Source organism: Myxocyprinus asiaticus, chromosome 17 (genome assembly GCF_019703515.2).
Source record: "Myxocyprinus asiaticus isolate MX2 ecotype Aquarium Trade chromosome 17, UBuf_Myxa_2, whole genome shotgun sequence".
Classification (NCBI taxonomy): domain Eukaryota; kingdom Metazoa; phylum Chordata; class Actinopteri; order Cypriniformes; family Catostomidae; genus Myxocyprinus; species Myxocyprinus asiaticus.
Window position 1 is genome coordinate 22331501 of NC_059360.1, and position 576716 is coordinate 22908216.

Consider the following 576716-nt stretch of genomic DNA (forward strand, 5'->3'; position numbering starts at 1 on the left):
ATAACAAAATATAATGATAGTGAAAATGTACTTTGGAGGGTAGAATTCCCCCCAATAGATTCTAATTTAAGAAGGTTTTGAACTCTTTGTTTGAAAACCAACATACAAAACCACTGCTGAAAACACACATTTGCACAATTAGACTTTTGGCTCAAAAGGGGGGCACATTTAAATGGGCATGATTTCTGCTATGGAGTTGTAGCCCACTTTTCAAACACTAGCGACTATTGGACTTTGTATATGTAATGGATAACCCCGAGTCATGTGTTATCAGAGAGAGTGGGTGAGCTATGAGTTAAGGACCATGGACAGCTCCACTTCTTGCCTCTTTTTGTGAAGTTGCTAAAATAAGTAAGACATGGACAACATGCTTATGAAATGAAAACAAAACAACTCCCACAGATCCACACCTTACTGTTCAGCAAAAATGTGACCTTCCAATGAAAAAAACAAAAAACATTGCCTTTATTAAAGGGATAGTTCATCCAAAAATGAAAATTCTCTCATCGTTTTCTCACCCTCATGCCATCCCTGATGTGTATAACTTTCTTTCTTCTGCAGAACACAAACAAAGATTTTTTGAAGAATCTTTCAGTTCTGTAGGTCCATACAATACAAGTGAAATCTGAAGGTCCAAAAATCATATAAGTCAGCATACAAGTAATCTATAAGACTCCAGCGGGTAATTGGTGTCTTCAAAAGTGATATGGTAGGTGTGGGTGAGAAACAGATCAATATTTAAGTCCTTTTTTACTAAAAATCTTTCACCATTCACATTCTTCTTCTTCTTTTGTTTTTGGCGATTCACAGTCTTCGTGCATATCGCCACCTACTGGGCAGGGAGGAGGATTTATAGTAAAAAAGGACTTGAATATTGATCGGTTTCTCACCCACGTCTGAAAGTTACATGTGGTGCCTCTTTAGTTTCACTTTCACATCTGAAATAATATGAACTATCCCTTTAAGAGTTAGTTGTAGCTCTGATGCAATTATTCAGTCACTAAGGGAAAATATCTTAATTTTTCTTTTTACTTCAAATCCAAAAAAGAGAGCTTGCACACTTGCTTACTGCTCTAAAAGATCTTTTAAAAAATAACCAAAAGAACTGAAGAAGACTTGTGTGGGTTGAAACATTAACCACATGGTTATTTATAAAAAGATCTTTTGGAGCAGTAATCAAGTGTGCAAGCTCTCTCTTTTTTTAATTTCAGACATTGTTTAGACTCAGCACGTTAAGAAAACATTCTGTTGTGCGTGTTTTTGATAATCCTTTTACTTCAAAACAAGAATATAATCACTCCCAATCTTTTTCTTTTTTTTTTTTTTCCAGAATCATGCATTTTAAGTCACTACAAGATTATTATAGTCAATATATCAGAGGTACTTGCAACATAAATTAATGTTGTCATTATAATACACCATAATGACTATAAAGAGAATAGTCATATAGAATTAAGGTAAAGGGACAAATGTAATCACCCATGTTGGTTTGGATGTAACACCACATCCTGAATGGTTAAAAATGGCTTTTAAAGATTTGTCCATTGTAAAGGACACCATGTTTCTGGGAGTTAAGAGTCATAGAAAATAACTCTTGAAAGAGCCACAAGTTCCCTTAGACTGGAAACAATCCCAGCTTCACAGTATTGTGGAACTTTAGCCTGTCAGAGAACACATTTGTCAGAGAAAGCTGTAATATTGATCTCAATTACGTCAAGGTCCTTTCTGTAGAAGAGTCACAGTCTAAAACAGTACAGTTAAAGGGTTATGATGTTCTCCCGGCTGCGCACACACACTGAAACACACATCTGATAACGCAGCCATTTACTATAAGGGATTTTACAGTTAATGCAATTACCGACCAACTTCTGTCTTCACTCCCAGCTGGCACAGTAATGTGTGACATAAAATCCAGAGATTTTGTGGAACACTGATAAAGAAAAGAGCTGTGCTTTTGTTAGCAGCACAAAATGCAAGCAATTGGAGCCAGGCATCCTGCTCATTCAAAGATATGCAGACTTCTACTGGTAATACAGTAACATGCAGTATGGTTCAGCCAGGGTTGCCAGTTTTTAAGTAAACATGTCCTTTATATTTATGTAATTTTTTTTATCTGCTGATCACTGAATGGGTTATGTCATCATGCAGAAGGCAACCGCACTTCTGGGTTCTTTTGAGCAGCAGATTTAAATGGTGGATAAAAATGAAAACTACCAGAAGACATTCATATGTGTTTTTACTGCTTAAATTATCGGTCAGTATACAGTAAATAATAATACAGTATTTGACTTCAGTATTATCATATTCGATATTCAAACTTAATAACCGCCTGTTTTGATTGAACAAGTTACTTACTGCAGTCAAAATAAATGTAAAGACAATTTTAAAAGTACTACATTATTTTTATTCACATATCCTGTACGAAAAGTAGCCTATGCGCTGCACTGGTGGAGATGGGGTCCCGTTCGTCCTGTTAGATCATACATGGCATCATTTTTAGATCATATTTGACATCATATCTGTCACAGCAATTGTCGTTTCCAATCAGAGTTTGTGCAGTTTCTTCGTGAAAAGCTTAAATCTTCCAACAGCAACTGCGGGGCAAATGGGTCTTATTAGAGCAGTCTCGATAACAATGACAGTGATCCATGAAATATCATAATTTATGCCAAATCCTGGATTTTTCCTGTGACAAGACAGGAGAGGAATGCGGATCTAAATGCAGCCTTTTTTATAAAAAAAAAGAAGTAAACCAGGTAACTCAGAACATAATGAAACAAAACACAGGCAACAAAGCACAGCATAATACAGATGAAGACTGACAAAGAAACCAGGGGGAAAAAAGGGCTTAAATACACAAGGGAGAACAAGGGAATGAGGAACACCTGGGGAACCAATCAGGGGAAAACCAATCATGAAAAGAAACTACAAAGGACTGCAAAACTAACAGGAAACAGGAACAGGGAACTAAACCAGAATTTCAACTTAAAAGTCAAGACAAAAAACAGGGAATATGTGACATTTCCTAATCCACTGATCCAGTTGAAAATGTGAAGTAGCCCAAATCTCCAATAATCTTTTGGAAATGGGGTGTTTTAACCCCCCAAAAAAGTGCCAAAAGAACCCAGAAGTGCCGGAGCCGAGCATTTGTTTTTAAACAGTAACTTTATCTATAGTCCCAGTCTTCTGAAGCCAGTAGTTTTGTGTGAGGAACAGACCAAAATGGCATTTGGCATCAGTGACAAACTCTGCCACAAATGAGATTTGAGAGCTGCGGCAGAGAGGAATATTATCAGTGAATTAAATTTTTGTCCATTCCTCACACAAAGCTGTTGTATAACTTCAGAAGACTTGTAGAGAGCCTGGGATTGTAAATTACTAACCACTCTCGTTGCAGCATGATCACGCAGGAAATCGACATATTGCTTCTGAATGTTCGTGTACCCTGAAATCGACCCTATTCTGCTGAATTATTGACAAGTGCCATCCCTTATCAGACATTTTTGCATCAATTAAAATGTGTTTACCTTTTCCTGTGGTGCTACTGATAGTGTGTTGTGAAAGAAACCTCCATGGATTCTGGTCCCATGGAAACAAGGAAGTAATTGTTTCACACCGATGAGCATGATTCGGAGGTTGCATTTTCGCTGTAAAATTCTTACTCCACTAATGGTTAGGTTTAGGGTTGTGGTTAGGGGCCAGATTTAAGAAAATATGCATTCCTGTTAACTGTATTACATCATTTACAACTAAAAATACAACTCACTTTTAGTGCCCATCTGTGGACATTTCACCCGGAAACAAGAGCTTACACATGCATTTAAAAACACTTCCAGTTTCGGCCACTGGGGGCAGTGATTCTAATTTCGGTAAGCACAGACCGATTTAAGCTGAAGAACTTTCAACCTAATGTTGCTGAATTCACAGATCAGTCTGTTCGATGTGTGGAAAAGAACTTGGACATTCTGCTTAACAATTCCTTTTATGTTTCCTTGAAAGAAAATAATAATAATAATATGGCGACAGTATGTTTTTCATTTATGGGTGAACTACTCCTAAACATTTTTCAACAAGTGTTTGTTCTGTGTTCATTCCTTTTATAATTGTTTTAAATTACAGTGATTGGTTGCATTCTTGGAGATTATTCCTGAGACCTGTTCTCTTCTCCACAGCAAGTGGTGTTAGCTATCCGTGCAGGGGTGAATCCCTCAGGGTTGAATCACACATCCAATGAGAGCAGTATGTGGGACCTCAGCAGTTCCTTCTTCTTTGCAGGGACTGTCATCACCACTATAGGTAACAGTTTTACTCTTTCCTGACCCAATGTATTTATCAGTATGAATCCTTTAAATCAGTCTTTTAGTGACTTTGTGAGAAATAGTAAATAAATAAATAAATAAGAAATTGTGAAACACTTCCAGTTGACTAGATTACCTGGATGTTCTACAATGACCAGAATAAATGAGATTTGTTTCTAGTGTTTTGAGTAAAATATCATTTTTGCTAATACAGTCATACCTAAAGGCAAAATTCTGACAAAATGAACTTTTATTAAAGACAAATTCTCTGAATCAAGTCTTCGTGTATTATGCAGTTTTTTTCTCAAGCACATATTTCTTTTTTTAAGAAATGTTTTATATTTTTGTTTGAAAACAAGTAAAAAAAGACTTGTTAAAAACTCATCAAGAATTTATTGTTGCAGTGTGAGTGTACAAGTACAAATGCAGATAAAATCATGCAGATACAGGTCAGGAGCTTCACTTAATGTTTACATCAACCATCAGAATGGGGGGAAAATGTGATCTCAGTGATTTCAACCGTGGGATGATTGTTGATGATTGCCAGATAGGCTGGTTTGAGTATTTCTGTAACTGCTGATCTCCTGGGATTTTCATGCACAACAGCCTCTAGAGCAGAGATGCCCAAACTAGGGCCTGCGGGCCAAAGTCTTGAAGTGTATGACAAAAGTGTGAATAAAAAATGTGCTATTGATGCAGCTTTTCATTGCATTAATTTAGCAGATTGCAGAGTAATTACTATTTATTTTTTTAAATAATGAAATTATAAAGGAGGGAAACCAGGGCAGCTTTAATATTTTAATATAAAACAGTTTGTAGAGCCTGAAATTTGGCGTGGGATTGCGGCTATTGCGCACAATTTTAATAATTCTCATAATTTCCACGTTCATACTGCAGGAAATTCCCGCACACTTTTATTCGCTTTACAGTGCAGCTGCAAATTAGTCTCTATATTAGTAAACCAATAGATACAGATGAACAAATCAAATAAATAAACTGTATCAATGTATCAGTAAATCTGCTCTGTCTCTCTCTCTCTCTCTCGTGCAGCTGTCAGCAGTGTCAGAAATGTAAGAGCGCACAAATTGAAAAAGTGCTTTGTCGCATAGATACTGAACTTAAGATGTCACAGATGTATAAACCTTTCTAAACCTGTTAATTCGACATGCAGATGGTGTTATACCACGTCTCCGTAAGTGAGCGAATCGATAAAACTATATCGTTCCTGTTTATAATCAACAAAGCTGTTACCATTGCAAGTGTGTGACGGCGAACGCCTTTCATATCTTGGCGCTCCCTCATTTTTCATAATGCAGCACATTTGCAAGAAAGGCAGAAATAGCAAAAATACTTAATAATGTATTAATGTATTAATGTATAATGCTGGTGTAATGTACCAGCTTCATGATGAAGAGAGACACTTGTTACATCTCTCATCTCCATCTCTAGTTCCATCCAGGGTCGGAAATTAGCGGAGGCTCTGGGCTAAAAAATCCCCCTGCAATCTGACATACACTACCAGTCAAAAGTTTTGAAACACTTGACTGAAATGTTTCTCATGATCTTAAAAATCTTTTGATCTGCAAAAACAAAAAGTTTTTGAAATTGATGACTTGGACCAAATAATAAAGAAAAGCAGCCAATAAGTTCCCAACATAGATGGAAACTCCTTCAATACTGTTTAAAAAGCATCCCAGGGTGATACCTCAAGAAGTTGGTTGAGAAAATGTCAAGAGTACATGTCTGCAAAATCTGTGCAAAGGGTGACTGCTTTGAAGATGCTAAAATATAACACAGTTTTGATTTATTTTGGATTTTGTTTAGTCACAACATAATTCCCATAGTTCCATTTATGTTATTCCATAGTTTTGATGACTTTACTATTATTCTAAAATGTGAAGAAAAAAAAAATTATAATAAAGAATGAGTAAGTGTTTCAAAACTTTTGACTGGTAGTGTAGTTCCAAATTAATATATCCATCGCATTCTTCATTTGAATTTTGCTGAACATAATTGTTTCGTGCCGTCCATTGTGCAGATGGTGCCGAGTCAGTGGCGGATGCTCACGCCATAAACCCGCACAGACGGGCACTCCACTTCTCATGCTTTGCATCAGTTCGTTGTCAGGTTCACGCGCTATAATTATCAAATGCTACAATGTAGTAAATAATAATATTAACAAAAATAATATCTGGATGTGTTAAATAGCCTTGATGTTAAATAAAACATTATCAATGATACAGTAATAATTTTACAGAACATTAACCACTTCATATCTCTGACTATTGTTCATTGTTTTATTAAACTGGCTAATTAATTTTAGCCAGTCATTTTCAGAAATAAATCCCAGCCCCTGAGTTTGTTATAATGCAATGTTTTCTTTTGGCCCACAACCCTCAATCAACAAAATTTTTTGGCCCTCCATAGGAAAAGTTTGGGTACCTCTGCTCTAGATTTTACTCAGAATGGTGCCAAAAACAAAAATATCTATTGAGCGGCAGTTCTGTGGATGGAAAGGCCTTTTGATGAGAGAGGTGAACAGAGAATGGCCAGACTGGTTTGAGCTGACAGAAAGGCTACGGTAACTCAGATTACCACTCTGTACAATTGTAGTAAGCAGAATAGCATCTCAGAATGCACAACATGTCAAACCTTGAGTCGGATGGGCTACAACAGCAGAAGACCACGTCTGGCACTTTATTAGGACCATAGTGTTCATAATATAGTGCTCAGTGAGTGTACCTGCATGTGTAAAAGGAGGGGAATGCCCTTTTGGTTTTGGCAACTGTCCCTCAAAATGCCTTGTGCACTGCTCTGAGTCAAATGAATGGACCACAAGGTTATTTAGGTTGTGCAGACGCAACAAATTATAGATGCAAATAATCAGCAAATGCATATTCTGATTTTGACTTAATCACCAAGGGTGTGTAGGGGAATTGTGTTAACATTATTTAATAAGCTTAATTAATGAATAGTAACTAATCCTTTAGACAGCTCTGACCGTTCTTGAATACATGTGTATATCACCTTTGAAACATGCTGGAACAGTGCCAAATAGTGGATGAAAGTGCAATCAACCCTCCACTGCTCTTTCTCCCCCTCCCCCAGCCCACCAATGTCCTTACTAGGTTGTGAAATGAAAAGTGTAAATATAGCTGCAAGCAGCGATTACAGGCCCAAGCACAACTGGTCCATTTCCACCCAGTCGCTTTTGGAAAAGGTGGACACATGTATTCGGCATTTGACATTATTCTAAACAATTAGCAATTTGGGTTAATAAAAGAGGACTATTTTAAAGTCTGTTGTAAGAGCTACACTTCCTGCTGCCAGGTGGTGGCACTATGACTGTGACCCAAAATAGTCAAATCCATGTGATTAGCCCCCAAGACTAAACATACATCTCAATTTTGAAGTAAATCACACATTGCACACAGAAGATATGAGACCATTACTTCTGTGCCTTTAATTTAATTTAATTAATTGAATGCCTTGCCATGGCAACACCATTTGATATATAAAAAAATCTGTTTGCAATTTAGCATCTTCAGTCTCTTGGCATAATGTTGTCTAAATGTGGTGACAGTCTCATGAATCACCTAGGAAGAGTATTTAAAAGTTCAGAGACTGCAATATTAAAAAAATCCAAAATGGCCGACTTCCTGTTGGGCATTCCTAATGACTATAATTATGAGAGTTGTCCGGCTTGATAAGAACTATGTATGTACCAATTTAGGTGACTGCAGGTGAAAATGGGGGTGCTACAGAGGCCGTCTTAAACACCCATTTTAAAGGGGGCGCTACAGAGCCCCCCCCCTGCAACTTTGCCCAGCCCTAATGGCCGACGACTCTGATGTTTGTGCAAAATTTCAAGAGTTTTCACGCATGATAAGTACCCCAAAAGTACCGAAAATACAAAAACATATCAAATAATAATATCAAAAATACATTCGCAATTTAGCATCTACAATGTTTTGGCGTGGTGTTGCACAAATTTGGTGCTAGTCACATGAATCCCCTAGGAAGAGTATTTAAAAGTTCAGAGCCTGCGATTTTCAAAAAATCCAAAATGGTGGACTTCCTGTTGGGTGGAGTTAATGACTGTGAGTATGAAAGTTGTTCGGCTTTATGAGAACTATATATGTACCAATTTTGGTGACTTTAGGTGAAAATGGGGGTGCTACAGAGCCCCCCTTACATGCCCATTTTCAAAGGGGCACCACAGAGCCCCCCCTGCAACTTTGCCCAGCCCTAATGGCCGACGACTCTGATGTTTGTGCAAAATTTCAAAAGTTTTTGCGCATGTTAAGTACCCCAAAAGTACCAAAAACCTTGAAAAAATAATAATAATAATAATCCTTAGAAGAACAATAGGGCCTCTGCACTTTCAGTGTTTGGGCCCTAATTAATGAACCAAGCTCATCTGATAGCTTGACCTTCCATTGAGAGTTGAAAGAGGCCAAGGTCTGGGGCTGCTCTCCATCACATCAGTTCTCCATGTCTCAGATGATGGTGGTCATTTAGTAGAGTGAAAAAGCAGCTGATTTCTAGAACAATTGCATGACAATAACTAATTCAGTCAGGTCATTACTATTGCACCTATCATCAAATTGAGTGTATTTAGTGCCCTTTGGATAGGCACCTTTCATTAATGTAAATTAAATAGCTTTTAAACCTTATTATAATGTGTTCACATTTTTTTGATTTGCATGTCACACCTCACAGTGCTTTTAGAAACAGACTATTATAAAACAAATAGTTCCGAGTCGACTTTAAACTCTGTTTGGAACAACCTAGTCTGATAAAATTACACACAGCCTCTGGTGGCTTATTGCTTAATTTGGTATTATTGTATTATACATTTTTGTATTATTGCAACATCATTAACTGCATGTATCCACAGCATTTCATAGTCTTTTATTAGTGTCACCCAGGGTCAAGGGAAGTCATTAATAAGCTTCAGCTGCTAATTTGTTAATCAGTATTGGACAAATCAGTCCTTCTTGTTAGTGACCTAGATAGACAAAACATTGCCCTTTATTGTCATTTGAATGAAAACCTGTCAACACCCCCTGTCTAAGCCCATTACCAAAAGCACACACACAAGCACATGCAGTTTTGAGTGCCCTTATCCATCTGTTGGTGAGGGCATCGTATTCTCTATACACAGGAATCAGCACGTGAGCGCAAAGCGTGAATATTCGCCAAAGCTGGAGCCCTCACAAAAAATACTAAAGTGCTAATTTAGCTCATTCAGATACTGTTGTTACATCAGGATTGCATCAGTCATCCAGAAAGTAGAGGTGCACTAATGAGGGTGACATGATATTTTTTGCTCCTCATGTCAAACTGACTTGTTATGTGCTGAAAGCATATGACCTACAGTACATTTCTCACCCAAATGGACTGAGAACAGATATTATTGTTCTCCTTTTAACATATAATTTCAGTCATTTGTGTTTTTGATGTGTGACTATACTGTATTCATGATGTTTTTTTTAATGCAGGACTTGGGTTGGTTTAGGGGTTTTTCTGCATTTTGTTTTGTGAGGCTTTATTTAGACAGGCAGCAAAAATCAGATTTTTTTGTTGCATCCAAATCATATGCGTTTAGTTGCATATAGCCTGAATAGCAAAAAAAAAAAAAAACTATTCTCCTTTTAGACCAGCGGACTCAAAAGAGCTGATTTGATTCAGTCTGCAGTTCTATAAAAATTCACATTGGGAGTTGCCTTATTTTGCAGATTGCTTCAACCTCTAAATGTAGTCATAGAAAATGACATGTTCACACATGTTCGTACGATCAACAACACTTCCAGTTTCAAACACTGGGGGGCAGTGATTCGAATTTTGGTGAGCACAGAACAATTTTAGCAGCCAAACTTTTGACCTACTCTTGCCGAATTCACAATGCGATCAGTCTGCAACAGCTGTGTTTGAATTCACTTATTTATATTCACATGTGGCATTAACTATGTAATTAATTTCTGATGTGCCTTGTGAGTTCAGTGCCATGGTGAAATGTCATGATGGACAAATTTCCAGTTTTCCATTCTCTCTTGCCACAACGACAGCTGTTCCTTATGTCTCTAGGCGTCGTGTTTGCTCTTAAGTATTTTTATGGCAACCAATGTAGATATACCTGATACTGACTACACTGTCTAAACAAGTGGATCTGATTTTATCACTTGACTTGCAAAACAAGTGTGGATAGTCAGTCCTAAAGATTGGATTTGAAAAACAAATTGGAATTGAGTGCCATGTGAACAAAGCCTTAGATTCAAAGTCTTAGTGGTGAAAAATTATTCATTATTAAATGTTGTTTGTTTCCCTTTAAGGCTAGGAAATAAGAGTTTGTCTGAGTGAACAATAAACAGTTTAGCTACTGTCATGTAACTGGAAAAAATATAAATGATGACCCATTAATACACAGTATAAAGTTTTACTGCTATGGAACTAAAATCTTTATAGTTAATCTGCCGGAACAAGTATGATATTTTTGTCCAACCATAAACACAAATGTGTATCACTTTTCCAAAAGACACTGTGTAAAATACATGTTGTTACTTGTCTCCATTGTGCTTTTTGCTATTAATGCTGTCTTAGTGGGAACCATTTTTTATAGCTCTCAAGGTTTTTATATTTTATTTAATTAGACTTCAGAGAGGGCAGATTACATGAGGAGTGACTGACCCCAGTTAATGATCCTCAAGGAAAGTTGAGACATAATTGAATGGAGGTTCTGGCAAAATGTCCCCCACTGTGGGCCTGTCCAGTGGCTCAGCTGTTTGCTCTTATATTTGCTCAAATTCCTGGTACAGTGCCTATAGAAAATCATCATAACTCTTTGAAATTGTCTCTTTTTCTTGTTTTTTGTTTTGTTTTTTGTCTTACAGCCTGAAATCAAAACCCACTGACATTTTTTTTTTCCAGTTTTATATAGAAATTTTGCCCTGAAACATTCAAGTAATGAAAAAATGTATACAAGATGAAAAACTAGAATAACAGAGTTTGAAAAATTAATACTGTGTAGAGCTACCTTTTACTTTAAAAATAGCAATCAGTCTGTTTGGAAATTTTTCTACTAGCTTTGCACATCTAGATTGGGGAATATTTGCCCACTCTTCTTTGCAGACTTGTTCGAGTTCAGTCAAATTGCAGGGTGAGTGGCGATGGACTGCTCTCTTCAAGTCCATCCCCAGGTTTTCTATTGGATTTAGGTTAGGGCTCTGAATTGGCCACTCAAGGTCTTTGACCTTCCTATCCTTAAGCCAGTGCATTGTTTTGTTTTTTTTGGCAGTATGTTTAGGGTCATTGTCATGCTGAAAAGTGAACCACCAGCCCATCTTCAGTTGTCAAGCACAGAGCCACAGATTTTCCTCAAGAATTTGGGTGTGCTACATGGCAACATATATTTTCCCTTCAATCCTGACCAATTGCCCTATCCTTGCTGAAGAGAAACACCCCCACAACATAATGTTGCCACCACTATGCTACACAGTAGGTATGGTATGTTCTGAAAGGTGTGCTGTGTTTGGTTTTCTCCAAATATAGCGCTTGGAGTTCAGCCATGGTCAGATGAGACAAAAATGTAACTTTTTAGACTATGTATGCTGCCATGTACACCCAAATTCTTGAGGAAAATCTGTGCCCCTCTGCTTGACAACTGAAGATGGGCAGGTGGTTCACCTTTCAGCATGACAATGACCCTAAACACACAACGCAGTGACTTAATGGGATAGTTCACCCCAAAATGAAAATTCTCTCATCATTTACTCACCCTGATGTGATTTTCTTTTTTCTGCTAAACACAAACAAATATTTTTAGAAGAATATTTCAGCTCTGTAGGTCCTAACAATGTAAGTGAATGGGCATCAAAATTTTGAAGCTCCAAAAAGCACATAAAGGCAGCATAAAAGTAATCCATAAGACTCCAGTGGTTATGATAGGTGTGGGTGAGAAACAGATCAATATTTAAGTCCTTTTTTGCTATAAAGTCTTCCCTGCCCAGTAGGAGGCAATATGCACGAAGAACACAAATTGCCAAAAACAAAAGAATGTGAAAATGAAAGTGGAGACTGATAGTAGAAAAGGACTCTGTTTCTCACCCATGCCTATCATATCGCTTCTGAAGATATAGATTTAACCATTAGAGTCTTATGGATTACATTTATGCTGCCCTTATGTGTTTCTGGAGCTCCAAAGTTTACCCATTAATTTGCATTGTATGGAGCAACAGAGCTGAGAAATTCTTTAAAAATCTTTGTTTGTGTTCAGCAGAAGAAATAAGTCATACACATAAGGGATGGCTTGTGGGTGAGTAAATGATGAGAGAATTTTCATTTTTGGGTGAACTATCCCTTTAAGGATAGGAAGGTCAAAGTCCTTGAGTGGCCAATTCAGAGTCCTGACCTAAATCCAATAGAAAACATGTGGATGGACTTGAAATGAGCAGTCCATCGCTGTTCACCCCACAGTTTGACTGAACTCGAACAATTTTTCAAGGAAGAATGGGCAAATGTTTCCCAATCTAGGTGCGTGGAGCTAGTAGAGAAATATCCAAACAAGACTGATTGCTGTTTTTAAAGTAAAAGTTAGGTCTACAAAGTATTAAATCCAGTGGTATGATCACTTTTCAAACTCCTTTATTTTAGGTTTTCATCTTGAATACATTTTTGGAACTGTTGCCTTTATTTCGTTACTTGAATGTTTCAGGGCAAAATGTGTAAACTACATTTTTTTCAATGGGTTTTGATTTCAGGTTGTAAGACCAAAAAAAAAAAAAAAAAAGTGACCATTCCAGAGTGGTATGATGATTTTCTATAGGCACTGTATACTAGCACCACCAACCAATAGTATTTTCTCACTCCTCATGCCTTTTTATCCCTTTCTGCCTCTCTTTCTCGTACTCTCTTGTTCTTGTACTGAGTAAATCCTTTTTCAGAAATTATACAGAGCCCCAATACTAGTTTTCCAGAGAAGTTTCTCAGCCAGCATCATTAGTTTGTGTAGTCTCACTTTAATAATTATGAATTTCTAATTATTATATTTTGTAAGTCTCTTTGGATAAAAGCGTCTGCTAGATGAATACATGCAAATGTACATTTTAAGCTAACCCAAACATTGAATCTGTATAAGTAAACTTGATTATTCGAATGAGACTTCCTGAGATTGAGTCTTGAATTTAAACCTAGAAATCTTTTTCCTAGGTGAGTGTGATGAAGAATAACACATCTCAACTGACTGTGACCCTTTTTGAGTAATGTGCACTTATTTTTCTTACTCTTATATTTTTCCGGATTTCATATTAAAATTAACATTTTTACGCAGCTGTAATTCATCCCAATTACCATAACATGTGGTTAATGTTTTTATCTGCTTTGCTCTGTCTTTACTATGGCTAATTTAGAGGTTAAAGCAGTCTTTAATGGGAGATACTGCATAATATAGCCCTAATGTTCCCTGACAGATAAATAAGACGCCCTAATCTGAATTCTCATAGAACTGAAGACTGAATCAAATTAAGCTCTTTTGAAACACCCTCATCACTCTTTTAAGTGTGCTATGTGGAATTTGACAAAAAAAAAAAAAAAAAAGTCTGAAATAGGTAATTCGATCAACAATATCTTAGGAGCTTTTGATGCAACAAAATAATAAAGTTTCAGGAAGTTCAGAATTATATTGCATAAATACGTTGGGATTATTATCTGTCAGTTTGTGTCAAATGGGCTGGGGAACAGGGCACATAGAGACCTACTTTCATGTCACATTCTTTCATGTTTTAACATTCTCCTAGGTAGACAACACTGTCAAATAAATGCCTCAAAATAAGCAAACTTATTATTCTAACAATAGCAAAATGTAAATTGTAGCATACCCAAGTTAAATTGACAAAATGTTAATCAAAGCTTATGTTTTAAGATCACAACACATTTGTTAATGTCCTCCTTGGCTTTTTTAATAAGCGTAATGTAGGCTCCAATACCACCTTTGTAAAGAAATGTTTACCTTTTTCCAACTTTAGGGGCCAATTTTTCAACTGTTTGTACTCTGAGGAGACTCTCAACCATATGGATTTAAAGGAAGCAAGTTTATCTATATATCTACCCATTGGTATGAGGCCAGCAATGATAATTCTTGAGATATCATTCCCTAAACATGGCTTCCCAGATAAGACTAATTTTCCACCTGGAAATATTTCAGGGTGCTTTAAAAACATGAACATTTTACAATCTTAGTTTTAGGTCCCGAATTATCCATGAACATAGAATGAAGTCATCAAAATCTGAGTCTGTGCAGCCACAATTCTGTCTGATTTGACACGGACTGACCCATCTGGTGGTTTTGTAAGATCACTTCACATGCTGTTGTACCCACACATTATCTCTGGTGTCATTAGTGTTAGAGACTTCCTGACTGATTTGCATTTCTTCTTACTGCAGGGTTTGGAAACGTCTCTCCACACACAGAGGGAGGCAGAATCTTTTGCATCATCTATGCCCTGCTGGGGATTCCACTCTTTGGGTTCCTTTTGGCTGGAGTGGGCGATCAGCTGGGAACCATATTTGGCAAAGGAATTGCTAAAGTGGAAAAGATGTTTGTGGTAAGTGCTTCATCAAAACAAACCAGACCTTTACCTCAGTATTCAGCTATATTGCTTGTAATAATATTTAACATTATTTTATATCACTAAAGATTGCTCAGCAGTATTATTGACCATTGTCCCTGACAACCAATATGCTAGTTTTATGTCTCTCGGAGCACATAATAAAATAATGGAATGTACTTCAACCTAGTCTCATAGAATGAACATTACTATAACTAAATTTTTGCAAACTGACTTTTATGTGCCGAATTCTATGTTTTGTCACAGTTTCCTGGTGAAGTGAACACTAGAGGTGCTATAAGAACTGTGCGTTTAATTCACTTTCACACAAATCACAACTTTTACTCACACACTGCTATGTTATGATATCAAAACACTTTTACTATAATGTATCATTTGAAAAACAACACATTTTAACGCTTGTATTACAGACTCACCTACATCTATACACGTATTCCAAAATGATTAGCTTCCATGGTACCTCACCTGATAGAGGCTTGGACTTTGGACTCGGAAGACCACGGTTTGAGACCAGTCAAGCATGCAAACTGACACGTGAGACGAGTGTGTCTTAGAAATGACACGAGATGATGTGGTTGCTTCAGAAAATTTGCTTTTCATTTCTCATTTTGTTTTTCGTCAATATCAGTTAGGTTTAGGCTTTGGTTAAGGGTAAGGATGTCTGTTTGTGTCTACCTCTCATTTGATTTTAGATCGCTATTGGTTAGATTTAGGTTAAAGTTTTAGGTTAGTGAGATACGCTTTACTCATTAAAACCTCCATCTAATATTAACCTTAAAAACCTTGTTTGATTACGACACCAGTTCACTCGCTTTTGGCGCTCCCCACTGGACATTTCACTGGGAAACTGCACCAAACGTGTATTAAGGCACGTAATTTCATTTTGCAAAAATGTTGCCATGGTCACATAATGTTCATGAGACCAGGCTGATTTATTAACTTGTTTGGTAAGTCGCTGTGCGAAGAGCGATTTTTGTTTAGTCAGCTGGCAATTATTGCAAAAAAAAACAAAAAAAATCTCTTCAGTGTGATTCAAGACTCCTCCACTTCATCGACAGGGTGATCAGGAACGCAACTTAAAGAGGAGGGGTTTTATATCACACTATCACATTTATTTTGTGATAATCACAAGCTGACTGCATCATATCCCTGTTACATAGACTGAATCATTTACTTGTCCAGTATTTTCTTGCATCAACACATTTATTAATTTGTTAATATCAGGTATCACAGAAGTTTTGAAATGAATGACAACATTGTCGTTATTTTTCAACTTTAAGTTGAGCAGCAGGAAATCGTGAAACCAGTTAAAGCAACAGATTAGACCAATTACATACGTATATATTTTCTTTTTTGTAAGTTTACCACCATAACAATATAAAATCATGAGTTGACATAAGAACCCAATTACATCTAGACAATACTATTATTACATTTATTTAGAAAAAACAGACCATAGCCTTTTCATCTGAAATTGACTCTGTTGTCTTTGCTCAATAATCCCCTGTGTCTTAATAATGATCGTTTGGCAAAAATGAATGCTGACTACTATTAGGCTTATTCTGTGCTGCAGTATACTCTGACACTTTTAATTATTCAATGTTATCACTTAAGTGCCTCTGGTGGCATCTTGTTTACACTCTTTGCACATACACACATGTTCATTTTCTGCTGATCTGCATTATTCTAATGCAGGATCAACTTGAACATTGACCTACTTTCATGTCACATTCTTTCATTTTTTAACATTCTCCTAGGTACACTGTTTATTTGCCAGAGGTTAGTGCAGCGTAGTGAATTATTTATTGCTGGTTCATTGATTCTTTTGTGTACTACCTATAAAAAGAGTTTCTTCAAGCCTGAAAGAATGATTTTTAGGGCATAAAGTGTTTATTTCTCAAACTCTGCTGCTTTAAACTAGTTATAGACTGACATTTCGGCCAGGCTGATTAATCATCCTATATTTGGCTATTTTGGCTATCGGCATTGGTCAATAACTGTGCGTCCTTGGCCAATTAATAGAAGTCTGAATTTCAGAGTCCACATTTCTTTTGTATTTTCACAAAATTATTGTCACTAAATATTGTGTAAAATAAATGCTATTTTCACATTTGGGCCCAAATAATACATTTTTATGTTTTTCTTCAAATCATTTTATTTTAAATTTTTACATATTGTATCTCTCAAGAAAATAACATTAAAAAGATAGCAACATTTTCCTCAAGGTCAGTGGCGTTCTTAAAAAATACTGGCATGTAACTTAAAGGAATAGGTCACTCATTATTTACTCTCTCTCAAGCCATCCCATGTGTATAACTTTCTTTCTTATGTTGAACACAAACAAAGATTTTTAGAAGAATATTTCAGCTCTGTGGGTCCTTTCAGTGCATTTGAATGGTGGCCAGAACTTTGAAGCTCCAAAATGCATATAAAGGCCACATAAAAGTAAGCCATATGACTCCAGTTTTTAAATCCATGTCTTCATAAGTGATATGATAAGTGTGGGTAAGAAACAGATCAATATTTAAGTTCGTTTTTATTATAAATTCTCCTCCCTGCCCAGTAGGTGGCAATATTCACAAAGAATGCAAATTGCCCAAAACAAAAAAAGAATGTGAAAGTGAAAGTGGAGATTGATGGTAAAAAAGGGACTTAAATATTTTTCTGTTTCTCACCCACACTTATCATATCGCTTCTGAAGACATGAATTTAACCACTGGAGTCATATGGATTACTTTTATGCTGCCTTTATGTGCTTTTTGGGCCGTCAAAGTTCTGGCCACCATTCACTTGCATTGTATGGACCTACAGAGCTGAAATACACTCCTAAAAATCTTCGTTTGTGTTCTGCAGAAGAAAGAAAGTCCTACACATCTGGGATGGCATGAGGGTGAGTAAATGATTCAAAAAAATTTATTATTGGGTGAACTATCCCTTTAAAGATAAAGATTGTGTGTATGTCTCAGTTAGTTCCCTAGTTCAGCTGTCAGGGCACTGATCAGGGAGTCGGCCATTTCTAGGGCTGTCTTGATCGCAAAATTGTTCCATTACACTGAAACATTCGCTCCCTAAAAATGTCCCAGAATGCACTGTTAAAACCAGAGAGCATCATTGTTCATACCTATGTTCCCTTACAGGAAATGTTGTCAGGTCTTCTGAAGTCTCTCAAGCTGGTTAGAAGATGAGCACAAGTGTAAAATTATGAAATCAAAGCCTTATTTTCTTTACAAAAGCCTAGTAAAATTAACTGATTTCTTTATTATTATCTTTCATCCATAATGTGCATGAAAAGGAAACAGTCTTTTAAATATTAGAGTTGTTAGAAGAAGATTAAAAATACACTCCTTTGTATTTTTATTTCTTCATTTTTACCTATCATAATAGCACTGTACATTTTCCTTTAATGCACAACCTCGTGTTGCAGGTTATTGTCGCAGTGTTATTGTCATGAGTCAGTGTTCAATGTTCAATGGATATACCCTTGCCAGGAACACAAATTTGTGTTCATGATATACTGATTCACAAAAAAGGGAGCTAGGAAGTTAAATGAGATTCATCCTGTGAGTTAATGCCAGAGTTTTTATAAAAGTCCCATGACCTAAGTGTTTGCAAGGAACCCAGTTTTGAACAATTTGTTCCACTCACTCATTTCTCCTCACCCCAGCCTGGCAAAAACCTTTTTAGGGCTTGATATAAGCATCAGCATTGGCCAATGAAAAAATCCATATTGGTCGATCACTACTTTAAACATCATTCAGTGTATATTTTTTCAGTTGAGCACTAGCTTGACACATGAAGCAAAGCTGCAGTTCTCTCAGAACATAAATAAAAAATTAAGTGCAGCATGGCTGTTCTGAGAATGGCTGCATCTTTTTCCCTTTAAGCACTGGTACAGTAGAAAACAACATTTTACAGCAGTGTTTGCTGGGGCAATTGACAATGTGAAATGTAATTGAAAATTGACTCCTCTTGAATAGTGGAATATTAAATAGTTCAACCTAATATAAAAATTCAATTTCCATTTACTCATCCTCATGTCTTTTGAAACCCGTACGACTTTCTTTCTTCTGTGGAACACAAAATGAGTTATTTATAGCAGAATGTCAAAGATGCTCTTTTCCATACAATGCACATTAATGGAGACTACGGCACGGCAAGGTTTTTAGTGAATAAAGATTTAAACTTCAGTCTGTTCCTTACACAAAGCTATCATATGGCTTCAGAGGACTTGAAATGTAGTGCATGAGTCATATGGACTACTTTTTTGTCCTTTTGGAGCTTGATAGCCTCTTGTCTCCATCCACTCTCATTCTATAAAAAGTGCAATGTAAACATTCTTCAAAATTTCACCTTGTGTGTTCCATGGAACAAAAATAGTAATATGAATTCGGAACGATATGAGGGTAAGTATATGATAACAGAATTAAAATTTTTGGGGTGAACAATCCATTAAAATTCATTAATTTTGAATTAAACGTATTAATTTAACTACTGTGAGAGTCTCGTGTAGGACAGTGTATACTAGATGTCATATTGGTAGATGTTGCATAAGAGTGGACGTTTTCAGATGGTGTCTGGTCAAACATTGTGTGACTCTGTTCTGTCAGCATTGATTATAATGTACTTTATGGTCTTTGCCACCCTCCATTCTCACCTCCAATCTGTCATTTCTGTTTTTCCTCTCAGAAATGGAATGTGAGCCAAACTAAAATCCGTGTGACCTCCACGGTCCTGTTCATCCTGTTCGGGTGCCTGCTGTTTGTAGCAATCCCCGCCCTCATCTTCAAGCACATTGAAGGCTGGAGCGCTTTGGAGGCCATCTACTTTGTTGTCATAACATTAACCACTATTGGATTTGGGGACTTTGTGCCAGGTGAATGAAGTCACTACTTTGCTGCCTCAGTCTGAATTGTATTAGTTATTGAAAAGAAACAATGAACAGAGCAACACATCATTACCTGTGGCACGTTCCACAAATAGCATAAAAGGTAGTGCCTGAAACACGTACTTTTTTTTTTTCAACAAATGGCCAGTGTAAGGTGGTATTTTATCTTCAGAATATAATGATCGTCAACCTCAAGAAGTCAAACTAAATATTTCACGAGCTGTTTTATTGTTTAATTGGTCTATTTTATTTAATTGTATTATTTTTTTGCAACCCTGTTATTAAAATTTGGGACATCTCTAAATACAGTTTAAACCTTGATGTTCTAGCTGTAAAAATTAAACAAAAAAAATATAGACAAAAATTATTAAATTAAAAATAAATTATAATAATAATGTGAAAATAATGCAAAGAAAATTATGCCTGAATGGATAAAAGTACTTCAAGTAACGGTTGCAAATTTAACATGGATTTTGTGGTTACTCAGTGGGGGCTTGCTTGTTTGGGACCAAATTTTGGTTTGTAATTATTGATAAAGTAAAAAAATTCCATAAATAAAGAAAAATATGTATTCAATATTTTTTTCGTACAATAACTTGTCTAACAGGGTTGAAATTAACAAATGCAGTCAAAAATAATAAAAACATTTTAAAATGGAGAAAATGGAATGAGATTATTTACGTGCCTTCCTCCCATGCTATAGAAAGTTAAATTAGGTTTAATTCAAATAAGTTAATTATTAAAAATGATTTTTACATCAATGAATTAAATATCAATTCAAATAAAAAATATGACATTGATGTATGATTTTAATTGTTGGATACAGATTTGATGTGGTAAAAATTAGCTACTTTTTATGCTATGTTAATTTTATTTTAGATAATAGTTTATCTAATAAATATCAGCACCCTTAGATCTCTGCATGTCCTATCACATTAGAGGACTGCAAATATAGTTTATGTGGTACTTTTAATGTTATGCTGTTGCATAGGTGCTGCAGTCTGGGGACTTCACTTCAAATACAGAGTTTGTCCACATGTACTTATGCCAGCCAGAGGAAATGCCTGCAAACCACCTGCAAAAGCATTTTTGCAGAGCATTATTGAATTTGGGTGTTATTGCCAAGTACCTACTTTTTTTTTTTTTTGCAGTGGATTGAGGTGAAAGACAAGTTTATTCATCACCTTTTCATTCTCTCATTTTCTTTCTTACTCATTTAGAAGGGGCCGAGATTGAGTATCTGGACTATTATAAGCCAATTGTGTGGTTCTGGATCCTGGTGGGTCTAGCCTACTTCGCTGCAGTTCTCAGTATGATTGGAGACTGGCTTCGAGTCATCTCCAAGAAGACCAAAGAGGAGGTATGTGCTTACTGCTACACTCTCAGGCAATAGAGCACATTGATTCCAAAATTATCTTTCCCAAACTTATAATGAGGCATTGTCACTGGACCTCTTGTGCTTTTCTTGTGAAATCATAAAAGTGCAATTTTCTGATGTTATACTGTTGTGTCTCAAGCATTTAATTAATGTTTAGGAGATGTAATTTGTCCTTCACAATAACATCTCCTTCACAAAAAGGAAAATGTAGGTTTCTAGGCTTTTAGGATCAGTATTATTCAGCTCAGTAGGTTGACTGTATGTAACAGCAGAGTACAGTTAATCTGAACCTGAAAATGGATTACACTGAAGTCTATTAACACGTCTCACTGGAAATGGAGGGGATGGGAAGTTCAGGTTTAATGTCAGTGAAAGGTCTGAATGACCCAGTTCTGCTATCTGATTCTCATATACAGTATAAATACATCTATTTTTATGGTCTTTCAAATGTCGTCAAGGCTCTGTGTAGAACACTCTTTTCTTGATTCTCTACATGCTGCACCATGAATAAACTTATCAATTTAGAACTCCTCAAGAGTCTTGTAAGACACCAACTCACAAAGGAAAATCAAAGCAGGCTGCTTATGAACTTTATATTATAGTAGTGTTGTTACTGTTTGTTAATAAGTTTTACTCATTATTTTACAGCCCACCCATGCAAGTTGTCTTGAACATTTTCAGGCTGATAGAAAAACAATTCCAGAATAAAATAAAGTGGTAGTTTTATGTATGTTAGGGGCTTCGATGTATAATTTCGGTGTAACATTTCTTTGATTCCTAGTGATTAATTGATTTTATTTTAATAAAATAGTAAATCAAATATAACTACAGTAGATCATTTAGTTTGTTGGTAGGTTGGTTGGTAGGTAGGTTTTTGATTGGTTGGTTGGTAGTTTGGTTGGATTCTTGGTTGGTTGCTTAATTGGATGGTTGGTTGGTTGGTTGGTAGGTTGTGGTTGGTTGGTAGTTTGGTTGGTTGGTAAGCTGGTTGGTTAGTTGGTTATTGGGTTAGTTGGTAGGTTAGTTTTTACAGTAGGTTGGTTGGCTGGTAGGTAGGTTGAATGGTTGGGTTTGTTGGTTGGTTGGTTGATTGTGGTTGGTTGGTTGGTTGGTTGGTTGGTTGGTTGCTTAGTTGGATGGTTGGTAGGTTGGTAAGCTGGTTGGTTAGTTGGTTATTGGGTTGGTTGGTAGGTTGATTATTACAATAGGTTAGTTGGTTGTGGTGGGTTGGTTGGATGGTTGGTTTTTTGGTTGCTTGGTTGGTTGGTTGGATTGTTGGTTACTGGGTTTGTTGGTTGGTAGGTTGGTTGAATGGTTGGTTGGTAGGTTGGTTGGTTGGTTGGTTAGTTGGTAGATAAGTACTGTATTGGTCCCTATTGGGACATCAGAAACCAGACAGCTACCTTTAAAGTAGGGCTGGGCGATAGGACGATGTAATCAGATATTGACGATATCTGACAAATATCCCAGTGCCTATTGCAACACTCATTAATAGATGATGATCGACAATATTTGGGGAATTACAAAACCTTGGAGCTGGGAAGTCAGCAATCATATTAAATAGTAGCCCAGGGTATGAAATAAGTTTTTCGTGTTACAAAAAGTTAATTTAATTTTTAAAGCAAAATCAATAACGCAAGAATATTCACCAATCACAAGCCGGGGGTGTTGACGATGTAATCAGATATCACAATATGTTTTTATAAAACAAATCGCAAAATTTTTTACAGCCCTACTGTAAAGATACATAAAGAACATTAGAATGGTATAAACAAGGTACACCCATTCCACAATTCACACAGTATATGTTACAATGAATACACAAAATTGGAAAGAGTAAACATTTTAAACAAGAGTAAACATTTTTGACAAATTTTTTAACATATGTAATGAGAAGAAATGGGTTTTTGAAATAATTTTTTACACCTCTTTAAACACTTCTAAACCTACAGTATATGTGCCACTGAATTGTGGTTAGCATCAAGTTCCCACTGAGTATTTCTTCTCTTCCAGGTCGGAGAGTTCCGTGCTCACGCTGCAGAATGGACAGCTAATGTGTCAGCAGAATTCAAAGAAACACGGCGGCGTCTAAGCGTGGAAATTTATGACAAATTTCAGCGGGCGGCTTACATCAAACGCAAGCTGTCGTCAGAGCTAGATCAAAATCCAGGGCAAGACATGATGCCGTGCAAGACGACCCTGTCTGTTAACTTCACTGATGAACTGGAGAAAGAACAACCCCCGACCCTGACCAAAAACGGCAGCCTCTACCTGAACGGTCTTACTCCAGACTGCCCTGATTACGGCGAGATCTCCATTATTGAACATCTCAAATAAGGCGAAGAACTCAAGCCTCAAATGCACATAAAAACAATTATATATATTAAAGAAGAAGATACTCTTATCTGGGTCTACATCTATGTTTGATAACGAAGTTATATCAAAAACGTTCATACCTAGGCAGCCTATCTTTCCTGGGTGTTTATGGATTTGCTATTATCACCATTATCAATGTTTTTGAATAATTGAAATGGTGAATTATTGCCTTGTACCTTGTGAAATTAATCTGTCTACATTTTGTAAGGATTAAGATAATTGTCGACAAAGTCGATATTCTTTATCAAAACAGGACAGCAGCTTTTATTATCCAGTAAATTTGTGCCTTATATGCCATGAGGAACAGACTTTCCTAAAGCTGTTAATGCAATGTGTAAATACAGCCTACTGCTGGCTACAAGCATAAAGCTTGATTTATTGTTTGGCAATCACCTATATTTGCCATTAGCCTCCACATGGTTTAAGTTTACTTAAACATATCTATAGCCAAATGTAACTTGATGACTGTAGAAACAGGTAGAAAGAAGAAAGGCCAAAGAAAAAAAAAAAATCTCCACTGGAGAAACATGCTATGATTTTTCAGACTGTTCAGAAACAATTTATTTGATCATAAACAACTTTTTTTTCATATGGTTTTAATAATAGCATAATTTTTGGGTAATGTGCTGTTTTGACTTTGAAAAAAGTAATTTTTGGACTGAATTTACAGGAGGAATGACAATGAATGTTACTCAAAGTGTATGTTGGCATTGTGTCAATGCTGAGTGGATAATACACTGTAACAAACACATTTGGTGCATGAACATTGTTTTAGCCATTTTAAATAGCAAAAGCTTTATTTTTGACACTTGCATTAAATGAAATATGAATTGCATGTAGCATCCCACTTAAGTCTCGTAAGTCTCTTAATAGTGCATACTAGTGCATTAACAAAAACATTTTCAACAGTGATAAGTTGGAAAAAGAAGAATGGAAAGATTGAGTAAACACCAGCTATACATTCAATTGACTAAGTTTTTCAATGTAAAAATATTCAGTTAATTCAAAAGAGATATATGAATTGCAGTGTGATGCCAACATTTTCCTGTTTAAGAAAATAATTAATACTTTTACACAATTTTCATTGCCTAGATAAATTATTTTAGATTTGGTACATTATAGTTGGCAGGTGTCAACTGATTATAGGAAGATAGTAAATTAATTTAGCCTTTACTCTGTCTATACCACTAGTACTTTAAATTCATTTAAGCTAACATTTCTTGAAACTGCTAAAAGTTTTATCAAGGTTATTAAGCTCGGTTTCCTAACACCTTTATATTTTTTTTCAACTGCATTTGTACAAGCGTTCCCTTTTTTAGACATGAAATATGATGTTTCTATACGGTTTAACATCTCAGTGCTTTGCATTTAAACAAGCGCAAACCAATATTTTTATTCAACAAGATATTGAGGATATTGTTTTTAACATCTAGAAAAATTGCCACATTTATTGGAAAGTGAGCTACTAGATTGAGCCCTTGTGGGAATGAGCGATGCCACACTAAACAAGTGCCCTACCTACAACAACCTCAAACATGCAAAAACCACTGTCAGAACTTTCCCCATAACCCTGTCCTATTGCACTCCCTGATACAGTCAAAAGTTGATAGCAAATCTTGCCGTCATCATGAGCAAATCAGGGATGTGCACTTCAAGCATGAGCAGATATTATGTAAGCATGTCTAAACGTCCAAAGAAAACAAGAGCTGCAGTGTGAAAGAACATTGCCACTCAATAAATCCTCTTGCTATGCCACTAGTCTCATCAGGGGTCAATCAGTAGAGGACATCCCCAGCACAACTAAAACAACAGATTTTATATCTGTAAACAAAACGTGTGTGAACTTGGATGACTCCAAAAATTAAACCGACCATATATTGTGCATCCATCCATCATCCTTTTTTCTAAATGCCATATCTAACAGGCATAAATATGTGAAGATGGAGACTGAATGTTGAGATATTTGGTGCCAAATATCAAGCAGAACGTGTCTGTTCTCATTTATAATTCAATTGCATGGCAAGAAGGAAATGTCGTAATATATTATTTAATAAACACTTGCTGTTCCCAGATTGCTTTTTAAACGTTTATTTTTAACATGCACACTACAAAGCCTAGTAAAATTAGAACTGCTCAAAGTATCTGAGAAATATTAATCTTAAAAGTATAATTCTCTCTAAAAAAAAATCTGAGAATTTGTATTTTTATTTTTATTTTATTTTTTGTCAGAAATCTATACAGGAGCTGGTCAATGTTTTGTTGCTAATAGCTCTAAATTTAAATTTGATCTTTAAAATAAAGCAGTGAGGCACTTACAATGGAAGTGAATGGGGCCAATCTGTAAATGTTAAAATCCTCACTTTTTCAAAAGTATAGAAACAAGACATAAATAATATTCATGTTCACATGATATTAGTGTGATGAAATCAATTACTAACCTTCTGTGTAAAGTTATAGCCAATTTTACAACTTCCTTGCCATGACGATGTAATGTCAGCAAACCCTAAAATTACGATTTAAACAACTTTATAGCTCAAATAATACACAAGTTTTAACAGAAGAATTTATATAAATGCTTTAATAAAATTATAAGTTTCACATTTCTGCCACATTTTTTTTTTTTTTAAAGAAAAGGAGGGACGAGTCAAAATTATTTTTGTGGTAATCAGCATTACGCCACAAATTATTTCAATTGCGCCCCTGGGTTCAATACAAGTTAAGCTTAGAGTTGGCTTGAACACTGCAGCATGAAGCATTTACCCTCAGTTTCCACTGATCATGATATAAATAATGGGTGTAGATTCCCCCCAGAATCTACACCCTGATTGAACCCAGAATATTCCTTTAAGCCTAAAATATTTGTACCCCTTTTTAACCCGTTATAGAAAGGGTAGTATGTTCCAGTTGATCATTGATTCCTTTGGCCAAAGTTCTGAGCCTGTACTCTCTGTGCACTGCAAAAAGCCTTGAGTTTGAAGTGTAGATATTTCCATGGAGCAGCGGTGGGACACCTCTGAGGGGTTCTCTAGTGTCCAGGTCTTTGATGTTTCAGTAGAACAACCATTCAGTGGAGTCCTTTTTGTTGCTCTCACATGTTTTGCTTCTAATTTATTAACACACAATCCTCATCAACTAATATTTAATATTAAAATCTTTAAGAACCTACATTTTACTAAATTGTTAGAATTTTCTTCTTCACCACTGGAAATATGCAGTGTCTAGTTGGGCCAAAAGTAGGAGTACAGTAGGTCTTTATACAGAATGACCTATAGGTTCAATTCCAATGTTTGAATAAATTCATTTATTCTTTTCATTTACTGTAACAAATCAAGTAAAATTGCAACTCGATGCCAGTGGATGTATAAAAGATGCAGGACCTATTTTTTAAATTTTACTTAGGCCTAGTTATTTCACTTGTTTGACTTGACATTAAAGCAGTGTTCAACTCGACATTTTCTATGGCGGCCTCACTTAAATCTATTCAAGCACTACTTCTATTATTGTTAAAGTCACCTAAAAAATACCTGCTACCGTACAGGATATTTTAAACACAACTGATCAGAACAATAAGAAACACTGAAATAATTATACAGTATAGTTATACAATTATGCACGTATAACAGTCATACATTTCTCACTTTACGCATCATGTGAAGGCCAGAATCCATTTTGTCAGTCCTATACTGTTAACGCATCACAAAACGGTTCTCAAGGGAGCTGAGCAGCCCAATGAAGCAGACAGCCTGAACAGTAACTTTCCATGATACTGCAGATTTCCGTTGTCAGCTAGTTAATCCAGACTGTGAGTGACAGCCAAGCAGACACACTGCCTCAAACACACAGTTCATGTTCCCAAAGGTGAGAAAACAAAACATTCACACACTGATTCATGCGAACAGAAAGATAAGCCAAATATCCTAATAATGAAACATAATACAACACATAAAATACAAAAGACATTATTCATTTTTTATATAGTATTTTTTGAGTTTTTGCTAATTTAAAAATCTAATGTGGGTCACACTTTATTTTAGTGTTCATGTTACTGTGTATTTACATAGGTAATTACTGAGTAATACTAATGAAAAGAGTAATGTAATTACTCTGTAATTATTTTATGGAGCTGCTTGTACTTATTGTTATTAGTATATTTATTAATAATAGTAACAAATTACATCTTCTGTTCTTTTTTTTTAATTATTATTATTTTTTTAGTTTTATGCATTGTCTGCCAAAATGCATAAATATTGTATATTATGAGCAAAGAAATTAAAAAGAACTAATTTCTACAACTATCTTTCTAACGCTTTCTTTTCTCGTGAACAGAGTGCCAAGTATAAAGTAAATACAGTCTTGTCTATCAGAATTCAATTCTGTTGTTTCTTATACAGGTATTTGTTGAAATAAGGGCATAAATAAAATGTTATTTCTTGACTGAGTTTTTGTTGTCTAATCTATAAGGCAGAAGCATTTAGCTTTCAAAGCAGCATTCATCAATTTGATTAATATGTTCTCACAGAAAACCAGGACACACCAGGACATTTTTAAACTATGATTTCCAGACCTGAAAAGTCATGGAAATTGATAAAATATTACCAAGTCATGGAAATTTCAATGGAAACTAGAGAATCTACATTTTTCTAGTTATGATTAACGCTATGTACACTCACGACCACTTTATTAGGAACACCAGTACACCTACTAATTTAAGTGATTATCTAATCAGCCAATCATGTGGCAGCGTGCAATGCATAAAATTATGCAAATATGGGTCAGGAGCTTCAGTTAATGTTCACATCAACCATCAGAATGGGGAAAAAATGTGATCTCAGTGATTTAGTCTGTGGCATGATTGTTGATGCCAGACAGGCTGGTTTGAGTATTTCTGTAACTGCTGATCTCCTGGGATGTTCTGTGGGCGGAAACACCTTGTTGATGAGAGAGGTCAACAGAGAATGGGCAGACTGGTTCGAGCTGACAGAAAGGCTACGGTAACTCAGATAGCCGCTACAATATTAGTGAGCAGAATAGCATCACAGAATGCACAACACATCAAACCTTGAGGCGGATGGCCAAAGACCGACAACAGCAGAAGACCACGTCGGTTCCACTTCTGTCAGCCAAGAACATACAGTAAAGCTGAGGCTACAGAACATGCTGACAGAAACCCGATGTGGTATTCTGCTGTTGTAGCCCATCCGCATCAGTGTTTGACATGTTGTGCATTCTGAGATGTTATTCTGCTCACTATAATTGTACAGAGTGGTTGTCTGAGTTGCTGTAGCGTTTCTGTCAGCTCGAACCAGTCTGGCCATTCTCCGTTGACCTCTGGAACCTTATTGTAAAGTGTTACTAAAATAAATTTGTATCTGTAATCACCATGCTTGAAAGTGCACCATATACACTATATTGCCAAAAGTATTCGCTCATCTGCCTTTAGACGCATATGAACTTAAGCGACATCCCATTCTTAATCCATAGGGTTTAATATGATGTCGGCCCACCCTTTGCAGCTATAACAGCTTCAACTCTTCTGAGAAGGCTTTCCACAAGGTTTAGGAGTGTGTTTATGGGTCTTTTTGACCATTCTTCCAGAAGCACATTTGTGAGGTCAGACACTGATGTTGGATGAGAAGGCCTGGCTCGCAGTCTTCGCTCTAATTCATCCCAAAGGTGCTCTATCGGGTTGAGGTCAGGACTCTGTGCAGGCCAGTCAAGTTCTTCCACACCAAACTCGCTCATCCATGTCTTTATGGACCTTGCTTTGTGCACTGGTGCGCAGTCATGTTGGAACGGGAAGGGGCCATCCCCAAACTGTTCCCACAAAGTTGGGAGCATGGAATTGTCCAAAATCTCTTGGTATGCTGAAGCATTCAGAGTTCCTTTCACTGGAACTAAGGGGCCAAGCCCAGCTCCTGAAAAACAACCCCACATCATAATCCCCCCTCCACCAAACTTCACAGTAGGCACAATGCAGTCAGACAAGTACCGTTCTCCTGGCAACCGCCAAACCCAGACTCATCCATCAGATTGCCAGATGGAGAAGCGTGATTCATCACTCCAGAGAATGCGTCTCCACTGCTCTAGAGTCCAGTGGCGGCATGCTTTACACCACTGCATCCGACGCTTTGCATTGCACTTGGTGATGTATGGCTTGGATGCAGCTGCTCGGCCATGGAAACCCATTCCATGAAGCTCTCTACACACTGTTCTTGAGCTAATCTGAAGGCCACATGAACTTTGGAGGTCTGTAGCGATTGACTCTGCAGAAAGATGGCGACCTCTGCGCACTATGCGCCTCAGCATCCGCTGACCCCGCTCTGTCATTTTACGTGGCCTACCACTTCGTGGCTGTGTTGCTGTCATTCCCAATCGCTTCCACTTTGTTATAATACCACTGACAGTTGACTGTGGAATATTTAGTAGCAAGGAAATTTCACGACTGGACTTGTTGCACAGGTGGCATCCTATCACAGTACCACGCTGGAATTCACTGAGCTCCTGAGAGCGGCCCATTCATTCACAAATGTTTGTAGAAGCAGTCTGCATGCCTAGGTGCTTCATTTTATACACCCGTGGCCATGGAAGTGATTGGAACACCTGAATTCAATTATTTGGATGGGTGAGCGAATACTTTTGGCAATATAGTGTATATTCACTACAGTTTCTAAAAGATTCTGACCGAAATCCATCTGGCTTCAAATAACCCTGTGGCAAGACTAAAAAAAAAAACAGGTTCTGTTTGTGCCAGAGAAAGAAAAGAACAGCTCATAGAGTGTCATACCACAGCTCACACCAGCCATAACACTGAAAATATGGTGTGATCGGGCACATCATCTCTCTACAGACAGCATGTCATGCACTTGTTATCATTTGCACTCATTTCTTTTTATTGTTAGAGATATTAAATCCATTAGTGCTGCTCTCTGCATAACAAGACCTGTCTGCATATCTAATGGTTAAGTATCTGCATTTCTTTATTTTCACATTGCCTGGATTGGCTGTAATGTATAAGCTCTTTGATAGGAGCCTTTGTTCAATTTGGTGTGTTAGCCACTAGAATGCGGCATAAAGCCTATTTATTACTATTAATAGTTCAATGTTTTAACTATTTGAAGGGTGTGTAATTTCTGCACCACTGGTGTCAACAAATGGAATTGCAACTGGGATGTCCTGGGGAAAGTCTTTGCAGGAAATCTTGAGTCATACCCGTTCTGCCCCCTACAGGTGAACTAATTCCAGTGACTGTTCACTCTATAATGCAACTTCAAATATCAGGTTTGAACTGTAGTAACAACAGTAAGCTTTCCCTTTAAATTTACAAATGCTTTGACATGAGCAGTTTTACACTCAGGTACACTAACATGCAGATGTGTAAATATCTTGTGTTTTTTCACCCTTTAAAACTGGACAGGATTAGCATAAAATTCTTTGCTGTTCATGAAAACATTGTAGCATTCTGGCTGAACTCTCTAACTGGCAGTGAGAATGAACAGATGGTACAAAAAGCAATACATGAAACTGGCAAGGCTGTTAGGAAATCTAATACACTATCCCCTACACAACACACACTTCTTTAAATGTACATGAGGCAAAGAGCAAGACTGATACATTTATTATCATACGTGTAGGTGAATACATTTGAATTGATGCAAAAATGAATGCATGCCTCTGGTTTTTGAGAAATATGGTTTAAGATGTGCATTGGCACTTGACTTATTGTCATTTCCTTAGTGATTCTTAGACTTGCTACCAATTGAGATAAGACTGAAACATTTGTATACTCTGGGGTGCAGTTCAAATGATTGCTTTACTTACATGTGCCTCTAAAAGAGCACACTCTCAGTGACCTCTTTCCTCAATGGAGATCATTGACGAACTGGACATCAATAATAAGAAGAAATGTTCAATCAACATTACATTTACCTAGTGCCATGCATTGGTTTCATTATAGTATGCATGAGTGAGGGGAGGGCAACTATTGATTTTCCACAGTAGAGACTAAGGATTCATGCACTTCTATCTGATCAGCACCAAGTGAATCAATAACGCTGCCATCTCTCAGTGGACTTACACAATGTGGATCGTTAAGATTGGTGTTTGTGTGTGAGTACAAGCCAAAGTGATCTTATGAGGAAGAATGGGGCTGAGGTTTGCTGGCTCAGACAAATAATGGCTCTCCCAGTCGAATTGGTGAAAAGAGGTCTGCAGATAAAATGCATATCCTGATCCTGGTGCTGTTCCACTGCACCAGTCTGATACCTCCCTCCCTTTTAGCCTTTCTTGCTACCAAAATATACTGTTTCAAACATCATGTGTAGCAACAGTTTAGCTGCAACCGCAGGCATGCTTCGAACTTTCACATTGACTACTGTGTAAAAGAAGTGGTGGCTCTTGAATCAGCAAGAAAATGATGTGATTTTGGAAAGTGATATCTGGGTTACCATACTGAGTATTTCCTTTGATAATGACCATAAATTATAAAATAATATTAATGGGAGTGGGAATTTATCTGTAGCTCCCCTGCTAAAAAAACATCATAAATGGTCGTCATCATTAGTTGTGTTTTAAAAACTGGTCAACACAGGTTGCTGGTATTCCAACAAGACAAATTATTATTATTATTATTATTATTTGTACATACTGGTCGACCATCTTCAACAGTTAAGTTGGATAAGTTTTAATGAAAATCACAGACATCTTCTCAACACAATGGCAGTGGATAGTGCCTCACTATCACGCTTAAAATGGGATACAAAAGTATCATAATAGTAGTCCAAATACGGAACAATAGTTGTCCCATACATCTTTATTTCAGCCAAAATACTAGACTAAAACAGACAATTGGCATCCCTGCTTGACACCTATGCTTCTACATGATGTACAGAAAAAGCTGCGTGACGATTCTTCTGTCTGCATTCTGCAGAAAAAAATAACGATGAGTAAATAATACTAACGGTAAGTAAATAATGACAGAACTTTAATCTAAACTTCAATTTCATGCATCAGTTGTTGGATTTATGGAAATTTTCTTTAACATTTCAACACCAAGTAGCAGCTTCCTTAAATATATTATAAAACTGAGACCCCATAATCCAGCATCTCAGAGAGAAGCCAATTTACAGCTGCACACCTGATCTGTGGACAAGTATAGCTGCAGACACTTTCAAGTCAGTAAATCAGCCGTACACAATTCTTGTGCCTTGGCTATAGTGGTGTCAACAGAGATCACACAGCTGAGAGTTTGAAGAAGGCCTTTGAAGATAAAGTTGGAGAAGAATGGAGGTTAAACATTTCAAGAATGGCAGACATCACAACAGATAACGCCACAAATAACAAGAAAGCCTTTCAGGAAGGAAGAGTATGCATGGATTCCAAATTTTGAACACAGTCTCTGCCTTGCTGTGAACAAAGCCAATCAAATAAAAAAAGGGGGTGTCCACAGAACTTTCAAGGATTTGAAAAACCATATCTTCCTTCAACAGATCTCCAAAAGCTTTCAGGAATATTAGAAAGACCTGTCATTACCTTAAACTCATACAAACGCGATTCATTCTGAATCATTTTGACAGCTCACTCGCACTGAACAATAGTTTGAATTGGTTTCTCACTCAGTAAAACAGGATACTGTAGAACACAGAGAGCAAAAAGAGCACTGATGAAGTGGATATTTACCTACAATCAATTAAAACAAAACGAGCAAATGAATCCAGTCATTTGCCAGAGATGAAGGTCTTTATGAAGTTGCATGTGCAGCGCTTGAATGACTGTGCTCTGCAATACACCCATTCATATCTTATTTAGTGGTAAATGCATATGTATACTGATTGTTTTATACACTAAGAGATAAACTAAATAAAACTGAAGTATTTGGGTCACACAAAAACAATTGTTCTATTTGATGGAAGTACTGTTGGCCTACCTGGCATGCATTATGGCTGCACATCTTCATTGCACAATGCCACCTTGTGGCAAAACTGTGTAAAGCATAGGGCTCATTTACAGTAAACCTATGATGACTATGATGAGACCAATTTTCAAATGGCAAAATGTTAAATTAATATGTATTATTGTTGTTGTTGTTTTTATTGTTGTTGTTATTGTTATTATTATACATTGGTAAGGGAGTCTCATTGTGGCTGATACAACATATAGATGTATGCCACCTCGTGGCCAAACTTTGCAAAATATGGACAACATAGAGTATGGATGCCTTGTATGTCTGCACTCTTCTGGCTGGAAATGTGTTAGTGGATTCTGACTATGATAATAAGCCTTGAATAAAATAAAGCCGAAATTGGTATCTCTTCATTAGGATTGTATTAATCATTTGTGCATTAGCCCACACGCTTTCTTCTAAACGTTATGGAAAATTACCAGTTTTTGCTACTGTGTGGTTATTGGTTCACTTGTTCTCAAAAACCTACGATAAGAAATCCCCTTTACTTGCGGAGGTGATTTGCAAACATTCTGTAACAGATAAGATAATGTAAAAGGCGATCACGTGAAGGAATTTCATATTGCAAATGCAGTGTCAGCGCCATCTACGTGGCGATGATGATAGCTGTTCTAGGAGGAGCTGATTTTACGATTTTATTCGGGCACGACACGTCCACGGAATTCACGTGTGCCCGGTCACTGATGAAAACACACGGTGTTATGCCGCATTCATCTGCCGGGGTGGGTCTCGCTGAACACCGCTGCATGGCGCTACCGCTTACTGCTGCAGAACGAGGTATAACCGCATTTCACCTTCAGCTATCATCCCGTTTTCAGAATGATCGTGTTCGAGTTTAACACTTCATTACATGGAAAATTAGAGTAAAGATAGCTTTCTTTTGTACAACAGTTCAAGAGAACACATGCTTCATTGTCGCAGTGTAGGATGTTGGTCAGTTGTCATACTCCATTTGTCCGAAGACAAACATTTGTTATTTTATCCAAAAACTACATTTAGTTGCTTTATCATTATTTGAGTGATTCCACATAACAAATTGAGAAAGCAATTTTATGCCTGCTTTAAAACTTCGAGTTGCTTGACCGTCTGGACTTATTATCGTGACAGGTGTGCCAAAGATATCCAAAGGAGCAGTTAATATGATCATAGCAAGACTTGTGTTCTTGCTCATCCTCCCGTCACTGGGTGTGTGTGCTCCACAAGTACAGAAAACCTCCAGGTAGGCTGCATTTTAAACTATACTTCACTTCACTTCACTACACTTCACTATACTACACAGTGCTATACTATACTACACAGTACTATACTATACGACACAATGCTATACTATACTATAAAATACTACACAGTGCTATACTATACTACACAGTGCTATACTATATGACACAGTGCTATGCTATACTATACTACCCAGTGCTATACTATACTACACTATACTACACAGTGCTATGATATGCTATACTACACAGTGCTATGCTATACTACACAGTGCTATGCTATACTATACAGTACTATACTATACTACACAGTACTATACTGTACTATACTATACTACACAGTGCTATACTATACTATACTACACAGTGCTATATTATACTATAATACACAGTGCTATGCTATACTATACTATACTAAACAGTGCTATATTATACTACACTATACTACACAGTGCTATACTATACTGTACTTTACTGTTCTTAACTGTTCTAAACTATTCTATACTATACTGTTTAAACTGTACTGTTCTAAACTATTCACTGTTCTAAACTGTTTTATACTATTCTATTTTATACTATACTGTACTTTACTGTTGTAAACTTTTCTATTATACTTTTCTATTATTCTATACTATACTAAACGGTCCTGTAACTGTACTATACAGTTCTAAAATATTCTATACTCTACTGTACTTTACTGTTCTAAATGGTTTTATACTTTTCTATACTATACTATTCCATACTACACTATACTGTTCTTTACTTTTCTGAACTGTTTTATACTATTCTGTTCTATACTATAATTAACTGTACTGTACTGTTCTATGCTGTTCTAAATGATTCTATACTATACTATACTATACAATACTATACAGAACTGTACTGTTCTAAACTGATTTGTACTACTCTGTTGTAAACTATACAAAATTTTACTGTACTGTTCTATACTATTTTATTTTATACTACACTAAACTGTACTGTACTGTTCTAAACTATTACTGTATATATTATACTGTACTGTACTGTTCTAAACTATTACTGTATATGTTATACTGTACTGTACTGTTCTAAACTGTTTTATATTATTCTACACTTCCTGGCCAAAAAAAAGTTGCATACTCTAATATTTTAGCTTTGATTATGGCAGGCATTCATCTTGGCATTGTTTCGACAACCTTATGCAATGTCACAACATTTATTTCCGTCCAGAGTTGCATTCATTTTTGGCCGAGATCTTGTATTGATGACGGGAGAGTTGAACCACTCTGTAAAGTCTTCTCCAGCACAACCCAAAGTCTTTCAATGGGGTTAAGGTCAGGACTCTGTGGTGGCCAATTCATGTGTGAAAATGATTCCTCATGCTCCATGAACCACACTTTCACAGTTTGAGCCCGATGAATCTTGGCATTGTCATCCTGGAATACACCTGTGCTGTCAGGGAAGAAAAAATCCATTGGTGGGATAACCTGGTCATTCAGTACATTCAGGTAGTCAGCTGACATTTTATTGCCGCATAACATTGCTGAGCCTAGATCTGACCAGTTGAGGTCGTTTTTCCGATTAGCCTCACTAACAAGTGGCTTTCTTATGGCCACACAGCTGTTTAGTCCCAATTCTGTAAGTTCTCGTCGCATTGTGCATGTGGAAATGTTTTACTTTCACTATTAAACATAGCTGTGAGTTCTACTGTCGATTTTTTTTATGATGTGACTTCAAGCGTTTTAGTGATCTCCAATCACGATCATTCGAGATTTTTTCCAACCACATTTCTTTTGCGAAGCTGACAGTTCACCACTATCCTTTCAGGTTTTAATAATATGTTGGACAGTTCTTAGCCCAATTCCATTGATTTCAGCAATCTCCTTAGTTGTTTTCTTTGCTTGATGCAGGCCAGTAATTTGCCCCTTCTGAAACACAGTAACATCTTTTCCACGACCATGGGATTGTTTAAGAAATGAGAAGCTACACACTGCATCGGATTGGGTTAAAAGAATTGTTGCCAGCTGAAACATGTTAATCACTGCAATAATGATCCAATCATAGGCTCTTATTTATCTGCTTATTTAAATCCAAACAGTGACTTTTTTTTTTGGCCAGGCAGTGTATTTTATACTATACTACTGTATACTGTATTTTACTGTTCTAAACTGTTTTATACTATACTATACTATACTATACTGTTCAATACTACACAATACTGTGCTTCACTGTTGTAAAATGTTTTATACTATTCTATTCTATACTACACTTAACTGTACAGTATTGTCCTATACTGTTCTAAACTATACTATACAATACTATACAGTACTATACTGTACTGTTCTAAACAGATTTATACAATTCTATTCTATACTAAACTGTACTGTACTGTTATATAATATTCTTTTCTATGCTATACTAAACTGTACTATACTGTTATATACTGTTCGAAACTATCCTATACTGTACTGTTCTAAACTGTTAATACTTCTATAGTATAACATTATATACTATACTGTGCTATACTATAATTTAGACAAAATTTTTAAAGGTGAGGCCCCTCTCTTCCAGGCCCAATAAGTAGGTTATACCATATGGGACCTTAGTGGGAACCCGTCATCACAGGGCCTGGGACAATGTTTCCAGTTGTTACAATTTGTCAACAGCCTTGATTCTAATATTGATGCAATACTATATTGTATGCTATAATATGCACTACTTTACGGAGTAGAGTAAGATTTAGTAGCAGGATATGGATAATCACATGCATCATTTAGCCTCTGAATTAGATACAATTTAGTATAGAGCTTACAGCTGATAATATGGACATACAGCTTTACTCAAGGAGTGTCTTGTTTAACCGCATTCCAAGCTGCACTGCTTTACATAATTGGATGAATGTAAATTAGATTTATTACCAGAGTGGATGCAGATTGTGAATAGGATATATAGTCCTCTGAAAATAAAACAAAAATTGTGCAAACATATATATTTTTTCTAAATGTGAGAAGTAAATTTGTCCATTTTTTGTGATGTTTTCTTTGTTGTTTTTTTCTAGTGATGGCGTTCTTCCATCAGACTTTGCCAATCCTTTTGGGTCCAGCGAAAACAACCACAGGTTATCTCTTCACTTGTTTTGACTAAAACTAAAGAGCACTTCCCCAGTCTTAAGGTGCAACAGTGCACCTGACCACATAGTTGCCTCAGGGTTCAAAGTCCTTTGACATGTCAGAGATAACTCTGAGAATGCTCCCGCTGTCACAATTACATTCTAGCTGGTCTAACAAGTAATACCTTAAAAAAGGTGACAGGATATGCGTTTGTGTTATCTTATTGCTTGTTGCTTTATGTGCTAAAGTACTGAAAATGGTTTAACATAGATAATAGATGAAAAATGTTATGCAATTGTTTCAGGTGTGTTTTTTTTTTTTTTTTTTTTTCTAATTTAAAATGTTTTAACACCAGAACTGATTCATTTAGAACCTTGAATCCCTGCTCTGTATTTTAATAAATACTGTAGTCATAAAAGACTGAACAGAAGTGTTTGATCTTTGATTTTGGATGACAGGCTCTTGCAAAGCTACATCAAGAGCAACCTGAAGGAGGGACAGGCCAGTCCGGAGCTTAACACAAGGGAGCAAGGTTAATAATAGTTCATTTTTGACAATCTATCAACTGTTTTTTATGTCCATTACACAGTATTTGAGTTATACTACTCCTGATTGCTTCTTTTCCATTTTGTGCACTTGTATAAAACACAATTTCAGTACATGCACAGCACTAATCTATTTACACACAGTAGTTACAAATGTAAGACCAGTCCTTATTGCCTAATCTCAGCTGTGTGGTGTGCAAATTATGTAAAATAAAATCATGCAAATCATCTTTTGATTTGTTTTCTTCTTGTCAGAGATGTTCTTCCTCTTCTCCTTGTATGACTATGATAGAAGTGGGCAGATGGATGGCCTTGAATTGATGCAGCTTCTGACAGATTTCCTGTCTCATCATGCAATGATGCCAAAGTCGACAGATTCTGTGAGTTTCTGTTTGATATCGGTACTGTACAATTGGTCACAAGAAAGAGCTTTTAAATTCCGTTATGACTCGAGCTGTTCTACATTGTAGGTAGTGTCTTTGGTGGATTACCTGTTACAAACTCAGGATCTAAACCAGGATGGATTACTGGCTCCCTCAGAGCTGTTATCATCGTCCATGCAGGACCATCAGCAAGAAAACAACATTGTGCTCCCTGATGCTCCAGCTGAGCCAGTGGAGGACACCTTAAAACAGGAGCAAACAGAGGATGGTGATGCTGATACTCACCAGCAAGAGGCAGCGGTCCAAGACAATCAGGAACCTGAACAGAAACAGGAACAGCTATTACCTGCTGAAGAACATAATGAGACAGAAGATCCAGCTCAAGAAGAACATAAACAGGCTGAGGAACCATCAGATCAGAACCAGATACCAGAATCAGATTAAGAGCAGCTGGGCAGACTACAGCCCCCAGAAGATCAGGAGCTGCAATATGGTCAGCAGGAATAGGAGACCATGCCAGTCCATTAAAGTGACCTAGAGATGTAATGCCAAATTAAGCATGAAGTGCAACATTAGAGACAAATCAGCCATACTTTGAAAACCACAACGCTTGTCAAGTCTCCTGTTTAGTTTCACATGCTGCATATATTGTTTGACTGAAGCATAATTTATTTCTAGGTACTAAAGATTTTAAGTCCAAAAGCATGTGTTAATGATATAGTTCTTGTGAGTCCACCAAACTGAAGACAACTCTAATATACTTTGCTTTTAATTATCATAGATTCTAAAAAAAAAAAAGGTTCCGCTAGAATGTATTCATCACATATTCATCTGAATTAGTAACGTGTTATTCAAACTATGCAAACCCATAAAAGCTTGGATTTTACTAAAAGCTTGGAGACTTTAATTCAAAAATTTTTCTATGCTCAAATGTTTTCTTGAGTTAAAATGCCTTGGAAATAAACAGCCAAATTAGTGGTGGAGTGTATATTTTAAGATGCTGTTACAAAGTACTTTTTTCTGACTTGTGTGCAACTCAGAATTTGGATGGCTCAGGATGCATTTTTAACATAGTTTAACAAAGTTTTAACTTTGGTGCAAAATGTACAGCAAGTAAGAATAAGCAAAGATCTGTATTCTACTTTCAGTGCAACACCAAAAGGCTTAAAGGGATAGTTCGCCCAAAAATGAAAATTTGCTAATTATTTACTCACCCTCATGCCATCCCAGATTTCTTCTGCTGAATACAAACAAAGATTTTTAGGTCCTCACAATGCAAGTGAATGGGTATTACAATTTTGAAGCTCCAAAAAGCACAAAGACAGCATAAAAGTAATCCGTATGACTCCAGTGGTTAAATACATATATTCAGAAGCGATATGATAAGTGTGGGTGAGAAACAGATCAATATTTATGTCCTTTTTTACTATAAATTATCCTCCCTGCCCAGTAGGTGGCGATATGCATGAAGAAGGAGAATCACCAAAAACAAAAGAAGAAGAATGTGAAAGTGAGATTTATAGTATAAAAGGACCTGAGTATTGATCTATTTTTTACCCACACCGTATCACTTCCGAAGATATGGATTTACCCACTGGAGTCGTATGGATTACTTTTATCCAACATTTATGTGCTTTTGGAGCTTCAAAATTTTGGTCACCATTCACTTGCATTGTATGGACCTACAGAGCTGAAATATTCTTCCAAAAATCTTCGTTTGTGTTCTGCAGAAGAAAGAAAGTCATACACATCTGGGATGATATGAGGGTGAGTAAATTATGAGAATTTAAATTTTGGGGTAAAATATCCCTTTAAGACCACTCATTTTCAGGCACAAATTTTGGTTCCATTTCTTTCGACCTATTAAATCTCATTATTTTCACTTTGGCCAAAGGGTTGCTTTTTATGTGCATATTATATCCAGGAGAAAAGGAAAACTTATAAAAGATTTTAAGGTTTTTGTAAAGACAAATGCGACGCCCTCATATGCAGCTTACAGTGTGAATAAATTATTCTTTTTTTAATCTCTAATCGCTCTACAATTTCTAGTCTAAATACTGGAAATTTGCTCTATGGTCATAAATGACTTATTATGGGGTAACATTTGCCCCTTGGATCTAATTTATGAGGGCTTAAAAAAAAAACATACTTTTTATGTAAAATAATTGAACTTAGTAACTATAATAACAATTTAATTGAATATGATTGTGATAATGTATAACAGTTTGAATAAGATATGCATTTTTTTGCCCCTGCATTTAGAATTTCAGGAGCATGGGTCACTTTTTGTGACATTTTTGCCCCAAGCCCACATTAATTTCAGGCCCTGCTCTACAGTTGTCCGGGTGGGGATAATTGCATATTCTTAAGGAATAATTGACAACGGACCGTTGAATTATTGAAAAATAATGCACATCCAAGGTGGTAATGCGGTCACGACCCACAGTGGAGTGAACTTTACACCTCGGGTGTGCATTATTTTTCAACAAATCAATGGGCCGGAGTCAATTATTCCACGATTACCACACCTTAAGGCATCGTTCATGGTTTTATCTCATTTCTGGCTTTCGTCTCTAAAGCGCTCTTGTGAGTGGAATTACTTTCTTCCACGATGGATTCAGCATCTTGCTCTGATACAGTCCGAGCCTTCGTTGCTAGTTCAAAAACGTCACTTTAGAACTAGCAACAGAGGATAACAAGGCATGAGCTGCTTTACTGGAGCACTTACTGGAATGAGAAGTTAGTGCATTTATGCATGTGTATGTTTTAATGATCAAAAGAGAGAAACTGAGATCGCCTCTGGGATTACCTTTCTTTGCTGCAGCTCTCGTCAGAAGTAATATCGCTTAAAAATCGCCAAGATGTAAGTTTAAGCACTTCTCAAAAGCAGTGCACGTAATGCGTAAAATGTATGTGTCCACATGGGTGGGAGTGTGTGTGTGTGAGAGGGGGATGGGGGAGTGAGAGTGTTTCCCAGATATTCCAGATAATATAGAAACTCTTGTATTGATCAAGTGTATCTAGCTCGGATGGGGGGGGGGGGTTTGAGATGAGAGAGAGAGAGAGAGCCCATGGACGCTTTTCAATCTAACTGAAATAAATTAGGGTATAGACTTGGTTAAGTACATCAGATAAGAATGACAATGTCTTTGTTTTAATTGTTTATTTTGTTGTGGTAGCCTGTAGGGCTCTTTGAAATAACTGAAATAATCTGGCAAAGTGATATGGAAATGTTATGCAGTCAAGACCTGGAACTAGTTCATAGCTGTACGTTTACTTGAAGAAAAATTATTGCACACCTTAGAACGTCCATAAACCAGTCCGAATAAAGCATTCAACAGACCTGTGGTATAAACAATTTGAATCAATGAAAGCGTAGAGATTTGCAGAACTCAGTTTCTACTCCAAGTAAATAAAATCTAGATGGCAGACTTTGGGGTTTCCTTTCAATAAAAGGTTATACATAAATGGCAGATTTTTAGTTTTGCACAGATCCAAAATTAAGACTTTGAAATGTCTCCCTCTTAAATGCAAGAGAGAAAATCCAGACAACTGTTTTAGGATCTTGTATACATTTTTACTTATTACATTTGAGACAAAAAGGCATTAAAACTCAAATACAAAATCATTTAAAAAACCATTGAACAAATCTTTAAAAAAGTACTGGATAGTGTCTTAAAGAGAGCATCAAGTTATGCTAAAATGATTTGACTGTAGTCTAAAACTAGACTTAAGACTTGCACTACAGTGACAGATTCAGTAGTTGTGCATGAAGTCTCTCAAATTCAAAAACTTCTAAAAATGTATTATTTTCAGTATGATCATCTTAAAAGTTCATTTCTTATCAAACCCAGCGGTCAGTGAATTAACAATACTTCGTCAATGTATCATGGCCATAGGATGGCAGTCCTCTTAAACATCCTATGTATTCACTTTGAAGAGGGCGCTCATTTCTCCATGTCTCTTCTCCCCAATTTGTGAAGAAATTACATGGGTATTCCAGCCACAATCTGAGATTCAATGCCACAGTGGTCCTCACCTCGGAGAATCTTGAAAAAACCTAAAGCAACAAGAACACAACATATGAACCCTTCATGCAGATTATTCTGAGACAAAACCTGTGTTGCTACAAAGGCAATGAAGAAAAGAAAGTCCTCACCATTTTCACCCCAGTCAGTATTCCAGGAATTAGCAGCTAGCCAGTAGGGGGTGCCATTCTCCTCTCCCCAACCCAGGATTTTAATAGCATGGCCACCTACTTCAGATCCACTCACATGCTGATATACACCTACAACAGATGACAAGATTTAGGAGAGAACCACTAAATAAATCAACCTATTCATGTTACTTTAGCCAAATACTCAGATAATATATAAACACCAACCAGACTTGTACAGTAAGAAGTCCTCATAAACAATGAAAGCTCCCTCTACTGGGCCATTCTTGTACAGCTCCTTCATAATCGCCTCCTGGTTAGATGGGACACTGTAGGAAGTCTTTCCTGCAATGACAAACAGCAAAGCATAAACAGATCAGCAGCATTCAATATTGAAAGCATCTAAACTGCTACATACAAGCGAGATGACAAACTAAAAGCAACAGGTGGGGGGGGGTGGATGGCTAAATCTGGTTTGCCCAAGGTGTTCCTACCAAAGTGCTTGTCCTGCTTGTAAGGGGGGCTGTAGCCAGGTTCACATGACATCTCACATTTGGGTGTGTCTCCACCCTCTCCGGTGCAGGGCGGGCGACTGCCATTCACATGATGCTCACAGGGCTCAATAGTGTATGGGCGACAGCCTTATATATAAAAAAAATAAATAAAAATAAATAAATAAAAATAAAAAAAGTTAAACAAATGTACAGTTAAGCATTCAGCCTAAACATGCTGAACAGCAGGACAAACACCAACCAATGTGAGAGTTGTAGAGTCCACCAGTCACCAAGCCTTCTGTGCTCCAGAAGTCCCAGGCAGCAGATGGGTAGCCACCATTACATCTTAAAGTTAAAAACCACAAAATATGAGACTTCGTGAGCCACCATACATTACTAAAACGGCATTAAAATGCATTCCAATATCAGAAATCCCTTTAAGACCTTGCTAGCAGTGCCCAAGCCCACTCTGCAGTCTTACCCATCGCCACAGCTGTCACAGCAGGTAAGCAGGTCTTGAGAGGAGATCTCAACACTCACTTTGGCATTGCTATGGATACACACCCGGTCCGAGATTGCTTCAGCAGCACCAAAAGCCTGCAAACACAACACAAGATCTGCTCAAACAGCAGTAAAGACATGAAACTAACGCATACATCATTGCATTTATGATTAGTGGTCGACCAATATATTGCAGAGGCCAATAAAAATTCCAAATATCGGCAGATTGAAATTCTGCCGACGATAAATTTTCCCGTTTGGGCGATAAGTTTCTCAAGCTGCGATTGTGCCGAGAATCGCCTGCTTACACATGAAGGAGCCATCTGAGACACGTAAATGACCAGTCACAGTCAGTTTTCTTGTGCCATCATGTTACCACAATAATAGACCTGTTTGCATCACGGTCTCATTTAAATGGTCCCGCAAAAGACATGTATGAGCTCATGTTGTTTGTTTGGTGTTTATTGCCACTTCAGCTACAATGGCTATTTCATGGCAAATGCAGATGTCAAACAATTCATAAATACAACACACCTTGCAAAAACAATACGTTAAAAAAAAAAAAAAAAAAAAAAAAAAGACTATTCAATCCAGGACAGTAAATCAATTCTATAAGAGATTCTTTACTTGCACTTCTGATAAAAAAAAAATTCCAAGTTCTGAAGATATAGATTTAACCATTGGAGTCGTATGGATTCCTTTTATGCTGCCTTTGTGATTTGTTATTTATTTTTTTACCTTTAAAGTTCTGGCCTCCATTCACTTGCATTGTAAGGACCTACAGAGCTGAAATATTCTTCTAAAAATCTTTGTGTTCATCAGAAGAAAGTCATGCACATCTGGGATGGCAAAAAAAATTCTCATTTTTGGGTGAACTCTCTCTTTAGTAAGTGGGTTTCCATCCAACTATTTTTATATGCATTTTGAAATTACGCATAAGAAATCCTTAATGGTATGCAAATAAATTTTCTAAATTCGCTTAATGCGCTAGGTGGATTTTGTAGAGTTTTTATAATGTTTAATAAAATGATACTTGCGCCAATCTTGCAAATAAAACTGTCCCCAAAGTAGGGAGAGGTTATTCAGCTGCTCCATCATGACGAGGCAGCTCCCTAATGATAATATGCATTATGTACTGGATGGAAGCGTGTAACAATTTTTAAGTCAAATTTTTAGATATGCGCTTAAATGTGAAACATTTTGGATGCAAACCCAGCAAATTACATCTGTAGTTACAATGTTAACCTTACCCTAACCTTAAACCTAACCCTTACCCTAAACCCTAACCTGTACTTTAACCTCAGTAGCAGCAAATGTGAATTTGTTTAGCAAAATTCTCACAAAAACATAGTTACACAATAAAAAAAATTGTATTCTATGCATTTTAAATGTTAGTAAATAGTAGTTAAAGACACCTCATAAAGTGGTACCCTTCTATCATGTCGCCTGTAAATGTGCACGAGAGCAATTATAAAAGTAAAAGCGCATCACATGCGCTATAAGTTAACGTTATATACACTGGGCACTATATACAATTAGTTTGACTTTTTTTGTGAGAAAATGCAATTGCTTATGCACGCATACAGTACGCTGTTTCTGGACAACAGTGTGCACGGTTGTTTCCTTTTTCCTAATGTTTTACAATTTCTTTATCTGCAAACAAATCACTAAAATAGGAAGACTAAACAGCAGTTTCTCCCTCTATCTACCACCTAAATCACAAAATCCAATTTTAAAAGACTTATTTTTACAAAGTTAAAGTTTTGTGAAAGTTTGAGTAAATACGATAAAGTGCATTCATTTTTAGCCAATTTATGCGCATGTCATTTCCTATTTTAAATTGTGATAATTCAGCCACCCTGCTCTCTGGATATCGGCCATTTAAAAAAATAAATAAAAATGTTGTCATCCTCCTTTTATTGTCACACTGTGTCCAACGGAAAGAGAAGTCCTCACCCAGCATGAACCACAAGAACCCTGGTCTCTGATCTCTTTAGTAGTGGGGCAGTTGGGCCACTGTTCTCTAGCATCAAAGTTAGTAGGGAGCTTGAGGTCATCAGCATACTGCACCCTGTTGAAAATAAGAGCGTTACAGAAGATCAAGAAGGCAGAAGTGAAAGCTGTAAATTCACTAATGAAGTCAAAAGAACAGAATCATGTGAGAAGGTAATGTCATATGCAGACAAAGACTGCAAAATTAGCTAATTGTACTTCCTCTATGAGTCTCACCCCTTCACCATACACAAGAGTTGCACTCACATGACAGGGAGTTTGGGTCCTTTCAGAAAAGTCCCACAGAGCCTCTTTACATAGCTGTAGTCAACATTAGGAAAGTTGTGTCCAGCCTTCAGGAGAGAAAAAAAGCCAGATATTCACATCAAATTGGCGTGTTTAATATTCCACAGTAGTACACAAGGTGATGAAATTACCATAGACAAACAGTTCTGACCCAATCTTGATTTAAAATGACATCGTCATCCCTACTGGAGCACACTTTAGATAATCGATGAATATAACAGCACAAGGTTGTATATGGATTACCATCCAAGTAGTGTTTGCTTTATTGATGAAATTGACCATCTCATGTGAGAGAGGAGCGAGCCGCGGTCGAGCCCAGCTGACCGAGAGGGCGGAGATCACGCACAGGAAGGCTAGTCGCCACATTCTGGAAGAAAATAAAAAATGTATTAATTACAATTTCCACTTCAGGCAACTTAACTGAAAGGTGTTCACAAGCAAATCCAGAAATACAAAGCACTCTTCCAATACTTATGTTTCAGAAATATTTGCAGGGCATCTTAGCCTGTTTTTTCAGAGAAATACATACTGTAAACACTAAACGGAGGTCTCAAATACCAACACAAGCATGCATGAAGCGCTACGCCACTCCAAGGACACTTTACATCCTTGAGGTGAAACAGACCACTGACTGCCAACAGTAGTGTACTCTTTAGGCTGCGATCAGGCAGAAGTGAGAGCTCTAGACATTTAACAACATGCACCACACCTCAATGGTTACACAACCATAAGGCAACATAAAGACAAAGTACTCTGGATGATCATTTCCTGTTTCAGGCAGGATACTCTATAAAAAGGCCTCTTGTCAGTTGACCACTTCATTTAAAAGTCAAAATCCATGTACTATTGTGGATGTTGTTTATGCTTCCTTTAAAGGAGGTCTCACTATTGACATCACCTATCATGTTCTTCTTTGATAGTGTGCATGAGTCAGCGGAATTTACCTTCTGATTACAGGCAAGCCCCGCCTGCTCTGTCTCACAACCTCAAAGTAACAAGAAGTACTGCATTAATAAAGTCAAAAACACTGATTCAAGAGGCATTCAACACCTTTACAGACGTTTATAGAAAGTAGATGTATCCCAAAGCCACACAAGAGATTCATTGTTGATATTTAGAGGGTTTCAGTGGAGCTTACTATGTGATGCTCCCCAAGTTTGAAACCTAATAGGGTATTTGTAAGGAAACCGGAGGCAAAATATCTACAAAAGCTAGTGAAGCGTTCACACGTGTGCTCAAGATTAGCTCTGGTTTCCATATCTCTCACTTTCGCTTTTAACTGCAGGCATTGTTTACATAGCAAAAAATCAAAACAAGACTGCGTGAATGAATTTAGCGTCAATACAAGTTTGCAAAGTTATTTACTGCATGATATTTATCAGATACTAACGATAGATGAACTTTATTTCCTGTTAACTACGGTGACATGCAAACGCCCTATTTGAGATAAACTGTAAACTACTATCATCCGTTGTGATAAAACATGTCTTCAAAATAACTTCTGAAGAGGTTAATTTACCAATATAACCTATATCCAAAAGGCAATCACGAGATGATATACAAATATAACACAGCCTACCTGTGTTTTGTCTGCTGACAGCGTTCCTTGTACTCTCTGAACTGTCTCACCGGGCGGAAATAAACAACAATGGAATCGCGACGAGCGTTAAAGGTGTTTATAAAGCAACAATAGATCACGTGATAAGTGACATGTGAAAAGTCTTATGACTCTCACGTGATCACAAATCACTTCACTTGAGTAATCACTGTACCCTTTTAGGATAGTTTCATATGTAAAAGTTATGTTATAATAAAGTTCCTTTATTAATCACTGATGATGTCTATGCAGTAAATAATGACAGCTACAAAAATGCTTTAATAGATTTGAATTATTAAAAGGGAAATTATTTTTACCTAAAATATTATTATTATTATTATTGTTATTATTTTGTTGTTGTTGTTGATTTCCTCCCCTTTTCTCCCCAATTTGGAATGCCCAATTCCCAATGCGCTTTAAATCCTCGTGGTGGTGTAGTGACTCGCCTCAATCCGGGTGGTGGAGGACCAATCTCAGTTGCTCATATTATCACGTGGCTCGTTGAGCACGTTACCACGGAGACCTAGCGCGTGTGGAGACTTCATGCTATTCTCTGCGCATCCACGCACAACTCACCACTGAGAACCACACATTATAGACCATGAGGAGATTACCCCATACCCTCCTTAACAACTGGGCCAATTTGGTTGCTTAGGAGACCTAGCTGGAGTCACTCAGCACGCCCTGGATTCGATCTTGTGACTCCAGGGGTGGTAGTCAGTGTCTTTACTTGCTGAGCTACCCAGGCCCCCTTTACCTAAATTATTTACTGTCAGGTCACCTCAAAGTGGCTCTCTAATGCAAACATGAAAACGCATCTTCAAATATCAGGAAATGTCTTGCTTACATCGGTAACAATTTACAATGAGTTTTTAATTGTTAACATTAGTTAACAACATTAGTAACCATGAACTAACAATGATCAGTACCTTTACAGCATTTATTAATCTTGGTTAATGAGATTTCAACATATAAAACATTAAAGTTTTTGTTTCTTAAACTAACATTAACAGAGATTAGTAAATGCTGTAAAAATATATTGTTTATTGTTAGTTCATGATACCTAATGCATTAAGTACTTTTAATGAATATAACCTTATTGTATAGTGTTACCGTTACATCTAACCAAAGCTGGACAATTTTGGACATATTACATACTGTATGTTCACATGCTTTCGCTTTAGAGAAATGGCAGATACGTTTTTTGAAGTTGTGATTTGCTCTGATAAATTATGCTTTTACTTTCATTGTTAAAGTAGTAGTTTATTTCATGAGAAAAACTATTTTTTTATTTGCACATTGCATACAAAAAGAACAGTGAGCACTACAGGAATATGGAAATAAATAGATACACTGGCGGCCAAAAGTTTGGAATAATGTACAGATTTTGCTGTTTTGGAAGGAAATTAATACTTCACCAAAGTGGCATTCAGTTGATCACAAAGTATAGTCAGGACATTACTGATGTAAAAAACAGCACCATCACTATTTGAAAAAAGTCATTTTTGATCAAATCTAGACAGGCCCCATTTCCAGCAGCCATCACTCCAACACCTTATCCTTGAGTAATCATGCTTAATTGCTAATTTGGTACTAGAAAATCACTTGCCATTATATCAAACACAGTTGAAAGCTATTTAGTTTGTTAAATGAAGCTTAACATTGTCTTTGTGTTTGTTTTTGAGTTGCCACAGTATACAATAGACTGGCATATACTGAGGTCAATATTAGGTCAAAAATGGCAACAACAAAAAAAAGAAACAGCTTTCTCTAGAAACTCATCAATCAATCATTGTTTTGAGGATTGAAGGAAGATTTCATACAAAGGTGTACACTACAGTCTTCAAAAACAAAGGACAACTGGCTCTAACAAGGACAGAAAGAGATGTGGAAGGCCAGATGTACAATTAAACAAGAGGATAAGTACATCAGAGTCTCTAGTTTGAGAAATAGACACCTCACATGTCCTCAGCTGACAGCTTCATTGAATTCTACCCGCTCAACACCAGTTTCATGTACAACAATAAAGAGAAGACTCAGGGGTGCAGGTCTTATGGGAAGAATTGCAAAGAAAAAGCCACTTTTGAAACAGAAAAACAAAAAGAAAAGGTTAGAGTGGGCAAAGAAACACAGACATTGGACAACAGATAATTGGAAAAGTGTGTTATGGATCTTAACCCCATTGAGCTTTTGTGGGATCAGCTAGACTGTAAGGTGTGTGAGAAGTTCCCGACAAGACAGCCACATCTATGGCAAGTGCTACAGGAAGTGTGGGGTGAAATGTCACCTGAGTATCTGGACTAACTGACAGCTAGAATGCCAAGGATCTGCAAAACTGTCATTGCTGCACATGGAGGATTTTTTGATGAGAACTCTTTGAAGTAGTTTAAGAAGTTCTGAACATGTTTTACAAATTGTAATAGTAATTATTTACATTATTATTGTCCTGACTATACATTGTGATCAGTTGAATGCCACTTTGGTGAATAGAAGTACCAATTTCTTTCAATAAGAGCAAAATCTGTACATTATTCCAAACTTTTGGCCGCCAGTGTATATCATTTATAATAGGCCTTTATTAAAAATAAGTAAATAATACAAAATTACACACATAAAAAAGAAGGGGAAAAAAAGAAAGAAAAATAAATCACAGAAATGCTCAAAGAAAACAAGATTCAAGAAGTATTTTTGATTGAAACGTCTCATAGCGTACAATCTCTTAAACTCAGAAATAATGGCAAGAATAATATTTCTAAGCTGTTATAAACTTTTTTTTTTCACATTTATTTTATTTAAACAGTTACATTTACACGAACATGTAGCCTACATACTGTAGTAACATTACAATAATAAAAGCTACATCACTTTAGGGTGATTTGTGAACATATCATCATAGTATCTTTGGACTTTTTGTTATTTAACAGCCTTAAAGATCGCAAATAATTTTCAAATTCTACAATGAAAATCCGCGAACAGTTGGGGATAAGTGCACATTTTTGCTTATGAATATAAAATTTAGCTAACAAAATAAAAAGGTTAACCATAAAATCAAGACACTTATCGTCTTTATTTTCATTAAATAAAATGATGTCAATAATATAATATAATTATATATACAAAAATTACATTAACATTGACATAACTAAATATATAATTTGCCAGTTCAGTCCAAAAAAAAAAAAAAAAAAAAAAAAAAACATTGAAAAACTTACAGTCAAAAAATAAATGTGTCAAAGATTCTCATTATTGCAAAAAGTACAAATGTCATCAATGTCATATTTGGTTGCTCGAATAGTGACGTCACACTGAGCGGCAGTCTCCAAAAACGGAATCTGCAAGACATCGTACAAAGCGCCGAGGCTCCTGTCTTTCAAAACCCGAATTAATACCACAAACTTCAAAAAAAGGAAGGTGCAGTGCAACGATGCAGAATCAAAAGGGAAGAGTGATCATATGGAGTCACGTTTGCCTCTACTCTTTTTCTGGAGTCATTATTTTATTGGAGAAAGCGGCACGTAAGTTATATCATTCTCCATTACTTTCCAAACCTCTTTCTGGTCTTACAACCACATATATGGCAACACCATGTTGCGTTAAGGTTGAGCTATGAATGGTGTTTTTGCCTGCTTGGACTTGTCGTATCATGAGTTCCGTTCTTTTGTTCTTGTACATTTTTGTCGCCATGGTTTCACTGTATTTGAGCGCCTTTTTCATGAATGGAGAGTGGAGGGGGCGTGTTCTGCTCTGTGACAGCTGCTTCACATTAGAGACATACCAGAAGGATAAAAAAAAAAATGTAACACGCTGTAGTTACTTTTAACATGTTAACAAACATAATGCTAAACAGATATTTAAAGGGATAGTTCAACCACAAATAAAAATGGTCTCATCATTTACTCACCCTCATGTCATCCCAAATGTGAATGACTTTCTTCTGAACACAAATGAAGATTTTTAGAAGAATATCTCAGCTCTGTAGGTCCATACAATGCAAGTGAATGTTGACCAGAACTTTGAAGGTCGTAATCCATACGACTCCAGTGGATTAATACATGTCTTCTGAAATGTTGCAATCGCTTTGGGTGAGAAACAGATCAATATTTAAATCCTTTTTTACTATAAATCTCTAAATGCACAAAGAATGCAAATCACAAAAAACAAAGGAAGAATGTGAAAGTGGAGATTTATAGTAAAATAGGACTTAAATATTGATCTGTTTCTCACCCACACCTTTCATAACCACTGGAGTCTTATGGATTACTTTTGTGCTGCCTTCAGGGGAGGATTGGCCATGGGTAGAACCGGGACTTTTCCCGGTGGGCCTGCTGCGAAACGGGACTGAACAAGCAGCAATAAGCTGAAACGGGCCGCCACGTTATGCCGAACGGGCTGCAACTGGCTGAAGAGGGCCACAAAACGGCGCTACGATATGCCGAAGGGGGTTGCAATATGCAGAAAAGGACAGTGACATACACCCCCCCCCCCCCCCCAGTTTTTTTGCCATACAATCATATATATAAGCATTTCTCTACTTCAGTCCAAGGATTAACCTAAACAACACTTAGCAACATGATTCTCTCTCTTTCCTTTTTTTTTTTTTGACGTTGTTGTTTCATTATTTGTCTTTTCAGTTGTACTATGCTTTATGAACTACCTCTGGATGGGAAATGAGCTTCTGGCTTGGCTGACTTTGGGTCTGTGTCTGCCGGCCACAGCTGTGCAACTGCTTAGTCTGAAGTGGTACATCACTGAAGCAGAGAAACCCAAGCCTTCACTCATCCTTGTGCACTGTTTGCATCTGGGCACCTTTCAGAGGTCAGAAACATTACACACTTGGGTAAAATTGGCTTATATAATGTAAAATATCTATATTATACAGTTATATAATGACATCACATATATAGTGTTATATGTTTGCAGGTTATGGCACTGTATGAAGTCCCAGGGAGTGCAAGTTAAGGTTGGGGCATTACTAATGCAGCAGGCAGATGTATCTGCTCTGTGCCTGATCGAGGCCCTGTCACTCAGCCTGCCTCAGGGTCTACTGCAGACCTACAGTTTATTCACCCTACACACCAGCTTTCTGTCACCAGGTATATGACTTCCCTTTGGAACAAGCCAGCTCTGCTTCAATATTTTTCACTGGAAGTAATAAAATAATCAGACATTGAGCAATAAAAAAAACAAGTTTTTTAAATGCTTATTAAGTACCAAGTACCAGACTGCCAGCATCGATATTATAGCACAATGCTTAAAGGCATTGTTTAAACCCAAAAATTAAAATTCCATAATTATTTACTCACCTTCACATCATTGTAAACTTGAATGGCTTTCTTCTGTGGAACACAAAAAGTGGATTTTTAAAGAATATCCTGGCAACTCGCTTCCGTATAATGAAAGTAAATGAGGATTGCGGCTGTCAAGCTCCAAAATACCAAGAAAAGCGTCATAAAAGTGTCATAAAAATGGTACATATTACATTGTTGTTATATTCAAAGTAGGGTTATCAACCGATAAAAGTTTTGATCAAATTAATTACATGATATGCCGATTAATTAATTGAAATTAATCACGTATATAAATATTGGTTGTGAAAGCCCCTTAAATAACAAAACTTTAATATATAATTATTAAATAATTATAAATATAATATTAATTATAAATATAATAATTCAGATACTTAAAATGCATTACATTATTGTGGCAGACAGGTAAAGCATTGATAAGACAATACAAAAAGTGGCTTTAGTAGGCAATTTATGGTTTATTTTTCATATTTTTGAACATAAGCCTATTACTGGCCTACAGTGCACAGCAATCCATTTTGCAATTGAATATGTCAATCTGTCAGAGATAGACTTATTATAAGGGCTTTTATAAGGACACGTTAATGTACACATTCATCAGACGGACACTTATGGAGCGTCTCATTTTGGTTGCATCGCGTCATAAACACAGTTTTTTAGGTCGCTGTGTCAGGTTAAACGCTGTTTGAAACGTAGAAAAACATGCCTCAAGATACCTGCATTCGGAATTGCGCTCCGTCCAGCTGTTTGGACGCAAGAACATTCTCATCATGTGCTGTCAGTGTCAAGCAAGCCTGAGTGTGGTTTGTTGTTTGTACAGCTGCGCGCTGCCTATACAGCTGGAGTTTCGCTTACTGCCCCCTGCAGAAAACAGGTGGTAATTCAAGCTTGAATTGCTCTGATGGTAGGAATATTCCTTATTATGGTCCAGATACATGTCTATTTTCCTTATTTTTTATGCATTTTTTTTTTTATCTGTTCCTCACACAATCGCTGTTGTATAGATTCAGAAGACTTCTAATATAGCACACGAGTCGTTTGAACCACTTAACAGCTTGAGTCCTCATTCATTTTGATTACATGGAATGGAGTGGACATATATCTATTCTCCAAAAATCCAACTGTTGTGCTCCACCTAAGAAAGAAAAAAAATATGGGTTTGGAACGACATGGTGGTGAGTAAATGTTGATAGAAATTTCATTTTTTGACATACTATATTAATACAAATAATTGTTTTTACATACTTGCTATGCTTACTAAATGAGTTTCATACACTGAAAAATGGTTACTTGAAATTGTTACCTTAAGGATCTACTTCTGCCTGGCCTTACCCTTGAAATAGTTTTGTTGGTGCAACTTTAAGTATTCAGGTTGATTCAGTGATGTTAGATATTTTTTATTTTATTTGAATCAAACCAGTTAATTTAGATGTTACCACATCTTAACATTTTAGTCACAAGAAACTTTTCTCTGATTATGAATACCAGAAAAACCCAGTTCTAACTGTATAGCATTAATGTGCTTTGCTTTTACCAGTGGTTTTATGCGTTGGATTGAGCCTGCTGAATGTGTCCTGGTTTCTGGCCTTGTACAGCCGCACATGCTTGCTGCTCCGTCCTGGCCACCTGTACATGACCCCTGCTGCTATGCTGTGCCAGCTCATATGGAGAGGTGGCATGCTGGGTGCCAGGGTGGCCAGCCTCATGTACTTCTGCAGTGTATTTCACTGGTGGACCTACGGAGTGATTGGTTAGGATGGTTCCTAAATCAGTACACTTCTGGATGAAGTGATGTTTTTGTGTAGACAAATTCTTGTCACTTTAAACATAAAGGCTTTTACAGTTAGTCTGATTAATAGGCTTAAGGTAATAAAGAGATGACTGGTTATTGAATGACTGTATTGTGATTGTCTCCTCAGGTTTCCACTGGCTCATTATGACGTTCTGGCTTGTGTCCCAGCAGACAGACATCTGCATTAACCATAGTTCTTGGCGTCTTTTCAACTTAATCTTAGGGGCTATACATATTTTCCTGTTCCTCAACGTTAAAGACAGCCCCTCACGGTACCGCATGGTTGGATTTTATTTGGTAGGTTTCTCTCTATTGTCAGTAAAAAGAGTGAATACGGAAATCGGTTTTGCAGAAATCAGCAGAATATTGTAACATTGTGCAAAATAACTGCCATGATGCACTTAACAATCCTCAATAGTGTGTGATATGCTGCAAAGTTATTTTCACTTCTTTATGTGCTAGCTAGTGACCACTTTTGCATATGAGGATGTTTCTTCAACCTCTGGCACTTTTAGCTCTGTGGACTACATTTTTCATAGTCACTAGTTTATTTAATTTGTCTTCTAACAAAACAGTGTATGTACATAGACCACAGGAGATTTATGTCATTTTATTTAATGAAAGTCATGAAACTTTCCAGTAGTGTCATTTCCACCACATCTCAAATTATGTTATGTGTATATTAGAATTATGTTGTGGAATTGATAGTGATGGAAATGACTTTTAAAATAAAAAAGTTTTTGACATAAAATTGCCGACTCCTATGTCGTGTTCAGGCTAATTTCATAGCTGACATTTTATGTATTCTAAATACACACAATTAAATAATATTTTCACACTTTTTTTCATAATTTGTTTAAATTACGGCTTGAAAAGGGGCAAATCTGTTTGGCATGGTTGAAATGATGCCACAAATGTGGCCTTAATTTTTTAAAAATGGATTGAAATCATTTTCACACAATATATTGAAATGGTTTATGCTTATTTCACTGTTAGTTTAAAGGGATAACTCACCCAAAAAAGAACATTCGCAAATAATTTTTCACCCTCATGCCATCTCAGATGTGCATGACTTTATTTATTTTGCTGAACACAAACAAATATTTTTAGAAGAATGTTAAGCGATATGATAGATGTGGGTGAGAGACAGATCAATATTTAAGTCCTTTTTTACTATAAATTATCCTCCCTGTCCAGTGGGTGGTGATATGCGCAAAGATCGCGACCAAAAGAAGAATGAGAAAGTGGAGATTGATAGTAAAAAAGGACTTAAATATTGATCAGTTTCTTAACCACACCTATCATATCGCTTCTGAAGACATGGATTTAACCACTGGAGTCATATGGATTATTTTTACACTGCCTTGTGCTTTTTGACCAACAAAGTTTTGGCCACCATTCACTTGCCTTGTATGGACCTACAGAACTGAAATATTCTTCTAAAAATCTTCATTTGTGTTCAGCAGAAGAAATTCATACACATCTGGGATGGCTTGAGGGTGAGTAAATGAGAAGAGAATTTTCATTTATTGGTGAACTATCTCTTTAAAATATCATAGTTTTAAACATGTAATATCTTTTTAATGGATTTTCATAGTTTAATATTAAAAGTCAGGGTCTGGGAAAAGGCTAAAACAATTAAATCCATACATAAAAGGCATTTGAAAAGTACCAAAAATAACTGATGAAGGCGTGGTAAAAGTCATGTGTTTTTTTTTTGTTTTTTTTTTTGTTTTGTTTTTTCAATTTGTAATGGCCAATTCCCAATGTACTTTTTAAGTCCTCATGGTCGCGTAGCGATTCGCCTCAGTCCGAGTGGCGGAGGACGAATCCCAGTTGCCTCCGTGTCTGAGACCGTCAACCCGCGCATCTTATCACGTGGCTTGTTGAGCACGTTGCCATGGAGGCTTCACGCCATCCACGCTCAACTCACAACACGCCCCACCGAGACTGAACCACATTATAGCGACCACGAGGAGGTTACCCCATGTGACTCTACCCTCCCTAGCAACCGGGCCAATTTGGTTGCTTAGGAGACCTGGCTGGAGTCACTCAGCAAAAAGTCATGTTTTAATGTGACCTTCATATCACAGAAATAAAAATCTTTGTTTCGTTTGAATAAAAATCAAACCCTGGGACAGGAAATTGCCCTAAATTGAAGAAACAACAATAAATGAAATTATAGGTCAGCATCTTTAATTCCATTCTTTACCTCTTTATTTTATTGTTAAGTGATTTTGAAGATAACTGATAAGTACTTTCTTTGTTGTATAGTTAATGTTGTTGGAGAACACTTTCCTTCTACTTCTGGCCTCAGACTTACTAAGTAACCCGTCGTGGCATAGCATGAGTGTTCCTGTGGCTGTCCTATGCAGCTTCTTCATTGGTAAATATCATCTGTTACTGGGAAAAAATTTGAATAATCTCTGATATAATATAATGCAACTTGTTACTTTCTCTGTTCTCTATTTTTCTAGGTGTAATTTTTGTTGTCATTCACTACCGATTTCTTCATCCAAAATCCACTGAGATCCTCCAGAGTTTTAGACTCAGTCAACTGAGCCTGACAACTATTAACAGAACAACCTCTGATGTACATTGTAAAGAGACCACACCTGAGTCCTCCACACAAAGGCATGGCACTTTCTCAGTTACTGGTTGTGCTCTGTCTCTTGAGGAACATGCAGGAAACTGTTCTGTTCAACCTATAGAGGGTTGCTGGCACCATCATCATATGTTAATATACCTGGCTCTCAAAACAGGAAACTCAAGCAAAATCAACTGCATCTATGGAGACAGAGGACTTTCAGCCTTACTGGGAAATAATGAGGTACCCAACACAGACTCTGGACTGAAGCACTGTATGCAGCCATCAGTGATTGTAGGTGAACACTTTGAAAATGGTCCTGACCATACAGCTGAAAACAGAGAAGCTGAACGTGTCAATGGTTTCTTTGGTGCTGAGCTCAGACAGTCTCCAGAGGGTGAATCGAAGATGCTGAAGGGTGCAATGTATAACACCTGTCCTGCAGACTCCAGCAGCACTGTTTACTTCAGTGCAGAACCCCAGTCTCCTCATATTCTCGGCGAAGCAACTTTAGATAAAGAGAATACTGGCATAATCAGTCCAATTATTAATGGAGCTGCACTACATTTGACTGCCAAACCATTTTTAGATAGGGACCCATGCTATACCTCGACACCAATACCAGACCTCAAAATTATGCAAAATACAAGTCCTCGATTAGTAGGGGCTAGGAGACAGGTGTATTTTTAATATTATAAACAGGTATGACAAACTCGTGGGAATTGCTTAGTTTTGTTTGGGATACAGCTTATAAATGTTTTGTGTTTATTAGCACCATATTATAACCACTATCTGCCCTCATTGTTTTTGTACGATTAGTTATAAGCTCACTGAATTAAGATCAGTTTACATTTTTTAAACAATATTTTAAAATGACAAACCTTTTTTGTATTTTACTTGCTGCTCTCTTTGACTTTATTACCGTCTTTGTTGGTAATCTCTGTGATTTTATGTATTTAAAATGTCTTTTTATATGCTTCGTGTATTTTAATACGTTTTCATCTCATTTTATAAGGTTTAATTTTTCACAAACTATATATATATATATATATATATATATATATATATATATATATATATATATATATATATAGGGAAGACACTATATTTTAAAACAATTGTTATATTTATGGATGCTATGTGTGGAGCAAAAGAGTTGCTACATTTTATAATTTATATGTCAAAGTAGTTGACAATAACAATTCAGTTGCCAGTGTTAGCTTGATAAATCATTTCATTATTGTCAGAAATCTTGAAACTGTTTGAACACTTGTAGCCTCTATATTTTATGTTTGCTTTACATTTATTACTTTTTACATTGTACATCAATTAGTATTAAATTGTACATTTAGGCCTATATATTTCTTATATTACTATATTAATATAAAATTACGAAAGTTATTTATAAGTAACTTTATGTTATCCTCCCACTCATCTGTACTAAAATGGGAATAAAAACTCAAACTCAAATCAAATGTATGTTTTCAACAGACAGCAGAGGGCACTAATAGAAACTTCATATAGCTTGTGCAAAGCTGGGTGGCAGCAGCAGAGACATTCAGAATGTAGTTACAGGAGAACTGCTATGAAGAAAAGGTTTTAAATGCTTCAGTTTTATTTTACAGAAATATGTAGTGAGTGACTGGATCAACAGACAAAACTTTGGCACATTACTCCTTATACACATTCAAAACTATTAAATATTAATCTGTAGGCAACCAGATGCAAATTTCTCACAAATTCTATATTTCTAAAACAATTGCATTGAATCAGTGTGGAATGAGAGTGCTGCAAGTATTGAAGAAACGCTACATGTATTGAATGTCATTGGAACAGAATGGCTGATGAAGAATTTGGATTTTTGCTGCCTATTCTGGACCATTGTTAGATTGCCTGTGCTGTGCTCATGCATGGATGGATTTTACATACAGGACATTAGCACCTACAAATCTACACTGAAAAAATGTAGTATAAACAGAGTTGATTGTCTTCCATGCACAATTAATACTAGAAGAATTGATCTAAAATAAAGGCACACACCATTTTGTTTTATCAATATCAAAAAATATATATAACAAATTAAGAAAAATCCTTCACAGAGGAATAGGTCATGAAAATCCTGAGCTTCAAAACAAAGCTTTTGTATAATAAAACAGTTTGTAACAAAGACATTTTGCTTAAATAACAATATTTTTATTTATTTTTATTTTTATTTTTTTTTAATATTAGGTGTCTGATTTGTCAAATGCACTAATGTGACCATAGCATTTTAGTATTCTAATTATTTCAGACAAACTTTAATTCTAATTAAAAATACAGTATTTCAAGTCAAGCGTAATAAAAGCTTAAGCATATTCTTTTATCCTCTACTGTTTTATATTTTATGATGAATTACTCATCAAACCAAAACTAGAGCTTTACTATGGTGCCACCAGAAGAACAGTCTTGTAAGTGTATTAGCTTTGCTAATTTCTCAGTCCCTTACTATATCCCCCCAAAAAGTGTAGCTAATATCATAGCATGAGGATATTTTCTCAGACAATCTCAGTACTTTAGAAACTTCAATAGTAGCGGTTCAGGCTGCGTGTGGCTGGTATGTCCGGCTGTCCGTTCATCCAGATCTCGCGTATGATTCGCTCCCGTTCCTCCAGCCGCTGCGCGCGCTCCAGCTCTTCGGCAGAAGTAAACACGTTACCGAGCGTCCGTTCAAAGCGCCGGTGGCGCCGTGCCGACAGGTCGGAGGTATTGTCCCAGTCCGAATCGCTGTCGCTGGTGTCGCTAGTGCTCTCCGCTGGTTTCCCTGTGTTCTTGTGCACTCTTTGCGTTTTGCAGTCGGTTCGACAGGAGATCTGTACCACTAGAGCGATGAGAGTGAGTACTAGTCCCAAACACACTCCACACACAAAATACAGTGCCGCCCGTTCCGGGTGATCTGCAGAAAAAGGCAAAAAGTTAGTAGTTTGCTTCATATTTAAAGAAACAACAACTTCCTGGTACTGAGGTTAGTAGGCCTTAAAGCACCATATTTGATTTTTGACGGGAATGAAAACGAGGCTGTGAGGGATAGACTCCAGGTATGCAAATGCTTGAACGCAGACGCTTTAAGATAAGCAAGGTTGATTTCATGAGTAGTTACATTCCAGAATGTGATAGATTGCAGTTTATATCTCAATGCAAGTACGAGTTGCATTCTCAGTGTTTCCTCAAAGTGCACTATAGCAGCGCATCTTATCACGTGGCTTGTTGAGCGCATTGCCACGGAGACATAGTGCGTGTGGAGGCTTCACGCCATCCACCGCGGCATCTGCGCTCAACTCACCATGCGCCCCACCGAGAACGAACCACATTATAGCGACCACGAGGAGGTTACCCCATGTGACTCTACCCTCCCTAGCAACCGGGCCAATTTGGTTGCTTAGGAGACCTGGCTGGAGTCACTCAGCACGCCCTGGGATTCGAACTAGCAAACTCCAGGGGTGGTAGCCAGTGTCATTTACCACTGAGCTACCCAGGCCCCAACTGACAGCTGTTTTGAATGAATGGAACTCTTTAAGGAAGCTGGTCTCCGAACAGTTTGAAAAGCACCTTATTTTCATCCTGCCTCCAAGGCAGCATTTTCCTGGTTTCGGACATGGATCTATAAAATACCGGTTTCGGACACAGTACCGGTTTCGTGGTCACGCCTAAAAAATCTATTGCCCTCTTGTGGTCTGAGGTTTGTAACCGCCAGAGCAACGCAAGAGCACACGCAATGTATGTACAACGAGACCGCGCATTGGCCATGCATTGGCCAAGCGCTCGCGTCTGCATTTGCGTACTTGCGTGAAGTATGTTTCAGCCTTAACTCTATCACCCCCTTAGGTACTGAGGTTTGTTACCACCACAGTAACGCAAAAACACACGTTAAGGATGTTCAACCGGATCGGGCATTGGCCAAGCACTCACACTTGTGTAAAGTATGTTAGAATTGCGGTCTGACACATTTTAGAAGGCAACAACGCAGAAAATCGAGCTTGCGTTGCTAGAAAAGTCTGCATTCACATTGCCTACTTGCAGAGCCTACTGTGGGGGTATTTACACTTGGTCACTTCATGCGTTTTTCATAAGACCAAGTGTAAATGCACTCCAAGACGGATTCGAGACGGATATAAATCTGAAGGTGATTTGAGACGCATTCCAGATGAAACTCTGTAAAGTTTAATTACATCTGGGTGTTCAAGCTGCATACACTCACTGATCACTGTATTAGGAACACCTGTACACCTACTTACAGTATTAAAGTGATTATCTAATCAGACAATCGTGTTGCAGCAGTGCAATGCATAAAATCATGCAGATACGGGTCAGGAGCTTCAGTAAATGTTCACATCCACCATCAGAATTGGGAAAAATGTGATCTCCGTGATTTAGACTGTGGCATGATTGTTGGTGCCAAACGGGCTGGTTTGAGTATTTCTGTAACTGCTGATATCCAGGGATTTTCACACACAACAGTCTCTAGAGTTTACTCCAAATGGTGCCAAAAACAAACATCCAGGGAGCGCCAGTTCTGCGGACAGAAACTCATTGATGAGAGAGGTCAACGGAGAATGGCCAAACTAGTTCAAGTTGATAGAAAGGCTAAGGCGCACACACACGCACACTGGGCAAAGTCACTTTGAATCAAATAATAAATCACATCTTTTAAATTTGCTGCTCTGCATTAGCTAAATCCCGGAAGTGAACTCTGTTTTATTTGCATATGGTCTGGGAATTGAAGATTGGATTGGTATCGATTTGGCAGAGACACATTTATGTGTCCAAATGTAACCAGAATGTGCTGTAAGGTGCATGAGAAGTGCGTGAGAAGTGCCCGACAAGACAGCCACATCTATGGCAAGTGCTACAGGAAGTGTGGGGTGAAATGTCTCCTGAGTATCTGGACAAACTGACAGCTAGAATGCCAAGGATCTGCAAATCTGTCATTGCTGCACATGGAGGATTTTTTGATGAGAACTCTTTGAAGAAGTTTAAGTTCTGTAAATTGTTTTCAAATTGTAATAGTCATTTGTAATGGGGGGGGGGGATATAGTATTAGGCTAGTATTGGGATAGTAGGGCAATAAGATAGTATGAAACAATTGTGGTGGTATAGTTAGAGTAGTTGTAGAAGAAAGATTTTACCTGCTATGAAGGAGTAAGCAGCCAGTGCATTGCTCACTAAAGCCATCTCCTCAGTACTGGCTAGCCTTTCATTGAAGAAAAGGTGTTACCATTTCATCCTCTGACGCTCTATGGATCACTTATTGGGTAATACTGAAAGAAAGTGAAAGAGAGAGAGAGACTGCAAGTCAGAACTCGTCTGAACCCACCTTATTTTTATTTATTTTTAAATCACCATAAGCAGGAGCACTGAACCATAGCTTATAATGATGCTGTTTGAAAGAGTGTAATTATATTGGGATTTCTCCCTGCATTTATTCTGTACCATAAGCTGATGTGCAGCATCAGCAGTGCAGAGAAAACTATTTTTTACAGACAAACTTAAACAGGCTGGAAAGACTTACTTACAACCACAGACATTATAACAGTCTAAAGTTTAATTTTAGCTCATTAAGCCGTCACACATGATCAAAAAAAGAGACACTCTGATCCACTGCATACATTTTTATTCACTGACAAGTTGATTGATGACAGCAGTTGAAAGAAAATCATAATAGAAATTATATGCTTTCATAATTATTTACCATCCTACCCTGACATTCTCTCTCCCCCTCGTAAAACCACTACTAGACACAGGGAAATTTTACCCATAAATTATTGCCAAATTGCCAGGACATATTAGCTTGTTTTGTCTTTCATCCCAAGAAGAGGAAATACATAAATTAAACAAAGGTGGTTCAAAGCAAACTGTAAACAAAATCAGTGTGGCAGCACGGTTGGAGCAAAAGTTTGTTACAAATCTTTTCTTTTTTTTTTTTTTTATAGAAGTTTGGGCTAAAGGTAGAGACAGCACCCAGAGCCATGCAGTCGTTCACGTGGGTGTAAAGGAATGCAGAGTCTCGGGTCCTCTCTTACTTAGAGAAAGACAAACTACTCTTTGAGCGTAAATGAGGAATTAGTCTGAATTACTGTTACCCAGTCCTCTTAAACTCATTCAACTGTTGAGTCTGTCCTTCTGTGAAATCTGATGAACATTTTCATTCACCCTCATTACTACCTTATAATTATGAATTTCTTCCAGGCCTGCACCATAATTTGGATGTTTAAACAGTATATCCAGGTGTAAATAGTAAACACATTATGCAAAGCCTAAATTCAAAGTGATCTCATAACTTTTTACAAAGTGCTAAGGTCTAAAAAGTAATGCTGTCTGTACTCCCTAGCAAACAAATACAGCAACGTTAATTACTGTAAATTAGTACTCAAATGCACCAGTCTGACATGAAATATTTGATATGTTTATAACAAAACACAATTTTATGGCAATTGTAGGACAGTGAATATTTCTCAGGGTATGTTTATTTTCTGCATAGCCACTTACCTTGAAGTCTTGGCTATAAAAAAAGTTTTTGAACATTCCTGTTCTTGCCCAGGAATAAAGATGTTGTATGTTGACCTCTTGTGACAATAGTGGGACATACTGTCACACACAATATGTGGTAAGTGTTCACTATTGAACTTGCCACGAAATCAGTTGCATACGTTTTATGAGAATATTGGGTGGTCCCCGGCATCACAACCATGCACCAAAACAAATTCTATGGCTCTCTTTAAATATATACCTCCATTAAAAGGTATAGTTCACCCAAAAATTAAAATTCTCTCATCATTTACTCACCCTCATGCCATCCCAGATGTGTATGACTTTCTTTCTTATTCTGAGCAAAAATAAATGTTTTTAGAAGAATATCTCAGCTCTGTTTGGTCCATTCTGTGCAAGTGAATGGTGACCAAAACTTTAAAGCTCCAAAAAACACATAAAGGCAGCATAAAAGTAATCCATACGATTTCAGTGGTTAAATCTATATCTATATATGATAGGTGTGTGTGAGAAACAGATCAATATTTAAGTCCTTTTTTACTATAAATCTCTTCTTTTGTTTTTGGCAATTCACATTCTTTGTGTATACTTACTGGGCAGGATGCAGGATTTATAGTAAAAAAGGACCTAAATATTGATCTGTTTCTCACCCTCACCTATCATATCGCTTCTGAAGACATGGATTTAACCACTGGAGTCTTAAGGATTACTTTTATGCTGCCTTCATATGCATTTTGGACCCACCATTCACTTGCATTGTATGGACCTACAGAGCTGAGATATTCTTCTACAAATCTTCATTTGTGTTCTGCAGATGAAAGAAAGTCATACACATCTGGGATGGCATGAGGCTGAGTAAATGATGAGAGAATTTTCTTTTTTGGGTGAACTAATCCTTTAAACACCCTATTACAGGCTTTTCAGCTCTGTTAAAAAAGTTTAATAATTATGAAGTACCAAACGATTTATTAAAATCACAAAAATGGAAAAGGTAACATACGAAAACATCAAAACATTGTTTTGGCCAACAAATACTATAATTAATAAACTGTATATTAGAGGGGGGCTTGGGTAGCTCAGTGGTAAAATACGCTGGCTACCACCCCTGGAGTTCGCTAGTTTGAATCCCAGGGTGTGCTGACTGACTCCAGCCAGGTCTCCTAAGCAACCAAATTTGGCCCGGTTGCAAGGGAGTGTAGAGTCACATGGGGTAAACTCCTCATGGTCACTATAATGTGGTTCGTTCTCGGTGGGGCGCGTGGTGAGTTGAGCGTGGTTGCCGCGGTGGATGGCATGAAGCCTCCACACGCGCCATGTCTGCATGGCAATGCGCTCAACAAGCCATGTGATAAGATGCACAGGTTGACAGTCTCAGACAAGAAGGCAACTGAGATTCGTCCTCCGCCACCCGGACTGAGGCGAATCACTACACGACCATAAGGACTTAAAAGCACATTGGGAATTGGGCATTCCAAAAATTGGGAGAAAAGGGGAAAAATCCAAATAAATAAATAAACTGGATAAATGTATGACATTTAAAGCATTTGTGGCAATCATGCCTGATAAAACTGTGACAACATGCCTGACCTGATTTTCATAAACAAGACGTTTGTCCTGAGAACTTTAAATACCTACTTTTATAATATTCTTGAACCTTGCCTTAATGTATGTCAGTATGGTGTGATTCTGTTATGTTTTTGTATATGCAATTATGTTTACTTGTTAACCCAAAACAAAAATATTCTATGTTTTTGCTAAAACAAAAATATTATGATAGTGAAAATTTACTTTGGGGGGTAGAATTCACAAAAAATATTCTAATTTAAGAGAAAACACACATTTGCGTAATTGGAATTTTGACTCCAAATCTTATCGTTACTAAGATATAGTCTTTGTGACAACTTCCCCCTGTGTGACAGCTAGCCCCGGTCTTCCCTATAACACAGGAAAGAACTATAAGTTTAAAGGTTTATATATCAGAGTCTTACCTGGATTGTGTGTTGGCACACAGTGGTCCATCTATGAAAACTCCAAGGTCACACTGAAGATAAAAAGGAGAACAAAGAAAGAGAGAGAAAAAAAAAAAAAAGAAAAAAAATGTAGAATTCCCTTTTGGTTTTTCAGGGCTGATGGTTAAAGAAAAACAACAAAAAATGAAGGGCTACTGTATGAGTCACGGTGATCCACATTATATAACAGAACTTCCCCCTCAGCGCTACGATAAGACCTTCAGTGGAAAGGTCTTTCCTCAACTGTGTTCATGTGTGTCAGAATTCATACATCACAAAGTATCACTATGAGTGCTTTTCCGGTACACACTCCTCCATACAACCACAGTGATTAGTCAGGACCAAAACCCTCCCTAACTAGACATAAAAACCAAAAATAATAACGTATGTTGAAGCTGTACGGACGCTTGGGACAGACCACTTATCCGACTACTTGAAAACCACAATGAATAAAAGAGCTTCAAAAAAAGTTTCTGCTTTCTGTATTATGGCATTTTGCAGAACGAAACTTGGTCATGTTGCTCATATCAAGATGTGATATAAAGGAGCAATATGTGAAAGTAACATGAAAACAAGATATGTATTCCACCACCGACCACCATCTTTGTGTATCTTACCATTTTAAAGGAAACCTCTTTTATGCAAGAACAGCTACATGTGGCAACCAGCTAAAAAGTGAGCATACTTTTCTAATTTTTCACATATAACAGTTCACATGTCCTATCTATTATACCTATATCTATTTTTCAATGGTTGGAAAACAGTGTAGGAGAAAATTGTTGTTCTTCTTGCGTTTTATATCTTGAAGTTGTTGTCCTTTTTATGTTTTCGGAAACTGTACTGGGCTGTTCCCAGGTCAAACACTCTTTTCCCACAGAAATCTCATGTGTCGTATCCGGTCAGTATATTTGAATAGTTCTAAATTGCTTGACTATTTTTACCTTCTTTTATTATCAGTGCATTATTAAGAAAGGCCTATAACTGCACCTTAAAACCTGAAAAGGATGATTAGATCAACTATGATCAAGCTTAATTAACTGAATTCATTGGTAAAGGCTTTATACTTCATATGGGACAAAACCTTATGAGTAAAAAAGACTAAACACTAAGATATAAAGTCTGAAAAGTAATTCAAAACCATAATGATGTAGGTCACGTCTACACTAATACATTTTCATTTGAAAATGCATTAATTTCACTACTTTTACTACTGCCTCTCATCCAAACTAGAATGGCATTTCGAAAACGCCCTCCACGCTGTGAAAATAACTCTTGTTGGTTAAACTTAAAGTGTTTGTGTTGCCTTACAATTTTAAGTTCTGTCAACTTAAGAGGGAAAGTTGTTTAAACAGAACGTAAAAGTGGACTTAAATCAATGTTAAATGAGCTTAATGTCTAAGTTAACTTGATTTTCTTAGTTCAATCAACTTATTTATTCTAATTCAATTCAAACTGAACATAGAATTTCAATTATATTATAATTTATTATAACTGATAAGGCTGGGAATCGATTCCAAGGCGTTGGGAGTCGAGAATCGATTCGAAACATTGGAATCGACTCCAGAGCTGGAGTCGATTCCTTTCCGGGAAACCGGTTGATATTTTCGGACTGTGTGTATTTCCTCAACCACTGAACTACTACACATTTTAGAAGCCTAACAGCACTAATACAATTTACAAAATGATTATAAAAGGACTGCATCTTAACGATCATCAATCTGACTCCGAGTCAAATCCGCTCCGTTTGTTCATCTGTATGAAGTAATCCCACAAGCCCTTCAACATACCTGCTTTCCAGACCTGGATAGTCTGCATTTTTTTTTCTTTGGATTACACTAATAATCAAGTAACATGTCAGATTGTGACAGTAAATTGGCACACAGTAATAACTTCCCTGATGTTACATCACAAGTGTTGTATGGCAGAGTTGAGTTAGCTTCCCAGTTCACATCAATAAATCTGTATGTTAAAGTTTAAATGATCATTGTGCTGCACTTAAAGTGAGAATCTTTTTATATTGTATAAACCAGTACAACAATGGATTTTTTAATAAAACTGATATGTATTGTTTGCACATTTTATTCAGTGTACAAAAGGTAGTGGACAATTACTGTACAGTCTAATATAAACCTCTTTCTAAACACCACTTATGAGTTCTTAACAGACAATTTCAATGGTGCTTTTAAGATTATTTTCAGTCGTTTTTGGAAATACAGGCGCATCTACTCAAAGTTCCCTCAGATTTATCTCATGGGATTGAAGCATCGTGCTATGGTATGTGCACAGGCCCTGATTTAATTTTAGAATGGACCTATTAATAGTAAATGTCATTCATGCTATTATAAACAGTGCAAAGAGCTGTTTATTATGAGATTTAACTTTGCCTCCCGTTTTTTTCGGAATCATAAAAGAATCTATTAAATGGGTCTGGAATTGACTCTTGGAATCAATTCTAACGATTCCAAAACCAGGAATCGGTGATCGATTCCCAAATTTCTGGAATCAAACAGCCCTAATTATTGATAACCATAGAAGTAGTTAGGCTATCCTATTGTCAGAGGTAAAATTAACTGCCATTTGATGGTAAATGGCCAGTTAATGATCATAGACCTACACCTGATTCCTATCTTATTAAGACTTAAGCTTATTAAGGACACTTTACACACAAATCCCAATGATGGTTACAATCATCAAACACAGAGTAAAAAGATGAGCTTTGAATTATTGCTATATGACAAATAACTGAAAGTGACTACAAACACAACAACCAACAGCATAGAAATAGCAGCAAACAGAGAGAGAAAAGAAGAAAGTAATACAGTAACACTGCAATTTGCGTAATTTATTCATGCCGCAGTGCATGCTGGGAATCCAAATTCATGAGCATGATGTGCATAGTTCTCTTGATGTATATTTTTTAATTTCAGCTGAATAGTTTTTATAAGTTCAAAAATCTATCACAAGTTCAGCAGACAAAAACTTGGATAATTGAGTTATCTCAACAAGATCAATCCAGGTTAGTTATTCTAACTCTGCATGATAACTAAAAGGCAGAATAATTTTTTACAGAGCATAACTGCATACTTTGAAAAACAATGCTGTGGGAAACTAAACGGATTAGTGTGGACATGGCTATTGTCATACAGGTTTGGAACAACATAAGGATGAATTATGACAACAACAAAAAAAAAAAAATCTTTTTTGGGTTAAACTATACATTTAACACAAAATGTGAGGTTTGAGAAAGTCTAACTGGTAATTGAAAAACTGATAGTGTCATAAAAAACAAACGTGAGATGAAAAACAGATGAGGTTTTTAAGGTTAAATGTAGTTGGTTATGGAATGCAAATGTTGTATGTATCGCCTGACAAGTAAAAGTGTTTTGATGTCACAAGACAGCATTGTATAAGGTTCATACTGAACTGATAATCTGCCATTTTACTCGTGATTTGTGTGAATAAAAGTAATTGTTTTCACAGCACCTAGTGATTTTTACTGGGAAACTGCCACGATACCATTTTGCAAAAATGTACTTGAAGTAACGTGATACTTCATAAATTACACTACTATTTTACGTGCATAAAATTGTCAAGAACTAGTTTTTCTCAAGGCAGCCTCGACTGTTCACCTTCATACATTGCAAATGCTTTGGCAGTGTTTTCATCTTAACAGTGCTGTCCTCCAAATGCAACCACCATTCTGTACCGCAATCAAGAGAGGAAAGCAGCAGCTCATTTTGGCAAGGCTTTATTAAAGCCAGCAGCTTGTAGTATTTCAGGGACCTGACCAACGGAGCCTGGATTTAATCAAACAAACCTGAGTTTCAAAGCTGGCACTAGCCAATACTCTTTCATTTGACTTCACAAATAGAATCTGGGCAAACAACTAACTCTAAAAATGATTTCTTTCCTTGTTGAGTAAGTTACGCAGCATGATTGTCCACCTATTTTGAATTACATATGATCCCAAATCCCAAACTTATTATAATTTGTAGGCTCTAATGATTATAACAGGAACTTGAGCACCTGCTTCTCAACTATAACCTGATATTTAAGTTGAGAATATAATGGGTGGACAACTGCTGTCAATAGTTTTCACAGCCAGCGTTAAAATGAGTCAATGTCAACTGGACTGGACTGGACCGCCCACAAGCATGCCCACCAGCCTGCAGCAGTAGAGCATTGTTGATCAAGCAGGTCACTTTTAGCTGGCATTTTCTTTTGCCATGGGATTGAATTCCTGAAGAACTAACAGACAGGTGGAGGCTAAACAGGTGCATTTTGCAAGTGCTTTTTAAAAGTCTTAACAGTAAATAAATGAGAGAAGAGAGAAAAACAAGCGTTAATAATAAGTAATAGTATGTGTTTGCTTGTGTTTTCAAGCCTTAATTGTAAAATACAGAAATAAGCCTCAAATGAGGCTGTGCGTTACAGTGGTTTTACAATGGGTAAAGAGTGTTCTTAAAATCCCCTTAACCATGATAAAACTGTGGCTTGTTTTACTGTATAAAATGGTGGCAAGTGCAATATAAATAAACAGTTACATTTATTATTAATACTGTTTGGAATAAACAATTGTTCCACCAAGTAATATACATTAGTTTATTATCCTAAATATAGGAGTTTGTGGTTCAAAAGCTGATCATCCTATCAGAATTTTGAGTCTGAAATAAAGAATGAAAATTGAGTTTAGTACAAGAACGTTTTGCGACCAGATTACCTGCTTATCCAAGTGCCTTTGTATGCTTATGTACTGGTAAAATAAATACATTTAGTTATAGGGTTTCATTGCCTACAAACATTTCTTACTATTGTCTTAATAAACAGAAACAGACCATTTAAACCTCTGCCCATATCTCATGGGGGGAAAACATTACATAAACTTCTCATTTTGTCAGACGAGTACAAGCCAAGACCATTTAAATCCCCTAAATATCAGCAAGAGGCGCAGATTGTGCTTGCCTTATGAGGTCGCCTTATAAAACTCAGACTCCGTCTTCTCACAAGGGTCTGTGTTTACTGTGAACTTAAAAGATCCAGCTGAGATATTATAGCACAGATGGAATTATTCAGACTTCATCAATGTTTTCATAGGAGAGGGAAAGAAGATTTGGCAAAAAAGATTATTAGGGGAGTTTCAAATTTCTATTTTTAGAGGAAACGTTTAAAAATAGAGGACTACACACAGTTTTCCAACAGCTGTTTCTGATCACAAGGAATGGCAATATGGAGCTCTGGCCAAAGGATATTCAAAGATAAAAAGAGATAGACTCATTACAACACAGAGATGAGTTTGTAAAAGACAGAATAGAAGATCTAATCTAACAAGTCCATCAAGTCATTTTGTCCTTAAAAGGACATCATGCAAGACAAATAGAGGCAATGCAATGTATTTTCAGCATACTCTACCATATTTTAACCATTTTGTCTTTGCTATATAATCAAGAGCCAAAGTAAAAACAGAGCAAAATGAGTGAGCGATCATTCGATCAGACATAAAGCAAACTGAATTCCCACCACTAATGACTGTTTTCTGTTTCATGCCATTTTTGTCCCAACCAGAGTTGGCTTAAACCACATAACCACAAAATCTCCTCACACCTCATAAAGAAAGATTACGAGAGACCACATCTGTGACTGATCAAAATGTCTATGTCTGATAACATATTTACTCTGCTTGATTATTCTATATACTTAATACAATGAGACTGCATGGTTTATTGGCTTAACTGAAATAAACATTTAATAGAAACACTAATTACAGAAGGTCATTGTAGAACTTTGTTCTTAGAATGAGAAGCTTTTTAAATTTTTGAGTTAATTAATTTCTGTTGTCAATGCATACTTACTACACAACTGTTGCAATTATATATTGTTCTTTTGTGATCTTTATTGATTACAATGAGTTTTTGTCCCTTTTTTAAAATAGCCAATAGCTTTTAGTGTATGTCACACCCATGAACCACGATTGGCTGCTTGCCAGGGGCTACATCTAGGATTTCAATCTTAGGGGGGCACAGACCCCAATGACACTACAAGATGTGCACAGTGAATGTATTCCACTCTTTTGCATAGATAGTGTTTTGTTTTTTAAACTGTTTACATCATTCAAGCTTGCCTGCTATTATTCAATCAGAATAATGTCTTTTTCTATAATAAACATTTACAAAGTTGTAAAAATAACTGAAACCGTTTGGAATAATGTACAGATTTTGCTGTTTTGGAAGGAAATTAATACTTCACCAAAGTGGCATTCAACTGATCACAAAGTATAGTCAGGACATTACTGATGTAAAAAACAGCACCATCACTATTTGAAAAAAGTCATTTTTGATCAAATCTAGACAGGCCCCATTTCCAGCAGCCATCACTCCAACACCTTATCCTTGAATAATCGTGCTAAATTGCTAATTTGGTACTAGAAAATCACTTGCCATTATATCAAACACAGCTGAAAGCTAGTTGGTTCATTAAATGAAGCTTAACATTGTCTTTGTGTTTGTTTTTGAGTTGCCACAGTATGCAATAGACTGGCATGTCTTAAGGTCAATATTAGGTCAAAAATGACAAAAAACAGCTTTCTCTAGAAACTCGTTAGTCAATTATTGTTTTGAGGAATGAAGGCTATACAATGCTTGAAATTGCCAAAAACAAACAAACAAAAAAAAAAAAAAAAAAACTGAAGATTTCATACAAAGGTGTACACTACAGTCTTCAAAGACAAAGGACAACTGGCTCTAACAAGGACAGAAAGAGATGTGGAAGACCAGATGTACAACTAAACAAGAGGATAAGTACATCAGAGTCTCTAGTTTGAGAAATAAATTCCTCACATGTCCTCAGCTGACAGCTTCATTGAATTCTACCCGCTCAACACCAGTTTCATGTACAACAGTAAAGAGAAGACTCAGGGGTGCAGGCCTTATGGGAATAATTGCAAAGAAAAAGCCACTTTTGAAACAGAAAAACAAAAAGAAAGGGTTAGAGTGGGCAAAGAAACACAGACATTGGACAACAGATAATTTGAAAAGAGAGTTATGGATCTTAACCCCATTGAGCTTTTGTGGGATCAGCTAGACTGTAAGGTGCGTGAGAAGTGCCCGACAAGACAGCCACATCTATAGCAAGTGCTACAGGAAGCATGGGGTGAAATGTCACCCGAGTATCTGGACAAACTGACAGCTAGAATGCCAAGGATCTGCAAAGCTGTCATTGCTGCACGTGGAGGACTTTTTTTTAAATTTATTTTATTTTTTTATGAGAACTCTTAGAAATAGTTTAACTTCATTTTTTTTCAAATTGTAATAGTAATTTTCACATTATTAATGCTACTTTGGCGAATAAAAGTATCAATTTCTTTTCATAAGAGCAAAATCTGTACATTATTCCAAACTTTTGGCCACCAGTGTATATTATTGTCTATTTAATGGCAACATGTTTAATTTGTCTTAATCATTCCTCTTTTTTGTTGTCCATTCATTGATAAAGCATCGAGTCATTCATGACCAAAACAAGTCTAATTATACTTTATAAAAATTTGTGTGTCTACAAAGAGAATTCAGTGTTTAAGCATCATAAGCATTTTCCTGACAAATGACAACAAAGCATAACCTATCTATAACATTGGGAACTGCTGTTCATGGCTCTACAAAATGACCGCAATATTATTTAAAAAATAAATATGTGCTTAAATGACATCCTTATGTCATTGTAATGTCATCAGTCACTTATAATTTACTTATAATAGATCCAGAAACTTTCTTTGTTAAATGAGATTACCGAACGAAACGAACAACTTGCCTCTTCCTCTTGTTCAGTCAGTCAACAGATCCTGATCCTCACTCGTTCACAAATGAGATGACTGATTCGTCCCGCTCAGACTCAAATGACAAACTGGTATAGTGAAGGGCATATTTGTTCAGAGGCTGAAGCCAATGATATGCTCATTCGCAGCCTGCACTCAAATTCTATTGGCTCGCGCTATAGTCAGTATTTACAGGCAAGAAAAGTCGCCAAAGCTGTCTTGTGGCAAACTAAAGCTCACAATGGGCAAACAAAGATTTGCATTCTGATTGCAGTGTCTCAGATTTTTAGGGGGGCTGAGATAAAATTTAGGGGGGCTAAAACCCCCCTAAATATGGTCTAGCAACACACACACACACACACACACACACACACACATATATATATATATATATATATATATATATATATATATATATATATATATTTTATTTATTTATTTATTTATTTTTTACTTTTATTGATGTTTGCTATTAGTTTAGAGGCAGGCAGTATTAGGGAGAGGGACATTTTCATTCTAGAGAGCATTTAATTGGACAAAAATTTGGCTACGCCTGTGAGTGCTAAATGTGTCCTCAATATTTTGTCCTCAATAGTCTATTTTCCTGGAAGAGCAACACTGTAAATTATAAATACATATACAGTATGTGTTAAAAGTTAATTCTGCCAACTTTCAGGAGTATACTAGCATAAATATTGCCTCAAAGCTAACAGACGTGGACCGAAAGCAATATAACTCTAATTTTGATTTCATGGGGTCTTAATCAAAACAGAATTTGAAAAATGGCAGAATCCATAACATTACAACTCTGTATCATGTCATATTCCATGTTAGGGCTTTAGATCATAAAAATAGCCATGATATATTACACTCTCATTTGCCTGCACCACACCGTTTCACCCTCATTATAATCACAAAACATGACTTTGGGCAGATTCATTTGCCAACCTTAATGCTACACTTCCTCTCTGCCTTGTGTTTTCCCTCTTTCTTTCCCCCCCCACTTTTTTTCCCCCTCTAATATTAGGTTTCAGAATGCAGGGCCAGCCTCGGCTCTCTCCGACTCAGCCTCTGTTAACTCAGTGAAGCAGAACAGTGGAGCTGGAGGAGCTAAATGTACTTAACCCCACACAGATGGAAAATTCAAACCTTTCTATACACTTACTGCCTTGACAATAAGAAAGATGGAACACAACTATTTTTTTTAATGTCACTATGACTGTTTCTTTTTAGAACTGTTTTTATAACACCACATTTTAACTATTTATTATCATGATGGGCTGCTGAAGGATCTTGCCCTTTTGGACTGACTTTGCACCAGTTTTCCTGACCCGATTCAAACCCCTAACCACCATAAGAGCCTTGGATGCTCAGGAGAGCCATGTTTAACATGCTGCTGAAAAGCAAGAAAAACATAATGTGTTCATTTAAAACTGGCTTCCTGGAAACAGAACCAAGCTTTTGGATTAAAGAGAATCACTAGTAGAATCACCTTTTTGTGCACTTTAGCTGAGGACTATATTTAACCCTCTGATGCATGGTGTCTACTGCAGTGTACAGATCTTTAAAAGCCATTTTTAACCATTCAGGGTGTGATGTTACATCCGAACCACCATGGGTGGGCTACCTTTGACCCTTTCTCATAATTCAATATGATTGTCTTCATATACGATTACATTTATGGTTAAAAAGGAAAAAGGGCATATTAAATTAATAATAAATTGTCTTTGGCTTGTTAATTAACACTAAATGCGTGGTGTCCACTACAGAGGACAGATGTGTTACTTTCTTGAAATACAAAAAAAAAAAAAAAAAATTATATATATATTGGGTTTAATTACAGGTATATTGTTGTTTTGAAGTAAAAAGAATTTGGGGTTGTGGGTAATTATTTGTGAAATTCACCACGTCCATATGGACATGAAATATGCACAGGAGAAGCTCAGGCAGAAACCTATACCCAGAGGCTATTTAGGCATATTAGACAGACATAGATCTCCAATATGACAGACTCTCAACTTGGAATTTCCATTAAATTGTCAGTAATTTACTGGAGGATTTCATCCAAAAGAACATCAAATGCTCAGTCAAGTGTTCAGTATCAGACAAGCCTACTGTATCCTCAGCAGTATTAAGCAGAGTTTAGGACAGATGTGATAAATAGAAATAGTTTAACTAAAGAAGAAAATGCAAGTGGTGCTTGTCCATGCAAAAATCACCACCGCTAAGGTACTTTTTACTGGCCCAAGTCAAAATTCCAGTAGATATGGCTCAGGTCCCTCCTTCAATACAAGTCTGAGATTTTTTTTCAACAATTGTATCAAGATCGAAAGTCTGAAAAAACTTCTCGCCAAGCCACACAATTTAAGGTACTTTATCATTCAACCCTAAATATGAGAAATGGATATAGTGATGCTTGCTGTTAAGACTATTATTATTGTACTATTGAATATTATTTATTGGACATTAATACTCAGAATTAATGAATACCTTATGAGGTTCATGCCATTCCACTGTCCTTCACACAAGTCCTGTTTCTGAGAACACAGCCCTGGCTTTACCACGTAAGCAAGCCAGAGGCCAGATTATGCTCTTACTGACAGATCATACATACACATCGATGCACACACAGTGAACACACATAGTAGAGAGAGAGAGAGAGCAGACCCCACTGGATAAACAAACAAACATTCAGCGAGGCATCTTGCCATCATAGCACACATGGTACACAGTGTGTTCTTTGATCAGGTAACTGAGAGGCCCATTTATTGACTCTGTTGAAGTACACTCAATAATTTAATTATTTTCCAACTTTATTTTTAATTTTATTTTACTTACAAGGTACCATATGTCACACATTAGAACATTTGGGACCTTGTTGGCTGCTCTGACACAAACAATGAACGACAAACAAAATATTGATTAACCTTTAGGAGCATCCCATCAGTCAAAAAAGCCACTTGTATGTAAATAGTAAAGAAATACATTGGGGTTCAGACATATGCAATGGAATCATGGACATCTGACCTTTTGTACAAGCATGATACAGATTTTTATTCCAGATCATGTTGCTTTTCACTGTGGACTCCTTTCAATGTGGACACTTTTGGACCCCTCTGTACATGATTAATGGACTGAAACAAAAGATTTTCCAGTGGAAATTGTTAGATGGCTACAACAGCTGAACTGTTGCTTACCCAGTTGATCTGCTATAGGCTACGTGCACTTGGCTGGCTTGACTTGAAATTAACCAATCCTATACTCCATACTTAAAGGCCAAAGGGTCAGCTCTTTTAACACCAGACTTGAACTGATCTTCAGATATTTCAGAATGAAAAAAACTTGCATGGCCAGTAAATAAGTATTAATGAATTTATAAAAGTATGCAAGCTCTAGCTTGACCATTAATCTAGATTGCAATCAGATTCAACATTTATGCTGAACTGTCCTGATATAAATACAATGCTGTAACTACGGTGCACAAAACAACCAAATTAGCAAAGCAAAAGAAGCTGAAAACACAACGTTAATAAGCCACAACACAACAAAATCAAGCCACAGCTCAACAAAATCAAGCCACAGCACAATGAAATTAAGCCACAACACAATTAAATTAGTCCACAACATAAGTCACAGGGGTTGCCAGTTTGCAAAGAGAATTCTCCTACGTGTTCTCGCCACTTCTCGGTCGTATGAATCTCATCGAGCAACATATTGGTGGTTCCAGTTACCCAAGCACAAAAAAAAAAAAAGAGGTGGTTCGGGAAGAATTGAATGCCATGCTCGATATGGGGGTAATAGAAGAATCACACAGTGACTGGTCCAGCCCAGTGGTTCTGGTTCCTAAGAGCGACGGGTCGGTCCAGTTCTGTGTGGATTTCTGAAAAGTCAACGAGTTGTCTAAATTCGACGCATATCCAATGCCCCGCATTGACGAACTGCTCGATCGGTTAGGCGCGACTCGCTTTTATTCTACACTGTATTTGACAAAGGGATATTCCCTTAACTCCCATGTACTGTCAAAAAACTACAAAACTACAATGTCTTGAGGTCGCTGAGATGGGTGGGACTCGCGGCGAACCCTAAGAAATGTGCAATTGGACTGGTGGAAATATGGTATCTGGGCTTCCACTTTGGTCATGGCCATCCCCAAATTGATAAGACCGTAGCAATTGCAGTCTGCCTGAGACCAAAGACCAAAAAGGAGGAGAGACAGTTTTTGGGGCTGGCTGGCTATTATAAAAGTTTTGTGCCTAATTATTTCACCGTCACCAGCCCCCTGACTGATCTCACTAAAAAGGGGGCACCAGACCCGTTCCAGTGGACGGAGCCGTGTCAACAGGCTTTTACGGAAGTAAAAGCTGCACTGTGTGTTGGACCATTGTTACATGCTCCTGACTTCTCTCTCCCTTTTATTTTACAGACAGACGCATTGGATAGAGGGTTGGGGGCCGTGTTGCCTCAGAGGGTGGATGGGGAGGAACGCCCCGTGCTGTACATAAGTTGCAAGCTCTCTGTGAGGGAGACTCGTTACAGCATTATTGAGAAAGAATGCTTGCCGATCAAATGGCCGGTCCTCACCCTCCAATACTATTTGCTGGGACGGGCCTTCACCCTCTGTTCGACCACGGCCCGCTCCAGTGGCTCCACCGCATGAAGGATACCAATGCACGAATCACCCGTTGGTATCTGGCTCTCCAGCCTTTCAAGTTCGAGGTGGTCCACAGGCCGGGTGCACAGATGGCTGTTGTGGATTTCCTCTCCAGAAATGGGGGGAGTAGGTGACAGGCTACCCGGCCTGAGTCGGGTGGTGGGTGTATGTGGAAGCGGGGGCGTGGCCAAATGCTGGTTTGTGAATGGAGAGCGAGGCCGGGAGGAATGAATGGTGACGACTCGCACCTGTGTGTAATTTCCCTAACAGCTGTTCTGTGTTTCAGTGAGTGGCGTTGGGGAGATAAAGGGGAGATGAGAAGCCCAGAAGAGGAGAGAGAGCCGTGCTTCACGCTGTGTGTGTTTTGAGTGTGTGATGTTAAAGAGTGTTCCGCTGAAAAGCGTGGATTTTGTTTTGTTGAATAAAGACTGTATTATTTGGGACTGAGAACGCCATCTCCCGCTTCCTCTATTCCTGACTGACTGGGGAAGATTTACAGCCACAACACAACAATATTAAGCCACAACACAACAAACTTAAGCTGCAACACAACAGAAAAAGCCACAGCACAATGAAAAATACACCACAACATAACAAAATTAAGCCACACCACAATTAAATTGAGCCACAACACAACGGAAAAGCCAGACCACAATGGAAATAAGCCACAAAACAACAAAATTAAGCCACAACACAACGGAAAACCCAGAGCACAACGGAAATAAGCCACAACACAATGCAATCAAGCCACAACACAATAACATTTTCAGAAAAAAAATATTGCGAAAAATGCCGTACTTATTTGTCCTGAAGTGCTCTGGACAAAGCATACATAGTTGGATTTTTACCAGTTTCTTATGTTTTTAAGTATAATTGCATATAAATTCATTAACATGTCCAAAGGTATCAAATCAATTTATATTCAAATAGATATTTCTAGCATACACGGAGTCTCTTCTGTTTAGATTTTCACGCTGGAAGCCAATTACACGTTGACTGGGGATCTTGTGAATGACTTGCAGTGGGATGAGCAGCCTTATGAGTCAGACTGCCACACAAATTAAAATACTGTGTTTAAAAAAACTTTATTTTCTATTAATTTTGTTGTGTTGCAACTTAATTTCGCTGTGTTGTGAAATAATTTAGTTGTGTTGTGGCTTAATATAGTTGTGCTGTGGTTTTATTTTGATGTGTTGTGGCTTCATTTTGTTGTGTTGTGGCTTATTTCCTCTGTTTATTCAGCTTTTATATTTTATTTATTTTAGTGTTGTACACCCCTGGCCCACTGTACCTGTACCCATCAATCAATCATAGTGTCTGGCTGCAACAGAACTCAGTTAAAAACATTTTTGGGTCCTATGTGCTTCATGTAACAAATGTTACATTTACTGTCTTAAAATGTGCATATCATGTATATATTTCTCAAAAGAAGCACATATCTACACAGTTATTGTAACAGAGTAAATATCTATTTTTTTTAAATGGCAATAGTTTCATATCAACCAGTCACTGGAATAGCATGCTTCTTTAAATGACATAAGCCCCAAAAAAAGAACCAACAATTGCCCATTGTTTCAGTTTGTTTCCTTGCAATTTTGTTTTTAACCATAGCCACTTGTTCTCTTTTTTAATTGCGTAGCTGCAGCCCCTTGGCAGCACTTGTGCATGAAAACTTGTCATAGGCTGGCAGTAGTGCTACACAAAAGACATCTCATGCAACACATAGGCAAATCCTTGAGTTTTAGAGCAAATAGATTTTAATGGGAAAGAGGAAAGGGGCCATATGCTCCTTGCCAGGGTCCTGTGCAATTTTGAGCCTGATTCATACTGACAGAGGCCTTTTTCCCACTTTGTGGTATTACATTATAAGGTTGCTTAGTGACTTGAGCCTGCCAAGCCAGCGGGGAAAAGATTAAATAAAGTTCAGAGCACAACTGAAAAAGAAAGAAAACATGAAACACAAAGCAAAATGAACAACTATAAAAACATAGCTCCTTACAAGATTTCAGTTACAATTTGAAATTATGTAAGAGAGATTAAATATTACTCATTGCAACATCAACTGCTTTTCAACAATATGGGAGTGCGCTAATCAGCAATGTAAACAAGATCACTTGAAATCTCTCCAAATCATCAAAATGTTTGGTCAAATCTGACACTGTGTCCTAACTAAATGCCATGTGATAAGATTCCAGTTAGAAGCAATTTGTCTGTCCACACTTAATGTGAAACTGCTGCGCAACGCAGTGGACAAATGAGAGTTCACAGTGGCCGGGGCTGCCCAGAACAATGCTGCGTGATATCAAACAATCAACAAAAGTTCTGTTTTTTTACATGTTCTAATTTAAGGCCTAATTTAATAAATACTGTACTCAAGTATGTAAACGCAGACACTTCCAGCTACACAAGCCAACTCGATATCACGAGAATTCATCTCAATAGTACGAGGTGGCAAATTCGTACCGCAATTCCATTTGCACGAAATCATATGAGTTATACCCCCACCAAAGAGAGGAGCTTCCCTCATTTCCTTGTAGTTCATGATGTGGCGTTTGTTCTGTGTTAATCAAAAATGTGTTTATGTAACTTTAAATGCTAACCAAATCCCCATCCCTAAACCTAACCATGTAGTGTAAGACCTTGCCCTACCCAGAGCGTAAACATAGCCATGATAATAATGTTAAAAGCCCTGATGTGTAATAGGGAAGAATGTGACACTTCTGGGCTTGTAACGCATGTTTGTGAAGTGTAGCCCTAGGTAATTGGTTGATGTATAAGTCGTACGTTTTTGTACATCAATACGCCTTCTCATGGTATTGTGATGAATTCTTATGAGACTATGTTGACACAAGCTCGAATTCGTCCATTGTTGCATTCCAAAATGTGTCAGACCGCAATTCATAACGCAAATATGCGTTACATTGTCAACGTAGCCACTAAGGGGCACTATAGGAAGTATTAATGTGCTTGTCCACTTCTATGGTGTTTTCTTTATCAATTCAACTACTGTAATGAGGAGCAACTGTTTGAAGTGAATGCTGATGAACAAGTAAGTTAAAGTAAATATACTGTATTTATAGCAACTTAGCCGAATTATGACACATCCACTTTATTGGCACAGACTTTTGGAGGTAACTCTAATGCCTCCTTGAGGAAAGAGGTCTGTTATCACCACGGTAAAACAAGAATGCACATCAAGCATGTCCAACAGTACCGAGTGCTGGCAATGTGTTGGCCAAGCGCTCGCATCTGCGTATGCATACTTGCATAAATTATGTTTTTGGCCTCATGCTCACAATCAGTTACAAGACAATCAGTTGAGAGAACCAATTATGTTTGGCATTGAGATCAATCCTGGCATTAAATGTTTGAAATGTGTGCAAGCACAAAATAGATTTGAGAATATTCAAAATTTCAGTGCATAATTTCAGTAGATTCCTCACAAAAAGCAATTGTATGGCTTCAGAAGACTTGGACTAAAGCACATTTGTAGTATGGACTACATTTAATGGTACTTTTTTGTGCTTTTTGGAGCTTGACAGCCCCTGGTCACAATATGCTTTAATTTTATGGAAAAGCACAGCATCAATATTCTGCCAAACATCTCTTTTGATTTCCACAGAAGAAAGTTTAAAGTGTTGTGCTTGATGTGTCATAAGGGTGAGTAAATGATGACCGGATTTTCATTTTTGGATGACCAGTGGCTTCCATGTGAAACAGTCTTTCTTTCAATTCAACATTCAGTATCCAGTAGATGTGACCACCCCACTTACTTGGTCAACTCACTCAGACCTGTGTGAATCCTGTGTGTCTCTTGCAAGTCCTGAGGCAGCTTGTCCCAATGAACAATGCCTCAGTGTGTTTTCAGGCCCATTGGCCCCACCGTTACTGCCTTCCAAGCTCTAGGAATGGGAACCAGGACGAGAGCTGACACAAAGCAGCTAGAGTGGCAGGAAGTTCTGCCAACATCTGGTCCTTCTATTAGAGACCCTCGAGAACCAATGCAGGCGACAGCAGGACACAAAAATTGACAATAGTTCTGTTATAATTGTTTCAAGTCAACTCAACACTCAAACCATTTGCTTAGGTAGCCATTAGGTAATCTTTCAATAATGGTCTACACATCAGAACATTGAGGTCTTTGTGTATTTGAGCATGAATGTGGCATGTATAAAAATAGAGAAATTACTTGGTCACTTCCTCTCCACTGACTCTGGTTGCAATAAGGGGGAAATAAAGGCCAACACAGAATCTCCTGTTATCAGCAGAAACCCGTGATGCCTTCAGATAAGAAGATAATGCTAAACAACCTGATGGAGGTATGTGTGTCAGTGTCTGCATTTGTGTGTGTGATTGCATGTATATGGCCCTCTTGCCTCAGTGTTAAAGGGATAGTTCACCCAAAATTTTAATCTTTGAAGAATCAGTTTAAATCACATTAATTAAACTGTGATTAATTTATTTTTTTTGGTGTTTTATCATGTTTGGAACACAACAGCCATGTGAACTGTTGTTGTATGGAAAAAAAAGAAGATTCTTTAAAATGTCTGATGTTTTCCTCCATAGAAGAAACTCAGTCATATGCGTTTGGAGTGACATAAAAGCGAGTAAATAATGGCCTCAAATTTTACAACAAATCCCCACAAGGAACACCATTACAAACTAGAATTTCTAAAGTGTCAAAAGTGTCCCCAAACACCCATAAAGAGCAGTGAGGTTTGTTGCAGTCCTCAGTGGGTGTCTGGTTGTGTTTGAGGGATGATGTTGACCCTGGTTGGCCCTCCGGAGCAGGGAAAGACATCAATCTAATCTGAAGTGTTAAATGAAAACCCACTAGCATTCTGTTGTTCAAACACATTTCAGCACCTCAGAGAGTCATTCAGCAGCTTTTATTTAACACAGAGAGTGAAAGGTGTTTCCTTTCAACTTCACTCTTACAATATCCCCAACCTGAATACAGCTGTTGATCTGTACAATTTATACCTTGGAGTGTGACTAAGGATAATAGAATCTGGTCCAAAATCAGTACAATGCAACACTTCTACCATATTAAACTTCTCAAAAGGCCATTGTGATAGCAGACTCAAACTTGATAGAAGAACTACATAACTGAATTTAAAGCAATTCAAAAGAAAAATCTATATACACTAAAATAGAGTTCATACAAATTATTTGAAAGGTTATATTTGAGTTGACCTAAAATATGTAGAGAAGTTGACATCCTGTGGTGGGACATGCTACACTCAAACCATTTTTTGCTAATTATTTTATAATTATGCTTGCAGTCTCATTATTTGAAAGACTACATGGAATAGTTGTACTCACACCACAGGAACATGTAAAAAACAAGATAAAGGCAAAAACAAAATCTCAAAAGAAATGGTGCCCAGTTACAGGACCAGAGATATACAGTACACTTTACGTTCATGTAAATTGTAACCTAAAACTTAAGCCAAAAGAATTCTATGGACATGCATCCCATTTCCCCAACAGAACCATCTGTAGTCAGGTCAGTGGCATGCCATGCAATTACGTCTTCATTAAATGATGCTAACAAACTCTAAAGCACAGATGCAAGCCCAACCAACCTTTTCTGCTGACATTAAATTCATAGCTATAGCAGTCAATATTTAAAGAACAAAATAATTACCAATAAGAAAATATGCAACAGACCATAGACAGGGGAAAGGCAGTCAAACGCATTGCAAGAAGGAAAAGACATGAAATGCATAGGAGTACTTGCCAGACAATTTATGATCTCACCAAATATTCATGAACATTCACGGAGCACTTTATTAGTAACACTAAGATCCTAATAAAGTGCCAGATGTGGTCTTCTGCTTTTGTAACCCACCTGCCTCAAGGTTCGACGTGTTGTGCATTCTGAGACGTTATTCTGCTCATTACAATTGTACAGAGTGGTTATCTGAGTTACCGTAGCCAATTTGTCAGCTTGAACCAGTTTGGCCATTCTTCATTGACCGCTCTCATCTACAAGGTGTTTCCTTCCGCAGAACTGCCACTCACTGGATGTTTTTGGCACCATTCGGAGTAAACTCTAGAGACTGTTGTGTGTGAAAATTCCAGGAGATCAGCAGTTACAGAAATACTCAAACCAGCCCATCTGGCACCAACAATCATGTCACAGTTGAAATCACTGAGATCACATTTTTTCCCCTCTGATTCTGATGGTTGATGTGAACATTAACTGAAGCTCCTGACCCATATCTGCATGATTTTATACATTGCACTACTGCCACACGATTGGCTGATTAGATAATCGCATGAATAAGTAGGTGTACAGGTGTTCCTAATAAAGTGCTCAGTGAGTGTATATGGGTAGTTGACATGAAAACTGTTTTAGACAGAATTTTGCGAATTATTTTGCAACCATAATTAATTATAATTTTGTATTAATATTATGCATACAGATTTTCTGAACTCATTAACACAATGAATATTTGTACTTTTAAAATTAAACTGTCACACCGCAGGAGCATTTAAAATGAACTAGTGAAAACAATAAAGCTGATTCAAATTTTAATAATGGTGACTAGTTTCAGGACCTAAGATATACACTTTCCCTCATTTATTAATGTACATTTTAACGTAAATTCTTGATGTTGAAAAAAAAAAGTCCCTGGACATATTATACATAAACTACCCAAATATTCTTACAATTACACACAACACAATTGACTCTGAAAAGCAAATGTTTTCATTCAAATAAGAACATAAAAGCAACAGGGCAGTAAAGCATCTAGACAGCAGCCCATAATACACCTTATATTGATTGAAATATGATGATACAGGTGCCAGGTATCATTTAATGTGTAATTATGTAAGGTTTAATATGTAAGTAAGCTTTCTTAGAGTCTATAAGTTAAGCCAGAACCACAAAGACAACAAAACCATCCCTTACAAATTTGGTACCCCCCCCCACACACACAATTAAGAAGCCACTGAAACTCACCCAGTATTCTTTCGTTTCTCTTGCCCATGCACACATCTGAGCTGAAGAAGTTAAAACCGTGGCTCACTTCTGTATTCCTCTGTGCACAATGAGCTATTTGATACCATAGAAGCCCCAAAGAACTTAAAAAAGGAAAAATGGAAAGCGATCTCTTCTCCTCAAGAGTCTATCTAGAAAGGTACTCAGAAAAGTAGTTTGAAACAAAAGGTAATCATAACACTGTGTGCAGACGAAGTCTGGAGCTGTGCTTCTCTTTATAACCCATGTCAGGAGGACGTTGAGCCCCGGCAGCAGGAATGTGACATGGAGAAGGCAGAAGTGTTCACCACATTGACGGACACAGCCGAGTCAGAATGGACCTCCAGAGAGCAGCGAGTATAAAAGAAAGGGAAAGAGGGAGGTCTGAGAGAGAGAGAGAGAGAGAGAGAGAGAGAGAGAGAGAGAGATGGGGGGGGGGGGGGTGTTTGGAAAAGAAGGAGAAGGAGGGGTATTGGTTGGACGATTGGTAGAGAACTCGACATGACATGGGAATTTCATTCAGCCTGGACTTGGAATTTGCCTCTTAAATTTTGTTGGGAATTCTGCCCCAAGGTTCTATGAAAAAATTTATTTTTGTACACTTATCAAAAAAATACTATTATAAGCATGTGAACTGGGGTGAAAACCAGCTAGGTGACCATATTACAATAGCCATCAAAATATACAGAGTGGGATTTAAAAAGTCCACATTTAAAATTTGAGATTTAAAGTTACGTTAATTCTCAATGCTGAGATAACTTGGACCATCAGCTTTTGTACAAACTTGCCAACTTGAGTACATTGTTATTAAAGCAACAGGGGGACATACCAAATATTAAGAAAATTCAGAAATCAATATGATCACACAGGAAATCGACATGTTGTTACCGAATGTTCCATCACCCTGAAATTGACCCCATTCTGCCAAATTACTGACAAGTGCCATCCCCATCAGACATCTTTACATCAGTTCAAATGTTTGCCTTTTCCTGTGGCACTACTGATAGTGTGTTGCATGAGAAGACTCAAAGACATGGGTTCTGGTCCCATGGAAACCAGGAAGTAATCACGTCCACATAAACAATGGTAAGCGCAATTCAGAGGTTGCACTTTTCGTCTACGATTACATTTTTGGTTAGGGTTGGAGTTGGTGTTAGGGCTAGGGCGTGTGGTTAATAAAATATGCATTCCTGTTGACTATATTACACAATTTAAAACTAAAAAATGCCACTCGTTTTACAACTCACTATTGGCACCACTCTGTGGACATTTCACCCTGGAGCTCACACTTGCACACTTGCCCATATGCTCAATAACATTTCCATCCTCGGCCACTGGGGGCAGTGGTTTGCATTTCAGGATCCACAGACCGATTACAGCAGAAGAACTTTCAACCTACTGTTTTCGAATTTACAGTGCAATCAGTCTGCAGAAATTGTCAAAACTAGATACTCCAATGTGTTTGCTGATTATGTGATTATCTCTCTCTGTCTTCAAAAAAACTATTAACTTCTAACTTTTTCATGAGCACATGACCATACAGTTGTTGCACTCTAATCTCTGTCTGGGCTAGTACTTTTCTGATGCAATTAAAACTTTGTAATGCAGAACTTTTCATGTCACTGTCTCCTTAAGATGAATCGCAAATGTTGTATCCTTTCTCATTTTAAGTCGCTTTGGATTTTAATGGTATTACTTTATTTTGTTAAATTACATAAACACAAAAATAGAAGCATTTTCACTAGTGGACTCAACTGTATAGCAAATGACTGGGCTTGTATTTGAAAAAAAAAAAAAAAAAAGCACTCCAAAAATATTTTTGCTTTTAGTACAAGAAGTACAATGCTTGTAGACCCAAGTTTGTCCAGGTAAACACTGGGCATTCCCATGACCTTTGTGCTCACTCATTAAGTCGAATTTCTGTTGCTTTTATAGACCATAAAAGCCTTAGATAGTCTTTGACCTGTCCCTCAATGCAACCATCTTCCTCTAATCTGATAGGAAGATAGTCAGACAGAACACTTTGCATGGCACCACTCTAGTCTGTGATTGAGACCTGAGCTTTTGATCTCTCAGGCTGATCCCCTCTATCAGCTTCACCATCCATGAAGTGATCAAAGTCAGTTGTATGGTTACAAATACACCAGAAAACTAAAAAATGTCAATGCTTACAGGGAAGCTGAAGAATACTGATGCAGACAGGAAGGCAATCAGTCTGGTTGAAATCAAGCTAATAAAATCAGTAATGTACAAGTGTCGTCATGCCTAAAATGTAATCTTAATCAATTGTAAGATAGAAAAGTTATTTAAAAGTGTGTCCAATTTACTGAAGTGCTTATCAGCCCAAATTCTTTAATTATAGACTTTGCAAACAACCAGCCTTGCATTGAAATAAAATATTTTTTGAAAAAACATAATACAATTTGCAATTGCACAAAAACATATTAAATGGGCTCTCTGGAATACTTGATTCTGATTGGTCAATCGTGGCCTTCTGAGTGAAATATTTTTTTATAATAACCCCTAAAATGTAAAACTGACCATTGCCCCAGCAGCAATGTCCATGCATTTATTTATTTTTTGTCAAGTAGCCTTGTAATAAGCAGGATATTGTACAGTCAGCCGGTCATCATCACAAAATAAACCCCTCTCTGCTCCACGTCAGGGTCCCGATCATCCTATTGGGGTTTATTTTCTGATAATGACCAGTTGTACATTACATCCCTGTACATTTTCCCCTACCTATACCCTATATTCATTTTCCATATTGAATGAGATTGCATGCACAAAAGGAAACCCAGTGTTCACATACTTTATCTCATGTGAAATGTTAATTGAAAACCTGACCAGATAACAAAGCTGTTACAGTGGAGACAACTGCTACAACCCAATTGCAGTACTATACACATTGCTGAAGTTTAAAACTCTGTACATTGCTGTATTGCTCATTTTGCTCTTCACGACAAGCTCAAAAACACAGCCATAGTAGCAGTTAAAATTAATGGGGATATCAAGATTGTGAAAAACTCTTTTCCCAGGGAAGGTAATTAAGCATTTAATGAGTGTGTTAATAGATCACCAACAGCACATGACCACATGAGTAAATAAGAGCAGCGAGGAAGAGCAGCACTCTACCAGATGAGAACTGCAGATTGGAGGAGAATCTGAAGCCACATTACGTAGCAGATTGCAGAACTACTGAAGTCCATACTCACTCATGGAGATGATTTGATTAGTATGATTGTGCAAAAAGCTTTACGTAACTCTAGTGCATCTCAGGGAAACAATACCGAGGAAAACTTTCAATGACCAAAGATTACATCTAGTACAGAGCATAAACCAAATATTAACAAAATATTCTTGAAGGGATAGTTCACTCAAAAATCATTTACTTACCTACATGCCGTTCCAAACCAATATGGCTTTTTTCATCTTCTGTTGAACACAAAAGGAGATGTTAGGCAGAGTGTTAAGCCCAAAGTATACAGAGTATACAATTTTCGTCCTCAACAAAAGTGCTCGAGTACTGAATGAGCACAGCTCGATTTTTGTAACCATCCGTCTTTGAACTCATAGAATGAGCATGCACCTGGAGTTATTTGCACTAATTAGTGGGTCCACAAGGTGGCAACACTCACACTTGAGCCATTGTGGTCACGAAGAAGCGCTAGAAGAAGATGTAATCACCGCTGAACAACAGGAGACGAATGTGAAAACAATAACAGTGGATGTGCACATCAAGAAGACGTGTGTGAGGAGGTCAGGTGCATTTGTATAACTCAAGTCTGAAGAATATAAAGACACCTTTATGTGGCTAAACTCCTGAGGAGAAATAGTCCAGTCTCTCATAGCAGTCGTAGCGTGCATGCGGCAGTCGCCTGTGTATGTGCACAGACAAATGAAGTATACTTTGACAGACTCACGTTCGACTGTACGCAGACGCTAAGCTTTCACGACAAAACCAAAGCATACTTTAGGCTTTATCCTTAGTCACCATTCACCTTCATTGTATCTTTTTTCTATACAATGAAAGTGAATGGTGACTAGGGTTAAAAGTTTGAAAGCCATAAATGTTTGAAAGGACATAAAGGTACAGTAAATGATGAATCTCCCAAATCCACTCACTAAACTATGTAGAAATGCCTTTAGGGTCTTAACCAGTAAAAACAACCCATAAAGCTGAACTGTCAGGTTATTGCAACATTATTTTCCAGCTTTGCAATTTAAAATGTTACTGACCTCTAATTTTAGTCATCTGGATCCAGAATGTTCCATAATGGTGCTGTTCTTTTTTTGATGAAAATAATGGCAACATAAACCACATTCTTAACAACACCCCATCCCCCAGTTCTGGTCCCATTGAAACTGGCATGAGGGTTTGCTGAAGCAGCACATTTCAACATCAACAATTCAGCTGCCCCATCGCCCAGACCTCGTGTGCTGGCCTTTACTGCCCTGCTGCTCAGAGTCAACAAACCAGGGCTTCTGTGGTGTGCCTGCTTTTGACGTGTGGGTCAGCACTGGAGAAATGGCAACTAAAAGGTTGCATTAAAGACAATGAATGGCCCTAACTAGCTGACCAAAAACAAGCCTCTGCATGTACGGTTTCAGGAATTTACAAATATTTCTGTCTTGTAAATTAGCTTCAGTATGTCAGTGGCATGAAAGTCTGTATTTGTGTAACACTGTAGTTTTTTTTAAGTATGTGGTACATAGCCCAAAATGAAAATACTATCATTATTTACTCACCCTCATATTGTTCCAAACCCATATGACTTTCTGTCTTCCATGGAACACAAAAGGAGAGGCAGAATGTTAGGGGCTGACAACCTTAATCACCATTCACTTTCATTGCATCATTTTTTTATTTGCAATGAAAGTGAATGGTGATGAAGGCAAACATTCTGCCTAACAACTCCTTTTGTGATTGTTTTATGAAAAATGATTGTGTGATGCATAACAAATGCCTTTTTCCTCTACAGTGTATTCTAAAAACTAAAGATTAAACATTTCTTAATTGAGTATTAATTGGATGAATGGATGAAATGTGCTTAGGTGCACTGGAAATTAAATGGTGTTATACTATATAGCATTCTCTCATTCTAGATGCAGAAAATGCCTGGGCTATCCAGTTTGCATTCAGTGACATTGGTGTAAAGTGATAGTGATCTACTGTAGCAAGATTTATTAGAGTGCGGAGTATCTCCATACCTGAGGTAGATGTGAACAACCACAAGGAAATATTTCCAGCTCAGTTAATACATAAATCTTCACAATTGTTTTTACTGTACTTTGGACACAAGGGCGCCCTCTAAGCGGACATATAAAATGCTGGTATGTGGCAGCATTAAAAATTTTTTAATGTACTGTATATTATATGATTCTGTATCAATGATTTAAATGATCAATTTAAAATGATTTGTAAAAAATTTATAAAGCAAAATGTGGATCATGTAGAAAGAAAGAAAGAAAGAAAGAAAGAAAGAAAGAAATACTGCCAACAGAACACTTGGAGACAGATGCTATTTTGGTCACATGTCAGGCTGTCTGAACAATGCCCACCCAAGCATTTAAATGCCCCAATTCTTACTTTTCCTGCTAGCAATGTCTGCTCTTTCATGAAATGTCTCGATGATGCTTTTCTCATTGATATTACATTATCTGATCAGTTGAAACTCTCTCTCCAGGTAAATGGTATCTAAGTACAGAGCAATGCAATCATAGGAGACTCAACACAAGAATATTGGCATACACAGTACATAAATTTGATTTAAACAAATAATTATACAGGCGTCAGAAATTTTATGGGGTCTCAGGCAAAAATGCCACCAAAACTTGTATTGTATTAATAAATCGATTGAATTGAAATATTTGAGAAACGGATGAGATACAGTTTATGTTTTAAATGGTTAAAAAAAAATGCCCACATAAATGTAACAAATGCCCCTGAAAATCTAATCCAGGGGGGCAAATATTGTTCCTTAAAGTAAAATTAATTTTTTAATCTCATAATTAAATATTACATAACTATTATTTCTTCAAAACACGTTTTTCACAATTATTGGCAACCCTAGAAATTCTTAAAATATATCTGAAGTATATTCCCATTCATATTTTACATTTTTTAGTACACCTGGGTGACAAGGAACATGAAATTGTTCAGCCATGACTTAAAATATAAGGTAACATACAAGCCAAATTCCCTTAGTCATCTATCACAATAGGTAAGACCAAAGAATAAAATTATGATGTGCAGCAAAAGGTTGTTGAGCTTCACAAAATGGAAAATGGCTATAAGAAAATAGCTAAAGCATTGCAAATACTCATTTCCAACATCAGGGCAATAATAATTAATTTCCAATCAAAAGGAGATGTTAAAAATCAGCCTGGAAGAGGATGCGTATCTATATTGTCTCCATGCACAGTGAGGAGGATGGTTCGAGTGGCCAAAATTTTTCAATGGATCACAGCTGGAGAATTGCAGAAATTAGTTGGGTCTTGGGGTCAGAAAGTCTCCAAAACTACAATCAGACGTAACCTACATCACCACAAGTTGTTTGGGAGGGTTTCAAGAAAAAAGCCTCTGCTCTCATCCAACAACAAACTCAAGCGTCTTCAGTTTGCCATACACTACTGGAACTTCAAATGGGACTGGGTTCGATGGTCAAATAATACAAACATAGAGCTTTTTGGCAGCAAACACCAGAGATGGGTTTGGCGCACACATACTGTAGAGGTAGCCATATGGAAAATTATCTCAAGCCCATGGTTAAATATGGTGGTGGATCTTTAATGATCCACAACACACATCAAAATCAACACAAAAATGGTTCACTGACCACAAAATCAAGGTTCTGCCATGGCCATCCCAGCCCCCTGAACTGAAACCCATAGGAAATTTGTGAGTGGAACTGAAGAGGAGAGTCCACCAGTGTGGACATATTTTTCACAGCCTTCTTTGCTCACATTTACCAAGGGGGCCAATATTTTTGGCCACAACTGTATGTCTGGAGTTATTTTAACAGTGCTTGACATATGGTGTCCTGCTCTGGTTGCCTCCAGACAGTGTGTGTGTGTCAGTACAGAGTTGACAGTACAGTCAGAGTGCATTAGCCCTAAGTGCCCTTAACTCTCTTCTGTCCAACAGCCTTACCAGGGGACCATAAATTAATCATACTCTTTTGTAGATGACAAAAATATGAATTCCATGAAGGTAGATTCAAAAATAATACCTCTGTAGTGTGTATAGAATGGGGTTAAAAAAAACATTCACAAAACTGCTTCCAATTTGTATTTTTATGTTTTATTTTTTTCTTCCATTACATACTATATAAATAGCATAACCGTTTGAGTGGAGAAAGTTGAATTTGAATTTGGTTTGAATTGATGTTTTAAAGAGCATATTGTGTTTTTCAATATATGCGTGGAAATGTCACAAAACTTTATTTCCAGATTTAAATTAAATGTTTGAATTCCAGATTAAATTTTGCACTTAATAATAATAATAATAATAATAATGAAAAAAATAAATAATTTGTTGGCTTAACAACCAAATAAAATAAATAAATAAAAAATAGCTTCTACTCAAAAACTTACATATTTATTAAAAAATGTTTTTAATATTTTGTGTGTACAACACAAAATATTAATTATAAGGTGAACTTGGAGTGATACATAAAATAAAGAATAATTTTGAGTTCCTTAAACTTCTTTGGCTAAAAGATCCATAAAATTAAGATTTTAAGTATGACACACTCAAACTATCAAGTACAGAACTAAGGTTGTGGGGAATACCCATAAGCACCTGCGCTTGAATAATTTTAGCACATTTTTAACTCAAAAGGAACTTATTGGGCATTTAATTTGTTGTTTTTAAGAATTCATAAGAGATACTCTTTTTAGTATTATTGATGTTGTTTTACTGTAATTTGTTGTTTTGTGTAAAGTCACCATTAGGGTGATTAGTGTTCCCTTTGGTGAAGTTAGATCCTGTTTAATCCATGTAATTTTTCCTTGCGCATGTGAATGTTGTAGCTTTATCTGCACTTCTTTGGGGAATTCACTGTTTAATGACTAACCTCAGTCATTATCTTCTTTTAAACCAAATAAATTAGGTAGAAACAACAATATTTAAGTTCATTTTAAACAACATGCTATTATGTACTTTTTAAGTAAATAATGTTGAATGAATTGATATATTTCTGTTATCTAATAAAGGTTTTCTAGTTATTCTGACATAAATTACCATAAGTTGAATTTACTTTAAAAGTTTGATGCCATACATATGTATTTTAAGTAAATCTAACACACAAAAAAAAATTCAATGTAGACTTATGAACCATACACTATAAACAAATGTTAAAGTTATTCTGTACAGTAGAACATCTGTGTGGATTCATCTTGATAGGTTTGCCCCAGTTTGTCCATTTTTATCTGAGTCACCTTCAAAACTGAAGCATAAGCTCTCACTGTGTCGAAAGAAGCAGTAGCAATAGGGCTGATGATAAAATTCTATCATGTGACTCATAAGATTAAGAAATCTGAGCAAAGCAAAATAACTTCAAGAGGGGGCAAAATTTATGTATTCAGCAATTCACATTAAAATGTTCAGCCTTTGTTTTCACAGAAGTTGAACTCTGTCTGTTTAAGTCATTAGTAAGGATTACCACCCCCTCGTAACCAAGACCGGAAAATCTGAATTCCCATCTAATTCTACCCTTAGGATAACCTCTCTAGGTATTTTGTGTAACCAAAAAGAACAAGACATTAATGAATCAAGTGAGGCACAACAAGAATAATATTAAATGCCTCTGCCTGGGGAAAGGGGGACAAAAGAAAAAGAATATTGTAGTTTTCCAAGATCCACATCAAGCAGAATGCAAGAATCTAATTCAATTTGACCACGTGTGCCAAATGCTAGCCTTTTCTCCAGTTCTGCATTTCATGAGGTTTTCAGACTACTTCATCGCTAAGTGTACATTTAGTATCCATAGTTGGCATTCAGATCCTTTGAACTGCAAACACCATCCGTTTAGGTAATAGGAGTGCAGGCCATCTTCTAGGTTAGTTCATTATCCAGAGACTTGATCTTAAAAATGTGAAAAGTAACATGAATGTATTGTTTTTCAGCATTTATTATACTACATTGCAGTTCCTGAAAATTCTATTTAGTGAGCTCTGGGACCATTAAATGAACTCAAGAACAGTAACTAACAAAGTTAAAGGAAAGACAATGAATAAAATTAAATTTGTCATGTGGTTCCAGCTCCAAATGGGATGTAGCTAACCCGATCTCATGAGAAGTCATACATAATTTATGAGTTGGCTATTTCGTATGGTCTCGCACAATGTCATTCACATAAACTTGTACAACTTCATCACATGAAAATTCCTGGATGTCTAATGCGGAAGTAAGCACTAGTTCCGTGCATGAGGCTTGAGGACATACTTAATATTATGCCCTTACCCAAACCCCTTATCTAAACTTAACCAATCAGTAGAGTGTGTAAACATGATAGGAAGCTGTTGTGTGTGACAGAAGCAAATAATTATCACGTATTAGATGGAAACAATGTCCAGCGATGTCACTGGCTGTAGTGAAAGACGTAGGTATTCAAACGAGTGCAGTCGCACGATATCATACGAATTAGCCAAATTTAGAAAAGTTGTATGAATCCTGACGATTTCACCGTGAGAGTGTGTTGGATGTAGTGCTCATGATCATTTATGTGTATCTTTTTTTTCTCCCCTTTTTCTCCCCAATTTGGAATGCCCAATTCCCAATGCACTCTAAGTCCTCGTGGTGGTGTAGTGACTCGCCTCAATCCTGGTGGTTGAGGACGAAGCTCAGTTGCCTCTGTGTCTGAGACCGTCAATCCATGCATCTTATCACGTGGCTTGTTGAGAGTGTTGCCGCGGAGACCTAGCGCGTGTGGAGGAGAGAACCACATTATAGTGACCACGAGGAGGTTAACCCAACGTGACTCTACCCACACTAGCAACTGGGCCAATTGGTTGCTTAGGAAGCCTGACTGGAGTCACTCAGCACGCCCTGGATTTGAACTTGCAACTCCAGATGTGGTAGTCAGCGCCTTTACTTGCTGAGCTACCCAGGCCCCCATTTATATGTATCATTTAGCAGTACAGTACCTTGTACAGCATGAAAACACACTTCATCACACAATTTACTCACGATCACATTGAATCATATTGAAACATTTTCAATATCAGATGTGATTCAGCATTTGAGTTTTTGGAATCATGTGGTTAAACTGGAAAAATGTTCGTCCGACATATCTCATGACTTAGTCAAGACCGATATAGCACTTTTCTTGAATGGAGGCTAAATAGAGCACCTTGGCCTACTGTTAAATACATTATACAAGACAAAATCTAAAATAAATGAGTGAAAAAAAGGTTTGAAGCTGCCCTGAGAGACAATCAGGGACCTCATAAAGATTGTTAGTTCAGCTCTTCTCTGTAGGTCAAGTCTTTGTAAGGGTCACAGCTTTTAGAGAGAGTTAGCAGCTAAGGAAGGACCAGGCTACTTTTGATGCACTTTTCCAGTTACCCACTTGTCCTTCCCTGTGTTTACAAAGGGGTAAAACATGAATCTTCTAAAATTAATTAGCCTTCTGCCATATCAGTTCCATTGGCTGATTCTTACTACCATCCAGTACTATAATGAACATTTTCTACTTATAGTAGCAAATGAACACAGGCACCTTGACAGCTCTAAAGACTAAAGGCGAGGGTATACTTTGCTTTTCTGCATGCTATTCTGTCTCACACAGTTGAGCGCTCAGCCTTTCAAAGTGTTTTCACTCTTTTCACTGCAAGCTGATACAGACGAGTTTAACGCATGGACACTACGACTCCTTTGTGATAGTCCTTTAGCAGTCAACACCATGTGCATGCACCAACGGTGCGCAAAGACGAGGACTGTCCGCATGTCTAAAGAAACAAGTCTGCATGCAGAACACCAATTTATACTTTGGCCTACAAGGCTCAATTATACTTTCTTGTTCCATGTGTTGAGTGCTCAGCCTTTCAAAGTATTCCCTTTTGACCGCTTCCTCGCACAGACGCGTTCGATGCAGGTGCACTACAACTGCTTTGTGAGACTCTTTAGGACAGGTAACAACCTGTTATTCACACTGAATCAGAGACTATTTAGCAGAGATGAGTCACTTCTGTTAAACTGAATGGGAGAAATTGGAACACCCAACAGTCAGCAGATGTAGAAAGGAAGCCCCTCCTTACAGGTAAAAGAGCCAATCACCTTTTAGATACAGACATCGCCTGTCAATCAACTCGAGAACGCACATGCGCATTAGCTATACAAGCCGGGAAAAATTAGTTGGTGGAATGGAAGCTGTCATGAATGGAAATAGCCTCCCGAGAGCATTCCAAAGATGGCCGACAGTGGACTGACTTGCTAGAAAGACTTTGTCCGAATGCGTCCATCTGTCCTGTTTTCAATTGTTTCCCTATGTAAAGATGCACTAGACAGACATCTTTGAACGTAACGCCACAATTTGTAGACAGCATAGCTTGATGATTAGAGATCTGGTTTAGCCAAAAGAACTTGTGACCTAGTCAATGGACAATTATCATTTCTGGGCTCTATCATTTATGCCTTTGAACAAGGCACTTTACCTCTGGTCGGTTCTTTGGATGAAATGCTGTAACAGGGCAAAAGGTTGCCGATTCATAACAAATCACAAATCTAAAAGCAATGTTTAGCTTGTTGGGATTCTGCGCTGTTTGCTTGATTTTATCTAGGTATTGCCCAGTAAGATCACATCTAAAGTTCATAAAAGTCTGACTTTAGGAAGGACTACAAAGTACAAACATCATCAGTTCAAATGAACTGACTTCCACTTTAAAGATACCCTAAAATTGCTTGATGAGTGCAGTTTTATTTCCTGTGTTGGCATATTTCCTGTTGAAACAGTAAGTTTGGGCGGGACAGACCACTCATTTTTAAATAGTCAAAAATCTGTCGTTACATCAACCTGTAGTTACATGAACCGTGATTTGCTAGGTGGCAGGTGGCATTACGGGGAGGGACATTCTCATTTTAGAGAACATTTGATTGGACAAAAATCTGTGTAGTGCTAGTGCAAGATGAGTCATCAATATTTTTGGTCCATTTTCCCAGAAGAAATACACTATAAATTTTAAATGCGTATATCTGCTAATGGTTAATTTAGTCAACTTGTAGGAGTAGACTAGCATCAGTAGTGAAGTCTAGGGCATATGCTGTATGCCCACCTATCTTTCTTAGGATTTTGCGTATGCCTACCTTAAATAAGTGATGATGCATATGGCCGCCACAACAACGAGTAGGCTTTTGACCCGGAACATTTTCAATCTCCTAACGCGATGCCGCAGCACCGTTGAGTGAATTGTGTATGTTTTTTTTTTTTAAGTGTACAGACATTCTCTCTAAATGCGCATGGAGCAGCTGTAGGCGGGAGCGCAACTGATGGCACAAGCAAGACAGACAGTCTGACTAAGCTGAACGACCAATCAGAAGGTTCATTTCAGACGCGACTGGATATTTGCTAACCAATCATATTTTCTATTTCAGTAAGGGGCGGGACATTTCCAGCATCTAATGCGGATGCACAAGCATCCCTGGAGTAACCATAATTTGTGCTGTAAATTTATTTCCATGTTAAACGTAAATGTATATATAGGCTATACATTTAAATGTAACTTATGTGATTAAACTTGTGAAAATACATCATGTTATTGCACCAGTGGTAGTTTTTTTTTTTGTGTGTGTGTGGATTTTTCCCCTTTTTCTCCCAATTTGGAATGCTCAATTCCCAGTGTGCTTTTAAGTCCTCGTGGTCACGTAATGATTCGCCTCAGTCTGGGTGCTGGAGGAGGAATCCCAGCTGCCCCTGCATCTGAGACTGTCAACCCGCGCATCTTATCACGTGGCTTGTTGAGCGCGTTGCCACGGAGACATTGCGCGTGTGGAGGCTTCACGCCATCCACCGCGGCAACTAAGCTCAACTCACCACGTGCCCCACTGAGAACAAACCATATTGTAGCAACCACGTGGAGGTTACCCCATGTGACTCTACCCTCCCTAGCAACCGGGCCAATTTGGTTGTTTAGGAGACCTGGCTGGAGTCACTCAGCACACCCTGGGATTCGAACTAGCGAACTCCAGGGGTGGTAGCCAGTGTCTTTTACCACATATAAACAAAAGTAAATATTGCACAGCATGAACAAGATTATACTTGGAGTGGACCACTTCATCAGATGGAAAAAAAAAAAAAACACTTGAATTTCTCAAGAGGCTACTGGTTGACATGGAGACAGTAATGGAATCAGTACATGAAATATCTCACCACAGTAGAATCAAAGCAAAATGTCCACTGTAAAATAAACCTCACAGCACCATGACAGACTAGTCCAGAGGTGCAAGACCTACCATCCTTACAGTGAGATATTATATTGTCCAAACAAGTACTACAATTAAAACAGTTTTGTGTGGTGCTATGAGAAAAACTCACTGGTCTACATTACACAACCTTGACCTTATTGTGTAACTTCCGCTTTTCAAGAAGGCTAAAAGTTGTGTGTTAGAGAATGAGGATCTTTACTGCTGCGTATAAACATGCTACAAGTGGCTGCTAAATTCTTGTCGTTTGTGAATGTCTAGTTGGATTGGTCTGATAGAAAGGCATCATGGATATGCAAGTTGTCTCTGAGGATCTATTCAATAAAATGCCAGTGTTTGGTTTAGAGATCATGATGTCATGAGTCATCCACAAAAACAAGCAACAAAACACAATAAACCTACTTCTGAATCTCTTCGGTCTCTACTGAGAAATAAACAGATGCATGAACCAGGTTTGTACGTTCACTGAGCACTTTATTAGGAACACCTGTACATTTATTCATGTGATTATTTAATCAGTCAATCATGTGGCAGCAGTGCAATGCATAAAATCATTCAGATACGCGTCAGGAGCTTCAGTTAATGTTCACATCAACCATCAGATTGGGGGAAAAATGTGATCTCAGTGATTTCAACCGTGGCATGATTGTTGGTGCCAGACAGTCTGATTTGAGTATTTCTGTATCTGATGTTCTCCTGGGATTTTCATGCACAACAGTCTCTAGTATTTACTCAGAATGGTGCCAAAAACAAAAAACATCCAGTGAGTGGCAGTTCTGCAGACGGAAATGCCTTGTTAATGAGAGAGGTCAACGGAGAATGGCCAGACTAGTTCAAGCTGACAGAAAGGCTACGGTAACTCAGATAACCACTCTGTACAATTGTAGTAAGCAGAATAGCATCTCAGAATGCACAACACGTCGAACCTTAGGGTTCCTAAAAAAAGTGCTCTGTGAGTGTACATTTCTGAAGAGTATGTGGTGCATGCCCACGCAAAACTCACCACCACAATCGGAGTGGTTTTTAGCATGTTGCCAAGGTGTTTTTGGTGGTTGCTTATTGGCCCAAGGCAAAAAAATCCACCCTGAAGTCTCTACAATAATCTTGTTTCTAGATTTTGGCTCGTGTCCCCCAAGTGAAAACTGGGGGACACTTAGAAAACTATGTGATTTTAAATTAAGTCAGTGCTGTCAATTGGGATGATTAGGACCCAAGTCACATAATGTCGCATAGTGTGCCATGGCTTTTACCCGAAACTTCACTGGGATCATATCGTACAGTCTGAAAAGCAATAATCACAAAGGACCGTAAAAATACTGTATGCACCTGGTTTTATCAAGCACCACTAATTACATCATAGAATCAGTGGACCTATGTGTAGATGCTAATGTAGCAGTTGGAAGAAGAAATAAAATCAACAAAATTGTTGTAACAGGTTTGCAGTTAGGGAAACATCAGTTATACTGCTGGCTGGATAGCTTCTCTTCTCAATTTCAAACATCTGCGAGAGTATTTTCTTGGAAGGCTCAGTTACCTCACCACAAGAATTCTCAAAAGAGAAACCAACTTTATGAATGCTAAATCACTCGTCCATGGTGGCTCTGAATGGTACATCTTGGACTAAGCCAATAACTCTTGATCCAAGACGAGGCTTTTCAAAGTCCAGGAAACAGGTCCTGGGATATATGTCCCTTAGAAATGAGACCTTAATCTATGTGGCATGCATAAACAGCATACAATGAGCACCATATATCATTTTATGAAATGTTGTGGAAGAGTAAAATATTTTACATTTTCATATTTCATATCTTTGACAGAAATAAATAACATTTCCAACTTCCAACCACCCAAGGTAAAAGCAAACTAAATCCATATGGACAAAAATACATTTTATTCATAATACGTACACAAATCAAAGCAATTTAGGAAACAAAGAATACAAAAACATGTTCACTGTTGACAACACAAGATGATTGCTATTGGAGAACATATAAAAGATCCTCACAATGGTATTTTTCTGTTATTGTCTGAATACTGTCATGTGCCTTGATGTTCTGGAGGACAAACAGCACATCAGATAAAAGTGCTCTGTAAGTTAAAAACAAAGAATAGAATAATATTAGGGCTAATTTAAATGTAATTACATTATCATTATCAGTTCAATACCAGAGGTCAGGGTTTGGCTGGTTAGCTTCTGAAAGTTAGCATCTGCTGGTAGATAATGTAATTACACCTTTATGTTTCCAAATAAAGCATTTTTCTCCATTGATGGCCATTTAAAGTAGCTGTGTATTCTAACAAAATTATTTTTAAAAGGAATATTCTGGGTTCAATACAAGTTAAGCTCAATCAACAGCATTTGTGGCATAATAATGATTACCATGAAAGTTAATTTTGACTTGCACCTCCTTATCCTTAAAAAAAGCACACATCTGGGTTCCACTGAGGCACTTACAAAGGAAGTGAATGGGGCCAATCTGTAAATATTAAAATACTCACTGTTTCAACAGTATAGCCACAAGACCTAAACAATATGTATTAACATGATTTTAGTGTGATAAAAATCACTTTTCTGTGTAAAGTTATAGCTAGGGTGGCCAGACGTCCCGTTTTTCCCAGGACAGTCCCATATTTAAGCACTTTTATAGTATCCCGACTTTTTCTGAAAAAAATCGTGTTTTGTCCCGTATTTCCCCTCTCCTAAAATTTCTCTATTGCCTATGCATGCCTTTCTCAGTCACGTCAGTATTCTAATCAAAGTTATTCAAGGATACGGTTTGTAAAACCAATAAAATCACACCGGGTTATCTGAAGTACATGATTGGATTAAACTATCCAATCACAATTCCCTATCAATAGATGTCCAGTTATTGAACTGATTGAAGAGTCAGTTTTAAAGAGCACACAAATGAAATTGCGGCTGGAAAAATGTCAAGGAAGCGTGCATGTTTAATAAGGATCTTCAAAAAGGAGCTTGCATTTCTAACACTCATGGAGTCCGCACTGACATCGCGCAGCATGTTCATACAAAAAAGCATGTGGATGCTGCAAAAAGTAAGTGTGACACACCATGTTAGCAATTTTTTTGTGAAGCAAAGTTCTGAATCTGATAAGGTGCACGCAATTGAAGGACTTTTTGCTTCTCATTCTGTTGTGCAAGGCCATAGTTTTGCACATTCATGACATGAGAAAAGTCTTGCAGGCCAGGCTGGAGGAATCATTCATACCCTCTGACATTAAAAAGTAGATGGATGCCCTGGTTGAAGCTGGTGACATTCGAGCAGATGATTTCTTTTGTGCAGTGAGAAACTTTTATTCAGCATTGGTGGATTACCTCCAAAATTGGAGCTGCTCATTGGAGAAGAGAGAAAAACTTGAGTGGGCCCGACTGAGAGACATCCCAGAGTGGAAAGACATTCAGAGCAGCCTCGAACACTTCTACTCCAGAATCCCACGCTCTCTGATGAGTGGGCTTGCGCGAAAAACATTGTCACTCGTCGCATCACTGAGTGGAACATGAACAAGACGGCCGTGTCTGAGAGATGGACAGACGTTTTTCGTGAGCTGAGAGCAAGACCATCAACTTCGGAGTCTTTGCCAAGGTTGTGGAGTTTGTTTTATGCCTTCCAGGGACATCTGCATCTGTGGAGCTTGTGTTCTCATTAATGAATGCAGCATGGACACCGGATTAATCTCGACTTTTGAAAGACAAGCGCACACTGACAAAAATCGCTGCCAGTGAAAAGTACAAGGTGACAACAGTTACAGATGTGGATGCACCCTATACTTCACATTGATCTGCGCCTAGGTAAGGATACAGCAATTTAATTTTTGCTGAGAGGGGGCTGTCCCGTTTTCCACAAGCAGGAATCTGAAAACCCTAGTTATAGCCAATTTTATTTTTCAAATTATGCCACAAATTTTGTCGATTGAGCTAAACTTGTATTGAACCCTGAATATTCCTTTAATTATATTATAGTGGATTTACATATATTTTTTGAGAGTGAATCTTTAAAGCGTGTAATGGACTTTTCCCATGTCTGCTGTGCAGAACGGGAGTGCCCATTAACAAAGATGGCAGAATTCAATTCACATACTTCTGGGTCTGTATGAGCCAGCCAAGAAGCTACCACTGGGATGAATGGGAATGCAAACAGGCATTACAACTTTTTTCAGGCATTATATATTATTTTGTACCAGAAATATATTGTGAAAGGAAGTTTATGTAATTCCAAAGACAGTTTATAAATTATTTAAAAGGTAAGCATGTTTTACATTAACGTGTGCTGTGGGAGTCACTGCTGTCCTTCACAATGGCTTGAGCAGTCTGTAGAAGAAGTCTGTTAAAGTTCTGCAGCTAAGGGAGTGAAGATCCCATGTTCACATCTATAAACCATGACTTTGGGAAGTAATCTGCAACCTTTTTAAAAAGAAACTTATTTTGACAATGAACAACCTTAAAAAACAACAAATTATGACCAAGAGATTCATTTGAAATAGACTGCATTAAAAGCACATGAACCTTTTTGCATTTGTGAATGGTGTGTTTTAGACTGGATTCGTTAAGAACAGTCATCATCAAGTAACAGGCGAGAAGTTTCTCCAAAATCAGCTCTTTAAGGAAATGTTCAGGAATCAAACCATCCCATAATGATATGTTACCAAGCAACTGTAAAACAATAAGGATGTCAAAAAAAGATACAAGCCAAAATACTGGTATGAAATACCTAGAAAATGTACATTAATGTGTATTAATCAGCTACAACATTAAAACCACCTGCCTAATATTGTGTAGGTCCCCTTGTGCCACCAACATCTCAGAATAGCATTCTTCTCACCACAATTGTACAGAGGGGTTATCTGAGTTACTGTAGACTTTGTCAGTTCGAACCAGTCTGGCCATTCTCCATTGATCTCTCTCATCAACAAGGCATTTCCACAGAACTGCCGCTCACTGGATGTTTTTTGTTTTTGGCACCATTCTGAGTAAATTCTAGAGACTGTTGTGTGTGAAAATCCCAGGAGATCAGCAGATACAGAAATACTCAAACCAGCCCATCTGGCACCAACAATCATCCATGCGATTATCTAATCAGCCAATCATGTGGCAGCAGTGCAGTGCATAATATCATTCAGATACGGGTCAGGAGCTTCAGTTAATGTTCACATCAACCATCAGAACGGGGAAAAAAATGTGATATCAGTGATTTGTAGTGCGGCATGATTGTTGGTGCCAGATGGGCTGGTTTGTGTATTTCTGTAACTGCTAATTTCCTGGGATTTTCACGCACAACAGTTTCTAGAATTTACTCAGAATGGTGCCAAAAACAAAAAAACATCCAGTGCGGATGGAAACGCCTTGTTGATGAGAGAGGTCAACAGAGAATGGCCAGACTGGTTCGAACTAACAAAGTCTATGGTAACTCAGATAACCACTCTGTACAACTGTGGTGATGAGATGTGGGTTGGCGCTGTTTTGGTGGCACGAGGGGGACCTACACAATATTAGGTTTTAATGTTGTGGCTGATCGGTGTATCTTTAACAGAAAAGGAATGTAAATGGTGACATGTTACGCACTGATACTGTACGACCGAAATTTAAATGTCATACCTTTACAGCTGACCAAAACTGTTTGTTCTGAAACTGGAATTGTGGTGACCTCTTGTCATCTAAAAACCTAACGCAAATGAAAAATACAATATTTTCCCATTAAATCCTGAAAACTTGTTCCACAACTAATTGTTCAGGCAAATTAACACTTGACTGCATTAACAATGATCTTATAAAACACACAGCTTTAAAAGTTTTCCAAAATATAATTAAAACAAATGGCAACACTTACTTTTTAGGGAAAAACGGGACAAATACATTGTTGTCTACTGCACACCTCAATCTCTGAATAACTGCATCAACAAAGGTCTAAGGGATGAAATCACAATTTGATTGTATTTACTATCCTTAAAACAAAGTATTTAAATTGGGATATTGTGCAGTACAACTATACCTTGACAGGCTTGCTTTGTTCCCTATCAAATACAGAATAATCATCCTGTATTCTCTTGCACAGTGTTGTGAGTGTATGTGACTGCTGTGTTGACAGAGGATCCCAAACCAGATCCACAAAACCTACCCAAAACATCAAGCAACATTTTAATGCAATAATTAGCTCAAGGAACACTGAACTAACAGCAAACAGAAAACCATAAGACATTCTGAAATACTTAAATCAAGCTAAAGCGGGATATTTAATTATTGTGCAGAATGTTCAATTCCAAGATGCAATATTATACATGTATCTAATGGCCAATATAAACCCATTAGCTCAAATATTTGCAAATGAGATTCACCTTGAACTTTTAGAGAGGATTGTCTTCTCGATTATGGCGGGCAGTGTCTTATTATCCGTGATCTCTGATTCCTCATAACCCTGACCATGACAGAATCTCTCAACGGCAGAATACCACGGTAATGCCTCAAAGTCTTCACCTTCATCCTAGAGGACAAAAACATGTATCTCTAATCAGAATCATATCAAGCACTACATTTGGTTTTAATGAGAAACAATGAATGGAGAAGCAATGAACATTTATAAGTGGAATTAAATGGATTGATCCTCCACTGATCATAATTGCTTCAGCCTTTTTGTTTTTAAAGCACAATATGTGTCCCAGTCAATGTGTCTGTATGTACATTAAAGTGGTGAATTAGTACATATATTTATAGTTAAATCTCTATACATAAACTATAACATAAAAACAGCAAAATACTATCACGAACCATCTCAAAATGCCCTACACTTAATTGTGATTTAATCTTTACTTGTGGACATGAAAACTACACCTTATGAGGATTCCAGCCAATGAGCTGGTGTCGAATCAGAGAAGCCAGAAGTTTTGGAAGGCAAGGTCCAATATAGGCATAATTGTAGGACTCTGGAAAGGAGTCACGCCACTCATTAAATCTGGAGAGGATTTTCTTCACATCCCAGAAATCTGTCTGAACGTCTGCAAATATTTCTTGTGCTTTTTTTAGCAGGTCAGCTGTAGAATGAAATATAATAATTTAAAGGGATAGTTCACCCCAAAATGAAAATTCTCTCATCATTTACTCACCCTCCTGCCATCCCAGATGTGTATGACTTTCTTTCTTCTGCTGAACACAAAGGAAGATTTATAGAATATTTCAGCTCTGTTGGTCCATACAATGCAAGTGAATGGTGACCAGACATTTAAGCTAAAAAAAAAATAAAAAAAAATCACATAAAAGCAGCATAAAAGTAATCCACACGACTTCAGTGGTTTAATGTCTTCTGAAGCGATATGATAAGAAACAGATCAATATTTAAGTCCTTTTTTTTTTTACTATAAATCTCCACTTTCACTTTCAAAATGTGAATTCATTTCTCATCCACACCTATCATATCACTTCAGAAGATATGGATTAAATCACTGGAGTCTTAAGCTGGCTCTACACTGGCAGACTCTAAACAACTTGTTTTGGCCGAGGGTGTCACACATGCAGACTGTTTTGCAGAGATTGTACTCTCTTCAGTCAGAGGTATGACACACTTGCCAGTTAAAAATGGTGGAGGGGTGACACATAACGACTCACCGCAACTCTCTCTCTCTCTGCAAAAATAACATAAGTAAAACTGCAATTGCAATAGAGTGATCTGGGGTGTTTTCAGACCTGTGGCTTGATTGATTGTTCCAAAACAGGGGCTAAAATAGTTACAATGTTGCATTTTCTTCATGGATCGGTTGGCTTTCACAAGGTTATATTTTAAAATGCACCAAAACTGTAAAATGTCTGTCAATGTTATTTTTATACGTCATTAGTTGCTTTTGCACTATTTCTGCAGAATGAAAGTATCATTATGGATTTTAATCAGCGTTTGTGATTTGCTGATGAGTGTTATAAAAAAAATTCAGATTAGCTTGTCACCTTGTCAGTTCTTCTCAGTGACCGAATAATAATAAAAAATTAAAAAAAACCCAGATGTGTTTTTTCAGTGCTTGAAGCCATTAAATCAACAGCGAGTCCCGACGGTCATGTGATTAACACCTCCTGCTGAGAGGTGCTAATGGGCGCTCTGTCTCCCTCTGCCTGGCCGGTGATTCTGTTAATGAAGCTAACACCTGAAAATCATTGGAAAAATCAGCTAGTGTAGAGCCAGCTTTATGGATTACTTTTATGTGACATTTATGGGATTTTTGGAGCTTCAAAGTTCTGGCCATCAATAACTTGCATTGTATGGACCTACAGAGCTGAGATATTCTTCTAAACATCTTTGTTTGTGTTTTGCAGAAGAAAAAAAGTCATACACATTTGGGATGGCATGAGGGTGAGTAAATGAAGAGAGAATTTTCATTTTTGGGTGAACTATCCCTTTAAATTGAAGATAAAGTGACATATTTCATATGGACTTTAAATACGTGATAAAGGGCATAATGGTCTGGTTCCGGAAGTAAAAATCCTATAAATGTTTTCCAAAGAACAACAATAACTTATAAACCTTTAAAGACAGACCTACCGTGAGATCCGAGGTTGTTCATCAATGGTATATTCCTATGTTCAAGGCATCAGTCTGTGTTATTTCAACTTCACTGTTTAAAAATTGTGTTTAATAGCGGCATTCCCGGTGAACAACATGGTACAGCAGAGAAAGATCTACCAATCAGAAAACTGTGGCCAACAAAGCCTGCCAAACAAGTCCAGCAGTAAGCACACACTTCCATGACGCACTGTGAAAGACGCAATCGAGTTGGTCTCCCTACACCCTCAAACTACATTTATATTTATACATATGTGAATATTTTGCAGTAAACATAAAAATAGTTTCTATACTTATAATTAACAACCTAAAATCAATAGCTTTATATATTTCCATCATTTTTTATTCAAGTATGTCATTCGCAATGCTTCATGGGATTGTAGTCCATTCCCTCGTGGAAGACAGTAAGTACACAGTCTCGTACCTTTGTCATTTTGTCCGATTTTTAAATACTTTTTTGCTTCAAATCAAAGTTTGTAATGTTGTGGTTCACCTTGGAGCTGGTTGGTTTGCTTTATGGCTTACAACTCTTTTATGAAGGATGTTATGAAAAGCCTAAGGAAACAATTTATGGAGAAATACTTCCGGAACCCAGACAGCTGAAAAGGTGGGCAGGCACTGTTGCGCTCTATTCCCACTCATTTGTATTTCTCGTCTTGTATGCCAATGTTTCAAAATGATTGTATTTGTGCTTTCATAAATCTTCCCACCTCTTTTACTTTGTAGCTCCACCTCCTGCTCAACCATTGATTCCCAATCAGACAATACAGAGCAAATGTCTTCTTCGGAATAGTCAGGCAAGCTACAACATGAAAACACGACTATGACTACAACAACTGTAATTTATGGATTATAAAGCTTTCTTGAAGCTGCAATCTAGATATCATTTTGTAATGTCAAGCTTAGTGTATCCAGTATTTAAATAACTATTTAGTAGTGGTGAACATTCCAGTAACATTTTTAAAACTCTTCCTCACCTCTCCTGAGCTGGGTTGGAACCACTTGTTGTGTCACCGTTACCGTGCGAATCAGTGTTATCTATGATATATCCACAAAAGACAATATAATAAAAACAAACACTGAACAGCTCACATCAGGGAGTTAGTCCGAGCTGTACAATCATATCAGTGTGATCATATGAGTCAACATGAGATGTAAAGTCTTTTCTACACTGGTAATACAAATACCATATCAAACTACTAGTATGGAGCCAATTTAAGGACTAAAGTATTTTGAATCTAAAAACAAAAACGTAAATGAAAAAGCTCTCAAGTTATGTTACAAATCTTCTTTTTAAAGTTCCATATTTTCTTTTCAAAAGTCTTAGGTTTCAGTTAGCAAACACTATTTTCAGGTTTTATTTCTCTTATGCTTTAAAAAAAGAAAAAGACAAATTTTTGGCCCTATTTTGACAAGGGTGTGGCTTAATAACTAGATAACATCACAAATCCATCCTCTCCCACTCAAGACCAATGATCAAGTTTTTCCTGAAAAATGTAATTTAACTTGTATCTATTTTTAAGACTGAAATGATATTTTTTCTGATTCAAAATACTTTAGTCCCTAAATTGGCTCCATATAAAAGGCAGTATTTGGTTTTAGACATACATGTTATTTTTTTGAATTAGTGAGGATTCCGCTTGTAGTACCTATCTTCTCTGATTTAACAGCGCCTCCGCCTGGTCAATGAACAGACTGTGCATGTCCAGCTCAACTGAATTTATTAAAGACAACTAAAAAATAAGCATGCAATTCACTTAAAATCACAGTTTCAGGTAAAACAACTGTATAAATACTAATATTACTGTTCTCATGAACATACGGACCACTGCCTACCTTCTCGGACAAGCATTCTAGTAGGTTCCTTGAGAACACATTCATGGTACGGTAGAACCGGAGGTGCTCATCTGCAGGGTGGTTTTCAAGACTCTCTAAGGAGCTCTTGGCCATTTCCACATCCAGATGCATCCGCCTCAGCTCTGCCTCTCTCGCTCTGTGCATCTCCCTCAGAGAATCCAATCTGGAGTGAGATTAAAAACAACCAGTTTTCATTGGTTGCTTCTTGAACTGCATTTATATTCATTTACAACTTATATGAAATTATTTTCTGTGAAAACTGTTGGTTTATGTAAAAATCCTTCTCCATCCTTTGGCAATAATCATAAAACTACTAAGGCAGTTGTTTAGCTTACTTTACAAAAATTATCTTCTTTATGACATCAATGCTGACTAGTGGAAGCGTTTCAGGGATGTCCATTTTCTTCAGTTTGACTGGTCGTACATGAGCCTGAAATTGCTTCTGAGAAGGTTAGGAAAAATCTTCGTAAACACTACAGCTACAGTGTGTAATGAAAAGGAAAGGTACTGCTGAGTAATTCCCTTATGGTCTAACAGAGAATATGGTGTTAGTCTGAATGGTTCTAAGATCAGTTAAGACTTTACGTCACAATGGAGGGTCTTACTTGGTGTCTTTTGGCTCCTTTTCCAATCTGTTGTTCCTCCCAAGTATGCTGGTCTTCCTCCTCCTGGCTATCAAAATAACTTTCATCTCTTTCACTCCCTGCAAAATCAGAAAAAATGTAGCATGTAAGATATCCTGAAGTTAAAGGGATTGTTCACCCAAAAATGTAAATTCTGAAATTATTTACTGTCAAGTTTCTTTCTTTCCTCCATGGAAACCACAAGATGTTAGGCAGAATGTTAGCCTCAGTCACCATTCACTTTCATTGTAAGGAAAAAGATGCAATGAAAATGAATGATGACTGAAAGGAATAGTTCACCCGAAAATTAAAATTCTCTCATTTACGCACCCTCATGCCATCCCAGATGTGTATGACTTTCTTTCTTCTGCAGAACACAAAGATTTTTAGAAGAATATCTCAGCTCTGTGGGTCCAATGCAAGTGAATGTTGACCAAAACTTTGAAGCTCCAAAAAGCACATAAAGGCAGCATAAAAGTAATCCGAAGAACTCCAGTGGTTTAATCTATGTCTTCTGAAGCGATCTGATACATTTTGAGTGAGAACAGACCAAAATATAACATATTTTCATGATTTTATCATGATTTCAAGCTCAATTACACTTCCTAATGTTTGACACATGCACAGAGAGCTAGATGGCACTAGAAAGTGTAATCCAGCTTGAAATCAGGGGTGGGCGATACGGCCAAAATCTTACATCAAGATATGAGTAATTTTATATCACGATAACGATATACAGTATATCACAATGTAGTAAAAGTTTTCTGGAAAATAAATAAAAATGGGTTTATATATTAAATAACCATATTGTAATGCCTATTTTTGGAACGCCAGTGAATTAAATACTTTATAAATGAAAGTTACTACTTCTTTATTTGGAACAAGACAAACAATATCAAAGTAAATAAATAAATAAAAATCAACATGTTTTCAAAAATCAACCTTACCAAAATGCTAAATTTCACAGTATGCCACATTGTTGACCAACATTATTATTATTATTATTATTATTATTATAAACTTTCCTCAAGAAACTTCAGATCTTCTCAAAGCAATGCGACAAAGAAAATAAAACATAGGTAAAAAAAAATATCCAATGAAAATAAACACTTCTTGAAGAAAATAAATATCAAATAAATATCACTTCTTGCAAAATAAATAAATCAAATGACCGAATTAATGCGGAGTTCATCTTTTGGCTTTCTTAATATTCTTTTGCGTACTTCATTTTGAGGTGGTAAAACAGATTTCTTGTATTACGAGATTACAATTGCGAAACAGTTTGCAGATTAAATTTTTCTGCTCTGTGCCGGCTTTTGTGAACCCACACCACAGATGTCGCACCTATTTTAATAACAAGCTCCTCTTTATTTCCTTGACCTTTTTGGGAGTTGTCCCATTCTGTGGAGATTTCTTTCTCCATTTGGGGTTTTCCTGGGTCAAAAATGATTGAGTAGTGCGAGTGGTCCCGCTATGAGCTCCCCTGTCTGTGGAGCACAAATATCGGAAAGCCTGCTGGAATTAAGCGCACTTCGGAGCTCCAGAGACAGCGCGCCACAGTCACGTGAAACATTCGTGTGTCAGATGAGAAGAATATTTAGTGCTTTTGAAGCAACAAATGTGAGATGAAGGCCATTAAATTTGCTTGTGCGGCTGCAGGAAATTTTTCAATGCCAGAAATCCTGTCCATGCTTCTTCAATCCTCTAAGTTTCATGTGAAGCCCTGCCCAAAGATAGAGAAGCCCACGCTGCGCACATGGATACTTACATATCGCGATACACACAATATAGCAAAATCTCTAGCGACTGACACTTTATATCGTCACCACGATATATATCGTCATAATGCCCTGCCCTAGTCTGTACTCACCCAAAATAGACTGGACAGCTTCTGAAGATATGAATTTAACCACTGGAGTCTACTTTTATGCTGCCTTTGTGCATTTTGGAGCTTCAAACTTTTGGTCACCACTCACTTGCATTGTATGAACCTACAGAGCTGAAATATTCTTCTAAAAATCTTCATTTGTGTTCAGCAGAAGAATGAAAGTCATACACACCTGGGATGGCATGAGGGTAAGTAAATGATGAGAGAATTTTCCTTTTTAGGTGAACTATTTCTTGAAACTAACATTCTGCTTAATATCTCATTATGTGGTCCACAAAAGAAAGTCACACAGGCTTGGAACAACATGAGGGTGAGTAATTGATGTCACAATATTCATTTTTGGGTGAACTATATCTTTAAAGTATTTTAGTTTTGTAAAATAACGTAGAGTTTTGAGTCAACAGTGTTCGAGTTGATCAAAGAACCTGAACTGCTAAGCAAAACTGAAAGATAAATACTGGTGTTGATCTTACTACCTGCCTGTGGCACTGAAGAACCAGATGAACTTGACATGGTAGAAAAGCTTCCATCATCACTGTCAGGGGGTATTTCTTCAGCAGAGGCATCAGCGTCACAGTCAGATTGCACTTCGAGATCCACATCATTCTTAACTGATCAATCTGATATAAAACAAATTTGATGGGTTAGGAGCTACGCCCATGACATTATTAGCCGCTTTCCACTATAGGGCCAGTGCGAGCAAGGGTTATCAACAGGGCAGCCGGGGCCAATAGCCTCGGACCACGAGTCGCAAGACCAAAATCAAATATTGGGCCAATAACTCCGCGGCCTTACCCAAAAACCCACCCTTAAGAGAATTTGCCATGGACTCCATCAGGATTTTCCTATGGGTTTTTATAATGGGGTTTTTGAACTTATGGGTAAAATAAGGTCTGTGGTAAACATTACTTGACGAAATGTTTTGTTCTGCAAAATGAATTACACAGTCGTACCTCAAACGTGAATTTTGAAGCCGCCGTGCATTTAAAAAAAAAAAAGGATATAATTCAATACGGTTTCAAAATTCACATTTGAGGTATGACTGTGTGTAATTTATGCTGTAAAACAAAACATCCACGAATCATAAATTAATGTTTACCACAGACCTTATTTTACTCATAAGTTGAAAAACCCCATTATAAAAACCCATAAGAAAATCCCAAGGGAACCCATGGTGAATTAAGCCTGGTTTATACTTTGGAATAGGGATGGCACCGATCCGATCCCTGGATTGGTATCGGCTCTGACACTGACGTTATTAGACAGATCGGGTATCGGTCCAACGAGCCCGATCCAAATCCGATACTGTGTGTTAGTCATGTTCGTTACTGTCAAGCTCCAAATATGACATAAAAGAACCATAAAGACACCATTAAAGCAGTTAATATGGCTTGTGCATTTTATTCAAAGCCACTTGAAGACGTGCGATAGCTCTGTGAATCACAAAGGGCTGTGTTTAATAAATAAATATATAAAATGCTGGCGAGTTAGTGAATGGCGCTGCTCTGTTGACACACACCTGTGGCTATTTTTAGCCTTCACGCAGTGCGCAATATTTGAACGCTACTCATGAACAACATCTCAGATGTAGATGCTCAATAGTTCGGTTCACTTATAATATGCATTTAGAACTGTACCGGAGGTGCATTTGACCAGAATGTGAATTAGAAGCGAATTAAACTGCTGTGAACTTGCCTACAAACAGACACATACAGGACTTCCTGGAGAATTCAGAATGTCAAAATAAAAGCGTGAGGGTTTAAAAAGTGCACGATTTAAATATATTACTGTTGTATTTAAAAGTCAATAATAATACAAATAATAACAACAATTTATTATTGTTATTATTAGTTTACAAATTATAATAATATTTAAGATGAATGGGTTCCAAAAAATAACTGTGAATGAAAAGTGAACCGATGTCTTACAACTAAACTGAACAAAAAACAGATCTGAATCCTTTAAAATCCAAATACAAAACTGAGAAAAAAGAAAGAAAAAAAAACTTTTTACTGAACACTTACACTGGAAATGCTGTTAATTTTGCTGCTACACTATCCAGTAGACTAGTTAACAATAAAGTTTTTCTTAATAAGCTATACATTTATATTAATATAATGTGTAGTTAGAGGTTTGTGTTTCTTTACACATTACAGAGTACCCCCAATTAGTTCCACACAATAATGTAAAGATATTCTAAACTGATTATGCAAAAAAACAACAATACTGGCATCAGGATCGGTATCGGCAGATACTGAGATTTCAGATATCGGAATCGGAAGAGAAAAAAGTGGTACTGGTGCATCTCTACTTTGAAAGAAGCTGAACTATTTTCTCCTGGACGAACTAAAGCACCTAAGGCGAACAATGCCGCCATTTATACTATGCGCAGTGTCTTTTAAAATTAGTTAGTTTAGGGTGATGTCACGTGTTTAACGTACTGTTGCAGCCACTAGTAAAGCCAATAATGCAGGTTTTTCTCTACATGGACGGCCACTTTTAGTGCTGTGCCACTTCTTTGCTTTATAAAAACTCAAATCTCTCCACTCATTTGTTGTGGCCGTGATGTCTTTGTAGAGTTTGTGTTGCAAATCATGTCAAAAAGTATGCTTCCACACAATATCTGAGAGACGGGCTTCAAAGTTATCCATTTTAATGACAGTAACCTACAGTTTAAGTCAGAAATTTATATACACTTAGGCTGAAGTCATTAAAACACATTTTTTAACCACTCCACAGATTTCATATTAGCAAACTATAGTTTTGGCAAGTCGTTTAAGACATCTACTTTGTGCATGACACAAATAACTTTTCCAACAATTGTTTACAGGCAGATTGTTTCACTTTTAATTGACTATATCACAATTCCAGTGGGTCAGAAGTTTACATACAGTAAGTTAACTGTGCCTTTAAGCAGCTTGGAAAATTCCAGAAAATGATGTCAAGCTTTAGTCAATTAGCTTCTGATAGGCTAACTGGAGTCAACTGGAGGTGTACCTGTGGATGTATTTTAAGGCCTACCTTCAAACTCAGTGTCTCTTTGCTTGACATTCATAGGAAAATCAAAAGAAATCAACCAAGACCTCAGAATTGTTTTTTTTCACAAGTCTTGTTCATCCTTGGGAGCAATTTACAAATGCCTGAAGGTACCACATTCATCTGTACAAGCAATAGTATGCAAGTATAAACACCACTGGACCACGCAGCCATCATAATGCTCAGGAAGGAGACATATTCTGTCTCCTAGAGATTAACGTAGTTTGGTGCGAAAAGTGCAAATCAATCCCAGAACAACAGCAAAGGACCTTGTGAAGATGCTGGAGGAAACGGGTAGACAAGTATCTATATCCACGGTAAAACGAGTCCTGTATCGACATAACCTGAAAGGCTGCTCAGCAAGGAAGAAGCCACTGCTCCAAAATTGCCATAAAAAGCCAGACTACAGTTTGCAAGTGCACATGGGGACAAAGATCTTACTATTTGGAGAAATGTCCTCTGGTCTGATGAAACAAAAATTGAACTGTTTGGCCATAATGACCATTGTTATATTTGGAGAAAAAAGGGTGAGGCTTGCAAGCCGAAGAACACCATCCCAACCGTGAAGCATGGGGATGGCAGCATCATGTTGTGGGGGTGCCTTGCTGCAGGAGGGACTGGTGTACTTCACAAAATAGATGGCATCATGAGGAAGGAAAATGATGTGGATATATTGAAGCAACATCTCAAGACATCAGCCAGGAAGTTAAAGCTCAGTCACAAATGGGTCTTTCAAATGGACAATGACCCCAAGCATACCTCCAAAGTTGTGGCAAAATGGCTTAAGGACAACAAAGACAAGGTACTGGAGTGGCCATCACAAAGCCCTGACCTCAATCCGATAGAAAATATGTGGGTAGAACTGAAAAAGCATGTGCGAGCAAGAAGGCCTACAAACCTGACTCAGTTACACCAGTTCTGTCTGGAGGAATGGGATAAATTCCAGCAACTTATAGTGAGAAGCTTGAGGAAGGCTACCCAAAACGTTTGACCCAAGTTAAACAATTTAAAGGCTACCAAATACTAACAAGGTGTATGTAAACTTCTGACCCACTGGGAATGTGATGAAAGGAATAAAAGCTTAAATAAATAATTCTCTCTGCTATTATTCTGACATTTCACATTCTTAAAATAAAGTAGTGATCCTAACTGACCTAAGACAGGGAATGTTTTCTAAGATTAAATGTCAGGAATTGTGAAAAACTGAGTTTAAATGTATTTGGCTAAGGTGTATGTAAACTTCTGACTTCGACTGTAGGTAACAACTCCTCAGCTGGCACACGCGTTTGTAAATAAAAAGCCTCATGTCCAAACCACACACACGAATAGTTTTAACCAACAATCAACGCTCTTCGACCAGCCGAGTTCTCTTGGTTCAAGAATTTCAGAGATGTGCTCGAACAGGAGAAATCTCACCAAACACCTTGGCAGAACAAAAACGTCACTGCATTTCATCATCATTTGCAGGTGAACTAAATGAAGCCTGTTCGCCCAGTAAGTATAAATTAGCCTTTAGACTTACGGGTTCGCCTACAAATTGACATCACGGCTGACCTGTTCCGAACCTGTACCGTTTGTGTGCTGGATACACAACCTGGGAAGTTCGGCGAACTCCACCTTTGACATTGACCCCACCTCAATCCCCAGTTCATCTCGTTTGGCCCAAGGGTAATCGGTGAGATAAAGGTCACTGGCCCCGAGAAAGCCCTGAGGAGGCACAATGAAGCCCCGGAAGTGACAGCGAGAAACTGGCCCTGGCACGCACTAGCACGCCCTCATTTGGTCGGCTAGTGGAAATGCGGCTTGAGTGCCTCTACTCAATGAATAAAGACCTAAAGACTTACTGTGACTTTCTTTCTTCTGCTGAACACAAACAAAGATTTTTAGAAGAATATTTCAGGTCTCTAGGTCCATACAATGCAAGTGAATGGTGGCCAGAACTTTGAAAGTCCAAAAAGGCCACATAAAAGTAATCCATAAGACTCCTGTGGTTTAATCCATAACTTCAGAAGAGATCAAATCGATTTTGGGTGAGAATAGACCAACATGTAACTCATTTTTCACTGTAAATCTTGCCATTGCAGTCTCTAGGCACAATTGTGCTTTCAAGCTCGATTACACGTCCTAGTGCTTGACGCATGCACAGAACGCTAGATGGCACTAAGAAATGTAATCGAGCTTGAAATCATGATTGCCAAGGAGACCACTGTCAAGATTTATAATGTAAATTGAGATTTTGGTCTATTCTCACCCAAAATTGATTGGATCGCTTCAGAAGACATGAACTAAACCACAGGAGTCATATGGATAACATTTATAATGTCTTTGTGTTTTTTATAGCTAAAGTTTTGGACCCCATTCACTTGCAAGCTGAGATATTCTTCTAAAAATCTCTGTTGTGTTCTGCAGTAGATATAAATTCATACAGAATTTTCATTTTTGAGTGAACTATTTCTTTAAACTGGGATAGAACAAATTATTTTAACATTGTAAAAATGATCATCATCACATAAACACATTTAACAACAAACATATCTTGTGAGTTTGGCAACGTTAAAGGAGACCCTTCCTTTCTCTGTGCTTTGAAAACAACTTCTTTGTTGACTGATCATTTCATTTTAAAATAATTTCCTTCAGTGGCCGTAAGAGTTAAAAATGTTTCTTCATTAAAAGGGTGTTTCTTCAACTTCAGGCACTTTTATCACTGAGGACATCTAGAAAGTAAAGTTTCATTAAAACATTTTTAGCACTCTCACAATTTTTTTATTTGTCTACTAACAACAGTGTATGTACATACATCATAGGAGATTTGTGTCATTTTTTTCTGAAAGTTATGGAAAAAAAACTAATCTCAAATGATGCTCTTCTTCACTGACACTTTTTTTCGACTTGGAAAACAAGTACACTAACTTTATTAGGGGCAAAATTGTTTGGTGTGGTGGAAATAACACCACACCTGTGGGACATAAATGTCGCACTTTTATTTTAAAACTGATAAATTATTTTCACACTATAAACATTGAAATGGTTTGTTTATTTCACGTTTTTGTTTAGATATAGTTTTAACATGTAATATTTGGAATTTTAATCATGTTTTTTTATTGTTTTGTTTAATATTGAATGTCTGTGACAAGACCAAAACAGTCAAATCTGTAGCCTACATGAGAGGCATTTGAAAAGTACCAAAAATAAGTGATGTAGGCATGACGAAATATCCTATGTCAGTTTTAATGTGACTTTCATATAACAACAAGGGAAATGTTAGAAATGTGTTAGTTTTGGGCCATTAAAATGCCCTAAGTTTAAGAAACACATACAAATCTATTTACCCTGTGAGTTGATATGGAAGAGTGAAGTAAAATACTCATTGTATTTATCAAGAAAGCTGAGTGCTTTGCTCTTTGATGAATGCTTTATGTCTTTAGATGAGAGTGTAGATACAGATGGCTCTTCTGCATCACTTGAGTCAGATCTGCGTGGCTTTGAACTACTTGAAATCCCTCTTCGTGTCAAATCTACTTTTCAAGATTGGGTCGACTTCTCCGTTTCGTTTCCATCCTCATCACCACCGACCTTTTCATTCTTGCCTTCTTCGCTGGATTAATCTTTTCTTTGCCTAAAATCTCTGCGTGGCTTTTTATTAAACATTTGCAATTTAGACGTCAAAACAACGCTATGTGATAATGTAGTTTTCACTTCTGGGTCCTCGTTTATAATTTTATAATAAAAGTCGCTTCAACGATTCTCAAAAGATGCCATCACCCTGGCAAAACCTCTTTATATAAACGTCCTAAATTATCCAGCCTCAAACCCAGTGCCAGTCCTAGCCCATTTGGCACCCTAGGTGAGACCCTCCAGTCCACCCCCGCAACACACAGTAAAAACAATGATGGGAAGAAACATGTTATGGCTTCTTAAGTAGGCTTAATAAATTGGTATCACGATATATAGAAATAAACTTAATGTAAAGTGCATGAAAACCAAACCAAGGGTTTGATATTGATATTCAATAAATAAGTAAATAAATAAATAAAAAAGGAAAGAAAGAAAGCAAATCTATGCACATTGTACAGTATGTTTCACAGCAGGGACATTTACAGGCTTTCATCATTACTGGGGAGTCTGGGGCCCATCAAGTACACAGTCTATTGTCACATGATGTTGTAAGGGTTCTGGGGACATGCTCCCCACAGATTTTACTTTTTTTTTTAATTTTTGCAAAAACATCACCAAAGCATTAATTTCTGGTTATTGTAGGAGCATCATTTGAACATTTTCTGAAGTAGCCTACATACTGTATATTGTGTAGCATTAATGAAACTATGGACTAAAAACTTATTGACACATTTTCACATTACACAGCACAAGATGAAGTTTATTAAAGTTATCTTTCTCAAAAGCCTGCTGTAGCAGTATCATGGTACAGTGATGGTACAATATGGCAAAACCTTGGTATTTTTATAATATATCATGGTATTTATATGGAAGGCAACTCAAAGGACCATGTCCAATACACATGGTATTGGCTTGGTATATTTTGATACTCTTTTATTTAGAAAATGTCTTTCAATAGACAGTCATTCACAGCAGTGGCGGATTTAGGCATGGGCGACATGGGCAGTTGTCCAGGGCGGCATCTTGCGGGGGTGGGGGGGTGGGGGGGTTGTTGGCACGAGGTACCCACACAGACCACCCCCCACTCCGTCAACAACTTTGGAGGCATGTTGAAGCAGGTTTCGCCCAAGGCGCCATACAAGCTAGAACCGCTACTGGTTCACAGACTGCACTCGCACATGATCTTCATCACTGGCAAACGATTGAATGCAGCTGCAGGTTTTGTTTCAATTAACTGTAAGCAAATATTTCATTCAGCATTGTTTTTGTCTTCTAAAACATGTTTTACTGCATGACAAAGTGCTTCAAATGATTCAGCCCGCACTTGAGACAAATTCATTGAGCAGAACTGACTTAAAACAGAGATTATTTCACGCATCCATCGGGCATCGCTCCGATTCACTGAGCCCGGTGCTCCCGAGTCTATGGCCCTGTTCACAATGGCAAACTATCCATACTTCTCTCACTGTTTTTGCCTAACATAGATATGACAGAAACAGTTAGAGTAGTATGGTAGTAAGGCATTTAGTACATGGTCTATATGTTCCGTGGGGGGCACCACAACACGTTATCGGAATGCACAGATTGGACACATGCGCTCGCCTATGCCACCTAATGGGTTGACCGGCCCTGCTCAAACCCATTTTTTTCTAAAGTGAAACAAAATTGTTTTCTTACAAAATAAAGGGCTACTAAGTTATTTAACTTTTGGGGAAAGCCTCTGAATAACCACATTTAAGTAGCCTACATACAAATTTCAATATATGTTACGTTGTCTCTGCTCAGATATAATTGGAAATCTTACAGCTTTAATGTTTTAATGCCTAGTTTGACAGAAAAAAAAAAAAAAAGCCATATGAAAAGACATCCATATGCGGGGGGTGTCTGTGTAGGTGCCTCGTGCCGATCCCCCGCAAGATGCCGCCCTGGGCAACTGCCCATGTTGCCCATGCCTAAATCCGCTACTGACTCCAGGGTTCCCACTCTTTCAAGGCACAATTTTCCAGGACATTTTATGTGCTCAATGGGTGTAATATTTATATTTATATAGGTCATGATGCATATTGTGGTTATTGGATGGCAATTTTTTCTAAATTTCATATTCGACCATTTAATTAAATTGTATTATCAAAATCACAAAAATTCATTAAAACTTTAATCAAATGCAAATAGAATCTTAATTCACTTAATTTCTCAACATAACACTGTAGATATAGTTTGTCAAAAGAAATGCTGCAAAACAGAAGATTTGTTTTTTTTGTCCAAATCGTGCAGCCCTGCAATAAAAAAAATAAATAAAAAAAATCCTCAAATGGTAGAAAAATCATGATTAATAATCGTGGTTAATAATCTTGACTATAATTTTAACCATTATCGTGCAGCCCTAATCATGATGCATGTTTTTAATGTATGATTCATTTTGAAGCATGCAGCAGATGCAGATTATATACTTTAAAGCGCAGCCTTTTGGGGGTTAATAAGTCAAACTAGGACATATTGCAATTTTTAATTTGATTAATTGTGCATTCAAACATGAATTTTGCTCCCAAATACTGTGTCAAATTCTGTGACATTCCACATTTTATAGCTAATGCATTTTTATGCATTCAGTGATTCTGTCCGTGTATTCCACATCGTGGAAATCATACCTACATACTAGCTGCTGTATAAGCGGACTCTGATCGTTTAATTATTAAATATTAATTCACATCCCAAGGTTTAAAGGCCGCATCGCTACCACCATCGGGTATGAAAAATCTGCAATCCAGACTGCCCTTCTGGCTGCGCCTGCCGGCAGGCTTTTCCCACCACTCTAGGGCTGGGGAGGGGGACGAGGTGAGGGAAATTAACAAAACAAAACAAAAACAAAAGAGCGGAGAGGGAAAGGGCAAGGAGCGACAGTGAGAGAGAGAGAGAGAAAAAAACTTGCTCGCCGGTTTCACAGACACGCCATCGCCTGGTCCTCGATCACTCCTCCACCCTCTGGCGGATGGAATGTCCCTCCGCATTTTGGCGGACAGTAGGGAACTCCTCCGCACCTGGCAGCGGCTCCACCGCTCCAGGCAGCCGGCAGCGAGCCCCTCCTCCCCTCGTGGATGGCGGCCGTTCCTCTGTGTCCAGGCGGTCGGCAGCAACTCCTCCGTCCCCTGTCGGATGGCCACGGCTGCTCCTTTGGGTGGATGGCAGTGGCAAGGACTCCACGACAACGCATCCCTCCTCCTTCCCGGGTTTCGGCACCAATGTAACAAAGGTTAAGGTTGGGAAAGGAGGAAGCAGGAACTGGCTGATCAGTCAAAATAATATTTAATAAGAACTTAAACAAAAAGACACACAACATAAACACACATGGCAGCTGCCTGTGACTCTCCCCGAGCTGCCACATTCCGCCGCATTTATCCCTCTCCTCGGCTGATTAGCCCAATTGGGGGCCGGGCGTGCGTAGTCACGGCCCGGCCCCACCCTCCTCCTCATCACGTGTATAGTATACTAATGTCAGTCAATAAACAACACATCATAAGGTCATGATGCACAGACTTTATTCACACCACCATGCAGATTACAATGTAAAACACTAATATGACTCGGTTAAAAGCAGCTCTTACATTCATACAGACGGGATCATCTCAGTATTTTTGTAATATATTGACCAAATCATTTGTAACTTCTGAATGAGAGATGTTTACGGTGATGTACCAGCAGTGCTGGGTAGTAACAGATTGCATGTCATCTGGATTACGTAATCAGATTACATAAATCATGTACTTGCAATTGGATTAAATTACATTTTAAAATACTCTTGATCGGACTAGTTACTTTTTTATATATATTACATGATTACATATTAACAAGGCAAAGGCAGTAAATTGTTAATAATTTATTGATCCTTTTCATATCAATATCATCATATTCTTACCCCGAAGCGCAGTAGATATGCACCTAAGATTTGGAATAGGCTATGGACTATCAGTAAGCAGTAAATGTTAAAAGTACGGAGCCCTGCTCATGACATGCGGGAAAAACAAATATATATATCATGGCCACGAATTAAGAATTAGTTCCCACGATTTAACATCCGGCCTCATTTTGTGCATGAGCTTGAAAACGACATACCCAAAGTAAAACTCTTCCAGTTCTTGAACCCTTTGGTCTACAAACACAAATTTGGGCTCGTTTGAAAGTAGACACTTAGACATGTGTTATTCAAGAGTAAAAATGTATCATTGTAGTATAAAAAAAATTAGATAGAGCTATTCAAATATTTTGAATAGTGACAGCAAATATTATATATATATATATATATATATAATTTTTTTTTTTATATATACAAGACTATGCGCAGTGCCCCAAAAATACATCTGGTACAAAGCCACATGTCTGATGAAGGTCTGACACAATTCTGAAGTCAATATGACCAAAACTCTTTGTTCCATAATGATTTATGTAAGTGTACTTCCAAAAGAAAGGCCACTTGGATGCGCCAATAGAGTAGTAATTCCATAAAAGTGGTTCTCCGATCAAAGTGGTTCAAAACACACAATTTGTTTATATTTCAATGTAAAGAAATACCACACAAACCTAAATATACATGAAGATATCATTTTATTATTATTATTATTTGGGAATATATTATAATGCATTCCATATATATTTATGCATTTTAAACAATGTGAAAAGCACATTGCAGTTTGAAATGTTGCAATGGAAATAAACTTTTACTTACAATAAAGATGCTTCTGTTCATTTTCCCCCCATACAAATGTAAACTAACATTAAACAAAATTTTAATATATCACATACCATGTTTTTCATATAATAATTACAACAACAACCACAATAATAATAGGCAAAATAATCTAACAACCTCTGATTTCAAAAGGAGAACATCCGCAAGGGAGTCATTGCATGAATGTGAACTTCCATTGTAAAACTAAACCTACAGTTGAAAGGTTTAGGTGTTGTTTAATATGCTAAAGGAAATAGTTCGCTGGAATAAGTATAAATTCTCAGGAAAGTGAAAAACAATAAATATATCGCTGCGAATACAGAGTCCATCCCAAAAGACATCCGGATTATAATGTTTAGTCAGATCTCTAGATTATAGCAGCTGCCTCACGAAACACCTGCTGACAGAGCTGACATTTTTTATTTTACAGTGAGCAAGCACATCTACAGCTTATCTTGAAGCAAATGACACGCAAATCTCATCAATGCTCTCATTGCCACAGACACAAAGCTATTTTAGACACGTGTATTATGACACGAGTATTTTGCGTAAACTTTGTGTTTACGCGAAACTTTTCCTCGAACGTTGGCGCGGAGATAATGCAATCACGTAGATTGTGATTCATAGATTTAATAGCAAATGTTAATATAATTTAGGGAATTTTAAACAAGTGGGTCTTGTTAAAAGCTGCGCTGGCATACGGACAGTCAGAACATCGGAACATAAACACAGCCAACAGAGAATTAAACTAAACCGTCCTATTTCCAACATGCACTCATCCAAGACTCTTCGAGCTGATTCATGTGAATGTGAAATGATATTACGTCTTTGGGACTTTGGAGGATTTGTCTTTACGTGAGTTCGTCTCCGTTTCTTAGCGCTTAAACTACACATCAAGCATTCATGTAACACATCTCACTACAGCATGAATGGCTGTTACTTTTAATAAAATGTATTAATTGAAGCAATACATCGCATAAGCAAGTTACTTCACCTGTGGACAACCCAGTCATTGTTTCCTCACACTCACTGCTGCAATGGCAGTCTTGCGTGCAATTTCTGAAACTCCCGCTAGATGGCGCCAGTTATCGGTGGATCCGATATTACAAAAATGATATCCGATTAAAGAAAAATGATTGAATATCGGAAAATCTGATTATCGGTCGATCTCTAGTCCAATTGCACGAATGTTTTCTCCAGCAGAGGTTTTGAATGTTAGTTTTAAACAACTAATTCAAAACCCTTTTAAATTAGAATATTTGTTTCTACCTTAAAAAGTATTAATTGTATTTTTGTTATAGCTCTTGGATAAAAAAGCAAATATAATCAAACCACACTGGCATACATTAAAGGACGGGTCAACTGTATTATGAAGACAGGTTTAAATGTGCTCTCAAGGCAAAGGTTTTTCATGAAAGTCAATCTGGTGCATGTCACATATTTATCAGAACAGGTTGTTACATGTGTTTTACGTGCCATAAATATATCTACAGTTTTTCAGTTACAAAATTTGTTGGCCAAAACAATGTTTTGATAGTTTTTTTTTTTTTTTTTTACATTACCTTTTTTCAATTTTGTTGCTTCGTAAATCTTTTTGTGCCTCAATTGTTGTACTGTTAAGATTCTCCAGAAAAAAAAAAAAAAACAATAGCCTGTTTAATGCAGGCATAGTTTTAAAGGGAGTTATACACTCACTAAGCACTTTATTAGGAACACTATGGTCCAAATAAAGTGTCCAACATAGTCTTGTGCTGTTGTAGCCCATCCACATCAAGGTTGGACGTGTTGTGCATTCGGAGATGCTATTCTGCTCACTACAATTGTACGGACTGGATATCTGAGTTCCCATAGCCTTTCTGTCAGCCCAAACCAGTCTGGCCATTCCCTGTTGACCTCTCTCATTAACAAGGCGTTTCCATCCGCAGAACTGCTGCTCATTGAATGGTTTTTGTTTTTGGCACCATTCTGAGTAAACTCTAGAGACTGTTGTGCATGAAAATCCCAGGAGAACATCAGTTACAGAGATACTCAAACCAGCCAGTCTGGTACCAACAATCATGCCACGGTCAAATTTTTCCCCATTCTGATGGTTGATGTAAACAATAACTGAAGCTCATGACCTGTTTCTATATGATTTTATGCACTGCACTGCTGCCACACGATTGGCTGATTAGATAATAGCATGAATAAGTAGGTGTACAGGTCTTCCTAATAAAGTGCTTAGTGAGTGTAGGCCTGTGAGCCAAGACTTTATGGTACAGTTGAAGTCAGAAGTTTACATACACTATAGTTTTGGCAAGTCGTTTAGGACATCTTCTTTGTGCATGACATGAGTAATTTTTCCAAAAATTGTTTACAGACAGATTGTTTCACTTTTAATTGACTACATCACAATTCCAGTGTGTCAGAAGTTTACATACACTAAGTTAACTGTCCCTTTTAGCAGCTTGGAAAATTCCAGAAAATGATGTCAAGCCTTTAGACAGTTAGCCAATTAGTTTCTGATAGGAGGTGTACTGAATTGGAGGTGTACCTGTGGATGTATTTTAAGGCCTTCCTTCAAACTCAGTGCCTCTTTGTTTGACATCATGGGGTCCCATTCCCAATGAACAGTACTGGGAAAGAGGGGAGAAACACTGTGTGCCTTGAATTGAGCCTTCTTTGGCTCTGGGCCATGAATAACGGCGAGATCTGGACTCCTCTGCACGGGGCTGGGCATGTCAGGAATGTTTCTGCTGCCCGGCCGGGGTTTTTATGTCTGTGCGTTTTTTCGCGCTGAGACGGCAAGTGCTTACGCTTGGGCCACGGTTTGCGTGGCTTCACAGACAGCTCATTAGTAGCTTTCGGCTATGCTAGGGCAGCGAGAGATGGATTCTTTGCTGGGCACTGACCGGAATTAGATCGGGAGCATGCCAGGAAAGGGGAAGTGCTACTTCTCTTTGGCAGAATGTGTTACATCACTTGAGACTGCTTTTGCGCCGCAATGAAGCGCTCTGAAAAGCCTTCTACGGCATTGCCAAAGAGACCGTCGGGCAACACCGGGGTGTCGAAGAGGGTGGCTTTCTCTAGTCATGCATCTCTGTGAGAGTTAGCTAAACATGCTTTGCTGATGGCCTGAGCGGTAGCTTTCGTGGCTCGCAGCACCAAATCTGTAGCGGTGCGGAGCTCTTTGAACAGCTCTGGACTGGGGCCTTGCTCATCCATTTGTATGAGGAGCTTAGCTTGAAAAACCTGGAGCACCGACATGCTGTAGAGTGCTGAACCAGCTTCGCCTGCTGCTGAATAAGCTCTTCCGGTCAGTTTGGACGTCAGTCAGCATGGCTTGGAGGGGTTGGCAGGATTTCCATCCCATGGCAGTATTATGGCAGAGGTGAGCTGCGAATGCCTGTTCCACCGGGGGAAGCTTTGAGCAGCCTTTTTCCTCATCTCACTTTTTTGAGGACAGCAGCACCTCCGACCTGAGTGCGTGAAGAGTAGGGCGGATGCCAGGTCTTTGTGAGCTCCGCGTGGACCTCAAGGGAAGAATGGTGCGCTCCTCCGGATAGCGGTCTGCTGACGACAGGCGAGACTTTTCTGGCTCTTCTGGAGGGGACTACTCAAGACAGCGCACTTCAACCGCCCTCGCGAGGATGCAGAGAAGTTCCTTGTCCATGGCATGTGCACGTTCTTCACCCTCGCTGGGGGAAGGGGTGGCAACATCCTCCGTGGACCACTTGCCTGAAGCTGTGAGTTCAGCATCATCCCCATCATCAGAGCCGCCAAACGTAATGAGGCCATACGCTCCAATAGAGGGCCGGAGCTCATCACGCGGATATTGCACAGGCGAGGACGTTAGATCTGAAGTTCGGGCAGGGCTTGCGCCAGCATGAGATCCTCCTCTAATTCTTCCAGCTCAACCTCACTGCCCTGCTGTGCCTCCCTATGTGGTCCCTTGGGATTTAACACAGAAGAGGTGAGTGGGAGGTCGTGAGAGGCTGGATCTTCCCTCTGAACAAGGTCAATCCTAGAGCGCATCGTCCAGAGATTCATGCCCTCGCAATGAGGGCAGTCTGTTTCCACGAGAGCTGCTTGTACGTGGGCGTGGCCCAGGCAGTAAACACAGCTCTCGTGCTCATTAGGTGGCAAGATGTGCCATTCACATAGGGAACACTTACGGAACGACATCTTTAAAAAGACACGTATCACGCAAGCGGTTCTTTAGTTAATATTGTGTGTGAATTATATATATATATATATATATATATATATATATATATATATATATATATACACACACACACACACACACACACACACACTGTATATATACAGTATATTAAAAATACAGTAACTCCAGCCGGAGCGCGGTGGGAAGCAGGTAGGAGTTTTGCTGAAGTGCTGTGTTGACCAATGAAGAGTGTCTGAAGCAAAGAACCATTTCATCGAGAGCGTCTTCAACGGCGATGTAGAGAACTCTTCACCAGAACACACAGGGGAGTGGTAAGTCTCTCTGTGCAGGTACTGAGCACAGCGACGAGTCGTCCTTGCTGAGAAGATCCATCTGCTGTAAGTGTATCTCAACGGCAAAGCAGAGAGCGTTCCAAGACGAAAACAAAGTTTACAGTCTTGAAGGAAAAAATTCTGAAGAAATGGTGTCTGAGCCCTGCCTGAAGGGGTGGGGCTTGCAAACCATTGCCAGTCAGAGGATTGGCGTGATTGGAGAAGGGTTTCAGCAAGATCGTGAAGAAGGACACTCCCCATAGTACTAACAGCAATGTCGAGTGAACTGAATCGGAAGGGAACATTTAGATGTGTGAGTGATTATGGTGATGTTGACAGTTTTGAACTGGCTAATTTAAAACAACTAAAAGGCGATTTCAAAAATTTTCCTCAGATTTACCTCAGGTCGCCTCACGGAAAGCTGCCAGTGCAAAAATTAATCAACAAAGCTTTGAATTTTAAAACACAACACATTACTCTAGCATACCTTTAAAGTGACATCACTAAGGTTATTTGAGAAAAATGACAATATGACAAAAAAAAACAAAAAAAAAAAAACAATGTATCTACCTTTTCCTCAGCGTCCTGGCGTTGTCCATTACAGATTCAAAAGTGGCGCATATGCAGTACTCAAAATCTCTCACCTAAATGGCAAACTAAATAATATCCCCCGAGAAATGTTCGATTCAGTAAAGCATGTCAACCAAAATAATCGTTGAAAACCTTACATGAAACATATCAGTTAGGGTAAGCAGACACCTCTGTCCACATCTACATCCACTGTGGTGACGTATGGCTCTAGCTCCGCCCACAAAGTTCGCCCAGAGGCTGACGACCATTTATTTATTTATTTATTTATTTATTTATTTTTTTTATTATTTCAGTAGTATCTACAAACAATAACATTGTCTGTACAACAAGCCAGAATGACAGAGGGGAAAATAAATAAATAAATTTTCACAGTATGTATGATGAACTTTATTGGTAAAAGTAGGTGCCCGTAATCATATAATGCCTTATAATTGGCCTAAGTTCTTACAGTTCTTTTATTGAAAAATAGACTGAAAGTAAATTTTGTATTCATGTTTATAGATTAAAAAGAGCCGTTTGCTTCTGAGAATTTACATTTATGAACAGGCTTGTATTTAGCTAACACATTTTTTTTAATTTGTTTTTTTTTTTTTTTTTTTTTTATAATGAAAAAGGCACAGTTTCTTTTTTCATATTCAGGAAAACCTAAATTGACATTTCTCTTAGTAAAGACAACATTGAGATTCACTTACCTGTTAAAATTCAAGAATGTCAGACCAGAATTTCACTGGACGGGCACTCCAACACTGTCCTGAAGCTGTCATATACGGTGGCCGTAAAGTGCAAAACAAAACAACAAATCAGAAAACACCACGGCAAATATTAAGACAAAAGAGCAAATCAGAAAACACAACACCAAATCAAGAAACAAAACAACAAAGTTAGAAAACCCAACAGCAAATCAGAAAACACAACGACAGTTCAGTCGAAACGGAAAGAGTAGGTCCCATAGCTTCTCACCTGATTGGCTGTGTGGAGAAGACCTAGTCCCTTCCTCAGGACTGGTTATCTGCCCACTTGCACGATTATTTCAAAATTCATTCCAAATGCTCAATTACTGAAAACTGTGAGTGGCTTGTCACTCAGTCAAACAGTAATGGGACACTTAGAGAGCAAAAACAGACAGCGGGAAAAGTTTTAGGTACAATGTTCATCTACGGTGTGTAAGGGACCATCTAAAAATTCCACAAACTGTGTCCAATCATTCATTCAGTTGACTTGCATATTCTAACATAACAAACACTGCTATTAAAAAAGCAGTATACATATAGTATACAGTATACATATACAGTATATATGTATATACTATATTATACTATAGTATGTATATTTTCACATACTAAAGGTTGCAGTAGACTGCCGGCGTAATGGCTCACTGTCCAATTATGAGTACAGTGTTCAATTATTTTAGAAAAAAAAAGTATTTTCATATTGTAAAGGTTGTAGAAGGCTGCTATTAGATATGCTGACTTACTCTAGGTGAGATTTTCCCAGGATGTGGAATTATACATATACAGTGTTTACATTTTTTTTTTTAAATAATAATAATAATAAACAATGCAAGTTAGTCATTCACACCACTGGCAGCCTGCTACAACCTTTATAATGTCAAAATTACATCCTGATGAATTTTAGTGGTGTTTTTTCTAAAATAATTGAATACTGTATCCATATAATGAGATATACTTGGAAAATCTATCCATTGGCAGCAATCGGAACCTTTATAATTTAGAGGGAAAAAAAAGAAAAAAAAGGTGTTTTTTTGTTTTAAGTTAGAACATCCAAATTGAATAAACGCTTGGATGCCACCAACGTTTCAGCGCAGTTTGTGGACTTCAAGACGCGGGGTTGTCACTGCAGTGTCCAAACTATTTCTCATGGGAAGTCGCCAAAGGCACGCTGAAATGTCGCTAAAAGTAGCTAAATCACTTGCTGACGTCATTTATTACGCAAGACGTCAAATTTACATATGAAAATTAATCGCCGTAAGAGCTATTGCAATTCTTCAAATGTGTAGAACCATGTTTTTTTATTTATTTATTTTTTTTTATTTTTTTTATTGAACTAATGATTTAACAATTAGTATTTTTCAACTAATCATTTAGTTATCACTAACCGAACTTCTCAAACATTCAGACAGTGGGGATCTCTATTTATTTATTTTGTTTTGTAATTAAACTGCATTATTGAACAATGTCAAAGTCCAAAATTATCCCAGCAATAGCAATCATGGGTAGGCAGCGGTGTAGTGTTGGGAATGTTTTTTTATCATTATTTATTTTTAAACATGGATCTATATGCCTTATAATGCCTCACGTGGAGATATGTAATATATATATATATATATATATATATATATTGTGTGATGCTGAACCATCAGTGTGTATTACTTGTGCCAGTGTTACTGTGTCACAGTTACTTTTTGACAGTGACGCCTCATCTGTTCGCAGGGTTGGGGAGTAATGAAATACATGTAATGGGATTACGTATTTAAAATACAAAATATAAGTAACTGTATTCCACTACAGTTACAATTTAAATCAATGGTATTTAGAATACAGTTACATTCAAAAAGTATTTTGATTACTGAAGAGATTACTTTGCATTTTATTGTCATTTGTTTCATTTAATATTTAGTCCTTTCAGATGGAAAACATTTATACATATAAATGATGTGATCCAAAGTGCATTTGAACAGCAGTGAAACACTTTCTTATGATGTGTTACATTCATACGAGCAGACAGAATTAAGTTTGAAGTAAGTTTGGAGCAGAAGAAATAGAAAGAAACCTTGTGTAAATTGTCAGCTTTACGCTAAGTTAAAATGCTATTTCTAGACATTTTACCAGACACGATCATATTTTTTATCAAGAAAATTCACGTTGGATCATAATTTCTTTTTTTCTAGTAAGACCTTTGATATTAGGGCAAAAATCGTATTCTTGATCATTTTTGTATTGTTTTCCTGTAAAAATATCTAAAAATCCTTTTAGATATGTAAAATTCCTTTGATTTATCTTGTTTTAGAAACAACACTGCATAAGATATTTATGTTTTTCAGAGAATGTATTTTTAACATGTATTTTGTCTTACTGTACTGACAGAGTTTTTAATAGTCAAAACAAGTGAAAAAATCTACCAGTGCTGAAGAAGTAATCCAAAGTATTTAGAATATGTTACTGATCTTGAGTAATCTAACGGAATACATTACAAATTACATTTTACAGCATGTATTCTGTAATCTGTAGTGGTAACCCTCCCAACCCTGTCAGTTCATATCACGTATCTCTACACTTTATTAGAGATCAGGGGTTCATATCCATTCTCTCTCTCTCTCTCATCCTGCTAGATAATTTCTGAATGCTCTTCTATCGCTGTAGGCCGAATTTCCTTTTCTAAACGGAGAGCATGGAGGTGAATTGAGGTTGAAATTGTCAACAAATAGCAACAACACGTCAGCGCATCAGTCATTAGATTTATAGAACATCCGTGTACACTTAAATCCATCTGCTGATGGCGTGCAGGTCAGTCATATTACTCGAAACACAGGGGCGCTAGAGCATCAGGCATCATTCACGACAGAGCTGAGTTTTTTATGTCGCCATATGTGCAAGAATGTGGCTAAAGCAGACTACAAAAGTCGCTAAAACTGTCGCTAGTCGGCTCTTTTACTTCTTTAAAAGTCGCTAAGTTTCCTCTGGGCAAATGTATGTTTCGGCGGCCATTCAAAAATTCTCTTCCAGCCACAAGGTAAAAAACAATATGAATAATAACCATTTACCTAAATTAAATAAAACAGACAATTAACATCCCACAAACGTTGTAATTTGACCTGGCTCTATTTGGGTATTTTCATGACGTATTTTAAACGTCTTATTCAAACGTACTAATTACATTATTTTAACACCTGAATAAAACGTCCCACAAAAGTCGCAGATTGGTCTGGTTTTATTTTCGCATTAAAAACATGTTATATTTACATTTTATGGCAACTTAAAGAAAACATACTAGGTTTGTATTTTCACGTTTCTAAAACGTATTTTGGTTATTCAGGTGTTGTTTCGAAGACGTTTTTAAAAAGTTGGACTGCAACATTACCTAACTGCAACGTTGTAAAAACGTTTTGTGTTTGCTGGGTTAGTAGTAAATATCAGTTTATGTCCTTTAATTGCCTTGCTTGTCATCTGTTATGATCAGTTTCCACACAACTATTTCAAACAAAGATAACTTCCTAAAAAACCTTTTACGAACGAATTAAGATGACAATTTTTAAATGACATAAACCAGGACAACATTTTGGTTTATAAAATGTAATATTTAAGCATGTTACATAACATACATAGGGCATAAAACATTATCACCAGGCTTTTGTGAGACTAAAATCCACGGGGGAAAAAAATTCACAAGCACAAAAAGGAGAAACAAAACACATAATAGTGGTCCAATTTATAGTGACACTCTTTGGACAAGCACACACCTGTGCACAATACATTATAAGTACTAAACAGAACCTTAAACTTGGCAATATGGCATTGATCCCCATTTCAGTGTTCTGTAATAAAGACATGCACAGGCGGTGTTATTTGCCACCAACACCAACTGACCGATAGCATTCACAAAGTCAAGCTGCTCTTTCCTGGTTTTCTATTATTTATAACATGCTGTAGGTGAAATAACTTCCAGAGTAGGTCAATTACGTGTGAAATCAATCAATCAAAACCATATTACCAAACTGTGCCACCGATTGTGTCAGTATTGGTCTGCATGCTAGTGGGGTACTGCTAATTTAACAGTTTTACTTGTAACATAGCATTACTTAAATTAAGCCCAAGTCTTCTTAAAGTTTTAATTTCTATGGATGATTCTGATTTCCATAAAATAAAAGCAAAGGGAACACTAATCAGGCAAAAATCAGCTGCATTAAAAATATGAAAAACAGTAAATATATTAAACTGTTTATAAACTGAGGACTGTCCAAATACTACATACCACTGCTGATGCAAACAATTTTGAAGTGAAACCTACACTGCAATTTGAAATCTATTCGATTTTAACAACTTTTGTTTGTTTGTTATTTCCATACTGAACTAAGTGTGATTGACCACTGTTTTTCAGTGGAAGTGCACGACCCTGGGTAGAGCTGAGGTGAAACAGGTAACAGAGTATTAAAGTACGAGATACAGTAGGTGGATAAGACAACGGTTATCTAAATGCTTTTAATCCCTGCAATTACTTTTTAGTCTCAGACTTATCTGTGATGAAATGCATGTCCTTATTTTTTTATTTATTAATTAATTTAACTTCCATTAACTATACTTTAAGGTTATGTTTTTATAAAAATGAATCTAGTCATACTTTTCTACAGCAGAAACTGCACATTATGGAAGGCCAAGACAAACAAACTAAGGAACAGTCTTTCCCCAAATATCTTTCTTTCATTTCCCAAAAGGTGCACTGTGAAAAGGCTATATGATTTTTTTTTTTTTTTTTTTCTTTTCTCCATAAACAGCTCTTCAATTATGGGTTCGTTCTTTACTGGAGGAATTCTGACATGGAGTTATAAGGAATGGAGACGTGTACAAAGGTTGTTTTCTCTGCTGAAGGAGTGTGTGTTCTAGTTGTCTCCTCCCTCGCCTCCTTCAACCTCATCTGGTGCATTGTCGGATGTCCATAACTAGAGGAAAAGAAAATGATATGACAGTGGATGAGAAAACAATTACCATTTCTCTAGAAATCGTCCATTTAAAAAAAAAAAAAAAAAAAGTCAGATAACCTGCAGAACTAATTGTTTTATTTATGCATTTGACAAAATAATCATTACATTGCAACTCTAACGACAATAAGATTCTTATGATTCTTAAAGGGTTAGTTCACCCAAAAATGAAAATCCTCTCATGATATACTTACCTTTAAGCCATCCCAGATGTGTATGACTTTAAACTTTAAAAGTAATCCACACAACTCCAGTCGATCAATTAATTAGGTTTGTGTAAAAAATAAATAGATAATTAAAAGTTTATATTCAACGCATCACGTTGCTGTCGCGTGATTTAAGCGCAGTAGCGCGTTCACGCAAGAAGTCGGAAGCATAAACTTTGTTTTCAACAGAGGAACGAACGTCACGTGAGAGTTAGGTCATTTCAAACAGCAATCCAGTGCTGGCCGGAAACAACGATTTTAAGATAAAAACGTTTTAATTAGGGATGCACCGATACCATTTTTTTTGAGGACAAGTACCGTTACTTTTTTTTTTGTACTCGCCGATACAGAGTCCGATACCTCTTTTTTTTATTTTTTTTTAGGAACTCAATATCAGCATTTTATTTTAATTTTATCATCAAAATTGTGTTTAAATAAATACATTAATTCAAACTTTAAATGAAAGTATAACGAATCATTTTTAAAATGAAATTGTATTATTTTTATCAAATGAAGTGATTTTATACAGAAACTCACAGCACATTCCTAAATACAACATTGGAATTATTTGTCAAATAAAGTGCTGCATAATAGAGCATCACAGATGTTAGATATGCTTAAATATAACAAAGTTACTATTGCTTTATTATTATTATTAGTATAACAGTGAATATTACATAAATATACAGTAGTGATCTATTTCTGTCATACTTTTTTAATTAAAAATGACCTTTTATTTTGGTGGAGCTTTTATTTTGAAGTGTTTCTGTGGACCTGACGTAATCACGGCAGATTCCCAATCCGGAAAAGCAGGTCACTAGGTGAATCACAGTAATTATTAAACCGCAAAAGGCTGCTATATAAATCAATAAATATGTAGTCTGTATATGACTCGTGCTAAAAAGTGAATTAGTGCTCAGCCTGCTGTCATCTGCTACAAACAGAGTAAGCAATGCAATGTTTTCCATGTATGAGCCAAGGATCTCTAAAGGTATGAGCAGTTTGTGTCTCTATGACTGCACAACACCAGCTGCACACATTCACAAGCACTCACATTTAAAATGCTGCATGTGCAAATGATCTATTTATCTCATTATATCACCGCTTTTGCTGTTAAATAATCTCACTAGGACATGATGTGATTTTAATCTGTGTGCTGAATGTTTACGTAATGACATTCGTACGTCAGATGGTATCAGTTTTTGGTATCGGAGCATTTTTACAAGTACAAGTACATGAGCGCGATAACGGACCTGATTCAGATATCGGTATTGGTGCATCCCTAGTTTTAATTATTGATTTGTTTCTTACACCAACCTATCGGTTTGCTTCTGAAGACATGAATTGATCGACTGGAGTCATGTGGATTACTTTTATGCTGCCTAAATATGCCTTTTGGACCATAAAATAGTAGTCTAATGGCACCCATTCACTTGCAATGTATGGACAAACAGAGCTGAAATATGCTTATAAAAATCTTCACTTCTGTTCTTCTGAAGAAGGAAAGTCATACACATTTGGGATGGCTTAAAGGTAAGTACATCATGAACATTTTTATTTTTGGGTGAACTAACCCTTTAATAATAATAATAATTATATTTATATATCAAGTTTTTTAGCAATCCAAATTGTTGCAAGTTCTTTGTCATTTTTTTTCCCCCAATCGTAAAGAAAAAAATAAAAAATAAATTATATATATATATATATAGGTCAAATAAATAATTATCAGTCGAACTGATTATTGGTCTCTCTCTACATTCTTCCACTTCAACAGATTCTTAAATGGCATCTATCTCCCTTACAAAAAAATCTAGAGTTCTGGAAAAAATATCGGTCAAACCAATGTCGTTTTTTCTAAATAAAATGCACCACCATATCAAATCATAACTGATCTTGTGTTCCTCAGAGCCACTTGAAATCATCAGCAGTTTTTTGGAAATGTCTGCAAGGTACGGCAAATCTACCTTAACCACAGAAACTTCTGTCGAAGAAAATCTTAAAATGGTTCCACTGTTACTTACTGTGAGGTTGTCTCTCAGTAGCTGCATAATCAGAGTGCTGTCTTTGTAAGACTCTTCATTCAGCGTATCGAGCTCTGCAATGGCCTCATCAAAAGCCTAAATTGGCAGCAAAAGAAATACAGCCTTTAAAAATGGAAATGATGTGCACACACATGTCCATAATGGATGTCTGTTTAATGACAAAGTTAAGCATACCTGTTTGGCCAGGGAACAGGCCTTTTCTGGAGAGTTAAGGATTTCATAGAAAAAGACAGAGAAGTTAAGGGCCAGACCCAGGCGAATGGGGTGTGTTGGCTGCATGTCTGCCTTGCTTATATCAAATGCTTTCTGGTAAGCATCCTGAGAGCTTTCTATGGTAGCTGTAAAGTTACAAAAAAGGTTAGGTTAGTCTCACAATGTATATCGAGATCTGTATTGCCAAAGCTACCAAAACACATCATGGTGTCCACTTCACTGAAGGTCTAAAACTGGGCCATTAAAAGTAAAATTAAAAACAAATAAAATGAAATAAATGAACAATAATCTTAAACAGAAAGCCCAGTTCTTCGATTCTAGTGTTGAGATTTCAGTAATATTTATAAGATATAAAAAGAAAGCTTAAATGTTTGTTGGTGAGAATGAGCAGATAATGTTCAGTCTATACTTCTCCTCGTTTAGAAATTTTCAGTTACTTCATACCAAGTCCACTCCTTCATTCTACAGAAAAATGTTTGTTAAGCCTACAAAATTGATTGCATTCCTACTTTTCTTGTCATCTCCTGAGGCAACTTCAGCAAGGTATCTGTAGTAGTCGCCCTTCATCTTCAGGTAGAAGACTTTGCTCTCAGGAGTTGAGGAAATCTCAATTAAATATTTGTTCAGCAGCTCCTGTAGGAAGAAAACATTTTTGAATAAATGGTGGCAAATGCACATTAGCCACAATAATGCAGATACAGTCAAAGAGCAACTGATTGAAGAGCTTAGCTCCCATATTTAAAAAAAAAAATGTATTCATGTTGTTTCTGTATATCATGGTATGCGTAATTTTTATATCATCGTAACAGTATCCACTATTTTCCTGAACGCAGAAGTGTTCCACGATTTAAAGCCAAATCCTGTTTTCAGGTCTCCAGTGTATCCACTCGCATTGGCATATGTTTTTAGTGGATAATGTGACGTTTAGCTTATTAAATGTTAAAAAATATTGCCAAATAAAAAAACTATGTGGTTCCATTGTGCCGGTAATTTACAGAAATGGGATGACCTTCTTGTTTTTGACAATGCCTTACCTGAGTGGGTTGATGACACGATGACCCAAGGTTAGTTACATTGATATCATTAACTACTTATGGCAGGCAACACCTGCACAACTGGACCCTGAACTCTTTACTCCAACACTTAAAAATGGTTGTTGTTCACCTTCTGGATTGCTCATTTTGGTAGTTTTATATTGCTTCTAGAGACCAAAACCAGATAACAATCCAGCGGCAAATCGGAATCATCATAGCACGTTTGGCAGAAACGCACAACACTATGTTTGGAGGAAAAAAGGTGCTGCACACCAACAAAAAACAACATCCTAACTGTGAAGTATGGTGGAAGAAACATCATGATTTATGACTGTTTTGCTGCATCAGGGCCTGGACAGCTTGCAATCATTGAGTGAACAATGAATTCAAAATTGTATCAAGAGATTTTACAGGAGAATGTGAGGGTAGTGGTCTGTCATCTGAAACTGGAAAGTGATGCAACTAAAGTGATGTTTGGTGATGCAACAAGATAATGTCTCGAAATACAATAGCAAATCAACAACAGAATGTCTAAAGAGGATGCAAATTTGTGTTTTGGAATTGCCAAATCAGGGTTCAGACCATAACCCAATTGAGATGGTGTGGCATGACCTGAAGAGAGCTGTTCATGTAAGAAATCTCAGATATATTAATGAACTGAAACAGATTAGTAGGGAGAAATGGTGTAGAGTCCCTCATAAGCATTAATCAACATCTACAGGAAACATTTGGTGGAGGTTATTGCTGCTAAAAGGGTTCTACTAGTTATTAAATGTGCACTCTGTAATTTTTCTGAAGTATGTCGAAGTGGCTTATGTTGACTTACACTGACACCTAGTGGTCTGGATTATTATCAAGCACAGTAATTTTTAGTTACCAGTGCCACTGTAGAAATTCACTATGCAAAGTAAACCAGGATTAATTTAATCCATGAATGAAAGTGTTCAATAACAGGGCAGTAACTGAGATTAAGCTAGTAGTATTCAGCTGCTGATGCTAACATGGCTGCACCCATGAAGCACCTCTGCCCCATGTAGAATAAAATAGCTTTTATAAGGTTATTGATACGACTGAACTCTTCACCTCACATGAGTGGTCATGATTTTATACATATGTTTCAAAATTGCAGATTGTGTTTGTTTATTATTAGGACTCAGGTGAAGATCAGACCACATTTTCTGAATAATTAATTCAGAAATGCAGGTCATTTCAAAGGGCTCACATACTTTTTCTTTCCACTGTGTTAAAGTCACAAAGAAGATACAAACCAGCACTGAACAAGGTGAGCGATCTGCTGTCTTAAACACATGCTATACATCAGCTCATCCTGCTGTTAGAACCACTCCCACATGACTCAAAATAGTTTTAAGGGATTTCCTTCCAAATTTGATTTTAGTCCAGGATTAAGCTTAACCTGCATCTCAGAGACCAGTCTTTATAGCTGGTTTACTCCATCTCTACATCCATCTACCAGTCTGAGTCTGCTTCTGCAGATATCTGTGTCAGTGAAAGCAACAGCTTTAAGGAACTGGTAAATACCAGATTAACCAACACACCAAGTATGGTTACCATGGAAAGGCCCGACACTGGCAACACAACATCATGAGGTATGGTCCAGAATTTAGTATTCCAACCATTTCTTTCTGTGATTAACAAAGGCCTGCGAATAACATTCAGGCTTAAAGACTGCACAGCAGAAATAGACAAACCCAAAAGTATAAGAAACAGGCACACTCTCCAGCATGTTCATTCTTGTCTGCCTTAGAAGAAGCGTCCAGGGAGGCCTGCCACATGCATTTTTTCATTCTTCACACTTGTCAAGTATTCTCAGCACAGAGATGCCAGTTTGTGGATGAACAGTCCAGAGAAACAAGGTCAGTGTTGTTCCACCATCCTATTTCTGACCTAAAATCCAACAGCTCTTTAGATTCCCAAAAGCTGCATGGAGATCTACAACAGCGGTACTCCACTGGTGGGTCGCGACTCAAAAATGGGTGACCCATCTGTTCTGATAGGGTTGCAAACAGACTGGGTAAATAAAAAATAAAAAAAAGAAGAAAAAAGAAGAAAAAAAAACGTAAATTGCAAATAATCAAATGCACCTAACTGTATTATCATGTATAGTTAGGATTAGTCTCAGCCACAGTCCGTGCTCTACAGACTAACGCACATACACTCTCGGTCAAAAGTTTTGAAACACTCATTCTTTATAAAAATTGTTTTCACATTTTAGAATAATAGTAAAGTCATTAAAACCATGGAATAACATAAATGGAACTATGGGAATTATGTTGTGACTAAACAAAATCCAAAATAAATCAAAACTGTGTTATATTTTAGCATCTTCAAAGTAGTTACCCTTTGCCTAGAATTTGCAGACATGTACTCTTGACATTTTCTCAACCAACTTCTTGAGGTTTCACCCTGGGATGATTTTTAAACAGTATTGAAGGAGTTTCCATCTATGTTGGGCACTTACTGGCTGCTTTTCTTTATTATTTGGTCCAAGTCATCAATTTCAAAAACTTTTTTTTAATTACATTTTAGTTTTATAATGAAATAAATGAATATGCTGGCACAATTATATTTTTGTCTACAAAACTAATTTCAAACATTTAAGCATACGCCTTCAGATCAAAAGATTTCTAAGATCATGAGAAACATTTCAGTCAAGTGTTTCAAAACTTTTGACTGGAAGTATATGTGCCCTTCAAGTGGACTCGGAAAAATCGTAATTATGAGTTGAGCACTTGAATGACCCAGCGAAGTCGGAAGTTCAAGTGGGAAACTCGGAATCCTAGATGATACCAGAGTTGCAGAGATGGGAGGAGTCCTAAACTTTCAACATGGTGGAGGAGAGTACAGTTTCTGTAGTCAATGACAGGTTTTGTTCATTTTTCTAAATATAGCTAATTGTTAGCGCTTGACGTTTTGGTCATATACCAAAACTATTCTATACATGTAAATTTTTACAATGTGAAAATTCCATTATCGTCAGCAAGCTAACTGAGTGATATTTATTACGGTGTCAAAATAAAAGTTCCTCAAGAAATATGAATGAATGAACCTGATGTTGGCCATGTTCTTTCCAACAACAAAGCACGTAAACACGACGTACTTGTAATTACCACTTCAAAAGAGGGACACAGGAAAATTCCAATAGCACATGAATGCAGCAATAGCACACAAATCTGGAAAACGCTTTCGAGTTAGGCCCTGTCCCAAATGGCGCACTTCATGTGGACTTGCGGTCTCGTGGCCTTCAGTTGCGCGTGCTTGTGAAGTCTACGAGTCCGTAGTGTGTCCCATTTGTGATTTTAGCTCCTGCAAGGGTTCTCGCGAGCATCCCCTTTCCGCACTCGATGCGGTCTTCGTCGAAGCCCGCACTGCTCCGGGCTCACGGCAGTCTGCTACCCAACAGTCCTTGCGACAGACCAATCAGAAAGACTCCAGTTTCTGAGCTGGAGGAAAAAACATGGCGGACAAGGCGATGTTCAATTGCGGATTAAAAATTTATTTTAATAATCGCTTTTTCCTGATTGTCAACGGCAGATCACTTGCTTATCATGGGTATACAGAATCACTTTTGAGTCTGATGTGTAGAACTTGTTCAAAACTTTGTTTTATTTAATTTTCCAGAGATATGGAATTACGCCTATTCAATTTATTGTTGTTGTTTCAAAGAGGATTTTAGAATTATTGTGAGTCTCTAAAATATCAAGACAGGAAAGAATAATTTAATGCACATGTCTGTAGCTTGTAAGATTGCTTATATTTACTGATATAGCAACATTCGGTCCAACAGTGCTATTTATACCTGCAGAAGTGTGGCTGTGTGTATTTTATAACTATTTTTGCGAATATATGGTGGTATGTTCTTTCTATACATTTTACTGTGTTCTAAGCTAACAATCCATGTGTCTGAATAATGTTTATTTGTTCTCTAAAGATATAAAACATGGGGTTTTGTTGCTGTAGTCATATGTGCACTTTGTTTTTCAGAGGTTCTTTATTATCTAATGCTTTATTGTCAGTGTGTTGTTTGAAATTATTTAATAAAAACAAATATTCAATAGTTAAAGTGTGTTCCTTTACCCTATCTATCAATGCCATGACTTTTTTAAATAATAATTTGTAAAACTGCATGTAAATAAAAACAATGCAAAAAATGCGTCATCTGATTGAAGTATTGAAGTCTGTCCCAAATGCACACTTTTACCAATCATGCCCATGACTTGCTGACTAGTGCCCCATCGGTCTGCACTCTCTTACATCATCAAAGTCTGCACTCAGAGGAAGACCACAAGGGTGGAGGGTGCCATTTGGGACAGGGCCTTAATCAGTTCTAATCTGATTGGCTGGTTTGATGGAGCTTCCTTGAAACTTTACAGAAGCACATAGGACATTTTATCAGTCCACCTGGATACAGAGTCGTGTTCACAAGGTTCTGTGCTGATACAATGAGCGCTTTGGACAAAATAAACACCAGATTTGCCCAAGTTTACCAGGTTACTGACATCAAATCTTTTAAAGATACTTAAGAGTTTCGTTTAAAGCATGTTGCAGAAAGTAAAGGGGAAATCCATGAGCAGAGTCACATATTCTGCTTTGTTTACTTAGTTATGTTTGTGAAAGTCCCTGTGTTGAGGTTTTCTGTGTTGTACTTAGACTTTCTACACATTTTCTGCTATTTTTCCATGTGTTTTCTGTGCAGTCACTCACTTTGCATATGTTTAGGACTATGCAGTTCATGTTATATTAATACATTTTAATGTTTGATTGTAAGGACATTTACCATCAAAATTGTACCAAAAACATAAAATTTTACATTTTATTAAATTATATTATAAAAATTATTTATATTGAACATTATAAAAACATAAAAATTATATTAAAAAAAAAGATATAATTTATTTTAAATATACATTTTTTATATATAAAAAGAAATATTAAAATAAAAATTATATACATTTTAACAATTAAAATCGCATTTCTCGTACAAAATTTTATGATATACAATTTTGGTAGTGTCGCCACTTAAAGGGATAGTTCACCTATAAATGAAAATTCTGTCATCAATTACTCGCCCTCATGTTGTTTAAAACTAGGGGTGTATTGGTTCGGATTTCTCACAGTTCGGTTTGTATCACAGTTTTAGGGTCACGTTTTCAATATGGTTCGATATTTGCTATGTTCAGAAAAAATATATATTACTGCCAAATCCAAAGAATATTCTATTTGGAAAACACTTCAACAGGTTTGCCCTCAATTTAAATCATGATTTTACAACAGTAACCATTGTTTAACCATGGTATTTGTAAAACCATAGTAACCACAAAATCAATATGGCTAATGTCATGGTTACATAGTAAAATCATGGTTACTATATGGAAACTACAGTATTACGGTTGTAAAACCATGGTTAATTGCATCAAAACCATGATTTCTGCTCAGAAAACCATGGTGACAGCAGTCATGGTTACTACAATATTACTATAGTAAAATCATTGTTAATTTTCCATCAGGGTCCTTAACTAAAAAAAAAAAAAAACTTCTCTAATTACTGAATCATCATTTAAAATTAATTCCCAGACTATCATGCTACATGCATCAACATAAAGTGCATTTCAAACTCAACATATATTCAATATTCGGAAGCTGTACATCACTATAGAAGGAATAACCTTGCTATTATATTATATTATAAAATGGTAACAAGGGATGTTGTGATAATGCGGCTTGAGTATGTTAATCATACGTGGAAATCCTGCATATGGCAATCAACACCCCAACTGCTTTAATTATTGTTTCATATCTGTGTGAGTTAGCACAGAGCGTCTGCTCAAAAACGGAAGGGAGTGTGTGCATTTTCGGCTCATTTGCGGCTTTACCTGGGTGATGTCGACATAAATGATTAATCATGTATCGATGTATTACTAATGGCATTTTAATGTCATTAATCAAAGTGCATTATTGGCGCTAGCATGCGCGATAGATTACAGCCGCGCGAGGAAAACAGGAAGAACTCACATGCGTGTTTTAAAGCCTTGCACGCATTTTTTACATATATTACAGTATACGGCACTCGCATCAAGTGATGTCAGCAAACAGTGCTTGTTTTGTAAACGTTTTTTGACCATCACTGTTGTAATTGACTGCAAAAAGAAAATGTTCCCAGAAAGGAGAAATGCATGGGGCTTTCCTCTCAGTGGCTCATTTTCTCCGCTTGCAATTTTCAACTGCATATAACGTGTGCAGAACTGTGATTAACCCACGTGAAACACAGGCGGAGCTTGTCTATCTAAAGAGCCATACAGGTGCATTAGTGGAGGCTGTATCTGTGCGTGTCTATTTGACGCTTTGTTTCCTTCACCATACCTTGTGCTCCAGATGCGTCATTAAACTTGAGGTGAACTGGGGTGCCAATGCTTACCGAACCGTGGGTGGCTCTTTACAGAGAACCGTTACATCTCTATTTAAAACCTCTATGACTTTCATTCCTCTGTGGATATAAAAAGAGATGTTAAGCAGAACGTTCTACTGCAGTCACCATTTGCTTTCATTGTATGGAAAAATATGCAATGAAATTGAATGGTGACTGAGATCAGTCTTTAACATTCTGACGAACATCTCATTGGTGTTCCACAGAAGAAAACCATACAGGTTTGAGGGTTCATTGATAACACATAATTCACTGAATTTCTATTGACCCTGTTTACACCTGATATTAAAGGGGCATTCAGAAGTTCTCTAGCTAGTGTTAGCATTGCTATTCTTTGTGTACTTTAAATACCAATACAACAGTGGTGTTCGACGTTGTACTGCCATCTATGGATGTGGATAAGCATGATCATCTCTGCTGCCCCCGCCAGCTTTGGTATATCATTTGCATCTGGAAAATGTCTTTTAAATTAAATTACATTTTGCTTTCCGGTTGCCTTTGTAAACACAGCTGAAACGGTCAATTTCTAACATACGCTGACTACACACGTACGACTAAACTTGTACGAGTTTTCTGTAAATTCCACTGATACTATTTTAGACAGTGGTCTAAACAATTAAAAATGTCTTACCTGTGCAACAAAAAAGAAGCAACATCGGCATCACTACTCAGGTTTTTCTCCATCATCAAATCTTTCCACCTTGTGTATGCCATACCGATGTTTACTCTAGTTTTTAGCCTTTGCCGGTCTTTCTGTCTTCTTGCTTCTGACCTTTTTCGCTTCTTCGGGAGCACAGCTACCGAATCTCATATTTGTTAGAGACAACATGTTCCACTGTATTCTTTTTGCTCTTCGCATCACCAAACAACACTGTTCTAAGCATAGCCAAGCGTGTCTACATTGGCAGCAGCCAATGAGTGCGAGGATTTTCTTCTTCGACATTTAGTGAAACACAGCGGACCATGTCATTTCAACATGGCGAAACACGCTGAAGGGGTGACCCGCAACATGTATAATAAAAACACTTTTTATAGAATACTATTATGAGTACAGTCTTCATCTCAATGTAAATGTGAGTGTACACCATTCAGATCACTCTTCACAAAAACACAATTCATTTGTTAATGTTTAAAACCTTTTAAATTAGCCCCAAATTACTGAATGTACCTTTAAGATGCATTTCAGGTGATCCGATCACAAGTGGTCAGCGTTAAATACAGGTGTAAAAGGATAGCAAAATGCTTTTACGATCGGATCACTGAAACCACATCAAAAACCCTAATCTGTCTTGAACGCATCCCGGACAGCAATGAAGTGCCACCCCTCACCAGTCAATCAACCACTGCACTAAAACAAGAGTTTTAAACTTTGCCTGTTGCATGTGGCAGGCTGTCTGGACAGGTGGGGGTGTAGACCAACCTTGATCCCAGAGCACATTCAGCAGTGAGATGAGTCACAGACACGCCCTCAGCCCTAACAGACAGGCCGGCAAATGAAGCCTGAGATCTCGCTAAAGCCGTGCACAGAAACTGGCCATGACTCAGAGAACACAGTTTGCCCTCACATGGATTTAGACTGGACTGTAGCAACATCACTAATAACAGCTCTACTGACTTACCAGAAGTCTAGAATGACTGACTGTAACTAGGCTACTTTCTCTTTCCAGAAGACACTCTCTGAATTTTACGAACAGGTTCAAGGTTGAGATTATATTTTGTAGTGTTTTGGATTCTTACATAAACAAAGCTAATCAGTTACTATGCTAATGATGATTTCCAGAAGGGATGCACCGATATAAAAAATATTGTCCAACTGACATGATACAGATTTTAACCAAAAATGATAGGCCACTACCAATATTTTGCTACTTACCTTATTTTGTAATCAGATCACTGTTTTACTAAGGAATTATGTTTTTAAAATGTTTACAAAAATGTGCCAAAGCTTTTTTACTGTTCTAACAATACAAACTTCCATTAAACATGGACTGGATCTGTTGAAAACAGGCCACATTTTTAAAGAAAGCCACAATGAAAGATCAACAGAAGATAAAAAGATAAAAAAATAATAATTATGATAACATGATATGAAAAAAAAATGTGTTCTAAAACATTTTTGAACTTATGTTTTTGTAGTTCAAAACAACAGAACTCACATTTTACATGTATGTACTGTAACTGTATATGATAGAACATTACAAATTCATACCACGCACATGTTGTGCAATTCCATGAAAATGTCAACCACATCATGGAATAATAAGTTTTATGCTAAGGAACAAAATCCCCTTTTAAATTCGGTATTAGTGGTATAATGAATAATGCCATCCAGACGGCTAGAGGGTGCCGCATGCTCACACAGCGCTGACTGAAGTGCCGAATGCAGACTATATTTTAAACACTGCCTTTTAAGGTTTAGTAACAGCACAAGACATCTTTGCATTTTCAATCTTAATTCAATCAATCAACCAACCAATTTCTGCTGGTTTCAAAGCATTTTAGATGGTTCCCTAATCATGTAGCCTATAGGTAAGTGCCGCTTTCACAACTGTCACATTCGTTTATGGTGGTTTTCACACATTAACTTGAGAACATGTTCTTAGTAGGGCTGCAACTAATGATTATTTTGATAATCAACTAATCTAATGATTATTCGACTATTCGGGCGATTATTGCAACGATTAATCATTAGCTCTAAACCGACTATTCATCTTGTGCCCTGACTTAAAAGGTTGTATTAAACATGCTTGCTAAAAATAAAGAGGACAAAATCATCTTTTAAAAATACCTCTAAATGACATTCACTGAATTAAAGGGAAAAAATACTTTAAGTTTAATTAATTAAAAATTTCACTACAAAAAAAATCCTATTGTTATCAAGTGTATTTGTCTTTTTTCCCCATTTAAAATGGTCTAAAAAAATCCTTAAAACAAGATACATTTACTTGAAGCAACATATAAGATATTTAGAGAATGTATCTTAAATATAAGTGTATTTTGTATATAAGTGTATTTTTATCACTTGGTTATATTTCTGCGAGTGCAGTAAAGACTAAATATACTTATATTCAAGATCTATTCTCTAAAAGCAAGTCTAAATATCTTATGTGCTACTTCTCAGGTGAATTCATCTTTTTTTTTAAAGGATTTTTAGATATTTTAAAATATTTGTATTTTTAATATTATATTCAACATTCTCAGATAAAAAAAAAATTATTCTGCAGTATAGCTGCTAAAGTAAATGTACGTTGTTTTAAAGGAGTTTTAGATATTTATATTGGAAAACAAAAACAAGTGTATGCAGTGTATAATGGGGCAAAGTCTACCCTCTCTCACCTTTCTGTTCACTTCAATCCATCTTTAACTCACAAAAAACAAACTCTCTCTTATTAATAAAGCTGCATTTTGCCAATTTTCTTCACAATAAGAAATGCACAGTGGCACATATATTATGATTCAATAAGTTGCCATCACGTTATAATCTAGCTGCATTAAGCGCACGCACTCGAGGGATGAGCGTCCCCGCGACAGAGTGTACATTAGCCGGTGCAGTTTCAATCTCTCCCCCTTAGATCGGGACACTTAGCGCAACTCATAGAAGAGGCGCTGACCGCACAGAGAAATGCCAGTTTCCTTATTATTTTAACTTTAATAAAGTTATAACGCATTAAATATAACTGCATTAAAGATGTAACGCCGGGGTGTTTCCTTAAAAGACGCTCGACACACAAGTTTTGCTTAAGCTGAGCGTCAGCTCCGGCTCTGCTTATTCCACAACAAGAGTGCTTCTGTATTTACTTATTTTGTATTTTTGCATTATAATTCCCTCATACTTTGCAATCTACATCACCTGAAGCTGTTTGGAAAGTTTAGAGTGCATCTGGACTGTGAGATGTGTTTTCTTCCTCTCCTCAGTCAGGCGCGTGCTGCAGTGCTGCTCTTGTGTGCAATCATTAGAGTTTCATATGATCTTATGTTACATTAAGATCAAACGACTATTTGACAATGACAATTTTTTACTGTCGACGTTGTCGATAATGTCGACTAATCGTTTCAGCCCTAGTTCTTAGAAGTGCCAACCCTTCAACATATTGTGGCTATTATTATTTCTGGATTGTGCACTTGAATTCACAGGAGTTTTTATAAAGTGTGTTACTAATTAATTATAAATAAAATTCATATTGGTGTTTTCATGCTCATAACCGATATGCCTATGATTTAATTTGGTCAATAATTAGCCGAAAAATATCGGCAGCTGACACATCATTGCATCCCTTATTTCCAGTGAAACAATGTTTATGAAGACGCATAAGCAAAAATATGACATCAGCCAGTAAGTGTAACAGAAGTTTTACCTCTTATCAATTACCAAATCTACCAACAGCCTTGTCAATGGATACATTTATGTTTTCAAATATTTTGTGAATTTTTCTAGTTAATATTGTGAATGTGTGTAAAATAAGTGTTTATTTCTGTAAAAGACCTCTGTTCAGTCGGGAAAGGAGGAAGCTGGGACCCGGCTGAGCAGTCAACCAAGTTTAAATGATACAAATGAACTTCAACATAACATAAAAGACACACACAAGCATAACTCCGTGTCTTTCTCTCTCTGGCGTCTCCGTCTCCCCTTTATCTCTCTCTCCCGCTGATTAGGTGACTCAGTGCCGGCCGTGCACACTTATGGCCCAGCTACACCCTCCTCCTAGTCACAATTTCAAATAAACAATTTTGTCTACACATAATTTGCTTTCACTAAATTATATTACGTAAATATATTGGTATTATATATTCAGCCATTGCCACCCTGATCTCTAGACGTGTAGTATTGCAGGGTCTTGAATGAATACATTTATATGATCTTTCCAGTCATTTGTGAATACTGGATAATGATTTTACTCACCAATTAGTTAATAAATAATTTAGACCGATTTGCAAACCAATTCAACAAATTCATTGAAAAGAACCAACTCAACGAATGATTGACAATGAACAAGTTCTACAAGAGTAACATCTAGTCAATGAAACATTTTAGAGCAGGGCATGTCTCGAAAAAAAATTTATTCATTATAGACATATCCATACATTTACATTATCCAAATAAAATTCCACTGATATTTCCAGGTTTCTCATGACCATGGGAACCCTGGTGTTGGCATTGACCACTGATAAATCTATATTGGTCAACCACTACAATGTTAACAACTGTGTATAAAGCAATGAAATGAGGACTAGCATTAATGAGGTATGGTTTTACTCTGTTAAACAAAAGCATCAGAGCATCTATGAATAGACCACCTTCTCTTATGCACAATAGTAGCATGTAGACTAGAGCTGTAGAGCTTAATGCTACCATTTCGGATCAGTTTGAGAAAATATACTCCGGCTTCTATTTTTGGAATTAACTTCCTTCGGGCAACATTAGACATTAATGTATTTTTTTAAGGAAACAAAGAGTCTCTGTGGATGATGCTGAATTATTCCACCATTAGCAAAAGCCTTAAGAATGAGGAACAGATAGCTCGGTATTTCCCAGCATTACTTAACTCCACCTGAATGCACCTTCACAAAACATCCACAACTGAACTTTGATCATCACACCTCTCACTGGATACAGTAAAGACACAGCTATAGCAATGATTTGGTTATATAACCAAATACTTCCTTTTGTAGGGAAGTACAAGAAACAAGTCTCTTTCATGTCACACAAATTAAGGCTGAGGTCTACTTTACAGTAATGATACAAAAATCAAAAGTTATAAATAAGAACTCCACAGTTTGTAATTGGACCTTCATCACTAGATATGTTAGATATCAAATTAATGACTCTGTGAGAGTCCATGTGCATGCTACCCTTAACATAGACTTGCTTGTCTCCAGCGAGAGCCAAAACTGGGCAGCTATTCCATCAGAAAAGAGGGCATATTTTCTCCCATGTTCTGTGTAATGCACTTGTCTATGGAGGGACTATAAATACTCGGACGCATATATCTACATACACTATGTACATTAATACTGTGCTTGCAAGGTGCACAATTTTCTGCGATTAATTCAGCCCAAACCTCTTAAAGGAATATTCCGGGTTCAGTTACAATTTAAGCTCAATCGACAGCATTTGTGGCATAATGTGGATTACCATAAAAAATTAAATAAAAAAATGACTGGTTTCTCCTTTTCTTAAAACAAAAAAAAGCAAAAGGCACTTACAACGAAAGTGATGGGGCCAATTTCTAGAGATTTTAAAGGCAAAACTGTGAAGCTTATAATTTTATAAAGCACTTACATTAATTCTTCTGTTAAAACTTGTGTATTATTTGAGCTGTAAAGTTGTTTAAATCATTGTTTTTACGGTTGATTTAGGGTTTATGGTGTTACATCGTCATGGCAACAAAATGTTTTAATTAGATACAGCTTTACATAGAAAAGGTTAGCAAGAGATTTTATCACACTAAAAACATTTTAACACACATATTGTTTATATCTTGAGCCTATACTTTTGAAATGGTGAGTATTTTAACATTTACGGATTGGACCCATTGACTTCCATTGTAATTGCCTCTGTAACCCAGATTTTTGCTTTTTATAAACAAAAAGAAGTCCAGATACATTTTTGTGGTAATCAACATTGTCACAAATGCTGTCGATTGATCTTAAAGGAATAGTTATATTGTTATATAACTGTCAGGTCCTTATAAAGGCTAATTTATACTTTCTGGGCAAACAGGTTTCGCTTGGATGTGCAGTGACGTTTTTGTTCTGCCAATGTGTTCGTTTGGTGAGATTTCTCTTGTTCGCATACATCTTTGAAATTCTTGACCCAAGAGAACTCGGCTGGTCAAAGAGTACTGATGATTGGTTAAAACTATTCGTGGGTGTGGTTGAGACGTGACTCTTTATTTACAATTGCGGGTGCCAACCGAGGAGTTGCCTAGGTTACTAAAATGGATAACTTTGAAGCCCGTCTCTCAGAGATTGTGCAGAAATATACATTTATATATGATTTTCATCACAAATTCCACAAAGACAGCGTGGCCACAACAAATGCGTGGAGAGAGATTGTAGTTTTTATGACAGTGACAGCTTACTTGCTATGTCATCCACCAGAAATGACAGCCTTCCGTGACATCTACCTTACTAATTAATTTTTAAAACGCCGCCACGCTTAAGTATAAACACCAGCTTCGTTCGCCAAGGGTGCTTCTTCTAAAGTATGAACCAGGCTTAATGGAAGTACACGGGTGCCAGCACTTTGATGGTCAAAGTAAGATTTAGGCAGCATAAAAGTAATCCATGCGACTCCAGCCCGATCAATGAATGACTTCTGAAGCAAACTGATATGTTTTTGTAAAAAACAAATAGATAATTAAAACGTTATTATCTTTTAAAAAATGCTTCCTGCCAGCAGCTGACGTGAAGCAAGCACTTTGGTGAGTTCACGCGAGAATTTGGAAGCGGCACTAATTTACAACAGAAGAATGAACGTCACGTGAGAGTTTGGCCATTTCAAACAGCAGAGACCTGGATGGTAGCGCCGATTTAAAGTTAAAAACGTTTTAATTATCGACACGTTTCTTACATAAACCAATCAATTCACTTCAGGAGACATTCATTGATCGACTGGAGTCATGTGGATTACTTTTATGCTGCCTAAATATGACTTTTGGACCGTCAAAATGCTGGCACCTGTGTTCTTCCATTATAAGGACCTGACAGAGCTCTATCTTCTTCTAAATATCTTCATTTGTGTTCTGCTGAAGAAAGACAGTCATACACATCTGGAATGGCATCAGGGTAAATGAATAATGAGAGAATTTTCATTTTTGGGTGAACTATTCCTTTAACTTGCATTTAACCCAGAATATACCCTTATTGTACAGATTGCATTTAAATTTTATTTTATATATAATTTCAGTCTTGGATGTGCTATATTTTAGTTTTTATAATCTTTACACATACATTTCTCATTGAAAATTTCACATTGATTTGTAGCCTACTGTTAGGGGCCATTTAGACCAAATGTGTTTTTGTGCTAGCTAAACGTAGATGTAGCACAACAAATATGTATGTATGTATATGCAACAAGTATGCATCTTGAGACACATATTTTTAAAGTTGAAGTTCTTTTTTACCTAACGCAGCGTCTAAAATGTGTCACTCCTGCACGAGAAGTGGAAAAACCGCTGGACGCAGCGCAACAGTCAAACATGTCCGTCTAGTGTTTCCGTAAAAAACAACCGAAAAACAGTGCAGATAGATGGAAAACAAGTTCGGTGTGAACATCCCATTAGCATGTTCGCCATTCGAAATCTAACCGACAACGATGTTGTTGTTGTAGTATTTGAATTCTGAATTGTGATTGGGCTTTTCTTTATGTCGATTTTTGCATACGACATTGCATATTATCATCTATAAAAATCTCTCTCAGGTTTATAACTTTTAACTATTTTTCATCAAAAATGTTAGCACTATTCTTCTGCATCACATGGATACACATTTTAAAACAACATACTTACCAACACATCTTTGCAGATATCCCGCAGTTCAGACTCCACTTTCTCCCGGTATTCCTTCACCATCACCAGTTTCTTGTCATTTCCCTCGGTCTTCTGCTCGATGCTGGAGATAACCCTCCATGCAGACCTCCTAGCGCCCACTACGTTCTTATAGGCGACGGATAGCAGGTTTCTCTCCTCATTTGACAGCTCGGTGCCAGCTTCAGTCACCGACTTCATACAGGCCGCCATATCATCATAGCGCTCTGCCTGCTCGGCCAGCTTTGCCTTCTGGATGAGCTCTGTTCTGTCCATCCTGCCGCTTTTAAGTCTGTGAGTGTTTCTAGGTCTATGGGACACTCGACTGATCAAAGGATGGAAATGAACCGCTGCTTAATCCTTAGAGAGGCTGAGGGGGAAAGATTGTGAAAGTCAGACTCCATGCATTGATTAGAGATGCGCGTCCGTGTAAATGTTACACATTAAAAAAAAAAAAAAAAAAAAAGATTAGCGGAGACGCACATGTATGCATGCCTGTCAAGGAAATGTCCTGGTCATATTTAACTCAATCAATACAAATATAAATCACATAAAGAAAATAAGGCCTACATTTAGAACCTTTAAAGAGATAGTTCACCCAAATAATGAAAAATTCTCTCATTATTTACTCACTTTCATGCCATCCCAGAGGTGTATGAGTTTCTTTCTTCAGCTGAACACAAAGATTTTTAGAAGAAAATCTCAGCTCTGTAGGACCATTCAATGAAAGTTAATGGTGACCAGACCTTTCAAGCTCCAAAAATCTCAATGGCAGCATAAAGGTAATCCATACGATACATGTCTTCTGAAGCGATGCAATCCCTTTGGGTGAGAAACAGATCAATATTTCATTCTTTTTTTACTATAAACCTCCACATACACTTTCAGAATGTGAAACTTCAATATTGATCTGTTTCTCACTCACACCTATCATTTCGCTTCTGAAGACATTTAATTACTGGAGTTATATCAGGGTATCTGCAGGTTCATAGGAATGAAATGTAAGACTTTTTAAGGCCAAATAAAAGAAAAATGTATGCCCAATTTCACAATTTTTTTTTTTTATTTAAAAACACAAAATAATTAATATGAAGGTCAATACAAAACCACTGAGGCTACTTGGATGTCTCTGGACATGTTTATTTTATTATATTGTGCATTTATGCATTTTCTTTTTTAAATAACATAATAATAATAAAAAAAAATATTTGTATAGCGCTTTTCACAACACAATTATGCTTTAACAGAAAATAAAGCTTTAAAATCTTTAATGTCTTAGTGTCATAATTGTCCGGTTTGATAAAAAAGTGATTGTAAATTGTGCCATAAAATGAATAATTAAATAAGTAAATAATAGAATAATTAATTATGAATGCATGTAGCCTACATTATGGCCCTTCTCTTTAGTCACTTGTTTCCCAGCAAGATGTGATGCGGTCATGTGCTGAATTACATTTATATTGTTTTTCTTGGCAGATACCTTCAACAACTACTTTAACATTCTACCTAACGTCTCCTTGTTGCCAGCTTTGTTGATTATAAACAGGAGCGATAGTTTTTATAGCATCACTCACTTACAGAGACACAATATAGCGCCATTTACATTTCAGATTATGAAGGTTCATACATCTGTAACATCACAAGTTCAGTACAAATGCACTTGATTGCGCTTCCCTGCGCGTGCTCACACTAAACTCGTGTGAGCTGTGAAATGCTGGCTGAGAGAGAGAGAGAGAGAGAGAGAGAGAGGATTTACTCACGCAGATTCTGTTATATTATTGAAACGTCTCCTCAATTCATGCAAAACACCAAAAGTTAAGACCTCCACAAACTAAATTTAATGGCCTTAAATATTAAAAATTACATTTAAGACTTTTTATGGACCCACGTGTACCCTGCATATATGGATTACTTTTATGCTTGAAAGGTCTGGTCACCATTCACTTGCACTGCATGGACCTACAGAGCTGAGATATTCTTCTAAAAATCTTTGTGTTCAGCAGAAAGAAAGAAATAAAGTCATACACATAGCATGGCATGGCGTGAGCAAATGATGGGTAAACTATCACTTTATGATTTTTTTTGCATTGCGACATTTTCAGGAACTTAAGCACATTTTACATCATAATAGAACGCAACAACGCCCACCCACTTTTTCAGCCGTCTGTGTTCCGGAAGTATTTTTCCCATAGACTTTTCATTAAATAGTTCATAAAAGAGTTGTAAGCCATAAACCAAACCAATCATCTCCAAGGTGAATCACAACATCAAACTTTGTTTTGAGGCAAAAACGTATTTGAAATATTTGACAAAAAGACAACAGTACAAGGCTGTGTACTTACCGTCTTTCACGAAGGCACAGACTACAATCCCACGAAGCATTGCGAATGACTGATTATAAGTATAGTAACAATTTAATTTAAGTTGATTGCAAAATATTCCGATACTTCCACATAAATAGATAAGTAGTTTAAGGATGAAGAGACACCGACTCGATTACGTCATTCACAGTGCGTTATGGGAGTGGGCAGTCGCTCCGAGGCACGTTTCGCGGGCTTCGTTGGCCGCGGTTCTTTGATTGGTGGATCTTTCTCTGCTGTACCATGGGTAATGTAATTGTTTACCAAGAATTTTGCTATCAAACATGATTTTTCTCCCCAATTTGGAATGCCCAATTCCCAATGCACTCCAAGTCCTTGTGGTGGCTCGCCTCAATCCGGGTGGCAGACAACGTATCTCAGTTGCCCCCACGCCTGAGACTGTCAACCCGCGCATCTTATCACATGGCTTGTTGAGCGCGTTACCGCGGAGACATAGCGCATGTGGAGGCTTCATGCCATCCACCGCGGCATCCACGTACAACTCGCCACACGCCCCACTGAGAGCGAACCACATTATAGCGACCACAAGGAGGTTACCCCATCTGACTCTAACCTCCCTAGCAACCGGGCCAATTTGGTTGCTTAGGAGACCTGGCTGGAGTCACTCAGCACGCCCTGGGATTCGGAACTCACAAACTCCAGGGGTGGTGGTCAGCGTCTTTACTCACTGAGCTACCCAGGCCCCATCAAACATGATCTGTAAACAATGAAGTTGAAATAATGCAGATTGATGGCTACAACAGAAGCATATGCCATCGGACCTCAATGTAGGTCTGTCTTTATAGAGTTATAAGTTATCGTTGAAAATCAATTCATCTATGGGATAAATGAATGGGATTTTTACTTCCTGAACCAGACTGTTGCGCTTTATTGACATTATCGTAACATGTCTGGACATCTTAAGCTACTTTTACCATTTCCGTTGTTTTCAATTATGATTTTCATAAGTCATTTTTTACTGCCTTTACATTGCAGTAAAACAAGATTCCACTGTACGATTTTTTTTTTTAAATAAAAAAGTAGATGTACTACTATGCTGTATCGATATTTTACTATTTAAATCATTCATAATTTTTTCCACATTGCAGAAATGAGAATATCATAATGAGCATCTTTTTTCACATTGCAGTAATTAGAATTGGGGGATAAAATGTGCGTATCTGTCCTGAAGATGGTCACAATGTAAAAAATGGTCCTAAAATAGGCAACATGGTTCCAAATGCAAAACATAATTTCTTATTTGAGTAAAATAAGATCAGGACATTTCTTGACTGGTTTCATATCACAGCATGTATGAGCATTGCAGGTGCATTCCGATGCCCATAACTGGTGTCTAGGTAGGCAGCTCACTAGGTTTTGAGACACGACCTGTATGTATGTGTATATGTATGTATGTATGTATGTATGTGTGTGTGTGTGTGTGCCCTGCTCAACACATCTGTCAGTGCACTCCGCAAAGCCCCGCCCTTCCCATGAAAAACTTACACATTTTCAAACAGGACCATTAGTCTGAACTACCTTTTAAATGCTTAAAATAGGACATTATCGTTCAGTACACCGATCATATGTCAGTCCATTCGAATCAAAGATATCCAGCCTGATTTCCGTAGCAGTAAAGGTTGCTGGCTCACTATATAAGGCATCATTTGACCATCTCTACCATTAGATATGTATATGAACTTATCTGAAGTCATAACAGCTCTATCTAGAACAAATCAAAGCAAAAGAAATCTTTAAAACTCAATTTTAGCAATCTGGCGACCCGCCTTAACATCACAGCCGTGGGTCTTATCGTGTCCAATGCATGTTGTCCTGTTTTAAAACAATAATACCTAAGAAATGGCAGGCGGACTATACAGATGTTGCCTATAAAAAGGGGCATATGTGCTTGGTATATTTTGTTATAGGCAAAACATTTGGACGCAGCCCCTCCTGCCTCTCAACCGACTAGCGCGATTATATCGATTATATCGATTACACCGTCCACTGCAATGACATACAATGTGCAAAAATATCTGAACACATCTAATAAACAGACACAAACCCTTAAAGCTCAAATGTATTAGGTTGTATCTCACCTCTTGATCAATGGTTGACTCCACCGGATTGATAGCCTTTGAGCTTGGATGGTTAGGGGGAAAAATGTAGTAGAAAAAGACAATCGAAAGTGTTTGCGCTGGACGTCGCTAGTCCCGCTGGTCGACCAATCAGATCGCGCGTTCCGCACCTGTCACTCGTCTTTCTTCAAATGACCATCCAATAGCTATTTTTCGCGGGCAATGGAGGCGGGAGAACGGGAATAAGTTCGGTTGCCCCGTAGACTCGGACTTGTAGCCACGGGGTTTCCTCCAATTAGAGCAAGGGGGATGACGTCACTATCGCTATGGCGATTCCTCCTACTCATCCCAGCATCACCATCAGCATCATGACTGGAAACTGGATGCAGCAACAGCAGTTCTAGCCTACTGAGACCCAAATGTCACCTCTGATTAATCAGATCATTTAAAAGATAATTGGTTTGGTTCTTCTCAGGGCCAGCTGACTTTATCAGTTAGATGTGATTAGGAAAAGTTGATAGTTGTTTAGCTCATTGCAAAGATGTCATGACATAGCGGGTTTAAAGTGAAAATATGTATGAAACATAACTGGGTTGTTTTAGATTTTTAGAAACGAAATAGAAAGAAATAGAAAAACCAGAGAGAAGACAAGCAAGGATGGTTAATGTAAACTGGGATTGCAGAGGTTGCATGTGGAAAGTTGAAACAGAAATGTAGCACATTTTCTTGGCATTGGCTATACATATACCCAGTGTTGGGTGAAATTAAATTATAAAGTAATTAGTTACAGTAATCTAATTACTTTAAGGAACAAAAAGTAGTATAACGCACTACATTTTTTAGTTCTTGTAATCAGATTACACTTACTGACTTTCAGTTAAAGTAATTTCTTTTAAGTACATTTTTACAGAGAGTAAAAATAGATTTTTTATGAGTAATACAATTAAAATGTGAATTAATATGTTCATTTCTACATCTGTTTGCGTTTCTGTGACAGCTGAAAGGTGTGTGATGAACAAGGAGAAAATAGACATTATTTTGAATTTGTTTTAAAAGAAAAACAAACATTTTTTGTGACAGGTGTTTTAGAAAGTAATTTAAAAGTAAAGTAATTAGTAATTTTCAATGAAGTAATCAGTAAAGTAATCTGATTATAGTATTAGAGAAGTAGTCAGTAATTTGTAGTGGATCACTTTTTCAGTAATTTACCCAACACTGCATACATTACAGTACTGCAACATAAAAGGTGGTCATCAAATGATACTTACATTTTTATCTTGTTTGAGCATGTTTTAAGCTCTCCAAGTCAATTTCATGTGAGGATGGCTAAATAAATGACAGTGAGTGAAAAGGGATGGGGCAGGATGTATGACACATTTTGACATCCATGCAGGCCCGGCTCCAGCTCTAAGAGGGACATAAGTCCCTCCGAGTCTGGGTGGGCTGAACAGTTGGAGGGGTGTGTGTGGTTGCCAAGGTGGGACAAGCTCAGGATTCCCCCTGTGGAGTCTGGCCTGCATCCAAGATTTGTCTGTACAGGTAAAAGTGGTTTTCTTCACTCACAGTTTTTATAGCTTTTAACTTTATTATATACAGCCCACTCACAGAAGTGAATGTAGTCAGTGACGCAAGACAACATAGTTGGTATAATTGTTTCCCAAAAGATACAAAAAATGATGACAGACTTATGCAGGACAGCCGATTCAAAGATTAAAATCAAGCTCCCTATTACTGTAAGCAGGTAATTTATCAGATCCTATCAAATTTGTTTAGGAATTTTAGCTTTACTTCACCTTTCTGTACACCAGGAGCTCATCTACATCAGAAAGAAGCAACCATTTCACACCCTGCACTGGCAAAAACAGACTGCTCAAAGATAAGAAAACTTCTTTAATTTCTTTTTAAAAGGTTATGTGTTAAACTACAGCAGGTCACATCATGTCTTAGGACCTTACAGCCCACGCAGAAAAACATTAGAATTGGCTGTGGTTCTCCTCATATTTGTATTTCTTTGTACTATTTATTTGAATTTAAATATTCAGTATAATTTCAAGGGCCATGGGTACTCTCTATGTTTAATTAAACATTTAGAATATTGAGTAACTGACCTTTATAAATGGCATATGCGTATATATAAACTACATACAGTATATACACACACACACACACACACACACACACATATATATAGAGAGAGAGAGAGCGCAATCAGAATATTGAGTAAATGAGTAACATTTCAGACAAAATTTGACCAGTTATTTTGTGAGTTTTTGCTCCGTCAATGAAAATAGATCCAAACAAAGCCAATGCAGGATCAATCATTCAACTCAAAGTCTGTCTGGACCGCTGCAAACACATACACGCATAATGATAGAAACAGTGAAGCATCCCAGTGCTTTACACTAAATATCAGCACTCTTAGAATGCCATTTCGGAATAGAGGACCGGAATTAACTGTTGTAAAGTTCAGTTTGTATTTAAAGCAAACTAAAATATTTAAGTGTTTTCAGTTGTGAATGCTGTGTTAGTGAACTAAGCAGCTGCATCCAGCAACAGCAATGGTGCTGATACTGTAACTCACAGGTCACACTTCTACAGTCACACTGCCTGAGGGGAATCAATATGTGGCGTCAGCGTTGTGACAGAGAGGAACAAAGACATTTGCTAATATATGTCCTGAAAATGGCTGTCTGCATATGTATAGATGTAGTAGTGGTACTGCAGTGTTCTGTTGTTGTAGTATACAGAAACAGAAGGTGTAACATAACAGAATATTAAATACTAAAAATTCTCCTACTTGTTTCAATTTGCCTAGAAATACATTAAAATAACACTTAATTTTATAATGTACTATCTCAATCCAGTCGCATGCAGAGCTTGCTGAGAACAGGAAATTCTCTGTCCGGTTTCAGCAATTGATGCAACAAAAATTATTCACATACTGTAGACCCAACACAAGTGAATTGTACACAGTGAAATCAAGTTGAGACCAAATGCTAAAGAATTGTGTTGCATTAGCTCATATTAAATAAGTTAATTGAGCAAGCAGTAACACCATCCGTTAGAAGTCTGAATCTATTTGAACATTTCATAGCAATGTGATCATATCACTTTTTGATGACTGTGTTGAATATCACTTGGACTTTATGCAATATCATTAAGTTCTCAACATAAATGTATTAAGTTGATATCAAGTGTACTGGTTTAGTATTTTAAATAGAGCTGTTTTCCATTTTTCAGTGCACACAGCACTAAGCTTCTGTAGACACGCATGTCTATATTCAGCATAACAGCACTCTTGTTCGTGTGATATTGTGGAAATATTTTTAACAAATGCCACAAAGCCGTCCAGTAATACTGTGAACACTTTAACTTGCACTGATGCACTGATACCAATTTTTGAAAACTGATACAAGGACCAAGTACCTAGTTTTAGGGATCGGGCGAGTTGTTTTGTGTTTTTATACATATGCCGTTCTATTTGTATTTGATATGTTGATGTACTGTGTCCAATAATGGCATTTTCAGTCATTAAAAATGATTATTCAGGACCATTTTATCAGGGTGTACCAAGCTTACCTTTAAAAGTAACTCAGCTAACACATACAATACATTATGCTTGGGCGTTCCGGTCTTAGTATTGATTGATTGTTTTTGGTTTGTTGCGTTGCGCCTGACAGAGCTCGATATTCGTTCGATTGCTTTATCCTGGGTTGTTGTTGGGCTAAGTAAAAGTGACAGACAATAACTCCTATCCCTTTTTCCTACAGCTTCTTTACACATAACACATGATTTTAGGAGTTGCGGTGATTAGGACAACAACGACTGTCCGATGAAAGTCTGATGAAATGAAAGCTATCTTTCGTTCTCCCTCAAACACAAGTGTGTGGAGAGAGATAGAGAGCTGCATATATCATGTGAAAATAGATATTTTAGATTTAAATGGTTTAAACACCTAAATGTTTCTCATGGTTTCAAAAGCGCCATGTACAGCATGTGCAACCACGTCAGTATGTTAATTTACTCTTACTCGGAAATATGGCATGATGATACCGATACCAAGCACGAATATTTACTGTCCGAGTAGTATCGGTGCATCTCTATTTTACCTGCATAAGCAGGGACTGGTTGAACACAACCATCCATCTTAACTTAAATTAGATTCTGTTCTGATTACCATATGAAAAATACAATAACACTGTCTCAGTGGATACATTAAAGGCCCTGGTGAAAGTGCTTGCACCTACAGAACAGATTATCCTATTGCTTTTCCTCTGTAAGTGAGCACACTGGGGGGATAGAGCTGATCCATAGGTGGGTGGGCTTTGGGAGTTTATGTAGGCAATCTGATTGAATGAGAAAAAGGTGTGTTTCATACTCTGCATGGCTGTGTGTGAGTGTGTAGGAGTGAGGGGGTATAATTGGCCCTTAGCACTCTAATTGTATGTCCTTTTATCATTGTTATCATTGTCGGCGAGTATGATCCATGTGCACTACTACGCTGCCTTAACAAAGCAACAAAGAAATATATCAAAACTTTTTCCTGTCCTTTCTTCTGCTTGCATCATTTGTTCATGTTAAAAAAGTAATTGTTGGACATCTTTTTTTTTAAACACCACTTTGAAACCTGAAGTCTTCACACATGCTCAATAAGTTGAAATTATGCATCTATTGCCAGCTTTCATTTATTGTGGTGACACTACATTTATTTATTTTGATTAGAGATGGATCAGTATCAATGGCATATTCTTAAACCTTTACTTTTGAAACAGTGAGTATTTTAACGTTTACAGATTGGCCCCATTCACTTCCATTGTAAGTGCCTTACTGGAACCCAGATTTGAGCTTTTTTAAAGAAAAGGAGGTGCAAGTTAAAATAAATTTTTGTGGTAATCAACATTATGCCACAAATGCTGTCAATTGAGCTTAACTTGTATTGAACCCGGAATATTCCTTTAAGGGACGTATGCCCTTCAGCAGCAACAACAACAAAAATAATAGCAAAAAAAAGAAAAAAAAAAGTGACTTTAGACTTGACCTAGACTTGTGGGCAATTGACGTTGAATCCAAATTAGAGACTTCTAAAAAGCAGTTCATAAGATAAATATTTTCTCTAAATATTTCAACACTGAGCGCATTGTGGTAAGGTCATAAACGGTTAAACCCTCAGAGTCCCAAACACTGATATTGATTGAAAAAAATTCTCCTCCTTGAAAGTGTTTTTAGGAAGGTTATACAATTTTTATGCATATTCTGTTTAGGGGGGGAATTTTGGGAAAACCCTGGACATTTAGGGTTGCAGAATTTCACCAAATAAAATCCCTTAAAATTATATATTTTTTAAAAATGTGTCAAGTTAATTGTCATGTAACCGAGTTATAAAAACTTACCTGCAGCATATACAAATTTTACCAAAAGGGATTTTTTTGAGACAATAGACTTAGACTTGAATTGACTTCAAAGGCCTGACTTGGATGTGTAATCAAAGACTTGAGCGTCAGACTTGTAAACATGTCTGCCTATATTAGAACAATCAGTTTCTATTATATGGGCACCATATCACTGCTTTCTGAATCAAACTGACCCATTTCAGTAATTGTCATATTGTGTAACATAAGCTTATACCTGTCTTCAAGGTGCAGTGAGGTTAGAGTTTCCCACTGTGACTCATTCTTTCAGACAGACCGAAATGAGGTTTAAATTGGTGTGTGTGATGAAGAGGGAATCCGGGCATGCCCGGCAAATTAGCAACCCCAGCTGAACATGTCATTCTCCTCAATTTAATTAGTAGAACTGTTGCACTAACGTTAAAAGCTAACAGAGATATCAATTAAAGAGCTCCAGAAGGACATATGGAGCTATTAGGAGGGCATATAACTTGTGAGAGATGCAATAATCTGCTCTCTGTACAGCATGGAGGTGGAGAGCTGTTATGTAAGAAGTGGGTGTCCTCCTACTAGCTGCTGTAGATTTGACTGCACAACTCTGGTGTGTGGGATGAAGTGCTTTTGTCCCTTTTTACTCTCTCTCTTCCTCCTTGGCCTTCCCACCCCCTCTTTTATACTTATTTTCTTCCAAACTCTCGTGCCAAAGGTCATAACTGAAATACATAAAACATGCACACACGTACAAACATCTATCTGAGAGGAATTCTTGGAAACCATTGTAGTGCTGTGTCAGCAACAATGCTTAGCAATTGCAGGACAAGATACAGGGAAGACTGCATGGATATCTGCAGGGAAAAGAGAGGCACACATTGTGTAAAAAAATAAAATAAAATAAAGCATTAAGGGCCATTCAGACAGAACAAGTTCTTGCACTGAAAAAAGCTAGACGCAACAAAATGAATATATCAAAGCGCAGGTGTCTCGATATGCTTTTAAGTTATTTTTAACTTGACAAGGTATCAAAGGCACCATCCACACTAATCCGTTTTCATTTTAAAATGCACTGACTTTGAAACATTTACACCTCTCATCCACACTAGAATGGCATTTTCTTCCAATGAAAACAGAGGGTTTCGAAATGCTCTCACCCTTACAAAAATCAAGAGTTCATGGTAAGTTTGTCGTAGAATTGCCACTGATTATTTTCACATGCAAATAAGCTTTGCGGCAAATAGTCCATTGTTGCCAAAGGTTTCCTGCAGGTTCACCACCACCGGTGAAGAGCTGCAAACTTCTGGCAAACATTTGAGACGAATCACAAGCTCATTTGCATGTGAAAATAATGAGTTGGAAATTTGCAACAAGTTGAACTCTAGATTTTTCATAAGGGGCATACTTTGGGAAACGATGACATTAGGAAACTGAAAAACAAAGTTATCAAACAAAAACTGATCAATAAGCCGCATTTCCATTATCGGGCCAAATGAGGGCATGCTAGTGCATGCCAGGGCCAGTTGCGTTCCCACTGTCACTTCCAGGGCTTCATTGTGCCTTCTCTGGCATAATGAAAAATGCACAATGGACAAAGCGGTGCCCAAAGAAATAACTTTCCATGGTTTGAGCTCATGGACGGTGTGCTGGGACATCATCCCGTTGTTATCGTGGCAGTTACAGTCGAAGAGTTGTCAACGCTAACTTATCTGGCTAACTAGTTCATGTTTAAAAACAATATAAACTCAATATTCTAGATAACTAGATAACATGATACCTCAGCTTGAGCTTCCCTCTTGCTTTTGAAATGGGCTGGGTGTGTGACGTTGGCACTAGTGCGGCGTGTTAAGTCAAGTCAAGTCAAGATTTATTTCTAGAGCACATTTAAAAGCAACAAAGTGCTGTACAGTAAAATATAAAACATATCAAGAAAAAAATCTAGGAGCAAATATGCAAGTGACAACATTAATAAACAACATGTGGCATACAAAATATACCGCGCAATAAACAGAATACAGTCTGTGTAACTAAACCGTTAAGGGCAGTGTGGCAGGATGGAGGGCGGGACCGGGCCGTGATGCTGCACACCCGGCCCCTAATCAGGCTGATCAAACACGAGAGAGAGTTACGGGCAGCTGCCCGGCATGTGTTTGTGTGTTTTTGTTTAAGTTTATCATTAAACTTTATTTATGTTGTCAAGCCGGTTTTAGGGCAACGCTGCGGGGCAACTGGCCTGATGGTGGGAAGCAGATAGATTTTGGTCTCACGGCTCGAGGTCCAAGGCTTTTATTCCCGGCTGGCCAGTTGATAGCCCTGGCTCACACTGACCTGACAGAGGAAAAGTGGCTAGTGTGGATGTGCAGAGACTTTTCGGCATAGTGCCCCTTGATTGTTTCACTGTCAGTAAGGACGGGAGTGTCAGAAGTTTCTGGGTGGGCACGAGGCAAATCTAGGCCCTCCATTAGACCCAGCCATGTACAGAGGTCAGAACCATTGGTGAGTTAAATGCTCTTATCACAAGTACGGCTTTTACTACACCTTTTCTTTTTAATCTCCCTCTTTACAAAGCTTCCTAAACCCGTGGTTATCTGAATATTACTCTATTAGAATGATAACTGCATTTCCATTCAACAGGTAATGTCATGCTGAGAGTAGCACATGATGCAGAGAGCTCTCAACCTCCAAAAAAAAAAAAAAAAGTTTAACTATTTATTCAAATGTTTCTAAGTGTTGAATGTCTGTTGCACAGAGTTGAAGTTATTTTCTGGCTGGTGGTTCTGTCCCACTGGTTGTCTTTTTGTCATGATGGGATTTCACATACCTCGCAGTCAGGTTTGCACTATCTGAGGTTTTATCTAGATTTTAGATGGAAGAACTTTGTACAAACACAACTCCGCTCTCTGCACTGCTGTCATACTCTGGTTTTGAACTAGTAGTGTTTCGAGTTAATGGCCGAGTTTGGAGTGGCATACTACCATACTACTCTTACTATTTCTGCCATAGACAGACATGGCAGAAGTAGTAAAAGTAGTATGGGTTGTATTCCATTCCGAACTCAGACATCTTTTGTGCCACTTACTGACGTAAATATGCAGTCTCCAAAAATGGTCACTAAACAAACCAGTGAATGAATTTGAAATTAACATATTTATGAGAAATTAGAACAGGCAGACCAGTCATGACTAGCCATCTGGGTTTAAACGAATGTGTGATGTTTATGGCTGCCCCCTCATCTCACACATACACAACATGTTGAATAACTCTTAATTATAATGCTTTTTATTTTCTTAGATATTGATCACTTCTTTCTGTGATGTTCTTTAATCAGAGCATACTGAACAGATTTAGCCATAGCTTAAAGTGTGACATGGTACATGTATTCAATGTATGAGAGAAGAAGATAAAGCATCCATATGCCAACACTGACTCCTTTTTCTCCAAGAATCTCACTTTCTCAAAAAGGCCTTTCTTGTTATGTGCAAAACACCACCCTCACTGGTTACTATAGCAAAACTCCAGGACAACCTACACTTCCCTTTGTTATAACATGTAGAGATTTAAACTGTTTATTGCCTTGTTGTGGATTTAAACGGGGATAACCATAAACAAAATGCTCCAGGGAGTGCTTTGCCGAATTAAAGCATTGCATATTAAGACTCATCTAAAGACAGTTAGTGCTGTTGGATTTGGTCTCAGAACAAGTTTCATTCCCCTAAACTTAAATTAAGCCCTTGCAGATAGCTTCTGAGAAAGGTATATGAGATAAATATTTGTTGTATATGAGTTGAGGCCTGTGAAGAAAAAACAAAAACTGATTTGCATGTTCATCCTCCCTAGATGCGTTGTGGCATAAAGCACTTTTTTATAAAGTCCATCTCATTTTGATGTTCCTGTTGTCATGGAGATTTGGTTCAGTAAACAGCATGGTAAGAAGACGTTACTTATATGGTTCCATGAATCACTGTTGAGTTCACTTCTTCCACACACACACACACACACACACACACACACACACACACACACACACACACACACACACACACACACACACACACACAGGGTTAGAGAGGGCAGATTGTTTGGTGACCACACCTCTCTCTGACAGCAGAGGTTACAGTAAGTGTGTAATAAATTCCTGTCAAAAATTTGATTCAGTCAAACTTAAAAATGATGAATGGGCAGATTCCTTATTGATTTATTTCAAGTACAGCCATTTAGAAAACATTCACAAAAATGAAATGCACTTATAGCTGCAAAAACCAGTTTTTGCCAGTTTTATGAAAATTCTGTCACCCTATTGTTGTTCCAAACCTGTATGAACTTCCTGCAACAACAAAACAGGAGATGTTATAGACAGAATGACAGCCTCAGTCACCATTTTCATTGTATGGAAAAAACAAAATGCAATGAAAGTGAATGGTGACAGAGACTAACATACTGTCTAACATCTCCTTTTGTGTTGAAAAAAGAAAGTCATATGGTTTTGGAACAACATGGTGAGTAATGATGATAGAATTTTTGGTAACACTTTATGTTAAAGGTCCACAATAATGCACTAGTTAAGCATGAAATAGACAATAATTAATGCATAACTGAACATAGAGTAAGGCTATCTCAGCCATAATTTACAACTTATGAAATATCTTATTTTTGTGTTGAAAGTAATGCAATGAATGCTCCATTTCAGATATCAATATATATCATATTTCAAGTTTACTTAACAATATTAAGACATTAATTAAGGCTAATTAGTACTGGTTTAACAAAGCTGGTACTAATAAATAATAAAAAAAATTTCTTCTATTAAAGACAACTCAACCCCCTGTTCTAAAGTGAACATTTTACAGACGTTTAATAAGTTGTAAATTATGGCTAAAATACCCTTAATCTACATTCAGTTAATTATTATTTACTGTCTTATTCATGCTTAACTAGTGTATTATTGTGGAGCCTTAAAATAAAGTGTTAATAATTGTCATTATTGTGGTAAACTATCCCTTAATAACTGTTGAACACAGAGTGTTAATATTCACAGTTGTTCAGTCTGAGTTCAGTTCAAAAAATATTGTGTGGTATGTTAGAATAGCCTACATTTGACATACCAATTTATCTTATTATAATTTGATATATTTAGTGTAATTAAATTTCCCACTGTGACGACAGTTATACAATACAGTATATGAATCAGTCAGGATGACATGTATTTCAAACAGCAAATCATGTGTGGTTAACACTGTTCCCCTGTCACCATGGTTATGAATATGCTGGGGCCGAATGTGGGCCGAAACTAATGACAATTACACTAATGACAATCAGTGAGAAAAAATCTGAAAATTGTTTATGTGTATGAAGTGTGTGTGTGGGTCAGGTTTGCCTACATTATCGGGACCAAATATCAGCACAAGGACAGAAATCCCCATGAAAAAAATGGCATAGCATTCTAAAGAATGACTTAATGGCAATTTTAAAATGCAAAAAGGTTTCTGTGAGGGTAAGGTTTATGAGTCAGGTTAGGGAACATGTCATTAGTTCAGTATAAAAACCAATAGAAGTCAATGGAAAGTCCCCACCATGATAGAAAACAAATGTGTGTGTGTATGTAGAATGAGAAAGGTGAATGGAATTGATGTTGGTTCCATAACAGCGAGCACCTTTAAAAAAGTATTGCTGAATTTGCATGTACAGAGGCAAGAAAAAGTATGTGAACCCTTTCAAATTAGCTGGTTTTCTGGATTAATTGATCATAAAAAGGACTTCCTCACAGAACTACTTCAGCTCAGCCATATTCTTAGGATGTCTGGTGTGAACTGGTCTGACATTATCCTGTAGGATATCTTGATAAACATTTTTCCCTCAATGATGGCAAGCGGTCCAGGCCTCAAAGCAGCAAAGCAGCTCCAAATCATGATGGTCCCTCAACCGTACTTTACCGTTGGAATGATGTTTTCATGTTGTTATGCGGTTCCCTTTTTATGCCATATGTTGTGCTGCAGTTCTTCCCAAACAATTTAACCTTAATTTCAACAATCCACAAAGCATTTTCCCAGTAGCATTATGGAGTGTCAAGGTGGTCTTTGGCAAATGTCAGGCACACAGCAATGTTTTTGTTGGAAAGCATCGGCTTCCTTCATGGTGTGCAGCCATGGACACCATGCCTGTTTAATGGTTTCTGTATAGTAGACTCATGAACAGAGATGTTAACCAGTTCCAATGATTCCTTCAAGTCTTTAGCTGTTACTCTAGGGTTCTTTTTTTTTTTTTTTTTTTTTTTAACCTCTTTGAGCATTCTGCGGTGTGCCCTTTGAGTCATCTTGGCTCACTTCTTCGTAGCTTATGTTGGTTCATTATTGTAACTTAGATGAAGATCAAAACAGATTTTAAGCCAAATTTATACATAAATGCAGGTAATTCCAAAGGGTTCACATATTTTTCTTGTCACTGTAATGACAAACCACTAATATGTCATTGTTCTGTTTATGGCCAAATGTTTTTGTTAGTGTCACGCCCAGATCTGCTCTGACTACAGCTCCCTCTGCCTTTAAACTGAGACCTTATCAGAGAGAGAGAGAGAGAGAGAAAGACATACAATACATAAACATAGTAGATAGTGCTTACCAACTGCTTTGATGATGGGACATTCTAAGAAATTGTCCACGCAAACATTACAGCCTACATTAGTATACATATATACAAATCTAATACAATAGCTATACTTTGGGAGATGAGCCATGGGTTGCTTTCATGAAGGGGTGTATGACACATACACACTTAAGCAGATGCACATAAAAGATAAAAGGCAGTACAGAGATCAAACCTACAGAGAGCAGCAGAGAACAGATTAGTTGCCTATTATCATAATATATTCACAGACACCTTGAAATCTGCTCATCGATACTGTTTGTAAGGCTTTGCAACATACAGTACACACCAGTGTCTTGCCTCATGTCCATTCAAAAGATACAAAAACAACCTATAGCCTGAAGGTGAGATAGGTTTGAGTGTTTATCTGACTGCACATCTTCACCATCAGCAGTCAGTGATTTCCATCAACACTGGGTGAAGGGGGATCATTTGAATAGAACACAGCTGTGGGAAAAGAGGAACAACTGTCATTAGACAAAGACAATTATGGTGTCATGTTAGTGTGTGTGGGTTTTTCATGGTCAAAGCATTGCATCATTTACCTGTTTATATTTTCTGTAATCATCAATGGCTGAAGTTAAAATTCATCCTCAAAACACTAAGATGTTATTTTTCATCTATAATATCATTTTAAACATTAAGCAAAACAACATTTGTAAAGTTGGTAATACTTCACAATAAGGTTCCATTTGTTAACATTAGTTAACAACATTAGCTAACATGAACTAAAAAGGATAAATACTTTTTATAATATTTATTAATTTTTATTGTGGTGGTTAGAGTTCATTTCAACATATAGTAATACATTTTTAAAATCAAAAGTTGTATATGTTAACATTAGTTAATACAGGGGTCTGGGTACCCTAGTTTCATGGAAAAAGTGAGAAATGTTTTACTATTTGACATGATTACCGTTTCATTCTAAAATCATGAGATTATTCAGAATGATTTTATTCTATTGACAGCCATAGTTCTGTTTACAGGTAACTGTAAGAAATACATTTAATACAATTTAATTTGATATATTATTAAATAAATTTATATGTTTAGGGTTGTTTATCATTCTTCTCTTTATAGCTGCTTTGGAACTATATTTATTGTGAAAAGTGCTACACAAATAACTTATCAAAACATTTCTCTTTGGGTTTATACATCAAACCTAACTTAGTAAAAAGTATGTTTTTTTTTACAAATAATATTTTAATAGGTTATTTGGCTTTAGTACAATGACAATATAAAAGCTACTTATTAAATGTTGCAAGTATGTCTTTATAATATCATGTTTACTATTTTTGCTCACAGAGGGGGGCCATAGCAAGAGGAACCTCATATTTGGGGGTCATCCTTAATGCACTATGAACTAACATGAACTAACAATGAACAATTGTATTTTTATTAACTAGCATTAACAAATATGAATAAATTCTGTAAACAATATATTGTTCATTGTTAGTTAATGATAATTAATTCATTAACTAATGTTAGCAAACTGAACCTTATTGTGAAGTTTTGGTATATTTTTAGTGCAAGCTCACACTGAAAGCGAATAGGCCAATGCTTCCCCCTTGTGGCCAATAACTCACATCACAGTTTGTGCGGCTCGTGATAATCTTTAGAGAACCATCAAATGACAAATGGAACATTCTCGTGGACTTCACGGATATGCGCGCGACCGCAAACACACATGAAGTGCGCTATTTGGAAGAGGGCGTTTACACATTTGTATTATTTGCACTACGTTCTATGGACTAACTTCATTCTACTGACAGCTTCAATCTCATTATACACACATTCCCTGCCATTGCATTATGTAGGCCTACCTCAAATTACTAACAAGACCAGCTCTTTTGCTTACATAACACAGACATAGTGCTAAAATCATTCAACTGGCCATGCTGATACAACAACATCATGTAGCCTAATTCCTACAGGCTTTCCATGCAAATATACTGTGTATTCATTTATTTGATGATAATGAGACTGTGGCTTAGTTTAAAGGAATGCTTATGGTCAGCAGCAAACGGTAGCAATAGTAAAAAACTATTATTATTGTTTTCTTCAATAACTTAGAGACCACTACAAATTAACCAGCTTTCTTTTGGTATATGAAACATAGGCCTGGCTTAGTCCCAAAAGTAACAGTACCATTAAGACATTTTTTAAAAATTAGTTCATAATATTGATTTTAAGACAAGATGTCAGAGTGTTACAATTGTAACTGGTTGGGGGCAATTACCAATTGAAATAAAATTATATTTACCGTTGTATCTCATAAAAGAGCATACACCACAGTAATAATGTCATTGCTTTGCTTACTAAAGTATTACCATCAGGGTTGGGAGGGTTACTTTTGAAATGTATTCCACTACAGATTACAGAATACATGCTGTAAAATGTAATTTGTAACATATTCCGTTAGATTACTCAAGGTCAGTAACGTATTCTAAATACTTTGGATTACTTCTTCAGCACTGGTAGATTTTTTCACTTGTTTTGACTATAAAAACTCTACCAGTACAGTAAGACAAAATACACATGTTAAAAATACATTCTCTGAAAAACATAAATATCTTATGCAGTGTTGTTTTAAGGATTTTTAGATATTTTTACAGAAAACAATACATTATTATCAAGAATATGATTTTTGCTCTAATATCAAAGATCTTACTAGGAAAAAAGTAATTATGATCCAACGTGAATTTTCCTGATAAAAAAAAAAAATATATGATCGTGCCTGGTAACATGTGCATGTAAAATGGCTAGAAATAGCATTTTAACTTAGCATAAAGCTGACAATTTACACAAGGTTTATTTCTATTTCTTCTGCTCCAAACTTACTTCAAACTTCCTTCTCTGTCTGCTCGTATGAATGTAACACATCATAAGAAAGTGTTTCACTGCTGTTCAAATGCTCTTTGGATCACATCATTTATATGTATAAATGTTTTCAGTCTGAAAGGACTAAATATTATATGAAACAAATAACAATAAAATTCAAAGTAATCTCTTCAGTAATCAAAATACTTTTTGAATGTAACTGTATTCTAATTACCAATGATTTAAATTGTAACTGTAGTGGAATACAGTTACTTATATTTAGTATTTTAAATACATAATTCTGTTACATGTATTCCGTTACTCCCCAACATTGATTACTATATATCATTTTAAGTAGGCTACAGATATAATTATTAATAAAACTAATAGTTATAGTTTTCTGCTTTATATGGTACTATTTTACCTGTCAGGAATAACATGTATTTATAGCACACATCTCAGCAGGGCCAAATTATGTGAAATGACTTTTTTACTTAAATATATTTATATATAAAATATATACAGCAGATAGGTCAAGAACAGTCATGAAATATGGGATCAAAATGTTTACATATTTTAAAATCCAATTTTGCAATTAATGTCACTTTTTTTAATTAAGTCCTGCTATTTTTATTTCATGTAGAGTTACTGCCCCTGACCTCACAGCTAACATAATTTTGTTTGGTAGCTACCACTGACAATGTCAATTTAATTCAAATTCAAATTCAAATCTATATTTAACTTTAGAGAGCAGAAAAAATATATCACTTTCATACCAGTTTCATCAGGTTTTTTTACTGGAAAATTTTTCAAAGTGATAGAATCATTCTACTTCCTTTAACTTTTCTTAGACCGAGAGAGACTCTTGGTTAAATAAGTGTCATTCCTTTAACTAGGTAGTGATTAGAAATAATTGGTACAATCGCCCCCGCTTTCCCATACTGTGTTTCATTCAAGAATGCTGGCGTTAAGGTGCCAAATGAGTGCCAAAACGGAGAAAAAAACCCTACTGGCTCGTACAGTTTACACTGGATGGATGAATATATCCATGCTGCAAGAACATGTCATGTAGTTGTTGCAGCAGTCTGACAGTTGAAGAAACAATCCAGTTTTCTTTTGTAGTGCATTGATTTAAATCTTGAGGCGAATGGGATAGGCAGTAAGACTAGTTTAAAGGTTAGGACATGACAGGTCAAACTGGTTTTTTTTTTTTTTTTAGCAACAGCACATTCACATCCACAGAGGTGCTTAGATTGCTCCAGCAATTACACTGCTGTTGTCTTTTCTCTTAAAAAGGGCCATCCATGGAGTTCCAACTGACACCACTTGAGGAAATCAAAATTCTGGCATTTTCCTTAAAAGGATAGTTCACCTCCAAAAAGAAAATTCGTATTTATTAATTCTTATACCATCCCAGATATGTATGACTGACTTTCTTCTGCAGAAAACAAACAAAGACTTTTAGAAGAATATTTCAGCTCTGTAGGTCCACACAAGTGAACGGTGACCAAAATGTTGAAGTTCCAAAAGCACATAAAGGCAGCATAAAAGTAATCCACATGACTCAAGTGGTTAAATCTATGTCTTCAGAAGTGATATGAAAGGTGTGGGTGAAAAACAGATCAATATTCAAAATTTAGGTCACCATTCATTTGCATTGAATGGACCTACAGAGCTGAAATATTCTTCTAAAAATCTTTGTGTTCTGCAGAAGAAAGTCATACACATCTGGGATGGCATGAGGGTGAGTAAATGATGAGAAATTTTCATTTTTGGGTGAACTATCCCTTTAAGACACACATTGATTTTTGTTTTAGTGTTGAGTTCTGAATTTAGATTGTCAGGTTACTCATTTTTGAGAAACTTTTTTTCAGCACTTTTCTGAACCACTTGAAATCAGTGTCATTAAAATCATGGTGATGTTTTTTTCTAGATATCATGGAGAGTAAAACATATACTTACATTTACATTATATGGGTTCAAATTATATTTTATATTCTCAAGTATGGTGGTTGATGATGCTTAAATTTTCCTGTAGGTAAAATGTAGAAATTGTACGTCTTTATAAATATATTGCATATATTACAATAATGCATTGGTGAAGTACCCTGGAATTTCAGGCAGTACATTCTTATATGAATTTAACTTTATGAATGTTGTGGTTAAATAGATTAAGAATAAAATCTAGGTGGGCCTGGGTATCTCAGCGAGTATTGACGCTGACTACCACCCCTGGAGTTGCGAGTTAGAATCCAGGGCGTGCTGAGTGACTCCAGCCAGGTCTCCTAAGCAACCAAATTGGCCCGGTTGCTAGCGAGGGTAGAGTCACATGGGGTAACCTCCTCGTGGTCGCGATTAGTGGTTCTCGCTCTCAATGGGACGCGTGGTAAGTTGTGCGCGGATCACGGAGAGTAGCATGAGCCTCCACATGCAGAGTCTGCGGTGTCATGCACAACGAGCCACGTGATAAGATGCGAGGATTGACTGTCTCAGAAGCGGAGGCAACTGAGACTTGTCCTCTGCCACCTGGACTGAGGTGAGTAACTGCGCCACCACGAGGACCTACTAAGTAGTGGGAATTGGGCATTCCAAACTGGGAGAAAAGGGGATAAAAAAGAAAGAATAAAATCTAGAAGTGGAATTTGCTCAGCCAGGAAGAACAGATTAATTCGATAGAAGTTTCTACAGATTCCCTTGCAACATTTCATAAAATGGCACTTTTATGTTTTATTATGTTGTTGTCCAATGATGTGCCATTCAAAATAGTAACTGACAGTAAAAACTCTGCATATCGTACTGGAGTTTTTACAAATTCAGCAGCCAGTTATCCAATATCCAAAAAATTATGGCGCCATCAGTTGAAATAAATATTTTATGGTGTGGTTTGTCAATAAATCAATCAATAAATCAATCAATCAATTAAACAAATAAATAAATGTGCTTTGATGTTTGATGTGCTCTGTGTTTTCATATAGTGATAAATCAACAATTTCAGTGGACATCAGCAGACTTTGGTAGACCAAAAAAGTATTTTTCATATTTTTATTAAATATATAGTATGATGTAACTAATGACAGTTTCAGCAGGGTCTCAGCAGAAAATGGGACAAAAATAGGTTGAATTAATAGTTTTAATTACAAGAAAATTACTAGTCACATATTTTTTTTTCTGTGTAGACCAGAATACTATTCTGCGAGATGATTTTTCATCTTGTTTACTAAATGTTGACCTAAATCCTTTAAGAAACATTTTCAGTTTTTTATTGTCAAAGTGTTTGTACCATTTACGTTTTTTCACCAAATCATATTACCAATAAAAGACAAATATCATACAACAGTGGGTTAGTTCTCTCACTGCAAATAGTGCTTAACAGAAATTTTATTTTCAAAACTGTGGCAAACTGTGTTGAAAACATGCCACGTTAGAATTAATATAAAACTATTGTTGATCAATACATAGGTACAGACATACTTTCTGGCCAAAAAGATACATAAAAAAATGTATAGATCTGATGACAGAATTAGCAGAATATATGCCAAGTGTACAGTATATTCATCATATTTAAATGAACAATTTGCCTTTAACGTATCTGAATCCATGAAACATTTGCATTTCAAATCTGTGAATTTGCAGCAATTGCTTTGCATTATCTTATCTGTCAGTGGTGTAGTGAATACTGGATTACACTGTTAAACTTTTTTAGCATTTACCTTGAACTCTGCTTTTTCCCTCTCTCTGGCACAGGTTCAACTGAAACTCTTTTTTTTCACTGGGAGTCAATTTGCCTCAAGTTTTTTTTGACACTGTGAAACCCTCTTCAAATCTAGAGTCACAACACAATTAAAGCCTTCACTCAGTACACATCAGTTGGTGAATTAAAAGACCACTTGGTCTTTGTTTTGTGCTAATAATCAATGTTTGGGATCAGAACTCTAACTCTCAACTCAGGATAAATAAAGGTACTGTAGTTCAACCCATTATTCAGATGGGATTGCCAGCAAGTTTTTTAGACTGTTGTATGTCATGTTTTGATTGATGACACACTTCCAAGGATTACCAGTTGGGTGGCTAAATGAGATGAGGTGATTTTTATCTGATTATGCAGACTCAAACCTTACAAGTCACACATTATTTCTTGCAGTGATTTAATAAAAAGTTGGATTAGGCTAGGGAATTATGTCTTAACAAATGTCTCTCCATTATCCACGTTTGTAAAATGGTTGTACTGTATTATAGAGTTTGAAAAATGTTTCCTCAAAGTAATTTATTTCTGACTTTAAATCAGCCAAGATATCATACTTCCAAGCCATAACTGACACTTCCAAACCACGCAATCCACCTCCTCTGTCATCCACTCTTCTGAGGATTTTATGACATAATTACTAAAATAAACAGACCTTATTCACAGCAGCACCATCTTTGATTTTGTGATGGGAAAGAAAACGAGGCTGTGAGGGATAGACTTATCTTGCCTTACCTATAAAGCTATTCAAAAGCTCATAGATCACATATAATTTTCCACAGCTTTTGTTGTCTGGAGTTCTTTGCCTACTGAAATGTTTTGGAAAGATATTTTTCAATATTGTGTCAGCGGAATGATCCAAAAATACTTTAAACAACTGTACAACCCATTGAACAGACTGTAAATCTATCCTTTACAGCCGCATTGTTGTTTCCATCAAAAATCAAAGATGGCACTGCTGTGAATAAGTTCTATTCTATTGGCCATTGCTATGCACTCGACCTTGACTTCATTTATTGCTGCCTTCATGTGCTATCGCAATTATCCTACTTCCCACTTCTGAAGTGGTAATAACGAGTATGTCATGTTCAAGTGCTTTGTTGTCGGAAAGAAAGGGAAACATGGACGACGCCAGGTTCATTCATACATTTTAATGTTCATTCATAACTTTTACTTTGACACCATAATACATATCACTCAGCTTGCTGACAATAATGGAATTTTGGTCAAATACAAGCTATTGTTACAGTGTAAAAATGTAAAACATGCATAGAATGGTTTCTAATATACATAAATGATATGATCAAACTGGCAAGCATTAACAATTAGCTGTATTTAGAAAAATGAACAAAACCTGTCATTCACTACAGAAACTGTACTCTCCTCCACCATGTTGAAAGTTTAGAACTCCTCCCATCTCAGAAACTCTGGTATCAAAATTATTTCCGAGTTTCCCAATTGTAATTATGTCTTGAGGGGGTCATTCATGTGCAACTTCCAAGTGGGAAACTCGTATTTACGATAATTTCGATAGCACGTGAAGGCAGCATAAGTCCATCTGAAAATAATACAGTGGTATGTATTAGTTTAATGACCTAAATGAAAGTTATTTGTATGTGGATCTGCACGTGCTTCTTTTTGGCATATGAGGCATATCTAAGCAATCATTGTGTTCTTGTTTATGTACTGTACTTCCATTCTGTGCTGCTATTAACACTAACAACATTTGAAACAGAATTTAACAACACCATTTTTGAAATTAATTAATGCTACAACAGTACTATGTAGGGCTGGGTTTCGCCAGCCACCTCAAGATACGATACATATTGCGATACACATCACGATTCGATATATCGCAATACATCACAATATCATGATTTGATTCCAATTCACAAGATTTTAATTTCAAGATGGGTATATTTCAGTTATAATGTCCATTTTTTTCAATGTTTATATAAACTGTTGCATGTTTGTTGTTTACATGCATCATTTGTACTATTTACAAGTATTTACACTGATATGTAGAACAAGTGCTAAAACAGTACTGTCTCTTTGAGATCAGCAGCAGGGTCTCTCATACCAAATTTTAGGAGAAAGGTATAACTGCAGGCATAGCTCCAAAAAGGGGCGTGAGCTCCAAATCACCATTAAAGATATAGGGAGCCCCTAATGTGACCCTTTCCCTAACCTTAACCCTTTTGGAGTTGGCGCAATCCCCTTTTGGAGGAACCCCGCCCCCTTTTGGAGTAACCCCACCCTCTTTTGGAGATTCCGCCCCCATTTGGCAAGTAGGTATAACTGCAGGCCGGAGAACTCCAAATGGGGGTGGAATCTCCAAAAGAGGTTGGGGTTACTCCAGAAGGGACGTGGTTAATCCAAAAGGAGGTTGCTCCAACTCCAAAAGGGGGCATCAATTCCACTCATAGTTAAGGTTAGGTAAAAGGTTAGGAGCTCCCTATATCTTTGATGGTGGTTTGGAGCTCCCACCCCTTTTTGGAGCACTGCCTGCAGCTATATCCTTCTCCTATTTGGAGGTCTCTGGCCAGCAGCTATAGAGCTGTTCAGTTGTGACATCAATTTGTAGGCAAACCTGGAAGTCTAATTCGCCATGGGTTCCCTCTGGATTTTCCTATGGGTTTTTATAATGGGGGTTTTGAATTTATGAGTAAAATAAGGTCTGTGGTAAATATTACTTGACGATATGTTGATGTTTTATTCTGCAAAATATGAACATGAATTTTGAAGCTGCTGTGCATTTTTAAAAAAAGTATGTAATTCATTACGGCTTCAAAATTCACGTTTGAGGTATGACTGTGTGTAATTTATGTTGTAGTACAAAACATCCACATATCGTCAAGTAATGTTTCCCACATACCTTATTTTTCTCATAAGTTCAAAAACCCTATTATAAAAACCCATAGGAAAATCCTGAGGGAACCAATGGCGAATTCTCTTCCGGGATTTTGGACTACAAGCTGAACAGCTCTATACCTACTTGAATTTTAGGCTACTCTCAGCACAGAGTGAAACGATCTCAATCACTTTTGAGAGAAATCTAAAAAATTACCAACCAGTGGCTAATCAGACATTTTTTGTCGCATATGTGAGTGATTTACTTGAATTGTGGAGGTTTGCACATAGAGTAAAAGAGCGATCTAGGGGTTTTAAGTGAAGGATCGATCTTGGGAAGAACGTGATTAAGTGGAAAATCAATATTTTTGTCCGGCCCTAGAGCCAAACTTGTGAGAGAGACACAGAGTCTCCGCAAGAGAAACGGGCACATTGTATCTCTCATGCTTCATAAAAGCGCCTATGACTGCACTGAAGAACACCGTTTTCAGATCTTATTTATTTAAATGCTGGACATGATATGAATACACAAATAGTTGAATATAAATATTGATACATGATTTTAAAGTATCGATACCATATCATGAGAAAAAGGTATCGCGATATATCGATATTTGAATGTATCAACCAGGGCTTAGGCAAACTAGGCGGCCACCTAGGGCACCACCTGCTGGGAGGGAGCCAAAGAGGAGGCCTCTGCCATACCCGATGGGGGCACCAATAGGGATCTCGCCTAGGGCACCAGAATGGTCTGAAATGGCTCTGGTATCGACACAGCCCTATGTCTCATTTGAAACCCCCCTCCCCTTACAAATGAATTCACAATAGATCACAAAACAAAATTATGAGTTAGCAATCTTGAAGAAACTACAAGCCTAGCAAGGACCACAAATTGTGCACAGGCATGTTGCAACATATCAGACCTGTATGGGTCATAAGGTAAAGTACATAAATAAAGCATCAAGCATAAAGCATCAATCTTGTGACATTCTTCACTCCAAAAAAACAAAAACACTGCTGCATTGTTGCACATGAATATAAAAGTGGACATGTATCATAAAAATTATCATAAAAATGTAATACCTTTCGTTAAATATATTCACTTATTTAATGTTTAGGGGAATCCTAAGGTATTTTGACAAAATATATGATTAGGATAGTGTGGCAGGGCGGGGGCGGGTTGTGATTCTACACACCCGGCCCCTTATCAGGTTGATTAGCCCGAGAGGGATAAAGGCCGACTGGAGACGGCAGTGTGACTGAGAGTGTGTTACGGACAGTTGTCCGAAACCTGTGTGTGTTCGTCTTTTTGGTTCAGTTTCTCATTAAATATTATTTATATTGTCAAGCTGGTTCTCGCCTCCTCCTTTCCATTGATGTGTTACACTGGTGCTGAAACCCGGGAAGGAGGAGGGATGTGCCGTAGTAGAGTCCTCACCACTACCATCCACCCCAAGGGAGCAGTCGTGGCCATCCGCCGGGGGACTGAGGAGCCCGGCCGCCTGAAAGCAGAGGAACGGCCGCCGACCGCAAGGGGAGGAGGGGCTCCTGACTGACCACCAGGAGTGGTCAGGGCCACTGCCAGGGGCGGAGGAGACCCCTACCAGCCGCTGAAATGCGGTGGGGTCTGAGACCGCCAACCGCGAGCAGGGAGGGGTTCCTGGCCAACCGCCTGGAGCGAAAGAACTGCTGCCGGGGGCGGGGGAGACCCCTTCCGTCCACCGAAAATGCGGCGGGGCGTTCCATCCGCCAGGGGCCGGAGGACTGCCTCCGATCCACCCGGGGAGGTGCGGCTGTCGTCCACCAGAGGGTGGAGGAGTGGCCGAGGACCAGGCTACGGCGTATCGGAGAGCCGGCAAGTAAATATTTTTTTTCTCTCTGTCCCGCTGCCTCTCCGTGTTGGCCTTTTCCCTCTCTTTTTAAATGTTTTTGTTAATTTGGCATGATCGCCGATACGGCGTGTAGGTGCCACATTTTATTTTTGTTTCCATCCCCTTGTCCCCTCCCCTGATCCAGGTAGACGGGGATATCCTGCCGGCAGACAGGGCGGAAGGCACACCCTCCCACCCCCATCCCCCCAGGGAAAGAGCGGCGGAGATGTACGTCATGCCGGGGGCTCCCCGGCCTGAGAGAACAGGGGAGGAATGTGGTAGGGCGGAGGGCGGGGCTGGGTCGTGATTCTACATACCCGGCCCCTAATCAGGCTGATTAGCCCGAGAGGGATAAAGGCCGACTGGAGACGGCAGTGCGACAGAGAGAGAGTTAAGTAGTCTTTTTGGTTCAGTTTCTCATTAAATATTATTTATATTGTCAAGCCGGTTCTCGCCTCCTCTTTTCCATTGATGTGTTACAGATAGGTATTCCGCTGTTTTGAATCCCTGCCAAAATCTGAAGATTTGAATGATTTCTCTGTATGTGTGCAAATTGGTTGCAATGTATAGAAATCAACTTAAAGCTGAAGTTTATAATTCCTGCCACACTAGCACCACCAATTGGATTTGCAAAAATAAATTTTGTTTTCAAAACAGTTTTCTGAATATGGAATTCAAAACTGGGATTCAAAACAAATTTAAACCTGGAAATAAACAGAACATTTTACGATTTTGAAAAATGTAAAACAAAGAAAATGAAAAAGAAATATTTAAAATTCGGCTCTATTTCTAAGTACCTAATGAAATAAGCAAATTTGTGACATTCACCATGTTAACTTTGTACAAAGGTTATATTTCCTTGCTTCCATTGAAGCACACAACATGCTCTTTGGAACAGACTCAAATCTTGCTGGGATAACATGGATCATCAGGTTTTGCACAAACTTGTAGAGTCTACGTCAGCTCGAATACATGCCGTCATTAAAGCAAAATGGGGATATATCAAATACTACAAAGTTCTGAAATTCATCATAATTTTTCAGTTCAACCTTCCACTCAAATTGTTATGCTCATAATATAAAATTGGTATTAAATTAGTAAAATGCAAAACAGAAGCATTTTCACTAGAGGTCTCAGACTAGACCAAATGTTTTTGGTTTTTTTAGGTAAAATACTTATTAAAATTGTGTATTAAAGAAAGTAGTTGTACTGATTTGTCATCCTTTTAAGCTTGAGGGGAAAAAAGCGAATGTTTTAAATTACTTGCCATGGCCGCTCTTTGCCCCATTATTATTAAGGTAAATGAGTGGTTAGCAGCTTTCTAAAAAAGCTTTGTATAAGAGAGTGTTTTTTTTTTTCAGTGCTTCTTCGACAGTTGAATGCTGTCACACTAACATGGGAGGCAAAAGGATTGTAACAGGAGATAGATGTGTGTACAGGACTGAGGTGACTGTAATCAGTTCAGTGTATAATGGCGTTTGGCTTGGAATCAAGTGAAACCTGCCTGTTCCTACCTGCCCAATTCTTTACAGGAGCAGAGAGTAAATGTTACTTCCATGACACTGCTTAAGGTCTATCTGACTGGTTGTCTTTCCATCTGTCTATCTGTGAAGCATTTTTTTTTCTTTTTGTCTTTCTTTGTGTATAACTGTCTCTTTCTCTCTCTCTCTCTCTCTCTCAGTATCTCTCACTCTCAGAATTGTGGGATAATAAGGTCTTAATATCACTGGTGTTATGAGGATTGGTGGTTGCCTTGTAGTCTAGAGAAGTGAATTTATCCTACGTAACGTGTACTCTCCTAAGGTGATGGAATGATGAAGCTTTCTTTATAAGGTCAGATGTGTGTCTAGGGTCTAAAACTTCAAGAACGCTTGTGTCACGTCAAAAGCGCTTGTGTGAGGAGGTCAGGAGATACTTGCATTTGTATAACTCGAGTCTGAAGGAATATAAAGACATCTTTATCGGTCTAAACTCTTGAAGATAAATACTCTCATAGCAGTCGTAGTGCACATAACATCTTTCTTACAATTAGACTTAAATCATGTATTGTTTTTTATTTTATTTATATTTTTAATACATTTTGATCCCCTTTTCTCCCAATTTGGAATGCCCAATTCCCACTACTTAGTAGGTCCAATCCAGGTGGCAGAGGACAAGTCTCAGTTGCCTCAATCCACGCATCTTATCTCGTGTCTCTTTGTGCATGACACCACAGAGACTCCGCATGCGGAGGCTCATGCTACTCTCCGCGATCCATGCACGATTTACCACGTGCCCCACTGAGAGCGAGAACCACTAATCGCGACCACGAGGAGGTTACCCCATGTGACTCTACCCTCCCTAGCAACCGGTCCAATTTGGTTGCTCAGGAGACCTGGCTGGAGTCACTCAGCACACTCTGGATTTGAACTCGTGACTCCAGGGGTGGTAATCAGCATCAATACTCGTTGAGCTACCCAGGCCCTAAATCATTTATTGTTGAGATTAAAGTTAAAGTTACTTGCCTAGTGGCAAATCACTTTTTTTTTATTACTCGCCAAAGTGCATTTTTCTCGCATTTACCGCTTGATGTTAATTTTGGACTCTATGTTTATGTGAGAGTATTTGAGAGGAAATGAATATGGGTATTAAATCTCTGTGGTGAAAAACTTGTTTGAACTGTAAAAGAGGGCTAACCGGGTATGGCGGAAGAGCATGTTTAACCTCTATAGTTTGAGGTTGTTCTACTGGTCCTAATCTCAGTCTTCACAACGTATACTGTTCTTCACCCTTTATATTGGCCACAGATAGAAGTATGGTGTTTCACTCTTATGAATGTTCAAATGCTATTGTCTCAAGAGGAAAGCGCTGGGTGTGACATACTCATGTGTTAACTTGCTTGTTTCTGGCTCTGCCCATATCAAGCTTATCTCCCAGTATATTTGAACATCAAGTGTCACTGTTTAAAGTCCTTGCAGTTTTATAAGCAGTGGTCAGTGTGTGTGTGTAGTAAGAAAGAAAGAGAAACGCTTGATGCTTGATCTCTTGGCCTGCACAGAGATCACTTTAAACTATGGCTGATGAAATTTGGATGGAGAACAACTTTTCTTGAGTTGTGTTAGGAACCAATATAGTGGTGTGTTTGCACATTAGTATACTGTGACTATCAACTATGCATAGGGGTGGGGGTGTGTGTGTGTGTGTGTGTGTGTGTGTGTGTGTCATCTTAGTGCCACACCTCTCTGTCTTATGACATGAAAACAAAGTTGAGAAGAGCAAACTCTTCCACTGTTTCCATCACAGTTCCAGGGTGTAAGTCAGCATATTGCTGACATGTTAAAATGAGCTAGTCAAGGCACTTAAATGCCTTCACAAATCATTTAAGATCTTATTTATAAAAAGCAAGAAGGCAGAGATTTATGGAGACATGGTGGTGCACATGTAGTAAATGTCAACCAATGCCAACAGAGGCAGAGAGCCTGTGCTGCCACGATTGGACCATAGCAATCCCACCATTGGAAACAATTAGCGAGGCAGCTGGTGAGAACACTCCTAGTCCTAGCTGCATTACCAAACATAATGGTTTTCCATCATTACTGAGCCCCAGTGTTTTAGAGGTGTTTTTCAGTTTGCCACGAATAAACTGGAGGCACCATCTGAGGCCAGAAGGACCCAATGGCACCCTATCAGTAGAGTAAGTATCATGTTTTGTTTGTTACTATAGCTACTATATAGAAATATATAGGCTATATGACAGAGTTTTCACACATAGCTGAGGGGTATACTGATATCCAGGATCTGCACGACAAGCCAGAGCTTCAATCGCTCATGATCATGTATAGGCAATCGATGAAAAGTTTACATTTTTCCCGGCGTGCATTTTCTTTGGGGTTTCTGAAGGTTGAAGCATCCAGGATACACACACCAAACGACCATTTTGAACAATACACTTATACAAACAGAATTCTACAGCAAAGACAATTAAACTTTTGTACAGCGCTCCTTCTCTTGTAAACAATGACGCGCTTCCTGCCTCCTCTCCACGCATGACCTTACCAACGAACTTACGTCATCCCTCTCATGAGCGCGCGTCACAGAGATGTACGGAAGTGAACATTTGTAGTTAAAAAGTATATAAGTATTGTTTTGTTTCTAAAAATAATCAATCGTTTGCGTTCAGAAGGACTTTATTTGTCAACTGGAGTCATGTGGATTATTTTGATGCACCCTAAATGTGCATTTTGGACCGTCAAATAATGGAGTACATTCACTTGCATTGTTTAAAGAGGAGGCCTGAAATGAAATCCTAAAAATCTTAAATTCTGTTTTGATAAAGAAAGAAACTCAGATACATCTTGGATGGCCTGAGGGTGAGTAAATTTTCAGCAAATTTTCATTTTTGGCTGAACTATTCCTTTAAATGGGGACCAGTATGTAAAGGTTGTCCCAGGTACTGCAAATCCTGCTGACATCACTACAGTGGCATACCAGCAATAACCAACAAAGAAACCGGGTAGATATGAACTTTTCAAAATCATAAAGGTTCAAGTGATTTTTTATTAATCTTGGTGTGTGTTTGAACTAAATGGAATGCTGAAAGGTTTGTTCATCAGCAATACAGTACAGTTCCTGTGAAGGACCCATCAACTGGTAAACAACAAACCCAAGAGTGTCACAACAAATTTCTGGTGATCATTCATGATGGTCAAAGCAGGAGCAGAACCTCCATATGTGATTTTTTTTTATTCGTTTGCATTAATTACTTTGATCATAATTCACATTATGCATTTACCAGTGTGTTCTAAATGTTTACTGTTAAGAAAGACAAAATATCTATTTGTCAAATAGTTCACCTAACTTGAAACAGGAGTGTCCGTAATCACTGTTACTCATTCAAAGGTTTGGATTTTTTTTTAAATTTGCCAAATCACTGGGTTGATCTGTATTTTTAATGGGCCACACATTCAAAATAAATAAATAAATAAAGGTTTTCATAGTAGTAAAGTGGGGAATTCTCTTTGGGTCTCAGGAACAGAATTATATTAGTTTTAGTTATGTATAAGGGGTGATGAGATGGGTTGATTTGGATATGCCTGTTGGCAATGACTAAGTGTTTAAAATGTTTTTGTTTTGCTTGTGTCTCTAAGCTGCAGTCATGTTACTCTTAGTTTCACAGGTTCAAATTTTGGCAGAAGTGAATACAACTAAACTGCAATACCTCTCACACAGGAAAGATAAATCACAAATTAGATCTCTTTAATATTTCAATTGTTTCTCCTTGACACCAATGAGATTAAATAGAAAGCAAATGGAGACTGGAAAAATGCTTCTTGAGAGTTTAGAAAAAGACCCCAGTAATCTTACATGTGCATCCTCTAGAGTTTCAAAAGAGATTTCAATCAAATCACAAACTGTGTTAAGATTTTCCAGGATACCAGAACCAGCAATCAAAAGTCAGAAATTACAATATGAACTCTTTCCAAAACCAAATAATCTGCACTAAATAATCTTTAGCTAAACTTGATTCAGTTGTGGACAGTGGTTCCTCATATTTGAAATTAGTTTCCTTAACTTAAAATTACTATGTAATCTCAACACAAATACTTTGTGTAGAAAGAACCTAATTGAATTGGTTAAACCCAACAAAAATAGATGTGTCAGTGTAGCTCAAATAAATCTATTTTTTTCTTTATGTACTAACTAGTAAAAGAGAATGTTAGCATGCTAAATACATGCTGGTTTGAAGCACTACAGAGTGTAGTTTAGTAACTATACTATGGTTAGCACAGCATTTCCTAATAAAGCGAATGATCGATTTCATGTGCGACATCTACCCTTCCTCATCATTAGCTCAAGCTCCACTCTTCACCATAAAGGTAATCCCCAAAACTCCAACATAACAGAAACTCTTCTAAATCTCAACGTAACAAAACATTAAACATTAAACAATAACAAGTATCATGCTTTATATTGATTTTGCACAAAAACACAAAAAATAACACAGAATTTTAACATTTACTCTCCCTATGGATTCCCATACAAAGCGTGCTGGGAAATGGAAATGCCCTGCCCAGTTTCATCAACGCTACATTAACACACCAAAAAGTATTAATGTAGTCCCAACTCAAATGGATTAGGTCAAATTCAGTTTTACAAATTTAAATGGATAGAACACAATGAAATGGAGTTGTGACTAATTGTTCTAGAATTGTGTTGCTTTAGTTTTAATCAAGTAAATTGAACAATGTAAATTTTTTTGAGTGTGAGCTATGTGAACCTCGTTAATTTTACTCTTTACTCTTACTGTACAGTATATCAACAATTGTCCCACTGGTGTCTATTTTAAATTTTTTCCTAAGAAATTTTAGAGGAAACATCTGAGACAAAGTTGATACTTTATTGAAACATAACAAAGAATTTAATTAGGTCTCCTGAAAAGTGAAAGTACAACCTCTGCACAATAAAATTTTCCTCTGGGCTCAAACATGCTTCAATATGAGAGAGTAGGATGTGTTTAGAAGGGACCAAAAAAAGCTTTTTGTTGGAGCTAACATTTAATATGCAAAATATACAGTATGTACTTATAAAACAATGCTTGAAAGCAAACCACACAGCCGTAAGAATCTGACTGCATGTTTAGTTTAATAATTTACTCTGCAGTTTCCTTGGTAAGAAAAAAAAAAGAAAAAAAGATCTGCTCTCAACAAAACTGTGTCATTAATTTGATTGGGGGGACAGTTTCATGCAGTTTGTGGGACAAACATTATCTTCTAACCCTATGAGAATTATTTTATGAGACTGTAAATATCTGCATATCAAATGAACATGATGTCATATATCTTTGTGTCTGGGCGTGCTGAAGCATTACTCTGTGGTTCAAGCATGTTTCAGCTTGCTTGTTTCAACAGCTAGAGAAAATTCAAGAAATCTAAGCTTAAGGAAAGAAAATAATAACTGAGTTAAACTGCTGTGGAAAAAATAGTCAGTTTTAATCTTGACACTTGCAAGCTCTAGCCAATCAGATGTCTTGCAACATCTTTACAACTGGACACATCCCACTATCTACTGTTGAACAAATTAACTCGTTGGACCAACCCACTGGCCAAAACCAAGTTGGATATATAGTAACATTAGTAAAAAATACAATGTTAGCCTGTTGTGACATAAAACTGAAACTGCCTATGGAAATTTATGTTGATGATTATGAGGATTTCATAAATACTTTATTGTATTTTATTTTAAAAGCAGGCCAAATGGAAAGGTGAACCAGTTTTTAGGTGAATAATCCAATTTTAAAAATTGACTGCAGGTTATCTACCTTATAAAAATAAGGTTGACATTACATTACAACCAATGTAATGTAATATCATTTTGCAGAAATGTTGCCACAGTCACGTATTTTTTATGTGATCAGGCTAGCTCATATTAAAGGTAACATACGTGTATAAAAATGTAGCATATGACAAACCTATGCTGTTTCTTAAAGGTGTTGTAAGTGATTTTAGCCGTTCTAGAATTTACACAAGCTGATTCGTTGGATTAGCCATGCAACCCTCTTTCCAAAACCCTGCACTTCAAATGAGTTTTAGACTGACATTGAGCAGAAGTAATTGTCAAAAACAACAGCAGCAAAATAGAGTTCTCAACTGACAACTGTTATGGCATACAAATGGCATTAAGCCTCAATAATTTGCTGCAATAACAACACTATGGCAACGCACAAAATTATTGGCAGGCAGAAAGTGCCAAACCGTGGCCCACCAGCACATTTTTGTTTGCTGTTTCCAGAGTCAAGAGCTACCACAGAGACTGGTGATATATCTCATGACACTTATCTCATTAATATCTTTCAGGGAGTAAGACATTTTTTTGCACACTATTCCATGAAAATATTGCTTACACCACATTTAATGCGAGTTATCGGGCTCTATTTTTGTAAGCGCTCAAAGCGCAGCACTAAGTGTTTCTACTGTGCACTATGTCTTATCCAATTTTTGTTAGAGTGTGTGGCAAGGAGGAGGGCGGGGCCGGGCTGTGATGTTGCACGCCTGGCCCCTAATCAGGCTAATCAAGCCGACGAGAGGGATAAAGGCTGCCGGAGGCTGCAGTTCGGGAGAGAGAGAGCTACAGGCAGCTGCTCTGTTTGTGTTTATGTTTGTATGTTTTTGTTTAATTAAATATTACTTTGATGCTTGGTCTGGTTCTCGCCTCCTCCTTTCCATTTTACCTTGTTACGTTGGTGCCGAAGCCCGGGAAGGAGGAGGGATGCGCCGTAGTAGAGTCCTCACCACTACCATCCACCCCAAAATAGCAGCTGCGGCCATCTGCTGGGGGACAGAGGAGCCCGGCCAGCTGAAAGTGGAGGAACGACCGCTGACCGCGAGGGGAGGAGGGGCTCCTTACTGACCGCCTGCAGTGGTCGGGCTGCCGCCAGGGGCGGAGGAGACCCCTACCGGCCGCTAAAATGCGGCAGGGTCAAATAGAGGACCGCCATCTGCGAGCGGGGAGGGGCTCACTGCCAACCGCCTGGAGCGGGAGAATCGCTGCCAGGGGCGGAGGAGACCCCTACCATCCACCAAAATGCGGCTGGGCGTTCTGTTCCCCAGGGGCCGGAGGACTACCTCCAATCCACCCAGGGAGGAGTGGCTGTCATCCACTAGAGGGTGGAGGGGTGACCGAGGACCAGGCTATGGCGTATCAGAGAACCGGTGAGTACGTTTTTTTTCTCTCTCTCCTCTCTCCCGCTGTCGCTCTGTGTTGGCCTTTCCCTCTCTTTTTTTTTCTTCCTCCCCTTGTCTCCCTCCCAGGTTCGAGAAGGCAGGGAAGACCTTGCCCTGGAAGGGGGGGGGGGGGAATGTACATCATGCCTGGGGCTCCCTGGCCTGAAGGAAAGGAGGGAGGAGTGTGGCAAGGAGGAGGGCGGGGCCGGGCCGTGATGACACACGCCCGGCACATAATCAGGCTAATCGAGCAGACGAGAGGGATAAAGGCCATCAGAGGCAACAGTTCGGGAGAGAGAGAGCTACAGGCAGCTGCCCTGTATGTGTTTATGTTTGTGTGTTTTTGTTTAATTAAATATTACTTTGATGCTCTCGCCTCCTCCTTTCCATTTTACCTTGTTACAGAGTGCTAAATCTAAGTGCTCTATGATCTATGCGCACAAACTGTGGGTGTTATTGTAAGTTAATAAAGTGGCGCAAAGCGCAATTTGCTATTTTCCCGAGAAATAGGTCATTGCAATAAGACATTTCAAAAGCAGGTCTGTTTTCAGGGCAAAGTCTAAACTCAGTTCTTTGAAGTTTCCACCAGCAGTTGGTAATAAAGTTTGTCAAAACTCTGAAAATACAGCGGAACATCAAATTATGTCCATGACGGTCACTGTTGTAGCCATTTTATGAAAAAAAAAAATATTTATGAGATTTGTGTTAAACTATGGTAGGTCATGATTTATTTTTCTATTATTATTATTATGTTTATATTTACAATTGTATTTATGATCTCATTTTTATTGGCATTTTTCCACCTGTTGTTGTAGAGTGATTTTTAAGTCACTGCAAAAAGGGTCTAGTGAAAGAAGTTGGAGAAAGTTAAATGTTTGGATTTATCACTTTATTATTTTAATTATGTTTTCTTTTCGTTTTAAGTGTCATTTGAATTTAGAAATATTCTTGGTTTCATTCATTTGTTTCAATAAAATGATAAAAATGTTCAAAATCAATACACTGTTAATACTAGTCTTGATTTGTGCAGGGGCGCAACTACCCTTTTCAAATAGGTATGCATCACTAACTTTACACCCCTTGAATCAGTCGAGCAGGGTGGGGTTTAGGATTGTCGTCCCCTTACAATATTTTAGTTGGTTGAGCCGATTGCGCCCCTTTGCTGAGCTGCTGCTGCACCTCTTTACATGGCGCCCCTATGCGTTACATACCTTGCATATATGGATTTTGCACCTCTGGATTTGTGTATCAGTAAATGAAAATTATTAATAATAAGCTACTTACATTCTTTACAATTTAACTGTACGTAAATCCAAATCCTGACAAGAACCTCATTTTTTAATGCTTATACAGGGAGCATTTCACTAGAAATATGCCAGACATTCAACAAGGAAGCAGTTAATGCACAAAAGAACATAAGTCCATATTTCTATTCTTCTAATTCATTGCATACAGTCCATTTACACTACCAACTTCTTATGAATGTGCTGTATTTGTTTAAATCACTGGTTCTTGACAGGGAATGGACAATATAATAACTGGAGAAGAACCTCAGAATTAAATTGCACTTGATGCAGCCCATTAGTGCTTTGCATGTGCAATTTTGCCAAACTCACTTGCGCCTAGACATAGCGAAAATACCAAAACTTCCTGGCCATGCCCATTGTCTTAACGCTAGTGCTCTTAAAATAGGGCCCATCATGCGTTTTTACGTTCTTGTTGACTCGTTCGACATCATCATCCATTTCCGAAAAGAAAAAAAAGAAATAGACATGAGGTTGTTAAATCTACATATCACAGTACATCTCAAAATCGCAGAGATACGGTCTACGTCCTCCTGTCTTACCAAGTTCATTCTTGTAAGGTAGTTAGACAAGACAAATTTTCACAAGAACGCAAATCCATTCTTTGCGTTCTTAGCATTAAGAAACACCCTTTGTATGGAATTGAATAGGAAAGAGCAGCATCAACATTCTTCCAAATTTCAGAAGAAAGTCATACGGGTTTGCAGCAACATGAGGGTGGGTAAATGTGACAGAATTTTAACTTTTGTGTGAACTAAATTTACCTTTCCTTTTAATTACAGAATCCATGAAGCAAGCAATCCACTGATGACCCATAACACATGACCTTTCTGCTGACCTCAAAGGAAAGGAGACATGAAAAATAGAGGGATAGCGTATGGGCCCACAGTACCCTCACTCTGTTGCTGTGTTTGCACTGTAAGCACACATGGCACCTTGATAAGATCTTCCTAAAAGTTTCTCCAAAACACCAAAGCTTATCCCAACAAACTTTACCACTGGTCTGTTTATTGGGAACACAGTTAGAGTTAAAGCAGTTAGTCATTCGGGCATGTCATTTTCAGCACATCACTGAGATCCATTAGTATTTCTATATTTACTTAACATTCTGCATTTGTCTCAAGGCAGTAACTGGTTTAATGGCAACGAAGAGGTGAGCAGCCGTTATAGTGTGAGCAAATAGGATGTGGCTTGGATGTTATGAATATCTGTATGACTTCATCAGTACCTGGATAAATACTGAAAAACATTACACTTTATAAGATACATTAAAACTGATGTCAGGATAAGTCCTGGCAAGTTTTAGAGGTGGTCTATATTTGCATCTTATTTGACATCCTGGTGCTCTTAAGACAGAGATATGAGTGGAGCTGGCAAAAAAGACTAACTGTCATTACCTTGACACTGAAAGAAAGAGAAAGAGAATGCAAATAGATAGGAATCACATTAAATTCTGGGAGAACTGTAAATAGACTCAAGGAAAATTTCTAAGGAATATGGTAATGAATATAATAGAATATCTTACAAATAATTCATAATATCTGATAAATATTTCATACTAAAATACTTTTTATATACAGTCATCAAACTGGGTTCAGCTTATTACTGTATGGAAAAAGGCAAACTGTAGAAATAACTTGACCACATGGAAAGGACAAGACTTAGGTTAAAGTAAATACTTTTTTTACTTTAACCATTGTACCTAACCTGTACTGTCCCACATATTCACTGCCGATAAAAAACAGGATGAATAAGCATGCCCTGAAATTTACATCATTTGTTTGTCATACATGTAAATGAGCTTTCAATGTCTACAGTCTAACACAGGGCTTATTCATCAAGGTCCTGATTAATATGCAAGCTGCTGTTACTTCCTTGTTGATCCCCCATAAAACACAGTTTTCTATCTCAGATTACAGGTTTCATATATGTTTTAAAATGCAGCTCATGATAAATGTTGTCAATTGCTACTACATTGATTAATACAACATTTTTAAATGTCTCCTACATTGATAAATAAATGCTAAACATTTGATGTCATACTGATCTATTTTAACTAACATATACATCATTTTGCTCCAGGCGTTTTAAGGGTTTCAAATGAATGCATAGTTTTGTAGGGTGTTTTTCATTGGGTGTGAGTTTGGTTGTGTGTTTCCATGAGCAAGATAATAAACCCTAATAAGTGAGCTCTCACAAGTTTCATCTGTACAATCACGTATCATGTTTAAACACAGTGATTTAGGAGACTTGAAGTTGCTTTAAATGGGTACCGCACATTTTCTAATGTTTCATGCAGAGTAGAGAGATATATAAAATAGAGATAAAAAAATATTTAAACATATTTAATGAGCATTTAAAGAATTTTACGCTGATACATTCCACAAGTCCTAGTTAAAAAAATAAAAAAATAAAATAAAATAAAAAACAAGTAGAAATTACTAAATTAGGTTGTAACAGTGACAACAATGATTAGCTGTTGTCAGTGTCTCTAATGAGTTCTTGCAGTCAGCATACATTCAAGGCTAAGAAAGCAAATATAAACACTCTGCCTGCTCAAGCAGGAGTCTCAGCGTTGGGACAAATAAACACTGAAGCAGGACTCTGAAGAGAAGTGTGTTGGGTGGGTGTGTGACAGGGGAAGGGGTTAAGAGTTTGCCCTTGTTTACAGATATAAACTGAAAACTGAATGATGCTATCTCTAAAGCCGTCTCTGGCTAAGGAGAGGTGCTGTTTATTTTCTTATACATGTATCTTTTTAAGCATTATCTCCACTTTACTGTTTTACTGTGAACACACTGATCCTTGAATCGGGGAACTCTGACTACTATATATATATATATAAACTTTACTGAAAGTAAAGGTGAAAATTAGAGCTTCATCTAGTTTGTTGATTTACATTTTAATTCCTTTCTTGACTTTTTGCAATTGCAAGCAAAATATAGCTACATCTCAATTCTGTTTTAGACCACTTGTTTTAAAGTCAAACTATATGCAAATACACCCTTGGAGTTTCATGTGTAAATCAGTGTTTAGCAAATAAACAAGCGAACAGTTTCAGAGGTTTACTGTTGTCATTTGCCCAGTGATCAGACAAACTTAAAATTAATATCATCTTTCTCTTTAACATTTAGGCAACATAATTCACATGTAGCATTATAATTATGTAGCTTAATACGACAAACATGTAGACCTAACATATATTTATTAGAACGTTTAACAGTGAAGACAAGTAAATTGGGCCACTTTCTAAACTGAGATTCAGTAAATCCTTTACAGTTATAAGGCCAGAAAATGAGTGTTCACAGTTTTGTTTTTTCCCCAATGTGGCTTATCCTTACAAAAATTGTACATTAACACTTTCAGGGTACTTACCGCTGTATCGGTAACACCTAATATTGATATGCAAATCGCAGGAATCTTTAGACGGCCTGTGAAATGCGGTCGACCTGATGCAGAAGATTTACAACGTGAAAAATAATTTGACAGCACAATAATAACAAATGTCCATGTTTGATCCATGTATCTGTGTTGTCACGTGGTAACGGTAGCCTGTAGCTAGAATTTGATCTTAAAGTCGCATTAATTTGAGCGCAGTAGTTTCCTGCAGAACTCTTGCACTAAATCAACAAGTGTTTTAATCCGCTATTTCTGATCGACATTTCAGCATGCAACAGAACAGATCAGCAGCTGAAACATTTAAAAAATCACATCTACATCACATAATTTAAATATTTATACAACATCTACATCACATATTTTTTTTTTAATCCATTGTACAACATTGCCCACATGGTTAGATCACTTAAAAGGGATTCACACAACTTGTACACTGCCTGTAGGCTATTAGATTAAAAGAAGCATATCTGCTTAATTTATATAAACTTCATTTAAACAACACTGTAGTCTAATTTAGAATAGGATATAATAGTTAAATAATAATAATAATAATAATAATACATACATACATACACACACACACACACACACACACACACACACACACACACACACACACACACACACATATATATATATATATATATATATCACTCATTAAACATTTATTTTGTTATTATGGATCCATAAAATCCTAGATAAAACACGCACCGTTAATTCCATCACAATTCCAACAGCTACAGACTGATTGTTTTTTATTTTGTTTTATTGTAGACATGGATGGACCAACGCAACAAGTGTCATTGAATATTAAGCTCCTCCTTTCAGGTGAAATCCAATCCAATGCCCTGTCACAGGTAAAACCGGCCCCAAATTCTCAGTATATCCAAAAAATCGAGAAAAGCCAACAAAACCCGTTCTCATATACAGGCAATTCTTACGCAGCCCTCATCCCATCCTGAAAACGCTGCTCCTTACAAGAAGAAGGATCGGATTTACAGTACCAACTAGAAAGTCCAGTTCGACCAAAAGAGATGTCACAGGAGCATGACAAGTAAGTTCACCACTGTTGGTCCATATACTCTATGTTACTCTGGCATGATCCACTCTCTAACCGACACAGAAAAAGCATGCCACAATTGAAATATTGAATAGCCTAATCCATAAATTGCTGGTTGTTGTTGGTTTATTCGTTGAAACTGACGAAGCTTTTTTTTTTTTTTTTTTTTTTTTTTCCGGCTTGACTGAGAAATTCTGGAAAATAGTGACTTACCAAGACAAGCTGATTCCGCTACACAGTTGAGCTGTCTGGGAACTTCAGTTCACCTGTCATGTTCAGACCTGCTCCGGTCACAGGTGTACCTGCACCTGCTGTGCGAGTTACAAGCGCCGCACTCTATTAGGCAGACGTGCGCGTTATTTTTAATTTATTATTATTATTACTTTTGTATTATTTAATTTTTGTGCATTCATTTTCTATAACTTTCGCTGTAATAAATTTCGCGTCTGAACGGGAAAATAAAAGTTCGGGTTTTTAAACATTAAAGCATTAGCCTATTTAGGCTTTATGCGAAGGCTTCTTGTGTAGGTACGGCTTGAACCAGCATCTGTGTATTTTTGGCATGGTAAGAATTGACGACACATGCTGGCTGAAATTTTCCGATTCAATTACATGCCGTAAAAAAAAAAAAAAAAAAAGAGAAATAAAAGAAGAAGAAGAAGAAGAAATGTGAGGGTACGGTTTATTTTTTTTAATTTTTACCTCAATTAGATGGGATAGCGGAAAGAGACATGAAACGACTGTGTAGAAGATTGGGATCAGGATCGCGAAAGGACGTCGAAACGGGACTCGAACTCCAGTCACCCAGTTGCTACTGCACCTGTGTCAGAGCGCTGCCCAGTTATTTTACCACTATTAATAAAGATCAGTTTATAATTAATCAGGTTAAATTTTGAGTACCACGTTTTGTAAGAGGAACAGTGTTGATTAAAACAGTACACCTGCTTTAGGGGTTGGCAATTCCCTCTCAGGAACAGTGTTTAAGCCTTTGCTAAAATCTGATGCGACCTTTCAGTCGGTTCACCTGTAATTAAAACGACCTTGGACTACAGTATATACCCAAAATATTTGCCTGTTTGTAAATTCACGCCATGGACTCATTTCCAAGAACATCCAAACAGAACTTTGTTGATGACTGTCACCATAGCTCAAGCAACTTGAGACCCTGTATCTCTGTGAATCCTGAAGAGAAGAAGAAGAAGAAGAAGAAAAAACTATTCTTGGTTAGTGTTTGGAGTTTGGTGGATGTGGCCACAAACGCATCATTAGTAATTTTGCGCTTGGTTGCCTCTTTTGTTTTAAAAGAGGGATTGCGTGTCCACTAGGTTTTATTGTCCCAGGATAACGGATCTATCAGGTTGCAAAGCCAAAATCAAACAGGGAGAAAGTTAAAGAATGGCACAATTAGTTATCAAATTACTCGTAATCCATTTGCGTTAACCTACCTGGACGCAAAGTTTTGTCATAGCAACTCTATATGGATTTATTCCATGATTAAAGGCTGTTAGTAAACGAGTAAAGAACCAAACCATCATCATGTGCTTATCCTAAATAAAATCAGTGCTAGATTTAAACAACAAGGTATTTTGGCAAAATGATTGAACTTAAAAAACATTAGATTTAATAGAAATGTCCTTTTTATTGACTAGAAATGTAATGGCTGAGACCCCAAACAATCCAGCTCTGAAAAGAAATGTTTTTTTTTGTTTTGTTTTTTTTTGTTTTTGTTTTTTTGCAGATGCATTAAAACATCTGACTATTTTCACACTTTCTCCCTCATCCCCCATCCAAGGTTGTTTAAGATACTCTATCCTTAGTTTACTGCCAGATAATATCACACATTACATTCAGTACATTAGATACAAATATTTTCAATCTCTTTAAGCTAGCATTTGTTTAGTTAATAGATAATGGTGCATAGGATGATGACGTAATTGTGGCGAAAAGACACAGAAACCAAAACCGGTTTTCTTAACGATCTTTGCCACAGAATAGTGAAAAGTTACAAGAGCTCCTTCTGTCAAGATTGACAGCTCCTCTGACCTTTTACTGGTCGTCTTACTGGTAGAGCCAGTGAGACATGTTGTCAAACGGGAAGCTGCAGTCTGTGCCGAGATTTGTTGCTTGGGCTGGTTTAGTCATAAGATTATGAGATAAAGAAGGCATTTTCACAATGTCTCTTCTGTCAACTTTGACACCACCAATAATGCCAATACATCAGAGTGTTAATGTGCAACATACATCATTGTGTTTCTTTTGACTCTTTGTCTTTATAAATCACTCTATTGGTCCACCTTAGGCCTGAAGATTTATTTTGCTATTGTTCTTCTACTGATGGCTGTTTCTGATCTGTTTCTCGCAGTAAACGGGCATTGCTCGTGCTACAGAATGATCCGGCTTACAACCAGCGACGACCTTTCACAAGTGATGATGAGGCCTGGAAGTCATTCCTGGAGAATCCCCTCACAGCTGCCACCAAGGCCATGATGAGCATCAATGGAGATGAGGACAGTGCCGCAGCTCTGGGTTTGCTATATGACTACTATAAGGTATGAATCCAGGAAATGATCACTCATGGAAACATCCTACAGCTCCAGTTTTTATACACTCACCGACCACTTTATTAGGAACACCTGTACACCTACTTATTCATGCGATTATCTAATCAGCCAATTGTGTGGCAGCAGTGCAGTGCATAAAGTAATGCAAATATAGGTCAGGAGCTTCAGTTAATGTTCACATCAACCATCAGAATAGGGAAAAAATGTGATCTCAGTGATTTCAACCATGGGATGATTGTTGGTGCCAGACGGGCTGATTTGAGAATTTCTGTAACTGCTGATCTCCTGGGATTTTCATGACAACAGTCTCTAGGGTTTACTCAGAAAGGTGCCAAAAACAAAAAACAGCCAGTGAACGGCAGTTCTGCGGATGGAAATGCTTGTTGATAAGAGAGGTCAAAGGAAAATGGCCAGACTGGTTCGAGTTGACAGAAAGGCGACGATAACTCAGATAACCACTCTGTACAATTGTAGTGAGCAGAATAGCATCTCAGAATGCACAACACGTCGAACCTTGATGCAGATGGACTACACCAGCAGAATACCATGTTGGGAACTTTATTTGGACCATAGTGTTCCTAATAAAGTGCTAAGTGAGTGTATATTATAATGGTCACTGTTTAAAGATGTAAACCCTGAGTTTAGTTCATGAAACCCAAGCAGAACAAATTTTAGTGTAAACTGCTCATAAAACCAATCTTATGTAATCTGATGCATTTAACTGAATGTGTCAATTTACGTAAGAATGATCCATACTGCCATATAAAGCCAAAACGCAGTAACTACGCCAACACTGAAACTGAGAAAACTGGCATCAAAATGTTTTGATTGTCTAACCAAATGTGAATTATACAATTCACAATATATGAATTATATAATTATAAGTCCCTCATTACTTTCTCTAAAACTGAGCATAGTTGAGCCAAACCCATCTGTCATAGGACTGATCATAGTGTAAAAGACCCGATTTCAGTTATAACAAAATTTTGACAAAATGATAAGTTACTGCATTATGCCTTTGCAGGGCAGCATAGTCCCTTATATGTCCCTTATATTATTCTTTGACTGGGGGATGGGGGGTTTAGCTGTCTATGAAGTTTGAAATCGATATATATTTATGATAACTTGATCTGTTACAAACATCATATATTTAAGTATTACATAACTAATTAAGGATTATTTGGATGATATCTGACTTCTTATTTAGTTTAAACATTGCTGACTTGCATACTACTAACAGAATGCCATAGTTTGTCAAATATGTTCTCAGACAGATATAATGGGTCATTAGAGGTAAGGCTGATGCTATTGGATGTGGTCAGACTAACAGAGTTTGTTTGCTTTCCCCAGGTGCCACGGGAAAAGAGAACAATATCCCAGCCAAAGGCTGACATCCTGGGCTCTGATGTGGATCCCAACAAAAGGTGAAGCGCTCATCAAAGATGCTATAGTCAATGCCATTTTCCCATACTGTGAAGATGAGACCCTAATTTGCCATGATTATTCTATATGTTTGAATTGGATATAGGTAATTGAGAACATCTCTTAAAAAAGTGAATAAAGGCATGTCATTATAATTGAATCTTTTGTTCTATATTTCTACTATCTAGATCTATCTATATTCTGCCTGTATATTAATGTCATCGATTTACATTTACGGCAGGATCTTAATGGCCCCTCTCCAAGAGACGTCAATGCCAGCGGCGGAGAACCGAATCCAGGTTTTGAAAGGACTACCCCTAAATATTGTTCTTCCAGGGAACCAGCTTGCCCAGGACAAGCGAGCCCTTTTCCCCACACCAGATACCACAGTGACAGTGTCCATTGCGAATGTGCCAAACTACCCAGTGAAAACCGAGGACCCATCACACGGATTCTCCGTCACAGTCCCCAACCCTCACTGCTCAGAGCAAGACAGCCATACTGTAGTGTTTGACCGTCAGCTCACCCACAACCAGTTTAGCCCCAACACACAACCACGTACCCCAGACTCGACCTTCCCTGAGACCTTTAAGGATGGGACCTCAGAAGTGAGTTAAAGAGCTCTGTTCATCTACATACTCCAAACTTTCTCACACACATCTCTCCTGCCTCCCACCCCCAGACAATACTTTATTTACTGGTGACTCTAAAGACATCGTTGTATTCAGCCCCCTCCCTACTTTTATTTGAACATGCCAAAATAGCAGCTAGCATGTCATTATACCATTGTCTCTCTTACACAATAAATTGCTGTATTTTCCTCTGACACACAATAGCCAGGGCTTTTTTTCTCTCTCTCTCTTTCCCACTCTTATTCATGCTCCCTCTCTCTACCTTCTCCTTTTTAAACTGGAGGGAGGATTTCCTTAGAAATGCTACCACCACGAAACCTCACACACACTGGGAGCTGCATGGGAGAGCCGTTTGTTTTTTCTTTGGCTAAGCAATTAGCTTTCTCTCGCTGATTGAAAGCGCGGCGGTGTGGTGGTTTTTTTACGCTAAAGCCAGGCCCTCTATCCCCTCTTTTGTGCTCTACAGGTATTCTCGTTCCCAGGAGATCTCCAGTTACGCATGGCGTCCATCACGCAGGAGGACTACACCACTTTTGACACAGTGTCAGGGTAAGCCAGTACTGACTGTCAATAATAAAACTCCAGAGAAAAACCCTATTCCCTTCAAAGATCTCCCGGGAGTTTGCAGCAGTAGTGCAGTCTAGGGCATACGCAGGCATATGCTGAATGCCCACCTATCTTTATTAGGATTTTGCATATGCCCACCTAAAATAAGTGACGATACGTATGGCCGCAAGAACGAGTAGGCTTTTGACACTGAACTTTTCAATCTACTAATGAGATGCCGCAGCACCATTGAGTTTCACGCCAGCCTTTAACAAATACAACAAGGTGACACTTCCTTGTAATAGCAAACAGGGAAATTGTCATGTGTCATCTGATGGTTATGAAATAAAGGCATAGTTGTCATCTTTAACTCATCCTCTTGTAGTTCCAAACTGTTCTTCTATGGAACAGAAAATGAAATCTTAGGCAGAATGTTAGCTTAAGTCACCATACACTTTCATTGCATTCCATACAATTAAAGTGAATGGTGACTGAGGCTGTCATTCAGCCTAAAATCTCATTTTGTGTACAATGGAAGAAAGAAAGCCATACAGGTTTGGATCAACACGAGTGCGAGTAAATAATGACAGAATTTTCATTTTTGATTGAACTGTACCTTTAAGTCTGTATTAAAAAGTAGCCACCTTTTTGCTTGGTCAACAGAAATAATTTTGAGTACACATTAGAAGCCTCCAAGTCTCTCAGACAGAAGTCAGGTGATGGCACAATGACGTACCTCAACAAGGGCCAGTTTTATCCCATTACCCTCAGGGAAACTGACAATGGCAAACTCCTGCACGGCCCCATCTGTAAAGTCAGGGTAAGATGAATATGCATGTTTTTTTCTGTGAGCTTTGCATGTACAATGGTCCCAAAAGTTGGACACTTAAGTCACACTTATGCTGCGTTCGTGTGATATCGAAATTATCCTACTTCCCACTTCTGAAGTGGTAATTACGAATATGTCTCTTTCAAGTGCTTTGTTGTCTGAAAGAACAGGAACAGTGGCGGATTTAGGCATGGGCAACATGGGCAGTTGCCCAGGACGGCATCTTGTGGGGGGGCGGCACGAGGCACCCACACAGACACCCCCCCCCACCCCCCCCACCCCCGTCAACAACTTTGGGGGCGTATTGAAGTGGGTTTCGCCCAAGGAGCCATACAATACCACCCCCCACAACAACTTTGGGGGAGTGTTGAAGCGAGTTTCGCCCAGGGTGCCATACAAGCTAGAACCGCTACTGAACAGGAAACATGGATGACACCAGGTTCAGACATACATACTTCTTGAGGAACTTTTATATTTTGACACCATAATACATATTACTTAGCTTGCTGACGATAATGGAATTTTGATCAAATACAAGCTATTTACAACATGCATCAAATGGTTGCTGATATACATAAATGAATATGACCGAAACAGCAATCACTAACAATTAGCTGCATTTAGAAAAACTAATAAAACCTTTAATTCACTACAGAAACCGCACTCTTCTCTGCCATGTTGAAAGTTTATGCCTTCTCCCAACTTGGAAACTCAGGTATCAAAATTATCTCAGAGTTTCCCAGTCATAATTACGACTTGAGGGGTTGTTCATATTTACATTCATTCCGATAGCACGTGAAGGCAGCATTAAAGACACAAAAGTGGCATTTTAATGAAATGAAATTAAAACATTTCACTGAAGAAGTTTGTTAGGTTTTCAAAATGAAGGCAAAATGATTTGCACACTTTCTTGTCAAACATAATGGAAGATGTCTATAGTTAATGTGATTAATGCTGACTTCACATACGAGTTTCCCACTCGGAAGCTGCACATGAACGACCCCTCAAGTCGTAATTACGACCGGGAAACTCTGAGATAATTTTGATACCCCAGTTTCCAAGATGGGAGGAGTCATAAAGTTTCAACATGGCGGAGGAGAGTATAGTTTCTGTAGTGAATGACAGGTTTTATTAATTTTTCTAAAAATAGCTAATTGTTATCGCTTTCCGTTTCAGTCATATTCATTTATGTATATCAGTTACCCTTTGAGGTATGTTGTAAAGTTTTTTAACTGTGAAAATTCATCATCGTTAGCAAGCTTACTGAGTAATAGGTATTATGATGTCAAAATAAAAGTTCCTCAAAAATATGTACTGTATGAATGAACCTGGCATCGTCCATGTTTCCATTTCTTTCCGACAACAAAGCACGTGAATGCAATATACTTGTAATTACCACTTCAGAAGTGGAAAGTGGGATCATTCCGATAGCACAGGAATGCAGCATAACTACACCTGTGTTTGTCTGCTAGCACACAAGTGTGAACTGACTTCATCAAATAAAAATCACTTTGTGAACCATTGGTTAAAAGTAATTGCAAAAATGCTAAGTGAAGTTAGATCTGCGGAAGTTCTAGCTACCATATTTTGTTTTTAGATGCCACTGGGTTTGATATAACTGAAATATTACATTAAATTAATACATTTTTGTTTCCACTGTATTAAGGAGTACTTGTTTGAGAGTGTGTTTTATTAATGGGGAAAAAAAACAACATTTTATTTTTTTCAGAGTGTTGTGATGGTAGTGTTTGGAGAGGAGAAAAGCAGAGACGACCAACTCAAGCACTGGAAATACTGGCACTCAAGACAGCACACAGCCAAGCAAAGATGCATTGATATTGGTGAGGATCTCAAAAGAGTCTCTAAACAACACCCTTCATCCTTTGGGCTTTGTTTAGGTTTATTGGCAGATACATCTGAAACTCACTGACCTCAATCAATCTTTCACTTCTCTTGGCTCTTCTGGGTCTAGTGTAGTTCAGGGCGGAGAAAAGAGTTCAGATAGCAGACAGATATAAAGACAGTCCACAAACTGGACAAAGTGGGGGCTGCAGGTAGGGACAAAACAATAGGTCCAATCTGACTGAAAGACATTAGAGCCAGATATCAATGTGACCTCCACAATCAACACAACAAATGGAAGATGAGCACTGAAAAGCATGAAAGGGAACATAGCATTAAGTTGAGTTCAATAGAGGTTGACATCTGTGAAAAGACATTTATTGATATGAGGAATTTGTCACTTATCATTATTTATTCACCCTCGTGTTGTTCCAAACCTACATGACTTTATTTCTTCCGTGAAACACAATTTTTTTTTTTAGCATGAATACCTCAGTCATCATTCACTGCATTATATGGAAAAAGATTGAAGTAAATGGTGACTGAGGCTGATATTTTGCCCTCCTTTTGTGTTCCACACGAAGAGAGAAAGTCATATGGGTTTAGAACAATATGATGGTGAGTAAATGATGACAGAATTTAATTTAATTGTGAACTATCCCTTTCATAAACCGAATAAGCATACACTGAAAAAAAAAAGCTATTTTGTGGTGAAGTAAATAAAGCAGAAAAGATTAAGGATTTTCTACATTGAATAAGTTAGTTTAAGCTTGAACTTAAAAATATTGAGTAAATGCTACATTTGTACTCAATTCAAACATTAATGCTCTAGCTTATAAGTAAATATTACTTATGATTGTTTGTTATGTTTACATGTGTTATCATGTATCACCCCTAAAGTAGAATATCTTGTCATATTTATTTACTAATTTGAGTAAATTTCACAGGTTAATGAAATAACTTAATTTTACTTAACTTTTCCAAGCTGGTGTTCCCAGCATGCACCGGGTTTTAAATAATTAATAATTAACTTGCAATTAATTGCAAGTTGATTTACACAGTTATTTTTCTTTTTTCTTTTTTTTCTTTCTTTTTATTTTTTATTTTGTTGTTTTGGAAAGTCTGAAGTTCACTTATACTCGAAATTACCTGTTCATACATTTTTTTCAGCTAAAAGTTTGACTGGAAGAACAAAAAATAATGGTTAATTTTATCAAAGGGTCGTTAGATCTACAGCTCTGCCTATTCAGACAGAAAGAAAAAGTAGTGCGACTGCACACTTGGTCAAAACTGTGAATTTAAATGCACAATCCAGAAATAATAATATCCACAGAACATAGAGGGGTTGGCAACCCAGAGAAATTTAATTTTTATTCATTGTCATTTTCACGTAAATGTGGAAAAACCAACATTCTAAACATGGCATTGACAGTAAAAGTAGCACTTACTGTATAATAAGGGGAAACCCATTCAAAACACACTCTGGAACCTGCAGATTTTGACCTCTGAGACATCGGTATGGTATCCATCAAGACTGCATGATTGACTGAATTAAGAATGAAATCGCAGTTTGTCCTTAAATGGTAGCGCTTCACCGCAAAATGCTGTGTGGATTTTGTAAACAAACAGCGCTTCTCCTTCAGCATTTGAGTCAGTGATGTGTGAGCGCGGGGGGTCCTCTAGTGGCTATAGGCGGCACTTCAGCACATACTATACATAACACATTACAGTTTAAATCGTCTTGCATTGCCTTGCTGGACAGTGAAAGACGCATTTAATAGGTCCCGATTTCCTTCTCTCACACTCCATGCAAAACAAGCTGAATGCCATTATATTAGCTATGCTGATTAAAGTGGATAGGAAATGTTTTCAATTGCTATAGTTCACTCTGCTTGCTCTGTAATGTTATGTTGCTAGGGCTACAAACAGCGCATTAATATCGAACGGTGATTAAAACTGACCGGAACTACCTGTGCATTCAACGGTTTGAACAGCACGCATTCCAGCCAATCAGAATGGAGTATTCGAACAGACCGTGGTATAAATTGTATTATTATGTTTTGTGCACCAAGTGTTGATGTCTGGGTGTGCAGTTCAGAATCTTTTTTCTATCGTCATTAAAGCAAGGTGATGTTGTTTAATAGACTACATAGTATGCATTAAGCGTCCCTGTGTGTTATGTGGTACATGATTAAATATGTTAAAAAAGCATTGAAATTCTAGTACACTTTTAGAAGCACGGCTTATTTCAGTGCTATTGTTTGAGTAAAATGTACAAAGAGTAAATAAAATTTACTTAAAAAGTATTGTGAAGTAAACTTTACTAGAGAATTTCTAATTAAAGCCACCAAGTATTGTGTGTAGCCTTTACTTGAAAATAGGGTCAGTTAAATTTACTTGCAATTTATGCTTGGAAATTTATTTCTAGGTTTTTTTTTAAGTGAACCTCACTCCAAATGTTTTTCAGTGTAGTATTTGGAACTAAAGCTTTTTTATGTGTAAAAAAATAAATGAAATAAATAATTTTAGCTTTCATACTTTTATCTAAAAAGCTCATTAACATTCAATTATAGTGTAAAATTGTCAGTACTCCCCTGTTTTTTTTGCCTGTAACTGAGACTATAAATTATGGTACAACCAAAGGCATTACACCCCTCTCCATTTATATGTTCTTTTGCTAAATTAACATCAAGTTATCCACTTGTTCTGTCTATACTCTCTTGTCTCCCACAGCGGACTACAAAGAAAGTTTCAACACCATCAGTAATATTGAGGAGATTTCATATAATGCCATTTCTTTCACGTGGGACATCAGTGAAGAAGCAAAGGTAAAATACTTTGAAACACGTTATTTTCACTTGGTTCAGAGGAAGATATTTGATATACAATATAATGAAATATATACTTTTTCGGAGTGACTATTTGCACTAGGTGTAAATAGCACCTGCCACACAGCGGGGCTACTTACACTCCAATAGTTTAATGGAAACACTGAAATTAAAGTCAAACTGCACCCCCAAGTGTCATTGCAATAGTGTAGTGTGAAAAAATGGTGTGTGTGATTTTTTTATCAAGTGGACGTCCTGGGCTCGATTCCCCCCTTTGTCCCACTTTTTTCCCATCTTGTCTCCTGTCTGCACTTTTAATATTTCCTTTAATACTACTTAAAATAATAAATACAAATTTATATAAAGGTTTTTTTTTTTTTGTTATTTTTTTTTGTTTGTTTTTTGTTTTTTGGACATTGTGGGGAGTTGAGAGAAAGGTTTGATGCAAGTAAAATTAACCATGCTTTTACTATTGTAATATGCTTTTTAACCATATTTTTAATGCAATTAACTATGCGTTACTACAGTAATATGGTGTTAATATAATAACCATGTTTAATTTTGTGGTTTACTATAATTTTACTACAAAATACCATGGTGATGCTATGGTTACTGTAGTAAAACCATGGTTATTTTTTATAAGGTAAGGTGAGGGTTACGTTTAGGGGTAGAGGTTCGTGTAGAGTGTCTATGGGACTCTAAATAAACACAATAAACACAATGCAGTGATACAGTATGTTAGTATTTAATTAGGAGTGCAAATAGCTTCGAACACTATTTGCTTTCAGTGCAAAGAATATGCTTTTTATTGCTATTTATACTTAGTGCAAATAGCCGGTGCCATGCTTTTTACTGTTTATTAATATTGTTCTTACTTTTGATTGGTCTCTTCTGGAGTTTAGAACAATAATTGGCTTTGCATTCAAAAAGTTTAAGGTGTCTTAAAGGATTTCAAGTGAATAATAGCAAAAAGGGTAGTTTTCTTGTAAAGTTGTTTTGTTTTCTGTTGAATTTCTTGGTATGTAGTTGAGTATGTATTAGTTGGTACGTAGATAAAGGATTTTAAAATAGTCATGACCTCAAATACAACAGAGGTGGAGATTTACACTCAAAATAGAGCCAAAACTGAACACTTTACACAAACAAAAGGGTGTTGTTATTCAAGCAACACAAAGTGTGCTGTTTCTCTAGGAATATAAGGTGTCGTTCAGACAGAATAATTTGGAGGAAGTGTGACACAGGAAATGTCCAAGATTATTTTTGTTTAGTCGGGTTGCTCGAGATGGTCATTGGTGTTTTTTCGACATTAATCAATTTGCTTTCAGCTCTGAGTCTTTAGATGAAGATGTTGGATTTATATTTCTGAATCACTGACACACATGAGCAGAGTTTGAAGTGTACGTGTTTAGTTTTGAGGATTTGTTCTCAACTCATTACACCTGTCAGTTCTATTGTGTACTAAATTGATGCATTTATGGGGAGGCGTTTGGGTGAGACACACCCAACAAAGGCGTTAAGAATGAGGAAACACAGTTGGGGGAGCAGAAAGCGCCTGACACTGACAGGTAATGGTAATCCCATTTGAGGAGACTGGTCGGGTTAAACTCGTCACAAGTTGGCAAACAGATTCTGCCTCTCACTGGTCATTTGTTTTTAGGTAAGAATCATTGCCTTAACAGTCGTATGTATTGATGCAATTAATTAATTAATTAATTATCGGTGCGGCTATTGCTCCCAAATATTCTAGTGCAGGGGTTTTCAAAGTCAAATACAGTGAGCTTCCCTTGTGACACAACGTACACGATGGAAAAAGAACATAATAATGAAATTCCAATACCAGTCCATCTCAGTCAAACCAGTCAGAAGATCTGTAACAGAGTGGAGGAGTGTGTGTGTGTGTGTGTGTGTGTGTGTGTGTGTGTGGGCGGGTTTGGGTGGTTTACGATGACATTTTTTTTAGTTACAAACTGGTAATTACAAGGGTATTATGCTATAAATGTGGTTTATGGGGACATTTCTAGTGTCCCCATAATTCAAATCACTTAAAAAACATACTAAACAATGTTTTTTTTTAAATGTAAAAATGCAGAAAGTTTTTTGTGAGGGTTAGGTTTAGGGTTAGGGGATAGAATCTATAGTTCGTACAGTATAAAAATCATTATGTCTATGGAGAGTCCTCATAATGATAGCAGCACCAACGTGTGTGTGTGTGTGTGTGTGTGTGTGTGTGTGTGTGTGTGTGTGTGTGTGTGTGTGTGTGCGCGGGCAAAGGACTACTGAATAGAGACTCTTCTTGAATGTCCATATTTTTCACATACCTCACATATGTTAACAGCTGTGCACTGCTGGCCACATCAGTGGATTAGTCGATCTGGAGTGCAAAAAATGGGCTGTGCCTGATGCTGTCTAACACTTGCTCCTTCGCATCCAGTGTCATGTCAGAGATGCGCCAACCCACTGTGTTGTCAGATAGTGGAATAGAATCAAGCTTAGAAGCCGCTGCCTCTCCTACATAAAAGGAACACATACAGTATCTTTGGCTGCTGCAGAATCAATATCTCTCCAATGTTATGTGCCTTGTCCGCCTTGGCAATATGCAGCGCAATGTGATATGAAGCTTCAGTGGCCTTTACATTTAATTTGACAAATTCTCCAAAGCTTTTTTCTGACCTTGAAAGTCTTGAAGTTTTCTTTGGAAAAACTCAGGAGGTTTTCCCACTACCTCAGCATGCTTGGCGTCAAGGTGTCTGCGGAGTTTAACAGGTCACATGCTGTCATTAGCTAAAATCTCATGACAAACGACACATAAATGTCGTGGTGCATCAACTGATCCTGTCCATGTAAATCCTAAACCTATATACTGCTCATCATATCATTGTCTTTTGGGTTTGACCCCTGAAACTGAAGGATTCGAATTTGGTGGTCTTAGAAACCGCTCCATTGTAATTACAGACTAAAACGTCACATCTGCTTTATTGGCGGGCTTGACAAATATCAGAGAATCTTCACAAAGATTATTGATAAAAAATAAAATAAATATTTTTTTCCTATTATTTTCAGAACTGTTTAAATATATTTTTTTTAGTATAATATAATAGTTAAACTCAATACATATATAAATATACTTATTAATTATTTAATACTTTTTTTTTGACCACTCTCCATGCCTTCCCTGACGTTAGGGATGGGCAATACCACTTATTTTCTTTTAGATCTGATACCAAGTACTTTTAGGCCAATATCGCCTATATCGATATCAATACCAAAACCTCTATTAAATTTAATTTTTATGAATTCTTGGATAAAATGAGTAACATTATTACTTCAGTTTATATATATATATACATATATCTATATGGGCCTAACCAGAAAATTATTAGGCTGCTTTGTTTACCCTTTAAAAATTAGTTAGTATAAACCACATATAAAACCTCAAAATTAACCATAGATATTATTATATGGTTACTAAAACCAAGTTACCATATGGATACTACAGTAATGCTGTAGTAAAACCATGGTTAATTGTATCAAAACCTTGGTTACTGCCAAAAAGAAGAAAAAAAACATGGTTACTACAGTCGTGGTTAATAGTCATGGTGAATACAACATCACTACAGTAAATCCATGATATGTTTTCATAAGGGTATCAATTATTAACAAGGACTAAAGATCATTATCAATGTTTTTTTTTTTTTTTATCCCCTTTTTCTCCCAATTTGGAATGCCCAATTCCCACTACTTAGCAGGTCCTCGTGGTGGTGCAGTTACTCACCTCAATCCGGGTGGCGGAGGACAAGTCTCAGTTGTCTCCGCTTCTGAGACAGTCAATCTGCGCATCTTATCACGTGGCTTGTTGTGCATGACACCGCAGAGACTCAGCGTGTGGAGGCTCATGCTACTCTCCGCGATCCGCGCACAACTTGCCACGTGCCCCACTGAGAGCGAGAACCACTAATCGCGACCACGAGGAGGTTACCCCCATGTGACTCTACCCTCCCTAGCAACCGGGCCAATTTGGTTGCTTAGAGACCTGGCTGGAGTCACTCAGCACACCCTGGATTCTAACTCGCGACTTCAGAGGTGGTAGTCAGCGTCAATACTCGCTGAGATACCCAGGCCCCATAATATCAATGTTTTAACAACTCTGAATTTAAATAAACCTGTAAAAATTGTCAAACAAGCCCATTATATACATGCCATGTCTATGTTTGTCATTACTTAGTGTGAATAACTCCAGATGCTGTTTTTCTGTCATTACCTCAGGAAAGCACTGCTCCCTATTTGAACGAGCGCTGTGACTGAAAGGGTGAGCGCTGTCTGACTGCTTGTGTATTTTAGTATTTCTGTGCGTCAAGATGAGCGGAAGAAAACATTGTTCTGGTGCCAATTTTTATGTGAGGATCGATATTCTTGATACCACATCAGTATTGGAAGTGTCGATACTTTATTATTGATCCGCCCATCCCTACCTGACATGCTCTAGTGCCCCCCTGGAGAGGCACGCCCCACACTTTGAAAACCCCTGGTCTAGTGGAAATATTGAAATATACGACAAACTACATTTTGAGCATTGATGGTGTGGGGTGTAACGCCAGTACAATTGTGCCTTTTTGTGCAGGCGACCAGAGTTCGAATCCGCCTTCATCGCTCTCTTTTTCATATTCTGTTTCCTGTCTCCACTCTTTATATTTTCTTTAATACTACTTATCATAATAACTAAAAATGAATACAAATGTAGTTTTACTATAGTAATATTGTAGTAACCATGTTTTTTGGCTGAAATCATAGATTTGATGCAATTAACCATGGTGTTATTACAGTAATATGGTGTTAATATAGTAACCATGTTTTATTTTGTGGTTACCATGATTTTACTAGAAAATACCATGGAGATACTATGGCTATGGCTGTAAAACCATGGTTAATTTTTAAAGGAAGGTTAGGGTAAGGTTTAGGATTAAGGGTTGGTGTGGTGTGTCTGTGGGACCGTAACCAATAAACACAATAAACACGCTCAAGTAATACCCCTATACTGAATGTTGGGGTGCAAATAGTATATCTGCCACATCTACCTTTAAGTTCCCCTATTAGTCCCATTAAAGTAAACAATCCAGAGTGTTTAATGGATAAAATTATATTTTTGCAGACCACTGTTGTCCTAAAACCAGGATGCAGATCATAAGATAGGCCCAGCGCTGTAGGATACTCATCCGTGTGCACAGTCTACGGTGTGCTGTTTGTTTGCAATATGTGTGGGTGTGGTTATGAGTATACAAAAGAGAGAAAGAATATCAGAGAAAGAGAAAAGGACAACAAGATCCTTGGAGGTTGGAAAAAGCACCCCTTTTGCGCTCCCTAGTGGATACTTTGAGTAGTTACAGTTCTTGAGGGACAGCTTGTGCAAGTATTTAAAAATCTGTCTGTAATGCTTATTCTTATTTTGCATGAGGCCTTATGTATATATATATATATATATATATAAAACTATGACCTTTATATATATTTAATCCCTGTCTTGGATGATCAGGTCTGGTATAAAAATTTTTTTTAACAATTGTAAATTAAGTTATGATAATACATTTGTTGGAGTTGAACAAATAGATGAAGAGCTGCAAGCATGTTTTGACTTTTTGGGAAATAGTATTATACTTAATTACAATCTCCAAATCATGCAACAAAGAGTCCCTATACATTTCTGTGCTGTGATTATATCCTATAGCCAAAAGGGGGCGACACACAATACAGTAAATTATACTACTATCACAGTCCTCCCACATAAAAACAGCAACCCTTTATTTTACTTGTTTCATCCTCTGAATTTGCACCACACATTTCATGAGTCTTAAAGGGATAGTTAACCCAAAAATGGAAATTTTCTCATCACTTACTCACCTTCATGCCATCCCAGATGTTTATGACATTCTTCTGCTGAACACAAACTTTCAGCTCTGTTGGTCCTTCTAATGCAAGTGAATGGTGGCCAGAAATTTGAAGGTCCAAAAAGCAGTTAAAAGCAGCATGAAAGTAATCTGTAATATTCCAGTGGTAAAATTCATGTCTTCAGAAGCAATGTGATAGGTGTGGGTGAGAAACAGATAAATATTTTATTCCTTTTTTACTATAAATCTCCATTTTCACTTACATATGTGAAAGTGAAACTAGACAGGCACCACATGTGACTTTCAGATGTGAAAGTGACAATGTAGATTTACAGTTTAAAAAGACTTAAAAATTGATCTGTTTCTCACCCAGACTTATTATATCTCTCCAGAAGACATGGATTTAACCACTTTAGTCTTATGGATTACTTTTATGCTGCTTTTTGTACCTTCAGATTTCTGGCCACCATTCAGTTGCATTGTATGGATATACAGAGCTGAAATATTCTTCTAAAAATCTGCTCATACACATACAGTTGAAGGCAGAAATTTACATACACTTATGTTGAAGTCATTAAAACTGATTTTTAACCACTCCACAGTTTTTATATTAGCAAACTATAGTTTTGGCAAGTTGTTTAGGACATCTACTTTATGCATGACACGAGTAATTTTTCCAACAATTGTTTACAGACAGATTGTTTCACTTTTAATTGACTTTATTACAATTCCAGTGTGTCAGAAGTTTACATACACTAAGTTAACTGTGCCTTTAAGCAGCTTGAAAAATTCCAGAAAATGATGTCAAGCCTTTAGGCAATTAGCCAATTAGCTTTTGATAGGCTAATTGTTGTCAACTGGAGGTGTACCTGTGGATGTATTTTAAGGCCTACCTTCAAACTCAGTGCCTCTTTGCTTGACATCATGGGAAAATCAAAAGAAATCAGCCAAGAACTCAGAAAAAAAATTGTGGACATCCACAAGTCTGGTTCATCCTTGGGAGCGATTTCCAAATGCCTGAAGGTTCTATGTTCATCTGTACAAACAATAGTATGCAAGTATAAACACCATGGGACCACACAGCCATCATACCGCTCATGAAGGAGACATTCTGTCTCCTATAAATGAACGTAGTTTGGTGCAAAAAGTGCAAATCAATTCCAGAACAACAGCAAATGACCTTGTGAAGATGCTGGAGGAAACAGGTAGACAAGTATCTATATCTACAGTAAAATGAGTCCTATATTGCCAATGCTCCAAAACCACCTTAAAAAAGCCAGACTACAGTTTGCAAGTGCACATGGGGACAAAGATCTTACTTTTTAGAGAATTATCCTCTGGTCTGATGAAACAAAAATGTTATTGTTTGGCTATAATGACCATCATTATGTTTGGAGGAAAAAGGGTGAGGCTTCCAAGCCGAAGAACACCATCCCAACCGTGAAGCATGGGGGTGGCAGCATCATGTTGTGGGAGTGCTTTGCTGCAGGAGGGACTGGTGCAATTCACAAAATAGATGGCATCATGAGGAAGGAAAATTATGTGGATATATTGAAGCAACATCTCAAGACATCAGCCAGGAAGTTAAAGCTCGTCACAAATGGGTCTTCCAAATGGACAATGACCCCAAGCATACCTCCAAAGTTGTGGCAAAATGGCTTAAGGAAAATAAAGTCAAGGTACTGGAGTAGCCATCACAAAGCCCTGACCTCATTCAGATAGAAAATTTGTGGGCAGAATTGAAAAAGCATGTGCAAGCAATGAGGCCTACAAATCTGACTCAGTTACACCAGTTCTGTCTGGAGGAATGGGCCAAAATTCCAGCATCTTATTGTGAGAAGCTTGTGGAAGGCTACCCAAAAAGTTTGACCCAAGTTAAACAATTTAAAGGCAAATTTACCAAATACTAACAAAGTGAATGTAAACTTCTGACTGACTGAGAATGTGATGAAAGAAATAAAAGCTGAAATATATCATTCTCTCTACTATTATTCTGACATTTCACATTCTTAAAATAAAGTAGTGATCCTAACTGACCTAAGACAGGGAATGTTTTCTATGATTAAATGTGAGGAATTTTGAAAACTGAGTTTAAATGTATTTGGCTAAGGTGTATGTAAACTTCTGACTTCAACTGTATATACACATACACAAAATCATACACATAGTCCCGCGCCAAACTCACATTATTGGTCGAGACAGTGTTACTGTGTTGCGCTGGACGATCAGCACAAACAAACAGAGGAATGTTTTGATGGTGCCACAGTGTTACACTTTTAGATGAAATCAGCCAACAAGTTTTATTAATAGTTGAAGCTGCTTATTAAGCTGGAATAGGAGAAAAAAAAATGTATTCACACAGATGCATTAAATTGTAACTGAATGAAGTATTGACAGCACGACATTAATTCATCCCTCTCTTCCATTTCCAGATCTTCATCTCAGTGAATTGTCTGAGCACTGACTTCTCCTCTCAGAAGGGAGTGAAGGGCCTGCCGCTCAACCTGCAGATTGACACCTACAGCTACAACAACCGCAGTAATAAACCCATACACCGCGCTTACTGCCAGATCAAGGTCTTTTGTGACAAGGGTGCAGAACGCAAGATCCGCGATGAGGAGAGGAAACAATCCCGCAGGAAGGGCAAGTGTCCCGATGTCAACCCTCCTTTGGGAAACTGTAAGCACTGCTTCTATAACATTAAGATGTTGACAGAGACTATTTGATTCTCATTCTATCCTTTTCAAATTTCTCCTCAGTTGGTGTGGATATGAAGGTGCCCCTTCTGCACAAACGCAGTGACATCACAGTCTTTAAGACAATGACTGACTTTGAGACGCAACCTGTCCTCTTCATTCCCGACATCCACTTCTCTACCTTCCAACGTCATGTGAGTACCAGTTCAAAGTTCAAACCTTGTGTGAAAACATTTGTGTAGGGCAAAATATGCACATTTATAGTAAATATCAGACCACATAGATATTTTTTTAATCTCTTGGAAACAATTGGTGGCTAATAAGCTAATAATGCTCTACAGAATGGAAATTTCTAAAGCGAGTATGGTATTTGAGTCTTTTTTTTACATTGTCTTTAACAAACAGAAGAAGGCTTTTGGTCAAAACTTTTGTATTTATTCCCCTGCTGCAAAACAATAAAAACTATTTTCTATAGAGACATTTTTAGAGTGCAGACCTTCTCTTCTATTTACTGGGAGAGTGTGGTGGCTACGATTGTTACATTATATCTTTGTCAGACTTATGAAACTCAGGTCCACTGTGCTCTGCAAGTGAACATCTTATATATCCTGCAGTAGACACGTAGCTTATACAGTGTGTGTAGTACAACCTTGCGCCTGAGTACAGGTGATAAGATAAGAAAATGTAGTATGATAATGTGCATGTCTTTTTGCAAGGGATTTGACAACGGCCTTCGATAAAGTTTCCCTCTATTTATTTTCGTGTTTAATAGACACTATTTATGCAAAGCAACACTGATTGTACAGCAACTTGCATGGCTTTTTCCCCCAACAGGAGAGTGAGGTTGAGTGCTATTTAGGGCACAACGATGATAGTGCAGAATTGTGACCTCAGTTACTCTCCAGCTCCTGAATTACTCCTTCCCGGGATTGAATCCTTTCCATTAGTGGCCCAGAATCTAATCTGTTAGATTTAGCCCAGACCTTGTTGAACCTCTAGTAAGAGGTAATCTTATCAAACTTGGCAAATGATTATATATGGATTATAGGAATAAATGGTCTGGTCATTTTCAGTTAATAATTCTAGATGAATTCAGTTATGGCTTGAATCAATCAATAAATCAATAATTTGAATTCAATGTATTTGAGTGATTTGTCCTTGCTTTTTAACAATTCTATTATGATTTGTTAAAGAGATAGTTCACCCAAAAATGAAAATTCTCACATCATTTTCTCACCCTCATGCCATCCCAGATGAGTATAACTCATTTTTTAATATTCTTCTCAGGACACAAACAAAGATTTTTAGAAAAATATCTCAGCTCTGTAGGTCCATACAATGCAAGTGAATGGTGGACAGAAACTTGAAGGTCCAAAAAGCACATAAAGGCAGCATAAAAGTAATCCTTATGCCTCCAGTGGTTATATCCATGTATTCAGAAGCGATATGATGTGTGGGTGGAAAATTATCACTATTTAAGTCCTTTTTTACTATAAATTCTCCTCCTTGTCCAGTAGGTGGCAATATGCATAAGAATGTGAATAGCCAAAAAACAAAAAAAGAAGAATGTGAAAGAGAAAGTGGAGATTTATAATAAAAAGGGACTTAAATATTTATCTGTTTCTCACCCACACCTATCATATCATTTCTGAAGACATGGATTTAACCACTGGAGTCGTATGGATTACTTTTATGCTGCCTTTATATGCCTTTATATGCTTCAAAGTTCTGGCTACCTTTCACTTGCATTGTATGTACCTACAGAGTTGAAATATTCTTCTAAAAATCTTTGATTGTGTTCAGCAGATGAAAGAAAGTCATACACATCTGGGATGATTTGAGGGTGAGTAAATAATGAGAGAATTTTCATTTTGGGGTGAACGATCCCTTTAAGGTTAAGATTTGTAAAGTTTTAGCTTAATTTCTAGAAGTAAAAAAAAATGAATAAATAAATAAAATTTGACTTTGATGGCACTATGAAGAAACCTCTCATTGTAATCTCTTCAGTTCTCTATCACCATCCATATATGAATGGCTTGCCATAACAACATATTGACATCGTAGTTGTTCTATATCACATATGTGAGTAACTGAGAAATGTGAGACTAACTTCATAGAAACAGCAGATTGTCGTTGGGTCAAGGTGACCAGAATGATGTGGTTTGCCAGGAATACAGTGATTTCTTACTGTTATGAAATCCGGCATTTATGGCATGGGTTAGGCTGTTATCAGATAGTACACTGAGGGTTCTTGGCAAGGTATCACACTCTAAGCCCATACATGTTTTTTTTTTTTTTTTTTTTTTTTTTTGATGAGTCAAAACATGCATAATTTGTCCTGCCTTTAAGTTAATAACTGACATAAACATCAGTGGTACCTGTCTGACTTTAACTTTAAGGCTCTAAAACCTTGGAGTTCTATTAAATCAGTAAAACTTCTAGGTAGAAGCCTTCTTTTAACTTCACCCTGCACTTTAGTTCACACACCTGTTCACCTATTGGCTGAAATCACATGACCCTCCGTTCTTTAGGAAAGCAAATGTTAAACACTCTCCTTAAACATAACCTGTGATCATCAGTTGTGTGGCATTGAAACCCAGAGTATGTCTAAAAATAAGCTTCTGGCTATTTACTCTCCACTAAATTCACAAAAAAAGAACAAAAATGTGAACTTTGGCTTACTGCTCCAGTGTCATACAAATGGGTTCAGTTCAGTTCACTGCGAGCGTGTTAATGTGCTTTTTCTGTGAATGCACTTATCTGCTCATGCACTGCATCAGTGTTGATTCAAATGTTCTTCTAATTTTGTTCTGAATGGTCTGCTTTATTCTATGGGGGTCTGATGGTTTTTGTACTGAGTATACATTTAAATATAAATGCAATATATGCTTTTTTTTATTATCATAATCATCAAAAATCATAGATTTCATCACTCAGAAATATTCACAGAAATCCCTGTGTGGCATTTTGCACGCTAAAATGTTTTAAGAAAAATATATGGTAAATATAATATAGTGTAGTAAAATAATATTAAATTTTAAACGTTTTTAAAATATAAATGTATATATTGCTGTTTATTACTATGCATTGTTATATTGGTGCATATAAATAAAAGTGATTAAATATTATTGTTCTTTGTGTTTATTTAGTAAAATGGTACAATTTGTATTTTTTTAGACATTTTCATATATATATAATATTTTCAAAAGGCTGAAAGAAATATGATTTAGCTATACCAATGATCATATGTTTTAGCTGATATACTGTAAATCTGAAGCTATATAACAATGTTAGTTGTGTCCATACTGAAGCAGAACAAAGACACTTGAGTTTAAACATGTTAATGTGTGTTAATTCTTTAACCCTAAAAAGCCCTTATAATGAAATATTGCCACCATTTGTTAAAATGTGTCTAGAATATTTGCTAATGTTTTTTTCTCCCCCTCATTACAGCCTTTCTCTCCTGAGGACTCTGAGGAGGGGTAAGACCTTTCTGTCTCTTGCCTACTTTTAGCCCATTTGTGTTAATATTGTAATTCTTGTTCAAGAGTGGAGGGGTGGGATTAAAAATGTGCATTATTAGAGCAAAACCGCCTGTACAGAATTTTCAGAAAATGTTCAGGTGCTGTTTGGGTCATGGGTGATGAATGATGTACTGTTTAGCACCTCTTTTCTGTAGGGATAACCTATAGAAAGAGCGGGTTTCTCAGAACTACACTCATTATTACATCTCTTTTTCATATCTACAGCTCTGGGATGAAGAGATTAACTTATTCCGAGGAGGAGTTTGGATCACCTCCTAATAAACTTGCAAGGATGGATGAGCCAAAAAGAGGTGTGTTTTAACTGAAACTGGGTTGTAACACCCTGGCCTGGGTGGGACAGGATTTTGTGTGTGTGTGTGTGTGTGTGTGTGTGTGTGTGTTTTGGCACAATCGTATCATTGTTGTTATGGTGCAATGCCACTTGATTGCTTTCAAATAAAAACTCACAAAAACATGCAAATTTAAAACACACACAAAACATTGTGTGGTCTCAAATGGGTTCTAGTTGGATCTAGTTGGCTGGATTATGGACAGGGCCAGTAGGGCCAATGCCCTGGGGCCTCAGACAGCCAGGGGCCTCCAAAGCCTCAAACCACGCAGCCAGAGACTACCAAAGGAAGTTGAGAACCAGGGCACTCGGCACATACACTGCAAGCTGACCAGGGCCCATGGGCATATACAGTGCGAGCTAGCCCCTAGGGCCCCCGGGCATTCGAATTTTACAATTTCAAATTAAAAAAGCAAAAACCCATGTTTAAAAAATATCCCATGTTTAAAATTCCAAATAAATTGCAATTGTCGCTTGACATATAAAGGCACTGATACAACCTCTGCAAAATTTTCCTCATTCTTCACTTAAAGCTAGAAAGAATGATGAAATAGCTGAGAAACGGTATACTGTTTGCGAAAACATTCAGACAATGCCCAATCTGCTGACATTACATCTGAAGTATGTAATTTCTGAGACACTAGCGCCACCGAACGCATTTGCAAAAATAAATAAATGCTTTCAAAGCAGCTTTCTGAATATGCCCCTCGCCTGCAGTCAGATAGTCCCACAAATACCCTCAAAACAAACAAATGAATGTTTATAGCGTCACAGAGACAATGTTTAGAGTTTTCAAGAAATGTAACCTATGAATGGCTTACTTATAGTTGTCTCTGCATATTAAGATGGGATAGAAGAAAGCACTGAAAAAGTTCAGCTTTAAAATGTGACTTGTTTTTTATCAATGACTACATGCTTCATTCTATGAATAGAATCCACATGATGTCAGTAAAAGTAGTTGTATTAACCACTCGATGATGACAGAAAATTACATGTATGCAGTAAATATATGCGTGATTTGTCGTGTTTACGTTCCTACATGCCTTCGTGGCGCTAATGCTAAACGCTAACATGCTACAATATGTACCAGTAACCCTCTGTTATTGGGTTTTAATAATAATATAATCCATGTCTTATCTCAAAGTCTGGCAGACAGGTCAGGAGGCCAGGCATCAACCCTAACAAAAATCGAACGTTCATTGCAAATTTGCCGCAAACTTGCCGCAAATTGTCCATTGTTGCCAAAGGTTTGCTGCAGGTTCACCAATACCAGTGAAGAGCTGCAAACTTCTGGCAAACATTTGTGTTTGAATGTATTTAGCCAGATTTTTAGCCAAAGGCAACACATCAGTTTTGGAATAGGATGTTATGTGTGTAATCAGTGTACTCCGGACTCTCCTCATCACTGAACCTCCCTTCCTCTGTACTATAAGCTCAGTGTTCCCAGTAATGGATTGGGATGCTGCCCAGTACTCTGGGGGGTTTTGGGTGAAAGGGGATGGGGGTGCACTGGTGTTTATGGACATGGGCTGCTATCCCAACTGAAGGGAACAGCATGTGAGGTACAAGGTCACTAAAAGCATGCAATGGAAAAACATATCACCACCACATGAAAGTCTTAGCAGTAGATGACATTCTGGTAAACATTATATTTTGGTTTGCAGATCTGACCTCTGTTTCAAGAAAATTGAGGGTGCAGTGTGTGCATGAGTGATCATAGCTGACCACATTTCTCTGCCCTTGCAGTTTTGCTGTATGTGCGTAAGGAGACAGAGGAAGTGTTTGATGCTCTCATGTTGAAGACTCCGACTCTAAAAGGCCTGGTGGAAGCAGTGAGTTCATCTCTTAAGTCACAAAATCAAAAAAATGATCACACTTAACACTATTCGGGGTTCTTGCTAATGAAAGCATCACTATTGCTCATATTTAGGATTAGGGATTTGATCAAACATCAAACACTGAGGGAATTCACTAAGAATGAACTGGACTCAGTAAAAGCCCAAATTATTTGCATGTGCTGTCTATGCTGGTTTAGGACCCAATTCACTAAAGGAATTATGCAGCTCAAGCAACGGTTCAAATGCAACCACTAAATATGCGCTGCATGACGTAATTCCGATACGGGGCGTTTCTAAATGCTATATCGGCAAGGATGCAGCACAGCAAACCCCTGTTATCTGTCACAATCTTCCAGGACTGTACAACATCACACCAGTACTGTGATCCAGATACCTGAATCAACTTTAAAAATGCTGAAAATGTGCTTTACTATACCATGCATCTGGATATATGCTAGGTTATAACACTCATCTCCATCATTTGATCATTATTTAATGAATAACTGCTGCCATGATCAACAGAATATGTACACAAACATATCTTTTAAATAAAATTCTGTTTGCTTTCCTCAGGTTGGAAAAGCAGAATGTTAAAGGAATAGTTCACCCAAAAATGAAAATTCTCTCATCATTTACTCACCCTTATGTCATACCAGATGTGTATGACTTTTTTCTTCTGCTGAACACAAACAAAGATTTTTAGAAGAATATCCTAGCTCTATAGGTCCATACAATGCAAGTGAATGGTGACCAAAAGTTTGAAGCTTCAAAAATCACTGTAAGGCAGCATAAAAGTAATCCATTTATTAAAAAAAGTAATCCAGTGGTTAAATCCATGTCTTTAGAAGTTATATAATAGGTGTGGATGAAAAACAGATCAATATTTAAGTCCTTTTTTTTTTCTTTTTTTTTTTACAATAAATATCCTCTTTTGCTACCACTTTCACATTTTGAAAGTGAAAGTGGAGATTTATTGTAAAAAACAAATTGAAATATCGATCTTTTTTTCACCCAAAGTGATTGCATCGCTTCAGAAGATACAAATTTAACCACTGGAGTCATATAAATTACTCTTATGCTGCCTTTATATGATTTTTGGAGCTTGAAAGGTCTGGTCACCATTCACTTGCATTCTATGGACCTGCAGAGCTGAAATATTCTTCTAAAAATCTTTGTTTGTGATCAGCAGAAGAAAAAAAGTCATACACATCTGGGATGGCATGAGGGTGAGTAAATGATGAAAACATTCTCATTTTTGAGTGAACTATCCCTTTAATTGCGTCGGGCAAATAGCACAGAGTTTTGTGATAAAGTGCAATCTATTATATAAGACTAATTTACATAGAAAGGAGGCGAGTTTGTGGCAAAAGGAATGACAATGACTGAATTTAAAATACTCAAGACGCAGCACTATTTCAGCACTGTTTTCTTCTTATTAAACTAGATTGTGTTTGGTTAGTGAATAAGCTTTTGCGCTAAAATACCATGCGCAGAAACGGCACAACTGTTTAGTGAATTCACTCCTAAGTATTAAAGTTTGGTGCATAACTTGTCCCCAACCATTTTTGCCTCAGACATGAATGATCTCAAATTGTGAGATAAAACTTATGATTTTTGTCTAGCAACTAAATGGGCAAAAAGTAAATAAATAAATAAAATCCCATAAGCTTACATGGAAAGAGGAAACCAAGACATACAGTATCTTGGGACCAGAATATTGCAGAGTTTTAAGGGTGTTTTTTTTTTTTTTTACTTGGGCCAGTCAGCAACCACAATGCCCCATAGCAATTGCTTAGAGCACCCTAGTAACTGCATGGCAACATGCTAAAATACACTCCAAACACCTTAGCAACCACATAGCAATGCCCTGACAACACCCTATCATCATGGTGTTGAGATTTGCACAGCCAAGCACCACTCACATTTTCTCAATTTACTCAAAATCCAGTTTGACAATGCAATTTTAATGCTGTAGTGGTAGGTCATTTAAGGACACACACACAGAGAGGAGGGGAAAGAATTCTAAACACTGTAACTGTATCATTCTGTTTTGTAATGCATCCCTTGCACTGCACAAAAACAGACAATAACACCTGCAAATTCTCATTCTTTTTCCGAGCTCCCACTCAAAAATGATATATCCCATCCAAACCCACAGCTCAGTTCCTAATACAGCACAGAACCTCACAGAAAAAAAAGAACACAGGAACAGAAAGAAAAACAAGGCCAACAAAGTGCACTAACACGTGGTGGAGAAAAGTCCTTGCAGTTGGAGTCTGAGTCAGGGTGATTTAGTAGGGACAGTGATTTAATAGGGACATTGACTATAAACAGGCCGTGTGTATTAAAAACAAAGCAGGAGGCCAAACTCTCAAGTGTCAAATGAGCTTAGTGCTTCAACTAAAAAACAGATCAAACTAGCATGTTTTTAATGCAAAGCGTGTTTAATAAAATACTACACACACATTGCAGCACTTCTGCCAGCCTCTGAGAGTGAGTAAAGGGAATGTCAGGATAACGTCAGCAGGTTGGGAACACTTTGATACTAGTTGGCATGAAAACCAACTTAGGTTTACAAATGTTCCGCTCCAACAGTACATTTCGTTACTCACCCTAATGTTCTGAATTGCAATGAGGAAAGGACCAGTGTGTGCTCTTCAAGACTGATTTGTTTTGCGTCGTGTCGTGACCTGTTTGTATTGAGTAACACTGATTCTTTTGGCCATTCTGTTCTGATACGGTGATCATGTAATAGTGTATTTGTATAAGTGTAATTACAGACAAATCACATATGTACTTACACTACCAGTCAAATGTTTAGACACACTTACTCTTTCTTTTTTTATTATTATTTTCCTATTTTAAAATAATAGTAAAATCATCAAAACTATGAAATAATAGAAATGGATATATACAGTATTTTACATTCAACGTAGCCACCTTTGGCTAATTGATTGCTAATATTTCTTTACTCACTGGTCCACCTCATTCATTAAAATAAAACATAGTAATATGTAACATGTAACATGTAACATGAACACTGTAAAGTGTTACCTCTGGCGTCTTTCAATAACAACAACTTACTAATTGATTCACCAGATTTCAGAGAAATATGAAGTTCCTCTTGAGAAGCTGGGGAAGGCTTACAAGAAATGCAAGAAAGGGTAAGACTCATGTTTTTTCATTTGTTTTTGGATCAGTCATTGAACCACATAGTTATTCAGCGGAAAAACTAAACCATAATCTCCCACCATCTCTGGTTCTTTTCAGGATCTTGGTAAACATGGATGACAACATCGTCAAGCACTACTCCAATGAGGACACCTTCCAAATCCAGATGGAGGAAATGGGAGGATTGATTAAGCTCACGCTGACAGAGATTTGAAAGTCTTTGTTTTTGGGTCATCCTACAGACTGGTATATACAAGTCCAGAGACCCTTTCTCTCACTCTTTTAGGATACCATAAATCCCTTCTGCCTCAGCAACATGCTTTCATCTCTTAGTATAGTCTATAGTGAACAGTTTTCTGTACCTTGTAGTATATGAGACTAAAGTACTTTGTGAATTGAGAGTGAAATAATGTAAGTATCTCTCGAGTGTTTCTGCCAAATACCTTGAAGAGTTTGAGCCATATATAGTTTTTCCTGTTTATAAGCTGACTATAAGCTGAAAAAAAAAAAAAAAAAGCTTCTCAAGTGAAAGTAGTCACTGCATCAATTTACTTTTAGTTTTCCTCATTTAGTTTTCCTTAAGTCATAGCACTGTGAGATCCTAATCTCTTAAAAGGACAATTGATTGGACACTCCAGTAGGGCGTTACTGCTGTAGTAACATTTTTGGGTTTGGGGAAAAATATCCTGAGCAGTATTTAGTGAGTACAGTATATATCTGTTTGTGTGTGTGTGTGTGTGTGTGTGTGTGTGTGCGTGCGTGCGTGCACATTGAGATATATAAATGGGTGTGAACAACAAAAGTTTTTTTATATCAACAAAAATGATCAACAGGCTCATTTCACCAATTTTCAAACTCAACTCATGCATTTAGATACCATTGTCAGCATACGTGTATGAGAAATGTCTTTTCCTGGAGGTATTTTCAAAATTATGTGATCCTGGGAGAATGAATATCTACTTTTTTATTCTAACAAAATAATAGCATACTTCAAATAGATACTGTTTTCACAGTTGCTGTTGAATGCAGTACACTATATATATATATATATATATATATATATATATATATATATATATATATATATATATATATATAGTGTGTGTGTGTGTGTGTGTGCGTGTGCGTGGTGGGTGGTGCGTGCGTGTGTGTGTGCGTGTGTGTGTGCGTGTGTGTGTGGCAGGGCATGCAAAAATGTTTGAAGTGGCCCTAAAATCAATAGTGTTGTAGTAGCTATTTGTAGTATCCAGTAACCATTATATAATGCCCAGTAAACTATTGTTACTTTGATCTGTATAAGAGGAGCTCTTGCCACAGTGCACATACAGAAACTATTATTCAGTTAGGATTACACAGTCCCCTTTCTGAAGAATGTTGTTGCTAATGAAATGTACAGCTTTTGATTCATTTTGAAAGTGTTCTGTAAATGTTACTGATCCACTCTATTGTATCAAACCACTTAATATGTATATATTTATTGACAAACTGGGATGGGACTTTTTTATATCTATAGCAAAGAAATGCCAAAATTGTATTTACGGAGTCTCTATTTACACTGTGCAAATAGCCCATCTTGTTGGCAAAGGCTATTTACACTAACTCCGCCCATCACTGCTCAGACCAAACACAAGACAGCCACAACAGATTTATTTGGGGTCAACTGCTGATCAAATGAAGGTGGGCATATTTGAATTTTTCACAATGGGGCAGAGACGTTAAACTGGTTAACAGGTTAGACATTTAGTGGATTAAGAGATTTTGTGGTTACTATGATTTTACTAGAAAAATACCATGGTGATACTATGGTTACTGTAGTAAAACCATGGTTAATTTTGGTAAGGTAGGGTTAGGAGTAGGGGTGTGTGTAGGGTGTCTGTGGGACTCCAGATATACACAATAAAAATGCTGCAGTGATGCCACTATACTGTATATTAATATTTAAACAGGGGTGTAAGAGTATCTGCTGCTATTGCACTAGAGTGCAAATGGCATCTAACACTATTTGCACTTAGTGCAAAGAAGATGCTTTTTGTTGTTTTTTACACTTAGTGAAAATAGCATCTATCGCAATTTGCACTTAGTTCAAATAGCCTCTGCCTTTTATTTACCTTTATGTCTTCCACTGTTAGTCAGACATTTTTATTATGCATAATATACACATATTATGTATGCTCAAATAAAAGCCACTTTGGCCTGTGAATTGTATTTGGCTGTGAACTGTGTTTTTCAGCCAGCTGTATCCATAGCTGTTGTCATGGAAACAGGCTGTGCTCCAGTAGCCCATCTGTCTTGTGAACAGGAAGTGGGCGTTTTAACAGAGAGTGTCTTAAAGCAGTAGTGACCTCAATACCCCTTTAACCAACCTTTCTATCTATCTGTCTGTCTTTCTGTCTGTCTAAACACTTACGAAGAACACATTACATTAGTGCTACCCGCAACATGTGGTGACTGAAATTGTTTAATGTTATGGTCACTGAGGTGTAGGTGCGAGAACACACTGATGAGTTAATCCTAATCAGCCTCTTCATGAGTAGGCTTCAGAACAGAGCATGAGAGATCTGGTTAGATTTTAACCAGGCAGCCCAGCTCAGTGTCCCAATATTGTGGTAAGCCATCTGCTTTCTGTTTTCTCCCTCACTCTCTGTCCTTCTACCGTGCTCTACACTTTTCCATGAACCAGTTCTGTTTTTCTTCAACCTTATAACATTGACTTCATCAGGGAATACAGAAAAAGCTATATAATGTTTTAAGTATTCTTTAGAAAATGGGTCATGAACAGTATAAAAGACAATGTTAAATGCACACCAACCATAATAAAAATGCTTCCCATATCCACTGTAGATGAAGTCAAAAGTTATGCACCCAAACAAACTCTACAAGCCCAAATTCATCGGTCACTTAGTAGAAGCCATCCAAATTAGTCAGATGCCAACATGGACAGGTTGCTTGAAATTGTTCACTTGCAACGATGATAAAAATGGACCAACCAAAAAGTGATTTGTGAAATTAATTCTTGGTTGCTGAGAGCATCAAACCTTTGACATTTAAAATACATTTAAAAACCAAACACCAATTTTAACAATAAACACATAACTTCAAATGTTGCTTGTCCTGTGCAGTTTGAGGCAATAGAAATACATTTCATAGTTTGATTTTAAGGACATACACTATATTGCCAAAAGTATTCTCTCACCCATCCAAATAATTGAATTCAGGTGTTCCAATCACTTCCATGGCCACAGGTATATAAAATGAAGCACCTAGGCATGCAGACTGCTTCTACAAACATTTGTGAAAGAATGGGCCGCTCTCAGGAGCTCAGTGAATTCCAGCATGGTACTGTGATAGGATGCCACCTGTGCAACAAGTCCAGTCGTGAAATTTCCTCGCTACTAAATATTCCACAGTCAACTGTCAGTGGTATTATAACAAAGTGGAAGTGATTGGGAATGACAGCAACTCAGCCACGAAAAGTGGTAGGCCACGTAAAATGACAGAGCGGGGTCAGCGGATGCTGAGGCGCATAGTGCGCAGAGGTCGCCAACTTTCTGCAGAGTCAATCGCTACAGACCTCCAAAGTTCATGTGGCCTTCAGATTAGCTCAAGAACAGTGCGTAGAGAGCTTCATGGAATGGGTTTCCATGGCCAAGCAGCTGCATCCAAGCCATACATCACCAAGTGCAATGCAAAGCGTCGGATGCAGTGGTGTAAAGCACGCTGCCACTGGACTCTAGAGCAGTGGAGATGCGTTCTCTGGAGTGACGAATCACGCCTCTCCATCTGGCAATCTGATGGACGAGTCTGGGTTTGGCGGTTGCCAGGAGAACGGTACTTGTCTGACTGCATTGTGCCAACTGTGAAGTTTGGTGGAGGGGGGATTATGGTGTGGGGTTGTTTTTCAGGAGCTGGGCTTGGCCCCTTAGTTCCAGTGAAAGGAACTCTGAATGCTTCAGCATACCAAGAGATTTTGGACAATTCCATGCTCCCAACTTTGTGGGAACAGTTTGGGGATGGCCCCTTCCTGTTCCAACATGACTGCGCACCAGTGCACAAAGCAAGGTCCATAAAGACATGGATGAGCGAGTTTGGTGTGGAAGAACTTGACTGGCCTGCACAGAGTCCTGACCTCAACCTGATAGAGCACCTTTGGGATGAATTAGAGCGAAGACTGCGAGCCAGGCCTTCTAGTCCAACATCAGTGTCTGACCTCACAAATGCGCCTCTGGAAGAATGGTCAAAAATTTCCATAAACACACTCCTAAACCTTGTGGAAAGCCTTCCCAGAAGAGTTGAAGCTGTTATAGCTGCAAAGGGTGGGCCAATGTCATATTAAACCCTATGGATTAAGAATGGGATGTCACTTAAGTTCATATGCGTCTAAAGGCAGATGAGCGAATACTTTTGGCAATATAGTGTATTTGTTTTTATTCCAGATGCTAAAAATTTTGGTACTATGTTGGGTCGCCATTTGATGTCCAAAGTAAAATCTGGGTCCTGAAGCAAAACTAGTTAAGAGACACTGCTTTAGACGTTTCCCCTAGACATTTAGCACAGAAATGTCCATCTTATAAAGTGATTTATCCTAAAATTTCTCCTTGTTATTAAATTTAAGAATGATACGTGCCTTTTTTTTAGAGCTGAATTAGTCAGTAACAATGGTATTCTATTGGCAGTGAAAAAAAAATATTTTCTATATTTTTTTTGTTATTTTTCCAGTTAAAATATCTTAACATCATTAAAAAATCTACATAAGAACCAAAACTGCATAAAATATTAAGGCTGGTGTCAGAGAATATATCTTGAATTATTTTTCTTAACCTTTGGCAAATTGCCTTTTCTTGTTTTACTGTAAGCATAAACCTCACTAAATTTTGTTAAATTTGTGCTTAAAACAAGACGAAAATGGGTGTAAGAAAATAAACTCAATTCAGGATTTATTTTCTGATCTTATGCTAAATATTATTTTGCTTCTCAAGTACATTAATCTTGTTTTCAAGGTTATTTTGATTTTTTTCTGGAAAAGAAGACAAAAATACTGATTTTTGCAGTGTGTTTGGTGTTGAAGAAATGGTTGGCAATGAGTATGGTTATTTCGTATCTCATTCTAGCTTTAAAATAAATCATAATGACTTTATTTTCACCTGTGGGAAATTTGACACAATTGAAAATATATGTTAAAATATAGGTCAACACAGGTATCAAATAGGCCGCACTTCCTGTATGTCTACACGCACATAAAAACAATAATAATAAAATAAACATTCTGTTGTTTGCTAACATTCTTGTTCTAATCCATTCCCATTCAGAGCACTTGTTTGTACTCAAGTGGGTACAATTCTAAAAAGCTTGTAAAAAAAAAAAAAAATCTTGCAGTGACTGAAAATCATGCGTTCTGGTTGTTTCCCTTAACTTTTTTTCTCATTCCTCAACCCCTTTCTGTCACGGGTAATTTTTCCTTTTTAAATGAAACTAGGCATTCCAGTTCTAAACACCATCAGTAAACGTGGCCACTTGTGACTATTTAGGTCTCATGTACTCTGTCTGCCATGGTACCACTGAATCAGCAAAGTTTACCTCAATACTTCTCTCACACACCCAGTCAAGACACACCCTTCTCTCGCCCACTTGCCCTCAATGTCAACCGTCTTTAAGCTCTATTGCTGTGGAGTCAACCAACCAGCCTAAACAAGTCCCTGTTTGACAAAACTGTTAAAACTATCTGGATTATAGATGTAAACATACACTGGAACAGAGGTGCCATTTTTTCCTTTTGACCTATATTCGTTATAACTCCTTAGATATATAGATATTTATAGCTCATTTTGAAGGTTAAGATATATTTGTCACATTCAAAAGGCATTGCTGCTGAACTGGTCTCCATAGCCTGCTCTAGATTCATAGGAATCCCAGTCTTAACTGGGCCTGACTATATATGGCCCATAACAAGACACTAAATATCTTGCAGAAAGCGGACCTACATTGACAGGTGACTGACACAGACAGTGTGCTAATAAAATGCTGGCTGACCTAAAAATGACTGATGAAATATAATAGCTCACAATAACATATACACTATATTGCCAAAAGTATTCGCTCATCTGCCTTTAGACGCATATGAACTTAAGTGACATCCCATTCTTAATCCATAGGGTTTAATATGACGTCGGCCCACCCTTTGCAGCTTTAACAGCTTCAACTCTTCTGGGAAGGCTTTCCACAAGGTTTAGGAGTGTGTTTATGGGAATTTTTGACCATTCTTCCAGAAGCGCATTTGTGAGGTCGGACACTGATGTTGGACGAGAAGGTCTGGCTCGCAGTCTTCGCTCTAATTCATCCCAAAGGTGCTCTGTCGGGTTGAGGTCAGGACTCTGTGCAGGCCAGTCAAGTTCTTCCACACCAAACTCGCTCATCCATGTCTTTATGGACCTTGCTTTGTGCACTGGTGCGCAGTCATGTTGGAACAGGAAGGGGCCATCCCCAAACTGTTCCCACAAGTTGGGAGCATGGAATTGTCCAAAATCTCTTGGTATGCTGAAGCATTCAGAGTTCCTTTCACTGGAACTAAGGGGCCAAGCCCAGCTCCTGAAAAACAACCCCACACCATAATCCCCCCCCCCACCAAACTTCACAGTTGGCACAATGCAGTCAGACAAGTACCGTTCTCCTGGCAACCGCCAAACCCAGACTCGTCCATCAGATTGCCAGATGGAGAAGCGTGATTCGTCACTCCAGAGAACGCGTCTCCACTGCTCTAGAGTCCAGTGGCGGCATGCTTTACACCACTGCATCCGACGCTTTGCATTGCACTTGGTGATGTATGGCTTGGATGCAGCTTCTCGGCCATGGAAACCCATTCCATGAAGCTCTCTACGTGCTGTTCTTGAGCTAATCTGAAGGCCACATGAACTTTGGAAGTCTGCAGCGATTGACTCTGCAGAAAGTTGGCGACCTCTGCGCACTATGCGCCTCAGCATCCGCTGACCCCGCGCTGTCATTTTACGTGGCCTACCACTTCGTGGCTGAGTTGCTGTCATTCCCAATCGCTTCCACTTTGTTATAATACCACTGACAGTTGACTGTGGAATATTTAGTAGCGAGGAAATTTCACGACTGGACTTGTTGCACAGGTGGCATCCTATCACAGTACCACGCTGGAATTCACTGAGCACCTGAGAGCGGCCCATTCTTTCACAAATGTTTGTAGAAGCAGTCTGCATGCCTAGGTGCTTCATTTTATACACCTGTGGCCATGGAAGTGATTGGAACACCTGAATTCAATTATTTGGATGGGTGAGCGAATACTTTTGGCAATATAGTGTAAGTAATAAATGTGCAAATGCAAAAAAGAAGTTGAATAAAATAATATTCAGAGACAACTATAAGTAAGCCATTCATAGGTTGATCCCCCAAAAAGTGACTGACCAGCTCAGCACAACAACATTGGCTCAACCAGTTGCGAGAGGTTGGGGCGGGACTATTTGTTTTCTGACCAATGGCAGACTAGGGTAGTGCACAGGAAACTTGTTTTAAAACATTCATTATTTTTGCAATGGACCGTTTTCACATTTCCGCATTGGATAGGGATATGCTCAGGCATATCCACATTTAAAAGTTCAATGTAATATGAAACAACTGGATGGCTGCAAAAACATTTAATACTATTTAAAGGGATAGTTCACTCAAAAAGGAAAATTCTCTCATCATTTACACAACCTCATGCCATCTCAGATGTCTCAGATGACTTTCTTTATTCTGCTGAACACAAAAAAAAGATTTTTAGAAGAATATCTCTGCTCTGTAGGGCCATACAATGCAAGTGAATGGTAACCAGAACTTTGAAGCTCCAAAAAGCATATAAAGGCAGCGTAAAAGTAATCCATACAACTCCAGTGGTTAAATCTATATATTCAGGAGTGATATGATAGGTGTGAGTGAGAAACAGATCAATATTTAAGTCCTTTTTTACTATAAATTCTCCAACCTGCCCAGTAGGTGGTGATGTTCACAAAGGATGCGTATCGCCAAAAACAAAAGAAGAATATGAAAGTGGAGACTGATTGTAAAAAAGGACTTAAACATTGATCTGTTTCTCACACACATCTATCATATAGCTTCTGACAACATGGATTTAACCACTGGAGCCTTTTATGCTGCCTTTATATGCTTTTTGGAGCTTCCAAGTTTTGGCCACCATTCACTTGCACTGTATGGACCTACAGAGCTGAGATACTCTTCTAAAAATCTTAGTTTGTGTTCAGAATAAGAAAGAAAGTCATACACATCTGGGATGGCATGAGGGTGAGTAAATGATGAGAAAATTTTCATTTTTGGGTGAACTAATCCTTTACATGATTTCCTCTTTTGGCATAAGAATATGTTACAAATAATTAACAAAAGTATGTTTGAAAAAGTAGATTCTGCTATTTGTTTTTATTAGTGTTCCTAGACAAACATCTTTATTGGTCCTGGAACAACATTCCTGTCAACCAATCAGATTTTAGTATTAGGTTATTGTTTCGGCTGGAACTGGGGCTCGATTTCCCTTTATTTTTAGGGGGTTGAAGTTAATGGTTAGGTTTGGGTTTAGGAAAGGGTTAGGACTATGTTGGCTCTACATGAATGTTGTTCCAGGACCAACAAACGATACTGATCCTACTTGACAAAACCATGGTCACCATTTGTATTACAGGCCATTTTGTATTTAATGTATCTCACAGCTGGATCTCACAAAACATATCATAAAAAATCATAAAAACATTAGCTATATATAGTAGTTGGTGATGCATTCTCGTTAAAAAATAATCCCAAATGTTTGAAGGCTTTGTGATGAAAAAATAATCTTCACACCACAAACAAAACAAACACTTTATAGTGACACTATGTGTAACTGACTTATTAACTAGCGATGGGAATATTCACATACCTCCTAAACTGGGAAACTGCATTAACGAAACAGAGAAAAACGGCATCAGATGATCAGTGTAGATCAAGAAGATGTAATTTGGCCTCTGGCAGGATTGTCTGGTTTGTCAGGACAACGATATGCATTACCCTCTTGAACCCTCTCGGTTACCTGAGAACCTTTGTCTTGTTTTATCCCCTGGCCCCCTGAAAACACATAAAAATCACCTGATGTCCATTTCAATTAATGGTTTTGGTCAAGGAGGAAATTTCATCTCTCAAAACAGAAGCGAATACAGGGCCTTTATCGCAGTCACGAGTAATACAGCTAACATTGTATTACATAATAATAACTCTTTTCACTTTGAACTATAGATGCCCTAGGGGTATTTTGATCTTAAAAATGGTATAGACTATACTTATTACGATTTTCAATGTTATCATCAACAAGGTAACTTTAACAAATGTGCCACTCAGCACCTTACATACCAGAAAACAAGATCTATTTAAAAACAAAACTGACGTGCAGTCTCCAACATTGCCCTTTCACCCAGATAAACACCCACTTCAGTGAAGCAATTTGGGAGTTTCTGTTGATCAGCCTGGCATCGGGAGTTCTACGAGCATCTGATTTGCCTATGAGTACTGCCAAAACCTAGAACTTCTCCTTCCACAACACACATGCACACATCACACCCTAACAGTGCACAATATCTTTTAATGACAGATAAAGATCTAATGTCTAAGCACAAAACAATCAAAAAAACCTACCTCTTAAAAAGTAAAATATCTAATGATAATAATTCAATATATAATATACAGTATATAATAAAGATAATAATTTCTAAAAGTATATTGCCTTGGGACTTGAAACAAAAAAAACAAGACAAATAAAAGGTGGATATGTGAGCTATATTGGATTTTACAGTGATTACAGTGCAGTTCTAACACTATTAAAGGAATATTCCGGATTCAATCAAATTTAAGCTCAATCGACAGCGTTAATGTCATAATGTTATGTTTACCCCATTACCACATAACTTTATTCTGACTCATCCTTCCTTTTCTTAAAAAAATAAAAATAAAAATCTGGGTTACAGTGAGGCACTTCCAATGGAAGTGAAAGGAGCCAATCTATAAACATTAAAATACTTACTATTTCAAAAGTATAGCAACAAGATGTAAACAATATGCATTTCAACACGATTGTAGTGTGATAAAATCGCTTACACAAATTTTCAGTGTAAAGTTACATCCAATTTTACACCTTCATTGTCATGAATATATAGCACTTTTAACCCTAAAGCCATAAAACAACCGTAAAAATTACGATTTAAACAACTTTACAGCACAAATAATACACAAGTTTTAACAGAAGAATTATTTTAAGTGCTTTTATAAAATTATAAGCTCTGCATTTCTTCCTCTAAGCTTTGAGAATTTGGCCCCATTCACTTCCATTGGAAGTGCCTAACTGTTACTTTGATTTTTTTCTTTTTTTAAAGAAGTGGATGGACAAGTCTAAATTATTTTTTGTGGTAATCAACATTATTCCACAAATGCTGCTGACTGAGCTTATCTAGTATTGAACCAGGAATATTCCTTTAAGTACACTTTTACCATTTTCATGATACTGTATGTTCTTGACTAATGCTTTCTTACCGAGGCCATTTCCAAGAAATACACACTAAGAAAGTACAATATTATGTCACTCTGTAAATTAAAAGTTACACAAACATATAAGGCCAGATTATGTACAATACAACGATGCCATAACCAGGGCAAATCCTTGGAACCACAACCTCAGTAGTATATTTAAAACCACTGGGAATAACTGACCCACCCCTCCCTCTGGCTCTTCTCTGGACTTCAGCTATGCACAGTAGTATAATTAACCACAGTATATGTGAGAACTGGTGTTGGGTGCTGGGAGGTTTGTGATGGGATGGGATTAGAGGAGTGAAGTGAATAGCATAATAACCTTTCCTCTAGTTTCCTTCCTTTCACTCTCAGTCTGCCCCACTTATATCACTAACATGCCTCCCGCTTCTAACATAACTCCAACACTTCCCACACACAGCTAGCAGTACTGCTGTTGGCACTGTGGTTCATCTCTGCTTGCACAACCGGTCACTACAGCAAAGTGTGACTCATGCCGAGACCTGGCCACTCTGCTGCCACTGAAACTGCCGGTGCTCACTTGCAAGCAAACTGACATGACATTCCCAGAGGGCCAGTTGAGGAGGATTTTTACTTTTAATATGATTCTATTTGCAGAGATTTAACTAATTTCCTAATTTCATTATTTAGAGCAGTGGTCCTCAATTGCTGGGTCACAGCTCAAAAATGTGTCTGTTCTGATAGGGTTGCAGAGAAAAATAACATGTATAATAATAATAATAAAATGCAACTAACCACATAATTGCACATAAGCTTGCAAAATACATAGGTTTATCAACTTTTAAAAGGGAGGAAAAAACACTTCCCATTTATTTTCTTGTTGATGTCAAAAATTCTTCTGTCACTTGGTAGCTAACAAAATCAGCCAGATGCAAACGTGAACCAGCTGTGCGACATGCCCTCATTTTCAAAAATCATTAAACAAGTTATGCAAGATAACAGAAAGTACAACCTAAGTAAAAAATCAAAACCAACTACAAATTTGACCTTATTTACTCTTGATCTTCATGACAACGCCCCCTCTTTTAAATTATTGTATTAGTGACAGCTTTCTCTCCCCTGTAAAATCATCAAACATGTTTACCAGTTTTACTTGTTTTAAGACTTGGGTTCATTTAGTTCATTAACCTTTCTCAACATTCAAAGTGTCGACATGTTAAGACATTCATCTACAAGTCAACTGAGATTATTGACTTTGGACTTATGAATGAAATTCTGACCACATTTTTGCTGGTTATTTATTTTAATTCCATTTAAATATATTACTGATGACAGGGTACAATGGGGCTAAAGGCACACCTTCAGGATTTTTTTTTTTTTTTCAGGTAACAAAGAGTATCAAGATTGGAAAAATACATTTATTTTTATTGAATATTGATGGAGCAACATAATTAGTTTGAAAAGAAATAATTATTTCAAACAATGTTTTGATTAAAATTCTTTTTTTTTAAAAGGTGGTGAGTGATAAAACTTTAGGGCCCCCAGGGGGTTTATAGTGATATTGTGTAAATATAGGGACAATAGTTATAGGAAAAAATTTGTCAACTTGTGTAAACAATTTTGAGACAGCAACATGCATTTTGAGTAACAAATGAAGATATATAATACTTATTCAAAATAAGCGCTACAGAAAACGGTTAAACATTTTCTGTTCATTTCAAACACATTTGGCATTTTATAACATTGTGATTGGATCAGTCAATATGAGCCCACTTTGAACATTATATCAATAACAAATCTATTTATGGGGCCCCTACAACAGAGGGGCTTTTGTACCCCAAATACTATCCTTTCACTTACTGGACAGTTATTAAAACACTTTTGATTTAATCACCTTGAACAAACTGAAAATGCTAAGTATTTTGTCTCAAAAAGTGATATTTCAGGGAATCTCATTAGCTACATAAATTTGCAAGATTTTATAAATTATTCAATACTAGATAAAATGACCTCAAAATCAAACTTTAGACATTGTACTCAATAATCCGCAGGGATCAGGGATATTTTGCAGTGCATAGTGACAAAGAGGGGTGTTAAGGAAAGTACCGTGGTAGTTTTTGTTGCTGTTTAGTGTTTTGAGAGAAAATATATAATGAAAAGTGATTTTTACCCCAGGGTCCTTTAGCCCCGTTGTTCCCTACATATTCTAGCTTTGAATACAATAACTCTCGGTTTCACTGTTATGCGGCGGCTAAAGACCTTTCGCCCAGTTCCGCGACTCTCAGTTCAGCGAGTTTACAGTGACACTGTTGACTCCCTCCACACGCCCACCGGCAGCCACGCACCCCGTTTCCTCCAATCGCTCGCCTATCACGCACTGATCACGCGTAGTCCTTCGTGCCATTGGTCAAGGTCTCACACACATTTGTTTTTCATTGGTGGCGTGTTGCCACCCGCCAGACTGTTGTGAATTTTGTTTTCTTTTTTCCCGGACTTGTTTTACTCAGCTGCTGGTAAAGGCGAACTGAAGTCCGGTGTGAGTCGTCACCGAACGGGTGGAGCAGCTCCGTTTCTTTGTTTTGCGCTACTTTTGAATTCATATAAATATTTGTTTTCGTACATTTTGATCGGATGTCAAAAACGCCAGTTTCTTAACATGGAAGAAATATGTGGGGTAAGATCTAAATATTAGTTTAATTTTGTTACGTTTTGTCGCTTGTGATTTTATTGACACTGATTGGTTATTGTTGATTGTGCTTTTCATCGATAAAGCAACAAAAGACTAACAACATCAACCCACGTTTTTATACAATTTTAGCTAGAGCTTTATTTTAGAAGAAAGTGGTGTGTAGGCAGGAAAGTAGGGAGAGGGGGACTTGACCCAGGTGGGACTCGAACCTGGGTCCCTGTGAGCCAACAACTCTTTAATGTTATATTGTCACTCTATTTGTTTCAGCATCCCAATCATGTTACAATGCTCTTTTTAAACAGCTCTTTTGTAAAGTTCTAAAAACATGTAACTGTCTATACTTACGTCATAAGGGATGCCTTCCACGGCGATAATAAACCATACGGATTTTTCGTACAATACATGGAATTCCCGGTTCAATACAAGTTAAGCTCAATTAACAGCATTTGCGGCATAATACTGAGAACCACAAAAATGTCAACTCGTCCCTGCTTATCTTTTTTAAAAAAAAGGCAAACGTCTGGGTACATTGGAAGTGAATGGGGGCCAATCCGTAAACGTTAAAATACTCGCTGTTTCAAAAGTATAACCACAAGACATAAACAATATGTGTGTAAACATGATTTCAGTGTGATAAAATCACTTAATAACCTTTTTTATTTAAAGTTATAGCCAATTTTACAACTCTGTTGCCATGACGACGTAACGCCATAACCCTAAAAGTCCTAAAACGACGATTTAAACAACTTTACAGCTCAAATAATACACGAGTTTTAACAGAAGAATTAATGTAATTGATTTTATAAAGTTATAAGCTTCACATTTCTGCACTTAAACCCTCCAAAACTTGGCCCCATTCACTTCCATTGTAAGTGTCTCACTGTAACCACTGTAACCGAAAAGGAGGGACGAGTCAAAATTATTTTCTGTGGTTATCAACATTATGCCACAAACGCTGTCGACTGAGCTAAACTTGATTTGAACCAGGAATATTCCTTTAAATAGACGCCGCTTTTACCTATTAACCTGAGTTAACCCTTAAATTGTCTGGTTCTTTTGCTATAAACAGTCTGAAAAACGTGTATACCCCACTTGTGTATTGTTAAGCACAGCGTTGGTAGCACATCCTGAAAGGTAGCATATATTTTCAGGACGCCGGTTGAGATGGCTATATACCGCACACTGTATGCAGGCTGTTGGTGTGTTTATCAGGTGCACAACACCTTGTCAACCTTGTTTTAAAAAACACATGCATGTTGCTCGATAATGGTGTTATTTATCTGAAGTGCTATGTATGGGAGGGACTTGCTGTCAATAACATTTTCTGGCCTTGGGCACTGTTAAACTGTTCATGAGTATGTCAGCAGTCTCAAGTTTTGCTCATAGCGGTTTCACGTGGCCAGCTTGAGAGCATGTCATTGTTTTGGCTTTATTTTGGAGTGGGAGGTGACAGCCTAGTGATAGAGGGTCCTCGCAAACTGGGTGCATTAAAAAGGGCTTCTCTGTTAAACTGTCATACTGCTTCTGGATCCATGTATAGATAAAGACAAAGAGAAAGACCCATTCAGTTCTACTCAGCAGCTGAGCTCTGTGTGTTGAAATCAACCGGAGGGCATCTTTTGCCTTCTTACATTCCATTAAATTCTTTTCTTGTGGTTCTCAGGAATCTCGGATGGAGAACTGCGAGGCATTTCTGGAAGGCAAAAGGCACAACAGTGAGCACTCTTCATGTAGTGTGTCAGAATACAATGATTTGGAAGCTGCAGAAGCTCTGGTCTACATGAGTTTCTGGAGTCAGATGTCTCCAAAACCCAATGCCTTCAAACCTCGCCCTCTCACCCCGGCTTCAGACTCCTGCGATTCTCTCCTGCAAGCCGAACCACCAGAGACCCCAAAGGACTTTGTCTCACTCTCCTCACTGGTAAGGAACTGTTAGAAAGTAAAATATGTAAACTTTTAGCTCTGTTTATGTTGTCAACATTCACACTGGGTCCTCACAGTCCTCTAGCACTGCATGTTGTAGAACAAGGCTCTTATCAAAACTTGATTTGATTGCTTGAAATTTGGGGAGGGTTTTATGACACCTTGAACAGGTGGCAGTCTATAGATAAACTACATCTGCAAACTTAACTTCAGCACAGGGTCCTACACTGTGATTAAACATGAGATGAACATAATAGTACAATTGTGATATTACCGAATCGTTGTTTGCTGAAGAGCTTGATTTTGTATGGTAAAGTATGATTTTCTTCTCCCATGCAGTGTATGACCCCACCACACAGTCCCAGCTTTGCTGAGACCTCCAACATTACAGCAGCGCCAGCCTCCCCCTCCCCGTTGGCCCGACCCTGCCCCAGCCTCCCCCACTCCATTAATCAGATGCAAACCACAGAGAAAAGTACATCTTCACCCTGCAGAGCCATGGCAACCAGCGTAATACGTCACACAGCTGACAGCTCCCTCTACCAAAACATTCCACAAGTTGCCCACCCTACAAAGACTGAGAAACAGCTGCAGAAACAACCTGAGGTTCCTTCAGCAAGTTTACCCCACCAACCTCACACAGAAACCACAACAGCAGGCTCATGCCCCTCTAAATATGATAAACTCAACCCAACATCTCCACAGTTGCCACCCCTGACCCCTAGTCCACCAATTATATGCCAGATGTTCCCTGTGGCCCAACCAGGAGTCATCTCAGCCACATTTATTCAGAGCCAAGCTCAGAAGCCAAGCCCTGGAGTGAAATCCATCTTACCACAGCCTCTCTTGATGGGCTCTCCAGTGCCTCAGGGGACAGTGATGTTCGTGATGCCCCAGTCACCAGTGTCTTCGGCACCACAGTGCCCACAGACTGTTATGACCCTGGGCAACACCAAGCTCCTGCCTCTGGCTCCCGCACCTGTTTACATGCCCTCAGGGCAGAGCAGTGCCACGCAGGTTGACTTTTCCCGCAGACGCAACTATGTCTGCAATTTTCCAGGCTGTCGGAAGACCTATTTCAAGAGCTCTCACCTAAAGGCACATCTCAGAACTCACACAGGTACATAATGTGCATAATGAGTACACCTAGAGTCTAGGTCATAGTTCAGCTGGAACAGTGTATCATGTAACATGCTTATAACTTTTCTGTCTCTTTCAGGGGAGAAACCTTTCAGCTGTAACTGGGAAGGCTGCGATAAGAAATTTGCTCGCTCTGATGAGCTGTCCCGCCACCGGCGAACGCACACGGGTGAAAAGAAGTTTGTCTGCCCAGTGTGTGACCGGCGGTTTATGCGCAGTGACCACCTCACCAAGCATGCACGCCGGCACATGACCACCAAGAAAATCCCTTCCTGGCAAACAGAGGTGCGTAATCTCAACAAGATCACCGCAGCCAAGACCTTGGCCCCTGGCACAGCACTACCAATCAGCATGTTGCTTCCAGGTTCAAACTGAATCTGTTTGAGACTGAACTCTCACTGACATTATGCAGGGACTCATTATATGAGGCTGCTGGTTTTCTCATGGGCAAAAATGTGATTATGCACTGGACTCCTTTCTTCTTCGATGCACATATTTTGCACTCAGAAATTGAACATTTTGTTTACTATTGTGTAAAAGAAATATGCACTCTTTTGCCAAAGTCTTTGTACTATGTTTGTCTTAAGATTTCATCCTTTTTCTTCTTTTTTTGTATATGTTTATGTACATATATAGTGGAAGTGTCTGATGTATGCTAAACTACATTCAATATAATTAGAAAAAGGAGACTTAATATGTAAAAATCTATATGTGGATAGTTATCTGCACTTTGATTATCATATAATACCCTTTTATTTAATACTCTTTTTTTAATTTTTATTAAACAATGGAGAATACATGTGTTTTTGTGATTTCATTAAGCATTAAAGCACTGATCAAAGTACTAGGATAAGTAAAGGTAACAATTTAAAGGAATATTCCGGGTTCAATACAATTTAACTCAGCCGACAGCATTTGTGACTATGTTGATTACCACATATATATATATGGGGCTAATTAGTAAACATGAAAATACTCACTGTTTCAAAAGTATAGCCACAAGACATGAACAATATGCATGTTCACATGATTGTTGTGTGATAAAATCACTTACTAACCTTTTCTGTGTAAGGTTATAGCCAATTTTAGAACTTCCTTGCCATGATGATATAATGTCAATAAACCCTAAAATGACTGTAAAAATGACAATTTAATCAACTTTACAGCTCAAATAATACATGAGTTTTAACAGAAGAATTAATGTAAGTGCTATTATAAAATTATAAGCTTCATATTTCTGCTTTTAAACCCTCCAGAAATTGGCCCCATTTACTTCCATTATAAGTGCCTCACTGTGACCTCAATTGTTCCATTTTTTTAACAAAAGGATGGGCGAGTCTAAATTATTTTTTGTGGTAATCAACATTATGCCACAAATGCTGTCAATTGTGCTTAACTTGTTTTCAACCCAGAATGTTCCTTTAAAAAACAGAATATGTGGCAACATAAAAAATAATGTTTTTCATGTGGTTTTGCGACAAAATGTTTTGCTGTATGGGCACAAGTTCTGAAATGTTTACTTCTGCCTCCCACTGCTCTTGGCAGATACAGAACTTCCACTCTCACATTGCTGACACACCCGTGATGTATCCACTTCCTGTCTGCTTTGGGAGGTCTATGTACCAGATCCTTTGTCTCATGCATCACCATTAATCCATGTCTCAGCAGCAAGTTGACACAAGTCATTTTATTCACTGCCAGTAATGCTCAGGCTAGTACAAATGTTCAACCAACATGCTGTTCTAAAGGTACTTTTCATTTAAAACAAACACCTTTGAATGAAACATAGATCATTAGTTCATTCTAAACAAACAGACAGTTGTTCTGAAAATCTGACCTATATCAGAATGTGCTTCCCACACCCAGTGCAAAAACAAGCGTTTCCCTATATGTATTTATAACTTAATAAGCGAAACAAGTTGCTTTGCTTATTAAAACAAGATCATAGCACACAATAGCTCTGCGTTATTATGTTAAAGTATGATGAGATCACTAGGCTTTTTGTAGTTCTATTCGTATTTTTTGCACAAAATATTATTTCACTTTTTATGAGAAAGTGAAATAAAAGCAGAACTAATCAAACATAATCTCATAATGCTCTGAAACACCATCAGAAATGAAATCTATGTTTTATATATACACTGATTAGCCACAACATTAAAACCACCTGCCTAATATTGTGTAGGTCCCCCTTGTGCCGCCAAAACAGCGCCAACCCGCATCTCAGAGTAGCATTCTGAGATGATATTCTTCTCACCACAACTGTACAGAGTGGTTATCTAAGTTACCATAGTCTTTGTCAGTTCAAACCAGTTTGGCCATTCTCTGTTGACCACTCTCATCAACAAGGAGTTTCCGTCTGCAGAACTGACGCTCACTGGATGTTTTTTGTTTTTGGCACCATTCAGAGTAAATTCTAGAGACTGTTGTGCGTGAAAATCCCAGGATATCCGCAGTTACAGAAATACTCAAACCAGCCCATCTGGCACCAACAATCATTCCACGGTCCAAATCACTAAGATCACATGTTTTCCAACTCTGATGGTTGATGTGATAATTAACTGAAACTTCTGACCCGTATCTGCATGATTTTATGCACTGCACTGCTGCCACACGATTGGCTGATTAGATAATCATATGGAAGATAGTTGGTGCATGACAGGCTGGTTTGAGTATTTCTGTAACTGCTGATCTCCTGGGATTTTCACACACAACAGTCTCTAGAATTTCCTCAGAATGGTGCCAAAAACAAAAAACATGGCCAGACTGGTTGGAACTGACAAAGTCTACAGTAACTCAGTGTAGAAGGTTTGTTGTCTGGGCAATGAAGGAGTCAGGATGCAGCAAACTGTCAACGTGAGTATTTTTATTACTCTTCAGCATCGTTCATAAAACTTAAACAAAAAATGCACTCAGTGGTCAAGGAGTCACACACACAAATGAGTAAAGACTTTTTATCGAGCGCACATACAAGTACAGTCTCTCTCTCTCTCTCTGCCACTCTGACACCTCATGTGCTTTTTATGTCACCCTCCGTCATCACTACAACAAGAAACAGGTGTTAGAGATAATGATAACCCAGGTGACAAGCCTTACCGCTCTCTCTCTCCTGCAGAGAGAGATGCCCCCATCACCACATATCCCCACCGCCCGACTCAGGCCAGGGCAACATCCGACCTATGTCAGATGCATCCGTCTGCAAAATAAAGGGGAGAGAGAAATTAGGAATAGGTAAAAGCGGCCCCCCACAAAGTGCGGATTTTATTTTTAGGAAATAGCCCCAGAAACTGTCTAACCTCCTTTTTGGTCTTGGGCCTCGGACAGGCCGCGATCGCTGCGGTTTTGTTAACCTGGGGACGCACCTGCCCATGGCCCAAGTGGAACCCCAGATACCGAACTTCCACCCGCCCAGTTGCGCATTTCTTCGGGCTGGCTGTGAGCCCTGCCCATAGCAGCGACCTCAGGACAGCTCTCAGATGTTGCATGTGCCGCCGCCAGTCATTACTATAGATAATAATATCATCTAAATACATGGCAGCATATGCTGTATGTGGTCTGAGAACTTTGTCCATGAGATGCTGAAACATGGCCGGGGCCCCGAACAAACTGCACAGAAGGGTCACAAATTGCTGTAAGCTGCACGGTGTGGAAAAAGCCATTTTTTCTCGGGAGATCGGAGTTAAAGGTATCTACCAATAACCCTTTGTTAAGTCCAGTGTTGAATAAAATTGAGCTGTGCCCAACCAATCGAGCAATTTGTCAATCCAAGGGATTGGGTACGTGTCAAATTTGGACACCACATTCACTTTGCGTTAGTCTACACAGAACCTGACCATCCCGTCGCTCTTAGGTACCAGAACCACTGGGCTGGCCCAATCGTTGTGTGACTCTTCTATTACACCCATCTCCCAGTAATTGTTTTAAAACAAAATTAAGCCATCGGTCTACAGTGGCACTTATTTAAGTTTTAAAATGTAAGTTTAGTGTCTTATGCAAAAATGTATTTCTATTTCTAAATGCAATTAAAAATAATCTGTCACAAAAGCTAATAGAGGAGATTATTTCATTACACAAGAAAGGTCATGGCTAAAAGTACATTTCCAAGGTACTTCAATTTCCAACAGACAGAGTTGGCAGCACCATTAATACATTTTTAAAATATGGTACAACAGCAACCTTCTTGGGTGTGGAAGAAAGCAAAACTTCACCAAGGGAAATGATGACCTGAATATTCAAGAAGGAATTTGGAAATGCCTGTGGAGTCCTGGAAGAAGGTTTTATGGACGTGTGACACTAAACTGAAAATGAGCTTTAGACCCATGGGTCAGCAGTATGTCTGGAGTAAGAAAGGCAAGGTGATGACAAGAACGGCACCATCCCCACAGTCAAGCATTGAGGTTGGTCAGTCCTGTTATGGGGGTGTTTTGTGGCTGCAGGAAACGGCTATCCTGACTATGTGACTGACACAATGGATTATTTCAGGTATTAGGCTATTTTGGCAAAAATGTGATGCCTTCAGTGTGTAAACTGAAGCTCGGTGATCACTGGACTTTCCAGCAAGACAATAACACCAAGGATACATCCAAGTTGTCAAAAATCTGATTCAAGGATAGGTCGTGGAATGTCCTTAAATGGTCCTTTCAGTCCATCATTAAAATACCACTGAAAATCTGTTGGGATTTCAAGGAAGCAGTGGCAACACAGAAACCAAAGAGTCAATGTCAATGAGCTGGAAGCTTTTGCTCATGAGAAATGTGTAAAAATTCTAATAGAGAGGTGTCCAAAGCCTGAGAACACTTACCTGATTTTTTTGATGTTATTAAGGATAAAGGATGCTCCACAAATGATTGATTTTGGGGGTTGAATATTTTTTACATGACTTTTGTGGAGAGAGTTATTTATTTTGTATTTTAAAATTTGGGTAACAGAACTCTTTGTCCTCAAAATCACTCAAATGTGTATTAAAAACTTACTTCGACTGTTTACTGAGGTTTTAGTTGATGTGTTTTAATTCACATCACCAGAACATATTGCTAGTCAGGAGGCTTGAATAATTTTTATTACACCTTTATATATTCAGCATTGTTATCATGGAGGGGAGATATGGAGAGGTTCTTCTTCTCCTCACTTCAAGCGAGTACCCAACTCAATACAACAAAGCAGAATGACAAACTTTACGTGGCATGCAGAAAAATTCAGAGTCACCGGTTAGTATGAAGAAAATATTTAGTACCGAAAGTGGTTTATGTTTTGTAAATGTATGGATACAGTGTTTTAATTTATGGTTGCAGATGGTATGCTGTATTATGGGAGAAGAAAAGTAGTGAAGACCAAAGAGGACTGCACAGTTCTTTTTGAGGAATTCCACAGCACCCCTATTGGGGGAAACAGTGGCATATTTAAAACGAGAAATGCATTGTGTGCCAGATATTATTGGCCAGGGATGACTGTGGACATTGAGAAATGGGTAATTGGGTAATTGTTTTCAAACTGGGGTTCAGAGGACCTAGGTGGTCCATGGAAAATTTCAGAGAAAAAGTTCTCTGGCACCACAAAGCGTGAAAGCCCATGACACAGCCTATTAAAAATTAAGTTTAGCATTCTAGGTGTAATATAAAGCTGTATGTGTCATAGTTGTATTGTCACTGGTGTTTTATTTTGTTCACTTTTTTTTAACTATGTTTTGTAGGTGAGTAATATGACCATTGTCAACGAGTGGGAAAACCTCTTTTAATTGACCGCAAGCTGGAAAGTATTAAAGTATGTGTCCCCTTGAGTTGCTAATGTATTTACAGCTTTATTTAAAGTCAAGCACAGACTACAACTCACTGTCAGCACCCTGCACACTTAACATTTTAAGTTCAGGGTTTAGGTTTTAATTAATTTATTATTTTTTTAAATGCCACACAACCAGTCGCTGTATTGACTACATGACCATTCATTCCTGACTGAAGCTACAATCCTCAAGTGTAATCTGAGAGTTCCAGTCACAGACATAAAATATAAAAGGAGACAAGCTTGAGTAATGTAGTGCGTGCTAGACTTCATGGGTACAACCGTGTGATTTGAGAACTATTTATAAATAGCTAACCACATTTATTTATTTATTTATTTGTATTTTTTAGGTCTCTTCAGTCTGGGAATTACTTGGAATAGATTTTACAGGACCACAGCCCAAGACATTTATACAGTTGTGCTCAAAAGTTTGCATGCCCTGGCAGAAATTGTGAAATTTTGGCGTTGATTTTGAAAATATGACTGATCATGCAAAAAAACAAACAAATTTTTTTTTTTTATTTAAGGATAGTGATCATATGAAGCCATTTATTATCACATAGTTGTTTGGCTCCTTTTTAAATCATAATGATAACAGAAATCACCCAAATGGCCCTGATCAAAAGTTTACATACCCTTGAATGTTTGGCCTTGTTATAGACACACAAGGTGACACACACAGGTTTAAATGGCAATTAAAGGTTCATTTCCCACACCTGTGGCTTTTTAAATTGCTATTAGTGTCTGTGTATAAATAGTCAATGAGTTTGTAAGCTCTCACGTGGATGCACTGAGCAAGCTAGATACTGAGCCATGGGGAGCAGAAAAGAACTGTCAAAAGATCTGCGTAACAGGGTAATGGAACTTTATAAAGATGGAAAAGGATATAAAAAGATATCCAAAGCCTTGAAAATGCCAGTCAGTACTGTTCAATCACTTATTAAGAAGTGGAAAATTCGGGGATCTCTTGATACCAAGCCAAGGTCAGGTAGACCAAGAAAGATTTCAGCCACAACTGCCAGAAGAATTGTTCAGGATACAAAGAAAAACCCACAGGTAACCTCAGGAGAAATACAGGCTGCTCTGGAAAAAGACGGTGTGGTTGTTTCAAGGAGCACAATACGATGATACTTGAACAAATATGAGCTGCATGGTCGAGTTGCCAGAAAGAAGCCTTTACTGCACCAATGCCACAAAAAAGCTTGGTTACAATATGGCTGACAACCTCACAGCTTCTGGCACACTGTAATTTGGAGTGACGAGACCAAAATAGAGCTTTATGGTCACAACCATAAGCGCTATGTTTGGAGAGGGGTCAACAAGGCCTATAGTGAAAAGAATATCATCCCCACTGTGAAGCATGGTGGTGGCTCACTGATGTTTTGGGGGTGTGTGAGCTCTAAAGGCACGGGGAATCTTGTGAAAATTGATGGCAAGATGAATGCAGCATGTTATCAGAAAATACTGGCAGACAATTTGCATTCTTCTGCATGAAAGCTGCGCATGGGACACTCTTGGACTTTCCAGCACGACAATGACCCTAAGCACAAGGCCAAGTTGACCCTCCAGTGGTTACAGCAGAAAAAGGTGAAGGTTCTGGAGTGGCCATCACAGTCTCCTGACCTTAATATCGTCGAGCCACTCTGCGGAGATCTCAAACGTGTGGTTCATGCAAGACGACCAAAGATTTTGCATGACCTGGAGGCATTTTGCCAAGACGAATGGGCAGCTATACCACCTGCAAGAATTTGGGGCCTCATAGACAACTACTACAAAAGACTGCACGCTGTCATTGATGCTAAAGGGGGCAATACACAGTATTAAGAACTAAGGGTATGCAGACTTTTGAACAGGGGTCATTTCATTTTTTTCTTTGTTGCCATGTTTTGTTTTATGATTGTGCCATTCTGTTATAACCTACAGTTGAATATGAATCCCATAAGAAATAAAAGAAATGTGTTTTACCTGCTCACTCATGTTTTCTTTAAAAATGGTACATATATTACCAATTCTCCAAGGGTATGCAAACTTTTGAGCACAACTGTATATTAACAATCACTGATTACTTTTCAAAATGGGTGGCATTCCCTTTGAGGTCATTTAGAAGTTTCAAGGCATCTATGTTCTGTAATCTACAGACATGGTTCTCCAGTCAGGATTTTGTCTGTTCAAGGAAGAGAATTTGTTAATTAAGTGAGTCAATATACAAAAACGAATAATTCCTTATTCTCTCTATATATTGCATAAAATCCTTAAAGTTGAACTTCTGTACTTTAAAGCCTTCTCTATAGCTATGGACAAAATACTTATGACAAAAATTAATAGGTTAATTTTTATTTTTTCAGATGAACAGCTGCCTTTGTGATCTGCTGTTTATAAAATGGAGTGTGACGGCTGCCTACCATCCCCAAACGGATGGATTGGATGAAAAAAATCAAATGACAACATAAAAAGGTAAGATAAATAACCAAGACTGCCCAACATGTTCTCTCTGGATATGCTACTGAAAAGATTGACAAGTGCTTACAAATTCAAGATAAGTTATAAATGCTTCTGATATCTAGTATTCACAATGCATTTCAGGGCCTCAGGAAACTTATAAATGACCATCAAAATAACTGGGATGCTTTCCTGGATACAGCTCTATTTTCTTTGCATTCAAAAATCCATACAACCACAAAATACAGTCCCTTCTTTTTGATGTATGGACGAGAAGCAAGATTTCCTTCTGACGTCCCAGAAGAATTGCCCGTAAGTTTGTATTTTTGTTTTGTATTTGAGTCCATTAAAAATTACTGCACCTTTAAATTTGCTTTTTATCATTTAGATAAAATAGTGTAGCTGTTCAAACAAATAAATGCTTTATCAACAAAAAATAAATAAATAAATAAAAAATAAAAAAAATAAAAAAGACCTTTTCCAATAGAAATTTCTTAAAAATGTGGCATCACGATCTGAGGCAAGCATGTTGGTCTACTCACAGCTTAAAATACGAGCGGCAAGTGAATGGGAGCAGCTGTGGTGTCCTAATTTTAAAAGTACATAAATTATGTAAAAATTAGAAATTAGTTGACCATACAATGTTCTTGCTTAAATCATTGCTTTAATTTTCTATTAGTTAGCAGAGGGTTACCTTACCACAGGGACTATTCTGAATGTCCTGACTGACACACAATTGGTTCAACTGGCTAAGCGTCACATACCGTGCACATTAATCGAGTATGACAGTAAGTTTCTGTTTTAATTGTCTAGTTTTGTTTTACATGGTCTGAGTAATCAAAGTTCCATAACGAAACACAATGTATTGGCGGAGTAGATATTTTTAGTCTTTTTGCTAATTACCAATCTCAATTCCCACAAGGTGACCTTGATTCCATCTGCACTGCCTGTAATAAGATAAATCCAGACAATGACAGCTCCAACAGCTTTACATTGGTAAATGACATAGAATCACATCATGTTCACAGGTAAAGCTGCAAGCAAATTGAATGTATTGTTAATTAAATTCTACTTCCCCTTTTTAGGTGCAGTGCAATACATGTGCAAGATGGGAATGCCTGACCTGCATTCCTGATGTCAGGAGAACAGGGGACCTCCCTTTAGAATATCACTGTGGACCAGTGGCGTAGCCAAGGGTGGGCCGGGGTGGGCCTGAGTAGAGTACCCAAAATAGACCCAGGCCTACCCAGAATATTAGAGATTATTTTTTGACTTCAAATATATTTTTATAAAATAATTAAAAAATGTATAAGTTCTGCTTTCTGAAAGTGTGACAGAACTGTTTGAATAAGCAGCCTTTCAACTTTTCGGGAAATGTTGGAGAAAAAATCTAAATTGGCCCATCCATTTTTATTGAGGCTCACCCAAAAGTAATTTCCTGGCTACACCCTTGCTGTGGACATTGCAGATTACAGTTTATTTATTTATTTGGATCTACAGCTTAAAATTTTGTATTTCAAATGTTCTTCTGACCTCTACAGTAGGTTCTTTGTAAAAATGTCTACATTAAGTAGCCTATGTACCCTAATGCAATGCAAAAGTAAATATGTTTACTGCTTGAGAAAATATCCTGCCCTCTTTCTTTCTTTCTTTCTTTTTTTTTCACACATATGGTGCATCCTGATGTGTCTTTAATGCTTGACAATGTGCTATTTGAACCTGGTTTATAATTCAGATACACAATATATGACAGACAAGATATGCTACTAACGTTTGAACCTGGTTAATAAAGGCGATAGGTTATTCAGATATGCAATTTTATGCTAACAAGAAGTGCTACTAGCGTTTCAAGGTTAATGGTAGCTCATTCTGAGAAAGAAGCACATTTCGTCAGACTAATCTGACAATTTAAACTACCGGTAGGACATCCTGAGCAGGTAGGTCAGATTTTCAGAACACAGTGAAGATGTGTTATATTCATGTTTAATTTCCGGATGGTTAGTCTCGTTCAAAACCTGTGAAGTCTTGCAGTTGACATGTTTTAATAGATGGTTTATGGTTCATTTAATTTGTATTGACAAAGGTTGACAGTCTAGTAGGCTACTCCCTATTATAAATAAATTTTTTGCTCATGTACAAGTAGGCTTGGTGGGGGGGGGGGGGGGGGGGGAGATGACTAATTTATTAGTGACTAATAAAGTAACTACAGAATGCAGAGAGGGGAAAAACTAGCTTCTTTTGTCAAACACGTGCAGTTCAGATGTGGAAAACATTGCGAAATCACCAAAAAAAAAAAAAAAGAAATTTTGGGTTCACTCTTGTTTACCATTAATGGAGAATAAATCATGCGTGTTTTCCAGTAATACTAATATTCCAACAGAAAGAGGCCGGGTGTCTGTAATTATCGCTCAGACTAATGTCACTGTTTTAAAAGGGAAAAAAATACAGTGGTGTTTTATACACAACTCTACTAAAATTAGATCCAATCAAATTAAAAGAGTAGTAGTATGTGGGAGGCGCGACCAATCAGCGTCCAGAACGGCGCCCCGCCTCCTTGCCTTACTGACCGACTTTTCCCACCATGAGGAAGCCTTTCATCGAATTTTCCAATAATGCTGCAACAGCGACGCTGTGTGTCTATCATAAACTGTTTTAAATGAAAGTTCACCCTAAAATGAAAATTCTCTCACCATTTACTCCCTCATGCCATCCCAGACATATGACTTTCATCTGCAGAACACAAATGAAGATTTTTAGAAGAATATCTCGGCTCTGAAGGTCCATACAATGCAAGTGAATAGTGATCGGGCCTTTAAAGCTCCAAAAATCACATAAAGGCAGTATAAAAGTAATACATACGACTCCAGTGGTTCAACCAGTGTCTTCTGATGCAATCCAGTTGGTTTTGGGTGAGAAACAGATCAAATATTACTCCTTTTTGACTGTACATCTTGACAGCAATCTCTTTGGCGATCATGATTTCAAGCTCGATTATACTAATCGAGCTTCAAATCATGATCATGCCTAGGGACTTTTAGTCTCAGTCACCATTCACTTTTATTATATGGAAAAACATGCATTGAAAGTGAATAGTGATTGAGACTAACATACTTCCTACCATCTCCAAATGTGTTCCATGGAGGAAAGAAAGTCATATGAGTTTGGAACAACATGAGGGTAAGTGAAAGATTTTTATTTATTTTTTTAAGTGAACTATCCCTTTAATTTGAAAGGAGAAATGCAGAACAGCAATGCAATTATATTTTGCATGATTTTTAATGTGATCCTGGTCTATTCCTTAAAAAAAAAATTATTTCTACTTATGGAGACCTTCAATTTGGTGAGCACATACCATAGTAGTAGCAAGTAGTTAGGATGCCTCCATGGAGCCACAAAAAAAGACTAATGTGCATTCCTTTCTGGGTGGAGGATTCTGGAAATGTGGTCAGGAAATGGAAACTTAATATACTTTCCAGTCATATGGTTTTCTCTCAGGCAAGCTTTTTGACGCACAATTATATTCTATGAAATATCATGTCAAACACAGAGCATAGGTTCTATTCTTTCTTATTATTATTAGAATACTTATTTGAACTCCATCCTGAAAGTTGAGGGATAAACAACATCTCTAAAAGTTTGTTTTATTTTATTAATACATAGGCTTCTATAACAGCCTTGCTGAGTGCATGGACCCATTGCAAATCATTATATTAAGTGTTCATATGCCTTAAAATATTCAATAATTCTTTGCAGACATCAGTTTATCCAAGTCTTATTTCTTTTTTCTCAGCTGTCGCAGAAGATCATTGTGTCCATTAACCAAATTCCTGCTCAATCGTGTTCATCAGGTCTTCTTCTGAAGCATCATACGTAACAGGCAAGGCCAGAGACGGGCCACGGCATATCCCATAACCTCTAAAAAGCAAGAAAGAGACATACAAGAAAGAGTTAGATACAAGGGACTTTTCATTTCCAATAGTAAATGTTACAACCCAAAACAATGTATCATAAAACACAAGTAAAATACAAATCTTTAAAAATCATTATTTTAATTCACACATTTACATTACAGACCATTACACTCAGACAAGCATGGCACTGGACACCTCATTCAGTGCAAATGGTGTGTGTCACTAAGTAATAATTGATGAAACACACTTACGAAGGTGTTGTTGTGTTCTCTGTGTTGGCACTACTCAACAGGTCCTTTGGAGGAGTTATCTGTTCAAAAAGCCAGAACATTTCAATAGATCTTATAAATAATTGATAGCTGATTCTTGTTGTCATTGATGCCTTATTGAAAAAAGGTTGTCCCTTTTACATATAGATACAAATGTAAAAATAAAATAGCATAAAGAAATGTTTGAGGTTGGTTTGTGCACTGTGGTAACTTCATTCTTCACACAAACACCATGTTGTAATTCATCATGTTTACTGCTCCTGTAAACTTTGTTGCTGTCATCATGTCTTTTGGCATAGCAAAGCCCAGATGACTGATTTTTGCCATCATTGGAAGTCCTTACGTCCAGTCTTGCATCTGTGTTATCACACTCAGCGAGGATTCTGTCCACCTCCTCCGAAAACTCTGATTCCTGCCCCTCGCTGTTACAGTCGACTCTTTTTCTGACTGACACAATCCGATCCGAAGTTTCGGTGTTTGAGGGGCCGAACAAGTGACTTCCATTCCTGTCGCTGCCCGCGCTACAAACGTTTTCCTCCGTCACCAACTCAGGTGCAACTTTTTTCTTCCTGCTGCTTGTTATGCCCATCTCTGTGAACCTGGCACGGTTACAGGGATCACCCTTTCAGAAGGAGTTGAAACATGGCAGTTTTAAGTAGCCCAACTGACAGGGTCGGTCGTTGATTCAGACTCTCAATCGCAAAATAATATAAACAACGAAAAAATACCAAAGGAATAGTAAAGCGAAAAAAAAAAAGAAGCTACCAAAGAAACACAAACACAATATATCCGCTCAACATCTTATTACATTTCGCACTGTGTTACAGCCGTTGCACCCCACACTGACGCGACGCAACAAACAAAGCTGCGTTCACCACTAATGGAACGCTGACGTCAGCAGCATTCGACCAATTAAATTCTTTGATTATGCGAGCGGCGTGGCGCGACAAGACACATTTGAGCGCTCAAAGCGTCGCGTCCTACTTACAAGAGACGGACTGCCATCTGGCCTGTGAAGCCAGGATTGAACTGGGTCTACAGTGGGAACAGCTGGGTGGCGATACACAGTACAATAATTGCACTGGCTGGCCTAACAGTTTCACACGCTCCTACTCAACCCAAAAGGAGAAAGGGAGATAAAAAAAAAAAAAAAAAAAAAAAAAATTGGGAAAGCTATTCAAACAGTGATGCATTTAGCAAATGAATCTAATAGAATGTCATTTAAAAAAATTTTTTTTATTATTAAATCACGATTTAATTTTACATTAGCACTTTGATAAGCATATATTTATTTATATTCAAAAAAATGTAAACTTCTTTAATGGTTGATTATGATGAATCCAGCACAGGAAGATTAGGCTACAGTTAAAATGCAGCCACTATTTCCCTCTGTGTTGTGAAACGGCACCCTGGGAGATAAATGCAATTGAGGTAATGTTTAAATGACTGCACAATTAAAGTGTTCAGTTTAATGAGTTTTATAAAGCATTTATTAACCTTTGTTAATGTTCATTGTTAGTTCATGTTAGTTCATAGTGCATTAACTAGAGTTAACATATACCATTTTTGATTTAAAATTTTTTACTATATGTTAAAGGAACAGTTCACCCAAAAATGAAAATTCTCTCATTATTCATTTACCCTGATGCCATCCCTGATGTGTATGACTGTCTTTTTTCAGCAGAACACAAATGAAGATTTTTAGAAGAAGATAGAGTTCTGTCAGGTCCTTATAATGGAAGTAGACAGGTGCCAGAAATTTGACAGTCCAAAAGTCATATTTAGGCAGCATAAATGTAATCCACATGACTCCAGTCGATCAATGAATGTTACACAATCAGATTTGACTGTGGAGCATTGTTATGTTTGACAGCATATTGGAGCATCATTGCAAAATCTGACACTTCAACACAAGTGGTTTAGAAAAAAGCTACAATTTGACAAATAATATATCTATCTATCTATCTATCTATCTATCTATCTATCTATCTATATATATATATATATATATATATATATATATATATATATAATGTCTTAATATAAATCCAATGCATAACTTGTGATAATATCTATAAATTAAGTTTGTTAGAACATGAGCTTATAGAGATCACCCAATGCATGGAGTCATCTACTGAACATAGTTGTTATTTCATGTAATTGTGGTTTTTATTCCAGCAGATGCCACCAGAGACCCCCAATGCATGACAAGTTGTGATGTTTTGACACTTTCAATTTACTGAAATTAAGTTTTGTTTTTATTGAAGTGAAGATAACATAAAATGTGCTTGTTTTATATGAAAATGAATGGTGTAATTTAGCAGTTTAGAGCTAAATAAGGTCTAAATACCATAAAATCCCTTTAGTAAAATTAATGTTATTAAATATCTTTTTTTAAAAAAGGGAAAATATTACACATATATGTTCGGGTCATTTTTGACCTGCTAACATCACAAGTGTGACTCACAAACGAACAGTGCACAAGGGTTAAAATTAGCATTAACCAAGATTAATAAATGCTGTAAAAGTATTGTTCATTGCTAGTTTATGTTAACTAATGTTAACAAATAAAACCTTATTGTAAAGTGTTCAGTTTAATGTGAAACAGAGAGGAAAATCAATGGTCTTTAAGATTGGAGTGATAGTTGGCTAATGGCTAGTAATTCAGAATATTTGGGACCTGATATGAACAAGAAGTTTTAAAAACATAAACATAGAAATTGCAAACTATTGTGGCCACAAGAAAACACATTTATTATAGGCATGTTGAGATGCAAACATTTTGACACTTCCTGAAAAATCATATTAAACACTACTTTTTAACAATAAAGCATGGTGAAATTAAGATTATATATATATATATATATATATATATATATATATATATATATATATATATATATATATTAAGTGAGCAAATGGCTTGCAAATAAATACAAATACAATACAATAAAAAAATTTAGACAACTCCTACTTGCAAATATCTTTACAGAAGTTTAATTACAGCTCTTCTGCACTAAATTAAGCCAACTGGAAACAGAAGCAATGCAAAAAGGTAAACCGTGTTTAATAGTACTAGAGCACTTATCCTGATGGTACCTGATGTGTAGATCATATGCTAATATATCTATATATATCTATATATATCTATATCTATATATCTATATATCTATATATATATATATATCATTTAAAAATGCTAACTAGTAGCTACAGTTTATCAAGGACATTTTAGACACAAAGTCAATGACAGCTTATTCATTAACTACTGCACAGCAGTAGGTTATTTAAATTGCTATTTCTTCAGCAGATTTAATTGTCCAAAAATGTATTTACAGAAGTTCAGGTTCATAAATAGAAGAAAACTGAATTGCTGTTCAATACAAGATCATTTTCTTTTCCTTTCTTTTCATTATTATTGATTTAATCAATCAAATTAAATTGGTCAGTCTTATTGAGCAAGATTCCTCGTTTTGCTTCAGAAATTCCATGGTTACTGTGTAACAGATGAGTAGTGTAAACATCCTGTTTGTTGTCACAGTAAGTTAACACAGCGACGAGTTATACTATTTCCACAGTCACTGTATGGTACAACGCTCATGGGCCTGCTCCTCATTGGCAGGGCCACTGGAGGTCTGTGATTTTCTTTTTCCTTTAGATGGGGCAGCTGATCCATGATCTATAATATGCTGCAGTAGGTCTTTACTCTCACTAGGTGGCAGGTTGTAGAAGAAGTACTGTGGTGCCATCTGAATGAACCTGCCAGAAGCAAACAGAAACAAATCCGCAAAATCAGAATGTACCGAAGAACTGTTTCAAAATGCACCAGGAAAGAAAGAAAACAATTATTTTTATTATTAAAAAGGCTATAAACAAAACTTCAATATTGGCCCAAGAAATTTAGCTCAGCAATTTTGTAAACTGGACTTTGTAAGCTAATTTAAATGTATTATCAAGAGATAATTAATGATTAATTATTTACAAATGACTATTTTACATGATAAGATTGTAACTCTTTTTAGTAAACATCAAAAGCATAAAAATGTGTCATGATATTTAAAGGAGACACTTTCACAGATTATAAATCTGCATCAGAAATGTTCAAAAACAAGCACCAATTCAATTTAATTCAGTTTTATTAGGTTTATTTTTATAGTGCTTTTTACAACAGATATTACCTACACTTTAAGGGAATATTCCAGGTTCAATACAAGTTAAGAAAAGTTGATAGCATTTGAGGCATAATGTTGATTTCCACATAAAATAATTTTGACTCGTCCCTCCTTTTCTTTAAAAAAACAGAAATTGAGGTTACAGTGAGACACTTACGATGGAGGTGAATGGGGACAATTTTTGGAGGGTTTAAAGGCAAAAATGTGAAGCTTATAATTTTATAAAACTGCTATTTGAGCTGTAAAGTTGTTTAAATTGCCATTTTTACAGTCATTTTAGGGTTTGTTGACATTACATCATCATTGTCAAGTTGTAAAATGTACTATAACTTTATAGAGAAAAGGTTAGTAAGCAATTTTATCACACCTAAATCATGTTAACATGCATACTGTTTACATCTTGCAGCTATACATTTGAAACAATGAGTATTTTAATGTTTATGGATTGGCCCCTTTCACTTCCATTGTAAGTGACTCACTGTAAACCAGCTTTTTTGCTTTAAAAAAAAAAAAAAAAAAAAAAAAGGAGGGGTGAGTTAAAATAAATTTTTGTGGTAATCAGTATTATGCCACAAATGCTGTCGATTGAGCTTAACTTCTGTTGAACCCAGAATATTCCTTTAAGATCAATCTCTGTGTAAGCAGGGTGATCTTTTGTAGGTTAAGCCTCTTTCCTCTTTCTGTGCTGTGGCAAAGTGTTACACTTTTGTCCCACAAGCAGGTAAGCTGATGAACTACTGCAAAGTATTATCAGTTTGACAGAAGCTTTTGTTTTGTATAATAAACTAAAAGTTCATAGTTCATAGTCAATATTTTTCATAGTTTTTTTTCAGAGTCTTTATTATAAGCAGTAATTCTCATTTTGTTACATCGTCTAAACCCACAAAGCATAAATAGTTCCAAAGACTCTACTCACTCGTGCGCTGAGATCTGGGAGATGGTTTTGATGCAGTTGTTCTCGGACAGTGTGTGCTCATGGTACAGAACCCACTCTGGCAGGTTCTTCTTGTGCATCTCGGTTCCGTAGCCAGACAGTGGGTGGATCTGAGCCACATGTTTATGTGTTAGCATGAAGTAATTCCCTGACCCATCAATGTCCCTTGCCACCTGGAATACCCCACATAGAGATTAAACAATGGGAAATGCATTAGGAATGCATAGTGTTTTAGAAGTAAGGCCTTTTTAAAGCTTTGAACACATGTAGAAATGTCAATTGGACTATGCCATTTACTAATCTGTCTTATTAATAGATTTTCATATCCTAAAGCAATAATTTGAGTGAGAATTACTCCTGATTTTCACTGGCTTGTATTAACAGTCTCATCTCAGTGAATTTGAAAGAGAGATTTTCCCTTTTAATCCACTTTCTTGTTCAGATTTAATTTTAGAGCTTTGATCATTAGGGAGATACTCTAGTAACTATGGATGTTTCCAAAGTATGTATTTTTAAAATATTGTTACGTACAGTATGTTATCTAATTTTTGTATGCATACCTGCATGAAGAAGCCAGCAAGTAGTGCACGTTTGATGTTCAGGGTGTTGCTTTTAGAGCCAAAGGCTGGAAGGGACAATGGCAGCTCTAAATGTTTCAGAATTTCTGTTAGCTCAGATCGAATCGCATCTGCTGTTTGAAGAGCAGCCAGACTGAGGAAATGATCTTCACACCAGCGTTCCATGCGAGAGTCTGAAAGAGAGTGCATTAGAAAGGGTTCCTCAACTAATGTGAAACTTAAACGCATAAATTAAGTTTTTGCAGTCTGACACATTGAGACTGATGTAAAAGTGTAAATGAATATTCTTGATTAGGTACAGTGCATTGAGGCTTTGGCAAAATAATGGGACACTTTTGTTTGTCTGTTAGTCTACATATTAGGGTGAATTCAGGTAAATTGGGCCACTTTTTGTCAGTCATCTCAATGACATAAAGGGGCCCAAATACCAAAATTCACCCCACTGTCTTGGGTTGGGTTTCACAAAAGCAGTGTAAGCCTAAGTAGAACGTGGAAACCATTGGCGTCAATGGTCTCTACGATCAACGTAAGCTTGCGATGCTTTTGAGAAACGCAGCCCTGTTTGATTAACAATAATGACTTGATTCACAAATAATTACAGAGTTTGCATATTAATTACAGATGTTTATAGGCTAATTCTATAATTGATTTGATACACAAATTAAACTTACATGGCCCTTCATTAGCATATTTGTAGGCATTATAGATGTTTATAAGGGTAAAGTGGTCTCCCTCTGCATGCTGGAACCTCTGATGGCATAGTAAGGCTTTCTGTCTCAACTCCACTGGGGGTGTAATAAAACAGCTCGGAGCTAAATAAGAAAGAAAAAAAGGTAAGAAAAAGATTTACAATCAATAAAATGTGTAATAGTTATTTAAAGGCCCAGCAGAACTAGCTGAACTTGCAAACAAATGGAATTTGATTATGCTACAAATAAGACAGTAGTTCTGTCAGCTCCGTGGATTTCAATTCATTCTGTAGAATTCAAATGCACAAAAAAAAATTTCCTGGCAAGTTCAGTAAGCTAAATGTCACATTATCCACCAAGAACATATGCCTATTCAAGTGAAAACACCAGAGATGGGAAAATGAAAACAGGCTTCCGTTATGAATCGTGGAACAAGAAAAAGGTGGATAGGTAAACCGAGTGAACTGTAAACCTGTTAAAAAGGGATTACCTGTTAGCATGGCAGCGATGGTCAGCACTTCAAGCACACAGTCAAACTCGCAAGACGCAAGCATAGTCTTAGCCATCTGTGGCTCCAGAGGAAACTCTGACATGATAATTCCAATCTCAGACAGATTCCCGTCATCATCCAACGCAGCAAGATAGTCAAGCTCCTCTAAAGCTTGCATAAGACCTTCTGGATCTACAGGGGAGTGAATTAAAATGTAATATATTTAAAAATATTCACTGCAATCAGTGGCACACAGACACATTCCACAGCAGGTATCCCCTTCAAATAATGCATGAAAATTAGAGGAATCTTTGCAGTTCCTTAAATCAAATACATAGTGTAAAAAATAAGATGTTTTTTTTTTTTTTACTTTATTCTTGGCAAGCTAAAAAAAGGGAGAAAAAATGTTAAAATAATATCCCAGGTTCAGTACAAGTTAGGCTCAATCGACAATATTTGTGGCATAATGTTGATTACCACAAAAAATTATTTTGATGTCCCCCTCCCAGCTAAAAGCTGGTTTAGAGTGAGACACTTACAATGGAAGTGAATGGGGCCAATCCGTAAACATTAAAATACTCACTGTTTCAAAAGTATAGCCACAAGACGTAAATAATATGTGTTTACATGATTTTAGTGTGATAAAATCACTTACTAACCTTTTCTGTGTAAAGTTATAGCCATTTTTACTACTTTGTTGCCAAGACTATGTAATGTCAACAAACACTAAAACCCTAAAATGACTGTAAAAATTACGATTTAAAGAACTTTACAGCTCAAATAACACATGAGTTTTAACAGAAGAATTAATGTGTGCTTTTATAAAGTTATACGCTTCACATTTCTGCGTTTAAACCCTCCAAAAATGGGCCCCATTCACTTCCTTTGTAATTGCTTCACTGTCACTTCGATTTTTGCTTTTTTCAAAGAAAAGAAGGGATGAGTTGAAATTATTTTTTGTGGTAATAAACATTATGCCACAAATGCTGTCAATTAGGCTTAACTTTTATTGAACCTGGAATATTCCTTTAAGAGGCATACAATCAACAAACTCAACCTTTTCAAATGTGGCATTAATTTATTGTAGAAAAAATATACCAAATAGTTTCAATTTTGCAAAAATAAAGTGTACCAGAGGTTCTCAAATGGTTGTGACCCCAAAAATAGTTGCAGGTCTGTTCTGGTTGCAGACAGTAAGGAAATGGCAAAAATAAAATGTAACATTGTTACATTACATATGTAGTTAGAAAAGCAAAATAAATAGGCTTTTCAACTTTTAAAAGGGAGGAAAAACACCTCCAAATCCATTAAAACTTTACAATTCTTTGGTGCAAATTCACCTGTCATTTGGTAGAAGCTAGACAAATTAAGCAGATGATGTGAACAAAACAACAGAAAACTACTCTCCATGCCCAACCACAATGTGTTTTGTATATTAAATGATGCTCATAATAACTGACTTCACAATAACCCTTCATAATAATACATTTCAATATAGTTAAGTACTGTGACAGTACAGACACTACTATGTTAGAGTAAACAGACAATACACACTGAGTAATTTGTAGTTTTAACTGAGGCTACATAACAAAAGCGCCTCACATATTTCCTCTAGTCCATCATCAGTTCAAGTTCATCTAGTTCATCACACTATTTTGCTTTCACAGAAATTCTGTTGTCGTAGCTCCACTAATGATGTGCCTGCTCATCTGACTGGAGGGTGTTATGGAAGCAGGTTATCTCTAGAACAATGAACCCAGTCAGAGTGCTGTCGGCTCAGCTAAAGCACGGCTCACCACCTCTTAATACCAGCAGCACACAGGATAGGCCCATCTGTACCCGTACTGTGAGCCAAGAGAACCGGGCCGATCCCAGATTTGCTTGGCTGCTGTAAACAGCGAGTTGTAAACAGCTTGTTTGTGTTCAGGTCTCTCAGAGATGGACTGATATGTGTTTGAATGATTGAATATCTTGAATGTGTTGGAAACATAAACACTCACTGAGCACATTATTAGGTACACCTGTACACAGTGTTGGCACCAAGATGAATTACTTAGGAGGGCATTTGAAATTTCTAGGGGGGGCACACATTCACTTTACCATAACTGTAGCTACTGTAACGCAACTAAAATGACTGATGGTGTTTAGTGATGTCATCATTATACGGTTTCACCATTGACCGTGATTAAAAATGGCACGGCTATTTAAGACAAGACATTTTTTATTCACACATGCCAAAAATATTATATATGTAATATATAAATTCATAATATAAAGGAGTTTTTCGTTGTAAGCCTAAAAGTGAAGATCTCTTGCGCTTGTGCCTGGCTGGTTACTGGCTGTTGTTACGAACTCCAAAATATAAGAAAGGAATTCGATCTACCAGTCTCATAACCATAAAAAGGGACTTAAATCATCTGTTTGGGAACATTTGATTAACTGACTGAAGATGATCGGATACAGACAGTCACAGAAGTCATATATAGGTACACATCCTACAAATGGGACAGGATGTGCAGCTGACACCCTAGGCTATTATCATCATCCTATTCAACATGCAGTGTTAGCAACTCAATATGATCGCTAGGGCATCATTGTGCCTTTCACCACATGAGCCAAAGTGCTCATACAACAGCTGTGGGAAAAAGAGAGAGACTAGGATGACCCAGACTTACCTCCAGACCTTCAGGCTGCCTGGAACACTTGGGAGAGTGAGCTGAAGCATCTTAATGCAATATCAATTCCCCGCTGCTACTCACCAGCTCCTACCAATGATGCACAATGAGACTACGACCTCCATGTGTTCTGCAATGCCTCAGAACAGGCATACAGGGCAGTGGCTTACCTAACAGTACACACAGAAGACGTCATTCATATCTCCTTTGAAATGGCCAGATCACGGGTTGCTCCTAAGAGGCAGCAGTCCATGGTCCACCTGGAGCTCTGTGTGTCATTAGCTGGAGCTCAGCTAGTAAAGCCCTTGAAGGATGAGATGATGATTTCCATCCATCAGATAATTCTGTGGACAGACTCTACAATGGTGCTAGAGTGGCTCCAGTCAGACTCCTGTAGATTCAAGGTGTTCGTCCAAACACGTGTTTCAGAAATACAAGAAATGACATACCACAATGCTTGGCGGTGTGTGGATACCCAACAAAATCCAGCTGATGACATAACAAGAGGTAAACCTCTTCAAAGTCTTGTTGAGCCTGGTCGATGGAATATGGGGCCATCATTCCTAAAACTTGAGTTAAGAATGCTGGCCTAAAAGACCTGAACCTGTGATGATAGATGGAGCATCTGAAATGAAAGGTCTCACCTTCTGCTGCTTAACTGCTCTGGAAACAGTCTCTCCCCTGCCCGATGCCACCCAGTTCAGTACCTAGAAGGAACTTGCAGAAGCGACTCTGCAAGCCTGTCAAGGGGTGGCAGAGGATCCTTCAAACAACCAGCCCATTAGTCATCGAGAGGCAGAAGCTGTACTGCTGAGAAGGTGTCAAGCTCAAAGCTTCCCTACACAGAAACCCATTCCCAACAACAGTCAGCTAATCTGTCTTGCTCCAGAGTGGGATCCAGTAACCAACATGCTCAGAGTTGGAGGACGATTGCGGAGGCTGGAGAACATAGATATAAACAAATACACCCCATTGTGCTGGATCCACAACATCCAGCTACAGAACTTCTCATTAAAGAGTTTGATTAGTGTTTGTTGCATCCAGGCACAGAATGAGTGTACGCCGAGAGTCGGAGACAGTACTAGTTCTTGCGAGGGCGTCAAGCTGTCAAACATCATCAACTCAACTGCCCATCCTGTCAACGATGGAGAGCTCAGCCCAAGGTACCACATCTGCCACCTGAGCAGCTCAGACTTCTCTGTCCACCCTTCTATTCATCTGGAGTTGACTGTTTCGGACCTTATCTTGTCAAGATAAGCAGAAGGACTGAGAAGCGCTGGGGAGCTATCTTCTAATGTCTCACCACGAGAGCTGTCCACACTGAGCTCCTCAACTCCATGGATGTGGATGCCTTCCTACTTGCTCTTCAATGATTCATAGCAAGACGTGGCTGACTGAAAGAGATCAGGTCAGATTGTGGCACCAGCTTCCACAGTGCAGAGAGAGAACTGCGCAAAACTTTCGCAACAATGTAGCCACAGCTCAAAGAGCAGCTAGCAAACCATCAGATCCTCTTTAAATTTAACCCGCCTAACGGCCATCACTTCGGAGGTGTTTGGGAGTGAGAGGTCCGCTCCATTAAGGCTGTTCTCCGGGTGGCGATTGGAAGCCAGTCTGTCTCTGAAGATGTCCTGTCTACAGTCTTAATAGAGGTAGAGGGCATTCTGAATTCGAATCCCCTAGGATATGCCTCAGCAGATGTTGCAGATCCCATTACGCCTAACCTTCTCCTCATGGGGTGGCGGGATGCATCACTAACTCAGGTGGCCTATGCACCAGGAGATATGGGGTGGCGGATATGGCGCCACTGTCAAAACCTTGTGGACCAATTCTGGATCCTATTTACAAGGAACTATTTGCCCATGCTCCAGACATGCCAAAAGTGGCATAGAATATCAGGAGCTCTGGCAGTAGAATCAGTTGTCTTGATAATTGATCCACAACTCCCTAGAGCTCAGTGGCCCATTGGAAGAGTTACTAAGACTATTGTCAGTGAGGATGGATGTGTGAGAACAGCAGAAGTACTTGTTAAATGTAAAGTGTACACCAGGCCAGTTGCACGCCTAATTCAATTGCCAGCTTTTGAGAGTGACACCAAAGACACTTGAAGAATTCCCTTATATTGCACATTTGCTGCTCAAATGTGGGGGTGGTTGTTGTGAATTCTTCACACTGTAGATTTATTAGGACAGTTCTACATCCACAGACGTTGCACATCAGTCAATAGTGCACATCGCGCTGCTACATTAATGATGTATTCACAAAGCGAGTTACGCAATGGAACTTGCGTAACAGTTAAGCAGTTAAATTTGTTCAAGTACGTTCACAGATTCACACTGTCATCTGACACAGAGATTAATCAAATACAATGTAAGTGTCAATCATTGCATTTATCACCTTTCAATAGTAAATCGATCTAATTTCTTGACATATTTAATGTGTAGACTGGAGTATATAATGACATTATTGTTAAATTTGTGTTTTATTTTGGTGCACGTGTTAATGTGTATGCTAATTAGCCTGGTGGTAAAGCAGCTATTCTTAGCCATATTCAATCGGTTGTTTAGCTGAAATATTGAGACGTATTTGAAAATAATGTTATGTATCTGAATTTAGATGTTATATTGGAGCAAATATCAAGCATATTTGTTTATATTCTAAAGTGTAACATAATTTATATTTCAGTAAATGTTCTATGGTGCAATTTGAGCTATTGAAGGTATTATTTCATGTCATATTAAGATTGTTTGATATTGATGGTGATTGTAATAACCATGAACAAAGCACACAGAGAACTAATGTTTATTCCTATATTTCTTTATTCGTTTCAGAAAATAATCTGTCTGTATCTGTGAACTACACTGATGACTCTGTGCTCTCTGATTGAAACCCTGAGGCGGTCGATTACTTAAAAATACCAGTACAGTGGAAAAATCCCCAACACCTAGCAACCACATAGCGACACCCCAGCAATCACCCAGGAAACCTTAGAAACTCTATAGCAACAGAAAAAAGAACTGATTATACACAAAGCATCTCACCTGGTCTGTCAATGAAGTCACAATGACTCAGGCCAGCAATTTCCATGCGTTTTAGGAAGAGCACCGTGGAAGTGATGTCAGATTCAAGAATGTGAGGGACACTCTCAGCAGGAAGAGGTGTGTCCTCTTGATACAAACAGAAACACTTGCCTGTGGAAAAGAAACAACTTGGATAACAGAGCCAAAATACTACAGGAAAAAGATCTGCGTGAAACAGTAGCAAGTGTCCTGCAGTTAAAATTAACATAAAGGTAGGTGATAATATTTAAAGTCGATATAAAAAACGTTCTAGGTTTTATTAATTGGTATCTACCCAATCCGTGCTGGTCTCCCAGCCTGACCGGTTGATAAGTGCCCAAAACCCCTCTTAAACAGAAACCAGACCAGCCTGATCAGGCTGAGAGACCAGAAAACCATCATAGTTTTTTTTTTTCCGCAGAGATTTTGTTGGTATCTACAATACCTAATAAGATGTGCAAACATCAAATAAATAATAACAGTCTCTGCGTTGTACACCTTTTGCTTGTTATTGAATTACACTGTGTAACAGTTTTGTTTGTGTTTTTTGGTTCCTGGGTAGTACGTTTTATTTCCTAATTGCTTATGCTTCAAACGTATAGAAAATGGCTATTATTCCCCACAAACTTTGCTTTTGTGACCAGGACAGTGATATTTTGAAATTTACCTATTTTCCAGAACATTCCAGATAGATTCATTGCTGAGTAAACTTGGAGTAACTTCTAGAACTTTCTAGAACTTTCCAGTAATATAAATACCAGTATAAATACAGGGGCCTTAAGCCCACCAGTTCAGTTTAGTTCCAGCTGCCTAAGTGGATACATATCTGAATTTTTCTGATATGGCATCAAGAGGCTGCAAGCATCCGGCAGACTCATTTTGCTATGTCTGCGGCCAATTTATCAAGACAAGAGCGAAAAAGTACTCTGTGAAAGCATCTGCTAAGATGTGTGAGGCCTACAAGGCATATATCGGCATGCCTGTCGGGGAACAAGACAAACCCTGGGCACTTCATTTCACCTGCAAGCACTGCAAAAAAACTCTGGAAGGTAAGATGGACAATTGTTGCTCGGAATTTTGTTATAAAATGTGTTGATTTTTAAAATTGTAAAAGTTTTTAATTTTAAAATGTTTTACAATTTTCAGTGTTATTGAAAAAAATATATAATATATGAAAAATGTTGCGAGAATCTCTTACACATTAGTCATGGCTGAAATAAATGTATTTTTGTAGGATGGTACAGAGGGGAAAAGAAAGCCATGAAGTTCGCTATTCCAAGAATTTTGCGGGAACCCACTGACCACTCAAGCAACTGCTACTTCTGCATGGTAGACACTTCCAAACGTTGGACTGGCAAGAATGCACCTGTTATCACCTTCCTTCATCCATCGCCCCGGTGCCACACTGCCATGAGCTCCCCATACCGACTCCATCGGAGAGAGAGCAGCCGTCTTTAGAAGAGAGCAGCAAGTCAGAGTGCGAGGAAGATGTTGTAGTTCCAGATGACAATTTCAGATGTGGAGCTGAGGAGAGAAACCCATACTACCCCAACCAAAAAGACCTCAACGATTTGATTAGAGATCTTGGTCTCACCAAGTCCAATGCCGAGCTTTTGACGTCTAGGCTCAAGCAATGGAACTTGCTGGATGAAAGTGTGCAAGTCGCAGATCAGAGGAAGCGTCACCAACCATTTTCCAGCTTCTTCACCCGTCAAGATGGGCTCTGCTTCTGCCACAATGTGACCAGTCTGTTCGAGGCAATCCGAATCGCCTGTAACCAGAATGATTGGCGCCTCTTCATTGACAGCTCATCCAGGAGCCTCAAAGCCGTGCTGCTCCATAATGGTAACAAGTACCAGTCTCATCCCCTGGCTCACTCGGTGCACCTCAAAGAGGATTACAACAGCATCAAGACCTTGCTGGACGCCTTGAAGTATGATGAGTACATTTGGGGGCTGATTCGTGAAAGTGATTTACAGTATAATCGTAAATCTCAAAAAACTACTCACTTCTAAATCTTTTGATTCATATGTTGTTTTTTTCTGACTTTATATGAACAAAAAGACACAAATTCGCCCATTTTCTCATTGGAAATAGGTAAATTTCAAAATATCACTGTCCTGGTCACAAAAGCAAAGTTTGTGGGGAATAATAGCCATTTTCTATACTTTTGAGGCATAAGCTATTAGGAAATAACACTTACTACCCAGGAACAAAAATTGTGTTACATAGTGTTATCTGTTTGATTTCTCACACATTGAGTATTCAGCTTTTTAGAATGCATAAAGTGCTCACCTGTTGGCCCTGCAAGTTGTTTGCGGCTCTCTGCTTGGCTCTTGCTGATTGATCGAATTACAATTGAGTTGGCTCTGATTCTAGGGTTGTACACCTGTCACGATAAAACATCACTATTTCAGGCACACCAATCACAATGCATATGATAGAGCTCATATAGAGCTCATAACAAATACATTCATAAGGGAACAGTCAATATAGCTGAAGAGATAAAAGCAAAATATATAAGCACTACGTACATATCTTTTTTGCACTCCAGCATCAATCACAAAGCGAATGCTGTGTACGGCCCAGAACAGATCCTCACTGGGGCTGCAGGTGAGGAAGACCCTCCTGCTCTTGCTCTCCTCAGAGAGTACTGAGAGACTGTCTCCTTGCTCAGGGCACAGAGACACAGGCACCAGCTCACCATGAGATAATGCAAGATTGGCACCCTCTCTCCGCAAAATGGCATGGGCACATTCAATCTCCTTGGAAATTGAAAGAGAAAGACAAGTTTCTTTTACCATGGAAACCTTTTTTCAATTCTATGCTAGATTCTTGAAAGAAGGCAGGGTGCTGACATTTATGTGACATAAAACTAAAGCACCATTAAAATAATTGTCAGCCCTTTGCATGGACCCCCAAAGGTTGAGATCAAATTTATTACATAGGCGTTACTCAATTAAGACATTAAACCTTGATCACAAAATGATCAATGATCACAAAAATGTGTGAAATCTATGATTTTCCCCCCTGCCTTTTATGTTGTAAGATTCTTTGTAAAGGAAGATTTTTAGAAGAACATCTCAGCTCTGTAGGTCCATATAATGCAAGTGAATGGTGACCAGACCTTTCAAGATCCAAAAATCACATAAAGGTAGAATAAATGTAATCCATATGACAATATGACATTCACTTGCATTGTATGTACCTACAGAGCTAGGAAATTCTTTTAAAAGTCTTCATTTGTGTTCTGCTGAAGAAAGAAAGTCATACACATCTGAGAAGGCATGAGGGTAAGAAAATGATAAGAGAATTTTCATTTTTGGGTGAACTATTACTTTAAATGTAAGGTTTACCTGAAGGTGTAACCGTCAGAATTAATTTCCAACTAATCAAATATACAAAAATTTTATAATAATTATAAACCAAAATTAGAAATAAATTATACTAAATATAATTATTTTAATACATTTTTATTAATATTATATTAATGTAATAATATTACTTATTAAATTATAATTAAATTCTAATAAATATTTTATAAAATACATATATTTTAATAACTTTAATAATAAAGATTCAGAATGTAAATATAAAGCGTAACACATAAAAAAAATGTAATAATAAAAAATATAAAACATTATAAAGCACACAAAACATCATCAATTATAAAGGGAAACATCAAGCACTATCTCATCAATGAAAGTCTAAATGTCTTTTACTTGCTCAGTTGCCAGATATGTCACAATGTCTCCATTGTCTTGATTCTGATGTATCTCCAGAGCCAGTCTGAGAGCAGAGCATAGATAATCTTTCACACCTCCTCTCCCACTACCGTACACCACCTCACATGTTTGCGGCCCCTCCAGTCGGATCTGAGGGACACTTCCATAGTGCCGCAGCAGTTTCTCTGCGGAGTGAGGTGCAGTGAGGACGACCAGTCGAAGCTCTGGCCGTGTGTTGAGCACATCTTTGAGCAATCCAAGGAGCAGGTCGGTGCTGACCGTGCGCTCTTGGGCCTGATCAATGACCACCACACCATACTGCTCCAAAAAAGGGTCTGACATCATCTCATGGAGCAAAACATCATCTGTGCAGTATCTGCAAAAAAAAAAACAAAACAAAAAAACAATCTTACTTAAAAGAATATTTTATCTAAAAATGTAATTTCCATAATTATTTACATTCTAAACCCACATGACTTTCTTACTTCGGTGGAACACAAAAAGTGAATTTTTGAAGAATATCCTTTCTTATAAGAGTAAAAGGCAGACTTGGGCTGTTAAGAAAAAAAGTTAAAGTACCATGAAAGTGGTTCCTTCATGCAATATTCTAAGACTTCTGAAGACATACGATAGCTTTGTGTGAAGAACAGACAAAAAATGTAAAGGTTTTTATCATTTTGGACCTTGACAGCCCCAATGCCTATTCACTATCATTGTTTGAAAAAGAGAAGTGCGACTATTTTGCTAAACATCTCCTTTTGTGTCCCACGGAAGAAAGAATATCATGCCAGTTTATAATGGCATGAGAGTAAGTAAATGATGATAAATGATACTCAGTATAACAATCTACAAACATCTAACATAAAATAATGAGCTAAGTGGAGGCAAGCAGAGGTGACTGGATGATCATTTACTCTGGGAATTGTCTGTTTTTTCATTAAGGTCAGTGTTTTCATTAAGTCAGGCCCTCTCAGCTGTTCTAATCACTGTTCTAGGTCTTTGTCTGCCAGACTGACTTATGGCCACTCTGAAAGCTGTGATGAAGCATATGGGCAGCACAGAATCATGGCAGCTGCTGTGGAGACACTCAGACCGAACCCCCATCAGCCTTTTGTTAGCTTTTATATTGTTTAGCGAGACAGGCACCCATGAAAAGGAGACACACGTGTGGTGATATTAATGGGGGAGGGGCAGGATGTGGAACAGAGAGAAAAGAGTGTTCCTGTCCAGGGCAAATTACCAAATAATATATTGCACAATCTTTTTGTTATTGGCCAAGTTTAAACATCTCATACACATACCTCAATACAGTGTCAGCGGAGTAGCACGTCTGAAGTGGGATGCTGTATCCAACCTCATGGCCGATGTTCACGTCCATCTCATCAGCCACACGAAGGGCCAGTTCCACCGTGCCCTGCGGATGAATCTGAGTGCACACTACCATGCCATTCTGATACTGCGCAGACAGGCAAACCTCTGCACACCACTGAGGGATCTAAATAAGGATTAAGACAGATAACCACATGCTACAATGTTACTCACAAATAAGATACTGTACACTAAAAAGAAAAAAAATGTTTTTTACATTACTGAATCCAACTGAATATATTAGGTTATACTACAAAACTAATTTTAGGATCAGTTAGAAATAGCTCCTTAAAGGTGCACTCAGTATTTTTTTCCTCATTAAAAAGATAAACTCCTAAAGACATGAAATGTAATTTTGCAATATATGTAGGAAATCATGAGCACTCACATTAAAATGAAGACTCCAGTCATATCAGTAACCTTATAAAAGTTGTTTTAATCTACATGGAGAGGGTCCGTACGTGGGGGCTGCCATGTTAGAATCACATGACCAGCTGAATACTACTTTCTTAATCTCAGTAACCGTCCTGTTATTGGACACTTTCAGTCATTGATTAAAGTAATCATGGCTGACTGTGAATACTAAATTTCTACAATGGCATCTGAAACTGAAAACTATTGATTTTAAACGATGCTGCATCCAATCCGCTTGGTGTCAGTGTACGTCCAAGGTGACACAAAGACAAAAGTTACTGAGTGCATCTTTAAAGGACTATTCCGGGTTCAATACAAGTTAAGCTCAATGGACCATTTTCACACACCTGTTATGACGCGTTTCCGCCTTCTTTAACAACGTAAATGTAGCAAACTTTTTTATATTTCCACTTTTTTTAAAAATTTGTGTAAATTTATAACATTGTACTTTGTATTTTTCTCTAGGAGAACAAGTTTTAAAAAAATCAGTTACCACAGCTGCGATGAGGCTTCTAACACAGCTACTGAGGGAGAGACAGAAAATTTGCCTGTGTCTCTCTTCTTACTGCTGTTATTCAGTGCTGTATATTTTTTTATTCTTTTGCAAAGCTGTGAAAGCATAATCGTTGATTTTTTCTTTTGCTGTTGCAGCAAACGGGTAAGCAAAAATTAAATTTGCTGTGGTCTCCCATTCACGTTTAGCCAAGTATGACGACTTCCGCTTTGCACATGCGGACGTGTGAAAAGGGTCCATCAACAGCATTTGTGGCATTATGTTGATTTTCACAAAAAAATATTTAGACTCATCCGTTATTCTTAAAAAAAAAAAAAAAAGCAAAAATTGAGATTGCAGTGAGTGAGGCACTTACAATGGACTTTATTCACCCTAGCGCCATCTTTGATTTTTAGTGAGAATGACAACAAGGCTGTGAGGGATAGACTTCCATCTCTTCAATGGCACGCATGGTATAAAGCTGTAAAAAGCTCCTAGATCACATATGATTTTCCACAACTCATGCTGTCTGGAGTTTTTTTGTCTACTAAATGCTCTTGGAAAGATGCTTTTTCAACGTTTTGTCTGTGGAATGATCCAAAAACACTTTAAACTGCAGTACAGCCCATTGAAGAGACTGTACATCTATCCCTCACAGCCTCGTTGGCATTCCTGTCAAAAATCAAAGATGGTGCTGCTGTGAATAAGGTCTTTGGAGGGTTAAAGGCAGAAATGTGAATATTATAATTTTATAAAAGCACTTTCATTCTGTTAAAACGCATGTTTTTTTTGGAGCTGTAAAGTTGTTTAAATCATCATTTTTACAGTCATTTTAGGGCTTTAGGATTTGTTGAGATTACGTCGTCATGGCAATTAAGTTGTATAATTGGCTATAACTTTACACAGAAAAGGTTAGTAAGTGATTTTATCAAATTCAAATCTTGTGAACATGCATATTGTTTGTCTTGTGGCTATACTTTTGAAATAGTGAGTGCTGTTTATGGATTGGCCCCATCCACTTCCATTGTAAGGGCCTCACTGGAACTTTTTTTTTTTAAAGCCATCATTTATTTTTTGTGGTAATCAATATTATGCCACAAATGCTGTCGATTGAGCGTAACTTGTATTGAACCTGGAATATTCCTTTAAGCTAACAATTGCAGGTTACCACTTTTTACACTGTACATTAAGTAGACTAACTAATTTAAATGCTAACAGAGCAAGTATAGATGGTGAATACACTGTATCTGATGCAATGCATCAGAGTTCAAGGGTCTTCAAGTGATCAGCTGAATTCAGTTTAACAATCACTTCTATTCAGTTGAGTACAAAGTTCAGTTAAAGTTATTTAGAGATGAGTAAGGTTAATGATATGTGTGATACCTTTGGACATCTGGTCTTTTAAAAATCACACATATCATAATATGTGATCTTCAAAAGACTATAAAGTATTAAAAGTGATTAAAATGTTATAATAATTTATTGCAACTGTATATGTTATATATTTGTAATGTATTCAAAAATAATAGGCTATATAATCATATATTATTTCATACATTGTTATTTATATTCAAAATAATTATATATACTGTATATATTATTAACAACAATAACAAATATAATCCAAAAACTAACCTGAGTGCTTTGTCCTGTTTTGGCAGTTCCAGTCACTATCACAATCTGGCTTTTGAGCAGACTGTCCATAAACTCACATTTCACTCCCCACACCGGCAGACCTTTTCTTTCGCTTAATAGTTTATAATATCTTGAGGAAAAGGGGAGCCCATCAAACTGATTGAGCTCTAGCAGATCACCCGAATCAATATCTTGAGTTTCGGTGCTTTCAGAGAGTTTCTCCACATCTGTTGAAGGCTCCATTGCTCCTTATGCACCCCTCTCTTTAATTGTACAAATATTTTAAATGCAATGTGACTGCATCCGTTACGAGTTAATTGTGTGATATACCGTCTGTTTTAAATTAGGTCTAGAATGGGTTACCTCCAATTTTTAGGAACCCGCGCTCAGGAGGAAGAGAGTCTGTCTTTTGTATCATCAGTTGTCCCGCTCGGCGCACAAAATCGGTAGAGAGAGAGAGAGAGAGAGAGAGAGAGAGAGAGAGAGAGTTTGCAGCGGTCACGTGGTCATTTAATCCCATCACAATAGAGCCCAAATTGATGAAAGTGAGTGCAGGATAAAACTAAAACAGATTAACATTGGTCAGACTGGATATCCATGCACTGATCTGTTAAAACTCATGCAATACTCCCAATCTGGACACTCTTTGGACACTCGTGATTCGTGCGAATGAAAGATAAAGTGAAATGGTCCACCGGTTGCACGCACTGTCGCGCCAGTGCTGTCACCATGGCAACGGTAAAGCTGGCGGAGTCAGATGTGTGTGTGTGTGTGTGTGTGTGTGTGACTGTGGCAAACACACAGCAGTGGACTCCTACTTCAGCTATCATCCTCTTTATAGTGAATTTCTCTTATCAGGATAAGGACACATACGAGGCAACGATGAACCAATGTAAGTGAATTGCTTTATTGTAATTCTATTGTTTATTTGAGAAATGTTTTGTTGTAAACTGGAAAAAGAAACGTTAGAAAATGTTACACTGATAAAACAATGATATTATAATTTGGATTAAATGAATGTGTATATTCAAAAGAAAACTAATTTTTTTAACGGTAGTATTGCAAAGATACACATCTATCTTATGGTAGAAGCTGTAGGCTAAGTATACACATTTGTTTCTTTATCTGAAAGTACAATTCTGTCCCACGAAAGGGTGTTTTCCATTGGTCAAACAAAGAGATAGTCCCGCCCCCAACTCACACCACTGGTTGAGTAACGTTGTTGGGGCGGGTCTAAGTGGGTCACTCAAAAGAAACAGAGCAATTTTCATAGCGCCACAGAAACACAGTGTTTAAAGTTTTCAAGAAAATTAACCTATGAATGGCTTACTAATAGTTGTCTCTGCATATTAAGCTGGTATAGGAGAAAGTATTTTAACACAGAAAAAAGTTACATAATACAGCTTTAAATACAAAATAGCCTCTCTTTCCTTATAAAACCTTTAAACATAACTTTTTAGAATAAACTTTTTTTATACATTTGGCTGAGCCCTTAATCCAACAGAGAGCTGCTTTTTATAAAATGCCCGTGGTTATACTGCATAATCAGGTCTATTTCAAAAGTAATGCACAATCCATTAATTTAATCACTACTCCAGGAACAGTCTTACATGGTTACATATTCTTGGCACATTGTTACATGATACTCACAACCTTTATTAAGATGAAACCAATAGGCTGCAGTTTACCAAAATGTCACCTGAAAAGCAAGATCAGAACATAAGCCAGAGGATGCTGCTGTATTAGATAACTGGATATTTACTATGGTTTGGTTTTCAACCCTTGTCAAGACAAGTGTCTGCCTAATATAACATTGTTATGGCTGTGTTGAAATATTAATGCATAACATAACATGCCTAAAAGTGTTACTGTGTTCAAATCTCACTGTCTTTTATGTTACAAAGTTTGATATCTTCTAATTTCAGGAAAAAACAAGGAGTGAACACACATGTTGTCATAATAAGAACATGCGTTTCTTGTTTGTAATTTTGTATAGCCTTATATACAACCAGAATTAGCCTGTATTACAAATAAATTCAACCAAATCCTTTATTTTAGGGTAAACAATTGGCGTTTTGGATGTTAAGAGTCCATGCCTAAATTGTCATCTAGTTTCATAAAGGAATATTCTGGGTTCAATACAGGTGAAGCTCAAAAATACAAATACAAAAATCGATAGCATTTGTGACATAATGTTGATTACTACAAAAAATAATTTTGACTCGTCCCTCCTTTAAAAAAAAAAGCAAAAATTGAAGTTGCAGTGAGACACTTACAATGGAAGTGAATGGGGCCAATGTTTTAGGGTTTAAAGGCAGAAATGTAAGGCATATAATTTTAGAAAAGCACTTCTGTTAAAACTCATGAATTATTTGAGCTGTAAAGTTGTTTAAATAGCCATTTTTACAGTCATTTTAAGGTTTTTAGGGTTTGTTGACATTGCATTGTCATTGCAAGGAAGTTGTAGAATTGGCTATAACTTTACTCAGAAAAGGTAAGTGATTTTCTTCACACTAAAATCATGTTAACACACTCATTGTTTAGGTCTTGTGGCTATACTTTTGAAACAGTGAGTATTTTACAGATTGGCCCCATTCACTTCCATTGTAAGTGCCACACTCTAAACCAGATTTTTGCTTTTTTAAAGAAAAGATGGGATGAGTCTAATTTTTTTGTGGTAATCAATAATATGCCACAAATGCTGTTGACTGAGCTTAACTTTAATTGAACCCTGATTATTACAGCTATGTAAACTCTATCTCTTGAGCTCCCTCAACTGCCTGTGATTGGTAAGGTTAGTCACCATAGTGTTGAGCTGAGCTGGATTAATGAAGACAAAGAGCGTCGAGATGGTCCTCCTGAAAGCTGCAGCTTCTCTGTGGAGCAGATGAACCAAAAACACAAAAGTACAGAACCATTTACATTTGAGTTTTCTCTCCAGAAGACATTTCTTTGAGTATCTGAATTATTTAAAGCAATAAATAAATAAATAAATGTAACATAGTTAATTATAGCTTATACAGATGTTATTACACTACAGCATCTTTGGCTGACCTATATATTTCCTTTGGGGTTTTGTGTAATTTGTTTCCACATTTATTGTGCTCTTGCCAAACTAATTAGTTTAGAAAATTCTGTGACTGTAATAGGATTTGGGCATGGTGTGTTCATAGAGGCCTCAGTCTGTTTTAAATATCTGGTCTAAATATGAGAGAAAATGTGTTAGACAATACTACTGTAAGAGATATATATTTTGAGAAACATACCTTGTAAGAACTCATATTTTGGTATTTCATCACAGAGGTTATGGCATCCATCATGTTGCAGAGGGACTGAAGCCAGGCACCTCTTACAGTTTCAGACTGAGAGTCACCAAATCTTCAGGGGAGTGCTGCCTCAGCCCTGTGGTCTCTGCCTTCACCACCCTTGAGCAAATTAGATTTGACCTTTTTCGACCTCTTATTTTCTTTTTATTAAATCTCACACTGCTTTGTGTTATAGGTTGGAAAAAATATTTTTTAGTAAACACAGCTAAATTAGTGAATCACTCACACTTAGATGTATGTGCTTGATGTTTTGATGCTGTGGCTACAGGAGATCCTTTCAGTGGGAGGAACCTCCACGAGGCTGTGAACAGGGATGATAAGAAGGGGCTGACCATAGTGCTACAGTCTGGGTGAGACCCATTATCCATCTGTAAGAACACAGACTCAAAATCGGTACCTTTACATGCACTTTAAAAGTTCGATTTCAGTCCGACTGAAGCCGTACCTGCTCGGTTTTTTATGAAGTCGGACTGCGTGTTTTTGCGCATGCTCAGTCGAGACTACGCCGAACGCAACATAAACAAAGTCAAAGTATCATGGCGAATGCCAAGAGCCTTTATTTTTGGTCAGATGAAGAGACTGCCTTCATGTTGTTGCAGCTGAAGGAGCTGGACATTCTTAAATACATAGATGGACGAAAAACAAGGAACGGCGAACTATTTAGAAAAGTTGCCAAAAAGCTAGAAAAGGCGGGCTTTATCCGAAGCCCCGAACAGATCCGCGTACGATGGAAGCACCTCAAACAGAGTTATTACAGATCAAAGAAGATGAATGGAAGGAGCGGTTTCAATCCAGTCATCACGCCACACGCGGAGATTTTGACGGAGCTTTTAGGACACCGAGCACTATCAATAGCAGCAGTGAATAGTGTGGACAGCAGTTCACTCTCCTGCTCTGCTTCAGGTGAGTTTCATTGCCCTGACAGAAGACTTTTGCGTTTTTCAGAATCAGAATCAGCTTTATTGCCAAGTATGCTTACATATACAAGGAATTTGTCTTGGTGACAGGAGCTCCAGTGCACAACAATACAAAAACAGCAACAAGACTTTTAAAAAATAATTAAATTTGAATAAAAAATAGATAAATATTGAAAAGAAAAAAGTATATATAGAATACACAATAGACAATATATATATATATATATATATATATATATATATATATATATATATATATATATACACACACACACACACACACACACACATATACATACATACATACACACACACACACACACACACACACATACATACACACACACACACACACACACACACATACACACATACATATACATATACATACATATACACATATATACACACATACACATACGTAGTGCAAATCTAAATACAAATCGGTTATGTACAGTGCAAGGGAATGTAATGGCAGAGGAGGTAGGATGTGTTGGATAATATACAAAGACTAAACTGTGTATTGCACATAGTTATTGCTCAATGGGGCAGTTTTAACTGTTCATGAGATGGATTGCCTGGGGGAAAAAACTGTTCCTGTGCCTGACAGTTCTGGTGCTCAGAGCTCTGAAGCGTCGGCCAGAAGGCAACAGTTCAAAAAGGTAGTGGGCAGGGCGAGTGGGGTCCAGAGTGATTTTTCCAGCCTTTTTCCTCACTCTGGAAGTGTATAGTTCTTGAAGGACGGGGCAGGGGGCAACCAATAATCCTCTCAGTAGTCTGAACTGTACTTTGCAGTCTTCTGATGTCTGATTTCGTAGCTGAACCAAACCAGACAGTTATAGAAGTGCAGAGGACAGACTCAATGACTGCTGAGTAGAACTGTATCAGCAGCGCCTGTGGCAGGTTGAACTTCCTCAACTGGCATAGGAAGTACAACCTCTGTTGGGCCTTTTTCGCAATGGAGTCAATGTGGGTCTCTTATACTGTTTCATATACTGTTTGTCCACTGCAGGCACGTGCCATGGGCATTGAGACTGGCCAAGCATCAAACATTTTTAATACACATTATTAAATGCTGTGCCCAAAACACATTATACAGGTGAGTGTAATGTCACTGAATGTTATAGACGTACATTGTTGCCTTAGAACCCACCAGTCAATGGAACAATTATGTCACAGTGGCAAACTCCATGACCAAATTGTTTTAAATTCAGGACAGTAATATTGCTCATATCACACAAATTAAAGATGGTCATATATTGAACCAAGCATGTTTATGTCCATTAAATCAGACAATGAACCACAGTGCCAGAAGAGCTTGTTTTGACATACAGCAAACTAGCCAGTTACTAGTTTCAACATCATAGGCCTCACATGTTATTCTTCCCACAGTTCAGAACCACTGGAATGGACAGCAGCAATTAACTAATCTGACCACCAAAAACAACAATTTTAACCTGAACGCACAAGGCGAATGTAATGTAAACACATCAGTCTACATTCCTTAAAATATATATATTTTTAACAGACACTGCGCCCTAACACTAGAACTATAAAACAGACACAGCATAACACAATAAGGACATGATTGCCAGATCACCACTTCATAACCTCAGACTAACGAGAAACAATGACATAGTATCAAAAACACAGATTTTAAGAAATATATTAACTTAAAAACACAGATTTTAAGAAATATATTAACTTACCTTTACTTGAACACAAAATCTATGCATCTCTCCTTGTGACTGAACATCTCCATCACTTTGTTGTAAAAGTCGCCCGCTTGTTAAAGACTCACTTCCTCGATTTTTAATTTAAATTAACTTTGCCAAATCTGCGTAGGTCGCCGATGCTTTCACTGCAGTTAGCCTTTTAAGCGCTTAATAACGCATTAGTTACATGAACTTGATATCAGATAGCGTGACTGAAGGAAGGAGCTTCTGAGTGGCTTACTCATTTTGGTAAGCATGCTTACCTTGGCCATTTGTAGTAGCGGCCGTGATTCAGTTTGAATGAATGTAGTGTTGAATGAAAGGACAGTAAACAATGGAATCATAGAGAGCGTAACATAAATGCTTATACCTGAGGGTGGCGCCAAAGCGAATAAATGAATAACTGTCTGTGCTGAGAGAAAAGATGACAAACTTGAACAAAAATAGTAGTTTATATTAACAATTGTATTTAAATATTTCATATTGTCATTTTTCTCTTCAACCTTCTGTTAGGTAAGCACTGCTTACCTTGCTTATATGGATGGCACATCCCTGGTCCACTGGTTGATTACATGTAAAGTAGTGTTTGTGTCTGTTATTTTTTGTAAAAGTGTTTGCTATCTAGTTAGTTCACATTGTTCATAGAATGCTAGCTAGTTTTGCAGAAAAAAATGAAGCAAACAGCACTGCAGCACGAAACATATGCTGAGTTCGGATTGGCATACTACCATACTGTTACTATTTCTGCCATAGACAGACATGACAGAAGTAAAGCCCAGTGTGACCGCCCCATACTCTACATATGTATGTGAATGCAGAAGCTCCTAGCTACGCTTGCTCGATGTCATGCGTCATTGCATTACGAAATGTGTCAGACCGCAACACATGTTGTATTGTCAGCAGCAGCAGGGGGCGCTGTAGCAGACATCAAAATGAACTATGTGCTTCTACGGTGAGTTTAATAGCAATTATTCATATTATTCAGTCAGTTGTTTATAGCAACTTACCTGAATTGTAATAACACATCTGGTTTAATGGAACAAACTCTTGAAGGTAACTCTATCGCTCCCTTGAGGACTGAGGTTTTTACCGCCACAGTAATGTAAAATCGCATGTTGAGGCTAAGGGGGCCTATACACTAGAGTTAACGCTGCATCAGAGAACGCTGCGAATGCATTGATTTCAATGGGGATGGTGCGTCGGAAGTACGCAAAGGGAAAACATAAGGGTTTCTGATAGTGAAGCTCCGTCATGCGACCAAAAGTTGAGAATATTTCAACTTTTTCTGCAACGCCATCTGGTGTAGGCATACGTTGACCAATGAGAATCTCGGAGAGGCTGGACTAGTTGGGCTTTGAAAAAAAAAAACACGGCAGGCTCAAACATGTGGTGTATTCGTTTCCTGTCCTTTATTATCTTTCTCTGTCAGGCTAAAAAGATAGTAATTGTGCAGAGAGAGCCTGGAGAAGATTTTCAGTGTTTACTGGTACATTGTCAAGATATATTTTAAATAGCCATCTCTATCCATGGCCGCCTCTACCCTATGTGGTACGTGCCTTCCAAATGGACTTTTTGTTGTCCCATACATCAAATGCTCCGTCTCAGCTTTCCTTAGTATGTAAACGCGATTTGACGAGAGAAAAGCCTGCATTATTGGCTTTATTGTGGCTGGAACAACATGTTAAACACCTTGACATCACCCTAAACTAACTCATTTTAAAACAACAGCGTGCTTAAGTATAAATGCCAGCTCTGTTCACCGAGGGTGCGTTTATTCGCCCAAGAGAAAAATGTTTGGCTTCTTCCAATGTATAAACCAGGCTTTATACTTACTGGGCGAACAGACTTTGCTTAGTTCGCCCAAAATGATGATGAAATGCAGTAACGGTTTTGTTCTGCCTAGGTGTTCGTTTGGAAATAACTTCCATAGCAGCGAACTACTTTAAAAACGGTAGCTTCGTTTGCCGAGGGTGTTTTGGTTCATCCAGGAGAAAAAAAGTTTGGCTTCTGCCAAAGTATAATTCAGGCTTAACCTGCTCCATGTGCGTGCGCTCCGCTCTACTGCTCGCGCTCATTGGTAAAAAAAAGATTTGCTCAAATCCCGCTCTGACATAAAATGTCTCTGTAGTATACTTGTTTCTGGGCACGTACACAGTGGGGTGGCTACATTGGCCCGAGCAACTGCCGCTTTGCCCACATGGGCTGAGGCACCCCTCTGGGTGAAATATAGGCTAGGCTATAGGCCGACATTTATTAAATTATCAAATGCTTAGTAACGTACACATCTGAAATTATGTAACTGTATTGTTGTGTTTTAGTATATAAAATCTCGCTGTTTATTTTGTAATGGTTTACAACAGCTGTTACATAATCGGGTCTACCAGATCTTTATAATTTGTAAACAGTCAAATATTTCTCTGTTAGCACGTCATTGAACATCTTCAAATAATGCCTTAACATTTTTTTCAGTTCTAAATTACCTTTATTTACTTTAAACAAGTCATCAAACATGCCTCTACAAGTGATAAAACATGTGCGTTGGTGCGGAAACTTGCTTATGCGCAAATTCTTGCTTTTCAGTTTCAACTGGATCTGAGTGACACAACTGACCCAGAGAAACACAATCTTTTCAATTTTAAAGTTTGTTCGAGTCGTTTATGTCAATAATAAAAACATGGACTGGTACCAGGAAATACAGGTAAAAGTGAAATTCATAATTGTTCTTCAGTTGTCTCCACGGAATTATTTTTAAGCTACTGTAGATTTGATACATTAATAGGTTACTGATATAATGCTATCAGACTTTAGGTCTGTAAATTAAAATGAGTAATTTCTTATCCTAATTTTGTGTTCTTATCCTAATTTTCAATTTTAAAGGGTGTATTAAGTTATCCAGAAAAGAGCAGTGAATGTTTTTCTCTTTTTCAGTATTGTTGCTTGATTAATATTCCCTACAATTTTATATGTACGAGTCATATGCAATCTAAAGGACTGTGGTTAATTATATAATAATTATTGCATTAGTAGATACCATGTGCCCCCTTTGTTTTTCATTGATATTTTTAAAGCAGCATAAAGTGAATCTGGACTTCATATGTATCAAACGATCATGTCTTGTGCATGCGCTCTTTATATGTACAGCAGGGTTTAACCATGGATTTAACAAATAAACAATATTCATCCTGCATATAGTGAGATTTTGTCCAATATTGTATATATTAGACGAAATCATGTTTAATGATCCCAAATACACTGCCTTCGTTTAAGATTTTTTTTTTTCTCATGTACAATAATTTATAGTTTTTTTCTCTGTGCATGAATGCAGCAAGCGATGCTGGAAGATGTTATCCGCAACCACTAATCTAGAGTCAGTTTTTTTACATTTCACTAATCGTTCAGGTGTGGATTTGGCTTTGGGAAAGTTATGTTATGTGGCACTTTATCCCGAAGCAGAAAACGAAAGCAACAGGCGGTCGATTAAGTGAGATAATTCCGCTATAAAATTCTCTATGCGAGAGCTGAAATCTTTACCAATCAAATTCTCAATTGTACAGCGAAGGCTTGAAAGCAGAATGCTGCACCTGCAAATTAGGACACACTGATCTGCAGGATCATACATGTTTATTGGTTTTGATGCAGGGATTTTTTGTGTGAGTTCAAGGAAATGTGCTTTGCCAGTATACAGTATTATTAAGCTTTCATATTCAATTGAGGGTGCTCTTACGTTCGCAACCCCGCAGAACCAGGCCTGCATCTGCACTGACTTGATTGCAAAACAAGATATCTTACTATCTACATATCTATTAATTTAATATCAAATGGTAGTGTAGCCTACCAGATCACCTTTTGCTGCACTACTATGTTTGCGTAGCACATCCTCGTGCTTTCTGGCAGTGTGACGCATTCCAAAAGGAATATTTGCTCATTCTCACGGTCTCTCCACTACGGTTGCAGCGGTATGAGGTTTTCACGGTACGATAATCGTCTCCGAAAATATCACGGTTTCACGGTATATGGAATTAACATTACAGTATTATTATTATTAGGGATGCACCGATCTGATACCTGGATCGGTACCGGCTCCGATACTGACGTTTTTAACGGATTGGGTATCGGTCTGACGAGCCCGATCAAAATCCGATACTGTGTGTTAGTCATGTTCGTTACTGTCAAGCTCAAAAAATGACATAAAAGAACCATTAAAACACAATTAAAGTAGTTCATATGTCTCGTGCATTTTATTCAAAGCCACTTGAAGACGTGCGGTAGCTCTGTGAATCACAAAAGGCTGTGTTTAAGTAAATATATAAAATGCACGCGCAGCTCTGGCGCGTCAGTGAATGACGCTGCTCTGTTTACACACACGCATGCCTATTTTTAGCCTTCACAGCAGTGCGCTGTATTTGAGCGCTACTCACGAACAACATTTCAGATGTAGATGCTCAATAGTTCGGTTCACTTACAGTATGCATTTAGAATGGCACTGGGGGTACTTTTATTTTTTTACCAGAATTTGAATAAGAAGTGAATTAAACTAGTCTGAACTTGCCTACAAACAGACACATACAGGACTTCCTGGGGAGTTCATAATGTCAAAATAAAAGCGTGAGGGTTTAAAAGTTAAAGGTGTCACGGAGAGACTCACAGAGGCAGAGATATGAACTCAGTAGCAGGGTTTATTGAACAGATGATTGAAACAGTGATGTAAACATCATGTGAGTAAATCCAGTTGGGCAGAGTGGCAAACAGCAGGTGAGTAATATCCAGACAGGGTATATTTGACATAGTAGAAAGATCTGGAGTCTCTGGAGAACAAAGAGCGTGTGTGAAAGCGGGGTATATATGCAGTCCTTCATTAGCCACTTATGATATGCAGGTGCATGTAATCAGAACTCAGGGGAGAGTGAGCGCTGTGTAGGCAGTGAGGGAGAAAGAGAGAGAGAGAGACTGGTGGATCCGTGACAAAAGTTGCACGATTGAGATATATTACTATTTATTACTATTATAATTATTATTTTTATTATCATTTGTTTACAAATGATAATAATATTTAAGTTGAATGGGTTCCAAAAATTAACTGTGTGGATGAAAAGTGAGCTGATATCTAAATCTAAGATATCTAAATATCTAAGTCCAGATACAAGTGGAAAAAAAAAATAACAGCTTCTTTTCTACTGATGACTTATACTGGAATTACTGTTAATTTTGCTGCTACATTATCCAGTATACTAGTTAACAGTAAAGTTTTTCTTAATAAGCTATACATTTATATTGAAATAATGTGTAGTTTGAGGTTTGTGGTTCTATACATATTAAAAAGTACTCCCAATTAGTTCCACACAATAATGTAAAGATATTCTAAACTGATTATGCAAAAAACAACACTTGTATCGGATTGGGATTGGTATTTCAAATGTCGGAATGTCGGAATTGGATCGGAAGAGAAAAAATGGTATCGGAAGAGAAAAAATGGTATCCCTAGTTATTATTATTATCATCAGTTACAATGATCCGTAAAGGAATGAAAACAAGGGTTTTTTTGGTTGAACAAATGCTTTATTATAATTGGAACTTGAAACCATTTTTTTTTTTTTTTAATTTATGGAAGTATGTGTAAAAAAAGTCTCCCTTTTGAACATAAATAAGAAAGCTGTACATCTTCTGTTTGAACAAAATAAATTAGGAGGAAAAAAGGAGCAGGACCTTTAAAAAAGTAATCTCCCTTTAGAAATAAATAAATCAAACTGTACTTCCTTTTGAACAACATAAATTGGAGAGAGAAAAGCAGTGCAGCCAGACTGCTCCTGTCTGTATCTTTAACTCACACACACACTTATGGCAGGTATACCGAGAAATCAGTATAACGCTGCAATCCTACTCTCCACACTCCCTTTCGATTTCATTGTTCTTAACTTTGATTTATACTTTGTATTTTCATAGGCTATAAGATTTACAACTTCACTAAAACAATGTCTGAACTCCCTCAGGCCTATTGCTTATTTCTCAGGTTCCCAAACCAGCATATCATGAAGCGCATTCTGGGTTGAGTGAGTGGCACTGAGCGGCCTGAGCATGCAGAGTGGAATCTTCAAAAAGTCGCTCTCCGCTCAGGTGGAATTATCACTGCTTAACGCTCCACTCCACTCACATGCTCTGGTACAAACCTTAGTACTCAAGGAGGCGATAGAGTTCCCTTCAAACATCTGTGCCATTAAACTGGATGTGTTATTATTCAGGTAAGTTGCTATAAATATAGGGTCTGTTCCAAAACTTAGTGAGCTGCCTCACTGTCTCTTGCCTACATAGGCAGCTGTTTTCTATGGCAGTACTCTAACTGAAGCAGAGCCTCATAAAGGGGTGGAAAGTGAGTAGACAATGTATTTTGACACTTTGAATGTAATATATTTTGTTAATTGTGATATTTACTTTTCAGAAAAAAAAGTTGCATGCTCAAAGCCTAGGCAGTGTTTCACATTTTTTTCAGCAGCGGTGCTGTTTATGCGTCCACAAGCCCGCAATGCCGGACCCGTGTTAACACGTATTGGTTGCGGAATAGCTTAAAACGGGTTTCAAACTCAATTTCAGCATGGGCCACATCAGGGTTTATTTGTGCCCTCAAAGGGCTCATTTAGTAGCACCCATGCAAATAAGATTACATGTTATGTGCATTGAAATGCACATTTGACAGTACAGCATTGATTTTGAGGTTGGGATGCAGATGAAAATTATGATATTTACAACAATACCATCTGTGGAAAAAATAAACACCTAATTTTTATATGGCTAAATTAAAATATTCTAACAATGTGACTAAGTTGGGTCTTCTTCACAGATTCCTTTCATCGGGCTCCTACTAATTAAACTATACTCATGTCTTGGAATTTCTGAAGGCAGACAAAACATTTTCCTACAGTCAGAGAGCATTACAAGAGTACAGATTTTACACAGATGGAAAACTGATGGCTTGGTCCATAATAATTATGAAAATGTACCATAGTTCTTCCTTAGTATCCATAGTTTTAACAATGATATTTGTAATAGTTCGTGGTAACATAGGTAAAACCATGCATGGCTCCTCACTACCATGGTTAGTAACTATGATACTTGATGCAGAGCTTGTGAAAGAGCGGAGGCAGCTTTGTAAGGCTTGGAGGAAGGCAGAGGAGCAGGAGAAGGAGGGATTGAAGGTATTGTGGGATGGCATAAGGGCTAGATTAGCGGTCTTGAGGAGGGCAGAGAGAATCCGACAGCGGAGAAGGAAGAGGGAGCATGAAAGGGCAAAATTCATCAAGCATCCTTTTAAGTTTGCCAGAATCCTGCTGGAAGAAAAGAGGAGTGGGAAGCTAGTGATGGCAAAAGAGGAACTAGCAGACCACATGGAACAGCAACTTGGTGTCCCCTACAGAGACAACCTGCTTGGCTCCCCTGGATATGTCCCACGGCCAGTGGGGAGCCAGAATTGTAATTTGACGTAGATCTGCCTAAGCTGAGTGAGGTGAGGCAGGTGGTAGAAAAAGCCAGGGCAACTTCAGCCCCAGGCTGTATAAGAAGTGTCCCATAGTCCTCAAAGTGTTGTGGAGACTGTTGAGGGTTGCCTGGAAGAAAGAGTGCATACTTGTGGAGTGGCGAAGAGCAGCGGCCATTTCATACCCAGAGAGCAGGGATCCATCATCATTAGTCAGTTTAGGAGCATTGCTCTGTTGAATGTGGAGGGAAAGCTTTTCTTTTTGGTGGTATCAAGGAGGATGTCTGACTACCTCCTGAAGAATGGAGACATAGACACAAGCTGCCAGAAGGCAGGCGTACCAGGGTTTCCTGGGTGTGTGGAACATGCGTCAGTAATATGGGAGCAGATCCAGTCTGCCAAGAGGGATAAGAAAGACATCCACATAGTCTGGCTGGACTTGGCAAATGCCTATGGATCAGTTCCACGCCAGCTTGTTAGCTATGCACTGGAGTTTTTCCATGTACCAGAGTGCATTAGGAGCTTGGTAGACAGTTACTATGGGGACTTGAAGATATGTAATGAATAGGTAGAAGCAGGTAGAATTCAATGAAGCTGTCAGCTGAGGACATGTGAGGCATCTATTTCTCAAACTAGAGACTCTGATGTACTTATCCTCTTGTTTAGTTGTGCATCTGGCCTTCCACATTTCTTTCTGTCCTTGTTAAAGCCAGTTGTCCTTTCTAGAGAAAGCTGTTTCTTTTTTGCCATTTTTGACCTCAAAAACAAACACAAAGACAGTGTTAAGCTTCATTTAACAAACCAAATAGCTTTCAGCTGTGTTTGATATAATGTCAAGTGATTTTCTAGTACCAAATTAGCAATTTAGCATGATTACTCAAGGATAAGGTGTTGGAGCGATGGCTGCTAGAAATGGGGCCTGTCTAGATTTGATCAAAAATGACTTTTTTCAAATATTGATGGTGCTTTTTTTACATCAATAATGTCCTGACTATACTTTGTGATCAGTTGAATGCCACTTTGGTGAATTAAAGTACCAATTTCCTTTCGAAACAGCAAAATCTGTACAATATTACAAACGTTTATGGGAACATGCACTACCGGTCAAAAGTTTTAAAACACTTGACTGAAATGTTTCGCATGATCTTAAAAATCTTTTGATCTGAAGGCGTATGCTTAAATGTTTGAATTTAGTTTTGTAGACAAAAATATAATTGTGCCACAACTTATTTCATTATAAAACTAATTTCTTTTTTTTTAATTGATGACTTGGACCAAATAATAAAGAAAAGCAGCCAATAAGTGCCCAACATAGATGGGAACTCCTTCAATACTGCATCCCAGGGTGATATCTCAAGAAGTTGGTTAAGAAAATGTCAAGAGTACATGTCTGCATATTCTAGGAAAAGGGTGACTACTTTGAAGATGCTAAAATATAACACAGTTTTTATTTATTTTGGATTTTGTTTAGTCACAACATAATTCCCATAGTTCCATTTATGTTATTCCATAGTTTTGACTTTACTATTATTCTAAAATGTGAAAAAAAATTATAATAAAGAATAAGTAAGTGTTTCAAAATTTTGACTGGTAGTGTATATGCAGCACCTTTTTAAAGACATTGTCATTGTAGGAGCAGCTTCAGAAGTCTTTGAAGGAATTGGCAGAGGAAGCTGAGAAAGGGAGTTTCTGGCTATGGTTAAGAAGGAAGGACAAAAAGCGGGGTGTTCAGAAGTAGGAAACTGAGGAATAGGGAACCTGGGTGATATGTGGTGAGGGCTTGTGCTTAGGTAGTATGCCATATGGAACCGGTGGCACTGTTACCGAGAGATATGGTGCCAGTGCCAGTAGGTCACTGAGTACGCATCTCAGTGCCAATTGGCCAACGGGCTGTCGCGTATGGTCCTGTCGAGGTATTATGACATATAGAACCCTGTTTGCAAGTAATTCATGAAGGAACGATGTCTGGATGGGAAGGCAAGGATGAGTGGCATTGGAGGGGATCCGGTGTCCGGCTGCGGGTGGTGGCAGGGAGACGTCCCTGACCGCTGCCCCACCACAAGGAGATGTTCTGGGATTAATGGGGCAAAACATTGAAGATAGGTGGCTCCTGGCTGATGACCTCGCAGCTAGGCTGAAGGCACTGGTGGAGGTGCAGCAGGCAATAATGCCAGGCAGGTTATTACAGCAACCTGTGCATCTGTTTTGGTTTCTATATAAAGAACTACAGCATTTTTGTAATGAAAAACAGCATATACATTTAGAAAATTTTTCTGCCACAACTACCATAGGTAATACAGTACAGTTAGTGTTACTACAGTAAATCCATGGTACATTTTTGTATGCATTGTGATCTAAGAATTGAAAAGCCTTCTAATTTATGTTTTTTCCTGTTTTCTTTGTCAGTGCTGTTTAGAATGTGGGGGCTGTTTGTTTCAAACTAGTTTCATCACCGAAACATAAGAGTTTTGCAACAGATAATTCTGTACCACATTCAGACGGGTTTTTCAATCCCCGCTGCGCATCTCACTGGTTCACAAGAGCATTTTAAATAGTCTGTGCGGTTGAGACCAGTTTGCAAATTACCGGACTTGCTCTGCCCTCGTGCTGCTATGATTAAACCGTGTTGATAATTAATCCATGTAGCGCTGTTTTATTCCGCTTTTGAAGCAAAATGCGCTCTAAAACATACAGATGACAGGGGAAGCCTTATTAATATTCATGAGGGAAGTGCTAACTGATTGTTCAGTGAAGCGTTGCAATCCCCTTCCATCCTACGTTTCAGAAATGAGCTCTTGGGCCACTTGAAATGAAGCGAGTTTGACACGTGTGCTATGCGGTGATGTCACTGTGAGTAAGTGCTTATAGGTGTGTGTGTGTGTGTGTGAGTGATGGGGTCTCTTTCACAGTGTAACAAAGCGCACAGCTGACTGGGGCTGGCAAGCGTTGTGTTGCGTCAAGAATATTAAATGAACCATGTGAAATCATAATTGTGTGGCGCTCATAATTGCAGCGCCTCTACAAAATGCATATAGGGGAAACACTGCTAGGGCGTTTTCCAAATGGCATTTTGTGCCCTTGAAGGGCACTGTGGGAAGATGACCATTTAAAGGGTCATGGTAAATTCTCGAAGGGCCCTCCCACAATACTATTAGCGAAGGCTACATTCATACAGTAATGCCATGCTCCCTTCAGGGGGCACAGAGCTCTGTCCTTTGGAGTGAATAGGGCATAGGGATGGTCACTTTCGATTGGAATTCACCTCTAGTGTGACTGCCCCTTCAGAGACCAATTTGGAACACTCTTCATAGTAGGGCTGCACAGTTAATCTAAAAACTAATCATGATTATGGCTGCCACGATTATGTAATCGTGAAAATTTACGATTACAGCCTTCAATTTAAGTCTGCCCCTGTTGCGTCAGTGGTTTCTATTTACAACATGTTTTTGCAGTGGTTGAGTATTTTAACCAATCACATACGGTTTGTTGAGCAATGAAACAGCAATGGCCAATCAGAGACGTTTCAAAATTATTCCTCTGTCCTATCAGTAATGACAACTGATCCTAATTTGCTAGTTTTAAACAGTCTGATGCCCAGATGCTTGCTTTGTTTAACCTCTGTTTGCGGTGGCACACAAAAATTTATACTGAAGAAACATCACCTGACACTCGATAAGAAGTTGTAGAACAAAAGCGAAAAGCACTTTTAGAATTATTTTGGATTTATTGCATGAGAAACGCGACAAAGCTAAAATGCACCCGTTCTAATCAAGGCATAGACGTGGTGTAAATGATTTATTATGCTGATCGGACAGCTTTGTTTTTAATGAGAGCATTCGCGAGAGAGCAGAACTCGAGCGTCAGTGAGCTCACACTGAACTGCAGGACTCAAACAGTATAAACCTGCAGTGAGGGACAGCTTCATTCATTGAGCACGTTTACATGCACGTTCTTACACTGATTATGCTTATTAAGCCGACAACATGTGCAGTCATGTAAACGCAATAAACCGCGCTATCGGCATAAAGGCCATAAGTGGCTTATGAATAACCCGATCGACGGGTAGATTTTTGCCCATTACACCGATTTCGCATGCCATGTAAACACATTACTCGGTGTTCTGACCAGCTCATCCAATGTGCGCACGTGTTGAGTGCATGCCTCTTCATGGTTTGACATCAAAAGTAGAGAATAACGCGATTATTTCAAATCTCATGTAAACGCGGATTTCTTGCCTTGTCAGATTTTTTAAAATAAGCTGATTTTATAGAGTAATCAGCGTATTGGTGTGCATGTAAATGTGCTAATGGACCATGTTTACATGCACTTAAGAAAGCGGGTTATTCCAGGGTTTTTACAGAAAGTGGCATTCTGAAATGTCATGTAAATGAGACTGCTGATGTCCTTGCGCCGTTTAAGAGATTAAGAGGAAGCCGTTTAACACACCAAGATTTCTCCTGAGGAAAGCTGCGTGTGTGGTCATGTAAACACATAAGCAGCATTCTAACATGTTTTTGAAGAACAGACCGAACAACAAACGTCATGGGATAGAATCCAACAGCAAGTCAGCAAAACATTTCTGGAGTACAGTGGGAAAAGCATATACACTATAGGATACCCATTTATAAACACCACTGTAAAATATCAATAGTCCCTCATGTTCAGGTATATGTGTTTGTACATTGAGGGAATCCCGGAGTTTTATGTAAAGGAAAACCAAAGAGTACAAGTCAAGTAATTTTTATTTGTATAGCGCTTTTCACAACACACATTGTTTCAAAGCAGCTTTACAGGAAATCATGCATTAACCAAAAAAAATAAATAAATAAATAAATAAATAAAATGAATCTGTAATATCTATAAAGCCTTAGAGTGATCATTGTGTAGTTTGATTAAATATGATTGTAAATTGTGTATAAAAATTAAATAATTAAATAATAATTGTATTTAGAACCCCTGTGAGCAAGCTGAAGGCGACTGTGGCAAGGAACACAAAACTCCATAAGATGTTGTTTAATGGAGAAAAATAACCTTGGGAGAAACCAGGCTCACTGTGGGGGCCAGTTAACCTCTGGTTAAACAGAATGAATATAATGCCAATATTAGTTATTTGTGTGCAGTGCAAGTCATGGTTTAAAATGTGTAAATTAAGTAAGCGTTAAGGTCACCTGTGGCCAAGGTTGTAAGATTCAGAAACCCTTGTTATTAATGACATCTGTGGCCATTAAGTGAACTGCAGCCAGCTACCTTTTGCTCATGCTCACGCTCGTGCGCACACTCCATAGGGACGCGAGTGATCGAGCATCGGTCAAAACAATGACGTAATGTACAAAGAGACTGAACGTGATTTACTGGCATCATGCTGACAGATGAGGTAGCATAATTAAAATTACACAGTTATGATTGTTTTACTACAGACTTTGTGACTGTATATTATATTTGACTTTCCAGTGCTGGAACGCGGCTAAAACAAAGTGTGGATATAGGTCTGGCTATGCGAGACTGTAGTTTGAAGTAATCACTTTTCTTTGCATGATACATTGACTGCATTTATACGATAGCCTATGTCAACGTTAGCTAGCTAGCCAGCTTTATCAATAGCTGTTAGCTAAATTTGGTGGATGATGACAGTAGCTGTTTATAAAATAGACTGTACATTATAAATATGTTGACACAATTCAGTATTGATGTGATTCAATCACAACTGTCATTTTGATATATCCATGCGCTATTGTTTTATAATTATAGAATACGTATATTTTCTGTATAACCAAGTTACGTTACACTAATGAATGGGTCTTTTTGCATTGTCTTGAACATTGTCTAGCATGCGTTTCATGTGTTATTGTAGTTTACCTTGCTGAATAATTACAGATTAACATTGTTTATGACAGTTACTGTGCAGGAAACATCAAGTTAGCTAAAATCAATCCTTATGGCACTATATTTCACATGCTTTGCAGTTATTTAAGCTTACCTGTCCAATACGAAGAATGCCAATTCAGGGTTGGTTTTGATCCCCAAAACCGAACGAAGGTCCATCCAGAAATCAAATGCCCTGCCCAGTTTTCACTCGACCACGATCACGTTCCCGCTTAACCAGACAGGATTCAGTAGAAGGCTCTCGGGAGCGCATTAACGTCACATCCTTTGGATTTTCCTTGCAAAACCAACCCGCTCCCTTCGCATGAAAATTAGTCTACAGGCTTTAATATGCAACCTAGGAAGTCCAGGAAGGGCTAATTTTTTAAGTTGCGTTACAAGCCGTTCACACATTGGCAAAAAAAATAAGGCGAATATTACATGAAAATTGTTACATACTGTACATTTAAAGAAAAAACCTAAATGTATTTCTTCTATACCATAGATATCCTTTAAAATAATTTTTATTAGGCCTAAAGTTAACAAACATTATTTAATGCTTAAAAGATGCTTTAAAAAAATGGAGCACAGCTTATATCCACCCTTAAAATCTGCTACTCTGAAGAACCACATGATTGCATACTTTGTGACGTCATGGTAATATCTGGATTACAATATCAAGGGCAATACTCAACATTTATGATTTTTGTCATAATCTTGCAGGCCTACTTCATAGGAAGCAACTCCACGCATCATTCATGTAGTGCTCTTCACGTGCACCACATGGGAGATTCGCTACTGTTTTCAATAAAGGTGACACGGAAGGAACTTTGTTGCAGTCTAACGAGCATAAATATGCATAGCATACACACATTTTAGGTAAAATAGTCATTTTTGTTATCATATTAAATGTTTGTTTTTTTATCGATACTTTTCAGTATTGAATGGATTAAAAGTATATTTATATGATCTTGCATCGTCTGCCATCTTGGATTTTTCTTTTTTTCACCAAACTCATCATGGTGCATTCTGGGATTGACTACCCAGGGAAAGAAAACATACAATCAAACCTTTAGAAATAATTATTTCAGAGTCTGCAACGATATATCACACTGGAGGGTTTCTGGATTTAGAAAATAATAAATCACAAAAAACAAATACTATTCTATTCAAAATGTTAAAATATACTATCTACTCTATTTCCTGCAACAATGAAGACATGCCGCTTAGAAATATGTATTATTTTATTGAGTCAAGAATTCTGAACTTTGGTGCACAGCGGAATGTAGTGTATCCACTGCTTAACTGACAGCAAATGTTTACTTTTCTAGTATTCTAAGCATTATGTTTGTAAAGTAATCACTGTGTCCTCTGCAGCAAGCATGCAAGAGAGTATGAAGCCGGATGGAATTTCAGAAGAGCCAGCTTTAATTGAGGTCAAGTGCGAGTCTGTTTCGGAAGACTCGCCACCCGAGAAGGCTAGCACCCCTCCACCCAGTACTACACCCAGCTTTTCTTTGCTTCTCCAAACTTATTTCTATTTGACAACTATTGGAGACCTAAATGTTAGTCATTTGGTAAGCCAATTGTATTGTTCCTTCACTACTTTCTGCAGGGGGTTATGGGCCTGCTGCAGGGAGGAGAAAAATACGACAAACAGCAGATATGGAAAGGTTTTTTGAACGAATGCGGCAGATGCAGAACTCTTGGATGTCTGAACAGTTACAGCAAAGCCAGGAGAGAGAGGAGCGCCTGGTAACCACTATCTTGGAAAGCAATAACAAAGTAGTTTCAACGATAATGGAGACTATCCACAGCCTGCAGCCTTCCACTGCTGCAACACCCCAGCCATGTCCTCCAAGCTATGCCAGGTACGAGTATGGTTATGGTTGTCACCAGGTGTACTAGAGAATTGTTTATTCTTTTGTTTCAAACAATTTTTGCACATTGTATACTTTTCAGTATTTTCAATACAGGAATATGGGTCCCTTTGATATATCCCATGATCTGAGGAATGTGGTGCTTCATACCGGCTTGTGATAGCGGACGCTTCCTCTGCAGTAGGCAAATTGATCAATTAGTATTTAACTGATGACAATTCCTTTGCAGAATAAATACACAAACTTCTTTTCACTGTCAATTTTGTGGACACAAACTGGTTAACAAGAACTCTGCACAGCTGGCAATGTTGTACAGAATGATTACTAACCTCATCTGCAATGGTAGCAAAGTCTTTCTAGCTAGTCAGTCCACTGGCGATTATCTTTGGAACGCTCCCTGGAAGCTATTTCCAGTTATGAAAGTGCAGCTCCTATCTACTTGAATGGGGGAACACCGAAATCTCCAAAATGGTTGGTCAAGATTACAATCAAAGTGCATATTTCAAATCAGCAGTAAAATATGACAACACTGGAATCTTAATTTGTGCTTCTTTACCTCAGATTATGCTAAAACAGCACTAAACAGCCGGCTTGTATAGCTAATGCGCATGCGCGCTCGCAAGTTGCTTGACAGGTGATGTCTGTGTCTAAAGGTGATTGGCTCTTTTACTTGTAAGGTGGGACTTCCTTTCTACATCCATTGACCATTCCATTTTCTCTTATTCATTTTAATAGAAGTAGCCCATCTCTGCTGAATAGTCTCTGAAGGTAGCTGCAGAAAGTTTTCCATGTTCTGTCAGTGTCATGTGAGTCTTGCTGTTGAGAATCAAGATAGCTGACTTCTTTTGTTTGGTTTTGCATGTTAACATGACGTCAATCGGAAAATGCCTACCTTACCTCCATAGCTGATGTCCTTCCTTCAAATATTAAATGATGCATTGTGTTATGTATATTCGGACAGACAGATGAAGACTGTACCTCGACAACACAAAACTCCACTTTAGCTGGTGTAACTGTGCATGTAAATGTACTGACTGAAAGCTCTTGCATACTTACCAACCTTTACAGTATATGATATTCTGTTAATACAGTCACAACAGAATACTCACATTATTTTCTTAAGATTATTATTTCACCAAGTATGTGCTTAATACATTGACCCCAAAAAGTATTTGGACTTTTAAACCACACTGTATGATTGTCTTAAAAAAATCAAACCAGGTGGGATTTATTTAATAAATATTGTACAAACCCACTCTTTTTGCTGTGCACTTTTTGGGCACTTTCTGGAAGGTAAACTTTTTGGAACATGTCCACAGTTAATCTGATGAACTACAAATGTGGTTTCTCTGCTAGGGCAACTGGGAACATAAGGGGAACTTAATAGCCACTAAAAACCATATTGAGACCAACTGGTTAAAAACAATTGAAAAAAAATGGCTAGTTCTGAGAGGTCGCTCAGAGAAAAGGTCTACCACTAATTGTTTGCAAATGCCACTTGCTTTCTTATTTTGTATTAAATGCAATGACATTCAGACAAGTGTAAGTGTGACTGAAGTGTCTAAAAGTGTCTATATAGCCTACTTTTCAGGGCCACTCTATCTTTGATGTCAGCTAATATTCATGTTTATTATCCCTCTCTTGCAATTTCTCTCTTTAGAACAGTCAGTGTGAATGTTCATGACAAAATGGGGTTAACCCCTCTGATGGTGGCAGCCCAGAAAGGTTTTACCAGGTAAGCTTGTCCTAGAACTCCAAACTGTTGTAAGAAGAGATTAAACAGTAAATCATAGTGAGCCGTTCAATCTCTCATTATTTCCAAGGTTGCTATACTTATTTTCTTCAAGAAAAATTAAAAACAACTGAAGCCATTGTTGAAATATAGTCGGATTTTTTAAATTATGATCAATGTCTGTTTGGCTTGTAGCTTAGTGGAAATCTTGGTGAAGCATGGATCTGACATTGACATGAGAGATAGGGCTGGAAAAGACAGGTGAGCCTACATATAATTCACCTGAAGTAGCATATATACTAAGGATCCATTTTATTATTCATGTCTCTTAGTCTATTACATCATCAATCTTTCTATGCATCTGTTCTTTTCAGTCTAATGCTGGCCTGTTATGCTGGTCATCTGGACACAGTGACGTATCTGCGTCAGTGTGGGGCCTCTTGGCAGTCTCAAGACATGGATGGCTGCACTCCACTCCACTGGGCCGTAGATGGGGGACACCAGCCTGTCATCTCATACATGATCCAGGATGGTTGTGAGGTCAGAGGTCAATTTTTCATCAAATGTGTATCTAATCTTGATTTCAACAACTACACATAAAATTCTCAAGAGTTTAGGTGTATGTTCCAAAACGCCTCCAGAGGCAGCATTTTAAGGCATCATAGGCACCCAAAAGGTAGGAACTTTCCTTTAGCTCTGAGGGTGTTTTTAAAGATTTCCCGTTTCAGTGGCATACCCAAAATTCTTAAAAGGCTTATAACTCTACCAAAAAAAAAAAAAAAAAACACAAAAAAAACACAAGGAGGGTCAAGTGTTTGGTATCATTGTAAAGAAAACTAGGCCAACTCTCAGCCAAAGAAACTACTGAAAAAAAAAATTATTGAGCCAAAAATTTACTTTTCTTATTTTTCTGATTTCACATTATATATCTCTGGGTGTAAATAATACCTGTTTTACAGGTATTTTCGGCATCCATTTTAACAAATAAGTGTATTTACATCGGAAGCAGAAGCAGAGTGTCAGAGCGTGGCAGAAACAGCATGTAAGCAGTGCAGCGGGAGTTTCAGGACCGAGTCAATATTTGCTGCACTGCTCAAGCTGGATTAAAGTGAAAGTGCACTGTTGATGGACATCATGAAGGAAAAAGTAGATATTGCACAGATTAAGCATGTATTAGTGTGTTTTTGTTTTAATTGCAGCTCGTAGGAAAACAAAACAAAAATTTAATGACACAAAAACAAAATGTAATTATTTGAATTATTTAGCTTAAGCAGATACAGTTTTATAATTTAAAACTACAGTATACTACAAGTCATAGCCTTAAACAAAATAAAACTGTCTATTTATATACTATTACATTGAGAGCAGGTCTAATGGATTAACAGCAACACCCATATACAGACAAATGTGCTGACAAATGTAAACAAATGCACACGACAGCATAGTGGTCTGTAAATTCAGAACTTACCTCTATTAAAGTGCTCTTGCACTCAACTTTTATAAGGATTAATTAGCAAAGGAAAAAAACATGGGATGCTGTACCTGGCTATTGGTGAAGATGGTGAGTTAACATATTGGAAGTGCATCCTTTTTGAGAGGAAAAACTCAACACTTAAACATTTTGGCTGGTGTTCGAACAAAGAGATATCACTTTTCAATTGTTGTGCATGACTATATTATTAAGCTACAGTTGAAGTCAGAAGTTTACATAAACTAAAATTATGTCAAGCCTTTAGACAATTAGCCAATTAGCATCTGATAGGAGGTGTACTGAATTGGAGGTGTACCTGTGGATGTATTTTAAGGCCTACCTTCAAACTCAGTGCCTTTTTGCTTGACGTCATGGGAAAATCAAAATAAATCATCCAAGACCTCAGGAAAATTTGTTTGGACCTCCACAAGTTCATCCTTGGGAGCAATTTCCAAATGCCTGAAGTTACCACGTTCATCTGTACAAATAATAGTACACAAGTATATACACCATGGGACCACGCTGCCATCATACAGCTCAGGAAGGAGACATATTCTGTCTCCTAGAAATGAATGTAGTTTGGTGCGAAAAGTGCAAATCAATCCCAGAACAACAGCAAAGGACCTTGTGAAGATGCCATCCCAAGTGTGAAGCATGGAGAAGGCAGCACCATGTGGTGGTGGTGCTTTGCTGCAGGAGGGACTGGTGTACTTCACAAAATAGATGGCATCATGAGGAAGGAAAATTATGTGGATATATTGAAGCAACATCTCAAGACATCAGCCAGGAAGTTAAAGCTCGGTTGTAAATGGGTCTTCCAAATGGACAGTGACCCCAAGCATACCTCCAAAGTTGTGGCAAAATGGCTTAAGGACAACAAAGTCAAGGTATTGGAGTGGCCATCACAATCCCTGACCTCAGTCTGATAGAAAATTTGTTGGCAGACCTGAAAAACATGTGCGTGCAAGGAGGCCTACAAACCTGACTCAGTTACACCAGTTCTGTCTTGAGGAATGGGCCAAAATTCCAGCAACTTATTGTGAGAAGCTTGTGGAAGACTACTCAAAATGTTTGACCTAAGTTAAACAATTTAAAGACAATGCTACCAAATACTAACAAAGCATATGTAAACATCTGACCCATTGGGAATATGATGAAAGAAATAAAAGCTGAAATCATTCTCTCTACTATGATTCTGACATTTTACATTCTTAAAATAAAGTAGTGATCCTAACTGACCTAAGACAGGGAATGTTTTCTACGATTAAATGTCAGGAATTGTGAAAAACTGAGTTTAAACTGAGGCTAAGGTGTATGTAAACTTCTGACTTCAATTATTAAGTGTGATCGAGCCAAACCGAGTGATCAAACCATCCTCTGTTGTGCAAAACAATATTCAGGCTCCTCGTCCTCCCTTTGCACTAAATAATGATGTTTGAAAATGAGCAGAGCTTACTGTGTTGGCTGTCACTTCATGAAATAATTCCACTAGACTGTATTAGATTAACACCAGCATCATGTAAATAAGATTTCATGATGATCAAGCTTGTAACACTTATCAATAGCTCACTCCTGATAACCATTTTATAGCTTTATTTTCTGTATCGAGCACAGCAGTTTCTGCAGCAGAAATGCTTTTGGTGTAAAAGCACATGTGCTGTTTGCTGCAAAATTGTCATGATGCACTGCTGCGGTCCGGCTCACGCAATGCTTCGGCATGTGATGTAAAACAGCCGGAAGGTGGCTCTTAAAATCTGCTTTTGTTTTTTTCCCAATCATGTCACCTGTAACTGAGTAAAATATTGTGTTGATTCAACAAAGCAATGAAAAGTTATAGCATTACAAAAAAAAATTATCCAAGTGTCCAAAAGCCTCTCCAAACAAATATAACATAATAATTGTACATAAGAACTAATTATACATGCATACACAACAATGACTAAAGGTTTGCATAGCATGCAGACATGATTTTAGTAATGAGATTTCACAGAATGAGTTTCATTCTGTGTAATTTGTTAAATGAGCAAGGCTTGACATTAAGGATTGTCATGTGCTTGTCCTTCAGACAAGTAAATTGGTCATTCACTTGTCCGAGTAAAAAGTTACTTATCTGGAGAGAAAAAAGGAAATGTTTTTCAACTGTGGTGTAAATATAATTTTATTCTCATCAATATTCTTATTCAGTCACCTGGTTCCCAGCAAGACATTATATAAAATCATGTACCAACTTACATTTACATTGTTGTTCTTGACAAATCAAATACTTAAACATGTCTTTAAAAAGGATATTTTACCCAGAAATTTAAATTCTGTCATGATTACTTGACCTCATGCTGTTCCAAGCCCACAGAGGAGAGAAATTTAAATTAAATTCAAAAGGCAGAATATTAGCCCCTGTCACCATTCACTTTCATTCACCTTTTTTCCATACAATGAAAGTGAACGGTGACTGAGACTAACATTCTGCCTAACATTTCCATTTGTGGAACATGGATGAAAGAATGAATGTCATATGGGTTTACGATACATTAGGTGAGTAAGTTATGATAGTAAATATTTTTTGAGTCAACTATCCCTTTAAGAGTTCAAGTCAATGCTCACCAGACTATGACAAAATGCACTGAAAATTAACAGATTAAATCCTAAAAGAGGGGACCTTGCTGCTAAATCGGTTGTTTATGAAATTTTTTTTTTAAATAAATTAAATATATATACAGGTGCATCTCAATAAATTAGAATGTCGTGGAAAAGTTCATTTATTTCAGTAATTCAACTCAAATTGTGAAACTCGTGTATTAAATAAATTCAATGCACATAGACTGAAGTAGTTTAAGTCTTTGGTTCTTTTAATTGTGATGATTTTGCTCACATTTAACAAAAACCCACCAATTCACTATCTCAAAAAATTAGAATACATCATAAGACCAACAAAAAAAACATTTTTAGTGAATTGTTGGCCTTCTGGAAAGTATGTTCATTTACTGTATATGTACTCAATACTTGGTAGGGGCTCTTTTTGCTTTAATTACTGCCTCAATTCGGCGTGGCATGGAGGTGATCAGTTTGTGGCACTGCTGAGGTGGTATGGAAGCCCAGGTTTCTTTGACAGTGGCCTTCAGCTCATCTGCATTTTTTGGTCTCTTGTTTCTCATTTTCCTCTTGACAATACCCCATAGATTCTCTATGGGGTTCAGGTCTGGTGAGTTTGCTGGCCAGTCAAGCACACCAACACCATGGTCATTTAACCAACTTTTGGTGCTTTTGGCAGTGTGGGCAGGTGCCAAATCCTGCTGGAAAATGAAATCGGCATTTTTAAAAAGCTGGTCAGCAGAAGGAAGCATGAAGTGCTCCAAAATTTCTTGGTAAACGGATGCAGTGACTTTGGTTTTCAAAAAACACAATGGACCAACACCAGCAAATTACATTGCACCCCAAATCATCACAGACTGTGGAAACTTAACACTGGACTTCAAGCAACTTGGGTTATGAGCTTCTCCACCCTTCCTCCAGACTCTAGGACCTTGGTTTCCAAATGAAATACAAAACTTGCTCTCATCTGAAAAGAGGACTTTGGACCACTGGGCAACAGTCCAGTTCTTCTTCTCCTTAGCCCAGGTAAGAGGCCTCTGACGTTGTCTGTGGTTCAGGAGTGGCTTAACAAGAGGAATATGACAACTGTAGCCAAATTCCTTGACACGTCTGTGTGTGGTGGCTCTTGATGCCTTGACCCCAGCCTCAGTCCATTCCTTGTGAAGTTCACCCAAATTCTTGAATCGATTTTGCTTGACAATCCTCATAAGGCTGCGGTTCTCTCTGTTGGTTGTGCATCTTTTTCTTCCACACTTTACCCTTCCACTCAACATTCTGTTAACATGCTTGGATACAGCACTCTGTGAACAGCCAGCTTCTTTGGCAATGAATGTTTGTGGCTTACCCTCCTTGTGAAGGGTGTCAATGATTGTCTTCTGGACAACTGTCAGATCAGCAGTCTTCCCCATGATTGTGTAGCCTAGTGAACCAAACTGAGAGACCATTTTGAAGGCTCAGGAAACCTTTGCAGGTGATTTGAGTTGATTAGCTGATTGGCATGTCACCATATTCTAATTTTTTGAGATAGTGAATTGGTTGGTTTTTGTTAAATGTGAGCCAAAATCATCACAATTAAAAGAACCAAAGACTTAAACTACTTCAGTCTGTGTGCATTGAATTTATTTAATACACGAGTTTCACAATTTGAGTTGAATTACTGAAATAAATGAACTTTTCCACGACATTCTAATTTATTGAGATGCACCTATATATATAGTATATCCATATAAAATAGATAATAGGATGATGTTTTAAATATGTATGTACATTATTAATATATTATTTATATTATGTAAATCAGTACATAGGCCTACTTATATTATTCAAAATGCAGAAAAAATACCTGTATATGTCAGATAGCGCTCTAGAGAAATGGAGATGAGAGATGTAACAGCTGTTTAAGGATGAAGTTGTCTGTTTTAAGCGTTTCTCTTCACCCAACAGATGAATGGTTCACAAAGCATTTTGACTATTTCTGCCTTTCTTGTGAAAGGTGCTGTAGTATGAGCCGCACGATGTGATGAGGCAAAATCAGATCACTCCAGTGTCACAAGTTGCAATATAGTCTGCTTTGTTGTTCGTAATGAGGAGCGAAAGTTTAATTTTGTCGCTTGTTTGTAGAGATCTCTCTTTTTATATAGGTGTAAAGACATTTGCATGTCAAATTAACAGGTTGAAGTTCAGCAAAAATGCAACATTGGCTTGCTCTCTGTGTGCTCACTCTAAACTCGACACGTGTCATATGAGCCGCGGAATGCTGCGAGAGAAGCAGTAGCACTGATCAGTCACGCTGATTCTTATATTCTAATTGAAAGCGCGAAAAAAAAAAAATATGCACAATCCCCCACAGAATTTCATGCCCAGTTTGTAATAAGTGACACAGGCCTAGGCTATATCACAAATATAGCTTGCTATTTTTTCATTATTGACGTTTAAATCAGGCTGCTGGTCCGGTCGGATAACTAAAATTCTCTTTCACATGCCCCTTTAAAAATCCACTTGTCCCAGATAAGTGGCACACATTGATGTCGAGCCCTGATGTGTCTGTGTTATGTACTTGGCGCCATCTCCTGGTGGCCTAACAGTCACCAATCACATGTCTCTCTGCCCAAATATGGATGATCTTTGCACTGATCCGAACCCAATCTGATTGATTAGCGTTCCATGACGCTACATCATTTCCGATGATGTCATCAGATCCAGGAAAGGCATTATCTAATGATCTATGCATCTGATTACCTTGTTTGTGGGCTTGTTTCAAAGATAATTGCCTCCTGTAAGTAATGGTATGTTGTATTTTATGTTCTGTTTATTTTTCGTTAAGTTATAAGTGAAAACGATGCATATAAGAAACATGTTCACATGAAACATAAATGTCAAAGACAAATACTTAGCTATTACTCGCCATATTTTTGTCTGTGAGTAAAAGAAATTGGCTGGTTGTATTCTCCTTTTTGGGAGCTTTCCAATAACATATGGCAAATTGCTATTTGTTGAGTTTGATGTTTTTACTGATTACAATGTACAGGAAAAAAATTCATAAATTATCCAAACGGAAAATGCAAATTTCAAAGCACTTGTTTAGTTTTGGTCATAATGACTACAATCATTGTATTCAAACAATACCTGTTTTGTCTTGGTCAAGACTGTAGTTATTAATATTTTGGCAATTATTTTTTTCACGCGGGCCTGCCGGCAGGCCCATCCAAGCTTGAAGGATTAAATTTGCTGCCTCCAAAGATACCCAGTTTTGGCAACATTCTATGGTAACATATGGAATTTCTGCGATTTCACAATTTCTCCTTTTGAACTCTGTAGAAGAAAAAGTCCTAAAGGGTGAGTAAATGATTTTTGGGGGAACTATTCCTTTAAAAGCATCTGTGTTTTTATACTCTCTGGCAGGTGGATGTAAGGGATAAAGTCTCTCTCTGGACTCCACTAATGCATGTGTCAGCCATCAGTGGAGACACTGCGGTGGCCTCCATCCTCCTCCAGGCTGGAGCTGATGTAAATGTCCGTGACAAGGCTGGGAAGACACCACTAATGGTAGTTACAGTTGAAGTCAGAAGTTTACATACACTTAGGTTGAAGTCATTAAAACTAATTTTTTAACCACTCCACAGATTTCATATTAGCAAACTATAGTTTTGTCTGCTTTGTGCATGACATGAGTAATTTTTCCAACAGTTGTTTACAGACAGATTGTTTCATTTTTAATTGACTATATCACAATTCCAGTGGGTCAGATGTTTACATACACTAAGTTATCTGTGCCTTTAAGCAGCTTGGAAAATTCCAGAAAATGATGTCAAGTCTTTAGGCAATTAGCCAATTAGCTTCTGATAGGCTAATTGGAGGTGTACCTGTGGATGTATTTTATTCCATAAAAAAGCCAGACTACAGTTTGCAGGTGCACATGGGGACTTGTTTGGCCATAATGACATTATTATGTTTGGAGGAAAAAGGGTGAGGCTCACAAGCCGAAGAACACCATCCCAACCGTGAAGAATGGGGGTGGCAGCATCATGTTGTGGGGGTGCTTTGCTGCAGGAGAGACTGGTGCACTTCACAAAATAGATGGCACAGTGACCCCAAGCATACCTCCAAAGTTGCGGCAAAATGGCTTAAGGACAAAGCGAAAAGGCGTGTGTGAGCAAGGAGGCCTACAGACCTGACTCAGTTACACCAGTTCTGTCTGGAGGAATGGGCCAAAATTCCAGCAACTTACTGTGAGAAGCTTGTGGAAGGCTACCCAAAACATTTGACCCAAGTTAAACAATGTAAAGGCAATACTACCAAATACTAACAAAGTGAATGTAAACTTCTGACCCATTGGGAATGGGTCAGAAGTTTCCCTCTACACTAATCTGACATTTCACATTCTTAAAATAAAGTAGTGATCCTAACTGACCTAAGACAGGCAATGTGCGATTCTAATTCTGCAATTAAATGTCTGCAATTGTGAAAAACTGAGTTTAAATGTATTTGGCTAAGGTGTATGTAAACTTCTGACTTCAGCTGTATCTTCAAATCAATAGTCACTAGAATTATCAGGGATAAAAGGAATAGCATAATTGCAGGTGTTTTACTGTCATTACTGGTAATCTCTTTTAGGTAGCTGTGCTGAATAACCATGAGGAACTGGTGAAGCTGCTACTCGACAATGGGGCAGACCACCATATTAAGAATGAGGTAAAGGGAAATGTTTGATCACCATGATATTCATAAACCTTAATCGATTAAACATGAGTGGAGGACAATTTAAAAATTCTGCTGCATGAAAGCTGTTCAAAAATGTGTATTTGCACCTTGATGTAGTATGGAGCAGGTGCAGCTGATATGGCAAAAGTATTCGAGAGAGAGGTAACCTAATACACTATTCATAAATGAATCAATTAATATTGTTTTTGAGCTTTGAACAAAACAATGATTTCTTTTGTTTTAGAACATCATGAACTTGTTGGAATAAAAAAAACTTGGAAGATTCATATCAACAATATCATCTCAGAGGGAAAAATGATCTCTGTCTTATAAATCATATTTTACAAACATTAAAGACTTGAGTTGTAAAAACAAAAAAACTTTAAATGTTCGTATTTCTGTGCGAGTGTAAAATAAAATTAAATGAAATCCTTAATAGTAAAATCCTCTTTTATTTTTTGTTCCACAGTCTCAATCAAGTCTGTGCATTACCCCAATTGTTCAGTTTTGAAGGGACCATTCACTTTCCTAGGCAGTCACAATTCCATTTAAACATCATCATTTATAGAAATAAAAAAATGATTGGGTGTATTTAAAACTATTACACAATGAAATTGACACCCAGTGCAAAACTGAGCAATAATTTTCATGACAGATTGAGAGAGATTAAGACTATAGCTCAACTACACTAAAACCTGTGGTAGCTCGATTATAACTACCCATGTAAACATACATACTACTTGCATCTGTCAAAGCATTTTAAACAGTGACGTTTTGAGCATTCAATACATTAGCATGAGTGCATACGAAAAAGGTGAAATATCAAATTGTTATGACTAGTTAAACAAAAACAGCACACACACACACACACACACACACATACACATAGGCTTTGCTTGAATGAGATATTGTGTCAGCTGTGTATGTTACACTCCCAATGCAACAGCACTGGAAAATTAATCATAACCATATGTGTAAAACCTGAAGTGAGATTTTGGTGTAATTTCTCCCTCAGGATGAACAGTCCCGTGAGTTTATGAATAACAGCGAGTCCAGCTGTGCATAAAGACAGCTTTATGGCCATGGGGGGGAACCACTTGTTTAAAAACACCATAACTGTGACAACACACACCAGCAGCGTTATTTACTTTGTCCTCTGCTGTTTAAATCAGTAATCTTGATTTCAAACACTTTAAAGGGATGTAAGAAAAGAAAAAAGGGTTGGATACTGTACTTGATTAAAGATATAACAAGAAATACAGCACAGAATATTCAACATCTACTGCTTCAAGTATTGGCGGAATTTTCATTAAAATCACTTTAAAGACCACATGAAATGACTGAGTGCAGTTTTCTGACATAGTGAAACTGGAAGCTGCTGGTCGGTTGCAAAGGAAGGGACATTCTTATTCTAGGGAGCATTTGATTGGACAAAAATATGTAGTGCAAGATTAGTCATCAGTATTTTTAGTCAATTTTTCCAGAAGAAAAAACTGCACTTTTTAAATGTGTATATTTGATAAAAGTGAATTTTGTCAATGTTTAGGAGTACACTAGCATATAGATGACCTCAAAGCAAACAAACATGGACTAAATGCCAGAAAACACTCATTTCTATTTCATGGGGGCTTTAAAGTGTGTATACAGCACAACAAGGCCATGATGATACAGGCATGAAAGCTGTAGAACACTGAATAGTGATTGCACTGTTCTGTGAAACTGTGAAGACGGTGGTGTCACAGTTTGGTGTAATGTCACGAGTACGAGTTGGGAAAAAAGCAACACCACAATCCAATGTCGTCACCAAGTGTTTGGACCATAAATATTAACTAGAAAAGTTGGTCTGTCAGTGTTCGGGAGCTTGACTATCCCTGACAAATTAAAACAGTACAACACAGATGACTGAACTATGAGTGAACAATAATTGCTCTCATCCTTTATGGCAAGTTTTTTTTTGCACTCTGGCTGATTCTGTTCCAGGGTTCTCGATAGTTTAATTCAAATCTGATGCTGTTTGTACTCCAGTGTCCCAGACAGGCTGTCGTTTTTAAAAGGTCTGTTTTTTTTAATCTTCACAACACCAACGCACTTCTTACCACAAACTTTGCAGATAAACTGTAGTAGAGGGAAAAAAAGCACTTAAAAAAAAAGCATCCCTTATTTTGTAATGAACAAGGTCTCATATTTTCAAATTTATATATAAAAAAACTGTAATAAAAGTCACAATGATTATACAGTAAAAAAGTGTCAATCACAGTACATCGTTTTTTTTGTTGTTTTTTTTTTTACAATAAATATACATCTTAAAAAGTTCTGCAGTACCCGAGCGAGGACAAATTAACACCTTTTCTGAGGGGGCATAGCACCAAGGTGTCACGTCAGTCCTCTTCTCTGTAGGAAACTCAGTGGAGTTCTGCAGGGGTGGTCACTTGGTCCAATAGAGTTTTTTATAGTGCAAACATGTGTGTTCAGATGCTGGTGAAATTCACCTTCAGTGTTTTGGTGTCCTTACTGTATGTCAGTGATCATAAGATGACTGGGGTAATCTGGGAAGAGGTCTACAAAGTATCCAAAAAGCACTTGTTAGAGTGTTGATCCACACAAATGACATAATAAAGGTGTGATTTTTGATAATGTCATGGTGAGACTGACCTGTTTGGCAGTGGTATGGAAGGGGGTGGTTTTGGTACAGTTGGAATCGAGACGGGTAGAGGACCAGGCCCCTGTATCCGAACTCCCTCTGTGGATATGATGCGGCCCACACCACGGCCTCTGATTAAGGGGTCTGCTGGAAGTGGCTTCTGTGGGGGACTGGGCTTCTCATAGTCCTGTGCATGACAACACAAGATTTTTTAAATTTCCTGGTCCAACATACATGTATGAATCGTTCATTACAGAGTCCAACGACTCGTAAAGACACCATAATATCAAAATTGGAGTATTAGTCTCTATTCGCTTTGACGCCTTCTATATGCTTCTGTACACCTGAGTGATAAAATTAACTTTTAGCAGAGATACACATTTAAAATTGACAGTCTTCTCTTCTGGGAAAAAGATAAAAAAAATTTGGTAACATCCTGCACTACACATATTTCTGTCCAATCAAATGCCCTCTAGAATGATGTCCCTGCCCTTAATAAAGTGCAACAGTCCCCTCCCACCTTTTCAGCCCTCATTTCTTTAAAAAAAAAAAAAGAAAAATCAGAATTATTTTTCCATATTGATCTTTAAAAACATCCTTCTCAAGAGTTTTATGCATAAACCAAGCCAACCTGCTCTGCAGCTGAATCACAACAGCACAAACTTTGATTTAGCCTCGTGTGACCCCACATACACATATGTTGTATTTTGTCTTCGCTATATGCAACACATAATTAAAATGCATTTACACCAACTGATATCAGTTCAGGAGACTCTGTACTGTCAGTAAATGGTAAACTTTAGATGCACAGAGTCATGTGACAAAACAACATGGCGTCGACCACAGCGGAGTTTGTCTTTGGGAGAAAAGCCAACAAAACTACATCTGGTAAGAAACCTAATTAAGTTTTTACATTGAAACCTGTTTAAGTCAAAAGACTAGTCTCTAGTTTCATCCAATATGCCATTTTTAAAATTTGAGTGATTTATCGCAAAACGCCACGCTGCTAAGCACAATGTACACGTAATGTGTACTGTATCGCATTTTTCTTTAGAAATCCTATATTTATTGTGCATTTTCACATTGAGAATCAATGGGTTCATCCAGAAGCAGAAAAGGTTTTCTTTCAGAGGCTTTATATGGAGTTATGATGAAAATAATGTGCATCTCGAACTGTTCAGTTTCAGGCATCAGATGATGTTTGGACCACTCAACATGTTTGGCAGATATGGGACAATGGTAATCTATACATAGATTCAGAATATATAATTTATCATTTTATTTTAACATGGTTGGCAGTGATTGGATGATGCTGGCCATTACTTTGAATCAGAATTAACTATGCTAATTTCTGATGTAATGTCTGTAACATGAATAACCAAAACTCCTGGAAACATAAATAAATTGATGGAAAAAAAATCTGACTTTCTATAGCTTGGTATTTTTTAAGATTTCACAACTTAGTCCCATTGTCCACATATGTAGACATATAATTTTAGGAAAACTTCACTCTAGAATTATTATTATTATCATTTGCATGTTTATTAGGTACTAATAGTTACAAATCAAAAAGGGAAATGGATAATGCACACAGCAGTCACGCTTGGGTCTCAGGAGTTTAAAACAAAAAACTATTTGAAAATCAGACAAAGGTAGGCTACAAGACTGTACTTGGACTTAGCAAGAACTACAATCCCGTGAAGCATTGCGAATGATGTAATCAAATTAAAAACAATATAAATACATAAAAGTATTGATTTAAAGTTGTTGATTATAAGTACAGAAATAATATATTTTGAATTAGTTAAATATTCTGATATTTGTAAATGTACAAGTAGTTTGAGAGTGGAGGGAGACCAATTCAATTGCATAATTCACAGTACATCATGTAAGTGGGCGATCGCTGCAGAGCGTATGTGGTGCACTTTGTTCACCATGATTCTCTGGTAGATCATTTCTCTTCAGGATCATGGGTAGTGTAGTTTTTCATCAAGAAGAACCAGAAAACCCTTTATTATACAAGAATTTCTAAAAAATGAAGATTAAATAAAGGGGACTAATGGCTTCAGCAGAAGCATAAACCATTAATTTACAACCTTGGAGCTCATTGTAGGTTTTAAGTTATGGTTATTAATTCATTTCCCCATGGAAACGTTTGTTTTTCCGTCCAGAACCAGACCGTTGTGCTCTATACTTCCCAGAGCCTGCAAATAGTTCATGATTGCATTGAAAATCTTGATGGACAGCTGTGCTCACCATTCACTTTCATGGTATGGAAAAGAGCAAATTTGTATATTCTATTTCACTATAAGTAACTTTTGTGTCCCATGGAAGAAAGAAAGTCGTATGTTTTGAGTGAACTATCCCTTTAAGTGACACAAAGTGGTGGAACAGTGCTAACATCCTATTGCCACTAGATGGTACTGTCATTACACCTCTCATCCTGGACAACCACACTAGCAACCATGCAGACATTGCACAATTACAACACAAAAACTGCTGCAGTCCCCAGCACCCAAATTCATCATATATGTTCTGAATCAAGCTGTCATCATGTTACCAATTTACTCACAGGGTGAGGTAATAGCATATAGCTGTTTCCTTTTCTACAGTTGTTCAGTGTTCATTCGCAAAAGATTGAGGGGAAAAAAAAAATCTATAAATCTGAAACACTGAGACAAAAGAATCATCCTAGTAAGCAATGTCATTATGGCAATATCATCAGTGCATTGTTGTGTTAAGCTGTGAGGCCAATTTGTGAGAGCACCGTAAAAGGTGAAAATGTTTCAAGGCTCTCAGTGTACATAGAAAGCCAGTCAAGTAGAAAAGGCACTCAAGAGCACTAAACAAACCATCCTGATTTCATATGTAAAGCAGTTTAATGTGAATGCTTTCAATGAAGTCAGCATGAAAGAAAGCTTTAATGAGGTAATCATAGGTATTGTGTTACCAGTGCTGGGTAGATTACTTCTAAATTGTAATCTGGTACTGATTACAAATTGCATGACTAAAATGGTAGTCAATAATGTAATTTTTGGATTACATTTTAAAGTAATCTAATCTGATTACTTTGGATAACTTCTGAACTAATTCTTGTTTATTTGATATCACATGCATTTGAGTAGGATAAACTTGTAACCCTCTATTTTGACAATGTTGCTTAAATGCAGTAAAGAAAACTTATATAATGGATCAAAACTTTAACTTGCTATTTGTCTGTTTCTGAGTGAAATATCCCCCTTTCCAAAAACACTCGAACACTTACTGAACGTACTGTACATCAGCTGTAGGCTGATTTAGAATGAAAAAAAAGTCATATTTAAAAAGAAGAATTAGATGGATCAATAAATTATGAACTATTTACTACCAAGCACTGTGCATTGTACAGCTAGTGAACTCTGAGAGGAAAAGCTTGCTTGATGAAACACCACTGGGTATCCAAAAATGTTTATTACATATATAGGTCATAAAGGGATTTAAAGGGATTTTTGTGTAATTAATGGAATTTTACAGGTTGAATACAATGACAGCTCTATCAAATTCATCATGCCCCTTAGTTTGAACCTAACAAACACAACTCACCTTTACAGTAATGCACTTACAATGGAAGTTGTGTGGCAAGGCATTCTTAAAAGTTTAAAAACAGAAAGGTGAAGCTTGTATGAAGAATTATAATACATATATTAGTTCTTATCCGAGAACTATATTAATTCTTCTGTTCAAAAATGCATAGCTGTATCAACCTATTAGCGGTGGCACCACTGTTTTAGGTGGATGAACTTCTATTTAAGCATAATAGACTTAAAGGTGCTGTAAGCTATTTTTTTATGGAAAGGTATGCAAACAGTTTTACTACTCCCTGAAAGATATTAATGAAATAAGTGTCCTGAGATATCTCACCTGTCTCTGTGACAGCTCTAGACTCTGTAAACAGCAAACAAAAATGTATCCGCAGGCCGCAGACAATGATGCTTTCTGCCTGTCAATCATTTTGCACGTTCTCATAGTATTGTAGTTGCAGCAAATTATTGAGGCATAATGGCATTTTTATGCCATGTTGCTCATAATAGTTGTCAGTTGAGGGCGCTATTTTGCTGCTGTTGTTTTTGACAACCGTTTCTGCTCGTGACGGCCTCAATAAAGCTCATTTGGTCTCTTTGGAGTGTGGGGTTTTGGAAAAAGGGAGCGTGGCTAATCTAACGGCTCAGCTTGATAGCTTGTGGAAATTCAAGAACGGCTAAAATCGCTTACAGCACATTTAATGTGGTGGATCTCACATGTTAACAGTACTTTGAGTAGTTACGCCACGCCCCTTTTTTTTTTTTTTTTTTTTTTTTTTTGGGTGTGAAAATTACTGGATTAAACAGCTTTATATGGCCATAACAGGAGTTGATAGATTGGATATAAGTTTGCACAGTTAGTAAATCAAACTAGTCGCATGTTTACTCGTATGTTTAAGTATTGCGGCAATACTTTTGAAAGCATGTGTATTTTAATATTTATTCCCGTGCAATACCTATTCTCATAGACTTCTCTTTTTTAGTGCATTATTGTAAAAGCAATCTTTGTTCATTTTTACAAACTGAGGGATACATTTAAATACTTTTGTGGTAATTAACAGCAAGCTTAACTTGTTTTTTACCTGGAATATTCCTTTAATTGCTAGGACCAGTTTATAAACTGTCCTCAGCTATCATAAAATATTTAATGTGTGTGCATGTGCCAGTGTGTTTGATATATTTTTTACAGGAATTTACTATGAGGACATTTTTTCCTATGGTACCAATACTCCTTGCCATGAGACACTGGTTTCAAAGCTCAAAAAAGTGTCCCTGTAGTGCTTCAAAAGAATTGCATCATGAGTTTTCTGTTGTTTATTTTAACATTGCCATTTCTGCCCCAGAGAGTCTGTTTAAATTTAATCAAAAATCCTGTGGCACACTGTTCTTGTGTTGGGCACTAAATACACAGGAAAAAGGCTTTTTAACCAGTCAATCTTCCCCAGAGGAAAATATATTGCTCAGAAATAGCTCTTTTATAGCTCAAATGGCTTAATGGAGTTTTCAGTTATGTTTTATGTATCAACTTTGTCTTAGATGGTTTTGTACGAAAATTCCTAAGGAGAAATAAATTTCATATTGAAGTCTGAACAGCACTGTGGGTGACATCTCTTTTGAAACAAGGAGACACTATAGATTATTAGACTCTTTGTCTCAGGAGAAACATCTTATAAGTAGGAGACTTTATTCTCATTGGTGTCTAGGCGAAACAACTGAGATATTCAACAGATCTTACTTGTGATTTTCATTCCTCTTTAAAAATCTCAAGTTTATTTCTACCATATGAAAACCCTGCTTAGAGACAGCATGGCTAAGCATTTTAGCAAGCTGAAAAGACCACTGGGGCCTTTTTTCAGAACATTAAGTATCTATCACACGGATTAACCTTTATCTTGAATGAACCTTTATCACACAAATATCCATGTTGCACATCTGTTGCAACAGAAAAATCTTTGTTGTCTCACTTTGAGCTGAGACATTCATAGTGTATTTACTATGGTACTAAGGCTGGCCGTAGTTAGTTTTCTGCACTTCCTTGAAGCCTTGCTGAGATTCAGAGCAACAGATGTTCTTCTTCATGCTGTCTGATAGCATATCCTGCCAACGTCCCTGAGCAGCTCTTATCGTCTAAACCACATACCTTCACACACGTCTGTCTCTCACCCCATCTCACAGGAAAGCATGCACCCCTCCAATCTCATTCTCTCCATATCACTTTCACTCCTCCACCCACTCTTTCTATCCCACTGTAATATTTTCCTTCTTTCCTTCTTTGTTCTATCTTCAACAGGATCTGTCTTCATATGGAAAATTGATTTATATGGCAGTGGAAAGTGTAACGTCCTTGATAATGGATTCTTATCTCCCTTCATTGGGTTTCTGCATCTGTCCGTGGATTTATGACCAATGAAATGGAACCTGTATAATCCAGCATTTGTATCAGTTACAGTCTAAAACTGCGGTCACACTTGGCTTTATGCACCATTCACACACATCTGAATGCAGGAGAACGGAAATGCAAGAATATGCGAAGAAGTTTCGTCTTTCGCTTTGTATCAAAGTTAAAGTTTGGTGAACCCTCACCTGGACATTTGAATAGCGAAGAGACATTTGACCACTAGAAGATCTAAACGTCAGAGACTGACCTCTCTTGGCTCCATACAATGCAAGTGAATGGTGACCAGACCTTTGAAGAGCACATAAAGGCAGCATAAAAGTAATCCATTTGACTACAACACATAGAGACTGTATCACCTAGATGTCATATAGAGACTGTGTCTGTTCCCCAAACTACCAAGCACAAAACTCTCACTAAATCATTTAGAAATTGTTTTATTAAGGTCAAACTTTAAAAAAAAAATAAAAAATAAAAAAGTGGAAGATAAACATCATATAAAGGTAGGGCTACTAAACATTAGACCTCTTTAAACCAAAGCACTAATTCATAATTTGGATGTGCTCTGTTAGACTGAAACCTGGCTTAAACCGGATGAATATATTAGTTTAAATGAATCTACTCCCCCAGGTTATTATTATAAACATGAGCCTCGTCTGAAGGGTTGAGGAGGTGGTATTGCTACAATTTACAGTGACGTTTTTGATGTTACTCAGAGGACAGGATATAAGTTTAAGTCTTTTGAAATAATAATGCTTAATGTGACACCGTCAGATATAAATAAAAAAATCTCTGTCGTCTTTTGCCCTTGCGACAGTATATAGATCACCCGGGCCATACTCAGATTTGCTTGGCGAATTTGCAAATTTTCTATCAGATCTTGTATTTACTGTAGATAGAGCTTTAATTGTGGGTGACTTCAACATTCACATAGATAATGAAAATGACACATTGCGATTAGCATTTATTGATATTCTCAACTCTCTTGGAGTCAGACAAAATGTGACAGGACCAACTCATTGCCATAATCATACACTAGATTTAATTCTGTCATATGGAGTTGATGTTGATACTACTGAAATTCTGCCATAGAGCGATGACATCTCAGATCATTACCTCTTGTTTGCTGTGATCAGCCAATATCACTCAATCTACACCACGCTATCATTCAGATAGAACTATTCTTTCGACCACTAAAGATAGCTTCACTAATAATCTTCCAGAATTGTCTCACATTCTCAGTAAGCCAAAAAGTCTAGAAGAACTTGATGTAATAACAGAAAAAATAAATACACTTCTCTAGCACTCATGATAGTGTCGCCCCCCTTCGATTAAAGAAAATTAAAGAAAAAAGCCCCTCACCATGGTACAATGATCACACTCATGCTCTCAAGAGAGCAGCTCAGAAAATGCTGCGCAATTGGATAAATACAAAATTAGAGGTATTTCGCTGTGCATGGAAGGATAGTGTCTGTAGCTACAGACAGGAACTAAAAGCTGCCAGGTCAGCATATTATAGCAAACTCAGAAAATAACCACAACATTCCTAGGTGTTTATTCAGTACTGGTATTAGACCCAATACCAAATAAGCTCTTAAAAGAGGTATTCCCTGTAATCTCAGAACCTCTTCTTAATATTATTAACTCCTTGCTATCCTTAAGACATGTCCCAAGAAACTTTAAAATGGCAGTTATCAAACTGCTTATTAAGAAGCCACAGCTTGATCCTGGAGAATTGGCTAATTACAGATGATTTCAAATCTACCATTTATGTTGAAAATACCAGAAAAGGTAATGTCCTCCCAACTATGTTAATTTCTACAGAGAAATAGTATATATAAACAATTTCAGTCAGGATTTAGGCCCCATCACAGTACAGAGACTGCATTTATCAGAGTTACAAATGACTTGCTGTTATCATCTGATTGCAGCTGCATTTCTCTTCTAGTGCTTTTAGATCTTAGTGCTGCCTTCGACACGATAGACCACAACATTCTCTTGAATAGGCTGGAGAATTATGTTGGCATTAGTGGACTTGCATTAGCATAGTTTAGGTCCTATTTATCAGACCGCTACCACTTTGTATGTGTAAATTAGGAATTGTCAAATTAAGTATGGAGTGCCACAGGGGTCAGTTTTAGGGCCTCTGCTTTTCTCCTTATATATGCTTCCCCAGGGAGATATTATCAGGAATCATGGAAAACGTTTCCACTGTTATGCCGACGATACCCAACTTTATATTTCTTCCAAACCCCCCAAAAATTCACAATTCTCCAAATTAGCAGAGTGTATCAATGCAGTCAAAGTTTGGATGGCCAGAAATGTCCTTCTACTCAATTCCGACAAAACAGAGGTACTAATTATTGGACCAAAAACCTCTAAAAATAAGCTGCTAAAATATAATTTGACTCTCAATGGATGTACTGTTATGTCGTCTTCTACAGCAAAGAACTTAAGTGTTATTTTTGATACCAATCTGTCCTTTGAAGATCAAATTTCCAATGTTTGTAGAACAGCATTCTTCCACCTCAGAAATATTGCTAGGTTATGACACATGCTCTCTGTTGCTGATGCCAAAACACTAATTCATGCATTCATGACCTGAAGACTAGATTATTGTAATGCATTACTGGGAGGATGTCCAGCAAGTTCAATAAATAAACTTCAATTGGTTCAAAATGCAGCTGCCAGAGTGCTGACTAGAACCAAGAAATATGATCATATAAGCCCCATTTTATCATCGTTACATTGGCTACTTGTTAAATTTTGTTTAATTTAAAAATTCTGTTTACTACATAGAAAGCTTTGAATGGTCTGGCTCACCAGTACTTAAGTGACCTTCTACCACACTATATTCTATCATGTTCATTACGATCAAAAAATTCTGACTTGTTAATATTTCCTAGAATATCAAAATCCACAAAAGGAGGTAGATCCTTTTCCTGTTTGGCTCCTAAACTATGGAATAGTCTCCCTAACACTGTTCAGGACGCAGACACACACATTATTCCACTTGTTTCCATGTCTCAACCTCGGGATTCATTTCCTGAGGTTACCAGAGCTGGCCAGATCCAGCTCCATTCCTGCTTGGTGTCGGACTCCACTGCTACGTGTCGCTGAGTGATGACAACAAACTACAGCCGGTGCTAGATAGATATAACTTCAGTCTTTTACGATGGACTTCAGAGGATGAACTGATGCCAACTACAACTGTAAGACATCGGATACTTCATATACCACTGCCTGAACCTTGGACTTAGGATGGAACCTCACTGAAATGACCTGCCGGTTGAACTGCGATGCTCCTCATTGATCTCTGCCTGCATCACCTTGGTCTAATGATGGACTACACTCTTGAAATGGAATACATACTCTATCATTTAATTGCCAACAAAATCCTTCATCAGCCAACTAACAAAGGATAATGCATCTATGTGAACTTTTGCAGTTAATCCAGGATGGACTTCAAAGACATTAGTCATTAATTTGACAGTTCATAAAAATATTTTTTTAAACATCGGACCTTAACACTTAGTTTACTAATTTTAAACCATGACTTGCACTGCACACAAATAACTAATATTGCCATTATATTCATGTTGTTTAGCCAGAGGGGAACTGGCCCCCACAGTGAGCCTGGTTTCTCACAAGGTTATTTTTCTCCATTAAACAACATCTTATGGAGTTTTGTGTTCCTTGCCACAGTCACCTTCAGCTTGCTCACAGGTGTTCTAAATACAATTATTATTTAATTTTATACACATTTTACAATCATATTTAATCAAACTACACAATGATGACTCTTAAGACTTTATAGATATTACAGTTTCATTTTCTGTTAATGCATGATTTTCTTTAAAGCTGCTTTGTAACGATGTGTGTTGTGAAAAGCGGTATACAAATAAAAATGACTTGACTTGACTCCAGTGGTTAAATCAATGTCTTCAGAAGTGATATAATAGGTGTGAGTGAGAAACAGTGTTCATATTGGAGCTTCAAATGTCTGGTCACCATTCACATTGTAAGGACCTTCAGAGCTGAAATATTCTTCTAAAAATCTTTGTTTGTGTTCTGCAGAAGAAAGAATATCATACACATCTGGGATGTCATGAAAGTGACTAAATGATGAAAATGAGAATTTTCATTTTTGGATGAACTATCCCTTTAATTTGCCACTAAAATGCATTAAAACTGAATGCACTAAGGAGAAGGCTGTATTTAGAGGCAAATTCGATCAGATAAACATTGAGATTAATCGCATTATTATAACTGCAAAAAAAATTAGATCAATTTGTTTACTATATTGACAGCCATAATATATATAGGTGCCCTATTTGCTTGCTTAGGAAAAAGTAGTTCATGTTCATGACTGTGACAAAGTCTTTCTTGAGTTCTCTCTGAAGGAGGAGCCGGGTGAACAATCCAATCCAACATGAGTTTTATTTTTACACTTTTCAGCGTTAACCAATCAAACTGCTTTTCAGCACAACTTAAAATTAATGAGCACACAGTCAGCGTCGTGCATCTCTCTTTCTTCCCTCGGTCTGGACACCATTTTTATCCCCTCTAGATTTCACTGAATCAAAGAACAGCTGTTAGAGATAATTTCCCATAGGTGTCAATCCTTACCATTCTCCTTCTCCAAGCCTCGCTCTCCATGCACGTCGCTCGACCCCACCCACATCAACACAATGACATAGAATCTTAAGATATTCATACATTTTGTTGCATATAGATAAGTAAAAAATATCTATAATTTCTGGTACTATGAAAATAATAACACAGAATTGTCTTTATTTTGAATATGTCATTCATAATTCGACAGTGGATTGTTGTACACTTAATGAGACTGTAGGCACTGTACTGCGCTAGGTAGCTCTGCCCACCATAAAATCTAATTGGAGATTTTGTTGATTCACATGGCACTTTTGCTGTCAGTGTGGACAGTAAAATTACTTGACATTGGAAACTTGTCCACACTTGGTAAGGACCTGTGGATTATAGTCCCAGGCTAAAAAGCACTTACCTGGTTGTTTGTGTAGGGCAGCTGGCGGGGAAGTGTGTGGAAGCCTGCCGCTATTCCCAGTGAGTGTGTGTGAGAGAGCAGAGTCCTGTGAGGAGGGACAGCGGGCAGGGACTGCAGGCCTGTGGCCATGCCAACCCCCAGTGTGATGGGCGTGGGGTGGCTGATGTGGACTGGCTGGAACCTGCTGGAGCATTCAGGTAACCGACGCAAACTGTGGAAGTTGTGTGGAGGGAGGAGAGGCTCTGAACTGGGGTGAATCAACTGTGGAGAGACAGACAGCTCTGGTCAAATTTACAATTATTGACAAAACAATTCAGTATGACTTCTGTTGCTCTCTACTTTTCTCTGTTTGCTCTCTTCCAAGCTCTTATTCTTTTTTTTACCCAGTTCACCTAAGTTGTCATTTTTGTCAAGGAAATTAAGTCAATGTAAATATCATATGAATGAACCACATTAAAGAGGTCATGTCATGAGGAATCAAATTTCCCTTGATATTTTTACATATAAGAGGTCATTCTACTATAAAAACATACTGTAAATTTCAGAACTCAAAACTTAAGCCCCAATGCGATAAAAGCATTTATTGAAACCAAGCTGCAAAAAGACCTCGTTCTCTACTTCCGCAACTTCCCTCCGACAACGCCTACTTTACATCATTGCACCCTTGGCAATGCCCACTGGCACTCCATTCATACACAGAGAGAGAGAGAACAGGACAAACAGGCCTAGTGTGGCCTAACTATTCCTGAACACCAAAGGAGACCCATTTGGACTATTTTGAATTATTTTTGTACATAACATGCAATACACTAACATCTTTGATCTTTGTCATGTATCTCACGGCATATTTAAAAGACATGGTGTCAAGTTACAACTCTGAAAAGGAGATGCCATTGTCATTCAGCTGCTCTGCCTCTTGCTGTTTTGAGAACAAGTGTGTCCTGGATGCCTTCTTGCACACACCTGCACCTTCTTTTAATTGTAGGTGTATGTAAACATGCACTAGATGGACATATTTAACCGATTTGATGTGTTTCCTGCGATGTGTGCCTGAATGCACGATGATACTGTGTTTGGTATGTGTGGGCATGTCTTTTTTACAGCATGCTTTGGACTATGTACGTGCATTTATTTATTTTTTGGCTCATTATCAGTGTGGATCACTTGTGATCCAGTCAATATGATTCAAGCTTTGCAAAGGAACTGTTATTGAAGGACGGGGTAGTTAAAAACTCTTGGACTCGATTGCAAAACCGTAAGTAAACAGTTTCATTCATGAATATTTCAAATGTCATGACTGTTTGATAGTTTATGGTGCTGAGTGTTAACAGTTGTGCTTGAGATTAACAGTTCAAAATATTCGAATGTAATGTGTTGGGTGTGTGTTGTTTAAACACTGAAAATGTGTTTTATAATATTGTGGAGCTTGTTCATTCCTCTTCCGACTGAGTTTCAAATATGGCTGAATTTGTGGGGCTGCATGATGTTAGCCAATAATAACAGTGGGCATTTATGTTGAAGTTTTAGTCCAAAACCGAGCGTTTCAGACAGAGGGCCAGAGACAGGGAAAATATAAATATATTATTAAATTATGACTATTTTGGTGCAAAAAAAAAAACGTAATCATATTAATACTAACATTATCAGTGGACCTCAGGGAAGATAATACAATTATAAAAAAAAGAGCATTTCATGACCCCTTTAAAGGAACATTTCGATTTAAATACATTTTAGAAAGGAAGGAAAACATCTGTACAGTAATACACTTACAATGAAAGCCTATGGGGAAGTATAGTTCACTATGGCTGTTTAAAACATGCAACTGTTTCGAAAGTGTAAAGTTTAAATGTTAGCATGAGACAAATGACTAAACTATCCATAATCATCTGACATGGAGCAAACTCCACCCACAGGAATTACGCTTATAATGCATAACCAGATTTTCATCCACCTAGAAAAGTAATCCTCCCTTAAAAAAAATCTTTGCAAATAACTTTTCATTTGAATGATTTAAGAAAAATGCCAGCTTTACATTTCTGCTTTTAAATTCCCGTACACTTGCCCCACTGCCTTCCATTGTAACTACATTACTGTACACACTTTTTGCCAAACTGAGTGATGATTCAAAATGACTTTCTATGGTAATCAATAGACCTAAACTGTAATTAAAATAAAGCTCTATCTCTGAAGATCAAAGTTATAGCACAGCCTCTCATTCTCTATTGTTTTTTTATTTTTATTACTGTCTCTACTCAGACTGATAGGGCCTATAGCCCTTGTTGGCTGTGTTGGGTGAGAGAAGACAGGACTTTTATTGATGAGTTGATCTTTATTATGTGATATTGCAAACTGTGATTGTTTAATTGATCTATAAACTTTAACACTTCCTTTCGAGGAATCAATTTGTGCCTCTTGCTGCATTCAGTGCTACACAATCGATTACAGATCCAGATGCTCTTTTACAAAGGCATTCATACATTACAGCTGTCTGGTATGGGATAGACACACAAATGAAGTACACTCTACAAGAACATGTGTGCAACTCTAACAAATGGCCAGATGAGGCAATCAATCAATGCTTTCCCATTTAAACACACCTCAATGTGACTGTCCAATCAAAGCATACAAAAGCTTCCCTCCCCAACAGAGCAATCTCAGTCCTTCTATTGTTATTGCCACTCAATGTATCACACTGAATTAAAACAAAGACGCTTCTGAATGAATGTCTGTGGTTTTAGATCGAAATATCATTCATATTCTTTGAGGGACAATACCGGAGAATAAATCAATTATGCACCTTTGTGTCATTCTGTCTAAACAGAAAGGCTGGAGGATGAATTGGCTTGGACAGGCATAGTAATTCTGTGAGTGAACTCATCTTGTCCTGGCAGTAATTGAGCACCGGATTTATGGAATTTGAGATCTAATAAAAGATCTTATTGCTTGTTAATAAGGGTGTAAATATCCATTTTCTCACTAAATCATGTGACATCATACAATCTGATATCTGGTCACAATTTGACTTGATTACATTTTTGGTAGAGTTCTTACATTTATCAAAGATAAGATGAGACACAATTAAATCATGTGCTTTTGTGTGCATGAGTGTGTGATGATTAGAGTAGTGTTCCCCTTCTGTCACTCACTCGACGTTGTGTCGATGTAGTGACACTAGGGGTCAATCTTGAGAGCCCGAGACACCTTCAGATCTTTGAGAAAAGGCCAATGAGAATTGGCGAGTAGAATTTGCATGCCACTCCCCCCGACATACGGGTATAAAAGGGAGGCTGGAATGCAGATTCATTCCTTCAAATTTTTTCTTCGGAGCCGAGTGGTTGTATTTCAGCGAGCTGAATACTACTACTGATCCATTCACCTCTTCAGAAGCGTGTGCTGTTGGATACACGGCGCATTCCAGCGGCTTTCTCTCCACTCTGCACTCCACTGCAGACTACGCCCCTGGGCACTTCGACAGTGCTTTGTGGGGAATCAAAATATTTCCTCTAAAGAGTATATTTCCTCTATTAGAGCAGGCACAGTGACGTTGAACGTCTCTGTGCAGTTCCTGGATGCGGTCGTTACCTCTCCGCCTCTGATGTTCACGATCACTGCCTCACGTGCCTGGGCCAAAATCACGTTGAGGAAGCGTTCGTGGATGGTTCATCTTCTCATTGCGAGAACATGACCATGGCAACATTGCGGTCGCGGCTTTCCTTCTTTCGAGGGAAAGCCACTTCAGCTGTCCCCCCCGCTGGTCCTTCTACCTACGGGTACGCAGCCGCCCTGGTTGATGCTGAAGGCGATTTGGGGGCTTCAATGGGTACGGTTCCGCCGGGTAAACCCCCACGGACCGCCCACTCCCCGGTACGCTCGTTTGCGCCCGTCCAGTTCTGGGATGAGACAGGCAGCTCACCTCAGTGCCAGCCTAATGTCTCTTTCGGAGCTCGTGAGCCTGATGAAATGTCGATCGCTGTATCGGAGAGCGCCTTGGTGATGTCGGACGCCGAGGACTCAACCAGGCTGCCGCCTTCGGGTGTGGCAGCCCAGTCTGAGGCCAACACGGAGCTGACTGCCATGCTTGCCCGGGCCGCCGCGAGTGTTGGGCTTGAGTGGAACCCTCCACCTGCCCCTGAGCACTTGTGGCTTGACGTCTGGTTTCTGGATTCGGCACGCCACTCGCGGCCATGCCACCCTCCAGTCTTCTTCTTCCCGGAAGTGCAATATGAGCTGACGCGATCGTGGAGGGCACCTTTCGCTGCCCGAACCCGATCCTTCAGTTCGTCCGCTCTCATTACCCTCGACGGTGTGGCGGCCGAGGGTTATGCCGCGATACCCCAAGTAGATAAGGCGATCGTGGCACACCTGTGCCCGCTGAGCACCACCACCTGGCGGAGTCGCCTGGCACTCCCTTCCCAAGCCTGTAGGACGATGTCGTCTCTGGCGACTAAAGCCTACAGCGCTACCGGTCAGGCTGCCTCCACGCTGCACGCCATGGCCCTCTTACAGGTCCATCAGGCCAAGGCTTTGAAAGAGCTACACGAGGGTAGTTCTGATCCCGGTGTGCTACAAGAGCTGCGCTCGGTGACCGATCTCACCCTCCATGTGATTAAGGTCACAACGCGCACACTCGGGCAGACGATGTCCAAGCTTGTGGTCCAGGAGCGCCACCTGTGGCTGAACCTGGTCAAGATGAGGGACATGGGCAAGGCGCGGTTCCTTAATGCACCCATCTCCCAGGTCAGCTTCTTCGGCGACACCATCCAGGACTTCGCCCAGCAGTTCTCGGCGGTGAAGCAACAGACGGAGGCCATTTAGCACATCTTGCCCCGACGCGGCTCATTCACTGAGGGTGTCCCCCTGTGGTGACACAAACTCAACCGGCTCCGCCCCAGCCCGAGCCCAGCCCTCGGCCCTGCTGTAGAGCCCCCCCGCAGGAGAGGGACAACCCCTGCTTCTCGTCCGGCCGCAAAGACCCCCAGGAGGGCTCCTAAGTGCCCCTAAGACGGGAAACCCGAGGATCAAGACGTCTGCGGGAACTCCGGAGCTCGTAGCCAGACCACTCCATCCCCCGGTGGAGGGCCGGGAGGAAAATCTTTTGTTCCCTTTTTCTTTTCTGTTCACCCCGTACGGGCTGCGGTACCAACATTGTCAAAAAAAAGAGCAGTTTCCTCTCTCCTCGGGTCACACTGCCAGTGCTCACGGTCCCCACGGCTACCGGACACCGAGTGGCTGCAGCCTGGGCCTCATGAACGCGGCCCCCTGCCTTTGTGTGCCCCGCTGCATCACACAAACCACACCCCCGGCCAGCCGGTGGTGACGAGTCTCGAGGATGGCCCGAGAGGCCCCCCTCCTCAGTTGCCAGCCCGCCTTACGCCGGATGCGCGGAGCAAGGTAAGTGCTTCGAGGGTCCCCTCAGCACGGCTGCCTCAGGTGGGAGCACCGCTCCCCGACACGGCACTCCCTGCTCCCCCCCGCCGCGAGGCCCCACCCCCAGGAACGTCGGATGCGATCCTTCCGTTAGTGCCCCTTGCCCGGAGTTTGGAGGCGTGGCTATCACTTTCCAACCCATTGCGCTGGCTGGCCAGAACCATCCGACTCGGTTATGTGATTCAATTCACCAGGCGCCCGCCCCGGTTCCGCGGCGTTCTCTTCACGTCAGTGAAGGACGAGAGCGCCGCTGTCCTGCGGGCGGAGATTGCGGTCCTCCTCCAGAAGGGCGCGATAGAGCCTGTCCCTCCAGCCGAGATGAGACAGGGGTTTTACAGCCCTTACTTCATCGTTCCCAAGAAGGGTGGTGTGTTGCGGCCAATCTTGGACCTGCGAGTTCTGAACCGGGCCTTGCACAGACTCCCGTTCAAGATGCTGATGCAAAAGTACATTTTGACATGCATCCGGCATCAAGATTGGTTTGCGGCGGTAGACCTGAAGGACACGTACATTCATGTCTCGATTTTACCTCGACACAGACCCTTCCTATGGTTCACGTTCGACGGTCGGGCATATCAGTACAAGGTCCTCCCCTTCGGCTTGTCCCTGTCCCCTCGCGACTTCACGAAGGTCGCAGAGACAGCCCTTGCCCCGTTAAGGGAAGTGGTCGTTCGCATACTCAATTACCTCGACGACTGGCTGATTATAGTGCACTCTCTAGAGTTACTGTGTGCACACAGGGACCTGGTGCTCACGCACCTCAGCTGTTTAGGGCTTCGGGTCAACTGAGAAAAGAGCAAGCTCTCCCCTGTTCAGAGAATCTCTTTTCTTGGCATGGAGTTAGACTCGGTGTCAATGATAGCGCGCCTCACATGCGAGCGCGCACAGTCGGTGCTGAACTGCCTGAACTTATCCAGGTGGGAAATTTCGGTCCCACTGAAGTACTTTCAGAGGCTCCTGGGGCATATGGCATCCTCAGCGGCAGATTGCAAAACCAGTTGAGAACCATTGGATTAGAGTACAGGCAGGGATGGGAGGGTTACTTTTTAAATGTATTCCACTACAGATTACAGAATACATGCTGTAAAATGTCATTTGTAACGTATTTCGTTAGATTACTCAAGGTCAGTAATGTTTTCTAAATACTTTGGATTACTTCTTCAGCACTGGTAGATTTTTTAGCTGTTTTGACTATAAAAACTCACAGTACAGTGAAACAAAATACACGTTAAAAATACATTCTCTGAAAAACCTAAATATCTTATGCAGTGTTGTTTCTAAAACAAGATAAATCAAATCGATCTAGTTTTAAGGATTTTTAGATATTTTTACAGGAAAACAATACAAAAATTATCATCAAGAATATGAATTTTGCCCTAATATCAAAGGTCTTACTAGAAAAAAAGAAACTATGATCTAACGTGAATTTTCTTGATAAAAAAATATGATCGTGCTTGGTAACATGCTTGGCATAAAGCTGACAATTTACACAAGGTTTATCTATTTCTTCTGCTTCAAACTTACTTCTCTGTCTGCTCGTATGAATGTAACACATCATAAGAAAGTGTTTCACCGCTGTTCAAATGCACTTTGGGTCGCATCATTTATATGTAGAAATGTTTTCCATCTGAAAGGACTAAATATTAAATGAAACAAATGACAATAAAATGCAAAGTAATCTCTTCAGTAATCAAAATACTTTTTTAAATGTAACTGTTTTCTAATTACCAATGATTTAAATTGTAACTGTAGTGGAATACAATTACTTATATTTTGTATTTTAAATACGCAATCCCGTTATATGTATTCCGTTACTCAAACCTGAGTATAGGTATATGAGAGACTAAGGGGACATTCATACTGAACGCATTTTTGCGGAAAAAACAAAACAAAACAAAACACAGGTAGATGCACTTTAAAAGTTGACGTCCTTTTTACCTGACACAGCATCTAAAATGCACAGTGCTTCTGTGTGAGACGCTGAAAAAACAACTGGATGTGGCACAACAGTCAAAAATGTCGATCAAGTTTACATTAAAAACAAAATAAAAATAAAAAACAATGTAAAAAGAGCACAGACATACACAAAAGTGCATCTGGTGTGAATGGCCCTTTAAGGAATATTCCAGGTTCAGTACAAATTAAGCTCAACCGACAGCATTTGTGACATAATGCTGATTACATTAATTCTTCTTTTAAAATCCTTGGATTATTTGAGCTGTAAAGTTGTAAAGGAAGTTTACGAAGTTGTAAAACTGAATATAACTACACAGAAAAGATAGAACACTTTTTTTTGTTTACACTAAAATCATGTTGACACATATATTATTTACATCTTGTGGCTATACTTTTAAAAGTATTTTAACTTTTACGGATTTGCCCCATTCAATTCCATTGTAAGTGCCTCACTGTAATCAAGATTTTGCATTTATTTTTTTTAGAGAAAAGGACAGTCAAAATTAATCAAAATTAATTTTTGTGGTAATCAACATTGTAACAAATGCTTTTAATTGAGCTTAACCCATAATATTCCTATAAGACCACACTTACCTAGAATAGAGACCAACTTATTAATTCCTTTTCTGTGTTGTTATTATTAATCTTTGTGTATAGCACTTTGGTCAGCACTTGCTGTTTTTAAATGGGCTTTAGAAATAAATTATTGATTGATTGATAAATACCAGTTCTTCTCTCGCCCACCACAGCCAACAAGTGCTATAGGTCCTATCAGTCATATAACAGAACGCAGTTGTCTTGAGATGCACTTTTAAAAGTTTACATAATTTTTTTACCTGACAAGGCATCTAAACATTTTCATCTATGTTTACATAGAAAAAAAAAAAAAAAATGAAAAAAGTGTGCAGATGGACACAAAACGTGTACAAAAAGCCCTTAACACCACACTTACCTTATCACATCTGGACTGTAGAGGTAAAGTGGGGGGCTTGCACTGAGGTGAGACCCTGAAGACAGACTGCGGGGGGCTGGGTGCTCTCTTTCGCCCAACTGATCTGTAAAATCATGAAAGAGTTTCTAGTAGTTTTGGTTTACCTGGGTGAAGCAATGATACTGATACAAATTGACAAAATTGCAGGGATATCCATTTTCATTGTGATCTCTTCACTTTTTCCCACATCTAATGTAACAGTGAAGTTTGTGGTATCTTTTACTAAACAGCTGTGAGTATCATACTAGTTTATAGAGACAGTTGACGATCTTTGGTGCATGGAAACCAGCAGTCCAAAATTTTCAAATACATTTTGGGGTAAACTGTACCAGTGGCAATACCTGAGTTTTTGAATCGCACTCTTTTTATTGATGCAAAGCATCTGAACCAGCGCCTTCCTCTTCAGGCACAAAATCAGCCCCACCAACAGCAAGCAAAGGAGGGTGACCAGCGCGCCCACGGCCACAGCGCTGCTGTCAGCTGTTGTCACATAGGACAGCACGCACATTAATACACACACTCGCACGTCTGTTGTACGGCACAGAATGGCAGAAAGGGAGAACACAAGGAAATCAGATTGAGGTTAGTAAGAAAAGTCTTAGACTGGACTGATTTACATCCCTCTGTGTCTCTACCTGCAATGCAGGTGGGGCAGGGAAGATATTTTTACACACTTTCTCAAAGTCTTGAGAATGACTACTGAGCACAATACTTCAGGTTTCCAACAGTAAATGAATGACGTTTTCTGTCAGTGCTGTTTTGCTTTTCCACAGGAAAATAATTTAATGGCTTTTGTAACTACATTGTACTTGCAGGCTGAACTGCTCCACCTGCGGTGCAGTTGTCACAGAGGAGATGAAAGCGGTAAGAGCTAGTGCACATCCTGAAGCAGTACAATCTGAAAATCTATATGCATGAGGCCCAGAACATACTCCTCACAAGTACATGAACACCAGCACTTCTGGCTACAAAAGTTCGATTACATGCATCGTTGCGTTTCGAAATGTGTCAGAATTCAATTCAGAACGCAACACCCCAGAGGAGAATTTTATTGCTCAAAGCTTTCTCTTTCAAAACTCATGAGACCTAATGGAGTTTTCAGTTATGTTTCATTGCAGTATCAACTTAGTCTCAGATGTTTCTCCTAAAAATAAAAATAGACAATTGTTGACATAAGAGTATAGAGATATAATCGATGAGAAATATTTAAGTTCATACTGAGATCTGACTTTTGATTACAGATTTTGTCATATTCGCAAATAGAGCAAAGTTTGAGACATTGTTGGAATCTCTTCTTAAACTTTATAGGAGACATGTGAGACTAATGGGGTCTTTTTCTCAGGAGAAAAATCTGAGAAGCAGGAAACTTCTGCCTCAATTTGCTCTCCATTTAATCTTATTTATGGTGACTGGGAAGGGACAGGTTTGGTTCACTTAGTTTCATCGTGGCCACATCATATTAACTTGTGGGAACATGATAATATGTTGTGGCTACTAGATAATATATTGAGGTAACGACATCCTTTTCTCGTGGCCACGACTTTGTATGTCGAGGGAATGCCATCCTAATATTTCGTGGCCATGACTTTTTTACATTGATGTAAGAGCTAAATAAAGACCTATGACCATGTCATGGACAAACAGCAAAAATGGAAATGATTAATGAAATACAATTTTATTTTGAATTATAAATGATGCAAAGACATGATGATTAACGAAAAAATATTTTATTTTGAATTATGAATGGCATAGCCTACAAAGACCTAGTGTGGTCACTGGCGTTAAGACATGCTTAAGTGAAAATCATCTAAAACGCATTCTAAAAGTTATGGGCTATGCAGGCAAAAATGTGCAAATTTGAATGAAACTGTGAGATTTATCATGTATCATTTAAATGGTCACGGACGCCTTCAGATAACGCTGGATGCACACAAAATGTTTGGAAAATGCAATATGCAAGAAAAGAAGATGTTCAATTAATTCTAAAAGAGCTTGACCTGAACAGTTCAATAATAGGCTATGTATTCCATCCAAAACGTATCCAAATCCATGTATTTGTAAATATATAACATATATTTTTGTATATAGCTTATATTTGTAACTATATTTTGGTTTGTATCTTTAATCTATTCACTGAAAATATAAATACATTTGTAATGGTTATTGAGACATTATTGCTTGGTAGGACATTATTATGGATAGTGAATACTGATCAGCTTGCCGGTGGTCTGACTCTGCTGGCAGCGTGTGCCACCCCAAAAATACTGGTGGACTGACAGGTTGTTGGCTGGGGATTTTGAACCGAATGTGGACGTGGGCCTCCACCCAAAAAATGTTTAAACCAGCAGCCCAGACCACTGTCAGAAAAGTCGGCTGCTGCTGATGCCAACAATGCCGCCAGCGATCCGCAACTGGAATTAATCATCTCCATTTTTGCTTTTTGTCTATGCTGCGGTCATATAGGTCTTTATTTAGCCCTTTACAACAACATAAAAAAAAGTTGTGTCCATGTGGGGTAAAAAAAGATTACTTTCTCGTTGCCACGAAATATTATGTTGTGGGAACAAGATTTCTCGTTCACGAGAAAAGAATATCGTTCCCTCAACATATTATCTAGTGGCCACAACAGATTAACATGTCCCACAAGTTAATATGAGGTGGCTACGATGAAACACGTGAACCAAACCCGTCCCTTCCCGGGCACCATACATATTGGTGTCTAGGAAAAACAACCAAAATATTACAAAGATCTCATTTGAGATTTTTCTTTCCTATGACACATCTATGTTCTGCATTCTTAAAAATGCCACAGGGGATGCTATAGCTAGTATTAGTCCAAACTGTCTTCTACTGTAATAGCAGAATAACAAAAGAAAATCTTGTTGAGCAAGTTAAAGTAATTTAAACTGTTGACATGTTCATAACTAGCATTTGTTTTAACTGCACAGATATTTAAAGGGAACCCAATTGCCCCCTTTAGTCCTGAGGTTTGTTACTGCCACATTAACACAAAAATGAACGTTAAGTATGTTTCTGGCCTTAGATTTGAAAGGAAGATGTAACCACTGCAGCAATAATGGATAAAAGTATGAGACAGTAATTAGTATGCCATGCTGTGTTAGTTTTGTGAAAACTGCCCTAGAAGGTAAGTCAAAAGTGCAGCTGTCTGTTACTGTACCAGCCAGTCTCATTGGTCCACTGTCCACGCTGCCACCAAACCCCGCCCTATCGCAGAATGGAGGTGCCCAGAGAGCTTCACAGTGGCAGTTCTTCTTGTTGTTGCATTCCTGCAAACATAAAGCAATTGGGCATCAATACCACATGCAGGTTAAACCATTCGATCAAATTCCTTGCTGGACATTATAAACAACATTCTGCTGTTCAGAGCTTAAGAAACTGTGATATTGGTGTGAAATATCTTCATATGCATTCAGTTCATGGAGTTTGTGTTCTCATCATTTCTGTATTCATGTGCAAAATTTCCCTATCTGTCACTCACTCAATGTTTTGTCGATGTAGTGACACTAGGGGTCACACTTGGGAGCCTGAAACACCTCTGATCTTTTGAAAAAAGGCAAATGAGAATTGGCGAGTGGAATTTGCATGCCACTCCCCCGGACATACGGGTATAAAAGGAGCTGGTATGCAACCACTCATTCAGATTTTCTCTTCGGAGCCGAGCGGTTCTATTCATTGAGCTGAATTCATCCGCCGAGTTCATTCACCTCTCTCTGCTGGATCTTACAGTGCATTTCAGCGGATTCTCCTCCTCTGCATCTGTAGTTTGCAGAGAACGCCCTTGGGTGCTTCGGCAGAACATTTAAAAGAGTATATTCTAAAAGAGTATATTTTCTTTCTGAAAGCGCGGCACACACGGAACGTCTTTTTAAAGACGCGTCTTTTTAAAGATGCCTTTCCGTTTGTGTGTTATTCCTGGTTGCAGTCATTATCACAGACCACTCCATCCCCCGGTGGAGGGCCGGGAGGAGAATCTTTTGTTTCTTTTTTCACCACATGCCCCAGAGGCTGCGGTACCCAAAGGTTCAGCAAAGGAGCAGTTTCCTTGTTTCCTGGGTCACATGTCTGGTGTGCACGGCTGTCATCACGACCGCCATCCACCGTTCTTTTTTGGCAGGGTTGGCGCTCCAGCGGCGGACCCCCTTCCCCTGGGCGCCCAGCTGTGGCACGAATACCCCCACACGGGATTAGTGCCGATGGACCTCGGGGGCGAGACTCCTTCTCCCCCCTCCTCGGCCAATCTCATGGTGGGCGACAGGAGCCAGGTAAGTGCTTTGAAGTCCCCTTGACGTGGCACCTCGAGCTCCGCCCTGGCACGAGGCCCCACCCGCCGGTACGTCCGACATGATTATCCCCTTGGTCCCCCTCGCCTGGAGTTTGGATGCGTGGCTCTTGCTTTCCAACCCATCGCGATGGCTGACCCGGACCATCCGACTCGGCTACGCGATTCAGTTCACCAGGCACCCGCCCAGGTTCAGCTGCGTCCGCTTCACCTCGGTGAAGGGCGAGAACGCCGCTACCTTGCATGTGGAGATCGTGACCCTCCTGAGCAAGGGCGCGATAGAGCCTGTCCCTCCAGCCGATATTGATATTCCCTTGCACCGCTAAGGGAAGTGGGCATCCGCATTCTCAACTATCTCGACGACTGGCTGATCTTAGCTCACTCTCGAGAGTTCAGACGGAGGACAGCGGTTCCACTGAAACTTTTTCAGAGGCTCCTGGGGCATATGGCATCCTCAGCGACGGCCACACCGCTCGGGTTGATGCATATGAGACAGCTTCAGCACTGGCTTCAGACTCGAGTCATGGTGCCGCGGGACACATCACGTGGCCATCATGCCGATTTGTCAATGCCTCTTCAGCCCTTGGACCGACATTTGGCATTTCTACGGGCAGGGGTTCCCCTAGAGCAGGTCTCCAGATTAGTCTCCAGATGCGTCGTGGTTACAACAGACGCCTCCAAGACGGGCTGGGGCACCGTATGCAATGGGCACACAGCCGCCGGTTCTTGGACTGGCCCATGGCTGAGTTGGCACACCAACTGCCTAGAGTTGTTGGCAGTACTGCTCGCCTTGCGGAGGTTTCGGACTTTGATCCAGGGCAAGCACGTGTTGGTCCAGATGGACAACACAGTGATGGTAGCTTACATCAACCGCCAAGGCGGCCTACACTCCCATAGCATGTCACAACTCACCTGCCGTCTCCTCCTCTGGAGTCAGCAGCGCCTCAAGTCGCTACGAGCCACTCACATCCCGGGCGACCTCAACACCGCAGTGGACATGCTGTCACGTCAGGTTACCCTCAGGGGAGAGTGGAGACTCCACCCTCAGGTGGTCCAGATGATTTGGAGTCGATTCGGTCGAGCACAGGTAGACCTGTTTTCTTCCCGGGAATCCTCCCACTGCCCGCTTTGGTACGCCCTGACCGAGGCACCTCTCGGAATAGACGCGTTGGCACATGCAAGTATGCGTTTCCCCCAGTGAGCCTACTTGCACAAACCCTGTGCAAGATCAGGGAGGATGGGGAGCAAGTCATCCTAGTAGCACCCTACTGGCCCACCCAGACATGGTTCTCGGATCTCACGCTCCTCGCGACAGCCCCCCCGGCGAATTCCCCTGATGAAGGATCTTCTTTCTCAGGGACGGACACCATCTGGCACCCACGACCAGACCTCTGGAATCTCCACGTCTGGCCCTTGGACGGGACGCGGAGGACTTAAGTGGCCTACCACCCGGGGTGGTAGACACGATCACTCAGGCTAGGGCTCCCTCTACGAGGCACCTGTATGCTTTGAAGTGCCGTCTGTTCGCTAAGTGGTGTTCTTCCCGAAGGGAAGACCCCCAGAGATGTGCAGTCGCATCGGTGCTTTCCTTCCTGCAGGAGAGGTTGGAGGGGCGGCTGTCCCCCTCCACCTTGAAGGTGTATGTAGCCGCCATTTCGGCTCATCACGATGCATTATATGGTAAGTACTTGGGGAAGCATGACTTGATCATCAGGTTCCTGAGAGGCGCTAGGAGGTTGAACCCCTCTAGACCATGCCTCGTTCCCCCGTGGGACCTCTCTGTAGTCCTTCAGGGTCTATAGGGAGCTCCCTTTGAGCCCTTGGAGTCAGCTGAGCTTAAGGCACTCTCTTTCAAGACTGCCCTCCTGACTACGCTCACTTCCATCAAGAGGGTAGGGGACCTGCAAGCGTTCTCTGTCAGTGAATCGTGCCTGGAGTTCGGTCCGGGTTACTCTCACATGATCCTGAGACCCCGACCGGGCTATGTGCCCAAGGTTCCCATGACCCCTTTTAGGGATCAAGTGGTGAACCTGCAAACGCTGCCCCAGGAGGAAGCAGACCCAGCCTTGGCATTGCTGTGTCCGGTGCGAGCTTTACGCATCTATTTGGATCGCACGCAAACAGCGGAACAGCAGAAAGGAAGCGCTGTCTCCAAACAGAGAATCGCCCACTGGGTCATTGATGCCATCGCTATGGCACATCAAGCTCAGGATGTGCCACCCCCTGCGGGGTTACGAGCCCACTCTACCAGGAGTGTGGTGGCCTCCTGGGCCCTGGCCAGTGGCGCCTCTTTGGCGGACATCTGCAGAGCAGTGGGCTGGGCAACACCCAACACCTTTGCAGGTAAGTTCCGGGACAGCTGGCCGGGTGTACCGCTTGCACATAGCCCTTTCCCCTCCCTTGAGGGGAAGACGTGTGCTCTTGACTCCCATTAATGTTCACAGACTGTGATACCTGGATGACTTCCTCCTTAGCCCTTTGGCAGTTGAGTTTGCGGAGAAACTCGCTGCCGGCTCAGTAAGTGCGCTGGTAAGGCCCTGTACTGAGGTAGATGCTCCGCATGGGGTGGTTCCCCATAGGTAACCCCATGTGTTATATCTTCCGTAAAATCGTTTTCCTCTTGGTAAACTACGTCTTCCTTGAGCAGAGGGCCCTCTGCTCTGGTCGCCATGCTTGTAGAAACTCCTCCCCCCTTGGGTAGGACCTACCATGCGACTCTCCATATGACATACTTCCGACAAGACTCGGTAAGACCATGTGATGTATTTCCACTTGAAGTATCCCCCCCTTTCTCTCCGCGGTGTCTTCCCCTTGGGAGTGACCCCCCCCCCCCAACGTGGACACTCGCGGATCCCAGTCCGTAAACAAAATTCCACTCTTTTTGGGGAGAAAATAAAGGGAAAGAGGCCTCGGCTGGGCTAGCCTATCCCTATAGTTTGGCAGTCGACTTGTTCCTGATGGACATGTTCGACGCACATTGGGCATTGGGGGAGGGTATGTGATGGCCTGTTGCGCTGGCTACGAGGCACACAGCAGTCTGCCCATCACACACCGCCAGTTCACACAACACAGTTCAGCTAGTTGTGGTGTTTTGTATAGGGACCCCTAGTGTCACTACATCGACACAATATCGAATGAGTGACAGATAGGGAACGTCATGGTTACTTTCGTAACCTCCGTTCCCTGATGGAGGGAACGAGACTTTGTGTCCCTCTTGCCACAATGCTGAACTACCCGCTGAAATGGCCGGGACCTTGTCTTGGCTCCTCAGCACAAAACCTGAATGAGTGGTTGCATACCAGCTCCTTTTTATACCCGTATGTCCAGGGGAGTGGCATGCAAATTCCACTCGCCAATTCTCATTGGCCTTTTTTCAAAAGATCAGAGGTGTTTCGGGCTCCCAAGAGTGACCCCTAGTGTCACTACATCGACACAATGTCTCATTCCCTCCATCAGGGAATGGAGGTTACGAAAGTAACCATGACGTTTTCCATTTCCAAAACTTCAAATTTCATCAGGGCATGTCAAGGGTCGCTGCATAACTTGATTTATTTCACTTCATATTAAAATCACAGGCAGAATATTAAATGTCTGCTGTCCTACATGAAAGATGCATCTATGTCTTTCCCATCATAAAATATGACTGAACTTTTCAGTCACTCAATCACTGCAACTTTCTTGGATGCTGTGGGATTTTAAAATCTGTCTAATTTTTTCCAACATGCTAAAAAGAGAGCATCAAACCATCAAAAACACAAACTCTCTACCTCACAGCACACTGATACTTAGGTGTCTCAGCAAGGTAATGAGTCTCAGGGCTGAATAAGTGTGTATGTGTATCAGAGTTGGAGTACTGATCTTGTGGTCTTGGTCTTAAAACCTGTAAAGGTTACATAAAAGTGGACTTGGTCTGGATCTAGGCCTCAAGTGGTATAGTTTTGGTCTGGGCCTTAGGGAGTATAGTATTATTCTGGGTCTTTGGGGGTCTGGCATTGGTCTGGGACTGGGTCTTAGGGTGTCTGGTACTGGTATGGGATTTAGGGGGGTTGGTATTGGTCTGGGACTGGGTATTGGGGGTCTGTTACTGGTCTGGGTCTTAGGAGGTCTAGTATTAGTCTGGGACTGGGTCTTAGGGGGTCTGGTACTGGTATGGGTCTTAGGGGGATTGGTATTGGTCTGGGACTGGGTCTTAGGGAGTCTGGTACTGGTCTGGGTCTTAGGGGAATTGGTATTGGTCTGGGACTGGGTGTTACGGGGTCTATTACTGTTCTGGGTCATAGGGGGTATAGTATTATTCTGGGTCTCAAGGGATCTGGTATTAGTCTGGGTCTTAGGGGGTATAGTATTATTCTGGCTCTTAGCGGGGTCTGGTATTGGTCTGAGACTGGGTCTTAGGGAGTCTGGTACTGGTCTGGGTCTTGGGGGGATTGATATTGATATGGGACTGGGTCTTGGGGGGCTGGTACCAGTCTGGGCCATAGGGGGTATAGTATTTGCCTGGGTCATAGGGGGTCTGGTATTGGTCAAAGGCTGGGTCTTACGAGGTCCAGTATTGGTCTGAGTCAGAGGGGGTATAGTGGGGGTATAGTACTGGTACTGGTCTTGGTCTTATGGGGTCTGGTATTGGTCTTGGACTGGATCTTAAGAGGGTCTGGAACTGGTCTGGGTCATAAGGGGTATAGTATTTGCCTGGGTGTCTGGTAATGGACTAGACTTTGGGGGTCTGGTATTGGTTTGGGTCTTAGGTGGACTAGTATCAGTCTGGGTACTAGAGGGTCTGGGACTGGTCAGGGTCTTAGGGGGTTTGGGACTGGTCAGGGTCTTAGGGGGTCTGGTATTGGTCTAGGTCTTATGGGGTTTAGTACTGGTGTGGTTCTTAGAGGGTATGGTGTTGGTCTGGGTTCTAGGAGGTTTAGTATTGGTTTGGTCTTAGGGTTTCTGATAATGGTGTAGTTCTTAGATGGTTTGGGTCTTAGGGGTCAGGTATTGGAACTTATATGGGTCTTAGGTCTAGTATTGGTCTAGGTCTGGAATGATCTGGTCTTGACTCCAACTCTAGATTAACTATAGAGTCATCTTAATGTTACATGGATATTTATTACACATAAGTTGCTAGTTCACACCGGTGCTTATTAAAAGGCTTAGAAAAGAACGAAAAGCCAGGCAGTCCACGATCACATGATCCTGACAATGTTACGTAACAATGACGTTAATTAACAATGATCAATATATCCTGTAGCACATTTCCAATAAGGAAATAAACTTTGGCCAAAAAAAAAAAAAAAGATTTTTCAGAAGCTTTTGAATCATGTAATTGCACAGCCTACAGACAGAAACAAAGAATGCATAAAAAAGCATTCATCATCAACACTTTTGCAGACACAAGTTCCCAATTGAGGAAGCTTAACAAGAGAAAATAAATAAAACATTACACACATGTGCCCAGCATGGGGGTGTTCTTGGCCACAACTGTTAGCGATCACATTTCAGCACTCCTCTGGCAAAAATGAACGTGCATTTGAGCCAAAAGATGATAAATAGCACTTTGATGGAACACAAATAAATTAAATATGACTGCTATAACCTTATTGGGGCAACAGAGCTGGATTGTAAAGTACTCCAGCAGCAGCCAGAAGTCACCTAGCATGCGGGGAGCTCAATAGTGTGGTAGCTAAGGTGAACAGGGTTTTGACTGATTAAATATGCACATTATGTATGACTGACACAGGATTGTGCTGTGATCTAATTTAGTATGCAATGCTTCTCTCCTCTGTGCCTTTAACTGTGATTTCAGTCAGGGCACTAATCTAGTTTAGATGAAGTTAGGAGGGCCTAGTTAGCTAAGTGCTGTTAGGGGCGCATGCTGTTCTCTTGGCAGGCAGCTATACTGTAATGAAATGGGTGCTTCTGTAGAGGGTGGGAGTTTCAGTAGAGGGCAACCATTTGTGCTGACTTACTATCAGCATTCCCAGCCCGAATCTGAGCCTAATGTCTACTGTAATAACTAACGTCTGAGAATTGAAATCATGAAATGCCTTAGATCTGTGGAAAAGACCAAACTTTAACTGACACAGGGAAAGGAACCTTACCCCTCTTCCACTACACTTCGCAGAGCACTTGTGCACACCAAACACACTGACATTCTGACACTGCCTGTTCAAACATATCTGTAATGATGAGAGAGGGAGATTGAGGGAGAAAAGAGAAAGAAACAGAGAGAGAACAGTGAATTGTAAAGATACTAATCTATACAGTAGCCCCAGAAAGTATTTGGACATTTAAGCAACACTTAAAAATGTAATGCCATTGCATTGCATAACAAAATATCAAACCAAGCAGCAATAAAAAAATACAAAAAATACAAAAATTTAAAAAAAGACAGAAAAAGCACACTTTCCCAACAAAACATATAGCAAAAAAAAACTTAATTAGGTTTTAAATGATAAACCAGTACATACAGTATGCTGTCAAAATGAACACAAAAAGTGTTTTGATATTTCCTGTTTGTCAAACTTAGTGGAACATATCGATACTTACTAACATTACCTTGTACTCGTAAAAAAATACAGTATTCGTAAAAAGAAAAGTTAGCTCTTGGGGAAAAGTATAGCATCATCATTTGCACAGACCACTATTTTTCAAAATGTAGTATCAAATGCAATGACATTCATATATTTTTAACAGCCTAAATACTTTTTTTTGGGCCACTGTATAGATTTACTATAAAAACATCAAGATATACAGTAAAAGACCTTGAAAAGGTAACAATTGCAAGGAAAAAGATTATTGCCCATGACCATATAATTTCATTATCAAACAAATAATCTCTGTAGCAGATTTACTGTGTAGTAGATTATTCTCATACCATGCCCTCAGCACACTTAGTGCCTGCCAACACCAGTCCTGGATCGGGCATATCGTCACCGAGGTACACATGTGTTCCACGACAAAGAATACGCCCACCCTCCTGGAGAGGTATATTTGTCTCTATGGAAACAGCATTGGTTCCGATCACTGGCCTGTTGGCACCCCCTTGGCACTGAATTTTTCCACACTTAGCATCCCTGTATCAATCACACACAAAAACAAAGAGTGAGGCAGAGCAAGTAAAAACAGTGCTAAACATTTCCACGCTAAAAATAAATGGGATAACGTGATTAAATAACAGAAGCTCAGCCTGATCTGTGAGAAAAACAGAGAAGATCTTGTTGTCTGGAGGTAATCTCCCCTTTCACACCCTTTCACTCTTGTGTGAATAGCAGGGAGTGTAATTAATTGTGACAAGAGATTTCACGCAAAACCATGGGGCTGCCTCTGTTACTGAACAATAATGTCACGGGCTCCACATAAATTAATAAAATGACATTCTTTACAAGATGTTTGATGGGGCATCCCATAATAATTAGACAGCAAGTGACATGAATGAATCAAGACAACCGTAACCAATAATATTCTTAAATTCACACTTTCATAACTACAACATTTTATAGTTTCAAGACTCTGTGTCTTGCGAATCCTTAAAATGCTGTTGCTAGTTCTCAATTCCAATTTATCATGTTTTAGAGTGCTTTTATAATGGCATGACAAAAACTGCACATTTGTATTGCCAAAGTAGTGTAAATTATTAACGTTTTCAAACAGGTTTCCCAAATGCTCCCCCATCTTCCATTGGTCAGCCAAACAGAGAGTCCCGACCCAAACTAAGCCAACGTTGTATCGGGCTGGTCGGAATACTCAATCCGACCAGAGCAACACACTTTTCAGGGAAATCAATCTACAAATGGCTTACTTATAGTTGTCTCTGCATATCAGTAAGCTGGAACAGGAGAAAATATTTTAACATGGAATAAATTACACACTTGACCATTAGATAAAAAGTGCCGAGAAAATCAGAAATTAAAAATCAGCAAATTTAATAAACGAATTGTTCTCTCTGGCTTGTACTGTATGCAAAAGGTGAGAGTGCTGAAGTGGAAGTATAGTAACATGTCTGTCACTGTACCTTGCTTCACATTTAGCGAAGGAGCCTTTGGAGTCTTTTCCACAATTTCCATAGGGATCGCCTGCAGAGTTTACCCTTTCAAAACAGATCCCAGGGGCAGGTTTTGCTCCTAGACAGAGGGAGAGTGAAAATAATAGCGAGACAGCATATGCCCACTGTCAGAGATGGAAATATGACACTGTTACAATCTCTCCATCTTCTTTGAGTTTGTCTATAAACTGAAAACAGATGAAAGGATAACATATGTCAAACTGTGGCTTGAATCCTTTTGGAAGAGAGAATGATCAGACATATGGAATATATAACAGCAATCAGTGTGAGCTTTCATAGTACCCCTTGAGCTCACTGTATGAATGTATGCAGATTTGAAAAGGAAGCCCAGTCTTGATAGTTGTTCCTGAACATATATAATTACAGTGTCAAAAATCTATGATTAATGAAGCATATCGTATAATACCATACAATCTATTTTTTCTCAACCAAATAAGCCTAGATCCCAAACAGGAACATCACTGCCATCCATAGATTAAAGATATATAAATAGATCACCCAAAATTTAAAATTTTGCAGAATACCAATACCTTACAACATGTATTGGATTAGAGAGCTGTAGTGGATGGGAGAGATTATCAGTAAATAATGAATTTCTGTCTGTTCCTAACACAAAGCTATTGTATGGCTTGGAATATAGCACATTAACTACTTTTATGGTGCTTTTTATAGTTGTACATTTTACAGTCCGTGATCACAATGAACTAGTGCTGTCAGTCGATTAAAAGTTTTAATAACGGTTAATTGCAGATTTTGAAAGTGCTGAAATTTGACTCTAAATATACTTCTTGTCCTGTCAAAATGCATTTATTTCCTTCTAAGGAAAGAAAACAAAACAATATGTAAAAATATAATGCTATCCTTTTCTGTAGCTGAAAAGTTGATCAGTTCATTTGTATTTTCACGCATCGATTACTGTAACGCACTCCTTGCTGGGGTTTCAAAGTCTACCTTAAATAAACTGCAGTATGTCCAAAACTCAGCAGCCAGGATTTTAACTCAGACTAAAACAGGTGAACATATTACCCCAGTCTTGGAGTCCTTGCACTGGCTCCCTGTTAAGTATCGGGTCGACTTTAAGTTCTCATGCTTACATATAAAGCACTTCATGGTCTAGCACCCATTTATCTTTCAGACCTTCTAATTAATTATACTCTAAAGCGTAACCTTCGTTTGTCTCAGCATGGCCTTTTAGTAGTCCCTCAAACATGCATGCGCTCAATGGGTGATAGGGCATTCTCAAATTATGCTCCTAGGCTGTGGAATTTACTTCCAGTTGACATTCATGAGTCAGAGTCTCTTGGTATTTTCAAATCTTGCCTAAAAATATATTTTTTCAAGTTAGCTTTTAGTTGATGTTTTGTTTACATAGTGTTTGATTCACTTTTATTGTATATGTGTGTATTTTTATTCTATGGTTATGTGTATTTTGTTGTTTTTGGGTTGTTCTTACTTACGTAAAGCGCTTTGAGAAGCCACTTTTAAAGGCACTATACAAAATAAAAGTTTATTATTATTATTATTATAATGCTTTATTAACATTTTCTTAACAAAGCCTTCCACAGTATAAAGATAGAAATGTACTAAAATAGCACCAATTCAAGTAACATTAAATGTTTCCCAAAGTCTAAGTGGAAGTTTGAGTAATTGAAAGAACTAGTCAGCACATTGGTTGCATATTCATTGCAATGGGCATTAAATCTCTTAAACTCTCATCCTCCACAATATTAATCAGCCGGCAGACTGTGACTATCCGCTTTGTTACAGCAATCGCATCAGGGCGTCAGTGCCAGCATCAAGCGCCGCTTTGAACTCCACATGAAAAGCGCCTGCAGAAAAAACGTCTCATTCTGCATTTTGGTGATGGTTAAGACGTGTCGAGCTTCTGTGGTAATTAAAATGTGCCTTACTTTGGCTGAAAAAACTTCATTTCTATCATAAGTTCCATCTAGGTTTGTTTTGTACAACAAATAGTATTAAGAGCTCCTTTCCCCATCACTTTATCACTGACACTAAATCACTGCTGTGTGTGCTTGTGGTGTGTGCATCAGTGTAATGTCTCCGGGCAGACACATCACAAGAACTGGTTTATGCTGTATTAACAGTAAATGCATTAATTGTGATTAAGAAAAATGAATGCATTAAGCTTTTTTAATTAACAGCATGCATTAACGTCTTATTTTTGATAGCTCTACTATGAACTCTTGTATGTGAAGATTCTTCAAAAATCTCCTTTTGTATTCCAATAACAGCTGGAATAATTTGAGTAAATATTGATGATAATTTTTATTTTGGGTGAACTATTCTTTTAAACTAACTTTGGTACTAACCTGGTCCCCATAGGGTGATGCACTGCTGCTCGTGGGTCTGGCAGATGCCATTGTAGCAGTAACCATCCATATTGTGGCACGCATGCCCATCGTGCAAGTACACATTGGCAGGGCAGTGGGGGTTGGTACCGGTACAGAACTCGGGCAGGTCACATGAGTTACTGGCCTCTCTACAAGGGGTCCCTGCTGGTTTTAACTGCACACACACAGAAAATAACAAAAAGGTCTCAGACAACAATCAAGAGCGAGACAACATGAAGTGCAAAGTGACACTTGGGGGTGATTTCTGTCAAAATAAATCAAAGAGAAAGATATACTTAACTCCAATGCAGGCACTGTGGGAAAAACCCAAAGCCATGCTTATACATGCTTTCAATCTGTTACAAAGACTATTGCCTAAGAAACATCAGATCTTTGGGGTAATTCTTTTTCAGCTGTTTCTGCCAAGTTTAACATTGTGTGACCCCCTCATCCACATGTGTGGATGTTGTATTTTGGCTTTGCTAAACTCAACACATAATTTAATTTAATTTAAACCAACTGATCTCAGTTCAGGAGACTCTGTGCTGTCTGTAAATGCTTAAACTTTTGACACACGGAGCCGAAAAACAAAGTTTATGGTTGGTTGAAATACCAATGAAACTACATCTGGTAAGAAATCTAATCAAATTTTTACATTGAAACCTGTTTGAGTAAAAAGATTAGAGTCTCTAGTTTCATTCAATATGCCATTTCTAAAATTTTAACGATTTATCTCGAAACAGACACTGTTAAACATAATGACCACATACGTGGAACGTAGGCTCAGCTTAATTTAAAATGTCCCATATTCACTGTGCATTTTCACATTGAGAATCAATGAATGCATCCAAAAGCTGGAAAATTGTTCTTTCAGAGGCTTTATATGGAGTTATGATGAAAATAAAGGTGCATTTCAAACTGTTCTGGGACCAGTGCAGACAGACAGCACACTGGAGGTTAAGTCATTCACTAAATAGGGAGCAAGGATTCATCCTATATCTCACTCTGTTGCTAAGTGCAGTCAATCTAAACCTCCTATTTAAAGTTCAGTTTCAGGCTGCAGATGATGTTTAGACCACTCAACATGTTGGGCAGACATGGACAATGATACTCAGTAAATAGAGTCATAATTTATGATTGGCAGTGATTGGATGATGCTGGCCAATACATTGAATCTGAATTATTCATGCTCATTTCTGATGTAATGTCTGTAATGTCTCAAAAACCAACACTCTTGGAAACATAATAAACAATTTAATTAAAAATCTGACTTTCTGTTCACCTTATGCACCAGAAAATCTAGCATGCAGCCATGTTGAAAATTTTGTCTCTGACCTGTCGTTCTAGTGCTTCCATATAGATATCTATTGTGTTGATGTCAAAGTGTAATTAGCAGCGAAGTGGATTTACCGGTTATAGAGTTGTCAAAAGTTATCATGAGTATTTTAAAGTGTTAAGGGGATGTCATAACAACTGGAAACAGAGCAGGGAGATTTTAAAACAAGCGTACTTCATTCATAAATACACAAGATCCTACCTTCAAGCTGTGGACCTACTGATATTCTTCTGTGCTCATGAAACTCCAAGAGACAACACAAAGTCATTAAAAATATCTCTGTAAGACACCTTTGACCATCTTCTCATGTCATTAACCCATGGCGTTATAGTTAAAGTAAGCAGATTTTTTTGAGCGTTAAACCGGGATAGGGGAAAGGGGTGACACTTTATTTACACACACACACACACACACACACACACGAGAAAATGTATGTTTTATTTTATATTCTGTTTACAACAATTTAACTCATATTTAAGCCTCTAATATATATATATATATATATATATATATATATATATATATATATATATATATATGCTTGTTTATTCGGTGTTACTAGTTACAGTTCAAAAAGGGAAATGGAAAATGAACACAGACGTCACGCTCAGATCTCAGGAGGTTAGAGTACATAAGGAATAGTTGAAAAATGAAAATGAAAATTTGGTCATTAATTACTCGCGCTCGTGTTGTTCCAAACCTGAATGCTGTTTTTGTGGAACACAACAGGAGAATGTGGAACACAGTAGGATCTTCACTTAGCTCTTTTTCATTTGACTGTAAAGCTCCAAAAAGGCCAAAAAACAAGTAGTCCATATGACATGCATTTTATTCCAAGTGTTCTGAAGCCATATAATAGCTCTGTGTGAGGAACAGACAGACTGAAATTAAAGTCGTTATTCACTGAAAAGCTTCCCCTCCACCGCAGCTTATAGATCTCATCATCCATTCCAGATTCAATTTAGATCTGTTACTCACGCAAAACTATAGTATGACTTCAGAATATTTCAGAATATAGTGTGTGACTCATATGAACTACTTTTATGGTGGGAGTTTTTTTTTCTTTTTTGGAGCTTGACCATCACAGCCACTATGAAATGTTGTGTGGAAAGAGCTTGTGAACATTCTTTAAAATTTCTCCTTTTGTGTTCCACAGAAATAAAATAACAGCATGCAGGTAAGGAACACCATGAGGGTTAGTAAATAATGACAGATTTTTTTTTTCTATGCTCCTCCCTGTGGTACCACAGCAAACCAGAGGGCCCTGGGCTGGCTTCTCTCCTCAGTCAGTATGTGAGCTGAGCTCTCTGATTTATGTGTCTGGAGGCCTAAGAGGAAACTCACTGTCTATGTTTGGAGCGTAAATGTCGGTTCATGTTACACTTATTAATGGGGCAAAGAGAATGTGATTTCCACACCTTTCTATTACACATGGAGAAAGAGAGAGTAAATGAGGAGAAAGAGGGAGAGATCCACAAAAGTACCTGGCAGTCTTCACAGCACTGTCCATGGGCACACACAGCATCTCCCTTGAGAGTGCACGTTGTAGCGTTACAGCAGGGGTTCATACACTCCTAAAAAACACATGGATGACAATGGCTTTAAAAGGTATTGTGCACCGTATAAGAAATCTTTTCAAACTTTACCAAGGTAAAATTTAGATTCTTTTTAAAGAAATGTTCTGAGTTTAATACAGGTCACCAGCATCTGTGGCAATGAAACTGTTACTACAGACAAAAAACTTGTCCCTCAGTATATAAAAACAATCAAAAACAGTTTACAGTAACACACAATGAAAGCCTATGATGCAATGCATTCTGGAGGGTTTAAAAGAAGGAATGTGCAGCTCATATTTTTGTTAAAGCACAACTACTAATTTCTCCTTACTGTACAAAAATATCTGTTATCTCAGCTATAAAGTTGTCTAAATGGTCCTTTTAGAATTGGGACCACTGTTCTAGCCAGATTTATTCTGGTTAAGCGCTATGGGATGGGACAATGCAAAGCTCCTTCCCCAGTTCTAATTTTACATTGTAAACAGGTTAGCCAATCGTAACAGAGGTCATTTAAATATTAAAGTTTTAAAATAAAGGTACAGTAACAACATTCCTGGGTATAATCTAATTACTTTTAGTACAAAATGTAGTGTAACACATTACATTTAAAATTCTTGTAATCAGATTACAGTTACTGACTTTCAATTAAATTACTTATAAGTACGTTACTCTAAAATAGCCTAAGATTATTTATGTACAATACATGCAAAACATGAATTTTGATAATGTGTACATTTGCGTTTCTGTGACCGCCAAAGGGCATACGGCCCCTAACGAGTTACTGTAAGGTTGAAACAGGGTGCTGAGTGTATGACTGTGTCAATGAATCAGGAGGAAATATAGGGTGGGTCTCAATCAGCTCCCTAGTTCAGTAGTCAGGGCACTGATCAGTGAGTCAGCCATTTCTAGGGCTGTCTCAATCGAAAAATCATTCCAGTGCACTGAAACGTTTGCTTCCTAAAAAAATCCCAAGATGCACCATATAAACCAGGGAGCATTGTTGCTCAGTATGTTCCCTTACCGGAAGCGTTGACACGTCTTGTGAAGTCTTTAAAGTCATTAGAAGACGAGCACAATTATAAAACTATGAAGTCAAAGCTTCATTTTCTCTTTAAAAGAGAATTTTTGTTTGTAATATCTTTCATCCACAATGTTGTTGATTAATACCAGCTGTGTTTTAATGCACGAGCACATAATCGTGTTGCTGGTGATTGCATCATAAAGTTTTTTAGCAAGCCAGTCCACTGGTGGCCATCTTTGGAATGCTCTCGGGAAGCTATTTCCAGCCATGAAAGTACAGATCCTATATACGTTTTTTTTTTTACGATTACGCTGAATAAACACAATTTTCCCAGCTTGTATAGCTAATGAGCAGTGTTGGGTAACGTTACTTTTAAAGGTAACTCGTTAGAATATTGCGTTACTCCTTAAAAAAATTAACTAAATTAATTAAAAAGTTACGTTTTATGGAAAGTAAAGCATTACGTTACTTTTGCGTTACTCTTCTGCTGTGAATTCAATACAAATACAAGAGATATGCAGAGGCATTACAGGTCATGATACAGTAGCTACTGTACAACACTCATGTCAAAACAACATACTAAACAAACAGATATTTAGAAAGTCTACAATCCGTTGGTCTTCACGCCATATTTATAATAAAGACTCAATAACTGGAATATGCTTGATTTGTTTTTCCATCAACATGGCAGCCAACATGCATAATGAAGAATAACCACTGTATTACCTAAAGCATCAAAGTCCAACACTTGGACCTACATCATACTGTATATGTCATCATGTGCGGTGCCCATCAACAATGCCAGAGCCAACTTGAGATGTTTTTCAGAAGTCAGAATAAAATTCAGTGGGGAATGTCAACCTAACATGTTCAAGTTATAAGTCTGATGAATAAATTTATATTTTTCACTTAAGTCATCTCAGTGCATGCTTGTTTTGAGTTGATCCACAGTGTGTACAGACACCACTGGTTGATCGCATACAACTGCAAACGCGTATGTTGATACAACTTGAATGGAATCGTTTTTAATGCTACCAAAATGTCTTCAAAACATTGTTTCACGAATCAAATTACTTGTTTATATAGGGCTCCTTTATCCAATAGGAGTTGAGAGTTCGATCCTTTAGTGAGCAAGTAATCTCAAACTTTACTCAAATCTGCGAGTCTTCCTGATAGAACTACAATAACTATCATGCACACACATACTACAACTTCACTGAACATCTCTAGTAAGCCTCCCACTCTTTAGAACTACAATGCCCATCATGCCCTTCCTCGAAGTTTTCACACTTTTACTCCTGATTTATCACAATACGGGGAAAGGAGAGGTGTACAAAAGCAACGTGTTACTTATTTAAAAAAAGAACTCAGATATTATGGTCTAAAATAAAAAATATTGTGTTACTTTACTCGTTACTCGAAAAGTAATCTGATTACATAACACACATTACTTTGTTTACAAAGTAAACTACAATTAAATAGTAAAGTAAATTAAAGTAAATTACAAAGTTTTTTGGACTCAAGATGGCGCCGAGTATGGCTGCTGCGTTGCGAGCTCCGACACAACTTAGCAATGGTTTGTTTGTTTTGTTTACAATTCTTATGTTTTTTGTCTTGGATGTTGTCTGCCTTATTGTCTACGACAGACAAACACTTTTGGACATTGGCTCAGCGATCTCACACCGTAAACCGGACTTCACATTCCTCAATGCCGACCCGCTGTTTACAAACACGCAAGCGGAGCCCTTTGTCTGGGCAGCACGGCCGCGGAAACGCAGGAGGAAAAGGGGAAACAGAGCCGGCGTTCTCATCAGAGTAAGACGCCGCGCAAATCGACCCCCGCTACCCACTATTCTACTGGCAAATGTTCAGTCTCTGGATAACAAGCTCTGCGAGCTGAAAGTGTGGATCTCTTTCCAACGAGAGACGAGGGACTGCTGCATTATCTGCCTTACGGAAACTTGGATGTCTGCGGAGATTCCAGACTCAGCCATTGAACCCGCGGGGTTCTCCATGCTCCGAGCGGACAGAGCGAAAGACCTCTCAGGTAAAACTAGAGGAGGTGGTGTATGTTTTATGATCAACAAATCCTGGTGTGATCAGAGGAACGTACATTCTATCAAGTCTTTCTGTTCTCCTGATCTGGAATTTCTTATGCTTCTGTGTCGACCATTCTGGCTACCGAAGGAATTCACAGCGGTCATTATCACTGCTGTGTACATTCCCCCACAAGCCGACACAGACCGGGCACTCAAGGAACTGTATGGGAGTATAAGTGAGCAGGAAACCGCGCACCCTGAGGCCGCGTTCATTGTGACCGGGGACTTTAATAAAGCCAGTTTAAAATCAGTCGCACCAAAATATCACCAGCACATTAGTTTCAACACACGAGGGGACCGGGTTTTGGACCATTGCTACTCTCCGTTCCGGGATGGCTACAAATCCCTCCCCCGCCCACCATTTGGCAAATCGGACCACTCTTCCATTCTGCTTCTGCCCGCTTACAGGCAGAAACTGAAACAGGAAGCACCCACCCTCAGAACGATCCAGTGCTGGTCGGACCAATCAGACTCTACGCTACAAGACTGTTTTGATCGCACGGACTGGGAGATGTTCCGGTCCGCCTCTGATGACGACATCGAGCTTTACGCTGATAGCGTAATGTGCTTCATCAGAACGTGTGTAGAGGAAGTGATTCCGACCAGAACTGTGCGAATCTATCTGAATCAGAAGCCGTGGATCAACAGCGATGTTCGCGCAGCACTTAATGTGCGGACCTCCGCTTTTAATTCCGGGAACGCGGAGGAGCATAAACAAGCCAGTTATGCCCTCCGAAAAACTATCAAAACAGCAAAACGCCAGTACAGGAGTAAGATTGAAGGACAGTTTAACACCACCAACTCTAGAAGCATGTGGCAGGGAATTAACATCATCACGGACTTTAAAGGGAATAAAAACTCCGCCATGAACACCGCTGCCTCTCTACCGGATGAGCTAAATACTTTTTATGCTCGTTTCGAGGGAAATAACACCGCCCTCGCGGAGAGAGCTCTCACGGCCGAAGCTACAGAGGTTAGTTCACTCTCCGTCTCTGTAGCGGATGTAACCCGATCCTTCCGACGGGTGAATATCCGCAAAGCCGCGGGTCCAGACGGCATTCCGGGCCGCGTCATCAGAGCGTGCGCGAACCAGCTGGCTGGTGTTTTTACGGACATTTTCAACCTTTCCCTCTCTTTGTCTGTAGTCCCCACATGCTTTAAAACATCCACCATTGTGCCTGTTCCAAAACAATCGAAAATAACTTGTTTAAATGACTGGCGTCCTGTTGCTCTGACCCCCATCATCAGCAAATGTTTTGAGAGACTAATCAGAGATTACATCTGCTCTGTATTACCACTCAATCTTGACCCGCTGCAGTTTGCTTACCGTAACAACCGCTCCACTGATGATGCCATTGCATCTACAATACACACTGCTCTCTCCCACCTGGAAAAAAAGAACACTTATGTGAGAATGCTGTTTGTAGACTACAGCTCAGCATTCAACACCATAGTGCCCTCCAAGCTAGATGAGAAACTCCGGGCTCTGGGCTTAAACAGCTCGCTGTGCAGCTGGATCCTGGACTTCCTGTCAAGCAGACGCCAGGTGGTTAGAATAGGCAGCAACATCTCCTCATCACTGACCCTCAACACTGGAGCCCCGCAGGGCTGTGTTCTCAGCCCACTACTGTATTCCCTGTACACACATGACTGTGTGGCAACACATAACTCCAATGCCATCATTAAGTTTGCTGATGACATGACGGTGGTAGGTCTGATCACTGACAATGATGAAACAGCCTACAGAGAGGAGGTGCACACTCTGACACACTGGTGTCAGGAGCACAACCTCTCCCTCAACGTCAGTAAGACAAAGGAGCTTGTGGTGGACTTCAGGAGAAAAGACAGAGAACACAGTCCAATCACCATCAATGGAGCACCAGTGGAGAGAGTCAGCAGCTTCAAGTTCCTGGGTGTCCACATCACTGAGGAACTCACATGGTCCGTCCACACTGAAGTCGTTGTGAAGAAGGCTCATCAGCGCCTTTTCTTCCTGAGACGGCTGAGGAAGTTTGGAATGAACCGCCACATCCTCACACGGTTCTACACCTGCACTGTGGAGAGCATCCTGACTGGCTGTATCTCCGCCTGGTACGGCAATAGCACTGCCCACAACCGCAAAGCATTGCAAAGGGTGGTGCGAACTGCCAAACACATCATCGGAGGTGAGCTTCCCTCCCTCCAGGAAATATATACAAGGCGGTGTGTGAAAAAAGCTCGGAGGATCATCAGAGACTCCAGCCACCCGAGCCATGGGCTGTTCTCACTGCTACCATCAGGTAGGCGGTATCGCAGCATCAGGACCCGCACCAGCCGACTCCATGATAGCTTCTTCCCCCAAGCAATCAGACTTCTGAACTCTTGATCTCCCACGATCAAAATACATCAGCCCTGCACTTTATTACTCTTTTATCTCACACCGGACTGTCATAAATTATATTACTGTCATTATATTATGTCTCTCTTAACAACTGACTATCAACCGACAGCCTGAATGTCAATACAGTACAATACTGTACATTCTATATATATACTTTTTTCATATATATTTAAATTTTTATTGAATAATGTGTATCTATATAGTATCTATATAGTAAAAAACAAAAAAAACAAAAAAACAAAAACAGCATATTGTATACTGTGCAATGTATGTTATTATTGTATATTGTTGAGTGTAATTGTGTATAACAGATGTTTAAATTGTGTTGTGTTAATTTGATGTTTTAAGTTGTGTAATTATGTATAACAGATGTTTAAATTGTGTTGTGTTAATTTGATGTTTTAAGTCGAGTTTAATTATGTATAACAGATGTTTAAATTGCGTTGTGTTAATTTGATGTTATTGTAAATTGGTATATGTCTCATCACTGTCACGACTGCTATGTTGATCGGAACTGCACCCAAGAATTTCACACACCATTGCACTTGTGTATATGGCTGTGTGACAATAAAGTGATTTGATTTGATTTGACTTTTATCACGTTTCCCCCAACACTGCTAATGAGCATGCATGTTCTCGAGTTGACTGACAGGCGATGTCTGTATCTAAAAGGTGATTGGCTTTTTTACCTGTAAGGCGGGACTTCCTTTCTACATCCATTGACCGTTGCACATTCCAGTTTCTCCCATTCATTTTAATTGAAGTGGCTGTCTCTTCTAAATAGTCTCTGGTCATAAGAGTCTTAGTATTTAGGGGATGAAAACCCTTGTCAGTGCCCGAATTCTTGTTCACAATATACTGATTCATGACATAGGGAGCTAGGAAGCTGATTGAGATGCACTGACAGACATTATTTTGAATTTGTTGAGCAGGAAAAAAGTTTTTGAAAACTTTTGAAAAGTGTTTTTAGAAAGTAACTTTAATTAGTAATGTGATTACTTTTACAACGAAGTAATTAGTAATTTGTAGTGGATTACTTTTTTTTAGTAACTTACCCAACACTGAGTAACAAACAGGCTGTTTAATAAAAGGGTCAGAAATAATGTGGAAAACAGTCATTAAAAAAATTTTGTTTTTGGTGCAAGAAATACTGAAAATTTTTTCAGGGGAAAAATAAAATAAAATGCTACAATAGCCTAAGGTGTGACCCATTTAATTTGACAATGAACAATTAGAGGTAAAAAAACAATGAAAAGGAACAAAAAATCTGAACATTTGTCCAGTTTGATCGATGCCTTGAATATTAGTTCCAGGTGTGGGATTGTTTTCTTTTAGGAAATTCCCCCCTGTCAAACAGTTCTTTGCATCCATGGTAACACATTTTTTTTTTTTTTTTGGAAATGTTGCTCTAGGTTTGTGTGTGTGTGTGTGTGTGTGTGTGTGTGTGTGTTGACATGTCTGGTTTAAATTAGTGGTTTATACATTGTTCTGTTTTTTTATATTCTGACTCTGAACTCTTGATATCAGAGAACCGTGTTTGTGTGCACGTGTGTAAAAGTGAGTGACATCATCACTGACCCAAGGTGGAAATGATGGGGATGTCAGAGTCCTAACACAATTGAAGGAAAGAGGACATTTATCTCAGAGGAGAAAATGAGAGGAAAAGATAGAGATGAGTGAACCCTGCTAAAAAAAAAAAAAAAAAAACAGCTTAAATAAGCCTTAGTTGGTTTGCTGGTCTTAGCTGGTTTCCCACCCTTTCCCAAGCTTGTCTGTTGGCTAGTTTAAATGATTTTGGGCACTTTCCAGTTTTCCAGGCTGGGAGACCAGCTACACCAACTGAAGACTAGCTTAAACCAGGTAAAACAAGCAAACTAGCCCGGGCTGCATAAAGCAGCAAGGCATTCAAATGCTAAAACTAATGACAGTGTTAGTAGTGAAGTAGAAGAACTTTGTTCTCCTACAAAAAAGCTAACAAAGACCTCAAACCACTCAAATTTAATTTTATACACCCCACAATCATGTCTGTGGGACTTTTCTCTCTTCGCTCACTCATTCCTTTTCTCCCCCTCATTTCATAACAAGATTCTAATATGTACTGGGAGAGGTGCTGAAGGGTTGGGGAGGGTTGGGTCAGTCCTCTGGATGTAACTACTCCTCAGAGTCAGAGAAATCTCTTTACAGACCTGCTGTTTTCTCTAAACAAGTGTCAGCCAGTTGTGAAATGAAGGGGGGATGGGGCTCTTTCATCCTTCTACCCAACACTCAAGCACGGCTGCTGAGCTTTCTCTCTGCTCTTTACCCACTTCCTCCCTCATTCCCTCTGGTGAGATCATTGGAGCTCAAGTTTAAAACACAGACTTTCCTTTTTGAAAGATCTTAGACTTTAGATTTCAAGCCAGACATTTTTTTCTCTGGTCTATACTTCCATCAAATTACATTACACATGACACTACATTTTCTCATGTAAAGACACATCATAAGCAACATTAACAGAGCAAAAGAAACATTATAAAGGGGAGGAGACGGTCTAGCAAACAAACAGGGGAAATGGTAACGCTCAATATGGCGCCTGTAGAAATAATAAAATCGCCTTAAGCCAATTGCCTTTTTTATACCGTTGTTTCCTCTAGAAGAACATGCATGCAAATTAACTAGACCAACCTGAAAATGAATCAGATTTAATAGCTGATTTGAAATGTTATTGAAATGTAATCTGGACAAACATTTTGGGATATTTCTGTCTTTCTCTATTCAAGTATATAGGAGCTAAACTTGAATGTCAATTGCCTACATAGAAAATAGCAGTCCAGAGGCATTACAAAGTTGGCCGCCAAGTCACCTGACTTGCCTTAAAGGGACTTTGGCTACATTCATACTACAGTTGAATGAGGCTCAAATCGGATTTTCCCTGACATGTGACACACAAGGGCATGTGTCAAAACAAGCAAGTGCAACCCACCCAATATTTATACCATGATCAATGGAAACATGTATATGCTTCAGGCTGCAACCCCCCAATGTTCAAGCCAAATCTATGCCCTTGGTGACACATTTAAAATAATTGCTTGCATTTTAAACTTTGACGTGAATCATTTAAAAAATAAAAAATACATGAATTGCGATAGTATATGAAGCATACACAGAAAGTTACAAATGTATATCTGTTTAAAATATATATTGATGCACATGGGGTCTCCACTGTTTGACACTCACTAAAAATGATTTCCACAGTGGAATTACTAACTATGAATCATTTCAAAGACTCCCTGCAGAACCTGTAATAAGATGCCAGTCACTTCTGAACTATTTGGGCTGTTTGAGATTTTTTACACTTCATAAAATCCAAGTGTAGCTACTTGGCAAGTGCCTAACATTTTCTCAGATACGTGTTGTTGTTTCCAAATGTCTATCATTCAGGAACAGATTTTCAGGTCAAAGTTAAAGTAAAGGTCAGGGCAAACTCTTTCAAAGCCTTCGATGTACCTGCTGAAAAGACCAGCTTAGATAAGCATTAATTTCCATGCTAGCACAGGCTGGTTAAAGAGATCGTTCCAAAAATGAAAATTCTGTCATAATTTACATTTTACACCCTGTCTAAACTGGATGCGAGCTGCACGTAGCTTTGCGTGAAAAGCATATCATTCCCATTATTAACAATGACACAGTGTCGACAGCCTCAAGCTGTTGCGTTGCTTTGCGTCAACTGATGCGTTTGATGTAGACAGTGTATGGCTTTACTGGTTGTTTAGATCAGTGTTACTATCAGAAATAATCGATAATTATTTCTTTAGTTATTAATTAATATTTAAATAAATTAATTGAATCTAACTCATTAAAACCTCATATGGGGCTCCAGTAAATGTGCGCTACGTTTAGGAGCGGGTTTGGTTATTAGCAATAATTAATAATTATCAAAGATAATTATTAATTATTAAAATCAACAGGACATTGATGAGAATCAATGTTAGCTTTTTTAATCCTTTAAATCAACAATTATCAAAGATAATCACCAATCATTAACATCTATGATACATTAATTAAAATTAACACTAGCTTATTGATCATTCAAATTCAACAATCATCAAAGATAATTATCAATTATCAAAAATCAACAGAATATTAATAAGGATTAACATTGACGGGGCACCACCCTGGAATCAGGGACTAGTAACCAAATATTAAAACAGTCTCAATATTAGATTGTTTTCTTAGGAAAATCGACATTCGAAGAATATAGATTTTCAAAAAAAAAAAAAAAAAAACAATGAATGAAGGCTTGAATCCAAGCACTGGCATCCCATCATCATGACACAGGTGTATGCAAAACAAACCAAAACACTTCTCTTTGTAATATAACAAAGTTTATTTATGCTGTAATATCAATTACAATGCAGTCAATAAACTTCCGACTTACAACTACAAACTAAACAGTGATATGATTAGATATGGAAACTAAAATAATACTATAACACATAAGGTGTGTGTCTGAGAGTGTGTGTGTGTGTGTGTGTGTGTGTGTGTGTGTGTAAGGAGGGATGCGCACAAAATGGCAGACTTGACTCTCGTGGAGAGTATGTCACGCGAAACTTCCGGCCAGGGAATATGGCCGTGAATGTGGGCGGAAAGACGCCAGTCAATGGTAGCTTAGGGACAAAGCTGAGCTTTATCACAAAGCTATCTACTAGCCAAAAATGTGTGCCAGAATGTTTGTGAGGGGTCGCATGTGTGTGTGTGTGTGTGTGTGTGGTTAGTATGAGAGAAAGGGAGAGAATTAAGTGACAGCCCCAAAGCCGATTTCACGATCGTGGGAGAGAAAGCAGCTGTTAGTTTATCACTCAGAGACGTGGTGGACAGCTCGTAAACCGTCCCGCGGTCTTTGATTCTTTAATGGATAAACTCACCCGAGATGGCGGAAATGCACATCAGCCCAATGTGGTTGGACTACAATACAGCAAATAAAATTTGTGATAATTAATACCCTGAGTATTAATAATGAACGGACATGGCGGTCTGTAAACTGTACAAGCAATAACCTTGATACACAAGAATAACACACTATAATATTCTATCTCTGCCCAGACGTAAACCTCTTACTTGAATCACATGAGGATGCAGAATGTGTGTTCATCCGTCCTTTAACTCAGACTCGGTTCCTCGAGGCTTGGGTGATGATGGGAGGCCGTTTCCTCGCTCTGTCGGTGGGCAGTACGGCTGCTGATTCTCGGCGGGCTGGCGGAGAAATCAGCGACGTTGACTTGATTGAAGAGGGAAGAGAAATCTTTTCTCTTCACTTCTGCAGGCAAACGGATGAAGATGCGGATTGCTCGGCGGTCTCCTTCAGATCTGTTAGAGTGTTCGGTGGAACACAGAGTAATCTCAACTCGTCCAGCGAGATGGAGATTGTATGGCCACAGTTTCAATCAGATGTTACTTCCTTGTGCCACGAGGCTACACCTGAGAGCAGCGATGAGCTGCGTCTACACACGGCGAGCAAAGTTGCTGGAAGCAAATCCCGGAAGCATTTCAGAGGTATTTCTACTCCTGATGATGTCATGGTTGAGATGCGTTCTGTCGTGTCCCTCATCCAATAGGAGTTGAGAGTTCGATCCTTTAGTGAGCAAGGCTTCATGGGATTTGTAGTCTATTTGGGACTCCCTTTGTTTGATTTTGGTACGATTTTTATCAGTATAATTTATGACTTGGTATGTGGGCCTGAGTTAGGTTTTACGACTGTGTTAGGCCAGCCTTTGTCTTCTATCTGAATACATGAGGCCCAACAACAGGGTGTTATTTACTCACCCTCATGTTGTTCCAAATATTCTTCTTGGCATCTCCTTTTGTGTTCCATGGAAGAAAGAAAGTCATCTGAGTTTGGAGCAACATCAAGGTATTGCTTGTGTCCCTTTAATGATAGTTAGTGCTAGTTTGCTGCTGGTCTTGCTGGTCGACCAGCATGGTCTTTCAGATGAAGAGGTTGGCTAGGGAAGTTTTGCCAGTTAAGCTAGCTTAGAAGTCTGGTGGAAATATTAGCATATTAGCATCCCAAGCTAGGGACCAGCATCCAAAACACAGCATGTGCTGGTTTCCAGCAGGGCTATGAACACTAAACCAACCAAATGAAATTGCAAAAAAAAAAACAAAAAAAAAAAACATCACCAAAGTCTGGATGTGGAACTGGTTTCAGATCAAATTCAGATGAATCATGACAGCTAAAAGAGAGAAGCAGCCTGCTTTTTAGTGATGTTCAGAGGTCTTTGATGTGTGGGGCTCTTTCATACCTCTGGCTCTCCACAGTCACACTCTTCTCCTTCCTCGATGTATCCATTGCCACATTTCTGTCCCCCGTAGATCATTTTGACTTCAGGCATATTATACAAACACATGCCAACCCCTTTCTCCAGACTGGCCACCAGATCCTTCTTACTGCAGGTACTGAACACAGTGGGAAACGGGTACCTATTTAGAAAGAGGAAGGGAAATTAGTGAGAATTAATTGAGGACTTTGGCATTGGGAATGACACAATTGGCTACAAAGATTTTTATGTTATATATTTTCGACAATAACAGGCATTCCAAGGGAATACTGTATCTGACTAGCCAAACCCATTTGTATGCTCAAAACAAAGGGGATTTTACAGACCAACTTAGCAATAGTAAGTGGGAGAAAAAGAGACTACTATACTACTAATAATTTTCTAAATAAGTATTTTTGTCTTGTTTTCCAATAAAATTATTGAAACATCCTTATAGCAAGATACATTTACTTGAGAAGCAAAATTATGTAAGATAACAAAACTTATTTGCAGAGAATATATTTTGAATTAAGTGTATTTTTAATACCCCATTGGCAAATTGTTTTAAAAAAACAAATTGTAAGCAAAAAACTCATTTTGATAGATGTTTAAAACATGCTTTTTAAGACAACTAAACATAATTTTAATTTTAATAATACTTTAATCAAGAAACTGTATTTTGTTTTAAAGATATTTTGTTTTTATATTTTTTTTAAATAATTTTACTGGAAAGCAAGACAAAAACACTGATTAAGAATAAGACTTTTTGCATTGAGAGAGCAAATAACCAAATAAACTAACTCTGTGTATAATGGCACACCATCCCAATGACCCAGCCAAGCATAAAAAGTTATAACAATTCAAATTCCTAAAGTCAACAATGCCATTACAGTACTTCTATGAACAAAAATGACATCAAAACAAAGGCAAATAGCATATGATCTTCCACCATGTCATTCACGCCCGAATCCTCTACGTGACAGAACATTAAGCCAGCTGAGCATAAGCCCATATGGTGATAGTTCACAGTTGAGATATTTTTCAATTCATTCATAACAACTCCCGATACGTGATTGTAAACAAAACCAGTGCTGGGCCTGACCTCGGCCTGACCGTAGTCACGCTAATGGCCACAGACACAAAGACTGAGCTCTTTCAGATGAAGTGGGACAGCGGCCGATCATAGTCAGGGATGACAGCTTCGATCGGTGACAGCTGCCTCATGCAGGATGCAAGACAGGGTGGGAGATCTGAGTGGAAAGCAAATGAAGCTTGTTTGGGTCAGGGTTCTGCTCACTAGAGAGTGCTATAGAAGATTCTTCATGGTCTGCTGCCATTATCTTCAGTTCACTTACTCACCCAAACAAGCAGAAAAACAGATTGTGTATTTGCTATGCACTCATAAATATGCGAAACATCTGAATAAATGGATGTCCTTGGGTTTGTGTGTTTTTGAAAAGTGAGATTAATAGAATATGCATGCATGTGTAGAAGGGATTAAAACATTAATAATCATAAGGTTAATAGGCGTAATGCTTGCTCGCTGAGCAATGACAGTATGCGGTTACTTTTAGTCATTATACTTGCTAGCCACATCCTAACTTATGTCAGATTCTATATAATATTCATGACATGAGGAATCAAATTTTCCTTGATCTTTTGACATATAAAAGGTCATTGTACTATAAAAACATACTCTAAGTTTCAGAACTCAAAACTTCCCCCTTAACAGAAAAAGAGCATTTATTTACTGTAAACCAAGCTGCAAAAACGGCTTGTTTGGAATTTGTGGATTTTGTGATGTCACAAGGACCAAAACATCAGCAAAAGACTGCCTCTACAGCAAGACATCAGTGCCCACTTTTACAATGTCGCACCCTTGGCCCCGTCCACTGGCACTCAGTCAGACAGGTGTAGAGAAGAGAGATGGACCTCTTCTGCCATAGGAGATTCATCTATACCAAAGGGGATTTACACAGGATACCTTTCTATTTTTTTTTTTATTTATTTATTTTTTTTACATAAGAATGCATTAGACAAACTGCCCTGAACATTATCATGCATCTTGCGCTGCTTTAAAAAGATGCAATGTCAAGTTATAACTCAAAAAATCAGACCATTCTGTGTCTTGCTGTTTTGAGTATAAACGTGTCCAGGATGCATTTTTGCTCCTCTCTGCTCTATTTTTAATTGTTGGTCTATGTAAACATGCACTAGATGGAGATTTTTGACCGTTCTGATGAGTTTCCGGTGATGTGCACCACATTTTTAGAGTCTCTTCTGGTCTATTCAATTACTCATCTGCTGGATGAGAGAGCTGCATGGCATCCTATATGTAAACAGACATGGGAGATGTTGAGCTTGTGAAGATCAGCATCTCTGCTTTGGGCTACTGAAGCACCCAAAAATCAGGAAAAGAGCACGGAAGACTCCTGACTGCGTCAGTGCAGGATTATGAAATTTGCATTTCACCATGAATCATATTGCATATGTGTGTATTACGTTTGAACATTTCATCGTGGATTGTATGTGTTTTCAGCTCATATTAGCTTGGATTGCTCGTGAACCAGTCACAATATGATTCAAGCATTACAAAGGAAATGTTATTGAAGGATGGGGCAGTTAAAAACACTATTGGACCCGATCACAAAACCGTAAGTAAACATTTTCATTAATAAATATTTCAAATGTCATGACTGTTTGATAGTTTATGGTGCTTCTGTGTTTGAGTGAATAGTTTAATATTCAAATACAATGTGTTGGATGCGTTGTTATGTGTAAACCCTGAAATTTAGTTCTAAAATGCTTTGGAGCTTGTTTATTCTCTTCCGATTGAGTTTCAAATATGGATGTATTTGAGGGGCTGCACGATGTTAGCCAATCATGACAGTCGGCATTTACGTTGAAGTTTAAAGGAGGCGCTTAGGCCAAAACTGAGCGTTTCAGGCAGAAAGCCAGAGACAGGGTGGAAAATGATCATATATTACTAAATTATGACCATTTTGGTGCAAACATTTTTACTAAAATTATAAGTGAACCTCAGGGAAGGTAATAAAATTATATATATATATATATATATATATATATATATATATATATATATATATATATATATAAAAAAAGAGTATGTCATGACCCCTTTAACACCTTCATCTACAGCACAACAGAAAATTAATATCTAGAACACTGACTATTCAGTGCTATGTTGACATAGGGCGTAGAATTTGCCATTGTATGTGTGGCACTATAGGCGATTTTAAAATTGGCTTCTCAGTGATTGAAATAATGCAATTTGTGTCATAGCAATGTTGTTTACCAGCAAAACCTTGGCCTTTTTTGTGAAGTTGGTTGACCAAGTTTTGCTGGTTAAGAAACCATCCCATGCTGTGGACCAGCATCAAAAAGACCAGTTCCTCTGGTCTTGTCAGCAGGGTGCTTACTCATATATACCAGGGTCTTCTGTATAATATTTACCAGCAAATGCCATAATCCTTCATCCAAATAAAAAATGATTCTCAAACAGACTGTGCAGGCATGATCGGACACTCACACACAAGTCACATCCATCTCAATTTCATCCACCTTTGACTGAAAGTTTTGAAAAGTTTGTTGATGAACTCTCTTGCTTTTAACACCTCAGTTCTACTAACCTGTCCTCAGTCCACCAGGACTGATTGCTCCCCACACCATCCGTCCTCATCAAAGACAACCTTACCACTCAGCTTTAGCGAGCAAAAACTGAAACACTGGGCTGAATCAAACATTCATGACTCAGACAAGAAACGATTCCGTCATCAGTGCCAGTAAAGCAAAATAAACTCAGTGCACATGAAAGAGAGGAAAACTGTTGGAAAGGATGGAGGGAGGAGAAAATGTTTGCCAGGAACATCTGTGCTCCCTGGGGGTAGGTCACCACTTGTTTGGGGTTTTGCGGTGGGAGCCAAGCACATGGAGGTGGGGAGGACGTATGCCTTGACTCCTGCAGAGGGTTTCTGGGTCCGTCCTAATACTTCATTCTGTGTCCCCACTGCACCCTGCCTGATAACACCCCAGATTAAAATTTTATTGTTTGCTCTTTCATAGCTCCAGAGAGTTAATAAAGTTCTCAGTCTTCATTTAATGAGATAGTTCACCCAAAAATGAAAGTTCACTCCCCATCAAGCTGTTTAAAACCCATATGACTTTTTTTCTTCTGTGGAACACAGAGGAATTTTGAAGAATTTTGACACGCCTCTTTTTGCCATTCCATGAAAGTTAATGGTGACTGAGACTGAACATTTCCATACGGGTTTCCATATGGGTAAATGATGACAGAATTTTTATTTTAGCATAAAATCTCTATTTTAAAGGCACATCATTTAATCTTGCTGCTTGTCTAGTTAAAACAATCAAGATATTAATTAGAGATCTCATTTCGATTATTCTTTCCTATAGGGCCACGCACACACCATCATATTTCAGCCACAGAAGAAGCAGACAGAACTCACTTGGCATTAGCTTGTTGCTGAAAATCAATAGTGTCAACTTTGTGACAATAACACAGAAGCAAGCCCTTTAGCCTCAAAACACTGATTTGCAATGAGCTATTGGCTTAATGAAAGTATCACAAATGCCAGCAGTATCAGTGTGGCAGTAAGCTGGGACACAATGAGGAAGTGTGCAAGTTTTAATGCCGCCTTTAAAGGGATTAGAGCTGAAAGAGAGCAATCAGTGGGGGCGTCTGAAAGTAAAAGTCATGACATTTGCAAATGAAAGCAACACATACTGTATCTTAAACACCCTAAGAAAAACTAATGATCCAAAAATGACATTTAAGCGATGCTGTAGTTTGTGCAATGAGCTGTTCTCAATAGTGATGGTTTGAATAGTAATGGTGACAGAGGAAAGGGGCTTTTGTTTAAAGAGGGACTGGTGCTGGAGCTGAGCAGCATGGGGATGGAAGATTTGGAACAGCACATGGGTAAGCTGGCAAAGATTGGCATCAGGTCAAGTGGGTTAAGCAGGCTTGGCATGTTGCATAATTGGGCAAGCTTTTGGACAGATTGTTTTGTAGGGCCTGGCATGCTAAGCCATAAGGCTGGGATGGTTTAGGGCACAAATTTGTGCATGAGTTTGAGATCTGTCTGCCAGTCCACACTCAACAGGGCTGCAGGGGCCTTTGAGATAAGAGAGGCCACAGATACAGCCAAAAACACATGCACATAAAGTACTTACAGTACTTGTCCACTCGAACCTTCACACCATTTGTTCCCTTCACTGAACTCTCATGATTGCAAAATGATTTGTGCCGTTCCCAGCAACAATCTTTGCAACCCTTAAAACCCTCTTGATAGATTCAATGCAATCAAAGTTTTGTGTTTTTCAGTCTGTTTCATTGTTGTGAAATAGAGGCTATTGCCTGGTTAAAAAAAAGGAACAAGCCCTTTGATATGTGCTGTCCCAACTTCCTGCTTCAATAGGAAACATGTCAAACAGGAAAGAAAACGTCATGGTTACTGGTGTAACCTCCGTTCCCTGATGGAGGGAACGAGACATTGTGTCGATGTAGTGACACTAGGGGTCACTCTTGGGAGCCCGAGACACCTCTGGTCTTTGATAAAAGGCCAATGAAAATTGGCGAGTGGTATTTGCATGCCACTCCCCCGGACATACGGGTATAAAAGGAGCTGGTATGCAACCACTCATTCAGGTTTGATGCTGAGGAGCCGATATAAGGTCCAGCCATTTCAGCGGGTAGTTCAGCATTGTGGCAGGAGGGACACAACATCTCGTTCCCTCCATCAGAGAACGGAGGTTAAACCAGTAACCATGAAGTTCCCTATCTGTCACTCACTCGACGTTGTGTCGATGTAGTGACACTAGGGGTCCCTATATGAAACGCCACAACTGGCTGAACTGTGTTATGTGAACTGGCGGTGTGTGGTGGGCAGACTGCTGTGTGCATCATAGCCAGCACACCAGGTCGACAAGTAACCTCCCCCAACATAGTTATGAGTGTCGAACGACCCTTTTGGGGACAAGTCTACTACCCAAAGATAGAGAAAGGCTTAACCCAGTCGTGGCCTCTTTTCCCCTTCTCTTTTTCCACTCCCTAAAAAAGAAGGGGGATTATCCGACTGGGCCGCCAGGTCTAGTCGGGGGTGTCCCTCCCAAGGGGAAGACACCGCAGAGACCACACCTCGCCCAAAGAGAGGGGGGTATATTTAAGTGGAAGAATACGTCACATGGTCTTTCCCACCATGTGGAGAGCCTTCAAGGTAGATCCTGCCCAATGGGGGAGGAGTTACTACAAACATGGAGACTGGGGCAGAGGGGCTCTGCCCAAGGAAGAAGCAGTTTGCCAGCAGGGAAACGAACTAGCGGAAGAAATATATCGCATGGGGTTAGCCTTACAGGGAACCGCCACATGCGGAGCACCTACCCCAGAACAGGGCTCTTAGTTAGCGCGTGTACTGGGCTGGCAGCGAGTCTCTCCGAAAACTCGACTGTCACAGGGCTCGGAGGAAGTCAGCCAGGGAACAAAGTTTGTGAACACTACTGGGAATTAATGGCGCACGTCTTCAGCTCCAAGGGAGGTGGAAGGCGCTATGCGCAAGCGATACACCCGGCCGGCTATCCCGGGCTTATCCACTTGTGTTGCGTGCCACTACCTGGGACGAAACCGGTTCCACCCGGAGGTTGTAGAACCTTGCAAAGGTGTTGGGTGTTGCCCAGCCCGCTGCTCTGCAAATGTCTGTCAGAGAGGCACCTCTGGCCAGGGCCCAGGAAGCCGCTACACCTCGGGTAGAATGGGCTCGTAGCCCTACCGGGGGTGGCATGTTCTGGGTGAGATATGCCATAGTTATGGCATCAACGAGCCAGTGGGCGATCCTCTGCTTGGAGACAGTGCTTCCTTTCCGCTGTGCACCAAAGCAGACAAAGAGCTGCTCAGAGATTCTAAAGCTCTGCGTGCAATCCAAATAGATGCGTAAAGCACGCACCGGACACAGCAACGACAGGGCTGGGTCTGCCTCCTCCTGGGGCAGCGCTTGCAGGTTCACCACCTGGTCCCTAAAAGAGGTGGTGGGAACCTTGGGCACATAGCCCGGTCGGGGTCTCAGGATCACGTGAGAGTAACCCGGACTGAACTCCAGGCATATTTCGCTGACAGAGAACGCTTGCAGGTCACCTACCCTCTTGATGGAAGTGAGCGTAGTCAGGAGGGCAGTCTTCAAGGAGAGTGCCTTAAGCTCGGCTGACTGCAAAGGCTCAAAGGGGGCTCTCTGTAGACCTTGAAGAACTACGGAGAGATCCCATGAGGGAACGAGGCACGGTCTGGAGGGATTCAGCCTCCTGGCACCTCTTAGAAACCTGATGATCAGGTCGTGCTTCCCTAAGGACTTACCGTCGACTGCGTCGTGGTGTGCTGCTATGGCGGCAACGTACACCTTAAAGGTGGAAGGGGACAGCCTCCCTTCCAACCTCTCCTGCAGGAAGGAAAGCACTGATCCGACTGCGCATCTCTGGGGGTCTTCGCGTCGGGAAGAACACCACTTAGCGAATAGACGCCACTTAAAGGCATACAGGCGCCTCATAGAGGGGGCCCTAGCCTGAGTGATCGCGTCTACCACCACGGGTGGTAGACTGCTTAGGTCTTCCGCGTCCTGTCCAGGGACCAGGCATGGAGATTCCAGAGGTCTGGGCATGGGTGCCAGAGGGTGCCCCGTTCCTGAGAAAGAAGGTCCTTCCTCAAGGGAATTCACCAGGGGGGAGCTGTCGTGAGGAGTGTGAGGTCTGAGAACCATGTCTGGGTGGGCCAGTAGGGTGCTACCAGGACGACCTGCTCCTCGTCCTCCCTGACCTTGCACAGGGTCTGTGCAAGCAGGCTCACTGGGGGAAATGCATATTTGCGTAGGCCAGGGGGCCAGCTGTGTGCCAGCGCGTCTATGCCGAGGGGAGCCTCGGTGAGGGCGTACCAGAGCGGGCAGTGAGAGGATTCTTGGGAGGCGAACAGGTCCACCTGTGCCCGTCCGAATTGACTCCAAATCAGCTGGAACACCTGAGGGTGGAGTCTCCACTCTCCCCTGAGGGAAACCTGCCGTGACAGCGCGTCTGCTGTAGTGTTGAGGTTGCCCGGGATGTGAGTGGCTCACAGTGACTTGAAGTGCTGCTGACTCTGGAGGAGGAGACAGCGGGCGAGTTGTGACATACAACGAGAGCGCAGACCGCCTTGGCGGTTGACATATGCTACCACTGCCGTGCTGTCCATCCGAACTAACACGTGTTTACCCTGGATCAACGGCCGGAACCTCCGCAGGGCGAGCAGAATTGCCAATAACTCGAGGCAGTTGATGTGCTGATGCAGTCGCGGGCCCATCCAGAGGCGTGCCCATTGCAAACAGCACCCCAGCCCGTTTTGGAGGCATCTGTCATGACCACGACGTGCCTGAAGACCAGTTCTAGAGGAACACCTGCTCGTAGAAACGAGAGGTCGGTCCAAGGGCTGAAAAGACGTAATGGCCACGCAGTGTGTCCCGTGGGGCCATGCCCATCTCGGGACTCGAGTCTGGAGCCAGTGCTGAAGCGGCCTCATATGCATCAACCCGAGTGGGGTGGCCACCACCGAGGACGCCATATGCCCCAGGAGCCTCTGAAAAGTTTCAGTGGAACTGCTGTTCCCTGTTTGAACGCCTTCAAACAGGCCAGCACCGACTGAGTGCACTCGTTCGTAAGGCGTGCCGTCAAGGAGACTGAGTCCAACTCCAAACTGAGAAAAGAGATGCTCTGAACCGGGAAGAGCTTGCTCTTTTCCCAGTTGACCCGAAGCCCTAGTCGCCTGAGGTGTGAGAGCCAGTTGTCGAGATGCTGGATGCTCGCCATCTTGATACCGGACGCTTGCCAGAATGCGTCTTTGCATCAGCATCTTGAACAGGAGTCTGTGTAAATCCTGGTTCAGTACTCGCAGGTCCAAGATTGGCCGCAACTCACCGCCTTTTTTTGGTACGATGAAGTAGGGGCTGTAAAACCCTTTCTTCATCTTGGCTGGAGGGACAGGTTCTATCACATCCTTCCATAGGAGGGTAGCGATCTCCGCGCGCAGGGTGGCGGTGGTTTCGCCCTTGACCAAGGTGAAGTGAATACCGCTGAACCTGGGTGGGCGCCTGGCGAACTGAATTGCGTAGCCAAGTCGGACGGTCCGGATCAGCCACCGCGATGGATTGGAAAGTGCAAGCCACGTGTCCAAATTCCACATGAAGGGGACCAAGGGGACAACATCGTCGGACGTACCGGCAGGTGGGGCCTCGTGGTGGGGCAGAGCGCGAGGTGCCACAGCACGTCGTGGCCGTGCTGAGTCTAGGGACATCGAAGCACTTACCTGGCTCCTTGTGACCACCCTCGGAACAGCCTGGGACATGGGAGGAAGAGGCCTGTCCTCGTAACCCATGGAGACTGCCACATCGGGGGCGGCTGTGTGCCACAGCTGGGCACTCAGGGGCGGAAAGAGCACCACTGGAGTGCCAATCCTGCAAGAAAAAGCCCGTGGACGGTAGTCGTGGTGACGACCGTACGCACCGGGTATGTGACCCAGGGAGGAAGGAAGCCGCTCTTTTGCTGAACTGTTGGGTACCGCAGCCACTTGGCCGTGCAGTGAAATCAAACAAAAAGGCAACAAAAGATTTTCCACCCGGCCCTCCACCGGGGGATGGAGTGGTTTTCCTACCAGCTCCACGTGAGTGGGTTCCCTCGTCCCTGGGTTGCCCGTCTCAGGGGAGCTTCGAGGACCTCTGTGGGTTCTTCGGCGCCGGCTGTGAGACGGGTGGCGTCGGCTTCCTGCGGTGGGCTCTCCGGTCTTTGATAAAAGGCCAATGAAAATTGGGTATAAAGACATACGGGTATAAAAGGAGCTGGTATGCAACCACTCATTCAGGATTTTCTCTTCGGAGCCAAACGATCATGCTCATTGAGCTGAATATTACTGTTCATTCACCTCTGTTGGATCTGACGGCACATTTCAGCGGCTTCTCCCTCCTCTGCACTGGTGCACTGCAGAGAATGCCCCTGGGTGTTTCAGCAGAAAAACTAGAGAGCCCAGTGAGCGGCAGTTCTGTGGATGGAAAACCTTGTTGATGAGAGAGGTCAATAGAGCATGGCCAGACTGGTTCAAACTGACAAAGTCTACGGTAACTCAGATAACCGCTCTGTACAATTGTGGTGAGAAGAATAACATCTCAGAATGCTATTCTGAGATGCGGGTTGGCGTTGCTTTTGGGACCTACACAATATTAGGCAGGTGGTTTTAATGTTGTGGATGATCGGTGTATATATATATATATATATATATATATATAAAGAAGTTTGACAGTGTAGGGAGACCAAATCGATTACGTCATGAGAGTGATCGGTTGCTGCAGAGCTCTTTTGACGTGCTCTGTTTGCCATTATTCTCTTATTGGATGTTCTTTCTCTGCTTGATCACGGGTAGTGTAGTTTTCATCAGAAATTCTGCATTAAGCACGATTTTTTTTAAATGAAGTTGAAATAATGTGGACTGATGGCTTCGACAGGAGTATGTACCAGCGATTAACACCCTCAGAGTTCACAGCATGTCTGTCTTTAAAGGTTTATGAGTTATTGTTACAAATAAATTCCCCACTGGAAAAAACTAATAGGATTTTTACTTCCAGAACTAGACTGTTGCAATCTATTGTGCTTTATTTCCATCTTTGCCCCAGTAAATCACACCCCCAGCCACAAAAAAATCCCTCTAGGACCCCTGCGTTTCATCCTGTCAGAGCTGTGAGCAGAAAATCTCTTTTCTCAACTCCAAGATATGCACACATCTGAAAATGTAACTGCTGTCATTAACCATCTGCTTCATAATTCTCCTTAAGCATTCGCTAAGCGAAACCAAATCTTTTCCCAGACTATTCAGCACAACAATGAACACAGATGCTGATTATGGTTTAAATTATTCTGAAATTACACGCCTGCTGTCCTCTCAAAAATTCATGTGCTTAAACACTTTGATATATTTATGAAACAGTGCAATGTTGAGTGTTTGCAGATAACCAATGGCTCTAATCAATCTCCAGCACTCGCACATTGCCTGTGCACCTGCTGTGCTTTAGAGACCTTTAAATTGGAGGGAAGAAGTGAAATAAGAACAAACACAGGCCAGCTACAACCCTACATCAAACAAGATGTGAGAAGTGAGCTGAATATTGAAAACAGTTTGATAAACAAGAATGAGAGAAATTAAAAGCAAGAGTTGGGCCAAGTAAACTTTTCTGTTTGGGTGTGCCAAGAGGACCATTTTATTGCTCAGATATTGCTCTTTCACAGCTCAGGATACTCAGAAATGTTTCATTTAAAAATGTTGCTCAAATTCTCCTTAAATACCTAAGGAAAAATAAGAATGGAAAGAAATGAGACAATTGCTGATGCACAGAGTATAGAGCTATAGAATTTATGTAGATTGCATAGGTCAGATATGCAGACTGTAGTGCCTTGTTAAATCTTGGCACAGTTTGAGAAATTCTTGAGATCTCTTTTGAAAGTCTAGAGAAGACACATGTGAGATTGCTGGGGTCTTTTTCTCAAAAAAACTTAAATGGATAGTTCACTTAACGGTGTTGGAACCACATGAGGGTGAGTAAATGATGACAGAATTGTAACTTTTGAGTGAACAATCCCTTTAAGCAGTAGTCGCCAATTAATTTCATTGAAACAAATTGAGATATGAAAAAGATCTAATTTGTGATTTTTCTTCTCTACACACACAGATACACACCCTGATGAGTATTGTTTCAGCTGAGCTTGCATTTTGCATTTTTGTCTAAGTATTTCTGGAAAAGACTGAGCATTTCACAGGACGCTATTAGTTTAAACCCATCTACTGATCATCAATGCATTCAAAGAATGTGAATCAAACTACAGCCTGATAAGCCTAGTTTCTGGTTAAACCATGACGAAATCTGACATCATAATACACACACCCATGTACGGCAACATGTTTATAAAAACACGTCATTTCAAATATTAATTATTTCTAATATTCTAATATTTGGGTGGGCCAGGGTGAGCCTGAGTTATATTTTGCATGCAAGATGACATTTTGAGAGCACAAAAAATATTTTGCACGCACGTGAACTCAAAATAAATTAATCTTTGCAAGAAGATACATTGCTATACAAAATTGAGTTCAAACGCGTGCAAATAAAATTTTCTGAGCACTCAAAATATAATAAAATGATAAAATATCAAAAGAATTGTGGCACAAATATAACTCCATATGTTGTCACATGACCTCATCACATTGCATGTTTATTTCAGTGAGTGGTGTCCAGTTATCATCTTGGGTAAAAAATGCATTGTTCGTCCAATTTTGTGTAAAAATGTCTGGCATCCAGATTAAAATAATGAGTCAAGGATGATTTTACTTCCGTGTTCATCCATCACACTGGGAGTGGAGAGTTTACTCGAGCACAATTGCATTGAGAGGTATTCCACATAGTACTGTTATGTACTGCACATGTTGGCAAATGTAGTTGGTCATCCAGATATTCTATGCATGCAGACAATTTGCATACTTTGCACAGTGCACATACTTACAGCAGCAACACTAAGAGTAGTATGCTATTCCGAGCATATCCACTGTAGGTTTGTTCAGCTAATGTGCATTTACATCTTACAGCAAAAAGACCAACTAATGCATTTCAAATAAAAATGCTAAATCATCTTATTGGCAAAGACAGGACTTTCTTTCCAACAGCCACCATGCTGAGTGTTGTAATGTCTCCCATTCATTTTTTAACAAGTTGCCCTGCTTATACTGTCTGTTAGTGCATATGTTGGCTTGTACAGTACAGTATGTGGCCGACTACACTGACAATTACTTCCTGTTTACATTTCAGGCTGAGCTGAAATAGATCTTACGGAAACTTGCGTTTACTGTAAAATTCAAAAGCATTACCTAGTTTCTTAGCTAGCTATCGAATCTATCTCTATTTCTGTCTCTGCATCATTCTACAACATTCTTTTGTATTTTCTGTTGACTTCCACTCTCTCTGCATCTGTTTCCTTATCTGCGTCTGTTTGTACTGCACTCTCCCTGCATCCTCTGGCAGTCTGTCTTCTATCTCGTTTTGTCTTTTTGTCTCTTCATTTCAACCAAAGCTTGTCTCTCAGCTGAGTTTCCACCTCTGAATCTCACAGCTTGTATGTTGTTGTTCTTTAGACGTTGCAGATAGGACACTGGGGCTGAGAACTCACAGCAGCTGTCAAAAAGAGAAATAACGCTGTATGCAAGATCATGAATTTCTTATGTTTGAACTTTAAAATAGATCCTAGTAGAGTAAGTACAGCAACACATCCAGCAACAGCAGGAAAAAGGCTTTGAGGAACTGAATAAATCAGAGCCAGATTGTGAGAGTTGTTAGAGCCAGGGGTTAAATTAGGATTTCAGAGGTGAGGGAACCCTAAAATTAGGTGAAGTTTTTATTTCAGATGAATCGATTTGATTGAGATTCTGTTTTAATGATTTGTCTATCATTATTTATGGATGTCATCAACTTAATTGTGAAAATACATAATTACATGGAAAATTTGGTTTAGTAGATGACAAAAAAAAAAAAAAAATTAAGAATGATATCCCATGTATTTTATGCATTTTATAAAAATCAGATGACAGCGGGGACAAGTTACCTTCTTGCCCTAGGTTGGGAATCTTATATAACTGGCTTAATTACAGTACATCTAATGTTACAATTTAAAGGTAAATGCACATTGTTCTTAACAGGGGAAACAAACACCTTCTGCATGACTACTATTTACTCAAATTGTTATTCTAATAATATAATTGGTAATGAAAAAATGTGCATAAAATCATAAAGTTTAAAATTCTTCACTGCCGTGTGAAGAAGCATTTTCACTATAGTGAATCCCTCTGTGTATTTGCTAAAAAAAAAAAAAAAAAAAAAAAAAAAAAAACACATTCCAAAAGAAAACAAAAACAAAATCAAAATAAATGCTGAATCAACAAAAATGGAGTACACATCAATATACAAATAACAGTAAAAACATTTACAGTGTGTTGGTCGAATGGTCTTTTGTTCTCAAGTTGTAGGCCTATGATAATTTGATCTGATGTTGCTTTGGATGTGATTGATTCCTGATTTAAAACCCCTTCGGGTATTCAACTTTTTAACAAAACTAAGCAAATCATCACTGCATATCAGTCGATCTAAGAAACAGGTGAGCAGTTGATTCCATATTACACGATTTCTATGAATCAGAGATCGGACCACATCGCGGTACTGAAGTGGAACGCGTGTCTATATGCGGGGGCATGTGGTCTCATGCTGCTCTCGTATTCTGCCTCTACCAGTGTCCACAACTGACTAGAGCGAAGCATAATGAACTTGAAATATTTCTGAACAAGTACACTTGCTAAATAGAGACAGAATGTCTCAAGGGGATCAAACAAAAACCACATTGGAGAATACAATAAATGGGATGGATTGTGCCGGAACGCTGTTCCAGACCATACCGGCCCAATTTAACCCCTGGTTAGAGCCAAGTTACAGTAGGTTTATTTAGCCAATGGAAACAGCATTGAGACGAAGGATCAAAAGCAGATAGAGAATGCAAATTGAGAATGTTGTTAAAATCTGGGATCTGTGTGTGTAATGTTTGTTTAAAGAGCATGCGCACACTGTAAAAAAAATGATACAAATATTAAATAAATAAATAAATACATTCTAGTTCTAATTTTTTGTCTTACAGTAAAAATCTCCCTTAAAACAAGACACATTTACATGACTTGTTTTAAAAAAAAAAAAAAAAAAATTGTTTATTGATCTTAACAAATCGGCAAATAGTTTCAGTAAATAGTTTTTCATTGTTTATTTTAAGAATAACTCATAACTCATGCTTAAAAGAAAAAAAAAAAAAAAATTCCAAATGGGCAGCACAATAATCTTAATTTACGATATATTCTACGAAACAAGCCTTTTTATCCTACAAAAGTTTGCTTTTGAAGTGTTTTTTTTTTTTTTTTTTTTTTTTAAAGATGTTTCAGATATTCTTACTGGAAAACAAGACAACAATACTGATTACTTATTCATGTAGTAGATTTGAGTTTGTTTCTTAAAGACTGTGTATGACTGTGAGTTTCGGCCTTTAGGTTTGAATAAGCTAAGGAAGTCTGTGTTTTTCACATGGGAAGCGAAAAAATAGGCCAGCATTTTCCTGACTCTGCAATAGTACACAGCTTCTCTAATACAACAAGCATATTTAGCCAACTCATGTGCATTACCTCTTAAAACACAACAAAACAAGCTCATTGACTTTGTGAACAAACATGGTAAAACATTTCAACCCACTGTAACTTGAAACTTGTGTTTAATTGCTGCCTTAAAGAAATAGTTCACCCAAAAATAAAAATTCTAAATGAAAATTGAACCCATTTGACTCTTTCTTCTGTACTCTACACAAAAGGAGATGTTAGGAAGAATTTTAGCATCTGCCACCATTCACGTTCATTGCACCTTTTTTCAGCACAATGAAAGTAAATGGGGACTGAGGCTAACATTCTGCTTAAAGTCTAATTTGTTTTCCAAAGAACAAAGAAAGTCAAATGTGTTTGGAATGACAAGAGGGTTAGTAAATGATGACATAATTTTCATTTTTGCGTGAACTATCCCTTAAAGTAATATTCCAGGTTCAAAACAATTTAAGCTCAATCGACAGTGTTTGTAGTATAATGCTGATTACCACACACACACACATAAGTTTAGACTCGTCCCTCCTTTTCTTTAAAAAAAGCAAAGGTCTGGGTTGCAGTGAGGCACTTACAATGAAAGTGAATGGGGCCAATCCATTGATGTTAAAATACTCACTGTATTAGGTAAAATTATAGCCACCAGACATAAACAATATGTGTTTACATGATTTTAGTGTGATTAAATCACTTACTAACCTTTTCTGTGTAAAGTTATAGCCAATTTTACAACTTCTTTCCATGACGACGTAACTGCATAAACCCTAAAACGACCGCTAAAACGACGATTAAAACCACTTTACAGCTCAAATAATACACAAGTTTTAACAAAAGAATTAATTTAAGTGCTTTTATAAAATTATAAGCTTCACATTTCTGCCTTTTAACCTTCTGAGACCCCCGCGTAATTGCTGTGTGCATTTTCCATTTCCCTTTTTGATTTGTAACTAGTAGCACCTAATAAACAAGAAAAAATAAAATATTTGTAGAGCAAATAGTTTTCCAAAAAATGTATGTCCACGTATATGGACTGCAAGACAACGTTGTGACATTTTAAATAATGCTAAGCTATAGAAAGTCTGATTTGTTTTCATCAAATTGTTTATTATGTGTCCAGGAGTGTTGGTCATTCATGTTTTTGAGACGTTACAGACACTACAGCTGATTTTCTGTAAAGCTGAATAAATAGTTCTTATTCAAAGTAATGTCCAGCATTATCCAATCACTGCCAACCATGTTAAAATAAAATGTTGCATTATAAAAGTCTGAATCTATGTATTGATTACCATTGTCCCATGTCTGCCAAACAGTACTGGTGAGTGGTCCAAACATCAGCTGCAGCCTAAAACTGAACTTTTGGTCGGATTTTAGGATTAAATGCACTTAGATTGAATGCTGCATAGAAAGCTATAGGATGCTCCCTTGCTCCCTATTTAGTGAATGACTTAACCTCCAGTGTGCTGTCTGTCTTCACTGGTCTCAGAACAGTTTGAAATGCACCTTATTTTCATCCTAAGTCTATATAAAGCCTCTGAAAGCAAAATGTTTCAGCTTTTGTATGAACCCAATGATTCTCAATGTGAAAATGCATAATAAATATATAGGAATGCATTAACTAATGTTAATTAATAGAATCGTATTGCACAGAGATAACAAAATATAATATAACAAAATGTATATTAAAATGAAGCGAAATGACCCACAGATTGTTAGAGCTGAAAGTTATTCAAAATAACTAACATGTTTTTCTATTTTTGAGGAAATGTGGTATGAATTTCCACATATGTGGACGTGTTTATCAGGGCGCTGACGCACAAAAAATGAATGGATTTTTTTAATGCGGCATATCAAATGAATCTAGAGTCTCTCCTCTTTACAACCAAATAGGTTTCAAGGAAAAAACTTAAAGAGGTTTCTTACCAGAGGCACTTTTGTTGGCACTGCGTCCGAAATAGCACTTCAAGGAAATCAACGTCATGTTGTTGTGTCACATGACTCGGTGCGGCAGAAATTAACCCTTTAAATGACAGTCTAGAGTCTTGTGAGCAGTATTCAGTCAGTTTCTATTCATTTAAATTATGCGTTTCATATAGCGAAGTCAAAATACAACGTCCACGCACGTGGACGCGGGGGTCGCACAAGGTTAAACCCTCTAAAAATTGGCCCCATTCACTTCCATTGTAAGTGCCTCACTATAACCACAATATTTGCTTTTTTAAAGAAAAGGAGTCAAAATAAATTTTTGTGGTAATCAACATTATGCCACAAATGCTGTTGAATGAACTTAACTTGTATTGAACTCTGAATATTCCTTTAAGTTCACTTGAACCAAAGAAATCAAGTTTAAACTGTGAAAACTCCTAGTACAAATGGCAGTAATTATTGTGGCGAGTCAAATGGATGAAAACAAATATGTTGTTATAACATAGCTTAATGATGAAATCAATTTTACAGTGTACCAAAAAGTAGGAACTAAACTATAATTAGTCTAAACTACAACCCCAAAACCCTCAAATGACACTCTGCACAGTGTATATTTTGGAAGATGGGGACAAGCTTTGGCACTCCAACATTCTTTTAAAAGCACTTTCCTTTCTCAGAGGCGCTACATCCATTTAACTATTCATCCACTGCACTACTGGAGAATTTTGAGCTAAGCAAAATGATGTCAACCCCTTTTCTGTACCTGAGGCCAAAAGAGACGACAAAACCTCTCCTGAATGATTTTTTCTGAAGAAGCTTTAAAAAGCCCAGAAAGGTTTATTCCCAGCATTTTGTCTAGGTGTTATATGAACACATAATGGGAGAACAGGGTTCCACTGTTTGTTGTGGCCGTTATCCAGGGATGAGCGGTCCAACAAAAACATCCCCACTCTGAGATAAGACAGCCACAGCAGCGAGATTGCAAACCGGTCACAGCTGAGAGCGGTCAGACCATTACCAGTGACTGACTTGTGCGATATGACTGAAACTGTAAACCACAGTCTTACTCCAGATCAAATGCTGGATCTTCTGAAGACTTTCAGAAGACTTGACGGACTGTCCTAGACTGCATTGTGCAAAATACGCATGATCCACTTTCACAGTAACATTCAATTGTTTTAACATTGAGTATGGGTGATCAGATTCCTTTAGCCTTTCACTCTCAGTTTCACAATCATTTCACAAACATTTCTCTCTCTTTTTAACACTCTCCACCAATACATCTAGAGAATCCATTCCAAGTTCACTGTCTGATAAGGCAAACTGGCATAAGTGTAAGGAGGGAAATCTCCCATTATAAGCTGGCCTCACCTTATCAACCTGATGTTTACCCGTACCTGACACTAGTCATATGCCCAAAACTATTACCGACAACCGTGTTATCACGGGAAGCCAGGCGACAGCTGAATTTCTGAAATCCAAATTTCTGAGTGGACAAAGCAAGCCTTCTGCCCATCTGCAAATCCTTGAGATTGAGCAGTTTTAATCCAATACCTGTTTAACGTCAGTGGTGACGAATGGATGTATGGCGCAAATTCATCACTGAGAGACGGCTAATTAACCTCAGGTCAATAAGATGCAGGTAACCAGCTGATTTTTCTCTTGGGTACATGAATGATGAGTGCTTGATTTTGCCATTCCCCAGATAATGGCACTCTTTGGAGACTAATTGAACTCTGGAGTGATGTCTCTGCAGTGCAATAATGCATCAAATCCAGGTAGGTTACTCCATCCTGCAGAACATAGGCTACATTCACACAGCAGCAGAATATGGTTGTCAGTCCTGTTTTAGAGTGCTAAATACGGTTATGTTCACACAGTTTGATTATGAACAAGAATGACAACCGCAGCCTATATGTGAACGGACTGTCCTTTAATTAACCCTATAAAACCTGACATGAAATAATAGTGTGAATATTTAAATTTTTTTCTATCATATTTGATACATCAGGCTTAAAAGGTAATTATCCTCCAGAGACCCAGCAATTCATTTTTGCATTGGATGTTTGTTATTGAATTTTCTCTTTGCTCACAGTGTACATGCCACAGTAGTAAATATTGGTGTATCTTAAAAGAACTCCCTGGGCTTTTCAGAGATATCCAATGTTTGGTAGTTTGGCCATGACAACTTCCTCTCCTTTGTCTATAGAAATACATCTATGACAGTTGTAATTGTAATGTATGACATTACAATTCAACACATCAAATACAATATGAATAACAAAAAAATTTTTTTTCAAAATACTATTTTTATCATATGTTTTTTTATTTTTTTTACAAAGATGACAATAATAGCTTGCAATGTAAAACAATGAGATCTTTAAAATGACAGAATAGGCTGCAAATATAAAAATACATATTAATATTAGTTCACATTTTAAATCTATCTTATGAAAATCATTTTTCAGTATTTTTAAAACTCCATAGGGAAAGTTATGTTTTTTAACTTTATATTAAATAGTCATGTGAAGGTGACAATTTTTTTTACACCATTGGATGTGGTTTGACACCATTAATAACTCAACTGCTTCAAAATGTAACAAATATTACAATTCAGAACACAATAAAAAAAAAAAAAAAAAAAAAAAAAGAAAATCAAGAATTCAAAAAATTTACAAATTTATGTAATGCCAATTATTTAATTCAAACGTTTTAATTTAGAATTTTTATACCAACAGTCATGTACATAGCATTTATTAATTTAATTTTATCTGCACCATTATTTTCCATCCAAATGGAAATAATAATGAAAATAAAGAAGAGGCTTAATGTTCAGCATGACTGATTCTGAAGCAAGCCTCTCCATCACACATTTCTTTGCCCAATTTTTTGGATTTAGTCAATAATTGATCCAGATATTGTTTAATAATTCCTGAGGTAATTTACTCACACCAAATCTAATTGTTTCTCACATTATGTTTGACAGCGAGACAACAACAGTTGAAGGTAGGAAAGCGCAGCAACATTAACTATAGTTAGTAAGAGGAGCCCATGGCATGGCCGAGGGTCAGTTAACATCTTTTTTAACAAGCTTTTCTCTCTAAATGTAAAGTGATTGAAAGCCCATTCCCAAACATACAGCAACTTTTTGCATAACCGTGACAGAAAAGATCCTTGGAAATGGAATTATATTTATATTAGCTGGCCATGTGATGTTGGTTAACTTCAAGCCTTTCTTCAAGATTTTCAGTGATAAAGTGATAAGTAAAGCCTATCAATCTCTTTTTATACACTTGGGCATTGTTTTCTTCATTTTAATGCACTGTTTTTCATTTTCCATCTTCCTTTTTCTGTTCTTCACCCCAGGCCAGAACGCATTCCCCTCTGACTTTTGTTATGTGACAGTTAGAGCAACGTCAGTAGACAGAGGGTGAGCTATGAAGGTACCTCTTGATTAAAAATAAATAAATAAATAAATAAAATAAAAATGCATATTTGAACCCATTTAAAATGCAAAGAAAATGATAAGTTAAATAAAATAAAATAAAAGTTAAATAAAATACATCCTTTCATTATTGTTTAAAATTATGCTTTTGGTTATTTGTATGGTATTATAGGATATTTAAAAAGTATGATTTTGTCACACAGAGTGTTGAACCACGGTTCAAGACCATTCATACACACAAGCTGACACATGAGATGAGAGTGTCATAGAAGCGACATAAGATGAAGTGGTTGCTTCAGAAAATGTGCTTTTCATTTCTCTTTTTGTTTTCGAACACTATTGGTTAGGTTTAGGCATTGGGTAAGGGTAAGGATGTCTGTTTTGTGTCTACCTCTCATTTGATTTTAGATCACTATTGGTTAGGTTTAAGTTAAAGTTTTAGGTTAGGGAGGTACATTTTATTCATTAAAACTCCATCTAATATTCACCTTAAAAACTTTGTCTGATCACAACACCATTTCACTCGCTTTTGGTACACCCAGCTGGACATTTCACTGGGGAACTGCAGCCAAACGTGTAATAAGGCAGGTAATTTTGTTTTGCAAAAATTTTGCCACGGTCACATAATGACAGCAGGCTGGAAAAGACTTTGGTAATTCGTTCATACAGACAGTTTTCAAACTACTCCTCTAAGCTGTTATACACTATGAACAGGACAATTTGATCGTCACATCTGTCAGTAGCCTATATATGGTTGAGATCATACTCACCCTGTTGAGGGAGTCATGATGCAGCCGCCACGGTCAACAGTCATCCTACAGCCGCACCCCCGCTCTGGTGTGTCGTGGTTCATTCCAAAGTTGTGGCCCAACTCATGGGCCAAAGTCACAGCAGCTCCAAGAGGATTGTCGGAGTGATCCTAGAAAACAGAGTGTCGTTATATGTCACATCTTAAACCACTTTATGTTTTTCTTTATAGTTTCTTGATGCATTATTTATGTTGTGAATTTCTGTAAACTGCCCCTCAAAAGGCCCATTCACATTGCCTCAACTAACAGCAAAACTAAAAAAATACAAATAATAATAAAAAAAGCTTATAAAAAAAACTAGATCATTATTTGGTGTGACCACCTATACATTCACAACAGCACCAATTCTCCTAGGTACACCTGGACACAGTTTTTCTTGGTTGTTGGCAGATAGGATGTTCCAAGCTTCTTGGAGAGTTCAGAACAGTTCTTCTATCTATTTAAGCTGTCTCAGTTGCTTCTGTCTCTTCATGTAATCCCAGACTGATTCGATGTTCATTCTCCATTGTCCTATCTCATCAACAAGGCATTTCCGTCCACAGAACTGCCGCTTATTGGATGTTTTTTGTTTTTGGCACCATTCGGAGTAAATTCTAGAGACTGCTGTACGTGAAAATCCCAGGATATCAGCAGTTACAGAAATACTCAAACCAGCCCATCTGGCACAAACAATCATGCCACGCTCCAAATCACTGATATCACATTTTTCCCCCTTCTGATGGTTGATGTGAACATTACCCGAAGCTCCTGACCTGTATCTGAATTATTTTATGTGCTGCACTGCTGCCACATGATTGGCTGATTAGATAATCGCATGAATGATTGTTGGTGCCAGACGGGGTGGTTTGAGTATTTCTGTAACTGCCGATCTCCTGGGATTTTCATTCATAACAAGTCTCCGAATGGTGCCAAAAACAAAAAACATCCAGTGAGCGGCAGTTCTGTGGACGGAAATGCCTTGTTGATAAGAGAGGTCAACAGAGAATGGCCAGACTGGTTCGAACTGACAAAGTCTACAGTAACTCAGATAACTGCTCTGTACAATTGTGGTGAGAAGAATAGCATCTCAGAATCTTATTCTGAGAAATGCGGGTTGGTGCAGTTTTGGCGGCACGAGGCGGACCTACACAATATTAGGCAGGTGGTTTTAATGTTGTGGCTGATCGGTGTATATATATATATATATATATACACATACAGTATATATTCATTAATTAATTAAAAAGGCTAGAAAAAAATGGAAAAAAATGGAAAAAAATGCATGTGTTTTGAGATACGTTTTAAAAGCAAAAGTTCTTTTAACTAAAAATGCACGCTCATGCGCAAGATGCTGAAAAAATGTGAGATGGAAGAATAAAAAACATACAGGTTTGAAATGACTTGCAGTGAAAAAATTATCCCAAAAAGTTAATAATTTAAAGTACACTAAATTGATTTTAGGCTTTATTTATTGCTTTAGACACTGATGCTGTTATTAAATTTCTTGAAGGACTATAAATGAAATCTGTTGCTCTGAATCTCCCTCTCAGTAGATCTCTCTTTCAAATACACTCTTCTCACATTCTTCCTCGAACTCTTAATGTCTCTTTTTACCTTGCCATAAAACAAATACAGTACAAGCATCTTCTCACTTATTTTCCTTCCTTTTGCTTTCTCCTCTCCTCAATGTGCTCTCTACACTCTCACAACACAAGAGAACGCAGTGGAGCTTCAGCACTATCCATTTCAACTGAGGTGAAGTATATCTTCCTGAAGCCTCAAGAGCATTTGAACGTGACCAGAGTAGCAGTGCATTAGCCTTCAAACCCATTGTGGTGATGTGGGCGTGGCCGAGCAACATCTGTGGAGAGTGAGGCTGGGAGAGGAAGAACGGTAAGGATTGACTCCTGTGGGAAATTATCTCTAATAGCTGTTCTGTGTTTCAGTGAGAGCTGGAGAGGGATAAAAAGGAGTCCAGGCCGCCAGAGGAGGGAGAGAGGCGCACGCTGTTGAGTTCTTGTGCGTGCATTCATTTAAGCTGAAAAGCAAACCTGTTTATGTTACACTGAAAAGTGTGTGCAAATAAAGACGTGTGTTGAACATTTACCCAGCCCTTGCTTCCTCCTTGAGAAGTCAGAGAACTGGTAACACCCACATACTGACATCTTTCCGAATTTAGCTTCCATCTTTCCACACATCTATATCCTGACTATCCTTTTCACTGTATTGTACACCAAAATGCCAATTCCAACCTTGATTACAGGATGGAGAACATGACAGGTTTATCTGAGCTTTCAGTGCCATCCGGGAAGATACTGTATATCTCTGCTTCTTTTAACTTATACAAGACCTATAGTGTGCCAGCGATGGCCGTATATCTTGAATATGACTGACTTGCTCTTCTCTGAACATAATTGCAGACTGATGCAGTGGTTAATGCCCTGGGAACTCCAGACTTGACTATTATAAAAAACCACTACCAAGCTGCTACACTGAAAATATGGTGCCTTTATAGTGGTGACAGCTTTTTAAGTGCAGCTTCTCTCAAGTCATTGCCAGATTGTACGATATCTTAGACATCAAAAGACATTCCAACTTTGGATTCCTATAATCATGTGAGACATGTCCATCTGTGTTGGGGAAGGTACTCGGAAACTGTAGCTTCTCAAGCTACAAGCTACACATAATTTGAAGTAGTTTTACTGCTGTCTACTCAAAAAAAAAAAAAAAAACCTACACTACACTACAAGCTACTAACAAAAGTAGCTAACTACCGAACATTGAAACTAGCAAGGAAGCATTATCTTTTTGAAAATAACAACCCTGATATGATTTAAAATGTAACCAAAGCCTTATTTTTCCTGGCACAAATAAATAAATAAAAAGTTGTTTTTTGAATGAATGAATGAATGCATGCATGCATGAATGAACCATCTCAATTAGGTTGGCAGCATAAAACTTGAACAGATAAATACAACTAAAAAACTATAATTCATCCTAAATTATATAAGTCAATAACATAGTAATGAAAAACAACATTATTATTAAAGGAATATTCCGGGTTCAATACAAGTTAAGCTCAATCGACCGCATTTGTGGCATAATATTGATTACCACAAAAATGTTTTTGAATTGCCCCTCCTTTTCTAAAAAAGAAAAAAAAAGAAAAAGCATAAATAAGGGATAGTTCACCCAAAATATCAGATGTTAGGCAGAACGTTAGCCTCAGTCACCATTCACTTTCATTGTATGAAAAAAGGATGCAATGAAAGTGAATGGTGACTGATGCTAACATTCTGCCTAACACCTCCAAAGCCAAACAGGGTTTGAAATGACATGAGGGTGAGTAAATCATGACAACATTTTTATTTTTCTGTGGACAATGCCGTTAGTAGTGTCACTGCTTTTAGTTAGTTGCGCCCCAGCACTAGTGTCCACTATGTTTTGTCCAAATTTGTTTGCATGAAGATTGTGTCTTCAGATTTAAAACTTAAGATTCAAATCTACTTATACAATTTCTGGGTCAGTCAGTACATATGATTCAGGACTATTAAATTCTACACCATAATCTGCTTTTTTCTCTGTCTGTCTGTTTGCCATATGCAAGCATGGAAGAGACACGCACATCTGGAAGCAAGACTTTGAAACCACAGCAGCCAATTCAGAAATACATCAATCAGTGTACAGTGTCTCTTTTTATCACTGTACACTTTTTACTTTTCCTTGTCTTTTGTTTAGAAGAAATTAGATGAACTTGTGCATGACCTTGTAGAACTGCCCATGTGTGTGCATTGACTAGACTTATTTCCACCTTAAAAGTACTATGTACAAGATCATGCACCTAAAGATCACACACTCTGCAATTACATTACAAAAAGTCTGAGACAACTTGTGAAATTGATTCTATTTTGCATCATTTTAATTTACTATAAAAAATTATTATAAATTACATCATCAGCATAAACATTTTTTTAAAAGTTTCAAAATTGTAAAATAAGTATTTCTGGTGTCAACATGCATTTGAGCTGGCATGGATTCCACAAGTTGATGATGCATTTTATCCAAACATGATTAGAGAATGTTTCAAAGACCATTTGATTAGAGACCTAGAAATAGCACAGAATCTTAATATTAATTTTTTGATGTAATTTTTCATTGTTTTTTTTTTTTCAAAATCTGTTTATTTTCAGGTGATCTCAAACTTTTGGACCTCACTGTACCTCAAAACACTAAAGCAAACATTTACTGTTGGGGAAGTGATAATATGTTTGGCATATCAATGGTAATAAAACTACATTTTGCAACAAAGGACTGGCCCTTCAAGAACAACAGGGTAAAGGAACACAGGCAATTCCAGGAAATCATAATTTAACCAAGAAACATGATAAAAGCAGGCAGAAGGATTTAGTGTTCTTTCTCCGAGTCAGTGCATTACTTGTTTCTCTATCTCTCAGGCAGTCTGAGGCAAAAACCATGAAATGGTGAATAACTGAAGGTAGAAATGTGAAGGGAGTGCGATGGTGACAGCAGCATTACTGATGACTGGTGAGTGAAAAGCAAACAACCATGAGTCACTATGAGTATTATCATTCTGATACTAAAAACAAACATAAAACAGCTTTAATGAATCTGGCCTGTGTGGACACAACCTTCAACGTAGAGGGACATTTCACCTAAAAATGAATAATCTGTCATTATTCACTCAACTTCATGTAGTTCAAAACCTGTATAATTTATTTGTGGATCAAAAAGAGATATTTTGTATGTCCAAGCCACAGACAAAGAGGGAAAAAAAAAAAAAAATGTCAGAGAACAACAAATTTCAGTCTGTTGCTCACAAAAACTATTGTATGTCTTTTAAAGATCTGGAATATAGCGTAGTCATATGGACACTTTTTATGGTACATTTGTGGAGCTTGACAGCCACTGGTTTCTGTCTACTTACACTGAATGGAAACGAACAGCTTGAACATTCTGTATAATATCTCCTTTTGTGTTCCACAGTCATACGAGTTTGGAAAAAAGACAGGTAAATGATGATAGAAATGTAAATTTTAGGTGAACTTTAACTATGTTAAAAACAGCTACATGGTTGTGAAGCTCAGTTTGAAGTGATAATTATGGGGCTCCGAGTGTGTGATAACTGATTTCTCACCATGACAATGCCTCCCGACTGCTCCGCGGTACACATACTCATAATGGGAGCCATGCCTATTGTGGTGCCCTGGAAGTACACCCCACTGCCATAAGAGAAAGAAAATCAGTTTAAATATATGGCAAAAGACTGGCACAGAAAAACAATATGACTAAGACATAGGCTGTGTTCTGAGTAGCATACAATCATACTATTATTTTTTCTACAGAATACAGAATGTACAATACTGTGCACAGTGTACACATATTCTGTATGCATGGAAAACCCGGCTGACCATCTATATTTGCCAAAATGTGCAGTATACAACAGAGCACACTACAAAGAATACTGTACTTGATCTTAACAAAGGAACACAATTTAAATTATTTTAAACTGACTGATATCAGTTCAGGAGACTCTGTGATGTCAGTAAAGGGTTAAACTTTCTGCAAACAGAGTCATGTGACAAAACAACATGGCACTGACCACAGTGGAGTTTGTCTTGGGGAGAAACGCCAACAAAACTACATCTGGTAAGAAAGCGAATTAAGTTTTTACATTTAAACCTGTTTGAGTCAAAAGATTAGAGTCTCTAGTTTCATCCGATATGCCATTTTCAAAATTTGAGCAATTTATCGCGAAACGCCACGCTGCTAAACACAATGTAAACGAATGTGTACTTTAGCATATTTTTTCCTTAGAAATCCTATATTTACTCTATCTAAAAGCAGAAATTTTTGCTTTCAGTTGCTTTATATGGAGTTAGGATGAAAATAAGGTGTATTTCTAACTGTAAGACCAATGCAGACAGATAGCACATGTTAAGTCATTCACTAAATAGGGAGCAAGGGGGAAGTGCATTCAGTCCAAACTTCCTATCAAAAGTTCAGTTTCAGGCTACAGATGATGTTTGGACCACTCAACATGTTTGGCAGACATGGACAATGGTAGGATTCATAAATTCAAAATTTATAATGTATAATTTTATTTTAATATGGTTGGCAGTGATTGGATGATGCTAGCCATTACATTGAATAAGAATTAATTATGCTAATTTCTGATGAAATGTCTGCAATGTCTCAAAAACATAAACAAACTGTTTGATAAAAAAACAACTTTCTATAGCTTGGTATTATTACAAATTTCACAGCTTAGTCCCGCTGTCCATATACATATGTTGCCATCAATTTTTAAGGAAACTATTTGCTCTAGATTGTTTTTTCCTTTTTCTTTTTTTCTTTTTTTTTTTGCATGTTTATAAAGTGTTACTAGTTAAAAGAAAAAAAAGGGGGCAAATGTAAATGCATACAGCAGTCATGTTTGGGTCTCAGGAGGTTAATGTGTCAAACTGACCTTCAATTTCAATGTTATGAATGATTCGTAAGTAAAAACAGCTACAATTTTGAACATCTCTTTCATGACTCATTTGATTGGACTGCAAATAGTAAACAAGTTTTTAAATTAAAATTGGATTCAAAATGCAAGGTAAAAGGTGTTTAATTTCTAAGATGATAACTGGAGGCCACACTCTGAATTAAACAGGCAATGTGCTGAGTGACAACAATGTAGCAAATTACTGTTCAAAATGTTTATCATTCTAGAATGCATTCTGTTTTACATATTATTTTAAGAAAATAGTAGGCAGTTATGCAGTAAGCAGTACACTGTTCTTACAAACACTGCCCAAGTCTAAATCCAAGAGTCAGACTAAAACAAAGACTAAGGTGTGTTCACCATTGAGTGAGCCTTGATTCAATCTGTGTTGATAGAGCATAAGTGAATAAGTTGGTAGAGAACCTACAGTATATATTTGACACATGCTGATCTGTGCATGTGTTTGAGTATGTGAAATGTGTACCTTATAAGTTGGGCATTATCATGTGCCCGCTGTGGCAGCAGTCGAAGTTTTCTCCAGTCCAAAAACTCATGGAGGGTTGTGAAGGGGTCTTGGGTGATGGCACACTTATCAGCATCACTCCAAACCTCCAGTCCCACCAAAGCAACACGAATATTCAGCACCCTGTAAAACTGAGTGAATGCACAAACATATTTGTTTTTATATCATAGTGTGGACTTTCTATTGACATTTTCTAGTCCCTACACCAACCCCTACACCTAACCCTCACTGAAACCTTTCTGTATTTTCATTAAGACATTATTTAGTTCTTTATGTTGTCTGGTCTCACAATTTAGATGACTTCAGGTTTTTACTACCCTTGTGGGGAAATTTGGTATCCACAATGTAGGTAAAACTTGACCCACACACAATATCAAACCCTTCTACTCCACAATCCACTCATTGACAAACAGTACATCCAACAATATCTCTGTCTGTCCATTAGTCAATTATTTTTCATGTAAATATACTCATTAGTTTTCAGGTTGAATCTTTCAATAGAAATTCTCATTTCAAAGCTCATCTTTTACCTCAGCCATCTCACATTCATCTCTTTCAATCAGAATTTTATTTTAGAGTTCCAGTGAGGCCTTCATGTTCATTTAGGCTAACCGTAGTGTTTTATACCTTGTCCACATAGTTGGCGATCTCAGCAAGTCTCTGTTTGACCTTCTCCACATCTTTTCCTTGTTTCTGGAACTGGACAGGAAAAAAGACAAAGGTGAGATATAAGAGACTAAGACAAACTGCAACAAGTATAAGACTGCTGTATAGATGGGTTTGAACAACGCAAAGACACTCTGAGAGGCATCTTTAAATGTCATTTGTAGGGGCGTTCCAATCAATGTGTCTAGCAGCAAATTCAGAAGAGCCCTCCAAAGTGACATTATTTAGTATGTTTTTAAGTCATTTTTCATGTGGGGCCATTAGCTGGTCTCTAAAATTAAGATTTCAGGTTTTGATATCCTTGTGGGGGCATTTGATTCCCACGATGCAAGCAAAACCTGACCCACTCACACACACACACACACACACACACACACACACACACACACACACACACACACACACACACACACACACACACTCTCTTACCATATACTTCTATTGCTTTTATATAAAAGTTAATTGTAATTACTACAGGATAACCCTAACCATGTATCCCAAAATAAACATTTTAGCATTATTTCCCCCACATGAAAACACTTAGTATGTATGCACGGACGCAAACACACAGACAGCTGTGGTGATAACCTGGTAGCTTTGTTTGTTGTTGCCCATTGCTTCTTTTTCCCACATCCAATGTTCACTTTTTACATAACACTTCCTGTTTCCTATCTGATCATTTGGGAGCAATGCCTTACTTCCTCTCAGGTCCCACCCTCTATGACCTACTTTTGGTTTGGCCTAGAAAGAAAGAGCCAAAACTTCACCTTAAACCAAATATTGTACAGTACTCACCAATAGAATTTTGTAAATATAGCTGCAAGCAGCAATTACGGGGCAAAGCACCAAAATGGCAAGCACTGCACAGTGTTAACCACAACCCATAGATCACATGAGACATAAAGCACAAATACACATCGCCTCAAGGTGGATTTCAACCTATCACTTTCCTTTCAACAAGTCACTGCACAGTCCACTGCACCACAAAATTATCATTCAACAAAGGACATACCAAGCATAGAGCAATCACAGCCAATCATTGTAGTCGTCATAATCTACTTCGTATTCATGTAACTACAACAAAATTAAAATTAAAATTTGATTGGAGAAAAGCCCAGCAACTATTTAGTAACCCAATACAAAGATCTCCATAAAAGCAGAAATTCTAACTACATTATTTGTTGAGGGAGAGATTCAAACCCACAACTCTTGAAACTATTTAGCTGTGCTTTAACACACTAAGCCACTCAGTTAACAGTCTATTAAGGGGCAAAGAGACTTCCTGAGGTTAAAGTCAGCACACAAGTGTAGTAATCCCCGGTGTTAAATATACAATCCTTAGTGTTCATTTCGGTCCCAACCGATGGTGTTAAAAACTAACACTGAGCACTGTTGAACCTACATTTTGAAATGTTCAATGTTGATTTGGCCAAACAATTAATTAAATGAAGTAGGTAAACTCCCTGAGTGATGGTTGACCATTAGTGGTGACACCTGATGTTAACAAGCAGAGTCTACTAAAGGAAAGAAAGAGGGACAACAAGAAAAAGAAATCAAGAGGACAAACTAGCTGACACCACCACAATTGAATCTGTCTTACTGTCACACAGCCTTACATGTACATCAACTGCAAATACAATATAATATTAGACAATAATGTTTCAATATGTTGTGAGGATGTTTGTTTTTCATGTGTGCAAAAGTTATTTACTGAGAATTAATAGAGGTTTGTCTGCATTTAGTGTTGCTGATGTCATTATTTTGTTTCATTCATAGAAGTCACCATTATGGTGATTATTGTTTTCTTTGATTAGACACTGAAGACTTGCTTTAAATTAGTACAGTCATCTTCTAGAAATGCATTGTTCAATAGAATAAGTACAACACAGTGAGATAAAAAGGGTTCACTGGGATGATTTATGGTATGTCTAATTGAGATTTTGTAGAAGTCAAATTATCAAATGAAATCCAGAATTACAGTGGACCTATAATTTAGTGACAGGGGTGTTGCATCAAATGTTGGACCCCTGGCACAGAACTGTTTGAAGACTCCCTGAATAATTTGGGTTTGTGGTGAGGGTTATATATATAAATGGTTTTAGATGAATATTTAACTGTGTTATATTATTTTTAAGTAATGCACATTTTTTATTTTCAAACATATACATTATTTGAATCAAGAAAAAAAAAATGCATACAAAAACTTAATTCATATATTTATAATTTACAAGCTCTTGTGTTGTCCAAGTCACCATAAGATCTCTATAATGAGAGGGGTGTCAGGTTGTTCAGTCTATCCTGAGGCTTTTCTTCTCATGTAGTTTTAGCAAATCCTAACTTGCTAACTGAAATTTACATAGGGTCCAAAATAAATTTTAAATATGATTAAACTAATTATAATAATATCAAATTATTTATAAAAAAAAAAAAAAAATTCTTGCAAGCCGTGCAACTGAATTTATCATTATTTTTGTATTTAAATGTTGTTGTTGTTTTGTTTTTTTGTCACTGTGACAGTCGAATTATTTAGCTAATTTTTTCTTTGCAAATCAGTGACAAACAACACAGGTTATAAATTCTGTCAGTAAAGTGAAACTGAACCTCATAGAAAAAATATTGTAATTTCTGTTGTGGTTTTTGCTTGGGGACTTGCTATTGGCTGTTATGTTTGCATAATTAAATAGGTAGGTCTGTGGAGGTTTTGGGGACTGTTTGGGGGTGTTATTAATTAACATTTAAAAGTAATCGCGGGTTATAGCTATGTTTCAAGTTCTGTTTAATCTTAATAATGTTGTTTTATGTTATGGCAAAGGTTTATTTTTAGTTCCCATGAGCTAGTTGTGATTCTGGTTGGAGTCATTTGTATGTTCTCTACTGTATGTAATGCCTGTGGATCTGCCTTGCCATACAGGTTTATCTGGGCAGAAGTGTTAGTAGCTTAGATTGAAGAAGAGTGGGAATATTTGTCAGAATATTTTCCTTTGTGAAAGGTCATTGTAGTCACACATGTGAACATGAGAATGATATGTAACAGTCAAAGTAGTCCATGCAGCACATGGCCACAGAGAAGAAACATTGCTCTTTGCTTTTATGTGGCCCCCCTCAAAAGCATGTGTCTGTGTGAATAACAATGAAAAAGTTTTTTCGTATGAAGAGGTTGTTGCACCCTTCAGTGGCAGTATCTGCTCAACTTGTCAAATAACTATTGCAGTAACTCCTCTTCCATATGAACTGCATATTATTGCCATGATCAACGTATCAATGATTTGTATAATTAACTCAAAGCATCACACTTCTTTTAAGCACTCCTCTCATTGTGAGTAACCTGCTTTCAGCTAATTTTTTCTCTCCCATCACTATGCAATTAAACATGTTTTGTTAAAACTTAATTGCTCCAACTAGAAAATAACGTTATCATTAAAGAAGACCCAAGCACCAAACCAAAGAGAACACCAATCACCGTAATGGTGACTTAAAAAATAAATAAAATAAATGTAATAACAAAATCAGCAACACTAAATGGAGCTAAAGCTCTATTAACTGCCAATCTTTTGCACACACACACACACACACACACACACACACACACACACACACACACACACACACACACACATATATATGCTTATAATAATAGAACATGGCAATGTTGTATTTTGAGTATTTTCAAGCATTCTCCCGTGAGATATTCAGACATCAGTTGATGTACATCTAAGACTGTGTGACAGTAGATTCAATTGTTGCAGTGTTTGCTGGTTTGATCTTTTTTCTTGCTCTTGTTGTTCAGTAGACTCTGTGTGTTAGCATCAGGTGTCATCACTGATGATCAGGAATCACCCAGAGAGTGTACCTTCTTTATCTGAATTATCTGATTGGACAATTCTGTGTATTGTTACAGGTTATTCCGCAATAAAGTACAGTCTGCATTGTAGTAAGCACAATACGAAGACTCAGATATCAACAGAAGTAAACATTTTAAAACTGCTCTTTCCTAGACTCAAACTCACAACCTTTCAACTTGTGTTCCTATGTATTAACCTCTGTGCCATTCAGTTTACATAACTCAAAAATGCCAAAGATACATTCCAAGCTGAGAGCAGCAGGATTAAAAAAATAAAAAATATATAATAAATACATTTAGAAATGTATCTCTGCCAATTTCAGAAGACTTAGTATAAGGAAGCAATGATACATTAAAAGTTTTGTTTAAATTGAATAAGAATGTTGAACACTATGTGGCGCTGTCTCCAAACTGCTTAGGTACACTCAGGACATGATGTTGAAGACCACTTCCAGTTTTCATTCAAATCGGACAGTGTTTTAAATATACATTACTTTTTTATAAAATTAAAAAAATGCAGAAAGGTTATATGGCTGATGTTGGAAAAAATTATATAGTTGAAATTATCATGACCCAAGGAATCCAAAGACACCAAACTCATAATTTTAGGACAACTGGTTCAAAAGTTACGGCAAAAATAGCCAATTTTGACATTTCTTGACCCATAGATGGTGCTGTCACCAAACTTTGCATGTAAGCTCAAATCATGTTCCTGACAAAGCAAACCAAATTTAGTTTCGATCAAAATCCATTGTCACATCGACGTTGTTAAATTTGCGTTGGAATAAATTCTGAACGGTAGCACAAATTAAAATGATTTCTGGTCAGTTCTATGTGGCTTGGTCTGGAGATTATTTTGAGCCATTGTTTGGAAAAACTGAACAAAGTTTAAAGGATGTGAAAAGTTTAAACTGTAAATGTCGTAATGCAAGATGGCGGCCACTGTAATGGGAGGAGTTTTAATGTAAGGGGTCCATTTGAATCAGCAGGAGGAGAGTACTCAAACAAAAAAGAATGGTGACTCTAGGACAAATGGTTCAAAAGATACATACAGATGAAAAGTACATTTTTGAACTGGTGGTGGTGCTATAGAGTACGACCTAGAGACCCCAAATTTAGTATAGTGGCTATTCGTGCCCACCCCTATCAGTGTGCCAAATTTAATAATTTTCCTATGTACGGTTCATAGGGCTGCCATAGACTCCCATTGGGGAGGAATAATAATAATAATAATAATAATAATAATAATAATAATAATACTAACAAATACAATAGGTGCAATAGCACCTTCGGTGCTTGGCCCCCAATAATACTAACGGATACAATAGCGGCTAAGCACCTTCAGTGCTTGGCCCCTAATTAGAGGGTATGACAGAATGTTTCCCTTGACTTTTTCTTTTTTCAATTAGATATATGAACAAATGCACTGAAGAGTGCATTTTGCACAACAGTTTTAGTAAACATGTGAGAGTATAAGCACAAAACTTGTTATGTTTCTTTGTTTATGCACTGTAAAAAGTGGTAACCTGCAATTGTTATCTTAAGGAGCAATTTCTAATTGACCTAACCCTTATTTTTTTATTTTTGGTGTAACCTAATATATTCAAATTAATTCAGCAATTTTAAGTATTTGACTTTAATTAAACCAGGTCATTTAAATGTTACCATATGCAGAACATTTTTTCACATTTTTCAGTGGTTTGTCCGAGTCCTCAAGTAGGTGCTCATGGCAGATATGGTAAGATGGGTTGTATAGTGAGGTCACAATGTCTGCTGTCCTACCTCTCTGTTGTCTGCTACTATGATGAGTTCCACATATTTGGTGGTCTCCTGAACATCTCTTTTATGCTGAAAAACACAAGAAAAGTAATACAAAAGACTGGGAAGGTGAGTGAGAGACTGGGAAAGTATTGCAAGGTATTAAAAAACATAATCATAGACATAAAAATCAGTCAACTAAATTGTCAATTTGTATTTTGTAACACATCTTATGATGTGAGCAACCTTCAAATCAATTAACAACAAAATTCATTAGTCCACCAGAGAGTTTAATCAAGAATAGCTAATGTCTGCATGTATTGTGTGACCCTGTAACATTATGGAGTAAGTTTACAGTACAAATCCAAAAGAAAAGTAGCAGTATGCTGCAGTCTATAATGTATTCAAACACTCTACACAATCCATAGTGAGATATTCCTAAAGACAATGAAAATAATGTTATAAAAAAAAAAAAAAAAAAAAAAAAAATTCATGATAAATTATAATTTCAAACATAGAATTCTATGAAATACATAGCCAAAAAACATTTTAGTGGAAACTTAATTTACCTCACATTCCAGGGCTATTGCGTGACAGAACTTTTTCTGAGTAAAAACATATGTGATATAAAAACATGCCATTTACTTTATTCCCAGGAATGTATTTTCTTCATTTAAAAACGTGAAGTTGATTCAATGTTCAATGGTTTTCCAGGGTGAAATTCAGGTTCCTAATGTGTATATCGGTACTGCTGCTCTGAATCATTTTAAGCATGATATACATATTATTTAGACATTTTCTCATTGATTTTTAATGATCGTTAAACAGATTATGCTAAAAAAATACTTGCACATATCATAAGATTTGACAGCATCTGCCACAAACCCTCTGAATTCAAACTTCACCATCAGTGCATTAAAACTTCACTAGCTGTTTGGTTTTCACCATGGTGACAACGATATCACCAGTCTTAATCTCCTTCTAATGTGTCTATGCCAAACGTATGATGAAACATTCTACATTCCTAATTTGTAGGGTAATACACTTCCTAATCCTAATCTTTTCACAGTATTATATAGATATCATCAGTGTGTCATTGAGTGTTAATATCATTAATGAAAACTACATTAAATATTTTTAAGTGAAATAAAAATGAAAACTAACATAATTGGAAAAACTGAAACTAATTTACAATGTATTTCCATGACTCAAAAAAAAAAAAGGAAAAGAAAAAAAGGTGTGTAATCCAATTAAAAGTAATTAGTTACTGTAATATAATTACTGTAATATAATTCATTACATTTTAAATTCTTTTAATCAGATTACTGACTTTCAATTAATTTCATTACTTTTAAATACATTATAGCAGACATCCCTCCACATGGTTTAATCTGGCCTGTGGCTCATTTATCCTAAAAGTGTTTTTTCATTGGATAATTTTTCTCCCCAATTTGGAATGCCCAATTTCCAATGCACTCTAAGTCCTTGTGGTGGCATAGTGACTTGCCTCAATCTGTGTGGTGGAGGACAAATCTCAGTTGCCCCTGTGTCTGAGACATCAATCTGTGCATTTTATCACATGGCTTGTTGAGTGTGTGGAGGCTCATGCTATTCTCTGTAGCATCCATGCACAACTCACCACACGCTCCACCAAGAGCAAGAACCACATTATAGCAACCACAAGGAGGTTAACCCAATGCGACTCTACCCACCCTAGCAACTGGGCCAACTGGTTGCTTAGGAAGCCTGACTGGAGTCACTCAGCACGCCCTGGATTCGATCTTGCGACTCCAGGTGTGGTAGTCAGCATCATTACTTGCTGAGCTACCCAGGCCCCCTTTTCACTGGATATTTGAGTTATCTTGCATTGTGACCTAATGCGCCTCCACAAGTGTTAAACATGCTCAGGGCTGCCAGATAGGAGATGCAGGAGATGGATTTATTCTTGTGCAAATTGCAAATATTATTTTTGTTTTACTAAGTTTTACTTATTTTGTGCAATCTGACAACCATGCATGGGAGTGCACTCTTTCTAACTCTCTCTTTCCCCTTTGAAGAAACTTAGCGATCTCTAGTGTGATATCCTGCTCAAGTAAAAGTGTTATATGGCCACTCCGTGTCTATACTTGAGGCTGCTTGTGCTGTTTGGTGCTACTAAGTTTGCAAGCAAACCTTCTCAGTGATGAATTTTAATAAAATTTAACATAGATCTCGGCATCATTGACACGTGGAGGAGTAATTATTGACACGCGAGCAAAAGCTAGCGAGAGACGAATATGTATTTTTTATTTGTGCAATTTAGAAAAGGTAAAGTCCCTTGCGAGTCACACCTGTATTTTAATTGAACTCTTGCAGTAATCATTTATCATAGCTATGCACCCTGTTTTATTCAGTTGTGTGCTGAATATAAAGCCAAACCATTGACGAGGCCCGCATTATGTGAAAATGAGTAATGTTTTGAGAAAACTGGCCCGTTTTGGAACAAGCATTCAAAGTTCTATAATTTTAAATTTTTTCAATTTATTTGTTTATTTTTAATAAAACAGATCCCTGATGTAGAAAGTGTTAAATAGAATAATAAACTATATATATATATAATGAAAAAAAATAAAAAAGAAAAAAAAAGACAAAAAAAGAAAAAAAAACATATATATATATATATATATATATATATATATATATATATATATATATATATATATATATTTTTTTTTTTTTTATTTTTTTTTTTTTTGTCTTTTTTTATTTTTATTTTTCATTATATATATATATATATAGTTTATTATTCGATAATAGCAAGTCCCCAAGCAAAAACCACAACAGAAATTACAATATTTTTTCTATGAGGTTCAGTTTCACTTTACTGACAGAATTTATAACCTGTGTTGTTTGTCACTGATTTGCAAGGAAAAAATTAGCTAAATAATTGCAAGAGTTCAATTAAAATACAGGTGTGACTCGCAAGGGACTTTACCTTTTCTAAATTGCACAAATAAAAAATACATGTTCGTCTCTCGCTAGCTTTTGCTCGCGTGTCAATAATTACTCCTCCACGTGTCAATGATGCCGAGATCTATGTTTATATTTTATTAAAATTCATCACTGAGAAGGTTTGCTTGCAAACTTAGTAGCACCAAACAGCACAAGCAGCCTCAAGTATAGACACGGAGTGGCCATATAACACTTCTACTTGAGCAGGATATCACACTAGAGATCGCTAAGTTTCTATATATATATATATATATATATATATATATATATATATATATATATATATATATATATATATATATATATATATACTTATGCTCAGTGTTTATTCCGGTTTTTATGTCTGATAGAAAAGTATCTACCTTTGTAGAGCAATACAATGCTTTAGGCAAATGCAGAATAGTCCCATTAGTCACATATACACTTCAGAAAATTGAGTACACAACTATTTCTGGGCTTAAAAGATACAAGAGCCAAATCAATCTGGAACACTGTATCTCAAAAGGAGTACAATGTGGCCCCCCATGTACTACTTAAAGCCCGATGTGGCCTCTGTACCAAAATAGTTGCCCACCCCTGCATTATTGGGTTCTGCTTATTTCTAATATACAGTATTATTTATGAAGAATACATACATTATTGCCCCATAACATGTCATTGTGAAGGAGAAATGTGAGGTGCTGTGTGTATGACTTGTGTGTAACAATGAACAAGGAAGAAATATAGACAATATTTGGAATTTGTTGAGAGGAAAATGATTTAGAAAGTAACTTAAAGGTAAAGTAAATAGAAATGTGATTATTTTTTAGTGAAGTCATTAAAGTAATCTGTTTACAATTTTAGAGAAATAATTAGAAATTTGTAGTGGATTACTATTTTTAGGTAATTTCCCAACAATGTTCCAAAACTATCTAAAGTTATGTACAAATAACCACAAGCTAGTTTTAGATTTAGGTACCCAGTATTCAATAAATTATATATAAAAATAATAATAATAATAAATAAAAAATAAAAAAGATGTACAACCTACATTTACATTAAACATGAAAATGCTACTAGATAGTGATAACAGTTGACTTCCCCCAAAAATGTAATGCTATTAAAAACATATCAGTTAAGACATTAACTTTGACATCCCTAAAATATTAAATATAAAATGAAAAAGTAAAACTAATTGGAAACTAGAGAACACTAAGACTAAAACTAACTAATAACTAACTAATGCAAATTAAACTAAATTGATATAAAATGTAATTAAAAGAACAAATTTAAAATAAAACTGAAATAAAAAAATATAATAACCCTTGTGCAGTTTTGCTAACCTTCAGAATCAACAGAGTGGAGTTTGCACATCTTAAATAGACAGCTTTGTTGTGATAAGAACATCTTTAATGTCAAGACTGTTATGGTGGGATATTTTGTTAACCTTTGATGTCTCGCTGAGCTGAGTAATTTTGTTTAAGCATGCATGGGGCGTGTGAGCAACTACAATCCCCTAATCTGCATTAACAAAGAAATCTCAAGCTGAATCATGCATGTTAATTCATTCTCAAGACAAACAAAATGACATTTTCCAAACAAGTACCCTTGGGCTGAATAATTGTGGCAGTTCTCCAGCACTGGCATGGCTGACAGTAGATATGTTGTGTCCATGTCCGCAAGATCCAGAGGGGAAGTGTAGGTGCTGTCCATCGTAGATCACATGTGTGTCGTTTGCTGGCTCGAAAGCTGGCTCCACCATCAGTGTTTTATTTTCAAGTAAGATGAACCCTCTGAGGAAATAATGAAGATTTGAACAATATTTAAAAAGTGTTTTTTTTTTTCCCTACAGAAGCAATATACACTCACTGAGTACTTTATTAGGAACACTATGGGTCTAATAAAGTGCCCGACGTGGTCTTATGCTGTTGTAGCCCATCCACCTCAAGGTTTGACATTTTGTGCATTCTGAGATGTTATTCTGCTCACTACAATTGTACAAAGTGGTTATTTGAGTTACCGTAGCCTTTCTGTCAGCTCGAACCAGTCTGGTCATTCTCCATTGACCTCTCTCATCAATAAGGAGTTTCTGTCTGCAGAACTGCCGCTCACTGGATGTTTTTTGTTTTTGGCACCATTCTGAATATACTCTAGAAAATCCCAGGAGATCAGCAGCTACAGAAATATTCAAACCAGCCTGTCTGGCACCAATAATCATGCCATGGTGGAAATCACTGAGATAAAATTTTTTCCCCATACTGATGGTTGATGTGAACATTAACTGAAGCTCCTGACCCATATCTTGTTGATTTTATGCATTGCACTGCAGCCACACAATTGGCTGATTAGATAATCGTATAAATATAGTAAGTAGGTATACAGGTGTTCCTAATAAAGCGCTCAGTGAGTGCCCTTACAAAAAATTTGCCGCTCGTTATTTTCATGTACAAATGAACTTTTGATTTGCCACAAGTTTGCTGCAAAGCTCATTTGCATGTGAAAATGATCAGTGGCGAATCTGCGGCAAGTTTGCGGCAAATTTGCCACGAACCTTCGATTTTCATAAGGGTGTATACAAAGCCTCTATCTTCACCAGCTAATAGGCAAAGTAATTAGTGGTGTTTGCTACTCTAAACTGAGTGTCAGTATAACTGTTTCTCATACTATGGGTTAGGGATTTGAACAAAGTTCAGTGCATAACGTGTCCTGCAACGTTTGTGCTATAGGCATGAATCATACCTCAAATTGTGCTGCTTGTTGAGCTATTACTTTTCTAAGCGATTGGAATTAAGTTCATCATCTTGCGTACAATAAAATAGCATTTTACATTGAAGGACATTTTTGAGCCATGGGTAGGGATCAGAATTCTTTTGCCAGTAGGCAACCACCTAGAAACCACCCAGAACACCCTAGCAACCACCTAGGAATGCAGTAGCAGCCACCCAGAAAACCCTAACAACCATATAGAAATGCCCTGGCAACCACTTACAACACTCTACCATCATGGCAGAAACTTCTGCACGGGCAAGCAACACTCACATTTTTCATCAGAAAATGTAAAAATATGATTCACTGTACTGACATTTTATGGTCTGTAAGTATTTAAGAGTCAGGAAAAAAAAAGAGGATAGTGCACATAAAATCTATAAATAAGTAATCATGGAAATCCTTTAGTTCATGTAGACTTCACTCTTGCTAAAAGCCATGGTGACATAGGTGGAAAATATTAACACTTGACTGATGACAAATTATTTAATTCTGATGCAATTATTAATTTTATCAGTGCAATATAATTTGAAGGTTAAAGGCAGATGACATCCTTCACCATCTAATAAGTTCTATAGCCAATTTATCTCCTTTCTAATAAATCCATTTGTTTGTCTTTGTTCCACTGGGAAATTGGTTGATGTGGACTTTTCTCCAAAATGACACCGGTTGTATAAAATTTAATTTCTCCCTCCTTCTCTTTGGCAAACACCCCATTGCTCACCAGAGAGTGAAATGTCTGCGTTTGTGGTTTTTTTAATGTCTGACTTTAGATCTGTGACAAAAAAAAAAAAAATTATAATTATAATCATACGCCCATGGGTGAAGAAACTGAAAATCTTTTGAAAGATATTATTGAGAGATAATGTAATGACATAAGAAGAGAGTATGTCAGAGTCACAGTTCTGCAGAATTAGACCATGGGATGAAGAGTAGGTTTTTACTTCTCAATATACAGTAATAACAAGAAAGAATAGATCTCAAGAAATACTGATGCATCAAAATGGTGCTTGGAGAAGGAATGATAAATCAATGATATCTGATGATATGCTCCATGCGATTTACAGCTGAAATTTTTGCTGCAAAATAAAACCTGAAAGTACTGAGAAGAAACATTTTAACTGTATGGCAAATGACATACCGATACAGTATTGCATATTTCAGCATTTTAATCCGAAGTAACATTTCCATCTTAAAGCCCCACACCCAGGGGCGTCATGCACTGCATTTTTTGAGCAGGCGAGATAAGACATGACCAAATCAGAAATGAAACACTTTTTAACTACTACAAATCCCGACCTAACATATAGTTTTTAAATAACCAAGCAAAACTGAACTTGACATTCAGTGATCTCCATGCATTTTCATCATTTGTAAAAGAGCAATTTTGACATTGTCATGAAACCTATATTTGTGTTTAATGAGAAAAAGTCATACGAGGGACATGAAGGTGAGTAGATGATGACATAATTGTCAATTTCAAAATATCTGTGGAAGATGCAACTCAATTGCACTGACCAAATTTAGCTACAAATATGTTTTTTACAAGTTGCATTCAAAATCCACATGGCTCAAAAATGTAAATGGGCATGATGCTTTTGCACACACCCAAGAGACATAGTGAGGATAAAAAGCCATGATCACTTTTATCTTGGCCTTGATTGAACCACAGCAACCCTCTGTGTGACGGATATGGCCTTAAGATCTACCTACCTGAGGGTCTCCAGGGCTTGCAATAATAAACATGGTTAGCTTTCAGTAAAAGTGTTTTGTAATTACAACCAAGAGCCCTTGAGGACTTGGGTTTACTTTAGACAAAAGCACCGAAACTTGCAGTTCATGTTTACCTATTCTGCCATAAAAGTCGTCTTTTACGACAATTTACTATGGCCAAATGTTCCTTCTAATAACATTTAATGGCATCGCTCAAGTTTCTCACGACATGTTAAATGCTTTCCATCGCATTTTGTGCTTATCTTCAGGACAATGCAGCATGAGATGATACTAAAGCTTTTATTGATTTTTAATCTCACGGTTTTATAGTCTCTAAATGCACCTTCACATAGGAAGAGTTGTGAATTCCCTGCAGACAATATCCGAGACAATAAATGTTTGACATCTTAAACTCCATTACAGCTTTCCACACTAAAGCACACACCTTTTAAACAATTTGTTTAAGGAGTTTTAACGACTTTGAAAATTAGAACTCAACATGGCTGACAATTACTGCAAATCGTCTTTTATGGGACACAAGGATATTGCACCGGTGGTACAGTGCTTACCTGATACCAGAGCAAGTACTGAGGGTGACATCAGAATGGGCGTGCCCTTGGACTTTGCCATGGTAATAACAATTCATCTGCAAAAACAACAAGCAAAGTCAAGGTTGAATAGTTTTGTGTATACTGTTCAGTATAGGCATAAAGTCTGGTCCTCATTGTGCCTGATTCTTGCTAAGAACCACCCACTTAGACATAAATAGTGTTGGGCAAGTTGCTCAAAGTAATCCATTACAAATTACTAATAACTTTAAAAATGTATATCAGATTACCGACTTTACAGATTACTTAATTGGAAAGTAATCACATTACTAATTACTTTTAAATTACTTTTTACTTTCTAAAACACTTTTCACAGTGAAAGTTTTTTTTCTGCTTATTGTATTAAATTCATGTCTATATTTCCTCTTTTTTTATTGTTAAATGCAAGTCATACACTCGTTAGGGGGCACATGCCCTTAAGCTGTCAAAGAAATGCAAACAGATGGACATATTAACATTATTCTATTTTTGAAGTATTCTACAAAAAATATTATTTTAGAAATGTAAATCTGTTATCTGTTAGCCAATTGGCTCACTTACATGTCACATGTTAAGACAATCAGCACGCATGGTGTAAGCTGATTCATCCTTTGACGTGCCATCGGGTAGCCAATCAACTTGTGTCTCTCGCTTTGTCTAAACTTTAAATTGCTTAAACTTTGCAGATAAGCCAGTTTCATAGCAGCACACTGCAGCAGTTTTACTATGAAAATGCTCAGTGGTTGCTGGGGCTTTTTTTCTATCAGCTTGCACGGTAAGATCTGCTTTTGGCCATGACACAGTGAATCGCTTCTTTAACAAGGTAAGCCATAGCCAATTCTGGCTTGGCACACATCGCTATCTTAGGTCATTAGTTTAAATAAATTCACACATTGCCAGACTAAGTCACTAGTTAAATAAGCTCTGGGCTTTCCAGGTCCAGTTACACATTATGAGTCAGGTCACTAGCTTTTTAAGCCATTCAGCCAAGCAGGCCCACAGAGAAATTTTGTTTGTTAGCTTTACGCCATTCAGCCAGTGGCCAAGGCCCACCTAGATAACATACACTCGGTGCACATGGCTCTTTTGAGCAGCAGCAGCACACAAGTCTTGGTGATAGATCTGCTTGGTTGGGGGGTTGTGTTTTGTTTGTGTAATGCATTTGTGCATATTCCCTGCTTTTTTGGGGAATTGTATCTATGTCTGTTTGTGCAGCAGCATGTCCTACATGCTCAATGCAGCATGTCTTGCATTTGTCTAATTGTGCAGCAGCAGCAGCATGTCCACATGCTTAACTCAGCATGTCTGTGCATGTTCCAGCAATAGCAAGTCTCCGTACCTTCAAGGCAGCCGCAGCAGCAGCAGCAGTGTAGCAGCACTAGTCAGCCAATACCAATATCTTAACAATATGTAATTAGCATTAACATGCTAAATCTTTTAGAGAGTTGTCATGACTGAACTTCTACTCATAGAATCTAGTTAACTTGCTATGTTACAGCACGTCAAACAAAACTTTAAGTATCTTTATTGTAACGTCACTAACCTGGATAACATTGGCAAATCCAGTGATGAGTTTTTGTTCAAAAGTGCTCATTGTAACAACCCGGTACCTTTAACATGATTTTGTTTCCGGGCAGGATGATAAAAAACAACCTGTGTACATTTACTGCCTGAAGTTGCTTAAAGCCAACCAATCAGGGATGCGTTTCCCATACAACTACATAACTCATTGCTTAACCACCAAATCACGATGCATTGTTGGTTAGCTAGCTAGTCACGACTGGTTTCCGAAACTGTAGTAACAATGTTGCAAATCCATCGTCCGTAACATGTTAGTTCAACAATATTGTGGTTATGCATGGGGTAAAGTAATAACATACGCGGATATAAAATTATAATAGCTAATTTATAGGTGCTCCAGAAAGCTGTTTAATGTGCAAAAGCTGACAAAAAAAGACACAAAAGCTGGGCGCACTATGAAAATGCAACAGATAGCTGTACATACATAGAAGCCTTTGTGAAAACAAATTATGTCCACACAGAAAACTAACATGAAGCTATGCTTCTAACCACAGGTGGAGAGCTGTAGTTCCAGTTACTGAACTTTGCAATGCTGTTTGCAAATGTTTGTTGGAACTATGGTTTGGGTAAACACCAAATCGCTGAACTATGTTGGTAACGATTGAACTTGTGACCATAGTTGGTTAATGATGCTTTTGGAATATGCCTGCCATTTTCGTATGCAATATACATCAGACGTCACTGAACAATGGATTGTGGCCGGTCCATGGGTGTGCTGTCTGAGGCCGAGACTAAGTAGCAAATAACTCTATGAAGGCCAGATGTGTTGGCCAAATACTTTAATTTTAGAATCAAATATCAGGGGGTACTTTTTTCAATTAGCTGTAAAATTAGATAATTGGGTAACTGGAACTAAGAACCATTCCAGGTGCAAGATAATGTCAGAGAATGTTGGTCCAATCATTAAGGCTCTGATGGGATCATGTAGCATAGTGCCACGTTGCAATAGTTATATTGAAGCAGCAGTCTGTGAATGAAACCACACATAGTCTGCCGGTAAGAGAAGTGTCAGTTGGTCTATTTTACAGGGAAAAAATGTCTCTCTTGTTATGGCTGGCAAGCCCCATAAGGCCTTTCATGTGGAAATACCAATTGGTAGCCACAGGCTGGACAGTCTAACTGCACCCCCCCCCCCCAACACACAGTCAAAACCTCTCAAAAACATGCCACTCTGTCAGAAGCAATCAGCACTTGATACCATAAATCCTTGACATTGAAACGTAGCTGTCTGAGGGCATTCTTGTGGCTCCCGTTTCCCCTACTTTAAGATTTAGCAAACCAAAAATATCAGAGAATGTACCAGAAACAGCCATAGATGGAGGATATCTAAACAGCCAGAGCTAAAAAAAAAAATGACTCACTAGTCAATGGTCCCATTAAATAATACACAAGGCCAGCAGAGTGAAATCTGGGGTATATATTAATAAAAACAGGCCATTTTTCTTTCATAATGTCCAGAACAAACACTGGAAAGCTTTCTCGAGGCGCCTGTCTTCCATGACATGCATTTAAAATGACATATTTGCTGAGAAATTACAGTAGTTTTTAAAGGGTTTAGTGGAAATAAATTGAAGGATGCTGATTCAATTTTTAACGACACAACATATTTGAAAAACAGTTCTTGCGAAGTTAAAATCTTTAACCTTTAAAACTGTTAAAAAGACACTTCATAACCTTATTGTCATCTTTTGAGCCAAAGCACTGATTCTGACTAATGCAATTTCTCTTTGTTCTTCACTGTTTTACATTAGATTTGCAGTTCAAACAAGTTAAAGTATGTTCTTTCTTTACTTTTTTGAAAATAAGATTGTCAGTCTACTTTGTGCTAATAAGATTGTCAATCAAGTAACCATTTTCTTGTCACTCATACTAAAGTCGTGTCAAGCTGTTCTTGCATATTTTTGATGAACTAATTTTTACAACAGCTCAATTGTTAATGGTTTTTAGGACAGGCTTACATGATTATAAATAAGAGCTAAATATGCCCAGCGGAAATAATGTAGCTAAGCCTAGACATTTTTGATTGGCAAGAGGGGGATGGCAACATGTTGTCAAAGCTTTCAGTTATGGTTCTTAACATTAAGTCTTATTATAAATCTACAAAAGACACAACAGACAATTCAAATAAGGGCTTGTTATGTAAACATCATGTCAACTTTACATCATAGTATGATTAATCAGTTTCCTGGTAAGACGGCCAGTCAGAGAAGTGCACTAACTGGCGTGCAGATGTAGTACTAGTAGATATTATTTCCTATGATTATTTGCTTCAAATATGAGTTAAACCAATTAAAACTATTTTTCATATATACATTTTTTTTTGTTAAAAATATTATATATACAGTCTATATATAGGTGCCAGTGGTGCAAGTAAAAATCTCAATTACTGGCCAGCAGAATTTTATAGTAAATTAAAAATCTTTATTTATTAATTTTTTATTTCATTTTATTTTTTGTAAAGAAAACCCATGTTAAAATCTAATTTCTGATGCATATAAAAATGTGTTGTTAAAAATAAAGTAAAAATCTAAAATACTGTCCTGCAGATAAAAAAAATAAAAAATAAAAAAAACATATAGTTGATCCCAGCTATTAATCAATAGATAGAAGATAGAGACATCAATCTAATGCTTTGCTTATTCATTACAAATACCTATATATCCTTCATAAAAATACATTATTTGTCTATACATGATCATTTTTTTGAACTACATCCAATTTAATGATTGCAATACTAATTCTGTATTAACTTTGCATTGCAATTTTATGCAAGTATCTGCCTGCACCATGGAGGAAAAGAAACTTGAATAAATTAATGAATAAATATCTCTCTAAAAAAACATTTTCGAGAAAATGGACCAACAAATAATAGCTAATCCATTATCTTCCTAGGCCGTGTGTGACAGAAATCAGAAAAATATGCGTTGATGTTATACATACCGTAGAGTTGTGGGAACAAGAAACAGTTTGTCCATCCTCCTTGTAGTGTGTCTCAGTGTAATGGCTGGCAAAGAGGCCACTAGAACAAAATACACACACACACACACACACACACACACACACACACACACACACACACACACACACACAATATTTTTAGCATTGCATTAGCGTATTTTATACATTTCTACTAATACAATTTTAACATTAAAAGTAGTATATGCTAACACAGTATAGGTAATTCATTGTTATAATAAACCAACAATGAACAATTGTATATTTATAAATGAACAATAACCAAGATTATAAATTCTGTAAAAAATAGTGTTCATCGTTATCTCTTGATACCTAATGCAATAAATTATATTTACATATCGAAACTTATTGTGAAGTGTTACCAGTTGCACACACATGAGCAAACATATACACATGCCATTTAAATAAGCATGTGGATTTCTGAAACATGAATCAAAAAGCCCTATTTACAACTAGCTTACAGCACTGTTACATTTTCACTACGAAATGGAAACCAAATTCATCTCATGTACTGCCCCATATTTGCAAAGATTATGGAAGTGTGTCAGACAGTAAATTGAAAGTAAACTTGCTGTTTGGAGATGTAGATAAATGGGAAAAATGGGGCACTGCACATGTCCTGATCACAGGAAGTAATTAACATCTAGACAGACCCACCTAGATATGCCCATAAATACATACAAACACTATTCCAGCAGGAGTACTGTCCTGAGTATATGTGCATGTATAAACAAAGACCACAAAATTTGTTTTGCAAAGGAACGCAGGCCATTGAAATATATTTATGAGTTGTGCTTGCAGACATTGTGCGTGTTGGTGTGTGTGTAGGTGTTTTTTTTTTTTTTTTTGGGTGGCATGTCAGTTTCTGCTCAGACTTGTAATCACCTCAACAGCATAAGCAGACGCTCTTAAGGGGCCAGTATGTTGATGTTTGTGTGTGTGGAAGAGTGCATACAGTGTTCCATAGTCTACAATTCTTAAAGCGTTTTTTCTGTAAATTAAATGGTAAGCAATGTAGAAGTTATATTATCGTATCTTAAATTATATGGACAAACAAGATACTTTTTCAAAAACATTTTTAAAACAAAGAAGGACATTTTTAAAGTCAAAATTTTCATGCCATTTAAAGCTGAAGTGTAATTTTTGTTAATGTTAAAATACTTTCTTGTATCTCATTTTAATATGCTCAGACAACTATAAGTAAGCAATTATTAGGGTGATTTCTCAAAAAAGTGCTCTGTTTGTTGGAGCATCCCGACCAATGGCATGAGTCTGGGGCGGGCCTATCTGTTTGCCCTAATGGAAAACCTGGAAAAACTTGTTTGACATTTTTTTTTTTTTTGCAAATCCATTTGGTGACACTATGGGTGCAGAAACTACACACTTTAGCTTTAAAAATAAGTCATAGTTTTTTGCCCAATTTAAGTATTTTCAGAATGTTTTACTTTAATAACATTTCTAACTGTGTAGAAACTCTGTAATTTTACAGAAGCAGACACACACAAAAATCGAACTCCTTGACACTTCTCAGATTTCTCCTCTGGGCCTGTGTATGTCATAATTACTCTCTTGTATACATGCACATTCATCAAATGAACAACGGCATATGAAAACAGATACTGAGTTAGCATTCTTGAGATGAAACTTAATTTGGCATTCGCCTCATGAACCTGTTCGGTTTAGACCTTGGGCTAGCATATTAGTAAAACACACCAACTCAGCTCCCTCAAGTCTGTGGGCTGCTGCCTCCATGGTCGCTGTGAGAACAGCCATTTTTGGTTTAATTTCATTAGACCATCCCTCAGTAATGACAGCACTCCAGTCCAATTCCCATTCTCCTCGATTTGATCCACACACCAGTGTAGGAGCAGTTTCGTTGTTTTGGAAGAAACTTCAAAGCGTCTAGTAGAAAGGCTTTGATGTTCGCTGGGATGAACTGGCATGACAGCCATCCGAATTCCAAACATGCCATGGTTCCCTAAGTGCCACAGAGCAATGAGCAAGGGAAATGTGGGAGTTGGTCCACAGGGATATGTGAATCATAAAAGAAACACTGGCTGTGGTGTAGTATGCCAATTAGGGATTAATGTTACACAAGTGAAACTCTGCCACTAAGGGCTTGAGTGTGAAATGGGCCTTGAGCACTTTGCCTGAGAATGGTCTTCACTAGTGGTTCTCAATCTTTTTGACAAAAATTCCCACATTGTCCAGTTGATTTAAATAATTAATCACAGTTAATTTTGTGATTCCGAATTTTGAGAGTTTTAGGAACTGCCAGTTAAAGGAGTAGTTAAAGGGATGTTTTGGCTTCAATACAAGTTAAGCTCAGTCAATAGCATTTGTGGCGTAATGCTGATTACCACAAGAATAATTACAATATTTATTAAAAAAAAAAAAAAAAAAAAAAAATTGTGATTACATTAAGGCACTAACAATGGATGTGAACAGGACCAGTCCATAAACACTAACATGCACTCCATTTCAAAAGTATAGCCACAAGATGTAAACATTATACTGTATGTGTTAAAGGAATATTCCAGGTTCAATACAAGTTAAGCTCAATCGACAGCATTTGTGGCATAATATTGATTACCACAAAAATTTATTTTGACTTGTTACAGTGAGGCAGTTACAATGGAAGTGAATGGGGCCAATCCGTAAATGTTAAAATACTGAGTTTCAAAATTATAGCAATAATACATAAATAATATGCATGCTAACATGGTTTTAGTGTCAATTTGCTAACTATTCTTTTCTGTGTAAAGTTAGATCTAAGTTTACAACTTTGTTGCGATGATAATGTAACACCGTAAACCCTAAAACCCTAAAATGACTGTAAAAATTATGGTTTAAACAACTTTACAGCTCAAATAATACATACAATTTAACAGAAGAATTAATGTAAGTGCTTTTGTAAAATTATAAGCTACACATTTCTGCCTTCAAACCCCCCCAAAATTGGCCCCATTCACTTCCATTGTAACTTACATTTTTGCTTCTTTTTTTAAGAAAATGAGGGACAAGCCGATATGATATTTTTGTGGTAATCAACATGCCACAAATGCTGCAGATTGAGCTTAACTTGTATTGAACCCGGAATATTCCTTTAACATGATTTTAGTGAGATGAAATCACTCACTAACCCTATTTGTATAAAGTTATATCCAAATACAGGGATTACAGGATTTACTGGCTCTATGTGTGTGACATGACAACTAAGTGGTTTTACTGAATATGATTTTACTCAGAAAAGGTCATACAAAAATCATGTGAACATAGTCTTGTAGCAATACCTTTGAAATGGTGTGTATTTTAGTGTTTATGGACTGGCCCCATTCATTTTCATTGGAAGTGACTTACATGTAAGAATTTTCCTTTTTTCTCTTTTAATTTACATTTTCTTAAAAAAAATTTTTTTTAAAAAATAAATAAAAATAAATATATTATATATATATATATTTTTTTTAAATCACAAATGCTGTGAATTGAGCTTTGAGATTACATTTGAATATATTTCAACTTGTATTGAAATATAAAGAATTAATTAAAGGAAACCTGAAATTAGAATAATTTTCCAGTGAAAATGTTGACATCCATTGGACATGCATGAGTGGAGGACAGAAATTTGTTCAAAGCAGCACTAAACAACAAGTTCTCACATGAACATGAATGCCACTGTGAAAGAGCTTCTCTCATAGTTCATGTTAAGATTTTCACTGAAAAATTAAATACATTTTGAGTTTTTCCTCTCCAAGAACTATTGTATACCTTCAGAGAACTTGGAATATCCCAACCGAGCTGCCTAGACTACTTTTAGGTCCTTTTTTATGCTTTAAATTAAGTCACCATCCACTCCCACTGTACTAAAATGACGGACCGAGATATTCAGTAAACCACTTCCTTTTGTATTCTGCATAAGAAAGAAAGTCATACAGGGGTGCGTTTCCCAAAATCATCGTTAACCAACTATGGTTGCAAGTTCCATCGTTACCAACATAGTTTAACGATTTAGTGTTTCCCGAAACTACAGCTCTTTACCTGTGATTAGAAGCATAGTTCCTTGTTAGTTTCCTGTGTGGACATCATTTGACATCACTAAGGATTCTATATCTTCCATTCCATATATACAGTGCATCCGGAAAGTATTCACAGCACTTCACTTTTTCCACATTTTGTTATGTTACAGCCTTATTCCAAAATGGATTAAATTCATTATTTTCCTCAAAATTCTACAAACAATACCCCATAATGACAACGTGAAAGTAGTTTGTTTGAAATCTTTGCAAATTTATTAAAAATAAAAAACGAAAATAATCACATGTACATAAGTATTCACAGCCTTTGCCATGACACTCAAAATTGAGCTCAGGTGCATCCTGTTTCCACTGATCATCCTTGAGATGTTTCTACAACTTGATTGGAGTCCACCTGTGATAAATTCAGTTGATTGGACATGATTTGGAAAGGCACACACCTGTCTATATAAGATCCCACAGTTAACAGTGCATGTCAGAGCACAAACCAAGCCATGAAGTCCAAGGAATTGTCTGTAGACCTCCGAGACAGAATTGTATCGAGGCACAGATCTGGGGAAGGGTACAGAAAAATTTCTGCAGCATTGAAGGTCCCAATGAGCACAGTGGCCTCCATCATCCGTAAATGGAAGAAGTTTGGAACCACCAGGACTCTTCCTAGAGCTGGCCGCCTGGCCAAACTGAGCGATCGGGGGAGAAGTGCCTTAGTCAGGGAGGTGACCAAGAACTCGATGGTCACTCTGACAGAACTCCAGCATTTCTCTGTGGAGAGAGGAGAACCTTCCAGAAGAACAACCATCTCTGCAGCACTCCACCAATCAGGCCTGTATGGTAGAGTAACCAGAAGGAAGCCACTCCTCAGTAAAAGGCACATGACAGCCCGCCTGGAGTTTGCCAAAAGGCACCTGAAGGACTCTCAGACCATGAGAAACAAAGATTGAACTCTTTGGCCTGAATGGCAAGCGTCATGTCTGGAGGAAACCAGGCACCGCTCATCACCTGGCCAATACCATCCCTACAGTGAAGCATGGTGGTGGCAGCATCATGCTGTGGGGATGTTTTTCAGCAGCAGGAACTGGGAGACTAGTCAGGATTGAGGGAAAGATGAATGCAGCAATGTACAGAGACATCCTTGATGAAAACCTGCTCCAGAGTTCTTCCAACAGGACAATGACCCTAAGCACACAGCCAAGATAACAAAGGAGTGACTCCGGGACAACTCTGTGAATGTCCTTGAGTGGCCCAGCCAGAGCCCAGACTTGAACCCGATTGAACATCTCTGGAGAGATCTGAAAATGGCTGTGCACCGACGCTCCCCATCCAACCTGATGGAGCTTGAGAAGTCCTGCAAAGAAGAATGGGAGAAACTGCCCAACAATAGGTGTGCCAAGCTTGTAGCATCATACTCAAAAAGACATGAGGCTGTAATTGGTGCCAAAGGTGCTTCAACAAAGTATTGAGCAAAGGCTGTGAATACTTATGTACATGTGTTCGTTTTTTATTTTTAATAAATTTGCAAAGATTTCAAACAAACTTCTTTCATGTTGTCATTATGGGGTATTGTTTGTAGAATTTTGAGGAAAATAATGAATTTAATCCATTTTGGAATAAGGCTGTAACATAACAAAATGTAGAAAAAGTGAAGCGCTGTGAATACTTTCCGAATGCACTGTATCTTTCATTCTGTCAAGAAAAAGATTTATTCATGGGTTTTGCAGAAAGCGGCATTCTGAAACATCACGTAAACACGAGTGCTGCCGTTTAAGGTTTTAAAAGGCTGTTAATAGAAAGTGTATTATCACACGATTTCTGACAGAGAACACAGCTTTTATGTTCATGTTAACGCATAAGTGACTTTAATATGTTTTTGAAGACTGCGCATGTGCAAGTGGTAAGGGGAACACCAAAGTATAATATAGAGGGAAACCCATCTATTGTAACACAATGCATCTGTCGCATTACAAAGTGCATGCCACTTTTGTGTTTTCAGCAGCTTTCTCGCATTAAACGCCTTTCTGGTGTACGTGTAAATGAGCTATTATGATTTAATATTTGCGGTTATTACTCCAACTCCTGAGTAATGTCATTAACGACAGCTCAACCAATGTGGTTTAAATGATGGATGTTCGGCATAGTTACAACGATTTCAGAAAACATTCTAGACTAGCTAGTTGATTTCTCAACAATGCATCGTACTATGGTGGTTACACAGGGAGTTACATCATTGTACAGGAAACGCACCACAGGTTTGGAAAGACATGAGGGTGAGTAAATTTGCAGAATTATCCATTTTGAGTGAACTGTTCCTTTAATATGTGTAAGGTCTCCATCTTGTTTTTTTATTGGATTGTAGCATTTTAAATAGCTTTTTTATATAATTTAACAAGTCAATAATAAGTCATTTTCCGGCCCCCTTGGAAGTTTGCTAAGGCTGTCTTGTGTGCCCCGGTTCCCTGATTGATAACCACTGGTTAAGTCTACGCCATGTAAAGAGACACTTCATTCACAATGCTGCAGATCACTCCACTGAGAGATCCACCTTGATTATGACCATGACCTTCAAAACACCATTCACCACCCTACCACTCAAGGTGTCTGTTTCACCTGAGGACATTTTTCCCATGAATGTATTCAGAAGTGTGGCATGTTAATAAAGAATTTAGAAACACATTAAGCCACCATGGCACCCTGGTGATAACCTTTACTGTTGCAATTTGAATATTTGATGTTGTAACCATTTTGGCTTCTCAATGTAGGGAATGTCATTGAAGACAAAAATAGCTGTCAGCCCAGAGTAAATCTGACTAAAGAGTTTTCTCAGTAAGCACAGATACAGTGACCCACAAAGGGTCTCTGATAAGCAGTCTTAAAGCACAATATGAACTTTCACACTGACAGCAGCGTAAGCATTTCAGTACTTATAAAGACATCTAAAAAAACCTGTAGAGAAGCAAAACTTCTGTAATGAACACCTCAAAAGGCCAGAAAGCACTGCTGTATGTGTATGTGTGTGTGTGTGTGTGTGTGTGTGTGTGTGTGTGTGTGTGTGTGTGTGAAGGTTTTGATAAATCTCTTGAGATATGAAACACTGATCTTCTCTAATCTTCTACTCAATCTCCTTGAAATCCTAGCCAAGAACACACAGAGGATGGGTGAAGAGGTGAACTATACTCAGAGGAACAGAGCAGTAGCTGAATCGGACTTCTTTGCTCCACTAAGTTAAATGATAGAACTGTATTTGTAGCTTGTGAAAGTACTTAAAGGGGACAGTTCAATTCAATGAAAATTCTGTCATTATTTACTCACCCTTATGTTGCTTGTATGACCTTCTTTCTTTTGCAGTAACACAAAAAGAGATATTAGCACAATGTTAGCCTCGGTTACCATTCACTTTCATTGCATCCATTGGACATTCAATAAAAGTGAATGGTGGCTGAGGCTAACATTCAACATAACATCTCCTTTGTTGTTCAACAGAGGAAAGAAAGTCATACGTGTTTGGTGCAACATGAGTGTGACAGAATTTAAATTTTTTGGTGAACTATCCCTTTAAGCAATATCACATGATAAAGAGTACGGTTGTACTGAATATGAGGAAGGTTGCAGATAACCACAGCCATGCTGATATTTAGTACATTAGCTTACAGTATATTATGAGACTCATTTTATTGAAATTACTGGTTTTTTTTTTAATTTTATTTTATTTATTTATTTTTTTTACCACAGTTATAAGCTATAAACAAGAACTTAATATCAAGTACCTTTCATTTTAGATATAATACGTACAGTTATTTTGATATTTTTTTCTCTGCCAACAAAAATAACTTCAAAAGAATGCAAGACATGTCGTAGACATGAGCAACGCAAAGACTTAAATTCCTGTCTTGAACGCCACAAACATCCCAGTGCTGTTATACTAAATTTCTGCACTCTTGGAATGCTGTTTTTCCAATAATATTGGAAGACAGAAACTGTATAAAGTAACTGTCAGTGCTGTAAACATACTAATTGTAATGTGGGTGTGTACATTCAGCAACAAGGTTGTTATACATCAAGCACTCATTAAAAGACCACCTACAGTCACTTTAGTTTTAAAACAATTTAATTTTGAGGAAAGTAAATAGGTAAAGAAAGAAAGAAAAAAAAAAAATCCCAAAATGAAATAATCAGCTCATCCACTGGTATAGTGTGCATACAACTAAACATACATTGGCATAGTCTATGTACAATACAATATTTTATGTTGAGTCTAAAATACATATCAAACCTAGTGGCATTTATTCTAAAGAAAGATATCACAAGGAAAAAAGAGGTGTGTTAGGTTTTAAATTATAAGATAGATTTTGGTAACAATTTACAATAAGGTTCCATTTGTTAACATTATTTTACAACATTAGTTATGAACTAACAATGAACACTACTTTTACAGCATTTATTAATCTTGATTAATGTTCATTTCAAAATATAGTCAGTTTTGGGTGTAGTTGGATTACAAAGTAGGTAGTTACTGTAATCTAATGACTTTTAGGTACAAAAGTAGTGTAATGCATTGCATTTTAAATTCTTGTAATCAGATTACAGTTACTGACTTTCAATGAAAGTAATTAATTTTAAGTGCATTACTTGGGTTACAAATATTTCTTTAATAATAAAATTTAACAAAGATTATTTTTGTGTAATACAATTAAAATTTGAATTCACATGTTCATATGTATGACTGTTTACATTTCTGTGAGAGCTGAAGGGTGTGCGACAATGAACAATTAGAAAATAGAAATTATTTTGAATTTGCTGAGTGGAAAAAACAAAATGTTTGACAAGTGTTTTAAAAAGTAACTTAAAAGTAAAATAATTAGTAATGTGATTACTTTTCAATGAAGTAATCAGTAAAGTAATCTGATTATAATTTTACAGATGTAGGCTGCATTTTCCAAAAGCATCGTAAGCCTAAGTAGATCGTAGAAACCATTGGCGCCAATGGTCTCTACAATCAACTTAAGCTTGCGATGCTTTTGGGAAATGCAGCCACAGTTAGTAAGTTGTTTTATTACTTTTAGTAACTTACCCAACTCTGCATATAGTAATACATTTTGTATACATACAAGTTGGAATTGTATATGTTAACATTAGTTAATGCACTATGAACTAACAAAGAACAATTGTTTTTTTTATTAACTAACATTTACAAAGATTAATAAATGCTGTAAAAAATGTATTGTTAATTGTTAGTTCACGATACCTAATGTATTAACTAAAGTTAATGAATGGAACCTTACTGTAAAGTGTTACCCAGATTTTATCAAAATATATCTATGGTGTATATATAATTATAAAAAACATATACTGTCTATGAAGATAACATTTATTTTGACTTTTTCTGATTGTTAAATGTTACTGGAATGTGATGAACTACACCTAGTAGAATTCAGTGTCTTCATGCATTGGATGCTTTAGTTTCACCTGAATGCCTTGTAACCACCTGAAAGTACTGCCCCCTGAATGCCTATAAAATACAATGTATACCTCCCTAAGTTATTCATTTTTTAAATGAATGCATTACATTAATCTATTTTTAAGTGTGACTTAAGTGACCAAATACCTTTTGGGGCCACTGTGGGCTTGATAAGCCTTACAGATAAGTACTTTGGTGGTACCATGGAGATGTGTCAGATGGTAATACCATGGTACTTTCATGTATACCAAGGTACTGAAACATTACCATATTTATCTGCATTGTTATATATTATATAGGGTACTCCAAGATACATCAAAGAAAATATTGGTATTAAAATGATAAATCATGGTATTACTATAGCAACATATATACAGGTGCATTTCAATAAATTAGAATATCGTGGAAAAGTTCATTTATTTCAGTAATTCAACTCAAATTGTGAAACTCGTGTATTAAATAAATTCAATGCACACAGACTGAAGTAGTTTAAGTCTTTGGTTCTTTTAATTGTGATGATTTTGGCTCACATTTAACAAAAACCCACCAATTCACTATCTCAACAAATTAGAATATGGTGACATGCCAATCAGCTAATCAACTTGCAGAACACCTGCAAAGGTTTCCTGAGCCTTCAAAATGGTCTCTCAGTTTGGTTCACTAGGCTACACAATCATGGGGAAGACTGCTGATCTTACAGTTGTCCAGAAGACAATCATTGACACCCTTCACAAGGAGGGTAAGCCACAAACATTCATTGCCAAAGAAGCCGGCTGTTCGCAGAGTGCTGTATCCAAGCATGATAACAGAATGTTGAGTGAAAGGAAAAAGTATGGAAGAAAAAGATGCACGACCAACCAAGAGAACCGCAGCCTTATGATTGTCAAGCAAAATCGATTCAAGAATTTGGGTGAACTTCACAAGGAATGGACTGAGGCTGGGGTCAAGGCATCAAGAGCCACCACACACAGACACTACAGTTGTCGTATTCCTCTTGTTAAGCCACTCCTGAACCACAGACAACGTCAGAGGCGTCTTACCTGGGCTAAGGAGAAGAAGAACTGGACTGTTGCCCAGTGTTCCAAAGTCCTCTTTTCAGATGAGAGCAAGTTTTGTATTTCATTTGGAAACCAAGGTCCTAGAGTCTGGAGGAAGGGTGGAGAAGCTCATAGCCCAAGTTGCTTGAAGTCCAGTGTTAAGTTTCCACAGTCTGTGATGATTTGAGGTGCAATGTCATCTGCTGGTGTTGGTCCATTGTGTTTTTTTGAAAACCAAAGTCACTGCACCCGTTTATCAAGAAATTTTGGAGCACTTCATGCTTCCTTCTGCTGACCAGCTTTTTAAAGATGCTGATTTCATTTTCCAGCAGGATTTGGCACCTGCCCACACTGCCAAAAGCATCAAAAGTTGGTTTAATGACCATGGTGTTGGTGTGCTTGACTGGCCAGCAAACTCGCCAGACCTGAACCCCATAGAGAATCTATGGGGTATTGTCAAGAGGAAAATGAGAAACAAGAGACCAAAAAATGCAGATGAGCTGAAGGCCACTGTCAAAGAAACCTGGGCTTCCATACCACCTCAGCAGTGCCACAAACTGATCACCTCCATGCCACGCCGAATTGAGGCAGTAATTAAAGCAAAAGGAGCCCCTACCAAGTACTGAGTACATATAGAGTAAATGAACATACTTTCCAGAAGGCCAACAATTCACTAAAAATGTTTTTTTTATTGGTCTTATGATGTATTCTAATTTTTTGAGATAGTGAATTGGTGGGTTTTTGTTAAATGTGAGCCAAAATCATCACAATTAAAAGAACCAAAGACTTAAACTACTTCAGTCTGTGTGCATTGAATTTATTTAATACACGAGTTTCACAATTTGAGTTGAATTACTGAAATAAATGAACTTTTCCACGACATTCTAATTTATTGAGATGCACCTGTATATACAAAATTAAATAAAAATGTCAATACCATGGTGCCATTTTGTGAAGCTCAAATTTTATGTTCCTTTACCTTCTCTTCCCTTATTAACTTTCTAGGCTTCTAATTGACTCAGTACCAGATGGACTAATATAGTTTTAACAGTCTGAAAGTGTGAACTTTCACTGGATGAGAGAGAAAGAGCAGAAGGTCTTGAATGTCATTTGGGTCCTTTAATTAGACAGTTCATTGCACTGCTTCCAGTGTGGAAATTAAATGTACCTATTAAGGCTTTTTTTCTGACACTAACAGGCTCTAAAATGGATACATGAGTGACAAATGCAACCGATACTGAATTACTTTGAATGTTGAACAATGATGCACTCAGGTGCACTCAGTATGATGTTCTTATTTAAAAGTTATTATCCTAAAGAAATGAATAGTACTTTTGAAAAATATGTTTAAAATAATGCATGCTCACGTGAGATGAAGACTCCAATCATATAACTAGCCTAATAAAAGCGGTTTCATTCATGGGAGCTGCCATGTTGACATCACATGACCAGCTGAATACTACTCTTTTTATCTCGGTAATCCCCCCTATTATCATTAAATAAATTAATAATTGCTGACTGAGAATCGTGCATTTCTATAATGACATTGATAACTGAAAACTATTTTGCATGATGCTACATCCACAAGGCTTAATTTCTGTCCAAGACGAAAGCCATATCGACTAGTGAAACATACAGAATGCATCAAATAAAACATTCTGGTATTGAACTGAACATGTGTAATGTGGCTTTGAAAGTTAAAATGCATTTGCATAAACACGATTCAGATTTCGATTAAGCGTTTCATAAAAAATGTCTCAGAAATACCACTTTGTATGTCTCTTTTCTCTTCTCTGTATGTCTATCAGACTCTCCTCTCTTTTTTCTCTCTTTTATGCTCTCTCCATCTCTTAGCTTTGAGGCGGTAATCTTGTTTATTTTATTGGGGGTTTTTCATACTCGCTTCTCTTGGTTGAAACGTGTTACCAAAGCAGACACTATCACTATCTCTTTCTCACACTCTCTTTCTCCATTTCTTTCACAAATACAACCACACACACAAACATACACACACACAACCAAAAGAACATGGCTGGTCTGAAGACCTAATTCTATTTCCACACATTGCTGTGTCTCCAATTGGTTTAGCTTTCCACACAAAAATATGCTACACAAGATTCACATAACGGGATGAGGTGGGGGAAGGTTAAGGGTGAAAGACAAGATGAAATCCTCAAAGCTAAAGAAATAGTTTTCCTTATTCGTACTGTCTGGGTGCATGAAGAAGTGTCTGTGAGAGAGATTTTCACAGAGGTTTTTCTAGTTGTGTCCTTAAACAGCAGCTTAAATTTACACACAGATGCAAAATGAGGACATGAATACAGTGCATCTGAGGAAGAAAACCCCTTACGAGTTGTGGAAAGAATATGAAATCACATTAAGGATAACACATCTCATGGTTGGAGGTGTGGTCTGGTGGTCATCGTGTATGCTTTAAACACATTGAGCTGTTATGATCATGACGGCGACATGACTTTGAGTCTGGCTCAGGTCATTTGCCACCTTCTCTGCTCAAAATTTTCTGCAATAATCTCAATAAATAAAAGTGCCCAAAAAATTAAGCAACAAATTACAAGAGGACTTTTAAAGGTGCTATATGTAATATTTTTACTGTACTAAATCATAAAATGACCATAATATGTCATTAGAGATTTAGGAAACATGCTAAGTTGAAATACTGGCTTCTCCAATAACAATGCTACAGCCAGTTTATTCTACTTTGAAGTTTCCATTCCAGGATGGAATTTCTGTTTATGTTTTGGCCTGTGTGATCCCACCCACTGCCCACTCACCAGTAGTATTTCGACACCGCCGGGTTGCCAGATTTGAACAAGTTTGCAGGCAAACAACACTGCGTGCTGCAGCCATGGAAGCCAGCAAACAAACTGGATCAGAGATAACAGATTCCACCTGACCTAAAAAGCCTCGCCATCTGTCTAAAAACCACCATGACCAGTGGCGTAGTAAAACAAGGATAAATACTGGAGATGCCTTTGGAAGATGAAAACAGCTTAAAGCCCAGAAATCCATTAAATGAATGCTGAGTTGGCTAATTTGCATGTCAACATTCTGGCAACCCGCATGAGCTCCGAGTCTGGGGCGGGGCAGACAACTCTCCAATATTTTTAATTTGGACTGCAGTACCCATTTCAAACGCTTGTTGTCAATCTTACATATAACACCTTTAATGTTGTGAATATAGACAATATAGTCACATCCTCAAAATGTATAGCTTGAGAGCACTGTAAGTTGCTTTGGATAAATGTGTCTGCTAAATAAAAAAGAGCCACTACAGTTCACCTCAATCTGTTTTATGAATTAATCCCCCTTCTATATATTTTCTTTCTTTAGAGTATCTCTCTTCATTTTTTTCTCTCGCTCCCTCCAGTCTGATTGAACTTCTCTCTGTGGCTTGTGCCATCTTTGACTTTGTGTCTGTGTGTGGATAAAAAGGGAAGCTAGGCAGGGAAGCCTAGTTGCTTTGGTCTGCCTTCAGCCTTAAGGGTGTTTCAGCATGGGAGCGTATATCTGTCTTTGTATGGGCCTGTGTGTGACCGTAGATAATGAATTCCAACACAAACCAACAATGTGCTGCTGCCCCTATAGAATGGCACACCACATCTTCATCCATGTATCTCTAAAGTACCTTCAGTGCACCCAGATGACTGTACTGCATGTGAAGCACTTACATTTACATTTAGCAGAAGCTTTTATCTAAAGTGACTTACAAATGAGGAATACAGCAAAAACGATTTGTCATAAGGTGCCAATAATATGAGAAGTGCTGCAATACAAAGTTTCAAATTGCTCAGAGAAGTACAAGTAGGGAGGAAGGTGAGAAACCTTTGTGAAAGAATGGAGTGAGAAAAGAAAGAAGACACTGCATTAGTAGGATTGGGTCAAGTTCTCAGGAAAGAGATGCATCTTTAGATGTTTCCTAAAAATAGTTCGAGAATCAGCTTCTTGTATGGAGTTCGTAAGGTCATTTCACCAGCGAGGAACGGTGGAAGTGAAAGTCAGAGAAAGTGATTTTGTGCCTTTGTGAGATGGCACTGCAAAATGCTGTTCACCAGCCGACTGCAAGCTTCTGGAGGGCACACAGACTTGACGTAGTGAGTATAGATTGGGGGGAGTGGAACCAGTGGCTATTCTGTTAGCGAGCATCAGTGCTTTGAACTTGACGCGAGCAACCAGTGGCAGTCAGTGCAGTAAAACTATTGATGAATAAATATATTGATACTATATATATATATAGATATTTACATCTAAAGTATTGGCACAGCCCTACATCATTTATTAATATACATTTAATAATACACTTTGTTTATTATATATATGTTTATTAAATGTATATAAAATGTGTGCATGAATGTGTGTACAAGAAAATGAGTGTCATTTAATGCCTTTACCCACACAACTTTTGTTAACATACAACATATTTTTATGATGTTTTATTTATTTTTATTTATTTTTTGGTATTCTATGAAGTAGGGCTGTGCCAATACTTTAGATGTTAATATCTGTATCAATATTTGTATTCATCTATTTGCACATTCATATCATGTCCTACAGTTCAGTAATGAAGAAACAGGTTGTCTAACTAATCGAATGCTTGGAGAGTGTTGTTTCTCAGTGCAGCCAGAGATGCATCTATAAGGTGCGAAAGAGATTAAAACGGAGCATGCAGTTCCACTCTCTTTCTCAGACACGCCAGGCCTCTTTCACTCATTTAGCACAGTTTCAGTCGCAATCCAGTTATAAAATATATTGAATTGTTATATATGTATCGGAATACGTATCGTATTTAAAGTGCCTTGGAGCACTCACTGAGCACTTTATTATGATTTATTTAACAACTGTACTACTTATTCATACAATTATCTAATCAGCCAATCATGTGGCAGCAGTGCAATGCATAAAATCATGCAGATACGAGTCAGGAGCTTCAGTTAATGTTCACATCAACCATCAGAATGGGGAAAAAATGTGATGTCAGTGATTTCGAGCATGGCATGATTGTAGGTGCCAGACAGGCTAACTTGAGTTTTTCTGTAACTGCTGATCTCCTGGGATTTTCATGCACAACAGTCTCTAGAGTTTACTGAGAATTGTGCCAAAAACAAAAAACATCCAGTGAGCGGCAGTCCTGTGGATGGAAAGGCCTTGTTGATGAGAGAAGTCAACGGAGAATGGCCAGACTGGTTCGGGCTGACAGAAAGGCTACGGTAACTCAGATAACCACTCTGTACAATTATAGAGAGCAGATTAGCATCTCAGAATGCACAACACAACAAACCTTGAGGTGGATGGGTTACAACAGCAGAAGACCACATCAGGCACTTTATTAGGCCCACAGTGATCCTAATTAAGTGCTCAGTGAGTGTAAATTCCATAATAAAAGTACATATTTTCTTACCATCAAAACAATTCAAGCTTGAAGTACGTGCAACTTTGTTTTTTTTTATGGGCAAAAAGAGGGGGCAGTCAGTCACCTTAACAAACCTCACAAGCAGCGCAGACACAGAATGAGAGCCCGTCAAACAGGATGCGTAATTGAAAGCTAGACGGAGCACAAGAGAATTCAGTGATCTTGGGATGCGATTTTCAAAGTTTCAGCTACTTAATTTGACACAGCATCCAAAAATCACGGCATTTACTGTAATCATACAGTACCATGATATTAGCAAAGCACCATGGTATTACCAAATAAATTTTTGTAAGGATTATCATCTTTATAAACAGGGTTTTAAATAATTGCTCCTATGTAATCCTAAATAAAAGCAGCGCAAAAATATTAATTTAAAAAGAAAACATTTTAGGGGCTGTTCAGACCCAACACGTTTTTGTCCTTAAAAAAAGCTAGATGCAGTGCAATGAATAGAATAGAAACGCAAGTGTCTCGAGATACTGTTTTAAAAGTTGAAGTTCTTTTTAACCTGACACAGCATCTAAAAATGTGGTACTACCGCACGAGATGCTGAAAAACTGCAAGACATGGAGCAACAGTCAAAATTGTCAGTCTAACGTATGTTTACATTGAAAAAACAATTGAAAAATAGCACAGATGGATGCAAAAAAGAGGTTCATTGTGAACGCTCCTTACTCTGTCATCCATTCTTAGATAGCCCTTCATGTCAATTTCGTTTTTATACTTCTTTTTATCATTCTTTCTTTTGTTATTTTTTCTGCAGTCAGTGCTTCCCTGACTAACCTTGTGGTCAATAATCTGAGCTCTGAAGACCACCTAACACCATTGGTTCTAGCTGACTCTCTATGCCTTCCAGATACAACACTGCGAGCTAGAAAGTTCATGCTTAATGTTTTGTGTTGTGTTACTGCTGTAGAGCAAGCCAAAGCAGATCACTAAAGTGTATGTATGTGAAGTGATATTTAGAGAGGAAATCTGTGTCTCACCAGAAATGATAAATAAATGACAGCCCAGCAGTTTTGTTCATAGCGGGGGACAAAACAGTAGCAAGAACTTCTTCAAACCCCAGATTTTCTACTTCACTAGTTGGGGAGAAAGGGTGTTCACACTTAAATTAAATTTAGCAGACTTTCAGCTCTAGTCTCTTTGTAAATATGTGCAATTTCTCTGTGTCAGTTTCCACACCATTAACCGCTATCTTTGTCTGTTCTCTCCCTCACTCTCTCTACAGACACACTGATATTTGTGAACTAGTTTAATAGCATTTCCTTCTCAGCTCATTACACAGGTCTGATCAACCTCTCCTGCCTTATTTATGATGGTACATCTAATCTGTGTGCGATTAGTCAGACTGAAAGAGTGCACTGGTGGTCAGAGGGTAGAGTGCTATTGCTTTTTTTGTCAGAAAGTAATATAATCTAGTTTTTCATTAGAAGCAAGCCTAAGAGCAGTGTGTGTAATGATTGTGAGGCCTTAAAACATCTGTGAGTAATGCAGCAGAAGTGCCTCTCTACTGGAGAGCATTCTTCATTAACTTATCCAGATGTCTAGCAAGAAAAACAGACAGCGTTTGGTCAGCTTGCTAGTGTACAGCAAAACGTAACAGACACAGACAAGAACCCTGTAGCCTAATCTTGTTTATTATACTAAGCTGGTTTAGGCTGGTCTAGCTAGCCTCCCAGCTGGTTTACCATCTTGACCAGCTTACAGTAGTATAAGAGCCCAAAACCCCTCTAAACAAGCCAATGTGTGGGGGGTTAAGGTGAAATGAGAACAGTAACATCAAAATTAGGCAAGAAAAATAAACAGGACAAAAAAACAAACCCATCTCTTTAGACCAGAGATAGTAACATGAGGGTTCTGGGACACAGCAGCAAATATCACTCAAAATGTACTGTGGCTCACAGCAGGTCTTATCAGCTTCCTGTGAAAAACTTCCCTTTGGATACAATACTCGAATCATTGTTTGTCAGCTCAAGCTCCCCCCTTTCTATATCTCTCTCTCTCTTTCTGAAAACCCCTTTGTTTTTCACTAATGCGTTTCCTAAATTTTTGCTGTTACCATGTCTGGTCGATAAAAAATAATCACTTCCTGGTTTGGTTGTTGACCTTCATAGATGAGATCATGGAGAGGTCAGCTGCTAAAGACTGCTGGGAAAAGGAAGTGAGGCTGAATAGCTCAGAGATTGAGACCTTTAAATCACCAGCTGACTGTGAGGAAAACTTCTTCAAGATGGTTTGTCAATCAAAACTATACTAAACAAAATCTGAATTCAAATAAATCTGATTGGTTGCTTTCAAAACATGACTGATACCATGAGCAATACACTGAAAATGAAAATCACTTGGAGTTAAATGTAAGAACAATGCAACAACACATATGTACATAATAATTACATCGTATCAAATGTTTCAGTACATAGTAGTCCAAGACACCTACTATAAAGTGGGTCCAAATTCTCCCATCAAGTGTTGCTGGATTAACCTTTTTCACTTGATGTTTACCAGAATCAAGACCTATATCATGAAGAACAATATTCTTTATTTTCTGGAAGTGCCAGGTGTTGCACATCCCAGTACATGAGTTTCTTGTTCAGATTAAGACTAGTGAATCACAAGATAATAATTCAGTTAGTTAAATACTTAAAGGTGCTGTAAGCGATTTCAGCCGTTCTACTTCCACGAGACTGAGCCATTGGATTAGTCATGCCCCCTCTTTCCAAAACCCCAAACTCCATAGATACCAAAATGAGCTTTATTGAGAGCAGAAATGGATGTTAAAAACAACAGCAACATGGCATAAAAATGCATTATGCCTCAATAATTTGCTGCAACTTCAATACTACGAGAACAAATGAGTGACAGGCAAAAAGCGGTTCGTGGACACATTTTTGTTTAATGTTTACAGAGTCTAGAGCTGTCTCATGACACTTATTTTATTCATATCTTTCAGGGAGTAGGAAAATGTTTTGCATACCTTTCTATGAAAAAAATTGCTTACAGCACCTTTAAAGGTGTACAGCACTAAAAAATGTGATGTATGTAATTTCTGCACCATTAGCTGCACCAAACGGAATCACAAATATAATGACTGACAAACAGGTTTCCCAAACAATCTAGGTGCGTCCCAAATTGCACACTTCTGCACTATTCTACACATTTGGTAGAGAGCATCCTGACTGGCTGCATCACTGCCTGGTACGGCAACAGCACTGCTCTCAACAGCAAAGCCCTGTAAAGGGTGGTGCGAACTGCCAGACACATCATCGGAGGTGAGCTTCCCTCCCTCCAGGACACATATACCAGCGATGTGTGAAAAAAGCTCAGGAACATCAGAGACTTCAGCCACCCGAGCCACTGGCTGCTGTCACTGCTTCTATCAGGCAGGCGGTATCGCAGCATCAGGACCCGCACCAGCTGACTTCATGACAGCTTCTTCCCCAAGCAATCAGACTTTTGAACTCTTGATCTTTCACGATCATAAACATCAGCACTGCACTTTATTAATCTTAATATCTTACACCGGACTGTCTGATATTCTCTCTTAACAACACACTGGCAACTGACTATCAACCGACAGCATGAATGTCAATACAGTACAATACAACCTACTGTATATTTTATATATACTATTTTTATTGTATACTGTGTATTCTATATTGAGTGTATGTGTATTCTATATTGTGTGTGCTGTATACTGTACATTGTATATTATTATTTGTATATTGTGTTGTGTGTAATTATGTGTATAATAGATATGTAAATTGTGTTGTGTAAATCTGATGTTTATTGTAAATTGGTATATGTCTCATCACTGTCATGACTGCTATGTTGCTCGGAACTGCACCCAAGACTTTCACCCACTGTTGCACTTGTGTATATGGTTGAGTGACAATAAAGTGATTTGATTAGATTTTTGATTTTGTAGTGAAAGTAGTGCGAGTAGTATGTCAACACTGAAAATGCAGCAAAAAGAAATGTACTTTAAGTACCCGGATGATGCACTTTTTCAAAGGTCAAAACGGAGTGTGGAATGTTGTTGGACACTTCATGCACTCAACGCACGCAGCTTGCCATACATAGCGGAAGGGGCGGAGTTACCTGGCTATGCTGCTGGTCTGACAAAGCAGTTGTAAATAATGAAGAATGTAGCAGCTAGCGAATACAGTGAATACAGCACCTTACAAATGTGAGCTGAATGCTTTACCATCACCTCAAGCTGTGTGAATATGTATGTTGTTTAAGACACAAGTGTTGAACTGAGGTTGGCTAACGCGCTAAAGCTAGCAGCAACACATCACATGCTCTTGAAACATCACTTCTGTCAGCTGCTAAATGGCGAATTCTTCCGTGTAGTAAAAAAAGTTACGTGTTCCATTTGGGACTAAACTTCACTTTGAAAATTCATACACTACATGGCTGAGTGCAAATATTTAATAAGTGCATAGTGTCTAGTGTACCGTTTGGGACAGGTTCTGCTTCCAGTTGTTAACATGTCTATAATTCTATAGTATATAGTTCAGAGACATGAAAAAAGTCTGCATATATTACAAGTAAGAAATACAAAAAAAAAAAAAAAATACTTATATAAGTAAGAAAACAAAACAACTGGATCCAAATATTATTTCCAGTACATAACCATGCTATACAGCAGAGGCACACAAACCCCAAGTTAGGATGTGCTGAGGAGAGGGTTCACAAACAAAAGAATAAATGCATATACAGAACCTATACTGACACTAGGTTATTAAAAATATACCTTTTGGGAAAATCACGCAAACTTGTCCTCATTTTCCAAAGTTGAAATGACTTCTGCAAATATAGGCTGACTAGATAAATAATTCCAAGGACTCTTTTGAAAATTACGTCTTATAAAGCCCATATGAAAATGCAGAAAAGCATAATTTACCATATACTTGGCAATGCTCGATTTCACCCTTATGCTCTCTATTCTTTGTCATCTCAGCAGCATGCTGACAACAAACATTTCCAAACAATTTCTCAAACAAGCAGCACTGGCTTCATTGAGGGATGGTTAGAACCTATATTGTATTAGAATAACTCAGCCTCTGTTTTTCTCTTTTTTGCTTCGTCTCTTTCCATCTTATTTCTTGCCACCTACTGCGTAATGCGCTAACACACAGACACACAAAAGCACTGATGCAAGCCTCTTCTCGTTCGTTCCGCTTCAGAGTCTGTACCCCTGACAGCTGACCCATTTTGCTGAGGTCAAAAGCATAAAACATGAAGTAGCTCTTGTCTAACGCTCTTGCAGGTATATTTCATATTAAGCATTCAAATGCAAAGAGCAGGGGAAAAACACAACATACAAAAACACTTTTGCAATGTAAATGAGGAGTGGCCAGGGGAGGGGAGACAACATGGTAACTGCCTCCAAAAATAGCAAGAGACTTCTGCAAAGATGTAATCTGAAAAGATGGGAGAGAAAGACATTTACCTGGTATTAGACATCATAAAAACAATTCAGTTTTGAATACATATATAATTATAAAAAGGATAAATTACACAATTATAAAATGGATTGTTCCAGTCGTGGATGCAAGCACTGGTATAGTGCTGCGCTATGCTTATTTGTTTTAGCACACATATTGAGCCATTCTTTTCAGCACATGCGCTTCCTAACAGCGAACTTCATGCCTAACAACATCCTTTAGGCATGAAATGTTTCACAGTACAGCACTGCCCCTCATACCTTATTGCTTAATCATATACACAACCACAACTATAATCTTTACTGCATATTTTCCAAACCAAGTTGGCAGCATAGCACTGTTATTTATTTTGTTTGTTTGAGTTTCTTTGGGTCTAATGAGAATTCAGATTTTTTTTTTTTTTTTTTTTTTTTTTCAGAATTTGTTTGTGTGGTCCTGTTATATCTTTACATAACAGTTTTGTCAAAGACATCTCTTATTTTCAACTTTGTACTATTATTATTTTCTCTCTATTTTCTCTCTCTCTTTCTCTCTCTCTCTCTCTCTCTCTCTCTCTCTCACTTTCCCCCACATTCATGCACTCAACAACCCCTGATTACACACTACACACCATGCCATTAATTTTAGCTTGAAGACAGAAGAATTAATTGAAGCCTCTGAGAGGAATACATTGTAACAGAGGGAGATTTCACAAGTGAGTCCATAATTGAAAGTCTGCTTTAGTGGCATTGTACACTTTTTCTGTCATTTTCCACCCTTCATTGTTCGCTCCATCTCTATTCTTCTGTGTTGTTCATATGTTCTATAGAGCAACAAACAAGTTAAGGTGAAAGGCAGCCTCCTTCAACAACAATAAATATTGAGTTAAATGTTGTTTAATAACAATTCACACACTCTATATGATTGACAGTTTATGTACTACAATTACCTTGTACCTTCACCTTTTCAAGGTATTTTATGAACAGCCATATATTCTGAGATTTTGTTGAAGAGCAGAATCCCTCCGCCTATGCTTTAGAAAAACTCCTGTCTAATTTGTCTGAAGCCTCACGTTTAAAGTTCGAAGGTCTTTGAAGGTGTGCTTATGTTTGTGTGTGATTGTGCTTGTTGCTGAAGGTCTCCCTTCTCATTATCCCTGTCTTGCAACCATGCAGAATAACTGGGGGACTCTGATGGTCCATTGGTAATAGTGTGTTTCTCTTGGACTTAGTTCATTAATTTAGCTACAGCCTGAAACCTCACAACAAAAGGAGCTCTCTTTTCCATCCATTCATGAACACTGAGTCTGTCACTGTCCTGTCATTCTGTCAGTCTGGGTTTTCATCTGACAGGACTGTGGCATCATTGTACCATGTCTGTCTTGTGTTTCGTTATCTGTCTTTGTGTGAGCGCATGGTTTCGGTTGTATTCCCTGCCGGTCATCTTTGGTCTGTCTTGTTTTGTGTCTGGAGTATGGTGTCTGGGTCCTGACTTCCTGTCTGGTTGGATTTCGGTCTGTGTCGGTATCTGGACACTCATGCTCCATGTCCATCTGTTATTGATGTGGGTGCATCACGCTTATGTCATCTTGGCAGCATGCACTCGCGTCAATAGTTTATGCCTGTCTCCCGCGAACATGGGTGCGCCTCGCGCTGCGCCATGCGCCCAGGTCACGAGCTGTCTTCACGCTGTGCTGAGGTTTGGTCACTTCAGTCTGAGATTTCAGGTTTGTGTTTGCTGAATTCTTGCACAGGTTTCCTGTCTTGTTTTTGTTGCCTGTTGCATCGCATGGCGTTTGCCTTGCGATGTATGCTCAGGTTTCGTTTAATGTGCTTTGTTTGGCGTTGCTATGCATTCTCGTCTTGTTTGTCAGTTGGCATGGGCATATATTGCCTTATTGTCTTGGCGATGTGTGCTCATACTATTCAGGTGTTTTGTTGTCTTGTGAGAGCACATGGCTTTGTTTTGTTTCTGTATCGCCGCGTGTCTCTCTGTCTTATGTCTCTGCCTCCTTGTTTGCCCATTATTAGTTTATTAGTTTTACCTGCCCTGTCTTGTTAACCCATTTGATTTCTCTCCCTATTTTAGTCTCCTCGTGTTTGCTGTCCAGTGCCAGCTCATCTTGTTTCCAGTCTTGTGATCTAGTCAGTCCTGTATGTGTTTTTGATCACGTTCCTTGTTGGTCCTGTTCCCCTACCTTGTTCCTGTTTGGTCCGGTCGGTCCTGTGCCTCGTTTACCTTCTTTCCTAGCCTGGATTACTTCCTTTGTTGTTTTTCCCCTACGGGGTTGTTTATGTTTGTTTTTCCCCCTTATGGGAGTTTTGGTTTGATTTTTGCCCTTTTTGTTTGTATTAATGAATTCATTTATTTAAACTCTGCGTTTGGGTCCTGAGCTTCTCTTATTCCTGACAAAGTCCAAGTTTCTATGTTAATGTTTTTAGTCGTCACAGTAATGACATGTTTTGTTCGCTTTGGCTATGCTTTTTCCTGTTTGACTGAATAAAAGGAAGTCTTTGAATGGCACACGCTCAGTCTCTTCCTCTGTAACAGCTGTTTGCGTCGACCAGAATAAGTCACATGCTAAATCTTTCTGCATCACCAGACTTTGACAGATTAGTTGTCTGGGATGTTAACTCTAACGTCCTTATCAAGATTTAAAGTCTTAATAAAGGAAGAACACTTTAGGAATACCTACGAATATCAATTTTAGAGTAGAACATTTTAAATGGCGCACCATGATAAAAAGGTCTGATGTAGTACATTGACATTTGCTAACGTTCTCTCTCAAAGCTCCCTCCCAAGTCATCCCAAACTAAGATGAAAAACATGTCATTCAGAAATCGTCATCCATGAGTACACTACAATATGACCTACATTTACATATCAACACCTATTAAGCATTCAATAACTTTGCCCTCCCTGATGAATGCCCAGGGGTGCGTTTCCCAAAACTATCATTAGCCAACTATGTTCGCAAGTTCCATAGTTACCAAAATAGTTAAACGATTTGGCATTTCCGGACACCGTAGTTCTAACAAACATTCACAAACTGCGTCGCAAAGTTGTGTAGTTAGAACTACAGTTCCCTATCTGTCACTCACTCGATGTTGGTGTCGATGTGAAAAAAGGCCTTTTGTCTTTGATAAAAGGCCAATGAAAACTGGCGAGTGGTATTTGCATGCCACTCCCCCGGACATACGGGTATAAAAGGAGCTGGTATGCAACCACTCATTTCTTCGGAGCCGAACGGTCATGCTCATTGAGCTGAATACTACTGTTCATTCACCTCTGCTGGATCTGACGGCGCATTTCAGTGGCTTCTCCCCCTTCTGCACTGGTGCACTACAGAGAACGCTCCTGGGTGCTTCGGCAAAAAAACTAGAGAGTATATTTTCTGAAAGAGCATTTTTCCCCTCTAAAAGAGTATATATTTCTCTAAAAGAGCGCACACACGGAACGTCTTTTTAAAGACGCGTCTTTTTAAAGATGCTTTTCCGATTGTGTGTTATTCCTGGTTGTGCTCGTTATCTCTCGCCTTCTGACGGTCACGATCACTGTCTTTCGTGTCTGGGCACTGCTCACGCGGAGACAGCGTTCTTGGATGGTCATTTTCTCATTGCGAGAATATGTCCATGGCAACGTTGCGGTCGCGGCTCGCCTTCGTAAGAAAGCGAGCCACCCCAGAGGCTCCCGCCTCGGTCCTTTTACCCACGGGTATGAGGCCAGCACGGCTGGCACTAGGGGCGATTTGGGGACCCCAATGGGACCGCCTCCGCCGGGTATCTCTCCGCGGACCTCCCGTTCCCCAGCACGCTCGTCTGCCCCGATCGGGCTTCCGGGTGCGTCCGCCGGCTCGTCTCATGGCGAGTTCGACCTCTTATTCGGAGTGATGAGCTCTCGAGCGCAGCATCGGAGAGCGGGCTCGTCCAGTCGGAAGCCTCAGCTGGGCTTCTCCCTTCGGGGTCGATTGCCCAGTCACAGGCTGACGCGGAGATGACGACATGCTTTCCTGGGCAGCCACGAGCGTCGGTTAGAGTGGATTTCACTGCTCTTCCCTGAACCCTCGCGGCTCGGTGATTGGTTCCTGGGCTCGCGGCGCCGCTCAAAGCCATGCCCCGCCCCCGTTCCTTTCTTCCCGGAAGTGCATGAGGAGCTGACAAGGTCGCGGGAGGCACTTTTTACTGCTCGGTCCCGATCTTTTCAGCTTCCCTGCCCTCACTACCCTTGATGGTGGGGCGGCCAAGGGCTATTCGGCAATCCCCCGGTGGATAAAGGCGCTCGCGGTGCACCTATGCCCGCAGAGCGCCGCCACCTGGCGCGGGTGCCCAAAGCCCCCGTCCAAGGCCTGTAGGTTTACGTCGTCTCTGACGGCCAAGGCCTACAGTGCCGCTGGACAAGCCACCTCCGCCCTGCATGCCATGGCTCTCCTGCAAGTCTGCCAAGGATCTAAAGGAACTGCATGAGGGTAGTTCCGCCCCGGGATTGATGCAGGAACTGCGCTCGGCGACCGACCTCACTCTCCGAGCGACGGAGGTAACGGCGCAGTCTCTCGGGCGGACGATGGCCACACTAGTGGTCCAGGAGTGCCACCTTTGGCTCAATCTGGTCGAGATGGGTGAGGCCGACAAGACACGATTCCTTGCTGCCCCCATTTCCCAGGCGGGCCTATTCAGCGACACCGTCGAGGACTTTGCCCAGCAGTTTTCGATGGTAGAGCAGTAGATGGATGCTAGCCGGCATATCCTGCCCTGGCGCGGCTCAAGATCCCGCACCCTGTCTACTCATCGCCAAGGGCGTCCCCCTGCAGTGACTGCATCGGCTCCGCCGCAGCCCGCCCCTTCGGCCCGGCCCCTGGCGTGGAGCCCACCGCAGGAAGCAGACGCCACCCGTCTCGCGGCCGCCCAGAACCCGTGAAAGGCTTCAAAGCGCCCTTGAGACGGGTGACCCAGGGACAACGAAACCTGCTGCTCTGGAGCTGGTAAGCAGATCTCCGTCTTTTTGTTACTTTTTGCATTTAATTGCGCTTCATGCCCAAGTGGCTGTAGTACTCAAGCAAGAGCGGTTTCCTTGTTCCCTGGGTCACGTATCTGGTGTGTACGGCCATCATCACGACCACCATCCACCACTCTATTTGGCAGGTTTTGCGCTCCAGCGGCGGTCTCCCGCCTCTGAGCGCCCAGCTGTGGCACAAATCCGCCCCCGATGTGACAGTCTCCACAGGTCACGAGGACAGGCCTCTTCCTCCCCCATCCCAGGCTGTTCCGGGGGTGGTCACAAGGAGCCAGGTAAGTGCTTTGATGTCCTTAGACTCAGCATGGCCATGACGTGGTGTGGCACCTGAGCTCCGCCCCGCTGCGAGGCCCCACCTGCCGGTACATCCGATGATGTTGTCCCTTTGGTCCCCCTTGCGCGGAACTTGGACGCATGGCTTGCGCTTTCCAATCCGTCACGAGGGCTGGTCCGGATTGTCTGACTCAGCTCACTTCGCTTCGCTGGGCATCCGCCCAGGTTCAGCGGTGTCCACTTCACCTTGGTGAAAGACAAAAACGCTGCTACCTTGCGTGGAGATCATTACCCTCCTACGGAAGGGCGCGATAGAAACTGTCCCTCCAGCTGAGATGAAGCTTCATCGTACCAAAAAAGGCGGTGGGTTGAGGCCAATCTTGGACCTGTGAGTTCTGAACTAGGCTTCAGAACTCCCGTTCAAGATGCTGACGCAAAAACGCATTCTGGCGAGCATCCGGCATCAAGATTGGTTCACGGCGGTAGACCTGAAGGATGCGTACTTCCACGCCTCGATCCTTCCTCGACACAGACCCTTCCTGAGGTTCGCGTTTGAGGGTCAGGCGTATCAGTACAAAGTCCTCCCTTTTGGCCTGTCCCTGTCCCGTCACGTCTTTACGAAGGTCGCAGAGGCTGCCCTTGCCCCGTTAAGGGAGGTGGGCATTCGCGTTCTCAACTATCTCAACGACTGGCTAATCCTAGCTCACTCTCGAGATGTGTTGTGCGCACACAGGGACCTGGTGCTCTCACACCTCAGCCGACTAGGGCTTCGGGTCAACTGGGAAAAGAGCAAGCTCCTCCCGGTTCAGAGCATCTCTTTTCTCGGTTTGGAGTTGGACTCAGTCTCCTTGACGGCGCACCTTACAAACGAGCGTGCCCAGTCGGTGCTGGCCTGTTTGAAGGTGTTCAAACAGGGAACAGCGGTTCCACTGAAACTTTTTCAGAGGCTCCTGGGGCATATGGCATCCTCGACGGTGGCCACCCCGCTCGGGTTGATGCATATGTGGCCGCTTCAGCACTGGCTCCAGACTCGAGTCCCGAGACGGCCATGGCGCCACGGGAAACACCGCATGGCCATTACATTGGTCTGTCACTGTCTTTTCAGCCCTTGGACCGACCTCTCATTCCTACGGGTAGGTGTTCCTCTAGAACTGGTCCCCAGGCGTGTCGTGGTCATGACAGATGCCTACAAAACGAGCTGGGGTGCTGTTTGCAATGGGCACGCAGCCGCTGGCCTCTGGACGGGTCCGCGACTGCATTGGCACTTCAACTGCCTCGAGTTGTTGGCAATTCTGCTCGCCCTGCGGAGGTTTCGGCCGTTGATCCAGGGCAAGCACGTGTTAGTTCAGACAGACAACACAACAACGGTAGCATATGTCAACCGCCAAGGTGGTTTGTGCTCTCGTTGTATGTCACAACTCGCCTGCCGTCTCCTCCTCTGGAGTCAGCAGCACTTCAAGTCGCTGCAAGCCACTCACATCCCGGGCAACCTCAACACTACAGCGGACGCGCTGTCACAACAGGTTACCCTCAGGGGAGAGTGGAGACTCCACCTTCAGGTGGTCCAGCTGGTTTGGAGTCGATTCGACAGGGAGTCGACCTCCCAAGAATCCTCCCCTGCCCGCTCTTGTACGCCCTGACCGAGGCCCCCCTCAGCATAGACGTGCTGGCACACAGCTGGCCCCCTGGCATTCGCAAATATGTGTTTCCCCCAGTGAGCCTGCTTGCACAGACCTTGTGCAAGGTCAGGGAGGACGAGGAGCAGGTCATCCTGGTAGCACCCTACTGGCCTGCCCAGACGTGGTGCTCGGACCTCACGCTCCTCGCGACAGCTCCCCCCTGGCAAATTCCCCTGAGGAAGGACCTTCTTTCTCAGGGAAGGGGCACCATCTGGCACCTGCGCCCAGACCTCTGGAATCTCCATGTCTGGCCCCTGGACGGGACGTGGAAGACCTAAGCTGTCTCCCACCTGTGATGGTAGACACAATCACTCAGGTTAGGGTTTCCTCTACGAAGCGCCTGTATGCTTTTAAGTGGCGTCTGTTCGCTAAGTGGTGTTCTTCCCGTCGGGAAGACCCCCAGAGATGCGCAGTCGGATCAGTGCTTTCCTTCCTGCAAGAGAGGTTGGAAGGGAGGCTGTCCCCTTCCACCTTGAAGGTGTACGTTGCTGCCATAGCAGCACACCATGACGCAGTCGACGGTAAGTCCTTAGGGAAGCACGACCTGATCATCAGGTTCCTATGAGGCACCAGGAGGCTGAATCCCTCCAGGCCATGCCTCCTTCCCTCATCGGACCTCTGTAGTTCTTCAGGGTCTACAGAGAGTCCCCTTTGAGCCTTTGCAGTCAGCCGAGCTTAAGGCACTCTCCTTGAAGACTGCCCTCTTGACTGCGCTCACTTCCATCAAGAGGGTAGGTGACCTGCAAGCGTTCTCTGTCAGGGAAACATGCCTGGAGTTCGGTCCAGGTTACTCTCACGTGATCCTGAGACCCTGACCGGGCTATGTGCCCAAGGTTCCCACCACCCCTTTAAGGACTAGGTGGTGAACCTGCAAGTGCTGCCCCAGGAGGAGGCAGACCCAGCCCTGTCATCGCTGTGTCCAGTGCGTGCTTTACGCATCTATTTGGATCGCACGCAGAGCTTTAGAATCTCTGAGCAGCTCTTTGTCTGCTTTGGTGCACAGCGGAAAGGAAGCGCTGTCTCCAAGCAGAGGATCGCCCACTGGCTCATTGACACCATAACTATGGCATATCTCGCCCAAAACATGCCACCCCCGGTAGGGCTACAAGCCCATTCTACTGTAGCGGCTTCTTGGGCCCTGGCTAGAGGTGCCTCTCTAACAGACATTTGCAGAGCAGCGGGCCGGGCAACACCCAACACCTTTGCAAGGTTCTACAACCGCCGGGTGGAACCGGTTTCATCCCAGGTAGTGGCACGCAACACAAGCGAATAAGCCCGGGATAGCCGGCCGGGTGTATCGCTTGCACATAGCGCCTTGCACCTCCTTTTGAGCTGAAGATGTGCACTGTTAATTCCCAGTAGTGTTCACAAAATTTGTTCCCTGGTTGACTTCCTCCGAGCCCTGTGACAGTCGAGTTTTTGGAGAGACTCGCTGCCGGCCCAGTACACGTGCTAACTAAGAGCCCGGTTCTGGGGTAGGTGCTCCGCATGTGGCGGTTCCCTGTAAGGCTAACCCCATGCGATCTATATCTTCCGCTAATTCGTTTCCCTGCTGGCAAACTGCGTCATCCTTGGGCAGAGCCCCTCTGCCCCAGTCTCCATGTTTGTAGTAACTCCTCCCCCATTGGGTAGGATCTACCTTGAAGGCTCTCCACATGGTTGGAAAGACCATGTGATGTATTTTTCCACTTAAATATCCCCCCCTCTCTTTGTGCGAGGTGTGGTCTCCGCGGTGTCCTCCCCTTGGGAGGGACACCCCCCAACTAGACCTGGCGGCTCAGTGGGATAATCCCCCTTCTTTTTTAGGGAGTGGAAAAAGAGAAGGGGAAAAGAGGCCACGACTGGGTTAGGCCTGTCCCTATCTTTGGGTAGTCGACTTGTCCCCAAAAAGGGCCGTTCGACACTCATAACTGTGTCGGGGGAGGTTACGTGTCGACCTGGTGTGCTGGCTATGAGGCACACAGCAAGTCTGCCCACCACACACCACCAGTTCATGTAACACAGTTCAGCCTTGTGGCGTTTTGTATAGGGACCCCTAGTGTCACTACATCAACACCAACGTCGAGTGAGTGACAGATAGGGAACGTCGTGGTTACTGGTGTAACCTCCGTTCCCTGATGGAGGGAACGAGACGTTGGTCCCTCCTGCCACAACGCTGAACTACCCGCTGAAATGGCCGGACCTTATATCGGCTCCTCAGCGTAAAACCTGAATGAGTGGTTGCATACCAGCTCCTTTTATACCCGTATGTCCGGGGGAGTGGCATGCAAATACCACTTGCCAATTTTCATTGGCCTTTTATCAAAGACCAGAGGTGTCTCGGGCTCCCAAGAGTGACCCCTAGTGTCGCTACATCGACACCAACGTCTCGTTCCCTCCATCAGGGAACGGAGGTTACACCAGTAACCACGACGCTCTCCGCCTGTGGTTAGAAGCATAGTTCCTTGTTGTTTGCGTTGTCGACATCATTGATTTCACCGCAACTGGGGTGTGTTATATTCAGAGTTATCACCTCTATGCCCTATTCCTTTCAAATACTTCACTATCAACTTTGAGAGCTTTGGAAGGCTTATTGTGGTGTTCAAATATCACATAATTTACTTTTTAAGTTATTTTTATTGGAAATTCTGTTTGAAACGATCTTCCAGCATGACTGTCACAATTGTTCTCCCTTTGAAGTGCCCTCCGAAGGCATTATTTATGCCATTTGGAACACAGGATTGGCTTAATTTCTGCATAGAAAAGGTGAGTTATTTTATTATTTACAAGTGAATATCTTTGTTACAACATTCCCAAAGAGAAATTTCACATATAGCAATATATGTAAAACATAATATGTATGCTAGTGATTTTCACTGATATAAAAAGTTATCTGTACTGTACATATAGTATTCAATATATCTGCAGTGCTTTGAGTGTAGTGTCAGAAAATAGCTATGTCAGTGTAAAATTAATCATTCACATTTCAAAATATTACACTTTCAGATATGTAAAACATTATTTCCCAAATCACAGTTTAATTTTATATAGCCAATTTGACCAAATAAATGAACAATAACTGTAGAAATATGTACATGGCCATATATCTGATTTCTGTATGGGATTACATATCTGTGTAAGTGGTTTTGGGTTTATTGTGTCATGTTCACAGAAGTAGAATAGAATAGCATATGGAATATTCTCAGTAGGCTTTGTTATAGAAAACAAATACACAAACTTCTTGTTTGCAGCAGTCTTAATGTTTGCAGGGGAAAAAACATAGTCCAAGGTAGACAATTACACAAAATGTTTATTAACATAAGTTATGTCAGTCAGATGAAATAATAGAAAATACAGTAACCAAACTGTATTAAAACAAATTATCATAATTTGTTATTATGAATTAAATGTTCTCTGACTTCTGCTCCTGCATGATGCATTCTGCCTTGATGTAGGTTCAGAGGATCATCATCATTGGCAGCATCATCTTCATCATCATCAGCACCAGCACAAACCTCCTCCTCTTCCTCAGGAAGTTGAACATTTTCCCTGACTACAATGTTGTTGAGAATTGCAGTAACCACAACAACAGCACAGGTTTTGGAACGGTTAAGCTTCAGGCCGCTACTGGACTTTCTGATGCAGCGAAAACTTTGTTTCCACATTGCTATAGCAACTCTCCACTATAGAATATGTCCTTCCATGGGCCTGATTGAATCTTTCCTCTGCAATGGTGGCTGGATGCTGCACAGGTGTCAAGAGGACATTCACTGTCTCCCAGCAGTCAGCTGTCACCAAATTGCTGAATTGGCCCACTTAAAACAGTCATGTGTGCTTCCAGGCTATTTTGCCACAATGTCAGTGAAGACCCCCAGGTGATCACACACTACTTGAACATTAATGGCCGGATAGCCCTTCCTGCAAATGTACAAGGGCTCATTCACCACAGGACTTTCCATTGGGATAAGGGTGCCATCGATGATGCCAATCACTTTGGGAATGTTGGCAATATTATGGAACTGTTGATTGGCCCACTGGATTTCTTGAGGAGGAAGTCAGCATGGTGTTCATAAGCTGTAACAGCAAAGGTGTTACTGCTGTCACAGCCTTGCTGACCGAAGACTTGCTAAGCCACAGGCCATCACCAACCATCTCCATAAAAATTCCCAAAGCATAATCGCACAGTGCAGCTAAGAACTGCATTGCTGGACTTAAGGCATAGTTTCTTCTTGTGGCCCTCTCAAGGATCTTGGCCCTTGGAAGCCTGAATATTCTTATGATGTCATCATTGGATAGAGAGTCAAGCGGGGTGAACATTGTCCTTTTGTAGGCATTTATTTACACCGCCTTCTGTGCTCAAGCTGTAGAATTCTTTGTAAGCTGCCATTGTTGAGCATTTGAAACACGCATAAATACTGTTTTTATTAGTTCATTAGTACACCTGCTACTGATGTACCTGAGGGATGGATAGAAACACCTTTGTGGCTAATAATTATTATAAATGAACTAGCTAAACATGAGTGATTCATCAATGATTTGTGACAGTAATAAGGAACAGTTTAATTTGATTTTCATGTTTCTCACATTATAATTCTATTCATCTGTTAATTGATTATTGGTTTTATAATATGCTGTTTTCATGCTGTTTTTTCATAGTTTTCATGCTGTGGCTTGGGAGGAATGAGAAGTAAGCCTCTCTTGAGATTTGTATGAGGATTTTAACTTTCTGAATTTTAATCTGTTATAGAAAAACATTTAAACGAACAAAGGAAAACCTTCGATTCAGTTGATATTTGCAATTCATCACGTTAAAAGAAATAGGTAGCCAGAAGGCAATATTTTTACGTAAAACAGCCAAATAAATAAATAAATAAATTGTTTAAGCAAACTCATGGTGGAGCCATGAGAGGCTCGACAAGGGCAGGCGGAGACGAGGGAGGCTCGACGAGTTTAGGCGGAGCCAGGAGAGGCTCAAAGGGCGGAGCCATGGGAGGCTTGATGAGGGAAGGCTCCAGGGCCACCGAGGTTGGGGAGAAAGTGGTCTCCAATGATGGGGTTCGGAGACCACTGGAACCACAGTGCCCCCCCGAAAATTCCTCTAGGGCTGGAGCTGGCTCTGGGATGAACGAGGCTTGCAATGCTGGCCCGTTGGCCGTGGCAGGCGTGGGCATTGGCTTGTTGGCCGTGGTAGGCGGCCGGGAGCAAGGGGCCGTGGGACATTCTCTGTGGGGGGTGTATTAATGTCCTCATCCTCTTTCCCTAAAGTAAAAGATGATCCACATAGTTTAAGATCCGCATCCACATACTCACAATGTCCATCGAGGACCCGCCTGAGGCATCTGTGTCTTTAACGCTCCATTCAGACCGGCTCTGTAGAAGGAAATCAGAGTGCAGTCATCATAATGTACCACATTTGCCAGCTGCAGGAACTCACAGACATGATCTTCCAATGGCCGGTCCCCTTGGGTGAGGAGGAGAATTTGGACAGCCACTAGATCCATTTGTGAGGTCAGTTATTCTGTCACGATTAGCGGAGATGAGAGACGGTGGATCTAAATGCAGGCTTTTTAATGGAGATGATGAATATGTTTCAAACAACGCGGAGTAATGCAAAGAACCAAATAGTAACATTCATAAATAAAGAACAACAATCACAAGATCATACCAGGAAACATAAGAACTGACAAAGAACAAGAGAATATGAGGGCAAATAAATACACAGACTAAATGAGGAAGATGGCAAACTCCTGTGAAACAATGATGGGAGACAATCAGGAAATAATTAACACAGACAAGGTAAACTTTCAAACTAAGAGTCCTAGAAGGTGTCAACATAAAAGTCTTAGGAACTGAAAGGTGACAAACTGTGAAAATCCCGTTGTTTAGTTGTTTAAAACATCTTTTTACCTCTGAATGAAGAACAAAAGAAGAATTTCTCTGGAAGTATATAGGGTCACAAAGAGGTGGTCATGTAAAACTAAATTATGAGTGGTTGTGGTGTAAGAAACTTTTGAGTAATATTATAAGTGGACTTCAGACAAAGTCTGTTATTAAATCTTTATTTACATAAACACTCAGAAGCCTGTCTTTATACTGCATACCACATGGATATGCATTTTGCCTCAATGCACTGCCATAGTCTTCTTGAGACAACCACAAAATGATCACACGGGGGTTTCTGGTACACTAGGAGTGGCCACAATATGCCGACAAGCGCAATCTCCTATCAGATATTTTTGCATCGGCTCCAGCATGTTTATCTTCCCCTGTGGTGCGAAGCGCATTGTGTCAGCAACATAGTAATCACATTTGCATAATAAGTGACGAGTGCGATTCAGAGGTTGCATTTTTTCCTTTAACATAAAATTTTTACTCCACTGATGGTTAGGTTTAGGTTTGTGAGTTAGGATGGGCAGTACAATTTATAAAATATGCATTTCTCTTCAATGTATTACAACCTGAAAACAACTCGCTTTTCTAACTCCCTTTTGGTCGTTTGACCCAGAAAATGGAGTGCACATGTGCCCATATGCCCAAAAAGAGTTCCTGCTTTGGCAGTGTTTCGCATTTCGGTAAACACAGACCAATTTTCGCTAAAGAAAAGACAACCTACTGTTTCCGATTTCACTGTGGAATCAGTCTGCTCCTTAAGAGAGTTGAGCAAATTAAGCAAAGCAAAGCAGCAACTTCACTTCACTTGGCAGCTGCTGATTAGAGGTTATCTACAATACAGTGCTTTTTTCATATCTCTGACTCTCTGACAGTCAACTCTGAAGCCTCAATCATCATTGAATACAGTCCTTTTAGTCTGGAAATCCTTTAGATGAGCAGTCAATGTCAGCTACATTGCTTTTTCCTGTTTATTACGAGTTCAAAAGAGTTCAAAGCAGTTGTTTAGGATGTTGTATTGCTGGTTTGTGGTAAGGGAATAAAATCCATGGGGTAAAGAACAATAAATATCAAAAGAATTAATCAGAAAATTAGTTCAGGGTGAGGGTAGACAAATTATTGTGGTGTCAAGGAGAAATGGGATCTATCAAAGCTCTTTTATCAAATGTACTGTCGGAACAGCTAGAGTGAATAAATTAGAGCCACAGTTTAAAAACAAGGTACATATTCAAAACTGACTGTTTTATTTGTTGAGGTGTCACTACTTGTTTATCCTGAAAATTTGCAGTGAATATCCTTGCATGTGTGAAAATGCTTTCAATATCTGATTTAAAAAAAAAAAAAATGTAAGGCCATGTAAAACACTTTGATAACACTTTATAATAACTTTCATTAATAAATCATCAACAAACATTGTAAAACAGATCATTAGTTAATGTATAATCAAATAGTTATAAATAGGAGATAATGCACTTGTTAATGTTTACTAATGAATTTTACGAACATTAACAAATGATCTGTTAAGCATTATGTAATGTAAATTCAATACCTTCACCTTTTCAAGGTGTTTTATGGACAGCCATATATTCTGAGATTTTGTTGAAGAGCAGAATCCCTCCGCCTATGATTTAGAAAAACTCAGATGTCTAAGTTGTCTGAAGCCTCACATATCAAGTTTGAAGGTCTTTAAACATGTTTGTGTGTGATTGTGCATGTTGCTGAAGGAATTCTCATTATCTCTGTCTTGCAACCATGCAGAATCACTGGGGGTCTCTGATGGTCCATTGGTAATAGTGTGTTTCTCTTGGACTTTCAGTAGTCCAAAATAACTTTCATTAATAAATCATGAACAAACATTGTACAATGCTTAACAGATCAGTTAATGTATATTCAAATAGTTTGAAATAGGAGATTATTTTCTTGTTAATATTTACTTGTGAATTTAACGAACATTAACAAATGATCTGTTAAGCATTATGTAATGTAAATTCAAATACTTAGAAATGTTATTAAACTATCACTCCTGTATGGCCTTGCAGTTTTCAACATCTACAAATGTTTTCAACACTGTTCATATTTACAAATTATTCATTAATGTCTGGCAAATTAGTAACCAATGTCTGTAAAGGCCACACTGTTGCTATTTGTTTGTTGAAGTATGTATGCATGCTTTTACGTACACATCTTTACAAATAATTTATTAATTATATATTTTATTATTTTTGCAGTACCCAATCTAAAGTTTAAACTATTCATCCATTTTCTCAATGACTGTAAACACTTGCCTAGTTTCCATCCACTTTTCGCAGTAATTTGTTATCAACAAAGTGAAAATGCGTAAAAAATGTTTTGCGAAATTTGCCGTCTTCTGCCTGTTTCCATTCAAATGGCCTTTTATTGATAAAAATGGTGTGTGTGATGACGTCATGCTTAAAAAAAAAACACTTTGGCGCATAAGTTTTGGTTTATTGCAAAATAAATCTATCCTTAAGCCGTTTCCATACAGGAATGTGTGTATATCACTAATTGTGTACTTTTCGCCTCCCAGATGTCCCTAATTTTTTTTCCCCGAAATGTTGGTTAAATGGGGAGAGTATTGAGACAATTCATTGAAATTAGCCAGCTTACTGTCATTTTAATTTCTCAAATAAATGCAATCTGAAGATGAGGAATTGCAATCAAAAAGGAGCAGTTGCCCTTCTGATTGGACTGTAATATTGGTCCTGATGTTGCGTCTATCGCAGATTGCCACCGGTTCCGACCCAAAAGCGAATCGTCATGTGCCTGTTCAAGCTGGCAACCTGCACCAAGTAGTGGGGGAAACTTTCAGTCTTAGTATAAGGACCATCCATTGATGTGTATATGCTGTGTGCACAGCTATTAAGGAAAAATTGATGTGGTGTAATATCAGGGTTTACATATGATACATTCCTGATATTCAATTGGCTATTTTGAACAATCATCTAATCTACAGCATTGCCATCACAACTACATTATGTCCCGTAACTTTTAACGACCAGCTAAACTTGATTGTCATCTAAAATAAATTTTTGTGTCATAATGCAATTTACATTTTCTGAAGAAGCTCAGCAAATGCGATCCGAGGTAAAGAGAGTAGATTTAAAATATATAAAAGTTTTAAAATGTTCAAAAGCTCATTTTCTGAAAGTGAACTCGGCATTGGACAGATAGTTCTGATAGTTTATATTCTTGAAAAAAGTGTAGAACATTCTGAGAATGTCATTCAGCTGACTTTTTTCATCTACAGAACAGGGTAAGGCTAATTTAAGTTTGTGTAAAGAAAAGGCAGTTACATAGGCCTAACAATATAATTGTTTCATTTAGTAATTATTTTTTTTAATTTAATACTTTATTCGTTTGGTAATTTATTTAATTTAATACAGGGAATTTTGCCATCATTTTTTCAAAAGTAATTTAAACAATAATCTTATAGAATCGGGCTATGTTAGTGTTCCAAAAAAGCACTGAAGCTTTTCTCTAAGTATTGTGTATGTATTTTTAATGTAAAAAATCTTTGTGCACAGAAATGATATGTTTTTTGTATTGTGGGCTAATTCCATGACTGCCATCTATTATTTTGAATAACAGAAGATATTTGTGCCGGCACTCCTGGAAGTGTCATGACGCAGATGTGTTTGCAGCATCGTATCTGTGCAGGTATGCCGTTACGACCAATCCATAACAGTGTGAGTAATGCTTCACGTACAATAAATTCTAGTAAATTCTGTCATGTGACACTACATTTTAGCATTAATGTGTATTTTCTCGACAAAAAGTGTTTCCAAAACAGTTTTTGAAGTATCGACACAGAGTTTATGTACTAGAGTTAAACGGGAAAATATTATGTCGACACTTGTGAAATTTTAGAGATAATTTGCGTTTCCATCAGCTATATTGGTGTACTTTTTGATGCGCTACACTTTTTGTCGCAAAAAATAAAAATAAAAATAACCCTTAGATGGAAACGTAGTTACTGTGTCTGTGTGGCACTATACAGATTCATGTGCTTGTTTTGAGCGACCCACTTAGACCCGCCCCAACAACTTTACACAACCAATGACAAAAGTTGGATGTGGGACTATCTGTAGCAGACGAGGGGCGTAATCAGAAAGCTGTTTTGAAAACACTGTTTATTTTTGCAATTTCATTCAGTGACGCTAGTGTTGCAGGAATTACATACTTCAGCTTTAATAACACATAACAACAATAATAACAAGACATATTTTGGAAGCAACTTTACATGTCGTTTACATGTCTCAGACGCTTCACATGCAAGCAGGCGATTTTCGGCGCCCTCAAGAAAAAATCGGCCAAACTGGAAAATGTTTCGTCCGATGCCGATAATGTAAAAAGTCAGAATATCGGCCGATTCAACCACTACCTGGAACCTATATGAACACACTGAAAAGTAAAACAAGTATTCTATTTACCTTTTGCATCAACTGCCACACCACACCAGCATAAGAAGCAAGGCTGATGTAAGTCGACTTGTCTAGTGATAACAGTTGTCTTAATTCAAACACACAGACAGCTAGAGTGACAGCTGGGGCAAGACATATGTCACAGATCTGTTCCTAAACACTGGTTGAGTGTAAGAGAGATGTGTGATACAACATGAAAATGTATGTCAACCTCAGAAGAGATCAGAATTCAGAAGTGTGATCCTGCTAGATACATACTGTACATACAAAAATACAGTGTGACTGAGCATCATGTTTGTGATGATTTAGAAGCAGAGATGGGAGGGTTACTTTGATACTGTAATCCATAATAAATTACTAATTACTTACGAATTAATGTAATCCATAATCAATAATGTAATTCAAATATCACAATTAAAGTAACATAAGTAACATAATTTGATGTTTTCTTCATGCAAATGATAACTTTTTCGACCTAGTATTTTTTTATATATGTCATGTGTATTTTGTTGGTTCATGTTTTTCATGTCTTTTATTTTGAAATATCTAGTTCCTGTTTCATGTCATGTGGTTCCCTTGTCATGTGATTTCATGTTTCCCTCCATGTTCATGTGTCTTTTTTTCATTGGTTGATTGTCTTGTTATCTTGTTTAGAGTTCTTAGTGTTTATTGGATATCCTTGTCACGTGTTCTCCCATGCTCATGTGTTTAACCCTCATGTTTTCCATTGTCCATTGTCAGGTATTGATTGTTTGTAACTTTGGTTGTGTATTCAAGTTTATGCCAAGTCTAGTTATGCCAAGCCAAGTTTATGTTATGTCAAGTTCATGTTTATGTTTATTTATGATTGTAGTTAGGGTTTTGGATACACTGCTGGAATAAATTTGCACTTGGGTTCTTTACTTCTTCGTCATCGTCTTTGTCATTGCCAGTGCCAGTAACAACGTTACAATATAAATGTAACAATATTTTTTTTGTTTTGTTTCCTAATTACATAATGCTGTTACAAGATTCTGTTACCCCCCCAGGCCTGTTTGTTAGTCAGGAGAGTTGTGTATGTTGTGAAGGAGACTTACATTTACATTTATTAATTTGGCAGACGCTTTTATCCAATGCAACTTACAGAAGAGGAATAATACATCTTAAGCAATTCATCTTAAGGAGACAGCAGTATGAAAATTGCTGCATTACAAAGTTTCACTAGCATCAGATTAGAAGTATCCAAGACAAATTAGAGTGCAACAAGAATATATTATTATTTTTTAATTTTTTTAACTTACTGGTTTTTCTCTACAGACAAAATCAGCTGCTTTCCTTCTGTTTGGATCAGGATGCACAGTGAAGCAGGAGGAGTCTAAAAAAGAAAAACAAACACCTCATGTCCTGTTTTCCTGTTTCAGACAATTTAAAATAAACCCTATACCACCCCCACAAACACACACAGCATTCACACCTTTGTACATCAAGATCAAGCACAGCATGCAGAGCCACAGAGCCAAAAGGAAGTCTACTAACTGTCATTTTACACATCATAATGTGCCAAGCACTCTGTGTACTGAACTAGCCTTACCACACACGAACATTTGTAGACACACAAATAACCTTTTAGAGTAAACCGAATGTTCATAAATATTGGTAAACAAGCATTGCTTTTACAGGTTAGAGCTATGTGCTGTAACTATTTTCTTTTATTTCCAAATCCAGTGTTGTACAATGTACAACTATGTTCACTTACAAAAAAAATAAATAAAAAATGGTATAACCATGATCTTTTGGACATGGTACCATTATAATACCATGTTTTATTGTGACACGGTTCCATGATATTACCATGTTTTTCTGAACATGGTAGCATAATACCATATTTTATTGGGATATGGTATAGTGGTATTACCATGTTTTTTGTACCTGGTAGTATTTTACTGTAATAAAATGTTTTTTGGACATGTCACCATTACAATACCATGTTTTTTTAGGACATGGTTCCATTTTAATACCAGGTTTTACTGGAACATGTTGTCATGCTATTACCATGTGTTTCTTCTTTCTTTTGGACACGATACCACTGAAAAACCATGTTTTATTGGATCATGTTATCAAGCTATTATTTTTATTTTATTTATTTTTTTGGATATGGTACCGTGTTTTATTGAGTCATGTTATCAAGCTATTAATTATTTATTTTGATTTTTGATTTTTTTGGACATGGTACCATTTTAATGTCATGTTTTATTGGGACATATTATCATGTTATCAAAAACATGGGACATGTTTTTCTGCTTTTTCACATTGTACCATTTTAATACTGTGTTTATTAGGACATATTATTATGCTTTTTCCATGTTTTTTTAGACATGGTATCATTATACTGTAAGACTATGTTTAATTGGGACATGATATCAATGTACAGTAATAATATCATTTTTATATGTACCAAATATATGTATGTATGGTATATTAATTTAATAATTAAACAAGTACCATGGTATACAGTATACCAAAGTATCAGGGTATTATCATCTGATACCATCACTGTACCATACAGTAGCACTTTTATGCAAGTGCTGGAAATATTTATATGTATAAAAAATTATTTGACAGTTAACATAAAAAATTGCTTGTTACATCTAAATTAACTGGTTTTATATGAAATATTATTTAATATGATTGAATCAACCTGACTACATTATTTTACACAAACAAAAATCATTTTTTAAAGTTAGACCAAGTAGACATGCACTGCACAATTCTAAACACAAGAGTCTTTAAAGGAATATTCCGGGTTCAATACAAGTTAAGAACAGTTGATAGCATTTGTGGCATAATATTGATTACCACAAAAATTTATTTTGATTCGTCCCTCCTTTTCTTTAAAAAAAGCAAAAATCTTGGTTCCAGTAAGGCACTTACAGCATAATGGTAGTGAATGGGGGCCAATTTTTGAACATTAAAATACTCACTGTTTCAAAAGTATATCCACAAGACATAAACAATATGCATGTAAAAATGTATTTTAGAGTGTTAAAATCACTTACTAACCTTTTCTGTGTAAAGCTATAGACAATTTTACAACTTTGTAACCATGACGATGTAATGTCAGCAAACCCTAAAACCTTAAAATGACTGTAGAAAATTACGATTTAAGCAACTTTACAGATAAAATAATACACAAGTTTTGACAGAAGAATTACTGTGTGCTGTTATAAAATTATAAGCTTCACATTTCTGTGTTTAAACCCTTCACAAATTGACCACATTCACTTTCATTGACCCCATTCACTTCCATTGTAAGTGCCTCACTGAAACTCAGATTTTTGCTTTTTTAAAGAAAAGGAGGGACGAGTCAAAACTAATTTTTGCGGTAATCAATATTATGCCACAAATGCTGTCGATTGAGCTTAACTTGTATTGAACCCAGAACATTCCTTTCATTAATAAATGTGAATGGTGTGTCTATACACTGAAAACATAGACAAACTTAACTCATATACAAAAAATATTTCTTAATAAATTTTTATCATTCATGAGCAGATATTTTCCCTTAGTAAGCAGCGGAGACAGCATATCTTCTTCCATTACTCCTGCTTTAGTGAAATGGGTTTGGACCATCAGTCGAGCCACTCAGGGTGCAGGCCGACAGCTCTGTTATTTTGCAGAGGATTTCCTGTCTGAAATTCACTACCTTCCCTGCAATCTCTTACTACACCTGCAAATGTTTAATCGCAATCACCTTGGAAAGAAAAGCTAGCTACTAAGCCAACTACTCAATAGCACTGCATTTTCATGACTTAAAGGAATAGTTCACTCAAAAATTATAATTCTGTCATCAATGAATTGTGAGTAAATCAGTCATTGATGAGCTTGTCACATTAAGTGATCAAAGACTGTAGAAATCGTGTACAAATTTTGTGTCAGGCGGTTAACCTAAAAAAATGTTCTACTGTAAATGAACTGGTTTGATTCAAGTAAAAAAATATTATTGGATATATTTTAGTCAACCTTATTACATTAAACTACAACACATTTTAAGGGTTAGGTCAGTTGCACCGGTCTTTACAGAACTTTTCCCCTATAAATCACTAAAAAGATTCCCAAAATGTCAGACTCTCCCAATGACAGTTACAGTATGGAAAAGCCTTGGGTGTTGCAAAGCCTCCAATCACACATGATATCACTGCATCAACTGTCAAATGGGCAGTTAAATGGCCTGTTTGTGCCATGCGAAGAGCTGTTGAGCCAGAGTCACATATTGCTCTGTGCTACAGAAGAAGTTTGTAATAGTCATTGAAGCTCGGGTAACAGGGTGCAGAGAGTGGAATCAATTAAGACTTAACGACGAAGGCCTTGTGACTCTTTGCCAAAATGTTGCCATGGCTTCAGGCGGTTAATCTAATCTAATGTATTCCAAAACAGTTTTCAAGATTCATCACCTCATCACTCAGCCTTTTTGCCTCTGGTGCTATTTGGCAGCAAGGCCTTTCACTCATGACATAAATTACTCTTTTACAGCAAAAATGATACTAAATATGAGAGTCATACATTGTGAACTAATTTGTACTGCAGTCTTACTGCTACACCATCATGAACCAAAGAAATTGGTGGCACAAATTAAGAGAGTGAAGGGTATTTTATCCTGAACTTCACTGAAGACAATTCAGTATACTCTTCATGTTAATATGCAGTATAAATTCAATAAAAATAATACATTCACAAGCAGCACCAATCAACTGTCAGAGCGCTAACGGCAACACAATATCATGACGGATATGCAAATGACTTTCTAACAGCTCAGAAAGAAATAAGTGAACACAAGTGCAGCCACAATATGTAGTGCTCTGTCTTACCCTGGAGCGGAGCCAGCTTATTGGTCGCTGTTCAGTTCCTTCCAGCAGTAGTGGTACAATGATCTGGTAGTGTTCCAGTTTGGTGAGAGAACTTTTCAATCTCCTCTCTGCGACAAATGATAAAAAAAAATCCAACAGTTAGTGCTGTAGAAGGATGATCTGGGTACCAGAGACACAACATAGCAAAGCTTAGCTCAAAACACTTAAAAGCAAAGTTATACTGGACTATGAAAATTAATGTAGGGTGTTGAAGAGTATTTTGAATGAATGTCTTCATCTGACATCCGTATATGCATGGACTTAAACAAAGACTATTTAGCAGAGACGGGACACTTCTGTTAAAATGGATGGGAAAACTGGAAAGCCCAATGGTCAACGAAAGTCTATAAAAAGATTTAAAAGGTAAAAGAGCCAATCACCTTTGAGATACAGACATTGCATGTCAATCAACTCGAGAACGCGCATGCACATAAGCTACACAAATCAGGGAAATTGCGGGGTTTTTTATCGTAATCTAAGGGCAAAAAAGTACAATTTATGATATCAGTGTTGTCAGATTTTACTGCTGATTTGAAATATGTTCTTTGATCGTAATCTTGACCAAACATTTTGGAGATGCACTTTCATGACTGGAAATTACTGCTAGAACATACACAGACATTCAGGGCCCTATTTTAAGTGCGCACGTGCTATGCACAGCGCAAATCCTTAACTCATAAGCACAAAGTCAATGGGTATGGCCATGAAATATTGGTATTTTCATGCAAAAGTGCCTACACTTTTTTGCCGAAATCGCGCGTGCAAGGCACTAATCGGGTCAACGGAGGTTCTTCTCCTGCACCGTCTCCGTCCTATTATACAGTCCATTCCCTGTCAAGCAACCAGCGATATAAACAAAGCCATACATTCATAAGAAGTTGGTAGTGTAAATGGACTGTATTCAATGACTTGGAAGAATAAAAATATGGATTTGCATTATTTTGTGCGTCTTTGTTAAATGGGACACATTCCTTTAATACGCAAGGAAAATTTTGTTCAGGATATTGATGGAGGCTCCGTTAAATTACAGAGAATGTAAGTATTATTAATTTTCATCTACTGACACACAAATCATGGCTAGTATTAACGCACTTCACTTCTACCGGTCAACATTGATTTTGAAAAATTTAATTCATTTATTGAAACACAAAAATTTTACCAAAAATATTTCTAAATTCAAATTTCACTTCAAACGAATCCAAATATTTTACTCTCTCCTTCCACCAGCTCCTTTTGCAGTGACTTAAATATAACAACAACAATAATAATAATAATAATAATAATAACTGAAAAAATAAACCATGACATCTAGAAAATGTAACACAAATCTCATATTTTTTTTGATTTATCAAACGGCTTCAACAGAGATGTCAAGGAAATTATTTGTACTTTCAGAACTTGGACATTAACTTTATTACCTTACTGGTGAAATCTCCAAACTGCAAATACAGGAACTGAATTTGGACTTTGCACTAAGTTAAGAGGTGGTATTGAAATGTCTTAGCACAACGACCAAATTCTTAGGAAAATTGCAAATTGCGCTTCGCGCCACTTCATTACATACAATACACCCACAGTTTGTGCGCCTACACCCACAGTAGCGCAAACACTCTAACCCACGGCCATTTGTGCTTTGCGCTGTTATGATAATTGCACTTAGAATTAGCACTCTCACGAAAACTGGATAAGATGTTGTGCACGGTAGTAGCGTGTTGTGCTGCACTTTGTGCACTCACGAAAATAAAGCCTCTGACTAATTACTCGAGTACTTGTCGAGTACTCGAGGGGCGATTACATGTTCATAACTGTATATATAATAACATGTCTGACAAACGTCTATGGCTGCTGCATTCTGCCTTGTTGTTCCAGTGTATCGTCTATTCATTATTATAGGCATAGGCAACAGTATAGGCTGTTATAAAATAATGTTACAAAATGTACAAAAGATTCAAAATATATTGCATCATATTTTATCATTATGTGAAGATTCGCTGTCCAACTCTGAAAGAATGTGCCCAACGCACGACTGTCTGTTCTTCCTTCAGGTTACCGTAGTAATCTTAGTAAGCACGCACCAGTTTTTTTAGTGACTGTCTGAATCATCTATTTTCAAATAACAGGAGCCATTGCGTTTTTAATATGCGTGTTAAATTGAAGTTCAGTTTGAAGACGCTGCATTGCGTTCCATTTAGCTGCGCTCTGTCTAGCTCTGTCTAGCTGTTTGAAACACTCGCATACTGTATATGCGTTGCTTCAGCGCGTTGAATCCACTGCCGCATGTGCCTGGTGTGTGTGTGTGTGTGTGTCCCCAAATGTTCACTCTTGTGAGGAAAGCCGCGATTCTCTGTACTGTCATTGCTGTGATTCATGAAGTGTTCCATTCAACTCGGAGAGTCTGAATTTCCACCTTTCAACTGGGGAGAGTGCAACAGAATGACACTTTATATTGGACATCTAACTTGGAAACTCGTGCAGAAATCTTCAAATCCAATTTCGTCATGTTACCTCACATAGGGCAGGGAGGTTTACAGTCAGTGACAAACATTTACTTTTATTAAATAATATCCATTAATGAGTCAAAATTCTTACATGAAATTATAATAAAACGTGTTTAGCAAACGTTTTGCAGAGACAGGCGTTCAAAACACAGTTAATTACTCTCTTTTGATTATCGTAACCATAGTATTGCATTGTTGTATCAATTTGGTTGCTATGAGACGTTTCTGACAATCAATGTGCCCCTCAAAACCACAATGTAATTAATCTCAAAATTAAAAATAAGCTCTCTCTTTGTTTGTGTGTTTAGTTGTCAGGTAATTGTCACTGGATTTCGAATTAAGTGAAAAGTCACATCATGCGTAATCACTATCGATCATCGTTTTCATGATCGGTCATTGCTGCCATGTCCAAGTACCCGAGTACTCGAGTACTCGTGCCCAACCCTACCATGTAGTAGATCTAGACAGGTGAAGCTGGGGTGGAGGTGGGTTTCAGAGAAAAAACTATTACAGTGCACTGGAATGAAACCGGCTTATCTGCAAAACTGAGCTTTTTAAATGTTAGACAATAAGAGAAATGCAAGTTGATTGGCTACCCAATTTCATGTCAAAGAACCAATCAGCCTACACCATGTGAGCCGATTAGCTTAACATATCACATGTGAGCTAGCCGGTTGGATAACTGATAACAAGTTCAATGAACCTTTCAGCTTGCTCCACATAGAGTTGCATGGCTGAACTTTGGTAATTCAGGTTGATTCAGTGATGTTAAATAATGTTTTTTGACATTAATAAAACCAGTTAATTTAGATGTCACAACATGAAGCACATTTTAGGTTAACATTTTCTACAGTGTAGCATTTTTCACTAGTGAAAAATTATTTGCTAAGTTTTTAATTGCAAATTATATGTGACATATTCTAATATTTTGAGTCAGAAGTTGCAGGGCCGTGTGTGTAGAAACACAATATTAGGTCAAAAAATCAATAAGAAGGGTTTATGACAGCAAATATTTAAATGAATACAGGTGCTGGTCATATAATTAGAATATCATCAAAAAGTTGATTTATTTCACTAATTCCATTCAAAAAGTGAAACTTGTATATTATATTCATTCATTACACACAGACTGATATATTTCAAATGTTTATTTCTTTTAATTTTGATGATTATAACTGACAACTAAGGAAAATCCCAAATTCAGTATCTCAGAAAATTAGAATATTACTTAAGACCAATACAAAGAAAGGATTTTTAGAAATCTTGGCCAGCTGAAAAGTATGAACATGAAAAGTATGAGCATGTACAGCACTCAATACTTAGTTGGGGCTCCTTTTGCCTGAATTACTGCAGCAATGCGGCGTGGCATGGAGTCGATCAGTCTGTGGCACTGCTCAGGTGTTATGAGAGCCCAGGTTGCTCTGATAGTGGCCTTCAGCTCTTCTGCATTGTTGGGTCTGGCATATCGCATCTTCCTCTTCACAATACCCCATAGATTTTCTATGGGGTTAAGGTCAGGCGAGTTTGCTGGCCAATTAAGAACAGGGATACCATGGTCCTTAAACCAGATACTGGTTGCTTTGGCACTGTGTGCAGGTGCCAAGTCCTGTTGGAAAATGAAATCTGCATCTCCATAAAGTTGGTCAGCAGCAGGAAGCATGAAGTGCTCTAAAACTTCCTGGTATACGGCTGCGTTGACCTTGGACCTCAGAAAACACAGTGGACCAACACCAGCAGATGACATGGCACCCCAAACCATCACTGACTGTGGAAACTTTATACTGGACCTCAAGCAACGTGGATTGTGTGCCTCTCCTCTCTTCCTCCAGACTCTGGGACCCTGATTTCCAAAGGAAATGCAAAATTTACTTTCATCAGAGAACATAACTTTGGACCACTCAGCAGCAGTCCAGTCCTTTTTGTCTTTAGCCCAGGCGAGACACTTCTGACGCTGTCTGTTGTTCAAGAGTGGCTTGACACAAGGAATGCAACAGCTGAAACCCATGTCTTGCATACGTCTGTGCGTAGTGGTTCTTGAAGCACTGACTCCAGCTGCAGTCCACTCTTTGTGAATCTCCCCCACATTTTTGAATGGGTTTTGTTTCACAATCCTCTCCAGGGTGTGGTTATCCCTATTGCTTGTACACTTTTTTCTACCACATCTTTTCCTTCCCTTCGCCTCTCTGTTAATGTGCTTGGACACAGAGCTCTGTGAACAGCCAGACTCTTTTGCAATGACCTTTTGTGTCTTGCCCTCCTTGTGCAACGTGTCAATGGTCGTCTTTTGGACAACTGTCAAGTCAGCAGTCTTCCCCATGATTGTGTAGCGTACAGAACTAGACTGAGAGACCATTTAAAGGCCTTTGCAGGTGTTTTGAGTTAATTAGCTGATTAGAGTGTGGCACCAGGTGTCTTCAATATTGAACCTTTTCACAATATTCTAATTTTCTGAGATACTGAATTTGGGATTTTCCTTAGTTGTCAGTTATAATCATCAAAATTAAAAGAAATAAACATTTGAAATATATCAGTCTGTGTGTAATGAATGAATATAATATACAAGTTTCACTTTTTGAATGGAATTAGTGAAATAAATCAACTTTTTGATGATATTCTAATTATATGACCAGCACCTGTATATCTAAGCAACGGTTTGGAGAAAAACACAATATTTATCTAACTTTCACTTCAGTGCAAAATGAATTTATGGGTCAAAGTGACTCAAAATGATAGAGCACACCAATTTGAGAGAAAACTTAAATTGAAAATATGATTTTCAGACTTTTTAAATATTTGGTTCATCCCTGTTTTGCTTTAACGACAGCATACACTTGAGCTGGCATGGATTCCACAAGTGCAAAACCTGATGATCCATATTATCCCAGCATGATTTGAGAATGTTCCAAAGAGCATCTTGTGTGCTTCACAAGCTATGTTTCCATCCAAGCTGTGAATTTAATTCATGCAGGAAACCAAAATACTGCAAAACATTCTGTGAATAAAGCTGTGTTTCCATCCCATGTGTTCAAAAGAACAAAATCATCACTTCCGGAGAAACTGTAGTCAATGTGACTCTTTTATTAATTAAAATCTCACGGTTTGGAACATGCAGACAAAACAATCTAGAAGAACTTGTCTCATGTGTGGGAGTGACAGCGCATCACACAGTTCTGGGAGCACTATGTGTGTACGTTCCTGCTTCCTTATATTATAGATCCGCACGGCAAAGAATATTTTTCAAAAGTGTCAATAAACCTGCTCTTCAGCACAGTTCTAGTTTGTATTAGACTTATTTGCTCTGAAAACTCTTTGCAGGCTTTGGATTTTCTAGACAATGTTTTTTCAGGATGACCAGAGCAACATTATGATACAAAATTCACATGCAATGATTGGTCCTCTGGTTAGTCCAGTTAATAATTAATTATTCAGTTACATGACTTTTTTGATGCACATCTTGTATTCCTGATAAATTCAACAGGAGTTTATTCAGTAAATGTTTTTCCATCATAGCTTATGCACATTTCTTCTTACTGAATAAAAATTTGTATCCACCTCAAGCAGGCGAATACATTTTAATGCACATTTTGGAGATTTTTTTTCACATCTTGGTGTTTCCATCCAGCGGCTTTTATGCGATATCCCAGAATACGCATATAAATACGTGGATGGAAACCCAGCTACTGGGAGCAAGGAAATCTGACCTTTCGTTCAAAGGTCACAAATTTGCTTTCATTTGAGTAGTGACCAAGAAATAGTAGTGTTTCCTCTTCATTTTATGTAAAAACACTGATTTTTTAGTTGTCTCAGACTTAGGACCCCACTGTACATTTCATTCTTTGTCTCACAAGACTAATGATTAACTCTTCTTGATTTGTGTGCATGTTTCATGAGGGTAGTTTCATCATTACTTCAGTCTAAATCAAAAAGCTTCTCTCTCTCTCTCCTCAGTGAAAGCATTGTGCCCCCACAGGGCCAACATGTTCCATCCTCAGCTAAACCTCAACACTACAGCATCCATTATGAATGAGGGGGATAGACATAGAAAGAGAGAAAGGAGGGTGTAAGAGAGAGAGACACACAATAAAGCAATGTTGAGAAATATAATTTTAAGAGTGTCAGAAAGCAGGGGAGAGACAGCACAACAACTCTCTAAGGGCCGAAAGCCTTCCTGTCTTTTTGCTTTCTCTCCCTCACTGCGAAACACTCAAATGCAAAAATACACACACATCTAAACAAACACAAATTCTGGTGCAGTCAAAACAACCTGGAGCTGAACATGCTCAAAACAGTGGAGATGATAGTGGACTTTAAGAGGAACACCCCAACATTTACCCCGCTCAACGTTCTAAACAGCACTGTGGTAGCAGTGGATTCATTCAGGTTCCTGGGCCCTACCATCTCACAGAACCTGAAGTGGGAGACTCACTTTGACTCCATTGTGAAAAAGGCCCAGCAGAGGTTGTAATTCCTTCGCCAGTTGAGGAAGTTCAACCTGTCACAGGCGCTGCTGATACAGTTCTACTCAGCAGTCACTGAATCTGTCCTCTGCACTTCAATTACTGTCTGGTTTGTTTCAGCTACGAAATCGGACATCAGAAGACTACAAAGGACAGTTCGGACTGCTGAGTGGATTATTGGTTGCCCCCTGCCCTCCCTTCAAGAACTATACACATCCAGATTGAGGAAAAGGGCTGGAAAAATCACTCTGGACCCCACTCACCCAGCCCACTACCTTTTTGAGATGTTGCTTTCTGGCCAGTGATACAGAGCACTGAGAACCAGAACCGTCAGGCACAAGAAACATTTTTTCCCTCAGCCTATCCATCTCATGAACAGTTAAAACTGCCCCATTGTGCAATAATTATGTGAAATACACAGCTGTCAATTTATATTTATCAACATATCCTACCTCTTCTGCCATTACATTCCCTTGCACTATCTGTATATAACAGATTTGTATTTGTTAGTTTTTTTGTCTTATTGTGTATTTCTATATATACTTACATTTTATATTCGCTTTTTATTTTTATTCTATTTATTTTATGATCTCTGTCTTGTTATTGTATTTTTTTGTGCTCTGGAAGTTTCTGTCACCAAGACAAATTCCTTGTATGTGCTAGCATACTTCTGAACTAAAGTTCATTCTGGTACTGATTCTGATTAATATGCAGACTTAAAAAAAAAAAAAAAAAAAGATTCCAGTCAATCTGTTTTTATAAAAAAAATTTAGTGCTAAGGTACTTTTTTATATTTGTTATATTGATTTATTACACAGCTCTCTGGAATACTTGATTCTGATTTGTCAGTCGCAGAATTCTGCGGTCAACTAGTTTTTGCATAATGACCGCTAAAATGTATAATTGACAGTTGTCCCTGGAAACCAGTTTTCTAGCTGTGCTATTTTCATGTCTCTTGTATAACTGATTAGTCTCTATTCTCCCTAAGTAGAATAATGTCAACTCAATTATATATTTCAGGCCCTATTTAAGAAGCCGTCCATCTTAAACACAGTTCTATACAATACATCATACAAGCAGAGTCAGTGGGCATGGCCAGTGGTGTAACTTGGCTCATACAGGCCCCAGTGCAAATAACTTGTCGGGCCCCATCCTTGGGGGGCCTTGGTAATTAATTGCCCGTCGGGCCCACAGTCGTTTTTATGGTTCTTTTTGGTCGATCTTCGTGGGCCCCCTCTCACCCCGGGCCCTAGAGTGGCTGCCCACCCTGCCCTCCCTGTAGATACACCCCTGGGCATGGCCATGAAGTTTTAATATTTTCATGCAAGTAAGTGGGTTGCCGAAATCGTGCACACAAAGCGCAAGTAACATACCATAAAAAGGGTTACCATATTGTAGATGTCCAAAAAGAGGACATTGTGTACAGGGGGAGTACTAAATGTATTTAATACAATTAATAATAGACATACAATAAAAATACAACAACATTAAATAAAAACAGAATAAAAACAGAAATTATCAGATGGGAATTTTTTTTTTTAAATAAACATTTTTATACTCTATATATCAGCTCTGGTTTGTTTTGTGTGTCTTCCCTCGTGTTGTTACGGGTGTGGCGTTAATAACGTGGTGGCATTGCTCAGCAACGCTTATTACCAGCCGCTGTCTGATTAACGCGACACCTGCTCGCTATCTCCTTTCCCCTTTATAAGCTGCCCTTTGTGTGAGTTGTGTTTGTCGGATTGTTTTCGTGTGTTGTGCTTTGACTCTCTCATGCTCACACTCTTTTCTTGGTTTAGTTGGATTTACCTTAACCTGTTTTCCTGTGCTCCAGTCATATATCTCTCTCAGTACCCTCTGCATTTGGTCATCTTTGCCTTCATCATCCCACCTCACTGCAGTCTTTGCCTGCCAAGCTTTGTCATCATCTTCATCATCATTGCCATTTGGATTGCTCTTGCTGTTGGATTGTCTGCTGTGTTTAACCACTCTATATTCCATTAAATATCATTTGAACTGTTACCTGCATCTGGGTCCTCTATTTGTCATAACATAACAATCCGACTGACATCATGGACCCAGCAGGACTCGCCGAGATCCAGCAGTTCCTCTCTCGTCAGGATTCCCATCTCGCTCAGCAAGAGAAGGTCACAAGATCCACCGGGCAAGCCATCAAAGTTTTGGCAGTGCAATTCACCGAGCTCTCCTCCCTCGTCCGGCAACTGTCATCTCAAGATGAGTCCCCTGCGCCCACACCACCACTGCCACCACCGCCGGAGTCAGCATCACCCACTACTTCACAATCTGAGCCTCGGATCAACCCTCCAGCATCCTATTCGGGTGAGCCTAACTATTGCAGAGCTTTTTTATCCCAGTGCTCTCTGGCTTTTTCCTTGCAGCCGTCTGAATTTCCCACCGACCAATCAGAGGTGGCTTATGTTATTTCACTGCTGACTGGTCGGGCATGTCTGTGGGGAACAGCAGTGTGAGAACAGAGACATCCATGTTGCTCCTCGTTCCAGTACTTCACTGAGGAACTCCGGAAGGTCTTTGACTGTGCAGCACATGGCAGAGTTAGCACGTGCTCTAGCCGAACTTCACCAAGGAACGCTATCAGTATCAGTAACAGAGTGTTCCATCGAGTTTCGGACGCTTGCTGCTAGTTGTAACTGGAACGAGGAGGCGCAGTGGGATTTATTCCTGCATGGGTTAGCTGACCGCATCAAGGACGAGATCTATACTCTAGATCTACCAATGACTCCTGATGGACTGGTTGATCTTGCTATTCGAGTGGAGACACGTCTTCAGCGTCGCTCATGTCTAGGATCTACAGCAACTCATGAGCATCTGCCATATGCTTTGTCACCTCCCAGGGGAGTTTTGGGTCAGGTTGCGGTCAGTCAGTCATCCGTGGGAGAATCCATGCAGGTGGGCAGAGCTCGGTTGTCCTGGGAGGAGAAGAACCACCGACGCACACAAGGTCTGTGTCTCTACTATGGATCTCCAGGTCATCAAGCACAATTCCTGTCCGGTAAAAGAGAGAGCCCACCATTAGTTCAGAGGTTACTGGTGGGTAGTTAATTCCAACGGAAATCCTCATCTTCGACTTTCCTCCCGGTATGACTGCAGTGAGGTTCTCTGCATCACTCCTGTCAAGCTCTAGTCGACTCCGGTGCTGAGGACAACCTCATTGACGCTTCTCTGGTCAAGGCTCTCAAGATCCCCACTTCTGCTCTCAATGTCAAGATTCCGATCAATACTCTATGCAACACTTAACTTATGGAAATAACTCACTGCACCACCGCCTTAAACCTCACTGTCTCCGGTAATCATTCTGAATTCACCACATTTTACATCATTGACTCTCCACTCACCCCAGTTGTCCTAGGACATTCATGGTTATCCACACACAGTCCTCACATTTGCTGGTCTGGTAACACAATTTTGGCTTGGAGTACTTTCTGCCATGCTTCTTGTCTTTTGTCTGCGCCTTCCCCTGTTTATTGTTCTGTGTTGCAGGATGAACTGGTGGATGTTTCCAGAGTTCCCATGGAGTACCTAGACCTGAGAGGGGTGTTCAGTAAGTCTCAGGCTGCATCTCTTCCTCCTCATCATCCCTATGATTGTGCTATAGAGCTTAAATCAGGTATGTTCCCCCCAAGGGTGGTTTATACACTCTCTCGGCTCCTGAAAGGGAGGCCATGGAGAAATACATTTCTGATTCTCTGGCAGCCAAGATCATTCAGCCCTCTTACTCTCCTGCAGGTGTGGGGTTCTTTTTCATGGATAAGAAGGATGGCTCCCTTCGGCCCTGTATTGACTATCGGAGACTGAATGACATCACCATTAGGAACACCTACCCTTTACCATTGATGTCATCAGCCTTCGAGCTCTGCGGGGTGCCAACTTTTTCACGAATTTGAACCTTCGCAATGCTTATCATCTGGTCCGCATCAGAGAAGGCGATGAGTGGAAGACTGCTTTTAACACCCCTAGGGAGCACTTTGAGTATCTGGTGATGCCTTTTGGTTTAGCCAATGCCCCTGCAGTCTTCCAGGCATTAGTCAGTGACGTGCTGAGAGATATGATTGATCAGTTCATTGTTGTCTACCTGGATGACATTCTGAATTTTTCTCATTCTCTCCAGGAACATGTTCAGCACGTCAGATGAGTGCTCCAACAGCTGCTAGAGAATAGACTTTTTGTCAAGGCCAAGAAGTGCGAGTTCCATGCTCGATCGGGGCTTTCTAGGATTCATCGTGTCACCAGAGGGGATTCAGGTAGACCAAGCTAAGATTAAGGCTGTGGTAGATTGGCCAACCCTGGATTCTCGCAAAGCCCTGCAGAGTTTCTTGGGTTTCTCCAATTTTTACCAGCATTTATTCGCAATTACAGCCAACTAGCCACGCCCCCGATGGACCTTACCTCCACCAAGTTTGAGTTTTGCTGGTCAAGGGAGGCTGACCTGGCTTTCTCCAAACTCAAACTTTGTTTTGGCCCCCATTCTTGTTACCCCTGACCCATCTCGTCAGTTTGTTATGGAGGTAGATGCATCAGACGTGGGGGTAGGTGCAGTACTCTCCCAACGGAGTCCCTCTGATGACAAGATGCATCTGTGCACCTTTTTCTCCCATCGTTTGTCTCCTGCCAAATGTAATTATGACACTGGTAATCGTGAGTTGCTGGCAATCAAGTTAGCCTTGGAGGAGTGGCCTGGGGTACCTTTCATTGTCTGGACCGATCATAAAAATCTTGAGTACATTTGCTCCACTAAACGTCTGAACTCCAGGCAAGCCCGGTGGGCTCTTTTTTTTGGTTGCTTTAATTTTTCCATCTCTTGCCGTCCTGGTTCCAAAAACATCAAACCGGATGCCTTGTCTCATACTTTTGATCGTTCTGATCGACCGATATCTCCGGAACCTATCATCCCTACCAAGTTGGTGGTGGCGACAGTGTCCTGAGAGATTGAGTTGAAGGTCCGCATGGACTTACAAGAGGTAACGCCCCCGCTTAAAACCCCACCGGGCCATTTGTATGTGCCGGAGTCTGTCTGTCCAGATGTTATCTGTTGGTGTCATTCCTCCAAAGTAGCCTGTCACCCTGGAGTTGGGCACACCCTGGTTATGGTCAGACAGAGATTTTGGTGGTCATGCATGGCCCGTGATGTTCGTCAGTTCGTGGTCGCCTGTTCGGTCTGTGCTTGTTCTAATACTTCTTCAGCCGCTGTCGGTGCCTTCAAGATGATTTTGTTACTGCCCTCCCTCCCTCCCTCCCAGGGATTTACAGTTGTTTTGACTGTAGTGGACCGGTTCTCGAAGGCAGCACATTTCACTCCTCTACCTAAATTACCTTCTGCTAGACAGACAGCGACTGCTGTCGTTGACCACATCTTTCGAATTCATGGCCTCCCGACAGACGTGGTCTCCGATAGGGGGCCCCAATTTGTTTCCAAATTTTGGAAGGAATTTTATAGATTACTGGGGCTACTGTCAGTCTTACCTCTGGGTTCCATCCTCAGAGCAATGGGCAGGCTGAGCAAGCTAATCAGGACCTGGAGAGAACTTTACGGTGTTTGGCTTTCCACAGTCCCTCTTTTTGGAGTCAGCAACTTGTGTGGGTGGAGTACGCACACAACTCTTTGCCAGTTTCATCCACGGCCTATCTCCATTTCAGACTAGTTTAGGTTACCAGCCACCTCTATTTACAGCAGTGGAACCCAAAGTCGCAGTCCCCTCTGCCCATGCGTTTATCCAGAGGTGCCATCGCACCTGGAAGAGAGCCAGACAGACTCTCATCCAGATGGGATGCCGCACTAAGGCCCAAGCCGATCGCCACCGGTCTAAGCCTCCTGTCTACGTTGTAGGTCAAAAGGTGTGGCTTTCTTCTAAGGATATTCCTTTGTGTTCCATCTCCAATAAACTCACTCCCAAATTTATTGGCTCATTTCCTGTTACCAAGATCCTTAGCCAGGTAACAGTCCATCTAAAATTGCCTCCAACATACAGGAGGGTCTACCCCACTTTCCACATCTCTAAAATTAAGCCTGTTTTTTTACTCACCGATAAATCTGCCCATTCCTGTTCCTCCACCGCCATGTCTCGTAGATGGGGAACCCGCTTATTCGGTCAAGCGTATTCTGGATTCCAGGCAGAGGGGGTGCAGGTTCCAGTATTTTGTGGACTGGGAAGGTTACGGTCCGGAGGAGAGATGTTGGGTCCCTGCACGGGACATATTTGATCATTCCCTCATTGACAGTTTCCACCAATGCCAGGTCACCGGCCCTAAGTGCGCCAGGGGGCGCACGTAGGGAGGGGTTACTGTCATGGTATTATTCAGCCCCGGTTTGTTTTGTGTGTCTTCCCTCGTTTTGTTGCAGGTGTGGCGTTAATTACGTGGTGGCATTGCTATACTTCACACTTTGCAGTCCTCCTGCTGTGCCAGGTGTACTTTCTTGAATTTTTTCAAGTTTTGTGCCTGTCACATAATATTTGGTATGGATAGAATGTGAATTGAGAGGCAGGGCTTGTTTCTCCCCTCACGTGGCCTGACCTGTGTTCTTCATTGCAATTTCTGACTTTTTTTGCCATTGAAACGCAAATACCAGCTTTATAGGTCACATACGGAGGTTGCGTTACAAATATATGACAGACTGAATTATAAAATGTCCATCATGGTCTATTTTCATCATACTAGTTAAAAATTTCCCTCATACACAGTATATTTGATGTTGTCTCAATATAGTCAACATTTCCAGTTAAAAATTACAATGTGTGGCAAGTGTAAGTCTGATGAAACAGTTGTTCTATTTAATCATTTGCAGAGTGGGGGCCTGGGTAGCTCAGCGAGCAAAGACGCTGACTACCCTCCTGGAGTCGCGAGCTCAAATCCAGGGCATGCTGAGTGACCCCAGCCAGGTCTCCAAAGCAACCAAATTGGCCTGGTTGCTAGGGAGGGTAGAGTCACATGGGGTAACCTCCTTGTGGTCACTATAATGTGGTCCACTCTCGGTGGGGCACGTGGTGAGTTGTGTGTGGATGCCGCGGAGAATAGCGTGAAGCCTCCACGTGTGCTATGTCTCCACGGTAATGCACTCAGCAAGCCACATGATAAGATGCGTGGATTGAATGTCTCAGATGCAGAGGCAACTGAGATTTGTCCTCCACCACCCGGACTGAGGCGAGTCACTACGCCAACACGAGGACTTAGAGCACATTGGGAATTGGGAATTCCAAATTGGGGAGAAAAAGGGGAGAAAAAAAAAAAATTTATTTTATTTGGGGAACGTTCCTTTCAAAGTGCACTTACGTTATTTATGTTTTTGGATGAGATTGGCAAAGCACATCTTCCGATCTCTTTCATGCACACAGCATGCAGAGAACGAGCGGGCGAGCAAGAGACTGTGTAAAAAAAACTACATTAAATGAGTGTGCGCTCTACCGCTCCTAGCCAGAATAATCACAAAAGGACACGTAAACATGTGAAAACGTATGCCTTTCTTTCTTGACTTCCTATTCTGGTTGCTGCCGGCATGCTGCACGAGTCTGTGTTTGTAGCTTGCTAGCCTGCTTAGCATTGCTTTTTCTCATATGTTCATCATTTTATCCTTTGCCATTTTACCACGTGATTTTTCCTGCTTTTCTACTGTTTCAACTGCGTGTATTTTACCACGCACATCCGTTTTTTTTTTTCTGCTTGACTACATCTTGCATCTTGACTGCGTGCGTTCGTTTTCTCTGTGTTTTACATGGATTATTGCATCAATCTCAAACATCTGCTGATCAGGAACCACATCAAACCACATTGATCTCAAAACCTCGCTGCTCAAGAACAACCATAACAACAACAAACAATTGCGGTAAGTCATGGCATACACTCATGTTATTTCTTCCTGCATTGCATGCCACATGTTTACTATTGCTTCTTAAATCAGCAATGAGGGATTCACATGTGATAAATGTAAGGAATTATTGAGGCTGACAGAGAAGGTTAATGAGCTAGAGACACGCATCCGAACGCTAGTGGAGATCAGTGAGAAAGAGAAGCCGGTAGATACTCTTTGGGATACGGGTAGTACAGCGAGCAATACACACATTGGTTCCGGCAGTAGAGCCCCCGTAGCAGGGCATTTGGGTGATGTCTCTGTGGCATACTCGCTCAGCAAAGAGACACCACTCTCCCATTCCTGTTAGGGTTTCCAATCAATTCTCACCTCTCAGTGATGCACCCACTGAGAATCATGTTGAAAGAGCCTTAGTAATAGGTGAATCTGTTGTAAGGAACATGGAAATAGAGACTCCAGCCACTATTGTTAAATGTATTTCAGAGGCTTGGGCATCTGACATCTGATCAAATTTACAAGTGCTGGCTAATGCTAAACATAGATTTTCTAAAATTGTTATTCATGTCGGCACTAACGATGTCAAGCTTCGCCAGTCGAAGATCACTAAAGATAATGTTAAAGAGGTGTGTGAACTTTCAAAAGCAATGTCAGACACTGCAATATGCTCTGGCCCCCTCCCTGCTCATCTTGGTGCTGAGGTTTATAGTAGATTAGTGTCACTGAATGGCTGGATGTCTGTGTGGTGTCCGGAGAATAGCATAGGATTTATAGACAATTGGAAGAGTTTTTGGGGTAGACCTGACCTGCTAAAAAGAGACAGACTCCATCCCTCCAGGGAAGGTGCTGCTCTTCTCTCTAGTAATTTGGCTCATAGTCTTAATAGTGATAGTATCTGACTTACTGGAGCCCAGGTCAGAAAGCAGACAAACTGGTTAATCCAAATGTCTGCTAGCTGCCTTGAGACGTCACACAGGTCACATAAACTGCAACACATATGTGACAGATCACTAGTTCTCTTCTCAAGGAGGAAGCAAAGGCTGGGTAAATGTCCAACCTAAGACTTTTATTTAATACATTTTTCAGTGTGACACCAAACAGTTTGCTTTTCAACAACATAACTCTGCTGCGTGCATCTCTCTCTCTCCCCTCCGGCGGTCTGGACTGCCCTTTATCCCTCTCCAGCTCTCACTGCTACACAAAATTTGTTTAAATGAATCTACTCCCCCAGGTTATTGTTATAAACATGAGCCTCATCTGAAGGGTCGAGGAGGAGGTGTTGCTACAATTTACAGTGAAGTTTTTGGTGTTACTCAGAGGACAGGATATAAGTTTAAGTTTTTTGAAGTAATAATGCTTAATGTGACACCATCAGATATAAATAAAAAATCTCTGTATTTTGCCCTTGGTACAGTATATAGATCACCCGGGCCATATTCAGATTTCCTTGGTGAATTTGCAAAATTTTCTATCAGATCTAGTAGTTACTGTAGATAGAACTTTACCTGTTGGTGACTTCAGAATTCACATCTATAATGAAAATGACACGTTGGGATTAGCATTTATTGATATTCTCAACTCTTTTGCAGTCAGACAAAACACCAAATCATCACCATAATCATATGCTAGATTTAATTCTGTCATATGGAGCTGATGTTGATACTATAGAAATTCTACCGCAGAGTGATGACATCTCAGATCATAACCTAGTCTCTTGTTTGCTGCGATCAGCTAATGTCACTCAATCTAAACCACGCTATCGTTCACGTATAATAATTTTTCCGACCATTAAAGATAGCTTCAATAATAATCTTCTAGAATTGTCTCACATACTCAGTAAGCCAAAAATTTGAATTATGCAATAAACTGTCACAGCACCTCAGACAACAGTGTTTCATTATTTTCCTCACAAGCAACTTCAATCCTTTGCTGTCATAGGTCATGAAGAGCTAACAAATCTTACCAAAAAATCAAATGCCACAACATGTGTTAGATCAAATTCCAACTAAGCTCTTAAAAGAGGTATTCCCTGTAATCTCAGAACCTCTTCTTAATATTATTAACTCCTCGCTATCCTTAGGACATGTCCCAAGAAACTTTAAAATGGCTGTTATCAAACTGCTTATTAGGAAGCCACAGCTTGATCCTGGCGATTTAGCTAATTATAGACTGATTTCAAATCTCCCAACTATGTTCATTTCTACAGAGAAATGGTATATATGAACAATTTCAGTCAGGTTTTAGGCCCCATCACAGCTCAGAGACTGCACTTATCAGAGTTAAAAATTATTTGCTCATATCAACTGATTGCAGCTGCATTTCTCTTCAAGTGCTTTTAGATCTTAGTGCCGCCTTCGACACCATAGATCATGACATTCTCTTGAATATGCTGGAGAATTATGTTGGCATTAGTGGATTTGCAACAGCATGGTTCAGGTCCGATTTATCAGCCCGCTACCACTTTGTATGCGTAAAAGAGGAATTGTTAAATCAAACAAAAGTTAAGTATGGAGTACCACAGGGATCAGTTTTAGGGCCTTCTCTTTATAAATGCTTCTGGTAGATATTATCAGGAATCGTAGAATAAGTTTTCACTGTTATGTCAACAATACCCAACTTTATATTTCTTCTAAACTCGACAAAATTTCACAATTCTCCAAATTAGCAGAGTGTATCAATGAAATCAAAGACTGAATGGCCAGAAATGTCCATCTACTCAATTCAGACAAAACAGATGTACTAATTATTGGACCAAAAACCTCTAAAAATAAGCTGCTAAAATATAATTTGACTCCCGATGGATGAACTGTTATGTCGTCTTCTACAGCAAAGAAATTAGGTGTTATATTTTATATCAATCTGTCTTTTGAAAATCTAATTTCCAATGTTTGTAGAACAGCATTCTTCCACCTCAGAAATATTGCTAAGTTACGATACATGCTCCCGGTTGCTAATGCTGAAAAACTAATTCATGCATTCATGATCTCAAGACTAGATTATTGTAATGCATTACTGGGAGGATGTACTGCGAGTTCAATAAATAAACTTCAATTGGTTCAAAATGCAGCTGGTAGATCCTTTTCCTATTTGGCTCCAAAACTATGGAATAGTCTAAGTCTAGCCTAAAGACTCATCTATTTAGCCAGGCATACACCTAATTCATCCATAAGCTCACAATTAGGCTGCTTTAGTTAGGTCTGCTGGAACCAGAAACATTTCTCCATCCCAAAGTTACCAGAGCCAGCCAGATCCAGCTTGGTTCCTGCTTGGTGTCAGACTCCACTGCTACGTGTCGCTGAGTGATGACAACAAATTACATCCGGTGCTAGCTAGACATCACTTCAGTCTTTTACAGTGGACTTCAGAGGATGAACTGATGTCAACTCCAACTGTAAGACATTGGATACTTCATATGCCACTGCCTGAACCTTTGACTTAGGATGGACCCCACTGAACCTCACCGAAATGACCTGCCGGTTGAACTGCGATGCACCTCATTGATCACTGCCTGCATCACCTTTGTTTATTGATGGACTACACTCTTGAAATGGAATACATAGACAATCAATTAATTGCCAACAAAAGCCTTCATCAGCCAACTAACAAAGGACAATGCATCTATGTGAACTTCTGCAGTTAATCCAAGATGGACTTCAAAGACATTAGTCATTAATCTTACAGTTCACACAAAATCTTTTTTTAAACACTGGCCCTTAACACTTACTTAGTTTACAAATTTTAAACCATGATGTGCACGGCACACAAATAACTAATATTGGCATTATATTCATGCTGTCAGTGGCGGGCTGTACATTTAAAGTCTAGGCCTTCACTGTGATTCATGTCATTAAGAAAACACAGTTTCACAATGAATATGACACCCTATGCCTTTGGGCATCATATTGTGATGTGACATTATGTCGCAGCTAACTAGTAATACCAACTGACATTTTAAAAACACGTCCACACACGAAAGCCAGAACTTGAAACGACACTTAATGCTCAAGCAAGAATAATTTTAACTGCAGCATGACTGTTTTGTGAAATGAACGTCTCCCGAACAGACATTCAAAAAATCATAATTTTTCATATGAATCTACCAAGGAGGTCTATAATACCTGGAAAAATCTATCAAATAATATTTTAGATTTAAATGTTGCTTACAATAAATTTCGTTTCGTCAGGGTACATGGTTATGCTGCGTTCCATAAAGTTGGAAGAGGGATATTCCTACTTGATATCTCCGACCATAAATGCATTCCATTCCCCAATAATTGGAAGATGACGTGTAAGGAAACAAAACTGCAATGCTCCCGTTAGCTTAGCAGGGGTTGACTCTCATTAGAGATGTCTCCTAGCAACCCAGCTGATAAACAATGCTGCAGTGCTAGCATTTATGCTGCAGGTGTACAATTATCAAAAGAGATTATAATGTTTTATACACCTGTTTCTGCAGGCATTTTTTAAACAAGCTTTAATATCATTTAATGTGGAAACGAACTAATTTATCGATATTACTTAATATCAATAAAGTGAATGAAAGTGAATAATAAAGTGAATGTTTATTACTTTGTATATCTCCCTGAGTGTCGACATGTTTGTGTGACATCATGCCCCTGCATCTCGGCGAAATTGGAGTTGAGAATTTTTGCACGAGCCTACAGGTTGTAATTCTGACTTCAAGATGCATTCCATTGCACTTTTCCTAGTAGGAAGTTGTAAAATTTGACTTTCCAAGTTGAATGGAACGCAGCACTACTTTTCAAAACTTGATCCGACACTGAATTCTCAAGCAGCCTAATTTACACTTTAAACTATTTAAACTCCTGATGTTGCTATAACAATGCAAAAAGCACTTACCAGTTTGCTTGAAGTGAAAATCAGCACTCCTTTCCTGTTTAATTAAGCAATCACACGGTCATGCTGAACATCTCGTGTTTTTAAATCCATAAGGATCTCTTTCTCAACGCCAATACCAGCAGTGATGATAGCCGACTTGTCAGACAGCTTGATCTTACGCTTTTCGCTCTTGAATTACGTACATCACTTAAAGCGTGATTGCGTCACTCAAGGCCAGCTAGAAGGCCTGGACTGGGACATATCCTAAAGATCACACCCACCAAGAACAAATAAATCTGATTGGCTGATGAATCTGACAGTCTGACTTTAGTTGCTCATTTATTTGCACTGTTGAGGGATTCTGAGGAAATTCTGAAGGCCTAACGGGGTGGAGCTCAGACTCACATGCTGCTTCGGCCATGCGATTTGTGAAACAGTTGTCACACTTTGCTTGTAAGCATCAAGGAATAAATTCTGACTGGATAAACTTTTCGTTTTTCTCTATTTGTTTGTAGATTAATTAAGAGTGGAAAGCGATTAAAAATACATAGGCAAAAAGGTGATTGAGAATGAAAAATATTTAATTATTTGGCATGTTAGGCCAGCAGAGAAGGCTTTGCTGGCCCTGAAAATTTGCCACTACATGCTGTTTAGTGAGAGGGGAACTGGCTCCCACAGTGAGCCTGGTTTCTCCCAAGGTTATTTTTCTCCATTAACCAACATCTTATTGAATTTTGCGTTCCTTGCCACAGTTGCCTTCGGCCTGCTCACTGGAGTTCTAAATACAATTATTATTTAACTATTTAATTATTTATTTTTATACACAATTTACAATTACATAATTATGACTCTAAAACTTTATAGATATTACAGTTTCATTTTCTGTTAAAACATGATTTTCTGTAAAGCTGTTTTGAAACAATGTGTGTTGTGAAAAGCACTTTACAAAAAAAAATGACTTGACTTATGCGCAATCTCAAATACACAGAATGTATGATAGTCCTAACTGTAGAGAGCAAATCAAAATGAAGACAAAGCCACATCCTGGACATTTTTAGCCAATTTTTAAATCTGGACTCATTTTTAAAGCGATCATTCATGTTTCAATATGTGTTTATGTTCACATGAGCTGTACCATCAGCACTGGGGTGTGGGCTAGGGAACACACTGCTTATTACTTCATGGACATTGAGGAGTTTAAAAGCTAGCAGGGGTCCAACCTAATTATTATTATTTGTATTAATAATAATAATAATAATAATAAAATAAATTTTTTATGTATTTAGGCCTTTATACGGAGCGTATTCCTGCAATATACCAGGGCCTCATTTCCCAAAAGCATTGTAAGCCTAAGTAGATCGCAGAATCCATTTTACGATTCATCTTTGTTTTGCGGCACGCTTCCCAAAGTCGTCGTAGCTTAAGTAGTAGGGTACAACAGAGCTAAAGGCCCACCTTAAGGAAAATTAGCTTTTTTTCTGGTCACAAAGTGCCTCAAGAATTAAGAAATACATTTATTTTTATTGAATATTGATGGAGCAACATAATATGAGTGATAATAAATAACAACAGAAGGTTGTTTTGAATACAATTCATTTTATTAAAAAAAGGTGGCGAGGGAGCCTTTTACCTCACTTGGGGTCAAAGACCCCTAGGGGTGGTTATAGTGATATAGTGTACATACCATGGCAAAAATTATGGTGCACAATTTGTCAACTTATGCAAATACTTTTGAGGCAACAAGATGCTTTTGTTTAGTAACAAATTAAGATAATGCTTACTCAAAATAACCACTTCAGAAAAGGGTGCATAATTTCTTGTTAATTTCAATAACATTTGACATTTCATTACATCTTAAGTATTCTACAAACAAATTAATCTCCATTGTGATTGGATCAGTCAATGTGAACCCACTTTGAACATTTTTCATATCAAATCTATTCACCCCACCCCCTGCAACAGGGGGGCTTTCCCCCCCAAATCTATCCTTTCACTTATTGGACAGTTATTGATATTTTTTTGATATAATGACCTTTCACAAAATTAAACATGACAAATAAGTATTTTGTCTAAAAATAAATGTGATACTTTCCAGGATATTCATTAGCAACATAAATTTACAACATTTAAAAAAAAATAATTAAATATTAGATCAAATTGCCTCAAAATCAGCCTTTAGACACCACACACAATGATCTCATGGAAGAGGAACATTTTGCAGTGTACAGAGTGTTTAGGAAAGTGCTAAGGTAGTTTTTGATGCTATTTAGTGTTTTGGGAGAAAATAAAATCAAAGGAGACTTTTGCCCCATTGTACCCTAATTAAAAATACTTGTAGATTTACGAGTGCTCTGGACTGGTGCACCGTAAGGACAGACTTACGCAGACACCTGCAGGACAATCGCGAAATTAAACATAATACAATTTAAATGCCTATAGCTACGCTTTATGATCATTTAATATCATTATTCATACAGAGAGGGAAGGAAAAAAGTAAATAACTTCTTGCTGCCCAGCATGAAAATCATCTGTATATATAGGCTTCTCATCCTCGTCTCCTCTTCCTCTCTGACACCCAAGGGCACTCTCACCCGTACCATGTGTTGTGTAGTACTGCACACATTGTGTAGCATTGCTGTTACCGTTTTCACTTTTGGGAGTAAAAAGCAGTCCTCCCTTTTATTGGTGAATGTCCCTAAAGTGCAGCTTCCACCCATCTCCTTATTTTGCGCTCCGCAATAACAGTGAATCTCATTATATTCAATTAATGCTTGTCATTGGCAGGACCATACACCTACATATATCATCTCCTTGTATGCTATTCACTGAAAGAAAACTACTGCATGGCATGTTGGCTGGCTAAGTGAAGAACACAGAATTCCGAAAATTATTTGAAAGTAAATACCTTATAAAGGCATTAATACATTAGAATAGATTTATCTATTTATGTAGATAAATCAATAGATTTATGTAGCCAATTAAAAAAAAAAATTTTTTTATGATAGCGCAAAATTCAGGGCTCTTTAACGCAATAGCGGCTGTTTGGAATGACCAACCGGTATGTGGCATTTTTCTGCCAATTCGGAAATTTGACCGCTCTAATGGCAAGTAAATTCTGTAAAAAGGCATTTATGATCTATAAGAATAGAATTATGTAATTCCTTGGAGTGAGAGTGAATGAAGAGGGCAACTTTCATACCTGTTTAACCCAATAGCAGCAGGCACTCAGCCAGGCCAGCCACCAATGAGCAAAAGTTTCCTTCCAGAAATAGTCACCATTGTTTGTTGCTAGTACCCTATGTTTGTATATAAACTTGATACAAAAAAAGTGATACAAGTGGCATGAGGACTGACACGAGTGATCCGTCAGTGCCAGCTTCTGCCAGGCAGTGAGAGATCAAACCCCTATCATCCACTGCGCAGAGCGAACAACGCAAACCAAACCCTTTATGGTCTGTCCATTCTCTTGCTATTGCCGTGTGCCAACCCCAACACGATGTGCCTTTGGTTGTCAACCCCTGGTCAAGCCTTTTAAACTACTACTCAACTTACATACAATACAGTAGATTTACACTCTACAATATCAGGAAAATAAGACCCTTCCTCTCTGAACATACCACACAACTTCTTGTTCAGTTACTTGTCATAACTAGACTGGACTACTGTAACACTCTCATTGCAGGCCTCCCTGCATGTGCAAATAGGCCCCTGCAAATGATCCAGAATGCAGCAGCACGTCTAGTCTTTAATGAACCAAAGACAGCGCATATTACACCACTCCTTGTCTCTCTTCACTGGCTGCCGGTTGATGCACATATCAAATTCAAGGCTCTGATGATGGCATACCGAACAGTCACTGGGTCTGCTCCAGCATACCTGAAATCCTTTATGCAGAGCTATGTTTCCACCAGAAGCCTGTGGTCGGCTATTGAGCGGTGCCTTGTTGTACCAACACAAAGAGGCACCAAAACACTCTCCCGGACTTTTGGTTCCACTGTACCATGTTGGTGGAATGACCTACCCAACTCCATCCGTGAAGCAGACTCACTCTCAGACTCACACACACACACACATATATATATATATATATATATATATATATATATATATATATATATATATATATATATATATATATTCTTGTTGTACTCTAATCTGTCTTGGATACTACTATTCTGATGATAGTGAAACTTTGTAATGCAGCACTTTTCGTACCACTGTCTCCTTAAGATGAATCGCTTATGATGTATCATTCCTTTTTTGTAAGTCGCTTTGGATAAAAGCGTCTGCCAAATGAATAAATGTAAACGTAAATGTACAGTACATTCACACCCCCGTGCTAATGGTACAGCCCACAACACAAATTGCAAGACAAAAAAAAAATCGAAAAATTGAATTAGTCGATTATAAAAATCAATAAATAAATAAAAAAATCAATAAATAAAATCATTTCTAAAGTCACAATTTAGAAAAAGTAAAATTGAAGAAATGGACAATTATACATTCTTGAAGTAACCGGTTAAAAATGAAAAATAAAAGTTTCAAACTGTTTTTCTATTTTTGCATTTGGATTGGTATGGTCTGAAAAATTAATTGTAAAGTGTTACCATAATACAATTACAAATCCAGTAAATTTGTATTTTCTAATTTCTAATTTTCAATTTTTTTTAATTTTTTAATTCATCCTAAATATTACACAAACTAAAAAAACTGACTTCGGCAGTAACATGGGAGAGTGATGATAACAAATGGTAATGCCATGGTGCTTTAATATTTACCATCGAACTGAGCGCACTTAAAAAAATTTACCAAAAACTATCATGGTACTTTTTTTAAACATGGTACCATGGTACTATCATTTTTGTAACATGGTATTATCTTGGTATTCTTGGAAGTACCTTAAAGCACCAAGTAAATATCATGCTCAGGACTTTCAGTACCATGGTATTACTATAATCTCACAATGCCATGTTGGAATTTCAGGTTTAATGTCTATCATACTTATGTTTCAGAGGTCAAAGTCTAACATGGTTTCCTTTCATCATGTTATGGGGATGACTTTTGTTGGTCCTGAAAATAAATACAGCCAACATTTTTTTACTGGATAAGCATGCACTGCAATTAAAAATAAGTTTTTGATAAACTCATATTAGAACTATATAATCAGTGACAGTATTATTATGAAAATTTAAATATGAATGCAAATTAGTTTAAATGAATGTCATCATTGACAATATGCAAGAATATCTAACACAATTCTGGATTTTTAGTGAAGCAGAATTATGAATATTTCTCTTCTGGCATCACCATTCACCTGAGCTGGGCAGATTCTCAGTCCCAGTCCATCCCTGATGGACTGTGCTTTTTTTGTGTTAGTAGTAATGGAAAGGAATCGTTTTCCATATGTCTAATAATAATAATAATAATAATAAACTTTCAATCTTAACTCTTTTTGATTCAGCCTTTATATATATATATATATATCATGACAGTATCAAATCGTGAATTCAGTATTGTGAACTGAATCGTGAGATGAGTGAATTGTTACACCCCATACATGGTACATGTTCAGAAAACAAGGTATTTTTATGGTATATTTTTGTTAGTTATTGTAGCAATCCCCAGCAAGATTAGTACTGTAGATATGTTCAAGGTCCGATTGGTAAGCACCACGAGATAAGAGGTAATTATTGAGAACATTTATGCATGACTTATACCACACTCATCCACCTGAAAGTGACATATCTATCACCATAATGCAACACATTCATATTCTCATATCATCAAAATTGTCAGAGCTCAAATGCATTTCATTGTCACCAGCATTCACACACCAATCATTCCATAACATATACGGATAAAGGTCTCAGACTATGACGTGAGGGCTTCTTGAGGGAAAAGCAAGATAACTTTCCCTTCACGACCATGTCACGATCAAGCTGTTTGAAGCAAGGGCTGATGACTTCACCAGATTTATTAGTGCAGTGTCAACTTGAAAATCCCTGAGAATGTGTGTGTGTGCATATGCACATGTGCATACGTGTGTGTTTTATTGAAAATAATGAAGATCCATTAAAGCTCCTAACTAAATTCTGCACTGATAGCTGCAGGCCAGACCATTTATCAATTCACAATCTAATGAAGGTTGAGTGCTTTATAAATGTTCTGTTGGGTCAATCTGTGGCCAGAGAGAGGAGATAAAGCAAAAGTTTTGTAGCATAATAATAATAATGATTAAAAAAAATAAAAATAACGTCATAAATATGTTTGTGGAAAGTTGTGTTGAAAAGTAGTTTGAAGCTGCTGCTCAAATAATAATTTGTCTAACATCTTTGGTTACATTCTCTTTATTAATACAAGGCAATTATTATTATAATTTTTTTAAATAGACCACAAAGGAAAAGTCCAAGTTTAGCTGCTTTTATGTGAGAATTTCAACTACATGTGTGGGAACCACTGCATTTGTTTGTAATGGTCTGAATTAGTACAATGTGAGGGACATCTATGCTTTACATCTAAAAATAGCTTTCCTTGAAATTCTTGGAAATTGATGTATGATTATTCTCACATGCTCCACAGCAGTTTCGTCAGAGTATTTTGTAATTACAGACTCAGACTTCACATCCATGTTTTTGCACACAGACAGGGGAATTCACTAAGAATAAATTGCAGCAGTAAAAGCTCTGTTTTTTTACATGCGCTGCCTGTGCTGGTTTAGTGGCTGATTTACTAAAGGAATTATGCAGAAATTATTATATATACTGTGATACAGAAACCTTTATCAACTGTGTGTGTGCCCTTTTCCATCATTTGATCATCATTTGATGAATTACCGCTGCCATGATTGCTAGAAAATGTACACAAATGTTGTTAAAAAAAAAAAAAAAACTGTTTTATGCATGCTTTAAAGGGGTCATGACATATAAGAGGTCATTGTACTAAAAAATCATAATGTAAGTTTCAGAACTCAAAACTTCCTGTTTAATAGAATTTTTTTTTTTTTTTTTTAAACCAAGCTGCAAAAATGGCTGGTTTGAAATTTGTGGAACTTGTGACGTCACAAGGACCAAATACATCTGCATATGACTGCCTCTTCAGCAAGACAGCAATGCTTATTTTTCATCATTGCACCCTTAGCCCCACCCACTGGTGCTCAGTCAATCACACAGGTGAAGAGGAAAGAGATGGGCCTGTCATGGGAGAAATGTTTTTCCACATAAACATGCACTTGATGAAAGGCTTTGAACATTATCATACATCTCGCGCCGCTTTTAAAGATGCAATGTAAAGTTACAACTCTAAAATGGAGATTAGAGCCCAACAGATATGGTATTTTTGAGACGATACTGATACTGATTTTAGAGGGGGAAAACTCACAGATTACCGATATGGTGGCCGATATAGATCATTTTTGAGCTAGAATGAAAACAGACCTTTTGAGCTAGAATGTGGATTTTTCACAGATTTTGCACAGATAAGACTATGCAAAGGTACTCAGAAGGCTGCTTTCTTAAATATTTTTATCAAAGAATATTTGACATTATTATTATACATTGTCAACAAATTCTAGAAATTAACACTGAGAAAATAAAGAATAAATAAAAATACAATAAATAGCTTAAAAAACATCAGTATGGTATGTTCAGTATCAGTCAGTTGCTGACCATTTAAATAAAGAATAAATAAAAATACATTAAATAGCTAAATAAACATCAGTACAGTTTAGTATCAGTCAAATACTGACCATTAAAATAAAGAATAAATAAAAATAAAATAAATAGCTAAATAAACATCTGTACTGTATGTTTAGTATCAGTCAAATGCTGACCATTAAAATAAAGAATAAATAAAAATAAAATAAATAGCTAAATAAACATCAGTACTGTTTAGTATCTGTCAAATGCTGAAAAACAGTTTGGTGAATACATGTTTACACATTAGCTTCCACTCAGCTGACAAGCAATGAAAGAAGCTGTGTGGTTAGCTAGTTAGCTATAAGCTCATTGTCACGGAGAGTAAAAGATGGACCAGCATTGCGTCACACCAACTAGGTAACAGCGTAGCGTGAAATCAACACTCAACAGACACAATCCACCACCGCACCGTTGTCTGATGAGCTGCAAAAAGATGCTCTGATGCTTACTTTTCAATATGTTCTGAAGGCGTCCTGGATTGTTTTTGCACCCAGCTGTGCTAATTTGAATTGTTAGTATTTTGTAAACATGAATTAGATTGATGTCTTTGATTTTTGTTTTGATGCGTTTCTGGCAATGTGCGCCACATTTTAAGAGTGGTACAAGCACAACTTTTAAAAACGCGTCTCATTCTGCTTCTGCCACTGACTGCGAGAAACACATGCAGTCCTGTGTGTAAACAAACATGGAATATGTGAGAAGTGAAGACCAGCATCTCTACTTTGGCCTGTTGAAGCCAGCTGAAGCACCCAACATCACCGTGGATTGTATTACGTTTGTGCATTCAGAACATTTCAGCGTGGATTGTATGTGTTTTTGGCTCATTTCAGTGTGCATTTGCTTGTGAACCAGTCACAATATGATTTAAGCTTTGCAAAGGAACTGTTACTGAAGGATGGGGCAGTTAAAACACTATTGGATCGCAAATGAAATGTGCTGGATGTGGGTTATATGTTAATCCTGAAATTTAGTTTTATAAATGTTGTGGTCTTGTGGAGTTTGTTCATTTTCTATTTCAAATATGGCTGTATTGGAAGGGCTGCATGATGTTAGTCAATCATAACAGTGTCTGTTTACATTGATGTCTTAAAGAGCAAGACAGCTTAAAACCGAACATTTCAGACAGAGGGCCAGAGACAGGGTGGAAAATTATTATATATAACTAAACTATGACTGTTTTGGAAAAACAAAACTATACTAATATTATAAGTGAACCTCAGGGAAGATAATACAAATATTTAAAAAAAAAGAGTATGTCATAACCCCTTTACATGGGCAATAATAGCACAATGTTAATTGCGCCAGGCGAATAGCGCTAATTATTTTGAATAAGATAATTATTACAAAAGATGCACAACTGTTAAGTGAATTTGCCCCAGACACTTCCAGCTCTTGCAAGTTCAAGACACAGGTCGTTTCCAAAGTATGTAAAGCTCAGAATGAGTAATGAGGACATTCCTTCACCACCAGGCAGATATATACTATATATAAGTTAATAATAAGTTTCTTACTTGCTGTGTCTTTGTGTTTCTGAGTGGTTGAGTTGAATGCATTAGTTTTCCCCTTACAGGCTGGAAAAGCACTGTCAGCATTCTGAGAGTCAGCTGATGAAGTTGGACAAGAGGTGAGAAAGAGACTAAAAGAGGAAAGTGTGATAGAGAGCCGAGAGAACTGGAGATTAAGAGTGTGTGAGTGTGATGGAGGATGTGTGTGTGTGCATGTGTCTGGTACAAAGAGTATGTATTAGTAGTGGCTAATGCAGGTGTGATGGTGTGAATGAAGAGAGATTACTGACTGAGAGAATCTATAGACTTCATGACCTCACCATAATACTCTCTCTCTCTCTGTGTGGCTGTCATTCTCTCATTGGTATGATGTGTAGCTGTTGCAGATGAGACTCTCTGAGGCTCTCTGACAGGGATAAAGGGGGGGGGGTGTTGATAGACAGCTTTAATGGTTCTCTATGACAGAGGCTAACTATGAGTGGCATGTTATGGTATTAGCCTGTTAAAACACTGGCCCTCTGGTTAAGGACTCCTACTTTTCTTCCATCTATCCATCCATTCATCTGGGCCCCTCTTTCTTCTCTAAAGTATAATATTTATTCTGGGCACATAGACTGTATATGAATCTTAAAACTCTGAATTTCTATTAAAATAATAATAATAATAATAATAATAATAATAATAAAAAAAGAATAATCTATTGGAAATGGATTAATAGTCAAATAAACTTGATTCTGAGAAACAGATAGAACAATCAATAAAGGGCCCGCAGGTCCTTTTCGAATTTAACATAAACCTTGTGATGACTGGGAATTAAATTCTTCTCTTGTCAATCCAAAGCCAAGACTTATCTTAATTCTAGCTGGATTTGCAGTGACTGGTCACACACCTGTATCACTAAAGTGCATAATACGTGATATGCATAATGGCGAGTCAACATGATCACATGGAAAATCGACATCTTGCTTCCGAATGCTCATGCACTCTAAAATCGACAATCTCAGAGACACGGGTTCTGGTCCCATGGAAACCAGAAAATAGTCATGTTCACATAAACAATGGTAAACATTGTATAGGTTGTATTTTTGCTTTAAATAACATGTTACTCCATAGATGGTTAGGTTTAGGGTTGAGGTTGGATGTTGGGTTAATGAAACATGCATTCCTGTTAACTGTATTACATCATTTACAACTAAAAACTTGCTATTGGTGCCACTCGGTGGACATTTCACCTGAAAACTGAAGCTCACAGGACACATGCCCATTTACAGCTTTAGACACTGGGGGCAGTGATTAAAATTTCAGCAGCAAGGTGAGTGGCATTCGAAGGGCACTTTGCAGGGAGATATAGGTCCTTTCCCACTGCAGGAACTAAAGCCTGTTTTAGGTACTTTTCCTTGGAACTACAACTTTTAGTCATTTTTGCACATTAAGAACTATATTTCCTCTAAGCTTTTTAGGGGGACTTTAGAGGGACTGTTTAGCTTACACTCGAGGGTAGGTATTTTTTGGGAGAAGAAGAACTGTGGGAGGTTCTGCAACCTGTGAAAGGTTAAACACGTATGATGCAAAAAGCAATGAGAAATGCAAAGAGTCGACAGCCGCCATGAGAAATACTATATCATAGTCATGCACTGCCAAAAACCACAAACACACAAACACACACACACACACACACACACACACACACACACACACACACACACACACACACACACACACAGAGAGAGAGAGAGAGAGTCTAATGAGTGAAAAGAGTTCAAACACGTACCACCTGACTGCACAGACTGATCCCTGTTGTCTGTACTGGAATAAATAACCAGGCATTTCTACCTCTTGTGTTGGTATAAGTGAAACCAGGGTTGGGAGGGTTACTTTTAACATAACTTGCTGTAAAATGTAATGTGTAACCTATTCCATTAGATTTCTCATTGTCAGTAACGTAATCTAAATACTTTGGATTACTTCTTCAGCACTGGTAGGTTTTTTTAACTTGCTTTGAATTTAAAAAATCTGCCAATACATTAAGAAAAAATACACATGTGAAAAATACATTATCTGAAAAAAAAAAAAAAAAATTAAAAAAAAAACTAAATATCTTATGCAGTGTTGCTTCTAAAACAAGCAATTTTATTTAAAGGAATAGTTCACCCAAAAATGAAAATTTGCTGATAATTTACTCCAAGATGTATCTGAGTTTCTTTCTTCATCAAAACAGAATTTAAGACTTTTAGGATTTCATTTCAGGCCTCCTCCTCTAAACAATGCAAATGAATGTACTCCATTATTTGACGGTCCAAAATGCATATTTAGGGTGCATCAGTATAATCCACACAACTCCAGTCGACAATTAAAGTTCTTCTGAATGCAAATGATTGATTATTTTGAGAAACAAAACAATACTTATATACTTTTTAACTACAAATGTTTGCTTCCGTACATCTCTGTGATGTGCGCTCATGAGAGGGATGACGTGAGCTCGTTGGTAAGGTCACGCGTCACGTGGAGGCAGGAAGTGCGTCAGGATGGCAGGATGGCCTGAGGGCGGGTAAATTAACAGCAAATTTTTATTTTTGGGTGAACTATTCCTTTAAGGATTTTTAGATATTTTTAGAGAAAAACAATACAAAAATTCTCATCAATAATAAGATTCTTGCCCTAATATCAAAGGTCTTACTAGAGAAAAAAATTATGATAAATTAAAATATGATCATGCCTGGTAACAGGTGCATGTAAAATGGCTAGAAATAGCATGTTAGCTTAGCATGAAGCTAAATGTTCACATGACAATTTACGTAAAGGTTTATGGTTAAACTTTATTTGACAGTGTCCTTGTTACAGTGTAATTAGTATAGGTTTAGGGTAAGGGATTGGTTTAGGGTTAGTTGTTTGTAATTATGCATAATTGACTATATTACTGTAGTCAATACATGTAATATGTATAACAAGGACATTGTAAAATTGGTTACACCAGGTTTATTTCTATTTTTGTTGCTCCAAACTTACTTCAAACTTACTTCTCTCTGCTCGTATGAATGTAACACATCATAAGAAAGTGTTTCACCGCTGTTCAAATGCACTTTGGATCACATCATTTATATGTATAAATGTTTTCCATCTGAAAGGACTAAATATTAAATGAAACAAATGACAATAAAATGCAAAGTAATCTCTTCAGTAATCAAAATACTTTTTGAATGTAACTGTATTCTAATTACCAACAATTTGAATTGTAACTGTAGTGGAATACAGTTATTTATATTTTGTATTTTAAATACATAATCCTGTTACATGTATTCCATTACTCCCCAACCCTGAGTGAGACTGTGTGTGGGTGTGGGTGTGTGTTTGTGTATGTATGTATGTGTGTGTATTCAGGGAGAAGGGGATGAGATCTGGATCAATGGCGAGAACAACAGAGGTTCGTCTGAAGATGTCAGAATTGTAGCTCTGAAACAGAATATGGTGATTAGTACAGACCATTATACTCAGTAAATATAACTGTAATACAAGTGTGAGATGAACCTATGATAAGTGATGTTAAAAAACGTTTTTAGAAATGATTCTATCGCTATCATGCTAAATAAGCCATGGTGCAGCATAGTACAGTATAGTGCAATAAAGGTGCAATATAATATGTATGTGCGCGTAAAAAAATAAAAAATAAAATAAAATAAAAAAAGTGCATGCTACCTACACAAACCAATGTGTTCAAAATGAAAAATCACTATTTTTACATTTAATTTTTCATACTTATACTACTACCTCTACAAACGTATACCCATTTCAAAATAATTTCCTTTTCTCATTCCTGTATAAAAACTCTGTACTATTCATCTTAATAAAGACCTTCTTTATTACTGGCAAACAATAGGACGCATTTGCAAGGTTGGTTTCCATTGATTGTAGGTCCACTGCAACCAGCATTATCTTTATTTTTTTGTATTTTTAAATATTCCGTGAGCATGTTGGCAAGTGAGAGCATACCAAATGATTTAGCACTGCAGCCTGTACATGAGCTTTGTGAGTCATTCAGATTGAATCGCGAACCCAGTCAGACCGCTTTGCTATAACGTGTGACCAATTCATTGTGAAGAACCGACTCAGATGAGTGATACATTTGTGAGTCGGACATCTTTAGTTCTAGCAAACACAGGTGAGATGTTTGATGTAGCGGTGTAGCTTTTGTCAAGGCTATACGCTACCTAATCAATCACTCACATTTATTTCTATAGTACATTTTAAAACAACACATGTTGACCAAAGTGCTTTACAAAAAGGAAACATAAATAAATCATGCACATTCAGAGAACATAAATACTAAAACCAATACAAATAAATGTAGTTACACACACTAGACACAGTCAAAAGCAAGAGAGAAGAGATGAGTCTTAAAATGATATTTAAAAACATCAGCTGTGGTACAGGATCTGATATGGAGAGGCAAACTATTCCAAATAAATAAAAAATATAGCTTGGCTACTGAAAAACTATTTGATTTAAAAACTAGTGAAGCTATCACCTAGCTACTCAGAAATGTAGTTAAGCTAATAGCTTCGGTAGTTGTAGCAAAGCTACTGCACATCACTGCGTTTACTGTCAAGTCTTAAAGGAGAAGCAGCACCAAAAACGAGCGTTTCTGACAGAGGGTCAGAATGAGGGTGGTAAAATTATTATGTTTTACAAATATATATTTGTGCAAAAAACTTTACTAATATTATAAGTGGACCTCAAGTCAAACCCCTCCCATGCTAAATTGATTGAACATGGAGGACAATGCTTCTGTGAGGTAACCTACATGAGTGCTGGGACAGACCTCAAACCTCAAAACAGATACACACACATGGTCCATCTCAAGAGGGTGTGGTAAAACTGTGTCAGAATTCTGTGATCAAATCACCCCACACCTCCACACACAATATTATCCTAAAAACTCCACAGGAGAGCCATCATTTTTCCACAAGAAAGACAAACATACACATACATCAGGGGAAGTGTTGATTTCAATGGCAATTCCCATTTAATTCAATATTATTTTACCTCTCCTAAATCCCCCCTTCTCTCTTTCTGTTGCTCTCGACTTAGGCAAGGTCTTCGCTGTGAGCTTTTTGGCAACTGAGACTAGTTTGGTCATGCAGGCCAACTTTGAGTGATTAGTAGCCATTTAGATCAGGAGACTTAAAGGATACAGAATTCAAATATTTGAGATTACGATTAAAATGTTGGAAAATTGGAGCAATTCAGCAATTCCACCCACTCCACCAGATTATAAGGATTACAGCCATGGATAAACACCACACACACACATGTTGGTGCAGCTATCATTATGAGGACTCTCCATAGACATAATGATTTTTATACTGTACGAACTATAGATTCTATCCCCTACCCCTACCCCTACCCCTAAACCTAACCCTCACAAAAACTTTCTGCATTTTTACATTTTCAATAAAACATTGTTTAGTATGTTTTTTTTCAAGCGATTTAAATTATGGGGACACTAGAAATGTCCTCATAAACCACATTTATAGCATAATACCCTTGTAATTACCAGATTGTAACCTAAAAAAAAGTCCTCGTAAACCACTTAAACCTGCCCCCCCCCCCCCACACACACACACACATACACACACCCACACACACCCACACACACACATATAAGCAGTCTCAAAGCACAAGAAACATATTAAGCATGGATCTCAAATTGCATTTTAATGGCTCTGGGTTTTTCCTCTGTCATGTGTGATACTGTGAAACGATGTCAGCCCTGCTAACTTCAGGAGCTTGTCAGTGCCGGGAATGAGGTGCTAACAAGTGGAAATTTGAGACTCACATATACACAGGTGTCAAGCATAAAAAGTAAAGTCAAAGTAAAGCTTTACATAAATGCTGTTGCTTCATGATAGGGCCCCCCAGTGGCCAAGAGAGTGAGTCTGTTGCTTTCATATGCAAAAAGCATGGGTAGTTGACATATCACCAACATAAACATGTAAGGAAAAAAAAAGAGCTTATAAATAACAATGATGGTGTGAGACCATCAGTACTCATAGAACATCTCTCGTCCAGTCAGATTCGAGGACCGGAACTAACTGTTGTATGTTACAGTAATATGTTGTTAATATAGTAACTATGTGTGATTTTGTGGTGATATATGATTACAGTAGTAAAACCATGATTAATTTTTGTAAAGGAATTTTGGGTTAGGTTTAGGGGCAGCGGTTGGTGTCTGTGGGACTCTAAATAAACATAATAAAATGCTGCAGTGATGCCCCTATACTTTATGTTATTATTTAAACAGGGGTGTGATAGTACCTGCCACTATTTGGACTAGAGTGCAAATATCTAATGCTATTTGCACTTAGCGCAAAGGAGGTGATTTATTTTTTTATTTTATTTTTTGCTTTTTACACTTAGAGCAAATAGTCTCTGCATATGGCATGGCATGATGGCCCATGGCATAAGGGTGAGTAAACGATGCGAGAATTTTCATTTTTCACTGAACTCTCCCTTTAATACAACAGTATATTATATTATATTGATATAATGTCATAAATACTGCATGTATATTAATAATGTTTTTAAGATATGACATTTTGGTTTAAAGTAAAATTAAACAGTTATATTATACTGTATAATACAGTATATTAATAAAACAGTATATCGTTTTATATATATATATATATATATATATATATATATATATATATATATATATATATATATATATATATATATGCATATAAAATATATATTGTATTCATATATTCATATAATTTATATTCATATATTATAATATGTTTAGATAAATTATAACATATTACAATGTAACTGCTTGATATTGTAGGTCAACTACCCCGATACACACATAGATGGTGTGAATCAAGTAATTTCAAGTCACAAGTGACACACATCCAAGGAAATGAAAGAGGATGATGGCCATGCAATATTCCCAATCACAAGAGAAACAGATTAGAGGATTTTTGAGGGATTCTTTTTGTGTCATACTGTTTCATTAGCTGTGATCATACTGTGAGTTTGAAGATTCCCCTGCAATCAAAGCTCTAAGACATATTATCATCCTGCCTTTGCTATAATTACTATCTTGCTGAACACTCACCAACCACACTTCCATCACTATTGTGTGTGTGTGTGTGTGTTTGTGTGTGTGTGTGTGTGTGGGTGGGTTTGGATGGTTTACTAGGACATTTCTTTAGGTTACAAACAGGTAATTACAAGGGTATTATGCTATAAATATGGTTTATGAGGACTTTTGAAGTGTCCTCATAATATAAATCGCTTAAAAACATACTAAACAATGTTTTTTTTGAAAATGTAAAATTGTTTTGTGAGGGTTAGGTTTAGGGTTAGGGGATAGAATCTATAGTTCGTACAGTATAAAAATCATTATGTCTATGGAGAGTCCTCATAATGATAGCCGCAACAACATGTGTGTGTGTGTGTGTGTGTGTATGTGTGTGTGTGTGTGTGTGTGTGTGTGTGTGTGTGTGTGTGTGTGTGTGTGTGTAAAACATATGTCTTGTAAGAAAGAAAGTATTATAATTTTGAATAGGTAAAAGAGAACATGTTAATGACCTAATAATTAACACACACACACACACACACACACACACACACACACACACGTGTATATATATATATATATATATATATATATATATATATATATATATATATATATATATATATATATGCCACTCAAAGTCTTTAAACTGAATACAGAACTGAATAAAACACAAGCCGACATCAAAGCTTATTTTTAACCTAATTCCACTGACGGACTGCTAATAAAACTACATAGAATATTGCCATGCTCTTTTGCAGGTTCATTCAATGCAAAATGAATACAACTGAATCAACCTCCAAAGTCAGTAGAGCAGTCTTTCACTACTGAAGTTCCCAATTCACTGTAAAGCTTTTAGACCAGTGAATCATTTTGGAAATATACAGGATTCATATGAAAGCATGCAAATTTGTGCAATTAATTCATCCTCAATGGTAAGTATTATATATGCAATTGGTTTTCAGTCTTTCAAAACTGATAGTCCTGCTCACATGAAGAACATTTTCTTCATACTTCATGAAGTGAAAGAAGAGAATTTCTTACTATTTGTACAGATCACCATGTGTTAGTTGTAGTAGTTCTGAAGATCAGCAGTAAACAGGACAACTCATCAGTTTGATTATCTACACAAGACTATCACTCTCAGTTTATGGATAGCCACTACATACCTAAATGTGATACACAAACACACACACAGACAAACACACACACACACACACACACACACACACACACACACACACACACACACACACACACAATCAACTCTTTATCTCATTCAGCAACACTCATCGTCTTTTGTTCAAGATATATAGCATAAATTATATTCAAACATTCTGACTTAAAGCCTAGGACATGCATTCAAATAGCTTTCAAACTCTGCCATACTTTTAAATAGACTTTTTTTTTTTAATTTATTTTTTAATTTGTTTATTCTCATGTTTAATTAGATAATTAAGTACATTACATAGTGTTCATGTTACACCAAGAACACCATATTATAATTAATTACTATGTAATAACAACAAAAATGGGTAATTACAATGTAAGTGTACTTCAGAAGTCATACTTGGTACTGTCCTATACAATAGTAAGTAAGAGTAACAGACAGTAATGTAGGGTGTGCCTCTTACCGTCAGGTGAGTGATGAGGCGAGCTGTCAGCGGTCAGTCCCACTATCAAGAGCGCAAAAACGCCAAGTCCGCTTATGAAGCACCAGTTCTCCATGCGCCGGTAGATGCTCATGATGCCCGGCTGCTTATGATGAGATCTTCATAATATACCGACACAGAAACACACACATACACAGCGCAGGAGGAGAGGATGTGAGGGACTTCCTGCAATACGATTAAATCCACAAGGGAGAGGGGAGGGTGGTCTAAAACCCGCGACAGAGCTGTCAAATAAACTTTGCAATGGCGATAGTGCTCAAATCTTGTGAACTACAATGCCGACACTGTCTTATGTCACAAATGCACAAGGTAAACAAAAGCAAAGAGCACACGAGCAGATATGAACAGATGTGGTTTGGTCTGGTGATTTGGTAAAATGTTGTGTTTCTTTGGAAGAAACGCGCTGCTTAAATCTCCACATGTTTATTGCTGCTCTGCAGGGTCCTAAAGCCATAAAATTACTGCAGATGCTGAGTCAGTACAACCCAATTAACATAGCTAGCCTAAACTGGAAATCATAATGTAAAATAAATACAATTATTATTTACTGACTCAAAATTATAACCATACTTTATAATAGTTATAAGTATAATTACTAGACTTGCTTTGTGCGTAAACCATTAAATTCCTATGACTAACATTTCCAAAAATGTATAGTAATGATAGTGGAGTCTTTCAAGTCAATGCCTTTTTTTTGTCTTTTTTTTGTTTGTTTTTTTTGCACTTTGCACAACTATTCATGTATGTTAAACTTCCTAAATAGTTAATTTGGTTTATAATAAAAACATTTAATAGGATTTTATAATGCATTGTAAAGTTTGTCCTGAAAGAGAAAGGTAGGCCTACATCATAATAATGGGTAATAATAATAATGCATTCGGTAAGGATAAACCAGTAGATGACAAGGTTTTTTCTGAGGTTAAAACCTGAGTGAAGGGGTCCGTGGAAAATAAATAGATAAATAAAAGTGTATAAATGTAATAAAAATAAAGAAAAAATGATGACACCAATTAATTTAACATTACTGCTGTTTCATTCTGCTTTCTAAAGACGTGTTGAAAATCTTGAGATTAATCATTATGTTTTTATTCTTTTGACTGCCATAGTATTTACAGTTTTTAAGATAGGACTGTGATTAAAAACAACTCTTTGATTTCTAAAGCTGTTTGGAACAATATTTATTGTGAAAGCACTAAATACATTTTAATTTAACTGAAATATTTCTCTTCAGGTTTATATGCAAACATTAATATTGAAAATAAGATGATTAGAAAAATATACACTAAATATTTTGTAGATCATATTTTAATCATATATTTTGCCTTTAGTACAATGACAATATAAAATCAAATGATTTAATTCTACTAACATGTTATCTTTATAATATCACACTATTTTTCTCACACAGTAAAATTATTATACATGTATAGTCTTTATACATGAAAATATAAAGCTGCTTTTATATTTTAGAAAGGGGGTCCATCGCAAGGATGTCATATTTGGGGGTCCTTGGCTTCGAAAAGTTTGAAAACCCTGATTTAGACTACATTCTTGGATGAAAGTCCTGAATTTGACATTGACTGTGTATGACATATTTTAATCCTCACACGAGTAGAGTAAAAATACTGTATAACATTGTCACAAAAATTCAGAATCTGTATCTTTTCTCCATGCACTGAAACAACTGTTCAACCTAAAAATGTGTTTCATGTAGTAATACCTAAATTTGCTGGTTTTATGCATTAAAATATATTATATATGTAATATGAATGAATCAATCCGAATACATCAAGTTATGCCAACAAAACAAATTCTCAGGGTTAGATAAAAATAGCTCCTTAAGGTACCATTTGCAGGTTGCCACTTTTGCAGTGTGGCACTGCAGTCGCTTCTGAGTTAATTTGCAAGGAAATTATTCCTCTTTATAATGGAGTCATTTTTCCCTTTCCTTTTTGGTATGCAAGACATTCTATAATAACTCTCTCAAGGTTTACACCAGGTAGCATACTAACCTTAGAGACTCAAGGACTTGTTAACATTTTTGTATTTTTTATTTTTTCCACAAATTTTCTAAATCAACATACAGTATTTGTTTGCTTTTCCCTTCTCAAGATTGTAAAGGTATTACATCAAGGTATACAGCTCTGAATGCAGACTGCTGAACACAGAATACTTTAACATCATGGCATAGGTTACTTTTCTCTGCTTTATCATCGTGTCATTCAAACTGTCATCTAAAACCCGTCACTGAGTTTCCTGATTAACATATCTTCTATTATGCCACTCTCACATTAATTGTATTACCCCAAATTCTCATGTTCCACACCAGAAATCCTGACACATCCAGGGGAAAGGCAGAATGGTGGTAGAGGATAAGCCCTTCTCTTTTTATGATATATCTGACACCATATTAACAGTACTCAGCAGCTCCTTGCAGGGGCACAGATTCCAGAGGGATGGGGGGGAGGTAACCCCACCAAACAAGCAAGTAACTAATCAAAACAAGCAAGTACAACCCCCCCCCCCCCATTTATACCACAATCAATGAAAACATGTAAGTACTTCACGCTGCAACCCCCCAATGTTCAAGACAAATCTATGCCCTTGGCTCCTCTGTCACGGAACAAGGTGTTGAGAGAAGGACCCAGTCGCAGATAGGCAACAATGAACTTCTATTTAATTAAACCCAAAACATACATAACCAAAAATTCTCAGGTGGAGACAAAACCAAACTAGAATACATACTAGAAGATCTTGAACCGACAGGGAAGGCAGACAGACAACATGAGCAAAAAATGGTAGGAAACAATCCAGCACAGGACAGCACAAGAGGAGCTAATATAGGGAGAGAAATCAAACGGGTTAACAAGAAAGGGAGTTGAAACAAATTAACTAATAATAAGCAGACAAGGAGGCGGGGTATGACGCAAGACTGAGAGACACGTGGCAATACGAAACCAAAACAATGCACGCACTCTCACAGATACAAACACATGAATGGCATGGCCATTCAAGGCAACATGCGCTCATGCCAAACAACAGACGAGACAAGAGAATGCATGGCACTGGCAACAAAACAATGCCATGCTCTCTCATACTAGACAAAACCTGAGCGTACACCGTGAAGCAAATACCACGTGATGCACACAACAGGTGACAAAACGAGACAGGACATCTGTGTGAGAGTTCGGCCACAAATAAACAGGCACTGAAAACAGAAGCGGCCGAACTCCAGCACAACATGAAGATGGATCGCAACCCGGACGCACAACGCAAAGCGAGCCCAACGCGAAACGCACCCAAGGTCGCTAGAGACAGACACAAACAACTGACACAAGGGCATGACGCAAGGATGACATAAGAGCAATGAACTCATGCCAATATACAAGACAAGAGAACGCATGACAATGCCAATAAGGCAAGTCATGCATTCTCACACAGACACAGACTATACAAGACACTAAACATGAGTGTCAGAGCTCAGCCACAAAGACAATAAAAACACAACCAACAGAAGTGGCTGAACCCTGACACTCCACAAGTTGAAACTGGCCATTACAGAAAGACCACATAATGTCCAAAATATAATGTGGTTAATAATTGCCTACTGATTCTGAATAAAGGCAGATACTGGACAGAGATGGCAATTGTGCATTTTAAAGCAGCATTACCGCATTTGTCAAATAATACATAGGAATGTGAGACTGTTGTTATACTGTTCTGTTATACTGTACTGTTATACTGACCTATAAGAAAAATAATTATTTTAATAGTAGAACAAGCTGTATGTAATTTATTGTAATATGTAGTAATTGTAATACTTAAGTGGAGTGTCAAATGCAGTTACATTTTCTATTACGTGTATTCAAACATTACAGTCTCGATAAGGTTGATCCATTTTCACTGGAGAAATTTACTGAGTATACTGAAAGTATACAAAAAAAAAAAAAAAAAGAAGAAGAAAAGAACAAAAGACAAATGAGAGAAATCATTGCAGAACCAAAGCAAAAAAAAAAAAAAAAAAAAAAAAAATCATTCTAATAATAAGTCAGTGAAAAATTGGCAGAATGTGACATCATTTGTTTGGTAATCTCCAATGTTCTGAATCAGGCTGAATTGACCATTTTGCATAGGGCATGGCTATTTTGAACAAATATGTGAAAAAGCATATTATTTAGGCCATCTGTTTTGGAAAATTACTCATGCAGGCCAAATTACCATATTCATATTTTGTGGCATTGTGCTTATTTTATTTGAACCACAAAACATGAAAAGTAGGGTCAAATATAATTTAAAACCAGATTTTAATTAGCTCTCCACACTATCTTCAGTAGTGATTATTTGGCTGGGCTAATTTTCAAGAGAATACAGAGAAATAACTGTCCCTGACTGCAATATGGTCTAGAGGTCTTCAGTAAATGAGGATACGTGTTGGTACATAAATAAATGCATGGATTTATTGCTTCTATCAATGTGTCTTTTCTTGAAAAACAACAACAAATGCCTTTTGAACAGCATGCAACAGGGCATGGACACACATTTTTACATTGTGTGGATTCATCCTAGATCCAGTAAAGGTATTTTATATTAGAAACAATGCATAAGAAAGTATGCTCTGTTCTCATGAGGGAGCTCCAGAAGTCTTCCTTGTTTTCAATTCTTTGCCCCAGGCAAGGAGATAGAAGGGGGGTATGAATCTTGTGAACAGGCACTCCTCTCAGTCACTGTGCCTTTGAAGAATCTGATCCAAAAGTTTCTGTGGAAAAAAAGAAAGAAAAAACTTGAAACTAAAATGCAACCAGCCATGCAACAGTCTTGTCAAAGCACCTGTCCGCTTAGGTAAAGTGGTGTAAAAAATGAGGGGGAAAGTGAGTGTGTAATCTACAGATTACCCAGAATCCTGTTCCCTTGGGTGGTCATCTCCCTTAGGAGCAATAATAACCTGCTATCTGTCCACAAACGACATAGTGCGATCATGCTTTTATTAATTTTATTTTCTGCCTGGTTCCCTTGTCCTTGGCTTTCTTTGATTCTTCATTCAGTCAGCTGCTACAGAAGAATTTACCCTTCCAGAACAGATTAGAAAAATTACTGTAATAGTTTCATGTTTTGTTCAAGGAACAAATTTCTTTCATGAGTTTGCATGTCCACCTAGCCCCTGAAGTGGAAATGGTAAATAGATTGTTAATGGTAAACAAATTTGGCTTGCTCTCCATAAAGGAGCGACTTGAGCATAAGGGCCTTGGGCATGCAGCTTGGCTCGAGCTCCAAGTTCCTCTCCTCAGGACAACTTAACTAAAGTAGATTAAGGTTAATAGTCAAGGACGAGTACGGATGGTGGAGGGATACCGGAAGAATCGTCACAGGAGTGAGGTAAGCTGCTGCTTATATGTGCTTGCATTGTGATTGACAGAACTAACTTGACAAGCTCCTAAACTTTTGTTTAGAACTCCATTTCATGAGCTTCTGGTTTAAGATTACCAACAGTTAAAGGAATAGTTAGCCTAAAAAAACATCTGTCATTATTTACTCACCCTCATGTCATTATTGTAAAGAATTTCACAATTCCTGACTTCCATACAATAGCAGTTGACAATGACTCAATTTAAAGTTTTAAAAGCACTGAAAAGGGTCATAAAAGTAGTGCATACAACCCATTCATGCGTCATATTCCATGTCAGCGATCATTCTTTTAAATATATTCTTTTGTGTTCCACAGAACACAATATGGGTTTGGAATGACATATGAGTGAGTAAATAATGACAGAATTTTCATGATCATTTACCCTCATATCACTACAAACCTGTTGGTTTTTCATTTTCCTGTGGAAGAGATGTTTTAAAGAATGTTCATACTGCTCTTTTCCATACAATGAAAGTGAATGGGTAGGGTCGCTGTCGAGCATCTGAACATTTTACCTAACATCTCCTTTTGTGTTCCATGAAAGACAGTTACACTGGTTAAGAAGGACATGAGTAAACAATGACAGAATTTTCATGTTTGGATGAACTATCCCTTTCTTGAAATTATTGTCTTTAGTTTAAAACAACTAAAACTAAAACTTAAGAATTTACTGTAAGCATTTGGGTAATTTTATACAGTAAATAGTCTTATCACAGGTTTAATAGTTACTTCCAATTGATTACAATGATCAAATGCATGTATACTTTGTTTTTAATTAGACGAATATCACATATTTTGAAAGCTAAAGTGCACTAACTAAACCAAAAATGATGAGAATAAATAAACAAAAAACTCTTTGTGAGACAGTTTTATTGTAATCAACTTTCATTGGATTTGCAAATTTTGTGTCCTTAAACACTGAAAAGGTAAATCAGAATACACATAAGAGCCCTAGAGTTTTACGCACACAACTATGCACACATAGCTACAAAATCATGTCTATGTGAACTCTTTTGGCCGTTTCTCGCATTTTGTGAATGCGTCTATCTCTCTCCCTCACTATATCCTACCCCTCACCTGCCTCTCTCTACCTTTAGCCTGACTTATCAGGCATTCATCACTGTCACACAAAGGTGCAAGCCTGAGAGACAGAGAAGGCTTCATGGGAGACAATGAGCCAGACACTTCATGACAAAGTATCAGCCACACAGGACCTGACACCCATTAAAACATCACACTCAGACAAGAGATCTCTCCTTTATATTGGGGCCCAAAGGCTATCGTATTAGGCAACCAGGGAGCAGCTTGTCAGCAAAGACATCCAAAATACCAATGAAAGCTCTCCTATTCCAGAATTCAATGATCTAAACATCAAAAACATGGAAATTACTGTTGACACAACCCTCATCTGTGGCACAAGTGTCCCACAAGTATCAGAGCCGCTTCTGTCACTTAAAAGAACAAAAGGAATTCATGAATAAATCGCTGTGTTGAGTGGAATTAATCTGTAAATCAAAAGTGGTGAGATAAGCAGGAGTCATATTAATAACTATGCTGACCTCTGCTGGAAGCACAGGAAATTTCATTGAGATGTTCTCTCATTAAAGGGACAGTTCACCCAAAAATGACAATTCTGTCATCATTTACTCATCTTTCTTTCTTGCGTGGAACACAAAAGGAATAATTCTGAAAGGCTGGTGACTCTTTTCCTTGCAATAACAATAAATGGGGACTAAAGCATTCAAGCTAAACAAAAGAAGCAAAAAGACCTTAAAGGTGCACTCAGTTTTTGTTCATGTTGTCTTGGACTTACACTGATACCTAGTGGCATGGATGCAGCATCATTCAAATGCAATTGTTGTCAGTTACAGATGTCATTGTAGAAATTCACTTTTCACATATGATTTGATTTAATCCATGAGTCAAAGTGTCTACAAACAGGGTGGTTACTGAGATTAAGCTGGTCATGTGATCCTAACATGGCCGCCCCCATGAGGGGACCATCTCAGTGTAGAATAAAACAGTTTTTATAAGGTGACTGATAAGACTTTATCTCATGTGAGTGCTCATGATTTTATACAATACATAAGTTTCAAAATTAAAATTTATTTCTTTAAAAGAAAAACCTTTTTAATGAGGAGAAAATTACTGAGTGCACCTTAAAGTGTCATAAAAGTGACCTATACAACTTGTGTGCTATATTGCACATCCTCTGAAGACATGCAATAGTTTTGTGTGAAAAACAGACCAAAATGTAAGTTATTATTCACTGATAATCTGCTAACCACTGTGACTGGATAATTAAGTACGAGAGTAACTCTCATCCTTAATTAAGAGTTAAACTGAAGAATTGGATCAGTCCAGAGTCAGCTAATGAATCATTTAAACAATTAATTAAAAAGATCTAACTCAAAAGAATGTTTCATTCACAATTCGAGCATCACTACTTCTCTCATAAACTCTCAAGAACATGCCAAGGAGAGCTAGTACAGAGGTCAAGATTTTCTGTTTAAAACAACGGAAATTTTGCTCTGTTCCTCACATAAACCTCATAAAGCATGGCTTTATAAGACTTTCAATACAATGTACGAGCCGATTAACCACTTTCATGATACTTTTATGGTGCTCAAAATCTTCAGTTCCCATTCATTGTAATTGCATGGAAAAGAGTGACCAGCACAGTCTTCAGATGTCTCCTTTTGTGTTCCACATAAGAAAGAAAGTAATATTGGTTTGGAACGACATTACGGTGAGTAAACAGATGTATATAGATAACAGAATGTTACGTTTTTTTGGGTGAACTATCCCTTTAAGTAGATTTCCACAAGGGCAGATGGGAGAAGCACAATGGCCATGTCACATATGATCATTTCAAAGCTGCTGTGTAGCATTGTTGTGTTGAGACTCTCAGCACGAATCCACCTTCTGAACGTCTATGGTGCTTGACACCTCAGCACGGAGGTAAAAAGTTCACTTAGGTGAGATGAGACAGTCTGGCACCACACAACACCTGCTGTTTGTAACCAGGGGGAAGATTTTCACAGACCAGCACCAGTCTCATCTCAACTGGTACACTTGGGCTGACAGTTGTGGCAGAACGCATTATGAGACAAAAGCCTCAGGTGTGTTTGTCCGTGCGGGGGTCATAAAAGGTCATTCTAGAGGTTACATAAGAGCAATCACTGTAAGAGGATAACATCAGCACTTCTATTATCAAACCAGATCTCATTTAATTGCATTCACATTTGAATTACATTCTACTAAAGTAACAACAAATCTATAATATTTTACTGTACTGCTCTATATAGGGTTTCCTTACATAGTTTCAATTTGCTCTGCACCAGCTGCCTTTTCAAAGTTCCTAGTCTTTTCAGAGCCTCACTTGCAATGGCCTCTACAATCATTTTACAATCAACAGCTGTGCCTTTACTGAGCTTAATCAGGCTTACAGGACAAAAGGTCTTACAGCTAAAATCTCTGCTCTCATGTGCCCTGTACAGCAGAATTGACCAAATTTGGATTATATGAAACTATCTGATGATCTTAAGGTAAGAGCAATATCAGCATGGCTCTAATGGTGGATATGCTATGACTTGTTGTCTTTTATACATGTATAATAACACATCTAATTTACCCAATTAAACATAAATCAAAGTTTTCAAATATGATAATGCCTTAATTTTTTCAGGGCTATAACCACCTGATTAAGAACCTATAATGGATTTATTTTTGTAAAATGGAATAGTCATTTTGGTGTACACAATAAACAGATTTTAATTTCTGTTAATTCATTCAATAAGTGTAGGTAATAGGTACACATCAGGGTCAGAAATTAACCTGGGCACAAGGCACAAGGCACAAAGCTGTGGAGGCTTTTTAACAACAGAACTCATTAATGAGCCATATAAGCTCTTGTGTAAGAGTTAAAGCTTGACCTTTTTGAAGACCTCTGCCCTCAGTCTGTTGGTATGGGACACCAGTCTCCTCCTCTCCTCCTCCTTTTTTCTAGTCACCTCAGGGAGTTTGTTATAAATCCTGCAAGCATATAATGAGAATGATGAACACATAAATGATGTGAATCAATTGACTTAGAGGTGCAAGAAGAAAGTGACACACACACACACATACACACACACACACACACACACACACACACACACATGCACACGCACACACATGTTGGTGCGGCTATTCTTATGAGGACTGTCCATAGACATAATGATTATTATACTGTGCGAACTATAAATTATATCCCCTACCCTAACCCTAACCCTACCCCTAAACCCCAAAAAACTTTGTTTAGTATGTTTTTTAAGTGATTTGAATTGACACTAGAAATGTCCTCATAAACCACATTTATAGCATAATACCCTTGTAATTACCAGTTTATAACCTAAAAAAATGTCCTTGTAAACCACCCAAACCCACCCACACACACACAAATACAGTAAACAAAGACATCTGTGCTATATTCAATATGCGGTTATCCATTATATTTCATCTGATCTGGTGGTTTTTATTACAGTGTTGAGATAAGAAAGCATGGTCCTTATCAGAAAGGGGGTCATATTGTGTTCTTGCACTGATAAGCACTGGTGTCTTATCCTGTGCATGTGTGTGATTGAGAGTCTGTGCGAGTGTCTGTTTTTTTTTTTTTTTTTTTTTTCTGGGTGTGAAGACTAACCGTCTGGATCTCTGTTTCATCTCCTTGCCTGAGATGGCTCTATCCCTGGGTTTGAAAAGGTTATCTGCAAAGCACATTCAGTAAAATAAAAAATAAAAAATAAATAAAAATAAAAAAAAGAAGAAAAAAGGACAAAAGTGAAATGGAAAGATTGTTATAAAGCTTAATATAAAATAATAACAATAATAATAATAATAATAATAATAATAATAATAATAATAATATTCAGTTGTAGTTTTTAAAGACCATTGTGGTAAAAATCTTAAAATCCAAAGTCATCTAACTGGCATTAGATTTGTTGTTTTTTGCTGTTAAATACATTTTCTAAACAATGCACTTGGCTCCCACACCTTATGACCAATGAATTTCCATGATTTTTAATTACTTTGTTTATGATTACTGGATACAGATTTTTTAAAATCATTTTATAGACATCGTTCTTACAAAGAGCAATTTCTAGCCAATTAAATATTTTAATTATGGGCATTAACAAAGAAACTTACATTCACTATCGAAAGTTCCATGAGTTCTCAATTGACTTTCATATTTATTTATTCCCAGATATTTCCAAGTTTTCCATGATCTTTGAACCCTGAATGCATTTAAGAGCTAAGCCTCACACAGCAAATGATGGTGCTAAGAGCTAAGCCTCACACAGCAAATGAAGGTGCTAAGAGCTAAGCCTTACACAGCAAATGAAGTTCAATATAGGTTATCAACAAGAACATTTTACACCTTTTTGGTCCTATTTTAGCCAGTAGGAGGCATGAGTCAGCTGCACAGGCAGCAGGATATCATATGTTCTTTTTAAGATGCATTGCTCATTCGGAACAGGGTTGCAATGAAATGTTCAAAGGTTTTTAAGATCTTCCTTGATTGTCTATTTGCTTTGTATACTGTAAGTCTGTCCCACCTCAAGTTTGTCCTGATATCATTATAGTTTTAGTGCACAAAGTGTTTCACTGCAACAGTGGCACCTGTCTAAAGCACTTCATTCCTGTGATGGCATCAGCAATATTCCTTGCTGCAGTGTGGCTGCCCTAAAAATGTGCTTGCTATGAAAATCTTAAGATGATTACCTTTTTAGCAGGCAATTTTTGTCACACTGACACAATGGTATGCATTGTTCACTGCTGCTGTGGATATGTAATTTGGGCTAAGTGTTATATAGCTGCAATACTTTGACTGCATTACTGCACTACCCTTCCTTCAAATGCACCCAATTCCCTAATGAAAATAAAGTGTCTTACCACTAAGTGGGTGTGGTTTGGTGCAATTCTGCTGATGGTTAGCTGTCTCCATGCCCATGATAAATGCAACTGTTTGTAAGCTCCGCCTCTGCCTGGCCCTCTGTTCCAATTGCCACACCCGATTCTGAGAGCGATAGATGAAATCTGGACGAAACAGCTCAAGAGCTTCCTACACACATTCAGATATGAAAACAAGGTTTGAGTGATGCAACAAATCGACAGGAAGTATTCCCATTTGTGCCATTGAAACTTGAATAGGAAGGAAATACGAATGCTAATCTGGAGTCACTAAAGTAAGTTTAAGGGATGATTAATGGTAAAATAGTCCATGCTTTAAAATGGTCTGTATGGCAAATGAGAATATAAATCCATACCCTCAAGCTAAGCGACTGAGGTTTAGTGTCATGTTGGTCAGCCCTGGACCCACAGGTGCAATTATCCATATGTGGAGAGACCGGGCACTCAGTAACTCTCATGAATTTCTCAGCAGTGTTCGAAATTGTTCTGACCTCATGAGGGGCCCTTGCACGCACCTGAGGGACTCCTGTACAGATAAATAATTATGTTAGCTTTGTGGCCAAGCACACCACCTAACACACACACACACACACACATCACACATTTCTACCTGGATAAGTACTGGTACATCTACAGTACTTCTATGGTACATCTAGTTTAAAATATATAGGTGAGCATCAGAGTTTAAACATAAAGGCAACATGAAAAGTCAATCATCATGCATTAACTTCAATATTGTGACCGAAACTATCCAAAGTAACAGTCAGTATTTGGTGTGGCCACCAGCTGCATTAAGTACTGCAGTGCATCTCCTCCTCATGGACTGCACCAGATTTGCCAGTTCTTGCTGTAAGTTGTTACCCCACTCCTCCACCAAGGCACCTGCAAATTCCCGGACATTTCTGGGGGGAATGGCCCTAGCCCTCACCCTCCGATCCAACAGGTCCCCCAGACATGCTCAATGGGATTGAGATCCAGGCTCTTCGCTGGCCATGGCAGAACGCTGACATTCCTGTCTTGCAGGAAATCACGCACAGAACGAGCAGTACGGCTGGTGCATTGTCATGCTGGAGGGACATATCAGGATGAGCCTGCAGGAAGGGTACCACATGAGGGAGGAGGATGTCTTCCCTGTAACGCACAGCATTGAGATTGCCTGCAATGACAACAAGCTCAGTCCAATGATGCTGTGACACACCGCCCCAGACCAAGACGGACCCTCCACCTCCAAATCAATCCCGCTCCAGAGTACAGGCCTCGGTGTAACGCTCATTCCTTCGATGATAAACGCGAGTCCGAACATCACCCCTGGTGAGACAAAACCACGACTTGTCAGTGAAGAGCACTTTTTACCAGTCCTGTCTGGTCCAGCAAAGGTGGGTTTGTGCCCATAGGTGACATTGTTGCCGGTGATGTCTGGTAAGGACCTGCCTTACAACAGGCCCACAAGCCCTCAGTCCAGCCTCTCTCAGCCTATTGCGGACAGTCTGAGCACTGATGGAGGGATTGTGCGTTCCTGGTGTAATTCGGGCTGTTGTTGTTGCCATCCTGTACCTGTCCAGCAGGTGTGATATTTGGATGTACCGATCCTGTGCAGGTGTTGTTACATGTGGTCTGCCACTGTGAGGACGATCAGCTGTCCTTCCTGTCTCACTGTAATGCTGTCTTGGGTGTCTCACAGTACAGACATTGCAATTTATTGCCCTGGCCACATCTGCAGTCCTCATACCTCCATGCAGCATGCCTAAGGCATGCTCATTAATTGTTTATGGTTCATTGAACAAGCATGGAAAACATTGTTTAAACCCTTCACAATAAAGACCTGTAAAGTTATTTGGATTTTTAAAAAATTATCTTTAAAATACAGTGTCCTGAAAAAGGGACATTTCTTTTTTTGCTGAGTTTATATGCTGACAAAATTGAATATTTAGGGGGATACAATGAAGGACGGGACCTGATTTTAATCACTGGGATTTTACTGGATCATGGATGTTGGGTATGATATTATTGGGATATGCTATTATTAGTGGTACTTGCTAAGGCAGGCGTCACTATTACTAGGGTCATTCTCAAAAATTTATTTCAGTATTTGCCCATAAAAGCTAAAGGTAAATATATATATCTTGACATTATTTTTATTCATAAAGGACAACTTGCTCTTGCTCATTATTTTATTATTTAATTTTGTTTCACAAATGAAGCTAGTGTTGTAACACCAGTGACGATAGCAACAGTGACAAATTCTCTTAAAAGATTAATTTTATAAGATGGTGTCAATAGCATCACAAAACATACACCATTGATCAGACTAAAATCAATAAATCAAAAAAAAAAAAAAAAAAAAAAAAGAATTTCAATAAAAATCTTTCACATGAACATTAAACAATGTAACACCAATGACATATTTAAATGAACCATGTGAAGAAATTACAATTAAAATGTAAAGTAATAACTTTTTCAACATGGTGGGAAAATCACTATATGCACATCTGAGCAGCATCTTTTTCCTCTGAACTTTCTTTTTCACCTCTTTTTGTATTTTTGAAAATACATGTTTTTAACATTGATAACACCAATGATATTAAATCAAGAGACAAACACTATTTTTAAATTATTTAAATTATTAATTACTTATTCTGTTTTGTGTTTTTCCAAACTTGTTAGGCCTTGTACTAATGCTTGACCTGAGAAAACAAAATTAGTAAAAAAAATAAAAATAAACACATAAATAACTGTAAATAAAAAGAAGTGGTGAACCAGATGAAGTGGACAAGGTTTTTTTTAGGCAGTTGACAAATTCAAATATATTTTCTAAAAATTGTGTAAAACAATATGGAGTCAAACAATTTCATATTATTTAATAAAAGGTCAGGTTATAAAATTATGCCTTTTAAATGTGTTGTTTTGACTTTTTGAAAACTTTTTTAATGCTGAAATGTCAAGGGACATTTTTCTCACCATATTTTGATAATGACACACTATTGTTTATACTTTCTAAACAATAATATATTAAACTTTGTCATGTAATTAGATTATGAATGTATGACGGTGATTTAATGCCACATAAAAAAAGAAGAAAAGTCATAATATTTTGAGAATAATTTCATAATAGGCCAATTACAAGAATGAAGTCGTAAAGTTTTGAAAATATTGTTTTAACATTATAGATTAAAGCACCATTATTATGAGATTAAAATTCTAACATTACGAGATTAAAGTTGTGATATTATGAGAGTCATAGCCATATATCATACCATTATGAGATTAAGTACAGTAATAGTGTTTTGAGAATAAAGTCATGATGAAAGAGAAATCAAATTACTGTGTTAAAGAACAGTGGAGCAGATGTAGATGCAGATGTGATCATTGATACCCTTGGAGTCGACAACTGGTTGCCATTTCAGATTGCTCAAAAGAGGCAATTTCCTGAATGTCTGGTACTGCATGAAAGATAGTTTGATTTTTTTAAAGATTTACAGTCAAAAGAAGTCTGAATCTCAAACCGCAAACTATCTTTACCGCAGTTTGTCAATTTCTTTCTCCTGAATAAATTTGTCTGGATATTAATGATACAGTAACTTGTGTTGATGCCTAAAAAACCAAGGATTTTGTTGGTAAAGTCTATCCCAAATATGATTTACGTTTTTTTTCACATTTGTAACTTTTTTCTTGAAATATTACTTCTTTATTCACTCAGTATTACACCTTTAATCTCATAATTTAATTTAATCATTAACTTAATTCTTGTAACATTACTAATGTATTCTCAAAACATAGCTACTTTAATCCCATAATAATATGACTGTAATCTCATAATGCTACGCCTTTATTCTCGTAATTTTTACTTTATTCTCAAAATATTACGATTCGTAATGAAGCAACTTTAATCTTGAAATCTTTGATTGCTGTTGTTTTTTTATTTTTTTATTTATTAATGTGGCACTAAAACACTGTTGTACGAATGATACATCATATCATGTGGTTTGTTCAGAAGAGGTGTGCTATCTAAGACTTTTGATGTTTGGATGATAAAATAGGTGGAAACACAGACAGACTTAAACTAAGGAGGGATTGGAGCAATTAAGGAACAAAATAAATCTGGTGGGCTCTTTAAATTTGGGCAAGTAAACAACCACATAGCAACAACCCAGACCACCATAATACTGTGGCAGCATTTTCCACAGGAAAATACCACTTACATTTTCTTCAGAAGATTTAATAAAATTAGTTGGTTAATATAACTGGCCTTGGATATGGAAATTATCTTTTTATTTAATTTTTTATTTAATTTTTTTTTTTTTAGAACATTGATGAATCATGCACAATATGCTCAGGGACATTTAAGTAAGTTAACAGGGTTGATCTGATTTCCTGTTGACTAAATGTCATACTACTTACCTATACTTCTGTAAGAGTTTGCCTCTGAATCCTTTAAGTCAGATTCAGTTGTTGCATGTTGATCTTGCCTGTGGTGTTTCACACTGATTATCACAGAGGAGTCCACCATCTTATTTAAAATGGGCTCTAAAATAAAATGGAAAGTTAAAATAATCATCACTTAAAGGGACAGTTCACCCAAAAATGAAAATTCTCTCACCATTTACTCACCCTATTGCCATCCCAGATGTGTATGACTTTCTTTCTTCTGCAGAACACAAACTAAGATTTTTTGTAGAATATCTCAGCTCTGTAGGTCCATACAATGCAAGTGAATGGTGGCAAGAACTTTCAAACTCCAAAATCACATAAAGGCAGCATAAAAGTAATCCATACAACTCCAGTGGTTTAATATATGAATTAATGTATGATGCAATCACTTTGGGTGAGAAACAGATCAGTATTTTAATCCTTAAATCTTGATCTGTTTCTCACCCACACCTATCATATTGCATCTGAAGACATACAGTATATTTAACCACTGGTCATATGGATTATTTTTATGCTGCATTTATGTGATTTGTATGAGCTTGAAAGGTCTGGTCACTATTCACTTGCATTGTATGGACCTACAGAGTTGAAATATTATTCTAAAAATAATCTAAAATAATAATTAATAAAAAGTAATTCTAAAAAGTCATACACATCTGGAATGGCATGAGGATGTGTAAATGAGAGAATTTTAAGTTTTGGGTGAACTATCCCTTTAAACGTGTTAGGATCAGTAAGAGAGAGACAGCCTGAAATGAGAGGCAGAGAGAAAGAGTTAAGGTTACAAATGGACAGTGAATGATAGGTATATACATTTTCTAAGACTTGTAGATAAGTGCCCTTCTCAGTGTCCTCCTTGCAGTGGTAGCTTGTGTTAGTTCATCAGTGCCCAGTCATGCAGTTGAGCCATCACATGCCTCACAGACCACATGCAAAAGATCAGCATGCAGAGAAGATGTTATTCTATGACTCGCTGTCAGGATATTTGTTTAGCTGTAGAATGTGAGCAGAGAGACAGAATAGGGGACCAAGAAATTGACTGACTTTAGATGCAAAGTAATGTGGAGTCTATGATGCATCATCTCAGATATAAGAAGATTGAAGCTCACACAATTTTCTTTTCAATAGTACCCTCTCCCAGTCACTCAGTTGCTTTCTCTACCTTTTTAAACAGTCTGTGTCCATTGATCGTGCATCTACTAGCAGTGCTGTCGCTTTAGTGCTGTGCACAGCAAGGTAAACCAAAATCATCTCCACACCAAATGCTGATAACACTATTATCCTCTATTCCGCTTTACTTGAGAAGCATCTTATTATTCCAACATCAAGACTTTAACTGTTAAAATTCAAAATCCAAAATCCTGCCTGCAGCTAAATTCCAAATAAGAGATTTTCTTCCATCTCTGGATATCCAGCTATGCACAGTCACAGTATATCAGACCAAGTGATGTTTGATTACACTTATTTTTCCACTTTGTGCCAGTGTTTTTTTTATTTTTTTATTATCCCAATATCTGATTGACCCACTTGAGCAGGTATGCCAATGTAATGTTCCTCTAGATTGAAACTTTCCTGGGACCTTCTTAAGATGCATACTTTTTAAACAAAAATTCTTGCTTTCACAAAATCCTTTATAGTTTTTTGACAATACCACAGTCAACTGCAGCTATTTGTCTGTGTACACTGTACATACCATGAGTCTTCACTTATTGGTGTTATTGCTGTCAATTATTATAGCACTCAACTGATTATCGATTTGTGTGTGCTCAACAATAGAAAATACACTGGGAAAAAAATGCTAACATAAAATCACGCTTTATGTTGTAAGATCTAAATTAATAACCTTGATTCAGAAATATGATTTAACATGTCTGAACCAAACTGACTAAATTAGGTTACACCAAAAAATATTTTTGACACACTGCAGAGCCACTTAAGCAATTATACTGTATTTTCCTTAAATTATTTCATAAGTTTACATTTCATTGCTATACATTTTTATTTGTTATATGCATTATAGGGTGGGGGGTATGGGGGCATGGTCAGGTTTCTTTGCACTGCCCAAATTTAAATCCTGCAGTCTGGACAGTGCATTCCCAGTTTTATTTTATTTTTTTTTAAATGAGCTAGAGGGAAGCCCATCTCATTAACAATACATGAGCCACCAATCAGAAAGTGTGCAGATAAAGTAGAAGATGTTGAAAGGAACCCACACTGGCTAAGAAATCACATGGTGTTTTCGGAACAGGCAAAATATTGTTGCAGCAGCGGTATAGAATAAATGAGAGTGACAGAAAGAGAGAACAAGAGGGAGAGAGAGAGGATGGATACATTTGCATGGCAGCTGTGGAGCCGGGAGGTGAAATAGGTACCTGATCGCTTGCTGAATGCCTGTCTGGCTCTTAGATTGCTCTGCGGAGGCCCTAATACATCATTAGCCTTTCCATTCAGTCTGAAGGCTGCAGAGGATGAGTGGCACCTTGTTCTGAATGGCAATGATGTTGAAGTGGAATAGTGCATGTTGGAGCCAGAGCTCGTATTATTCCTAAAGGCACTACCATTGATGGTTGGAGTATCCGTCAGGTGCCAGGACGGTCTTTCCATTCCATCAACGCCACTGTGCGCAATGTCCCAGTCGCTGTAGGACCTTTTAAAATAAGTCACTGTCCCAGGTTTTTCTGAGGTTTGCTTAAAAAATGTCCTTCCAAGGGAAAGGGACAGAGTAGATCTATGCAAAGTCCCAGAGTCTTCCTGAGACTGTTCAAGAGGGATTGAGAGGGATTTGTCCAAGTAGAGAGTAGATCTGGAGAGCTGGCATGGTAGAACCTCCAGGTGGGCGCAACTGCGGAAAACATGCCGTTTGGAGGAGGTCGAAGAGTCTGTCTTGCAGACTGCCTCTCCATCTGATAGAGCCTGGGTACTACTAGGCATCTCACTTCTGCAACACCATTGTGTGCACTCAGTCACTGTCACTACAACTGGCTTGCATCTAAGAGGTATCAAGGTGCCACCACTTTTGGCTTGTAGGGTTTTATCCTCATTGTAGGTCATGACAGAGGAAGGAGTGAAGTGAAGTTTGTCAAGCATGTCCAGAGGGTTAATACTTGAGCTTGGATAATCTGTTTTGTTCCTTTTAGAAGATAAACTCTGGGCGGTAATGGTGATCAAGGAGAAACTAGAACGTAATGATGGACTGTTTAAACAATGGAGGGTTTCAGGAACACTGCGTGTCCGGCTCAGGAATAAGCCAGGATTTTCTGATCTGCATGGTTCATCAAATAATGAAAAGGCAGATAAAGAGGGTGATGTTCTCCTTCCTCTTGCTGTGCATGCACTGTCATCCCATCTTGTCCTCAGACTCCTCCATGGTGTCATGGTATTTTGCTGAAGTTGCCAGGAATATTCATTATTCACTGCCTGTGAGGTGGGAGACCACATGTATTAGTGACCAAAGCCTAACACAAAAAATTAAGCCTACACTAAACATTTTAAAGAATATCCCATGTTAACTACAAGTTAATCTCTATTAACAGTAGGGGTTGCACGAATACTTATTTTTAAAAGTTGACTAGTCAAGCCAATTATTCGAGTCGAATTCGTCTTTGTGACATCAAACCATTTAGTGTGAAGAATGGGGATGCATCCCGTCATGTCACTGTACCCCAAATTAAAGTGCTTTTGAAATGTTTTTATCAAATGGTAAAGCCATTACCCCATGGCTAGTCCGCCTCTGTTCTTCGGTAACACTTTACTATAAGGTTCCATTTGTTAACAATAGTTAACAACATAAGTAAACATGAACTAACAATGAACAATAATATATTTCAACCCATTCTCGTTCCCTAAGCGTCCAATTTTGATGCTTGTGCAGAAGCCATCCGTGTCGGCATGATGACGCCAAAGGTGCCCCTTGATTAATAAATGCTGTAAAAAAAAAAAAAAAAAAAAAATTCATTGTTAGTCCATGATGCCTAATGCATTAACTAATGTTAACGAATGGAACCTTATTGTAAAGTTTACCACTTCTTCTACAGGCTACAAACCACCTCTAAAGGTGCTGTGCATCAATGATATTTGTGGTCTTTTATACATCTTTATAAATATGGATTTCACCCAGAGTCTAAAAGATGGACAAAACAAGTCACACATACATGCAGTTTTATGATAAAATCACTGGGCATTAAAATGTGCTGTAAAAAGTAAAGTTGCATAGATATCTTTATTTACAACAAAAAAATTACAAATGACAATTATACACTATTCTGACCAGATTATACCTTTGGATGTTATTCTTAACAATGTCAAATTACATACTGTATAAACATGAAGTAAATGTGTAAGTCTAAGTATTCTGTCAGAAGAAGAAGAAGAAAAACAGCCTTAGGTGAACTCATCAAAATACAGTGTGAAAACAAACAGTGAAGAAGGGGGTTCAACAATAACATTCTTCTGTTGCATTATATGAGAGCAGAAATCTTCAGTAAAGGCCCTCTGCTCTCAGAACAGATCCCAAGAAAGTAAACAACTGTGTCTGGAACATTATTAATTTACCCATGGCATTCTTATTTTATTTCCAATGCTTAGCTGCTGATTGACGGGAAAAGCCAATGACAGAAACTGTTGTTTCAGTTAAAACAGCCAACCTGCAAGTTTATTATGCAAGATCCAAAATTATGCACTCACCATGAGTCTAAATTGTTTACCGCTGATTAGCTTTTACTATATTGTATGCTGACCCCGATGAGCTGTAAATAAACATCAGCAATTTACCAAGTGAACATAAAGTCAACATAAACAAAATATATGCTGGCAATTAATGCGAGAGCATATGCTGTATACCCATAAAACGCCTCGAAATCACAAATACCTTAGACATATAGTATTGCTTATCCAAACAGTTTTCTCTCTGAGTATCTTACCTCACGAATGTTGGATGACGACTGACAAGGGTGTCTCCAGCCTCTGAGCTGCGAGTTTGAACGCATGTCGCTTACATTTCCAGCTGTGGGAAAATAAATAGCCTATGTTTAAATGGTCAAGCATAGTTACATAAACGTAAACGTAGTTTGTATAAACGCAAAAGTTTGCCTAAACTGCGGCAGAAGCCGAGTGACATCACACACACATAATAAAAAACGAAACAAAATGCTCTTTTAGTAATGGGAAAATACTCTTCAGTCCGACCAGCTCACATCTGCTAACCGTAAACCGAATTACTCATAAGTGATGTCACGCCATCATGGCCATTTCATGAGCCCTTTCACTCTTAGCATAAGGGCCGTTAAAACCGAACGCGTTTATGTTTCCGTCTGCGCTATTTTCCCAATGTTTTGTATGTACTGTAAATATGCGCAAGGTGGACGTCTTTTTCAGCGCCTCGCGCAGGACTGCCGCTTTTTTAGGCGCCGCATCAGAAAAAAATAAAAATAAATAAAATAAAAAAAAGAATTAATGAATGAATTTTTAATGTGCGTCTCGAGACACCTGGGCTTTGTTATATTCGTTGTGCTGCGTCCAGCTTTTTTTTTAGCGCAAGAACAAGTTCAGTATGAACTGCCCCTTATTTTAGTTTTACATTTAGCTTGTTGGCATTTTTACTTCGTGAGTTACTCCAAATAATGTAAGAATTCTGAAATGCTTTTATAACAACTGAATTTCTCTTCTTCATTGTTTATCACCAACAGCCTCTGTGGTTACCATATCACATGACATAGGCCATTAAATTATTCAATAGCAAAACAGTGGACATTTTATTATTAAGCCTCTTTCACAATCTAATGCAAATTACACTTAACAGCTAGATCTACGTCACAATTAATTACTTTGTCTATACTGTGATATAATTACTGTAAATACTCTGATCAATTACATTACATTACTCACTACTTGTGAAATACTTTAATTATTGTAATTATTAATAAAATCGTATAATTCTTTATCAGATGGACAACAGAAGTAGGAAATATTTACTGAATCAATCTGACTACACTAGGTTACACAAACGAAAGTAGTTTTTAAGAGTCAGATCACTCAGATGCACATCACTGGATATGTGTGTAATGACTATGGAACATTAAGGTCATGCACTTTAAACAAACACCTATGCTCTATATCATGGCTCTGTTAGCAAAGAACTGCATTAATTTCCCCAGCCAGCTTCTGAAACAAAAATCATTATCATATTCTCTTGTGTTTTAGCTCAGCAACCAAAACACCCAGTGGGAGAAAAGGACGAGAACCATAAAACATTTCTTCTGAAATAGAAAATTATCCATTCACTGCCTTTGTTTTCTGTTGGTTCTGCTTTATCAGTGTTTAACCAGGGAAGGGAATTGGACTAACAACTGCTTGTGTCTCTGAAGAGTAGCAGGGCAGTATGGAAAGCCAAATTATCTTTTAATGTTCCCAGCGTTACTCATCATTATTGCATTTTTACTAGTAAGAATTCCAATTGCAGAGCTCTCTAATTAAATGTTTACTATTAATATTTTCAATTACAGAGCACTATAATTATTTTTTTACTAGTAAGAATTTCAGTTACAGAGCTCTCTACTTGAATTTTTACAATTAAAAAAATCACATTAAAGATATGTTTAATTGCAGAGTGTAACATTGCTGGTGCTGGCAATGACAAAGACGATGATGACGATGATGTGTGATGAATCCAAGTGCAGTTTTATTCCAAAATGTGAAATCCAAAAACCCTAACTACAAGCGTGAAAAAAAAAAAAATGAACTTGACTTTAACTTGATGACATAAACTTGACTTGACTTGACTTGACTAATCCAACAAGGTTACATACACACAATATCTGACAATGGACAATGGCAAACATGAGGCTTAAATACATGGACAAAGGTAACAAGACAAACAAGTTAACCAATGAAAAGACAGAACTGATAACAAAATAACTAGACAATAAGCCAATGAAAACAAGACACAGGAACATGGAGGTTAAACATGAAATCACATGACCAGGGGACCACATGACAAGATCACATGACAGGAACAAAACATGGCATGGAACAAAAACACATACAATCCTGACACAGAGCTCTGTAATTGAATCACAGAGCTCTGCAATTACATTTTACTACTAAGATTGCAAATGTAGAGATCTCTAATTGCAATTATTACTAGTAATAATCAATCGTAGAGCTCTCTAATTAAATTACGGAGCTCTGCAATTAATTTCTTACTAATAAGAATGCATTTGCAGAGTTCTGTAATTGAAATTTTACTAGTAAGAATGTAATTGCAGAGCTCTGTGATTCAATTATAGAGCTCTACAATAATGATTCTTATTAAGAATAATTTCATTATAGAGCTCTCTATTCAGTGCCATCTCATTATGGTAATGGCGCCTCATGCATATTCATATTCATCTTGCTTGCATAAATTGGCATGTGGGAAAATGTATTCAAAAAGTATTATGAATATACAGTATATGATTATATATTATTATATATGATATTATATCATATGTTATTATACATTTATTAAAAAGATTACAATCATTACAAATTCTGTTATAAAAAATATTTTTGTCCGGTATGTCGCACATTAGGCACAACTTGTGAAAGCAGGAAAAACAATGCCAGGGTACATGAAAAAATATTAAGCAGAAAAACATTTTATTCAATTTTCAAAAGAAGAAAAAAATTGCTATCCTCCTTTATGATTCATTAAAAAAACTACTTGTCTTTCTACTGTTTTGCATGTACACCTCTGTACTCTTTGCAAACTTTCACACAATCTACACATTTACTTTCCAAACATTTTGAATGTTTTTTTGAATGTATTTTTTTGATCATTTGTTATATTCGTTGTGCTGCGTCCAGCTTTTTTAGCACAAGAACGAGTTCAGTATGAACTGCCCCTTATTTTAATTTTGCATTTAGCTTGTTGGCATTTTTACATCGTGAGTTACTCCAAATAATGAAATGCTTTTATAACAACTGAATTTCTCTTCTTCTCTTCCAACTGTGACACATTGTTTATCACCAACAGCCTCTGTGGTTACCATATCACATGACATAGGCCATTAAATTATTCAATAGCAAAACAGTGGACATTTTATTATTAAGCCTCTTTCACAATCTATTGCAAATTACACTTAACAGCTAGATCTATGTCATAATTAATTATTTCGTCTGTACTGTGATATAATTACTCTAAATACTCTGACCAATTACATTAGGCAAGGCAAGGCAGGTTTATTTATATAGCACATTTCATACACAATGGTAATTCAAAGTGCTTTACATATACATTTTAAAGAAAATACAAGATACATAAAAAAATAAATAAATAAATAAATAAATAATAAAAAAACAATTAAGAACATGAAATAGAATAAAATGTAATACATTGAGAAACATTTATATAAAAATAAAATAAAAAGAATAAAATAGCATAAAAATCAGGAGAACAGGTATTAAGAGCACGACTTCAGCTAATTGAAAAAGCAGAGAACATGAAATGATGCAAATCATTATTGAATTTATTTTCCTTTAATTTGAACATTTCACAAGTAGTGAACATTACATTACTCACTACTTGTGAAATACTTTTTATTGTAATTATTAAAAAAAAACATATAATTCTTTATCAGATGGACAACACAAGGTAGGAAATATTTACTGAATCAATCTGACTACACTAGGTTACACAAACGAAAGTAGTTTTTAAGAGTCAGATCACTCAGATGCACATCACTGGATATGTGTGTAATGACTATGGAACATTAAGGTCATGCACTTTAAACAAACACCTATGCTCTATATCATGGCTCTGTTAGCAAAGAACTGCATTAATTTCCCCAGCCAGCTTCTGACACAAAAATCATTATCATATTCTCTTGTGTTTTAGCTCAGCAACCAAAACACCCAGTTGGAGAAAAGGACGAGAACCATAAAACATTTCTTCTGAAATAGAAAATTATGCATTCACTGCCTTTGTTTTCTGTTGGTTCTGCTTTATCAGTGTTTAACCAGGGAAGGGAATTGGACTAACAACTGCTTGTGTCTCTGAAGAGTAGCACGGCAGTATGGAAAGCCAAATTATCTTTTAATGTTCCCAGCAGAACTCATCATAATTGCATTTTTACTAGTAAGAATTTCAATTATAGAGCTCTCTAATTGAATTTTACTATTAAGAATCCAATTAGAGAGCTCTCTAACTGAATTTTTACTAGTAAAAAAATCACATTAAAGATATGTTTAATTGCAGAACTCTGTAATTGAATCACATCGGTATTTCATACATTAGGCACAACTTGTGAATGTAGGAAAAACAATGCCAGGGTAAATGAAAAAATAATATGCAGAAAAACATTTTATTCAATTTTCAAAAGAAGATTTGTTACCAATAAAATGGCCATTGAAGAGCTCTGTAAATCAATTGTAGAGCTCTGCAATTGCATTCTTACTGGTAGAAATGCAAATAGAGAGCTCTGCAATTGCATTCTTACTAGTAACAATGTCATTACAGAGCTCTGTAATTGGAATTCTTACTAATATAAAATATATCGCAGAGCTCTCTAATTGAAATATTACTAGTACAAATACAATTACAACGAGTAACGCTGGATGCATTAAAAGCAAAATTGGCTTGCCATAGGGCAGTATTGCATGTCCTTCTCCACATTGACTGATTGCTATCATCAAAAGAGGCCGAACAGTCACAGCTCTTGCCCTGGCCTGTGAATTCATATGGAAAATAAGGAAAGTCTTGAGAGTGTGCATCTGTGGGTAAAATCACTTGTGATGTAAGATTGCCAAGTCATTGCTGTCCATCTGTGATGAGTTGGTGTGTCTCAAATTAAGAAAAATAATAACTGTTTTGATGCTGCAGGGTAGAAATCTAGAGATTTTAGGATTTGGGGTAATGATCAGTTGTGTATTCTCCGTATAATTTCAGTGGTTTATGCATTTATTAAAGGGATAATTCATGCAAACATAAGAATTCTGTCATCATTTACACACCCTCACATTGTTCCAAACCCGTATGCCTTTCTTTCTTCCATGGAACACAACCAGAGGAGATGTTGGGCAGAATAATAGCCTCAGTCACTGTTCACTTTAATTGCATCTTTCTTCCAAACAATGAAAGTGTTGGTGACTGAGGCTGACATTCTGCCTAACATCTCCTTTTGTGTTTCTTTAATATTTATCTTGGTCCTTAACATGTATTTCTAACAATTTATTCTTTTAAAACAGTTGATGTCCATTGTGCTGAATCAGATTTACAGTATTTATATCACTTTGGCCCTCTAAGCTGAATTATTTTTGACCAGCAATGCTGCTTTGGATTTACATTGGATTTAATGCATAAACTATTCCAAACATGGTGTTGGTAGTGTTATATCAAGCATGTCACTGGCTTTCCCCCACTGCTGTTTAGTTTAGAACAGTATGTGGTCTGTGCTGTGCTGTTTTTGTTCCACAGCTCATTGTGATGGGTGAATATACTGATTCACATGCGGAGTAGATGATGCCATGGGGGCATTGCAGCTGGGTAGGGAAACATCTCTAAGCACCGTTGCACACAAATAAACACATCAGTAGCCAGCTATGACAGCAGGGGAGGTACAAAGAAGGGACTCTGGCAGTGAGGCTCCCTGATAGCCTGTCTGTTTGTTTTAAAGCATATCTCTGCTTTGACTCAGAGGTGTTTGATTACAATGATTTTACAGCCATTTGATTAATGCATGTTATAATATGTAGGGGCAGGCTGTTTAAATTAATCTCAAATTATTTACTATGTAAATCTATATAAATGGGACAGCGGGTACTCAAAAATGGATATTTAAAGGGTTAGTTTGAAAATCCTTTAATGATTTACTTACCATCAAACCATCCCAGATGTATGACTTTCCTTCTTCAGCAGAACCGAAGTGAAGATTTTTATTAGCACATTTAGCTCTTTTTGTCCATACAATGCAAGTGAATGGGTGTAAAAAATAAATCAACAATTAAAACTTTTTTAACTTTAAAAATCACTTCCTGCCAGCAGTCGACGTATCAGCAACGTCAGCGCAATGGCGCTGTAACACAGTTCAGTGGAAAAGAGGAGGCGAGAACCGGCTTGACAATATAAATAAAGGTTTAATGATAAACTAAACCAAAAGACACAAACACACAGAAGTGACGGACAGCTGTCCGTATCTCTCTCTCCCTCGCACTGCCGTATCCGGTCGGCCTTATCCCTCTCGGGCTTAATCAGCCTTATTAGGGGCCGGGTGTGCGGAATCACGACCTGGCCCGGCCCTCCATCCTGCCACTTCTTCCTTGTTCTCTCAGGTCGGGGAGCCCCTGGCCTGACGTACACCCCCCCCCCCCCACACACACTTTCCATGGGGGGCGTGCCTTCTGCCCCGTCTACCGGCAGGTCATCCACGTCTACCTGGATCAGGGAGGGGACAAGGGGAAGGAAACAATAATAACAAAAAATGCGGTACCTACACCCTGCAACAAGGATCGTACCCAAAAAAAAACTAATAATAATATTTAAAAGAGAGGGAAAGGCCAAAGCGGAGTGGCAGTGGGAAAGAGAGAGGAGAGAAAAAAAAAAAAATTTTTACTCGCTGGTTCTCCAATACGCCGTAGTCTGGTCTTCGGCCACTCCTCCACCCTCTAGTGGATGACAGCTGTGCCTCCCCGGGTGGATTGGAGGCAGTCATTTGGCCCCTTGCAGATGGAACGCCCCGCCGCGTTTTCGGTGGAAGGAAGGGGCCTCCCCCGCCCCTGGCAGTGGTCCTTCCACTAAAGGCAGTCGGCCAGGAGCCCCTCCCCGCTCGCAGTTGGTGGTCTCAGACCCTGCCGCGTTTCAGCGGCTGGTAGGGGTCTCCTCCGCCCCTGGAAGCGGCCCTGACTGCTCCAGGCGGTCGGTAAGGAGCCCCTCCTCCCCTCGCAGTCGGCGGCCGTTCTCAGGTGGCCAGGCTCCTCCGTCCCCGGTGGATGGCCGCGGCTGTTCCATTGGGGTGGATAGTAGTGGCGAGGACTCATCCCTCCTCCTTCCTGGATTTCGGCACCAGTGTAACACAGTTCAATGGAAAGGAGGAGGCGAGAACCGGCTTGACAATATAAATAAAGTTTTAATGATAAACTTAAACCAAAAGACACAAACACACACAGCTGTCCGTAACTCTCTCTCCCTAGCACTGCTGTCTCCGGTCGGCCTTATCCCTCTCGGGCTTAATCAGCCTTATTATGGGCCGTGTGTGTGGAATCACGACCCGGCCCGCCCTCCGCCCTGCCACAGTTGGAAGCACACTTTGTATACAACAGAGGAACGAACGTAAGTGTTAGGTCATTTAAAACAGCAATACAGTGCTGGGCGGAAGCAACGATTTAAAGTTAAAAATGATTTAATTATAGATTTGTTTCTTACACTAACCTATTGGTTTGCTTCAGAAGACATTAATTAATCGACTGGAGTCATGTGGATTACTTTTATGCTGCCTAAATATGCCTTTTGGACCATCAGCCAGCAATTTAATGGCACCCATTCCCTTGCATTGTATGGACAAAAAGAGCTGACATGTGCTTATTAAAATCTTCACTTTGGTTCTGCTGAAGAAGGAAAGTCATACATATATGGGATGGCTTAAAGGTGAGTCAGTTATGAGACAATTTTCATTTTTGGGTTAACTATTCCTTTAATGTAAAAATGCTTTGTGAAATGTCAAGCTCCAAACATTACAAAAACAGCTTAACACCACAGTAAAAGTAAATAATATTATCTGTGTGCTGTGTACCAAGTTTTCTGAAGCCATACCACCACCCAAATTTAAGTCGCTGTTTACTCTCAAATCAAATCATTAATGAGCTAGAGTTGTGGCACCCAAATTAAATATGGTGACTACTGTGCAGGTTTAATATCATGAGGTTTGGTCACAAGACCAGTGAGGTTTCCATAATAGTCACCATGTTTCATTTGGTCACCATATACTCATTTAATCAATTATTTCATTATATAGTTAAATATACAGTGCATGAGTATAGTTCATGAGTCATATCACCTACTTTTACTGGTTTTATAATGTTTTTATTTATTTATTTATTTTTTTAAGCTTGACAACCTGGAGTCACTATTCAGTTTCACTATTAGTAAAAAAGCCATTATCGCATTAAAACAGTTATTATTAACAGAACTGAACATAAACCGTTTTTAACTTTGCCGGGCTGCAATGTAAAATAAAGCTTATTGGCTATTTATAAAAAAAAAAAAAAAAGGCACAAGCCACACACAAAAAAGAAAACTGCACTCATCTAAGCACTTCACGGGGCTTAAAGACCTCAACCCAAGTTATCACTCAGATCATCCCACTAAATCATCTGCCAATTAACGAGTCCCTAATGTCACTATAGTTCATCATCATCTCCACATTCCACCATATGTTTACAGGTTCAGATTAATTAATATGGCTACAAGGACTAATGGCCACATGTCACATTTGTGTAGACTGACACATAGTGACTGTGATAATAGTCATGAGGTGAATTTTCCCTGAGGTGGTGTGACAGTTACACACAACTGCAGGGTACCATGAAATAGAGCACATTCTTGAGAGGTACATTCCACCAGCTGGAAAACACTTTATCCCTACAGCCTCATAATCCCTTAGCAGAGGGGAATGTGATGTTTATGTAATGCTTCGATAAAAAGTTGTGAATAATGGATTTAGAGCCACACCGAATGTATGTATGAAGTAGGCCAATGCAGCAGCTGATTTCTACCTGTAATAGTTCCTACCAACAGAAAGCTTTGAATAGAAGGAAAATATTTTTGTTTTGCTGATAATAAATTGGCAGTCTGTCCTACATGATAACACAGGAAATTGACATGTTGCTTCTGAAAGTTCATGTAGCCTGAAATCAAACCCATTCAGCTGAATTAGTGACAAGCATCATACCCATCAAACATTTTTCATGAATTCTGACATGATCACATTTCAGTCATGATAAGTTTTAGCATGTTAATGTGGGTATGACATATTGAAAAGATACTGGTCTTGGCAGACTCGATCTGTTACGCTGCTGCTGTTGCTGCTGCAGAGCAATACGGAGACTTGCTACTACTAGAACATGCACAGACATACTGAGATAAGCATGTGGACATGCTGCTGCTGCACAATTAGACACAAGACATGCTGCATCAAGCATGTAGGACATGCCGTTGCACAGATAAACATACATACAATTCCCCAACAAAGCAGGGAAGCTGCACAAATGCATAACACATTCACGAAACACAACCCAACAACCAAGCAGATCTATCGCCAAGACTTGTGTACTGCTGCTGCTCCAAAGAGCCATGTGCACCAAGTGTATACTAGCTAGGTGTGCCTTGGCCACTGGTTGAATGGTGTAACCCTAATGAACTAAGTTTCTATGCGTGCCAGGGACTGCTTGTCCGAATGTCTTAAATGGCTAGTGACCTGACTCATAATGTGTACCTGAACCTGGAAAGCCCAGCTTTTTTAACTGGTGACTTAGCTAAGCTTTGTTTGGGTTTATTTAAACTAATGACCTAAGATAGCAATGTGTGCCAGGCTAGATTTGGCTAGGACTTACCTCATTAAAGACAAGCTTTTATGTGTCATAGCCAAAAGCAGACCTTACTGTGCAAGCTATTAGAAGAAAAGCCCCCAGCAACCTCCTGACCATTTTCAGGTGAAAAACTCTCGCAGTGTGCTGCAGTGAAACCGGCTTATCTGGCGGTGGTTCAGCAGCAAAACTTTACACCTATTGTTGCCAAATTCACAGTGTGACTAGTGAAAAGTTTGTACATACCTAATAATTTTTATTTATTACTATTTTCCACATTTAATAATAGTATAGACAACACTCTGAATATCACAGATGGAAGTATTGAAATTAGAAAAAAGAATGTTAAATAACTTTCTTATATTTGAGATTCATCAAAATAGCCATGTTTTGCCTTGATATAAGTCTTGCACAATATTGGTTGCACATTTTTTCAGCCAATTTCATTAGGTATATCTACCTGAAATGCTCCTGAAACTGTATTAAATTAGTTCCTATGTATGCTAGGCACTTGGCTGATAAATAAATAAATAAATGTGTGGCATAGGTACAATGTATATTTGTCTACAAAAAAATATTTAAATAATTTAAGGATTAGCCTTTCAAAAAGTATTTAAGATCATAAGAAACATACAGTACATTCAGTCAGATGTCCAAAATTTTGACAGGTACTGTAAAAGGGTATTTTCTTACTGTAAAAGTAGTTATTATTAGAGTTCTCATAACCTGTATTTATTTTTGTTATTTCAATAAAGACAGTATATTTTAGAAACATTACTTTCAAGGCTGTAATTTTTAAATCTTGTTTATTAAGTTAGTGTCTTCAGTGTTTAGTCAAATCTTTTATTATTTGGCATTAAATTGTGGTCAGTTAGTACTTATACCTGATTCAGTGTTGTCGCCTCATGTGGGCAGGTGTCGATGCACAGCTTTCTTTCCTAGTGACAGCCACCCATTTCCCACTGAGCTTTGGTGGGTGATCAACTGCACCCTTTCCCTGTTAGAGGTGCTACCTACTCCTTTTTTGTCAAATTGTCTCTCTAGTTCCTCTGCACCTTTCAGCCTGCGGGTCTCCCAGTCCTTCTTTGTGCCTTTGTGTGCACCTCTCAGCCTATTCTCATCATCCCAGGGGAGCTGACTGATTCGCTGTAGCCCAGCTTGAAAGATTTTCTCACTACTTAGAGATGTGCTGGAGCAGTGCTCATCTGAAGAGTCACAGTTAGAAGTCTCTGTCTCACTGTTACCCTCACAAGGGCTGATGGACCCTCTGTAGAGCAGTATTGGGCTTGCACTGCTGAGCCTATTCCGTTTATGTCCAATCTCTTTTGTACATGAAGGATCCTTTCCAGGAAGAAAGCTCTAAAATGGAAAATTAGGTAAAGTCTCTTGGGAACTCCTGCCCTTCTCATGCCATTCTTACAGAGTGGTTGAACCTGGGAATGCCAGGTGGTCTCATTCCGAACGTTCTCCCTCCTGTGAATCTTTCTTATGGGTGAGGTTAATGGAGCTCTGCCTGTTGCTGCCTCATGGTACAGTTAATTCCCTAGCAAAGGATCAGATAGAAAAGTGTCCGGTTTCACCCCCTCCATAACACAACAAAGCTTTAACTAATTCATTAGACCAGGGTATCATTTAACTTTTGCAACACAGCAAGAAGTACTGACTTGGAAATTTTACTCCTTGCATTTGGGTTTTAGTGACCTGATTTATATAAAAGATGAAAAGAGTGGAAATCAGACTGCACAGTATACAGAAGAAAAACAAATCAAAACTTGCATGAGACGTAGAATATTCTAAATATTTTATTCTCTTTCTCATTTGCCTCTGTCTTGCATTACGTAACAGCACTGAGAAAGTTCTACAACTTCAGATGAATCATTTAACAAACAGAGTTTTGACATAAAAGATAAATGGGTTCACCTATCCTGTTAAGTGGGGAAAAGTAAAATTATTGCCTTATCATTATGGATAAGAGCAAAAAATACATTTAGGCCCTGTGCTCTGTAATCAAAAATTTTGCAAATTTTAAACGTCTCTATCCAACTTCATCATTAAATGAACTTTTGTAGCTACTGCCATAAGAAAGTTAAAATTAATAATTGAACTCCATGTAAAAATCATATAGTAAATGCTTTTTTCTTGTTCTAGTAAACAACAGTTACTCCAACTCACAGTTAGAGCAGCATATCTCTACAAAGTAGCAAAACCTCTGAGAGCTTGTAATTGTTCTAGTCTGGTTCAGTCAGGCATCAGTAATGGCTGGGTTTCCCGATAACATTACAACTGAAGCTTTTACAATCATCTTAACTAACATCGCTCATTAGTTTACAATGGAGTAACGCCTGTTCCCCAAACAAGCACGTAGATTGTTGAACTTTAGTGCTTTCTTATGGGAGCTGTCCAGTTCAAAGGTGCTGATCACTTTGGCCAGTATGTCCAGGAGATTGTCTTCTCAACTTGAAAATAATACGGAAATACTAACAAACACGGAAGTTGTTTGTAACCTTGTCGATGCGCTGAAATTTATTAACTATTACAGAATTTAATTAAAGAAATAATTATGGCTTTAGTAAGATGGAGTTTCAGATATATTGATGCTCAATCATAGAGATTAATGAAAGTGATGCAGTAATGCATGTAACGTAAATGCACGCTATGTATATATTATGTACTGTATATATATTCCATAAGGGGCTCTCACATGGCCTAAAGTTTTGTTCCTTTGGCTGGAAACTGAACAAATGCACATAGAACAGAATTAAAATGATGGGCATCAGTACTGAACTACTCATAGACCTGTCTAAATATTAATAAGGTTAGAGTGTGAGGCACTGTGTTACTGCCATTATGCATCATGCAATTTGTTACTGCCTTGTAAGAAGACTATAGGCAAGCCAATTTGGAACATCCATTGGAGGAAGGAGAAGCCTTTATTTTTGTCACACATATACAGTGAAATTCTTTTTTTCACATATCCCAGCCAAGCTAGGGTCAGAGCACAGGATCAACCATGATATGGCACTGCTGGAGCAGATAGGGTCAAGGGCCTTGCTCAAGGGCCCAACAATGGCATCTTGGCAGTGCTGGGGCTTGAACCCCTGACCTTCTGGTCAGTAACACAGAGCCTTAACTGCTGTGCCACCACAGCTGAATAGCAGGCAGAAGAGAGAGAGAGAATCTCTCATTGCACATTCTACTCTAATCTCCTCTAACCAAATTTTTATTATTTATTAGGCATATTTATTTAAGTTTTAAACTGCGTGGTCACATTACTCACAAATGTCTTCTTAAATAATCTGTTTAATAAGAACATATTGTCTTTTTATTGCCATTACAATCATGTTTATGCGCAGACTGCGGAGACTGCCTATTGATTTATTAGTGATTTTTTCAACACGTTTTTATCCTCTGAAATAGTTTCCAATTATCAAAATATATTAATACAATTTATTAAATGTCCCATTGTCTTTAATAAACTGTGAAAGATGCAAGAAAGATACATTTAAGTTGCACTTAATGGACTTAAGATCAGTTCAAAGCACTCGTTAATTTAAGAAAGTTTTAACGAACTACTTAGATAACGATGCTTTTGGGAAACGCACCTTAGAGATTAGGTACTAGTTAAGTTTTACTTAGTGCTTTGGGAAACCCAGCCAATGATTTTTGTCCCCTTTAATGATACTGTGAACCTGCTGAGGGGCCACTGCATAACATTTTTGTATAGGCTATATGCAGGGCTGGGGAGTAACGGAATACATGTAACGGTATTACGTATTTAAAATACAAAATATAAGTAACTGTACTCCACTAAAAATCATTGGTAATTAGAAAACAGTTACATTCAAAAAGTATTTTGATTACTGAAGAGATTACTTTGCATTTTACTGTCATTTGTTTAATTTCTGCCTGCCTGGCAGACATCTCGGCCTGGATGAAGGAGCACCACCTGCAACTCAACCCAGCCAAGACTGAACTGTTGAACACAACATTACCATGCAGCTGGGTGCAACTACAGTAACGCCTTCCAAATCAGTCAGGCATCTAGGGGTAACCATCGACAACAGACTAAATTTCATAGACCACATCTCAAAGATCGCAAGATCATGTAGATATACACTCTACAATATCAGGAAGATAAGACCCTTCCTCTCTGAACATGCCACACAACTGCTTGTCCAGTCACTTGTCATAACTAGACTGGTCTACTATAATGCTCTCATTGCAGGCCTCCCTGCATGTGTATTAGACCCCTGCAAATGATCCAGAATGCAGCAGCACGTCTGGTCTTTAATGAACCAAAGAGAGCGCATGTTACACCACTCCTTGTCTCTCTCCACTGGCTGCCGGTTGATGCACGTATCAAATTCAAGGCTCTGATGCTGGCATACAGAACAGTCACTGGGTCTGCTCCAGCATACCTAAAATCATTTATGCAGAGCTACGCGCCCACTAGAAGCCTGCAGTCGGCTAAGGAACGTCGCCTTGTTGTACCAACACAAAGAGGCACCAAAACACTTTCCCAGACTTTCAGCTTCATCATGCCACGTTGGTGGAACGACCTTCCCAACTCCAACCGTGAAGCTGACTCACTCTCTGTCTTCAAAAAACGACTAAAAACACATCTTTTCCATGAGCACTTAACCAGTCATTAAAACAACAAAAAAAAAAACAAAACAAAACAAAAAAAAAAATCCTGTTGCACTTTATTCTGTTTTGAATATTATTCTGATGCTAGTAAAACTTTGTAATACTGCACTTTTCATACCACTGTCTCCTTAAGATGATTCGCTTATGTTTTCCTCTTTTGTAAGTCGCTTTGGATAAAAGCGTCTGCCAAATGAATAAATGTAAATGTAAATGTAATTTAGTATTTAGTCCTTTCAGATGGAAAACATTTATACATATAAATGATGCGATCCAAAGTGCATTTGAACAGCGGTGAAACACTTCTGATGTGTTATATAGAGAAGTAAGTTTGAAGTAAGTTTGGAGCAGAAGAAATAGAAATAGACCTTGTGCAATTTGTCAGTTTTACGCTAAGCTGAATCAAGAAAGTTCACGTTGGATCATAATGTCTTCTTTTCTAGTAAGATCTTTGATATTAGGGCAAAAATCATATTCTTGATAATAATTTTTGTATTGTTTTCCTGTAAAAATATCTAAAAATCCTTAAAACAAGATCAGTTTGATTTATCTTGTTTTAGAAACAACACTGCATAAAATATTTAGGTTTTTTAGAGAATGTATTTTTAACATGTGTATTTTGTCTTACTGTACTGGCAGAGTTTTTAATAGTCAAAACAAGTGAAAAAATCTACTAGTGCTGAAGAAGTAATCCAAAGTATTTAGAATACGTTACTGACCTTGAGTAATCTTGAGAAATACGTTACAAATTACATTTGACAGCATGTATTCTGTAATCTGTAGTGGAATACATTTCAAAAGTAACCCTCCCAACCCTGGCTATATGTTACCGAAGCACTGTGCATGTACCATACTTACTCAGGTTATGCATTGCTTGCATGCTTGCTTTGGTGATGAAAGCATCACTTACGATGGATAGCAAAATAGAACAAGCTTCCACTAAAATGCAGCTGATCTGATGTACAGCAACAGTCATATGAAGATGTGACCTTATCAGCGAGAAAAGGCAATTGATAGGCAAACCTAATTCATATTAACATGACTTGTTAACTCTTGTTACATGACCAATGTAAATCCTATACAAAGCCTAGTGATATGTCATGTAACAAGATTGTCATTTGTCAAAGGTTTGAATGATGTTGCTATTGTAGATATAGATAGATGATAGTTTTTTTCCATACTGGTACTTTGATTGAGTTCCAGGGAAATGGCAGGCAGTTTTTTTTAAATGCTTGAAAAGCCCCTAACCTAACCTAACCTAACCTAACTTAACCTTACCTCATATAAGGCATAGTAAAAGTGATGCTTGCTTTGGTGATGAAAGCACCACTTATGATGGATAGCAAAATAGAACAATCTTCCACTAAAATGCAACTGATCTGATGTACAGCAACAGTCATATGAAGACTTATTTTTTAGCTTGCAAATGATTGATTGGTGCATTGCACTCTTTTGGAGGTTTTTAGAATTTCAGAAATTGATGTCAATGCTAAACTGTTAGATTTATTGCTCTTTTGTATATTGGTCAGAGCTAATGGTTTTGATTTCTTATAAAATCCTCAGTTGTTTTTGAGTTGGACAGGATAAGCCTTTTAGGGCAAGTTGTACATGATGAATATTTTGCTTTTCTGAACTTATGTATTGGCCTGGAATATTCTAATTTAACATCATGATGGAGCATTACAACTGTACTGAAGATTTCAGGCAGCTTGCCCATTACATTTTAAATAATTGAATGTTTAATTTAAAGAGTTTAACTTATAAATGGCCTGCAGAAGCAGGTCCTGTTCTTCCATTGCCCTCTGTAGAGCAAAGTATAAATTAGATTGCCCATTTATGTAACTTATCTGGCAGGATGGTAGGCCATCTATTCAATCAAAAGTTCATAGTGTATTTCATCAAGATAAAGTTACAGAGAGCCCAAGACAGTTAATATATATATTACACATAAGAATATGAACATAAAAAAATAAATTAAAAAAATGCTTTTTTTTTTTTTTTTTTTTTATAAATATGCTTTAATGACACACACATCAGTCGGCCTTGTGAACTGATCAACACAGCATTCACAATATTCAGGTTCGAAAATACATTACATTAAAAAACATGAAACCAAGGGGTCAACAGAGGCCTTACAAAATATGACCAAAAGCAGTGGAAAAACATCAGGGTGAAGCCATGCAGTAAATTAAATAATTTGTGGGAAATAATTGGTTCTATAATTTGAAGGAAATAATTGGTTCTTTTTTTCCTGAGCATGTGTTTGTGTGTTAGTGTGTGTGAGGTTTGGTGTGTGCAAAGAGTTACTGGCCAGGTGTAGAACCATTTCCTAAAATGTCATATATGAGTGTGGCCTACAGAAATGCCCATGTTACTGCTTTAACAGTTTCTCAAACACACAGTAAGCTTCTGTGGAGGAAAACCACCCAATCAGAGTACAGTATAACTTAATGTACCATTCCATACTACTATCAAAATACAATAAAATACAATGAAATATGTAAATATATGCATTTTCCACTGCTCACATATTTTTTTAAATAGAGCAATACTATGAATGAATGAATGTTATATTTATATAGTGCTATCCTGACACTACACTCAAAGCACTAGAACAGGGGACTCTCCTCAACCACCACCAGTGTGCAGCATCCACCTGGATGATGCGACGGCAGCCATAGTGCACCAGTACACTCACCACACACTAGCTACAGTTATATAGCCACTTCAGGGATAGGGATTTTTAGGAGGCCATGATTGTTAAGGGCCAATGGGGGGAATCTGGCCAGGACACCGGGGTTAAACCCCTAGTCTTTGTGAGAAGTGCCCTGGGCTTTTTAATGACCACTGAGTAAAAACTTGAGTAGCCTCGGTTTAACATCTCATCCAAAAGTGAGTGACTTACATTATAGTGGCCCCATCACTATACTGGGGTGTTAGAACCCACACAGACCACAGGGTGAGCACCCCTTGCTGGCCTCACTAACACCTCTTCCAGAAGCAACATTAGCATTCCCCAGGCAGTTTCCCATCCAGGTACTGACCAGGCTCAACCCTGCTTAGCTTCAGTGGATAAACAGTCTAGAGCTACAGGGTGATATGGCAGCTGGCTCAATATAACATTAATACTATTACATGGATGGCAAAATGCATAATTAATTATACAGTACTATACATGTACTATACAGAACTATATTATAAAGAGTGTTTGCATTATACAATATATTTTCCAGCCCTGCAATTTGTTTTTTGTTTTGTTTTCTACTGCATAACCTTGCATTATTGACCATTATTGATCTGTTATCACAGAGTAATAAAATAAAATAAATTGCAACAATTTGTCTTTAAGGAGACCTTTGACCTTATCAGTGAGAAAAGGCAATTACTAATCAATTGGCAAATCTATGTCATATTAACATGATCTCGTTACATGACTTATGTAAATACTACACAAAGCCTAGTGATATGTCATGTAACGAGATTGTCATTTGTCAAAGGTTTGAATGATGTTGCTATTGTAGATATAGATAGATGATAGTTTTTTTTCCATACTGGTACTTTGATTGAGTTGTTCCTGGGAAATGGCAGGCAGTGAAGCTCTAGGGCATTCAGGCTGTGCATCACTGACCTTTCTTATTGTTCCATCTTTCCTGAGAACTTTTAACACACTTCAGAAGAGTTGTCATGAAGGTTTCGTGACTCTGCAATCTTGTGCATTGTGTCTCAAGGTATCTTTCTTCTATCATCATTTTATTTGTGTTTTCTCTCCATCTGTCACTGTCTCCCCCTCTTCATCTGTTGTTTAAATATAAATCCAACTGTCACATTTGAAATATACTTTTATTCCTCTGTATCTAATCTAATTCTAATTTGCCTCTCTCCCTGTCTCATTTCTGTCTCATTTTCCCCACCCAGAGGTTGCGACAGATGTTCACTGAATTTATGGTTGTGCAGAGATCCAGATATTCAATCCTCCATCTGGCCATTAGGCAAATTATGTAGGTAAACTCAGCTAATAGTCTAATTTTTGCTTGATAAAGCATTTTTACATATGAGCCAGCTGCAAACAAGACGAAAGATAAAAAAAAAAGTCACTGTTAACTCACATTTGCCCTGTTTTACATTAAAATCCAGCTCTTCTATAGACTTAGGCTAACTTGTGAGCAATGTGCTTTTTAATTAATGTACTTCTCTGCTATAAAAGATAATGAAGAGAGATCAAATGGTGGTGCTGAGAAGCAGAGAAAAGACTCCTTAACCAAAGGCTTTCAGTGTGATGTAATTTAGTGGCCCTTGTGTTACCTGAATGCTAAATGACACATTGTCATTTCAGACACAGTAAGCTAGCATGTGCAGAATTCCCTAGGGCAATCAGCCTGCTCTTCCTGCATTCTTTCCTGCTGTAGAGGCGGTGTCTTCATTAAAACACTTTAATAAGTTGGATACCAGCAGGTTAATCATTTAGTTACAGGAACACAGGTCAGTTTGTGTAAACCCTAACCAGTTCAGTGTGATATTACAGAGGCTAGTTTCTCAGATACACTGTGTTAGCAAGATCCTTTTTCTTTTTTACATCTTTGTGTTTAAATGTTCGGTTTTAAACTGAAGTGTGTCATTTCTTATGTTCAAATCCTTGTAAGCGTGTAATTTCAGTGCCACTCTGCCACTAAACGGAATTGCAAATATTTTCAAGCAGCTTTCAGAATACACCCTTAGTCTGAGACTGGTCAAACTATCAGATAGTCCTGCCCCTAATTCAAGCCATTGGTTGAGCCAATGCTGTGTCTGACTGGCAAGGCGGCTCAAACAACAATATTGATAGCAGGGGCGTTGCTAGACTTCAGTGACATCCGGGGCTTAGCCCACAGGGCATATTAACATATAAAAATAAGAAGAATCCTTCCTTCCATGACTTAAAAAATGACCACTCTACCTGTCAAATAACAATTAGGGCCTATATTAAGCGCACAACACTGACACCGGTTCAGAACTTTATATAAGCAAATGTCAGGCGCACAATAAATGGATCAAACATGTTTTTATTTAAATTGCTCATTGTTCACTGTGCAGAAACTAACTCTAAAAATCAGATCAAAGTAATTTAACAATTTAAATCTGCAATTGTCATTTATCATGATACTTTAAGAATCAAGTAAAAATTACGAGAAGAAATTTGACAGTATGAGATTAAAGTCGTAATATTTTGAGAATAAATCAAAAGGAAAGTAACATCAAAGTGTGGTGGACAACAGCAAAGTGGAGAGTCTGAGTCTTTACATACAACTTACAATGTAAAGACCCAGATGCTCGATTTATTCTATTTATTTTGATTTATTCTCAAAATATTATGACTTTAATCTCATACTGCTTCGAATTTCTTCTCGTAATTTTTTGTAAATTGTATGTCTCCACTAACCAGGGAGATACTGTAACTTGGCTGTGCAACGAGCTGAATTTGAAGTTTTTGCGAGCTTTCTGCTCATGAATGAGGTGTGCATTAGTACAGGAGTTTTCAACATAGGAAAAGCTCACACTCAAGTGAAGCGAAAAATAATTGAAACTGCTATGAATTATATATCAAGATATTGTGGTAACATCCCCTCAGTTACAGTATTGTTTAGAGAGGAAAACCCAGTAACAATGCTGAAATAAAATTCTCCTGAATAAATACAATTTCCTACATAACTGCTGCAGTGTCCGGATACTAATAACTCTGATGCGCCAAAAGACCAAGGATTTCTTTATAGTAAAATACTATCCTAAAGTATGATTTAACTCCTCATTCATCTCTTGCATTAATGAAGCTGCTGTCTCGGTGTCCGTTCTATCGTTGTGATTATGACGCTCTGTTCAGGCTAATATTGAGATTTTTCCCCCTCTAATATACTACTTGCAATTACTTTATTCTAATAATTTTTACTTTATTCTCATATGAAATTTAATATCATAATGGTACGACTTTATTCCCAAACTATTATGACTTTAATCTCATCATGCTTAATTCTCAAAATGTTTACTTTTTTCACAAAATATTAAGACTTTATTATTGAAATCTTTTTTTATTTTTTATTTAATGTGGCAATAAAACACCATCGTGGGATCACCGATTAAAGTTAAAAATAACTTTTATAAACGCATCTCGAAACACCCATGTTGGGTTTCATGACTGCTATTAAACATAATTCCAGGTTGTTTTTAACAAAGCAAAGTTTCAATGCTTGATAAACGGTAATCGTGTTTTTCCCCCCTTTTGCTCCGGTGTGCAGACTTAAGTACAATAATTTGACAAGTTCAATGTTACATTCTGTCTCCCTCATTCTCTTCAAGGACTCTTATTTTGAAGTTTTCCCCCGGAATTAATTTCCCATAGTGCACTGCCCTCATTACTTCTATCTGTTTCTTATTATCCTCACCTGTATTCTATTCCCTCATTAGTTCCTTTTGTATAAATATCCTCTAGTTTTGCCCACTCCTTTGTCAGTCCTTGAAGTGCTATGTTGTGTTAAGTTTTGATGTTTAGATTTATAGTTTGTTAAACTCCAGTGTTTGTTTCATTCCAGTGACTACTACTGTTGAGCTTTTTGTTTGTTTCCACTCCAGCGTTTGTTCTACTCCTATGATTAGAATTAAATGAATCTACTCCTGTGTCTCCTCTCCTAGACACCCAACGTTTCAGTCATTTGGTTTAAACCATTTAAAAATCAAGACACCCCAAAGAGGCTATTTAAATGCAGCAGTTTAACTCCACACATATGACATGGACATGTGAACCAGCACGGGCAGAGCGCATATACAGGCAGTAACAGTTTGATTATTTTTGTCTGACTTGATTTTATCTTTTAAAAAACTTTGCTTTTTAGGCTTAAAGCTCACTGTTCTACTATTTTAAGTTATGTTTCAGGAAATTCCATTGCAATAAACATTCTTTATTCCCATGTACCAACTCTCAACTAAACCCGAATAAGTTGACTGGTGCATGCATTAAAATATACTTGGTGTGTGGATTGTTAAAAACAAATGAAGTTTAGAAATTAGGTTTATAGATTAAATATTTAGAAATAAGGCTTGCATAATAAAACCTCAGTGTCCTCTGATACAGAAAATCTGCACCCCATGAGAGAAAATAGAAAGCTCCCACATGAGGCTGGTGAACCTGATGAACTTGAGCACGAATAGCAAGTAAAAGTCAAAGTGCAAACTGTCAATTAATGCATATTATGCTCAATGATTGGAGTTAATTTACATTTGAAGCCAAAATTGCAGCCTGCCTTGTTGCTTTTGTACCCTGATGTAATGAATATTTAGCCTTACTCTTTTTTTCATAACAAAAAAGCATTCAGGCTATAAACAAAAGATCTGGGGCTTCAGTCCTATCAGCCAGGGTCTAACTATGCCGCTGATTGATAGTGCCATAGAGCTACAGTGTTTACAGTTTTGGGAGTGGTCAGAGTCCCTTTCAAGGCAAGTCAGTCCCCTCAGCGGCCATCTTTGAAATGCTCTTAGGCAGCTATTTTCAATTAATACAAACAGCATACAAGTACAGCTTATCTACATAAATGGGAAAAGACTGAAATCTCCAAAACAGTTGGTCAAGTTTATGATCAAATAATTTCAAATCAGCAGTAAAATCTGACAACTATGGTATCATAAATTGAGCTTCTAGATCAAATTAAACAAAAAACAAATTTTTTCAGGCTAGTCCTGCTAATGCACATGTTTTATCTAGGCCCTGTCCCAAATGGCACACTTGTTCCGGACTTGCTGTCTTTTGGCCTTCATTTGCGCATTTCCGCAAGTTCCGTGAGGCCGTAGGTTGTTCCATTTGACATTTTAGCGCTCATAAGGGTGCTCACGAGTGCCCCCTTTTGCACCCCCCTTTGTGCCCTCAATGCACCCTTCAGTTTATCTTGCATCAGTGCAAGCTCCACAGTGGACTACTACCCAACAGTCCCTGCTGCTGATCCTCTAGACCAATCACTGTGGACTGGAGGTTTGTGCTGGAGGAAATATCATGGCGGATGAGGCGATGTCAAAAGCGAATGAAAAATGTATTTCAGTAATCATTATTTCCTGATTGTCAGTGATGGATAATTTGCGTATTTTGTGTATAAAGTATCACTTTTTAGTCTGATGTGTATAACTGGTTCAAAACTTTCCATAGATGGAATTAGTCCTATTCAGTTTTTATTGAATTAGTTTTCTTGAGGAAGTTTTAAGTTCTTAAAAGTACACTAACACATAAGCTGTGTCCCAAAAGACACACTATACACTATGCACTTTTAAAATGTACTATGCACTCAGCCATGTAGTGTATGAATTTTCAAAGTGTTGTATCGTCCCAAATGGAACATTTAACGATTTTACTACACGGAAGCATTCGCTGTTTAACAGCTGACGGAAGTGACATTTCAAACCCAAGCGTTGTGTTGCCACTAGCTTTAGCACACTATCCACCCTCATTTCAACACTTATATTTCAATAATATACAAATTCACACAGCATGGTATGATGATAAAACGTTTACTTCACTTTTGTAAAGTGCTGTCTTCACAGAAGTTTTGCTAGTTGTCATATTCTCCATTATTTACAATTGTTTTGCCAGCTCACCATCGCTGCCGGTAACGCCACCCCTTCCACAAGCCGCGGGTGCAGAGTGCACGTAGTGTCCAACATTCCACACTCCGTTTTGATGGTTGAAAAAGTGCATTATCTGGGTACTCTTAGTACACTTCTTTTTTGTTACATTTTCAGTGTAAACATACTACTCGCACTACTTACACTTAAAAATGACGTAAAATAGTGCAGAAGTGTGCGGATTGGGATGCACCTAAAACCTTTGTTATCATTGTTTCAAAGAGGATTTTAATATTATTGTACATCCATCCATTTTTTTTTAGCCACTTTTCCTATTTAGGGTAACAGATAGTGCTGGAGCCTATCCCAGCTGTCTCAAGCCAAAGTCCTCTAGACAGGTGGCCAGAGTAACACATTTACACTCACACCTATGGGCAATTTAGACTTTTCACTTGACCTGCCTGTTTTTGGACTGTGGGGGAAACCGTAGCACCTAGAGTAAACCCACACAAACACAGGGAGAACATGCAAACTCCACATAGAAAGGCCCTGGGTGAGCTGGGACTCAATCTGCAGAAGTGTGGCTGTGTGTATAAATATAATGATTTTTGCGATCTATGGCAACAGGTAAGTCGTATGTTCTCATTTCTATACATTTGACTGTTTTAAGCACCTGCCTGTAACCATCCATGTGTCTGAATCATGTTTATTTGTTCTCTAAATATTTAAAAAAAAATGGGGTTTTGTTGTTGTTTTTATATGTGCACTCCGTTTTTCAGAGGTTCTTGTTTAAATTGTCTAAAGCTTTTTTGTCAGTGTGTTGCTTGGAATTATTTAATAAAAACAAATATTCAAGAGTTGGTTTAAAGTGTTTTCCTTTACCATATCTATCAATGTCATGACTTTTTAAATAATAATTTGTAAAACTGCGTGTATTTGAAGAACATAATGTATAAAAAAGTGTCATGATTGAAGTCTTGAAGTCTGTCCCAAATGCACAGTTCTTTCACTCATGCACCCTCCTGGAAATGCTGTCTAGCGACCAATCGGTACGCACTCGCTTACATCACCAAAGTCTAGACAGGGCCCCAGTTAACTGACTGCCGATATCTAATAAAAAAAAATACAAATTGATTAGCTCTTTTACCTGTAAGGAGGGACTTCCTTTTACTGCCGTTCCCTTCACATATTGTGCAGCCTGCGTAGGGCACCATTCCCTAGGGGGACACCAGAAACTCCACTGGCTGCCCTTTCCTCGCTCATTATAAGTTATTCAGGGACACGACAGCAGTCGTACAACACAGGCGATCACCTCGCAGCACGCACTCGCACCACGCCTCGCTACAGAAAGTAGGGCTGGGCTATGTCTCAATATTTTTCAGACTTTTGATGAAATTTGATACATATCTTGATATTTACGTATTTGTTCCGAAAAGTTTTTTTTTTATTTTATTTTTTTTTTTTTTTCAATCAGAACAATCATCATTTCAACCAAAAAGCCACTAGTCTAATGACAGTCTTTAGGAAACTGAATGGTAAAATAAAAACATTTGGCAATTAAGTCATTATATTTGGTCATATGCATATTTGATAGGCCTATATATTGCCCAGCCCTATAGACAACTGTAAGTAAGCCGTACTTCCATGTAAACAATCATTATTTTTACAGTTTTGTTTGGTGCAACTTTGAAAAAATGGCTTACTATATGTGACACCATCATATATTGCATATTTATTCAGTCTGTGAGAAAAATAATCCAAAGACTATGTTAGGCAGAGTACCAGTTGTTGAATGCGTAGCTAATGAGGATATCCACTTCATGACAGCACTATCAGTGTGATTAGGCTATAATAAGCTTTATATGTTGCCTATGCTACTTAACCAAATATACATTATACTACAGCCGGCTAGTGTCCAGTGATTTCTATTAGCGAGATGCATTCAAGTGTGGATGATATAGAGTATGAGATCTCTATGCTGTCCTCTTGAATAATCTGAGGTCAAAGTCTCCTTGTCCAGACAAGCAATAACTGATCAATGAACAAAGCTCTGTGAACCATTAAGATGAATCCTGACTCTGCAGTAATCATTTCTGTCACCACAGTCATCCATTCACTTAATAAAGAAGGAACTGGGTGACGACTTCAAAATCTTGTAGTTCTTAAGTGGATGAATGCAGCGGATGGTTCTTCTTCAGCTGTGTGCCTTATTCTTGGCTTTTGATCTATTAGGTTTTTCAGGAAACCATTCAGTTGTGACAGATTTTGCTTGTTGGAGAGAGGTTTGGATTTATTCATTGAGATGTTTCTTAGATCCAGGCTATCATGCCTGCACCCTCCATCCTAAACCAATAATTCTGTTATAAAAGGCGAGTGATATTGAAGATGGGCTGTCAGCTAATGTGGATAGGCCTTTATAGAACCCTTAGGAATTAGATGGAAGGACACTGATATTGTATGAACATCTATTACTGTATATGACCTCAGTGCTTATACTCAGTACACAATATTTGTTTCTGCTACACTCTTTCTGGGAAGTTTTCCAAACACTCCAAAAATCGAATTCATTTTTACTGTTAAGCTGTTTCTGTAAATCTGAGCACTGGACCCTAAATCTCTGCCTGGACTTGACTGTGATTATATCAGTATTGTGAAGTCTCATGGTGAAATAAGTTACAAGTGCATGCCACTTTCTGTTCCCATGTACTGTATAAGGGAAGGCATTGTACTGTAGATGCCCTGTGCTGGCTGGATAACGATGGATTCTTGTCTTTAAGGAATATTCCGGGTTCAAACAAGTTAAGCTCAATTGATAACATTTGTGACATAATGTTGATAACCGCAAAAACTATGTGGATTATTCCTCCTTTTCTTTAAAAAAAAGCAGAAATCTGTGTTACTGTGAGGCTCTTACAATGGAAGTGAATGGGGCCAATCCATGGCATGATTGCTGGTGCTAGAAGGGGTGGTTTGATTATTTCTGTAATGGTTGATTGTGATAAAGTTGAGTTCGTGGGTGTAACACATCAATGGAAAGAAGGAGGCGAGAACCGGCCACGGCTACTCCATTGGGGTGGATGGTAATGGCGAGGACTCTACTACAACGCATCCCTCCTCCTTCTCGGGTTTCGGCACCAGTGGAACACATCAATGGAAAGGAGGAGGCGAGAACCGGCTTGACAATATAAATAATATTTAATTAAATAAAAAGACACACAAACACATACAGGGCAGCTGCCCATAATTCTCTCTCTCTTGAGCTGATGTCTTCGGTCGCCTTTATCCCTCGCTTGCCTCATCAGGCTGATTGGGGTCCGGGCGTCCGTCATTCCGCCCGGCCCTGCCCTCCTCCGCGCTACACTCCTTCCTGCGTTGCCTCAGGCCGGGGAGCCCCCAGCATGACGTACATCAACCCCCTCCTCTCCGGGGTGGGGGGCGTGCCTTGTGCCCCGCCTGCCGGCAGGTCATCCCTGCCTTCCTCAACCTGGGAGGAGACAGGAGAAAAAAAAAAAGGCGAGGGAAAGGCCATCACGGAGTGACAGCGCGAGAGAGAGAGGAGAGAGAGAGAGAAAAAGCTCACTCACCGGTTCTCTAATGCGCCATCGCGTGGTCCCCGATCACTCCTCCACCCTCTCAGATGGACGACAGCCGCTCCTCCCCGGGTGGACTGGAGTCAAACCTCTGCCCCCCAGCGGACAGAACGCCCCTCCACTTTTCTGGTGGCACGTGGGGACACTCCTCCGCCCCTGGCAGCGACTCCATCGCTCCAGGCGGTCGGGGAGTCCCGTCCCTCCTCGCCTCGCGGACGGCGGCCGTTCCCCGTGTCCAGGCAGTCGGGCTACTCCGTCCCCCAGCGGATGGCAGCTGCACTCTCCTGGGTGGACGGCAGTGTTGAGGACTCTATGACGGGCATCCCTCCTCCCTCCCGGGTTTTTGGCACCAATGTAAAGGGGGTAAAAGGGAAAGGAGGAGGTGAGAACCGGCTTGACAATATAAATAATATTTAATTAAATAAAAAGACACACAAACACATACAGGGCAGCTGCCCATAATTCTCACCTTTATCCCTCGCTCACCTCATCAGGCTGATTGGGGTCCAGGCATCCGTCGTTCTGCCTGGCCCTGCCCTCTTCCGCGCTACAGTGGGCAATGGAGTCAGGAGACAATGAAACAGGTTCAAGGTCAGTTCTTTTAATGAAACGCACTCACACACACACACTCGACGGTAACTGTCAACTAACATAAACTCGTGAGATCACTATACACTCTCTCTCTTGTGCCTTCTGGCCACTCTATCGTTCTGATGCTCTGGCATTCCTTATCAGGTCTCCCTCACCACCACTATAATGAGAGACAGGTATTAGTGTAATTATAGCCCAGGTGATGAGCCTAAACCACTTTCCCTCTTCCGCAGACAGACACATGACCACGCCCCCCCCTCCCCCCATGCCACATTGATCTTCTGGGATTTTTATGCAACAGAGTTTTTCACACAACAGACTTACTCAGAACGGTGCCAAAAACAAAAACATCCAGTGAGTGGCAATTCTGCGGATGGAAACGCCATGTTGATAAGAGAGGTCAATGGAGAATTGCCAGACTGGTCCGAGCTGACAGAAAGGCTACAGTAACTCAGATATCCACTCTGTACAATTGTAGTGAGCAGAATAGCATCTCAGAATGCACAACACGTCAAACCATGAGGCGGATGGGCTACAACAGCAGAAGACCACATCTGGCACTTTATTAGGACCATAGTGTTCCTAATAAAGTGTTAAGTGAGTGAAGATGCTTAAGGTAACAATTGCAGGTTACCACTTTTTAGTGTACAGTAAAATGCTACTCTGAACATAGCCCAGAGTTTTCTATAATAAGGTATTGCAATGATTTAGCCCCTATAGCAACTGCTTCTTGGATCTGGTTCCTAGATACAGAGTATGGTATGAGGACAGGAGAAATTGTGTAAATAGTCTAAACATGATTTCTGGTCTCTCTGCATTCAATACTGTCCTGGATCTTGGAACAAAAAAGCTTCAGGGTACTTATTTTTCTTCTTCTATAAAGAGCATTTATCCTGCAATATAAACAGCCTAGTACTGGTGAAGTGTGCATTATGCAGTGTGATAACCTGGCTTTTATTCCCCAGGCCCTTTGTAGTGCTGAGAAATTGGCTAAAATGATTCATGTCCAGCTTGGACACAGTGAGATGGAGTGCTGACTGTGTCAGATGTTAAGTGGGTACTGGCACTGGCATGATAGGCTGAGTTTCCACATGTTCTAACATACCCACAGGTGCAGTACTGATTTCATAACTGGCTCGGTGAAACTAGCTTATTTCTTACAGCCCATTTTATCTGTGGCCCTAAGGGGATTGGGCATAATAAGGGAGTCCTTGGCTGACTGCAGGATGGAAACATAAGGTGTTAGTGTGAATGTGTTTCTGTTTTGAAGATGACCAGTCCATAGAACCCCAGCTGGGACTGTCATCGTAGGCCTTTCACCTAGATTCCATAAAAGCACTTTGTGAAAGTACAGTGACTGTTTTTTTTTTTGTTTTTGCTGCATATACAGCTTGCATAATTTATGGCTGGGTGCTGTGTTAGCTGTTGAAATAGAATGCCAATGTTTTTTTATTTTTTGTTTTATTATTATTTCTGATGCTTTAACCATGCATCATTACAAATGTAAAACATTAATTAAATGAACACATTCAATTATATAAGATTGTTCTAAAATGCTTTAAGATGTTTAAACTAGCTAGCACGTTATCAGAGAGGGAACATGGTGTATGAATACACAATGGTGTGTTCAAGAAAATCAATTTCTTCCAAATAAACGCTACTTTCCCTTTCTAAACCACATGGAATAATAATATAATTGAGCTGGAATATTATCAATAATTTTAAATTGCTTATTATTTCTCTCTATTATTGGTTACAAATAGAACATTTGAATGTAATTATTGCCTTCATTTAAAACTTATGGATGGGAAGCCCTAGGTGAAGACTGGGTGAGTTGCTTCTGCTGGCTCTCTGCCTTGTCTGTATTTAGCTAATTAGATTGGCTCTTTGCCTTTGGTTGATCAACATGAAACATTTTTGCAAATTCTTCCAGGTCAACCACAGACCCAGAGCACTCAACATTTGTTATTTGTGTATCATATTATGCAGATAGAACAACTGGGTAATTTCATGGAGGAATTTCACAGGTTAAATTGCAAATATTATTCCATTATCATTTGCAGTCAAGAGAAGAGAGCTTGGTTCTCAGCAAAAGTTGAGTCTTCTGTCATTTTAAGATTACTTTAGTAGTTTTCAACATAAAATATTAATTAGGCATTAGTCGAGGTATCCCCATCAAAGAAGAGCCTCCCTAATGACACTATAAATTACAAACTCAAAATAACTGAGAGATTACAGAGGTTTTTGTTGAAGAATTGTATTTTATCATCAAACCAACTGGAATACCTTTCAAAAGTCTGTACTGAAACAATATCTGTCTCATTTTGCATTTCTGTGTATCTCTCAAATGCAGCACCAGTTGCATTGTGTTTGTGCCCTTAAGTAGGTCTGGTGCAGGAAGATGATTTGACATCAAAATGTATTTGAAGTATTTGGATAAAAAACAAAACTCAGGCTTGATACCTGTGAGTGTAACTCCAACCAACGTGACACCAGCAGGAAAAAAAACAGTGCGTTAAAATTGACTCAATCTTTCTGCTAGATAAGGGTAGTTCCAATTTGATATCTGCATCCAAAAGCTGAAAAATGCTGCCTTTGCAGGCTGTATAGGTAGGAAGGTATCAAGACACGTCCAAATCCTATGGTTGCATTCCATCCTGTTTATTAAGACAGCATGATCACATGGGTTTTCAACATGCTGCTTCTGAATGTTTATGTACCCTGAATTGGACCTCTTTTGCCATATTATTGAAAAGCGGCATTCCCCATATCCCGGATTACTGACAAGTGACATCTGACATTTTTGCATCTATTCATGTTCACCTTTCCCTGCGGCGCTACTTATAGCGTGTTGAACGAGAAATCTCAGGAGACACAGGTTTTGGTCCTGTTCTGGTTCAGAAAGTAATCATGTTAACATTAACAATGGTAGGTTAAGCATTATTCTGAGGTTGCTCCACTGATGGTTAGGTTAAAGGTTGGTGTTTGAGTTAGGGTGTAGGAGGTACCTTCATACACAAAACACTGCCTGTGAAGCCATTGACTGACTGTGCAGTGAGACAGCAAGGCAGCTGCCTAAGCTTTTGAACGCAGCCTGTGTCTGGTATACTTACAGTGGTTATTGGTGTGTGTGGTTTGACTGCTCATGTCATGCTACTGTAGATTACTTATAATCTCTGCTATTGTGTAATTTGTAATGCTTATATAGCCAAAGGTTCAAAAAAATATTAGCAGTCTGAATTGAACTTTACGTCTCATCACAAAGTTCACTGCACACCACAATTTCAGTGCAGTACAGTAGAAGAATAAAACATGTTTTCCAGTGACCCTTATTTCGTTTTTAAAGTTCATGCTAACTCATGGTATGAGAACTGAATACTGAGGCTATTGTATGTTAGTAAGTTGTAATGGATGGCCACACAGGCATTACTATCTCATTCCAATAAAAAGAAATAATGAAATTAAGCCGACTAATACAGTATACATCTTCTGGAAAAGAGATGTGATTTTAATTGGTTCATGAAAAAATGTCAGCTGAAGAAGAAGAACAAGAACAAGAAGAACAAGAAGCTTGAGGTCCCAAGATCAAGGTCGCTTTACAAATACATTGATACATTTAGGTGCAATACATACAATACAGTAATACATAAATAAATACATGGGAGATAGCAAATCAAAATGTAACTATTACATCTAAGATGGCAAAGCAAAATGGATAGAAATATATAAGTTTTTAGCTGGTACTTGAAAGTGGATAGACAGGAGGTACTGTATTGTGAAGACTGCGAGGTAGTGAGTTGCATAGCTTAGTAGCAACAACACAGAAAGACCTACCACCCATGGAGGACAATCGAAATCTAGGAACAGACAAAAGACCAAGTTCAGAGGATAGAAGGGACCAAGTAAGGAGATACGGGTGGAGTAAATTGGTTAAATAAGTTTGGGCAAAACCATTTAATGCCTTAAATATTAGAAGGAGTACCTTGAATTTAATGTTGGATGCAACAAGCAGCCAGTGGAGATCATACAAAGTGGAGTAATGAGATAGGAGCACTTTGTGAAGGTAAGAACTCTTGCTGCAGCATTTTGAACATTTTGTTATCTAGCAATGCTTTTTTTTTTTTTTGTTTTTTTTTTTGGATAAGCCAATGAACAAGTCATTGCAATAATCAAGACATGAGGTGATCAGAGCATGTACCAAGGTTTCAGCATCAGCCAAGATGAGAAAAGAGCAGAGGCGTGCTATAATCAGTAGATGGAAGAAAGCATTTTTAACAACAGCGGTTTGACGAGGAGGAGGTCGTGGCCGGGCCGTGATGATGCATGGCCGGTGCTGAATCAGCTGATCAGTGGAAGAGTGAGATAAAGGGGAGCCGGAGGCACCAGTTCGAGAGACGCACTGCATTCGTGTCTGTGTTCATTTATGTTTTATATTGTTTTAAGTTCATTTATATCATTAAACCTTTATGTTGACTGTTTAGCCGGTTCCCGCATCCTCCTTGCCCATCCTTATGCTGTTACAGTGGTGCCGAAACCCGGGTGTGAGGAGTGATGTGCTGTTGTGGAGTCCTCGCCACTGCCATCCGCCAGGGGAGCAGCCGCAGCCATCTGCCTGGGGATGGAGGGGTCGCTGCCGGCCGCCGAGAGCCAGAGGACTCACTGCAGTCTGCCGGCATAAACCTTTATGTTGACTGTTCAGTCTGTTCCCGCCTCCTCCTTGCCCATCCTTATGCTGTTCAAAGCAGAAATGTGAGTAATAAATGAAAGAGATTAATCAAATAAAACACCAAAAGTACAAACAGTGTGGAAGGGCTTGACATGAACTCCATCAATATCAATACAGAGATCCGACCTTTTTACTTGAGCAGTGGAGCCAATTAACAATATTTCAATTTAATTGGTATTGAGTTTAGGGGAATTCAAAAACATCCATTGTTAAATGTCACTAATACATGCATCGAGTGCAACAGGAGGAGAAGGTAAGTCAGAGCTAGCGGTGAGGTTAATTTGAATGTCATCAGTGCAGCACTTAAAAATAAGGCCATGTATTCAGACAATATCACCAAGTGGGAGCATATACAGGTGCATCTCAATAAATTAGAATGTCGTGGAAAAGTTAATTTATTTCAGTAATTCAACTCAAATTGTGAAACTCGTGTATTAAATAAATTCAGTGCACACAGACTGAAGTCGTTTAAGTCTTTGGTTCTTTTAATTGTGATGATTTTGGCTCACATTTAACAAAAACCCACCAATTCACTATCTCAAAAAATTAGAATACATCATAAGACCAATAAAAAAAAACATTTTTAGTGAATTGTTGGCTTTCTGGAAAGTATGTTCATTTACTGTATATGTACTCAATACTTGGTAGGGGCTCCTTTTGCTTTAATTACTGCCTCAATTCGGCGTGGCATGGAGGTGATCAGTTTGTGGCACTGCTGAGGTGGTATGGAAGCCCAGGTTTCTTTGACAGTGGCCTTCAGCTCATCTGCATTTTTTGGTCTCTTGTTTCTCATTTTCCTCTTGACAATACCCCATAGATTCTCTATGGGGTTCAGGTCTGGTGAGTTTGCTGGCCAGTCAAGCACACCAACACCATGGTCATTTAACCAACTTTTGGTGCTTTTGGCAGTGTGGGCAGGTGCCAAACCCTGCTGGAAAATGAAATCAGCATCTTTAAAAAGCTGGTCAGCAGAAGGAAGCATGAAGTGCTCCAAAATGTCTTGGTAAATGGGTGCAGTGACTTTGGTTTTCAAAAAACACAATGGACCAACACCAGCAGATGACTTTGCACCCCAAATCATCACAGACTGTGGAAACTTAACACTGGACTTCAAGCAACTTGGGCTATGAGCTTCTCCACCCTTCCTCCAGACTCTTGGACATTGGTTTCCAAAAGAAAACTTGCTCTCATCCGAAAAGAGGACTTTGGAACACTGGGCAACAGTCCAGTTCTTCTTCTCCTTAGCCCAGGTAAGACGCCTCTGACGTTGTCTGTGGTTCAGGAGTGGAATACGACAACTGTAGCCAAATTCCTTGACACGTCTGTGTGTGGTGGCTCTTGATGCCTTGACCCCAGCCTCAGTCCATTCCTTGTGGAGTTCACCCAAATTCTTGAATCGATTTTGCTTGACAATCATAAGGCTGCAGTTCTCTCGGTTGGTTGTGCATCTTTTTCTTCCACACTTTTTCCTTCCACTCAACTTTCTGTTAACATGCTTGGATACAGAACTCTGTGAACAGCCAGCTTCTTTGGCAATGAATGTTTGTGGCTTACCCTCCTTGTGAAGGGTGTCAGTGATTGTCTTCTGGACAACTGTCAGATCAGCAGTCTTCCCCATGATTGTGTAGCCTAGTGAACCAAACTGAGAGACCATTTTGAAGGCTCAGGAAACCTTTGCAGGTGTTTTGAGTTGATTAGCTGATTGGCATGTCAAAATATTCTAATTTTTTGAGATAGTGAATTGGTGGGTTTTTGTTAAATGTGAGCCAAAATCATCACAATTAAAAGAACCAAAGACTTAAACTACTTCAGTCTGTGTGCATTGAATTTATTTAATACACGAGTTTCACAATTTGAGTTGAATTACTGAAATAAATGAACTTTTCCACGACATTCTAATTTATTGAGATGCACCTGTAGATAATAAACAGCAATGGTCCAAGGACTGAACCCTGGGGAACACCTTGTGTGAGAGGAGCAGTGGCAGATTTATGTTTCTGTATAGTAATGAAATATTTTCTATCAGTGAGGTAAGAGGTGAGCCAAGAGAGAGCTGAACCAGTGATGCCACTTCAGAGTGTCGAAAGATAAGGATATCATGGCAAACAGTGTCAAAGTCAGAACTTATATCAAGGAGAATTAAGATGTTTTTTGACCCAGAATCCACAGACAGGAGGATGTCATTAATCACCCAGAGGAAAGCTGTCTCAGTGCTGTGAGATGAACGGAAGCCAGACTGGTAGGGTTCATAATGATTAATAGAATTTAAATAAGAATGTAGTTGACAGGCCACAACTCTTTCAAAGGTTTTTGCAAGGAATTGTCTATTTTATATTGGCCTGTAATTATTGAAATGTAAAGTATTAAGACCAGGTTTCTTAAGAACTGGGGTGACAGTAGCAGTTTTAACTCTGCTGGGACTGTGGCAGAGGTTAGGCTTCAATTAATGAGGTGTGAGATAGTAGAGTAAATTAGATATCTGAAACACAATTTTTTAGCAGAGAGGTGGGATTAGGGTCAAGTTGATAAGATGTAGAGTTAGGCTTCTTATTCAGATCACTAACAACAGGAGGACTGTTGAGGGTAAAAGTAGGCATAGAATAATTTGAGCAGAGTGGCATAGACCCAGTGTGAGGAGTATGTGGGGTATCAGTAACAAAAGAAAAAGAGATAGACTTCAATTTGTCAATTAGGTCTGCATTTAAAGTTTTTAATGGAGGGAGGATGAAAGATAGGAAGAGCGTGCTGCAGTGAGAACAGCCTGATAGTTAAGCAGGAGTTCTTAGTAAGACAAAGAGTGGACAGTAAGTCCAATTTCCAGTAAAATTTTTCAAGGCTGCAGTTTAAATAACCCCGAGCTCAGGAGTTAACCAGGGTGAAGTGCGACTGGAGGGAACCAACCTAGTCTTAAGAGGGGCGTCCTTCTTAAGTGCATTAGAGATAGCATAATTATACATGGAACAGACATCTAATGTACAGTGAAATGGGTAGGAGAGGCACATATTGAAGCAGAAAAAGATTAAGGTTGACAGAGCTGATTTTACGGTAAGATACAATATTTTTGGTGCATTACATGTACTGTATATAGGAAAACTAAAGCTAAACTCTAAGAACTTGTGGTCAGAAATGGCAAAATGAGAGCCAGAGAGAGAGAGACATTAGATAAGCCAGATATAAGATCCAATATATGCCCTTTTAACATTCAAATATAGACATCAGTTCATTAGCTTAAGCAGTATTCTCATGTATGATGAAATCACCAAGTACAATAACAGATTGCACAAACAATTGACTAATTAAAGTTCAGAGAAGAAGAAAAGATGACATTTTGGAGGATAACAGATTGAGATTACAGACAATGATGTATGACCAACAACCTTAAAGGCTAGATACTCAAAAGAGATGTCAAAAAACTCAGCTACGGAGATTTTAATACTCTAACAGCAAACTAAAGCCAGTCCTACACCCCTTCGATAAGATCACTGTTTAGAAAAATGTCTGTACCCAGATTTGTAAACAGGTTTATATTAAGAAAGTCATTGGGCACCTGCCAAGTTTCAGTGAGAAGATGCATGTCCAGGTTCTTACCAGTGATTATGTAATTGAGTATAGATGACTGACCCATTAGAGAGCGTCAAGGTTACTTGTGTAACCTCTGTTCCCTGATGGAAGGAACGAGACGTTGTGTCGATGTAGTGACACTAGGGGTCACTCTTGGGAGCCCAAGACACCTCTGGTCTTTGATAAAAGGCCAATGAAAATTGGCGAGTGGTATTTGCATACCACTCCCCCGGACATTCGGGTATAAAAGGAGCTGGTATACAACCACTCATTCAGATGCTGAGGAGCTGATATAAGGTCCGGCCATTTCAGCGGGTAGTTCAGCGTTGTGGCAGGAGGGACACAACATCTCATTCCCTCCATCAGGGAATGGAGGTTACACAAGTAACCATGATGTTCCCTATCTGTCACTCACTCAATGTTGTGTTGATGTAGTGACACTAGGGGTCCCTATACGAAACGCCACAACTGGCTGAACTGTGTTACGTGAACTGGCGGTGTGTGGTGGGCAGACTACTGTGTGCCTCATAGCCAGCACACCAGGTCGACACGTAACCTCCCCCAACATAGTTATGAGTGTCGAACGGCCCTTTGGTGACAAGTCGACTACCCAAGAGATAGAGACAGGCTTAACCCAGTCGTGGCCTCTTTTCCCATTCTCTTTTTTCCACTCCCTAAAAAAGAAGGGGGATTATCTGACTGGGCCACCAGGTCTAGTCGGGGAGTGTCCCTCCCAAGGGGAAGACACCGCGGAGACCACACTTTGCCCAAGGGGTGGGGAGGGGGGGATATTTAAGTGGAAGAATACGTCACATGGTCTTTCCAACCATGTGGAGAGTCTTCAAGGTAGATCCTACCCAATGGGGGAGGAGTTACTACAAACATGGAGACTGGGACAGAGGGGCTGTGCCCAAGGAAGACGCAGTTTGCCAACAGGGAAACAAATTAGCAGAAGATATACATCGCATGGGGTTAGCCTTACAGGGAACCACCACATGCGGAGCACCTACCCCAGAACAGGACTCTTAGTTAGCACGTGTACTCTGCGTGTACAATGAGCATGACCGTTTGGCTCCGAAGAGAAAATCTGAATGAGTGGTTGCATACCAGCTCCATTTATACCCGTATGTTCGGGGGAGTGGCATGCAAATACCACTCGCCAATTTTCATTGGCCTTTTATCAAAGACCAGAGGTGTCTCGGGCTCCCAAGAGTGACCCCTAGTGTCACTACATCGACACAACGTTGAGTGAGTGACAGATAGGGAACTACAGTTTAACAAGGTACAGTCTAAGGGGCCATTTACATGACAACGTTTTCAACTAAAAACTGAAAACTTTTTATGCGTTTTGGCTGTTCATTTACACGACAACGGCATTTTGGGGCCTGAAAATGCAACCTTTTGAAAATGGGTTTCAAAGTGCACGTTTTTGAAAACTATGGCGTTATCGTCTCTGTGTAAACATACAAAAGCGCGAATTTGTGAAAACAATGACGTCATGCGCACGCGTATTACGTGTTCAGTCTATAGGCATGAACTTCGAGAACTTCGTCCTTACCTCCAGGGTGAATAGACCAACATGAGATCACCAGTTGGAGTTCTTAAAAAGGTGGCGTGCTTTATAGTCCAGGGTCACTTGTGGTAATAAAGCAACCTCATCGACCATTCAGACAAAATTGCTCGATGCTTCCACCATCTTCATTGTTTGTATTCACCGCTCTGTGGAAGAATACTTATGTGCGCAGGCGCGTAGTGTTTCTTTACAAAGTGACATCGCCAACTACTGGCCTGGCATGCATAATACAGCGTTTTTAGTTGTTTTTGCGGATCCGTGTGTACGGGATCGTTTTGACAACGTTGTCGTCTGTACGCAAAACTTTTCAAAAACGCAAAGGAAAACTTTTCTGTTTTTAGTACATCGTTGTCGTGTAAATGTACTCTAAGTTTGAAGGAGTACATTTGTGGTTGCCGTAGTGGGGATCAATGGGCAATGATCTCAGATTGCTGTAATTTATTGCATGGTTCTAAGGTAAAGTTGGAGATTTAGGAGGGTCAGATAGTTCACGCAATAATAAGAATGACAGTTGGAGCCGAGCAGTGGACAGACCAAAAAGTCTTCTGTAGGCGATGTATATTTTGCAGATGACACACAATTCCGAGTTCTTTACACCACTCATATGTATCTGTGGGTAGATGAAAAAATCTGAACCACCACATCAGAAGAAAGAGTATAATAAAGGCAAACAAAAAGTTCTCCAAAAAGTCCAAGAAACAACATTTGAAAGCACCTGAGCAGAGACATGTCCAATAATGACTCGAGACCCAAGAAAACAATTTGCAGATAATACTACATTAGCCAGAACTGTGTCAGACCCACACCAAACAGTCCATAGGAATGAAGGCTACCCAACCATACAAAGGATTGCTAACACAAATGATGAATACTACAAACAGGCTCCAGCATAAAGTGGCAGCACAAGCGCGCACAGCGTTCTAACTCCGGAAACACATGGGCAAGGGATTTAGCCCCTTCAAGACCTCAAATCCAGACATTATTTATTAGAAAACAGCATGCAGGTATTCACTGCAAGACTTTTACCCAAAGAGCATGGGAAAGTACATGTTTCTTCAAGAGTTAATCTCCTGCATTTACATGCCTAGATAACGGAATTATTAAATGTTGTAAACATACAATAATTTGCATAAATATTCTTTACTTTTCTTTTGCCTCCTCCTGCTCTATATGGTGAAGTGGGCAGTGTGCAGTGGCTTACAGAGGTGATGTTTGGTGATTCCCATGAGACTTCATTAAAAGCACATTGGTAATTATCTCAACAGACACCATTCAGGCCACATGCATTTATACACATTCCTATATACACACCAGCCCTGAGTGCCGTAATTAACTCATGAGTTTAGATTTTCTCTACTGATTCTCTCTGAGCTCTTTGATTTACTGTATGCTGCATGACTCATGACCTGAATCCAAAAATGGCTGCTTTATTTAGCAATTCTGCAGTCATACTTTATATTGTTAGTTTGATTCCTAGAAGAAAAACGTGACAAGTGCGATAAGATATGAATGTTTTTCTTTTGATGAATGTGTTTACAGCTAAAATTGGACAATATTTTCCTATTTTTATAAAGTTTAGAATGTGAGAGTTCTTCCAGTCGTTTTTCCTCTAATGTAACCAATAATTCTTAAATAGAGATTATTTAATCTGACATAGCCTAAATCTGTTTATGAACGTAACAACACTCTGAATCACTGTAGTGCCGAGGAGGGCGGGGCCGGGCTGGAATTTCACACGCCCAGTCCCCAATCAGCCTGATGGGGCGCGCGAGGGATAAAGGCGGCCGGGGACGACAGTTCGAGAGAGAGAGAATTACAGGCAGCTGCCCTGCATGTGTTTATGTTTGTGTGTTTTTGTTTAAGTTTATTATTAAACTATTATTTATATTCTCAAGCCGGTTCTCGCCTCCTCCTTTCCACTGAACCCCCTTACAATCACTAGCCTACAGTGCCTAGTAGACTATGATGATTTACCTTAAATAAAGGGATGTTGTACTGTATGTGTCCAACCTCTGTATTATTTGGGGTATCTTTTCTAATATTTACAAATGAATAACTTATGCATATTACATGATACATAATGAGATCTTCTCATAATTACTTAGAATTGTAAAGTGAAAACCACTGTCATCTGCCTCATCCCAGATGACGATGAGTCTGCACAGAGAAGGGAGGTTAAACAGCTGGCTGTCTGGTGCAGTCAAAACAACCTGGAGCTGAACACGCTCAAAATGGTGGAGATGATTGTGGACTTTAGGAGGAACACCCAAACACTGACCCCCCTCACCATTCTAAACTGCACTGTGGCAGCAGTGGAGTCATTCAGGTTCCTGGGCACTACCATCTCACAGGACCTGAAGTGGGAGACCCACATTGACTCCATTGTGAAAAAGGCCCAGCAGAGGTTGTACTTCTTTCGCCAGTTGAGGAAGTTCAACCTGTCACAGACACTGCTAATTCAGTTCTACTCAGCAGTCACTGAGTCTGTCCTCTGCACTTCAATAACTGTCTGGTTTGGTTCAGCTACGAAATCAGATATCAGAAGACTACAAAGGATAGATCAGACTGCTGAGAGGATTATTGGTTGCCCCCTGCCCTCCCTTCAAGAACTACACACTTCCAGAGTGAGGAAAAAGGCTGTAAAAATCACTCTGGACCCCACTCACCCTGCAACACTACCTTTTTGAACTGTTGTCTTCTGGCCGACGATTCAGAGCTCTGAGCACCAGAACCGTCAGGCACAGGAACAGTTTTTTCCCTCAGGCTATCCATCTCATGAACAGTTAAAACTGCCCCATTGAGCAATAATTATGTGCAATTCACAGTCTTTTAATATTTATCCAACACATCCAAACTCTTCTGCTATTACATTCCCTTGCACTGTATATAACAGATTTATATTTAGATTTTAACTACGTATATATATATATATGTGTGTATGTGTGTATATATGTGTGTGTGTGTGTGTGTGTGTGTGTGTGTATATATATATATATATATATATATATATATATATATATATATATATATTTATATAGCACTGTGCAAAAGTTTTAGGCACTTGTGAAAAATGTTGCATAGTGAGGATGTCTTCAAAAATAATGCATAAATAGTTTTCATTTATAAATTAACATCATACAAAGTCCAGTAAACATAAAAAAAAAGCTAAATCAATATTTGGTGTGGCCACCTTTGCCTTTAAAACAGACCCAATTCTCCTAGGTACACCTGGACACAGTTTTTCTTGATTGTTGGCAGATAGAATGTACCAAGCTTCTTGGAGAATTCACCACAGTTCTTCAATCTATTTAGGCTGTCTCAATTGCTTCTGTCTCTTCATGTAATCCCAGACTGACACGATGTTCAGTGGGGGGCTCTGTGGGGGCAATACCATCTCTTGCAGAGCACCCTGTTCTTCTATTCTAATATTTTCTATTCGCAAAGGTAATGTTTGGGAGTCTAAAATGTATTTTTCCTATTGACACACTAAAGCTGAAGTTATAAATAATCATCTTATGATAAAAGTTTTTGTGAAATATCTTAAGTGCCTAAAACTTTTGCACAGTGCTGTATATATATATATATATATATATATATATATATATATATATATATATATATATATATATATTGTCTTATTGTGTATTCTATATATACTTTATTTTCTATTAATTTAAAAAAAAAAAAAATTTATTCAATTTAAAGTCTTGCTGCTGTTTTTGTATTGTTTTTGTATTGTTTTTGTATTGTTGTCCACTGGAAGCTCCTGTCACCAAGACAAATTCCTTGTATGTGTAAGCATACTTGGCAATAAAGCTCATTCTGATTCTGATTCTGATAAGTCTGATTCAGAAGTCTGGTTAAAGAACACAGAGGCACAATTTCATGCTTTTCTGAAGATGCATTTTCATGTTGACAGTAAAAATATATTTGTTCACAGTCTGTTATTTGTTCACATATTTGTCCACTTGATTTTGAGGAATTAATGTTGTGATGAGTAATTAATTTGTTAATGGTAATTAAATTCATTCAGCCAATATTAAACTACCACAGTCATCAGTAATTTGTCCTGTATTAATTCCTGCATAGTTACCTATTATTAATGATGAAACAGTTTTACAAAGTGCTGCCATTTTTCTTTTGTTCTTTGATGTCATCAGTGGGTGTTTAATTTAATGTGGTAATGCTGACAGTTTCAGCTGATGGCGATAAGTGGAAAATGAAAGAGTTAAATTAAGAATAATGCATGAGAGAAAATTTGATAGTCTTGTTTTATAAGCTAATAGATTGTATAAAAAAAAAAAAAATTACATAAAAGCTCTCAATCTCTGCAAATCCACACGGAGTGGATCGGGCCAAAGGGGCTGAAAATGTGATGGAGGATGAACTTGAACATATCAGGATGAAGGTCTCCAACAAAAAAGGAGACAGTGTCGTGCTGCACTACGAAGTTCTCTCCAGATGTCATCTTTACATGTAAAAGAAGATTTTATTCAAAAGATGACAGCATGTTAACAACAAGAAATTAATAATCAAGCATAATTAATAATCAAGAAATATAACAGCTCAAAATAAAAAAGGAGAAATTGTTAATCAAAGTAAATTAAGAAAACAACTCTGTATCATTCAATAGATTGTGAAATCAATAGTTGTGCTGTTTTTGAGATTAAATAGTAGCTATAACATGATCATTGCATCGTGACCAATGTTCTATGAGTCACAACTGCTGTGACAATGGACACATTTTTCCAATAGCAAGCATAGTTTTGTAGTTTTTAATATTTAATTTAATGAAATGCATAAAAAAGTTTGGACCCACTACTATGTACATAAGCAATTGATACAAAGTACTTATTATGTATATAAGTATTGTTGCATTGTACCCCCCCCCCCCCATAATCATAACTTAAAACATCCATAGAACCACTGCAAACATGATTAGCAGACTTTTTTATTTTTTTTATTTTTTATAGAAAGCACTAAAAAATAAGCACTATACTGTATAGCTCAGCAGATGATGAATAATATGTCCAATAGCTTTTTTTTCCCCAACATCAGGTTAACATGCATGCATAAAGGAATATGTGTATTTTAGGTGCTGTGACAAGTCACCATTTTATTGCCTTATTTTGATCGCCTTTCAACTTTTTTCTAGAAGTAAACTAGTGTCTCAATTAATATGAGGTCATGGAAACTGCAAGTATGATAATTACTGGGTAACATTTTACAACAATGCATAATACAATTTTCCAGCATTTATTAATCTTTGCTAATGTCAATTTATAAAAATACTGTTTATTGTTTGTTCATGTTAGTTCATATTTTATTAACTATGTTAACTTTTACAACCGTTAGTGTTACCCATTAAAGTAACACAAAATAAGAAAATGCTGTTTAAAATAGTTTTAGATAGTTTTAATTGTACAGGACAAATGCTTGAAATTCCATTTCAACCCACATAACTGTGCGTAAAAGTTTATTTAGAGCAACAAAATCAATGAAAACAAAAAGTTTGCCAGAATGTGTGCAAAAGTGAATAAAAGTTAAAACAATTACGCATTATAAATAGGGCCTATAAATACAACATCTCTGTAATAGGTTCAGTTCTTTTTGAGCAATGGAGGAGTCAGGAGACAACGAAGCAGTGCAGGCAAGTCTTGTATTTGTAATGCACTCAGTTCATGTAGATTCTTCATAACACTCAATAAGATAACAAACTTTTTAATACACTCAATACACGTCGAGACCGTGCTCTCTGGTCGCTCTCTCTCTTCCTGAACTGATGCATTGGTGCGGCTTTCAAGTCTCCCTCCGCCATCACTATAACAAGAGACAAGTCTTAGAGATAATTACAACCCAGCTGACGAGCCTTACCGCTCTCTCTCTCCCGCAGACAGACACAAGACCACGCCCCCATCACCACATATCCTCACCGCCCGACTTAAGCCAACAATCCCCCCCCCCATTTCTGGAGAGAAAGTCAGCAACAGCCATCTGTGCTCCTGGTCTGTGGATCACCTCAAATTTGAACGGCTGCCAGGTACCAACGGGTGATCCACGCATTGGTATTCTTCATGCAGTGGAGCCACTGGAGTGGAGCGTGATCTGAACAGAGGGTGAAGGCCTGCCCCAGCAGGTAGTAGCGGAGAGTGAGGACGGCCCACTTAATCGCCAGACACTCCTTCTCCACGGTGCTGTACTTAGTATCTCTCAGCGAGAGCTTATGACTAATGTACAGCACCGGTCGCTCCTCCCCCTCCACCTGCTGCGAGAGCACTGCCCCCAGCCCTCTGTCAGATGCATCCGTCTGCAAAATAAAGGGGAGAGAGAAATTAGGAGCATGTAAAAGTGATCCCCACAAAGCATAGATTTTATTTATAGGAAAGCCTGTTGGCACGACTCCGTCCACTGGACCGGATCGGGGGCCCCCTTTCTAGTAAGATCAGTCAGCGGGCTGGCGACATCGGAGTAACTAGGCACAAACCTTCGGTAGTAGCCAGCCAGCCCCAGAAACTGTCTCACCTCCTTTCAGGCCAATTAGTTCCCAAAATCAGTGGATGGGTGAGGCGGGAATGAACTGCAGCCTCTACTCTATACTTTTTCCCCCTGAATAGTATCTCAATAGTAACCAGCGGATGCATGTGAATATCCCCGTGCACACACCGCACCCTCACCCGTTTTTCGATGCCCAATGCCCCATTTTGCACCATGTGTTGGTGAATGGAGGTTTGAGAAGAGCTTGAATCGACCAACGTGTGGTATGTGTCCCCATTTAAAATCACCGGTATACGATACGCACCTGCCCGATCAGGGGCAGCCTGCGGAGCGTCAGGGATCCAGACCAGTGTCGCCACCTCCATCGCCGAGCACTGATCCTGGAAGTGCCCGGCTTCCCTGCAGTCCGTGGGGGCAGTCCCGTCAACCTGGGTAGGAGAGCGGAGAGAGTCCTCTGCCAGCTGGACAGCCTCTTCCGGTGACACTGGGCGGTGGCACTGGACTCACTCGGCCATACCACAAGGAAACTGGGCGATGAACCTCAGCCAGCAACCATTTCCGGCAGGCATTCCAGAGCTGTTGGGCGAAGGCAAACGGGTGGCCGTGCCTCCCGAACCTCAGGGATCGGAACCGCTGGTGCCTCTGCTCTGGACTACAACCAACCCGCTGCAGGATGACTCTCTTGAGATTGTGGTAATTGAGGATGCTGGCAGTGGGAAGTTGCTGGGCTGCTAGCTGCGCCTCCCTGGAGTAACGGCAACAAGTGGGCCGCCCACTGGTCGGGTGGCCACTTCCACACCTCGGCGGGATTCTCGAACAGGTCGAGGTAGGCCTCCGGATCGTCATTTGGCCCCAGCTTCATGAGGGTCACGGGGGAAGTGGCCTCCAGGGGGGTCGCAGCGCCAGTAGCCTCTCTGTCGATCAGGCTCCAGAATGCCTGCCGGTCCTCCGCTTGGGCCTGGAGCAGGAGTTGTAAGCGCTGTTCCTGCTCCAGGCGTAACTCCATGAAGGCTTGATGCTGGGTCTGATGGATGCTGGCAAGGGACTTGATAACTTCGCCCAGTGGTGAAGACTCCATAACGGCATTGTCCTCCAAATTCGTCACCACTGTAATAGGCTCAGTTCTTTTTTGGCAATGGAAGAGTCAGGAGACAACTAAGCAGTGCAGGCAAGTCTTTTATTTTCTGCCTTCAGCGTCTTGTAATTTTAATGCACTCAATTCACGTAGATTCTTCACAACACTCAATAAGATAACATAAACTTTTCAATACACTCAATACACATCGAGACTGTGCTCTCGGGTCTCTCTCTCTCTTCCCGAACTGGTGTGGCTTTCAAGTCTCCCTCCACCATCACTATAACAAGAGACAGGTGTTAAGATAATTACAACCCAGGTGACAAGCCTTTTCACTCTCTCTCTCCCGCAGACAGACACACGACCACGCCCCCATCACCACAACCTCAAAATATATATTTGTAAACAAATGTAATGAATAAATACATACCTCTTATAGAGCAGAGCTCTTTGCAGATTAATTGCTCATATTTTCACTCTATGTGAGTTTTTTGCGTCTTTATATCGACAATGTCTGAGTTCCTTCCCCAGAAGATTATTCTTGAGAAAACGTGAAAAGCCCTAATGATTTGACAAGCGCTGTTTCTGCTATCCTTTACACAAAATAAGCCTCAAAGTCTCAAATAGCCACAAAGCAATATTTTTTATTCTTATTTCCTGCGTTTCTGTCAGGTGTGCACATTAGTCAGCAATGTGTGCGATCTGCTTGTGTCTAATAATACTGTTATAAGAAGCCGTGCTCCAATTCCCAGCAATGCTTTGCATTATGAATAAATTATGCAGATTATTGTGTACTGCTTAGCTTTACTTCTTGCCAATTTTAGATACACTGCTGTTGTTTTATTTGATGTACTTTCAGTTTTGTCTTTTAGTGATTATTCAGAGCTCATTTTATACTTAATAGGATGTTTTTAGTTTTCACCATCATTGTGAATTGTATGTTATATTATCAGGTCCACGCATGTTGTTAATTGCTTCCTTGAGTGTATGTGTGTTAGAAACCACTGAACTGTGGAGAATTTCAAATTAAAAGTCATCAATATTTCTTAAATTTATGACTTATTCATTTACTTTGCTCATATTCGAGGGGGCCCCCAGGCACGTCGGGGCCCCAGGCGACTGCCTCAATCGCCTGTAGGACAGACCGGCCCTGCCCTACACCCTAACCCTAATCTAAACCCTTACCTGACCCCTAAACCTACCCATACCTCAATAGAGGTAAATGTGAATCTTGTGAAAATTTTGCAGAACAACTAGTTGAACAGTAAGTACATTGCACTGTATTTATTTTAATGTTAGTACATAGTATTTAAAGACACCTAATATGTGTGACCCTTTGTTTAAGAATTTATTAACATAATATTATATCATCACAAAACACGTGATTCTAAAATACAACATTACAACCTAATATATTATATCTTAAACATTAAAAAATAACTGTCATAAATTAATAAAAATAAAGTTTAGCTATGCCGACATGCGCAGCAGGTGACGTGTCTACTGACAACGCACCCTTGTTAAAGCTGCACGTGACCCACAACAAAACAAGAAAAATATGCCAAATAAACACCCCAGGTGATCTCACCTTCATGTGGGTTAGTAAATTCCACTTTTCACTTCATTGTTGTTCTCTTTGTGAGTTTTATTTCTATATTTACTTCTGTGATTTGTCTCAGATTGATTAAAAACAGAAAAACTTCACAGACAGCCAAATGACTCACATAAATGTAACATTAAATTCAAGATTAGTATAAAATGCAAATATGTTTGAAAACAGAACTGTTTTTTTTTTTTTTTTTTTTTCTCTGTATGATTAGGTCTATGTACTATCAAAAAGTTGTTCATAAGAATATTTTAAAATAATAGTTCACAAAAAAATTAAAATTCTCTCATCATGTACTCACCCTCATACCATCCTAGATCTGTATGACTTTTTTCTTCTGCACAACACAAACCAAGATATTTGGAAGAATATCTCAGCTCTGTAGGTCCATACACAATGCAAATGAATGGTGACCAAAACTTTGAAGCTCCAAAAAACACATAAAGGCAACATAAATGTAATCCATATGAATCCACTGGTTGAATTAGTGTCTTCTTAAACGATCTAATTGATTATGGGTGAGAACAGAGCAAAATATATCTCCTTTTTCATGATAATGATTTCAAGCTTGATTACATTTCCTAATGCTTGATGCATGCGCAGAGCGCCAGATGGCGATGGAAAGTGTAATCAAGCTTGAAATCATGATCGCCAAGGAAACTGCCGATGTCAAGGTTTATTATGAAAAAGGAGTAATATTTTAGTTTGTTCTCGCCGAAAACCAACTGGGTCGCTTCACAAGACATGGATTAAAACACTGGAGTCATATGGATTACTTTTATGCTGCCTTTATGTGCTTCTTGGTGCTTCAAAGTTTTTTTCACCATTCACTTGCATTGTGTGTGTAGTAAACTCCTCTGGTTATGTAGGGAAGAATCTCAGTTTTCAGTGGGGTTGTGACTTATCATTTACTGAAAGTATTTGTAAACTGCATAACAATCTGTCTGCCGGCAAATGGCAAGATAAACACACCAGTCACATCTCACACTCTATACGCCATACGTGTGACGCTGTCGTAACCAGTCCTCATTCTGTTACATCTCCCCCTTTTTCCAAAAGCAAACACATTTGTTTTGAATTATGTGACATGACTGAGTCCCTTTTGTACTGCATTTCAAACTATAACATGTAACTCTTTAGGCGGTACATGCACTAAAAAAAAACTAAAAAAAAAACGGTAATATCCGGCAGCTGGGGCGGCAAAAAAATTCTGTGAAATAATGGAAAATAACTAACTCATAAATGTACAGTAATTTTCCATAATTAAAATACAGTTTGTAGCTTTAATTTTACTTGAGATCTTCTGTATTTTTTTTTTTTAGCTTTTCAACAGTTTTATACATTAAATAAAAAATAAATATTTGTGAAATTATGATAAATTTGTGAATGTATTTTTACAGTCATTTTATGTAGAAAAAAAACAAGATTTTCCTAAAAAAATGGAAATTTTATGGTTATTCACAGTTACAGGTTTTCCATGTTATTCTTCATTAGACATGTAAATTCACAGTCTATTTCTGTAATTTTATTAATATTTTTCTGTACTTTAAATATACAGGAAAAAAACGGTAAAATAAACAGTAAAAATCCCATAAAATTACAGATTTTTTTTACAGTGTGTTTTTATTATGTTTGAATGAACTTCTACAGTCTCTGCCAAACGAATGGCTGCTAGGCAACATTTAAACTTGTCACCAGAACGCTATGTAATGGTAAGTTATAATCAACATTTCCCAATGGTGACCTTACAATATGTCTTTTCCTCTTCTCCCCCTTTTACAGGTATAGTGTTTGCAGTGGTATGCTGATACCTATTCTGCCAGATTCTGCCAGTTCGTATCAGTCCATCAGCAGTCTTTGTTTTACTCCTGCCATGTTCTGGAATATTGTGTTGTGTTTCAGTCAGTGGTTTGTCTGAGCTCAGTGTGGTTGTGGGTGTGGTTTCATGCAGAGTAACATGTTGCTGTTGATGGTTCTGCTTCAGGCACTTCCTAGCAGAGTGTGCTCCCTTGCTCTGTCTCCACGAGGTAAAGTCAAGTCCCATTTTCCACAACTCCTTTTGTCAGTCAGGACTTTTGGTTGTCCAGTTTGGTAAGAACGTGATCACCAGGACGTAGTGGAGGTATGTTTATAACATTGTGGTGGTGGCTGTAGTAGTGTGCCTGTTTCTTTTTCTTGGCAGTATCATTTGTTTTGATGACTTTTCTGTTTGGCCATTTGGGTAACAGATATCTGCCAAGGGTGGGCAAGGTTGTTCGGATCTTGCGACCTATCAAGAGTTCTGATGGGCTTATACCTGTAATGCTGCATGGAGTGGATCTATAACATGAGTGCAAGGAGGGGGTCTTTTTGCTTGAGGATTATCTTAGCTGTTTGTACAGCTCTCTCAGCATGTCCATTCCTTTGTAGGTGGTGTGGGCTGGAGGTTATGTGTTTAAAATCCAGCTCACAGGCTAGTTCTTTGAACTCGGTACTAGTGAATTGTGTCCCATTGTCGCTGACCACCTCCTCAGCTATGCCGTAGCGGGTAAAAGTAGCCTTCAGTTTTAGCGCTACCTTTGTGCTGGAAGTTGTATGCATGTGCAGTATTTCTATAAATCTTGAGTAGTAGTCTGATATTACTAGGTAGGCCTGTCTGTTGTGTTCGCACAAATCAATCCCAGTCCTCTTCCATGGCCTTTCTGGAAGTGGTGTGGAAATCAGTGGGTCTCTGGGCTGAGCTCTTCTCAGTTCTTGACAAGAATGACAGGACAAGACTTTGTGTTTAATTTGGGATAAAATGCCAGGCCACCATACTGAGGTGTTCGCTCTTTTCCTGCATTTGTTCAGGCCCTGATGACCAATCTATCATCTTAGACCTCAATATTTTGGTATGACCATTCTGTTGCCCCTGGTAATGAGCCCGGACTGACAGTTCATTTCTCAAAGGAAAGAATTCTCTGGCCACGGGGTGTGTTTTGGTTGTGTACTCAGGCCAACCTGATTGGATGTATGTGATTACCTTTTGTAGGCTTTCATCTTCAGCAGTGCTAGACCTGATGATTTCAATCTTCTGCTTTGAGTCTGGCATGCTATCAACAATGGATGCCACGTAACACTCCACATTTGAGTGTGTGTTGCTGCCATCTTGTGTATCCATTCAGGGGCTCCTGGACATTGAATCTGCCACAATGAGGGTCTTGCCTAGTACATATTCCACTGTGGGGTTGAACCTCATCAGCTGCATCAGTAGTCTCTGGCAGTGAAGTGGGACCATGTCCAGGTCTTTGGAGTTCATCAGTGGCACTAAAGGCTTGTGGTCGGTGATCAGTTTTAAATCATCTACACCTTGTAGGTATTTTCAGAACCGTTCACATGCCCAGACACTGGCCAAGCACTCCTTTTCTATTTGTGCGTATCTGGTTTCAGCATCACTCAGTCGTCTGGAGCAACAGGCCACCAGTCTCCACTCTTTGGCATGGAGCTGCATCAGCACACCACCAATTACATAGCTGCTTGCATCTGCTGACATTGCAGTTGGTTTGTGGATGTCATAGAATGCTAAAGTAGGTGAGGTTGTTAGGTGTCTCTTTACCTCCTCAGATGCTGCTTGCTGTGCCAGAACCCACATCCATTTTGGCTTGGATTTCAGCAGGTCGTACATCGGCTGACACTGTGGCTAGGTTGGGGATGTACTGTCCCAGGTAATTCATCATCCCTAGGACCTTTTTAGCTCCCGGACGTTCTCTGGTGGAAAGAGTTTGTTAATAGCTGACACCTTTGCTAGGTTGGGCCGCACTCTGTTTGCGTCGATCTTGTGGCTCAGAAAGTGTAGTGTTCTCTGTCTCAATCTAAATTTTTTAGCATTCAGCCTCAGTCCTGCTGACCGCAGCCTTTCCATGATTAACTGTAGACGTTGGTCATGCTCTGCCATATTCCTTCCATGGACGATGATGTCATCCATGTAGACAGCGGCCCCATGCAGGTCTACCAGCATCTCCATCATTTTCCTTTGAAATATTTCAGGAGCACTAGAGATGCCAAAGGGTAGGTGTTCCGCCCAAATTTCATTGTTGCTTGAGTCTTAGTGAATGGGCTCCCCCTAGTGATGATGTATGTCTACAGGAATTCAATCAAGTCATGTTAGTAACAAGGAAGTGAATTCCGTGATGAGCACATTTCGTTAGTGGCACATTCTGTTCTGCAGCCATCCTTTGTTTTGCCTCTGTGAAAGCATCGTCTGTAAGTGAAGATGAAGGTGATTATATATAAACCTACAATTAGTTCATCATTGTGTTTGTCACAACATGTAAGCTAAGTCCTTTCCCTTTTAATGAACATTACAGCACATAAGCTTTTTCTATATTTCTGCATTAGTAATTTACAAGAGAATTGCTGTATTTGCTCTAACATTTACACATGGAAAAACATACTTGCGACAAAGTACAATCAAATTTGGGCATGTATGGCAGAATTATTTACATTTGTGATTGTTTATTAATTCATATTTTCTGTTTATTCATTGTTATTTACAGTTTCACTCCTAATTCATGATTGCTTCTTGGCATCTCATTAAACTGATAAACTGAGATGAATCCTGACTCATCTGCATTTCATGGATGGAGTTTGGCTGACTGTTAAATTGTATCTGTACATGCAATGAGAACAGTATAGTAGACGTTTAAAACAGTACCTGGTGAATGGCGTGATGAAGGTTGTCAGCCTCTGGCTGTCTTTATCCAGCGGTATTTGCCAGAAACCTGCAGCTGCATCCAGTGATGAAAACACTGTGGCCCCATTCAGCTCTGCAATAATCTCCTCTGCTGTAGGCAATACAAATCTCTCTCTTTTGACAGCTTTGTTCAGCTTCCTGAGGTCAGCGCATATGTGCACATGTCCTGATTTCTTTGGGACAGGCACCATGGGCACACATCACTCTGTGGGTTCTGTCACTTTCTCTATGATGCCCTCAGCCTCTATCCTGTCCAGCTCTTCCTTTACAGATTTCATGAGGGGAATTGGGACCCTGCGAGCAGTGTATACTGCATAGGGATGTGCTTATTTTGTAATACAATCTTTACTGGTTGTGTTTTAAGAAGGCCAACCTCAACTCCAGTGTTGTGCACCTCCTCAGTTTTTTTCACTAGCCCCATCAGCTCAAATCAAATCAAATCAAATCAAATCACTTTATTGTCACACAGCCATATACACAAGTGCAATGGTGTGTGAAATTCTTGGGTGCAGTTCCGATCAACATAGCAGTCGTGACAGTGATGAGACATATACCAATTTACAATAACATCAAATTAACACAACGCAATTTAAACATCTGTTATACATAATTAAACTCAACTTAAAACATCAAATTAACACAACACAATTTAAACATCTGTTATACATAATTACACTCAACTTAAAACATCAAATTAACACAACACAATTTAAACATCTGTTATACATAATTATACAACTTAAAACATCAAATTAACACAACACAATTTAAACATCTGTTATACACATAATTACACTCAACAATATACAAATAATAACATACACTGTACAGTATACAATATGCTGTTTTTGTTTTTTTTTGTTTTTTACTATATACATACTATATAGATACACATTATTCAATAAAAATTAAAATATATATAAAAAAAGTATATATATATATATATATATATATATATATATATATATATATATATATATATATATATAGAATGTACAGTATTGTACTGTATTGACATTTAGGCTGTCGGTTGATAGTCAGTTGTTAAGAGAGACATAATATAATAACAGTAATATAATTTATGACAGTCCGGTGTGAGATAAAAGAGTAATAAAGTGTAGGGCTGATGTATTTTGATCGTGGGAGATCAAGAGTTCAGAAGTCTGATTGCTTGGGGGAAGAAGCTATCATGGAGTCGGCTGGTGCGGGTCCTGATGCTGCGATACCACCTACCTGATGGTAGCAGTGAGAACAGCCCATGGCTCGGGTGGCTGGAGTCTCTGATGATCCTCCGAGCTTTTTTCACACACCGCCTTGTATATATTTCCTGGAGGGAGGGAAGCTCACCTCCGATGATGTGTCTGGCAGTTCGCACCACCCTTTGCAGTGCTTTGCGGTTGTGGGCGGTGCTATTGCCGTACCAGGCGGAGATACAGCCAGTCAGGATGCTCTCCACAGTGCAGGTGTAGAACCATGTGAGGATGTGGCGGTTCATTCCAAACTTCCTCAGCCGTCTCAGGAAGAAGAGGCGCTGATGAGCCTTCTTCACAACGACTTCAGTGTGGATGGACCATGTGAGTTCCTCAGTGATGTGGACACCCAGGAACTTGAAGCTGCTGACTCTCTCCACTGGTGCTCCATTGATGGTGATTGGACTGTGTTCTCTGTCTTGTCTTCTGAAGTCCACCACAAGCTCCTTTGTCTTACTGACGTTGAGGGAGAGGTTGTGCTCCTGACACCAGTGCGTCAGAGTGTGCACCTCCTCTCTGTAGGCTGTTTCATCATTGTCAGTGATCAGACCTACCACCGTCGTATCATCAGCAAACTTAATGATGGCATTGGAGTTATGTGTTGCCACACAGTCATGTGTGTACAGGGAATACAGTAGTGGGCTGAGAACACAGCCCTGCGGGGCTCCAGTGTTGAGGGTCAGTGATGAGGAGATGTTGCTGCCTATTCTAACCACCTGGCGTCTGCTTGACAGGAAGTCCAGGATCCAGCTGCACAGCGAGCTGTTTAAGCCCAGAGCCCGGAGTTTCTCATCTAGCTTGGAGGGCACTATGGTGTTGAATGCTGAGCTGTAGTCTACAAACAACATTCTCACATAAGTGTTCTTTTTTTCCAGGTGGGAGAGAGCAGTGTGTATTGTAGATGCAATGGCATCATCAGTGGAACGGTTGTTGCAGTATGCAAACTGCAGCGGGTCAAGATTGAGTGGTAATACAGAGCAGATGTAATCTCTGATTAGTCTCTCAAAACATTTGCTGATGATGGGGGTCAGAGCAACAGGACGCCAGTCATTTAAACAAGTTATTTTCGATTGTTTTGGAACAGGCACAATGGTGGATGTTTTAAAGCATGTGGGGACTACAGACAGCCAGCTGGTTCGCGCACCCATCGGATTCACCCGTCGGAAGGATCGGGTTACATCCGCTACAGAGACGGAGAATGAACTAACCTCTGTAGCTTCGGCCGTGAGAGCTCTCTCCGCGAGGGCGGTGTTATTTCCCTCGAAACGAGCATAAAAAGTATTTAGCTCATCCGGTAGAGAGGCAGCGGTGTTCATGGCGGAGTTTTTATTCCCTTTAAAGTCCGTGATGATGTTAATTCCCTGCCACATGCTTCTAGAGTTGGTGGTGTTAAACTGTCCTTCAATCTTGCTCCTGTACTGGCATTTTGCTGTTTTGATAGTTTTTCGGAGGGCATAACTGGCTTGTTTATGCTCCTCCACGTTCCTGGAATTAAAAGCGGAGGTCCGCACATTAAGTGCCGCGCGAACATCGCTATTGATCCACGGCTTCTGATTCGGATAGATTCGCACAGTTCTGGTCGGAATCACTTCCTCTACGCACGTTCTGATGAAACACATTACGCTATCAGCGTAAAGCTCGATGTCGTCATCAGAGGCGGACCGGAACATCTCCCAGTCCGTGCAATCAAAACAGTCTTGTAGCGTAGAGTCTGATTGGTCCGACCAGCACTGGATCGTTCTGAGGGTGGGTGCTTCCTGTTTCAATTTCTGCCTGTAAGCGGGCAGAAGCAGAATGGAAGAGTGGTCCGATTTGCCAAATGGTGGGCGGGGGAGGGATTTGTAGCCATCCCGGAACGGAGAGTAGCAATGGTCCAAAACCCGGTCCCCTCGTGTGTTGAAACTAATGTGCTGGTGATATTTTGGTGCGACTGATTTTAAACTGGCTTTATTAAAGTCCCCGGTCACAATGAACGCAGCCTCAGGGTGCGCGGTTTCCTGATCACTTATTCTCCCATACAGTTCCTTGAGTGCCCGGTCTGTGTCGGCTAGTGGGGGGATGTACACAGCAGTGATAATGACCGCTGTGAATTCCCTCGGTAGCCAGAATGGTCGACACAGAAGCATAAGAAATTCCAGATCAGGAGAACAGAAAGACTTGATGGAATGTACGTTCCTCTGATCACACCAGGATTTGTTGATCATAAAACATACACCACCTCCTCTAGTTTTACCTGAGAGGTCTTTCGCTCTGTCCGCTCGGAGCATGGAGAACCCCGCGGGTTCAATGGCTGAGTCTGGAATCTCCGCAGACATCCAAGTTTCCGTAAGGCAGATAATGCAACAGTCCCTCGTCTCTCGTTGGAAAGAGATCCGCGCTTTCAGCTCGCAGAGCTTGTTATCCAGAGACTGAAAATTTGCCAGTAGAATAGTGGGTAGCGGGGGTCGATTTGCGCGGCGTCTTACTCTGATGAGAACGCCGGCTCTGTTTCCCCTTTTCCTCCTGCGTTTCCGCGGCCGTGCTGCCCAGACAAAGGGCTCCGCTTGCGTGTTTGTAAACAGCGGGTCGGCATTGAGGAATGTGAAGTCCGGTTTACGGTGTGAGATCGCTGAACCAATGTCCAAAAGTGTTTGTCTGTCATAGACAATAAGGCAGACAACATCCAAGACAAAAAAACATAAGAATTGTAAACAAAACAAACAAACCATTGCTATGTTGTGTCGGAGCTCGCAACGCAGCAGCCATACTCGGCGCCATCTTGAGCTCTGCTGTAGATCAACTGAGTAGGTTCCTAGCACTCTCCCCTCTGATAACAAACACTTTGAATGAGTAGCTGCTGTTTTTGTATTCTGTGTGTGCTGTGAATTGTCTTATGCAGTTCAAGCGGCCTCCAGAGCTGTTTAGTACAGTTTTAGCAGTGAGCATCTTTATTTCACTCATTATGCACACATCAACTCCAGTGTCTATTTTAAAACAAACCGGTGTGGTACCAATGGTTAATTGTACTTTCCATTCATTGTCTGAGGGTGTGCTATTATTAACTGAGCCCAGAAAGTGAAATTAATGCTCTTCACAGTCTCTCACTTCACTCACCACCTTGGTTTTGCACATCCTCTCCCAGTGCCCCATTTTCCTGCATCTGTTGCAAGAGGATTTTAATGTTGGACAGGCAACTATTTTTTTGTGTCTCTCTCTGCCACATCTACCACATGTTTTTACCTGATCGCTGTCCCTGGAGCATCGGTATTGTTTTCAGTGTGTTTGTTTTTTGTGCGCTACTTCCTGAATAGTACATGCACCATCTCATTGTACGTTAACCAGTGCTTTCACCTCAGACTGGAGAGTTTCTTGTACTGTCATTTCAAGTGAAAGGTTTGGGATGAGCAGTAATTTTTGCGACAGTTCTTTATCCTGGATTCCCACTACGAGTCGGTCTCTAATGTGTTCCTCACGAGTAGCTCTGAACTCGCAGTGTTTAGACAGTTCATAAAGGGCATGGATGAAAGATTCAGCTCTCTCACCCAGTCATTGTACATGCCGATAAAAGCATGCTATTTCGTGAATTACATTGCGCTTCGGTATGAAGTACGTATCAAACTTTTTAAGAACAATCTCGTTCTTATCCTCCCCTGCCTCATAAAAGGTGAATGAACTGAAAATGTTTTCAGCTTCGCCACCCAATGCATAGATGCTTACTTGTACACAGCCATCCTCTTTATCTATATTCATCGGCGTTCTGTAAGTCATGAACCACTTTTTTCAGTTGGCCCATTCTGCTGGTCTTTTGAAGCAAAAGTTCACGGTGGGTTAAACTTCGGCATCTATAACTTCGACACTTCTGACACCATGCAGTAAACTCCTCTGGTTATGTAGGGAAGAAACTTAATTTCCAGTCTTGTGGTTGTGACCGTTCATTTAACTGCATAACAATCTGTCTGGCGGCAAATGCCAAGATGAACACACCAGTCAAGTCTCACACTCTATACGTCATACGTGCAACACTGTCATAACCAGACCTCGTTCTGTTAAAGTGTGGACCTACTGTACAGAGCTAAGATATTCTTAAAAAAAAAAAAAATGTGTGTTCTGCAGAAGAAAGAAATATCTGGGATGGCATGAGGGTGAGTAAATGATGAGAGAATTTTCATTTTTAGGTGAACTATCCCTTTAACGGTCAAAACACTATTGTGCACATCTTTGCGCCGATAGACCTTATTCACAATAGCGCCATCTTTGTGTGTGGCTGTGAGGGATAGACTTACCATCTCTTCAATGACATGAACTGTATAACGCAATCAAAAAACTCCTAAATCACATTTAATTTTCCACAACTCATGTTGTCAGAAGTTTTTTGTCTACTGAAATTTCTTTGAAAGATATTTTCGAATACTTTAAACACTTTAAACAACTGTACAGCCAATTGAGGAGCCTTGTTTTCATTCCTGTCAAAAATCAAAGATGGTGCTGCTCTGAATAAGGTATATAGATGGAGACAAATGAGCATCTTTTATTTGTAATGAGTGAGTCGTTGAATCATTGATTCAACTGAGTTGTTAAAAACACTTGAGTCATTCACAACGAAATTAATGGACGTGAAAGAGAACGATTTGTTAACTCAAAAGATTAATTAAAAAACACTTATTTTAAACAAATGAAACACTACTCGTGTTTTAGGCACACACTGACGTGAAAAATGATTGGACAAAATGACGGAAGTATGACAAACAGTGCATAAAAAATATGGATTCACTTGCATCATGCTAAATAACAAACCACTCAATTTTATTGGGTATGGAAGATGATTTACAAAGTTATTGTCGGGTAATGAAATATGGATTGATATGTTGTGGTCTCATGCATACTGTTTATATATTTTATATATCGGTAAATGCCTGTATAACATTAGTTATGGACCCACTTTATATTAGGTGGCCTAAACTACTATGTACTTAATCATCTGATACAATGTACTTATTATGTACATAGATGTTGTTACATGGTAATTAAATTTAAAGCACTTGCATTTAATTACATTTGTAGTTACACTGTTAACTTTACCCCTAACCCTAACCCAACCTTTACCCCAAAACCTAACTCTAACCCCTAAAACTAACACTAACCCTACCCTTACTCCTAAACCTACCCATACCTCAACCTCAAATGGGTGCATTTTGCAGAACAACAAGTAGTTACACAGTAAATGCATAGTCTTGTATGTATTTAATGTTAGTACATAGTATAAGGCCACCTAATATAAAGTGTAACCTTAGTTATATTATTAATTAGTATGTCAAGTAGTATGTCAAGGATGTTAGCCCACATTTCATTCTCAATGGATCTTGGCTGAGGTGGGGCGTGGTGGGAGTGTGTTTGGCATGTTATTCTAGTTTTGTCACACTTCACGCGCAACTCTGAGAGCGGGACACAATTTATTTTGCTATAAGACTCTCCATCACACAATCTAGCAATTCTTAAAAAAAAGTTGCCAGATTCATTGATGAGAACAGAGCATTGAGGTTGAGCATGTTGTTGTTCCTATTCTTCATTTTGAAAGCATGTCTAGACTGAAAAGAGCCCAGCTGGCAACTTTGAAATGGTTTATGAATGAAAAAATCTAGCTTCTGCTGTTTCCCTCTGGCTGTGAGAGGAGTCTGAATGTACCAGGTGATGCTCTTGCTTCTGCAAGAACACTTGCTGGTGAATTCAGGATAGCTAGCAGCACCACATAGAAATCATAATCATAAAATAGGACCCAGTATGCACACCTTACCATCTGTGGGTGGGTAGACTTTTACACTGACAGTTTGGGATTAATTGGACAAGGAAGACAAACTTCATATAATGACATACTTTGAGTTAGTGTGGTATTGAATAATGCATTTTATGCCCATTTTATAGCTTATGTAGCAATTTATACAAAATACCCCAGTAAAATTTCAGACTGGTCTTGCAGCATGTCAAGTGAACTGGAATGGGGACTCAATCAATTACTGAAGTGCGTTCCCACTCATTTGCTACATTTTATGTTATATTGCTTTTGTAAAATAGTTGGTTATAGTCAGCAGGTTAAGTGACTGCACATGTTATTGTTAAATAGCATGAAGTATTAATGATCAGGGAAATATACATTTACTGTACTCTAACAACCATGGAAGAACAGAGGCAAGGAATAAAGTATGCACTTCTTTATATATAGCTGTAGCATTTTGATTGACAGGCCTAAATGGTTTGTCCCTCCCAAAGTTTAATTTTGAACTCCATTTAAACACTTTCATATGTTTGTAAAACATACACTCATACAGTTCACATCAACACATAAAAATTCCAGTTACTCAAGACATCCATATATAGTGCACACAAGGGCATAGCAGCCGCGTCCCCTGCACTCTTTAAAAAGGTGATTTGGTCCCCCGCACTTTTTCAGGCTAAACCCATACCATATAGGATTTGTATACGATATTCTTTGCGTTTTGTTACTTTGGGTTGATTCAGCAACCATCCATCCAATCACAGATGAGTTTCATGAGCCGAAACAACCCTTCCTTAATAGGCCATCAGTCAGAAAGTCTAAACAACACGGCTCCGTTCATTTAAGTTGCTTTCAGCAATGCTCATTTATCCATGGTTTTAATCGGCTTTGATGTTTATCTAAATTAATAATCTAGAGAGGAGGAACACACAGACAAGAGTTATTTATCGGCATATCATTCTTGATTGCCAGCATTATGTGAAATCCACTGCAGAAAAAAAAGGACAATCCTTCTTTTACACACACATAGTAAGTGTAGTTTATGTCAGCGCCTGTGTCTTCATTAAGTTATTCTTTTTATATTATGTTTGTGAGCTAAAAGTTTGATCGGTTCTTTTAGCCAATTTAAGCAGATTACTAGATCTGTGTTAAATATGTAAAGCTATTTTTAATATCAGCTCCTGTTTTATAGCTCTATATTAGTGTGCAGTCGACAAACTGTAAGAAAAAAGATAGATCTGCTGTGTTCTTAGAACACAGGCATTTTACTGAAGTGAATAGGTATGTAGACACACTTTTTTATACATGAAAACTGACTTTATTGAAACTCATTATAATAATTATAAGACTATTATTGTTGTCTTTTGATAAAATCATGTCATGCACAGCAGCTCACAAACTGTAGGGAAATGATAGATTTGCTTTGTTCTTATAATGCTTAAAACCTCTACTAAAGTCTCTTTGTAGGTCTGTAGACATAGACATTTTAAAGGATTAAAATGTTCTTTTGATCACTGATTCAGTGACTAACTCATTTCACACAAGACACTCATTCGTCACCACCTTCTGGCATCACCAGAAATGGCCACTGAACGAATCATTCAATGGATCTGAACAAATTTTGGTGAAAGTAGTCAAAACACTGGAACCACTTGGATAAATTTAAATCCCACAGTGCACAAGCACAGAGTAAACATGCACAATTGTCATTATTGTAATTGATTAAATAATTTATTCAGGACCAGTTTGTGCTCAGTCTTTTATTGTCATGGGTGAAACAGAAGCAAGTGCTCCACAAGATGCCCAGCTAATTTTGCAAAACTTTGCAATTCATTTGCAATACTTGAATCTTTAAAATACTACAAATACAAGTATATCATATATTAATAAAATACTTATTTAATACTTATATATTAATATATAACGTAAAATATTAATACTGCACTGTAAGTGTTGGGTTTTTGCGAGCCACCTACTGTCACGTTTTCGTGTGTTTTTGTTCATGTCTTTTATTTTGAAAACTAAGTTCCTTGTTCCTGTCATGTGATTTCCTGTTTCTGCCATGTTTTCATGTGTTTAGTTCTTATTGGTTCCTTGTCATGTTACTGTCATATGGCCCTCTTGTTCCACTATGTTTATTAGTCCTTTCTCCTCATTGGTTTGTGTTCATGAGTCCTGTTATCAGTTCTATGTCATTGGTTCATATGGTTATTGTCCTGTTATCTTGTTATTAGTTTAGTCTTGTTATTGGTTCATGTTTCATTGTCTTGTTAACTTGTTTACCTAGTCTGTGTATTTATAGCCCTCATGTTCTCTAGTCCTTTGTTGAGTATTGTGTCAGTGTAATGTTGTCAAAGTCAAGTCTGTTTTGAATTCACATTTGGATAAACTGCACTTTGTAAATAAACAGCACTTGGGTTCTCACATCATCATCATCATCCTCGTCCGTTCCTGTGTGCAGCCTGTCCTGCCTTGCCTGAACGTTACACCTACTAACAGCTGTGACCCCCTCCCAACCCCCACACACACTTTTAAAATGACTGCTACGACCCTGAGTGCATATATTTAGTATAAGAGAACTGTGTATCTGTGTTTGTGAGTGTATGTGAGCACATGTTTAACAAAGCCCTGGATAAACAGGCTCATACATCATGCATGCATTTGTTTCCTGATGCTTGTGCATAGACTGATGTCTTGCTCAAGGCAACTCACAATACAGGAGTTCAATTTGACAGCCGAACTTTTTCAAACAGTCGTGCCTCCGCACAGCAGTAATGAAAGATAGATATAAAATGACAACAAGGTCTCTAAGCATACAAACACATTTTAACACAAATATATTTAACATCTCAGAAAAAAACACATCCTTAGACACTCATGTGGCCAATATGGTAGCATTACTTATCCCTTTTCCAATGAGATTAATGATTATTTATGACCAGGCTTTTACTGCTGGGTCTTAATTTATGCATGTGGAACACAATATATCCTGTAACCATAAACTGATGTGTACACACCTCTGACTCAGAGACCTCCACAGACTACAGACATTATTCTGAACTGGGAGCTGTATGGATGTATGCTTGATATAAATGGCTCTACAGATGTGAATGTTTGTGTGTGTGTGTGTGTGTGTGTGTGTGTGTGTGTGTGTGTGTGTGTGTGTGTGTGTGTGTGTGTGTGTGTGTCTGAAAGAGAGAGAAAAAAAAAATCAGTGGTTCCCAACTGGTGGGTTGTGACCCAAAACAGCAGGGAAAAAACAATGCAAAATGAAAATAATTCAAAGCAACTAAACATATAATCATGCCTAGTTAGGATAGTAAAACAAACAGCTTATAATTCACTTTTTAAATATAGGAAAATATGTGTCCCATGTCTTTTGTTACTTAAACAGATGTGCGACCAATTAAACTTGGTATTTTGGTGCACATATATCTGTTACTTAGTAGAATTGAACCAAATTAGGCAGATGCAAACATGAACAGGTTATGACTTGCACTTCTCGAAAACTGGTGTAACCCCTGTTCCCTGATGGAGGTAACGAGACGTTGTGTCGATGTAGTGACACTAGGGGTTCGATCTTGAGAGCCCCAATCATCTTTGCTTAAAATAGAAAAGGCCAATGAGAATGGAATTTGCATGCCACTCTCCGCCCTGGACAAACGGGTATAAAAGGAGATGGCATGCATCACTCATTCAGATTTATGCTGAGGAGCCAATACAGAGTCTCTGCCATGTCAGCGGCCGGTTCAGTGCTGGGGCTGGAGGGACACAACGTCTTGTTCCCTCCATTAGGGAACAGGGGTTACACCAGTAACCCAGACGTTTTCAAGGAGTGCATGTCATAACCTTGACGTTGTGTCGATGTAGTGACACTAGGGGTTCCTATAGGAAACGCCGCAGGTGCTGAACTGTGTCACAAGGTAAGGAAGAGTGGACACGGGCAAGCTGCTGCGTGCCTTGCAGCGAGCGCTCGACCACGTCGTGACCTTCCAGCGAGTTTATGTAAAGCGTCTCCCTAGTCCTGTTAAGGGGAAGGAGGCACTTACCCAAGGAGGCTACAGCGGTGGCCCAGGGGCGATGGTGGGGCTGGTAGGTTCACCCGGGCCAGACCAGTCGGAGTCAGTCAGGGCTGCCTCGAAGCCCGTCCGGGGTTCTTGGGGGGCCAGCTGATGGGCGGGTGGAGCTGCCTTCCTATGGGAGGATCTTCTTCTCAAAGACCAGTGTATGGGCTCCAATGGTACGAGAGCCAGGGCCGGCGCCGCAGGAGGACGGCCCTGGCGAGAGGCAGATGGGGCGCGCCGCAGCAAGATATGTTTGATCGCCTCTGTCTGCTTCCTCACCATCGAGAACTGTTGTGCAAAGTCCTCAACAGTGTCGCCAAAAATCCCCCCTTGGGAGATCGGCGTATAGAGAAAGCGAACCTTCTCAGCGTCACGTATCTCTGCAAGGTTCAGCCACAGGTGCCGCTCTTGGACCACGAGAGTGGACATCGTCTGACTCAGGGCGCACGCTGTGAACTTCATCGCCCGTAAGGCGAGGTCGTTCACGGTACGCAGTTCCTGTATAAGCCCTGGGTCGGTTCTACCCTCATGCAGATCTTTCAACGCCATGGCCTGGTGGACCTGCAGGATGGCTATGGCGTGCAGGGCAGAAGCGGCCTGACCTGTGGCCTTGTAAGCCTTCATCATCAACAAGGAAGAGAACTTACAGGCCTTGGAAGGGAGCCTTGGTCAGTTTCTCCAGGTGGCTGCGCCCTGCGGGCATAAATGCACCGCTATGGCACGCTCTACCTAGGGAAGCTCAACGTATCCCTTAGCCGCTCTGCTGTCGAGGGTAGTCAGGATGGACGAGCCTGCGAAGCGTGTATGGGCAAGAAAAGGTGCCTTCTATGACTTCGTTAACTCCTCGTGCACTGCCGGGAAGAAAGGCACCAGGGTGGGGCACAGCCGTGAGTTGCGCTCCGAGCCCAGAAACCAATCATACAGCCGCGAATGCTCAGGGAAGGGTGGAGGGTTCCACTTTAGCCTGATGTTTGCAGCTGCCCAGGCAAGCACTGCTGCCATCTCAGCATCCACCTCATCCTGAGCTCTACCGCCCGTGGTTCGTATGCACCATACTGGGCTGAACCCATGCTGATTCAGCACTCGCTGAGATTGATTTGCACATGAAACTCGAAATTCTTCGCCGAAGCTGCTCCCCTCTCCTCCTGCCATACTCCTTCTGCAGCTCACAAGGGAGGCACACGAGGATGGGATGTAGGGCACAGAGAGTTGAGCATGATTTGTCACCGGCTCGAGCCTTGCGTCTGTGCATGATGCAATCATGCTTGGCTGAGATTCTGATGATGGGGATGCTATATATCATTGGCATTTATCCCTGTCAGACAAGAGTCCTGTTAATTGCCTGAGCCGAGTCCACGCAAACACAGCGTTACATTGATTGTGTTTATTGCGAGCATAACACTCAAAATGCTTTGCTCTCGGCTTTCTTTCTGGAAAAATTGACGCCAGTCCCCTCTCCTCATTTTATCTAATAAGGACAGGATTTGAAGCACAGAGAATTTGAGGATGATTTGTCAGCTTGAGCCTTGCGTCTCTCCTTTTCTCCATCCCAAGCGGCTTCACCTGTTTAGTGCGCACGTGGCTATTTGCGGCTCTCTCTGGCATGCTGCTATTGTTCACGATCAGTGGTGGTGATGATAACAGGGATATTTTGTTGCTGGGCTTTCATTAGTGAGACATGTACGCACTCAGGTGAATCACTTACAGTAATTTCACCCTGTGACCAGGAAAACAGAACAAGTGAGTTGCTTGAAGTTTTTCGCTTGAGCTTTAAAAAAATAAAATAAAAAGGATGGTGTTCACCATGTTGGCACGCTTCCAAGTTTTGCCGCCGGTGCCATTATTTTCAGAGCTGCATGGGCAGCTTATAATGGTTTGACAAAAATACCCCTGGATAAATTAGTCAGGAATTTGCTTCTCATTTTCCCCGCCATTGTGAGCCTTAAACAAGAGTGTCATGTTGTCTAGCAGTCCTCTCACTTTCCCCGCTGCTGAGAGCCGGGAACGAGTTTGTGGTGTGACACAGGACATTTCGATGCCTGTGCTTACTGTTGTTGACATGTCAGAAGACTGATGTGGAAAAACAGTGATTTTAGGCACCTGCATGTCACCAAGTAGCCCTCTCACTTTCCCTGACTGGGTGCTGAGCACAACTGAACACGGCTACATGCTGCAGTTCATGAGGCATCCACCTTGTTTCAATTCTGGACTTCAGGCACTTGAACCAGACACACTCTGTTTAAGATGGTCACTCAGAGATAGATTTTGTCTCATGTGCGTCCTCTGGTCTGGCCAATGTACAGCCAATGCTTCACTTCCTACAAGAGTATTTGGATGCAGGACTGACATCCATGCTCATAGTTTACAGTATATCACTGCTATAGCGACTGGACATGACCCCTAGTGGGTAAATACCCCTTGGTTGTTACGTTTTTGTGAGGTGCGAGACGGCTGAGGACCTCTCGCCCCCCCCCCCCACACACACACACACACTGTCGCAGTGTGGGACTTAACGCTTGTGCTAAATGCACTTATGGGTTCCATGTTCTATCAAATTGACACAGTAAGCTTACATGAGCTCTCTTTAAAGACTGCGCAGCTTCTTGCTTTGGCTTCAGTTAAATGCATTGGGGACCTAACAGCCTTATCGATCAATGATTCTTGTCTGGAATTTCTACACACTCTCACGGTGAAATCGTAAGGATTCATATGACTTTTCTAAATTTGGCTAATTAGTATGAGATTGTTTGACTGCACTCAATTGAATTCAGCTTTCACTACAGCCAATGATGTCACTTACTTGCTTCTGTCACACACAGCAGCTTCCTATCATGTTTACACACTCTACCGATCAGTTAGGTTTAGATTAGGGGTTTGGGTAAGGGCATAATACATTTATTAATAAGAATGTCCTTAACGCCTCGTGCATGAAACTCACGCTTACATTAGACATCCGCGCATTTGCACTTGATGAAATCGTACAAATTGATATGAACAAACTCATATGAAATCATAAGAAATAGCCAACTCGTAAAATATGTACGTATTTTCATGAGACTGTGTTGGCAGTTTGGACTGGGTGTGAGGGTCTCGACATGGAGGCGAAGGTAGAATCCAAATTTAGGAAGTTTCTTAAATTCAGCAGAAAAATCCAAAACACAAGTCAGAGACGTAGTCGATGAAGCAGGCAAAGTAGTAATGACATGTAATCAGTCCAACCAGGCAAACAAATCAAAACAGTAATCAAACAATTGGTAATCCAATAAGACAGGCACAATGGTCATAACAAGAAGGCAATGAAACAGGCAATGGAAAAATGCGCGGTAAGGCAGTGAAATAACAGGCAATACTTTGCAAAGTATCTATGGGAAGGCATGGCTATATATATAGTGCAAACAGGAAGTAAACTTAGAAGAAACAGTTCATGGCTAGTATTCGGGAGAATACTCCCTCTGGCGGTTGGCTGAATGGATACCAGCCTCATTCGTTACAGAACCCCCCTCCCCCTCTACGAACAACTCCCGGTGTTCTCCTTCTGGGTTGTCCCCTTGGTCGTGGTGCAGGACGATTCGGTTGCCCTTGGTGGAAGTCATGGATGAAGGATGGATCCAGTATGTCTTTGGCAGCTACCCATGATCTCTCCTACGGACCGTAGCCTTCCAAGTCTACCAGGTACTGCATGTGGCCGCCTTGACTACGAGAGTCCATGATTTCCTTGACCATGTATGCAGGTGATCTGTCGATCTTCAATTAAGGAGGAGGCTCAGGATCTGTGGTTCCAGGGCCAGATGCCAGGTGGACCGGTTTCAGCAAGGACACATGAAAGGAGGGAGAGATGCGGTAGTTAGCAGGAAGCTCCAATCGGTATGTTACAGGATTGATCTTTATAATAATTCTGAACAGACCAACATACCTGGGGCTGAGCTTCCTGCAGGGTAGCTGCAACTTGAGGTCCCATGTGGATAACCAGACCCTCTGACCAGGCTGGTAGTTGGGGTGGGGATGCCTCCGTCGATCAGCTTGGATCCATTGGGCCCGGATGACCCGCTGCTCGCTCTGTCTGATCCAATCATCCACCGCTGGCACCGTAGAGGGTTCACCTGACCAAGGGAACATTGTAGGTTGGTAGCCCAGCACACATTGGAAGGGAGTCCAGTAGAGGAGTGAGTGAGGGAGTTCTGAGCATATTCTGCCCAGGGGAGGAAGTCGCTCCACTTCTGCTGCTTACGACTGCAGAATGATCTGAGATATCTGCCTATCTCTTGGTTCAGCCTCTCCACCTGTCCGTTTGCTTGAGAATGATATCCAGACATGAGGCTGACGTTGATGTCCAGCTGCTTGCACAAGGCCTGCCAGACTCTGGAGGTGAACTGGGGTCCCCGATCAGACACAATGTCCTCTGGCAAGCCATAGATACTGAAAACTTGGTGGAAAAGATTGTTAGCAGTCTCCATGGCAGTGGGTAGACCTTTTATGATGATTAATCTGCATGACTTTGAGAAATGATCAATGATAACAAATATGGTGGTATACCCATTGGAGTTTGGCAGATCAGTGATGAAGTCGATGGACAGGTGGGACCAGGGTCTCTTAGGGACAGGCAGTGGTTGTAGAAGGCCGGCAATTCTCTGGGGGTTTTCGACTGTGCACAAACTTGACATGCCTTAACATATGCAGTGACATCATTGATGAGTGAAGGCCACCAGAATGAGTTACATACCAAGCTTATCATCCTTTGGATGCCAGGGTGTCCAGTGCTGAGGGAGGTATGGAACCATTGGATCATTCTTTGGCGTAGAGTGCATGGTACATACTGTTTTGTTGGAGGGCATTCTGGTGGTGCACGGTCTGTTTGTTGGGCTCTTTGAATTTCTTCCATGATGTCCTAACTTATGGGTGTGATGATGACGGAAGGTGGTAATATGGACTCCTTTTGAGGTATGTTGTGAGGGTGATCGTGATGACAGGAAAGAGCATCAGCTTTGCTGTTCTTACTGCCAGGGCAGTAGGTGACTGTGAATTGGAACCTGGTAAAGAAGAGTGACCATCAGGCTTGTCGTGGGTTGAGTCGTTTTGCTCCCTTGATGTATTCAAGGTTTTTGTGGTCTGTGATTACTTGAAACGGATGGACAGAACCTTCAAGCCAGTGGTGCCACTGTTCTAATGCAGCCTTCATGGAGAGTAACTCTTTGTTTCCAACATCATGGCTCCTTTCAGCTTAGTTCAGTTTACATGAGAAGAAGGCAAAAGGATAAATTTTTCCAGGGTTAAAGTGGCGTTGAGAGAGAACCACCCCGATGCCACAGTCTGATGCATCAACTCCCACTATAAGCATTTGGTTAGGATCGGGGTGCTTGAGAATGGGGGCAGTCGTGAAACTTGTCTTGAGGGCTTCAAAGGCGTTTTTGAGCAGAGTCACTCCATGTTAATTTGGATGGTTTGCCTTTGAGCAGTGACGTTAAAGGGGCAGAGATGAGACTGTAGTTACGGATAAACCTTATGTAAAAGTTTGCAAAGCCCAGAAAACGTTGTAACTCTTTAACAGTACTGGGTCTTGGCCATTCTGTAACTGCCTGGATCTTGGAATTATCCATCTCAACACCTGTATGACTGATGATATACCCCAAGAATGTTGTATGGGCAGTGTGTAACTCACATTTCTCTGCTTTCACGTAGAGTTGGTGCTTCTGAAGGCATGAGCGGACCACCTTGACATCTTTGATATGTTGCGCTTTATCTTGGGAGTAAATGAGTATGTCGTCGATGTAGGCTATGACACATTTGTTGAGGAGATCTCTGAAGATTTCACTGATGAATGATTGGAACACAGCTGGTGCATTTGCCAGGCCATAAGGCATCACCTGGTACTCATAGTGCCCCCTAGTGGTGATGAATGTGGTTTCACACTCGTCTTCTCCTCTAATACGAATGAGATTGTAAGCACTTCTCAAATCAAGCTTAGTGTAGATGCGTGCTTCATGTTGTTCTAGTGCAAATGGAACAAGAGGGAGTGGGTACCTGTATTTGATTGTTACTCTGTTCAAACCCCAGTAATCAATACATGGACGGAGTCCTCCATCTTTTTTCTCAATGAAGAAAAAGCCTGCTGCAGCTGGTGAGGTGGAAGGACGAATTAAACCTGAAGCTAGAGCCTCCTCGACGTATGTTTCCATGGCCATGGTCTCCGGTCTGGATAACGGATAGGCTTTGCTCCTGGGAGGTGCCATTTTGGGCAGTAACTCAATAGCGCAGTCCCATGGACAATGGGGGGGGGGGGGGGGGGTAGTTGAGTTGCCTTGATTTTACTAAAAACTTCAGAAAACCCTGAGTATTCCTTGGGAATTTTGATTTGAGCTTGAATCTCTGGACTTTCGATGCTAGTGGTTAAACATGGCATTGTTACTGTGACATGACGACAATTTGAACTGACCATTGTTTTAGCTCACCCTGGTTCCAGGAGACGATGGGATCATGGACAGCCAGCCATGGATGACTCAGGATGAGAATATACTTGGGTGAGTTGATAACATAAAGAGATATTGTTTCTGTGTGGAATAATCCAATTCGTAGTGTCACTGGAATGGTTTGGTGAGTGATGCCTGTGCTAATGGGTGAATTATCCACAGCAGTGATGTTAATGCAGTATGCAAGGTACTGTTGGGATATGGAGATCATGCACAAGATCTTGATGAATCAAATTTACAGCAGCCCCTGAGTCAACTAATGCAGAAACACATTTGAGTTTATCATCAAACGAGAGTTAAATGGGAAGAGAAAAACTGTGGTGAATGGAAGATGAAATATTCTTTGTACTCACTTTTGCTCTTGAGCTGTGATATTTCTTGCCTTTGTTAGGACATGCAGAATTATGATGACTCCTTTCACCACAGTAGTAACATAGTCCCTCATTATGACGACGATCATGTTCTTCAATAGAAACTCTAGCATAGGCGATCTGCATCAGTTCAAGGGCTTCGGGGCCTGCCTGGACTTGACTATGGACTGATGGTTGTGACTTGGGACTAATTTTTGAATGTGGTGAATTATGCTGTAAATTATCAATCTTTACAGCCAACAAAATTAATTCTGTGAGAGTTGAATCCTCAACCTTGCATGCGAGTTCGGCCTGCAGATTGTGGTTTAGTCCCTCTCTGAAAACAGTCTTGAGAGCGATATCTTTCCATCCACTTTGAGCCGCTAATGTCCTGAAGTGTATAGCAAAGTCAGCTGCAGAATGTGAACCCTGTCGTAAATGAAGCAGCTGAACAGAAACGTCTTTCCCTCCCTCTGGGTATTCAAGCACTTCATGGATCTGTGAAGCGAAGTAATTGAATGAAGTTTGGAGTTGCCTATCATTCTCCCAAACAGCAGAGGCCCAGTCCAAAGCTTTTCTGGTAAGCAATGTCATCATAAATGTACATTTCTTTAAATCCTGGCTGAATGACTCTGGTGGATTGGAGAAATATATTTTACATTGACATAGAAATCCCTTACATTTCTCTGGTAAGCCATCAAACTTATCAAGAAGAGCGAATCTTACTGGTGTAGCTTGAGTGGATGGAAGAGAGCGGATGTAGAGGGTGAGGCTCACATTTACAGCTCTTAGGTTGTTCAATCGCTCTTGGTAACCTTTGAGAAGTTCACTCTGGTAAGCAAAGGCAGCCTGGAGCTGAGAAACTTCCGCTGGATTCATTGGTGGCGAAGTATTCTGTGAGGGACTCGACATGGAGGCGAAGGTAGAATCCAAATGCAGGAAGTTTAATAAACTCAGCAGACAAATCCAAAACACATGGCAGAGACCTCCTTTCAGGACTAAGGTGGTTACTTTGCAGGTTTTCTCTCCTCCTCTGTTCACATCGGACGAGGCACAAGAGTTCCATATGTTCTGACCCATGAGGGCACTTTGCATGTACATCGACTGTACAAGTCAAAGGCTGATGGATCAGCTCTTTGTCTGCTTCGGAGGCTGCTCAAAGGGTTTGGCCATCTTCGAACAAAGACTGTCCCACTGGGTTGTCGATACCATTGCGCTTGCATATGATTTGCAAGATATGCAATGCCCCATAGGTGTTAAAGCTAACTCTACCAGGAGCATGGCCTCCTCCTGGCCGTGGTCTAATGATGTGTCCTTGGAGGACAGCTGCCTGGATTTCCCCTAGCACCTTTGCCAGGTTTTACGACTTGGACGTTTCCTCCCACTCTTCCCAGGTTCTTATGATTTTTTCAGTGTTCACTACCTTGCTAGCTAGTGCATTGTCATATGGCTATTAGCCTCTGTACTATGTCAGTCTTAAGACTGTCAATGTCTGGTCCAGTGTTAAAGTCCTACTACCCTGTTGGCTAGTGGCATTATGTCAGCTCGATGGACAGGGACCGTTCAGCATCTTCCTCACCACAGTGTGGATGGACATAGTTTGCGGTGCTCCACTACCCGGCTTGGCTAGTGTCACTACCCCTTCTCTACCTTAAATGGTTGTTTTTACACACCACCTCTTTAACAATATGAAGGGTAAGTTCTGTTGATGCATTTTACTACCCTACTGGCTAGTAGGCATTGTTAGTGTGTGCGAATCAGTAGCGCGGCATGATATTCCCATAGTGTCAGCAACTGAAACAGTGTCTCGTTCCCTCCTTTCAGGGAACCAGGGTTAACCTGGGTTATTTTTGTGTTGGGTCACCTCTTAATGTACAATGTTAAATCTGGGTCCTTAAGCAAAACCAGTTGTTAACGACTGCATTTTGTTATTATGAAGTCTCTTCTTTTGTGCTTATGCGTGTGTGTTCATATTTCTAAAGGCCAAAATATACACTACACAAGTACGTAAGCAAAGACTCTGGTAGTTACAAGCTCGATTTTGTGCGTTGTTGCATTCCAAAATATTTCAAACCGCAATTCAAAAAGCAATACAAGTGCGAATTGCATTCTTAACGTTGAAGCAAGTGGCACATCAGTGTAACTGTCCACTTTTACTGTAAGTTTTCTCTTTCAGGTCAACTACTGTAATGGTAGAGCAACAGTTTAAAGACAAAATTTCTGAGCAAGTAAGGTAGAAGTCAATATATTTAGAGCAACTTACCTGTATAATAACAAATCCAGTTCACAAATCCTGGCACAGATTTTTAAGGTAACTTTATCGCCCCCATTAGTTACAGAGTACGAGAATGCACGTTCAACCGAACCACGCACTGGCAATGTGTTGGCCAATCTACATACGCATTTTTGTGTAAAGTATGTTTCTGGCCTGAGGGGCATCGGATCAACTGTATCTGTGGATGTTACTGAGGTTATTTTATTGACATCTCCAATAAAGGTGAGCAGGTACAGAGAGGTGCCGATCTCATGAAAGACCTGATATGCATGTGTGTACATCTGTGTGCATGTCCTAAACACTGTCTTCTTTTAAATTCCATCTTCATCTCAGCTCCCCTCTACTGTCTGGAACAGAGTGTTCATGTAAAACACTCCCGGATTACTTTAGCATTCTAATGAGGGTTGTGTACCTGCCTCAGATTCTATGTGCTTCAGAGGGATTACGTAAACCTCTCAATTGGCATTGCAATGCCTTTTTATCTTCAAGCATCCCAGGCTTAGATTGCATCTCTTCCAACTCCACATTTTCAACTTACCCCCCTTGTCTAGATCATCAGAATGATGTACTGCAACACAACACTGTGTCTACAAACAATCAACTTTTCTGCATCCCAATGGCTGGCAGTTGGAAGTGATGTCACTGGTTTAAAATAGTGTGGGGCCAACAACATTTAGCATCACTCTATAAACACTGAAAGTGATGTCACTGCAGGGTTCATGATGCTTATCACTGCATGCCTGCTGTTCACTGTGAGAGCCGAGGTTTAATGAAACAATCAAAAGACAATAAACCATTTACATCTACTTGTTCAATGTTATGTCTTTTAAGAACAAAAAATAAATAGATTACACTTTGACCGTTGCTGTTATGCAGAAAGTCTAAAGCTTGTGACATCACTTTGCACGTAGTCAGCTGGTCATTAAAACCTAATTTACATGCAGAAATAAGACTCTTGATCTTTAGATTCCTTCATCTTGTGGTAGGACACCAGGGCAGATATGTCACACCCTCTCCATTTCCCTCAAAACGGGTCATATCTATTGTTTTGTTCATGAGGGGGAATGATTGAAGAGACCGTATACTTAAATATAATTTCCTGTTGCCACTGGGGTGCAGGACATGAGTTAGGTGTAAGCTGGGTTGTTAAATGTATAGAGCATTATGTACCTTTTAACCTCAGTTGGAAAAAAGTCCAAATTTACCTTATGTACTTAATATGTGTGCTGTTCATTATAAAATGTGATAACTTGCTCTGCCTCTAAAACGCCTTTCCTTTTCGGCTGATGTCACCAAGCACTCCCAAGTATATTTCTAGTATGGATCACCCATGTTTCAACATCCATTAATTTTTTCTTGATGAATATCCTATTTCACTCAGGAAAAAAAACAAAAACAAAATGGTGCATTACGGAAGAAAATGGGTTGTGAATGCTGTTTCATGTTGACTTGAACCACTTCTCAAGATTTTACTTATCACAGCAACCTTTAACCATAAAAACACTATAATCCACATAAATCATTACAAATATCCCCTTTGTTCACTGTTGTTCCATTTTAAGATGGTTCACTTGATAAACATAAACCTGTGTATTGCAGCAGTTGTCTACTGGTGTTTCATATTTTCTCTGGCACTCATCTCTGTAATTCACTGAATGTTTTGAAGGTTTTGAGGAAATGCTTGTTTAAGTGCTTTCAATCCCAGTAAAAGGCAAAGTATTTTTCTTTGGCCGGTGAGGTTACATAATCTGAAATGACACCTTATTTCCCTTTTTCTACTATACACAGAATAGCATATCAATATAACTCTCAGATAAAAATCAAGCTTGTGTCACTTCCATTTAATTCCTTTGACACCCCACATGTTTTGTGTCTAGAAGAGACACTTTTAGCATCTATTAACTTGGTCAGTGCCTGGCATCTGACAATTTAATAATGTTTTGAGCTATGGCCCACTGACATT

At 38.5% G+C, this 576716-nt stretch overlaps 12 protein-coding genes and 1 pseudogene across 20 annotated transcripts in view; 6 read left to right on the forward strand and 7 right to left on the reverse strand.

The window, feature by feature from the left end:
• LOC127455611 (potassium channel subfamily K member 2-like) overlaps positions 1-25627 on the forward strand; it is a 72562-nt gene extending 46935 nt beyond the window's left edge. For both annotated transcript variants that reach the window (XM_051723658.1, XM_051723656.1), the window contains exons 3-7: positions 4173-4296; positions 14739-14899; positions 19610-19796; positions 21029-21168; positions 23200-25627. In XM_051723658.1, the coding sequence (XP_051579618.1) occupies positions 4173-4296; positions 14739-14899; positions 19610-19796; positions 21029-21168; positions 23200-23523 (936 nt within the window). In that variant the 3' untranslated portion in view covers positions 23524-25627. The remainder of the gene's footprint in view (positions 1-4172; positions 4297-14738; positions 14900-19609; positions 19797-21028; positions 21169-23199) is intronic.
• Positions 25628-34136: 8509 nt separating this feature from the next.
• On the forward strand, positions 34137-40608 carry LOC127455613 (cell growth regulator with EF hand domain protein 1-like). The gene is made up of 6 exons (XM_051723660.1): positions 34137-34297; positions 34628-34739; positions 37775-37834; positions 38285-38358; positions 38627-38751; positions 38842-40608. The coding sequence occupies exons 1-6, from the start codon at positions 34204-34206 to the stop codon at positions 39196-39198; spliced, it is 822 nt and encodes a 273-aa protein (XP_051579620.1). The 5' UTR covers positions 34137-34203; the 3' UTR covers positions 39199-40608.
• Positions 40609-41902: 1294 nt separating this feature from the next.
• On the reverse strand, positions 41903-47927 carry LOC127455612 (cathepsin B-like). Its single transcript, XM_051723659.1, has 10 exons — positions 47783-47927; positions 46447-46570; positions 46165-46250; positions 45862-45976; positions 43886-44001; positions 43664-43749; positions 43405-43551; positions 43139-43255; positions 42914-43042; positions 41903-42814 (listed from the first exon to the last, which is right to left on the reverse strand). Exons 2-10 carry the CDS (start codon positions 46567-46569, stop codon positions 42741-42743), a joined length of 993 nt encoding a protein of 330 aa, XP_051579619.1. The 5' UTR covers position 46570; positions 47783-47927; the 3' UTR covers positions 41903-42740.
• Positions 47928-51134: 3207 nt separating this feature from the next.
• On the forward strand, positions 51135-58960 carry xkr5b (XK related 5b). The gene is made up of 7 exons (XM_051723648.1): positions 51135-51315; positions 52432-52615; positions 52721-52893; positions 54644-54856; positions 55026-55195; positions 57173-57284; positions 57376-58960. Exons 1-7 carry the CDS (start codon positions 51225-51227, stop codon positions 58173-58175), a joined length of 1743 nt encoding a protein of 580 aa, XP_051579608.1. The 5' UTR covers positions 51135-51224; the 3' UTR covers positions 58176-58960.
• A 117-nt stretch (positions 58961-59077) lies between these two features.
• Positions 59078-85793, reverse strand: LOC127455615 (protein eva-1 homolog A). Of its 2 annotated transcripts, XM_051723663.1 has the most exons (4): positions 85445-85793; positions 65996-66048; positions 62648-62779; positions 59078-60417 (listed from the first exon to the last, which is right to left on the reverse strand). In XM_051723663.1, exons 3-4 carry the CDS (start codon positions 62691-62693, stop codon positions 60047-60049), a joined length of 417 nt encoding a protein of 138 aa, XP_051579623.1. In that variant the 5' UTR covers positions 62694-62779; positions 65996-66048; positions 85445-85793; the 3' UTR covers positions 59078-60046. The 2 variants fall into 2 exon arrangements, with proteins under 2 accessions (XP_051579623.1, XP_051579622.1); XM_051723662.1 differs by lacking the exon at positions 65996-66048.
• Positions 85794-100642: 14849 nt separating this feature from the next.
• LOC127454946 (intron Large complex component GCFC2-like) lies at positions 100643-126986 on the reverse strand (annotated as a pseudogene).
• A 5560-nt stretch (positions 126987-132546) lies between these two features.
• LOC127455614 (14-3-3 protein zeta/delta-like) lies at positions 132547-157047 on the reverse strand. Its single transcript, XM_051723661.1, has 6 exons — positions 156890-157047; positions 152413-152800; positions 136936-137059; positions 136388-136551; positions 136193-136288; positions 132547-133926 (listed from the first exon to the last, which is right to left on the reverse strand). The coding sequence occupies exons 2-6, from the start codon at positions 152704-152706 to the stop codon at positions 133867-133869; spliced, it is 738 nt and encodes a 245-aa protein (XP_051579621.1). The 5' UTR covers positions 152707-152800; positions 156890-157047; the 3' UTR covers positions 132547-133866.
• A 33995-nt stretch (positions 157048-191042) lies between these two features.
• On the forward strand, positions 191043-223847 carry LOC127455604 (grainyhead-like protein 1 homolog). Of its 4 annotated transcripts, XM_051723644.1 has the most exons (17): positions 191043-191089; positions 194345-194427; positions 194501-194624; positions 196993-197179; positions 198542-198615; positions 198855-199221; positions 199712-199794; positions 200455-200611; positions 202350-202461; positions 205196-205290; positions 213602-213848; positions 213929-214059; positions 217319-217347; positions 217615-217700; positions 219485-219570; positions 222676-222740; positions 222847-223847. In XM_051723644.1, exons 3-17 carry the CDS (start codon positions 194605-194607, stop codon positions 222959-222961), a joined length of 1854 nt encoding a protein of 617 aa, XP_051579604.1. In that variant the 5' UTR covers positions 191043-191089; positions 194345-194427; positions 194501-194604; the 3' UTR covers positions 222962-223847. The 4 variants fall into 4 exon arrangements, with proteins under 4 accessions (XP_051579604.1, XP_051579603.1, XP_051579605.1 ...); XM_051723643.1 differs by lacking the exons at positions 191043-191089; positions 194345-194427 and having other exon boundaries at positions 194465-194624; XM_051723645.1 differs by lacking the exons at positions 191043-191089; positions 194345-194427 and having other exon boundaries at positions 194465-194624; positions 213602-213812.
• Positions 223848-235730: 11883 nt separating this feature from the next.
• LOC127455608 (Krueppel-like factor 11) lies at positions 235731-239819 on the forward strand. The gene is made up of 4 exons (XM_051723651.1): positions 235731-235942; positions 237621-237878; positions 238220-239000; positions 239100-239819. The coding sequence occupies exons 1-4, from the start codon at positions 235925-235927 to the stop codon at positions 239393-239395; spliced, it is 1353 nt and encodes a 450-aa protein (XP_051579611.1). The 5' UTR covers positions 235731-235924; the 3' UTR covers positions 239396-239819.
• Positions 239820-254155: 14336 nt separating this feature from the next.
• Positions 254156-272048, reverse strand: LOC127455603 (putative pre-mRNA-splicing factor ATP-dependent RNA helicase DHX32). The gene is made up of 11 exons (XM_051723642.1): positions 271647-272048; positions 269038-269231; positions 267734-268112; positions 266546-266776; positions 266307-266400; positions 263994-264143; positions 258278-258469; positions 257770-257910; positions 257081-257271; positions 256503-256693; positions 254156-255173 (listed from the first exon to the last, which is right to left on the reverse strand). Exons 1-11 carry the CDS (start codon positions 271887-271889, stop codon positions 254993-254995), a joined length of 2187 nt encoding a protein of 728 aa, XP_051579602.1. The 5' UTR covers positions 271890-272048; the 3' UTR covers positions 254156-254992.
• A 3280-nt stretch (positions 272049-275328) lies between these two features.
• Positions 275329-303724, forward strand: LOC127455609 (fibronectin type 3 and ankyrin repeat domains 1 protein-like). Of its 3 annotated transcripts, none has more exons than XM_051723653.1 (11): positions 275747-275875; positions 283592-283840; positions 292309-292428; positions 292547-292802; positions 294472-294546; positions 294739-294804; positions 294918-295083; positions 302006-302149; positions 303218-303295; positions 303422-303466; positions 303549-303721. In XM_051723653.1, the coding sequence occupies exons 2-11, from the start codon at positions 283825-283827 to the stop codon at positions 303570-303572; spliced, it is 990 nt and encodes a 329-aa protein (XP_051579613.1). In that variant the 5' UTR covers positions 275747-275875; positions 283592-283824; the 3' UTR covers positions 303573-303721. The 3 variants fall into 3 exon arrangements, with proteins under 3 accessions (XP_051579612.1, XP_051579613.1, XP_051579614.1); XM_051723654.1 differs by having other exon boundaries at positions 275749-275875; positions 283612-283840; XM_051723652.1 differs by lacking the exon at positions 283592-283840 and having other exon boundaries at positions 275329-275875; positions 303549-303724.
• Positions 303725-304680: 956 nt separating this feature from the next.
• On the reverse strand, positions 304681-483213 carry LOC127455601 (disintegrin and metalloproteinase domain-containing protein 12-like). 2 transcript variants are annotated; one of them, XM_051723636.1, is made up of 23 exons: positions 483080-483213; positions 445496-445602; positions 441932-442005; positions 401961-402039; positions 397422-397498; positions 393980-394166; positions 389428-389493; positions 383766-383837; positions 383100-383269; positions 381263-381347; positions 376090-376238; positions 354678-354855; positions 342825-342914; positions 339984-340179; positions 337603-337711; positions 336466-336664; positions 335690-335767; positions 328479-328587; positions 325642-325828; positions 325262-325364; positions 316927-317187; positions 305957-306132; positions 304681-305862 (listed from the first exon to the last, which is right to left on the reverse strand). In XM_051723636.1, the coding sequence occupies exons 1-23, from the start codon at positions 483189-483191 to the stop codon at positions 305823-305825; spliced, it is 2904 nt and encodes a 967-aa protein (XP_051579596.1). In that variant the 5' UTR covers positions 483192-483213; the 3' UTR covers positions 304681-305822. The 2 variants fall into 2 exon arrangements, with proteins under 2 accessions (XP_051579596.1, XP_051579597.1); XM_051723637.1 differs by having other exon boundaries at positions 325642-325780; positions 483080-483212.
• Positions 483214-487125: 3912 nt separating this feature from the next.
• LOC127455605 (uncharacterized) lies at positions 487126-504031 on the reverse strand. Its single transcript, XM_051723647.1, has 8 exons — positions 503822-504031; positions 501275-502319; positions 498873-498998; positions 494831-495000; positions 494457-494625; positions 493207-493270; positions 492458-492557; positions 487126-487874 (listed from the first exon to the last, which is right to left on the reverse strand). Exons 1-8 carry the CDS (start codon positions 503885-503887, stop codon positions 487836-487838), a joined length of 1779 nt encoding a protein of 592 aa, XP_051579607.1. The 5' UTR covers positions 503888-504031; the 3' UTR covers positions 487126-487835.
• Positions 504032-576716: the final 72685 nt, after the last annotated feature.

What these genes read in the sequence shown, in the direction of transcription:
- LOC127455614 (XM_051723661.1), bottom strand. Translation starts at nt 152,706, where the DNA reads ATGGACAGAACAGAGCTCATCCAGAAGGCAAAGCTGGCCGAGCAGGCA. An exon ending in ATATCTGCAAAGATGTGTTG is followed by an intron (nt 137,060 to 152,412) that starts GTAAGTATGTTG and finishes TTCTTCCTACAG; the next exon opens with GAGCTGCTGAACAAATATTT. An exon ending in CCTGTTCCCTGGCCAAACAG is followed by an intron (nt 136,289 to 136,387) that starts GTATGCTTAACT and finishes CTGCCAATTTAG; the next exon opens with GCTTTTGATGAGGCCATTGC.
- LOC127455615 (XM_051723662.1), bottom strand. Translation starts at nt 62,693, where the DNA reads ATGGCTTTAGTGAGCAATGCACTGGCTGCTTACTCCTTCATAGCAG. An exon ending in TGCTTACTCCTTCATAGCAG is followed by an intron (nt 60,418 to 62,647) that starts GTAAAATCTTTC and finishes CTTTTTCTGCAG; the next exon opens with ATCACCCGGAACGGGCGGCA.
- LOC127455605 (XM_051723647.1), bottom strand. Translation starts at nt 503,887, where the DNA reads ATGCGTTCAAACTCGCAGCTCAGAGGCTGGAGACACCCTTGTCAGTCG. An exon ending in CGTCATCCAACATTCGTGAG is followed by an intron (nt 502,320 to 503,821) that starts GTAAGATACTCA and finishes CCCACCTCACAG; the next exon opens with GCAGTGAATAATGAATATTC. An exon ending in GGGCAGAGGTCTTCAAAAAG is followed by an intron (nt 487,875 to 492,457) that starts GTCAAGCTTTAA and finishes TTTTTTCCACAG; the next exon opens with AAACTTTTGGATCAGATTCT.
- LOC127455609 (XM_051723652.1), top strand. Translation starts at nt 275,509, where the DNA reads ATGGCGAATGCCAAGAGCCTTTATTTTTGGTCAGATGAAGAGACTGCC. An exon ending in CTGGGAAGACACCACTAATG is followed by an intron (nt 302,150 to 303,217) that starts GTAGTTACAGTT and finishes AATCTCTTTTAG; the next exon opens with GTAGCTGTGCTGAATAACCA. An exon ending in ACCACCATATTAAGAATGAG is followed by an intron (nt 303,296 to 303,421) that starts GTAAAGGGAAAT and finishes ACCTTGATGTAG; the next exon opens with TATGGAGCAGGTGCAGCTGA.
- LOC127455603 (XM_051723642.1), bottom strand. Translation starts at nt 271,889, where the DNA reads ATGGAGCCTTCAACAGATGTGGAGAAACTCTCTGAAAGCACCGAAACT. An exon ending in TCCGCTGACACTGTATTGAG is followed by an intron (nt 268,113 to 269,037) that starts GTATGTGTATGA and finishes TTTTTTTTGCAG; the next exon opens with ATACTGCACAGATGATGTTT. An exon ending in CATCGCTGCCATGCTAACAG is followed by an intron (nt 257,911 to 258,277) that starts GTAATCCCTTTT and finishes TTTCTTATTTAG; the next exon opens with CTCCGAGCTGTTTTATTACA.
- xkr5b (XM_051723648.1), top strand. Translation starts at nt 51,225, where the DNA reads ATGCAGAATCAAAAGGGAAGAGTGATCATATGGAGTCACGTTTGCCTC. An exon ending in CACCAGCTTTCTGTCACCAG is followed by an intron (nt 52,894 to 54,643) that starts GTATATGACTTC and finishes TGCTTTTACCAG; the next exon opens with TGGTTTTATGCGTTGGATTG. An exon ending in GTGGACCTACGGAGTGATTG is followed by an intron (nt 54,857 to 55,025) that starts GTTAGGATGGTT and finishes TTGTCTCCTCAG; the next exon opens with GTTTCCACTGGCTCATTATG.
- LOC127455613 (XM_051723660.1), top strand. Translation starts at nt 34,204, where the DNA reads ATGAAAACACACGGTGTTATGCCGCATTCATCTGCCGGGGTGGGTCTC. An exon ending in GCTTAACACAAGGGAGCAAG is followed by an intron (nt 38,359 to 38,626) that starts GTTAATAATAGT and finishes TCTTCTTGTCAG; the next exon opens with AGATGTTCTTCCTCTTCTCC. An exon ending in TGCCAAAGTCGACAGATTCT is followed by an intron (nt 38,752 to 38,841) that starts GTGAGTTTCTGT and finishes TCTACATTGTAG; the next exon opens with GTAGTGTCTTTGGTGGATTA.
- LOC127455604 (XM_051723644.1), top strand. Translation starts at nt 194,605, where the DNA reads ATGTCACAGGAGCATGACAA. An exon ending in GCAAAGATGCATTGATATTG is followed by an intron (nt 202,462 to 205,195) that starts GTGAGGATCTCA and finishes TGTCTCCCACAG; the next exon opens with CGGACTACAAAGAAAGTTTC. An exon ending in TCTCTACCTTCCAACGTCAT is followed by an intron (nt 214,060 to 217,318) that starts GTGAGTACCAGT and finishes CCCTCATTACAG; the next exon opens with CCTTTCTCTCCTGAGGACTC.
- LOC127455601 (XM_051723636.1), bottom strand. Translation starts at nt 483,191, where the DNA reads ATGAGCATCTACCGGCGCATGGAGAACTGGTGCTTCATAAGCGGACTT. An exon ending in TAAGCTGGCTCCGCTCCAGG is followed by an intron (nt 442,006 to 445,495) that starts GTAAGACAGAGC and finishes TTTCTTTTTTAG; the next exon opens with ACTCCTCCTGCTTCACTGTG. An exon ending in CACAATTATTCAGCCCAAGG is followed by an intron (nt 389,494 to 393,979) that starts GTACTTGTTTGG and finishes TGTGTTTTTCAG; the next exon opens with CATAAAAGAGATGTTCAGGA.
- LOC127455612 (XM_051723659.1), bottom strand. Translation starts at nt 46,569, where the DNA reads ATGTGGCGACTAGCCTTCCTGTGCGTGATCTCCGCCCTCTCGGTCAGC. An exon ending in GGACCCAAACTCCCTGTCAT is followed by an intron (nt 45,977 to 46,164) that starts GTGAGTGCAACT and finishes TATTTTCAACAG; the next exon opens with GGTGCAGTATGCTGATGACC. An exon ending in ACTCTACAACTCTCACATTG is followed by an intron (nt 43,552 to 43,663) that starts GTTGGTGTTTGT and finishes TTTATATATAAG; the next exon opens with GCTGTCGCCCATACACTATT.
- LOC127455608 (XM_051723651.1), top strand. An exon ending in TTGTCTCACTCTCCTCACTG is followed by an intron (nt 237,879 to 238,219) that starts GTAAGGAACTGT and finishes TCTCCCATGCAG; the next exon opens with TGTATGACCCCACCACACAG. An exon ending in ACATCTCAGAACTCACACAG is followed by an intron (nt 239,001 to 239,099) that starts GTACATAATGTG and finishes TGTCTCTTTCAG; the next exon opens with GGGAGAAACCTTTCAGCTGT.